This window comes from Lissotriton helveticus, chromosome 7 (assembly GCF_964261635.1).
Source record: "Lissotriton helveticus chromosome 7, aLisHel1.1, whole genome shotgun sequence".
In the NCBI taxonomy this organism is placed as follows: domain Eukaryota; kingdom Metazoa; phylum Chordata; class Amphibia; order Caudata; family Salamandridae; genus Lissotriton; species Lissotriton helveticus.
The window spans coordinates 523331704-523908419 of record NC_136068.1 but is presented as its reverse complement, the minus strand read 5'-3'; the positions used below and the strand labels follow the sequence as shown (position 1 = coordinate 523908419).

The 576716-nt window shown below is 43.4% G+C and overlaps 1 protein-coding gene across 1 annotated transcript; it reads right to left on the bottom strand.

The window, feature by feature from the left end:
* Positions 1-110653: 110653 nt before the first annotated feature.
* Positions 110654-541866, bottom strand: LOC144769139 (serine protease 27-like). Its single transcript, XM_078653147.1, has 5 exons — positions 541392-541866; positions 510581-510746; positions 445851-446122; positions 401969-402138; positions 110654-110929 (listed from the first exon to the last, which is right to left on the bottom strand). Exons 1-5 carry the CDS (start codon positions 541864-541866, stop codon positions 110654-110656), a joined length of 1359 nt encoding a protein of 452 aa, XP_078509273.1.
* Between the last annotated feature and the right edge of the window lie 34850 nt (positions 541867-576716).

Genomic DNA, 576716 nt, shown 5'->3' with positions numbered 1-576716 from the left:
ACCTGTTGAGATCTAGCCGTCAGAAATGAACTCAACCAATCTAATGCAAGATCACAGATACCGATGTCGGCAAGCCTGGTCAGGAGGCGTTGGTGGGGGACCGTATCAAACGCAGCAGAGAGGTCCAATAAAATTAGAGCCGCTCTGCCGCCTCCATCCAAACATTCCCTGACAGCCTCAGAGATTTCCACCAGGGCCGACTCCGTACTATGAGCAGTGCGGAACCCGGATTGGGCCTCGTGAAGAGCTCCGGATCTTTCCACAAACTCATTAAGCTGCTGGAAGGCCAGCTTCTAGCCGATTTTAGCCAGAGCAGGAAGCAACGATATAGGCCGGTAATTGGTCAGTACCACCGGATCAGCTCCGGCCTTTTTAAGCAAATGCAGGAGCTTAGCTTGTTTCCACTCTGAAGGCAGACTGGCTGATTTAAAGGAGAGGCCAACTAAGTGTGTCACCTCCTGAACAACCACCTCAGCAACAGCAGCCAGCACTCTTGCTGGACAGGGGTCAGAAGGTGACCCAGATTTCAAAGATTTGATCACGGCAAGAGTGTCAGTGGTTAGGGGAGGGGCAAACTCCGTCATCCTGGCCAGAGGAACCTTCAGAGGGAGAAAAAGGTCCTGCGAGGCAATTGAAGGACTGGTGGCAGCAAAGTTTGACTGAATAGCCGCTATCTTGTCCTCAAAAAACCCAGACAGACTCTCACACCAGTCTTTCGAAGCTGGAACTATCCGCTGCTCCGCGCAGGGGGCCAGAAAGCTATTCACAATCGAAAAAATCTCTCGGCTGTTATTATTAGCTTTAGCAATTCGATTGCCGTAATAAATACTTTTGGCCTTTTTAATGCTGGCATAATAATTTCTCTGTTCTTTACGCAGTATTTCCTTGGCCAAAGGGCAATAGAATTGACGCCAATCCCGCTCTAGTTTTTTACAGGACTGTCAAGCATGTCTTTTAGGTTATTTCTGTAGGAAAGAGGTACATTTCTTACTTTGTGACAGACAGGTGCAACATTATCATGGAACTTGATTACACATTCAAAACTTTGGTAGTTTCCTAATGTTTCACTGAATACATTGGGAAATTGTTCAATTAAATCATTGATGCAGCTTGAGTTTACTTGGTGAGAAGTATTATGGGAATCAATTGCATAAACAGGATGGTTAGCTCTAGGATCAAGTCTAATGCCCAACGGTTCTTGATGTGGCCATCCTAAAAGAGATTGACCTGATTTGGCAACATAAATTTTACTAAATGTGTGACAACCTTAAAAAACTAGATGATCCCAAGAAAAAACAACTAAATCAAAGTTGTGCCCTGTGTAACCACCAGGTGACACATCAGGCAAAAGAAGAGCTCTATTGGGCCACTTGTCATAAAAAATATTTGAAGAAATAATGGTGTACCATGCACACAAATCAACCAGAAATCTTAGTTCAACATCATCTACAGAGATGAGACGAGAAGGAAATTTGGTGAAACTTCCATCTCCACAAACATTAATAGCAGTGTTAATTTCATTATCACAATCTTCTGAACTTTGTTTGTAATTCACTCTTTTTTGGACAGATTTGCAAAATTTTCTAAAATAACCTTTTGTGGGGATGGGAACAGACTCACTGAGACAGGAACGGTGGGTAACGTGGGTTTTATTGAATTGAACACTCTTCTGCGCTGTTTTACTCTTCGGTAATAAGGAAGGGGGAGATCTCTGTCCGATTCTGCTCCGGTTCCTCTTCTCTCCCGGTGTCTTCTGGGACTTGTAGTCTGGAAGGTAGGCGTGTCTTCTTCCAGCTCGGTGTTCAGGTAGGGGACGTAAAGGAAGAAAACGGGACAGGTCTTAGTCCGGGTGTCAACAGATTGTACAGTGAGTCAGGGAAAGGGAGTGAGGGACACACGTGCGCAGCAACAACCCTCTAACCGAAATTGAATGGCGATGCGGTGATGGGGAAAGGGTAGTGCACTGGATATCCGTGTGAATGCCTCAGGAGGTTTAGCCCACTTACGTCCCGCCCAGCCCGCAAAGAGTGGCCGTACCTGCGAGAGCCACACTTCCCTTGAAGTGTGGCTGGGTGAAGCCCCTTCTCGTTGGCCTCCTGGCTTGTCGCTGCAGTCGTCTGCTCTCCCTCCAGTCTCTCCTCCGATCCACTCCTTTTTCTCCTCAATGGCTCTGCCGTCCCCGCTCTCTGCCTCCGATCTTCCTCCTCCTGCCCTGACTCCTGGCTCGCCTCCGTTGTTCTCTTCTCCTCTCCTCCACTCCTCGTTGTCGCACTCCTCGCCTTTCCAATCTCCAGACCTCTACTCCTCGCCGTCGCACTCCTCGCTTCTCCAAACTCCTCCTCCGCCTCCGTGATGAACACACCTGTGTGTGGGTCTCGCAGGTTTTTACCTTGTGTTTGTGGGCGGGGCTTGCCTCGGGATCCGCCCAATTAAAGTAACATTGTTCCTCAGGGTGGTTGTTCTCAAGTCCTGGTGTGACACCCTCGTCTACCTTCCAGTTTTCGGGCTGCTGTTTGGAGAAAGGCAAAAGGTCATTGTCTCTCATGTTGTCGTCCACGTCTCCCCCGTCACACACCTCCCCCCTAGGAATCTCCCGATCGGGGAGAGGAAAACGAGACAGGTAATCTGCATTTGCGTTGTCCCTCCCTTTTCTGTGATGTACTTGGAAGGAGAAGGGCTGGAGGGAAAGAAACCAACGCAGAACCCTTGGATTGTTGGAGATGTTGCGGCTCATCCACTGCAGGGGAGCGTGGTCAGTGTACAGGGTGAATGGGTGCCCCTCCAGGTAATAGCGCAGCTTATCAACTGCCCATTTAATTGTGAGGCATTCTTTCTCAATCGTCGGGTATTTCACCCCCCTAGGGAATAGTTTGCGGCTGATATAAAGTATAGGGTGCTCAATCCCTGCATCAGTTGCCTGGGATAACACAGCTCCTATTCCAAAGTCCGAAGCATCAGTGTGAAGTATGAACGGCTTGGAGAAGTCGGGGGAGGACAAGAGCGGACTGGTTGTGATTGTTTTTTTCAGCATGTTGAATGCCTTCCACATTTCGGGGGTTGGTTTTTGTAAGTCAGGGGTAGTCAAGCGTTTTTTTAAGGTGTCAGTGAGCGGTGCAGCGATGTTTGAGAAGGAGGGGATGAAACGCCGGTAATAACCGACAAGTCCCAAAAATGCTCTCATTTCCTTTGCAGTTTTGGGAAAAGGGGTGTCAGCTATGGCTCTCACCTTCTCAATTTGGGGCTCTATGACGCCATGTCCCAGCATATAGCCCAAATATTTCACTTTCTGATACCCTATACAGGACTTTTTGGAATTGATGTGTAGACCAGCCGATCGTAGCTGATGAAGGATGGCCTGTAGGTGTTGTAGGTGGCTTTCCCACGTAGGACTAAATATTATTATGTCATATAGATATGCCGAGCTGAACCTTTGATGATCTTTCAGACCCTCGTTCATGAGCCTTTGGAAGGTGGCAGGCGCTCCATGCAGTCCAAAAGGTAGGACGTTGAACTCGTATAATCCATCTGGGGTGGCGAAAGCCATTTTTTCCCAGTCTTCTTCTCTTAACGGGACCTGCCAATATCCTTTGATGAGGTCAAGGGTGCTGATGTATCTGGCGTCGCCGAGTTTTTCTATTAGCTCATCGATTCTTGGTATGGGGTAGGCATCAAAGTATGACACCGCATTCAGGGCCCTGAAGTCCATGCAGAATCTGCTGCTCCCGTCAGGCTTGGGTACCATCGCGATGGGGGATGACCACTCACTCCGCGAGGGTTGAATTTCTCCAAGTCTGATCATTTCTTGTACCTCTTTGCGTATGGCGTCTCTTTTTGCTGCTGGTATCCGATAGGGACGTTGTTTAACGGTGGTCCCGACCGGGGTTTCTATCCGGTGCTCAGTCAGGCTTGTCTTCCCAGGGAGGTTGGAAAATATCTGTGAGAAGGGGTGAAGCACCTTCTGTAGCCCCTCCTGTTCCGATTGGAAGAGCTCCTCGTTGATCACGAGCTCATCCAGGGTAGTCTCGTCGTGGTGTCCCGTGGGGAGGACAAGATGGTTATTTGTTGGGGTCACTCCCAGCCATTTCTTTAATAGATTAATGTGGAAGATCTGGGTTTTCCTCCCAGCTAGCTGTAGTCGGTAAGTGGTCTTCCCTATGGTTTCCATCACTCAGTAGGGACCTTGCCATTCGTTGTGAAATTTCTTCGCGGGAGATGGCAATAACACCAGGGCCCAGTCGTCTATGGCGAGACGTCTCCACTTCTTTCCTTTGTCATAGTGGGTTTTCTGCTTCTTCTTGCTGCTTTCTAGTTGGGAATACGCCAGGTCCCGTATCCTCCCCTATTGGTTCTTCAGGTTTTGGCTATATTCCAATAGTGTTTTGGTTTCTCCTTGCTGTTCCGCCTCCCATACTTCTTTCGTCATCTCGAGCAGGCTTCTGGGCTGTCGTCCATAAAGCATTTCAAACGACGAACAGCCAAGGCTGCTCTGTCGTTGGCACCGGATTATGTACAAGGCCAGAGGAAGGAGTGAATCCCAATCCTTCCCATTTACCGTGAGCATTTTCTTTAACGTTGACTTCAAGGTCCCATTATACCGCTCCACCAGTCCATCCGTCTGGGGATGATATATAGAGGTCCGGATCTGGTAGAGGTTCAAGAGCTGGCAGACCTCCCTCATAACTCTGGACATAAACGGGGTGCCCTGGTCCGTCAGGACTTCTTTAGGGAATCCTACCCTCGAAAACAATTCCAGGAATTTTTCGGCGATGGTCTTGGATGTAGGGGCCTTCAGCGGAAATGCCTCCGGGAATCTGGTGGCATAGTCGACGATGACTAGGGCGTATTGATTTCCTCGTCGTGTTTTGGGGAGGGGGCCTATGAGATCCATGGCCACTCTTTCGAATGGTGTCCCTATTATCGGGAGGGGTTGTAGAGGCACACCTGGGGGTCTGTGTGTATTTTTCCGCTGGCAAATATCACAGGTCTGACAATGATTTTTTTTTATCTTTGTAGACTCCTGGCTAGTAGAAACACCGTAGTACATTCTGGGTGGTCTTTTCACTGCCTGTATGACCGGCCAAAAGGTGTGTGTGTGAGTAGAACATAATTTGCTCTCTGAAACAGGTCGGAACAAGAAGCTGGAGGGGTTCGTCTGGGTTTCCCTGTCTATACAACAAATCGGCCTTTATCAAAAACCGGGGATATCTGGGAGAGAGGTTGTCCTGGTCTGCGTGTGCTTGCTCCCAGGCGTTAAACAAGGTAGCGTTGTTTGATTGCGCAAACCTGAAGCTACGGTCACCCTCCCATGGGTCAGGGGAGGCTAAGGCAGAGAGGGACTGAGGAAGCATCCCTTTTTTTAAGGTCATGGTGAACAGGTCAAGAAAATGGGGGTTGTCAGTCCCTATTATAATGTCCTCTGGAAGCGTGTCGAGCACCCCTACTTTCACCACCAGGCTCCTCTCCCCCTCTAACTCAAGGGGTACGTAGGCTATGGGGTATCTTTTTATGTCTCCGTGAACGCATTTTATGTGGACCACGATTCCTGGCATTACCTGGTGGGACTTTACAAAACCCCCCTGTACCACTGACTGTTTACAGCCTGAATCTAGGAGAGCCCTGATTTTAGCCCCATTCACGTATACACTTACGTGGTAGGCCCCTCCCAGTTCTGCCGTATACATGATGGCCTTGGGGATATATCCAACATCCATGGGCTCTTCTTGATTCCGTTTTTGGGGACACAGGCGGGCTATGTGGCCCCAGGCGCCACAGTCAAAGCATTGAGGGCCCTTGGACACTGGAGCTGCAGGATTCATAAGGTGTGGCACAGGGGGGGAGGGGGGGGTTGTGGTTTGCGTTCCAGCCGGGGCGCAGGCTTGCTTGACCTGTCCTGTTCACCGGGATGTATCCGAGGTTGGGCACGGGCAAACGTAGAAGCCATCTCCATGGCTTGGGTGGTGGTCAGGATGGAGTGTTGCCTTAACCATTTCTGAGTCCCGTAAGGTAGCGCCTCTAGGAATTGCTCCAAGTACACCTAGTCCATTATTTCCTCCTTGGTGCTAGTGGTTGGGATGAGCCATTTGTCTGCGGCCGATTTCAGTCGGAAGAGCAAGAATTTGGGGTTCTCGCCCTGGGTTCCTCTCTCCTTCCAAAAGCGAACGCGGTATGCCTCGGCGTCCAGGCCCAGGTGGTCTAGGATGACAGTCTTGATCTGATCATAGGGGGTGTGGCCCGTACTATTGGCCACCTGATAAGCCGCCTGGGCTTCACCCGTCAAGAGAGGGGCAAGAAAAAACTGCCATTTCTCCAGCGGCCATCCACAGGCCAAGGCTACCCTCTCGAAGTTGACCAGAAAGGCATCTGGGTCTTCCCCCGCTATGTACTTCTACAATGAGATGCCTGACGGGGTGGGGTTTGGCGTTCTGACTTCTTTTGGAGGATTGCTGGCGGGGTCAATGACTGCCTTCTGCAGCCCCTCAATTTGAGTGGAGACGGTATTTCGGTACGTCTCCATGTCGGCTTGTGCTGAGGCGAGTTGTTGTTCCACTGCCCATCCCAACCTCTCTTGCCCTTTGATCAGTGCTTGCAGTAGTTCTTCCATCTTTGTTTTGCAGATGGCTATCGGCTTGCCCGCATTCTCCACCACTTGTGGGGATGGGAACAGACTCACTGAGACAGGAACTGTGGGTAACGCGGGTTTTATTGATTTGAACATTCTTCTGCGCTGTTTTACTCTTCGGTAATAAGGAAGGGGGAGGTCACTGTCCGATTCTGCTCCGGTTCCTCTTCTCTCCCGGTGTCTTCTGGGACTTGTAGTCCGGAAGGTAGGCATGTCTTCTTCCAGCTCGGTGTTCAGGTAGGGGACGTAAAGGAAGAAAACGGGACAGGTCTTAGTCCGGGTGTCAACAGATTGTACAGTGAGTCAGGGAAAGGGAGTGAGGGACACATGTGCGCAGCAACAACCCTCTAACTGAAAGTGAATGGCGATGAGGTGATGGGGAAAGGGTAGTGCACTGGATATCCGTGTGAATGCCTCAAGGAGGTTTAGTCCACTTACGTCCCGCCCAGCCCGCAAAGCGTGACCGTACCTGCGAGAGCCACACTTCCCTTGAAGTGTGGCTGGGCGAAGCGCCTTCTCGTTGGCCTCCTGGCTTGTCGCTGCAGTCATCTGCTCTCCCTCCAGTCTCTCCTCCGATCCACTCCTTTTTCTCCTCGATGTTCCTGGCAGCTCTGCCGTCCCCGCTCTCTGCCTCCGATCTTCCTCCTCCTGCCATGACTCCTGGCTCGCCTCCGATGTTCTCTTCTCCTCTCCTCCACTCCTCGTTGTCGCACTCCTCGCCTTTCCAATCTCCAGACCTCCACTCCTCGCCGTCGCACTCCTCGCTTCTCCAAACCCCTCCTCCGCCTCCGGGTGATGAACACACCTGTGCGTGGGTCTCGCAGGTTTTTACCTTGTGTTTGTGGGCGGGGCTTGCCTCGGGATCCGCCCAATTAAAGTAACAGTGTTCCTCAGGGTGGTTGTAGTCGAGTCTTGGTGTGACACCCTCGTCTACCTTCCAGTTTTCGGGCTGCTGTTTGGAGAAAGGCAAAATGTCATTGTCTATCATGTCGTCGTCCGCGTCTCCCCCGTCACACCTTTTTTGTTACATTTTGAAAAATGATTTTAATAGGAGGACCATTTTTTAATTAGCCAGGTGTCCATTACTCCCACATCTGTAGCAAAGTAGTTGTAAATTTCTTTTCTCATATTTTGTGTTCCTAAATGTATTATCAATTTTTCTGCAATTATCATTTCCATGGGGAGATAGTTTATTTTGTTAATCTATTTCCTTAGTTTCCCTAACCATACTGAACAAATCTCCTTTGTTGTTACCCCTAATTTCTTTAACAAACTTTTCGGGATGTTTTATGGATTTATCAATGTCAATGGCAGCATTCAAGGATAAATCGGAGGTGGACCATAGCCTCTCCTAGACTTTTTTGTTATTTGTTATCATTAAAATTTGGTCTCTGAGGACTTGTTCATATGATATATACTCAAAATCACATGAATCAGCAAGGGATCTAAGTGTGGATACGAAGTCTTCAATTGACTCTTCGGATTGTTGTTTACGAGAATACAAAATAAATCTTTCCATTACAACATTTTTCTTTTTACCAAACGGCAAGTTAAGTTGTGAAGATGCATAGTGATAAACGTGAATTCTACCTGGATTGGTTAAAGCAGGTCATGCTTTAAATTCTTTTCACCCAATGCCCCCTAAGCAATGTTTTAATAATGAAAGTTTGCTTTCTGGTTCACAATCTTCTCCCTCTAATACTTCCACATAAGCTAAAAAAACTGATTCCCACACTTCCGATGCCATGGGAGGTTCACCTGCAGAAGAAAGAAAGGAGAGAGGAGGTAGTATTCCTGACATGGCTATCTAGATTAAATACACAGTAATTATGAATAATGTAATAATAACTTCAAGACAACAAGAATACAATTTAGTGCAAGGAATAAAATAAGTAAATTATTCAATATTGGCATTGACATAAACATGTAATTAGTGAGCATGTACCTTAAGTGTGTATCATCGAAAGACACACAGAATAAAACAAAAACATTGTAATGTGGTGTGTGTATCACTGAAGACCACACAGTAAAGTTGCAGAGTGGTGTGTGTATCACCAAAGGACACAAGGTAACATAAGGTATATTGAACGAAAAGTACATTAAGTCCAAAGGCGTGCTTGTCACTGATGTGCAAGCGTACTTTAAGAAGGAAAGGTAAAGCACTTATTTGGTGTGCTTATCACCGTAATGTCCTAAACTGGTATGTGCCAGTGCGGGTTGCTAAGAAGTTTTGTCTATATTGCAAAATTCAAAATGGATGCACGTAATTTTTTGTTGCACGCAAGGCACATTAAGATGTGATGTCGTTCTTCATCAAATGATGACTGCACATTCACACCTTGCTCATAGGAATCCAGCAATCCACGACACAAGCTTCATGTTCGGTTTCCAGATTTCCGGTGGGGTTCCATGCAGCGATAGATCTTCAGGAAGGTATGCGTATTTCGAATATACACAAGATGCTTCTCCTCTACAACTGCCAACAAATATGGATATAACATTGAGAGAAAACTTGATACATCCAATAACCGGCAGTACAGTAGAGAATAGTTAATCTTGCACAGCAGCACACAAAATCAATCTGCTACTTTGGCCAAAGTCGCAAAAATGAAATCCAAATTCCTTGTGGAAAATATATATATATATTTTTTTCTTTTAAAACTTTTTATTATTGAAGTTCTTGTATCATACAAAAAAAATAAAATAAGGTAATACAGATATGAATATTAACAACCAAAGGGTACAAAATCATAGTTTACAGAAAGCATCTTCCAATATTACTCAAAATACGATTTCCAAATTTTATCAAATTTCCTTATCCCCCCAATTCGCTGTGCATAACGAAATTCACTGATTCGAACGTTCCTCATTTTCTGAAGCCAGGTATTAAACGAAGGAGCTTGTGTTAATTTCCAATTCTGGAGCACCAGAGATCTCCCTTCTGCCATCATAATAAATAATAATTTTACCATCTGTTCTAGCAATCCAAGATCCGAATCATATCCATAAAGTATTAATTTAACGTTATAGACAATCTGAATCCCACAATAGTTTTGTAAATATTCAAAAATGTCATTCCAGAAGGGTACAATTTTAACACAGTGAGCTATAGTGTGAGACCAATTAGCAGGACTATATTGCAAACATCTAAAACATGTGGCACTAACATTTACAAACATTTTGGAGATGACGGCAGGAGTTCGATAGAGGAGCCATTTGCTAAAAAAAATCATTCTCCTCCAATTAGAGCCTCGAAGAACACTAAAATTCATCTTATTGATACATTTCCAGGTATTCAAAGTAAGAGCATGATTTTCTTGATCGTACCATTTTTTAATGACTCTTATACTAAGATCTGTTTCAATATGTTGAGCTAAACAACGTTTCCATTCTCCTGGCTTCTTACTCTGAGGAATCAAAAATAAATCGTCCCTCAACTGAGAGGGAGAGTCAATCATTCTTGGCTCGACTTGTCCCAGGGTTTTAAAAGTTGAAACATAAGAATTTAATAACATAAAGTTTCCTGAGATTAATCGCTGCATCTCTCCAGGTGACAGCCAGGCCCCTTCTCTTAAGAAGTCTGACAAAGTACGAAACCCAGCCCGTTCCCATTGAGAAACAATATCTACTCCGACTTTAATTCACATAAAAATAAGAGCATTCCTTAAAGGAGTTCTAGAATTGAACTGCGGAAGGGAATACCTTTTTAGAAAAACATCGCGACGTTTGAAAAACCAATACATCATTTTATACCGTGTGAGTTTTGGCGATTTAGGGATGTGCAGAGGAACTGGGGTTTGAGCCTCTTGACTGATTTGGTCAAAAAAGAAATTAATAAATAATTTAGGACTTTGCATTCCTAATTTAAATCGTTCTAAATATTGGGCGAAATATCCACTGTAATAATCTCTAAGGTTGGGAACAGATAAGCCTCCCAATTCAATATCCACGTAGAGTGTCTTCATTGCAATCCTAGGACGCTTTTTAGCCCATATAAAACTTGAGAATAGTGATTCTGCTTTTGAAAAAAAACTAATAGGTAAATAGCACGGAATAGCTGAGAATAAGAAATTAAAAAGTGGAAGTATGGACATCTTTATAAGTGTCACCCGACCCATAATAGTGAATGGCAGTGGATCCCATCTAGTATATAAGGATTGCACCTTATGTGGAAGTGGGTCAAAATTCAACTTAACTAAATCGGATACCAAGTTAGAAAACATAACCCCTAAATACCGTTTTGGTTTTGAACTAATACATCCAACTAAGTCCGCATGTAAATCCACCTCCCCCCCACCACACACTAATATTTCAGTTTTTTTTTGTTAATTCGGTAACCTCCTAAGGCCTCGAATTCTTCGAAAAGCTGTAGAACAGCAGTCTGAGATTGGATATCCGTCTTGATTATCAACATGATATCATCGGCATGGAGTTTAATTTTGGCCATAGATAAGATCGGTGGTGGAATATTTACAGATTCACGAATTGCTGTGGGTAACGGTTCAATAAAAAAAGCAAAAAGAATAGGGGATAAGGGGCAGCCCTGCCTGGTGCCCCGTTGGACCGAAACTGTGCCTACCATAACAGAATTAATAACTATATTAGCTCTGGCACCCGTGTATAAGTTTTGAATTAAACTAATAATTTGTGAAGGGATACCCAAGTGTTTTAAAATAGAAAATAAAGTTGTCCACACCACCAAATCAAAAGCTTTCTCAGCATCTAATAATAAAATTAAGGCCGGGATTTTTTTAACCTGAAAATAATCTAACGCTTCCGTGAGAAAATGGGTGTTGGTAGCTAGCTGCCGGCCTGCCACAAAACCATTCTGATCTAAATGAATAAGATCCGCTGCAATCGAGTTAAAACGTATTGCAAGTAGTTTAGTAAGGATTTTATAATCGGTATTAAGTAGTGTGATAGGCCTGTACGAGTTAGGGTCTTTTAAATTTTTATCTTTCTTTGGAAAGCTAACAACAATCCCCTCCCCAAAAGAATCCGGAGCTTGACCCCCCATCAACATATAATTAAATAATTGTAATAATAAATCAGAAAAGGTACTGAAGAAAAATTAAAAAAATTCTGCCGGAAGCCCATCTGGGCCGCATGCTTTACCGATTGGTAAATTCCTAACCACAAATTCTAATTCTGATTTAGAAAATGTGCGCCTCATTGAATCACTTTCTACCGAAGTTAACGAGGGCATATTATATCTAGATAAAAAATTTGAAAGCCTGGAGTGATCTATTATTTGCTGTTGACTATAAATTTGTTTATAATGGGACAGCATGATAGTGCCAATAGCGTCCGTCTGTGATACTTCAGCCTGAGTAACAGGGCACTTTAAAGAGTGAATTAAATTTGCGGCAGCCTGCTCTTTTGCCTGCCATGCGAGAAGTTTACCAGAAAAATTACTCTCCTCGTAGATCCTCTGAGATTTTATTGAAAATTGCTGTTCACTATGTGTGAAGATGAACGTATTAAGTTCACGTTTAGCCTCATTTAATCTTTTTTGTACATCACTAGAAGGATTAACTTGGCGCAATAGTGTAAGTGAATGAATTTTTTGGTAGAGTGTGGTTTTAGTTTGTTTAATAGTGCGCCATTCCTCTGCATCTTTACTGATTGTGATACCACGGACAAAAGCTTTTAATGAGTCCTACACAATATGAAGTGGAGCTGTATCTAAATTACGTGTTATGACCTCGACAAGTTCGATTTTTTAAAAAGGGATCCAATTATTATCCTGCAGGTACGTTTTATTAAAAATCCATTTTTTAGAAGACTTAATTTCTTCGCCTACTTCAAATTCGATTAACAAGATTGCATGGTCTGAAAACCCATTATGAAAAGATTTTTGATAAGTAAAATTTAATAACCTTGAGGCCAAAAAAAAATCTAGTCGAGACGAAGATCTATGTCTCCCAGACCAACAAGTGAATTCTTTTTTCTGTGGAAATTTGGTACGCCATGGGTCACCTAGATCTAATAATGATATATACTGCATAATGGTCCTTCTTGATTTAGGTTTAGATTGTTTCCTTGGCATAGGGGTAGAGTCTAATTTCACATCCATAAGGATATTAAAGTCCCCCCCTATCACTATGTCCCCCCTAACTAATAACAAAGATTGAAATAACTCATCATAGATTGAGGCACGATCTTCCACTGGGGCATAAAAACTGACGAAAGTAATTGGTCTTCTCCTATTTTTTATTAAGCACGTGACCCAGCACCACCTCCCTGTCCCTCCATTTTCATACTGAATAATTTCTGCATCTAAATTTTGATTTAGAAAAATGGCGACCCCACTTTTAGATTCTTGAGCGCATGAAAACCCTCTATATGACGACCAAGTTTTAAACATAGAAAAAGAATCAATTTTGGCAGTTGAGATATGAGTTTCTTGAAGTAATACGACAGCTGGTCGCTCAGACTTAGTCCAGAGTTCAATCGCTCTCATTTTTTTTCGATTATTCAACCCATTAACATTGAAAGAGATCACTCTAAGCCCAACCATAGCCATCTAAATACATCATTGATACTAAGAGACACATCTTGCCAGCTTCTTTTCCCATTAACATCAAACAAGAACTTCAATTTTTTCCCCCCTTTTTCCCCCACCCCACTCCCCTTAACAGGTGCTCCCCTCCAGCACCTAGCCCTGTGGCCCTGCACTACACCTTCACCTCCTCCCCACGCTGGCCACCTGACACTCACCCCCCTCATGAAGGCGCCTTGTTGTTGCGCCTATAACCCTGTGACCCCCTGTTCCTCACTTACCCTCCCCCCCACAATCATATCTACAATGTCTATTTTAAGCTTAATTCTGCGGCAACAGGTTAAGCATCTCACGTGCTTCATCTACATCAGTGAATAAATGGAATTTGCCTTTTATCAAAACTTTTAACTTTGCCTGTTTGGCAATTGATCCTTGAACACCCTTATCCTTAAACAGTTGCAGAATCTTTACAAATTATTTTCTCCGTTTAGCAGCAGCAGCCGACATATCGGAGAAAATCCGACATTTAGTAGTCGGATTAGCATTAAATTGTCTTTTCTTGAAGGCCTGCGATAGAATTGTCTCTTTGACACGTACATCAGCAAAGTTAACAATGATTGTCCGAGGAAATGGAGAATTAAGAAATGGACGTGCTGGGACTCGGTGTGCACGTGTGATTGTTAGGTCTCCCTTAAACTCAGGGATTACCTCTTGAGAAAAAAAGGAAGTAATCCATTGCATCATATCCGAGCCTTCAATATTCTCGGGCACGCCCACCACTCGAAGGTTTGACCTTCTATTATAATTTTCTAACTCATCCAGTTTGATTTCAGAGGCTTTTGAAGATTTGCCAATCGTAGACACCTCCTTCTGCATAGCAGTCATATTGTCCTCCAACCCTGAAATTCTAGTCTCCGATTCATGGAATCGGGTTGTAAAGGAAGCCATTGAGTCTTCTATTTTATCCAACCGATTACTAATTACAGCCAATTCAGATTTTTGAAATTGCTTCATTTCTCGTATTTCCCCTAATATCAGGTTTAGCATGTCTTTCACTGAGATTTGAAAGTCTCCAGTGGTCTTAGTATCCATCTCCAGAATCGGGCTCTGTATCATTGCATGAGCCATAGCATCGTTTTTCAAATCTAATTTTGATTGTGATAAGATAGAAGATATAAGAGGAGGAACAGCCATGGACGGAGAAGTTGAGACCTCATTTTCACTTGAAGTTTTTGTATCTAAAAGGTAAAGAGTCTACTAAATTGACTACGTTACTAGTTAACATTGACGCCATTGAGTCTATAGAATTTGAGGGGGCTGAGGCCCCTGTCTCACACCGGTCTAATCCCAGCTCACATTCCCTTGACGCAGTTGCACGGGTCCCAACTGCATTAGTAGTAACATGAGCTGTTCCCTACCGCTCGAATAACGGAAATTGTTTAGACACTTTAGAAGTGGAAATTAACAGGGCATCTTTGGGTACCTGTGGATCATGTACCCCTGTAGAATTTACACCTTGTGCCACTCCTGATGATTTTTCAGCTAAACTTGACAAGGCCATATCCAATCCAGCTACAGGTGACTCTAGTGCCTCCTTCCCCTTGCTAGTGGGGTTACCAAAATCTTGTTGATGAGCCATTATTATGTTATCACTCGGGGGATTATTTTCTCCCTCTTCAGAGCTCTCCGAATTTTCAACAGAAGAGTTTTCCTTCTCAGTAACAGATCCTGCCTGTTTAGCTTTTTCTGATTGATCTTTCAGCTGTTGTCGTCTTTTTATCGCTCTGGTCCTCGCCTTCAATTGCTTGCCCATAATCAGAAAACGAGCTGAAGTATTCTCACCTCGAAGTCTCTGACCTGCGATCTTCAACTAAAGCAGAATCAACCAATTTGATCAAAGTCTTGACCACACAGCGACACAATTTCACCACCTTTTGTAAAACGAAAGCAGCAGGCAGAGCAATCAATTTCAGATTAGGGCAGAGCTTTCCCCAATCACTGGGATGCTGGAACTTGTAGTTTTTTTTTTTAGTTTTTTTTTCCCCCCGTCGGCGCCTAAATGCCTTACAGCTCCATATTGAGATTATTCTGTATTCCAAGCCAGCCTCCAAACAACACTTTAAGCTGTAGCAGTAGCAGCGCTAGAAAACATCTCCTCCCAGAGAAACCGCAGTTCACAGGTCTCACTGAAAAATATCAAGCTCAAGCTCAGCGCTAACTAGCAACAAGTTCAGCAATTCTCAACAGTTCTCATTCCAATGACATGAAAAGGCCTATTCTCAGCGCAGTTTAGCAGATTGTATCTCTTGATAAACACACAATCTCCCCACTGCATGCACTTTTCAGGTGACTACTTATCTTTTAGGAAAGCACGTCCTTCTTCGTTGGTACTTTTACTGCCTCTGTGACCTCCGCTTTTCTGCCGCGACCACTCCAGCGTAATTCCAGCACATCAAGCGCCCAAGCACTTATTCTGCACTTCAATCAGCTCAGATGCCCCGGCCACTGCTAAGGACGCTGTGAGGCACCTCCAACGCCATCACCCTCGTGGAGCCGAGTGAAAGGGGAAACCAAGGAAGAGAAAGTCCAGGTACTTGCCGGCTATGATTGCCTGTTGCAAATGCCACCGAGTATGCTGAAAACACGGAGTTAATCCAACAGTTAATCCAACTGTAGCCGCTGCCAGATTGTATGCAGTTTCAGCGGGTAACTCGCACCAGAGCAACAAGGCACCCCCTGTGAAGCAAGCTCCGTCTCTGCAGGTCTCTGTAGATATGTAGATCCGAGGATTCTGGTTACTGTAGTCCGGAGCGGAGAAGCCGGCAGTTTTTCAACGGGGCCGGTAATGCCCAAGCTTAAGCCTGCAGCAAATGATGTGCCACTCACCCAGCTCACAGCTCCAGCTCCTTACAAAAAAGCAAAATTAGTTCTGAAGCAAATCACAGCCTGTATCCGTCCATGCCCGTGTCTCTGACTCGGTGCCTTCGCTGCTCCGTTGCTTTACAATCCAGCGCTCAAAAGACACGCTACACTGCCTTTCACTGATGCTCTCTCAAACTGCTCGAAATTAATCAGACAGGGCGCCGAAAATGCCGAAAAACGCCGAGGACGCCACTGCCTGCTGCTGCTACCACCATCAACCTCGTGGGGGGGGGGGGGGGGAGGAGCGAAGGAACCAGGTGCTCAGGTGCTACGTGGAGGCGTGGAACTCCACCGTAGCCAGCACATCCTTGTGGAAAATATATATTTTCTTTTTTTTTTTAAATAAAAAAAAAATTAATGAAGCTGAATTAAGAGCAATGAATCCGTGCCCGGTCGTCGCCAGTGTACGAAAAGTGCATCTGCATAGATAATGAAGAGGCAGAAGAGGAATGGTTACTACAAGCAGGTTTATTCATCTCATCCCTTCGTAAATCCAAAGTAGAATGCAATCAACTGTAAGATATCCCCACCTCCCGACCTTCCATCACATTTAAAGGAATCAACCTATTCGGTACAAGACAGTCACGAGCAGCAACGGAATGTCACACTCGTGACAACCATGCTCCGTGTACATGACAGCAATGGGTCAGTCCACCATAGACACTGGCTTCCTTCCCCGAGAGTGACATCATTTTGCCTGTGCACATTGCGCTTAAGAAGAAGAACCTGTCGGTGCAAGGGACTCATGGGCAGATGTGTCCTTTTTAATAACATGACAAGGGGGCAGATTTAATAAGGGTTTACGTTGTCTCAGTGGCATGCAACACAATCCCTTAACTGGGATTTATCACCACGCACAGAACCCATTTCAATGCCTTGTTACCTTCTACTTTGCTCGGATGCCCCTACCAGACCCGGGCTATATCTAAGTATAGTACATCATATCACATACATAATGAAGTAGTGTTTTTCCCAGTAGACTTGACGCCTTGTTGTTCTTTGGTCGTGAAGAGGGCGCTAGTCTAGGAAGGCTGAAACGCGTCAACCCTTTCAATAGAGGAGTATCTTTGAGACAGACTTTCTTACAAGTGTTTGGATTCTGGGTATTGCATGAATGGCGGAGATAAATTACCTTTGGTCATGCCTACACCCACTTAATAACTCCATGTGGATTAAGAACTGAAGCAAGTGGTGAACCACCTCTTGTGCTTAAAAGATTGATGGAAGGACAAGCAAAGCTGTATTTCTTTGTCCATCTATGATTATTTTGTGTTTTCCATTGTATATACTAATAATTTCTCACTGTGATGTCAAAAATGTTTGTTAATGTGATGTTAAAAATTTTACATGTTTGTCTTAGGTTTTAAGAAATACCAATAAAGGAATACCTTGGAGTAATCAGAACGGAGAAATGTAGTGGTGACACTATTTGAAAAAGTGAACAGTATTTTTGTGATTCATTCACTTGACCCACCTGAATCAGTTTTGCTGCAGGACCTAAGTAGCTTCTGCGTTCAATTTATCCCTGTTAGTTACCATTTGTTCGCATGTGTATACTTGCATTACCTTGCGGCAGGGAGGTGTTTCAAAGGTTGAGTGTGGTATTCCCATGCATTTACTAATGATTTTTGGCACAATTCCAGATTTAAAAAGTTCTGTATACTCGGGATTGTGTCAAAATGGTGGTCCTCTCTGATCTCGGATTATCGAGGAGAAATCTCTTTATTTCTCCTCCTTACTTCCTTTGTGTATGCATGCCTCATTTGGCAGCACACATACAATAGGAAAATGCTGTTCAAGATTGTTTTTGTGCAGGAATGTGTCTCTTCCTGCACAAAAACAATCATGCTCATAACGCAGGCACCCATGCACCATGGTGCGCCTGCGCTGGTGCTAGGAGCAATAACTGTGCTAGTATTAGGACACAGAAGAAATATGTCATATCCTAGTAGAAATGGCGTATTACTGTTCTCTCTCTTTCACACAGTCCAGCACGTTGCCTGCAGTATTGGTAAACCCACCCCAATATTTGTTCCCTCTTTTCAGTTTTTATTTTAAAAGGACAGAGCAGCTCACTAGACAAACCTAACAGGCCCTCATTTGTTTGATGTCAAAGCTCCAAATCGAAACGAATTGCCATATTCTAGCAAGTCCATGGGACTGGCAGACGCTATCCTTTAGTCTAGTTTCACTTTTTAAGTAAATATATTGGAAAATGGGCGAGGAGTAGTATAGAATTAACTCCTTTCAGTGGACTCTGGCTGCTTTTTGTTCAGTTCACCTGAGCCGACAGTAGGGCTCCTGCAGACTGGCTGTAAAATACTAGCCCGCCCCTGCCCTGCCTTTATGTGTACACTTGTTGAGGTTTTCAGTACATCACTGAAAAGAAAGATTATGAACCAGATGTACTAAAGAAGATTCGCAAAATCACAGGGATTGCAATTGAAAAGTCCCTTTTTAAAATATACACAATCCATTTTGTGATTCAGAAACGATTTTCCAAATTGTAAAATGGATTTAGCGACCCCTATCGAATTGCAATTAGGAGAAGAGCATGTTTTGTGCTTTGCGGTTCCACGTTGCGAGTTGGTAAGGTATATATCAATGGTTTGCAACCGTAATGCCAGTCGCAAACCATTGACCAATTACTGACTCCCAAGTTAGAGTGGTAACTGCTTCACGAGGTGGAAGAGGGGGAAATGGACAACTTTTTTTGTCTTTCTTTTAAAACAGTCCTATTTTTTTTTATTAAATGGGCTGAATTAAAAAAAGAGGATCCCATTTTTAAATGCAATTGCAAGGATGTTGATCTGCTCTACCTTGTAGGCCACCATCCTCATGATTGTAGCTAATCGCAGGGGTTGCAAAATACAGCCTGCCAAATGAATATTAATTAGGCAGGTCATTCTCCAACCACCATTCTCTTCCATCTCCTCCCCATCTCTCGTCTCCCATTTTCTTCTGAGAAGCGGTGCACCTTCCACACCCCTCCCCCACACTCCCTGCCATCTGCGCCCCCGACCTACCTCACAGCTGCTGAGGTTGAGATAAGTAGATGCAAGCAGGAGAAAAGGCTGGTGGCAAATATTGTTACTGAGTGGGAGCTAAATAATACATCTTTAATACCCATATTTTGTTATGGTTTAATTGGTGCCTCAGATGAGCATTTTCTTATAGGTTGATTTCTACTATGCAATTATGACCATCACATATTAGACATATTACAGCTTGTTCTGTTTCAAATGTGTTCTTCACCTACACTTGGATATAGCTCTGATGCCGTCTTACAATTCTATTTTTTAAGAGGGGGGAAATATGCATATGCATTTTCAACCTTCCTCTCCTTTCATCCTCTTTTCATTTTGTCCTTTCATCACACCAGAACTACGATGGACAATCAACTGTACCCTCAAAACAGACATGTTCCCTGACAACTGTAAATGTGCAGAAGTTAAACCCGTCCTCAAAAAGCCCTCAGCAGACCTGATGGACCTCAAGAACTACAGGCCCAACTCCCTCCACCCCTTCACTGCCAAAGTTACCAAGAAGATTGTCATCAACCAGCTAACGAACTTCATAGAATCCAACGACATCCTCAACACATCTCAATCCGGCTTCCTCAGCAACCACAGCACTGAGACCGCCCTCTTAGCTGCCGTGGATGACATCCGATCACTCCTCAACTAAGGCCACATTGAAGCCCTCATTCTACTAGACCTCTCAGCAGCCTTTGACACAATCTCCCAACACACACTAGCCACCAGACCCCGCAATGCCGGCACACAGGGAGCTGCCCTAAACTGGATCCGTTCCTTCCTCACTGACTGAACTCAAAAGAATTAGGCTCCCGCCCTTCCTCTTTGAACCCACAGAGATCAGATGCGGAGTACAACATTGATCCTCCCTCAGCCCCACGCTCTTCAACATGTACATGGCCCCATTTGCAACCATTGTCAAAACCCACAGGCTCAGCATAGTCTCCTACGCTGATGACACCCAGCCCATCCTCTCCCCCACCAAGGAACTCGACATCACAAGGCACAACTTCCGGGAAGAATGGAAGGAAGTCGCAATCTGGATGAGCAGCAGCTGCCTGGAACTCAACTCAGAGAAAATGGATGTCCTCATCCACGAATCCACTCCCTTCCCTTGGGGTGACACATGGTGGCCCCTGCCCTCTGCAGCTCTCCCACCCCCACGGACCATGCCCGCAACCTCGGCATCATACCCAACTACTCACTCACATTGAACTGACAGATCAATGCTGTATCCCCCTCATGCTTCAATACCCTCTGCATACTCCGCAAGACCTTCAAATGGATCCCCCTGAATCCAGGAAGATCATCACCCATGCACTCATCACCAGCCGGCTGGACTAGGTGAACGCCCTCTATGCCGGAATCAACAAATCTCTACTCCTCAAACTCCAGACCGCCCGGAATGCCGCAGGCAGGCTCGTCCTCAGCATCCCACGACAACACCTCATCACCCAACAACTACGAGGACCTCCACTGACACCCCGTCAAAAGAAAGAGTGACCTTCAAGCTGCTCACATATACCTTCAAAGCCCTCGGCAACACCGGACCGCAATACCTCAGTGAAAGAATCTCCTTCTACACGCCCAAGAGAAACCTCCACTCCGCTGACCTACCCTTGGCCAAAATCCCTCCCATTCAGAGAGCCAGAATGGGAGGCAGCTCCTTCTCCTGCATTGTGGCCAAGACCTGGAACAAACTTCCCCTCACCACTAGACGAAGCCCCACACTGCAAGCATTCAGAAAGAGCCTCAAGACCTGACTTTCTGTATGACCGGAGCTGCTCGAACCCCCCCCTACACCTACTCACCCTCACGGGTGAGTAGTGATTTCTACAAACCCCTGATTGGTTTGATTGATTGATTGATTGAGCCTTCAATAGTATGCGGAGACACTATGTTCCAAATTCCAATTATTAGGTAAAAAAGAATACAGCTTGGAATGCAATATACTAAAACTAATGTCACAGGTCAGTACAAATAGTGGCAGCACATGTGTCATGGTGTATGCATTGTATTATAACAGCACCATCAAATTTGGTAATAGGCGCTTAGCTGTGGTTTGTTCATTAGTTTATAACATAGTTAACCAGCGAGAGTGAAAGCAAAATTGAGGGCACATCAGTTCAACATCCAATTTTAATTACACCTGTAAGTGCCTGCAAACCGTTACCTCCTACAAGCCCGAACAGAGTTAGCTAGTAGAGGCCTATTGAGATGACAGAAAAATTCAAAAAGCATCATGGGTATATAAAAAAAGGTGCAAGAAGCAACTTGAATTTCATATCTGGTTCACTTTCCCTTGCAGCTCCCATAAAGCACCTTTGACTATCATAAATCCACTCATGCAAAACACACATTGCACCAGTTAACTGGTCTTGTTCAAAAGCATTCCACATTGCTTTGGAAAAAGCATTAAAGGCAGAAGTAATTTATGTTTATGCAGCAGCCCAAATGACTAGGGTCTAACTAGTATTTAGACTCCTATACCCTTCCTAGTTATCTATGAGCATATATCTCACCATTGCTTTCGATTCCCTGGTGTCGTAAGGACAAAACCCCTCTTTTGATACATAGAGCCCACTGTTAGGTCCCTTATTCAATTTTGGATGAAGGGGGTTTCATGACTGAATGAGAGTTTAGTGGCTGGAAGAATTAAGGTGCAGTAAGAACCAAATTATGTAGCATGGGTGAAAAAATTATACAAGAAAACCCAAATTGTGCTGTGTAAAGTGGCTTTATCTATGGCAGCATTAGTTCACTATATTATCTTTTTAACATGCACATTTTCCCTTAATTTGTATCATTTTAACCTGTGAATACAGCAATCATCACCTGAACACAGATACTGCTGGTAAGGAATGGCTCCGGGGAGGGGGGGGTAGATTTTTTTAAACACGTACCTTGTCATCACCAGTCACCAGCCGCCGCCTCTCCTAAGGATGCAGGGATAGGAAACACCCATGCTCCCAGACTCCTCTAGCCAATCACAATGCTGCTGTCACCATGACAGCAGTGTCATGATTGGCCTGAGCACCTTGGTTCTGCACTCAGAGAGGGGCTGGGATCCTGTGCATGTCCTACACCTGGCCTTGTAATACAGCTGGTGGAGAACATGAAAAGTGTGCATGGCGGTTTGGCTGACCCAAGACTGCCAAACCATCATATGCCCTCCCTCTCCTCCTCCCTCCGGTTCGCAGGAGCCCAGCCCGCCCCACCCCTACCTGGTTCCCTTATTATTATTTTTTCTTTCTTTTGCACTGCTCTTAAAGCAGTGGGGTGACACTCCTCCGCCTTAGCGGAGAAGCAGCGGCTGCCTAGATTGGTAAACGGATAACCTTTTCAAGGGGACTGCGACTGTGCAATGTTTGATTCTTTTTTAGTAATGTTTGATCGCTTAGATCTTGAAACAGTATGCTATTGTTGAAATATGAAAATTATGAGCTAAATACTAGTTTATCTGCCAAGTGTAGTCAATCCATCCAAAATTTTGTATTTGAACCATCAGACTTTAGTCAATCATTAAATTAATCTATAAACAAGCACTGGAAGAACCAATAGGTCTGGCCTACCAATTTTGCTTTCAGGAGAAGATTGCATAAAACATGTTTGCATGCAGTTAATGGTGATGTTGTTGTTTAGCACTGGGCTTGCTTTACAGATTAGGATCATGAATAATCAAAAAATGTCTTTGTTTGCACATTTCTATGAGGGTAATTTACTACAAAAGTACTATGGCTAAAATGTTCTTCTAAGATGCCTCGTCTGGACATTTTTAGAGCTGATAGCACTGGGTGCATAGTCTGGCCATGAGTGAAGATGGCTGCTTGACGCCGGAGCTCCGTGCAGAGATGGGTCCCAGATGGTGGCCACAGTGCTTTCATCATAGCAGGGACTCTCCAGCTTGCCCCCTGTCCCACCTGTGGCACATGGTGCTGGCAATTTGAATATAGAGGGAGGCAGCATGCGGCAACTGGATCCTCCATCCTGACAATGCAGGTGACTGAGGTGGGCTGAGCCTATAACACAAGGAGAAAACTTGGCCCACAGTGAGGGTGGAGGGTCAGGCTGGGCCGGCCTATGGCAGAGACCCCCAACACTAGTAAGCACTCTCCCTCCTACCATGGCGCCTGCAAAACAGTGAGAGCTCTGCAACCTGCCCTCCCTGCCACACCCGCAACTCTTTGTGTCCGAACCTAGCACCCGGCCTACTGCCAGCGACCCTCCGGTCTCAAAATTGCTGGCATCATCAAGCAGGATCTTGTGCCCCACCTCCGGATGTCGCAACAGGCCCATGCTCCATCTACTGGGGACAGCAACGTACATTGGCACATTGGGCCTGCTGCAGTCTGATCTCCACAGGCCCCCTCCCTCTGCATGTGCGGAGCACTGCCTTGGGCTGTGGGATCGCCTGCATGCTGCTTGGTTCATGGAGGTGAATGGCCGCTGAGGTCATGTGTTTTCAGGCCCGGGCTAGGGTACTGCGCCCCTATCTCTACAGCTGTATCATCAATGGTTCTGGGGTATTAGCTAACCTTCCACACAGGCAGCTACCACCGAGCCTCACTGAATGTCAGGGGGCAACGTCATATCACATGTGGCCCCCTCAAGGCCTCCTACATTGCTGCCCGCATGGCCTGCCACAGGGTGATCACCCAATACTTCACACAAACAGGGGATGTCTCCTTGCAACACAACGTTTAAACCCACATGGCAGCTACTCTTCACTGAATCCCTCAACGAGCCTCGAACCATGGCCACTCCACGGGTGCTGCCCACCCTGGAGTAGTAAAGTTAGGAGTCCTAACTATACTACTCCTAAACTGAGAAGAATCTTAACTTTAAGACTTTTGGTATTCACAGAAGGCATTTATGAGTCCTAAAGTTAGGACTCCTAACTTCTGTGAATACCGAAATGAGTAAGTGCCTTCTGTGAATACCAAAATGGTAGTAAGTTTAGGATTTTGTCTTAAGTTAGTTCTGTGAATCGGGCCCTATGTGCGCTGTGGGCCAGCCTACCCTGGCACCCCCAAAGAGTCCCTGGGCTGAACACCACACACTCCATTGCACTGACTCTTTGGCCTGGGGCAGCCCTATGCCTCCCTCTGTATCTCCTCCCTACACTCCAACCCCCCACATCCCACTGCTTTGGCCCCCGCCTGTGCTGATACACTGTGCACCCCACCTGCTACATTACCCTGAGCACCGTGCCCTTGCTGGAGACCATAGGCTTTCCCCCACGCCGCATTGGTGGATCCTTGGACCTCAGACCGCATGACCCTTTAGTTTAACCTGCTGAATGCTTGGATATGCTCCTTTACACCCCTATCTGATGGACTCCTACAATTGCTCCATGTTCCCTTGCACGCACACTTGCACACTTGTGCACTCCTGAGACTGCCCGCAACACACAGTTCAGAGCCCCTGCATTGCTCTTTTTACACTGTGCTTCTCCCATATGACCTACTCCACCAACTACCCCCCTCTACCCACCACCTCCGTGTCCCCAACACCTGATACATCTCAGAGCCCCCAGGTAAACGTATTCCAACCCGGTTGTTGTTAGCAGGTGGGTACTACCCCTGCATGTCTGGCTCCTTTGCCTGTCTGTCCCCCTCCCTCCCCCACCCAGAGCTCCTCCACCTCACCCTTTCCTGCCTGCCTTGATACTCCCCCTCCCTTTCCCCCGTGACCTCCTCCCTCTCTGGCTCCCTTCCAGCCCTGTCCCGCTCCTCATCTGTCTTCCTTACCCACATTTCCTCTTCCTTCTCCGGCCCTGTGACAGCAAGCAACATCCTGCCGCCTGTGTCACTCTTACATCCCGGTGTGCCCTTCCCCCTCTCCCCTGAAGGGCCCTCATCTCCCACTCTCTCCCCCACAAACTCATTGCCTCCCTTGTGGGCTTCGGCTCCATCATGTCTGTGCCCGCACTGGGCACCCTTCAACTTGCATGTTCTCTCCGGAAATGCCAACGGCCTCATGCAATACATAAAATGGAAAAATTCTTCCATATTTGCAGGCCAAGAGAGTGGATATGGCTTTCCTACAAGAGACACAGTTGGATGACCTAGAATAAGACAAACTCAGATGGGTGGGCAGAGTGATACACTGCATGTCGGCAGGATCCGCCACTGAGAGCTGTCTGCCATGAAAATTCCTAATCAAACGAAAAAGACGAGGCTGACGGGGAATCGCAGTACACGACAAAAAAGTGAGAAGTCGTCGGTACCCGCTGCCAGAACCCAAGTGATCGGTAAAGGGATTTAACCGTGAAGGGAGGACCCTCAAGTTAAGAAGAGGCCCTAAATCCCAGTGGATATTACAACAATACCACTCTTCCAGCAACAAACACAAGGAAGATTCGTTTCAGGAATCGGGGATTGATGGCCAAATAAGAACACAACCCCTTAAAAGAAGGAATAACACCTTTTAATTAAAAGACAAGTCCCACGGTATTGAAGGAAGAGGACACCTATGATCAAAAACAGTTTAGATATATTGGTGCATACACAAGGGTAATGCTGATCCAGAGGAGAAATAACATAATATTGTCCTGAGGAAGGTGGTCAAAATCATTTATAGACCGCCGAAACGCGTCGACGCTGTATTAGAAGTTAAATTTATAAGTGGTCAACGCCCGTGAGGGAATTAGGAAATACCACCTAACCTTTGTTGAACCAACTGTGTATAAATTAACTGTATATAAGACAGATTCTATTGTCTTTTTAGTTGTGAATTCTCCTGCATTATTGTATGTTTTTGTCAGATCATCATTTTTATTATGTTTGCTTATTGATTTATTGTATAAATTATTGTATGTTGAAATATGTGTTTTTAAACTTGTGATTTTTAATAAATTATTTTATATATACATATGATTACATATATATATATTTGATTTGAATTTTTAATTTTTGTTGACAACCCACTGGCTTGTGAAGTTTTCACTATAGATTATCAGAACGTATGACTGTAACTGAATGACCCATGGTTTGGTGTGTAGATAGGACCTCATAATACATATTCGTTTACCTTCAGGGATAAATTTGTGTTTACTGACCTAGAATAAGACAAACTCAGATGGGTGGGCAGAGTGATACACTGCATGTCGGCAGGATCCGCCACTGAGAGCTGTCTGCCATGAAAATGTGGGGTAGCGATATTCCTCCGCAAATCTCTGCCTGTCAGTCATGAAAACTTCCGACTAGGATGGCAGGTACCTGTTTGCCGAGCTGCAATTGGGGAACAGGCCCCTCTGTGTGGGCTCGTTGTAGGCACTGACGCGGGCCAAACAACCTTTCTTCCTTCGGCTGAACACCGAATTGTGGAGATCGGCGCATCTCGGTACATCATCGGAGTGGACTTGCCGTGGGAACGCCTCCCTCTCTGCCATCCAACGGATAAGGAGTATATCTTCCTGTCCTCAGTCCATGGCACGGAAAACAGGCTAGATTAATTTCCAAATTGGTGGTGGCACTTGTTGGGGACTCTCACATTCTGGAGGTTGTCTTGTCCGACCATTCCCTGGTCCTACTATTCCTAGATATGGGTCTCGCCTCCCAAGGTCACAAGCCATGGTGTCTGAGCACACAGAGATTATTTTCCCCCCAGGGCAAGTCTCAACTGAGGGCCCATGTTTCCGCATAGTTGGTGGACAACAAACACTCCATGGGCTCCCATAGGGTGCTGTGGGCGGCTGTGAAAACAACCATTCATGGGTAACTAATGATGGGCTCTGCCATGGCCAATATACAGGCGTCTCTCTACCGGGCCGAGATAAATCACTTCCCTCACCAACCCCTACTCCTCCCAACCCTCTGTGCCCACCCACCATTGCTTGAAGCAGGCCAATATGGCTCTCAACAGTCTCTATACCTCCAAGACTGAGTATGCTCTCCAAAGCCTGAAGGGGAGACACGACGAACAGAGGGAAAAGGCAGGCTGTCTGTTGGCTGCCCAGCTGTGGTAATGGGAGGCTGAGATGGCCATCCGTGCTATCTGGTCTGCAGATGGGGAGATCCTCAACTGACTGCAGGCCATCGTCAATGAGTTTGCGTCGTTCTACAAAATGCTTTACACGCCGGAGGCACTGGCCAGCGAGGAACAGGTGACCTCATTCCTTGAGGAGGTCGACCTCCGATGCTTAATAGAGAGCTTCCATTGGGGGAAATCAGCAAGGAGGAGAATGCAGCGGCCATCTCCAAGTTATCCTATCACAAGGGACAGGGGGAAGACAGCTTTCATTTTTTTTCTTTTTTAAATGTTCTTCATAAATTTTAATACTAAGAAAATACAGCATATATAGAAGTATGAATGCATAACGAGAAATATCCCACCCTCCCCTACCCCCAAGGTTCTTCACGCCCACCCGCCCTGGCTGGTCCTTTGTCTTTAGCAGAAACAGCAGCAATAAAGGGAAGAAAAAGAACGGAATGAAAAAAAAGATGCGTTCATCGACTGGCATGAGAAAAGAAGAAAAGTAAGAGGAAAAACAATGTCCAAAAAGTAACAACAAACAAAATCTTTGCAAGTATTATACCAAAACACAGTAAAACACAAGCACAAATAATTGATCACCCATTACCACCATCTTGACTATCTTCAGACCATCTGATCAAAGGAGCCCAAATTTCTATCCCCTTTGCTCTTGCTCTCTGCCCCTTTCTAGCATATACTGCAGTCTCTAGCCTGAACACTGCCAAAAATATCCCTAGCCATTGTTGACCCTTAGGTGGAACAGGATCGAGCCAATGAGTGGCTAAACAGAATCTGAATACTATCATAGCAACAAAGAGAAAGGTCTGAACCTGAGCCGGTAGCTGAGGGCTACTCTCTCCCAGAACAATCAGCTGCTGTGCTCAATTCACTGCCCCAAATCCGATTCTAACATAGTACCAACTTCCCTTTTTATTCTACCAAAATGGGGGCAGGAAGCAAACATATGTACGATGTCTGCTGCCGGATTGCAGCAGCGTGGGCATGTTGATCCCGCATCTCCTCCCCATTTTGAAATCTTCTCCGGTGTTCTATAAATATTAAACCAGGTCTTAAAACATTGCAATTGGAGGTTGGCATGAAATCCATGAAGTTTGGGCCATGTAAAGTGAATCTTCCGCTTCCCCCGCTCCAACCCGTAGTCGCTCATGCCACTGATCACAGTGTTTGGGTAATTCATCAGTCATCATCTCGTTCAATTTTTTATAAATCCCACCAAGTGTACCTGACCCTCTGAGCAAAATCTCAACCAACATCACCCGTGCGCAGCCACTACTGCCTCCCGATTTCCTCGCTAAGAAATCTCTTAATTGGAGATTTAAATTTTTTTTTATGTTATCGACTCCAAAAGATTCCTTAATTATGTCAAAGGAAATCACCCACGTCTCATCCATTATGTTACCAACCATCCTAACGCCCTTGTCATACCAGATTTTCATATACCCATCATTAAAAATACTAGGGAGAGACTTGTTGCCGTACAATGGGGTATACACATTAATAATACCCAAATCAAGCCTTTTTCGAACTGAAATCCAAGTTTTAAAAGCACACATCAGCGTCTTAAACTTCACCCTTTTGTAGTACATAAAATCCGTACAATGCAAGAGACAGCCCCTAGCCTCTAACCCCAATAGTAAATCATAAATTGAGACTGGAGCTGCCTCCTGTATCTGATCAGGTTCAGCCCTAATTAAACTTCCTATTTTAAATAATATAGCAGCCCAGTGGTATAGCTGAAGGTTAAGTACCGCCCAGACGCCTCTGTCTTTAGGTAGCGATAAAAATGTTAGCGCCCTCTAGGGGCGACAATTGGCCCAAATACATTTTGTGAACAGCTGGTTCATAGTTTTAAACCAGGTATTGTTGATGGGCAGCGGAATTTCCCTAAAAAATATTTAAAAATTCGCAAAAACACCCTCTTAATAACATTACATCTCCCAAACAGTGTTAGCTTGAGATTGTCTATGCGATTAAGATCTGCTTTACATTTAGGAAGCAATGGATCCAAATGAATTTCAACAATTTTAGACACAGCCGCCATTATTTCAACCCCAAGATATGTTGCGTTCCGTACGACCCTAGGATCATTATCTGCAATCCCTTGCCAACAACAATAAGGGTTTTGTTGAAATTAAGTCGATATCCAGAGATATGCCCAAAAATCTGGGCCTCGTTTTCAATTTCAGCTAATGCGCAGAGTGGATTGGGTGTCACGATAGCTAAGTTGTCGGCATACGCCAAGATCTTGATGCTCCCCCCATTACTATGTATAGCTAAAATCCGGTTATTATCAACAATTTTCCTGACCAAAGGGTCAATGTACAAGCAAATAATAGGGGGGAGCATGGGCACCCCTGACGATTCCTCCTCTAAATGACACAGGGCCTGACAATTCCCCCATAATAGCAACTCAGGCCACAGGGTTGCTATACATTATTGAAATAGCCTTAATGAAGCCTGTACCTAGCCCTCTACTCTCAAGTGTTGCCCACAGAAATGGCCAGGAAATCCAATTGAAGGCTTTCACAGCATCTAGCAGGATTAGCCTGATAGGGTCTCCAGTAATCCCTGCCGCATCAAAGAGAGCAATCACCCTCTGAACATGATCAATAGTGCTCCTGCCGGGAACAAACCTATGTTGGGTGGGTGAAACCAATTTCTTAATCACGGCGGCTAGCCGATTTGCCAGGATCTTGGCATATACCTTTGCATCGCTGTTAATTAACTTTATAGGTCAATAAGACCCCATCTCCTTAAATGATTTCCCTTTTTTGGGAAAGACCACAATGTTTGCCAAGCCCCATGAGTCGGGTGCCCCCTGCCCAGACTGGGCGCCAGTTTTTTATAGAATTCCCCCGGAATGAAGTCAGTGCCAGCCGCCTTCCCATTAGCCAAAGAGCTGATAACCCAGCAACTTCTTTGGGTAACTCCAGAGCCTCTCTTTCCTCCCTAATTAGCTTTCCCCCTGGGAGCTCTGTTAGATAGTTCAGAATTTCCTTCACGCTTCCAGTGGTTTATTCAGTATAGAGCTGTTGATAGAAATGCTGGAAGGCAGCCCGTATATCAGAGGCCTCTGAAACCCAGCTTGAGACTCATCAATTGCAGGAATTCCCCCCTGTGTCACCCGTTGTCTACTGCAAACCCTCAAGCATATGTCCCACTCTCTCACTGTATTCATACATTTTGGAACTCCACACTGCATATTTCCCTGCCGCATTGTTTGTTGAAACTTCCAAGATTTTAGCTTTAGCTAGTGCTATCCGTGTTTGTACCTGCCCCACATCTCCCCCATTCATAATAACAACTACTAGTTGCGTCTCTGCCTCAACTATTTTATCGTAGAGTTCCTGCATGTGCAATTTACCCATTTTCTGAGACTGTCAGCCATACCTTGAGGTTTCCCATCTTATCCCAGCTTTCAGGGCATCCCATACAAAATCCAGCTGAGTACTATCCCTGTTATATATGATATAAATCTAGGAATACATACTCTCATATGTGCAATATAATCCTCATCGTAAAGGAGTGCTCTATCAAAAGTCCAGTGTGGTACCTCCCTCTTTGAAGCTTGAAGTGGAATCTCTAGGACTAGCGGATTATGGTCAGACATGACACGTGGAAATTTAGAAATCCGGCAGTTGATCAAGTGTCTCTGAGACACAAAGAAATAGTCAAGCCTGGCATGTGACTGATTTGGGGCTGAAAAAAAAGTAAGGCCAGAGTCATGGGGTTTTTGCGAGGCCCAAACACCAAAGAGTCTATGAGTCATACATAAACTCCATAGAGATTTAAATTCTTTGGGTTTACGGACACTATATAGACTAGGCCCAAGCTTCATAGTGTTAGCACACAAATTTAGATTAAAATCACTGCAGATAATTAAAGGCAATGGCCAACTGACAAGTTCCGTATTCAACCAATTAAAAAGGGCGGAGCCATCGAACACTGAGCCAAAGACCGAACAAAGCGTGAAGGAGTAATTATCTGCATTGCATAAAGTTATAGCCCATTTGCCCAGATGATTCACTTTAGAGCGTGGGAAGCTAAAAGTTTTTCTGCAACCCATGATAGCTACCCCTTTTGTGTGTGTGCCTTGGGTTGTGAAGGAAATTAGATGATACCCTGCTAATTCTGCCACCTTTTGACGTCCATCTTCTATATGTGTCTCTTGGAAACATACTATATCAGCATTCAGATGCTGGATGTCTTCGTTGACCCTGTGTTTTTATGCGGACAGTTCAAACCACAGTTATTAACAGATGCAATTCTGAGCTTACCCCTTGCCATTTGTCATAGTCAAGTTCCCATTTGTCTTAATCAGAAGCTTACATAAAATTCTACCTAATCTTCATGCCTTTACATATGATTCTGTCCATTGGACCAGCCAACCAACTAAAAGCTTCCCCACACCCTTTCCCTCCTCCCACCCTACCTTGCGGCAAAAAAGGTCCATTGACGGTTGTGACGCCTCCTGCATGATACTGCTTTCCACCACCACCCATCAAGATCCACCGCATAAACAACAGGAAATCTATGTAACTATTGTCCAAGTACATCAGCCAACAGGACCCTTATGATTTGAAGCTCCTGATATCTCACGAAGAAAGTCTTGTACTTGCATCTCAGAAGAAAAAACCCTTATGTTTCCCCGGTGGATAACCTTGAGGTGTTATGTGGGAATCTAGGACCCTAGTGAAATTTTCCCGATTCATGCCCATATATAGGTATAATTCACCCAATCCTTATATAGGCATAGGAATCATACCTTATTTAGTCTTAGCCTGTGCAGCCCAAATACGGCATGGCTACTTCCACTAAACTCCGAGAATCCACAACGATTTCTTGGAAAAAACAGCCTTCAGCAGTCAGGGACTTCCCCCTACTTGCATACTAATTTATCCAAGAACTCCTGGAGTTTTCAAGGAACTGAGGCACTAGTGACGATATTATGTCCAATCTTACGTCAAACTCGGCACCTTCAAAGTATAAATATGCCTACATTTGCCCAGTCTAACACACGGTGGTTTAGGAGCAGATCGACTATCTACTTGCCCGACGCCCTGCTGCTGCATGTGCCGAAGGAAGCCGACCCTCCAACTGACGCACTGAGAAGACGCTGTCTTTTCTCTTGCCAAGAAATCCAGCTCCGGTGTTTCCAGGCTACCCTTGTGGGTTAGTGGGAGATCGAGTCCTGAGAGAGAGATACAAGACCTCTATCATTCCAAAACCAAGGTACGGAGCTGATTAGACCCTTAGAGAATTCTTGGAACAGATTCTTGTCAGAAAATTACTAGACTTAAGCTACACCACACTTACTCCTCCTCCGTACTAGACTTAAGTTAGGTACACCGGGGTAGGCGTATTTTAGAAGCACCAGTTGAGTACTTTTAGCCACTATTTTATCACTGTATGTATTTTATGCATTTTATGTTTTCTATGTTTATGGCTTAGAAACCATATCATGCTCTTACAGTACTATTTTATAATACTATTCGTATTATATGCATTGTACTTCCTAACTAGCATTTTAATTGTAGCAGTGTATTTCTTATGCTTAAGAAATAAGACTGTTCAATAAATACTTTTATTGAAAACACCTGTCTCTCTATTTCTAAGCAACTCTGGTGAAACGAAGCATGCACATCTGACTGAGTGAAATAGCCGTCTATTGTTTCTGCAACTTCCAAGATGTGTTTCATTCTGGGGAAACAAAGTTGTCATGTTATACGGTTGTCAGAGACTAATCCCTTCTTGTACTTTCAAGGAAGTTTCTAGTGACCTCTGAGCTAGCTGGCACTCACAATTAAGTCTAATATATTCGGTAGAGACCTAGTCCACTTAAGTCCTACGTCTAAGCTGCAGGATATATTATTCCAATGCGCAGAGCCTATTAGGAATATAGGAACTACACTACAGAGGCGGGCAGGACTCAACAAATACACCTCAGAACCAATCTTCTGCAAGGGAGTAATAAGCTGATGTAGCCTCCACCTCCTTTCCACAGTAGTGTGGCAGGAATCCGGTCTGACAAAAAATGAATGACCCTCAGATGAGCATCTTCCTTCAGGGCGCGCCTTATCAAAAATTGCTTGTCATAATAAAAAGTTGCAGAGAAAAATGAATATTGCTCTGGGTTTATCGTTCACCTAATTCTGACCCTTCCTTTTTATTAGCATGAGAGGGAAACAATGTACACGCTCACGCTGTACTTCTGTATCCCAATCCCAGTGTCCAAGCTCGGGGAAACCGCCCTTCAAAAATCGCAGCACAAGCCCTCTAATGTCTTCACCTTCTGCTTTTTCCGGAATACCCAGTAGCCTTGGATTGTTATACCTCTGTGGATTCTCAAAATCTTCGAGCTACCACATGACATCCATCATCCTGGATTCGTTTGATGTAACTTGTTGGGCTATACTCTCAGCTCTGGTCTCTAATGTCACCACTCGCTCCTCCAATGCTGTTGTCCATTCAGCAATTTCTGTGCAGGTTTTATTTATTTTCCGGATGGCCCCTTGTATTAACTTTGTTGCATGGTGAGCACTCTTATGCTCCTGTTGAGCTTCAGATTGAATCTGCTTAAGAGTAGAATATATAAGATCCATCGAGGGGGGCACCTCAGTTGCAGACTTCGTTAGAGGAAGTATATTATCATGAGCACTGTCATCGGGTGCCAATCCATCATCAATTCCAAAATGCGTAGTGGAATAGTTCCATTTTAATTGTCCAGTTTGGCTCTGATTGGAATCGGTTTGTCCTGCGTCCTGTGTTTTTTTCCCTTTATTTCTATTCTGCCGAGTCTGAGTGGAGAGGAGCTTTTGCGTGCTGGGATTAGATAGTCAGCTGTCCAAATCCCTCTCTGAATCCTCGACCATGCATACTTTATTACCGCTGGCGATGGATGGCTAATCTTCGTTGAGGTCAAATAGTTTGTCCCCTTCTTCAGGAGTCCCTGCGATCAAGCACTGTGTCGGAGAGAGCCTGGAATTGACAGTTAAGCTTTTATTAGTGACCTGTTCCTGTTCCACACTCCCATGTTTCCCCACCATGGTATTTGCCTCCAAGCACTCTGATTCCCGCTGCAGGAGTTCCCCTTGGCCTGAACATATGGATGAAAAGGGCCTCAGTCCCGTACTTACAGTGGCCAGGGGTAGAAGGACATCTCCGCATGTAACCAGCACTGATGTAACCACAATATTGGCCGCTTATAACTCAATGATCGTTTCGCCTTTCTCCTGAATTTTCACATGGCCGGCAAAAATTCTAGGAATCACTCGCTGCCTGTCGGGGGCAGAGCCCGCCTCCTCTCCTGGACGCTGATCCCTGATTTTCCCAGGGGCCACCGTCACACTTCCTGTAGCCACTACGGGAGTAGCGTCTCCTCCTTTCTTCCCATGCGACGCTTTTTGAGTTGCCGCGGCCCGCGCTGAGTCCCTGCAGTTTGTGCTCCATTAACCGTGTTGCCGATATCCCCCTGATCCCGGGGGGCTTGGACGGTTTTGGAGGCATGTTGACCCGTCGGGCGTTGACCCGTCGCGCTGATGGCCGCCACTACCTGGGACAAGCAAGATCCTTAAGGCAGTCCGGATCAGAAGGTGTGCAAGTTTTCTCGTTTGACCTTTCCCAGCAGTCGCTTCAAACTGTGTAAGGAGCAGTGAGTGGCCATTTAATGCATGTTAAGCAGATGTTTCCTCAGAAGTTCCATGGAGTAATTGATGGGTGGTGAATTTCAGAACCTCATGCAGCCGCCATCTTGCCTAGCGATTGAGAGACAGCTTTCCAGTGGAATTCTACAGGTAGTCTGGGAGGAGGTAGCAGCTTTCCAGGAAGCAGAGCAGATAGCTTCTTTGGGATGCGACTCTAACAGAGCTGTGATCGCAGTCCTCCCCAAAGCCAGAATGGACCTGTTACTGTGTGGCAGTTACCGGCCTATATCTCTCTTTAATGGAGTCATGCAAATACTCACAAGCATCTTAGTACCCTGCTTTTGCAAGGTCATGTTCTCCCTCATCCACCACAACACACAACACACAAGTTGGCTTTGTTCTGGACCGCTCTTCCAGGAACCAGTCAGTCAGTCAAAATACTTTATTCGGTTCATATCAAAACCATAAAAGTATGCTAAACATTTCATGTCAAAAAAAGGTTTTTAACAAAAGCCATAAAAGTACAAGAAAGATATGCAAGCTTAAAATACATACAGTACCTATTATCATTTCATATAAAATACATCCTAAATAACCGTGTTACCATTTAAAAACATCCTCGGCTTCAATTAATTAAGGCTAATTCATAACAAAGAATATTCCCATCTGATTTTCTTCTTTAATCTCATTGCCGCAGTGAGGAAGTTAGCAATATTGAAAATCTCCCACACATTCGAGAGCAGCTGCAAATAATGGAGAGCTGGTTTAACTTGTGTGGTAAATAAATAAATAATACCTCTATTTTTGACTAGATATACAATAACAGATAGCTCAACAAATAAGAGTCAAGATTCGAGGTAGTCGGAGTTTGCAGGTTTAATACAGCATAAAGGACAGGAACAGGACAACCTGCACGGGCAAGATCTGGGATGGCTAGCTAGCACACTTTAATAACAGGGCACAAGCATATATATACTTAAACAAAATACATGATGTTCAATACAATAGGCGTAGCAGTGGGCAGGGCCTGTAGCAGTCGCGAAAGATAAGGCAGAAAGTAGGTGTAACAAGAGGCGTGAACAGGGCGTATACATAGACATGTGATGTAAACGTAACAGATTATGTCATAAATGGGGCGGAAACATGGAGGGGGCTACCTAAGGAGCCGGGACCTCTAACCTAGTGGTGCGCGCAAGCTGGCAATGACGTGTTACTAGGAGGAACTGGGGCTATGACTTCTGCGCTAGAAGGAGAGACTGAAGTCTGGAGAGTCAGAGCGACATGTACCTAAACACTATCTAGTATCTGATGTTTAGAGAACATGTTGATAGAATCCAAAAGTTATCAGGGTAAAGGCTAACAGACTCTAAGGCTGGTGCATGCAGTATTCTACATGTAGTGCGTGTTGAGGAATATTAAATGACCATTAATACAGTATTTCTCTTACATGGAGACGTAAAGGCTAGACCATGACTGAAACTATTGATGCGATTCAGTAGCTTAGGAATGCAGGGAAGGAGAGCTGGACTGATAACTAGAATCATAACATACTCTTGGCAGACTGGCAGGCAGAGCCAGGCCGAGCCGGGCACTGTGAGGCAGGAAGTAAGTGAAGGGTCAGGGATACAGGTGGGGGCTGTATCGCTCCTCGGAGAGGGTTCAGGAGACAGGAGCTGAATCTGAGTCCGGGCCCTTTTGAGGCCTAGAAACGGGGACTTTCCAATGAAATAACGTGCACACTGTGAAACGTGGCAACGTAACTTTACATAGGCCTAATACTCGTAGCTTTCACGGGAACTGGAAACTGGCATACTAGAGGTGGACACAACTGTAATTGCATCTTTAATCGATCATGGGGAATACATATGCATATTAATCATGCACACATAACATAAGATGGGGAACACGTAGGGACACAGAACATGGCAAAATTTACTTTTCCACATTCCCTCCTTGTCACTATGTTTCCATCAGGAAACATCAATATTCATGATACCATCTATCATTTCATACAGTATCATTTGCTCGTCTCGAATTGTCTTGGAACGGGATCTAGGACGGGACTTGGGACTAGGAATACAAGAGGTAGCACAAATGCCGCAAATCGCAGGGCCACATTGTATACAGAGGCAGCAACTGAATATGATCGCTACTGCAATACCTAGAAATGACAATACTTTCCATCCCCATGCAGAAATTATACTCCAAAACCAACCGGACCATGTCCAGGTGCCTGGATTCTGGTGTAACTGATGGGCAATTTTATGAAGTCTGGTTATAGCTGAATAAACAGACGGAGCGTTATTAGGAATGAAAATGCAGCAACTAGATCCGATGACTCTACATGCTCCTCCTCTATCGGCCAGTATGACGTCAAGAACGAGACGATTTTGGAGCACGACAAATCTCATAGCAGATTGTTCTTCGGTTAAGTTACCTAGGGCAGAGGCAGTCTCATTCACTACTGCTTCAAGGGTTCTGGTCAATCTACGTATTAGCTTACTATTCTGGATAGGTCCTATAAAGAAGAAGAATCCTTTATTGAAATCTGTATACTGTTCTAGAGCAGTTTCAGTTTGATCGACAATCGGGGACTCGATCTCCCTTCTATGTCTAACGTGTACTAGATGTGTGTTTCTGTGATAATCGGATGGGGCTAGGAAAACTGGTGGCAGTAGGAAGGCAATGTAACAGGTTCCATCCCAATCGAGGGGCAGACGAACATATGCGGTCTGACCACAAACAAAATAAGAATGACGTGAAGCTTTGAAAATAGATTTCCCACTGTCACTATACTCGACAATAGTAGTACAATCACTGTGTCCTACATGGACGGAACCATTATTTCTGACACATAATTCGCCTTTGACTGGTAGTACTGAAATAGCAGGTAAGTCTGGAGTAGGATCAGACTGAACATTCAGGACCATAAAATTCGAAGAATAATTACCTAAATTATAAACTTCATTTTCTAGATCTAACCCTGTTCTGTGGGGAAGACCTTGCTTGTCTGGAAAACATGTACTATTCAGAAGGGACATATCATTTGAAGATGACGTTAACATGGACCAGGCTCCACATGAACCATTATGTGAAAACGGATAAGGAAACAGTGGCAGAACTCCCTTCGGTGTCTGGAAAGGGGGGAGTCGACCACACACCCAACAATTAGTGGCATTGCTGGTCTGGTGTGAATAATGTAACATACGGATAAATGTATTGTTGCGCATAGCAAGACGATAGGATAGTTCATGAGGAGGCAGATCACTAAACGTGTGCTCTACTGTAGCATTAGAAAACTTATTTACATGAGAAATTGGAAAACATAAATGAAATGCATAACTCGTGCAGGTAATCATCAAACTCAAAAACAATATAAAACTTAGAAAAACGATACATCGGATAGAGCTTTGACTAACTCTCTCACTATGGGGGTCTATTTCATACATGTCAGATACCTGTCTAACCGTTTCACCCAGGGGGACTTAGACAATTAAACTGGCTGACTTATTTTACTAGACCGTAGCTTACTTTTATACTCCTGCTGTGGAGTTTTCTCTAACAGGGAGGGCTTTGAATCAAAGTCATTAGCGGGACAGTCCTTGATAAAAGTGTCTGTAGAAGTGTTATTTAAAGTTTTAGGTCTTAGTCCATGAAATTTCTTGACGTGAGACAGATGCACCCAGCCTTTTCTCCCTTCCAACTTCACGGCCGTGCGGGTGGTCAAGAGGACTAACTTTGGCTCCTTCCAACGAGGCTCCAGCGGACTTGAACGATCAAAATTGCGGACGAGGACCAGGGTGCCGGGAAGGATCTCGTGTGGCTTGACTTCAGTATTGTCGGGAAATGCAGCGGCAACCTGTGAACGACAAGAGTGTAGGGCAGACATCAAGGAAGCTAGGTAATCTGTCAGCATATTACTGGAAACATCGGTAATACTTCGGGGTCTAGGTGTACCCCACATATTCGGGGGGCGGCCGAATACGACCTCATAAGGGGACAGACCTGATCTGGAGTGTGCGACCATGCGCATATAGAATAGAGCAACTGGCAGAGCTACTAACCAGTCTACACCTTTCTCTTTGCATACTTTGGCAATACGGATTTTCAGGGTTTGATTATGTCTCTCTACGAGACCGGCTGCTTCTGGATGGCGTACACAATGGAACATCCACTGGTACCCTAACAAAAGGGAAACATGCTTCATTAGTTCAGATGAGAATGGCTGGCCGTTATCAGAATACACGACCCTAGGGAGTCCATAGCGGGGGAAGAACTCACGAACCAACTGCTTGGCAGTGGTCGCGGCTGTGTAATCTGGGACTGGATATGCTTCTGTCCACCTGGACAAAGCGCATACAACTACAAGGACATACTTGAAACCTCGACATCGCTCCATCTGAATATAATCCATCTGGAGGACTTCAAAAGGGTGGTCAGGGGGCTGGAATCCACCTTGTTCCACCGGGACACTTTTACCTGGATTGAACTGGCAACATATCATACAAGTACGGACTTTCTGCTTGGCTGCAGCTCGTAAATGCTTGTTAAACCAAATGTTCTGGATACTGTCTAACATGGCTTTTTCTCCTAAGTGTGCTGGACTATGTGCGGTATTGATAATGACTTGAACCATTGAGTCGGGGAGAAACCATGTGGCTTTTCCCTTCGTCACCCATCCCTGATCTGTCTGGACCCCTCCTTGTTCGGACCATTTCTTGATTTCTTCGGGAGTAGCATGTAACTGGATATCTATGATATCTTGAGTAGGGTCCTTAACTGTCATACAAGTAGTCTGTTCTAGAGTGAATGTCGGTGTCTTGTTAACTGGTATGTCTGGTGTCTGTGTTGTAAGCTTGGCTGTTCGATCTGCTAGATCATTACCTTGAGAAATAATGTCAGTAACTTTTGTATGTGCTTTGCACTTCATGATAGCGATAGATGTCGGTAAATGTATTGCATCTAACAGAGCTTGAATAAGGAAACCATGCTGAATCTTGGTTCCATGAGAAGTCATGAAACCTCTCTCCTGCCAGAGCACTCCAAAGTCGTGTACGACTCTGAATGCGTAGCGTGAATCTGTGTAAATATTAACTTTCAGGTTCTTGGCATGTATGCAGGCTTGTGTCAGAGCGACTAGCTCTGCTGCTTGAGCAGACAGGGTGTCAATACGGTGTGTTTCAATAACTTCAGTGTCAGTAGTCACTGCATACGCGGCTACTAGTTCTCCTGTACTTGTTCTCATACATGAACCATCCACATAAAGTGTCAGGTCGGGATCTGGTAATGGAATATCTGTCAGATCTTGTCTTGGCTTAGTCATAGTGTTAACTACTTCCACACAGTCATGTGTGGCAGGATTTGAAGTAACTGACGGTAACAGTGTAGCAGGATTTAGAACGTTGCAGCGTCTGATTTCTATGTGTGGCTGGAACAGTGTCAGTTCATAACCTGTCAAACGTGCAATTGTCAAGTGCTGAGTCTGTGTTCGGTTTAAAAGAACTTCCACGGAGTGTGGAACTTGTACTGTCAGGGAGTGTCCTAATACTATGGAATCACTTTGTCTGATAGCTAGTGCTGTGGCTGCAACTGACTTGAGGCACGCAGGCAGAGCCTGGCCTACTGGATCTAGTGTGCTCGAAAAATAAGCACAGGGCTTGTATTGTCCGGCTTGATCTTGTGTGAGAACAGATAATGCTGTACCATCACGTTCTGTGACAAAAAGTGTGAAAGGCTTACTGTAGTTCGGTGTAGCTAGAACGGGAGCTTGGCATAAAGCTTTCTTTAACTCATTGAAACTAAGTGTATGTTCAGATGTCCAAGGGAGGACAGTCGATACGGCTGCCTCCAGTGTCGTTAACTGTATCAGTGGCTTGGCTAGGAATGCATACTGAGGAATCCATTGTCTGCAATAAGAAGTGAGGCCGATAAAAGCACGTACCTCCTTCTGTGTCCTGGGCTGTGGAAGACTCGCTATTAACTGGATACGGTCGGGTGTCAACTGCCTACCCCACTTGGACAGTAAGTGGCCTAAGTAGATCACTTGCTGGACACAGAATTGAAGCTTTGAAGGGGACACCTTGTGCCCCATCTCGGCAAGGAAGCACAGAACTGTAAGTGATGCTCGCTCGCAAGCACGTTCAGAACGGGCTGTGATCAGTAGATCATCGACATATTGGAGCAGGGCAGTGTCAGTTGGCATGTGAATGTTGTCTAGTTGTCTCTTAAGTGCTTGACTGTAAATACTAGGACTTTCTGTGAAACCTTGAGGAGCTCGTGTGAATTTATAGCTCCTTCCATTTAAACAAAAACCGAAAAGGTACTGGCTGTCTGGATGAATTGGAACACTGAAAAATGCATTCTTGAGGTCGATTACGGTAAAAAATATTGCCTCAGGATCAATAGCTGTCAACAGAGATGAGATATCTGGAACAACTGGGTACTGGGGAATAATACATTTATTGAGTTCTCGAAGGTCTGGATAGGAGGCAAGATGGCGGCCGTGTAGACGGCCGGGAAAGCAGCTCGATTGAGGAGGTGCATAAGAATAATGAAGAAATGAGATCTCTGTAAACCCCTTACCGCCTTTGCTGCCTGAATGCCTGAATGCCTGTAACGATAGTGACATCGGCTGGAAACCGAAGACTGATCGGAGGCAGATACACAAGCGGGGACTGATCGCCGCTGGAAAAAAAATCCCGCCGCATGAAACTGACCTGCCGTCAGCCGCTGAAGCGGCTGCTGCTGGAGGTATTGCAGGTGACGAGGAGACGGAGAGGCGGGGCTGTCGGGCTGCTAGCAGAGGCGGAGGCGGCGGAGTTTGTGGTGTCTGCCCTCACTAGACAAGCGGCGCTGGGTCTCCTGATCAAACGGAGTGTGCTTCGGAGCAGAAAACCCCGCCCGGCTGAAACCCGACAGGCTAATACAAGCCCGCAGGGACAAGTGAGCTCTTCACAAGGTGAGGCTCTAGTGAAATCTTACGCACTGGAGGTTCCGTTGGCTCCGTGGGTGGGGAAAGTGGAGCATACTGACAGCTTTAGAAGCCCAGGAAGCCCAGGCAGTAAGGGGCAGTTTGGGCTCAAGGAGAGGAGGAGGGAAATAATGGCCCCGAAAATGAGCGCTACCGCTAAAGCTGCAGCAAGGAGGAAGGCAGCCGCTGCAGCGGAATCATCGGTAGATTTAGACGGCAACAAGAAAGGTTCTCCCTCAGTTAAAAAACATGTTCAACAACAACAAGGGAGCGGCAAACTGAACTCTGATTCCCAGGGCACCACCCCAATCTCTGTCATTTTCCAAAAAGTGAGCAAGAACAAACACTCCATGGATATTAAGGGTGACCAGATCCAGTCACAGATTATATCAAAGGTGGCTGAGGGGCTCCCGGATAATTTGGAAGAGGGGCAGCCTGATACTGTTGGAAGCATAGAGGAGGTAGAACAGCAGGGAGAGGCTCCGGAAGTGGATCCCATTGTCAAGGTTGTGTTAATACCTCAAGCATTAGAAGAGATCCTGGAGGAAGATTCTGGGGGGAACCCCTGCGGCAAAAAGGAAGCCCCAAGCGAGGCATTCTTCTCAGTTTCAGAGGGTGGGGAATGGTCGGAAGATGAGGAGGACAGCTTGGAGCAAGAAGGTAGTGACTTAGAGACTGGTAGCGATCTGGAACAGGATGAAGGTAGCCCCCCGAGCACAGCGGTGAAAACTTTGTTGAGAACGAAAACGCATGGTCAGAAGAGAGAGCAGCAGCCACTGACAAATACTGCCTCAGCTAGCCCAGCTGGGGAATCTGCACAAATGTCCCTTCTTGAAGTTATTCATCAGGAGATCCTAGCGCATCGTGAGGAAGCAAGACAGGAGAGCCGCAAATCTCAGGCAGCTGTCAGAAAAATACAAGGGGCGGTCAGGAAGCTGACTAAGGCGTGTGTGAATCTGGGGGAGCGGGTCACCAATCTGGAAGACAGAATTGTTTCTACTGAAGCGGAATCAGAGGCCGCTTCCAATAAGGTGGATGGGCAAACTAAGCAGTTAACTGATATACAGTGGAAGCTGGAATCTTTGGAAAACAGATCGCGTCAGAACAACCTACGCATTCTGGGAATCCCTGAAGGATCAGAGGGTACAGATATGAAATCATTTGTTGTAAAACTCTTTGAACATGCCTTTACTGACTTGAAGGATTGGGATTTTGACAGAGAGGTTCAGAGAGCGCATCGCACCCCTGCTAATCTTCATAAGAACACGAAAGAGGACGACAAACCTAGAGCGATATTAATTTTCCTGGGCAACTTTAATTTGAGGCAAGCTATCTCTGAGAGGGCAAGGCCAGATAAAAAAAAGACAGTTGATGGCTATACTTTTTTCGTTCGCCCTGACTTCTGCCATATTACAGTTGAGAGACGTTGGAGATTAAGGCAGCTGATCAAACCGTTCCAGGATAAGGGCATGCAGGCCTACCTGATTAATCCCGCCCAGCTGAAGATAATCAAAGATGGGAAAACACTATATTTCTCTTCTGAAATTAAGGCAAAAGAATTCCTGTTGTCATTGTCATAGGTAGCTTAGAAATGGGGCTAACTGGTTAAAATGTTAAAATGTTCAAATGAGGTGGAAATAGTGGATATAACATATATGTAACTCTGTCCTGTCAATTCACGTAAAAAGTATAAAACGGGGACACAGGAACACAGATAGTGGGGTGGAGTGAACTGTATTAGGTAAGGGGTTATAGTATTAAAATAAAAAATTGGGCAAAAAAAAAAAAAAAAATATATAGATATTTTGGTGAAAGTGCACAGGTTCTTCTCCTCAATCCGAGCTGCAAACCATCACGTGCACAGACCATCGGTCTGAGCGCCTCAGAACTAGGGGGTTGGGTGAGGGGGAGCTCCACTCTGGAGCTGGTCAAGGGGAGGGAGAGAGTGCAGAGGGAGGAAGGGGTGGGGGAGGGGAGGGAAGGGGGGGTAAAATCTTTGAAAAACAATGAGATGGAAAGGAAGTGGAACTGGGCAGATATCAGACACATGGTAATTAGTCAAGGTAGGAAATGCAAATACTTTAATAATGTCAGACATTAGGATTTGTACTATCAATGCTGGGGGGTTAAATGATTGGAAGAAGCGGCAGAGATTGAGTCATCTGATTAGATCAAATAATATAGACATAGTCTGTATTCAGGAAACCCATATCCCCTGGAATAAAAGAAGGATGTTGGAGATGTATGGGTATACTTTGGTCGGATGTTCATCGCAGTCATCAATGATCAGAGGGGTGGCTATTTTAGCTAAAAGTAACTTGGGTGGAGTGAAACGCAGTAAAACAGATGGTTCTGGGAGATGGGTACTGGTGGAGTTGAATCTGGGGTTCACGCTGTGTGCAATATATGGTCCGAATGAGGATGACCCAGGGGTATATGACAAATTAGAAGAGGAGCTGGCCAGTTGGAATGCCCCGCTGGTAGTGTGCGGTGATATGAACATCTCGGCGGACTGGCAGAGGGGCAGTGTCTATACGGGCCGCAAACGTAAAGTTAATAGGGCCATAAGCTCTCTGATCCAGTCTCATGGTTTGGTGGAGGTATGGGGAGAAAAAGTTCCCGGAGACCGAGGGTACACATATTTTTCACACCCGGCACAGAAGTATTCCAAATTGGATTACTTCTTTGTCACAACTGGCGAAATTGGCAGGGTAAACATTGATAGATTACCGAGAATAATTTCCGATCACAATCCCGTAATTCTGACGTATAGGGTCCCTAATGTACAGAGGAAAACATCTAGATGGACATTCGAAAGGAAACTATTAAATGACGAAAGGTTTGTTAAACATATTAAAAACTGGGCAAAGGAATTCTTCGAGTGTAATAGATACAGTGCTTCCAGAAATGGAGTGTGGGAATCCTTTAAGGCCGCATTAAGGGGTGAGACGATTAGTTTTGCAGCAAAACTAAGGAAAGAGGATAAAAGTAAGGTGGGGAGACTCACCTCAGATCTAGCAGGAATAGAGAGGTGTCATATTGAGGAAATAGCTTCAGGTAGAGATAGTGGGGAGACGGTCAGGAACATGGCTCGGGTTAAGGGTGAAATTTTAAAAATAATTACACAGAAGGAGATTTGTGAATACCAAACGCAAAGAGCAAGGAGATACGAGACTGGAGAACAAGCTGGTAGAGTATTAGCGCTCCGCATTAGGCAAGATTTAAATCGTAATAAAATTGGGAGGATTAAATATAATGGGAGTGAATATACAGACCCAAAATCTATAATGGATGTGTTTCAGAAATTTTATCAAAAGCTGTATGATCAGGAGCCAGGGGTGGTACCATTTATGCAAGATCAGTCTCCCCTAGCTCCAAGGTTGGAGGAGGAAGATAGGGCCCGATTAGAAATGGATATAACATCAGAGGAGATTAAAATCGCTTTGAATGAACTAGCAGCAGGTAAAGCTGCAGGCCCAGATGGTCTACCAATCGAGGTGTATAGGGCCCTGGGAGATGAAATTCTCCCCTTGCTCGAAGACCTTTTTAATGGAATAATCTGTTCAGGTAATATCCCAGATTCGTGGAAACAGACCAATATTGTCATCTTCCATAAGAAGGGAAAACCAGAGGAGAATCCAGGGTCATATCGTCCTATCTCGTTAATAAATACAGACGCCAAATTATACTCTAAAGTATGGGCGAGAAGGTTAGCGAAGATCATTGGCCAACTTGTCTCACCCTGGCAGCATGGGTTTGTCCCAGGGAGAGGTACTACCGAGCATACAGCAAGGGCAATCTCATTATTCGATGCGGCAGCTGCAACGGGTGGAGATATGGCCATGATTCTGTTGGATGCCGAGAAGGCTTTTGACCGTGTGGTTTGGGACTTCATGTGGGAGGTGTTGGTTAGAAGGGGCTTCGGAGAAAATTGCAGGAGAGCTATTAAAGCTTTGTATATGGATCCAGTAGCCAGAATTACCACAATGGGTTTTCAATCAGACGAGGTAGTGATCAGGAGAGGCACACGCCAGGGCTGCCCCTGCTCACCTATACTCTTCTCGTTATATATAGACCCGCTAATCAGGAAGATTCTCGCATCGGACAGAATATCTCCGGTGATATCTCATGGGCATACTACTAAGTTATTGGCGTATGCGGACGACCTGGCAATTGTTACCACCAACCCGCAGGCGGCAATGCAGGAACTAAGTAGTCTGGCTCAGGAGTTTGGGAACAGTTCGGGATACAAACTCAATTCAGATAAAACAATAATAATTTGTACTAAGAACATTCAAAAAAGGGATCAAAGATATGTGGACTCCGCAGTCTATTTAGGGGTAAAAATTAATTCAAACGTAGATAAGATTATTCAGGAAAACTATGGCCCCCTACTCGCCACAATTGATAAAGATTTGAGGAGGATTGATGTACTACAGCTGTCTGTGATTGGGAGGGTGAATGTTCTGAAAATGTCGATGTTCCCAAAAATATTGTATTTATTTCGTGCCATACCGTTATTAATTGATGAAGGCTTAATGAAAAAAATGGAAGCAGTGTTTTCACAATTTGTATGGCAATATGGCAAAGTTAGAAGATCATTAGCTCGACTTTCTTCACCTTTGGAGGGAGGCGGATTATCTGCACCTAATTTAAGGCTATACCACTGGGTTTGCTTACTGCTGCATATGAACCATCTACTGTACTATGATGCTCCTGAAGTACCATTTGGTACCCACAGAATCCCCACAATTTATGAATTAGTAATGGGTGAAAAAGCTAGGGGGGTCCTAATACGTGAAATTAATGTTTTGTATTTTAAGAGGAGTAAAAGTAAAGTAATGTTAAGTGCATGGGGTGCATGGAAGGCGCTGTTGAAATTTCTCAAGATCCCTAAAATCAATGGTACAATAGACATTTGGAATTCAAGTCCGTTCCAACATCTTGGACAGAATAGAAATAGTGAATTGTGGAAGAGCTTGGGCATTCGGTCTTTGGGGGATGTTATGTGTAAGGATGATCTCTTAGGGTTTGAGGTTTTGCAACAAAAATTTGGTATCCCATCCAATCATTGGCTGTTATATAATCAGCTAGAACAAACAGTGAAGGCACTTAGACCTAGGGTGTCTATTCAGGAGTTAAATCCGATTGTGCATTACATAATTAAAGGGGGTAAGAAGATTAAAATAGGCTATAATTATCTTTTACAAGGTCTGGAAGAGGATATTGGAAAAGTTGAAAGCGCATGGGCTCAAAAAATAGGGGACCCAGACGTGGATGTGGACTATGCGCTGGCATTAAACAAGAAAGTACTAAGAGCGACTAATTTGAAAGCACAACATTATAAGATGGTCTTTAATCTTTATTACACCCCTGCTAAGCTGTATCAATGGGGAAAAAGGGATACAGATAGATGTCCAAGATGCAGCCAAGGTCCTGCAGATCTAATGCATATGTTTTACTCCTGCCAGAATCTTAAACCCGTTTTAATAGAAATTGAGAAGTTTTTATCGGGGCTGCTAGAGTGTCAAATTCCTCTATCCCAACCACTGTTTTGATTGGCAGGGATGGAAATCATAGAGTTGGACCGGAAGCCGAAGCTTTTATTTTTCTGTCCGTCGCTGTTTTTAGAATTTTAATTGCGGCGGCCTGGAAAGATCCGGTAGCTCCTACATTTCAGATGTGGCTCTCGAGATTGCTTGGGACACATAACATCGAAGATTGTCTATATAATTTTAAGGGTAAAAAGAAGAAAGACTATGGTAAAAAGATTTGGGCTCCCCTTAGTAACTGGAGGAAAATAACTGGCTGAATAGATCTTAAAGGGTCCCTGCATTGTCTGGTATTTAATCTGGCAAGGTAAGCTATTTGAACTTTGATAACCATTGGAAGCTGTATAAAACTACCTATATTTGTATACTTGTTTTAATCCTTATGTCTAAACTGTAATCTTCTCTTTGGCTGATATTTGTAAAGTTGTATGTCTGTTTTATTGAAAGTCTGATCCATCTCAATAAAAATAACAAAAAAAAAAAAAAAAAAGAGTTCTCGAAGGTCAATCACTAATCGATATACTGGGGGTGCATTTGGATCAGTACGTTTCATAACTGGAATGATAGGAGAATTACATACATTGGAGTCAGTTTCTACAACCACTCCTTGAGCTATGAGCTCGTCAATAATTTTGGATAAGGCTGCTACAGCCTCAGGTGGCAATCTGTACTGTCTGATTCGGGGCAAGACTATACCTTGCTTGAGAGTCACACGATGAGGTGTGATTTGCATGAAACCAACATCAGTTGGACCTTGCGCCCATAGATGCTGCGGGACATTAGACAATCTCGGATCAAAATCTCGTAATACATAGTGACCCTTGAAGTCACGTAAAAACAAACGTATTCCCTCTGGGGAACAACAAATAACTGCACCTAATTCTTTCAGTGTCTTAATGCCTAACACATTTTCTGGACATGATTTCGTAAGTAATAGATCAGTAGTTCGGGACAATGGACCAACTTCTAGAGTAACTGGCTTTGATATCTCGTTTACAATAGGCTTTCCTGAAAATCCAAGGGAAACATTTCTAGAGCCTGAGAGCGGAGCCCCTGGAACCTCGTCGTGACTGATGGTCGTCCTACTTGCCCCTGTATCAATCAAAAACTTTCTGTCTTTCCCTAATACTTGACTGTGAACATAGGGACCCTCTTGATCTACAGGAATCTCGATGAGAGGCAAGCCTACCTCCCTCTCTAGGCTGTTTCATGAATACGTTTGATACTCTGGATACTCGGACTGTGCATACTGGTACATCTGCTGTGTAACATGCTGTGTTGCAGCGATAGGCTGCGGTGCTGTAACTGTCTGTTGTGCATTCTGTGGCTGAGAAGTCTGTGAAACTTGTTCTTGTCTAGGCGGACGTGGTCTTTCTTTAGTTTTACCAGTGGCTATATTGTGTTTCAGAACTGCACACTCGTTTATAAAATGACCTGGCTGTTTACAATAATTGCATGTCCCTTTAACGGGAGCTGCAGGATGACTGGCTTGATTCGGTTGATTAGGACCCCTCTTCTGACTTTCTTGGGGAACAGATTGTGCAACTAGTACTTTCATTTTCGTGTCTTTCATACGTCTTCTCTCGTGTTCTTGCTCTTCTCTGATTCTATTCTGGTGATACTGGAGCATCTGTAACATCTGTGACGGAGTACTAGCTTGCCATGTACTTTCGACTTTCAAAACTCTATTCTTAACTTGTGGACTTGAATTCTCGACTAATTTAGTAACAAAAAGATGAGGGTATGACTCGCTACTTGTCTTTAAACCACTGTTTATTATAAAACATTTCTCAAATCTGGAATAAAAATCACTAGTGTCTTCGTCTTGTTTCTGTTTACAGGCTGAGATTGCATCCCAGTCTTCCTTTTTAGTGGCTAATAATCTAGGTAAAACTTGTATTAATAGTTCAGGTAATTCTTTACATTTGTCTCCAAGACCGGTACCTGGTACTCGTATCTTATCTTCAGCTTCTAGAGCTGTCCAATCGATCTTTTTCTCTCCCACCTCCCAATCCTTTTCCTTGAGTTTTTCGTATATGCCCGCAGGCAACAGGACTTTTAACATTTTAATAATATCTGGATACGTGTATTCTCCCATACGGAGCATGTCTTTTAATTCTCGGTGGAACCCTGCTGGATCTTTGTCGTGACAGGGAATTAATTTCTTCATCTCTAAGAGTTCCATCTTGGTAACTGGGGTGTAGACAAATACTCGTTGCATTTCACCATCTGGTGTCCTAACTGGGTGTACTTCTCGTAGTGGATGCTGTCTATCTATATAAAACGGTTTACTTTCTGGAGGTGAGACATGAACAAAATGCGGGTTCAAAAACGTTCTATATTTGTGGCGCTGTTCTAGAATGACACTAATTAAATCGGTACCTAAACCTTTCCATCTATACTGGAGTAACTCGTTCAGGATATCATGTAACGGACCTGGATCAGAATGTTGACCCTCATACAGTGTAATGAGGTGCTGGATCATATACATACCCACCAGTCGCTGCTCGGCTGGGGGCAGTTTCAGAAACATTTGTCCAACTATTTCGTCTGGAAAAGTGGTAGAATCAGTAATCCATCGGACTGCTGATCGGGCTAATTCTTGTTCATGCATAGTACTTAACGCACTATAACCGATTCGTGATTTCAGAATTTGATCGGTAGCTTGAAATACTTGTTCTAGGGAGCCTTGTTCTGGTGCTGGAAGATGAAAGACTTTCTTGTGTTCTAGGCGTGACTGTCGGTCTGGAAATCTAGATTTACCTACATACGCTATTCTGGCGGTATTCTCGTCCTCTACCTCTTCAGTAGAAGAGTCATTTTCTTTCTCGCTTCCTAGAGCTTCTTTGCGTTGTTCGTGTAACCTTATTATTTCTTTACGAATTTTCTTGTACATATTCTCTATACTATTGAGTGTCTTGTGCTTACCCTCGGCTATATTATCACTCCACCTTGTCAGAACTTTCATTTCGGTCGGATCTTTAGTCGGGGAATCTTGTTCCCGTATTAAACAATTGATCAGAAACTTTAATAACATGAACTGGATCTCAGCTTTCCTGAGAGACATGACTTCAGCAATACTTTCTGGATCTTGTCCTGTACGAATGAATCAATACATTCTGTCTAGATCTTCTTTCATATTCGGTAGGGTGACCAAATACTCGGACACCGGTCTTATACTTACGGAATATAGAACCATACTATCCTCGCCTGGGACTGGATCATAACAGCATTCAGTAAGAACTCGTCTGATTTCTGCAATGGACTGATATTTGGGCGTACGCTGTAACGCACGTTCATGTAACTCGACTGCTCCTAAACGCCTATTTGGCGGCGGGGTACCAGGAGGACCTCCTCCCGCGGCCCCTATACTGGAATCATCGACTGATACTCTTCGTGCTGGCAGAGTGACTGATGTGGCGGGAATTTGTACTACGGGCTGGACCGGGGGTACCGTAACAGGTACTGCAACAGGTGCCCCGGTGGCTGGAGGACCATGAATTACATTATTTACAGGAGCTGGTGGAACAGGATTTGCATATTCTGGGACTGTGTCGTCCAAATAGGACGAGAGAAAAATATCAGCTGCGGTCGGTTTGTGACGTAGCTTGGTCGGAACTAAAGGTGGCGGAAAATTACTGGATGCTTCCGGGGTTGCTTTTGGCAAGCCCTCGGCAAGAAGAGGATACATACCCTTAATGAGGGCATTTCTCTGTCTGTCTGACTGTTCGGTTTTAACTCGTTCACCTATTTCGATTAGTTCCCTTTCTTGGGCTCTTTCTAAGGATTCTCTACTTAATTCTGACTTTCTGATTTCTTTTTCGGTTCTTTTATGAGATTCTTTGCGCCATAACTCGATGGCATCTTTCTGTGACTGTCTGGCTTTCTTTTTCCATAATGCTTCTTCCACTCGCATGATGCACTCGGCATCCCATGTACCCGATACGGGCCATCTATACTTCTCTTCTAATTCCTTGGTGTACTCGACCCATAAATCTAAATACAATATGGCACTTATGCCATGCTTTTGATACATAAAGTGACCTGGACTGTCCCTAGGCGGGACAGGAACTGCTTCTTCTAACAGACCTTTTCTAGTTCTTAACTGACGTAACTTTGAAAACAGCGGCATGACTGAACTGTAGTCTAGACACAATACAATACACAATGGACACGATAATTACTGAAGATACACCACTTTCATACCACGACATTGAAATACATGAATGACATTTAAATTAACAGTTCGGACAAAATACTACCTGGAATACTGAAAACAGAATACATGAATTTCTCGAGAACAGAACGGACTAGAACAGGAACTAGATGCACTGCTAAAACAGTACGAAACTTACCGGTCTCATAAAGAGACTCGTCAGGACCCGCATCCACCTAAGTGGATACTTCGTGTTGGATCTGCGTACCCAAACCCACGGACCAGAGACAATGCAATTGACCCTGTCTAGATACTACCCCAGCAACGGTACTCACCGGGCAGCAAGAACGGAAGGCCTCGGACTGGACTGGACTGCTACGACGCCGGACGGACGAACTTCGGACTTCTGTTACGGGTGGGCCTCCGGGTACCTCGGACCTTGGACTCTCGGCTTGGGCTCTGGTCGGGACTCGCCGCGTTCCTCCACCGCCTCGTCTGGATGCTGGACCGCAACCTCCGTCTCCTCCGTGGGCCTGAGGGATACTTGAAGCAGAAATATCTGCACGTGCACGGTATGGTTCCGTCACGGCTGCAGAGGATCAGGGGGCTTGCGTGGCTTCACCGGCGCGTGGGGAAAGGGCAAGTCCCTATTCGGGCGCCATTATGTGGTAAATAAATAAATAATACCTCTATTTTTGACTAGATATACAATAACAGATAGCTCAACAAATAAGAGTCAAGATTCGAGGTAGTCGGAGTTTGCAGGTTTAATACAGCATAAAGGACAGGAACAGGACAACCTGCACGGGCAAGATCTGGGATGGCTAGCTAGCACACTTTAATAACAGGGCACAAGCATATATATACTTAAACAAAATACATGATGTTCAATACAATAGGCGTAGCAGTGGGCAGGGCCTGTAGCAGTCGCGAAAGATAAGGCAGAAAGTAGGTGTAACAAGAGGCGTGAACAGGGCGTATACATAGACATGTGATGTAAACGTAACAGATTATGACATAAATGGGGCGGAAACATGGAGGGGGCTACCTAAGGAGCCGGGACCTCTAACCTAGTGGTGCGCGCAAGCTGGCAATGACGTGTTACTAGGAGGAACTGGGGCTATGACTTCTGCGCTAGAAGGAGAGACTGAAGTCTGGAGAGTCAGAGCGACATGTACCTAAACACTATCTAGTATCTGATGTTTAGAGAACATGTTGATAGAATCCAAAAGTTATCAGGGTAAAGGCTAACAGACTCTAAGACTGGTGCATGCAGTATTCTACATGTAGTGCGTGTTGAGGAATATTAAATGACCATTAATACAGTATTTCTCTTACATGGAGACGTAAAGGCTAGACCATGACTGAAACTATTGATGCGATTCAGTAGCTTAGGAATGCAGGGAAGGAGAGCTGGACTGATAACTAGAATCATAACATACTCTTGGCAGACTGGCAGGCAGAGCCAGGCCGAGCCGGGCACTGTGAGGCAGGAAGTAAGTGAAGGGTCAGGGATACAGGTGGGGGCTGTATCGCTCCTCGGAGAGGGTTCAGGAGACAGGAGCTGAATCTGAGTCCGGGCCCTTTTGAGGCCTAGAAACGGGGACTTTCCAATGAAATAACGTGCACACTGTGAAACGTGGCAACGTAACTTTACATAGGCCTAATACTCGTAGCTTTCACGGGAACTGGAAACTGGCATACTAGAGGTGGACACAACTGTAATTGCGTCTTTAATCGATCATGGGGAATACATATGCATATTAATCATGCACACATAACATAAGATGGGGAACACGTAGGGACACAGAACATGGCAAAATGTACTTTTCCACACTTGCATAAAGCCTTTGTCTTTTAAAAGAGGAATAATAAAACATTTACGAATATGAAGAAAGTGCTCACAGAAAAAGATAAAGGGGTAGATGTATCAACATACCCTTTTGCGATTTCCAAATAGCGATTTTTAAGGAATCGCTATTTGGGAATTGCAAAATGGTATGTTTGTAGAAATTCGCTACTTTTTAGCGATTTCTTAATATTCCTTATTTGCTATTAGCAAATTGCTAATCGCAAATAAGGAATAATTTCCCATTCATTTCTATGGGCCAGGAGGCCCAAGGGAATGAATGTGAAATTATTCGCAATTTGCGATTCGCAATTTGCTAATCGCAAATTGAGAATAATTTCAAGAGTGTAGGGGTGTCTCAAGGACACCCTGCTGCACCGATGAAAATGACATGTGTGCACATATGGCGCACATACATGCCCTAAGGGCATGTATGAACGTCACATGGCACCTTTACAAATTGCATAAAGTGCTTGTAAAAGAATTTGCAAATTACCACCAACAACAAGTTGGTGGTAATTTGCGATTTCTTAGCCAAAATTCGCTAGAATGAAATGTTTCATACATAGCATTTAAGAAATCGCAATTTGCGATTTCTTAAATGCTTGCGCAATGTTAAGGAATCGCAAAATTTGCGATTCCTTAATATTGCAAACTTTTTGCATGATACATCTCATTTCCCGTTTTTCTTGTCGCAAACGCTGCTATTTTGCGAATCGCAGCGTTTGCGACAAGAAAAAAGCTTGATACATCTACCCCAAAGTGCATTGTATCTTTAGTAGAAAAGCCATCCCAAGCGCAGATCCCCAAATCTTCCTCCGTTTTCCACCCCAAAGATCCAGCAAGGAGAAAACGAAATTCTTTCAACCTGAATCTGAGTAAAAAGAAGCGATGATTTGGGTTAGTAACAACATTCAGGTATGGCTCGATGGCACTCTATGTTTTTAACAATTGGTGAGCCCTTACAGTCGGCTTAACCAGCTCTCTTTCTTCTCTAACCATGCAGGCCTCAGACTTATAGGATTCCTTGACCCTCTTGATGTCCCCTTTCACCAACTTCTCAGGCGAGTTAAACAGTTCTGGTCGTCCCAATTTGACAGATAACTTATGAACATAACTCAGCCAGGGGATACGGGACACAAAGTCAAGTGCTAAACAGTCTTCAAGGATTTCCTGATTCAATTCTAACTCAGGGTTAAGCCAGGTAGAAATCCATTTTAAAAGTGGGCCAATAGCTATTTGATCCTCATCAAAACCGACTCCACTCCTGAAGGACAATGTAGCCAGATGTGGATTGAGTAACAGATAAAATATTTTTCAAAAACGTATCCTCCACCTCGATAACAACTGGGGTCCCCTCTGTTTCCCTTTTTAAAAATAGGTACTATTACTGATTCAAACCAGGTACCCAGCAATCCTGAATTGCAAGCCTTATTAAAAACATTGTGCAAAACTTTAGACCATATCTTGACATCAGATTTAAAAAGGTCAGCTGGAACGCCATCCAGTCTCGGGCCTTATTTGATGTCATCTGGCTAATGGCGTCTGCCACTTCTGACTCTGTGACAGATAAAGTATAAACCTCATTTACAGATAAAGAGTTAACCACCCCTCCCGGGACCGCATCTTCCTATACTGACTTAAAATGGGTACACCATACCTGTTCCTGAATACCACAGTCTAATTGACTATTACAGGAATCTTGGAAGAAGGGTTTATTGACCACTGCCCAAAATTTAGAGCTGTTTTTAAGTACATCAATAGATAGTAGCTCATTCCAAACTTCACTTCTAATTTCCCTTTTTCCTGTTTCTAGGGCTGCTATATAGGCTTTCCTTAGAGCTGCCACAATAGACTTATCCACCGTGTTTTGTTTCAATGCCACCAACAGTTTCCGATGGGCTAACGAGCAGTTATGGTCTAACCATCCCTCCCCAGATTTGTTATGCACCCTTCCTGGCCGTTTAAGATCATCTGCGACCTGTGTACAAATTTTGGTATAGGCCTCTAAGACATCCTTGTCCCCTGTGTTTTCATTCATACAAATACGCATCTCAACTCTAACCTTAGTTAGTAGGTTGGTTTGAAAATCCTGTGGCACCACCCGACACCATTTAATTCTGCTGGCCTGATCTGTTAGGCAAATGTCTAATTTACCCATCTTCCTATTACAAATTTCGAGTTTCTTGACCATGTCCACCAAGGTCAAGACCACCGGATTATGGTCACTGAGCGTAGACCAAATTGCCGTGTAACCACAGACCCTGGTACCTAACATAGAACTAATGAAAATATAGTCAATAGTTGAACGCGTACCATTCCCTCTAAAAGTGGGTACAGCCCCTTTAGATATACAAGGATGTATTAGGCTGTTTTCTGCCATCAGCACCTCAAAAAATGTGCCCTGCATAGAGTGCTCGAAATGGGTAGCTCCTTGATCTGGTGGGCCTAAACTGTCCCAGACATGACAGTTCTCATAGCAGCTATGTGCATTAAAATCCCCTAAAACAATGACCGAATAAAGATCTGTATTATCCTCTTTATATGTATCAAGAACATGATGCAGACTGACAAGGTGTTCATTGGGAAAAACTCTACCAAAAGAATCTATAAAAATGTATAATAAGAATGGTGCCAACATGAGTAGAAGCAATTTGCACCGCTAAACAGTAGGGTGAGCCTGTATCCAGTTTAGTGTGAGTACCTGGGATGTTTACAGAAATCAGGGTCAATAACCCGCCCTTCGTCCTCCCCATGGTTGAGGCTATTGCTGGAAGAAAATAAGTGGTATAACCATCTAGGTATAACAAGTTCTCAGTATCCCATGTTCCTGCAGCCCAATGATGTCAGCCTTGCATAAAAAATGTCTCCATAAGACATCGTCTAGTTTATTTTTTATGCCCTCAATCTTCCAGGTAAGGATCTTCATACCCTCATTAATTTCAATAGGGCCTACCCTCTCATTAGAATAGGTACTTAGCGCTGGTGTTTCCTTTATATAAACTATATCCCTATGTGCAACAATATTTGATAATTCTGGAGTAGCTAGTCAATCAATCTCTTCCAGGCTAGAGAATACCTCAAATCTATTTTCGGTGGGTACAAGGAAATCATAAGGACCCTGCACCTGTGTTAAGTGAATACGTTCAGACCTTTCATTTGATATTGGTAGCATATCTCGATAAAAAAACCCTAAAGGTACAATACTAATGCCATCCTCTATGCAGTGCCTAGTTCCAGTCCTATCCAGGATCAGCTTGACAATCTGCGGGGACCCAAAATTCAATATCACACAATTCCCTCTACTGGTTTTGACAGAGTTCCCTACCCAGGAAATCCTGCGAGTCATTTTAAATTTTTTAAATAAATGACTACCTAGCCCTGTCAGGTTATTTAAGTGGTGGAGCACCTTATTTCTAAGAGAAACTCAATGTTCCTCCACGCCACTCTGCAGGGGGGAAACATTTGTCAGGATGACAGTATATGGGGTCGCCTCGGGAGGTAAGTTTAACCTATCTGCTCTATGTTTGTGTACATCGTCACCCCGCCCGGGACTTTATTTGCGTCACTACTAAAGTCATCCCTTAATCTTTTGTTAGAAAGCGGGACATGCTTGCTGCCTATATTGACTAAAAGGGCTTTGATGGTTGCAATACCGCTCACCTCAATCACAATAGGAGTCTGGTTAGACACAACCCCCAAAATCCCAGTCGAGGTGCTAGACACGCTAGGCCCTCCATTCAATGAATCGCACACAGGGGAAAAAAGCTGATTTTCAAATCTACTCAACCTGGAATCAATTTCAGAAAGTTTAGAGGAAATAGGTTTCAATAATTCCAATAAATTCTCCTCAAGTTTGGTTACAATTCATTTTTCCAGATCACAGGACACCTGCTCAGGCCATACTTGTGCGCTAATATCCACCAAACTCGGAATACTTGAGCTGGCGGCCTCATGCGCACACCCCTTCTTTCCCCGTGTGCCACCCCTTGTTTTCAACACTTTACTGGCCTGTTGTAAAGAGGCCGGAATACTGCCCGCTTTCCTTTTTGTTGCAATAACGCTAGCTGAACACTCCCCATTGCTAACTTTGTTCAATCGCTGTTGGTGAGTCAATATTTTAGGGGGAGAAGGGTGGGTAGGTGGGGAAAGGTGGGTAGGGGAGTGTGCCCCCGCTTTATTAGATAAAAGCAACTGGGGGTTGGGCCCACTGGGAAAGAGGGTAGGTTGGGCCACTATGAAATGCAACAAAATTGGGGGTTTTTTACCTATGCCTCTGTTACGAATATCACAACAAATGTTGAATTTGGGTAAACCAAAATTTATTAGTTTATCCAGACATTTTTGTCTATTAAGTTCATTAAACTTGAGTTTTTTGGTTATTATAGTAAAGGCAGAACAAAGAACATCATCAACTTCAGGTGCTACCATATATCACCACATTGCAGAAGGTTAAAAAACAAATCATGAAACTTATTCAAAAGCAATACATTATTACACAAGTAACATATATATACAATAACAATATCAAAAGTGCTCTTAATTACAGTGAAGCATGGAACTGTTACTCAATAATACAGTCACAATCCTAAATATCAAACCGTCTATTAAACAGAAGAAATGTAAAGAGTATTTCACCCAATACAAAGTGCATCTACTTTTTATGCAAATCAAAAAACGTTTCAGCATCAATCATTAGCATTAAATGCCTGAAAGTCAAGGAATGCCGACGCGTTTCGAGTCCTATGTATAAATCAAAAGACTCTCATCAGGGCTGTCAGAGTCTGGTCCATGGAAACTGCATGGTAAAAAACAAAACACAATACACTTAATCTATCTCGTCCTCAATCCATTATGTATTTACAACAGTATTTCTCTAATAGACAAAGTGTAGCATACCTGGTGAGTTCAAGTTCCAGGGCTGCACTTAAAATGAACTGTGGTCTAGGCCGTGGGTACTCGCTGTAACAAAGTGGTATAATTTTAATTGGAGTCTCTGTCCTAAGGGAAACTGAGACTATGGCCAGAAATGGCAGTATTTTACCTTAAGTGTTTGCACGGGCGGCACCTCTTGATTTCCCCTACCAATGGACTGATTGTTCGTGGCGGATCACATTCTGTAAAGATGGAAATGCCCGTTTTACTGCTGAAACCTGGTCTGTTTCAATTTGTGCATTAACATCAAATGTGTGACTAACTTACTTCACAGGTGCCCAAAACGGGGTTTAGTTCAGCTACTCGTTTTCGTGTCAGTTAGATTTCTGTGAAAAATGACAACAAAGCGAGCGCGTGTTAGCTCGACCGTGTTCTAGAACAAACGGCAACAATCAACTGAACCTTGTGCCATTTTTGGGAGCCTACCTGCTCCCTCCTTCCCGAATATGCCTCCCCTTCGTTATTTTCCGCTTGACTCTGTTCCGAGTTCTATAACAAATATAAAAGCGGAAAACCGCGTGTTAGCACGGCCGCGTTTGGGTTGTCAAATGCACCACTGTCTGAAAACTTCTGCCATGAAAGGGCTTACCTTCGTATTTATTTCAGGGAAGCTGGTGTTTGCTTGGCTCACAACCGCAGGGTCAGTCTCCTTGCCGGTTGCATATGCATTTCAACAGTGTTGGAAAAACAAGTCATGTGATTATCATCTGGCCTATAGGGGCGTGTGGACCAGAAGGGTGGTTTCTGGGAATCGTAGTGCTGCCAGAGTGGATTGCGCTGATTGCTCCTCATGCTCTGTTGATTTCGCTGAGGCAATTCAGCCCATTGTTCACACTATTGAATTTCATGATTAGGTACGCTTCCTTTTGAAGCAGGGCCATTTCCACATTAGTGTGATGTTTTGGATCAATCCAAAACAAAATCGTCCACTTGAAGTCGTTCTCACAGTGGTTACAGTTCACAAAGTGTTCCACCATTGGCGCAGTGAGGACTTTTTTCTTTATCCTCGAGCGGTGCTGCGTGATCCTCACGTTTGCCGCCTGAGTAGTCTTCCCTATGTACACCTTGTTACACATGCACACCACAGCGTAGACCACGTTCTTAGTTCTACAATTTGTAAACGCATCATGTCTCCATGTCACATCATTATGAGTAAAGACATTACCTTCAATTGTTGCTGCACAGGACACACAATTGCCACATCTGCGGTGCCCACAGATAGGTTTTAAATTCCACTGAGAAATTAGATCACTTTTTGGCTTTTGGATAAAGCTGTCAGCTTTGACCAAATGTTGCCCTATGCTTTTGTTCTTGCACATGGCAAAAATGGGTTTTTGTAGCGGGGGATCTAACGTTTCCAATAAATGCCAGTTGTTTAGAATAATGCGCTTGAATTGGTTTGTGTGCTGGCCATAGGTCGACACACAAACCAATCTATCAAGCTCCTCCTTTTTCTTAATTTTGAGCAAAGTGTCCCTCGGGATAAACCTTACTCTTTTTTTCGTGTGAGAAAGCAATTTTTTTGGGTACCCCCTATTCGCCATTTCACCGCAAAATAGGGAAGCATGCGTCTCAAAATCCGACAAATTGGTACAATTGCGCCTTATCCTAAGCAGTTGCCCATAAGGCAAATTTTCTCTTAGGGATTGTGGATGTGAGCTCTTAAAATGTAAGATCGTATTTCTGTCTGTGGCCTTTTTGTGGATTGTTGTAAATAGCGTTCCTTCGCTGCTGCCTACTGTGACATCCAAAAAAGTCATTTTTTGTTGACTGGAATTCAGTGTAAATTTGATGTCGTTGTGTCGAGAGTTAAGCCAAACATGGAACTGATCTAACTGGGTCTGGCTCCCCTGCCACAGGAGCCAGACATCGTCAATGTAACGTAGCCACTGGTGTATATTGCTCAAAAATGGATTATTGTTATATATGAACCTTTGTTCATATTGGTCCATATAGAGCACCGCCAGCTCCGGTGCATAGGGACAACCCATGGCTGTCCCTTTGACCTGGATGTAAAACTCGTTCTCAAATTTAAAGTAGTTGCTCCGTAACGTGATTGATGCCAATGATACAATGAATGAGGTGGGTACCCTATGTGGTCTCTCTCGTTGGTCCAAATATATTTCGATCACCTCGAGTGCCTCGTCCTGAGGGATTTGTGTATATAGAGAGGCCACATCTAATGTGACCATTAGTTGTGTGCCTTCATCAAATTGTTTCCCTTCAATTTTTGTGATGAAATCTGTGGTGTCACGAAGGTGTGACCTGACCTGCACAATGCATGGTTTTAGAAAAAAATCGATATACTTCGATACAGGTTCTAGTGCAGAATCACAGCCCGAGACAATGGGTCGACCCGGGGGTACCTGTGCATTTTTGTGAATTTTGGGCAAGAAGTACAGAACAGGCGTTCTGGGTAATTTCTTATTGAGATATTCAAATTCCTTGGGTCCCAGGAAACCGTCATCAAGCCCTGCCTTTGATATTCTCAGGATTTTATCCTGAATGGCATGTATAGGATCTTCTTTACACGGTCTGTACCAATCAAGATTATTTACATGTGCCTGCCCTTCTGTGAGGTACATGGAGCGAGGCCACAGCACAACTGCCCCACCTTTGTCAGCCTGCTTTATTATGATAGATGTGTCTGATTTCAGATCACTGATCGCTGTGGTCATTCCCTTGCTGATATTATTTTTCGAAAACCTTTTTGTTTTTTCAAGTTTAGTGAGTGATGATAAGACCGTTTGTTCAAAAGCAATTATTTGTTTGGGAACATTTTGAGTCGGTGTGAACTTTGACTTAACTCTCAGACCAGTGGTTTCAATACTGGGTGTCGTTTCGGCAGAAGCAAAGAAGGCTTTTAGTCGTATTTTGCGACAAAAATTTAATGCTTCCAATTTTAATTTAGTAAAATCCGTTCTTTTATTTGGGACAAACTTGAGGCCCAGGCTCAAGAGCATCTCTTCATCTTTCGTCAATTCTTTATCTGAAAGATTAACTATAGTTGACACACTCAGTTGTTGTAAGTCTTGTTGCGGGTTTGCATGTTCCATTGCTGTTTGAAGCGGACACGCGATTGCCCGCCCCTGGCTAAAAAAGAAGAAGAGGATGATGCAGCTGAGGCACCTCGTCTTTTCGAATTATTCTGCCTTGAGTCGTTAGAGGAGTCAGATGAGGTCGTGTCAGAAAAAGTGAGAAATCTATTTCTTGATCTGCCCTGATAGGATGTAAGGGCCCCTCGTGACTCTCCTGACGTATAGAAGTCTTCCTTGAGAAAGGGGTACACTTGCTCGAGTTTGAAGGATTTTGAATCCCTATCAAATTGAGAGGATTTAATAGTAAGAGTGTTATCTTTAAAAACCGCAATTTCCTTCTCAATTTTGTCAAGGAGCGCTTTAGCTTCAGTGACAGTTTGATTATCGTTGATGGCTTTAATCAATGCCTCAATTTCTGACTCTTCTTGACTGCAGATTCTTTGTGCCGTCTCTATGGTATGCACCATTAGGTCTCTGCTGCACTTGGTGTTGATTTGACTGAATCCCTTCTTGTATTCAGTGTCTTCCGTAAAGATGACCGGAATATTCTTGACCTGAAGGCCCCACGGAATAGTCCCTGCTTTAAGGTGTTGTAGCAAAAAATGGCCATGTAGTTCTGTGCGAATATGTTTCTTTTGAAGATCCCGAGGGACACTTTGCTCAAAATTAAGAAAAAGGAGGAGCTTGATAGATTGGTTTGTGTGTCGACCTATGGCCAGCACACAAACCAATTCAAGCGCATTATTCTAAACAACTGGCATTTATTGGAAACGTTAGATCCCCCGCTACAAAAACCCATTTTTGCCATGTGCAAGAACAAAAGCATAGGGCAACATTTGGTCAAAGCTGACAGCTTTATCCAAAAGCCAAAAAGTGATCTAATTTCTCAGTGGAATTTAAAACCTATCTGTGGGCACCGCAGATGTGGCAATTGTGTGTCCTGTGCAGCAACAATTGAAGGTAATGTCTTTACTCATAATGATGTGACATGGAGACATGATGCGTTTACAAATTGTAGAACTAAGAACGTGGTCTACGCTGTGGTGTGCATGTGTAACAAGGTGTACATAGGGAAGACTACTCAGGCGGCAAACGTGAGGATCACGCAGCACCGCTCGAGGATAAAGAAAAAAGTCCTCACTGCGCCAATGGTGGAACACTTTGTGAACTGTAACCACTGTGAGAACGACTTCAAGTGGACGATTTTGTTTTGGATTGATCCAAAACATCACACTAATGTGGAAATGGCCCTGCTTCAAAAGGAAGCGTACCTAATCATGAAATTCAATAGTGTGAACAATGGGCTGAATTGCCTCAGCGAAATCAACAGAGCATGAGGAGCAATCAGCGCAATCCACTCTGGCAGCACTACGATTCCCAGAAACCACCCTTCTGGTCCACACGCCCCTATAGGCCAGATGATAATCACATGACTTGTTTTTCCAACACTGTTGAAATGCATATGCAACCGGCAAGGAGACTGACCCTGCGGTTGTGAGCCAAGCAAACACCAGCTTCCCTGAAATAAATACGAAGGTAAGCCCTTTCATGGCAGAAGTTTTCAGACAGTGGTGCATTTGACAACCCAAACGCGGCCGTGCTAACACGCGGTTTTCCGCTTTTATATTTGTTATAGAACTCGGAACAGAGTCAAGCGGAAAATAACGAAGGGGAGGCATATTCGGGAAGGAGGGAGCAGGTAGGCTCCCAAAAATGGCACAAGGTTCAGTTGATTGTTGCCGTTTGTTCTAGAACACGGTCGAGCTAACACGCGCTCGCTTTGTTGTCATTTTTCACAGAAATCTAACTGACACGAAAACGAGTAGCTGAACTAAACCCCGTTTTGGGCACCTGTGAAGTAAGTTAGTCACACATTTGATGTTAATGCACAAATTGAAACAGACCAGGTTTCAGCAGTAAAACGGGCATTTCCATCTTTACAGAATGTGATCCGCCACGAACAATCAGTCCATTGGTAGGGGAAATCAAGAGGTGCCGCCCGTGCAAACACTTAAGGTAAAATACTGCCATTTCTGGCCATAGTCTCAGTTTCCCTTAGGACAGAGACTCCAATTAAAATTATACCACTTTGTTACAGCGAGTACCCACGGCCTAGACCACAGTTCATTTTAAGTGCAGCCCTGGAACTTGAACTCACCAGGTATGCTACACTTTGTCTATTAGAGAAATACTGTTGTAAATACATAATGGATTGAGGACGAGATAGATTAAGTGTATTGTGTTTTGTTTTTTACCATGCAGTTTCCATGGACCAGACTCTGACAGCCCTGATGAGAGTCTTTTGATTTATACATAGGACTCGAAACGCGTCGGCATTCCTTGACTTTCAGGCATTTAATGCTAATGATTGATGCTGAAACGTTTTTTGATTTGCATAAAAAGTAGATGCACTTTGTATTGGGTGAAATACTCTTTACATTTCTTCTGTTTAATAGACGGTTTGATATTTAGGATTGTGACTGTATTATTGAGTAACAGTTCCATGCTTCACTGTAATTAAGAGCACTTTTGATATTGTTATTGTATATATATGTTACTTGTGTAATAATGTATTGCTTTTGAATAAGTTTCATGATTTGTTTTTGAACCTTCTGCAATGTGGTGATATATGGTAGCACCTGAAGTTGATGATGTTCTTTGTTCTGCCTTTACTATAATAACCAAAAAACTCAAGTTTAATGAACTTAATAGACAAAAATGTCTGGATAAACTAATAAATTTTGGTTTACCCAAATTCAACATTTGTTGTGATATTCGTAACAGAGGCATAGGTAAAAAACCCCCAATTTTGTTGCATTTCATAGTGGCCCAACCTACCCTCTTTCCCAGTGGGCCCAACCCCCAGTTGCTTTTATCCTTTGAGCGGGTAGTTACCCGAGTGGGTAGGGTCTGACAGACACGTGTCTTTCCCATACTTCACAGTATTGATTAATTCTTGAACAGGAGAGTTTTCTCCTGTTTAGCATGGCAGAGAAAGATACGCTGTCCTTCACGGAGAGCCATATCCAGAACCTCATTGCGTCCTCTCCATTCTCCTCAATCACCCTTAGCACCTCAGCTAAACAACAAAATGAGGCTGACAAGTTAATACGTCTTCAAAAGAAACATATTCGCACAGAACTACATGGCCATTTTTTGCTACAACACCTTAAAGCAGGGACTATTCCGTGGGGCCTTCAGGTCAAGAATATTCCGGTCATCTTTACGGAAGACACTGAATACAAGAAGGGATTCAGTCAAATCAACACCAAGTGCAGCAGAGACCTAATGGTGCATACCATAGAGACGGCACAAAGAATCTGCAGTCAAGAAGAGTCAGAAATTGAGGCATTGATTAAAGCCATCAACGATAATCAAACTGTCACTGAAGCTAAAGCGCTCCTTGACAAAATTGAGAAGGAAATTGCGGTTTTTAAAGATAACACTCTTACTATTAAATCCTCTCAATTTGATAGGGATTCAAAATCCTTCAAACTCGAGCAAGTGTACCCCTTTCTCAAGGAAGACTTCTATACGTCAGGAGAGTCACGAGGGGCCCTTACATCCTATCAGGGCAGATCAAGAAATAGATTTCTCACTTTTTCTGACACGACCTCATCTGACTCCTCTAACGACTCAAGGCAGAATAATTCGAAAAGACGAGGTGCCTCAGCTGCATCATCCTCTTCTTCTTTTTTAGCCAGGGGCGGGCAATCGCGTGTCCGCTTCAAACAGCAATGGAACATGCAAACCCGCAACAAGACTTACAACAACTGAGTGTGTCAACTATAGTTAATCTTTCAGATAAAGAATTGACGAAAGATGAAGAGATGCTCTTGAGCCTGGGCCTCAAGTTTGTCCCAAATAAAAGAACGGATTTTACTAAATTAAAATTGGAAGCATTAAATTTTTGTCGCAAAATACGACTAAAAGCCTTCTTTGCTTCTGCCGAAACGACACCCAGTATTGAAACCACTGGTCTGAGAGTTAAGTCAAAGTTCACACCGACTCAAAATGTTCCCAAACAAATAATTGCTTTTGAACAAACGGTCTTATCATCACTCACTAAACTTGAAAAAACAAAAAGGTTTTCGAAAAATAATATCAGCAAGGGAATGACCACAGCGATCAGTGATCTGAAATCAGACACATCTATCATAATAAAGCAGGCTGACAAAGGTGGGGCAGTTGTGCTGTGGCCTCGCTCCATGTACCTCACAGAAGGGCAGGCACATGTAAATAATCTTGATTGGTACAGACCGTGTAAAGAAGATCCTATACATGCCATTCAGGATAAAATCCTGAGAATATCAAAGGCAGGGCTTGATGACGGTTTCCTGGGACCCAAGGAATTTGAATATCTCAATAAGAAATTACCCAGAACGCCTGTTCTGTACTTCTTGCCCAAAATTCACAAAAATGCACAGGTACCCCCGGGTCGACCCATTGTCTCGGGCTGTGATTCTGCACTAGAACCTGTATCGAAGTATATCGATTTTTTTCTAAAACCATGCATTGTGCAGGTCAGGTCACACCTTCGTGACACCACAGATTTCATCACAAAAATTGAAGGGAAACAATTTGATGAAGGCACACAACTAATGGTCACATTAGATGTGGCCTCTCTATATACACAAATCCCTCAGGACGAGGCACTCGAGGTGATCGAAATATATTTGGACCAACGAGAGAGACCACATAGGGTACCCACCTCATTCATTGTATCATTGGCATCAATCACGTTACGGAGCAACTACTTTAAATTTGAGAACGAGTTTTACATCCAGGTCAAAGGGACAGCCATGGGTTGTCCCTATGCACCGGAGCTGGCGGTGCTCTATATGGACCAATATGAACAAAGGTTCATATATAACAATAATCCATTTTTGAGCAATATACACCAGTGGCTACGTTACATTGACGATGTCTGGCTCCTGTGGCAGGGGAGCCAGACCCAGTTAGATCAGTTCCATGTTTGGCTTAACTCTCGACACAACGACATCAAATTTACACTGAATTCCAGTCAACAAAAAATGACTTTTTTGGATGTCACAGTAGGCAGCAGCGAAGGAACGCTATTTACAACAATCCACAAAAAGGCCACAGACAGAAATACGATCTTACATTTTAAGAGCTCACATCCACAATCCCTAAGAGAAAATTTGCCTTATGGGCAACTGCTTAGGATAAGGCGCAATTGTACCAATTTGTCGGATTTTGAGACGCATGCTTCCCTATTTTGCGGTGAAATGGCGAATAGGGGGTACCCAAAAAAATTGCTTTCTCACACGAAAAAAAGAGTAAGGTTTATCCCGAGGGACACTTTGCTCAAAATTAAGAAAAAGGAGGAGCTTGATAGATTGGTTTGTGTGTCGACCTATGGCCAGCACACAAACCAATTCAAGCGCATTATTCTAAACAACTGGCATTTATTGGAAACGTTAGATCCCCCGCTACAAAAACCCATTTTTGCCATGTGCAAGAACAAAAGCATAGGGCAACATTTGGTCAAAGCTGACAGCTTTATCCAAAAGCCAAAAAGTGATCTAATTTCTCAGTGGAATTTAAAACCTATCTGTGGGCACCGCAGATGTGGCAATTGTGTGTCCTGTGCAGCAACAATTGAAGGTAATGTCTTTACTCATAATGATGTGACATGGAGACATGATGCGTTTACAAATTGTAGAACTAAGAACGTGGTCTACGCTGTGGTGTGCATGTGTAACAAGGTGTACATAGGGAAGACTACTCAGGCGGCAAACGTGAGGATCACGCAGCACCGCTCGAGGATAAAGAAAAAAGTCCTCACTGCGCCAATGGTGGAACACTTTGTGAACTGTAACCACTGTGAGAACGACTTCAAGTGGACGATTTTGTTTTGGATTGATCCAAAACATCACACTAATGTGGAAATGGCCCTGCTTCAAAAGGAAGCGTACCTAATCATGAAATTCAATAGTGTGAACAATGGGCTGAATTGCCTCAGCGAAATCAACAGAGCATGAGGAGCAATCAGCGCAATCCACTCTGGCAGCACTACGATTCCCAGAAACCACCCTTCTGGTCCACACGCCCCTATAGGCCAGATGATAATCACATGACTTGTTTTTCCAACACTGTTGAAATGCATATGCAACCGGCAAGGAGACTGACCCTGCGGTTGTGAGCCAAGCAAACACCAGCTTCCCTGAAATAAATACGAAGGTAAGCCCTTTCATGGCAGAAGTTTTCAGACAGTGGTGCATTTGACAACCCAAACGCGGCCGTGCTAACACGCGGTTTTCCGCTTTTATATTTGTTATAGAACTCGGAACAGAGTCAAGCGGAAAATAACGAAGGGGAGGCATATTCGGGAAGGAGGGAGCAGGTAGGCTCCCAAAAATGGCACAAGGTTCAGTTGATTGTTGCCGTTTGTTCTAGAACACGGTCGAGCTAACACGCGCTCGCTTTGTTGTCATTTTTCACAGAAATCTAACTGACACGAAAACGAGTAGCTGAACTAAACCCCGTTTTGGGCACCTGTGAAGTAAGTTAGTCACACATTTGATGTTAATGCACAAATTGAAACAGACCAGGTTTCAGCAGTAAAACGGGCATTTCCATCTTTACAGAATGTGATCCGCCACGAACAATCAGTCCATTGGTAGGGGAAATCAAGAGGTGCCGCCCGTGCAAACACTTAAGGTAAAATACTGCCATTTCTGGCCATAGTCTCAGTTTCCCTTAGGACAGAGACTCCAATTAAAATTATACCACTTTGTTACAGCGAGTACCCACGGCCTAGACCACAGTTCATTTTAAGTGCAGCCCTGGAACTTGAACTCACCAGGTATGCTACACTTTGTCTATTAGAGAAATACTGTTGTAAATACATAATGGATTGAGGACGAGATAGATTAAGTGTATTGTGTTTTGTTTTTTACCATGCAGTTTCCATGGACCAGACTCTGACAGCCCTGATGAGAGTCTTTTGATTTATACATAGGACTCGAAACGCGTCGGCATTCCTTGACTTTCAGGCATTTAATGCTAATGATTGATGCTGAAACGTTTTTTGATTTGCATAAAAAGTAGATGCACTTTGTATTGGGTGAAATACTCTTTACATTTCTTCTGTTTAATAGACGGTTTGATATTTAGGATTGTGACTGTATTATTGAGTAACAGTTCCATGCTTCACTGTAATTAAGAGCACTTTTGATATTGTTATTGTATATATATGTTACTTGTGTAATAATGTATTGCTTTTGAATAAGTTTCATGATTTGTTTTTGAACCTTCTGCAATGTGGTGATATATGGTAGCACCTGAAGTTGATGATGTTCTTTGTTCTGCCTTTACTATAATAACCAAAAAACTCAAGTTTAATGAACTTAATAGACAAAAATGTCTGGATAAACTAATAAATTTTGGTTTACCCAAATTCAACATTTGTTGTGATATTCGTAACAGAGGCATAGGTAAAAAACCCCCAATTTTGTTGCATCCCGCTTTATTAGAGGCATCCTCCAACGACTCTGATATTAATAATAGTGGTCCCTGAAACTGCGGTGTTTCCACCTGGCCATCTAGTGTATCAACTGTTCCGGCTGACTCTAGGGGCAACAATGGACCAGTTGAGGGAACACCGATGGAAAAACGACGATGGTCCATTGAAAGACGTCTTTGAGTTAGTTCGATCATGCGGCACAATACCGATTCCGCTCTTACTATAAATGCATCGAGGGTTCCCACTACCCCTGAACCCCCTGCCCCCTTACTACTGCCCTTGCTCATGGTAACGGGAGACTAACAGTTTATACAACGGAAAAATACACGCATATCAATAAAATGGCACCTCCCAAAAATATAAAATCACTAACCGCATAGTGGGAAGATTAAAAATGTCAATATACGGGGGATGGCCCAGCCCAGCCTCCTCCTGGCTACGACGGGCTGCGGGGGGCCACCGATGGTTTTAAGCGCCTCCCGGCCTGTGTACTGACACGGCAAACCGCGTCACTAGAGGAATCTGGGGGTTGTAGTCCCCGCCCAGATCCTGGCGCGGTGATAGCAGTGGCGGCAGTCAGAGAGCCCAAACAACAATTCCTCTCAGGCTCAGCACTCTGTCCAGCAGGGCAGCAACGAAGGTCTCAGAAATAGCGGCAAGGTGAGCAAACAGTCCACTCAATACTTGGGGATCCCCGTGCTGGCCTGTAATTGTGATTCAACTAGCTGCACGAACAGCAGCTGCTCCCCTTGTCTCTAAATCCACACCTGTGCCGTCTGCACTGCAATATCTGCAGGAGTAAGGCGACTCCAGTTAAGGGACCCCTCCACCGAGGACTCCGCTACCCAGCCAGGCCTCGTCACCAATGTCCACTTGTCTCCTGGTATGTGCCCCTCAGTGCCGTGCCTCCCTGTCCCTGTCCCTTGCAGCAGGCACCTACCTCCAAGGTGCACAATGAAGCCTCCAGGAGCCCTCTAATTGTATGCCCCTTCCAGGAACCATTTCCATACTCTGAACTACAACCTTTGGACCACCAAGGACCTCCTGGAGGATGGGGTGGCCCTCTTCCTGGGTACCGAAAAGGTATTCGACTGCATTGAATGGGGTTACCTTTTTGCCACCATGAAACAAATCGACCTGGGAGATCAATTCATCTCCAAGGCTGCTGTATGATTGACTGATGGATCAGGTCAACTGCAGAGGGTTCCTCTCAGACCCCACCAGATCTGGAGAGGTACCCACCAGGGCTGCCCGCTCGCTCCAGTACTATTTATTCTGGCTATGGAACCCCTGGCCTTTATCATCCGACACTCGCTGCATATAGTGGGCATACCCATTGCTGGAAGTCTCTCCAAAGTATATGTATATGCTGATGAAGTCCTGCTTTCCCCTTTGGGTTATCCATAACTCCCAGCCAGAGTTACTGGAAATTATCGAAGACTGCGGCTCTGTCAGGCAATAAGGTGAGCTGGTAAAGCTACAGGACTTTACCTACACTCTACGAATGCTGCCTGTCATGGTATCACTAGCCACATTACGCCTCATTGACTTCTGGATCCGAGTTTTCTTGTGGGGTCACGGACACCCGGCCCCGGCTGGCTGTGTCCAAACTTATGGCGTGTCGCTCCTGCGGAGGCCTAGGCCTTCCATCTGTGGAGAACTACACTCTGGTCCTTCACTTTCTCACTTTGCCTATCTGGGCACTCCAGACCCCCTGTAATGGGTTCAGACGGAACGATCATTCTCTTGTGCGGCAACGGTATTTGCCTCCTCCACGAGTCCCTTGCTCACTGCACCATCAGGATTCAAGCAAGCCGGGCCGAAGACGGCTGCAATGCCAGTAACTGGTCCCCGGAAGCTTGTTTCCTTTCCAGTGAAGAATTGGCTTGGTAGTTTGGTCTGCCCTGTTCCCATGATGCACTGGGCCAGGGTCAGACTAATTTGCATGTAGCCAGGTTCTGAACTGGGATGGTGCAGTGAGCTAAAAAACGGTGGTGGATCAAGCCCTGATCTTTTGACTGGGTAGGAGTGTTCTGCTTAATTCAGATGCTCTGTCCATCACCCCCCCCTTTTATGAATCGTACCTAAAACTACAGCACTGCCTGTGATGCTGTCTTGACCCTTGCCCATGCACTCTACAATCCTCACTGATGGTGGAGTACTTGTCCACATGGGGCTGGCATAGTGGGGATATGTCGGGGCCTTACTGCATGCTCACAAGCCACCTTTTCTCCCAACCCCTCTCACATGGCCTTTGCACCAAGTGGCAGGACCACCTATAGATCACCACTGAGGAAGAGGACTGGCCTGATGCCTTAAGAGAGGTGCCCGGCAAGTATGGTAAGAATTCTGCCTATTTAAGATGCTCCATGAGTGGTTTTGGACCCTGCAAAGGCTGCCAAGGGCCAGCCTCCAACCCCACTCGTATTGTTCGAGGTGTCCGGCTCTCCACTGCGATCTCACTCACATCTTATGCAAATTTCCATCAATCCGTCCCTTCTGGTCCCGTGTTGGAGACACCTTGAGAGCATCCATTCTCCTTCAGCTGCCTCTCACCACCTCTGTCATCCTCCTGCATGGCCTCTGAGACTCCCCGTACCTCTCGCGACAACAACACCACCTCCTACACATGGTGCTGTCCACGGCCGCGCTCTACATCCTTCGACAGTGGAGATCGCCCATTCCCCCTTCTCAGGAAGACTGGACGGTGGCAATGATACAAACGGTGTTCCATGAGAACGTTGTCTACAGTATGCAGAATCAAGTGTGTAGTGTTTGCACAGACATGGGCCCCCTTCCTACAGGATGCCCCCTAAGGTAGGCCACGACATCATTGACACCCCTCCGCTATGCATTGAGAATGTTACGCCTGGGGGGCTTACGGCTCCTAGCGCCTCCTCCAGTGGCCTTAAACACAGCGGCTGCAATTGTGCCACCCATGTGCAGTCATGCCCCCTCCCTCCCAGGGGTAACCCTGGTCCCCCATTTCCCAACCCATTTCCCACCCCTGCACCTCCCACTCGTTGCCCCACCCCCCCTCTCCCACCGCACCTCACACTTTTCCCTCCCCTCTCTCCCCTGCCACCCCCACACCTCGTCCTCATTCCAATACTCTCACTGACCCCATCCACCCCTCCTTGTGGTGCTTCCTCTCCCCTTCCTCTCCTCAGCCCTCCCTCTTCTTGCCTCTATTCCCCACCCTCCTGCACCCCCTCCCTCCTCCCCCCCACTGAAAACATAGATGTGTGGATCACTCCCCTAGCACAAGCACCCACAACCACGCATCCACAACCCTTTGTGCTACCCCCTGCCGGGGACATTATATGCCCTACAAGTCAGTAGCCCATGACCCCCCTGGCCCGATCCGATACACAAGATCCCCTATGCACCTCCGCTGTGGCCCAGTCCTCTACGGTGCAGTATCATCCCGGCACAGGTCTTGTGGCCAACTCCATCCCATGGCTTGGGCAACGGCCTTCTCTCATTCCGTCCTGACCACCGAACAGCGGCCTTCCCGACATCCGAGCCCTCTCTCCCCTTTCAGAAGGATTACAACCCTTGGTTCCTGCCACCGACACCACCAGGGGGATTGCTTGTGGTTCAACACACAGTGACTGCCATCTGGGGTCCAGCATCTAGCACCAGTGTGAATGGCTGGTACCACAGACCCTGCAGATCATCTGTAACTCTCCATTGCTACTCCCTCCACTTCCCCTTCCTTTGTCCCCCCTCCCTGACCCTCCCACCTTTTTACTATGTAATTGCTTCTTTTTGTTTATTACAGCCTTCTTGCATTTCTTTCATGCTGTAAAATGTTTTCTCAATAAAAAACTGACAACACAAGAGCTGACAGCACTGCACACCTTGCAGCTGAGATCATTATCCAAGATGGTGCGGGAAGAGCTAGGACCTTCTAACAGAATGACTTATTTGCAGCCTGTCTTCCAAAATGCCTTATTCAATTTTAAGCCCTTCACAGATATGTTGCAGCTGTTCAAGATAGTACAATTTTTGAACTGGATGTGTTCTGTAGAAAACATCTGTCCAGCTCATGCATGATAAATGTACACCATATTGACTAGGCTTATCTCATTTACATATTCAGCCATTCATACATCCACTCACTAACTAATCCATAAACTATTCCAGCATTTGGGAACTCATTTCCATTCACCCATTTACTTACTCAACATTCCAAGTTGTTATCAAATAACTCGATTCACCCACTCCTTCACACAACACACAAACTTGACAATTAAGAAAAGAGCCAGGCTGATTACCCTGCTCATATTGTTCTACTAAATGCTATTCAGTTTGTTTTTCAAGTATATTATATAGCTGGAAGAGCATATGTTTTCTTGCTCTCTCCTATTCTCCACCGTGTCCTAGTTTTCCTTTCTCAAGCCTGCCCCTCATGTTCTCTTTGTTGTTGTCCCTCCCCAGCTCGTCCATTGCTTCCCCACCATTCTTCATCCAGCTCTACTTTCTTTTCACTGGCATTTGCATTGCTTCGCAGCCCCTTCCAGCTCACTGACACTGGTCGGCAGCATTGACTTACTCACCCACTACTCGGCTCCTCTGCTGCTGCCTGCCCCTCCCTGCTGGATTTATGTCATTACAACGCGGCGTTTACACCGCGCTACCACTACAATGCAGTTATCACAACGCAAGTCGTTAACAATGACTTGCGCTGTAGGCGCTAGGCTTAGGAATAGTATGATTTACTATTCCAACTCCAGCCCACGTAACAGTAGGGAAGGTGTTGGAATAGTAAATCATACTATTCCTTAGTATATAGCACCATGCAGCGCAAGTCGTTGTAATGACTTGCGTTGTGATGACCGCGTCGTAATGGTAGTGCGGTGTAAAGACCTCATTGTATTGGTCGTCTCCCCTCCCTGCTCACTGCCACTAGTCAGCAGCATTGACTTACTCCTCCACTACTCTGCTCCTCCCTTGTTGCCTCACCCCTCCCTGCTCACTGCTACTCATCTGCAGCATTGACTCACTCCCCCACTACTACGCTCCTCTGCTGCTTCCCTGCCCCTTCCCATTTTGTTTTTAGGTCAAGTGTAAGCTTACAACCGCTTGTATACTCTAGTATATTGCTCTGTGGGCTTAAAGACACCCTCCTGCTTTTGATTTGTTGTTTGTTTCAGTATCCTTTAATTATCATGGCTTGCTAGTCGTCAGTCCTGCCTCTTTTCTTTGTCCCTCTTTTTATTCTCTGTTCCTCCCAGGCAGCAGGGACTAAGTACAGTATCAGTAGGTTTTGTTTTGTTTATTTTTTAGTGGAGGGACTATTTTATTACTTTTTTCCTGCCCTGCTCCTGTTACACTGTGGGTGGTTCAAGCCTGTAGCTGCTTGCTTTTTATTGGAGTTTTTGTCCCTTCCTCCTCCTCTCAAACCAGAAAATACCTGCTGTTATGCTCTGATCAGAGCTGCTGGAAAGAGTTGTTCTGCTAGTTGTTTAGGCTGTGCTGTCTCTGAAGAATGTGGTTAATGAGAGGCAGATGCAAGAATCTTCTAAAGGTGCAGGCAGCCGGCAAATGAATGAAAGAAAAATGAAAAAATATTTATATAGCGCCTAAACTACCTGGAGGCATCGTAGCGCTTCAGGGAACCAAGAGCGGCACAGATAGAGGTCTCCACTAAGTCTGCCAGTCAAACAGGTGTGTTCTTAGGAGTTTGCGGAAGGTCGTCAGATTGCGAGTCTCTCTTACCAACTGAGGAAGAGAGTTCCAAAATCTGGCCGCTTTGTAAGAGAAGGAGCGACCTCCCCATCTTGCCTTCTTAACCTTCCTGGTATTAGCCAGGAAATGGTTGCTGGAGCGAAGAGGTCTAGATGGTAAATAAGGCGATAGCAAAGAGTGAAGAATGGCAGGGCCTGATTTCCACATGGCTTTGTGAGCTATGCACATCGCCTTGAACTGTATCCTGGCAGCCATAGGTAGCCAGTGAAGCTGGCGGAGGGCTGGTCTTGCAGATTGTCTCCTAGGGACCTAAAGAAGCAATCTTGCTGCACTATTCTGGACCACCTGGAGTTTGTTTATTGTGGCCAGTGGGGGCTCCTAAGTACAGCACATTTCCGTAGTCCAGCCGAGAAAGTATCAAGGCCTGGACCATAATTCTACGTGCTTCGAATGGGAGTAAGGGAAGGATTTTGCGTAGCATCCTCAACAGCCCATAGCAGGTTGATGATAGAACCGTGGCTTGGTGTCCGAAATTAAGGGTGTCGTCTAGCCACACACCTAAGCTCTTTATGTATGGCTTTGGCGAAGGAACAGGGCCTAGGCATGAGGGCCACGTGGGAACGGAGATTGAGGGGGAACAATTGCCCAATAGCATGATCTCTGTCTTGTCTCCGTTAAGACGGAGGTAGGAGCCCTCCATCCACCTGGCCACTGCTTCGAGGCAGGGGGCCAGCATGCATGACGATCCCTTGTCGTGGCACAGAGATACCACTAACTGGGTGTCGTCTGCATAGCTGAGTATCTTAATGCCAAATGGATGGATGACAGCTGCCAGCGGCCTCATGTGTACATTAAAGAGCGTCGGACTTAAGGCCGAGCCTTGTGGTACCCTACATTCCAAGGATATGCTGGAGGACACCACATCTCCTTCGAAAACTTGGAAGCGGCGGTTACTGAGGAAGGAGGTGAACCAAGCTAGTGCAGCGCCCGACACACCGCTACTCTTGAGTCGGTTGATCAAGATGGTATGATTGACCGTGTCGAACGTTGTTCTTAGGTCCAGAAGAATGATGGCAGCCCCTCCTCCCTCGTCCACCAGCTTCCTTGCCTCCTCGGTTACCAGCAACAGCGCAGTCTCCGTCCCCTGATTTGGGCGGAAGCCGATCTGTGTGTTATTCAGCAAACCGTTGGATTCTAGGTGGTCAGCAAGGAGATTGTTTATGTGCTTCTCCAACAGCTTACTGAGCCATGGCAGAAGCGAAATTGGACGGTAGTTCGAGAATATGGTTGGGTCTAGGCTAGGTTTTTTCAGTAATGCATTGACGATGGCGCATTTCCACATTAGGGGGACAGTGCAGGTTAAGATAGAGAGATTTAGAACCTCTAAGATGGTGGACTGAACAGCTTCCAAGGCTGCCCTAAGCTGTTGAGACGGAACAACGTCCAACGGGGAGCCCGAAGTGACTCTGCTGACAACTTTGCCAAGCGTCTCGATGTTCAGGGGCTGTAGTTGGTCGAGCCCTGGTACATGAGCTAGGTCTATTGTGTCATAGTCCCCCGGTTCGGACTGATTGGAAGGAAAGGCGGTGTAAATGGCCTGTATTTTCTCTTTGAAGAACACTGCATGTTGATTACAACGTTCAAGGGCCCCTTCCTTCGATGGAGGCGTTTGTGAAGGGGTGATAAGAGACTTCGCTATTTGGAAGATTTCTTTGGGGGAGTTGGCTGCGGTACTAATTTTGGTCTCATAAAAATGTATCTGGGCCATTTTTATCTCGACTTTGTAACTCCTAATCGCCTTCCTATAGGAGTCCTTTGTTTCTTGCGAGGGATCCCGTCTCCATAGCCTTTCCAACTTGCGGCAAGATTGCTTTAATGCTCTCAATTGGGGGCTAAACCAGGGGGCAGCATTTTTTCTATCGTGTTTTTGGACAATAGCTTTGGGGAGGGCCCTGTCCAGTGTTTCCTCAATCCACCTGTTGAAATTGGAGTTGGCCTCCTCAATGTCAGTTCCCATCAGTGGCTTTGCGGCCTCAAGGGATGTCATCCATTCCCCCAGAGGCAGCCTACACCACTTCCGGTCCCAAACTGCCTTGGAAAGTTGTGCACCCTGGGTAGTTTTTGTGACCTAAAATAAGGGAACTAAGTGATGGTCGGACGAAGGGAGGGGAATGGGGTCTCCTGAGGTGAGGTTGTCTAGGTTACTAAAGCCTGGGTCCAGAAGATGGCCTTTTTCATGCGTGGGTAGAAGGCACTTTAGAGTTAGGCCAAGGGCCTGAAGGCCAGATAGGAGATTATTGGCAGCAGAATGGGTTGCATCCTCAAGGTGTATATTGAAGTCCCCAAGAGTTGTGAAGTTAGCCATTGCTAGCACTCGTTCTGAGGCCAGAACAATGAGTTTGGGAATGAATTCATTTAGCGCCCCAGGGGGGCGATAGATCAGTATGTCCGATAGGCAATCAGTTGGGGATAATCAAGTGGGAAGGTAAGATTTTCCCCATCTTTAAATTGAGATGGCAGTAATCGGCATCTATGGGTGTTTTTATAAATAATGACCAGGCCTCCTCCTTTTCCTGAGCTACGATCCATTCTGCAGATTCCATATCCTGATGGTAGGGCTCGAATATTATCGGGCTAATTTCCTGATTGCAACCAAGTTTCCATTAGGAATAAGGCGTCCAACTTATGTTCCACGATTAGAAGAGCTAGTTCGATACAGTGTTTAGGCAGAGATCGACAGTTTAAGAGGGCCAGGTTGTATTGTGTGGTGGAAGTGCGATCTCGGTCTAAGTGATCGTGCGGTTTGAAATGCCGCTGGCAATGGCGACATAGTAGCGGTGGCTTTGCGGGATTAAGAGTGTGGTCGCACTCTGTCCTTGAATTAGGCCTTAGCCTATGTAGGGTTGTGCTGCTATATTTCAGAAGTCTGAACAGAAAGAAATGCCAATACTGATATATTAATTTAGCACATCTCATGACAACCAGAGAAGAAGAGAAATTCAAAACTGGGAAGTGCTATTTAATAGCTGTTTATTTTTAATTAATTTCAAAGAATCCAAAAATGACACTTAGTACATACTAAATTGGAAAATCGCAAGCGCAAAAATTGAGTAATAAGACAATAAAGAAAGTAGATAAAATCTCAATCACCACTTCCAACCTCATACGTATCACAGTCATCCTACTCACATTCCCATTCAAACATTACAGACACAACAAAGTTTCCACAAAGAAGGTGGGGCAATAAACACAAAAGGATGAAATATAAACAGTCTGCTCAGGTCATGAAATTTATCTGAATGATTTCAATCAGTAACCAACTGGAATGGCTTTCTTTAGGAAATTCATAATCCGTTGTAATTCTCAACACATTATTTCTAACAAAACAATAATGTACAAATAATTCAAGTGCAAATTACATTAACACAAGAAAAATATAGGGCAGACTGAAGGAGATGGCCTACGCGTTTCGAATCCCTACAATTCAACAAGGGATTCTCCTCAGGGCCAGGGTGCTTTCTGCAAAATAAAAGGAAACAAAAAACTAAGTGGGTGTTCTTTGTCTAATGTACAAGGGCACTAAAGAGAACTGCTACACCAACATGATCACATCGCTTACCCTCAGTAGTGAATAGAGTGCTGAAGGTTCCTAAAATAGTGAAAGGGGAGAGAAAGACACATACTGAGTGTCAGTACATAGAGAAAGTTTTTTAAGAAAAGCAAAATAACATAAACACATGAAAAACCTGTCATGGCATAATGTATTTCAAGCAGTGGCAAGTGTACCTTAGAGTAAATGCAAAGGCACCGACTTTGACGAAGTGGTTGGGTCGTCGCAGTGCGATCTGGGGGCAGAGGAAGCACGAGTAAGTATAACCGACTATTGGAAAAGCCCGCAGTGTTAGTAAATCGAGACTCGGGAAGGTGCTTACCAGGTATTCCTACGGTGGAAGCATAGCCACAACCGGGGCCAGGAAGTATGCTATGAACAAATCCAGCTTACACAGCTAGGTCCGTGTCCTGTGTCCACTCTGAAATAACGAGGGGAAAGATATTGGTCCCAAATCCTACTCGTATATTTTTCGGCATAATCCACCAATGCACAAAATTGCCCGCGCTTACCGGAGTTGGAGTGTAATCGTCCGAAGTAGGTAGCCGGCGTTCTCAGGGCACTAGTCTCTGGCGCATGCGCAGTCACAATGGAGCCGTCGGAAAAGCGAGCTCAGGCTTTAAACACGCTGTAACATCACCGGGCGTTCAACGGAGGAAGTGACTTAGACAAGGATTAGATATTGTATATTAGGCACTATAGAGGATAATAATTATAATCCTCATCAAGGTCCACACTGAAAAACGGGGGGGGGGAAGAGGAAAAAATTATTATTATTACTCCAAATGTCACGCAATGCACAAAATGCCGTGAAGTTCTCAAAGTAAACATTATGCTTAGTAGAAGAGAGAAGGACATTTCTTCACAGGATGTAAGGCGACTTATAATTTATAGATTTCCGACAATTCATTTAGACCTATTGAGGCCGTATTGAATTTAACAATCAAGAGTGCCTCCCTTTTAGAAAGTTTGGAGTCCCAATCACCTCCTCGTGGGTCTTTTTCAACTTTGGAGATGATAGTCCATTTTAGGTCACTGATTTGATGATTGAATCTGTTCCAGTGGTTCACTAGTGGAGCAGTTTCCACTTTGTTCTTGATCCTAGATTTATGCTGGGAGATTCTCTGGCGGGCCTCTTGGTTGGTTTTACCAGTATATAAGAGACCACATGGGCATAAAATCCCATATACGACGTACTTGGACTTACAGTTGCTAAATGTTTCGTGTTTCCACGATATGCCGTTATGCTGGAATAGGGATCCTTCTAAAGTAGAATCCCAGCAGAGACATGTACCACATTTGTGGTGTCCTATGATGGGAGTTAAACCCATCATTTGTCGTAGTGTAGGTTGTTTTGCTGTATTAATAGCCGCTCTCACCACATAGTTGGCAATACTCTTCTCCTTTTTTAACGCAAAAAGGGGTGGTTGATTAAAGCTTTCGTCCAAACCTTTTACCAAGTACCAATTTTGTCCAATGATCTTTTTCAAATTATTTGCATTTGGACAATAGGTAGTCACACATACTTGGCGCTTTAGTTGAGGTTTATTCCGTCGCTCAAGCAAGGTTTCCCTTGGAGTCCATCTCACCCGTTTCATGCAGTTTCGAACCAATCTTCTCGGGTATCCACGGTCACACAATTTAGATACCAGATTGTTTGCATGGAACTTGTAATCTTCATTGGATGTACAATTTCTGCGTACCCGCAGAAATTGTCCATAGGGAAGGTTTTCTTTTAGGCTCCTCGGATGGTTGCTAGAAAACAAGAGGGCTTTATTGCGATCCGTTGGTTTGACAAACAAAGTTGTTATTAGTTTTCCTGCAGATGGAAATACTTCTACGTCCAAAAAAGCTATCTTTTTATCTGAATATGTTATGCTAAACTGTATGTCCAATGTTCTCGCATTTAACCAAGTGTGGAACAGTTTTAGACTATCTTCTCCACCTGTCCACACCATGAAAACGTCGTCTATAAAACGTAGCCACGTTTTAATGTACTTTCTGAATGGATTATTGTTGTGAACATACGTGTCTTCAAATAAATACATAAAAAGTACCGCCAGTTCCGGGGCAAAGGGGCAACTCATTGTTACTACTTTCACCTGAAAGAAAAAGTCTTTCCCAAAGTAGAAATAATTCTTCTTCAATGCGAAGGAGGCTAAATCGACCAAAAATTTAGTGGGCACTTGCATGGCCTAGGTCTTAAATCAAGGAAATATGCAATTACCGCCACTGCTTCATCTTGGGGTATTTGGGTGTAAAGGGATGTCACATCAAGTGTGACCAATATGTCTTTCCCTTGATCAACTTCTATCCCATCGAGTTTATTGATGAAATCTGTAGTGTCCTGTAGAAACGAGATTACTTTATCCATGAATTGTTTTAAAAAAAGATCCACATATTTTGCAATAGGCTCAAGCAGGGAGTCACATCCTGCCACAATGGGTCTTCCTGGTGGTTTGGTTTGGTCTTTATGAACCTTTGGTAGGATGTAAAACATCGGGACCTTAGGGTATTTATTTTGTAGGTACTCAAATTCCTTTGGTCCCACGAACCCTTGCTCAAATCCTTCCTTTATTAAAGGGAATAGCTGGTTCTGGATTTCCATTGTAGGGTCCTTATCGATCTTACGATAGCAGACTGGATCGTTGAATTGTCTCATGACCTCATTGGTGTAGTCTGTAGTGTCCCACACCACAATCGAACCGCCTTTATCAGCTTGTTTAATGGTTATTGTAGAATCATTTCGCAAGGTTGTTAATGCATTAGTCTGTTCTTTCGTAATGTTAAATTTGACATATTTCTTTTGTTTTTCCATCTCGTTGATGGCTGAGAGAACAGTTTTTCAAAAAGAATAACCTCCTTTGGTATTTTATAATTAGGAGGACAGAATGTAGATTTTTTACGTAAGCCAGAAACTTCAGATATCTGTGGAGAAGGATTTTCAGTGAAAAATACAGAGAGTCTTAACTTCCTGCAGAACTCTAAGAATTCAGTTTTCATCTTAACAAAGTCAGTTCGTTTCGACGGAACAAAAGACAATCCTTTTGAGAGGGCACTTTCCTCAGCTTTAGTTAAAGGCCCTTTAGACAAATTAAAAATGGGTGAAACCACTAGTTTTTGTAGTGTTGACGACGAGTCGTCATTTCCCACGGCTGGGCATATCTCGCTTTTGCTCTTGGTCTTGTTTGGCCTCTCCCTAAAAAAGAATTTGACGATTGTCCTTGTGGTTGTTGGTTTTGGTTCCATTTCCGATTCCTATTAGGCCTGGTGGTACCGTTGTCACTATCTCCACCGGAGGAAGAAGATGTATCAGAAAAAGTAATGAACTGATTACGAGATCTACCTCGATTATCCTGCAGGAAGCGTCTAGAGTCTGTTTTAGTATAAAAATCAGTCTGAAGGAAGGGGTAGACGTTCTCTAAAGAAAAGTTTTTTTGTCTTTCTCAAACTGATTTGTCTTCTGTGTGATGGTGTAGTCTTTAAATTCCTGAATTTCCTTATCAACTTTATCCAATAAAGCTTTGGCGTCTGCTATTGTGGGATTGTCCTTAATTTCAGATTCCAGCTGAGCAATTTCTTCTAATTCTCTCTTCGATATTCTTGCAGCTGTTTCAATAGTAAGGGCCATCAGGTCCCTACTACACTTTGTCTCGATACAGCTAAAACCCTTTTTTAACAAGGGATCTTCGGTAAAAATTACCGGGATGTTCTTTATTTGTAATCCTCCAGGAATAGTGCCTTCGCGCAGATGTTGTAGCAAAAAATGGCCGTGAAGGTCAGTGCGGATTTGTTTCTTTTTTAGTCGCAGAATCTTATCTGATTCATTCTGTGAAGTTGCAGATACACTGAGGGAAACGGATGCGAAAATAGGTGGAGCGCTCAAAAGGTCCTTGATATGATCTTCAGTGTAGGCAAAGGCGTCCTACTCTGCCATACCCTTTGTAAATAATCTCCCAAGGCTACTTAGAAAATAAAAAATAAAAAAAATAATAATAATAAAGAAAGAAAGAAAGGAAGGAATAAGAGGTGTAGGATGAAGTAATTGACAGCCACCACCACAATAACAGAGGTTACACTCCCTCTATCACCTACTTAAAGGTGGATTTTTGTAAGAAAACCTCGCGAGACCGTTCCCGCTAACAATAGTACTAACAACAATGGGCTGGCTCCAATCAGTAAGGCTGAGCCTATTGAACAGTCTGAACAGAAAGAAATGCCAATACTGATATATTCATTTAGCACATCTCATGACAACCAGAGAAGAAGAGGAATTCAAAACTGGGAAGTGCTATTTAATAGCTGTTTATTTTTAATTAATTTCAAAGAATCCAAAAATGACACTTAGTACATACTAAATTGGAAAATCGCAAGCGCAAAAATTGAGTAATTAGACACCAAGAAAGTAGATAAAATCTCAATCACCACTTCAAACCTCATACGTATCACAGTCATCCTACTCACATTCCCATTCAAACATTACAGACACAACAAAGTTTCCACAAAGAAGGTGGAGCAATAAACACAAAAGGATGAAATATAAACAGTCTGCTCAGGTCATGACATTTATCTGAATGATTTTAATCAGTAACCAACTGGAATGGCTTTCTTTAGGAAATTCATAATCAGTTGTAATTCTCAACACATTATTTCTAACAAAACAATAATGTACAAATAATTCAAGTGCAAATTACATTAACACAAGAAAAATATAGGGCAGACTGAAGGAGATGGCCTACGCGTTTCGAATCCCTACAATTCAACAAGGGATTCTCCTCAGGGCCAGGGTGCTTTCTGCAAAATAAAAGGAAACAAACAACTAAGTGGGTGTTCTTTGTCTAATGTACAAGGGCACGAAAGAGAACTGCTACACCAACATGATCACATCGCTTACCCTCAGTAGTGAATAGAGTGCTGAAGGTTCCTAAAATAGTGAAAGGGGAGAGAAAGACACATACTGAGTGTCAGTAGATAGAGAAAGTTTTTTAAGAAAAGCAAAATAACATAAACACATGAAAAACCTGTCATGGCATAATGTATTTCAAGCAGTGGCAAGTGTACCTTAGAGTAAATGCAAAGGCACCGACTTTGACGAAGTGGTTGGGTCGTCGCAGTGTGATCTGGGGGCAGAGGAAGCACGAGTAAGTATAACCGACTATTGGAAAAGCCCGCAGTGTTAGTAAATCGAGATTCGGGAAGGTGCTTACCAGGTATTCTGAAAGTACATTAAAACGTGGCTACGTTTTATAGACGACGTTTTCATGGTGTGGACAGGTGGAGAAGATAGTCTGAAACTGTTCCACACTTGGTTAAATGCGAGAACATTGGACATAGAGTTTAGCATAACATATTCAGAGAAAAAGATAGCTTTTTTGGACGTAGAAGTATTTCCATCTGCAGGAAAACTAATAACAACTTTGTTTGTCAAACCAACGGATCGCAATAAAGCCCTCTTGTTTTCTAGCAACCATCCGAGGAGCCTAAAAGAAAACCTTCCCTATGGACAATTTCTGCGGGTACGCAGAAATTGTACATCCAATGAAGATTACAAGTTCCATGCAAACAATCTGGTATCTAAATTGTGTGACCGTGGATACCCGGGAAGATTGGTTCTAAACTGCATGAAACGGGTGAGATGGACTCCAAGGGAAACCTTGCTTGAGCGACGGAATAAACCTCAACTAAAGCGCCAAGTATGTGTGACTACCTGTTGTCCAAATGCAAATAATTTGAAAAAGATCATTGGACAAAATTGGCACTTGGTAAAAGGTTTGGACGAAAGCTTTAATCAACCACCCCTTTTTGCGTTCAAAAAGGAGAAGAGTATTGCCAACTATGTGGTGAGAGCGGCTATTACTACAGCAAAACAACCTACACTACGACAAATGATGGGTTTAACTCCCATCATAGGACACCACAAATGTGGTACATGTCTCTGCTGTGATTCTACTTTAGAAGGATCCCTATTCCAGCATAACGGCATATCGTGGAAACATGAAACATTTAGCAACTGTAAGTCCAAGTACGTCGTATATGGGATTTTATGCCCATGTGGTCTCTTATATATTGGTAAAACCAACCAAGAGGCCCGCCAGAGAATCTCCAAGCATAAATCTAGGATCAAGAACAAAGTGGATACTGCGCCACTAGTGAACCACTGGAACAGATTCAATCATCAAATCAGTGACCTAAAATGGACTATCATCTCCAAAGTTGAAAAAGACCCACGAGGAGGTGATTGGGACTCCAAACTTTCTAAAAGGGAGGCACTCTTGATTGTTAAATTCAATACGGCCTCAATAGGTCTAAATGAATTGTCGGAAATCTATAAATTATAAGTCGCCTTACATCCTGTGAAGAAATGTCCTTCTCTCTTCTACCAAGCATAATGTTTACTTTGAGAACTTCACGGCATTTTGTGCATTGCGTGACATTTGGAGTAATAATAATAATTTTTTCCTCTTCCCCCCCCCCGTTTTTCAGTGTGGACCTTGATGAGGATTATAATTATTCTCCTCTATAGTGCCTAATATACAATATCTAATCCTTGTCTAAGTCACTTCCTCCGTTGAACGCCCGGTGATGTTACAGCGAGTTTAAAGCCTGAGCTCGCTTTTCCGACGGCTCCATTGTGACTGCACATGCGCCAGAGACTAGTGCCCTGAGAACGCCGGCTACCTACTTCGGACGATTACACTCCAACTCCGGTAAGCGCGGGCAATTTTGTGCATTGGTGGATTATGCCGAAAAATATACGAGTAGGATTTGGGACCAATATCTTTCCCCTCGTTATTTCAGAGTGGACACAGGACACGGACCTAGCTGTGTAAGCTGGATTTGTTCATAGCATACTTCCTGGCCCCGGTTGTGGCTATGCTTCCACCGTAGGAATACCTGGTAAGCACCTTCCCGAGTCTCGATTTACTAACACTGCGGGCTTTTCCAATAGTCGGTTATACTTACTCGTGCTTCCTCTGCCCCCAGATCGCACTGGACGACCCAACCACTTCGTCAAAGTCGGTGCCTTTGCATTTACTCTAAGGTACACTTGCCACTGCTTGAAATACATTATGCCATGACAGGTTTTTCATGTGTTTATGTTATTTTGCTTTTCTTAAAAAACTTTCTCTATCTACTGACACTCAGTATGTGTCTTTCTCTCCCCTTTCACTATTTTAGGAACCTTCAGCACTCTATTCACTACTGAGGGTAAGCGATGTGATCATGTTGGTGTAGCAGTTCTCTTTAGTGCCCTTGTACATTAGACAAAGAACACCCACTTAGTTGTTTGTTTCCTTTTATTTTGCAGAAAGCACCCTGGCCCTGAGGAGAATCCCTTGTTGAATTGTAGGGATTCAAAACGCGTAGGCCATCTCCTTCAGTCTGCCCTATATTTTTCTTGTGTTAATGTAATTTGCACTTGAATTATTTGTACATTATTGTTTTGTTAGAAATAATGTGTTGAGAATTACAACTGATTATGAATTTCCTAAAGAAAGCCATTCCAGTTGGTTACTGATTGAAATCATTCAGATAAATTTCATGACCTGAGCAGACTGTTTATATTTCATCCTTTTGTGTTTATTGCCCCACCTTCTTTGTGGAAACTTTGTTGTGTCTGTAATGTCTGAATGGGAATGTGAGTAGGATGACTGTGATACGTATGAGGTTTGAAGTGGTGATTGAGATTTTATCTACTTTCTTTATTGTCTTATTACTCAATTTTTGCGCTTGCGATTTTCCAATTTAGTATGTACTAAGTGTCATTTTTGGATTCTTTGAAATTAATTAAAAATAAACAGCTATTAAATAGCACTTCCCAGTTTTGAATTTCTCTTCTTCTCTGGTTGTCATGAGATGTGCTAAATGAATATATCAGTATTGGCATTTCTTTCTGTTCAAACTGTTCAATAGGCTCAGCCTTACTGATTGGAGCCAGCCCATTGTTGTTAGTGCTATATTTCAGAAGGCTTTCTTTGCGCGGACCACGGGTAGTGGCCCCTGGTCCCGGCTGGGTGAGGACGGGCGCAGACGGGCTAGCCTTTTGCGTGCTTTCGGCGCGTCCGCTGCGCGGCCGGGGAGGTATGCTAATCATATGCAGGCAGGTGGTGGGAGTGGCTCAATTACTGGAACGGCGATCCTGGGCTTCCACCAAGATGGCGGCCAAAACTAGCTCTCCCCGCAACAGCACCTACTCGGCTGTATGGGAGAGCGACAGGAAAAGGGAGGAAGCGCGGTAATAAGCGTCCTTAGCAGATGTAAATTATTAAAAGCAGCAACACAATTTTTTTTAAAACAACAACCAGTCTCCCAGCTGTGCCTCAGGAGGTCTACGCGCAGCAATTGATCTGTGCGCGAGGCTAAGGGCGGGATTTAAGTACCTGGCAGGGGTGGGAGTGGCCGAATTACTGGAACGGCGATCCCGGCTTTCCCCAAGATGGCGGCCAAAACTAGCTCTCCCCGCAACAGCACCTACTTGGCTGTACGGGAGAGCGGCAGGAAAAGGGAGGAAGCGTGGTAATAGGCGTCCTTAGCAGATGTAAATTATTAAAAGCAGCAACACAATTTTTTTTAAAACAACAACACGTCTCCCGGCTGTACCTCAGGAGGTCTACGAGCAGCAATTGATCTGTGTGCGAGGCTAAGGGCGGGATTTAAGTACCTGGCAGGGGTGGGAGTGGCCGAATTACTGGAACGGCGATCCCAGCTTTCCCCAAGATGGCGGCCAAAACTAGCTCTCCCCGCAACAGCACCTACTCGGCTGTACGGGAGAGCAGCAGGAAAAGAGAGGAAGCACAGTAATAAGCGTCCTTAGCAGATGTAAATTATTAAAAGCAGCAACACAATTTCTTTAAAAACAACAACAAGTCTCCCCGCTGTGCCTCAGGAGGTCTACGCGCAGCAATTGATCTGTGGGCGAGGCTAAGGGCAGGATTTAAGTACCTGGTAGGGGTGGGAGTGGCCGAATTACTAGAAAGGCAATCCCGGCTTTCCCCAAGATGGCGGCCAAAACTAGCTCTCCCCGCAACAGCACCTACTCGCCTGTACGGGAGAGCGGCAGGAAAAGGGAGGAAGCGTGGTAATAGGCGTCCTTAGCAGATGTAAATTATTAAAAGCAGCAACACAATTTTTTTTAAAACAACAACTAGTCTCCCGGCTGTGCCTCAGGAGGTCTACGTGCAGCAATTGATCTGTGCGCGAGGCTAAGGGCGGGATTTAAGTACCTGGCAGGGGTGGGAGTGGCCGAATTACTGGAACGGCGATCCCGGGCTTCCCCCCAGATGGCGACCCAAACCAGCTCTCCCCGCAACAGCACCTACTCGGCTGTACGGGAGAGCGGCAGGAAAAGGGAGGAAGCGGGGTAATAAGCGTCCTTAGCAGATGTAAATTATTAAAAGCAGCAACACAATTTTACAATGTTTACTTTAATTTTCTCCAAGCGCTGGCGGACATTTGGGGGATTTTTTCTTCCCCTATAAGCTAAATCTCAGCAGCCTTGTGCCCTGACCTTCTCAGTTTTGAGTCCTGACCAGCTACCATCCTCTTCCTCAAAGAGGCTCTACCTGGCTCAGGGCTGAGCTTCTACTTATCCCACTCAAGCTGCCACAGCTGTCTGAAACATTGATTATTTTGTTTGCGAACCAGTTGTAGTTTTGTATGCATAATGTGGTTGCAGCTCATTGGCTGAAAGGGCTTTTTTATGTTGAATGGACAGTGTTTTTATTTTGAGAACAAATGTTTGTTTTGCACATTATTTCGTGGCTTAAACAGGCTTAATTAGGCTTTTCAGTTAACAAAGGAAGCGTTTTGACCTTTAAATCTTTCCCCAGAGCATTCTTCAGGGGCCAACTGTAGTGGTAACCTACCCGGGAAAGAAAGAAATCGTCAAGCCTGATTCACAGACTAACTTACTACAAAATCCTAAACTTACTACCATTTTGGTATTCACAGAAGGTACTTACTCATTTTGGTATTCACAGAAGGTACTTACAGAAGGCACTTACTCATTTTGGTATTCACAGTATTCTTACTCGGGCCAGACTCTGGCCCGGTAGTGGAGATTCCAGCCCAGTGGTGGAGATTCCGGCCCGGTGGTGGAGATTCTGGCCCGGAGGTGGAGAATCTGGCCGGTGGTGGAGATTCTGGCCGTAATCTCCGCCATCAGGCCGGTATCCCCACCATCGGGCCGGAATCTCCACCACCGGCCCGGAGTCTCCGACCCGAGTGCGGACATAAAGTTAGTATGAGTAAGTGCATTCTGTGAATACCAAAATGGTAGTAAGTTTAGGATTTTGTAGTAAGTTAGTTCTGTGAATAGGGCCTGTCATGTACTTTTAGCTGCCCGTTATGTTGATAGAGCCTTTCACTAAAGGAAACAATATTTATTATTTCCAAATGGCGATGGAGACCTCCAACATCTGGGTTTTTACAAATGGACTGCTTCCCATGCATAAAAGATACAGTACTAATGAGCACTAATCAACAAAATATGCATAATTTTGTCATTCAAGTAACGGTATTAGCCATTGCGGCATCACGAGTTGCATTTCAGATCAAGTGCATATTTCGTTCTTTTAGTGTCACAAATACTTGTCTCTCAGACCTCTACAAAAGTGTATGGAGGACCAGATGGGAAAGCTGTGAAAATACGTTATTGTAGCTGCTGCACAGTTTTCGTGTTGCTTTTTTACAATTGTTTCAATTTAAAGGTTTGTAACATTTGCATATTGGTCCTAGAGCACCATTAGTAAAACATATTTAGCTCTTGGTGCACTTTCTGCCTTAACCACGGTATTCCTTTGCTACCCTTTCTACACCCTCCAACATCCAACACCCCCTCCATCACTATGCATTGGTTGTACTGTTTGTTACTTTCACAGACACATGGTTACGGTGCAATAAAATGCACACATGCTTCAAACAAGGATGATAACAATCTATACAGCATGGGAGATGTACAACAGTTTTTACCATCTGCTTCCACTTACTCTTCTTGCTTTGATAATTTACTGTTTCTCCCAACATAAGCTCTCAAAAGTCTTGTTAGAGTATCTGGAATTTTTTTGGTTAAAGAGGGGAATTTATTTTGTTTGTGTAACATTTAATGTTTCTGCTTCAAACACAACTTTAGATTAAATCTGCAGTTTATGCAGCAGTTGATGGATTATCTGGCCTATGTGGCAAGTTCATAAAAATGCAGACGGCGCTACAGCTGCAAGATTATATAATTCAAGTGGTCCTTACTAAATTTTTTTTGCATATGACAATTACCATGTGTGATAAACTCTGAAGCTGCCATATTCAAACAGATGGTGCTCCCTTATAAAAAAAACTGTAGGGAACAGCCAATGGCATCAAGTTATGCTGATTTTGGAGTATGTACACACCCCTGTGTGCACTTTTAAACCGGCGAACATTGTTGTTGTTATTGGCGTGAAAAATACCAGCCAGAATTGTTGCATCTGTGATGGTTCATTTTGCGTCTGAAAAAATGAGTCTACCCCACAATGGATATTGGGATAAGTTGCTGTTAGTGCCCCAGCAGTAGACATTGGGTGCTACATGTATGTTACTTTGACATGCAGGGGGGGCGCAAGCCTGCTTAATGCGACATTTGTTGATTCAAAGCAAATTAAATAAAAGGAATTACTGTTCATCAGTTTTAATGGTTATGAGGGGTATATTCCCAAGAACTTGTGATAATCATCACCAAAATAAGTTAACGCAATGTTTTATATTGCCGTCTATTGCTGGAAAATAACTCTGTGTTAACGTCATATTCACAACACGAAGGTAACATGCAATAGTCTCCCGATAACGCATCAAATGTCGGTGATAGAGTCACAGGGACGGTGATAAAAATCTAAACCCCAAAGGGAAAAAAGTTGCGATGGGCCGAATCGACACTAAGCTGTGCCAGGCCTCCAATTCACACACGTCAGGCAGGAAAATTCATTATAAAAGTAGAAAAAGAAATACAATCAAAAGCAAAACAACTGCGAAGCACAATGGAGGTAGCTGGAGCAAGTACAGAGGCCAACTAGAACCCCACAAGCCCCCCGGAGGCCCAGGCCGGAACCTCAGTGTAAGGGAAGGGCAGGGACAAGAAGAAGAGGAAGACGCGGTTCAGTACGCAGGAAAAAGGGATTCCGATGACGGAGGTGATAGAAAACCATCAAGTACTGTTTGTCACCTCCACCCTGTCATTGCCAACAAAAAATGGAATATGGCAGTCCATCGTGGACAAGGTAAATGCAGTTGAAGTGCTGACGAGGACAATGGAAGAGGTCAAGAGGCGCTGGAATGATGTGAAGCACAAAACCAAGCAGAAACTCACCAACAACCAGAAGGCAACAATGCAGACTGGAGGTGGGAGTCCAGCGCCACAGGAGGAGCTGGATGAGATGGAGGAAATGGTGTCCACAGTCATCAGTGTGGAGACAGTGGGAGGAGTTGGGTGACCGGACACTGCTCAACATGACCTGACACAACAGCAACAGGGTAAGTAACCACCACAGACTGGGGGGACGGGGGGAGATGGGAACAATGGCACACATGGACAATTAAGTAGAGCAAATTGCACTCCCAAAATCACTCTGGAGCATGTCTCTGATCCCCCTGGCACACTGCAGCACACCTAGAAACAGCAAGTAGGCCCCGTCCACTATGTGCCCAGAGGGGACCCTTCCCACACACCACCAATCTCACAACCAACCCATGCACTGCTCATGTGCTCAACCCAGCAAAGTGGCGTGTCTGTGAGCAACACTGACAATGCAAGTGACACTGCATGACGAATAGCATTGCTGCAGTCAATATATCATGAAATGAGTGTTCATCCACATCCGTAAAGGAGCAGGTCATCCACATGCACAAACATCCCCTGACATCAATGACGCATCTGCGGACAAACCATGCTCGACCCCCAAGTCCCACCAAGAGACCAAGGTACCCAAGTATGCAACACCTCAGCACTGTATAAGCTCCAACGATCCATGGCTGACATTGCTGGAGTCCTGACTCTGAGACAAGAACAACTGTATAATCAGAGTGGCTCCGGCTATGTCAGCCGGGAGTTGGGACACATGCGGAGGATCATGGAAAACATGGAGTGGATGTAGGTGGAAAGAGCGGCTGCCACGGCTGCACACCAGCGAATGTTAGCTGGGTTCCTTAATGCCCTGCAGACACTCCTCATGGCATTGCTGCCACAAGGCTTGGCACAGATGAATGCTGCTGCTACCACTCCATCCACATCTCATCCCCTTGAATTGTCAATGCCACGCAGTGTGGCGGACATTCCACCTCTGTCTCCTGAGGTGTCACTGCCACACAGTACTGAAGACAGAACACCACCACCCACATGTGAGGCACATGAAACAGCTAAGGATGATGATGCGGATGATTCTGCCTTAGTGGCAAGAAGGACGCAGTAGCATTCATCTCTGCCATATGGTCTGTTTCTGCTTGGTTCTGCCCTCTGCATCATCACCTTCCATTGTCCCCTGATACACTCTGAAACACTCACCTTGGACCTCGACATGGACTGCCATATTCGGTGTGGTTACCAATAACACAGCAATCAGACTGCAGACTGTGTTCTTCCTTTTCCGATGAACTTGTCTTTCCCTAAAGGACTCTGGCTGGCCCTTCACGGGCCAACAATGTAAAGTGGGGTTTGCATGGCCGTGTACTGCTCCAGCTACAACACTCCACTGAACGTGCATTATACATTAATTTTCACACAGATGTGTCATGCCTATGATCATTCAAGTGTGGAAGTATGGATGAATGTAGGGTCAGTGTTTACCCCTTATGTCCATGTTGCTCATGTTGTGGGACTTGATTCACAGGGTGCAACATTACAGATTGTGGTTCGGGTGCTGCCAACACTACAACAGCGACACATGCATTATTTACTTCCTTTTCCAGCCCAGCACGGAACCACGTCCAGAGCCCCCGGGTCATTGTTCACACCCCTATGCTGGACTGGCATACACCAGGCCAGCCCACTCCGCTTACACTTATGCTTACAGGGGGGGAGGAATGCTACATGTCCCAGGTCTTCCTTGTAGTGATCTGCTGATCACAGCTCTAGTTGTCAGCATTCCACAGCCACTCCCTCATGGCTGGTTTACACCCACACCACACCCATCCAGCACATGTGTCACAGGACATGTGACCCTGCCAATAAAAAGGGCCGGGGCACGTGCTCAACGGCATTTCCACTCTCTATCAGGGTGTATCTGTTTGGTTATTATTTATGCATGAGGGTCTAGGGCCCTGCCACATCACATTCCCCACAGCTGGAGGTGACATGATGGAGTCCACACCACAGGACTCAATCATAAAGGGTCCATGGCTTGCATTGCACAGAGTTGGTGGCACCAGATACACTGCGGCCAGCACAGGCCTACCGCAATGGGACGGTGACTTTCGGTGCACTGAGTTAGGGCACCTTAAGTGCTGAGCGGGTGTGCAGCCAGCGATGATGCTGTGGGCACTGATGTGATCTCTGCCATTAATAAATCAAGGCCCAGAATCATGTGTCTGACCTGCTGGACCGCAGTGTAGGCCTGAGCCAAAGGGCAGCATGGGCCTACCGCCATGTGGCGTTGTGGTTCACAGAGTTAGTGGCCCTAAAGAGTTGAGCGGCCTGCGATAATGCCGTGTGCACTGATATGATCTCTGCCATTGGTAATTCAAGACCCAGAATCAGGTGTGTGGCCTGATGGCCCGTGGTGCAGGCGGTATGTTGTGGCGGCTGCAGAGGTTGCGGGCCCCGTGCTTGGAGCTTGCACTGGCATGTGGTGGGCCCTCTTAGAGACACGCCGGTGGCAGAAGGTGAGCAGTGAGGCCTGGGTGTGCAGTGTCAGCACTCTCTCGCCCTCTCCCTTTCTTTCTTTCACTCTCTCTCTCTCTCCCTCTCCCTGTCTCTCCCTCTCTCTCGCTCTCTCACCCTTGCCCTCTCTTCCTTTCACTCTCTCTCCCCCCTCTCTCTTTCTCACTCTCTCACTCTCTCCCTCTCTCTCTTTCTCTCTCTCTCTTTCTCTCTCTTTCTCTTTCTCTCTTTCTCCCTCTCTGTCTCTCTTTCTCTCTCATTCTCTCCATCTCTTTCTCGCTCTTTTTCTCTCTTTCTCTCTTTCTCGCTCCTTCTCTCTCTCTCTCTTTCTCTCTCTCTTTCTTATTTCTCTGTCCTTTTCTGTCTGTTGTGGCCCTCTTTGGGCTCTGAGCTGCATGATCAGTAGCTTCATGGCATCTGTTGCTCTTCAGGTGTGGCTTTGGACTGGGCTCCCTTTTATAGTGCAGGTTCTCATCCGACTTTACACACAGGTAAGAGTAGGTGTTAAATCCCTGCTGCTAACGCGCCTTATCGCCTGTTTTGGGATTTTATCACCGATATGGCTGGTCATTGAGAATATTGAAGCGGGGGGCCATAAGGTGGCAGAATTAGCAGGCTTAGCTAATTTCCTCTACAACTCAAGGAACACATACAAAAGGGGTACCTATCATGGCTTGTGGAAAGAGTTTTAATTTTTCACGCTCTAAGACGCATCACCTGGGCAGATGGGCTCTTACTTTATGTAATGCGCATAACTATTCCTTCACGCTCTGTTCGGTCTATGGTTCAGTGTTTGATAATTTAGCTCTGTTTAATTTGTTAAATATGGAGCTTGTTGGGTGGACTCTGCCGCTAATCATTTGTAGGGACTTCAATATAATTCTGAGAACTAACACGTTGAAACTGGGAACAAGTTTATACAGAGGACATAAACCCAGAGTCTTCAAATCCCTGTTTGATCTATGTCATACTCCTGGGCTTATTGATGCCTGGGCTTCGCAAGAACCCCATGACTATTGCTTCACTTTTTTTTCAGCCCCACATCAGACACATGCTAGGCTTGATTATTTCTTTGTGTCTCAGAGTCTGTCGATTAACTGCCAGATTTATAAATTCCCTCGGGGTCATGTCTGACCACAATCAGTTAGTTCTTGAGATCCCACTACAGGCCTTAAAGAGGGATGCACCACAGTGGACCTTTGATAGAGCACTCCTCTATGATCAAGAGTACATCGCACATATGAGAGCATGTATTCCTAGATTTATATCTGAGAATAGGGGTAGCATCCGGGTAGATATAGTATGGGATGCTGTGAAAGCAGGGATAAGGGGGGAACTTTAAGGTATGGCTGGAGGTCTCAGAAAGCAGCTAAACTCTATCTACTGGAAATCTATGATAACTTAGGGGACGCAGAGATGCAATTGGTCGAAGCTGTTGTGAATAGGGGAGAGGTAGGCTAGGTACAAACTAGGGTAGCACTAGCCAAATCTATAATTTTAGAAGTTTCAACAAAGAAAGTGGCAGGGAAATATGCGGCCTGGAGATCTAAAATGTATGAATGTAGTGAGAGAGTGGGACATTTGCTTTCGGCACGCACTAGTCAGAGGGTGACACAGAGCACTTCTAGCAATCAACGATCCTCAAGGTGGGGTAGTCTCAGAGGCCCTAGACATTTGGGCTGCCTACCAATGCTTCTACCAACTACTCTATACTGAAGATACGATGGGAAGCGAGGAAGAAATTTGGGATTATCTAGCAGAGCTGCCTGGGGAAAGGCTAACTAGGGAGGAAATAAAAGCATTAGAGGTATCAATAATGGCTGAAGAGGTTGCAGATGTCATTAGTTCCTTGGCTAATGGGAAGGCGGCGGGCTCCGATTTTGTTCCAGGGGAATTTTATAAAAACTGGCTCCCTGTGTACTAGAATTATTGGTTGATGTCTTTCTTCAAGCCCAGTCTGGTCAGAGGGCGCCCGACTTTTGAGGATCGGCCAATATTGTGGTCTTTCCCAAAAAAGGGAAACCAGTTAAGGAGTTGGGGTCTTATAGGCCTATAATAGGTAAGAATTAGTGATGTCAAGATCTATGCCAAGAATTTGGCAAATTGCAAGCCTCAGTGATTAAACAATTGGTCTCACCTGTCTAACATGGGTTTACTCCAGGTTGGAGCACAATCAATCATGTTCAGAGGGTAATTGCTCCGTTGATGCGGCAGAGATTACGGGAGACCCTATTGGGTTAATCCTACTAGACGCAGAGAAAGTCTTTGATAGGGTCTCCTGGCCATTCTTATGGGCAACTCTCGAGAGTAGAGGGCTTGGTACTGGCTTCATTAAAGCTATCTCATTAATGTTCAACAGCCCAGTGGCCAGAATCACTATTATGGGGAAACTGTCAGATCCTGGGTCAATTTGCAATGGGTCGCACCAGGGGTGTCCCTGCTCCCCCCTGCTATCCACTTTGTACATTGACCCTCTGGTCAGGAAAATTATGGATAACAATCAGATCTTAGCAATACATTGAGATGGGGGAGCACTAAGATGTTGGTGTATGCCGACGATTTAGCCATCATGACCCCTAACTCACTTGGTGCACTAGCTGAAATTGAAAGGGAGGCAGGGATTTTTGGCATATCTCGGGTTATCGACTCAACTCCAATAAAACTCTTGTTGTAGTCGGTAAGGGACTCCAGGTTAATGACCCTCGGTAGTACGGAAGGCAACTTACCTGGGGGTCGAGATAATGGCAGAAGTGTCTAAGATTGTGGAAACTAACCTGAATCCTTTGCTTCCAAAATTTAAAGCAGATTGTTATTGTATAGACAATCATAAATGAAGTCTTTTGGGGAGGTGCAATCTCATCAACATGGTGTTTTGATCAAAAATCTTATATTTTTTTAGGGCAATTCTGCTGGCTATTAATAATACTTTGTTTAAAATGATGAAACAACTATTTACTAAATTTCTCTGGGCCAATTGCCGTCCCTAGAGAGCCCTAATAATTTTTATGCTACCCAGGGATAGAGGAGCATGGGCGGTTCCTAACCTTCAACTATACCACTGGGCGGCCATATTATTTAAACTAGTAAGCTTAATTGGGGTGGAGCTTGATCAAATGCAGGAGGCGGGTCCCGCATCAATTTATGATTTATTGTGGAGTCAGGGGCTAGGGGCTACATTATACTGATTTTAAGTACTACAAAGAGTGAAGTTCAAGACGCTAATGTGTGCTTTTAAAACCTGGGTTTCTGTTTGAAAAAGGCTCCATATGGGCCTAATTCCTGCTTATACACCATTGTATGGCAATAAATTGTCCCCCAGTATTTTTAATGATGGATTTATGAAAATATGGAATGACAAAGGAGTTAGGGTGATTGGGGACATCATCAACGAAACAGGGGTGATTACCTTTGACATGATTAAAGATACTTTTTGGGTTGAAAATAGGCAATTCTTTAAATATCTCCAGATAAGAGATTTCTTAGGGAGGAAAGCTGGAGGCAGCAGTGGCTTCACTCGGGTGACGTTGGTTGAGATGCTACTCAAAGGGTCTGGTACACTTTGTGCCCAAACATCTGGAACGTTGGCAAGAGCTGCTACAGGTTGAAGTGGGGGAGGTAGAAGATTCCTTAAATATGGCCCAAACCTCTTGTATTGCCACGAATCTCCAATTGCAATGTTGTAAGACCTGGTTCAATCTTCATATAACACCAGAGAAGATTTCTAAATTGGGAGGAGATGCTGGAACAACATGTCCACGATGTAGCTATCCAGCAGCAGATATTTTGCACATGTTTGCCCCCTGCCCAGATCTGGGCTTGATTAAAAGGGAAGTCGGTACCATCCTTGAATCCCATTTTGGACAGCGAGTAGAGATGACATCCCAGCTGATAGTATTGGCAGTGAGCAACTCTCACCTACCAGTTCGGGTTCAGACCTTTCTTTTTGTTGCTATGACAGTTTTACAACTCTGTTTGGCCACTCACTGGCTTCATCCTGTACTCCCTACGGGACAGCAATGGCTGGGGAGATTCCTGGCTGTTTTCAGGTTAGAAACTGCAGTATATGCTAGAAGGGGGCAGAGATCAAGAGTCAAAGGGCTGGGCATATGGGCTCCTTTGACAAGATGGTTGGAAGATAGCTTAGTTGACGGGATTGGGAAGTAAATTATATGCGTATTGTTTATGTACCAACTTGGCACTTTAATATGGGCTAGTTATTGTTTGTCTCCATTTCTGGATTGTGTGTTCTTGCTTTTTTTCCCCTTTTTGTCCCTTTTTCCTCTGTCCTTTTTTCATGCCAGAGGTTGAATGCTTTTCTTTATCATTTTTTCTCTTCTTTTCCTTTTTTTTTCCTTCTCTTCACATACCAGCCAGGGTTGGGTGGGTGGTCAGATCCTTGGGGGAGGGAGGTAGTGGGTAATATGATACAACCGTATTTCTTTATATGATGTATACTCTTGGCTACTAAACTCAATAAAGAACTATTTAAAAAAAAAAAAAACAACAATGTTGCGGGGGTGTTGTTGTCGCGGCTTTTTGCACGGAAATGCCACTCTGCATATCATTAGCGTTAGTGGCTTGGGTCATCTGTGGCGATGTTTTTTGCGGCTGCTATCACAGGAAAACTGGTAACTTCGGCAGTTGGCACCAGCTTGTGATTGGGGCGATGACTTTATCGCCACTTTGGCTGTAATAAAGTGCTGATAACTCGGCGATAAGTCCTTGAGAATATGCCCCTAAGGTTTGTAACTTAGGGAGGAGAGAATTCGAAGTAGGCCCTGTCAGAGCTTAAGATTTCAACCCATAAACACTTTATGTTTTTGCCTGATGCACAATTACCTCACTGAGCCTTCCTGAAGCCTATCACAACTTCCTTGGGTTAACCCTTTTCCAACATTTTCCCCTTATTGGCTTCCTATTCTTTGATTAAGTTGCGTGGAGAGGATAACAAGAGAATCTAGAAACAACTTTTTGAAATTGTTGCATACTTTATATTCCCTCAGCACGGAAACCTACGATAAGAAGTAGCGAGGTATTTTGGTGCTGCAAACACAATTAAGTCACTGAGCCATCGTAAAGCCATTCTGAACTTCCTTAGGTTGACTCTTTTGCAGCGTTTGTCACTTTTCAGCTTCTTATTAGTTGCTTAAGCTACATGGAGAGAATGAAATGGAAATTTACAAACAACTTTATAAAACCCCTGCTTATTTAATGTTCCCTCAGCCAGGAATCCTGTGAAAAGAAGTATCAAGGGGAACCAAAGGGCAAGCAAGGCGTAACATGCTGCTCCCCTTATAGACGTAGATCATGGATACATTTACCCCCACAAGTTTGGTCGTCAAGCTAATGCATAGTTTATTGCATATTGCAATTACCATTTTTAAAATACTGCGTAACCTTGAAATCTTTACATCGTGTATCTCTACCTAATAAGACATATGACTGAAACCCACTCCACAACATCAGAGCACTTCCTACAATTAGGCCTCACTTGATAAAACCATCTCATCCACACATGAAAGCACCTGAATGCTTATTTGTGTGAACTGTACCCTGGGAAACTTGCAAGGGTTTTTCACACATGGTAATTGCTATATGCTAATGGGACAGATGTAGTAGCTTCTGACTCTTTTTTTTGCTAAATTCACAAACACCATAGCCGTACCACTGAAATTATTATATAGCGCCTCAAAGCTGTTTTCGTCACACTTTTGGGTTTGCATTCCATACACATCACTCAAACAGTTTTACATTCTTAACTGAACTTTCAGTTACATCAAATTTAACCCTTAACCGCATGCGTGCGGGCGGAATTCCGCTCGTACGCTGAGATTTTTTAAATCGCACTTTACGTGACGAGCTGGGCTCGTCATCAGCGTGCGAGGAGGCTACGCCATGACGAGCCCAGCTCGTCATCAGCGTCGAAGGGGTTAAAACACACATTTAACCAAAACAAAATAATTTACAGAACCCCAAAGATAACATACCCAATTCTGCAAAGTTTATGTGAAAAAAATCACACACTTCAGGTTTAAAAAAATTATAATTTTAATACGCAAACTGGTAGTAAATCCATTAAAAAATATTTTTCCTCAATATAACATTTCCACCATAATACCAACTTTATATATTTGAACTTTTAAGGTTTATACTACCGGTAATATTTTGGCTATTCAGATAAAACATTTGGGACACATTTTAAATGCTATATATGTGCCTACAAAAGAATATATTTTCCACAAAAAAAAGAAGAAAATATTTTTATTTACTTATACTTAGTCATTTGGGAAAATACACCATTAAATGCTAACCAACATATACCACTACACCATATCATTCCTCCATCACATTACCTATCTTCCTTCTATACTACCTACTAATATATACCGCCTTCCTAAATCTTCGGGAAACATCCATTACAATGAAACTGGGACAACGCATGCCATTAAATGCATGCTATCACAACAAAACTACCATCACATCGCAAAGCCATTACAACGCATGGCATTACAACACATATGCCTTTACCACGCATGCCTTTACAGCTAATTTCATCGCAAAGACATGAATGGTAAAGGCATATATGTTTTACACGTAAGTATAAGGTAAGTATAGGGTTTAGGTTGGGTTTGGTTTTTGGGGTATAGGGGTAATTTTAGGGTTCATGGTGGGTATGGGAATTGGGGTGCCAAGTGTCATTTTAGGGTATAGGGTGGGTATGGTTTTTCTTTGGTGCCACAGGTAATTTTACGGTTCAGGAAGGGTGTGGGTTTTGGGGTGCCAAGTGTAATTTCAGGGTTCAGGGCGGATATGGGTTTTGGGGTGCTAATGGTGATTTTAGGGTTCAGGGGTGGATTTAGGTTTTGGGGTGCCAAGGTTAATTTTAGAGTTCAGGGTGGATTTGGGTTTGGGGTGCCAATGGTAATTTTAGGGTTCAGGGTGGATTTAGGTTTTGGTGTGACAAGGGTAATTTTAGGGTTCAGGGTGGATTTGGGTTTTGGGGTGCAACATTATATTTTAGGGTTCAGGGTGGGTATGGGTTTTGGGGTACCAAGGGTCATTTTAGGGTTCAGGGTGGGTATGGGGTTTGGGGTGCCAAGTGTAATTTTAGCGTTCAAGGTGGAATTTGTTCTTGGGGTGCCAAGAGTTAAGTTGAGCCTCTTATCGTGGATGCCATAAGTGCTCTAGGCTCCTCAATTAGCTCTGGACAATACTAAGCAAGTCAGCGCAAGGCCCACTGCTTGACACTGGCACTCTGAGGCTGGCCTAATAAATGTAGCCCTCAATTGTTATGTAAAGCACTGAAAGCTCTCTTTACTTGCAAACTGGCTCTTTGCACAAGTCATTTTAAATATTTAACAGTTTCATCTGATTTTATCTGATTGTAATTTGTTTTATTAACTAAACAATAAAACTAACTACTGCTACTAACAATGAGCTTACCACCAATAACAGCTCAAGACCTGTCAAGACCTGTCATGGCAGTACCAGCTCAGACCATCAAATGGCAGCAGCATCACTCCTTTATGGACAATTGTCAAGAGCTCCATTTGCTGTGTACCATGCTTCCGAGAGGGTGACTAAGATCATGTTGAAGCATGCTTATGGGAGCAACAACTGATGACCTTGGAACAGGGAAGAACGTTCACTTCAAGGACATCAAGGAACCGGTAGTCGAACAAAGTATCATCTTGAAAACAGATGCACAAGCTTATTGGGGGCATTATAAAATCAGTAGGTTGAAGAGTGAGATGGTGGGGTGTGATATCATATGACTGACGGAAGCAGTGGTAGACATGACAGGCTTTTTCTGCGTGGTGGCATCTCATCTAGCAGGCTAGCACTACCGCCTCCTAGGGGATGATGCTGGCACAACCCTACAAAGAGTTCCAACCCCATTGGACCAAATTGTGGTCTCCTCAGCTATTGCTCCCTATTTTTCTTAAAGAGATGCAATTAAGCTTTATAAAAGGACATACTCAGTGGTCAGCACAAGCAAACCCCAAAAAGAGGAAGATTAATTTCCACTGTAGTCCTGTCTGCATGGGAATGTGAAAATACTAATTAGCATGTCCACAAATTGAGCCACATTAGCTTCTGTTGAATGAAGCTGGTAATCTATGCCTAAGATCAAAGGCAAAGGCGTTCTGTGTCTTTTATTACAGTCTCATTAAAGTGCTTACTCCTGAAATCCATGCACATTTGTAAATAAACTCACTGCTGTTACAGATCCCCTTTGTAATTGATCATTGTTGTAATTCAGATTGAGAGAACACTGCATACCACCGATAATGCCTTGAAGAAATGCACACATGGGCATGTAATTCAATGTTATGGCATATGAATTGATGCCAAACCTGTGCCAGAGTACAAAGAGGAGGTATACTAGAGAAAAACTGCATGCATGGTTTCCTATATAAAAGAAACAGAAAACGTATATTTTTATCCGGCAACATGCCACATGACTTACCATATTTGTAATATAAGAATTTGCATGGCATTCATGATACTGGTCACAGTCAACATTCATACACATGTATGTGTATATGCATGGATCAATTAAGAAATGGAACATGCAAATGAATCAAAAATATCAATCTTATCTATTTTCTTGCATAGTGCTTAAACATAATCTGTTTTCGTATTACTGACTACATAAAAATGTGTTCCTGTTTATTCTCCATCATGTACATACAGAAGTCTAAGGAAATGTAGATAGCAAACATGTCTTCCCATCAAATCCCATATTCTGTCACGTTGTAATACACAAAGAACACTTCTCTAGATCATGTGTGCTTGTTGATCCATTAGATTCACATGTGATTGTATTACACCGGTGTAATCTTCCATAATATTGGAAATGTGACTTAGGCATACAATGCGAAATTCATGATTTTATCACATTAATATAACAGGGTTGTGTGATAAAACTATGCAAGCGTTTACCGCGCATTTTGATTCCATACAGTCTTAACCATCCCAGTCTTAACCACACCTTTACCAGGTCATTACAGAAATATATGTGCTGGTAAGGCATATACAGAAAAGACACATCCATGTTAAGATTTATAAGATAAGTTTTACACCCCCGAAACCACCCCCTCACCCTGAGACCTAACCCATCCCTCCTGTAAACAAACCCCCTCCTCCAGCTCTAAAAACTTCCCTGCCCCCCAAGTCCCTAAAAACGACCTTGTCATCCCCTAAGCCCTAAAAACTGCCCCGGAAGTTCGCCTTAGAACGTTGGCCACTGAGACATTCTAATGACTGTCACAGTGGAGCGAACCAACGGGACATCGGTAGGGGGGGTGTGGCTCAAAGGGGGTCCCCCTGGACGGAGGATACCACACATCCCTCTCCTTACAGATATGAAATGCATTGTAGATACAGTTACAACAAATTCTCAAACTATTTGTCAACATATTGTTCCAAGTACTTGGGGCGGCAAATCTTCCTGCCACTCACCCTGGAATAAAGGTTAGCCTGTCTAGAACATCCCTGCTCCGGCCCTCCCTCTCTACACATAGTACTGCTCTCATTCATAGAAGCCTTGTTAGTACCTACGGTGGGAGCAGTGTATTTGACCACCCTCCCCAAGTTGCATATTTTCCCTTCTTGAGTCTTAACAGCATTATTAAACAGTTTCACAATCTTGGTGGGTTCAGTGTACTTGGACCAGTTTGCTCTGCCAGTGGGTGCTTTGATTTTAACTAGGTCTCCCACCCTAAACTCCACGTCCTTGACCACATGCCGTCTGTCAAAATTGGCTTTCCTCTCTAACATGGCCTTGCGTTCTCTGTCCTGCCACTGCGGTTCCCTATTGAGACCCGTCCACCCTTTATACCACTTCATCCACCCGGTACTAGTCTTGAGTTGGGTTTTCTGGCTTTAAGCAACTCGAAAGATGTCATACTAGTGGTTTGGTGTGCTGTTAGTAGTTAGGCTTCCAGATCCTTCAAAACCTCATCTTTCCAAAACAACCCACTGGCCTTTGCTAGTTTAATGCCCTCCTTGATAGTCTTATTAAAACATTCGACCATGCCACTTGTCTCTGGGTGGTATAGTGCACAGCGCTTGTGTACAATGCCATTGGACTCTAAGAATTCTCTCACTTCTTTTGAGCAGAGCTACAACCCAATGTCTGTCAACAAAGTGCTTGGCAAACCTTCCCTGATGAATACTTATAGCAGGAAATCTATGACTACACTGGTAGTGATTTCTAAAACAAACTTTTTTTCAGGCCACCTGGAGTAGAGGTCTACAAGCACCAACATGTAGGGTGTACGATGTTCCCCTGTCAGGGGACCTACAATGTCTAAGGCCACATCTACCCAGGAGCCCACAGGAGGGGACCTACACTGCATACGGATGTGTGTTGTTTCCGGAACCTTATCGCTTGTAGCGCATGGCACACAGTCTCTTATTTTCCTCTCAATTTCCAAGTCCATGCCGGGCCACCAATAGTCTAAACGCAGCCTCTGTTTGGTTTTGATGACCCCTAAATGACCCTAATGGGCTAGGTTTACCAGACTCTCTCTAAATATCTCAGGAGGAACCAGTCTCATACCTCTGAATAGGCAACCGTCGGCGATGGATAGTTCATCCCTGACTGCCCAGTCTGGCCTAGGGTCTCTTCCTTCTTGGTCTGTCCAACTGTTCTTGGTCTTCTCGCAAACCTTCAGTAGGAGCACATCGGCACTCAAAGCTTCTTTCCATCGTTCCTCCTCAATGGCGTCTTGAGTAATGATGCACACCCTCTCTGCCTGCATCTCTTTGTCTGACTCTTCGTCAAACTCTGCATCAGCCATTTCATCGCGATCTTCACTTACCAGGTGAGAGAGACAATCATCAAAAACATTCCTTGCCCCAGGAACGTATTTCACTTTGAACATGTATTCTTGCAGATTTACAATCCAACGCCTGATCCTGCTTGATATGGCATCAAGCCCCTTCTTACTGAAGACTTCGACAAGTGGCTTATGGTCTGTCCTCAGGTGGAACTTCATTCCCCAAAGAAAATCTCTGAATATGTTCATCGCCCAATGTGCCGCCAAAGCTTCTTTCTCGATCACCGAGTAGTTTGACTCAGCCTTTCATAGTGAGCGCGATGCAAATACTATTGTCTCTTCTCCACTTTCAGATAATTGTGTCAGGACTGCCCGAGACCTTTGGAACTGGCATCAGTAGTCAGCACGGTCTTCCTGTCCGGAACAAAAGATTTGAGGTTGGGGGCTCCAGCTAGCGCCGTCTTGGTGTCTTTAAACTCCTTTTGGCACTCTGAACTCCACTCGAACGTCACACCTTTCCTTAGCAGGTTGCGGATTGCATACCTGCGTATGGCAAAGTTCTGCACAAATTTGCTATAATATTCTACCATACACGTTAAAGGATTTGATTTCATCCTTACTTTTAGGTGCTGTGAGCTCGATAATGGTGTTTTGCAGAGTGGCCTTGGGGCGGATACCGTCTGTCGTCACTTTGTGGCCCAGGAACTCCAACTCAGCACACCCAATTTTGCACTTTTCTCTCTGTACCATGAGCCCATGTTCTTGGAACCTTTTTAGGACTTGTCTGAGTCTTAGTTTGTGCTGCGTGGAATCCTCTCCAAAAATCAACACATCGTCCTGGTAGCACAACACCCCATGGATGCCACTAAGGAGGTTGTTCATGATCCGCTGGAAAACTGCAGCCGGAGACACTAGACCAAACCGCAGGCGCTTGAATTTAAAGGCTCCCATGTGCGTGATGAATGCTGTGAGTTCCTGTGAATCGGGGTAGAGTCTGACCTGGTAGTAGGCAGATGTTAAGTCAAGAGTTGAGAAAACTTTTGCCCCCGCTAACCTGCTGATCATCTGTGTAATGTTAGGTAGAGGGTATTTATCAACTACAACTTCCTTGTTCAAAGCTCTTAAGTCAATGCATAAGCGCACAGTTCCATTCCCCTTCCTGGCTGCGACAATAGGTGCCAACCACTCAGTAGCCTCTACTGGTTCGATCACCCCCAACCCACATAACTTTTCGAGTTCTTCTCTCACTGCTTCCTGAATAGCAATGGGAAGATTTCTGACCTTGGCTGAGACAGGCTTACAATTCTCTCTGAGTTTTATTCTGTGGGCTTAGTGGTGTAGGCATCCTAATTTGTCTGTGAATACATTCTTGAATTCTTCTTCTATCCCTTCAAGTGTTCTACCCACTTCTTGTACCAGTATTTGGGGGTTCTTGTTGGGATTGAGGTATACTCCCAAATCTTTCTTTGCTTGCCACCCCAGGATGTTATCACCTTTTCTGGAGATGTAAATCTTAGCAACCGCCAGCCTGTCTTTATAAACTACTGTGCCCCAGAAGTAGCCTTTCATTTGTATGGGTTGTCCACCATACCCTCCTGGTATTACATCCATTCTCTGTAACATTAGCTTTCCCTTGGAGATCTTCTCAAAGTCATCTGCAGATATTATAGTTAGTTTTGAGCACAAGTCAAACATCGCTTCGGTTTTTGTCTCTTCTACAGCTATAAAGTCTTTAGGATTGCTAACAGATTCACTCTTGACTTGTAACACAATTTCATCACATACCCGGGTGGAGTCACCCTTGAACGGTTTCCTGTAGTTTATATTGCTTCTACAGCATTGTCTGAAATGGCCTCTCCTCCCAAACTTATTCCAAGTAACTTTCAATGCAGGGCATTCTTTGTCATTCGCTAAATGTCCCTGTTTACCTCACCTGTAACAGTTTCCTTAGAAATTCCAAACACTTTTACCCTCCTTTTGTTTTTTCTTCTGAGACTTGACTGCTAGTACATTCTCACTTTCAACTGTAACTTTACTCACGTTTGCTTTAGCCTCGCAATCTGGTTTTATCTCATTCACACATTCCATCATGTGTTCCACTTGTTGCGCTACGATGAGTACCTCCCCAAAGGTTGGGTCATCCTTCAATCACAACCCCTCACGTATACGTTCAATTTTACACTTCAACACAAATTGATCACGTATACGCTCTTCACATGCCCCCCAGAACTTGCGCATGGCAGCTAGTTTTGTTAACTCTGAGACAAATTTTCTACCATTTCCCCTTCCTTTTGCCCTCTCTTCCCAAAATGGTAAGGCTCCATTAAGGTGCTAATTTTTGGTAAAAAATGGATATCCAATTTTTTAAAATTGATCTCATATTCATTCAACCCTCTTGCATCATTAGCACTCAACTCAGGAAGATGTTCCAATATTTCTTGCCCTTCCGCTCCTAGATCATGCATAAGTAGTGCCACTTTCCTTTCCAACCCTAGGTTACGTCCACAAACCACTGCATAGTTCTGGAAGACCTTTTTCCATTTGTTCCATTTTAAAACTGGCTCCCCTGGGGCGGATAAAAAAAAGGGTGGTGGAGTAACATTCTGCATACTGTCTATAGGGTAGTTTGGTTAAGTGTTGGAAATACAGAGTGCACTAGTAGGAATTAAAATATGCTGTGTTGAGTTCACAATTGCCAATATTCCTGTGTGTAGGATACTGAGGGGACACCCAATGTGGGAGAATATCACATTAAACTACAGTTTGGCCAGGCACAATGAGAACATTCAGCAAATTGGAACTAAATGTGGACTATATAGTACAATCCACTAGGTGGCAGTATGGGCTCGAGAGAAGATGTCATCCTGAGAACAGTTCCTCTCACGGCTCTCTCGCCAAATTAAATATGTACGTCTTATGTGCTTTCCTTTGCTTCAACAAGCAGAGGATGCCCATCAGGAAGAGAGCGTCAAGCCAAATGGTGAGAGGAAGCACTGTGCATGACAGGCCGCAAATTTCACCTTCGCTGGACAAAGACTGTATCCAAAAAATCTCTTCTATGTTTGGAGCTGTGCCAGTCAGCGTGACTGGTGGTGCGGTGAACCGTTAAAACCAGTCTCTTTACGGACTGAGTTATTGTTTACCATCGGGCGCGCCGCACAATCTACATGAAAATAAAATGTTGCGTGGAGAGACTATGGATGCGATGCTCCCCATAACCAACACCAGCTTTGCCACTCAGCGAGACCAATGTGGGGATGACCTGCTCTTCCTTTTCCTTGAAAGTATTGCCAAACAAACCAACGGCAGATGGCACTCACCGCACCGGCTTCACCCCAAAATGTTACGGCATGAACGAGAAGGAGTGCAGGTTCCTCGTCTTCTGTCGCCAGAATTAACCACTAAATAAGGTTTCCCAACAGGCCCTCAACTTCTAATGTCGCCACCTCAGAACCCACAAGAAACTTAATGGCACACGCACTTCTTCGTGCAAAGCTGCACTTGAACTCCACCTAAAGGTCACTGCGCCTTTGGTAAAGCTGGCGAAACGTCTATTATGAAGAACATCCGCCGGGGAGAAAGATGTGACCCATTGACCCTTGGATTTGAATACGGAAAGTGCCCTAGACAGTCTGAGGGGTGGCAGTCCCAAACGCACACAGTAGGTTCAAGTTTCCACTTAGCCTTTGAAAAATCTTTTCTGATAAAATCGGGCCGTGAGTGTGAGCTGATCCTTATCTGTAAACTCAACCCCTTAGGTGAGCTCGGAAACTGTTCTTGTATTACTCACCATTTGTTTCAGACACAGTTCAGGACGCTTCGTAAGCGTGTTGAGGCCACACTTGCTGGTACTTCTGATGTCACGTATCCCATCACTCGTCGCCAGTGTAGAGAAGCAGGAATCAGAGGCTCAGGAATGTGAAACCAAGTTGATTTATTTAAAGAAGTACAGAGGAGGACCCCAGCCACAGCTGTCTATCCACCACACGCCGTGCTTCACCTCCCCGGGAGTTCACCTTAGAACATTGGCCACTGTGACATTCTAATGACTGTCACAGTGCAGCGAACCAACGGGACATCGATAGGGGGTGTGTGGCTCAAAGAGGGTCCCCCCGGAACAGAGGATACCACAATTATCCTGCCCCTAGGCCTTATAAACTACCCTGATCCCTGCCCCCACCCTGAGCCCTAAAACAGCTCCCCAAGCCCCTGCCCTGACACTTAAAACTACCCCCTCCCTCCTGAAATCTAACTCCCGTACCCCAAGCCCTAAAACATCTCCTGACCCCCTAAGCCCCAACAACTACCCTACCTTCATGAAATCCCTAAAAACTAACCCCGACCCCCCCCCCCCCCCCCCGAGCTGTAAAAACTGCCTGACCCCCCCAGGCCTGAAAACAACCCGACTCTTCCAGTCCTAAAACCTACCCCAACACCAATGCCCTTAAAACTAACTGACCTCTCCAGCCCTGAAAACTACCCCGACCCCCCTCTGAAAACTACCTGACCCCTCAGACCTAAAAACTACCTCCCAACCCATAAAAACTACTCCCATCCACCAAAAGCCCGGCCCCAGGCCCAGCCCTGCTTACTTCACTGCTTTCTCTACTGATCCTTACTGCTTCCGCGCAGCAGCTATATTGTGCAATGCCTTAATCACGCATATGTGTGGTTAAGGCATAGATGTTGGAACACACATGTCTCTGACCGAGTTGTTCCAAATGTTTCCCCTCTAACCGCACACACATACAGCAGGAGATCTTTCAAATACAAAAGTATCCAAGAAGCTGTGTGAAAGCATATGCATGCCACTTGGGGTGCTCAAACAATGTTGACATGCAAGTAGTAATTGGATTAATTGCAGTGACAGTGCAATAAAGATTGAGGCTAGTGGACATACAGAAGCAACTTCCTTTTCCAATACTCCAAACACTTCTCTTTTTCTTAGGTGAGTCGTGTTATCTTGTATTTGGCTACTGGTGGGAAAAAATAACTCACCTATTGTCTGCAAACTGGTGTATCATCCCTTGTATTTTTTAGAATTGAGTCTGATCATTTCTTTGCAACACATTTCAAACTGATGGACTGAGACTGAGAGAGATCACCACCAATTATCCATTTTTTTTATTTATGTATGCATTTTTGTATATTTGGTGGGGTTTGGAGGAGGACATGCGAAATGTAGATGCAGGCCCAGGTCAGGGCAATGTTGGGAGAAATGGAGTGGAGGCAAAAGTGAATGGTGTTCCCTAAAGTTAAAGGGCTGGGGATATAGCTCATCATTTTCCTTGTTTGTGTCCACTATTACTGTTTATCCCGGTTTGTTTTTTTACTTTTTGGCACCTGGTGAACTAGTCCGCTTAAGGTCAAAGATGTTTTTCTCAATTGTAATGAATTTTATTAAGTTGTTTAGATTCTCGATACTGCAGTGCTGGGGTCATTAAGAATCTCTGGATGGGGATTTCATGGCAAATCTGAGGCGCTTTGTGCAATTATTTTTCTTTTATGAATGTGTTTGTTGGTGAGAGAGGGAATGTGTGGTGAAGCTGGCAGGCACTTGCTCTCTTTCTTCCTACCTCCTTACTTGCCAGCTCATGTGTTCATCCTTCATTTTGTTAAATCAGTTTGTGTGCATGTTTTTGTGCTGGTAAATTAATGTCAAGTCCTCTTTGTACTGTATACAAGATCTGCCAAATGTATATTCCACTTATATTTTTTATCAATTAAAACTTTATTAAATAAACAACAAAAAAAAGCGTTCTGCTGAGGGTAGAGGAGGTGTCGGGTCCCTTTCAGAGCCCACAGAAATATTGGTGATTGTACGGATATCTTTGGTATATAGTCCTTGCTAAGTTTTGGTGATGTTTGTGCAATCTTTGACCTACAACGCTTCATGTGCTTCTTGGTGGTGGGGGAGAGGTGATCTCCAGAGCCGGGTGCCATTTTCTCTTCTCAGACGATGAGCTCAGCCTCCATTCGGTGGAACGTGTGTGTGTGTGGGTGTGTGTGTGTGTGTGTGTGTGCGTGGGTGAAGTGTGTGTGTGTGTACACATGTGCATGCGTGAGACTTCAAATTTCATTTTTAATAAAACAAAAGTCAGTAAATTTAAAACAAAACTGTTTTTTATTCATCATTGATTCACTTACTCTAATGTGTATGCGTTATTAGCACTCATCTTTCCCAATCCTTCTTAATCTTCCCCCTCGTTTAATAATAGATGCAAGGGTGAGCTTAATACATTGGTTAATCAGTAAGTGCTTTGCCTAGTAAACTTTGTTCCTTTTTATTTGGGTACCAAAATCCAGAAGGAGTTTGAGAGTTGCACTAATCTCAGTGACCTCTTCAGCTGTAATCCTTAAACACAGTATAATCAGTTGCTGTACTGAGACTCATTTTGAGTTATTTCACCCGTGATCCTCCCACAGTAGCTGGTGTGGTGATGCAGGCCAATGATGTCACCAGGGACTTTCTAGGACAGAAGAGAAGATTTTGGAAACTGTGGTGTTTCCAACATCCGGAGGACTCAATGCAGTTGTGGTGTATGGACGCCTATTGGATACTTTTCGCATGTACCCTGGGGGATGCAATGGAGCACTCTCAGTGGACCATGGAGATGAAAGGGTATTAACACTATGAGAGAGGGTCTGTTCTCACTTTTGATTCTGTGTTTGGCCTAAGAGGAAGACACCCGAGCTGGCCAGAAATGGTAAATCCTGAGTGGGGTGTTGATAATAATCGTGAAATTCAGGTACATGAACATGCAGTTATTTTCTACAGTGGCAAATGCCGGGTTTACTAAGGGCTTCCATCAGAGTTTGGAGACAGGATACTCTGCACAAACGTGAAGGTTTTCCCGCCCTCCATATTACAAGTTCAATGCGCTATGATACACTTGTAAGATGGTGGACTGTACATTTGCTATGTTTTTGGCAAAATAACCTGGCCTCCAGACTCTATCTAAGGTCCTAAACATTTGTACATTGTTCAATAGGGTACAATGGCGATCACATTTCAGAATGCTTTCAAAAGAAGAAGGAGAAAAGTGAGATAGAAAGAGAAGATGCTAGCGGATGTCCGCCTAAAGGTGCTATTGTGGGGTCTAGGGCTGGTGCTAGTGCTAGCGCTGTTGAGAGTCACATATCGCTGAATCCATTCGGTGTAAGCGGTGACACGGGTGTAGACTCCGGGGCGGTTGGCCTTCGCACATCCCTCTCTCCAGCTCACAATGCCGGCCAGGAACCAGGAGCCGCCATATGCTGCACACACCAGAGGTCCTCCAGAGTCTCCCTAGGTGAAAAGACAAAGTATTTTAGAAAATGTAGAAAGATGTAACTTAGGCATTGAAAAGGTTATAGCAGAAGTATGAAAACTGGTGGACTTATTTATTGCTGAGATACTCAGTCAAAACACACCAGATATCCCTTATGGTATATTGTATGTTGTATGTGGAATAGTGCACTCGCAATATGGTGTAAAATGCGTCCAACACATTTGTGACAGATCATCCCGTCCTTCAAACTGTAAGTAAGGCCATAAGATTCGGGCCATTCTGGTCAGCTACTTGTATTTTCAGAAGGGTAGGAGACACTATCCAAAGCACTAAAATCGCAAGTGTGTGGGGGGGGGGGGGGGGGGTTGAATGGCATATTTACTGTTGTAGTTTCAGCCCCGCTCAGCGCAGATCAGAGTTGTTAAATATAATTGTGAAAAATGGTAGAGAAAATGCTTTTTTATGCTGCACTGGCTGTTGTTCCCTTGCAAAGCCAACCTGCTGCCAATCTGGGGGAAAGGATTAAGGAAGGGTCTGCTTGTCTGCGGACGTCAGCATTCAGAATTGCTATTTTGAGATGTTGGGCACATAGGGAGCACTTGATCATATGGCTGTAACTCAAAAAAATAGTGTAAACATGCTGTTCACAGGTAGAGCTAGCAGCTCTGCTGCATAGAATATAAGCTTGACACCTAGGAGGTACCACAGTCATTGCAACCAATGTACTGGTATTTTTTTGTGGAGCAGTCTGGCACCCTAGTAAGCCACACTCACATTTTGACACCAAAGAAGCACCTCATCCGTTGCTAGGGATGCTACAATCTTTGCCAGTAAATGTGGCTCACCAAGTGGCAGACACTTTGTGCAAACGGAAACCTAACACAATCACATAATTTACAAGCCCAGAACAATCACATCTTCAAGTAGGAGTTAGTGTTTTATGAGATTTAAAGAAATGTTCCATATTATAGATGTTACAGAGAAACATAAAGCCCCATGCCCTTCAAGATTTCTCAGCCTTTCTTTGTCTAAAAGTGAGGTATCATTACTTTCTTCTGGAATTTGAGGTCTGCTTTTAATTAATCCATCTCGGGAAACCCTCTCCACTCAGACATCAAGGTGGAAGACAGAGAGAGAAATTAATCAAGGTTCCAGAGAGGAGACATTTGAAAAAGGCAGAGTGAAGTTGGTCAGTGAAGCATTGCAGCATATAGATGAGACCGTGGAGATCAGGGGCCTCATTTATGAAGCCTTGCGTGAGTTTTGCGCTTCCGATGCGTCACTTTTTGTGACGCATCGGTGGCGTAAAACATGCCTCCTGATGCGTACTATTTACAAAGTGACGCATCTAAGCAGATGCGTCACTTTGTAAACCCCTGCGCTACATTATACCTGCGTCAGGTATAATGTATGCAGAGGGGGCGTTCACCCGCAAAAAGCCTCGTAATAGTGACGCAGTGAAATCTATGAGATTTCACTGCGTCACTTTTAGGACGCTGTTGCGTCAAAATCTTACGCCTGCCTCACAGCAGGCGTAAGACTGACGCAAGCCCTTTCACATGGGGCTTTCCCCATGTGAAAGGAAGCATTGCTGGAGTTGCGTCACTTTTGTGACACACTCCAGCAATGCGTCACTTTTGCGCCTACAGATACGTCAGAAATACTGATGTATCTGTAACTCCTTGCGACATGATGCGTCATATTATAAATATGACGCATCAATCATGTCGCAGGGAGAGCGCAGTGAAAAGTGACGCATCGCTGTTTTCACGCAGCGATGCGTCACTTTTCATAAATGAGGCCACAGGAGCTGTATTACATGAAGTGCCCCGGGAGTGCAATAGGTGTTTGCGCCCAGTTTGCCCGCCATCAGGGCACTTTGATATTACAGAATCTGCCGCAGACGATTGTGCGGCCCTGTCTGTAATATCAATAGCAATGGCGCACATAAAGCACCAGCACTATCATCAAGTGGGTGTTCCCTCATTTGCACGGGGGTGTGCCCCATGCAAACAAGGGAATCCCTTTACCTCTGCGCCCACACCGTATTACCAACACGGGAGCAGAGACAAAGAATCTATCGGGGCGAACTGTCAGTGCACCTCCTTAGAGTACAGTAGCCCTCTGCAGGGGCCAAAGGAGTTCCTAAGGACCCCCCAGGCATCCCCTTGTGCAGTCACTGCAAAAAGGGCACAAAAACATGAATTAGGGCCCAGGTACTCTGAGGGAAAATATTTGCAGAGACAGCGCTTTACAGAGAGCATTTGAGTTTTTCCAAGAGGGACAGTTGTAGAAAAACTCAATCAGGAGAAAAGAAACCAAGTACTGTGTGGAAGATTTCAGGTTATGTATTCTGTCTCCTCACCCTCTTGAGGGAAATGTAGTAGATATGACTATAGTAACAATTGGTAAAGTCAAGAATGAATGACACATGGATTTGGGAAATTTCGAAACTTTGAAAAGTATGAATAATATTGTGAAATATCAGAGAATACTTGCCCAACCCCTATTCAGCTGGGCTGCTGAACCTAGAAATGTGTTTAGTGAGTTTGACACAATTTCTCTCAACGCTCTTCCAGAATATTAAGGATTTTCTATCAGCAAAAACTTACATAAACAACATAATATTGACAACAAACGTATTGACATATTGTCAAGGTAAATTGAAGTGGAATTATGAACTGTAAATCTAAAACTCTCTGTTAGAAATGAGATCTCTGGTTGGCTAAGGCTTGCGCCAAAGCCAGGCAGAGACCACCACCCGAGTCAGGGCTTGGGAGTTACACGCCAAAGATAACCCCTGCTCACCCCCTTGGTAGCTTGGCAGTGCACAAGCAGTCAGGCTTATCCCCGAGGCAATGTGTAAAGCGTTTGTGCAACACATACGACAGCAGCAACACACTAGGCACCACAAAAGGAACTCCACACAGGTTATATATAAAAATAGCCTTTGCATTACCCTGAACACATTAGATCATAATCACACAATTTACACTGTGCCAACTGGCACTGGGCAGTATCTACAGGGGATTAAATACACCTGACAGGGCCAATTGGGCCACTGTCAGAACAAGGGGCAAAGGAGTGCGTCCCACTCCTAACCTCAACCATGCCCCCAAATAACTGTGCGCCTAAACGGTGCAGCTGCCCACTACTTGCTGGGCAGCTGTAAAAAGGAGGCACGGGCTCTCAATGCACCCTAAGAACAAGTGCCAAATTTGGAGCGGCCCTCTGGCAGGCGGGGCTGCTCAAGGACGGAGCACTGGCACCAATGTGCCCTGAAAACAATTGAACCCAAAAAGTTGCAGCTGCCCTCTGTCTGGTGGGGCAGCTGGGTATCAAAGAATGAAGCCTGGCACTGCGTGGCTTATGAGCCCCACTCTAGGACTCTTTCAAGCAAATGGCCCCCAAGGCAAATCAGCACGGGCACCACTGTGGGAGCCCCACTCGGGGGACTCCTGGAAATACTTGCCCTCAAGTTTGGAGTGCTGCTCTGGGACTCAAAAGGAGAATCCAAACTTTGCCCCTGTGTTGCAGCCACACACAGGCTCTACTAACAAAACAGCTGTGTCCTGCATTGGAGCAGCCTGCAATGGTGGGGCCGCTCATGCACCTCTCGCTCCCGTTGGCGCAACCCTCTGTCCAGAGAGGCTGCTCTGGAGAGAGGCACCGGCATGGTGCCTTGACCCCACTTCCCCCAGCCGACCTCACTTATCGGCTCTTCCTGGCGGGGACTCCTCTTCGCCCGGTCCCTCTTCTGGGACCTGGACTTCAATGTGGAACAGGTGAGGCTCCGGCTAGTTTCCCTTGGAGGCAGGGTGGGCTCCCGTCCTCCTCTGCACCAGAGACGCTTCCCCTCACTTTTCCTCCACGCAGCGGAGCGCAGGGTGGGCTCCTGTCGGCTTCCGGCTTTCTCTCGGGGGATCTTGTGGGCACGGGGCTTCCCTCGGGACAGCGGTAGTCCCGCCCCACGTCAGGCAATGCACCACCTGACTTTCGGTTTTACCCGGCCTCGGCGGTGATCTCGGGCGAGACACAGGGTAGGCTTCAGTTTTTGAGCACAAAGTCCCTGGTGGGGTGAACCCCCCGCTAGGGGTATCAAAGCAGCACAATGTCCCTGGCGGGGTGGGTACCTGCTAGGGGCATCAGAGCAGCAAAACGTCCCACACGGGGTGGGCACCCGCTAAGGATGATAAATCACAATCCAGAAAGGCAGAGATGCGGGGTGGGCACCCGCTAATGAGCCGAACACAGGGGAATCCCACGCAAGGCAGCTTCGTGCTGCAGGCCGCCAGCTGCCCTCTTGGGCAGAAATAGAGCGCTCACCAGGGCATAAGTCCAGCGCGCTGTCCAGGAATTAAATAAAGCTTTTCTTTTTCCACTGGAGAAAATAAAGCGCTCACAGTCGCTAAAGTCCAGGGAAAGTCTTTTTAAAATAAAGGAGGGGGCAAGGGCTGGGTCCAGGCAGGCCAGCTCACAGGGCCCTCTAGCAGGGAGGCAGTCCCTAGTGGTTGTTTCTCCTGGCACCCAGCAGTAGCAGCAGGCCCCCCTTAAGTCAGGAACACAGAGAGAACATTTTCATGAGGTCATAGCCCCTTCTTATATTCACATTTTCTTTGTCACAAAGGTGCAGGGCAAGGGGAAAACCAGATGCAACTGTTTAGGGAGCTTTGGAGCACTTTGTTGTGCTCAGCTCCTCTCCCCTTTGTCAGGTGGGGGCTAGGTGCTCAGACGCACACCACAGGGGGTGGAGCCAGCATTGTGGAGGAAAGGCACAGCCCTATTCAGATCCCAGGTGCAACTCCTCCCTCCCATCTACATGCAGATCTCCCTATTCACCACCGGCCAGACTCATCCTGGCTCCTGGAGCCAAGCACACCATCCAGCCCCTGTCAATCCCAAGCCAGACATGTACTCCACATCAGGCAGGCAGACACTCAGCACACAGAAGTGCCAACTTCTAAAAGTGGCACTTCTCCACCTGTCACAATAAACCTGCGCACACCATTGCTCAGAATTTATTCTCACGAGTTCGCACATACCAAACTTGCCCCTACACTCCTCTGACACCAGGAATTACCATGGCCACACATATCCCCCATGCATTCCTATGGGAGGGCAAGCCAATCTCACCACACACACTCAGAGTGCGCATGCACTTTACACTCCGACACAGTGCTAAAGTGCGCAGAAACCAAAAACTACTAGTATCAGGTCACATTAAAAGGCAAAAAAGTTTAAGGGTGAACCTGCCAAAAGGGCCAATTCCAACTTCTAAAATCGAACAGTTCAACACATTTGAGATAATTTTAATTATGTTAGATTATAAATCCACATCTCTTTCTACCCTCTGGGTTCAACTCAAGTGTCACATTTGTGCTCCCCCTCCTGTTGCCTCTGCACCTCCGTATGCAATAGATGTATTTTTTAGTGGGTTCATTGCCTGTGCGTTGTTCTTCCAGTTATACTCTAGCCTATTCCTGCTCTGTTTAGTTCCTCACCCTCAGCCATCTGTCATGCCAAATATGCCTAAAGTTGTCCCTAGATATATTTAGGTCTACAACAAACTTGAATGAGGGCATTGTAGTTGTCTGTCTGTGTGGAACAGTAGGCCAGATCCTTGCACTACTTAGCCAGTGTTGGCAGTGGGCCATGCATCCAGCGCATTGCTATTCTTAGTTTTACTAGTAGCAGTCCGATTGCCACCAGTTTGTGGCCTGACTTATGTAGTCCCTTATCATACCCAAACAATGCTACCAGTGGGGTCTCTGGTATTTGGATCTCTAGCACCTCTATCAGAACTGTGAACACCTCTTACCAGAGTGCTCAGACTCAGGGGCACCCCCACGCTAAATGAGTAAAATTTGGGCCACTAGCCCTGCCTCTCATGTACCTGTCGTCTTCTCTCAAATCGTGTGTGTGCAATCAGGCTGGGGTATTGTACACTATGTAGGTACTTGTAATGTATCAGTCTATGTCTTCCGTTCTATGAGAAAGATTTTGTATTCATGAAGTAGTGTGTCCATTGCGCCCTAGTAATTTCTGTGTCTATCTCTTCTTGCCACTCCTGCTGGGTCCAGGTCAGAGCCTGAGTGTTATGTCCTTTTGAGAGTGCATATAGTGTTTTGATTCCGTGATTAGGGGAATTAGCCTGTGGGAGGTATTTCAATGGCATTGTCTCTTGAGGTTTTGTCAAATCGTCACTCAGTAGGACCCACAGTGATTGCCTTACCTTGTGGTGTTAATATGCATCGACCGTAGATACCTGAGGTGCATTTTTTAGTATTTGTTCCCACATCTTTACTGTGCATCGAAAAAGAAATCACCCATGTGTTCTATTTATAGTGTGCAAAGTGTTTGTGTAACTGCCCTGTCCCTGCTCAAAGGAAACCAGTCACACCATTCAATTGGCAGCTTGGGAGAGCGTATAAGTGCAATTTGCTGAGTATCTGCTATTCTCCTCAACTGAGTCCTGGTGCACACAACCAGGTCAATAGTTCGAAGTTTGCACTGCAACCTACTCAGCAGTGTTTTTGATAGTGGAACAGGGGTAACCTCATCTCTTTTGACATAAAGTTGTGGGAGGTTGTGGGGACTGTGCATCCAGTAATATGCAGGCAACAACTGTGCAGCCCTATATTATATTTCAAGATTCGGGCGCTCAGGCCCCCTGCTGAGTAGGTCTTTGTCAAATGATCCCAACTGACCTAGGGAAGTATTACGGTCCAGGTAGGTCGTATCTGAATAGGTAGGAGAGTTAAAAAAATGCTTTCAGTAATGCAATTGAGATGTTTGCAAAAAGGAAGAGAAACCATGGGAGTACGATCTTCTTCATCAGTGCAATGTGGCCTTATTAGGGATAGAGGGATTCTAATCCACTTGTCAACAGATTCAGCGAGTCTCTGTATTGTGTCCCCATAATTTTCCAGTATTACCATCTCTGGGTTGGTGTGTATTTGTACCCCTAAGTAACATATGGGGTCAGTGGTCCATTCTATCGGGTATTCAGTTGTGATGGGATCAGTGTTAGGTGTAAGTGAGATTCTTGCTGATTTGTGTCAGTTAATGTGTAGGCCTGAATGTCAACCAAAGAGCTCTACTTCTGCAGCATTGGTTTTAGATTATGTTCAGGGTTGCGTATATACAGTAAGGTATTTTCTGCATAAGCTGAGATTACTAAAGTGTGTTGTGGAAACTTTATACCCCAATGTACATGATTTTCGCTCATGTCGCGAGCCAAGATCCCCGCCGCCAGCGCATACAACAGCAGAGAGAGAGTCTCTGTCTAGTGCCTTTCGGGATTTTTATTGGTGGGGAGAGTGACCCATTGATGCGTACACATGCTGAGGGTTGTGTACACAGGACCTCAACTAATTTAAGGAACACATCGCAAACTCCCACCCACCTAAGGACTGCATAGAAGATCCTCCATTCAACCGAATCAAAAGCCTTCTCAATGTCCAGGTAGAGGGCCGCAGCTCTACCAATCAGATTGATACGGGCAATAGAACCAAAGAGGGTCCTCAAATTGCATGTTAGGGAGCATCCCAAACAAATCCGACTTGCTCCTGTCCCACTAATCTAAGCAGTAGAGGTGCTATTCTATTTGCTAATATTTTTGCAAAGAGCTTTGCAATTGTAGTGAGCAGAGATAATGGTCTGTAGGAAGAGCAGTGGTCTGGCTGTTTACCCAGTTTTCAGAGCATAATCAAGGTGGCCTCACACATGGAGGGTGGTATTATTCCCTCCTTTGCTATTTCATCAAACAGGTTCATCAAATGCGGTATCAGCCTTTTTTTTTTTTATTGAAGTCCTTAATGACAATACAAAATTATAAATAATATACAATCCATCGCCATTTCTTGTACTCTTAGTATAGAAAAACATTTACATAAGGCGATCGAATAAAACAGAAGCAATACACCAAGCATTGTAACCAAGCAATTAATCACAGTATACACTAATAATATATTATTTATGCAGACTACTGTCTCTTATAATAACAGTAATTCCTCTCAAATTGATTCAAAACATTTTCCCCAGATCCTATCAAATCTTCTAATCCCCCCCACCCGTAAGGCAAAGGTCCGCTCACTAGTTTTAACTCGTCTCATCTTTTGCAGCCATTCATACATAGATGGAATCTGTTCTGTGCACCATTGTTGTAACAAGAGAGACCTAGCCACTGCCATGGTGATATATATTAATTTAGCCATCTGGTCAGGTAAAAAAAGATCCGGGTCAAAGCCGTGCAGAATTAGTTTCTCATTCACTGCGATCATGATATCACATTTGGTCTGACAATAACTAAAGATCTCTTCCCAAAATTTTCCAATCTTAGCGCAATGAGCAATGACATGTGACCAGTTAGCTGGAGAGTGATGGGTACATCTAAAGCAGTGTGGAGAATAATTAGAATACATTTTAGAAATGGAAGCAGGTGTGCGATAAAGTAACCATTTACTAAAAAATAACATTCTCCGCCGATTCGCCCCTTGTAATGTGCTGAAATTAAATCTATTAACAACTAACCAAACATTCAAAGGCATTGCCTGATTTTCCTGATCCTGCCATTTTTTAGTCACCTTCTGGCTAAGATCCAATTTCCAACTTTGGGCAAGATGGCGCTTCCAAACCCCCGGTTTTCTATCGGGTTCGTCAATTAAACGTTTATTTATTAATTGGCTTTGTTCACCCAACCGAGTGATATCCAATTGGACACGAAACTTATACACAGTGTTGTATGACCCTAATAGAATAACATTTCTAGAAATTAATTGTGACATTTCCACCAGGGTAATCCATTTCCCATTTCTCAGAAAATCTGAAACTTTTGAAAATCCTGCCGCAGCCCAATTGCCAGCTAGATCTAAGCACTGTGCAACCTATCTTGACACGTTTTACAAAAAGCCACTGTCATGGTGTCTGACTCTGGTGCCTCATCACTTGGCATATCTTTTAATGCTGCCATGAGTTCTGTAGAGTGGAGTGGGGCCATGAGACTCTCACTGTCCGTGTTGTCTAACCATTGAATCACTATATGGGCGAGGTAATCTTCATCAGTCTTGTCTGCGCTGGCTTCACGAGTGGTATATAGCTTTTTATAATACGTACTGAATGCCTCTATTATGCTAGGTGTACTACCAACTAATTCTCCATATTCATTGTATATTTATGGGATGTCATTGTCTATTCTATTGGGTTGTGTCAGTGTTGCAAGCATAGCGTTGGGCCTATCCCCCTACGCATATATCCTTGCTGTGGTATATTTATGCTTTATCTTGGCATTCGGTAGGTCATTAAGTTTGCCGATTTTTTCCCTAATCTGTAGGAGGAGTCCAGGCTTCACCACCCCCCCAACTGGACTCTCCAGCCCCCTCATCGAAGTCTCCACTTTGTCTAGTTGTTTTCTGATCGAGTGAAGCACCCCAGCGTGCTTTGAAATTGTTATCCCCGAATGTATACCTTGAATGTTTTACATATGGTGCTCATCTTGGGGACACTTAGTAGGGTTAGTACTGAAGGACTCATCAATAGCCTTCTCTAGCTCGGTGTGAAATACTGGGTCTAGTAAGGAGTATTATTGGAAACGCCAGTTGGTCTCTCTGGGGTGCATGTTACTAAGTGATATCAACAACATAACAGGTGAGTGGTACGAGTATGTGCTTGGCATGTGTTCAAATTCGCAAATGAAGGGCAGCAGTTCAAGCAATGCCAACCAATAATCTACTCGAGTATGTGTATCATATACAGAGGAATAGTGTGTGTATTCTTTGACTAGGGGTGACCGGTGGTGCCAAACGTTTATTAGTCCCTTAGCTTCTGTCATTCCAGCTATGGCTCTTGCAGCCATAGAGGGCCGCCTGGGGGGACCCTTTGATCTCTCTAGTTCTGGGTTTTGTATACTGGTAAAATACCCCCTCCAGAGTTGAGGGATGTGTGAGTGTCTCATAATTTTGCCATGCAATGAATGGTAAAATTGGGGGTCATCGTGATTAGGCCCGTAGATTCTGACAAATCGTATATTGAAGCTGTCTTTGAGGCATTTGGCTAACACGTACCATCCACCCGAGTCTATGTCCACCTTGCGCACCTGCAGCCCTGAGTTCCTGCGCACCCAGATCAGCACGTCTCTAGCATGTGAGGTGAACCTTGATGCAACACGAATACCTTTCATTCTTTTCTGCATTACCAGGCCAGCTTGGGGAGCCAGGTGAGTCTCTTGCAGTATTGCTACATCTACTTGATGTATTTGCAGACATGCCACTATCTTTCAGATTTTACGATGGTCATTTAGGCCCCTCACGTTCCAAGTTATGAATTTGAACTTAGTGTTAGTGGTGGCAATTTGTGTGCTGTTAATCATTCTCATATTTGTTACGATACACCGTCTGTTCAACATTTAACCAAGTATCTTGACCTGCACCTCTATGAACTACTTGCCTACTATTGATTATGAACATTTACTCTAAAAGCCCCCCAACCCCCTCCCACGCCACATCCCCGAACCTACGACATGGCTGAACTAGAACATTCTTGTTACCCTTCCCAGTCATCAACATCTCCTTCCAGACCTCTACATTCCCGGAAAGCTGGAAGCACGCCGAGATCAACGCCCTTCTCAAGAAGCCCAAGGCGGACCCCAAGGACCTCAAGAAATTCCGGACCATCTCCCTGCTCCCGTTCCCGGCGGCTCATCGAGAAAATCATCAACATACCACTGACCCGCCATCTCGAGGACAACAACATCTTAGACCCGTCCCAGTCCGGATTCAGAAGAAACCACAGCACCGAGACAGCCCTCATCGCCACCACAGACGACATCAGGCGACAACTAGACAACAGCAAAACATCAGCCCTCATCCTCCTGGACCTGTCAGCCACCTTCGACACGGTCTGCCATCACACACTAAAGACGCGCCTCCAAGAAGCCGGAATCCAAGAGAAGGCCCTCAACTGGACCACGTCCATCCTCACCGGCAGAACCCAGAGTGTCTGCCTCCCACCTTTCCGTTCTGAAGCCACCAACATCATCTGCGGTGTACCCCAAGGCTCTTCCCTCAGCCCGACACTGTTCAATGTCTACATAGCCCCCCTCACACAAGTGGCCCACCAGCACAATCTCAACATCATCTCCTACGCTGCCGACACCCAGCTCATCCTCTCCCTCACCAAGGACCCGCACACTGCCAAAACCAACCTCCACAAGGGTATGAAGGCCGTCGCCGAATGGATGAGGAGCAGCTGACTGAAGCTGAACTCAGACAAGACGGAGATCCTCCTCCTCGGATCAACTCCATCAGCCTGGGACAACTCCTGGTGGCCATCCACGCTGGGAGCAGCACAAACACCCATTGTCCACGCACACAACCTAGGAATCATCCTCGACTCCTCCCTCTCCATGTTGAAGCAGGTAAATGCTGTCTCTTCCTCCTGCTACAACACCCTCCACATGCTCCGCTGGATCTACAAGTGGATCGCTACCAAAACAAGAAGAACAGTGACACAGGCCCTAGACTAGACTAGACTACGGCACTGCACTCTATGCAGGAATCTCAGCCAAACACCTACGACAACTACAACGTATCCAAAACGCATCTGCCAGTCTGATCCTCAACATCCCTCGCCACAGCCACATCACCCCCCACCTGAGTGACCTACACTGGCTCCCCGAAGACAAAAGGTTCACCTTCAGACTCCTCATCCATGCACACAAAGCACTACACAACACCAGACCAGCCTACCTTAACAGCAGACTCAGCTTCTACACCCTCGCCTGCTAACTCCCCTCTGCCAGCCTCGCCCTCTCCGCTGTTCCTCGCATCTAACGAGCGACCTCCGGCGGCAGATCCTTCTCCTTCCTCGCCGCCAAGACCTGGAACACCCTGCCCACCCTCCTGCGGTAGACCCAAGACCTGCTCACCTTCAGAAGACTCCTCAAGACCTGGCTCTTCGAGAAGTAGCAGCACCTCCCTCCCGCCCCCTCTCAGCGCCTTGAGACCCTCGCGGGTGAGTAGTGCGCTTTACAAGTAGATTGATTGATTGATTGATTGATTCCCTCCGATAAATCTTGTAGTAGAACCCCTGATGTGCATTACACTTGAGGACTGTGGTTGTCCGGCCTCCGATACTTCTCAGATGGTGTTTTCCACCCTACTTAGAGAGGCCTATATCCGAGCAGTTCAATGTTACAGTCGACCATTTAGCTAGCCGTTCACAACTGTTTTGGATCTCTTACAGTTCAGTTGGTGCTACAAGCAAAATCGAGGATTAGTGTGCTGTTAGTCTTTTATGTTACACAATTATACAGCTTTCCTTTAGTGTGCCCCAGTGGAGCGACTGTTCTCTACGGATGCTGTATACATCCAATGCTCTTCATTCTTGTGCTGTGCTTCTTGCGCATGTTCCCTCAACTTCAGTTCTGTTGCATTAGACTGCTGTGAAGGATGTCTCCATCGTCTTCAGGCCCTTGTGCATGCTTGCTGGCTTTATCTTTGTTCTGCCTTTTGAGCTCTTGTTGCAATTGCCTGCGATCATTATAAATGTTGGCCTTGTCATCGATGATCACTTTCAATCTGGCAGGGTATAACATTACTTATTCTAGATTGAGCTCTCTTAGTTTGCGCTTCATGGGTGTAAACTGACTACGCGCCTCTTGTACTTGTGGGGTGATGTCGGGGTAGAATGTCAGTTCAAATCCCTAATACTTGAGTATACACAACTCTCTTGCCCGCCTGAGTGCGGCATCCCTGTCTCTATTGTTTAATACTTTGGCTATCAGAGGTCAATGGGCCACACTCGGAGGTGGTTTTGGGGCAAATGAACGGTGTGCACGCTCGACAATGAAGCCTGAGGAGAACGTTTCCCGACCCAGTAGTGATACCTGAAATTGTTCTGCGTATTGATCCATATTCCCAGTCACCATGGATTCAGGCAGGCCTAAAATGTGCATGTTACTGCACCTAGAGCACGCCTCCAAACCTTCAGCTTTCTCTCGCAGTGTTGTCATTAGTTTCCCCACTTTTTTCTGAGAAGCTACAGTCTTCCTTTGGATATCCTCACCATCTGAAACCCTACGCTCCACCATGTCCAGTCGCTCTGCATGTTTGCCTATACGCTCTGTCATGTGATCCATTCTGTATGAGAGTGAGTCAATTTTCCTGTCCATGGTGGCAAGGCTGTGGTGCATTGCAGTCATGATTTGGTGTGTATCCCCCCCCTGACGGTAGCCGTAGCCCCCTGCTCACCTTCCGCGAGGTCTGCTTCCTCCCCCTTGACCTGATTTATGCTGCTCAAAGTGAACTTTTAATTGGGTCTTGTAGATGTTTCCCATGTTTTTATGGCGTGGTGTTACTGTTTATCATGGATAGATTTTGAGGGGGCACCAGGGTTAACACATTGCTATTAGTGGTGTCTGGGGCGGTGTGCTATGCTAGCAACTCTCGCCTGGTGAGTGTGCTGTGCTGAGTGAGGCAGGGCACCAATACGCAGCGCAGAGTCACGGCCATGCACAGAGCCCAATCACCGCCCGGCATCAGGGTCTGCTGCTGCCCTGCAGTGGTATAATGCATTCTTTGTGCCTCGATCGCCCAACTCCGCACACTTTGGTGTGGAAGGCCAGATCATTCTTCTAGGCCCCAGTGTCACACCAAATCTTTGCTTCTTGATGCAGCGGATTGGTCTTGCAAAGCTCACACTTACTCACTACCTGCCACCAAGATGGTCTGATAACTGCAGTGTGCCCACCACCTCCATTCTGCATTGTTTACGGTTTGCTTGCTTGTCTGTGACAGGAAGCCTCCAGGTCTCGCCAGCTACCAGGGGTGGTCCACAGTGCCCCACTAGGCGCGTCGCATCCTGCTGCCGCAGCAGCACCCAGGCCTAAACGTGAGTGCGTCCCGCTTCAGCCACGCATGCATCGGGGCCTCTTCGGCAGTCTTGGCTCCTACGCAGTGTGATTCACCATGGTTCTGGTCCGGAAGGAATTGTTCACAACACTGATTGTAGCGGGCACGCATAGCAATGAGCTGCACCCCATTATGTTGCTTTTTTCATGCTGCTCTATGTCCTACGTTTCCGGAGTGTTTCGGTGCTCGGATGTGCAAAATTCCTAAAGAATAGTTAGGGCGGTTATCGGACCTCATTTAAGCTGGTGCCATGTTGGGCTCAGGCAAGTTCCGCCTCCCCTATAATATGATCATAGTTGGTATTCCGAACTACATATATGTTTAGGTTGATATTCTTACATCAATATTTTTACATGCAACCAATTTTTAGCTAGCTTTACTTCAGTGACTCAGTGGATCCATAATTCCTACATATTTGGGGCCTGATTTAGAGCGGAGGACAGGCTTCATTCTGTAAAACACTCCATCGCCGTGACACAGTACCCATCCATTACATTTATTGATGTCCACCACCCTGAAGACATCTCTTAACATTGGCAGTAACCAAGGTGGTTCCTGTCAATGTGTTAAAAGTTTGGCAGACGGCTTTGTCAAGCATGACAGAGACTTGTCAAACTTTTTGTTTTTTTCAAAAATCAAAATCCCAAAGCGGGACATTTTTACTGTTCCTTACCGTCAGGTTTTTCTTAGCAGTAAGGTTCCTGTCAATGTGTTAAGAGTCTGGCAGACGGCTTTGTCAAGCATGAAAGCCACTTGTCAAACTTTTTGTTTTTTCAAAAATCAAAATCCCAAAGCGGGACATTTTTACTGTTCCTTACTGTCAGGTTTGTCTTAGCAGTAAGGGAAAGTGACAACTGGGCAGTTGACTGCCCATTCTTAATTGGTTTGGTGGTTGAGTGGCCAAAACTCAGATGTCCCACACTCCATTGAGCCATTGAAATAGTATGTCAGTGTCAGAAGTGGAGTAGGCTTTATCACTGACAGACTGAGGGTCGCCCACTAATAAATCATGTGGGCAAACCGAGGGTTTGGTGGGGAGAGTACTTCATGGTAGTTGCAATGGTGTACCCTCTCCACCATACTCTAAAACAGGCCCTTGGTCTTTCTCAACCTTTTCCTCTTAACATCATTCTGTTTTTAAAGGAAGCCCTTATACAACTAGACAAATTGTGGGTATTTGCTCCCTCAATCAGTAGTACTAGTATGTGGAAATATTGCCTTGGTTATAGAGTTATTTGTAGTTATTTAGGCATCACCACCAAGTGGAAAATGTAATTTATTTCAGTTTGACTCTTTATCTGTCTAAGCGATCAGGATTCTTAATGGAGACGTGTTTGTATCTTAGTATGTTACTGGAATAGGGACAAGACTACCTCTTACGCTAGATCGTTTTCTATCAAGAAGGGGTTCCCTCATGGTCTAGGAATTTCTTCATTGATTCAAATGGGAGGTAATTTTTCTAGTCTTTAGATATTGGACAATTGGATAGTGGACAACAGTAGGCAATTATCACCAAATCATTCTCTGTAAGCTTTGGTCTTTTCAAATGTCCATTAACACCTAAACTCTTGCTGAATTACACATGTCTAAAAGTGGCCAGAGGAAGGATAGGAGGCTGTCGCTCATCTCCAGTCTATTCCCAAGGGATTACACAGGTGAGGTGAGCCTGGCTCAATCATACAGTGATCCTCAGATCACCTGACGTATGTGAGATGTGGACCACGTCCAATTTCTACTTCTTGTTTAAGACAGGATGCAGAAAACACTGTGAACAGTGCGACCCTGTGCTTGAGAGTAGTCTTCTTATGAGGGTCTCAGTTAGGAGGAAAGCCACACAAAGAGGAAAAAATCCTTGGCAAAATTGTAACTCTTGATTGAGGAGGACAAAGCTTAATACTGAAGCACTCAGCAAGGTGCCAAACTCTCTCTGAAATGTGGAAGGAGAAATCAATGAAGCAAGATTTCCAAGCATGAATCAAGATGAAGATCCAAAGAGGCTGAAGCAAAAACCTGGAAGAAAATATTAGAAAGGAGCAAACAGTGTGAAGAAAAATCAAAGATCAAATGTATCGCAACCCCTCTTCCACTGGTGGTGCGTTCTTTATATAGGCTTCAAACAGGAACTAACATCAGATGAAAAACTCTACATTTTAGATTGGAAACCTATGAGCAGACCACCATCTTGTAAAGAGTTACCTCTAAGGGCTGCCTAAGCCCATTTCTTGAAACTCATGGCATTCGTTAGATAAATGAGGGAACTGAGTTTGTATATTTCATGTAGAATTCTGCATTACTGCAAATGTATGACATTACAATGTGTGGTGTTACCACACGTGGCATTACATCGCAAGTCGTTTCAACAACTTTAACTAGGTGGCGCGCTAAATTTAGGAATAGTATAAATTACTATTCCTACTCCAGTTAGCGCAACAGTAAGGATGGTGTTTGATTTAAAATCCAACACATTTCCTGGTGTTGCACGTCACCTAGCGCATGTTATTGAAACGACTTGCTTGCTGTTATCAACCCGCGTGGTATTGCCAGCATTGTAAACGCTGTCTCCCAGTACTGCTGGTACACCACAAACAGCTTGTGGTGCAACATCCACATGTCCACGTGCATGGATATACCAGAACAATCTACACTATGAAGACAACCTGATGTAACCTTAGCGTGATGTCCAACAATGGGTTACTAAGCAGTATGTGAAACTCTCTTTCCTCGTTTGAACAGGTAGAGACTTTGTTAGGCCCTTGGTACTGCCCTGGGCACTGCTCTCGGATCAGATCATATCACTCTTAAATCTCAGGGATTATGGTAATTGACTGAAAATAACAACAAACTAAAAAGTGAACATGAATGGACAAGCATCTTCTTAAGATGGCTCAGTAGGATAATAGTCCTTCCAATAAACCAGAAATTAAATTTGACCCTGAAATGTCAAAGAATCACAAATGTTTTGACCCCGTTATTTGGCTGCTCTTCCACCATAACTGGTAGAAGTTTAGACCAAAGCTGATTATAAGGATCGGGAACAAATGGCTTCAATCAGGGTGAATTAAAAAATATGAACAAAACTTCTAAGTGTGAGGCAACCAGAACCAAAAAGTCACCGGATTAGATGGATGGGTTATCAAAATTGATCAAAAAATGGTGCTTGTAATTTAACTAGCAATATATGAATAGTAAAAAACAAGAACTCAGCCAGACTTTTTGTCTGGAGTAAAAGCTGAATTGTATCAAAGTATTTCAGAATATTTTTTCATTTTAACTCCAGAACTATGTAAGTTTTCAAACACAAGTTGTCCATGCTGCTGGGACTGAGTTACATAATTAGTCGATGTTGAAGCAAAAGAATCAATAGGTGGAGAAGATGAAAAAACGATTGAGGTAATCTTTGCATACAAAGGAAAGGGGAAACTTTGAGATAGATTAGGATAGATACACACAAAAAAGGGGATATGCTATCCATCATCTCCTTTGTCTTGTCACATAACTTCTCCAACTGCTCTTTTAGAAGCATCTGTCTACACAATAAATATCTTTGTAGCTTCTATGAAGTATTTTCACCACAATGACTCAAAATTCATGCTTAAGTAAAAATCTGTTTTAAGCATACTAACAGTTTTTTCACCTTGATCATCCCATCAAAAACTCTCTCCATAGCCTACTTTTTCAACACATGAGAAATGTCACTCTTATATCTGCAAACTTTGCAAGTACTTGCCAATTTAAGTTAGTAAATCCAAGAAGACTTGGACTCTCTTTAACATTTGTAGGTGAAGGCCAATCCAGAATTGCTGGTACTTTGTTTGGATTCATTGAAAAGCCTGAGGTATTTAATCTAAATCAGAGATAGTTATCTTCTTCCTTCTCAAAAATCCACGTATCAGGTTTAAAAACACACTATGTTGCTAAAGTCTTGAGAAACCAGACATACATGTGCTAGATGTTCCATGAGAGTCACTGAAAATGCAGTAATATCATCCATATAGGGCAATAAACCTGATTTAAAACATCAGGGAAGTGCTGCAATATACCATGTAAACTGCTCAACCAAAATGCCATCACACAATATTCAGAATGGCCAAATGCGATGTGGAAAGCAAACATTGTCAGTAAAACTAGAATTCTCACACAAACGTGAATCCCACAATTAAAAAGGAGGGGAACAAATAGAAAATGAAGTGGGGAGACCAGAGGAGATGGAGCAGCATCTACAAGATAGGAAGGTAAGAAAAAAGTTCAATTTTAGACATCATTGCTTCAATACTTGACACTGTGTATGCTGGTAAACCAGGCAGCGTACGGAGGTTTTGTCATGTCAATAACAATTACCTCTCTTGTGTCCGAAGGTAAAGTCAGTAGTGCATGAACCTAATGACAAAAGCCCAAAAGATTACATAGTGGCCTCAGCCATTGTTTTCATGGTCTATCATAGGCAGGACAGAAAAAGGCCAATTGATGCAGTGTTTCTTACAATGAATTACATGAGGGACACACATTAGAACTGCATGCCACATTTTATATAGAAACTATTTAATGGCAAAACCCCGTACCTCCATCTGTTGCAGAGGAATGGGACTTGGGAAAATGTAAAACAGATGGTTCATAGACAGGGGAGAGCTTGGTGCCTAAAAAATAATCAGTGAGACTACCTGGTTTGACAGATTCAAATCCCTCAACCACAAATACTCTTTTAGTTGTTCTTTGACCAAGGAATGAGGGACTTGTTTTGCCATGAAATGGGTTTTTTAAACCAAAGGTAAGCCTCCCTCATACAGTGTGGCTTTAATATAGGTGAACCAAGCAATCATCTTGCACCCCGAGATTTAGGAAGAGCCCTCATCACAATTCTGTGGCACTCTACTTCATCTGTGGACCAAGTCTGTGCCAGGACACTCTCTGTGATCAACCATGAGCTAGGGATCCAGCCATCTGCAAAAATAGAATGAAACAACGGCTAGAAATATGTGGCCCAGATCAGAGGTTCCGATCTGAAGAGGTCCCAGGAAGCGAAACAGAGCCAGGTGTGTTATGTGCTGGAAAGATAGAGGGACCTTCATCTGTTAGTAGATATAGGACATTAATCAATTGTATATTCTCCAGCTTAGTCTTGCCTGCATACATTTTTGTGAAATAATCCACCCAGGTCTGTGACTGTAAATTATAATGGACTCTGGTGGTAGCATGCCGCCTGCCGTGTGCCACAATTCTCCAGAAAGATTTAACATCCTCTGCCCAAACAGCTACTACTAACTCTTCCCACATCTATTGTTCCCAATCAATTTTGTCCTGATGGAGTGCCTCTTTATGTTCCTTCCTAGTGCTCACATTATTTTGCATGTTTCAGTTTTTTAAACTTTTTTAAGAATGCCTTTGGAGTTCTTACAACTAGAATTGAACCAGGTACAGCAGGTCTGAACCCTATGGGTCTTACAGCCATCTTTACTAATTAACACTTATAAGGGAACTGAAATGTCTTTCATGGGATGTAACATTAACATTCTAATCAGAAGTTGGCAACCCTACAGTGTTCAAGGCATCCAAGGTATCAGCTGCCTGATTATATTTCTGGGCCACTAGTTTTGGACCCTTAACAAAAAAAGCCTCCCATTTTAGGGCCCATTTGTTATTCGAGATTGACAGGGCAGTCCCAGAATTCAGGGAAGCACACTGGTGAGAAATAGATTTTAGCTCACTTAAACACAGATGGAGAGCATTATTACTGCTCTCGTGGCTCTCAACAACTACAATGCCTATGAGGGATGGCTATATTGGAAGAGACAGGAATATATAATCAATACAGCTCTTTTGTGATGCACGCTTAAAAGTACGGGCACCACTGTGGTCTGATCGGGACCTACCATAACAATCCCTGGTGCCAAAGTGAAGAGTTAGGCTCAACAATTGATCAGCAATGACAGAACATCTTGTAACAGGGCCCAGATCTAGCTAACTAACACCCCAAGCTGCATCTTCTTAGGTTAGTTTACGAGGCTTGGGCTGTTGGTATCTAAGGCTTTTTCTAAACTACACAAAGTATTAGATATTCTGTTTACCCCACTGGGTCTGTTGTAGATGTTAAAATAAACCAAGAAGACCCATCCCCAGCAAGAAACAGCATCATAACATCATGTGAATTTATATCAAGCCATGTAATATGGAGGGCTAGTCAATTTTTAAACCACATGATCAAGCCTCCAGCAGGCCGACCCCTACCACCTAAAGATGCTGGGCAAAAGGAGGGGAAACCCTGACCTATATACTGGCGCCACATACTATGTTTCTTGAAAGATACAGCTTTCACATGTATCAGCAAAAGTCCCCCAGTGGGTTTTTCCAGCTTAGATTTAAGTCCTGCTGTTTTCCATGAGAGGATATTCCAGATTCTTTACTGTAACCATGAATCTGGAGATGGCGGAGAATGGTTGTGGTGGAGTGGTAAGATTGTGGTGACCGATGTTGTCCTCCTTAGGGAAGATCCATATGATAAGGCTGCATCCACAACAACTAGATTTCCCTTATGAATGACCACAAGTGGATGAGTTCCAGAGAAAACAGGCTTCTGGGCATTATTGGGGCAAGGTACTGAGCAGTGACAAAGGGTGACCTTAGAACGGGATGAGCTAGACACAGTGCTAGGGGCTGTGACAACAGAGTCCTGACGGAGATTGTTAGCCACTGGGGGATTAGAGTCACCAAATGATTGATCCTGTAGCCATCAGTCCTGGGCATCAAGGGATGAGACAGTTAAAACAGGGTTTTTCTCATAAGAATTGGCAGTTGTAGTTCTGGAGTGACAATACCTAGTGTCTGATCTTCACTCATCTCTTGTGGAGAACAGTGGAGGGAGGGGCATATGGAAGTAGCCCAAGGTAAGGGATTTTACACGGCTTGACAAGTGCGTGCCAACAAGTGTACCCCTCTGAGTAAAGATTCCACAATTGGAGGGGACTTAATGTTCACCAGCATACAATCCCCTGTCAAGCTTTAGTGTGGATGCCCATCCATGGTGAACGTCTGACTGAAAGGATCTCTTGGGTCAAATCACAGGGTCACCTCGCATTAATCTGTAGCCAATGTGCTGACTAATTCCTCAATGACACAGAACTTTCACTAGTATTAGGAGGTAGTTCAGGGACATCACAGAGGACAATTAAATATGGTGTGCTCTCAGGAGGGAGTTGTACATAAACTAAGGGGGAGCCACTATTGTGGAAAGATGGAGTACATTTCCCACTTTTACCTGGATGCTGGGCCATGTTGGAGACTTTACCGTGTCCCCAGAGATCCCCGTTAGTCTATGGCTACCAGTAATCTCCAATGCGGGAGGTAAATAAATAGGAGCAGATGGATTTGAATCACTCATCACTGTATGATAGTGTGCTTAGTGATGATGGGGCCCTAAGATAGTTGATGGGCCCTTTCTCTTGTTGGAGACAGAGGGAGTTTTATAGTCTCCAATTTCCCATCCAACATATCAAGGCGGGCCAGCAAAGGGCCAATCTCAGCTTCAAAAATAGCCATACACTTCCCCAACGAGACCTCCAAGAATTTATTCTGGAGTTCTTGGGGGAGTAATCCAGTAGCATCACATGTTGTGCCAGGTGGTACACATATTATAGGGTCACTGGCCTGGGATGAATTATTTGGTAGATGCTCAGTGGGGAATTGTATGGAGTTTGCTTACCTGATGACTCACTCAAATGTACAACATTGACACTGCAGGGGGGATTTCCTCAAATGGATCTAGAGTTGGGGACTGGGGAGACAGAAGATCTAATCAGGGCTATCAATAGGTACCTGGCCTAGTTTGCCTGATCTAGTAAACATTCCAGTAATTCTCCCCTGGTCATACAGGGCATTGTTGGGAATAGAATATTTTAAGTGAATGTCTGTGCAAGATTCAGTCAGGGAGGGAACTAAAATCAGCTCACATTCTGTCAGTAGGTTATCTATTCTGTCTACAACACGGTTATCCCCAGCAGATTTCCGAATTTTATCTAATTTCTTCCCTTTCAGTGCACTTTTCTCCCCACTATGCTGCAAGGGTGTCTGTGTTGGTGCTAGGCAGCTGTAATTAGCACCAGCACAGGGGGAAATTAAGGGCTACACTGTATCGTTGTAAATATGATGCAGCCCTGTGTTTCTAAAGTGACAGAGCATGGCGTTATCCTTCTTGGCTTAATGCCATGCTTTGCCACTTTAGTAGTAAATATGCCCCTCAGTCACTTACTCATAAAGTCATTAAGACACCCACTCACTCACCCATACAGTCACAACACTCCCACTTACTCACTGATAGAGCCACTTACACCATCACTCATCTACCCATACATCCACTGGCACACCCACGCACTCACCAATACATCCACTCACACCACATCTCACTCACACACACAGCTACTTCCACAACCACTTATACACCCATACAGCCACCCACGTACCCATACAAATTCGGATACATACAGTCACACAGCAACTCCTGATATCAATATATCTATTAAAAGTAATATCTAGCTACACCTAGTATACCACTTTAAGTTTTGTAGAACCTTAGTATGTATGATTAACAATCACAAAATACTTACACTCACTGGATGTTGTGATCAGTGATGTTATCAGTGATGCCATTTGAGATGTCATCAGTGATGTCACTGACCATGTCATGAGTGAGGTAATATGTGAGGTCATAAGCAGTGCATAGGGGGCGTAACTTATAGTTAGCTTAGGTAAATATAACTGTCAATTTTCACTGGTTTTGTACATGGAAAATCTGATTCTAACTATAAAATCCCTGTGGCCTTCATTTTTTTCAGTGAATTTCTAAGGTTTTCTAAACGCTAATTCCTAACTATAATGTCCCTGTAACCTTTGGTTTTTCAGTGAATGTCTATAGGTTTTTTTTTACTTTTAATCACATTTTTAGAGTGGTGGAGAAAGGGGGCTTGACCTCAGACCAGCTCTCAGGAATACCATTGTCTAGGCCTTAGAGGAGGTACCAAGAGGGTTTCTTGGCCCCCAAGGTCCCCCATGAGTAAAGTGGACTTCATCCACCAACCAGTAGTGCACCATGAGCCGCGTTTGCAGAGTGGTGGAGAAAGGGGAAGTGGCCTCCAAAGGCATCTTAGCAAACCCACTGTGTGAGAATTACTAGAGAATAGATGAGGGACAGTTAGTCAAATTTTAGTAGGATCCATGAACCACTGCAAGGACTTGAGTCCCCAGATATCTATATTTAAAGATAGATATCGCGAAAAACTAGTGAACAGTTTTACAGTAAATTACAAACAGCTCGCTTTCTGGAGCAACACCTAGCTTTTTGCAAAATTTGGTGTATTCCGTTCAGCAGTTCGGGCTGTAGTCGTGCTCACAAACTGAAAAATCCCTATATATTTAACATGAGGAAAACGTTTTTTGGAACTCCCTTTTTTATTGACCCCCGCTTGTCGGATAATGGTTTTCAACACAGCAGCTGAACCAACAAGGGGAAGTTTTGTCACAATTTCATGGAGATTCATCAAGGGACACCAAAGTTATTTACAAAACAAAAATCGCTTTTTACATGGAAACTTTGGTCCCAAAGATATCTATATATATATGTGTTTGTGTGAATATGTATACATCAGGGCCATCTTGTTGTGGCCGAAACGCATCATGGATATATGTGAGCAATGGAAACAATACATATTTGCACTTTATCGTCTGTAGTCTCTGCCTGTTTCTTTTGAAGTTCTACATTTGGGATTGCTTTCGAATAAAAAAAATATATATACACACACACACATATATATTCTTTTTCGGAGGAGGATGTTTGAAAAAAAATATATACATACATATATATATATATATATATTACCTACTGGCGGTCGCCAGTAGGTATATATAGTTAGGATTTTTTCTCTATGGGATTTTTGAAAATTCTATGTCTAATAACTTTGGCGTTTGTGGACGGAACTGGCTGAAATTTTCAGGAAAATGGAACATTTTGTTTCTGAGCAGCCCCTGAAAATTTGGGGGGGTTTCGTCAAGGGGGGGCCGAGAAAAAAGGGGGGTCCCAAAACGTGTTTTTAACATTGATTTTTCCATAGGGCGGTTAGCCTCACTTTTAGCCCGAACGGCTGAATGGATTTGCACGAAACTTGGCAAAATTGTAGGGACTGGTAGCCCGATGTGCCTTTTGTAGGTCTCAATATATGTGCTCCAGTGGATTTTGAGAAATTAACGTTTAAAAAAAGATATATATCTGTAACAGCGGACCGGGCAGCTCCCCGGTTCGCGGACCGGGGAGCGTACCAGAACTTCGCGTAGCGAAGCTGATTGGCTTTCCGGTGTCTGTCAACATTCTAAACAGTCCGGAGCGGCCGCCATCTTGTCTCTCGGTAGGATTGAGAGACAAGAGGAGGCCAAAACAAAGGGGGAAATGATCATAAGGGGGCATAGTAGATCCTCCCTGACCCCCTAGGTTTAATGTGGAGGCTTTAAAAGGGCCCCGCGGGGCAAAAAAAACAATATTTTTTTTTTGTTTTTTTTCGTGGGTAGCGCCCGGTCCGCGAACCGGGAAGCGTTCTGGGCAGCGTACTGCAATGAAAAATGAATGAGAGACTTTTCAAATGCAGTATGTTAATTGATTGTTGGTTTTGTTGATTATTTTTTATTTTTTTTTATTTTTTAAGCAATTATTTATTATTGTGATTGTGGTTGAAAATGTAATAACATTTCTAACATTTAACTAGTTTATTACATATCTATATTTGGTGAAATTGTCTGCAGTGGCTTTTCTGTGAACTACTTTCCCACCTTTTTTGATGGTGCGCTTCCCAGGGAGCGACCCGGTACGCGAACCGTTGAGCGCCTCGGTTCGCGGACCTTAAGCGTTCCAGGAGTCCACCATTTTGTGTTTCGGTCGAATTAAGATACAAGATGGAGGGCAAATAATGTTCAGAATGGGTAGAAGGGGGCACGGTAGAGTTATCTTGACCCCCTAGGTTTTCTGAGGGTGGCTGAGGAGGCTTATATGTGCGAAAAAAAAACATTTTTTTTAAAAATTTCGCGAGGTTAGCTCCCGGTTCGCGTACCGGGTAGCGGCCCCGGTAGCGTACTTTGTTGAAAATTAGTGAAAAATGTTAGAGTTAAATAATATTTGTGAGTGTTTTGATGTAGGGTAGCTCTGAGAAGAGCTTTTGGGTTTATGGTACATTTAGGTACTTATAAGTAGGTACCAATGCACATTTTTAAATTCAGAGTGAAAATTCTGTTGCCCTCATCTGAGAAGTGAACTCCATCTCCTCTGTAGATATCTTGCATGTAGTAACGCAAGTTATTGTTGTACAGGGAGCCCATTCCATGGTCTCTCATGTAAGCTGAAACAGATTTGTTTACATGCTTCCTCGACTTCTCAATTTGTGGACAAAATTGGTTTGACCACCTCCATTTCTGTCTTTGGCATATATTTGAATATACCAAGGCAGTCTGAGGAAAAAGTGCCATTAATTGCTCAAAGGTGTCCTTTAAAAGCATTTCCAGACCTACACCAGTCAAAGTGCCCAAGTCATTACCTCCACAGTGCACAATTAACAGGTCAGGTTTTGGCAAATGCATAAAGGTTTTCACCAATGGTATCAATTGGTGACATTTTAATCCTCTGTGGCCAAACCACTTAATTTCCACATCTTGTAAATTGAGGTTAGGTAAATTCCTGCTTTCAACGTACCTTTGAGCCCAGTGAATATAACTATGACCAACAATCCAGACAGAAAACATGGTGAGAGAAGGTTCTCCTGCAGTCAGATGAAGTGTGGCAATGAAATGGCAGTTGAAAAAATGAGAGTGTAAAATGAAAAAAAAACTGTGGAGTTTCTGTGTTCATGAAGCAGTAACAGTGATTGGTGGATTTTGAAATGAGGGGGGGGGCACCATTCAAAGCAGATCAGTATGCATAAACACGAAAATGTTTTCACTTACCACGTACTTGACATTCGACAGCTTATGATATTTGCTATTAAAAAACCATTGAAATTCACTGAAAAAACCATAGGTTATAGACCATATATAGTTAGGAATTAGCATTTACAAAACCTTGAAAATTCACTGAAAAAACCATAGGTTATAGACCATATATAGTTAGGAATTAGCATTTAAAAAACCTTATTTTACTCACACAAAACCATTGAAATTCCATATATAGTTAGTTGCACTAACTATATATCGCGCACCCGCAATCCACTGCTGATGATGTCACATATTACATCATTCATGACATGGTCAGTGACATCACTGATGACATCACTGATGACATCTCAAATGACATCACTGATGACATCACTGATGACATCTCAAATGACATCACTGATGACATCACTGATGACATCTCAAATGACATCACTGATGACATCTCATTTGACATTACTGATCACATCACTGATGACATCATTCATGTGATAATACGATGAACTACTTCAGACTCTAATATAACCTTAGATACACTCAGTGTAAACAGACACTCACAGACTGTCACTCATCCATGGAGTTACTCACACACCTAGTCAGTCATGCAAAGAATCAATCACACCTCCATTTCCTCAACTATACAGTTATACACACCTTACTTATTCAAACATATACTAACACATATTTACTCTATTATACAATCCCTGATACAAGTTCACAGTGATCCATACAGCCACTCACACATTCACTGGCTCTTATGCACAGTTATTTATATATGTCAACTCTCACATGTACTGTGTTTTACATATGTACTTACTTTGACATGCAGCACTGAGATATCCATTCACTCACCAATACACTCATGCACACAGTCAACCGCCCATACAGCTGTTTCCACATGCACTTTTGAACCCATACATCTAGTGAATCAACTGCTCACACATCTATGCACAGAGTTATACACCTCCCAGCCACCCACACACACACACTCAGTCTCCCATACAAATACTTGGGCAACCAATCAATAACCCATATAGTTACTCATATAGCTACTGATCAACACATGCAGCAGTTTACAGAACAAAAGACATAATGATGCACAAATTAAGACAGTTTAGTCACTAACCCATGCACTCAGTGAGACACATTTAATCACTCACTCATACAGTCAGGCATGCACCTACTAAATTCTTCATCCAGACACTTATACATCCACTCATTCTTCAATATGTAAGACATATTTTAACTTTACAGAAACATAGTCACTGGATGTTGTCATCAGTGATGTCATCAGTGATGTCATTTGAGATGTCATCAGTGATGTCATCAGTGATGTCACTGACCATGTCATGAATGATGTAATATGTGACATCATCAGCAGTGGATTGCGGGTGCGCGATATATAGTTAGTGCAACTAACTATATATGGAATTTCAATGGTTTTGTGTGAGTAAAATAAGGTTTTTTAAATGCTAATTCCTAACTATATATGGTCTATAACCTATGGTTTTTTCAGTGAATATATATATATATATATATATATATATATATATATATATATATATCGTCACACGCTCCCAAACAATAGTGTCCAGAAAGAAACGGCCAGCACACCGATGTCGTGATTTTGCAAATATTTTATTTCCAAACCCCCCAGCACCCCCGAAAAAAAAATAAAAAAATTTATATATATATATATATATATATTTATTTATATATTACCTACTGGTGGTTGCCAGTATGTAGTTATAGTTAGGACCACATTTCCATAGGAAAAGCATTTTTTCATGTGCTTATAACTTTGGCGTCAGTTGATGAATCTTTACGAAATTTTCCAAAAAGTTTCTCTTTGTTGATCAGCTGCTATTTCAAGAGTTTGGGGGTGATTGGTTAAGGGAGGGCTGAGAAAAAAGGGGGGTCCCAAAACGTGTTTTCTCCACGCAATTTCAATAGCAAACTTTCGACAAGGCTACAGGTCAAACTGCTGAACGGAATTACGCCAAATTTGCAGGGTCTTGGTCCAGAAATCACGCTTTTGTTTAAATGGTTTAAATCTATCCAGTAGTTTTTGAGAAATAGCTAATTTTACAGCTATCGATATTGGAGAATTCTGACATCTGATTGGCTGAGGAGTTACGAGCACGAGCTTGCGGCTCATTGGCTGTGAATGGTTGAAACTAGGAAGTGTTGGCAGCCATTTTGTGATTCAGTCCGTCATCTCACATCTCTCCATCTACAAGCCATCAGGTTCGTAGCTCTGTGACACGGTTGAAAGGAGTGGGGGGAAAAAAGAAAAAAATTGTATAAGAGGGTATAGTAGGAACACTGTGGAGTTACTTTAGGCAGTCTGTACGGTGCAGAAGCAGGGAGTTTAAATATTGCATTGGCGGTGGAAATCACGTCCCCAGAACAATGGTGCGCGGTAATGCGGCAAGGTTGCGTAGGCTCTGGAAAGCCCATCTGGAAAACAATGTGCCGTATTGCGACAAGCAGTGTGTATGGTGCACACACAGGTAGTGTGAATGTTGCGTAGGTAATGTTTACTTATAATGCAGTGTTCACATGGATAGTGTCAGTTTGTTAGAGGAAATTTAATATTATGTAGGAGGGCGTGTTCTCTCCCTGTGCGCAGAACAAAATTAACATTTAATTGGCTGAGGTGTTCCATTATCGAGCTTAATGTTCATTGGCTGCGAACCATTGAAAGTGGAAGTGTTGCCAGCTATTCCCTTCTCCTACGGGGAGTAGGAGGGACATCGAATTGGCTGACGTGTTCCAAGGAGGACATTCCCAAGCTTAATGTTGATTGGCTGTAAACCATTGAAAGTAGAAGTGTTGCCAGCCATCCTCTTCCCCTCAGCGGAGTATGAGGGACATCTCAATGGGTAACGTGTTCCAAGGAGGAGCTTCCCAAGCTTAATGTTCATTGGCTGTAAAGCATTAAAAGTAGAAGTGATGGCAGCCATTCCCTCCCCTTCTGCGGAACACCATGGACATTTTATTGAGTAAAGTGTTCCGAGTACAAGTTTGGTCCTTATTGGGTGGTAACGGTTCACTTTTGTGAGCCATTTTGCGATGCACTTCAAAGGAGTACAGGGAAACAAAGTAGCAGAGGGGAGAGTAGGAACACTATTAACTCTGTACAGTGGTCACAAGGTGGTGGACAGGGACTGATGATGATGTTGATGATGTTTGGGGTTTTTTATATAGCGCACGAACACTCCAGGGAGCATCTTGGCGCTGCGATTTCATTGCTAGTAGATTGTCAGATGGTTTTAACTGGGCTTTAGTTGTTGTACGTAGTTTAGACAAGAGTTTTACACTTTGATTCGACCAGTCCATAAATCCACGTTTTTAAGGATTTTTTAAAGGTTTGCTCTGATGTAGTTGCTCGGAGGTAAGCTGGAAGTATATTCCAGGCTTTGGCTCCTAGAACTGCCAATGATTTACCACCCTTGGTGGCAAGTCTGAACTTAGGGACAGACATTAAGTTGGCCGTAGCTGATCTAAGTTCTCTGTTCGGGTAGTATCTGTGAAATTTATTGGCCAGATATTTTGGGCCGCGACTGTGCAGGTGAACTTTTAAAATAAATTTTAAGGGCCATTTATAAAATTTGTGTGGGGCCTACAAATCATGTTGGGAAAATAACAGTGTGTTGCGGTCTTCTTTTTATTGAGTCAGCGGTTGGGATACTACACAGGAGCAGTATTTACTTATAATGTATAGTTATAGTGTGGTGCTTACTTCTGTCGTGGATGGTGCTATTTCCTTGCAACAAATTAGTAGGTGTCGTTGCGCTGCAAAAAACTAAGTCTAGGTTTGAATAGTTAAAATTAAGCAATCACAAACATACTTTCTTAGGAAAGTGTAGCTGTATATATCAGAGGGGTGACAAATAAAAACGTAATTCGTAAAATATCCCCTAAGTGTGGCCACGCCCTCCTTTTTTTTGTTGTCTATAGTTTGTAAAAGTGTTGCCCCATATTCTTGTTAATATAAGAGGGCATCAGTTACTTTTAGATAAAGTAGAAAAGAAGTGCTACAAGAAACGCTCCCGAACTACATCATTTCAGGGCAGAAGAACAATAACAGGTAAAAAACAGTTAAACATAAATGACGTCATATTACCTAGAAATGTATGCTTCTTTAAACATAAAGCAGTAATACAGGTTTTTTAAAGCCTACTATTTTATAAAATATTAGCAGTGTTACAAACTGTGAGGTAGTAAGTTATCAACGGAAATATGTAAATGTTCTTAATATCTTGCAGAGATTGGAAGCAGCTATAGGCAGAAATTTAGGCAAGATGGCCGCTGATTGACCTCTGTGGGAGCCGCTGTTCGTGCTCTTTCCCTCGATCAACCTGAAGGATTGATGTAAGCTGGTAAAACTCTCAGGGCATGCTGCTGAGCACCTATTTGATAGCACAGCTGTTCACCTGGCTGCAGAGACGAGGATCAAGTCGGGGTTGTGGATACACTTGTGTGGTAGAGAGACTTGGCAGGACTCAGAGTGTCCAACCTGCGGGGGTCTGATGGTGCCTAAAACCACTAGGTCCACAAAGGACGGAGGCGTGAAGAACTCGCCGAAGAAGATCGGCGCTGCACCAAAGGGATCAGGACCCAACCGACGCGGTGCGAAGAAAGCAGAGCCCGAAGAAAACACGGTAAACACAGGGAAGCCTCGGGAAGGTGGAGCGGATGGCCGGACCGGGTGGCATGCAGTGTGCGATGAGAGTGGAATGCACCAGCCTTCAGTTGCAGAGGCGTTTGCGGCTACACTGGCGGCTGGAAATAGCAATAGCCCACGCTTGGCATAAGAACTCAGCACACGCGAGGTGCCCCCCCTGGTTTTGATTCACCTGGAGAGGCTGCTCAAGTTCCTGCTCCACTTCAGGAGATGCCGGGGGAGAAGGAGGAGCAATCTGAGCCTGCCAGGGGATTGGGTGCACAAACGGGACAAGTATTGCAGCCACTGCCGATAGCACAGGCATGACAGTGCGCCTCACAGGACGGTCAAGGTCATCAAGGCAATTGGGTAGCACTGCGAGAAACACTGTGGGAAACACTTTGAGGGATGTGGGGGTAACTCCAAATATAGAAATAGAAGCGAAGGCGATTGCACATCCGATCAGTGTGGGCAGTGATTCTGATGGGAGCGGTACAGGCTCATTGGCTCAGGTTTGTGCAGAAAACAATCTAAAATTCGGTTCGCAGGAATGTGGCGAACGTATTCTGAGTGACGCTAGAGGGGAAAGGGAAGATTTAAATTTAATGGCCTTACGGTCCCCAGATGGGGATAGATTATTTTCATTAAACGATGATACAGACATATCCTCCGCAAGCAATATAAATACATCATTAGGGTCTGAGTCTGATAACTCTTTTGGAGATTCCTCAAACACGCAAAAAACATGCCTGAGCTGAAGGGAACAAATGGGGCAGCGGGGGGGGGGGTCTCAGATCTTTTTCGCACTCTGGCAGGAATTAAAATTGAGGGTACCCATAGGTGCTGTTTGTTTTGCTATAAGGTTGATGCTGTTATGTTTAGCTTCACTGTAAGGGGTGTTTAGTCAGCCTTTGCCTTGCTGTAACTAAGGGCTGAGCCTGTCTGCCTCCTTAAAAACAAAGGTATGTATTTTTATGACCTTTGCTTTAATTTTGCTATTTTTGTTTCACTTATTTAGGACTCATAGACACAAGCAAGGCATAGGGGGTTTGCTTTGGGGGGCTTGTTTTTTTTTCTCTAGTGTGGAGTTTGGGCGATTGGGGAGTGGAAGCCGGCGGCGGCACGATGGGAGTCACATTGGTCACGCATAGGTCATGCTTGACCTATTTGCCTGGCAGAGGAATGGGGGGGTTGGGACTTCTGGTGCTGTTCCGGAGGGAGGTTACGGTACTGCACAGCATGTCTTATTACTTGAGGATAATTGTAGGGAATGCATGGAATTGGTACAGGGTGAATCCAAAACCAAAGGATCTAAGAGTTGAAATGAAAGAGCTAATACAAGAGAGACAAAGAAGCGTTATTGTAGGGATCACGTTGGGCAAGATGACTAATATTAAATAATGAGTCTTTGGATTGCATCTATTAATATATGTGGCCTAAACGATTTGACTAAGCAACAAAGGGCGGCAGTGATTCTAAAACCTATGCGAGTAGACATTCTATGTATTCAAGAAACTCATATCGAGGACAGTCGGGCCAATCCTATGGAACACCTGGGCTTTAAAATAATTATTAACACCAAACAGTGCACGAGGACTAGAGGGATTGCTATCCTATCTCGTCGAAATGATATTGCTTTTAAAAGGAAAATAGCTGACAAATGGGGACGCTGGGTGTTGGAGTCATGTAAGTGGCAAGCGGAAATATTTACCCTATGCTCTATTTATGGGTCTATGGGGATGATCCTTAAGTGCTAGAATTCTTGGATGTTGAATTAGCAATTTGGCCCTCCCCAGTTATTATGTGCAGGGATTTTAATATTAACGGCTTGGGGGGTCTTTGGGGGGAAGGGGGAAGATGGTATTTGGGCAGAAAGAAAAGAGCTTATGGGGCACTTACCAATCTTGTTCAAAATAATGTGCTTATTGATATCTGGGCTCAGTTAAACCCCACAGTTCCTGGGTCCATATTCTTTTCAGCACCTCATAAGATTGTTACCAGATTGGATTATTTTTTTGTGTCTCACTCCTTAAAATCAAGATGTAAGATAGAAAAGCACCCCAGGTTAATCTCAGATCATAACTCCTTGGTTTTAACGCTCACCGGGGGAGGGAAGGAAAGACATGAGAAGGGATGAACTTTTTAGCAAGGACTTTTAAAGGATTTAGAATACGTGACCCATATGAATCTGTAGATTAAGGGGTTCTGGGAGATTAATAGAGGGAGAGCTAGCCGGGGGATTGTCTGGAATGCATTTAAAGCCAGGGTGAGGGGGGAGACTCTAAGCTATAGTCTGGGACGGCAGAAGAGGGAGGTTTAATAGATGAGAACTTCATGCAACATTTTGAGAGATACAGAGGAGGAGCTCGCAAGGGCGATACAAATGTGCAAACCACTCGATGATATAATATTGAGACTAGCAATAGTTAAGGCAGAAATCAGTGATTTTGCCACCAGTAATGCTGCAGGAAATTTTCTTGCAAAAATGGAGTTGTGCTACGAGTTTAGCGAAAGGGTAGGGCACACTCTGGCTGTTCGACTCAGGCAAAAAGCAGTGTCAGGTGAAATTAGGGATATTATGGATAGTGGTGGAAGGCTAATAGAGGGCTCATTAGGTATTCGGGAAGTTTTTTGCCAATATTACGAAGATCTATACAGGGAAGAGCAGTGAGGGGAGCAGAGTTTAAACCAGGAATACCTATAGGGAATCTCAAACCGAATTATTGACTCTGAAGATAGAGAGGCACTGGATTTAGCTTTGAAGCCGGATGAGATTTATGGGGCATTAAGGAGTCTCCCCCGCAGGGAAAGCTGTTGGACCAGATCTAATCCCCTTAGAGTTCTATAAAACATTTCTTGATGCAATTGGACCGGATCTGGTGGCTATATTTGGACATGCCCAACAAGGGGATGCCGCTCCCGATTCATGGGCTGGGGCGGATATGATTGTGTTTTAAAAAAAGGGTAAACCTTTAGGAGAACCAGGCTCTTATAGACCTATAACACTGATGAACAGTGACGCTAAAATCTATATAAAAGCACTGGCAACTCGCCTGAACCAAATAATAGGGAAAATGGTCCACCCCTGCCAACACGGGTTTATTCCCGGGAGGGGGACTACATAACACACCCGTAGAGTCATACCTCTTTTTGATGTAGCAGAAGTCTCAGGGGACCCTATGGCTTTCATCCTTATGGACGCTGAAAAAGCATTTGATAGGGTCTCCTGGGATTTCGTTTGGAATGTGATGAAATGGTTTGGCATTGGGAGCAGATACATCAAGGCCATACAGGTTTTATACAAAGCTCCAAGGGTGCAGATCAGAGTGAATGGGGGATACACGGCACCGATGATAATTAACCGAGGGACAAGGCAGGGCTGTCCTTGCTCGCCCTTGCTTTTCACACTTTACATCGATCCCCTGTTATGGAAGCTGGACACCTCTAGGAGTATCGGTCCAATGCAATATCATGGGTCGGAGACCAAAATTTTGGCTTACGCAGACGATGTCATGGTGGTCACCTCTAACCCCCGAGCTGCAATGGGTATAATAGAAGAAGAGGCTCAATTTCTGGGTACGCGCTAAATAGCCGGAAGACGCCAATTGTCCAGAATAAATGGGCTAAATTAGAAGATCCAACGGTAGTTGATTCAGCTACGTACCTAGGTACTGAAATTAGTCCAGACCTGGGAAAATTAGTGAGAATGAACATTGAAACAATTATAGGGAAAGCCAAAAAAGATTTTGATCGATTGAATAATTAACATATGACTCTTGTTGGCTGTAGTAATGTGGTAAGGATGGTACTCCTTCCCAAAATACTCTACCTTTTTAGGGCCATGCCATTAGAGTTTGAGAAGCATTGGAATAAAACGCTTGAGCACATGGTGAACAGGTTTATATGGGCCCATGGGAAAACTAGAACGGCTATAAAGTATATGTCACTGCCTAGGGAGAGAGGAGGTTGGGCAGTCCCAGATTTGAAGCAGTATTACTGGGCTCCAGTGTTTCAATATATGTATGTTTGTTCAGGAGAACTGGGGGGACCCCAGGGTCACATAACCTAGCTACTATAAAAAAACTAAATTTAAGACCTTGTTGGGTGCATAGAAGATCTGGGCTGCTTTTAAAAAGAAAATAGGCCTCGGCAGGTTTAATTATTATACACAGCTTTATAGAAATCCAACGCTTCTGGATATTTTTTCGGATACAATTATGTTAGAAGGGGAGCAGAAGGGACTAAGGGTGTTGGGGGATTTGAATGGCCCTAATGGCATGCAGATGTTTAGTAAAATCCAGCGAGAGTATGGGGTTAATATGAGAATTTTTTATAAATACCTGCAGCTTCAAAGCTTTGTTAACGGGAAAAGGGGGGGCGGCGGCTTTCAGAGATCGGTAATAATAGATGTTATAAGAGCAGGAGAGAATTGTAGTATTAGGTAAATCTATGCGGACCTCAAAGTGGCAAAACCAGATGACCTGGATAAATATGAGAAAAAGTGGGCAGTAAAACTTGGTATGGATCAGTAGAAATGGGGCAAAGCATCTTATGTTCGGCGGGATTGCAGGATCAACATTTTAAAATGATTCATTGGCTGTATTATACGCCGGATAGGATAGCGCAATGGGGTGGTCAGGAGGAAAGTAGGTGCTCCCGGTGCCATAGCACCAAAGCTGATCTAATACACATGTTTGTGACTTGTCCTCAGCTGGACAATATAATAAAATCAATAAAAAAATTTATGGATCAAACTTTGAATGTACATGTAACACTAGATCCAGCTTTAATACTCTTGGGGATTCAATCGAATGGAAGACAAAATTCGTCTAATTTTTTCTTATTTCTTGCTATGGCTGCATTGCATATTATTATCGCCTCTGTCTGGTTGGATCAGTTAGCCCCAGTATTCCAGCAATGGCTAGCTAAACTGCTGGCTATATATAACATGGAGAAAGGGATCTTTGAAAGAAAGGGTAAGGAAGGGAAAAAACTGGGTAGACGCATATGGGGGCCTATATATATTTGGAAGGAAGCCCTGAATGATAGTTAAGGCTGACTGGCTTTAATCTTACTATGATGTATAAATTTAATTTTGGTCAGTATAACAATTATACTAAAGATGAATTAATGCTCTAAAGGGTGTTAACATGCACTAAATAATAGGAGTTTTGTACTGTATTTTGATACGTTCCTCAAGTATTAATTGTATGTTCATCTTTCGTTTTGTACCATACATCATGGGCAAAATAACAATAAAATATGTTATAAATAAAAATATATACATATATATCTTGCAGAGCTAGATCTCCAACTCCTCTGAAGTACTATAGGTTCACAGTATTAAAATTTACACTGTGACTTTATAGTATTCCACAGGAGAAGAAGAATAAGAAGTACAACAAAAAAACAATATTTTTACAATCTCTATTCTGTAGAAGTCAGGAAAGTTTTGTCGTAGTGCTTAGAGTTCGCTCACTGCTCTGGTAACAGATCACGTACTCCATTAAGAATATATAGAAAAGTAGTAATATATACAAACTATTCCTATGTACTCTATAGGGAGAACAACAATAGGAACCACAACAACGAAAAAGAGAAATACGAAAATACGTTGCCGCCATGGAAAGGCATGCTGTCCCTGATTGTGGGGGCCCGTTGCAGGCCCCCAGGTTGTTGGGAGGCGAGGGGTGTGCACATTTGCATGCACAACGTGACAGGCACTGCGCGGTGCTTGCCATGTTTTGCATGCAAATGCATAAGGTGCATCCACAGCATTGTGCTGGGCAGTGCTGTGAGCACCACCCGCCACAATGTTGTGGATAGGGGATGCCCCCGTCACCATGGCAGTTGCCTCCTAATTGCCAGAGCGGGACAGCCGCACCACTGGCGGCTGGTCACAGCACCACTAGGGTGGCTAGCGGACGAAAGTCCGCCTGCCATCCTAATAGTCCCCAAAGTTTTAAACATTGCCAAATTATAACTTATAACAGCCTACTGTTACAATTAGTTTTTCACTACAAAAAGTATGCACGTCTTTTTAAAATGTACTTAAAAACAATATAGGTTTCAGGGACATTGTAGTTAGAAATTAGCATTTATAAAACCTTTGAAATTCACTGAAAAAAACATAGGTTTTTAAAGACATTATAGTTAGAAATTAGGATTTAAAAAATCTTTGAAAACAATTATGTTAGAAGGGGAGCAGAAGGGACTAAGGGTGTTGGGGGATTTGAATGGTCCTAATGGCATGCAGATGTTTAGTAAAATCCAGCGAGAGTATGGGGTTAATTTGATTTTTTTTTTAAATACCTGCAGCTTCAAAGCTTTGTTAACGGGAAAAGGGGGCGCGGCGGCTTTTAGAGATCGGTAATAATAGATGTTATAAGAGCAGGAGACAATTTTAGTATCAGGTAAATCTATGCGGACCTCCAAGTGGCAAAACCAGATGACCTGGATAAATATGAGAAAAAGTGGGCAGTAAAACTGGGTATGGATCAGAACTGCTTTTCTGAATCACTAGAAATGGGGCAAAGCATCTTATGTTCGTCGGGATTGCAGGATCAACATTTTAAAATGATTCATTGGCTTTATTATACGCCGGATAGGATAGTGCAATGGGGTGGTCAGGAGGAAAGTAGGTGCTCCCGGTGCCATAGCACCAAAGCTGATCTAATACACATGTTTGTGACTTGTCCTCAGCTGGACAATATAATAAAATAAATAAAAAAATGTATGGATCAAACTTTGAATGTACATGTAACACTAGATCCAGCTTTAATACTCTTGGGGATTCAATCGAATGGAAGACAAAATTTGTCAATTTTTTTTTTATTTCTTGCTATGGCTGCATTGCATATTATTATCGCCTCTGTCTGGTTGGATCAGTTAGCCCCAGTATTCCAGCAATGGCTAGCTAAACTGCTGGCTATATATAACATGGAGAAAGGGATCTTTGAAAGAAAGGGTTAGGAAGGGAAAAAACTGGGTAGACGCATATGGGGGCCTATATATATTTGGAAGGAAGCCCTGAATGATAGTTAAGGCTGACTGGCTTTAATCTTACTATGATGTATACATTTAATTTTGGTCAGTATAACAATTATACTAAAGATGAATTAATGCTCTAAAGGGTTTTAACATGCACTAAATAATAGGAGTTTTGTACTGTATTTTGATACGTTCCTCAAGTATTAATTGTATGTTCATCTTTCGTTTTGTACCATACCTCATGGGCAAAATAACAATAAAATATGTTATAAATAAAAATATATACATATATATCTTGCAGAGCTAGATCTCCAACTCCTCTGAAGTACTATAGGTTCACAGTATTAAAATTTACACTGCGACTTTATAGTATTCCACAGGAGAAGAAGAATGAGAAGTACAACAAAAAAACAATATTTTTACAATCTCTATTCTGTAGAAGTCAGGAAAGTTTTGTCGTAGTGCTTAGAGGTCGCTCACTGCTCTGGTAACAGATCACGTACTCCATTAAGAATATATAGAAAAGTAGTAATATATACAAACTATTCCTATGTACTCTATAGGGAGAACAAAAATAGGAACCACAACAACGAAAAATAGAAATACGAAAATACGGTGCCGTCATGGAAAGGCATGCTGTCCCTTATTGTGGGGGCCCGTTGCAGGCCCCCAGGGTGTTGGGAGGTGAGGGGTGTGCACATTTGCATGCACAATGTGACAGGCACTGCGCGGTGCTTGCCATGTTTTGCATGCAAATGCATAAGGTGCATCCACAGCATTGTGCTGGGCAGTGCTGTGAGCACCACCCGCCACAATGTTGTGGATAGGGGATGCCCCCGTCACCATGGCAGTTGCCTCCTAATTGCCAGAGCGGGACAGCCGCACCACTGGCGGCTGGTCACAGCACCACTAGGGTGGCTAGCGGACGAAAGTCCGCCTGCCATCCTAATAGTCCCCAAAGTTTTAAACATTGCCAAATTATAACTTATAACAGCCTACTGTTACAATTAGTTTTTCACTACAAAAAGTATGCACGTCTTTTTAAAATGTACTTAAAAACAATATAGGTTTCAGGGACATTGTAGTTAGAAATTAGCATTTATAAAACCTTTGAAATTCACTGAAAAAAACATAGGTTTTTAAAGACATTATAGTTAGAAATTAGGATTTAAAAAATCTTTGAAAACAATTATGTTAGAAGGGGAGCAGAAGGGACTAAGGGTGTTGGGGGATTTGAATGGTCCTAATGGCATGCAGATGTTTAGTAAAATCCAGCGAGAGTATGGGGTTAATTTGATTTTTTTTTTAAATACCTGCAGCTTCAAAGCTTTGTTAACGGGAAAAGGGGGCGCGGCGGCTTTTAGAGATCGGTAATAATAGATGTTATAAGAGCAGGAGACAATTTTAGTATCAGGTAAATCTATGCGGACCTCCAAGTGGCAAAACCAGATGACCTGGATAAATATGAGAAAAAGTGGGCAGTAAAACTGGGTATGGATCAGAACTGCTTTTCTGAATCACTAGAAATGGGGCAAAGCATCTTATGTTCGTCGGGATTGCAGGATCAACATTTTAAAATGATTCATTGGCTTTATTATACGCCGGATAGGATAGTGCAATGGGGTGGTCAGGAGGAAAGTAGGTGCTCCCGGTGCCATAGCACCAAAGCTGATCTAATACACATGTTTGTGACTTGTCCTCAGCTGGACAATATAATAAAATAAATAAAAAAATGTATGGATCAAACTTTGAATGTACATGTAACACTAGATCCAGCTTTAATACTCTTGGGGATTCAATCGAATGGAAGACAAAATTTGTCAATTTTTTTTTTATTTCTTGCTATGGCTGCATTGCATATTATTATCGCCTCTGTCTGGTTGGATCAGTTAGCCCCAGTATTCCAGCAATGGCTAGCTAAACTGCTGGCTATATATAACATGGAGAAAGGGATCTTTGAAAGAAAGGGTTAGGAAGGGAAAAAACTGGGTAGACGCATATGGGGGCCTATATATATTTGGAAGGAAGCCCTGAATGATAGTTAAGGCTGACTGGCTTTAATCTTACTATGATGTATACATTTAATTTTGGTCAGTATAACAATTATACTAAAGATGAATTAATGCTCTAAAGGGTTTTAACATGCACTAAATAATAGGAGTTTTGTACTGTATTTTGATACGTTCCTCAAGTATTAATTGTATGTTCATCTTTCGTTTTGTACCATACCTCATGGGCAAAATAACAATAAAATATGTTATAAATAAAAATATATACATATATATCTTGCAGAGCTAGATCTCCAACTCCTCTGAAGTACTATAGGTTCACAGTATTAAAATTTACACTGCGACTTTATAGTATTCCACAGGAGAAGAAGAATGAGAAGTACAACAAAAAAACAATATTTTTACAATCTCTATTCTGTAGAAGTCAGGAAAGTTTTGTCGTAGTGCTTAGAGGTCGCTCACTGCTCTGGTAACAGATCACGTACTCCATTAAGAATATATAGAAAAGTAGTAATATATACAAACTATTCCTATGTACTCTATAGGGAGAACAAAAATAGGAACCACAACAACGAAAAATAGAAATACGAAAATACGGTGCCGTCATGGAAAGGCATGCTGTCCCTTATTGTGGGGGCCCGTTGCAGGCCCCCAGGGTGTTGGGAGGTGAGGGGTGTGCACATTTGCATGCACAATGTGACAGGCACTGCGCGGTGCTTGCCATGTTTTGCATGCAAATGCATAAGGTGCATCCACAGCATTGTGCTGGGCAGTGCTGTGAGCACCACCCGCCACAATGTTGTGGATAGGGGATGCCCCCGTCACCATGGCAGTTGCCTCCTAATTGCCAGAGCGGGACAGCCGCACCACTGGCGGCTGGTCACAGCACCACTAGGGTGGCTAGCGGACGAAAGTCCGCCTGCCATCCTAATAGTCCCCAAAGTTTTAAACATTGCCAAATTATAACTTATAACAGCCTACTGTTACAATTAGTTTTTCACTACAAAAAGTATGCACGTCTGTTTAAAATGTACTTAAAAACAATATAGGTTTCAGGGACATTGTAGTTAGAAATTAGCATTTATAAAACCTTTGAAATTCACTGAAAAAACATAGGTTTTTAAAGACATTATAGTTAGAAATTAGGATTTAAAAAATCTTTTAAAACAATTATGTTAGAAGGGGAGCAGAAGGGACTAAGGGTGTTGGGGGATTTGAATGGTCCTAATGGCATGCAGATGTTTAGTAAAATCCAGCGAGAGTATGGGGTTAATTTGATTTTTTTTTTAAATACCTGCAGCTTCAAAGCTTTGTTAACGGGAAAAGGGGGCGCGGCGGCTTTTAGAGATCGGTAATAATAGATGTTATAAGAGCAGGAGACAATTTTAGTATCAGGTATATCTATGCGGACCTCCAAGTGGCAAAACCAGATGACCTGGATAAATATGAGAAAAAGTGGGCAGTAAAACTGGGTATGGATCAGAACTGCTTTTCTGAATCACTAGAAATGGGGCAAAGCATCTTATGTTCGTCGGGATTTTAAAATGATTCATTGGCTTTATTATACGCCGGATAGGATAGTGCAATGGGGTGGTCAGGAGGAAAGTAGGTGCTCCCGGTGCCATAGCACCAAAGCTGATCTAATACACATGTTTGTGACTTGTCCTCAGCTGGACAATTTAATAAAATAAATAAAAAAATGTATGGATCAAACTTTGAATGTACATGTGTGGAAAAGTAAATTTTGCCATGTTCTGTGTCCCTACGTGTTCCCCATCTTATGTTATGTGTGCATGATTAATATGCATATGTATTCCCCATGTTCGATTAAAGACGCAATTACAGTTGTGTCCATCTCTAGTATACCAGTTTCCAGTTTTCGTGAATACAACGAATATTAGGCCTATGTAAAGTTACGTTGCCACGTTTCTCATTGTGCACGTTATTTCATTGAAAAGTCCCCGTTTCTAGGCCTCAAAAGGGCCCGGACACCAGATTCAGCTCCTGTCTCCTGAGCCCTCGCTGAGGAGCGATACAGCCCCCACCTGTATTCCTGACCCTTCACTTACTTCCTGCCTCACAGTGCCCGGCTCGGCCTGGCTCTGCCTCTCAGTCTGCCAAGAGTATGTTATGATTCTAGTTATCAGTCCAGCCCTCCTTCTCTGCATTCCTAAGCTACTGAATCGCATCAATAGTTTCCGTCATGGTCTAGCCTTTACGTCTCCATGTAAGAGAAATACTGTCTTAATGGTCATTTAATATTCCTCAACACGCACTACATGTAGAATAATGCATGCACCAGTCTTAGAATCTGTTAGCCTTTACCCCGATAACTTTTGGATTCTATCAACATGTTCTCTAAACATCAGATACTAGATAGTGTTTAGGTACATGTCGCCCTGACTCTCCGGACTTCAGTCTCTGCTCCTAGCACAGAAGTCGTAGCCCCCAGCTTCTCCTAGTAACACGTCATTGTCAGTTTGCGCGCACCACTAGGTTAGAGCTCCCCGGCTCCTTAGGTAGCCCCCTCCATGTTTCCGCCCCATTTGTGACATATTCTGTTACGTTTACATCACATGTCTATGTACACGCCTCCTGTTACACCTCTTTTCACCCTTATCTTTCGCGACTGTTACTGACCCCACCCACTGCTCCGCCTATTGTATGTACTGTAATGCAATTGTTTTAGTATATATACTTGTGCACTGTTATTAAAAGTTACGCCGTCGTCCCTATTCCGATCCTGCCCCCGGCAGCGCTGCCATCCTATTCCTGTGCAGGTTGTCCTGTTCCTGTCCTTTATGCTGTATTAAACCTGCAAACTCCTACTACCTCGAATCTTGACTCTTATTTATTGAGCTATCTGTTATTATTATATCTAGTCAAAAATAGGGTAATTTTTATTTATTTACCACATAATGGCGCCCGACCAGGGACTTGCCCTTTCCCCACGCGCCGGTGAAGCCACGCAAGCCCCCTGATCCTCTGCAGCCGTGACGGAACCATACCGTGCACGTGCAGATATTTCTGCTTCAAGTATCCCTCAGGCCCACGGAGGAGACGGAGGTTGCGGTCCAGCATCCAGACGAGGCGGTGGAGGAACGCGGCGAGTCCCGACCAGAGCCCAAGCCGAGAGTCCAAGGTCCGAGGTATCCGGAGGCCCACCCGTAACAGAAGTCCGAAGTTCGTCCGTCCGGCGTCGAAGCAGTCCAGTCCAGTCCGAGGCCTTCCGTTCTTGCTGCCCGGTGAGTACCGTTGCTGGGGTAGTATCTAGACAGGGTCAATCTAATTGACTCTGGTCCGTGGGTTTGGTGGTACACAGACCCAACACGAAGTGTCCACTCCGGTGGATGCGGGTCCTGACGCGTCTCTTTATGAGACCGGTAAGTTCGTACTGTTTTAGCAGTGCATCTAGTTTCTGTTCTAGTCCGTTCTGTTCTCGAGAAATTCTGTATTCTGTTTTCAGTATTCCAGGTAGTATTTTGTCAGAACTGTTATTTTTAAATGTCATTCATGTATTTTAATGTCGTGGTATGAAAGTGGTGTAATTATCGTGTTCATTGTGTATTGTATTGTGTCTAGACTACAGTTCAGTCATGCCGTTGTTTTCCAAGTTACGTCATTTAAAAACTAGAAAAGGTTTGTTAGAAGAAGCAGTTCCTGTCCCGCCTAGGGACAGTCCAGGTCATTTTATGTATCAAAAGCATGGCATAAGTGCCATATTGTATCTAGATTTATGGGTGGAGTACACCAAACAGTTAGAAGAAAAGTATAGATGGCCCGTATCAGGTACGTGGGATGCCGAGTGCATCATGCGAGTAGAAGAAGCATTATGGAAAAAGAAAGCCAGACAGTCACAGAAAGATGCCATCGAGTTATGGCGCAAAGAATCTCATAAAAGAACTGAAAAAGAAATCAGAAAGTCAGAATTAAGTAGAGAATCCTTAGTAAGAGCCCAAGAAAGGGAATTAATCGAAATAGGTGAACGAGTTAAAACCGAACAGTCAGACAGACAGAGGAATGCCCTCATTAAGGGTATGTATCCTCTTCTTGCCGAGGGCTTGCCAAAAGCAACCCCGGAGGCATCCAGTAATTTTCCGCCACCCTTGGTTCCGACCAAGCTACGTCACAAACCGACCGCAGCTGATATTTTTATCTCGTCCTATTTGGACGACACAGTCCCAGAATATGCAAATCCTGTTCCACCAGCTCCTGTAAATAATGTAAATCCTGCTCCTCCAGACACCGGGGCACCTTTTGCAGTACCTGCTACGGTACCCCCGGTCCAGCCCATAGTACAACTTCCCGCCACATCAGTCACTCTGCCAGCACGAAGAGTATCAGTCGACGATTCCAGTATAGGGGCCGCAGGAGGAGGTCCTCCTGGTACCCCGCCGCCAAGTAGGCGTTTAGGAGCAGTCGAGTTACATGAACGTGCGTTACAGCGTACGCCCAAATTTAAGTCCGTTGCAGAAATCAGGCGAGCTCTTACTGAATGCTGTTATGATCCAGTCCCAGGCGAGGATAGCATGGTTATATATTCCATACGTATAAGACAGGTGTCCGAGTATTTGGTCACCCTACCGGATATGAAAGAAGATCTAGACAGAATGTATCGTTTCATTCGTACAGGACAAGATCCAGAAAGTATTGCTAACGTCATGTCTCACAGGAAATCCGAAACCCAGTTTATGTTATTAAAGTTCCTGATCAATTGTTTAATACGGGAACAAGATTCCCCGACTAAAGATCCGACCGAAATGAGAACCCTGACAAGGTGGAGTGATAATATAGCCGAGGGTAAGCACAAGACACTCAGTAGTATAGAGCATATGTACAAGAAAATTCGTAAAGAAATAATAAGGATACACGAGCAACGCAGTGAAGCTCTAGGAAGCGAGAAAGAAAATGACTCTTTTACTGAAGAGGTAGAGGACGAGAATACTGCCAGAATAGCGTATGTAGGTAAATCTAGATTTCCAGACCGACATTTACGCCTAGAACACAAGAAAGTCTTTCATCTTCCAGCACCAGAACAAGGCTCTCTAGAACAAGTGTTTCAAGCTACCGATCACATTCTGAAATCACGAATCGGTTATAGTGAATTAAGTACCATGCATGAACAAGAACTAGTCCGATCAGCAGTCCGATGGGTTACTGATTCTACCACTTTTCCAGACGAAATAGTGGCACAAATGTTTCTGAAACTGCCCCCAGCCGAGCAGCGACTGGTGGGTATGTATATGATCCAGCACCTCATTACATTGTATGAGGGTCAACATTCTGATCCAGGTCCGTTACATGATGTCCTGAACGAGTTACTCCAGTATAGATGGAAAGGTTTAGGTACCGATTTAATTAGTGTCATTCTAGAACAGCGCCACAAATATAGTACGTTTTTGAACCCGCATTTTGTTCATGTCTCGCCTCCAGAAAGTAAACCGTTTTACATAGATAGACAGCATCCGCTACGAGAAGTACACCCAGTTAGGACAGCGGATGGTGAGATGCAACGAGTATTTGTTTACACCCCAGTTACCAAGATGGAACTCTTAGAAATGAAGAAATTAATTCCCTGTCACGACAAAGATCCAGCAGGGTTCCACCGCGAATTAAAAGACATGCCCCGTATGGGAGAATACACGTATCCAGATATTATTAAAATGTTAAAAGTCCTGTTGCCCGCAGGGGTATACGAAAAACTCAAGGAAAAAGAATGGGAGGTGGGAGAGAAAAAGATCGATTGGGCAGTTCTAGAAGCTGAAGATAAGATACGAGTACCAGGTACCGGTCTTGGAGAGAAATGTAAAGAATTACCAGAACTGTTAATACAAGTGTTACCTAGATTATTAGCCACTAAAAAGGAAGACTGGGATGCAATCTCAGCCTGTAAACAGAAACAAGACGAAGACACTAGTGATTTTTATTCCAGATTTGAGAAATGTTTCATTATAAACAGTGGCTTGAAGACGAGTAGCGAGTCATACCCTCATCTTTTTGTTACTAAACTAGTCGAGAATTCAAGTCCACAAGTTAAGAATCGAGTTTTGAAAGTCGAAAGTACATGGCAAGCTAGTACCCCGTCCCAGATGTTACAGATGCTCCAGTACCACCAGAATAGAATCAGAGAAGAGCAAGAACACGAGAGAAGACGTATGAAAGACACGAAAATGAAAGTACTAGTTGCACAGTCTGTCCCACAAGACAGTCAGAAGAGGGGTCCGAATCAAGTCAGTCATCCTACAGCTCCTGTTAAAGGGACATGCAATTATTGTAAACAGCCAGGTCATTTCATAAACGAGTGTGCAGTTCTGAAACACAATATAGCCACTGGTAAAACTAAAGAAAGACCACGTCCGCCTAGACAAGAACAAGTTTCACAGACTTCTCAGCCACAGAATGCACAACAGACAGTTCCAGCACCGCAGCCTATTGCTGCAACACAGCATGTTACACAGCAGATGTACCAGTATGCACAGTCTGAGTATCCAGAGTATCAACAGTATTCATGAAACAGCCTAGAGAGGGAGGTAGGCTTGCCTCTCATCGAGATTCCTGTAGATCAAGAAGGTCCCTATGTTCATAGTCAAGTACTAGGGAAAGACAGAAAGTTTTTGATTGATACAGGGGCAAGTAGGACTACCATAAGTCACGCCGAGGTTCCAGGGGCTCCGCTCTCAGGCTCTAAAAATGTTTCCCTTGGATTTTCAGGAAAGCCTATTGTAAACGAGATTTCAAAGCCAGTTACTCTAGAAGTAGGTCCATTGTCCCGAACTACTGATCTATTACTTACGAAGTCATGTCCAGAAAATTTGTTAGGTATTAAGACACTGAAAGAATTGGGTGCAGTCATTTGCTGTTCCCCAGAGGGAATACGTTTGTTTTTACGTGACTTCAAGGGTCACTATGTATTACGAGATTTTGATCCGAGATTGTCTAATGTCCCGCAGCATCTATGGGCGCAAGGTCCAACTGATGTTGGCTTCATGCAAATCACACCCCATCGTGTGACTCTCAAGCAAGGTATAGTCCTGCCACGAATCAGACAGTACAGATTGCCACCTGAGGCTGTAGTAGCCTTATCCAAAATTATTGACGAGCTCATGGCTCAGGGAGTAGTTGTAGAAACTGACTCCAATGTATGTAATTCTCCGATCATTCCAGTCATGAAGCGTACTGATCCAAATGCACCCCCAGTATATCGATTAGTGATTGACCTTCGAGAACTCAATAAATGTATTATTCCCCAGTATCCAGTTGTTCCAGACATCTCATCCCTGTTGACAGCCATTGATTCTGAGGCAATATTCTTTACCGTAATTGACCTCAAGAACGCATTTTTCAGTGTTCCTATTCATCCAGACAGCCAGTACCTTTTCGGTTTTTGTTTAAATGGAAGGAGCTATAAATTCACACGAGCTCCTCAAGGTTTCACAGAAATTCCTAGTATTTACAGTCAAGCACTTAAGAGACAACTAGACAACATTCACATGCCAACTGACACTGCCCTGCTCCAGTATGTCGATGATCTACTGATCACAGCCCGTTCTGAACGTGCTTGCGAGCGAGCATCTCTTACAGTTCTGTATTTCCTAGCCGAGATGGGGCACAAGGTGTCCCCTTCAAAGCTTCAATTCTGTGTCCAGCAAGTGATCTACTTAGGCCACTTACTGTCCAAGTGGGGTAGGCAGTTGACACCCGACCGTATCCAGTTAATAGCGAGTCTTCCTCAGCCCAAGACACAGAAGGAGGTACGTGCTTTTATCGGCCTTACTTCTTATTGCAGACAATGGATTCCTCAGTATGCATTTCTAGCCAAGCCACTGATACAGTTAACGACACAGGAGGCAGCCGTATCGACTGTTCTCCCTTGGACATCTGAACATACACTTAGTTTCAATGAGTTAAAGAAAGCTTTGTGCCAAGCTCCTGTTCTAGCTACACCGAACTACAGTAAGCCTTTTACACTTTTTGTCACAGAACGTGATGGTACAGCATTATCTGTTCTCACACAAGATCAAGCAGGACAATACAAGCCCTGTGCTTATTTTTCTAGCACATTAGATCCTGTAGCCCAGGCTCTGCCTGCGTGCCTCAAGTCAGTTGCAGCCACAGCACTAGCTATCAGACAAAGTGATTCCATAGTATTAGGACACTCCTTGACAGTACAAGTTCCACACTCCGTGGAAGTTCTTTTAAACCGAACACAGACTCAGCACTTGACAATTGCACGTTTAACAGGTTACGAACTGACACTGTTCCAGCCACACATAGAAATCAGACGCTGCAACGTTCTAAATCCTGCTACACTGTTACCGTCAGTTAATTCAAGTCTGGCCACACATGACTGTGTGGAAGTAGTTAACACTATGACCAAGCCAAGACAAGATCTGACAGATATTCCATTACCAGATCCTGACCTGACACTTTATGTGGATGGTTCATGTATGAGAACAAGTACAGGAGAACTAGTAGCCGCGTATGCAGTGACTACCGACACTGAAGTTATTGAAACACACCGTATTGACACCCTGTCTGCTCAAGCAGCAGAGCTAGTTGCTCTGACCCAAGCCTGCATACACGCCAAGAACCTGAAAGTTAATGTTTACACAGATTCACGCTACGCATTCGGAGTCGTACACGACTTTGGAGTGCTCTGGCAGGAGAGAGGTTTCATGACTTCTCATGGAACCAAGATTCAGCATGGTCTCCTTATTCAAGCTCTGTTAGATGCCATACATTTACCAACATCTATTGCTATCATGAAGTGCAAAGCACACACGAAAGTTACAGACACTATTTCTCAGGGTAATGATCTAGCAGATCGAACAGCCAAGCTTACAGCACAGACACCAGACATACCAGTTAACAAGACACAGACATCCACTCTAGAACAGACTACTTGTATGACAGTTAAGGACCCCACTCAAGATGTCATAGATATCCAGTTACATGCTACTCCCGATGAAATCAAGAAATGGTCCGAACAAGGAGGGGTCCAGACAGATCAGGGATGGTTGACGAAGGGTAGAGCCACATGGTTTCTCCCCGACTCAATGGTTCAAGTCATTATCAATACCGCACATAGTCCAGCACACTTAGGAGAAAAAGCCATGTTAGACAGTATCCAGAACATTTGGTTTAACAAGCATTTACGAGCTGCAGCCAAGCAGAAAGTCCGTACCTGTATGATATGTTGCCAGTTCAATCCAGGTAAAAGTGTCCCGGTGGAACAAGGTGGTTTCCAGCCCCCTGACCACCCTTTTGAAGTCCTCCAGATGGATTATATTCAGATGGAGCGATGTCGAGGTTTCAAGTATGTCCTTGTAGTTGTATGCGCTTTGTCCAGGTGGACAGAAGCATATCCAGTCCCAGATTACACAGCCGCGACCACTGCCAAGCAGTTGGTTCGTGAATTCTTCCCCCGCTATGGACTCCCTAGGGTCTTATATTCTGATAACGGCCAGCCATTCTCATCTGAACTGATGAAACACGTTTCCCTTTTGTTAGGGTACCAGTGGAAGTTCCATTGTGTACGCCATCCTGAAGCAGCCGGTCTCGTAGAGAGACATAATCAAACCTTGAAAATCCGTATAGCCAAGGTCTGTCAAGAAAAAGGTGTAGACTGGCTAATAGCTTTGCCAGTCGCTCTGTTTTATATGCGCATGGTCGCACATTCCAGATCAGGTCTGTCCCCGTACGAGGTCGTATTCGGCCGCCCCCCAAATATGTGGGGTACACCTAGACCCCGAAGTATTACAGATGTTTCCAGTAATATGCTGACAGATTACCTAGCTTCCTTGATGTCTGCCCTACACTCTTGTCGTTCACAGGTTGCTGCTGCATTTCCGGACAATACTGAAGTCAAGCCACACGAGATCCTTCCAGGCTCTTTCGTTCTCGTCAGGAATTTTGATCGTTCAAGTCCGCTGGAGCCTCGCTGGAAGGAGCCAAAGTTGGTCCTCTTAACCACCCGTACTGCCGTCAAGTTGGAAGGCAGGAAGGGGTGGGTCCACCTGTCGCATGTAAAGACATTTCATGGACTCCGACCACGAACTGTTTCCAAGAACTTTTCCAAGGATTGCCAAGAATTTAAGGACTGCCGAGATACTATTCTTAAGGACTGTCCCGCAAATGACATTGATACCAAGCCCTCCCTGTTAGAGGAAACTCCGCAGCAGGAGTATAAGAAGAAATTACGGTCTAGTAAAATAAGTCAGCCAGTTTAATTGTCTAAGTCCTCCCCTAGGTGAAACGGTTAAATAGGTATCTGACATGTATGAAATAGACCCCCATAGTGAGAGAGTTAGTCAAAACTCAATCCGATGTATCGTTTTTCTCAGTTTCATATTATTTTTCAGCCTGATGGTTACCTGCACGAGTTATGCATTTCATTTATGTTTTCCAATTTCTCATGTAAATAAGTCTTCTAATGCTACAGTAGAGCACACGTTTAGTGATCTGCCTCCTCATGAACTATCTTATCGTCTTGCTATGCGCAACAATTCCTTTATCCGCATGCTACATTATTCACACCAGACCAGCAATGCCACTAATTGTTGGGTGTGTGGTCGACTCCCCCCTTTCCAGACATCGAAGGGAGTTCTGCCACTGTTTCCTTATCCATTTTCACATAACGGTTCATGTGGAGCATGGTCCACGTTAACGTCATCCTCAACTGATATGTCCTTTCTGAACAGTACATGTTTTCCAGACAAGCAAGGTCTTCCCCACAGAACAGGGTTAGATCTAGAAAATGAAGTTTATAATTTGGGTAATTATTCTTCGAATTTCATGGTCCTGAATGTTCAGTCTGATTCTACTCCAGACTTACCTGCTATGTCAGTATTACCAGTCAAAGGTGAATTATGTGTCAGAAATAATGGTTCCGTACATGTAGGACATAGTGATTGTACTACTATTGTCAAGTATAGTGACAGTAGGAAATCTATTTTCAAAGCTTCACGTCATTCTTACTTTATTTGTGGTCAGACCGCAGATGTTCGCCTGCCCCTCGATTGGGAGGGAACCTGTTACATTGCCTTCCTACTGCCACCAGTTTTCCTAGCCCCACCTGACTATCATAGGACCTCCTACCTAGTACATACTAGACACAAGAGAGACCTCCCGATTGTTGATTATACTGAAACTGCTCTAGAACAATATATAGATCTCAATAAAGGTTTCTTTCCCTACTTAGGTACTGTCGTGAATAGTAAATTGATACGTAGATTAACCAGAACCCTTGAAGCGGTAGTGACTGAAACTACTTCTGCTCTAGGTAACCTAACCGAAGAGCAATCTGCTATGAGAGTTGTCGTGCTCCAAAATCGTCTCGTTCTTGACGTCATACTGGCCGATAGAGGAGGAGCATGTAGAGTCATCGGATCTAGTTGCTGCATTTTCATTCCTAATAACGCGCCGTCTGTTTATTCAGCTATAACCAGACTGCATAAAATTGCCCATCTGTTACACCAAAATCCAGGCACCTGGACATGGTCCGGTTGGTTCTGGAGTATAATTTCTGCCTGGGGATGGAAAGTATTGTCATTTCTAGGTATTGCAGTAGCGATAACATTCAGTTGCTGTCTCTGTATACAATGTGGCCCTGCGATTTGCGGCATTTGTGCTACCTCTTGTATTCCTAGTCCCAAGCCCCGTCCTAAATCCCGTTCCAAGACAATTCGAGACGAGCAAATGATACTGTATGAAATGATAGATGGTAGCATGAATATTGATGTTTCCTGATGGAAACGTAGTGACAAGGAGGGAATGTGGAAAAGTAAATTTTGCCATGTTCTGTGTCCCTACGTGTTCCCCATCTTATGTTATGTGTGCATGATTAATATGCATATGTATTCCCCATGTTCGATTAAAGACGCAATTACAGTTGTGTCCATCTCTAGTATACCAGTTTCCAGTTTTCGTGAATACAACGAATATTAGGCCTATGTAAAGTTACGTTGCCACGTTTCTCAGTGTGCACGTTATTTCATTGAAAAGTCCCCGTTTCTAGGCCTCAAAAGGGCCCGGACACCAGATTCAGTTCCTGTCTCCTGAGCCCTCGCTGAGGAGCGATACAGCCCCCACCTGTATTCCTGACCCTTCACTTACTTCCTGCCTCACAGTGCCCGGCTCGGCCTGGCTCTGCCTCTCAGTCTGCCAAGAGTATGTTATGATTCTAGTTATCAGTCCAGCCCTCCTTCTCTGCATTCCTAAGCTACTGAATCGCATCAATAGTTTCCGTCATGGTCTAGCCTTTACGTCTCCATGTAAGAGAAATACTGTCTTAATGGTCATTTAATATTCCTCAACACGCACTACATGTAGAATAATGCATGCACCAGTCTTAGAATCTGTTAGCCTTTACCCCGATAACTTTTGGATTCTATCAACATGTTCTCTAAACATCAGATACTAGATAGTGTTTAGGTACATGTCGCCCTGACTCTCCGGACTTCAGTCTCTGCTCCTAGCGCAGAAGTCGTAGCCCCCAGCTTCTCCTAGTAACACGTCATTGTCAGTTTGAGCGCACCACTAGGTTAGAGGTCCCCGGCTCCTTAGGTAGCCCCCTCCATGTTTCCGCCCCATTTGTGACATATTCTGTTACGTTTACATCACATGTCTATGTACACGCCTCCTGTTACACCTCTTTTCACCCTTATCTTTCGCGACTGTTACTGACCCCACCCACTGCTCCGCCTATTGTATGTACTGTAATGCAATTGTTTTAGTATATATACTTGTGCACTGTTATTAAAAGTTACGCCGTCGTCCCGATTCCGATCCTGCCCCCGGCAGCGCTGCCATCCTATTCCTGTGCAGGTTGTCCTGTTCCTGTCCTTTATGCTGAATTAAACCTGCAAACTCCTACTACCTCGAATCTTGACTCTTATTTATTGAGCTATCTGTTATTATTATATCTAGTCAAAAATAGGGTATTATTTATTTATTTACCACACATGTAACACTAGATCCAGCTTTAATACTCTTGGGGATTCAATCGAATGGAAGACAAAATTCGTCAATTTTTTTTTTATTTCTTGCTATGACTGCATTGCATATTATTATCGCCTCTGTCTGGTTGGATCAGTTAGCCCCAGTATTCCAGCAATGGCTAGCTAAACTGCTGGCTATATATAACATGGAGAAAGGGATCTTTGAAAGAAAGGGTAAGGAAGGGAAAAAACTGGGTAGACGCATATGGGGGCCTATATATATTTGGAAGGAAGCCCTGAATGATAGTTAAGGCTGACTGGCTTTAATCTTACTATGATGTATACATTTAATTTTGGTCAGTATAACAATTATACTAAAGATGAATTAATGCTCTAAAGGGTTTTAACATGCACTAAATAATAGGAGTTTTGTACTGTATTTTGATACGTTCCTCAAGTATTAATTGTATGTTCATCTTTCGTTTTGTACCATACCTCATGGGCAAAATAACAATAAAATATGTTATAAATAAAAATATATACATATATATCTTGCAGAGCTAGATCTCCAACTCCTCTGAAGTACTATAGGTTCACAGTATTAAAATTTACACTGTGACTTTATAGTATTCCACAGGAGAAGAAGAATGAGAAGTACAACAAAAAAACAATACTTTTACAATCTCTATTCTGTAGAAGTCAGGAAAGTATTGTCGTAGTGCTTAGAGGTCGCTCACTGCTCTGGTAACAGATCACGTACTCCATTAAGAATATATAGAAAAGTAGTAATATATACAAACTATTCCTATGTACTCTATAGGGAGAACAAAAATAGGAACCACAACAACGAAAAATAGAAATACGAAAATACGGTGCCGTCATGGAAAGGCATGCTGTCCCTGATTGTGGGGGCCCGTTGCAGGCCCCCAGGGTGTTGGGAGGTGAGGGGTGTGCACATTTGCATGCACAACGTGACAGGCACTGCGCGGTGCTTGCCATGTTTTGCATGCAAATGCATAAGGTGCATCCACAGCATTGTGCTGGGCAGTGCTGTGAGCACCACCCGCCACAATGTTGTGGATAGGGGATGCCCCCGTCACCATGGCAGTTGCCTCCTAATTGCCAGAGCGGGACAGCCGCACCACTGGCGGCTGGTCACAGCACCACTAGGGTGGCTAGCGGACGAAAGTCCGCCTGCCATCCTAATAGTCCCCAAAGTTTTAAACATTGCCAAATTATAACTTATAACAGCCTACTGTTACAATTAGTTTTTCACTACAAAAAATATGCACGTCTTTTTAAAAACAATATAGGTTTCAGGGACATTGTAGTTAGAAATTAGCATTTATAAAACCTTTAAATTCACTGAAAAAAACATAGGTTTTTAAAGACATTATAGTTAGAAATTAGGATTTAAAAAATCTTTGAAAACAATTATGTTAGAAGGGGAGCAGAAGGGACTAAGGGTGTTGGGGGATTTGAATGGTCCTAATGGCATGCAGATGTTTAGTAAAATCCAGCGAGAGTATGGGGTTAATTTGATTTGTTTTTTTAAATACCTGCAGCTTCAAAGCTTTGTTAACGGGAAAAGGGGGCGCGGCGGCTTTTAGAGATCGGTAATAATAGATGTTATAAGAGCAGGAGACAATTTTAGTATCAGGTAAATCTATGCGGACCTCCAAGTGTCAAAACCAGATGACCTGGATAAATATGAGAAAAAGTGGGCAGTAAAACTGGGTATGGATCAGAACTGCTTTTCTGAATCACTAGAAATGGGGCAAAGCATCTTATGTTCGTCGGGATTGCAGGATCAACATTTTAAAATGATTCATTGGCTTTATTATACGCCGGATAGGATAGTGCAATGGGGTGCTCAGGAGGAAAGTAGGTGCTCCCGGTGCCATAGCACCAAAGCTGATCTAATACACATGTTTGTGACTTGTCCTCAGCTGGACAATATAATAAAATAAATAAAAAAATGTATGGATCAAACTTTGAATGTACATGTAACACTAGATCCAGCTTTAATACTCTTGGGGATTCAATCGAATGGAAGACAAAATTCGTCAATTTTTTTTTTATTTCTTGCTATGGCTGCATTGCATATTATTATCGCCTCTGTCTGGTTGGATCAGTTAGCCCCAGTATTCCAGCAATGGCTAGCTAAACTGCTGGCTATATATAACATGGAGAAAGGGATCTTTGAAAGAAAGGGTAAGGAAGGGAAAAAACTGGGTAGACGCATATGGGGGCCTATATATATTTGGAAGGAAGCCCTGAATGATAGTTAAGGCTGACTGGCTTTAATCTTACTATGATGTATACATTTAATTTTGGTCAGTATAACAATTATACTAAAGATGAATTAATGCTCTAAAGGGTTTTAACATGCACTAAATAATAGGAGTTTTGTACTGTATTTTGATACGTTCCTCAAGTATTAATTGTATGTTCATCTTTCGTTTTGTACCATACCTCATGGGCAAAATAACAATAAAATATGTTATAAATAAAAATATATACATATATATCTTGCAGAGCTAGATCTCCAACTCCTCTGAAGTACTATAGGTTCACAGTATTAAAATTTACACTGTGACTTTATAGTATTCCACAGGAGAAGAAGAATGAGAAGTACAACAAAAAAACAATATTTTTACAATCTCAGTTCTGTAGAAGTCAGGAAAGTTTTGTCGTAGTGCTTAGAGGTCGCTGACTGCTCTGGTAACACATCACGTACTCCATTAAGAATATATAGAAAAGTAGTAATATATACAAACTATTCCTATGTACTCTATAGGGAGAACAAAAATAGGAACCACAACAACGAAAAATAGAAATACGAAAATACGGTGCCGTCATGGAAAGGCATGCTGTCCCTGATTGTGGGGGCCCGTTGCAGGCCCCCAGGGTGTTGGGAGGTGAGGGGTGTGCACATTTGCATGCACAACGTGACAGGCACTGCGCGGTGCTTGCCATGTTTTGCATGCAAATGCATAAGGTGCATCTACAGCATTGTGCTGGGCAGTGCTGTGAGCACCACCCGCCACAATGTTGTGGATAGGGGATGCCCCCGTCACCATGGCAGTTGCCTCCTAATTGCCAGAGCGGGACAGCCGCACCACTGGCGGCTGGTCACAGCACCACTAGGGTGGCTAGTGGACGAAAGTCCGCCTGCCATCCTAATAGTCCCCAAAGTTTTAAACATTGCCAAATTATAACTTATAACAGCCTACTGTTACAATTAGTTTTTCACTACAAAAAGTATGCACGTCTTTTTAAAATGTACTTAAAAACAATATAGGTTTCAGGGACATTGTAGTTAGAAATTAGCATTTATAAAACCTTTGAAATTCACTGAAAAAAACATAGGTTTTTAAAGACGTTATAGTTAGAAATTAGGATTTAAAAAATCTTTGAAAACAATTATGTTAGAAGGGGAGCAGAAGGGACTAAGGGTGTTGGGGGATTTGAATGGGCCTAATGGCATGCAGATGTTTAGTAAAATCCAGCGACAGTATGGGGTTAATATGAATTTTATTTAAATACCTGCAGCTTCAAAGCTTTGTTAACGGGAAAAGGGGCAGCGGCGGCTTTCAGAGATCGGTAATAATAGATGTTATAAGAGCAGGAGACAATTTTAGTATCAGGTAAATCTATGCGGACCTCCAAGTGGCAAAACCAGATGACCTGGATAAATATGAGAAAAAGTGGGCAGTAAAACTGGGTATGGATCAGAACTGCTTTTCTGAATCACTAGAAATGGGGCAAAGCATCTTATGTTCGTCGGGATTGCAGGATCAACATTTTAAAATGATTCATTGGCTTTATTATACGCCGGATAGGATAGTGCAATGGGGTGGTCAGGAGGAAAGTAGGTGCTCCCGGTGCCATAGCACCAAAGCTGATCTAATACACATGTTTGTGACTTGTCCTCAGCTGGACAATATAATAAAATAAATAAAAAAATGTATGGATCAAACTTTGAATGTACATGTAACACTAGATCCAGCTTTAATACTCTTGGGGATTCAATCGAATGGAAGACAAAATTCGTCACATTTTTTCTTATTTCTTGCTATGGCTGCATTGCATATTATTATCGCCTCTGTCTGGTTGGATCAGTTAGCCCCAGTATTCCAGCAATGGCTAGCTAAACTGCTGGCTATATATAACATGGAGAAAGGGATCTTTGAAAGAAAGGGTAAGGAAGGGAAAAAACTGGGTAGACGCATATGGGGGCCTATATATATTTGGAAGGAAGCCCTGAATGATAGTTAAGGCTGACTGGCTTTAATCTTACTATGATGTATAAATTTAATTTTGATCCGTATAACAATAATACTAAAGATGAATTAATGCTCTAAAGGGTTTTAACATGCACTAAATAATAGGAGTTTTGTACTGTATTTTGATACGTTCCTCAAGTATTAATTGTATGTTTATCTTTCGTTTTGTACCATACCTCATGGGCAAAATAACAATAAAATATGTTATAAATAAAAATATATACATATATATCTTGCAGAGCTAGATCTCCAACTCCTATGAAGTACTATAGGTTCACAGTAATAAGATTTACACTGTGACTTTATAGTATTCCACAGGAGAAGAAGAATAAGGACAGCAAAAAAACAATATTTTTACAATCTCTATTCTGTAGAAGTCAGGAAAGTTTTGTCGTAGTGCTTAGAGTTCGCTCACTGCTCTGGTTACAGATCACGTACTCCATTAAGAATATATAGAAAAGTAGTAATATATACAAACTATTCCTATGTACTCTATAGGGAGAACAATAATAGGAACCACAACAACGAAAAATAGAAATACGAAAATATGTTGCCGCCATGGAAAGGCATGCTGTCCCTGATTGTGGGGGCCCATTGCAGGCCCCCAGGGTGTTGGGAGGTGAGGGGTGCGCACATTTGCATGCACAACGTGACAGGCACTGTGCGGTGCTTGCCATGTTTTGCATGCAAATGCATAAGGTGCATCCACAGCATTGTGCTGGGCAGTGCTGTGAGCACCACCCGCCACAATGTTGTGGATAGGGGATGCCACCGCCACCATGGCAGTTGCATCCTAATTGCCAGAGCGGGACAGCCGCACCACTGGTGGCCGGTCACAGCACCACTAGGGTGGCTAGCGGACGAAAGTCCGCCTGCCATCCTAATAGTCCCCAAAGTTTTAAACATTGCTAAATTATAACTTATAACAGCCTACTGTTACAATTAGTTTTTCACTACAAACAGTATGCACGTCTTTTTAAAATGTACTTAAAAACAATATAGGTTTCAGGGACATTGTAGTTAGAAATTAGCATTTATAAAACCTTTGAAATTCATTGAAAAAAACATAGGTTTTTAAAGATGTTATAGTTAGAAATTAGCATTTAAAAAATCTTTGAAATTCACTGAAAAAAAACCATAGGTTTTACAGAAGCTATAGTTAGATATTAGCATTTAAAAAACCTTGGAAATTCACTGAAAAAAAACACAGGTTTCAGGGACGTTATAGTTAGCTGGACATTTCACTTGTACAAAACCATATAAATTCCACCGTTACAGTTAGTTCAGCTAACTATAACTCGTGCCCCTGCAATGCACTACTCATTATGTCACATATTATATCATTCATGGAATGGTCATTGACATCACTCACTGATTCCTAGGTCTACACACACATCTACTCATTCACCCATACAATCACTTATACATGCAGTCACTCATCAACACAACCCTATCATATGCACTCATATACCTATTCAGACACTCACACACTGCCACCCATCAACGGAGTTATTCACACACCTAGTCAGTTATGTAAAGAATCAATCACCCTCCCATTTACTCACCTATACAGTTATACACACACCACCTCACTAATTCATACAGATAGTAACACATATTTACTCTCTTATATAATCACTGATACAAGTACACACTCATCCATACAGCCACTCTCACAATCACTCACTCTCACATATAGTTATTTATATACACAATCATCACTCACATATACTGCCTTTCTACATTTGTAGTTACTTGCACATGTACCACTGAGAAATCCATCCACTCACCAACACACCCATACACACACTCACCCACTCCTAGAGCAGTTTCCACATGTACTCTTGAACCCATACACCCAGTGAATCAACTAATCACACATCTATGCACAGAGTCACACACCTCCAACCCACCCACACACACACTCAGGCACCCATACAAATAATCAGGCAAACAATCAATAACCCATATAGACACATGTAGCTACTGACCAACCCATGTGCCACCTTATACATCAACAGGCAGACTGCAACAGACATTCACACAGTTTAGTCACTAACCCATGTATTCAGTAAGACACGTTTAATCAGTCACTTATACAATCAGTCACGTACCTCCTAAATCCTACATCCAGACACTTATATACCTACTCATTCTTCAATACATCCTGGCATATAAATAAAACATATTTAAACTTTACAGAAACACACATTCACTGGATGAAATCATTAGTGATGTCATCAGTGATGTCATTTGAGATGTTATCAGTGATTTCACTGACTATGCCATGAATGATGTAATATGTCACGTCATGAGTAGAGCATGGGGAGGGCGCGGGTCATAATTCTGCCCTTCGCCCGCTACTATTTAATGTGTATTTGAAGCCACTGGCAAAAGTAGTGGAATCCTGGGGCGTCAGAGTAATTTTTTACGCTGACGACACTCAGCTGGTGTTCTCCTTCAGGGATCACTCCGAAAATTTATTTCACAACTTTCGCCACTGCATGGTGAATATTGCCGCCTGGATGTCTTCTAACAATTTAAAACTCAATACAGGTAAGACGGAAGTCCTATTTTTCAATCAGAAATCTCCCATTTCTCCCAGTCTTTGGTGGCCGACTGAACTAAATCCTCCTCCGGTACCAGTCCAAGCTGCCCGTAATTTAGGCTTCTAATTTGACACTGCCCTCTCCTGCAAGACTCAAATTAACAAAGTCACTGCATCTTGCTTTGGAAAGCTCCGTATGATTAAAAAAATCATCCCTTTTTTGCCCTTAGACTCACGTAAGACAGTAGTCCACGCCCTCATTACCGCTCATTTGGACTACGCAAATAGTCTGTATGTTGGAGCCCCGGCGTATCTCATAAATCAACTACAGACAGTTCAAAACTCAGCTGCCAGGTTGATTTGCAATATCCCCTACCGTCACTCCATCTCACCTCATTTGATCAAACTCTATTGGCTCCCTGTGAGATTTCGCATTCAGTTTAAGTCTTTGACCCTTTTAGAGCTCTTAATGACCGTGGCCCTATCTACCTGAGGTGTAGAATGAAGTTCTCACTTGCATCCAGAAACCTCAGATCTAACCATCATCCGCCCTATGATCTGCCCCCGTTTTCGCCTCGTACGAACGGGAGGAAGGGCCTTTGCAGTAGCCACCTCCAGACTGTGGAATCACCTACCTACAGAACTGAGATTCCTGACTTCAGAGCCTCTGTTTCGAAAGAAACTCAAGACCTGGCTCTTTTCCTTAATCTAATCAATCCACTTTCTTTTGCATCCCTCTGAAACTTTCGAGATACTGTCTTCAGCGCCGGGACACCTCCGTCGGAGGTAGCTGTTGCGCTTTACAAATTACTCAATAATAATAATTAGCTGAACTAACTAGAACAGTGGATTTTCTATGGTTGTGTACGAGTGATATGTCCAGCTAACTATAACGTCCCTGAAACCTGTGTTTTTTTCAGTGAATTTCTAAGGTTTTTTAAATGCTAATTTCTAACTATAATGTCTGTAAAACCTATGTTTTTTTCAGTGAATTTCAAAAGTTTTTTAAATGCTAATTTCTAACTTTTACCGTCTGTAAAACCTATGTTTTTTTCAGTTAATATATAGATAGATAAATAGATAGATAGATAGATAGATAGATAGATAAATAGATAGAGAGATAGATAGATAGATAGATAGATAGATAGATAGATAGATAGATAGATAGATAGATAGATAGATAGATAGATAGATAGATAGATAGATAGATAGATAGATAGATAGATAGATAGATAGATAGATATAGATATATACATGTATATAGAGATAGATATATATTGCAATTTCACTTACCTTATGCTTACTTGCCTTGAGCTGTAAAGGCATGCGTGGTAAAGGCATATGTATGGAAAAGATTTGTATTGTAAAGGTATTGCGTGGTAAAGGCATTGTGTGGTAATGGATACATGGTAAAGGCATGCGTCGTAAATGCATGCATTGTTAAGTCATACAACCGTCAAAGAATGTTTGAAATAGGTGAAATGGTGGGGAAGTTCTTGGAAACGATTAGAGAGGGCAAATCAAGAGATAGCCACAGTTAGTTGTTTAAGATAAGGGGGAAGATTTATGGGAGAGATCTGAGAGAACTCAGAACAGCTGGTCTAACATAGTAGGAGATAGTGGTAATGATGCGAGAGGTAGATTTGGAAGGTAACATGGGAATGATATAGGTGAGCCTGATATATGGAGGGAGAAATGTGAGCAAATTAGAGTGATGAATTTGGAAGTAGGAGGGAAATTCTGAACCTAAAGTAGAGCAAAGGGTGGGCAGAGGAAGGAGACAGAAGAGATGATACTGCGGTGAGAGAATAAGAGGGAAATATGATGGGAAATATGTGAGCCATAGTAATGAGAAGTGGTAGTGGGGGGGAACAGGTAATGGAACAGTGAGAATAAGAGAGAGAGAGAGATGGTTTTGAAGGTGTGGTTAAGAGCTGAACTTGGAGAGGAGAACACATCCCAGAATGATGTAGAAAAACTGTGAAAGTGATGAGTGTGACATGAAAAGTTGAAGGTTAGAGGAAGTTGGGGAAGGAAGGTGATAAGATAGCAGTTATGAAGTTGAGAGGGACCCTGGGCCAGAGCTGTGTGAGTTTGAGATCGGGAATGGAAGAGATATGGGATGATAAGATAAAGCTATGAATGGTATAGCTATGGTATTAATGTTGCACTAATTGTAGAATGTGTACCTTTACTGAAGCACTTCCAGTGACATCGCCAGTTTCAAAGGTCACATGGCATCACTACTGGGGAAAAAAATCAAAGGCCAGATAATGTAACTTCCTGTGGTGTCACTGGGATCATGGAGCATGTGATGTTATTAACACTACCTCGGGCATTTTGGTGTATCGATTTCCATGACAATATGGGGCCTTAACAGCAGCACCACAGTCCCATACAGGCTTAACCATGCCCAGGGTGGAAGGAAACGTCTAGCCTTCTGGTTGTCAATGAAGGCCCAGATGTACTAAAGTCCTGCACCAGCGTAACATAATACAAGTCAATACAAAATAACACAAAGTCTCACAAGAGTATACAATATCCAAAGCAAATGTGTTGCAAAGGAAAAGGGGCTTTTTTCAGCGCAAATAATGCACTGCTTTGTGTCACTTTGCATCAAGAGGCGTTACTGGGGAGGATCAGTCCATCATCCATTTTGAAGCAAAGCCTAATCTACTATGATAGCCTGACTGGGCTCTGCATTCGTAAATAACATCTCCTTGAAACAGGCACTAACAAGAGGAAATATGTTTATTTCTCAAAAAAACACTCACATTTCATTTATGCTGCAGTGCACAGCACACATCCAATGTGTGGGGTTGTTCTGAGTTTTTTGAAGGCATAGGAATTTGCACTAGAAGAGTATGCTTCCAGTTCAAATCCAATGCTAGGCAGCATGTAAACCCCTCTGCACCATGGTAGCCTGTTTGTGTGCCAATGAAGGGGGTGACAGCAGCAAGCGATCTTAGTAGAAATGACTTTGTGCCATTTTCCCCTGTGCACAATACAGTGCAGCAAATGTAACTGCTGCTCTGAGCTGCATTGCATTACACATGTAAATCTGGGCGGTAGTGTTCAGCATGGCACAGGTCATGTTGCTATTTGGAACACACACTGAGTTGGTTGGTGAACTAGGCTGCAGCATGAGCCTGAAAACTCTTCTTTACAGCTGACTGGTGAAGTGTGTGTGGGGATAGGAGAAGGTGCTTGAGTGACTGCTCTCTAGGACAGTGGCTGCCAAGGGGCAGTTCCTCATGGATACTTGGGAGGAAAAGGGTAGGATTGCACTGTATTTAACATTATACAAGGCATTCCTTTCCTTGCGCTTGTGTACAATGTGCAGCCTAGTGCCAACGCAGGCTTTCTTGCACTATGGTGCAAGGGTGCCTGCGTTGTAAGCAGGATTGTTTTTGTGCAGAAAGGGGTACCTTGCAGAATGTAGCACACATAGAAAGAGGTAAAACAAGGAGTAATACAGATATTTCTCCTTGTTACGCCTCACCTCATCATGAAGCGTTCTCAGGTATACTAGTAATGGTAAATTTGGGAAATGCGCCAAAATCCATCGGTGGATGTGTGGGAACACCCAGGCTCCATTCATGAAACGTCTCTCAGGGGCTGAGTAACGCAAATAAATGATTTGCATTGCATTGCATTACTCTAGATTTATCAAGAAACATAGGGCCACACAAGGTGTTTGATAAATCTTACTGAGTAGTTGAATCGCTCTTGCACCCCATTGTATGGGCAACTGCGTAACTGCCCATTAGTTCCTGCAGCTCATCCTAGTTAGTGCAGAACCATTATCATAGCATGTCAGTGGCACTGAATGATGGTTGGTTTACAGCACATTTTTCATATTACCAAATCTTTGTTTTATTTGCTTCACTTCATCTCTTTTGCTTTACTCTGACCCCTCATTGCTACAAGATTTTGATCCGCCTAATTTGGCCCTCCAGTATGTTTCAGAACTTGTGTTTTGTTTCCTTGGAGGACACAGGCTGCTAGCTTGAGAGAAATGTGGGAGTTTGAGCAGATTCTTACATTTTTGTTCCTTAACGACTTTTATTCTTTCCTCAAAATGTATGCATGGCTTATTTAAACTTGTCACTTGTATAATAATAAAGCAGGTTACCAAGTGGCACAAGAATCATGCAAAGCTAGTGTGATAGGTCATGCTATATTTCAGGTGCCAGGTTACAGGTAGAAACCTTACCAAGAACTAGTGCACATCTAGCTCAGACTCCAGGGGCACATTTCACGCAATGCAGCACAGCAAGCGGAGTTGCTGAGCTGCCTTGCGTAAAAGGGGTGGAGCAGCACTTCACAACATTTATAAACATATGGTGCAATCCTACTCTCCTAGCACTGGCGCAGTTGTGACTGACAATCACCCAAGCAGAGACCTTTGCGTCATATCACAAGAATGCTAGCTTTTTGGTCAGAATATTGTTTGACGCAGGAATGGATATCTTCCAGCACAAAAACAATCCTGTGAGTCTATTCCCTCTTTCTATGTGTTCTGCAGAATTCACACATGCAAAGAGGAATAAAACAAAGAGAAATAAAGGTATTTCTCCATCTTACACCAGCATCAGGTAGATGCAACTTTTTGGCACAAACCTATCTTTCCAAGTCTTTGTAAATATGGGATTGTGTCAAAATACATGAATTGATGCACAGGTAGGCCCATTGACCACCCATGTAATACTTACCTGATGCAAGGTGAATGCAAGGCAGTGCTGTGTTTTTTTTAAAATAAGCATGCAAATCCACACTAATCAAGATTTGCTTGGTTTTGTAAATCACAAATAGTGTTTGCCTCAGGGCTGTTCCAAAAAAGTGACGCAACCCCACTGCAAAATCTTGGTAACTCTGGACCCAGAGCTTTACAGCCTAGGTCAACTTAAACTGGTCGAATCAAAAGAAGGAACACATTCCACGTAGTAACACTACGCATACCATGCCCTGCTCACTTATGCGTAGAATGGAGCATTCAGGATACCACAGTGCTGTGGTAGGCGAAGTCACTGTGGCTGCTAGCTACTTCACGCTGTCATTTTATCTAGATGCTGTGGCAAATGTGGAGTTGTGTCTTTGATCGCTGGTCTGCAATGCCTCTAAAGCCATGAGATGTAACTTGTATTGTTGTTTGTTGCTTGTTGCAGAGCGTTGTAGGTTTGAACTATTGAAGTCCAGACCCATCCTAGGACCATTTGTAGGTTAAACGTTTGGTTAGCTTGGGCCATTTTTTTCCAGCCAGTATTGCTCAAAATGTTTACAGTCCGGTAAAGTCCATTACAGAAATAGGTCAGGGCAGGACGATTCTAGTTGCTCTAAGAGACTGTGAGGATGCTGCCTACTTCAGGGAGCTGGCACAACCTTATTTCAAGGGACATCACCCATGCCTAATGCTAAGGCAAATTCCAATGTAGGTTCTGTTTGGCTCCAGACAAAGAAAGGAGAAACAATGGAAGAATTCCCCTCACTAAAGAGCCACAATAGCAAGGCCACTGGAGAGAAGTGCGTTCCTGCCTTTAACAGACTGATCTGCCATAGCTCATAATTTTTTATTAGCCTGGACTGCTATCATTCGTGAGTATTAAAATAAGTCCAGGAAAGGAAGTGTTCCAAATATTTCCAGCACTCTTTGTACAGTGAAAGTGAAATTGAAATGCCATTTTAGGCAAGATCACCATAGAACTCTGTGGCCCCAGCCACTACCCTAAGGAAAAAAAAATCACAAAGAATGGACCTGCTCTGAAGCCTCTTTCTATGCCACATTGCTGCCCTACTGGCATACAAGAGACCAAGAAGATAATATTTAGTAGATGGCAGGAGTTGGAAACAATCAAAGATTTCCAAATATATGGCAACTAGTATATCTGTGGATAGGAAAGGGTAGCTGTATCTGGTAACTGATAAGCCTACAAATTAGTAAATCTATTAGGAGGACTTTTCTATGAGCTTACAAACTTACCCTACATAGAGATGCCAGCATTTAGTCCCACCTCGCAGCCAAAGATCTTCACAGATGTATCACCAACTGCTCAGATGGGCTCGCTCCCCTACATAACCCCGACAGACAGCGGCCCAGAAAAGCCCCCTGGTTTACCGCCAACCTCCAAGAATTCAGACACACCTGCAGACTGCTCGAGAAGAACTCTAGAAACAGCAAATCCTCAGAAGACTGAAGAACGGCATTACAGAATACCACCAACGCATACGATCCACCAAAAGGACCTTCAATCAAGACAAAATCCTGTCCAACTCCAGCAACTCAAAGAAACTCTTCAGCATCATCCAGAAATTCACCAGACCCCCAAGCGAAACCACGGACATCACCCCCTCCCAGGACCTGTGCAACAAGCTTGGCTCCTACTTCTATCTAAAAAGTCAAGTGCCTCTACGACAACTTCAATGACCAGACACCTAACTCCGTAATCATTCCCCCCTCCAGCAACACGAGCCAGCCCACCATTTCCTCCTGGACTCCAATCACACCGAAGAAACCATGAAAGGCATTTGTCAGGACTGAGCGAGCCCACCCTAAGCTGAGTCATTCTCTTCCCAGTTCTAGAGTAGGGCAGGGGAATTCATTCAGGAAATCTCCTTTCAATTAGAGTCAACTGGTAGGTAAGCAGTTCCAGTCGTAAGTTGGGTGAAATTGTTTCTGTCGTTTTTGGTGGAATTCCAGGATGACGGCAGTCTGTTAGTTAGAAGTTAGCATTCTAGTGTTCCGATAAATTAGATTAGTGTTACGGTTATCGGGCTGGCGCACCTGGTGCGCTGAGTACTTCAACCATCTTCCCTGAAGGAGTGTTAGACTTGGCACCTTTTGGCGTGTTTCCCCTGAGTTTTTGCTTTCTGACTTCCTGGTTTTGACGGCGTAACAATTCTGTGCACTTTTCGCACTCCTGATCAGTGGCAAAGTGCAGGCCTTTCGTGTGTAAATTGTGTTATGAATTGGTGTTTCCATGATAGGATATTTGATTTACTTGTTAGTCCCTAGTAAAGCACACTGAGTGTGCCAGGGCCTGTGAATCAAATGCTACTCGTGGGCCTGCAGCACTGATTGTGCCATGCACGTGAGTAGCCCTGAAAAGGTACCCCAGACCTCCCATTGCAGAGTCTGCGCACAGTTTGTAACTGCCATGTCGACTTGGCCACTGCACACACTTGCCAATCCTTTTCCTTCCCTTTTCTTTCATGTCAGGCACCCCTAAGGTAGGCTGTGGGCAGGGTGTAGTGTCTGTGAAAGATGGGACATGCCCGGTTGTATGAGGCATGTCCCAATAGTGAATTACAGCCAATTTAGTTTTTCACTATTGCAAGGCTACGGGTTCCCCATAGGAGAGAATGGGGGGTTTGTTTATAACATCTTAAAAATCTAACTGGCCCTGGGAATTAGGTAAGAAAATTATGTGTAGTATGCCTGAACTCAGAATCTAAAGATGCATCTTTTAGTGAAGGTAATTTTTACATTCTGTGTTTGAAAATACCACTTTTAGAAAGTAGGTATTTGCTTGCTCAGTCCATGTGTCCCTCTTTTGGAATTTGGATTGCCTGTCTGGGTTTTGGATGACAGAAGGCTGTGGAGCCAGAGGGGCTCCAGATAGTCTAGGTAGGTCAGGAAAGGCCTGAATAGACCTAGGGTGTGATGGTGGAAGGGGGGGAGATTTCCTTACACCTAAAAGGGCCTGGTCTGCCTCTGACAATGCCGTTTCCACCTCTTGCCAAGAAATCACACCAGAGAAGGCCGAACTGGATCTGGCCAGGCACAGATACCCTCTGCCTGTAAGATCAAAGGATGTGTGTGTACAAATACTGGGGCCCAGACCCCTGAACTTTAAAACTCTTTTGGATCAAGAAGACTGACAAGAAGAAGAGCTGGAGAACCTGTGAGGAGGACCTACCCATTTGCTGTGTGCTTTGCTGTTTTGGCCTGCAGTGGCTGCTTTTGTCTTGGTCAGTGCAAGGACTGGACTGGACTGAACTTTCTGCAATCTGCTTTGTGAGTTTCTCCAAGGTCTTGAGGTAGAGCTTGCCCCAGTTCAAGAAGTCTCAAGAACAACAAAGACTTCAAGCTCTTCTGCCCACATCACTGGGGACTGTCTGTTTTGTGCTGTAATAGAGGAAAAGCAATTAGATGATGTCTACAATGCCGCTGCCGGCTCCATGATGTGACGGCACCGCAGAGGGCACCGTCGCAATGCCACACCGCGACCCTGGTCTCACCGACGACACCTGCTGATGCCGCCACTGAGCCGCTGCCCGCACTGCAACCGCTAGGCATCGCACTCCCCACCGCCTCGGGATGACGCCTTGGCACCGCAGAGGGCACAGCCGCAACACCGCACCGCGACCCTGGTCTCACCGACGACGCCTGCTGATGCCACCGCCGAGCCGTTGCTTGCACCGTGACCTGTCCATCACCTTTTCCAAAATCGGTTTTATCCACACTATGTGTGGGAGGGTATACTCAGACGTGAGTCCCTTGCTCATTGCACCATCAGGATTCAAGCAAGCCGGGCCGAAGACGGCTGTGATGCCAGAAACCGGTCCCCGGAAGCTTGTTTCCTTCCCAGTATAAGAATTGGCTTGGTAGTTTGGTTTGCCCTGTTCCCATCATGCACTGGGACAGGCACAGACTAATTTGCATATAGCCAAGTTCTGAGCTGGGATGGTGCAGTGAGCTAAAAAACGGTGATGGATTAAAACCATGATCTCTTGACTTGGTAAGAGTATTCTGCATCATTCAGAAGCTCTGTCCATCACCTTTTCCAAAATCGGTTTTATCCACACTATGTGTGGGAGGGTATACTCAGACGTGAGTCCCTTGCTCATTGCACCATCAGGATTCAAGCAAGCCGGGCCGAAGACGGCTGTGATGCCAGAAACCGGTCCCCGGAAGCTTGTTTCCTTCCCAGTATAAGAATTGGCTTGGTAGTTTGGTTTGCCCTGTTCCCATCATGCACTGGGACAGGCACAGACTAATTTGCATATAGCCAAGTTCTGAGCTGGGATGGTGCAGTGAGCTAAACAACGGTGATGGATTAAAACCATGATCTCTTGACTTGGTAAGAGTATTCTGCATCATTCAGAAGCTCTGTCCATCACCTTTTCCAAAATCGGTTTTATCCACACTATGTGTGGGAGGGTATACTCAGACGTGAGTCCCTTGCTCATTGCACCATCAGGATTCAAGCAAGCCGGGCCGAAGACGGCTGTGATGCCAGAAACCGGTCCCCGGAAGCTTGTTTCCTTCCCAGTATAAGAATTGGCTTGGTAGTTTGGTTTGCCCTGTTCCCATCATGCACTGGGACAGGCACAGACTAATTTGCATATAGCCAAGTTCTGAGCTGGGATGGTGCAGTGAGCTAAAAAACGGTGATGGATTAAAACCATGATCTCTTGACTTGGTAAGAGTATTCTGCATCATTCAGAAGCTCTGTCCATCACCTTTTCCAAAATCGGTTTTATCCACACTATGTGTGGGAGGGTATACTCAGACGTGAGTCCCTTGCTCATTGCACCATCAGGATTCAAGCAAGCCGGGCCGAAGACGGCTGTGATGCCAGAAACCGGTCCCCGGAAGCTTGTTTCCTTCCCAGTATAAGAATTGGCTTGGTAGTTTGGTTTGCCCTGTTCCCATCATGCACTGGGACAGGCACAGACTAATTTGCATATAGCCAAGTTCTGAGCTGGGATGGTGCAGTGAGCTAAAAAACGGTGATGGATTAAAACCATGATCTCTTGACTTGGTAAGAGTATTCTGCATCATTCAGAAGCTCTGTCCATCACCTTTTCCAAAATCGGTTTTATCCACACTATGTGTGGGAGGGTATACTCAGACGTGAGTCCCTTGCTCATTGCACCATCAGGATTCAAGCAAGCCGGGCCGAAGACGGCTGTGATGCCAGAAACCGGTCCCCGGAAGCTTGTTTCCTTCCCAGTATAAGAATTGGCTTGGTAGTTTGGTTTGCCCTGTTCCCATCATGCACTGGGACAGGCACAGACTAATTTGCATATAGCCAAGTTCTGAGCTGGGATGGTGCAGTGAGCTAAAAAACGGTGATGGATTAAAACCATGATCTCTTGACTTGGTAAGAGTATTCTGCATCATTCAGAAGCTCTGTCCATCACCTTTTCCAAAATCGGTTTTATCCACACTATGTGTGGGAGGGTATACTCAGACGTGAGTCCCTTGCTCATTGCACCATCAGGATTCAAGCAAGCCGGGCCGAAGACGGCTGTGATGCCAGAAACCGGTCCCCGGAAGCTTGTTTCCTTCCCAGTATAAGAATTGGCTTGGTAGTTTGGTTTGCCCTGTTCCCATCATGCACTGGGACAGGCACAGACTAATTTGCATATAGCCAAGTTCTGAGCTGGGATGGTGCAGTGAGCTAAAAAACGGTGATGGATTAAAACCATGATCTCTTGACTTGGTAAGAGTATTCTGCATCATTCAGAAGCTCTGTCCATCACCTTTTCCAAAATCGGTTTTATCCACACTATGTGTGGGAGGGTATACTCAGACGTGAGTCCCTTGCTCATTGCACCATCAGGATTCAAGCAAGCCGGGCCGAAGACGGCTGTGATGCCAGAAACCGGTCCCCGGAAGCTTGTTTCCTTCCCAGTATAAGAATTGGCTTGGTAGTTTGGTTTGCCCTGTTCCCATCATGCACTGGGACAGGCACAGACTAATTTGCATATAGCCAAGTTCTGAGCTGGGATGGTGCAGTGAGCTAAAAAACGGTGATGGATTAAAACCATGATCTCTTGACTTGGTAAGAGTATTCTGCATCATTCAGAAGCTCTGTCCATCACCTTTTCCAAAATCGGTTTTATCCACACTATGTGTGGGAGGGTATACTCAGACGTGAGTTCCTTGCTCATTGCACCATCAGGATTCAAGCAAGCCGGGCCGAAGACGGCTGTGATGCCAGAAACCGGTCCCCGGAAGCTTGTTTCCTTCCCAGTATAAGAATTGGCTTGGTAGTTTGGTTTGCCCTGTTCCCATCATGCACTGGGACAGGCACAGACTAATTTGCATATAGCCAAGTTCTGAGCTGGGATGGTGCAGTGAGCTAAAAAACGGTGATGGATTAAAACCATGATCTCTTGACTTGGTAAGAGTATTCTGCATCATTCAGAAGCTCTGTCCATCACCTTTTCCAAAATCGGTTTTATCCACACTATGTGTGGGAGGGTATACTCAGACGTGAGTCCCTTGCTCATTGCACCATCAGGATTCAAGCAAGCCGGGCCGAAGACGGCTGTGATGCCAGAAACCGGTCCCCGGAAGCTTGTTTCCTTCCCAGTATAAGAATTGGCTTGGTAGTTTGGTTTGCCCTGTTCCCATCATGCACTGGGACAGGCACAGACTAATTTGCATATAGCCAAGTTCTGAGCTGGGATGGTGCAGTGAGCTAAAAAACGGTGATGGATTAAAACCATGATCTCTTGACTTGGTAAGAGTATTCTGCATCATTCAGAAGCTCTGTCCATCACCTTTTCCAAAATCGGTTTTATCCACACTATGTGTGGGAGGGTATACTCAGACGTGAGTCCCTTGCTCATTGCACCATCAGGATTCAAGCAAGCCGGGCCGAAGACGGCTGTGATGCCAGAAACCGGTCCCCGGAAGCTTGTTTCCTTCCCAGTATAAGAATTGGCTTGGTAGTTTGGTTTGCCCTGTTCCCATCATGCACTGGGACAGGCACAGACTAATTTGCATATAGCCAAGTTCTGAGCTGGGATGGTGCAGTGAGCTAAAAAACGGTGATGGATTAAAACCATGATCTCTTGACTTGGTAAGAGTATTCTGCATCATTCAGAAGCTCTGTCCATCACCTTTTCCAAAATCGGTTTTATCCACACTATGTGTGGGAGGGTATACTCAGACGTGAGTCCCTTGCTCATTGCACCATCAGGATTCAAGCAAGCCGGGCCGAAGACGGCTGTGATGCCAGAAACCGGTCCCCGGAAGCTTGTTTCCTTCCCAGTATAAGAATTGGCTTGGTAGTTTGGTTTGCCCTGTTCCCATCATGCACTGGGACAGGCACAGACTAATTTGCATATAGCCAAGTTCTGAGCTGGGATGGTGCAGTGAGCTAAAAAACGGTGATGGATTAAAACCATGATCTCTTGACTTGGTAAGAGTATTCTGCATCATTCAGAAGCTCTGTCCATCACCTTTTCCAAAATCGGTTTTATCCACACTATGTGTGGGAGGGTATACTCAGACGTGAGTCCCTTGCTCATTGCACCATCAGGATTCAAGCAAGCCGGGCCGAAGACGGCTGTGATGCCAGAAACCGGTCCCCGGAAGCTTGTTTCCTTCCCAGTATAAGAATTGGCTTGGTAGTTTGGTTTGCCCTGTTCCCATCATGCACTGGGACAGGCACAGACTAATTTGCATATAGCCAAGTTCTGAGCTGGGATGGTGCAGTGAGCTAAAAAACGGTGATGGATTAAAACCATGATCTCTTGACTTGGTAAGAGTATTCTGCATCATTCAGAAGCTCTGTCCATCACCTTTTCCAAAATCGGCACTGCACTCTGCACCACCTTGATTCACGATGATGCCTTGGTATCCCCAATGACGCCGCTCCACGCTGAAATCGACGCAGCTGCTTGCACCGTGGTCCGAGGGCACGGCTCGTAAAGTTACACAAAGCACCGCCCTCATCTCGCACCGCTGCCTTGGCCTACCGACACCGGCACCATCGACTCCAGTCATCAGCCAACAGCGCTTCAGCAACGACGACGATGCTTGCACTGTGACATGGTTAGCACCATGACGAGCACCGCCTTCATCTCACACAGTGACCCTGGTCTCACCAATGATGCTATCTTACGCCGCCACCGAGCCACTGCTCACACCGCGACCTGAGGCACCGCACGCCACGCCGCTGCACTTCGCACCGCAGCACCCAACACCTGCCGACGCCAGCGGTCCTGACATTCAACAGAGAGGAGATCGACCTGCAAAATATGTGACTTCAAGGGCCCCGACGACTCCTGCACCGACCTCCGGAACCGACGCCTGTGGACGCAATATTTTCAGAAACTCCACGAGAGGAGCCGGCCCCCTGCATTTCTAAAAGGTACTGTTTGCAGGTCTTCCCGACACCGTAGCTGGCCCGCGACCCCGCGACTAGCCAGAACTGTTGGATTTGTTGTTTACGATGCCGTGGTAGCCCCGGACGGAGCTACCAACATCGAGAAACTTTGTTTTAAACGTATTTTGAAAACTACAGACTTTTTTTACATATAGTATTGTGGATTTTTGTCGTTTTTGGTCTCGTTTTACTTATACAAAAATATTGGATATTTTTCTAAACTGGTGTGGTATCCTTTTGTAGTGCGTTCATTGTATCACTGTAGGTTATGTGCAAATGCTTTACACACTGCCTCTAAGATAAGCCTGACTGCTTGTGCCAAGCTACCAAGGGAGTGAGCAGGGTTATTGTAGGAGTGTATCTCCCTTATCCTGACTAGAGTACAGATTTCTGCCTGGCTTCGGTCCTATCCTTAGCCTACAGGAAATCCCATTTGTAACAAGGAGAAACAGTGTTTTGAACGAGTGAAGCGTTCCTGACAGGAAAACTCCAGCTAGGATATTTTGCTCGCATCCAAGCTTTTCAGCCTGTTATTGCTTTGTACCCTGAAGGTCGATAGGACCACAGAATTCTTAGGAAGCCTACGCTGGAATAATCAGGTGTTTCTTGTGGCCTTGAGAGTTTCCTTGTGTCTGGGGAAATTCTCAGTGCCCGTTTCTAACATCAGACAAAGACTCCTATGTGGATTTGAGAGTTACTCCACCTCCGTAACAAGATGCTTGAGTCTTCGTTTACAGTTTTCTTCATCTCTTTCTCTAGCTAGGATGAGAGGAATGTATTGCTAGTCTTTAGGAACTCTAAATAAAACTTGGTTAAGAAACAAACTGCTGAACTTGTAGTGCGCAGTGACAAACTACTACTTACTGCTGTGCAACCACCATTGCTAAAGAGACTAACCAGCTGGAACTGGTAGTGCGCAGTGACAACCCACAACTTACTGCAGCGCCACCTCCATTGCTAAGACACTAATCTACTGTAACTAATAGCACAACTAGCCCAAGTCATCAACGTACTGTGCTTGACTCTTCGTAACGTTACTAGTACCTATAAATATATATATATTTGTATTCACCCCCTTTAATCCTTGCTCCTTGTCCAAGAAGTCAAGCTGCATCATCTATAATTTATTTAAAGAAAAGTAAAGACTGAAAGAAATATAAATAATATATCAATAGCTTAATCATCAAGACGTAGTAGGCAGATTTATAAATTTATAGATTTATACGTTATTGCATCTACTATAAGAGAGAAGCGTATCCACTGTGAAATTCAGGTATAGAACCGTAGATAGCATTTAATGTGTTAGTAGTGGGTAATTACTGAAGGGTGGACAGTATAAGCAGTAATTTTGTTCTTTGAATGAATGAATGAAAATGTTTTTATTCTGCGCATACTTTGCCCCATGGGCGTCAAGGCGCCTAACATCAAAACACAGCTTATCACTCCAGGGAACGTTCAGTTAGAGATAAGACTTCCTAAAGAACCATGTCTTTAGCTCCTTTTTGAACAACTCAATAGATGGCAACCTCTTAAGCTCAATGGGAATCGAATTCCAGAGCTGAGGGGCCACCACTGAAAAGGCCCTAGCTCCCCATCTTGCCAGCCTGACCCTTGGCACGACAAGTTGGAGCAATTCAGCGGATCGAAGGCCTCTAACTGGGACATAGCGAGCGAGCAAGGAACTAATCCCACTCATTGATCCCTCCGCCAATGCTCTGTAAGTCATGCAAAGAATTTTAAAAGAAATTCTGTGCTGCACTGGAAGCCAGTGAAGATCTTTCCTGGCTTTAGTCGCCGAAGCCACCTTAGGAAGGGCCAATACAAAACGTGCAGCCGCGTTCTGCACAATTTGCAGTCGATGCACAAGGCTCTTGTTGGACTCCATATACAGGGAATTGCAATAATCCAACCTGGAGCCAACAAGAGCGACTGCAATTTGTTTCCGAGCTTGGGGAGAAAGATATTCACGGATTCTATTTAGAGTCCTAATCACACCCCAGCAAGTGGCCACGGTCCTGTTTACTTGAAGGGACATAGAGAGTGAGGTGTCAAATATCACACCTAGATTTCTGGCTGATTGGGAGGGAGAGGGGCAGGTGCCAAGAGACGAAGGCCACCACTCGCTCGACCAGACATCCTGGTTCTTTCCAAAAACCAGTACCTCTGTTTTTTCGCCATTGAGCCTCAGGGAATTAACAGTCATCCAGTCTGCCACCAACTGCATGCATACCCTGAAGCTCAAGGCAGATGTCACTACAGAGGAATGAGCCAGAGACACCATGATTTGAGTGTCATCAGCGTAGGACACTACCTCCATCCCCTGCGATCTTATAAGTCTTTGTGGTTTCAGGTGCTGGTAAGTCCCCTCCTGAGATATTTCACAAGAAGAGGCACCTCAGTGGCAGTCTATCTTTTCTTTCCCATTCCCCTTTCCCCCTCATTACTGTGGGCAGATTTATATCTAGTAGCAGTGGCATTGGGGAGTTGGGAAAAATTCATCTGCTGCTGTGAAGTTCAGCCCTCCTGCTCCTGTGGTTCTGACAGCATTCACTCAGGAGCCCCTATGGACCCATGCCCCCGCACATCTTCCACCGGATCCATAGCACGGGAACAAAACTGGCACCTTCCCTGATGATTGGAAATGCACAGAAGTCAATCCCCTACTCAAGAAGCCCTCAGCTGACCCCACATACCTCATGAACTACTGACCTATCTCCCTCCACCCCTTCATGGCTAAAGTCACAGAGAAGACCGTCAACGCCTAACTAACGAGATTAATCGAAGAAAACTCCATTCTTGACCCTTCCCAATCCAGTTTTGCAGCAACCACAGCACTGAGACCACCCTACTCAACGCTACAGATGACATCTGTACCCTCCTCAACAAAGGACACACTGCAGCCCTGATCCTACTTGACCTCTCTGCAGCCTTCGACACCATCTCCCACTGGCTCTGCTCCTTCCTCACTGGCAGAACCCAAAGAATCAGACTTCCACCCTTCCTCTCCGAACCCACAGTGATCAACTGCGGAGTACCCCAAGGATCATTGCTTAGCCCCATGCTCTTCAACATCTAGAGGGCCCCCCTCGCTGCCATCATCAGACATCACAGACTCAGCATAGTAGCCTACACCTATGACACCCAGCTCATTCTCTCCCTCACCAAGGACCCCATCACCACCAGACTCAACTTCCAGGAAGGAATGAAGGAGGTCGCTTCCTGGATGAGCAGCAGCTGCCTGAGCTCAACTTTGAGAAGACAGAGATCCTCGTCCTTGGACCCTCCCCCTCTGCATGGGACAACACCTGGTAGCCCACTGCTCTTGGCAGCCCCCCACCCCCCTGGACAATGCTCGGAACCTCGGCATCGTACTCGACTCCTCCCTCACCATGACCCAACAGGTCAACACCGTCATCTCGACCTCCTTCTACACCCTCCGCATCCTCCAGAAGACCGTCAAATTGTTTCCCCCGAATCAAGAAAGTTCGTCACCCACGCACTCATAACCAGCAGATTGGACTACGGAAACGACCTCTAGGCCGGAATCAACAAGTCTTTGCTCCTCAAACTCCAGACCATACCGAACACCGCAGCCAGACTCGTCCCCGGAATTCCTCAACACGAACACATCACCCAAAGCCTGCGAAACCTCCACTGGCATCCTGTCAAGAACAGAGTAACTTTCAAGAAACTCACCCATGCCTACAAATACCTCCATAACACCGGACCACAATATCTCAATGTTAGAATCTCCCTCCACTTACCCAAGAGAAACCTTCGATCTGCCGACCTCTCCCTCGCCGAACCCCATGCATCTGCAGAGCAAGAACAGGTGGAAGAAAGATCGGCATCTGCACATCTTCAGGAAGACCCGCAAGACCTGGTTCTTCAATTAACCGGAGCTGCTCACCCCCCCCCCCCCCCAGCGTCCTGAAACCCTCAAGGATGAGTAGGGCACGTTAAAATTCCCTGATTGATTGATTGATTGATTCATTGATTGATTAAGCGTGCAAATGATTTGAAAGATTAAAGTAACTGAATATTCTCTTAAAGTCAGCCGCAATTTCTCTGGAGAAGAACAGGTAGAATCTGGGGATACTTAGAAGGTCCCTGGTGACATAAGTTGTCTGTAAAGCTTCACCACTGACAAAATATTATGCTCACAAATGTTTACAAGGGGTTGAACAAATAGCCTGGGAGGTGAATAAGCACCAAAGAGGAGTATTTGGTGAGTGGCAATAGTCTCCTCCTTTCACATCCTTCATAATTTTTATTTCCTTTTTGGCATTTTGCTATTCATCTTCTCTGGCATGTGTTTGAATAATATGTTTATTAGTTTTATTCATAATTACATTTTTGCTCTTCATCTAATTTATGCTAAAGCTTATGGTAGCCGAAATAGCTTTACGACCTCACTATAAAAGACTTGGCTCACTAGGTGCTTTAAATTCAAAAACAGTAAAAAATGGATAAATGGAAAACCTTGAATTATTCCGACACAATGGTAAATATTCTGGTCATATTCCATACCAGGGTTTTACCTCTTTGACATTGCAAAAGATGACCAACCGCAGGTGACTGTATAATGGGAACAGTTTATTGCAAACATCTCTGCCACTTCCTGTCTGATGTGGAAAAAGAGCAATCCCCAGATCTGTTTCAGGGTTTTTGGGCCTCTTTAGTGAGGTGCATCTTGAGTGTCTTAAACACTGTAAAGAAGAGAGCAATATCTGGGCACATACACCACATAGCAAAAACTTGATGAATATGTAGAAACTGATCAGAACCAGTAGTTAATTTTTGTGACCTCATTCCATATCATAATTACATTTTTAATTTCCTGAGCTTTTATAGAATAGGAGCAACCATATGCAAATCGATGCTGGCCCTGCTGTCCAGAATGAACTGCTAGGTCAAACAGACTGAAACTATAACATAGCTGATTAGTAAACTTGCTCTACCAGCAAAGATGGTTTTGTGCGCTAGGTGAATTCTTTGAAGTCTACTCTTAATTATCGTGTCTTCCCTTTTTTACTCTTTTCTCTATTTAGGCAGGAAGCACAACATGTACTTCAAATTATTTATCAAAAGCTTCCACTATTTTTGTCTATATAATTCTAGTAAGAAAATTGATACTTGAACAGGACATTCATTATCGTTCCCCTAATCAAATTTATCAATGATATCAGGTAATTATAATACTGTGAAACTGTAGGCACGTACATATTTATTAATATCAAGGCATTCAAATGATCCTACCCATCAATATCAATCACATTTTTCCAATCCATTCAATCAATTTCTCATCAATTATACGATTATACAAATCTGAGCTACACTCAATTGACAAAAAGAATACATGCGGTGAATTTATCTCCTGAAGGGGTAATTTCCCTCACTTTATTTTGCAATCATAGGTTCCCTTTCACTAATTTTGGCAGTTTAATAGATTTCCAGGATTGTCATATTTTTATTTAGCTCCTGTTATAGGTAATGTTTCATGTTGACACGCTGAAAATACGATTAGGAGGAATGAAACTGAATGCCTGACGTTTGGTCTGGGGCATTGGCCCTACTAACCATTTCCAATCATATTCTTCAGTGCTCAGAATTGCCAGGTTTTTGTCTTGTTTTTTCTTTTTAATCAACCCCAACCATTTTATTTTATGATAATTCTCAGTTGAGATCATTTTTGAGGTTTCACTTAACTCAAAACACGCTTGCAGGTGCCATATTTGCAAGAGTTGGGCAGAAACTCTCTTAAATAAATAACACTTACCACCAAAGAGCTTACCCCTGAGTTCATGATTACTCTTTTTTTTTTCTGATTGAAAATGCACTGTTACCTTTTTCTTCTTCACTTTACCTGTGGATCTGTGAGAAATGAACTACAACATTGATGATATTTGAGGTCATCATGAAAGAAAGAACCATATCTAAGATATTGAAATCCCATTATATTTTATTCAATGCATCATTTTCCCAAAATGATTAAACCTTTTCTCTAAAACATACGATCTTGGATTTGTGAGAGCCATTCTAGCTCGGAATCTAGTGATCAACTCATCACAAAAATGCTTTCCTGTATGCACAACATGGTTATTGTTTTTACATCTCAATTCCATTTGCATATCTCAACTTGAATCATGTTTTAATTATCCAGAACATTCAGCATACATATTTGAGTGTTCTGATCCTTGGCTATTTTCCTATTCTCTTGCACCTCTTTGAAAAAAAGATGGAGACCCCTTATTAACTTCATTATTACTCACAGCCAACTTTTTAATTCCATGTATAGCCAAAGTCCCTTTCTTTCCACACATCTTTTTGACTTACACTGAAGGATTTAAACAGTGTGGCTCAGTGATTTAAACACTTGCTATCTTTCTCTAAACAATTGATTTCAAATCAGTTTGAATCTCAAATATTAACTATTGCAATACTTTTTTCTTTTACGTTTCTTTAGGGATTTTTCTAATTTTATTTAGGAACCTTCTCATTACAGTAGTCATATATTAATACTTTAGCTGATATTGAAAATCTTTTCTTCTAATATGTTTCTTTTCAAACTTTGTTGGGGTAGACTTAGCATGATCAACAACACAATGTTTATTGGAGCTAATGTCTGATTGGTGAACTGTAACCTCCCCTGCATTGAGAACTACATTCACAACACAATAATTGATGTTCTGTTTATTCATATTATTTCATTGAGCATTTTCTCTTCCTCTGTTTCTAGGGTGTGAGTTTCTTACTCGTTTTTCCATATAACAGATGAGCATGTGACTTCTCCATAATTATCAGATGATATCTCATCACAGATACCTACCATGATTGGTCTGAGCCACTAACGACTACATGATTTATTTCAAAACATTCCCAAATTGGACCCTGCTAGACAGAAATGAATCAAATAAAGTTAACATTGACTCCATAATTGACTGTGTCACTCTCAATATTGAAGATGCTAGGATTGGATCCACATCATTAATTTGAGTTACAAGCAGATCATGGCCAGTAACGGGAAGTAAGTAATCCTCTAGTTTACTAACAGTGGCACCTTTGAGAACAATGCTGGGCGCTACAATGAATATGTTTTATTCTGGCAAAAGCACCCTGCTGTACTGTTCATTGTGATCATAAATGAATGCCTGTTTGGCAAAAATCCTCTTGAATAAACTGGGACTCAATTTTCCTTATCAATTTCAATGTTTTCATGACTTCCACTTTATTGAAAAGAAATTCAATCGATTTATACCAGCAACCCCATGGAAGTATTCCCTAGGGTTGAGAGGATAATGGCTGATTTTGGGCTCCATTCGGGCTATCAAATAAACAACTCAAAAACAGAAATCATGTGTTGGGGGATTGATAATTGGGAAGGACCTCGCAGCAGTCATTTCAGGTATCTGGGAATTACTATCACACCAGACATCAATAACATAGCTCAAACCAACATAAAGAAACTAAGTAAGGACATCGATCAGCTCTTTTCTAGATGGCAGAACCTCCCCCTAACAATATATGGCCGAGTCAATTTATTGAAAATTATAATTCTGCCTAAACTGACCTATTTGTTTAACTCAATACCCCTCACTTTCCCAGACAAAATCTTGGTGAATATTCAGGGAAAGATTGGCAGTTTTATCTGGGCAAAAAAAACTCCAGGTTATCCTGGAAAAAGTTGAAAAGAAGACTATTAAAGGGGGGACTGGCACTCCCAGATATAAATTGGTATGCCTTATCCTTTCAACTGAAAAATATTAGATGCCTCCTGTCATGCCCCGATGACTCAAACTTGGGGAGGATTTTGAACATAATGGTAGGTCTAGAGGGAGGTGAGTCCGGGTTCCTATATAAATTCGGAGCAGCAAGGTTCTTCAAAAAAGTGCGTTTAAAGGTCTTAACATCGGCTCTTACAGTCTGGAACAAAGTTAAAGGTAGATGGGGAATCAAATATTATTCTGAGTCTGCCCCAATTTGGGATTCACCTGGTTTACCATCATGCCTCAGGGATAGCTTGTCCCTTCCCATCAGGAGAGCAGGAATAAACATCTGGTCCGACTTAATAACATCAGAGGGGATCCTTCCGTGGGAGGTACTGAAAGCTAGGATAGGGGACTCCCTCTCTAGATTTAAATACATTCAACTATGTTCGTGGTTCATGGCCGAGAAAGAGAACATCGGAGGTAATTGAGAAATTGAACGTGCTCTTCTATCTCCAGGGCCTAGGAAGAAGGAAGTTGGGCTATGGTATAGGAAAATGCTGGAAGCAGAGGAAGCACAGTCCCCCCCATTATATCGGGTGTGGAATTCTACCAGGCTGGAGGCAGACTCAGTTACCTTGTACGACATCTCTCTTAAAGTACTCTATAAATATGTTAGGACTGTATCTCTTTAAAAAAAATCATTTTTACACAATAAACAGGCTGTATTATACACCGAAAAAACTAGCGAAGTTTGTAAACCCATCTCCTCTTTGCCAAAGATGTGGGCTCATAGAAGCAGACGATACCCACATATTCTATGACTGTCCGGTAGTTGGGTCATTCTGGGGTAAAGTAGAGGGGGCTATTGAAAGCATCTTTAAAATAAAGTTATGTTTGAACTTAGCAAGAATTATGTTTGGCCTGGATACAGATCTCATTGCTGAATTAAGGGGGACACAAGTTGCTTTATTTTTTTGTTTAATTCTGATTGCTCGAAGAGAAATTTGTAAGATTTGGAAGGATGCCAACCCTCCACTATACGAAAATTGGCTCCAAGCAGCAATTAGAATGGCACGTTTAGAATCACTTTTAACTCACAATGTAAATAGCACGGTGTCGAAACCTTTTATGGATTGGGGAATAGCAAAGAGATAAAATATTGAAGGTCCAATGATTACACCATGCCTTGCTAGAAAAAGGCAGGCCAGGTTGGCCCCAGACGAAAGCAAGAACTCCGGCCTGGGGCGCCTAGGAAAAGATTGGGCCTTAGGAGGTAATTTGCACTTGTTAGTGGTGAGATGAGGACTAAAAAATAAAAAACAAATACAAAAAAAAATTCAATTGAGCAATTTGTTAATGCAAGTAGCAATAGTTGTGGTATACACTAAGCACTAGGTCTGAGATCTGTTATGCTTTGCATATTTAAACAATAATATTTTATTGCATTTGTACACTGTCAAAAATTCTGATTCAGGTTTCACATCAAAAGTATTAATATAAACATACACTAAACTATACTTTAAGTCTAAAAGAAAGTTCACACTAACATTTGTGGGTGTGGGATTTCAAGATATCAAGAGTAAAAATATGTAAAAAAGGGTGAGAACAAATATGCACAGCAGGTACAGAAAAGTTAAAAAGTGGCTGTTGTTTTGCACAAAGCAAATATGGTGTAGTCATGCACAAATAAACAAAGTAACACAAACGTTGTGGAGAAATTACTCTTTGTGGAACAGTTTTTCCAGTGTACTCTGGATTCGCATCTCAAAGAATCTCTGTCCACCAGCTAGTCAGTTATCAGTAATGGACAAACATATGAAATTAGTGAGCATCTGGCTGATGATATCTTCAACAGGATGAATTGCTTTTGAGGTTAAGCATGCAAAATCTGAGAGTCCAGTGAGCTCTTCAAGACATTTTGTGATGAATAAAGGGAATTTGAAGGCCTGACCAAGGTATTTCTTGCTTCTAAAATCCAGTTAGTGAGAGTCGTGTTGTAGGTTCACTTTAAAGACTTTTTATGAGTTCTCAGAAATGTTGTTTTTGCATTAAGTCCAAAAAGTTTGAATAAGCTGAATGAGTTATTCAAATAAACTAACAAAGAAAGTGAGTCTTCAATGATGTTGGCAGTGAAAGCAAGGGCACCTAAATTTGGTAACATCATGGTGAAAATTACTTTAAGATTTCAGTAGATCCTATAAATAAGAGTCTTTCTTCGCTTCTTGATAGGCTCAGAGAGTTATCATGACCCAATACGTAAAGTGTTTCCGAATCAGGGATTTTATGCCCGAACAGCTCTTCCCAAAAATCAGATATCATACTTTTAATTAGAGCAAGCTCACAACAATTACTAAACATGTGAATTAAAGTAGCTGGACCCCGTAAACATCTAGGACAAAGATCGTTCTCCTTTTTACCCCATGCGTATAATTTAGCAGGAGTGTAATAGAGACTAAATACAGTTTTAAAAAGCTGTGCTTTAAGATTACTAGATATAATAAGGTGGTGAATCAATTCTAAAACTCTGTCGATGTCGACATTAGGGTTAGCTAATTTAGCCGCCCACTTTGCTTCAATTTTTTCCAGATCATCCTGAATTCTGGTCACTAGAATATCGTACAATGTTCCAATTCTGGTATTAGATCTATTCATTGTGTCAATAATTTCAATTTTTAGCAAACAGATGGTTGATTCCTTTGCTTTAAGCTTAGCATGCACCTGTGCGAATTTAAGATAATCTCCATTGGACAAATGATACTTTAGCTTTAAATCTAAGAAAGTGGTTTCAAATTCTTTTAACAAAAAATCATTAACTGTTCTGATTCCAAGCCTTTCCCATTTCCTAGCTATAGCATCAAAATCTAAACCCTTTGTGACATTTGAGTGCCAGAGAGGTGCATACTTATTGATTTTGCCTATGTGCATATGCTTAGTAACCTTGTCCCATACCCTCCAGGCACTAGCTATGATTACAAATTTGTGATTCTTTTTGTAATAAATCGCATCTGTTTGCCTTAGAAAAAGACCCTTCGCTTTCTGCCCAAGTACATGCTCATATATCGAAGGTATTGAGCTAGTGTCCATATTGATTTCATCGGTAGAGAAGCTAACCAAAGGGGCGATTTGTTGAAGATATGTTGCCCAATAATATAAGATGATATTAGGTATAGCAAGCCCGCCTCTGTTCTGTGGTAGTGAAAGAAGTTTAATGAGATCTCCTGATCTTGCCTTGCTGCCATACAAATTTGGACATAAGAGAGTTAAGTGCTTTTAATATCTTATCATCAATAGCGAGGGGGATTGCTCGGAATAGGTATAGACATCTGGGTAACACATTCATTTTTAAAAAATTGCCTCCACCTATAATAGATAGGTGGAGACTATTTACCCGATCCAAATCTTTTTTAATATTATCAAAGAGGGGGTAAAAATTAAGGTTAGGTATGAGTTTGATATTAGAACTGATACTGACTCCCAGATAAGTTGCTTTATTGGCTCTCCTTTGATCAAGGCAGACAATATCGTCCGTACATAATATAACTGTCTTCCCCTTATTAAGGGAGTATCCTGAGTGATTACCATATTCAAATGTAACAATCTCAATTTCATTTATTGCCTCCATCGGATCAGCTGTAATAATCGCGATGTCGTTGGCATATGCCAATACTTTTGTCTCGAATTGGCCACAAACAAGAGGTTTAATTACCTGATTCTCAAGAAATTTTAAGATTAGAGGATTTATATATGGCGCAAACACAAGGGGTGAACAGGGGCACCCCTGCCTGGTTCCCCTGGAAATATTGATGTAGCCAGATTCCAAACCCATCATCTGCAACTTTGCCATGGGGGATAGATACATGGATTTAATAGAATTCACAAATTTGGGGCCAACATTGTTTCGTGCCATGACCGCCCAGAGGAAGTTCCATGAAACACGATCGAAGGCCTTTTCGGCGTCCAGTAGGATCATTGACATCCGACCCCCCGTAACAGACATGGCATCAAATAGGGTAATAGCCCTACGTGTATGATCAGTAGTACCCTTATTTATAGGCACAGCGGTATTAATAATTATCTTGTCCGCGCGATGGAAGGAGTCTGATCCACCTAGCTTCCGGATGTGGCTAGCCCGCTTCTTGGCGGTTTTTAGTTATGAAACTGCCATATATGCCACAAGGGGCCTCAAAGCAAAGAAATTGGGGGAGGCAATATGGCTCCCAGTCACTAACTGGAAAGCTGGTATAAACCCATCTTTTAATGGTAGCATTCATAGCTGAAGAAATATACGGTAGACAACAATATTGCTGGGGGAATTTATGAATGTATTACTTAATCAAATTTAAGTCTATGTGTTATCAGTGTAATCTTCTTTTTTTTTCAGCCCTTCTGCCTCTTTATTAATATCCATGTACAGCAACCAGCTTTATTTTCTGAACTATTGGTAATGTTTATTATGTGTTTTGTTGCTTCTTTTTTTTAATTTTCTGACTCTTGTATGTCCTGGTTCAATAAAAACATTTAAAAAAAAAAAGATTTCAGTAGATCCAGTGTTCATTAAGTTGTAGGCTGTGCTCAGTTCAGATCAGGGAATCATTATAAATTAGCCACTTAAACAAAGTAAACCATGGTCGTTTTGCAAAAAAAAAAAGAAAATATTCAAATGGTAAAGACTGTGCCATCCCATCTAAATGAAGATTTCTACTATTGTATTGGACTTTATGTGTTTTTATGTTATTCTAAATGATGTTCTTGCTTTTCTAACTGTGTTTAATGGAGATGAGATTTAACTGAGATTCTTAACAAATAGAGCTTTTTAAGAGCATCCCTTTCAGAGACATTTCTTCAATCAGATCCATCAGGAAACTGCTTCGGTTGGTATGCACCAGCGTTTGGGCTGAAAAAGACAATGCTAATGATACCTTTTAAGGTTGGGTGAGCCAAAGCACACCATTTCTCGTTTAATTTTTAAATTTTCTTCTACTGTTCTGGGTTTGTGATTGTGTCCAAAATGAAAGTGCTGGTATACATTTACAAAGTCAGAACAAACTTTGGGGGTGATTATGATGGTGTGTGGACTTATAACCGTCCGCCATGGTCCCGGGAATTGGAACCATGCCGCCTATATAGTGGCGGTCCCGCACATGAAATTACAATGCGACCGCCACTTTGGCAGTTGCATTGTGCATGTTTACCAAGGTAAAAATGCATGTTGTGCGCTTCACTGCACTACATGGCAGACACCATGCGGTGCCTGCCACCTGGTGCAGGAAAGTGTAGGGGCACCATATGTGCCCCCCAAGCACACAATTAACATGCCCCTGCAGAAGGGGGGCCCGCAAAGGGCCCCTAAAGTACATCCCCGCCAGCCTTTCAATGGCAGTTGAACCACCATAGATAGGCTGGCGGGAATGCAGCATTGAAATCTTTCAGCCGGTGCCTGCTAGTGACTGCCACTATCTTGTAGATGCGGGTGGGTCCGACAGACAACTGTAACTATTGCCTGTGTTTAACCCGTGGTGGACCGGCTTTCCGCTCTGCAGGCATACCGCCCGCTCTCCTGATCTGGAGGGCTGTAATTGAATGTGATGGTTCACGGCCATCATATTCAACCCCTTTGTTCAGACAAAAAAATATATTAAAATGTGCACATGTACATTTGGGTACAATATACCAGAAATCTTCACCTTATTGCTCCAGGCGAACTGGAGACTGAGATCAAAGCAAAACTTCAACTTACGCCTCCATCTCAAAATGCTAATGACCTTACCAAACACTGGCTGTGATATGTCTACCGTCAGCTATGTCTTTTTCTCTAGCTATTGCGGTTTGAACTGCACGAATGATTTTTTCTGTATTACTGAATTTCTGTTCAGCTTCTGTGTACATGTGTGATTTAAATGCAATTGGTACCTTTTCTCCCTCATTAGAGGTCAGGTATGTGAATCCGCATCTCCCTGGGATGACTCGGATCACAAGGTTGCGTGTATTATCACGGGTTTCTAATTTTGTTTTAATTAGCATGTCTGTTTGTAAGGATCTCAACATTTCTGTGTGTGTTTGAGTCCAACTGGATCTTTTAAAGTCTGGCTTAATTAGATCATAAAGGGGTTTGACCCTTTCTGCGTAATTTGCAATGTAAGTTCTTCCGAAATTTAGGAAGCCTAGAATTGACTGTAGGTTTTTTAGTGTTCTAGGTGCTTGGAGTACGGCACATTTCTCTAGGAAATTGTCAGCCAGGCTTTTGCCTTCACTTGATAGCTCATATCCTAAAAATAGGACTGTCAGATGGGCAATTCTGGATTTTTTAAAGTTGAATTTGTAACCCTCTGCGGCGAACCCAAGTATTATGGTGTTCACCCTTTTCAAGTGAGTCTCCAAGTCATCATCTGTTAAGTAAATGTCATCGACATAGGATAATGCTTCATCATCATATAGTTGTAGTAATTCTGTTACTCTTGCTGAGAATACCCCCGGGCTGTTCTTGTACCCCTGGGCTAACCGACAGAATTGCTTTTGAGTGCCATTTACTGAAAATGCAGTTAAATATCTGCTCTCTGGTGCTATGTTTTGACAAAAGAATCCATTGGAGATGTCCAAGGTTGTTTTGTATTTTTTGCGCACTATGTTATTCATTAGTGCAGCACTGTGTGAGTTTTGCACTGCAAAAGTTTTGCAACATGTGTTAAGGTGTCGGTAATCCAAAACTAGACGGTATGAATTGTCTGGTTTGGAGACCGGAAACAAAGGATTGTTCATTTGTGAGGTGCAAGTTTCAATCACCCCCTGGTATTCTAGCTGATCTAGTATTTCATTTACTTGTTTTTTAGCTTCTTGCTTAATTGGGTACTGCCTTTGTGCAGTTGGTTGTGATTTTAACTGGATTTTGTGAGGAGGAGAATCCTCATCCCATCCTACATGATTTTTATATAAAGCAGGTGCTAAGGCCACTGCCCACTTTCTAGCAAGTGTATATTTTTTTATGAATCGGTATTTGATTCGAGAAGGCAGGCATAATTACTTCTTCGCCATGAGGGCACTCCCTGACAAACTCTGGTGGCCAGTCTTTTTCAGCTAGAAGGATATCATAGCCCTTGGAGAGATTATCCCAAAATAGTCCCCTTATTTTCCTAGTCTTATCTCCCTCTATACGTAATGTTATCTCGTATATCTTGTGGGGCTTGCTAACTCTGGTGTCTGCAGTTTCCACTTGAAGATATTCATTCGTGTCCACTGTCTCCAGATGATTCATAAGGACTTTGCGAGCTATGCTCACCTCTGCTGCGCTGTCTAGCATTGTCTGAGCCCACTCTCCGTTTTTCAGTTGTGTCCTCAGTATTCTCGGCATTGTTAACTACCTTGATACTGGCTACCTTCTTTTTTGGAAATTGTAATTTCTTTTTTAGTTGAGCAGGTTCCTTGTCTTTGGACTTGGCGTGCTCTTCTGATCGTCCTCTTCTTTCCGATTTCTGCGAAGAATTCTGAAAAGATTGAGAGGGACGTGTATCAATGTCTTGATATCTATCAGGTTTTTTAATATTATCCCTATTTCTAAGGTTATATCTATTCCCAGAGGGGTCACTCTGCGGTGACCTCTGTCTTTGGTTTGGAGATTTCTCTCTTCGCCTAGGAGACCTTCCTCTGGACTGGAATTTCTTTTCTTTAGGATTGGATTGTTTGTTTCCATCCCAGTTCTTTTTTGGTGAATTATTATTAAAAAATATTTTTTCTGGACTAGTAGTCAGTTGCGGTTTTACTGGTATTCCACCTAGACTATCTCTGCCTAGTTCTTCATAGGATTTTTCTATGATTCTGGCAATTTCAGCTGGTTGGTCTGCTATATCTGTCTCTTTTAACCTCTGGCGAATCGCCACGTTTGCTGCTTCACCTTTTATGTTGGCTAATAATATAGCCGAGACCTGCTTGAAGTCTTTTAGTAATTTCATACCAAGAGTTAAAGCGGGTTCTGGACCGTATTCATCTTGAATTTGTTTTAGCACATCTGGTATTACCGAAATGGATGGAACACCGTGCGTTTTTGTGTAGATGGAAGCAAAGACTGTACCCCAAGTGTCACAGTCCTCAATGTGTGGTGCGATTCCCATTGGGAGACATATAGTCAGAATCCTGTGTTTTTCCAGCGGGGTGGTGTCAGGAAACACCGCCTCTATTTGGGTGATTTTCTGTGCCAACCAGAATGGTATTTGTTCCCGTTTAGCTGGAACTTTACCTAGGCAGGATTGGATGTTCTGTGGTGTAATTTTATTTGTGTTCCCCTGGTGAGGGGTCAGCTGTGGAAGTTTAATCGCTGGCTGAATTGTTGAAGTACGCATTACATACTGAACTAATTGTCTATGAATTTTTAGTAGTTGTTTTAGCTGTATTAACAGCTCTGCTGCAGGCATTCTATCAATGTCTGGATGTGGTGTGTATCCGGCTAAGACCGGCCACGTTGCTCCTGGTCTTCCTAAAGGACCGAGCCTTGTAATGTGATTGTTATGTATTAGGGCGCCATCAAATAAGAGCAAATGCTCATGGAATTTGAGTGGTACTTCCACCTCCTCGAAAGGAGTGTACTCATTAGGAGGTTCCTCTACTTTGTAATAGTGGAAGTACTTTGTTACAGCATTTGCTGCTGGAAAATGTATCCATGAATAGTATACCTCTGTCTGCCGATATTCGTGTGCCTCAATTACGAATATGACTGTGCCACCTCTAGGTGTCAGTCCATTTTCTATAAGTTTTAAGGTTATAGATCTCCTTTTAATGACCGGAATGAGTGTTATATTCGGGTCTGCTGCTTGCATGGTAGCATCAGCATCTGCGAGTTCAGTAGCTAATCTAACTGCCTCTCTTTCGTCATCACTCTCTGCCATTTTACAGACAGGATGGTATTATGTTTATTTGCAGATCAGGTTTCTTTATGGAACAAAGATTAGATGCACAATATTTTGGAACACTGTTTATCCTTCAACGTTGACTTGACCAAGAACCATACATAGGAGTTCCCTCCTGCGAGGTTTTGGAGGATATAACCTTTCACCCACTCCAAACGTCTTTGGAGTATTTGGGAAAAAGGGTCTGAGTGAGAAAGCATGACTGAGTTACTCTAAATGTCTTACGTTAGTTTTATCGCCCTTTCCAAACGCGTTGGGCGCCATGTAGTGTAGCTCCTATTTTCCCAATAGGCTCTGCGCATTGGAATAGTACCTACAGCAGTAAAGGCCTAGGCCAGACGTTAACTAGGTCTACTACTGTCGATACTAGACTTAATTTTTGGGTTTGCCAGCTAAGCTCAGAGTTCGCTAGAAACTTTCTCGAATGTTCAAGGAAGGATTAACTTCCCTGATTAGACAAGAAGGGATTTAGTTTCTGACAACCATAGAACATGACAACTTTGCTCTCCCCTAATCAAGAGTCAATCTCAAGAGTCGTGTGAGCACAAGGCAATTATTTTACTCAGTCAGTACGTGCATTCTTAGTCTCATCAGAATGTAGAGAAAAGGAAGAGACGGGCGTGTTCAATAAAAAGGTGTTATTTATTGATCAGTCTCTTTTCTCATACATGAGAAATGGATCGATATTATTGCAATACTTATAGTTAAGTAAAGTGCATACATTAAAAGCAATAGTATAAAATAATACTGTAAAACATTGATATGGTTTCTGAGCCATATGATGTTTAAGATGATTAAAATATATTTACATACACATATACATTTGACTAAACGTACTCAACTGGTGTTTCTAAATACGCCTACCCCGTGTACCTGACCTAAGTCTAATGCGTGGGCGGGAATAGAAAGTTACAGTTTAAGTTAAGTTTGTTTTTGCCAAGTGAATAACTAAAGAATTCTCTGTGAGGGGTTATTCAGTTCTGTACCTGGAATTTTGGATGAATGAGGAATGGTATCTCTTTCTCTGCTCTCGATATTCCAGGCTGCCTGCGAGGGCTACCCGGAAGCGCCGGTGCTGGGTCTCTCGGCTTGAGATAGCAGCGCGTCTCTCAGCGCGTCAGGAAGGCGGGGCTGCTGCCAGTGGGGTCTGCTTCTGCTCTCGGCTTCGGCAAGTGTGGCTGCTCCGTCTTGTCACCACGCGTGTGTTTGCATAGGGCAAGGTCGGCAATATTTATACCTTAAAGGTGCCGAGATTGACGTAAGGATGGACATAGGTACGTCAATAAAGATGTCATACGACTTGCTCGTTAGCACATTCTTTTGCAAAAGTTCTCTGTGAAATCAAAACAATGGCCGCACGGATTATCCAGGTTGTCATAGGTTTGATTTGTTATGAGAACGTCGTATGCCTTATCAGGGGCTGGAGGAATGTCGCTTGTCTAATTAGATCTCAAGCGTTATGACCTAATCAGATAACACGTTCCTGTGCCGTAGTGTGACTGCGTCAGATAACGGTATCTGCATCATGGGGGCTGTTCTTGCCTCATGGGCTGACTGTTAGTTAACTAGCTAGTTAGTTTAACCAGAATAGGGTCAGGAATAGGGGGATCGATTCAGAACCTATAGAAATACACGACACAACAAAGCAATCATTGAGTTCCTTGACCATATTTCCCCAGCCAAATTAAAACTGCATAAAAACAATCCCGCCAAATCCTGGTTCAATGCTGATCTTAACAATGAGAAACGCTCACTTGGGCTGGTAAAACGCATGTGGAGGCAACACTCCTCCCCCCAAATCTTGCCCTCCTCAGAACCACAAGGGCTAACTACAAAAAGCACATCCTCAATGAAAAGGCCGCCTTCTTCCGTGCTCAACTTGACCGGGTTGAAAATCGACTCAGGGAACTTTTCAGCATTATCAAAAATCAAACAGCTTCTGCCCCCCCCCCCAAATTGTTGGCCTCTATCGAAAGATGTGTTGAAATTGCTAACTTCTTTTCCGAAAAAAATCGCCAAGATTGACCAATCCTTTGCCTTATCCCTCCCACCACACTGCTTATCACCCCTCATTGACCTCCCATCCAAGTCTTCTTTTACACCTCTGCCGCCGCCTGACCTTGCTCATATCCTTCCAGCTGTCTCCCCTCCTGATCATTTCCTCACCAGACCACTGCTAAAAAATAATGTAACTTGGCTTAACTTCACCCCAGTTACAGAGCGTGAAGTCCTCAACATCATCACCAAGCCTAAACCCTCCTCTCATACCCTGGACCTTCTCCCCGCTAACCTTGTTCAAGATTTAAAGCATATCATTGCACCGTATTGGACCACCATCCTCAACTCCTCCCTGGCCACAGGGTGTGTCCCTGTTTCCCTCCAGCTTGGCCAAATCACTACTACCCTCAAAAATTCTACTGCTGACCCCAATGACCTTAACAATCTGCATCCTATATCAAATCTTCCTCTTCTTTCCAAGGCCCTCAGGAAATGCGCCTTGCTCTAACTGGACAAGCACTTTGACTCTTTTTGCCTTTTGGACACATTACAGTCAGGCTTTAGAAAGGGCTGCAGTACAGAAACTGCTATGCTCAACATGAGTCATGTCATGAGTGATGTCACTGACCATGTCATGAGTGATGTAATATGTGACGTCATCAGCAGTGGATTGCGGGCGCACGAGTTATAATTAGCTGAACTAACTATAACGGGGGAATTTCAATGGTTTTGTATGAGTGAAATGTCCAGCTAACTATAACATGTGTGAAACCTATGTTTTTTTCAGGGAATTTCTTACTACAACGTGGCTAAAACATATGGTTTTTTTCAGTGAATTTGCATGTTTTTTAAATGCTAATTCCTAACTATAACGTGCCTAAAACCCATGTTTTTTTCAGTGAATATATATATATATATATATACATATTCAAAAGCAAGTCCTGGCCGCTGTATGAACAACGGCAACACGCAGGTACCGACCTCTTCCCCAAGTTAGAGCGTTCAGTGACGAGCCATCAAAACACCAAGTAGTGTAAGCAGTTTTCAATAATTTATTGTGCAAATTTTGGGCAGCTGCCCTCCATGACGCGCTTTGCTCCGCAGACGGAGCTTGATCACATGACGCGCCACTGCAGGCTGTGCAATTTTATATGCAATAAAAGCCTATCAGCCAAAGAAAACTGATGAAAGGCTGAATGAAGTAAAGTGCAAAGTGAAACATAGTATATGTACAGCTGTTAAGAGGTTAAAAAATAGACTGCAGTATACAGCTAACAGCACAGCAAAAATCTCATGATAATCAATCATTATAGAATGCTATACTGAAAGTGGCAAACGTTTTAAAATGATGGCAAGTACCCATTATCCCTAGACAATCATCTAATTGAAAAAACGAATGACTGTTCAAAGCTACCATAGTTGGAAGAACAACAATTCATATATGCATAAATAGCACACAGAATTAGTAATTAATCGCTATTAACCTCTGTTTCAAAACCAATATACGTACACGCATTGCGAATATTTCATGAAATCAATCTGTACATATCACAGTTAAGTGCAATAATAAAAAATATTACAAAGGGCACATAAACAGTTTAGCAGAGGCACCCCGTTGATAACCGAATAAAGAAAATATTAATGTTCAGACATTATTATTTTTACATTAAATGTTAGCGTAAATTACATAGACCAAAGCTATTGAAATTTCTAAAAAGCCAGTGGCTCTGTGAAAAACACTGAATTCAATCAAAAGATTGCTATATAAGAAAAACATGTTAAATTAACCACTGATTTACAGAAAATTGCTAAGCCCTTCATTAATATTTAACCCATTTGGAACCCTGGTATCTAATAATAAGATGAAATGTGTTTCCTTCTGCCTAAGAAATTTTTCTCGATCCCCACCCCGGCCGGGATTGGGGACTGAACCCAGGACAGTAAATTCCAGGTCTTTAAGCTGATTTTTATGCACTGCTTTAAAGTGGCGAGCTACGAGATAATTGCTGTCAGAATTGACGATTGCTCGCACGTGCTGTAGAATTCGCTTATTTACTGGGAGTTTGGTGCTCCCAATGTATTCTAAATTGCAAGTGCACTTTAGTTTGTAAATAGCGAATTCCGAAGGACAAGTCAAATACTCGCAAATCGGTATTCGTTTCGCACTGAAGGCAGATTGGTAATCAGTGCAGTTTTTCGCGAAAGTACACGCACGGCATGATGTGCATTTAAAAAAGCCTATTTTCGATTACCATGAAGTTTTGGGTGTGTTTTCAGGCATGGAGCTGTCTAACGCATCTCTCATAGACGGTGCCCGTCTAAATGTAATGGCGGGCAATTTTGGTAGAATAGGGCCTAGAATATTTTCTGTGAGAATGATAGGCCATTCAGAATACAGAATGCGTCTTATCTGTCTCTCCTGACTACAGAAGGTGGTGATTCAGAGAATTGGACCTAATGTATTAGAGTCAGTTGTTAAGGACATCTTAGGATGAAGTAATTCCTCCCTGGTCCTGCTGTTGACTCTAGATAAAGCCTGATCCAATATGTTGGAACGGTAACCACGTGCACGAAACCTGTGGTAGGATTCATTGAGGCAATGATCAGAAGTCAAAATATCGCTACAGATGCGTTTAATGCGGATGAATTCTCCAAGGGGAATGCTTTTTATGGTGTGGGCGGACGGGCACTCTGAGTATGTAATATAGAGTTGCCCGCTGTCGATTTTCGATGCAATTCAGTATGTCATTTAGCTTCTCTAATGGAAAGATGTACATCTAAGAACTCAGCCGAGTCCATAGTAACAGTAGCGGTAAATTTCAAATTGAGATCGTTTTGATTGACATCCCTCACAAAAGCATGAGCCTGTTCTTGCGTGCCCCCCCAAATGATGAAGATATCATCAATGAAACGCCAGTAGTGGATTAAATAAGGTCCCCACTGGCGATGGGTGGTGCCGAGCTCGTGCTCCTCCCACCAGCCAACATGTAAGCATGAATAGCTGTGGAAGAAGCACGAGCCCATGGCCACACCTCGCTGTTGATGATAAATAACGTTCTGAAATTGAAAATAGTTATTATGCAAGCATATTTCAGTCATTTGAAGGAGCATAACATTATGATCTCTAAAATATATATATATGCATACCAAGTTTGCCCAAAAGCAACGAAAGGTCACACCACGGCGCTCTCAACATCCGGTAGTTAAGCCTCGCTGCAGCTCTTCCTTCAGCTCCCAAATTAAACAAACTGCCTCTGCCGACGCGTTTCGAGGCCAATACGCCTCTTCATCATGGGCTGACATAAATGCACAAGTCAAACACCTCCATTTTCCACAGCCTTTATTTAGTATTACCCTCAGTGGGCGTGGCAAAGATCGTCAGCATAATGGTATGCTGGAAGTTGTAGTCTTAGGGGGGTTTGATACATTAATATCCTTTAGTAGGTTTGCAGTTTATGCCATATTTTTTACAGTTCATTATCCACCTTTAGTAGGAAGCAGAGCGTCAAAGGAAGGGCGAAATTATGCAATAGAGCGCCGTGCTGTCCGGTATGGAAACGTTCCATTCCGCAGTCTTCTTGCGAAGCGGTGCTCCTCTCCACAGCGTGGGCAGCCGTGTAGAATTCTGCATACCAAGTTTGCCCAAAAGCAACGAGAGGTCACACCACGGCGCTCTCACCAGCCGGTAGTTAAGCCTCACTGCAGCTCTTCCTTCAGCTCCCAAATTAAACAAACTGCCTCTGCCGACGCGTTTCGAGGTCAATACGCCTCTTCATCATGGGCTGACATAAACGCACAAGTCAAACACCTCCATTTTCCACAGCCTTTATTTAGTATTACCCTCAGTGGGTGTGGCAAAGATCGTCAGCATAATGGTATGCTGGAAGCTGTAGTCTTAGGGGGGTTTGATACATTAATATCCTTTAGTAGGTTTGCAGTTTATGCCATATTTTTTACAGTTCATTATCCACCTTTAGTAGGAAGCGGAGCGTCAAAGGAAGGGCGAAATTATGCAATAGAGCGCCGTGCTGTCCGGTATGGAAACGTTCCATTCCGCAGTCTTCTTGCGAAGCGGTGCTCCTCTCCACGGCGTGGGTAGCCGTGTAGAATTCTGCATACCAAGTTTGCCCAAAAGCAACGAGAGGTCACACCACGGCGCTCTCACCAGCCAGTAGTTAAGCCTCACTGCAGCTCTTCCTTCAGCTCCCAAATTAATCAAACTGCCTCTGCCGACGCGTTTCGAGGTCAATACGCCTCTTCATCATGGGCTGACATAAATGCACAAGTCAAACACCTCCATTTTCCAAAGCCTTTATTTAGTATTACCCTCAGTGGGCGTGGTAAAGATCGTCAGCATAATGGTATGCTGGAAGTTGTAGTCTTAGGGGGGTTTGATACATTAATATCCTTTAGTAGGTTTGCAGTTTATGCCATATTTTTTACAGTTCATTATCTACCTTTAGTAGGAAGCGGAGCATCAAAGGAAGGGTAAAATTATGCAATAGAGCGCCGTGCTGTCCGGTATGGAAACGTTCCATTCCGCAGTCTTCTTGCGAAGCGGTGCTCCTCACCACGGCGTGGGCAGCCGTGTAGAATTCTGCATACCAAGTGTGCCCAAAAGCAACGAGACGTCACACCACGGCGCTCTCACCATCCGGTAGTTAAGCCTCGCTGCAGCTCTTCCTTCAGCTCCCAAATTAAACAAACTGCCTATGCCGACGCGTTTTGAGGCCAATACGCCTCTTCAGCATTGGCTGACATAAATGCATAAGTCAAACACCTCCATTTTCCACAGCCTTTATTTAGTATTACCCTCAGTGGGCGTGGCAAAGATCGTCAGCATAATGGTATGCTGGAAGTTGTAGTCTTAGAGGGGTTTGATACATTAATATCCTTTAGTAGGTTTGCAGTCTATTCCATATTTTTTACAGTTCATTATCCACCTTTAGTAGGACGCGGAGCGTCAAAGGAAGGGCGAAATTATGCAATAGAGCGCTGTGCTGTCCGGTATGGAAACGTTCCATTCCGCAGTCTTCTTGCGAAGCGGTGCTCCTCTCCACGGCGTGGGCAGCCGTGTAGTATTCTGCATACCAAGTTTGCCCAAAAGCAACGAGAGGTCACACCACGGCGCTCTCACCATCCAGAAGTTAAGCCTCGCTGCAGCTCTTCCTTCAGCTCCCAAATTAAACAAACTGCCTCTGCCGACGCGTTTCGAGGCCAATACGCCTCTTCATCATGGGCTGACATAAATGCACAAGTCAAACACCTCCATTTTCCAAAGCCTTTATTTAGTATTACCCTCAGTGGGCGTGGCAAAGATCGACAGCATAATGGTATGCTGGAAGTTGTAGTCTTAGAGAGGTTTGATACATTAATATCCTTTAGTAGGTTTGCAGTTTATGCCATATTTTTTACAGTTCATTATCCACTTTTAGTAGGAAGCGGAGCGTCAAAGGAAGGGCTAAATTATGCTATAGAGCGCCGTGCTGTCCGGTATGGAAACGTTCCATTCCGCAGTCTTCTTGCGAAGCGGTGCTCCTCCCCACGGCGTGGGCAGCCGTGTAGAATTCTGCATACCAAGTTTGCCCAAAAGCAACGAGAGGTCACACCACGGCGCTCTCACCATCCGGTAGTTAAGCCTCGCTGCAGCTCTTTCTTCAGCTCCCAAATTAAACAAAGTGCCTCTGCCGACGCGTTTCGAGGCCAATACGCCTCTTCATCATGGGCTGACATAAATGCACAAGTCAAACACCTCCATTTTCCACAGCCTTTATTTAGTATTACCCTCAGTGGACGTGGTAAAGATCTTCAGCATAATGGTATGCTGGAAGTTGTAGTCTTAGGGGGGTTTGATACATTAATATCCTTTAGTAGGTTTGCAGTTTATGCCATATTTTTTACAGTTCATTATCTACCGTTAGTAGGAAGCGGAGCGTCAAAGGAAGGGTAAAATTATGCAATAGAGCGCCGTGCTGTCCGGTATGGAAACGTTCCATTCCGCAGTCTTCTTGCGAAGCGGTGCTCCTCACCACGGCGTGGGCAGACGAGTAGAATTCTGCATACCAAGTTTGCCCAAAAGCAACGAGAGGTCACACCACGGCGCTCTCACCATCCGGTAGTTAAGCCTCGCTGCAGCTCTTCCTTCAGCTCCCAAATTAAACAAACTGCCTATGCCGACGCGTTTTGAGGCCAATACGCCTCTTCATCATTGGCTGACATAAATGCACGAGTCAAACACCTCCATTTTCCACAGCCTTTATTTAGTATTACCCTCAGTGGGCGTGGCAAAGATCGTCAGCATAATGGTATGCTGGAAGTTGTAGTCTTAGGGGGGTTTGATAAATTAATATCCTTTAGTAGGTTTGCAGTCTATGCCATAATTTTTACAGTTCATTATCCACCTTTAGTAGGACGCGGAGCGTCAAAGGAAGGGTGAAATTATGCAATAGAGCGCTGTGCTGTCCGGTATGGAAGCGTTCCTTTCCGCAGTCTTCTTGCGAAGCGTTGCTCCTCTCCACGGCGTGGGCAGCCGTGTAGTATTCTGCATACCAAGTTTGCCCAAAAGAAACGAGAGGTCACACCACGGCGCTCTCACCATCCAGAAGTTAAGCCTCGCTGCAGCTCTTCCTTCAGCTCCCAAATTAAACAAACTGCCTCTGCCGACGCGTTTCGAGGCCAATACGCCTCTTCATCATGGGCTGACATAAATGCACAAGTCAAACACCTCCATTTTCCACAGACTTTATTTAGTATTACCCTCAGTGGGCGTGGCAAAGATCGACAGCATAATGGTATGCTGGAAGTTGTAGTCTTAGAGAGGTTTGATACATTAATATCCTTTAGTAGGTTTGCAGTTTATGCCATACTTTTTTACAGTTCATTATCCACCTTTAGTAGGAAGCGGAGCATCAAAGGAAGGGTAAAATTATGCAATAGAGCGCCGTGCTGTCCGGTATGGAAACGTTCCATTCCGCAGTCTTCTTGCGAAGCGGTGCTCCTCACCACGGCATGGGCAGCCGTGTAGAATTCTGCATACCAAGTTTGCCCAAAAGCAATGAGAGGCCACACCACGGCGCTCTCACCATCCGGTAGTTAAGCCTCGCTGCAGCTCTTCCTTCTGCTCCCAAATTAAACAAACTGCCTATGTCGACGCGTTTTGAGGCCAATACGCCTCTTCATCATTGGCTGACATAAATGCACAAGTCAAACACCTCCATTTTCCACAGCCTTTATTTAGTATTACCCTCAGTGGGCGTGGCAAAGATCGTCTGCTGGAAGTTGTAGTCTTAGGGGGGTTTGATACATTAATATCCTTTAGTAGGTTTGCAGTTTATGTCATATTTTTTACAGTTCATTATCTACCTTTAGTAGGAAGCGGAGCGTCAAAGGAAGGGTAAAATTATGCAATAGAGCGCCGTGCTGTCCGGTATGGAAACGTTCCATTACGCAGTCTTCTTGCGAAGCGGTGCTCCTCACCACGGCGTGGGCAGCCGTGTAGAATTCTGCATACCAAGTGTGCCCAAAAGCAACGAGACGTCACACCACGGCGCTCTCACCATCCGGTAGTTAAGCCTCGCTGCAGCTCTTCCTTCAGCTCCCAAATTAAACAAACTGCCTATGCCGACGCGTTTTGAGGCCAATACGCCTCTTCAGCATTGGCTGACATAAATGCATAAGTCAAACACCTCCATTTTCCACAGCCTTTATTTAGTATTACCCTCAGTGGGCGTGGCAAAGATCGTCAGCATAATGGTATGCTGGAAGTTGTAGTCTTAGAGGGGTTTGATACATTAATATCCTTTAGTAGGTTTGCAGTCTATGCCATATTTTTTACAGTTCATTATCCACCTTTAGTAGGACGCGGAGCGTCAAAGGAAGGGCGAAATTATGCAATAGAGCGCTGTGCTGTCTGGTATGGAAACGTTCCATTCTGCAGTCTTCTTGCGAAGCGGTGCTCCTCTCCACGGCGTGGGCAGCCGTGTAGTATTCTGCATACCAAGTTTGCCCAAAAGCAACGAGAGGTCACACCACGGCGCTCTCACCATCCAGAAGTTAAGCCTCGCTGCAGCTCTTCCTTCAGCTCCCAAATTAAACAAACTGCCTCTGCCGACGCGTTTCGAGGCCAATACGCCTCTTCATCATGGGCTGACATAAATGCACAAGTCAAACACCTCCATTTTCCAAAGCCTTTATTTAGTATTACCCTCAGTGGGCGTGGCAAAGATCGACAGCATAATGGTATGCTGGAAGTTGTAGTCTTAGAGAGGTTTGATACATTAATATCCTTTAGTAGGTTTGCAGTTTATGCCATATTTTTTACAGTTCATTATCCACCTTTAGTAGGAAGCGGAGCGTCAAAGGAAGGGCTAAATTATGCAATAGAGCGCCGTGCTGTCCGGTATGGAAACGTTCCATTCCGCAGTCTTCTTGCGAAGCTGTGCTCCTCCCCACGGCGTGGGCAGCCGTGTAGAATTCTGCATACCAAGTTTGCCCAAAAGCAACGAGAGGTCACACCACGGCGCTCTCACCATCCGGTAGTTAAGCCTCGCTGCAGCTCTTTCTTCAGCTCCCAAATTAAACAAAGTGCCTCTGCCGACGCGTTTCGAGGCCAATACGCCTCTTCATCATGGGCTGACATAAATGCACAAGTCAAACACCTCCATTTTCCACAGCCTTTATTTAGTATTACCCTCAGTGGACGTGGTAAAGATCTTCAGCATAATGGTATGCTGGAAGTTGTAGTCTTAGGGGGGTTTGATACATTAATATCCTTTAGTAGGTTTGCAGTTTATGCCATATTTTTTACAGTTCATTATCTACCGTTAGTAGGAAGCGGAGCGTCAAAGGAAGGGTAAAATTATGCAATAGAGCGCCGTGCTGTCCGGTATGGAAACGTTCCATTCCGCAGTCTTCTTGCGAAGCGGTGCTCCGCACCACGGCGTGGGCAGACGAGTAGAATTCTGCATACCAAGTTTGCCCAAAAGCAACGAGAGGTCACACCACGGCGCTCTCACCATCCGGTAGTTAAGCCTCGCTGCAGCTCTTCCTTCAGCTCCCAAATTAAACAAACTGCCTATGCCGACGCGTTTTGAGGCCAATACGCCTCTTCATCATTGGCTGTCATAAATGCACGAGTCAAACACCTCCATTTTCCACAGCCTTTATTTAGTATTACCCTCAGTGGGCGTGGCAAAGATCGTCAGCATAATGGTATGCTGGAAGTTGTAGTCTTAGGGGGGTTTGATACATTAATATCCTTTAGTAGGTTTGCAGTCTATGCCATAATTTTTACAGTTCATTATCCACCTTTAGTAGGATGCGGAGCGTCAAAGGAAGGGTGAAATTATGCAATAGGGCGCTGTGCTGTCCGGTATGGAAGCGTTTCTTTCCGCAGTCTTCTTGCGAAGCGTTGCTCCTCTCCACAGCGTGGGCAGCCGTGTAGAATTCTGCATACCAAGTTTGCCCAAAAGCAACGAGAGGTCACACCACGGCGCTCTCACCAGCCGGTAGTTAAGCCTCACTGCAGCTCTTCCTTCAGCTCCCAAATTAAACAAACTGCCTCTGCCGACGCGTTTCGAGGTCAATACGCCTCTTCATCATGGGCTGACATAAACGCACAAGTCAAACACCTCCATTTTCCACAGCCTTTATTTAGTATTACCCTCAGTGGGTGTGGCAAAGATCGTCAGCATAATGGTATGCTGGAAGCTGTAGTCTTAGGGGGGTTTGATACATTAATATCCTTTAGTAGGTTTGCAGTTTATGCCATATTTTTTACAGTTCATTATCCACCTTTAGTAGGAAGCGGAGCGTCAAAGGAAGGGCGAAATTATGCAATAGAGCGCCGTGCTGTCCGGTATGGAAACGTTCCATTCCGCAGTCTTCTTGCGAAGCGGTGCTCCTCTCCACGGCGTGGGTAGCCGTGTAGAATTCTGCATACCAAGTTTGCCCAAAAGCAACGAGAGGTCACACCACGGCGCTCTCACCAGCCAGTAGTTAAGCCTCACTGCAGCTCTTCCTTCAGCTCCCAAATTAATCAAACTGCCTCTGCCGACGCGTTTCGAGGTCAATACGCCTCTTCATCATGGGCTGACATAAATGCACAAGTCAAACACCTCCATTTTCCAAAGCCTTTATTTAGTATTACCCTCAGTGGGCGTGGTAAAGATCGTCAGCATAATGGTATGCTGGAAGTTGTAGTCTTAGGGGGGTTTGATACATTAATATCCTTTAGTAGGTTTGCAGTTTATGCCATATTTTTTACAGTTCATTATCTACCTTTAGTAGGAAGCGGAGCATCAAAGGAAGGGTAAAATTATGCAATAGAGCGCCGTGCTGTCCGGTATGGAAACGTTCCATTCCGCAGTCTTCTTGCGAAGCGGTGCTCCTCACCACGGCGTGGGCAGCCGTGTAGAATTCTGCATACCAAGTTTGCCCAAAAGCAATGAGAGGCCACACCACGGCGCTCTCACCATCCGGTAGTTAAGCCTCGCTGCAGCTCTTCCTTCTGCTCACAAATTAAACAAACTGCCTATGTCGACGCCTTTTGAGGCCAATACGCCTCTTCATCATTGGCTGACATAAATGCACAAGTCAAACACCTCCATTTTCCACAGCCTTTATTTAGTATTACCCTCAGTGGGCGTGGCAAAGATCGTCTGCTGGAAGTTGTAGTCTTAGGGGGGTTTGATACATTAATATCCTTTAGTAGGTTTGCAGTTTATGTCATATTTTTTACAGTTCATTATCTACCTTTAGTAGGAAGCGGAGCGTCAAAGGAAGGGTAAAATTATGCAATAGAGCGCCGTGCTGTCCGGTATGGAAACGTTCCATTCCGCAGTCTTCTTGCGAAGCGGTGCTCCTCACCACGGCGTGGGCAGCCGTGTAGAATTCTGCATACCAAGTGTGCCCAAAAGCAACGAGACGTCACACCACGGCGCTCTCACCATCCGGTAGTTAAGCCTCGCTGCAGCTCTTCCTTCAGCTCCCAAATTAAACAAACTGCCTATGCCGACGCGTTTTGAGGCCAATACGCCTCTTCAGCATTGGCTGACATAAATGCATAAGTCAAACACCTCCATTTTCCACAGCCTTTATTTAGTATTACCCTCAGTGGGCGTGGCAAAGATCGTCAGCATAATGGTATGCTGGAAGTTGTAGTCTTAGAGGGGTTTGATACATTAATATCCTTTAGTAGGTTTGCAGTCTATTCCATATTTTTTACAGTTCATTATCCACCTTTAGTAGGACGCGGAGCGTCAAAGGAAGGGCGAAATTATGCAATAGAGCGCTGTGCTGTCCGGTATGGAAACGTTCCATTCCGCAGTCTTCTTGCGAAGCGGTGCTCCTCTCCACGGCGTGGGCAGCCGTGTAGTATTCTGCATACCAAGTTTGCCCAAAAGCAACGAGAGGTCACACCACGGCGCTCTCACCATCCAGAAGTTAAGCCTCGCTGCAGCTCTTCCTTCAGCTCCCAAATTAAACAAACTGCCTCTGCCGACGCGTTTCGAGGCCAATACGCCTCTTCATCATGGGCTGACATAAATGCACAAGTCAAACACCTCCATTTTCCAAAGCCTTTATTTAGTATTACCCTCAGTGGGCGTGGCAAAGATCGACAGCATAATGGTATGCTGGAAGTTGTAGTCTTAGAGAGGTTTGATACATTAATATCCTTTAGTAGGTTTGCAGTTTATGCCATATTTTTTACAGTTCATTATCCACTTTTAGTAGGAAGCGGAGCGTCAAAGGAAGGGCTAAATTATGCTATAGAGCGCCGTGCTGTCCGGTATGGAAACGTTCCATTCCGCAGTCTTCTTGCGAAGCGGTGCTCCTCCCCACGGCGTGGGCAGCCGTGTAGAATTCTGCATACCAAGTTTGCCCAAAAGCAACGAGAGGTCACACCACGGCGCTCTCACCATCCGGTAGTTAAGCCTCGCTGCAGCTCTTTCTTCAGCTCCCAAATTAAACAAAGTGCCTCTGCCGACGCGTTTCGAGGCCAATACGCCTCTTCATCATGGGCTGACATAAATGCACAAGTCAAACACCTCCATTTTCCACAGCCTTTATTTAGTATTACCCTCAGTGGACGTGGTAAAGATCTTCAGCATAATGGTATGCTGGAAGTTGTAGTCTTAGGGGGGTTTGATACATTAATATCCTTTAGTAGGTTTGCAGTTTATGCCATATTTTTTACAGTTCATTATCTACCGTTAGTAGGAAGCGGAGCGTCAAAGGAAGGGTAAAATTATGCAATAGAGCGCCGTGCTGTCCGGTATGGAAACGTTCCATTCCGCAGTCTTCTTGCGAAGCGGTGCTCCTCACCACGGCGTGGGCAGACGAGTAGAATTCTGCATACCAAGTTTGCCCAAAAGCAACGAGAGGTCACACCACGGCGCTCTCACCATCCGGTAGTTAAGCCTCGCTGCAGCTCTTCCTTCAGCTCCCAAATTAAACAAACTGCCTATGCCGACGCGTTTTGAGGCCAATACGCCTCTTCATCATTGGCTGACATAAATGCACGAGTCAAACACCTCCATTTTCCACAGCCTTTATTTAGTATTACCCTCAGTGGGCGTGGCAAAGATCGTCAGCATAATGGTATGCTGGAAGTTGTAGTCTTAGGGGGGTTTGATAAATTAATATCCTTTAGTAGGTTTGCAGTCTATGCCATAATTTTTACAGTTCATTATCCACCTTTAGTAGGACGCGGAGCGTCAAAGGAAGGGTGAAATTATGCAATAGAGCGCTGTGCTGTCCGGTATGGAAGCGTTCCTTTCCGCAGTCTTCTTGCGAAGCGTTGCTCCTCTCCACGGCGTGGGCAGCCGTGTAGTATTCTGCATACCAAGTTTGCCCAAAAGAAACGAGAGGTCACACCACGGCGCTCTCACCATCCAGAAGTTAAGCCTCGCTGCAGCTCTTCCTTCAGCTCCCAAATTAAACAAACTGCCTCTGCCGACGCGTTTCGAGGCCAATACGCCTCTTCATCATGGGCTGACATAAATGCACAAGTCAAACACCTCCATTTTCCACAGACTTTATTTAGTATTACCCTCAGTGGGCGTGGCAAAGATCGACAGCATAATGGTATGCTGGAAGTTGTAGTCTTAGAGAGGTTTGATACATTAATATCCTTTAGTAGGTTTGCAGTTTATGCCATACTTTTTTACAGTTCATTATCCACCTTTAGTAGGAAGCGGAGCATCAAAGGAAGGGTAAAATTATGCAATAGAGCGCCGTGCTGTCCGGTATGGAAACGTTCCATTCCGCAGTCTTCTTGCGAAGCGGTGCTCCTCACCACGGCATGGGCAGCCGTGTAGAATTCTGCATACCAAGTTTGCCCAAAAGCAATGAGAGGCCACACCACGGCGCTCTCACCATCCGGTAGTTAAGCCTCGCTGCAGCTCTTCCTTCTGCTCCCAAATTAAACAAACTGCCTATGTCGACGCGTTTTGAGGCCAATACGCCTCTTCATCATTGGCTGACATAAATGCACAAGTCAAACACCTCCATTTTCCACAGCCTTTATTTAGTATTACCCTCAGTGGGCGTGGCAAAGATCGTCTGCTGGAAGTTGTAGTCTTAGGGGGGTTTGATACATTAATATCCTTTAGTAGGTTTGCAGTTTATGTCATATTTTTTACAGTTCATTATCTACCTTTAGTAGGAAGCGGAGCGTCAAAGGAAGGGTAAAATTATGCAATAGAGCGCCGTGCTGTCCGGTATGGAAACGTTCCATTACGCAGTCTTCTTGCGAAGCGGTGCTCCTCACCACGGCGTGGGCAGCCGTGTAGAATTCTGCATACCAAGTGTGCCCAAAAGCAACGAGACGTCACACCACGGCGCTCTCACCATCCGGTAGTTAAGCCTCGCTGCAGCTCTTCCTTCAGCTCCCAAATTAAACAAACTGCCTATGCCGACGCGTTTTGAGGCCAATACGCCTCTTCAGCATTGGCTGACATAAATGCATAAGTCAAACACCTCCATTTTCCACAGCCTTTATTTAGTATTACCCTCAGTGGGCGTGGCAAAGATCGTCAGCATAATGGTATGCTGGAAGTTGTAGTCTTAGAGGGGTTTGATACATTAATATCCTTTAGTAGGTTTGCAGTCTATGCCATATTTTTTACAGTTCATTATCCACCTTTAGTAGGACGCGGAGCGTCAAAGGAAGGGCGAAATTATGCAATAGAGCGCTGTGCTGTCTGGTATGGAAACGTTCCATTCTGCAGTCTTCTTGCGAAGCGGTGCTCCTCTCCACGGCGTGGGCAGCCGTGTAGTATTCTGCATACCAAGTTTGCCCAAAAGCAACGAGAGGTCACACCACGGCGCTCTCACCATCCAGAAGTTAAGCCTCGCTGCAGCTCTTCCTTCAGCTCCCAAATTAAACAAACTGCCTCTGCCGACGCGTTTCGAGGCCAATACGCCTCTTCATCATGGGCTGACATAAATGCACAAGTCAAACACCTCCATTTTCCAAAGCCTTTATTTAGTATTACCCTCAGTGGGCGTGGCAAAGATCGACAGCATAATGGTATGCTGGAAGTTGTAGTCTTAGAGAGGTTTGATACATTAATATCCTTTAGTAGGTTTGCAGTTTATGCCATATTTTTTACAGTTCATTATCCACCTTTAGTAGGAAGCGGAGCGTCAAAGGAAGGGCTAAATTATGCAATAGAGCGCCGTGTTGTCCGGTATGGAAACGTTCCATTCCGCAGTCTTCTTGCGAAGCTGTGCTCCTCCCCACGGCGTGGGCAGCCGTGTAGAATTCTGCATACCAAGTTTGCCCAAAAGCAACGAGAGGTCACACCACGGCGCTCTCACCATCCGGTAGTTAAGCCTCGCTGCAGCTCTTTCTTCAGCTCCCAAATTAAACAAAGTGCCTCTGCCGACGCGTTTCGAGGCCAATACGCCTCTTCATCATGGGCTGACATAAATGCACAAGTCAAACACCTCCATTTTCCACAGCCTTTATTTAGTATTACCCTCAGTGGACGTGGTAAAGATCTTCAGCATAATGGTATGCTGGAAGTTGTAGTCTTAGGGGGGTTTGATACATTAATATCCTTTAGTAGGTTTGCAGTTTATGCCATATTTTTTACAGTTCATTATCTACCGTTAGTAGGAAGCGGAGCGTCAAAGGAAGGGTAAAATTATGCAATAGAGCGCCGTGCTGTCCGGTATGGAAACGTTCCATTCCGCAGTCTTCTTGCGAAGCGGTGCTCCGCACCACGGCGTGGGCAGACGAGTAGAATTCTGCATACCAAGTTTGCCCAAAAGCAACGAGAGGTCACACCACGGCGCTCTCACCATCCGGTAGTTAAGCCTCGCTGCAGCTCTTCCTTCAGCTCCCAAATTAAACAAACTGCCTATGCCGACGCGTTTTGAGGCCAATACGCCTCTTCATCATTGGCTGTCATAAATGCACGAGTCAAACACCTCCATTTTCCACAGCCTTTATTTAGTATTACCCTCAGTGGGCGTGGCAAAGATCGTCAGCATAATGGTATGCTGGAAGTTGTAGTCTTAGGGGGGTTTGATACATTAATATCCTTTAGTAGGTTTGCAGTCTATGCCATAATTTTTACAGTTCATTATCCACCTTTAGTAGGATGCGGAGCGTCAAAGGAAGGGTGAAATTATGCACTAGGGCGCTGTGCTGTCCGGTATGGAAGCGTTTCTTTCCGCAGTCTTCTTGCGAAGCGTTGCTCCTCTCCACGGCGTGGGCAGCCGTGTAGTATTCTGCATACCAAGTTTGCCCAAAAGAAACGAGAGGTCACACCACGGCGCTCTCACCATCCAGAAGTTAAGCCTTGCTGCAGCTCTTCCTTCAGCTCCCAAATTAAACAAACTGCCTCTGCCGACGCGTTTCGAGGCCAATACGCCTCTTCATCATGGGCTGACATAAATGCACAAGTCAAACACCTCCATTTTCCACAGACTTTATTTAGTATTACCCTCAGTGGGCGTGGCAAAGATCGACAGCATAATGGTATGCTGGAAGTTGTAGTCTTAGAGAGGTTTGATACATTAATATCCTTTAGTAGGTTTGCAGTTTATGCCATACTTTTTTACAGTTCATTATCCACCTTTAGTTGGAAGCGGAGCGTCAAAGGAAGGGCGAAATTATGCAATAGAGCGCCGTGCTGTCCGGTATGGAAACGTTCCATTCCGCAGTCTTCTTGCGAAGCAGTGCTCCTCTCCACGGCGTGGGCAGCCGTGTAGAATTCTGCATTCCAAGTTTGCCCAAAAGCAACGAGAGGTCACACCACGGCGCTCTCACCATCCGGTAGTTAAGCCTCGCTGCAGCTCTTCCTTCAGCTCCCAAATTAAACAAACTGCCTCTGCCGACGCGTTTCGAGGCCAATACGCCTCTTCATAATGGGCTGACATAAATGCACAAGTCAAACACCTCCATTTTCCACAGCCTTTATTTAGTATTACCCTCAGTGGGCGTGGCAAAGATCGTCAGCATAATGGTATGCTGGAAGTTGTAGTCTTAGGGGGGTTTGATACATTAATATCCTTTAGTAGGTTTGCAGTTTATGCCATATTTTTTACAGTTCATTATCCACCTTTAGTAGGAAGCGGAGCGTCAAAGGAAGGGCGAAATTCTGCAAAAGAGCGCAGTGCTGTCCGGTATAGAAACGTTCCATTCGGCAGTCTTCTTGCGAAGCGGTGCTCCTCTCCACGGCGTGGGCAGCCGTGTAGAATTCTGCATACCAAGTTTGCCCAAAAGCAACGAGAGGTCACACCACGGCGCTCTCACCATCCGGTAGTTAAGCCTCGCTGCAGCTCTTCCTTCAGCTCCCAAATTAAACCAACTGCCTCCGCCGACGCGTTTTGAGGCCAATACGCCTCTTCATCATGGGCTTACATAAATGCACAAGTCAAACACCTCCATTTTCCACAGCCTTTATTTAGTATTACCCTCAGTGGGCGTGGCAAAGATCGTCAGCATAATGGTATGCTGGAAGTTGTAGTCTTAGGGGGGTTTGATACATTAATATCCTTTAGTAGGTTTGCAGTTTATGCCATATTTTTTACAGTTCATTATCCACCTTTAGTAGGAAGCGGAGCGTCAAAGGAAGGGCGGAATTATGCAATAGAGCGCCGTGCTGTCCGGTATGGAAACGTTCCATTCCGCAGTCTTCTTGCGAAGCGGTGCACCTCTCCACGGCGTGGACAGCCGTGTAGAATTCTACATTCCAATTTTTCCCAAGAGCAACGAGAGGTCACACCACGGCGCTCTCACCATCCGGAAGTTAAGCCTTGCTGCAGCTCTTCCTTCAGCTCCCAAATTAAACAAACAGCCTCTGCCGACGCGTTTCGAGGCCAATACGCCTCTTCATCATGGGCTGACATGAATGCACAAGTCAAACACCTCCATTTCCCACAGCCTTTATTTAGTATTACCCTCAGTGGGCGTGGCAAAGATCGTCAGCATAATGGTATGCTGGAAGTTGTAGTCTTAGGGATGTTTGATACATTAATATCCTTTAGTAGGTTTGCAGTTTATGCCATATTTTTTACAGTTCATTATCCACCTTTAGTAGGAAGCGGAACGTCAAAGGAAGGGCGAAATTATGCAATAGAGCGCCGTGCTGTCTGGTACGGAAACGTTCCATTCCGCAGTCTTCTTGAGAAGCGGTGTTCCTCTCCATGGCGTGGGCAGCCGAGTAGAATTCTGCATACCAAGTTTGCCCAAAAGCACCGAGAGGTCACACCACGCTGCTCTCACTATCCGATAGTTAAGCCTCGCTGCAGCTCTTCCTTCAGCTCCCAAATTAAAAAACTGCCTCTGCCGACGCGTTTTCGAGGCCAATACGCCTCTTCATCATGGGCTGACATAAATGCACAAGTCAAACACCTCCATTTCCACAGCCTTTATTTAGTATTACCCTTAGTGGGCGTGGCAAAGATCGTCAGCATAATGGTATGCTGGAAGTTGTAGTCTTAGGGGGATTTGATACATTAATATCCTTTAGTAGGTTTGCAGTTTATGCCATATTTTTTTACAGTTCATTATCCACCTTTAGTAGGAAGCAGAGCGTCAAAGGAAGGGCAAAATTATGCAATAGAGCGCCGTGCTGTCCGGTATGGAAACGTTCCATTCCGCAGTCTTCATGCAAAGCGGTGCTCCTCTCCACGGCGTGGTAAGCTGTGTAGAATTCTGCATACCAAGTTTTCCCAAAAGCAACGAGAGGTCACACCACGGCGCTCTCACCATCCGGTAGTTAAGCCTCGCTGCAGCTCTTCCTTCAGCTCCCAAATTAAACAAACTGCCTCTGCCGACGCGTTTCGAGGCCAATACCACTCTTCATCATGGGCTGACATAAATGCACAAGTCAAACACCTCCATTTTCCAGAGCCTTTATTTAGTATTACCCTCAATGGGCGTGGCAAAGATCGTCAGCATAATGGTATGCTGGAAGTTGTAGTCTTAGGAGGTTTGATACATTAATATCCTTTAGTAGGTTTGCAGTTTATGCCATACTTTTTTACAGTTCATTATCCACCTTTAGTAGGAAGCGGAGCGTCAAAGGAAGGGCGAAATTATGCAATAGAGCGCAGTGCTGTCCGGTATGGAAACGTTCCATTCCGCAGTCTTCTTGTGAAACGGTGCTCCTCTCCACGGCGTGGGCAGCCGTGTAGAATTCTGCATACCAAGTTTGCCCAAAAGCACGAGAGGTCACACCACGCCGCTCTCACCATCCGGTAGTTAAGCCTCGCTGCAGCTCTTCTTTCAGCTCCCAAATTAAACAAACTGCCTCTGCCGACGCGTTTCGAGGCCAATACGCCTCTTCATCATGGGCTGACATAAATGCACAAGTCAAACACCTCCATTTTCCACAGCCTTTATTTAGTATTACCCTCAGTGGGCGTGGCAAATATCGTCAGCATAATGGTATGCTGGAAGTTGTAGTCTTGGAGAGGTTTGATACATTAATATCCTTTAGTAGGTTTGCAGTTTATGCCATATTTTTTACAGTTCATTATCCACCTTTAGTAGGAAGCGGAACGTCAAAGGAAGGGCGAAATTATGCAATAGAGCACCGTGCTGTCCGGTATGGAAACGTTCCGTTCCGCAGTCTTCTTGCGAAGCGGTGCTCCTCTCCACGGCGTGGGCAGCCGTGTAGAATTCTGCATACCAAGTTTGCCCAAAAGCAACGAGAGGTCACACCACGGCGCTCTCACTATCCGATAGTTAAGCCTCGCTGCAGCTATTCCTTCAGCTCCCAAATTAAACAAACTGCCTCTGCCGATGCGTTTCGATGCCAATACGCCCCTTCATCATGGGCTGACATCAATGCACAAGTCAAACACCTCCATTTTCCACAGCCTTTATTTAGTATTGCCTTCAGTGGGCGTGGCAAAGATTGTCAGCATAATGGTATGCTGGAAGTTGTAGTCTTAGGGGGGTTTGATACATTAATATCCTTTAGTAGGTTTGCAGTTTATGCCATATTTTTTACAGTTCATTATCCACCTTTAGTAGGAAGCGGAGCGTCAAAGGAAGGGCGAAATTATGCAATAGAGTGCCGTGCTGTCTGGTATGGAAACGTTCCATTCAGCAGTCTTCTTGCGAAGCGGTGCTCCTCTCCACGGCGTGGGCAGCCGTGTAGAATTCTGCATACCAAGTTTGCCCAAAAGCAACGAGATGTCACACCACAGCGCTCTCACCATCCGGTAGGTAAGCCTCGCTGCAGCTCTTCCTTCAGCTCCCAAATTAAACAAACTGCCTCTGCCGACGCGTTTCGAGGCCAATACGCCTCTTCATCATGGGCTTACATAAATGCACAAGTCAAAAACCTCCATTTTCCACAGCCTTTATTTAGTATTACCCTCAGTGGGCGTGGCAAAGATCGTCAGCATAATGGTATGCTGGAAGTTGTAGTCTTAGGGGGGTTTGATACATTATTATCCTTTAGTAGGTTTGCAGTTTATGCCATATTTTTTACAGTTCATTATTTATTTATTTATTTATTTATTTAGTAGCTTGTAAAGCGCGCGGCTACCTCCAGCGGAGGTGTCCCGGCGCTAAGATTACCAGAGTATCCCCAGAGAGAGAGGCCTAGTTCAAATCCGAAAGAAAGTGAAAAGGAATGCTAAGGCATTTAATTAGCGTTTAGTAAACAGCCAGGTTTTTAGTTTGCGACGAAAAACTGGCTCGGATTCAATGAACCTGAGGTCAAGAGGTAGGCTGTTCCAGAGCTTGGCAGCAGTGACGGTGAAAGTTCTGCCGCCACTTCGAGAGAGCCTGAATCTTGGGACGATCAGTAGACGAAGGCTGTTGGATTTCAAGTGTCTTACTGAAGATTAAATCTTGAGTCGTTTGCTCAGATAGGTCGGGCCAGTTCCATGAATTGCACGGAATGCAAGAATCAGGGTTTTGAAGTCGATACGCCGGGCTATGGGAAGCCAATGTAGCTCATCCCGGTATGCTCTGACCGAATTACGGGCAGGGATATTACCAATGAGACGAGCAGCGGCATTCTGATTGATTTGCAAACGGTCAATCAGATATTGGGGGGCACCAGCATATAGACTATTGGCATAGTCTAGATGTGCCGTGATTAGTGCCTGGACAACCGTTTTGCGGGATGTTTGAGGAAGGTAGGGAAAAATCTTCCTGATCATGCGCAGTTTGTTAAAACAGGCCCCTGCAACTTTGTTGACTTGAATTCTACCAGACAAGGTATTATCAAATATGAAGCCAAGGTTGCGGGCAGCCTGCACGGGTGTGGGGGGAGGGTTCAAGACGGAGGGCCACCAGAGGGTTGCAGGGGGGGGTGTTTTCTGGCTGAAGAAGAGTACCTCAGTTTTGTCGGTATTGAGGGCAAGATGATTCGCAGACATCCATGTGCAGATATTACCAAGGCAGTTTCTAAAGTTGGAGAAAAGGGAGTCAGAATGGTCTCTAAATGAAAAGACAAGCTGAGTATCGTCAGCATAAGAGACCACCCTGACACCCCAAGACTCTACTACCTTGGCAAGTGGGGCCAAGTAAGCGTTAAACAATAAAGGGCTTAATGCGGAACCCTGGGGCACTCCGCACAGGAGAGGTTTGTCCTCTGATTCAAAAGGGTGCATCAGTACCCTCTGAGACCTGCTGGACAAGAAGGATTTGGTCCATGCCAGGACTGTACCACCGACCCCTAACTGTTGTAAACGGGTTACAAGTATGCTGTGGGAAACAGTGTCAAATGCAGCGGATAGGTCGAGGAGGACCAACATGGCCTCCTCGCCCCTATCCACTGATTCCCTGACAATTTCGGAGACCTCCAGCAACGCCGTCTCGGTGCTGTAGCCGGTTCTAAAGCCGGACTGAGAATCGTGTAGCAACTGATTCAATTCAAAATACTGCGCCAACTGTTTCTGTACCACTTTCTCCAATACCTTGGCAGGTTTAGGCAGAAGCGATATGGGCCGGTAGTTGCAAAATTGTGAGGGGCCAGCGCCGGGTTTCTTCAGAATGGGAAGTAACCTAGCCTGTTTCCACACAGAGGGAAATTTACCATGGGACAAGGAGGTATTCCAGATGGAGAGAAAAGGATTGACTAAGAGAGGGGCAAGATTGCCCATTACTTTAGCGGGGACAGGGTCCAAAGGTGATCCGGATTTGACTTTATGTAGCAGTGATAACGCTAGGTCAGGGGTTAGATCGCTAAAGGAGTTAAAGGAACAGGGGGGGGGCATGGATTGTCGAAATAGTGGTTAGGAGGGGCGCTATCAAAGGAGGAGGAAAGTTTGATTATTTTGTTCTGAAAGAAATCCGAGAGTCCGTTACACAGGTCTTGAGTAGGGGTACATTGGGTTAGCGTGGCAGGGGGATTCACAAAATCTTTCACAATGGTGAAGAGAGTTTTGGAAGAGTTCTGCGCCTGTTGAATGAGATTAGAAAAGTGGGCTCTCATCGTTGAACGTTTCAGTTTTTTGAATTTATTCAGGGCAGATTTATAGGCCAGTTTGGCTAGAGGGTCATAGTCCCGTCTCCATGTACGTTCCAACTGTTTGCATTTGCTCTTTTTCTCTCGAAGCAGGGGGGAAAACCAAGGGGCAGAGGGACGAGATCTGGAGGAAGTCAGCGGGACGAGAGGGGCAACGGAGTCAAGAGCAGAGGAAAGGGCCGTGGTAAATCTTACAGTTTCTTTGTCAAGATCTTCCAAATGATTGAGTTGGAATTGAAGACGGGCAACCAAGGACTCACAGGTGACTTTGGTCCATTTGCGACCACGGTCTCTGTTAAGGGGAAAAGGGGGAGGAGGGGGAGGAATAGTGAAAGTGAAGGGAAGAAGAAAGTGATCGGTCCAAGTCAGGGGGAGGGGGGAAAGGGCGGAGATATCAGGGTGATTGGAAAAGATGAGATCAAGTGTGTGGCCTGCTTTATGAGTAGGGCCTTTGACTAATTGGGGCAAGGTAAGTCCTTGTAAAGTTTCCAGCAGGGAAGAGGCTTGTGTACAAGACGGGTTATCAGTGTGGAGATTAAAATCCCCCAACACTGTAAAGTGGGAGTGTTTGAGTGAGAAATCTGCAATAGTGTGTACCAGGGCATGGAGAGAAGAGGCGGAGGCTGCAGGGGGGTTATAGACCAGGATACCGGCAAAAAAGGTACTTGCAGAGTCCGTGATCGTAAAATGTGCGGCTTCAATAAGGCCGGAGTTGGGAATTTTGGTGAGGTTCAGTTTAAGGTGGGATTTCGCAATTACCGCGAGACCCCCCCCCGGGCTTAGAGTCTTCACGGTTAATGCCTACGAAACAGTAACCGGGGGGTATGGCTAAGTTAATGTCCGATTTGGACGAGTCTTTAATCCAAGTTTCTGTGAGAAACAATAAGTCCCAATTGTGAGAGTCAAGCGATAGCCAGATGTCAGTGGCGTGAGCGGGAAGAGATCTACAATTAATTAAGGCAGCTTTAATAGTGACCGGGGGCTGGCCATAAACACTAAAGATTCAGAAAAGGGGGTGGTGATGAACAGAGTGTCTGAATTAAGCAGACCACTCTTACCCAGTCCAAAGATCAGGGCTTGATCCATCACCGTTATTTAGCTCACTGCCCCATCCCAGCTCAGAACCTGGCTATATGCAAATTAGTCTGTCCCTGGCCCAGTGCATCATGGGAACAGGGCAGACCAAACTACCAAGCCAATTCTTCACCAGAAAGGAGACAAGCTACCGGGGACCGGTTTCTGGCATTTCAGCCTCGTCGGCCCGGCTTGCTTGAATCCTGATGGAGCAGTGAGCAAGGGACTCATGTCTGAGTATACCCTGCCACACCAATAGTGGCCAAAAACGATTCAGAAAAGGGGGTGGTGATGAACAGAAAGTCTGAATTAAGCAGACCACTCTTACCCAGTCCAAAGATCAGGGCTTGATCCATCACCGTTATTTAGCTCACTGCCCCATCCCAGCTCAGAACCTGGCTATATGCAAATTAGTCTGTCCCTGGCCCAGTGCATCATGGGAACAGGGCAGACCAAACTACCAAGCCAATTCTTCACCAGAAAGGAGACAAGCTACCAGGGACTGGTTTCTGGCATTTCAGCCTCGTCGGCCCGGCTTGCTTGAATCCTGATGGAGCAGTGAGCAAGGGACTCATGTCTGAGTATACCCTGCCACACCTGTAAGGGCTGATGAGGCGATTTGTGAATAACGGGGATAGTGAAGTTGCATTGTAGGCAGGAGAAAGCAGTCTCGTCCAGGTTGTAAGGCTTACAACAAGTTGCGGGGTTGCATGTGCCTTGACGAAGTTGAAGCAGTTGATCAGAGGTCCAGGCGATTTTAGGGGAGCGAGATGCAGGGGTACTGGCGCTGGGCGCGGGCCCGGCGCGGACAGGCGCAGACGGGCTTGCCTTAGGCGCGCCCGCTGCGCCCGCCCGCTGCGCGGACGGGAAGTGCCCTTCTTTTTATCCAACTCCATGTAGCGGTGGGAGGAGGGTGGGAGGCGTCCAGGAGCTGGAGCGCTACCCTGCCTCCCCCCAAGATGGCGGTTCCGCGTTCTCCCGGCCGGCGAGAGCGCTGTGCTCGGCTGCGCCGGGGGAGAGAGAGCAAGGTCGGGCCCCTGGGACGAAGTAATGTCGTCCGGACCGGCAGAAAGGTCTGTTTTGCAGTAAAAGTGCTCCAATTAAAATATATACAATTTTTAAAATAGGCTGATCGTGGTAGCGTCTGTACTCTTAGTATTAAATCACCAGGCGTACAGGAAAGTAATTGTCACAACACACGGACACTCAACAGATTTCCGATTTCAAAGTGCAAAGAAAGATGCCCCCGGCTTCCGCCTCAGGGGAGAAACAAATAATCTATAGTGGAGAGGGGCGGAAGATCTTAAATAGTGAGGGAGGGCGGGAGGCGTCCAGGAGCTGGAGCGCTACCCTGCCTCCCCCCAAGATGGCGGTTCCGCGTTCTCCCGGCCGGCGAGAGCGCTGTGCTCGGCTGCGCCAGGGGAGAGAGAGCAAGGTCGGGCCCCTGGGACGAAGTAATCTCGTCCGGACCGGCAGAAAGGTCTGTTTTGCAGTAAAAGTGCTCCAATTAAAATATATACAATTTTTAAAATAGGCTGATCGTGGTAGCGTCTGTACTCTTAGTATTAAATCACCAGGCGTACAGGAAAGTAATTGTAACAACACACGCACACTCAACAGATTTCCGATTTCAAAGTGCAAAGAAAGATGCCCCCGGCTTCCGCCTCAGGGGAGAAACAAATAATCTATAGTGGAGAGGGGCGGAAGATCTTAAATAGTGAGGGAGGGCGGGAGGCGTCCAGGAGCTGGAGCGCTACCCTGCCTCCCCCCAAGATGGCGGTTCCGCGTTCTCCCGGCCGGCGAGAGCGCTGTGCTCGGCTGCGCCAGGGGAGAGAGAGCAAGGTCGGGCCCCTGGGACGAAGTAATCTCGTCCGGACCGGCAGAAAGGTCTGTTTTGCAGTAAAAGTGCTCCAATTAAAATATATACAATTTTTAAAATAGGCTGATCGTGGTAGCGTCTGTACTCTTAGTATTAAATCACCAGGCGTACAGGAAAGTAATTGTCACAACACACGCACACTCAACAGATTTCCGATTTCAAAGTGCAAAGAAAGATGCCCCCGGCTTCCGCCTCAGGGGAGAAACAAATAATCTTTAGTAGGAAGCGGAGCGTAAAAGGAAGGGCGAAATTATGCAATAGAGCGCCATGCCGTCCGGTATGGAAACGTTCCATTCCACAGTCTTCTTGCGAAGCGGTGCTCCTCTCCACGGCGTGGGCAGCCGTGTAGAATTCTGCATACCAAGTTTTCCCAAAAGCAACGAGAGGTCACACCACGGCGCTCTCACCATCCGGAAGTTAAGCCTCGCTGCAGCTCTTCCTTCAGCTCCCAAATTAAACAAACAGCCTCTGCCGACGCGTTTCGAGGCCAATACGCCTCTTCATCATGGGCTGACATGAATGCACAAGTCAAACACCTCCATTTTCCACAGCCTTTATTTAGTATTACCCTCAGTGGGCGTGGCAAAGATCGTCAGCATAATGGTATGTGGAAGTTGTAGTCTTAGGGATGTTTGATACATTAATATCCTTTAGTAGGTTTGCAGTTTATGCCATATTTTTTACAGTTCATTATCCACCTTTAGTAGGAAGCGGAACGTCAACGGAAGGGCGAAATTATGCAATAGAGCGCCGTACTGTCTGGTACGGAAACGTTCCATTCCGCAGTCTTCTTGAGAAGCGGTGTTCCTCTCCATGGCGTGGGCAGCCGTGTAGAATTCTGCATACCAAGTTTGCCCAAAAGCAACGAGAGGTCACACCACGCTGCTCTCACTATCCGATAGTTAAGCCTCGCTGCAGCTCTTCCTTCAGCTCCCAAATTAAAAAACTGCCTCTGCCGACGCGTTTCGAGGCCAATACGCCTCTTCATCATGGGCTGACATAAATGCACAAGTCAAACACCTCCATTTCCACAGCCTTTATTTAGTATCACCCTTAGTGGGCGTGGCAAAGATCATCAGCATAATGGTATGCTGGAAGTTGTAGTCTTAGGGGGATTTGATACATTAATATCCTTTAGTAGGTTTGCAGTTTATGCCATATTTTTTTACAGTTCATTATCCACCTTTATTAGGAAGCGGAGCGTCAAAGGAAGGGCAAAATTATGCAATAGAGTGCCGTGCTGTCCGGTATGGAAACGTTCCATTCCGCAGTCTTCTTGCGAAGCGGTGCTCCTCTCCACGGCGTGGTAAGCCGGGTAGAATTCTGCATACCAAGTTTTCCCAAAAGCAACGAGAGGTCACACCACGGCGCTCTCACCATCCGGTAGTTAAGCCTCGCTGCAGCTCTTCCTTCAGCTCCCAAATTAAACAAACTGCCTCTGCCGACGAGTTTCGAGGCCAATACCACTCTTCATCATGGGCTGACATAAATGCACAAGTCAAACACCTCCATTTTCCAGAGCCTTTATTTAGTATTACCCTCAATGGGCGTGGCAAAGATCGTCAGCATAATGGTATGCTGGAAGTTGTAGTCTTAGGGAGGTTTGATACATTAATATCCTTTAGTAGGTTTGCAGTTTATTCCATACTTTTTTACAGTTCATTATCCACCTTTAGTAGGAAGCGGAGCGTCAAAGGAAGGGCGAAATTATGCAATAGAGCGCAGTGCTGTCCGGTATGGAAACGTTCCATTCCGCAGTCTTCTTGTGAAACGGTGCTCCTCTCCACGGCGTGGGCAGCCGTGTAGAATTCTGCATACCAAGTTTGCCCAAAAGCAACGAGAGGTCACACCACGGCGCTCTCACCATCCGGTAGTAAAGCCTCGCTGCAGCTCTTCCTTCAGCTCCCAAATTAAACCAACTGCCTCCGCCGACGCGTTTCGAGGCCAATACGCCTCTTCATCATGGGCTTACATAAATGCACAAGTCAAACACCTCCATTTTCCACAGCCTTTATTTAGTATTACCCTCAGTGGGCGTGGCAAAGATCGTCAGCATAATGGTATGCTGGAAGTTGTAGTCTTAGGGGGGTTTGATACATTAATATCCTTTAGTAGGTTTGCAGTTTATGCCATATTTTTTACAGTTCATTATCCACCTTTAGTAGGAAGCGGAGCATCAAAGGAAGGGCGAATTTATGCAATAGAGCGCCGTGCTGTCCGGTATGGAAACTTTCCATTCCGCAGTCTTCTTGCGAAGCGGTGCTCCTCTCCACGGCGTGGGCAGCCGTGTAGAATTCTGCATACCAAGTTTTCCCAAAAGCAACGAGAGGTCAAACCACGGCGCTCTCACCATCCGGTAGTTAAGCCTCGCTGCAGCTCTTCCTTCAGCTCCCAAATTAAACAAACTGCCTCTGCCGACTCGTTTCGAGGCCAATACGCCTCTTCATCATGGGCTGACAGAAATGCACAAGTCAAACACCTCCATTTTCCACAGCCTTTATTTAGTATTACCCTCAGTGGGCGTGGCAAATATAGTCAGCATAATGGTATGCTGGAAGTTGTAGTCTTAGAGAGGTTTGATACATTAATATCCTTTAGTAGGTTTGCAGTTTATGCCATATTTTTTACAGTTCATTATCCACCTTTAGTAGGACGCGGAGCGTCAAAGGAAGGGCGAAATTATGCAATAGAGCACCGTGCTGTCCGGTATGGAAACGTTCCATTCCGCAGTCTTCTTGCGAAGCGGTGCTCCTCTCCACGGCGTGGGCAGCCGTGTAGAATTCTGCATACCAAGGTTGCCCAAAAGCAACGAGAGGTCATACCACGGCGCTCTCACTATCCGATAGTTAAGCCTCGCTGCAGCTATTCCTTCAGCTCCCAAATTAAACAAACTGCCTCTGCCAACGCGTTTCGATGCCAATACGCCTCTTCATCATGGGTTGACATAAATGCACAAGTCAAACACCTCTATTTTCCACAGCCTTTATTTAGTATTACCCTCAGTGGGCGTGGCAAAGATCGTCAGCATAATGGTATGCTGGAAGTTGTAGTCTTAGGGGGGTTTGATACATTAATATCCTTTAGTAGGTTTGCAGTTTATGCCATATTTTTTACAGTTCATTATCCACCTTTAGTAGGAAGCGGAGCGTCAAAGGAAGGCCGAAATTATGCAATAGAGTGCCGTGCTGTCTGGTATGGAAACGTTCCATTCCGCAGTCTTCTTGCGAAGCGGTGCTCCTCTCCACGGCATGGGCAGCCGTGTAGAATTCTGCATACCAAGTTTGCCCAAAAGCAACGAGATGTCACACCACAGCACTCTCACCATCCGGTAGGTAAGCCTCGCTGCAGCTCTTCCTTCAGCTCCCAAATTAAACAAACTGCCTCTGCCGACGCGTTTCGAGGCCAATACGCCTCTTCATCATGGGCTTACATAAATGCACAAGTCAAACACCTCCATTTTCCACAGCCTTTATTTAGTATTACCCTCAGTGGGCGTGGCAAAGATCGTCAGCATAATGGTATGCTGGAAGTTGTAGTCTTAGGGGGGTTTGATACATTATTATCCTTTAGTAGGTTTGCAGTTTATGCCATATTTTTTACAGTTCATTATCCACCTTTAGTAGGAAGCGGAGCGTCAAATGAAGGGCGAAATTATGCAATAGAGCGCCATGCTGTCCGGTATGGAAACGTTCCATTCCACAGTCTTCTTGCGAAGCGGTGCTCCTCTCCACGGCGTGGGCAGCCGTGTAGAATTCTGCATACCAAGTTTTCCCAAAAGCAACGAGAGGTCACACCACGGCGCTCTCACCATCCGGAAGTTAAGCCTCGCTGCAGCTCTTCCTTCAGCTCCCAAATTAAACAAACTGCCTCTGTCGACGCTTTTTCGAGGCCAATACGCCTTTCATCATGGGCTGACATAAATGCACAAGTCAAACACCTCAATTTTCCACAGCCTTTATTTAGTATTACCCTCAGTGGGCGTGGCAAAGATCGTCAGCATAATGGTATGCTGGAAGTTGTAGTCTTAGGGAGGTTTTATACATCAATATCGTTTAGTAGGTTTGCAGTTTATGCCATATTTCTTACAGTTCATTATCCACCTTTAGTAGGAAGCGGAGCGTCAAAGGAAGGGCAAAATTATGCAATAGAGCGCCGTGCTGACTGGTATGGAAACGTTCCATTCCGCAGTCTTCTTGCGAAGCAGTGCTCCTCTCTACGGCGTGGGCAGCCATGTAGAATTCTGCATACCAAGTTTGCCCAAAAGCACCGAGAGGTCACACCACGGTGCTCTCACCATCCGGTAGTTAAGCCTCGCTGCAGCTCTTCCTTCAGCTCCCAAATTAAACAAACTGCCTCTACCGATGCGTTTCGAGGCCAATACGCCTCTTCATCATGGGCTGACATAAATGCACAAGTCAAACACCTCCATTTTCCACAGCCTTTATTTAGTATTACCCTCAATGGGCGTGGCAAAGATCGTCAGCATAATGGTATGCTGGAAGTTGTAGTCTTAGGGAGGTTTGATACATTAATATCCTTTAGTAGGTTTGCAGTTTATGCCATACTTTTTTACAGTTCATTATCCACCTTTAGTAGGAAGCGGATAGTCAAAGGAAGGGCGAAATTATGCAATAGAGCGCAGTGCTGTCCGGTATGGAAACGTTCCATTCTGCAGTCTTCTTGTGAAACGGTGCTCCTCTCCACGGCGTGGGCAGCCGTGTAGAATTCTGCATCCCAAGTTTGCCCATAAGCAACGAGAGGTCACACCACGGTGCTCTCACCATCCGGTAGTTAAGCCTTGCTGGAGCTCTTCCTTCAGCTCCCAAATTAAACCAACTGCCTCCGCCGACGCGTTTCGAGGCCAATACGCCTCTTCCTCATGGGCTTACATAAATGCACAAGTCAAACACCTCCATTTTCCACAGCCTTTATTTAGTATTACCCTCAGTGGGCGTGGCAAAGATCGTCAGCATAATGGTATGCTGGAAGTAGTAGTCTTAAGGGGTTTTGATACATTAATATCCTTTAGTAGGTTTGCAGTTTATGCCATATTTTTTACAATTCATTATCCACCTTTAGTAGGAAGCGGAACATCAAAGGAAGGGCGAATTTATGCAATAGAGCGCCGTGCTGTCCGGTATGGAAACGTTCCATTCCGCAGTCTTCTTGCAAAGCGGTGCTCCTCTCCACGGCGTGGGCAGCCGTGTAGAATTCTGCATACCAAGTTTTCCCAAAAGCAACAAGAGGTCATACCACGGCGTTCTCACTATCCGATAGTTAAGCCTCGCTGCAGCTATTCCTTCAGCTCCCAAATTAAACAAACTGCCTCTGCCGGCGCGTTTCGATGCCAATACACCTCTTCATCATGGGCTGACATAAATGCACAAGTCAAACACCTCCATTTTCCACAGCCTTTATTTAGTATTACCCTCAGTGGGCGTGGCAAGGATCGTCAGCATAATGGTATGCTGGAAGTTGTAGTCTTAGGGGCGTTTGATACATTAATATCCTTTAGTAGGTTTGCAGTCTATGCCATATTTTTTACAGTTCATTATCCACCTTTAGTAGGAAGCGGAGTGTCAAAGGAAGGGCCAAATTATGCAATAGAGCGCTGTGCTGTCCGGTATGGAAACGTTCCATTCCGCAGTCTTTTTGTGAAGCGGTGCTCCTCTCCACGGCGTGGGCAGCTGTGTGGAATTCTGCATACCAAGTTTGCCCAAAAGCAACGAGAGGTCACACCACGGCGCTCTCTCCATCCGGAAGTTAAGCCTCGCTGCAGCTCTTCCTTCAGCTCCCAAATTAAACAAACTGCCTCTGCCGACTCATTTCGCGGCCAATACGCCTCTTCATCATGGGCTGACATAAATGCGCAAGTCAAACATCTCCATTTTCCACAGCCTTTATTTAGTATTACCCTCAGTGAGCGTGGCAAATATCGTCAGCATAATGGTATGCTGGAAGTTGTAGTCTTAGAGAGGTTTGATACATTAATATCCTTTAGTAGGTTTGCAGTTCATGCCATCATTTTTTACAGTTTATTATCCTCCTTTAGTAGGAAGCGGAGCGTCAAAGAAAGGGCGAAATTATGCAATAGAGTGCCGTGCTGTCTGGTATGGAACCGTTCCATTCCGCAGTCTTCTTGCGAAGCGGTGCTCCTCTCCACGGGGTGGGCAGCCGTGTAGAATTCTGCATACCAAGTTTGCCCAAATGCAACGAGATGTCACACCACGGCGCTCTCACCATCCGGTAGGTAAGCCTTGCTGCAGCTCTTCCTTCAGCTCCCAAATTAAACAAACTGCCTCTGCCGACGCGTTTCGAGGCCAATACGACTCTTCATCATGGGCTGACATAAATGCACAAGTCAAACACCTCCATTTTCCACAGCCTTTATTTAGTATTACCCTCTGTGGGCGTGGCAAAGATCGTCAGCATAATGGTGCTAGAAGTTGTAGTCTTAGGGAGGTTTGATACATTAATATCCTTTAGTAGGTGTGCAGTTCATGCCATATTTTTTACAGTTCATTATCCACCTTTAGCAGGAAGCGGAGCGTCACAGGAAGGGCGAAATTATGCAATGGAGCGCAGTGCTGTCCGGTATGGAAACGTTCCATTCCGCAGTCTTCTTGCTCCTCTCCACGGCGTGGGCAGCCGTGTAGAATTCTGCGTACCAAGTTTGCCCAAAATCAATGAGAGGTCACACCACGGCGCTCTCACCATCAGGTAGTTAAGCCTCGCTGCAGCTCTTCCTTCAGCTCCCAAATTAAACCAACTGCCCCCGCCGACGCGTTTTGAGGCCAATACGCCTCTTCATCATGGGCTTATATAAATGCACAAGTCAAACACCTCCATTTTCCACAGCCTTTATTTAGTATTACCCTCAGTGGGCGTGGCAAAGATCGTCAGCATAATGGTATGCTGGAAGTTGTAGTCTTAGCGGGGTTTGATACATTATTATCCTTTAGTAGGTTTGCAGTTTATGCCATATTTTTTACAGTTCATTATCCACCTTTACTAGGAAGCGGAGCGTCAAAGGAAGGGCGAAATTATGCAATAGAGCGCCATGCTGTCCGGTATGGAAACGTTCCATTCCACAGTCTTCTTGCGAAGCGGTGCTCCTCTCCACGGCGTGGGCAGCCGTGTAGAATTCTGCATACCAAGTTTTCCCAAAAGCAACGAGAGGTCACACCACGGCGCTCTCACCATCTGGAAGTTAAGCCTCGCTGCAGCTCTTCCTTCAGCTCCCAAATTAAACAAACTGCCTCTGTCGACGCGTTTCGAGGCCAATACGCCTTTCATCATGGACTGACATAAATGCACAAGTCAAACACCTCAATTTTCCACAGCCTTTATTTAGTATTACCCTCAGTGGGCGTGGCAAAGATCGTCAGCATAATGGTATGCTGGAAGTTGTAGTCTTAGGAAGGTTTGATACATTAATATCGTTTAGTAGGTTTGCAGTTTATGCCATATTTTTTACAGTTCATTATCCACCTTTAGTAGGAAGCAGAGCATCAAAGGAAGGGCAAAATTATGGAATAGAGCGCCGTGCTGTCCGGTATGGAAACGTTCCATTCCGCAGTCTTCTTGCGAAGCGGTGCTCCTCTCCATGGCGTGGGCAGCCGTGTAGAATTCTGTATACCAAGTTTGCCCAAAAGCAACTAGAGGTCACACCAAGGTGCTCTCACTATCTGATAGTTAAGCCTCGCTGCAGCTCTTCCTTCAGCTCCCAAATTAAACAAACTGCCTCTGCCGACGCGTTTCGATGCCAATACACCTCTTCATCATGGGCTGACATAAATGCACAAGTCAAACACCTCCATTTTCCACAGCCTTTATTTAGTATTACCCTCAGTGGGCGTGGCAAAGATCGTCAGCATAATGGTATGCTGGAAGTTGTAGTCTTAGGGGGGTTTGATACATTATTATCCTTTAGTAGGTTTGCAGTTTATGCCATATTTTTTACAGTTCATTATCCACCTTTAGTAGGAAGCGGAGCGTCAATGGAAGGGCGAAATTATGCAATAGAGCGCCATGCTGTCCGGTATGGAAACGTTCCATTCCACAGTCTTCTTGCAAAGCGGTGCTCCTCTCCACGGCGTGGGCAGCCGTGTAGAATTCTGCATACCAAGTTTTCCCAAAAGCAACGAGAGGTCACACCACGGCGCTCTCACCATCCGGAAGTTAAGCCTCGCTGCAGCTCTTCCTTCAGCTCCCAAATTAAACAAACTGCCTCTGTCGACGCGTTTCGAGGCCAATACGCCTTTCATCATGGACTGACATAAATGCACAAGTCAAACACCTCCATTTTCCACAGCCTTTATTTAGTATTACCCTCAGTGGGCGTGGCAAAGATCGTCAGCATAATGGTATGCTGGAAGTTGTAGTCTTAGCGGGGTTTGATACATTATTATCCTTTAGTAGGTTTGCAGTTTATGCCATATTTTTTACAGTTCATTATCCACCTTTACTAGGAAGCGGAGCGTCAAAGGAAGGGCGAAATTATGCAATAGAGCGCCATGCTGTCCGGTATGGAAACGTTCCATTCCACAGTCTTCTTGCGAAGCGGTGCTCCTCTCCACGGCGTGGGCAGCCGTGTAGAATTCTGCATACCAAGTTTTCCCAAAAGCAACGAGAGGTCACACCACGGCGCTCTCACCATCTGGAAGTTAAGCCTCGCTGCAGCTCTTCCTTCAGCTCCCAAATTAAACAAACTGCCTCTGTCGACGCGTTTCGAGGCCAATACGCCTTTCATCATGGACTGACATAAATGCACAAGTCAAACACCTCAATTTTCCACAGCCTTTATTTAGTATTACCCTCAGTGGGCGTGGCAAAGATCGTCAGCATAATGGTATGCTGGAAGTTGTAGTCTTAGGAAGGTTTGATACATTAATATCGTTTAGTAGGTTTGCAGTTTATGCCATATTTTTTACAGTTCATTATCCACCTTTAGTAGGAAGCAGAGCATCAAAGGAAGGGCAAAATTATGGAATAGAGCGCCGTGCTGTCCGGTATGGAAACGTTCCATTCCGCAGTCTTCTTGCGAAGCGGTGCTCCTCTCCATGGCGTGGGCAGCCGTGTAGAATTCTGTATACCAAGTTTGCCCAAAAGCAACTAGAGGTCACACCAAGGTGCTCTCACTATCTGATAGTTAAGCCTCGCTGCAGCTCTTCCTTCAGCTCCCAAATTAAACAAACTGCCTCTGCCGACGCGTTTCGATGCCAATACACCTCTTCATCATGGGCTGACATAAATGCACAAGTCAAACACCTCCATTTTCCACAGCCTTTATTTAGTATTACCCTCAGTGGGCGTGGCAAAGATCGTCAGCATAATGGTATGCTGGAAGTTGTAGTCTTAGGGGGGTTTGATACATTATTATCCTTTAGTAGGTTTGCAGTTTATGCCATATTTTTTACAGTTCATTATCCACCTTTAGTAGGAAGCGGAGCGTCAATGGAAGGGCGAAATTATGCAATAGAGCGCCATGCTGTCCGGTATGGAAACGTTCCATTCCACAGTCTTCTTGCAAAGCGGTGCTCCTCTCCACGGCGTGGGCAGCCGTGTAGAATTCTGCATACCAAGTTTTCCCAAAAGCAACGAGAGGTCACACCACGGCGCTCTCACCATCCGGAAGTTAAGCCTCGCTGCAGCTCTTCCTTCAGCTCCCAAATTAAACAAACTGCCTCTGTCGACGCGTTTCGAGGCCAATACGCCTTTCATCATGGGCTGACATAAATGCACAAGTCAAACACCTCAATTTTCCACAGCCTTTATTTAGTATTACCCTCAGTGGGCGTGGCAAAGATCGTCAGCATAATGGTATGCTGGAAGTTGTAGTCTTAGGGAGGTTTTATACATCAATATCGTTTAGTAGGTTTGCAGTTTATGCCATATTTCTTACAGTTCATTATCCACCTTTAGTAGGAAGCGGAGCGTCAAAGGAAGGGCAAAATTATGCAATAGAGCGCCGTGCTGACCGGTATGGAAACGTTCCATTCCGCAGTCTTCTTGCGAAGCAGTGCTCCTCTCTACGGCGTGGGCAGCCATGTAGAATTCTGCATACCAAGTTTGCCCAAAAGCACCGAGAGGTCACACCACGGTGCTCTCACCATCCGGTAGTTAAGCCTCGCTGCAGCTCTTCCTTCAGCTCCCAAATTAAACAAACTGCCTCTACCGATGCGTTTCGAGGCCAATACGCCTCTTCATCATGGGCTGACATAAATGCACAAGTCAAACACCTCCATTTTCCACAGCCTTTATTTAGTATTACCCTTAATGGGCGTGGCAAAGATCGTCAGCATAATGGTATGCTGGAAGTTGTAGTCTTAGGGAGGTTTGATACATTAATATCCTTTAGTATATTTGCAGTTTATGCCATACTTTTTTACAGTTCATTATCCACCTTTAGTAGGAAGCGGATCGTCAAAGGAAGGGCGAAATTATGCAATAGAGCGCAGTGCTGTCCGGTATGGAAACGTTCCATTCTGCAGTCTTCTTGTGAAACGGTGCTCCTCTCCACGGCGTGGGCAGCCGTGTAGAATTCTGCATCCCAAGTTTGCCCAAAAGCAACGAGAGGTCACACCACGGTGCTCTCACCATCCGGTAGTTAAGCCTCGCTGGAGCTCTTCCTTCAGCTCCCAAATTAAACCAACTGCCTCCGCCGACGCGTTTCGAGGCCAATACGCCTCTTCCTCATGGGCTTACATAAATGCACAAGTCAAACACCTCAATTTTCCACAGCCTTTATTTAGTATTACCCTCAGTGGGCGTGGCAAAGATCGTCAGCATAATGGTATGCTGGAAGTTGTAGTCTTAGGGAGGTTTTATACATCAATATCGTTTAGTAGGTTTGCAGTTTATGCCATATTTCTTACAGTTCATTATCCACCTTTAGTAGGAAGCGGAGCGTCAAAGGAAGGGCAAAATTATGCAATAGAGCGCCGTGCTGACCGGTATGGAAACGTTCCATTCCGCAGTCTTCTTGCGAAGCAGTGCTCCTCTCTACGGCGTGGGCAGCCATGTAGAATTCTGCATACCAAGTTTGCCCAAAAGCACCGAGAGGTCACACCACGGTGCTCTCACCATCCGGTAGTTAAGCCTCGCTGCAGCTCTTCCTTCAGCTCCCAAATTAAACAAACTGCCTCTACCGATGCGTTTCGAGGCCAATACGCCTCTTCATCATGGGCTGACATAAATGCACAAGTCAAACACCTCCATTTTCCACAGCCTTTATTTAGTATTACCCTCAATGGGCGTGGCAAAGATCGTCAGCATAATGGTATGCTGGAAGTTGTAGTCTTAGGGAGGTTTGATATATTAATATCCTTTAGTAGGTTTGCAGTTTATGCCATACTTTTTTACAGTTCATTATCCACCTTTAGTAGGAAGCGGATCGTCAAAGGAAGGGCGAAATTATGCAATAGAGCGCAGTGCTGTCCGGTATGGAAACGTTCCATTCTGCAGTCTTCTTGTGAAACGGTGCTCCTCTCCACGGCGTGGGCAGCCGTGTAGAATTCTGCATCCCAAGTTTGCCCAAAAGCAACGAGAGGTCACACCACGGTGCTCTCACCATCCGGTAGTTAAGCCTCTCTGGAGCTCTTCCTTCAGCTCCCAAATTAAACCAACTGCCTCCGCCGACGCGTTTCGAGGCCAATACGCCTCTTCCTCATGGGCTTACATAAATGCACAAGTCAAACACCTCCATTTTCCACAGCCTTTATTTAGTATTACCCTCAGTGGGCGTGGCAAAGATCGTCAGCGTAATGGTATGCTGGAAGTAGTAGTCTTAGGGGGTTTTGATACATTAATATCCTTTAGTAGGTTTGCAGTTTATGCCATATTTTTTACAATTCATTATCCACCTTTAGTAGGAAGCGGAACATCAAAGGAAGGGCAAATTTATGCAATAGAGCGCCGTGCTGTCCGGTATGGAAACGTTCCATTCCGCAGTCTTCTTGCGAAGCGGTGCTCCTCTCCACGGCGTGGGCAGCCGTGTAGAATTCTGCATACCAAGTTTTCCCAAAAGCAACGAGAGGTCATACCACGGCGTTCTCACTATCCGATAGTTAAGCCTCGCTGCAGCTATTCCTTCAGCTCCCAAATTAAACAAACTGCCTCTGCCGACGCGTTTCGATGCCAATACACCTCTTCATCATGGGCTTATATAAATGCGCAAGTCAAACACCTCCATTTTCCACAGCCTTTATTTAGTATTACCCTCAGTGGGCGTGGCAAGGATCGTCAGCATAATGGTATGCTGGAAGTTGTAGTCTTAGGGGCGTTTGATACATTAATATCCTTTAGTAGGTTTGCAGTTTATGCCATATTTTTTACAGTTCATTATCCACCTTTAGTAGGAAGCGGAGTGTCAAAGGAAGGGCCAAATTATGCAATAGAGCGCTGTGCTGTCCGGTATGGAAACGTTCCATTCCACAGTCTTTTTGCGAAGCGGTGCTCCTCTCCACGGCGTGGGCAGCCGTGTGGAATTCTGCATACCAAGTTTGCCCAAAAGCAACGAGAGGTCACACCACGGCGCTCTCTCCATCCGGAAGTTAAGCCTCGCTGCAGCTCTTCCTTCAGCTCCCAAATTAAACAAACTGCCTCTGCCGACTCGTTTCGAGGCCAATACGCCTCTTCATCATGGGCTGACATAAATGCGCAAGTCAAACATCTCCATTTTCCACAGCCTTTATTTAGTATTACCCTCAGTGGGCGTGGCAAAGATCGTCAGCATAATGGTATGCTGGAAGTTGTAGTCTTAGAGAGGTTTGATACATTAATATCCTTTAGTAGGTTTGCAGTTCATGCCATCATTTTTTACAGTTCATTATCCACCTTTAGTAGGAAGCAGAGCGTCAAAGAAAGGGCGAAATTATGCAATAGAGTGCCGTGCTGTCTGGTATGGAACCGTTCCATTCCGCAGTCTTCTTGCGAAGCGGTGCTCCTCTCCACGGGGTGGGCAGCCGTGTAGAATTCTGTATACCAAGTTTGCCCAAAAGCAACTAGAGGTCACACCAAGGTGCTCTCACTATCTGATAGTTAAGCCTCGCTGCAGCTCTTCCTTCAGCTCCCAAATTAAACAAACTGCCTCTGCCGAAGCGTTTCGATGCCAATACACCTCTTCATCATGGGCTGACATAAATGCACAAGTCAAACACCTCCATTTTCCACAGCCTTTATTTAGTATTACCCTCAGTGGGCGTGGCAAGGATCGTCAGCATAATGGTATGCTGGAAGTTGTAGTCTTAGGGGCGTTTGATACATTAATATCCTTTAGTAGGTTTGCAGTCTATGCCATATTTTTTACAGTTCATTATCCACCTTTAGTAGGAAGCGGAGTGTCAAAGGAAGGGCCAAATTATGCAATAGAGCGCTGTGCTGTCCGGTATGGAAACGTTCCATTCCGCAGTCTTTTTGCGAAGCGGTGCTCCTCTCCACGGCGTGGGCAGACGTGTGGAATTCTGCATACCAAGTTTGCCCAAAAGCAACGAGAGGTCACACCACGGCGCTCTCTCCATCCGGAAGTTAAGCCTCGCTGCAGCTCTTCCTTCAGCTCCCAAATTAAACAAACTGCCTCTGCCGACTCGTTTCGAGGCCAATACGCCTCTTCATCATGGGCTGACATAAATGCGCAAGTCAAACATCTCCATTTTCCACAGCCTTTATTTAGTATTACCCTCAGTGGGCGTGGCAAATATCGTCAGCATAATGGTATGCTGGAAGTTGTAGTCTTAGAGAGGTTTGATACATTAATATCCTTTAGTAGGTTTGCAGTTCATGCCATCATTTTTTACAGTTTATTATCCACCTTTAGTAGGAAGCGGAGCGTCAAAGAAAGGGCGAAATTATGCAATAGAGTGCCGTGCTGTCTGGTATGGAACCGTTCCATTCCGCAGTCTTCTTGCGAAGCGGTGCTCCTCTCCACGGGGTGGGCAGCCGTGTAGAATTCTGCATACCAAGTTTGCCCAAATGCAACGAGATGTCACACCACGGCGCTCTCACCATCCGGTAGGTAAGCCTTGCTGCAGCTCTTCCTTCAGCTCCCAAATTAAACAAACTGCCTCTGCCGACGCGTTTCGATGCCAATACACCTCTTCATCATGGGCTTATATAAATGCACAAGTCAAACACCTCCATTTTCCACAGCCTTTATTTAGTATTACCCTCAGTGGGCGTGGCAAGGATCGTCAGCATAATGGTATGCTGGAAGTTGTAGTCTTAGCGGGGTTTGATACATTATTATCCTTTAGTAGGTTTGCAGTTTATGCCATATTTTTTACAGTTCATTATCCACCTTTACTAGGAAGCGGAGCGTCAAAGGAAGGGCGAAATTATGCAATAGAGCGCCATGCTGTCCGGTATGGAAACGTTCCATTCCACAGTCTTCTTGCGAAGCGGTGCTCCTCTCCACGGCGTGGGCAGCCGTGTAGAATTCTGCATACCAAGTTTTCCCAAAAGCAACGAGAGGTCACACCACGGCGCTCTCACCATCTGGAAGTTAAGCCTCGCTGCAGCTCTTCCTTCAGCTCCCAAATTAAACAAACTGCCTCTGTCGACGCGTTTCGAGGCCAATACGCCTTTCATCATGGACTGACATAAATGCACAAGTCAAACACCTCAATTTTCCACAGCCTTTATTTAGTATTACCCTCAGTGGGCGTGGCAAAGATCGTCAGCATAATGGTATGCTGGAAGTTGTAGTCTTAGGAAGGTTTGATACATTAATATCGTTTAGTAGGTTTGCAGTTTATGCCATATTTTTTACAGTTCATTATCCACCTTTAGTAGGAAGCAGAGCATCAAAGGAAGGGCAAAATTATGCAATAGAGCGCCGTGCTGTCCGGTATGGAAACGTTCCATTCCGCAGTCTTCTTGCGAAGCGGTGCTCCTCTCCATGGCGTGGGCAGCCGTGTAGAATTCTGTATACCAAGTTTGCCCAAAAGCAACTAGAGGTCACACCAAGGTGCTCTCACTATCTGATAGTTAAGCCTCGCTGCAGCTCTTCCTTCAGCTCCCAAATTAAACAAACTGCCTCTGCCGACGCGTTTCGAGGCCAATACGCCTCTTCATCATGGGCTGACATAAATGCACAAGTCAAACACCTCCATTTTCCACAGCCTTTATTTAGTATTACCCTCAGTGGGCGTGGCAAAGATCGTCAGCATAATGGTATGCTGGAAGTTGTAGTCTTAGGGGGGTTTGATACATAAATATCCTTTAGTAGGTTTGCAGTTTATGCCATATTTATTACAGTTCATTCTCCATCTTTAGTAGGAAGCAGAGTGTCAAAGGAAGGGCAAAATTATGCAATAGAGCGCCGTGCTGTCCGGTATGGAAACGTTCCATTCCGCAGTCTTCTTGCGAAGCGGTGCTCCTCTCCAAGGCATGGGCAGCCGTGTAGAATCATGCATACCAAGTTTGCCCAAAAGCAACGAGAGGTCACACCACGGCACTTTCACCATCCGGTAGTTAAGCCTCTCTGCAGCTCTTCCTTCAGCTCCCAAATTAAACAAACTGCCTCTGCCGACGTGTTTCGAGGCCAATACGCCTCTTCATCATGGGCTTACATAAATGCACAAGTCAAACACCTCCATTTTCCACAGCCTTTATTTAGTATTACCCTCAGTGGGCGTGGCAAAGATCGTCAGCATAATGGTATGCTGGAAGTTGTAGTCTTAGAGAGGTTTGATACATTAATATCCTTTAGTAGGTTTGCAGTTTATGCCATATTTTTTACAATTCATTATCCACCTTTAGTAGGAAGCGGAACATCAAAGGAAGGGCGAATTTATGCAATAGAGCGCCGTGCTGTCCGGTATGGAAACGTTCCATTCCGCAGTCTTCTTGCGAAGCGGTGCTCCTCTCCACGGCGTGGGCAGCCGTGTAGAATTCTGCCTACCAAGGTTGCCCAAAAGCAACGAGAGGTCATACCACGGAGCTCTCACTATCCGATAGTTAAGCCTCGCTGCAGCTATTCCTTCAGCTCCCAAATTAAACAAACTGCCTCTGCCAACGCGTTTCGATGCCAATACGCCTCTTCATCATGGGCTGACATAAATGCACAAGTCAAACACCTCCATTTTCCACAGCCTTTATTTAGTATTACCCTCAGTGGGCGTGGCAAAGATCGTCAGCATAATGGTATGCTGGAAGTTGTAGTCTTAGGGGGGTTTGATACATTAATATCCTTTAGTAGGTTTGCAGTTTATGCCATATTTTTTACAGTTCATTATCCACCTTTAGTAGGAAGCGGAGCGTCAAAGGAAGGGCGAAATTATGCAATAGAGTGCCGTGCTGTCTGGTATGGAAACGTTCCATTCCGCAGTCTTCTTGCGAAGCGGTGCTCCTGTCCACGGCATGGCCAGCCGTGTAGAATTCTGCATACCAAGTTTGCCCAAAAGCAACGAGATGTCACACCACAGCACTCTCACCATCCGGTAGGTAAGCCTCGCTGCAGCTCTTCCTTCAGCTTCCAAATTAAACAAACTGCCTCTGCCGACGCGTTTCGAGGCCAATACGCCTCTTCATCATGGGCTTACATAAATGCACAAGTCAAACACCTCCATTTTCTACAGCCTTTATTTAGTATTACCCTCAGTGGGCGTGGCAAAGATCGTCAGCATAATGGTATGCTGGAAGTTGTAGTCTTAGGGGGGTTTGATACATTATTATCCTTTAGTAGGTTGGCAGTTTATGCCATATTTTTTACAGTTCATTATCCACCTTTAGTAGGAAGCGGAGCGTCAAAGGAAGGGCGAAATTATGCAATAGAGCGCCATGCTGTCCGGTATGGAAACGTTCCATTCCACAGTCTTCTTGCGAAGCAGTGCTCCTCTCTATGGCGTGGGCAGCCGTGTAGAATTCTGCATACCAAGTTTTCCCAAAAGCAACGAGAGGTCACACCACGGCGCTCTCACCATCCGGTATTTAAGCCTCGCTGCAGCTCTTCCTTCAGCTCCCAAATTAAACAAACTGCCTCTGCCGATGCGTTTCGAGGCCAATACGCCTCTTCATCATGGGCTGACATAAATGCACAAGTCAAACACCTCCATTTTCCACAGCCTTTATTTAGTATTACCCTCAATGGGCGTGGCAAAGATCGTCAGCATAATGGTGTGCTGGAAGTTGTAGTCTTAGGGAGGTTTGATACATTAATATCCTTTACTAGGTTTGCAGTTTATGCCATACTTTTTTACAGTTCATTATCCACCTTTAGTAGGAAGCGGAGCGTCAAAGGAAGGGCGAAATTATGCAATAGAGCGCAGTGCTGTCCGGTATGGAAACGTTCCATTCCGCAGTCTTCTTGTGAAACGGTGCTCCTCTCCACGGCGTGGGCAGCCGTGTAGAATTCTGCATCCCAAGTTTGCCCAAAAGCAACGAGAGGTCACACCACGGCGCTCTCACCATCCGGTAGTTAAGCCTCGCTGCAGCTCTTCCTTCAGCTCCCAAATTAAAGCAACTGCCTCCGCCGACGCGTTTCGAGGCCAATACGCCTCTTCCTCATGGGCTTACATAAATGCACAAGTCAAACACCTCCATTTTCCACAGCCTTTATTTAGTATTACCCTCAGTGGGCGTGGCAAAGATCGTCAGCATAATGGTATGCTGGAAGTAGTAGTCTTAGGGGGTTTTGATACATTAATATCTTTTAGTAGGTTTGCAGTTTATGCCATATTTTTTACAATTCATTATCCACCTTTAGTAGGAAGCGGAACATCAAAGAAAGGGCGAATTTATGCAATAGAGCGCCGTGCTGTCCGGTATGGAAACGTTCCATTCCGCAGTCTTCTTGCGAAGCGGTGCTCCTCTCCACGGCGTGGGCAGCCGTGTAGAATTCTGCATGCCAAGTTTTCCCAAAAGCAACGAGAGGTCATACCACGGCGTTCTCACTATCCGATAGTTAAGCCTCGCTGCAGCTATTCCTTCAGCTCCCAAATTAAACAAACTGCCTCTGCCGACGCGTTTCGATGCCAATACACCTCTTCATCGTGGGCTGACATAAATGCACAAGTCATACACCTCCATTTTCCACAGCCTTTATTTAGTATTACCCTCAGTGGGCGTGGCAAAGATCGTCAGCATAATGGTATGCTGGAAGTTGTAGTCTTAGGGGGGTTTGATACATTAATATCCTTTAGTAGGTTTGCAGTTTATGCCATATTTTTTACAGTTCATTATCCACCTTTAGTAGGAAGCGGAGCGTCAAAGGAAGGGCGAAATTATGCAATAGAGCGCCGTGCTGTCCGGTATGGAAACGTTCCATTCCGCAGTCTTCTTGCGAAGCGGTGCTCCTCTCCACGGCGTGGGCAGCCGTGTAGAATTCTGCCTACCAAGGTTGCCCAAAAGCACCGAGAGGTCACACCACGGTGCTCTCACCATCCGGTAGTTAAGCCTCGCTGCAGCTCTTCCTTCAGCTCCCAAATTAAACAAACTGCCTCTACCGATGCGTTTCGAGGCCAATACGCCTCTTCATCATGGGCTGACATAAAATGCACAAGTCAAACACCTCCATTTTCCACAGCCTTTATTTAGTATTACCCTCAATGGGCGTGGCAAAGATCGTCAGCATAATGGTATGCTGGAAGTTGTAGTCTTAGGGAGGTTTGATACATTAATATCCTTTAGTAGGTTTGCAGTTTATGCCATACTTTTTTACAGTTCATTATCCACCTTTAGTAGGAAGCGGATCGTCAAAGGAAGGGCGAAATTATGCAATAGAGCGCAGTGCTGTCCGGTATGGAAACGTTCCATTCTGCAGTCTTCTTGTGAAACGGTGCTCCTCTCCACGGCGTGGGCAGCCGTGTAGAATTCTGCATCCCAAGTTTGCCCAAAAGCAACGAGAGGTCACACCACGGTGCTCTCACCATCCGGTAGTTAAGCCTCGCTGGAGCTCTTCCTTCAGCTCCCAAATTAAACCAACTGCCTCCGCCGACGCGTTTCGAGGCCAATACGCCTCTTCCTCATGGGCTTACATAAATGCACAAGTCAAACACCTCCATTTTCCACAGCCTTTATTTAGTATTACCCTCAGTGGGCGTGGCAAAGATCGTCAGCGTAATGGTATGCTGGAAGTAGTAGTCTTAGGGGGTTTTGATACATTAATATCCTTTAGTAGGTTTGCAGTTTATGCCATATTTTTTACAATTCATTATCCACCTTTAGTAGGAAGCAGAACATCAAAGGAAGGGCAAATTTATGCAATAGAGCGCCGTGCTGTCCGGTATGGAAACGTTCCATTCCGCAGTCTTCTTGCGAAGCGGTGCTCCTCTCCACGGCGTGGGCAGCCGTGTAGAATTCTGCATACCAAGTTTTCCCAAAAGCAACGAGAGGTCATACCACGGCGTTCTCACTATCCGATAGTTAAGCCTCGCTGCAGCTATTCCTTCAGCTCCCAAATTAAACAAACTGCCTCTGCCGACGCGTTTCGATGCCAATACACCTCTTCATCATGGGCTTATATAAATGCACAAGTCAAACACCTCCATTTTCCACAGCCTTTATTTAGTATTACCCTCAGTGGGCGTGGCAAGGATCGTCAGCATAATGGTATGCTGGAAGTTGTAGTCTTAGGGGCGTTTGATACATTAATATCCTTTAGTAGGTTTGCAGTTTATGCCATATTTTTTACAGTTCATTATCCACCTTTAGTAGGAAGCGGAGTGTCAAAGGAAGGGCCAAATTATGCAATAGAGCGCTGTGCTGTCCGGTATGGAAACGTTCCATTCCACAGTCTTTTTGCGAAGCGGTGCTCCTCTCCACGGCGTGGGCAGCCGTGTGGAATTCTGCATACCAAGTTTGCCCAAAAGCAACGAGAGGTCACACCACGGCGCTCTCTCCATCCGGAAGTTAAGCCTCGCTGCAGCTCTTCCTTCAGCTCCCAAATTAAACAAACTGCCTCTGCCGACTCGTTTCGAGGCCAATACGCCTCTTCATCATGGGCTGACATAAATGCGCAAGTCAAACATCTCCATTTTCCACAGCCTTTATTTAGTATTACCCTCAGTGGGCGTGGCAAAGATCGTCAGCATAATGGTATGCTGGAAGTTGTAGTCTTAGAGAGGATTGATACATTAATATCCTTTAGTAGGTTTGCAGTTCATGCCATCATTTTTTACAGTTCATTATCCACCTTTAGTAGGAAGCAGAGCGTCAAAGAAAGGGCGAAATTATGCAATAGAGTGCCGTGCTGTCTGGTATGGAACCGTTCCATTCCGCAGTCTTCTTGCGAAGCGGTGCTCCTCTCCACGGGGTGGGCAGCCGTGTAGAATTCTGTATACCAAGTTTGCCCAAAAGCAACTAGAGGTCACACCAAGGTGCTCTCACTATCTGATAGTTAAGCCTCGCTGCAGCTCTTCCTTCAGCTCCCAAATTAAACAAACTGCCTCTGCCGACGCGTTTCGATGCCAATACACCTCTTCATCATGGGCTGACATAAATGCACAAGTCAAACACCTCCATTTTCCACAGCCTTTATTTAGTATTACCCTCAGTGGGCGTGGCAAGGATCGTCAGCATAATGGTATGCTGGAAGTTGTAGTCTTAGGGGCGTTTGATACATTAATATCCTTTAGTAGGTTTGCAGTCTATGCCATATTTTTTACAGTTCATTATCCACCTTTAGTAGGAAGCGGAGTGTCAAAGGAAGGGCCAAATTATGCAATAGAGCGCTGTGCTGTCCGGTATGGAAACGTTCCATTCCGCAGTCTTTTTGCGAAGCGGTGCTCCTCTCCACGGCGTGGGCAGCCGTGTGGAATTCTGCATACCAAGTTTGCCCAAAAGCAACGAGAGGTCACACCACGGCGCTCTCTCCATCCGGAAGTTAAGCCTCGCTGCAGCTCTTCCTTCAGCTCCCAAATTAAACAAACTGCCTCTGCCGACTCGTTTCGAGGCCAATACGCCTCTTCATCATGGGCTGACATAAATGCGCAAGTCAAACATCTCCATTTTCCACAGCCTTTATTTAGTATTACCCTCAGTGGGCGTGGCAAATATCGTCAGCATAATGGTATGCTGGAAGTTGTAGTCTTAGAGAGGTTTGATACATTAATATCCTTTAGTAGGTTTGCAGTTCATGCCATCATTTTTTACAGTTTATTATCCACCTTTAGTAGGAAGCGGAGCGTCAAAGAAAGGGCGAAATTATGCAATAGAGTGCCGTGCTGTCTGGTATGGAACCGTTCCATTCCGCAGTCTTCTTGCGAAGCGGTGCTCCTCTCCACGGGGTGGGCAGCCGTGTAGAATTCTGCATACCAAGTTTGCCCAAATGCAACGAGATGTCACACCACGGCGCTCTCACCATCCGGTAGGTAAGCCTTGCTGCAGCTCTTCCTTCAGCTCCCAAATTAAACAAACTGCCTCTGCCGACGCGTTTCGAGGCCAATACGACTCTTCATCATGGGCTGACATAAATGCACAAGTCAAACACCTCCATTTTCCACAGCCTTTATTTAGTATTACCCTCTGTGGGCGTGGCAAAGATCGTCAGCATAATGGTGCTAGAAGTTGTAGTCTTAGGGAGGTTTGATACATTAATATCCTTTAGTAGGTTTGCAGTTCATGCCATATTTTTTACAGTTCATTATCCACCTTTAGCAGGAAGAGGAGCGTCACAGGAAGGGCGAAATTATGCAATGGAGCGCAGTGCTGTCCGGTATGGAAACGTTCCATTCCGCAGTCTTCTTGCTCCTCTCCACGGCGTGGGCAGCCGTGTAGAATTCTGCGTACCAAGTTTGCCCAAAATCAATGAGAGGTCACACCACGGCGCTCTCACCATCAGGTAGTTAAGCCTCGCTGCAGCTCTTCCTTCAGCTCCCAAATTAAACCAACTGCCCCCGCCGACGCGTTTTGAGGCCAATACGCCTCTTCATCATGGGCTTATATAAATGCACAAGTCAAACACCTCCATTTTCCACAGCCTTTATTTAGTATTACCCTCAGTGGGCGTGGCAAAGATCGTCAGCATAATGGTATGCTGGAAGTTGTAGTCTTAGCGGGGTTTGATACATTATTATCCTTTAGTAGGTTTGCAGTTTATGCCATATTTTTTACAGTTCATTATCCACCTTTACTAGGAAGCGGAGCGTCAAAGGAAGGGCAAAATTATGCAATAGAGCGCCATGCTGTCCGGTATGGAAACGTTCCATTCCACAGTCTTCTTGCGAAGCGGTGCTCCTCTCCACGGCGTGGGCAGCCGTGTAGAATTCTGCATACCAAGTTTTCCCAAAAGCAACGAGAGGTCACACCACGGCGCTCTCACCATCTGGAAGTTAAGCCTCTCTGCAGCTCTTCCTTCAGCTCCCAAATTAAACAAACTGCCTCTGTCGACGCGTTTCGAGGCCAATACGCCTTTCATCATGGACTGACATAAATGGACAAGTCAAACACCTCAATTTTCCACAGCCTTTATTTAGTATTACCCTCAGTGGGCGTGGCAAAGATCGTCAGCATAATGGTATGCTGGAAGTTGTAGTCTTAGGAAGGTTTGATACATTAATATCGTTTAGTAGGTTTGCAGTTTATGCCATATTTTTTACAGTTCATTATCCACCTTTAGTAGGAAGCAGAGCATCAAAGGAAGGGCAAAATTATGCAATAGAGCGCCGTGCTGTCCGGTATGGAAACGTTCCATTCCGCAGTCTTCTTGCGAAGCGGTGCTCCTCTCCATGGCGTGGGCAGCCGTGTAGAATTCTGTATACCAAGTTTGCCCAAAAGCAACTAGAGGTCACACCAAGGTGCTCTCACTATCTGATAGTTAAGCCTCGCTGCAGCTCTTCCTTCAGCTCCCAAATTAAACAAACTGCCTCTGCCGACGCGTTTCGAGGCCAATACGCCTCTTCATCATGGGCTGACATAAATGCACAAGTCAAACACCTCCATTTTCCACAGCCTTTATTTAGTATTACCCTCAGTGGGCGTGGCAAAGATCGTCAGCATAATGGTATGCTGGAAGTTGTAGTCTTAGGGGGGTTTGATACATAAATATCCTTTAGTAGGTTTGCAGTTTATGCCATATTTATTACAGTTCATTCTCCATCTTTAGTAGGAAGCAGAGCGTCAAAGGAAGGGCAAAATTATGCAATAGAGCGCCGTGCTGTCCGGTATGGAAACGTTCCATTCCGCAGTCTTCTTGCGAAGCGGTGCTCCTCTCCAAGGCATGGGCAGCCGTGTAGAATCATGCATACCAAGTTTGCCAAAAAGCAACGAGAGGTCACACCACGGCACTTTCACCATCCGGTAGTTAAGCCTCCCTGCAGCTCTTCCTTCAGCTCCCAAATTAAACAAACTGCCTCTGCCGACGTGTTTCGAGGCCAATACGCCTCTTCATCATGGGCTTACATAAATGCACAAGTCAAACAACTCCATTTTCCACAGCCTTTATTTAGTATTACCCTCAGTGGGCGTGGCAAAGATCGTCAGCATAATGGTATGCTGGAAGTTGTAGTCTTAGAGAGGTTTGATACATTAATATCCTTTAGTAGGTTTGCAGTTTATGCCATATTTTTTACAATTCATTATCCACCTTTAGTAGGAAGCGGAACATCAAAGGAAGGGCGAATTTATGCAATAGAGCGCCGTGCTGTCCGGTATGGAAACGTTCCATTCCGCAGTCTTCTTGCGAAGCGGTGCTCCTCTCCACGGCGTGGGCAGCCGTGTAGAATTCTGCCTACCAAGGTTGCCCAAAAGCAACGAGAGGTCATACCACGGAGCTCTCACTATCCGATAGTTAAGCCTCGCTGCAGCTATTCCTTCAGCTCCCAAATTAAACAAACTGCCTCTGCCAACGCGTTTCGATGCCAATACGCCTCTTCATCATGGGCTGACATAAATGCACAAGTCAAACACCTCCATTTTCCACAGCCTTTATTTAGTATTACCCTCAGTGGGCGTGGCAAAGATCGTCAGCATAATGGTATGCTGGAAGTTGTAGTCTTAGGGGGGTTTGATACATTAATATCCTTTAGTAGGTTTGCAGTTTATGCCATATTTTTTACAGTTCATTATCCACCTTTAGTAGGAAGCGGAGCGTCAAAGGAAGGGCGAAATTATGCAATAGAGTGCCGTGCTGTCTGGTATGGAAACGTTCCATTCCGCAGTCTTCTTGCGAAGCGGTGCTCCTGTCCACGGCATGGGCAGCCGTGTAGAATTCTGCATACCAAGTTTGCCCAAAAGCAACGAGATGTCACACCACAGCACTCTCACCATCCGGTAGGTAAGCCTCGCTGCAGCTCTTCCTTCAGCTTCCAAATTAAACAAACTGCCTCTGCCGACGCGTTTCGAGGCCAATACGCCTCTTCATCATGGGCTTACATAAATGCACAAGTCAAACACCTCCATTTTCCACAGCCTTTATTTAGTATTACCCTCAGTGGGCGTGGCAAAGATCGTCAGCATAATGGTATGCTGGAAGTTGTAGTCTTAGGGGGGTTTGATACATTATTATCCTTTAGTAGGTTTGCAGTTTATGCCATATTTTTTACAGTTCATTATCCACCTTTAGTAGGAAGCGGAGCGTCAAAGGAAGGGCGAAATTATGCAATAGAGCGCCATGCTGTCCGGTATGGAAACGTTCCATTCCACAGTCTTCTTGCGAAGCGGTGCTCCTCTCCACGGCGTGGGCAGCCGTGTAGAATTCTGCATACCAAGTTTTCCCAAAAGCAACGAGAGGTCACACCACGGCGCTCTCACCATCCGGAAGTTAAGCCTCGCTGCAGCTCTTCCTTCAGCTCCCAAATTAAACAAACTGCCTCTGTCGACGCGTTTCGAGGCCAATACGCCTTTCATCATGGGCTGACATAAATGCACAAGTCAAACACCTCAATTTTCCACAGCCTTTATTTAGTATTACCCTCAGTGGGTGTGGCAAAGATCGTCAGCATAATGGTATGCTGGAAGTTGTAGTCTTAGGGAGGTTTTATACATTAATATTGTTTAGTAGGTTTGCAGTTTATGCCATATTTCTTACAGTTCATTATCCACCTTTAGTAGGAAGCGGAGCATCAAAGGAAGGGCAAAATTATGCAATAGAGCGCCGTGCTGACCGGTATGGAAACGTTCCATTCCGCAGTCTTCTTGCGAAGCAGTGCTCCTCTCTATGGCGTGGGCAGCCATGTAGAATTCTGCATACCAAGTTTGCCAAAAAGCACCGAGAGGTCACACCACGGCGCTCTCACCATCCGGTATTTAAGCCTTGCTGCAGCTCTTCCTTCAGCTCCCAAATTAAACAAACTGCCTCTGCCGATGCGTTTCGAGGCCAATACGCCTCTTCATCATGGGCTGACATAAATGCACAAGTCAAACACCTCCATTTTCCACAGCCTTTATTTAGTATTACCCTCAATGGGCGTGGCAAAGATCGTCAGCATAATGGTGTGCTGGAAGTTGTAGTCTTAGGGAGGTTTGATACATTAATATCCTTTACTAGGTTTGCAGTTTATGCCATACTTTTTTACAGTTCATTATCCACCTTTAGTAGGAAGCGGAGCGTCAAAGGAAGGGCGAAATTATGCAATAGAGCGCAGTGCTGTCCGGTATGGAAACGTTCCATTCCGCAGTCTTCTTGTGAAACGGTGCTCCTCTCCACGGCGTGGGCAGCCGTGTAGAATTCTGCATCCCAAGTTTGCCCAAAAGCAACGAGAGGTCACACCACGGCGCTCTCACCATCCGGTAGTTAAGCCTCGCTGCAGCTCTTCCTTAAGCTCCCAAATTAAAGCAACTGCCTCCGCCGACGCGTTTCGAGGCCAATACGCCTCTTCCTCATGGGCTTACATAAATGCACAAGTCAAACACCTCCATTTTCCACAGCCTTTATTTAGTATTACCCTCAGTGGGCGTGGCAAAGATCGTCAGCATAATGGTATGCTGGAAGTAGTAGTCTTAGGGGGTTTTGATACATTAATATCTTTTAGTAGGTTTGCAGTTTATGCCATATTTTTTACAATTCATTATCCACCTTTAGTAGGAAGCGGAACATCAAAGGAAGGGCGAATTTATGCAATAGAGCGCCGTGCTGTCCGGTATGGAAACGTTCCATTCCGCAGTCTTCTTGCGAAGCGGTGCTCCTCTCCACGGCGTGGGCAGCCGTGTAGAATTCTGCATGCCAAGTTTTCCCAAAAGCAACGAGAGGTCATACCACGGCGTTCTCACTATCCGATAGTTAAGCCTCGCTGCAGCTATTCCTTCAGCTCCCAAATTAAACAAACTGCCTCTGCCGACGCGTTTCGATGCCAATACACCTCTTCATCGTGGGCTGACATAAATGCACAAGTCATACACCTCCATTTTCCACAGCCTTTATTTAGTATTACCCTCAGTGGGCGTGGCAAAGATCGTCAGCATAATGGTATGCTGGAAGTTGTAGTCTTAGGGGGGTTTGATACATTAATATCCTTTAGTAGGTTTGCAGTTTATGCCATATTTTTTACAGTTCATTATCCACCTTTAGTAGGAAGCGGAGCGTCAAAGGAAGGGCGAAATTATGCAATAGAGCGCCGTGCTGTCCGGTATGGAAACGTTCCATTCCGCAGTCTTCTTGCGAAGCGGTGCTCCTCTCCACGGCGTGGGCAGCCGTGTAGAATTCTGCCTACCAAGGTTGCCCAAAAGCAACTAGAGGTCACACCACGGAGCTCTCACTATCCGATAGTTAAGCCTCGCTGCAGCTATTCCTTCAGCTCCCAAATTAAACAAACTGCCTCTGCCGACTCGTTTCGAGGCCAATACGCCTCTTCATCATGGGCTGACATAAATGCGCAAGTCAAACATCTCCATTTTCCACAGCCTTTATTTAGTATTACCCTCAGTGGGCGTGGCAAATATCGTCAGCATAATGGTATGCTGGAAGTTGTAGTCTTAGAGAGGTTTGATACATTAATATCCTTTAGTAGGTTTGCAGTTCATGCCATCATTTTTTACAGTTTATTATCCACCTTTAGTAGGAAGCGGAGCGTCAAAGGAAGGGCGAAATTATGCAATAGAGTGCCGTGCTGTCTGGTATGGAACCGTTCCATTCCGCAGTCTTCTTGCGAAGCGGTGCTCCTCTCCACGGGGTGGGCAGCCGTGTAGAATTCTGCATACCAAGTTTGCCCAAATGCAACGAGATGTCACACCACGGCGCTCTCACCATCCGGTAGGTAAGCCTTGCTGCAGCTCTTCCTTCAGCTCCCAAATTAAACAAACTGCCTCTACCGACGCGTTTCGAGGCCAATACGACTCTTCATCATGGGCTGACATAAATGCACAAGTCAAACACCTCCATTTTCCACAGCCTTTATTTAGTATTACCCTCTGTGGGCGTGGCAAAGATCGTCAGCATAATGGTGCTAGAAGTTGTAGTCTTAGGGAGGTTTGATACATTAATATCCTTTAGTAGGTTTGCAGTTCATGCCATATTTTTTACAGTTCATTATCCACCTTTAGCAGGAAGCGGAGCATCAAAGGAAGGGCGAAATTATGCAATGGAGCGCAGTGCTGTCCGGTATGGAAACGTTCCATTCCGCAGTCTTCTTGCTCCTCTCCACGGCGTGGGCAGCCGTGTAGAATTCTGCGTACCAAGTTTGCCCAAAAGCAATGAGAGGTCACACCACGGCGCTCTCACCATCCGGTAGTTAAGCCTCGCTGCAGCTCTTACTTCAGCTCCCAAATTAAACAAACTGCCCCCGCCGACGCGTTTTGACGCCAATACGCCTCTTCATCATGGGCTTATATAAATGCACAAATCAAACACCTCCATTTTCCACAGCCTTTATTTAGTATTACCCTCAGTGGGCGTGGCAAAGATCGTCAGCATAATGGTATGCTGGAAGTTGTAGTCTTAGGGGGGTTTGATACATTATTATCCTTTAGTAGGTTTGCAGTTTATGCCATATTTTTTACAGTTCATTATCCACCTTTAGTAGGAAGCGGAGCGTCAAAGGAAGGGCGAAATTATGCAATAGAGCGCCATGCTGTCCGGTATGGAAACGTTCCATTCCACAGTCTTCTTGCGAAGCAGTGCTCCTCTCCACGGCGTGGGCAGCCGTGTAGAATTCTGCATACCAAGTTTTCCCAAAAGCAACGAGAGGTCACACCACGGCGCTCTCACCATCCGGAAGTTAAGCCTCGCTGCAGCTCTTCCTTCAGCTCCCAAATTAAACAAACTGCCTCTGTCGACGCGTTTCGAGGCCAATACGCCTTTCATCATGGGCTGACATAAATGCACAAGTCAAACACCTCAATTTTCCACAGCCTTTATTTAGTATTACCCTCAGTGGGCGTGGCAAAGATCGTCAGCATAATGGTATGCTGGAAGTTGTAGTCTTAGGGGGGTTTGATACATTAATAGCCTTTAGTAGGTTTGCAGTTTTGCCATATTTTTTACAGTTCATTATCCACCTTTAGTAGGAAGCGGAGCGTCAAAGGAAGGGCAAAATTATGCAATAGAGCGCCGTGCTGTCCGGTATGGAAACGTTCCATTCCGCAGTCTTCTTGCGAAGCGGTGCTCCTCTCCATGGCGTGGGCAGCCGTGTAGAATTCTGCATACCAAGTTTGCCCAAAAGCAACGAGAGGTCACACCACGGAGCTCTCACCATCCGGTAGTTAAGCCTCGCTGCAGCTCTTCCTTCAGCTCCCAAATTAAACAAACTGCCTCTGCCGACGCGTTTCGAGGCCAATACGCCTCTTCCTCATGGGCTGACATAAATGCACAAGTCAAACACCCCCATTTTCCACAGCCTTTATTTAGTATTACCCTCAGTGGGCGTGGCAAAGATCGTCAGCATAATAGTATGCTGGAAGTTGTAGTCTTAGGGGGGTTTGATACATTAATATCCTTTAGTAGGTTTGCAGTTTATGCCATATTTTTTACAGTACTTTATCCACCTTTAGTAGGAAGCGGAGCGTCAAAGGAAGGGCGAAATTATGCAATAGAGCGCCGTGCTGTCTGGTTTAGAAACGTTCCATTCTGCAGTCTTCTTGCGAAGCGGTGCTCCTCTCCATGGCATGGGCAGCCGTGTAGAATTATGCATACCAAGTTTGCCCAAAAGCAACGAGAGGTCACACCACGGCACTTTCACCATCCGGTAGTTAAGCCTCGCTGCAGCTCTTCCTTCAGCTCCCAAATTAAACAAACTGCCTCTGCCGACGTGTTTCGAGGCCAATACGCCTCTTCATCATGGGCTGACATAAATGCACAAGTCAAACACCCCCATTTTCCACAGCCTTTATTTAGTATTACCCTCAGTGGGCGTGGCAAAGAACGTCAGCATAATGGTATGCTGGAAGTTGTAGTCTTAGGGGGGTTTGATACATTAATATCCTTTAGTAGGTTTGCAGTTTATGCCATATTTTTTACAGTTCTTTATCCACCTTTAGTAGGAAGCGGAGCGTCAAAGGAAGGGCGAAATTATGCAATAGAGCGCCGTGCTGTCTGGTATAGAAACGTTCCATTCCGCAGTCTTCTTGCGAAGCGGTGCTCCTCTCCACGGCGTGGGCAGCAGTGTAGAATTCTGCATACCAAGTTTGCCCAAAAGCAATGAGAGGTCACACCACGGCGCTCTCACCATCCGGTAGTTAAGCCTCGCTGCAGCTCTTCCTTTAGCTCCCAAATTAAACAAACTGCCTCTGCCGACGCGTTTCGAGGCCAATACGCCTCTTCATCATGGGCTGACATAAATGCACAAGTAAAACACCTCCATTTTTCACAGCCTTTATTTAGTATTACCCTCAGTGGGCGTGGCAAAGATCGTCAACATAATGGTATGATGGAAGTTGTAGTCTTAAGGAGGTTTGATACATTAATATCCTTTAGTAGGTTTGCAGCTTATGCCATATTTTTTACAGTTCATTATCCACCTTTAGTAGGAAGCGGAGCGTCAAAGGAAGGGCGAAATTATGCAATAGAGCGCCGTGCTGTCCGGTATGGAAACGTTCCATTCCGCAGTCTTCTCGCAAAGCGGTGCTCCTCTCCACGGCGTGGGCAGCCGTGGAGAATTCTGCATACCAAGATTTTCCAAAATCAACGAGAGGTCACACCACGGCGCTCTCACCATCCGGTAGTTAAGCCTCGCTGCAGCTCTTCCTTCAGCTGCCAAATTAAACAAACTGCCTCTGCCGACGCGTTTCGAGGTCAATACGCCTCTTCATCATTGGCTGACATAAATGCACAAGTCAAAAACCTCCATTTTCCACAGCCTTTATTTAGTATTACCCTCAGTGGGCGTGGCAAAGATCGTCAGCATAATGGTATGCTGGAAGTTGTAGTCTTAGGGGGGGTTGATACATTAATATCCTTTAGTAGGTTTGCAGTTCATGCCATATTTTTTACAGTTCATTATGCACCTTTAGTAGGAAGCGGAGCGTCAAAGGAAGGGCGAAATTATGCAATAGAGCGCCGTGCTGTCCAGTATGGAAACGTTCCATTCCGCAGTCTTCTTGCGAAGCGGTTCTCCTCTCCACGGCCTGGGCAGCAGTGTAGAATTCTGCATACCAAGTTTGCCCAAAAGCAACAAGAGGTCTCATCACGGCGCTCTCACCATCCGGTAGTTAAGCCTCGCTGCAGCTCTTCCTTCACCTCCCAAATTAAACAAACTGCCTCTGCCAACGCGTTTCGAGGCCAATATGCCTCTTCATCATGGGCTGACATAAATGCACAAGTCAAACAGCTCCATTTTCCACAGCCTTTATTTAGTATTACCCTCATTGGGCGTGGCAAAGATCGTCAGCATAATGGTATGCTGGAAGTTGTAGTCTTAGGGGGGTTTGATACATTAATATCCTTTAGTAGGTTTGCAGTTAATGCCATATTTTTTACAGTTCATTATCCACCTTTAGTAGGAAGCGGAGCGTCAAAGGAAGGGCGAAATTATGCAATAGAGTGCCATGCTGTCTGGTATGGAAACGCTCCATTCCGCAGTCTTCTTGCGAAGCTGTGCTCCTCTAGATGGCGTTGGCAGCCGTGTAGAATTCTGCATACCAAGTTTGCCCAAAAGCAACGAGATGTCACACCAAGGCGCTCTCACCATCCGGTAGGTAAGCCTCGCTGCAGCTCTTCCTTCAGCTCCCAAATTAAACAAACTGCCTCTGCCGACGCGTTTCGAGGCCAATACGACTCTTCATCATGGGCTGACATAAATGACAAGTCAAACACCTCCATTTTCCACAGGCTTTATTTAGTATTACCCTCAGTGGGCGTGGCAAAGATCGTCAGCATAATGGTGCTGGAAGTTGAAGTCTTAGGGAGGTTTGATACATTAATATCCTTTAGTAGGTATGCAGTTTATGCCATATTTTTTACAGTTCATTATCCACCTTTAGTAGGAAGCGGAGCGTCAAAGGAAGGGCGAAATTATGCAATAGAGCGCCGTGCTGTCCGGTATGGAAACGTTCCATTCCGCAGTCTTCTCGCGAAGCGGTGCTCCTCTCCACGACGTGGGCAGCCGTGTAGAATTCTGCATACCAAGATTTTCCAAAATCAACGAGAGGTCACACCACGGCGCTCTCACCATCCGGTAGTTAAGCCTCGCTGCAGCTCTTCCTTCAGCTGCCAAATTAAACAAACTGCCTCTGCCGACGCGTTTCGAGGTCAATACGCCTCTTCATCATTGGCTGACATAAATGCACAAGTCAAAAACCTCCATTTTCCACAGCCTTTATTTAGTATTACCCTCAGTGGGCGTGGCAAAGATCGTCAGCATAATGGTATGCTGGAAGTTGTAGTCTTAGGGGGGGTTGATACATTAGTATCCTTTAGTAGGTTTGCAGTTCATGCCATATGTTTTTACAGTTCATTATCCACCTTTAGCAGGAAGCGGAGCGTCAAAGGAAGGGCAAAATTATGCAATAAAGCGCAGTGCTGTCCGGTATGGAAACGTTCCATTCCGCAGTCTTCTTGCTTCTCTCCACGGGGTGGGCAGCCGTGTAGAATTCTGCATACCAAGTTTGCCCAAAAGCAACAAGAGGTCACACCACGGCGCTCTCACCATCCGGTAGTTAAGCCTCGCTGCAGCTCTTACTTCAGCTCCCAAATTAAACCAACTGCCCCCGCCGACGCGTTTTGAGGCCAATACGCCTCTTCATCATGGGCTTATATAAATGCACAAATCAAACACCTCCATTTTCCACAGCCTTTATTTAGTATTACCCTCAGTGGGCGTGGCAAAGATCGTCAGCATAATGGTATGCTGGAAGTTGTAGTCTTAGGGGGGTTTGATACATTATTATCCTTTAGTAGGTTTGCAGTTTATGCCATATTTTTTACAGTTCATTATCCACTTTTAGTAGGAAGCGGAGCGTCAAAGGAAGGGCAAAATTATGCAATAGAGCGCCGTGCTGTCCGGTATGGAAACGTTCCATTCCGCAGTCTTCTTGCGAAGCGGTGCTCCTCTCCATGGCGTGGGCAGCCGTGTAGAATTCTGCATACCAAGTTTGCCCAAAAGCAACGAGAGGTCACACCACGGCGCTCTCACCATCCGGTAGTTAAGCCTCGCTGCAGCTCTTCCTTCAGCTCCCAAATTAAACAAACTGCCTCTGCCGACGCGTTTCGAGGCCAATACGCCTCTTCATCATGGGCTGACATAAATGCACATGTCAAACACCTCCATTTTCCACAGCCTTTATTTAGTATTACCCTCAGTGGGCGTTGCAAAGATCGTCAACATAATGGTATGCTGGAAGTTGTAGTCTTAAGGAGGTTTGATACATTAATATCCTTTAGTAGGTTTGCAGCTTATGCCATATTTTTTACAGTTCATTATCCACCTTTAGTAGGAAGCGGAGCGTCAAAGGAAGGGCGAAATTATGCAATAGAGCGCCGTGCTGTCTGGTTTAGAAACGTTCCATTCTGCAGTCTTCTTGCGAAGCGGTGCTCCTCTCCACGGCGTGGGCAGCCATGTAGAATTCTGCATACCAAGTTTGCCCAAAAGCAACGAGAGGTCACACCACGGCGCTCTCACCATCCGGTAGTTAAGCCTCGCTGTTGCTCTTCCTTCAGCTCCCAAATTAAACAAACTGCCTCTGCCGACGCGTTTCGAGGCCAATACGCCTCTTCATCATGGGCTGACATAAATGCACATGTCAAACACCTCCATTTTCCACAGCCTTTATTTAGTATTACCCTCAGTGGGCGTTGCAAAGATCGTCAACATAATGGTATGCTGTAAGTTGTAGTCTTAAGGAGGTTTGATACATTAATATCCTTTAGTAGGTTTGCAGCTTATGCCATATTTTTTACAGTTCATTATCCACCTTTAGTAGGAAGCGGAGCGTCAAAGGAAGGGCGAAATTATGCAATAGAGCGCCGTGCTGTCTGGTTTAGAAACGTTCCATTCTGCAGTCTTCTTGCGAAGCGGTGCTCCTCTCCACGGCGTGGGCAGCCATGTAGAATTCTGCATACCAAGTTTGCCCAAAAGCAACGAGAGGTCACACCACGGCGCTCTCACCATCCGGTAGTTAAGCCTCGCTGCAGCTCTTCCTTCAGCTCCCAAATTAAACAAACTGCCTCTGCCGACGCGTTTCGAGGCTAATACGCCTCTTCATCATGGGCTGACATAAATGCACATGTCAAACACCTCCATTTTCCACAGCCTTTATTTAGTATTACCCTCAGTGGGCGTTGCAAAGATCGTCAACATAATGGTATGCTGTAAGTTGTAGTCTTAAAGAGGTTTGATACATTAATATCCTTTAGTAGGTTTGCAGCTTATGCCATATTTTTTACAGTTCATTATCCACCTTTAGTAGGAAGCGGAGCGTCAAAGGAAGGGCGAAATTATGCAATAGAGCGCAGTGCTGTCCGGTATGGAAACGTTCCATTCCGCAGTCTTCTTGCGAAGCAGTGCTCCTCTCCACGGCGTGGGCAGCCTTGTAGAATTGTGCATACCAAGTTTTCCCAAAATCAACGAGAGGTCACACCACAGCGCTCTCACCATCCGGTAGTTAAGCCTCGCTGCAGCTCTTCCTTCAGCTCCCAAATTAAACAAACTGCCTCTGCCGACGCGTTTCGAGGTCAATACGCCTCTTAATCATTGGCTGACATAAATGCACATGCCAAAAACCTCCATTTTCCACAGCCTTTATTTAGCATTACCCTCAGTGGGTGTGGCAAAGATCGTCAGCATAATGGTATGCTGGAAGTTGAAGTCTTAGGGGGGGTTGATACATTAATATCCTTTAGTAGTTTTGCAGTTCATGCCATATTTTTTACAGTTCATTATGCACCTTTAGTAGGAAGCGGAGCGTCAAAGGAAGGGCGAAATTATGCAATAGAGCGCCGTGCTGTCCAGTATGGAAACGTTCCATTCCGCAGTCTTCTTGCGAAGCGGTGCTCCTCTCCACGACGTGGGCAGCAGTGTAGAATTCTGCATACCAAGTTTGCCCAAAAGCAACGAGAGGTCACATCACGGCGCTCTCACCATCCGGTAGTTAAGCCTCGCTGCAGCTCTTCCTTCAGCTCCCAAATTAAACAAACTGCCTCTGCCAACGCGTTTCGAGGCCAATACGCCTCTTCATCATGGGCTGACATAAATGCACAAGTCAAACAGCTCCATTTTCCACAGCCTTTATTTAGTATTACCCTCAGTGGGCGTGGCAAAGATCGTCGGCATAATGGTATGCTGGAAGTTGTAGTCTTAGGGGGGTTTGATACATTAATATCCTTTAGTAGGTTTGCAGTTTATGCCATATTTTTTACAGTTCATTATCCACCTTTAGTAGGAAGCGGAGCGTCAAAGGAAGGGCGAAATTATGCAATAGAGCGCCGTGCTGTCCAGTATGGGTAAACATACTAAATAAAGGCATCTGAAAATGAAGGTGATTAATCAGTGCGTGTTTGTCAGCCCATGAAGAAGAGGCGTAATAGCCTTGAAATGCGTCGGCAGAGGCAGAGTGTACTAATTAAGGGAGGTGAGAAAGGGGCAGCAGCAAGGCTGAAAAACCGGTTGGTGAGAGTGCCGTGGAGTGACTTCTTGTTGCTTTTGGGCACCTTTGGTTTACATGGATTGCACGGCCATCCTTGCCGTGAAGAGGAGCACCGCTTCGGACACATGGAAGGCTGTGGAAAAGGAACAAATCCTGTTCTGACAGCACGGCGCTTTACTGCAAATGAGCCCACCTTTTCACTTCCCCACCTACGAAGGTATGATACAAAAACTGTAAATAGAGACAAGTATGCATTGAACTTACCGAAGTGAATTAACAAACAATGCACCTTCAAAGGACTACATCTCCCAGCACACCAATGTGCTAACGAATGTTGCTACGCCAACTTAGGGTAAACATACTAAATAAAGGCATCTGAAAATGAAGGTGATTAATCAGTGCGTGTTTGTCAGCACATGAAGAAGAGGCGTAATAGCCTTGGAACGCAGAGGCAGAGGCAGAGTGTACTAATTAAGGGAGGTGAGAAAGGGGCAGCAGCTAGGCTGAAAAACCGGTTGGTGAGAGCGCATGGAGTGACTTCTTGTTGCTTTTGGGCACCTTTGGTTTATATATATATATATATAGATGAGGTCGAGGTTTTAGCCAAAACACTGTATGTAAAATTTAGATATGGCACTTTGCAAATTAAATCATTTACATCCAGATGGGGAAACAAAGTGATGAGGGAGAGGACTTCCAGGGAAGAAATGAGGATATTGCTCACGTTTTATTCTTTTGCAAACTTTATGAAATTCCAAGGAAAAAATGGATAAAACCCTTGGGCAGGCCCTTTATTCAGCCTTCTTGGTGACTACTACCCGTGAATAGCAGTGGGTAATTTGCAAACTTCCGTCCTTTCTTGCGTCCTTTCTACTGCACTGTGTGTACTTTATGCACTAGCTTGCTTCCAAAGATGTGGTGCTCATTTCTCTTTCTCCCACTGCGGAATCCAACACCCTATCTGTGTAATGAGCTGGAAATCCAAAGACAAGGCAGTGGTTAGTTTGCGTGTCTCCAGCCTTTCTTATTTTTCACCTTTTTCATCTTCCACTCAATCAACACATCATCCACACATGCACACAACTACTTGCTGCATTCCTTAGCTGTGATTATCAACTATTCTTCTATTTCATATTCCTATTCAAAGTGCAGGCCTTTATCGAGCCTTTTTATTGTAACAACTACCCCGGCCGAAGGCACTGTAAATTTGCACACTTGCTCCCTTTCTTGGCTGGGGTTATCAATTATTCTTCAATTTCATATTCTGATTCAAACTCAAGGCCCTTTATCGAGCCTTTTTGTTGTTACTACTGTTGCAGGAATTCTGCTCCTACACAGAACTGTGCATAAAGACTTAGGACCTCAGTGAATTACGGTGTACCAAACCCCACCTTAGTACCCAAACCCCCTACCAGACTAGCAATCAGTGACTCATTGGTTCTTCGTCCTATAGCAAAAACCCCAATGACTAGTCAACCCAGAACATGCGACTTAGATTACGTCAAGTAAGGTGGATAAAAAGAGCACTCTTTCGTTATAGTCTAACACCAGTCCAAAAGAAGGAGTAAATAAAGACACATGCAAGTTTGAAATGTTTATTTCTAATGCCATAATATCATGCGCAGTACCTTAGATAATACAACCAAACATATTATCAGAAACAAGGTTGTCAGCATTGTTACTATTCCATAAAATACAAAGGGAGAAAGCATCCCATAATGCTAAAGGGAAACAGATTTAAACGCACCAGTATCAGAGGTGGCCACAGCTGCATATGTGTTATGGGTCGAACGTGCGAGGATCATTCCGAATACCAGACACAGTATCCAAGATAACCTTGATGTTCCATGCTCTCACTATACATACTAAACTAGCGAGGCAGTCTAGAAATGTAGCATAACAAATTATTCTCATGAGAAGCAAAATACTCAGCCTTCTCTAAACAATATCACAAGTGCTTGTCGCGTGCAAAGCAGGGCAGGAAAGCAAAAATGGCGTTTAAGCTTCTAATAAACCCATGCTAACTTAACACAGTGTGAGTGCAAGGCTCAGCACGACACCCTCCCTCGATCGAAGCAGGTGATATAAATGTGGGTGAATTAGGAATGCAGAGTCCAAGCCTGAAAAGCAGAGTTAAGTTCAAAGTTGCAAAAAAAAAATGATTCGCTGTTTGATAGAAAACAGTAAATAAATAATAAAGAATAGGTAGAAAAATCAAAGAGTCTTAATCCAACAGCGTTTAAGTACAGTATGTAGCAACAGCCTCCAAGAGGATGTCAAGTCAAGTCAAGTCTCTTTATTCGGATATTTCATTATCCATAAAAGTACAATTATACATACATAATAACATACATGGTCTTTAATAATAAAAAGAAAATCAACATTAAAATTAAAAAAATGAACATTGTGTAAGTTTTTGTTGGACCCGGCCTCGTGGCGTGGTTCGCCTCTGTCCCTCCACACCCTGTGAGCATAGGCCTGTACCCCGAGTCCCCTGCGCAGCCTCCCCGTTAGTGTAGCCTGCACCCCGAGCCTGGTCGCCCTACCCCAGCGAAGCCTAGATCCCCCTGGAACCTCGACCAGGCCTGCCTTCCCCGCTCCACTCCCGGCTCCGAGCGCCTAACCTTGCATGCCCCACAAGGCCCGGATGCCATCTTCCCTCCCCGACATCCCTGTCTCCCTGGGCCTAGCGTGACCCCGGCCCCAGTGAAACCCAGGCTCCAAAGGCGCGCCAGTCCCGGCTGGGGGGTAAAGGGCTCCCGAGTGAGATAAGCCAGGGAGTTTCGATGGCACCTCCGTCCTCCCCTGAGGGGCTGGTTTCTGTCACACCTTTGGCCCTCCCCTGTGGGCCAGTTTCGATCACCCCTCTGGCCTCCCCGAGGGCTGGCTCCAGACCCGCTGGGCGTCTGGGAATCCCCGGACCCATCTTTCAAAGGGATCAAAGAGCCAACCGCCGGACCTCGCCAACGACCAGCCCCCAGGGCAGGAGACCTCTGCCTGCGAGGGTCCGGAGATCAAAGAGCAGAAGGACTATAACTGGGCCCGCCCAACAACTAGCGGGAAGTTGTATCTTGGACCTGGAGCCCTGCTGACGCTGTCGCGGCTCAAGCTGAACTTGTAACCATCGGAGCCCTGCTGACGCTGTCGCGGCTCAAGCTGAACTTGCAACCATCGGAGCCCTGCTGACGCTGTCGCGGCTCGAGCTGAACTTGTAACCATCAGAGCCCTGCTGACGCTGTCGCGGCTCGAGCTGAACTTGTAACCATCGGAGCCCTGCTGACGCTGTCGCGGCTCAAGCTGAACATGTAACCATCGGAGCCCTGCTGACGCCGTCGCAGCTCGACCTCTAAGACCATCGGAGCCCTGCTGACGCTGTCGCGGCTCGAGCTGAACCTGCACCATCGGAGCCCTGCTGACGCTGTCGCGGCTCGACCTCTAAGACCATCCGAGCCCAGCTGACCCCGTCGCGGCTCGAGGAGTACTCTGGTCCGGCTGGACCATCGAGACCACCATCACGACGAGCCAACTCGACGGAGGTGAGGCAGTCAGAACGACCATCATCCCGTGCCCCCGGCTCGAGGATTGAGAGCTGTGCGTAGGGTACGCCTCGTACTGACCCAGAGACTAAAAGACTGTCCCGCTTCCCCCTTCCCGAATCCTCTAAGACTTTGCGGTCCCTTGACCACTGTGTATATAAGAGTGCTTCCTTCGTTATTTGCTTATATAAAGGTCTTGTTACTAAAACCCACCGGTGTGGTGTCTGTTCGTAGTGTGGTGTGAGCTCGGTGTGTACGATCCTAGACCCGAAGTCCTCCCCGGTGAGGACCTCACAATCAAGACTCGGCAAGTTCTGTGGGAGAGGTGGGTCTTGGGGTGTCCGGGTGAGCACAACCTGGCCCTCTGAGATTGCCCCTTCTAACAGTTTTCCATTTCATTAGCAACAACAGCAATACTTGAATAGCAATATGCAAAATGCAATATTTCCCAAGAGATCACCAACTCTCAGATATATTACTATATATCAGCATCAAGTAAAGTGCCACAGTGCAAAAATCCCATTTGAGATAGCAGCAACCCATACAAACTGCATGGTTTCCCATAGCAGCAGCTAAAGAAGCAGATTACTAGGGCTCGTATGGATTACAATTAGCAGCATCATGTAAAGTGCAAGTAGTATAAGGTGCATAGTTCCTGTTTAAAATATGATTAAAATAAAGTGCAAAATGGAAGTTTTCCCGTAGCAACAGCTGAGAGGGCAGATTACTAAGGCTCATATGATTTACAATTAGCAGCATTAAGTAAAGTGCGGCTGTGCAATGGTGCAAAAATAGCAAAAGTGCAAAAAAGCTCTAAATACATATAATACAACCTAGTCTAACAGACATCAGTTCATAGAGGAACGAGAGCGGATAGGCATTTTTAAAAAAGTGCACACACGATATATAATATTGTCATCTTTAAGCTGTAAAATAATTTTATAGGCTACTTTAAAATCCTTTATGCCCTTAGCTCTAAAAAACGGTATCAGCAGCTGCATGCTATATTTTTGATAAAAGGACAGAACGTGTAGTATGGATTGTTTCCCTTGATTCCCACATGGACAAGCCAAGTTCTCAATGTTTGGTTGGTAGCCTATAGGGAAACACAGTAAATATTGTATAGATCCTGATCTTAATCTTACAGATGGTCTTCCCATCAATCCCATCTTATTCATTGGGGTTATCAAAGATGTGCTTGAGATTGACAGCAGTCAGGCTCACCCGTACTTGGGCCAGCCAGGGAATTCTGGCGCCCTGGTCGCATTTTAGGCAGTCAACCAGAATTTCCCTGGTCAAGGGGGCTTCAGGGTTTTTCCAGACCTTTAACCAGAACAGGACAGGGCGAGACCTAATATAGTCCTCCAGATAAGGCAATTTTAATTCAATATGGCTTACAAAAGTAGGCGATGATATTGGTATTCCCAGAAGCCTCCTGCAAAATCTGTTTTCCTCAACCTGTACATTTTTTTACTTTGTACATAACCAGATTTCAGCCCCGTTGGTCGTAATTGGTACACATTGTATCCTGTAAATTTTAAGCAGTGACAGTACCACCTCTATTCTTTTTGGTTTAGGGAGGTTCAGTACTAAATTTATAGCTTTACTGAACTTGGACCGCCCATAAGCCAAATGTGGGGTCCATGAACCGCTGTCCGTGAACTGTATGCCCAGATAGGGAAAAGTGCGAGTGCATAACAGGGAGTCTTGGTCCAGAGTGATCCTAATAATGTGGCGTTTATTAGGACCACAACACATTAAAAAGTATTTTTTTAAATTGGTACAAAGATCAAGGCTATACATGAAATCTGCAAATCCCCTGACTAAAATTCTCAGGCCGTTTGGTGTACGACCCATTAAAACAGCATCATCTGCATATAGTAAGGCGGGCAATTTAGTGCCATTTATTATGGGGACATCGGGGGTTTGGTTAGACAAAACGTTATGGAGTTCATTAATGTATAAAATAAATAAAAGTGGGACATGAACGCACCCTCATCTGACGCCTCTACCGACCGCTATATCTCCTGACACTGCTCCATCCATGCTAATCCTTATTCGGGCTTTTAAATCTCTATGCAGGTAGGCTAAAAAAGTACCAAATCTTTATCTAGACCATAATCCAGGAGACGTTGCCAACGCCTTGATCTGTTGACAAAATCAAAGGCGGACGAGAGGTCCATAAATGCTAGGTAAAGTGGACTGTGTCGAGCGATGGTGTACTTTCCTATTATTAAATTAAGGTTCAGACACTGTTCCACTGTGCCTAAATGGCTCCGAAACCCCAATTGACATTTGTTCAAGATGTTTCCATCCTCTGCCCATGCCCTGATCTTGTTAAATAAAACTCTCCCCAGTAGTTTGAGGATGTTATTAATTAATGAGATGGGCCTATAGCAACTAGGGTCGGATCTAGATCCTTTTTTAAAAATGGGGATAATTACAGAGGATGACCATGTACTGGGGATTTTGGTTGTAGTTAAATTGTTAAAAATATTTAATAACAGAGGGGCCCAGAACTCCGGCTCTAATTTTTATAAGGTCAATAGGTAGCCCGTCCGGGCCTGGGGCTTTATTTCCCGCACTATGAGATATTGCCTCTTCAACCTCACTTAAAGACATTTTAATTTGAGTTGGCGTTAAGTTTTCCAGGGTGTCGTCACAATATGGCAGGGAAGCATATATTTTTGAGAAATGGGCAACCCATGCTTCGCTAGTGATATTACAGTCAAGGGGGGTGGATGGGTTTCCAAAAGCTCTCAGAGACTTGGTGGCAGACCAAAAGATATTTGTGTTATTGGTTTTGGCAGCACAGGCCAAGTTGTTCCAATACTCCTTCAAGACCGTGTCAAGCCTAAATTTTATTTCCCTTTTATAATGAGACCTTAGTATGCGGATAAGGGTGAGATCTCTAGGTTGGGCTGATAAAGCTGCTCTCAGTTCCCTATTGGCTCTGGAACAGGTGTTGTCAAACCATCTAGGATCAGATTTATATGCGGCCACTGGTCTTGAAATCAGATTTTTAATGCCTTCGCATAATTCAGTGAAAGCATAAACTGCCTCGGGATTAGGGTCTGCCAAAGTGAGACAAGTCTCACAAAGAGAGGGATATGTTTTTACCATCCTCATAAAAATCTCCCTGTAATCCATGCCCCTCCATTTAACTCTTAAGGTGTCAGTTGAAAGATGTAAATTACCCGCTCCCAATTCTCTTCTGAAATTCGAACGATGTGCCACCTTTAACAGTACAATGATAGGATTGTGATCTCCAAAGGTGGATGGCCTTACCTCCGCCCCAAGTGGATAGTCTTGTAATGAGGGGGATATAAAGACATAGTCTATGATAGAGGCTCGTCCTAGGCCTCTATACGTAGGGAGTGGATTATCAATAATATTTATAGGGGCGATATCCATCACAGTTATAATGCTGGAATTTGCTAAGTGATCTAATAGCTGATATCCTCTCTTACATGGTTTGTATGTGGTTAGCTGGGGGGAGTTCCATTAAGTCCCTTTCCTATCTTGGCGTTGAAATCAGCCCCCAGACATATCCCCGCCAATTTATACTTTCCCAATAAGTTGTCTCGGTCCTGAATGAAATTAAAAAGTTGTACAAAATTAGGATTAGGTGTAGTTAAAAAAATCATTATTATAAAAATTGATAAAACAAATTGAGGCACCCCGTGTGTAGATTAAGACTTGAAAATTAATGTTCCCAGTAGGGATTGATTTGGCTCTGCCACCTGAGGTGATACTGACCCATATTGATAGACCCCCCCCGATGGTCTGCCATATATGGGATTAGGGGGAATAATATTAAAACATTCATACCCTTCGAGGTATAATTCTTTAGTAGCTCAGGTCTCTTGGAGCAAGAGAATATCAAATGTATTTATCATGTCTACTCAATCCTCTGAATTTATCTTTGAGGCTAAGCCTGCCACATTCCAGCTCAGAACCTTCAGTGTAGAATCAAAGCAATCAATTGGGTGGGACTCTGGCACCCCACAGCTATTATAGACAATCTCATCAATATCCATGCGCACCGGGCCATTAAGGTGGGTTTTGTGTAAGGGTCAATCGAGGGCATCTAAGTCAGAGATAGCTGAAAAACAATTTACACACTGATAGGAAGGACTTAGGAATGGGCGCTGTGTCAATGGGCATTTATAAAAGGACCCAAGGGGTAGGGCACAGATATTTGTTGAAAAGAAACTGTTAGTTTCCTTAACTGCAAGTATGGATCCAACAGTCCTTGGCCGTGAAAAGTTGATGACAATACAATCCCCCCTGATAGTTTTGATTGTGGGTCCAACCCAGCCCACCCTACGTACCATTAAAATTCCATGCATGTCAGACCTCCTATACTCTTTATGTTTCGTCATCCAGTCTACACATTTATTTCTTAATTGTTCCCATGACTCTGTTGTATTTTTCTCTAATGGGGGTACCCCTGCGAGAACTAACACGTATGGACAGGAAGCAGGTGGTAAATTCAAGGTGCCCTTATTTGGTTTGGCTTGCCCCTTGTGGCCGACCTCAGCGGTACTTGTATTAACTGTCATGTTCCTTTGTACAACAGTTGGGTTAACATTTTGGGAGGTACCAAGAAATGTTGGTTTATTGAGATTGGTAGTGGTTGGCACCACTTTTTCAGTTTGGGGGGCTAAGGATACATGGTGGGACAGTTGCACTCTTAGAAGTGGGGTTTCCTGGGTGTTTACCTGGCTAATTGTGTCATGGCTTTCCCTACAGGGCAGTGTAGCATTAGAAGTTAGAGTTTCCAAGCGATCTAAACGCTTCCACAGCTTATCAAAGCTTCTGTCCACAAGCCCTTTAATACGATTGTACAATGTATCAACAATAATGTCAATAGCATGTCCCCAAGTGTAAAATCTGAGAAGGCAGTTTGTGTAGACTTCATCTGGGTGGAGTTACATTGTGTATCCTCGTAGGCTACAATGATTGGATCAATGGGATTACAACATGGGTCGCTACTTATGATTGGTTCTGCAGTGGTTGTATTGCCCCTAAACCACTTATTTAATGTTGAGCTTTGAGAGTTCAAACGTGGGGGCTGTCTTCGTTTGGGTTTAGGGCAAGGTGGTTTCAACGCCTTCCTCTTCTTTTTTATCCCGCATATTTCTGGATTGGGGGATGGGAGCAAATTTACTGTAATCACAGGTTCAGTCTGGCTTTGGTCAGCTTCGACATTATCAACTGATCCTGTGAGGTCGGGCCCTTCCATGACCAGCATATTCTCTCCAATTACAGTTTGTGGTGAGTGTACAATAGCTCTGTGCCTCAGTATCTGTGCCACACTTGGATCTGTAATATCAGAATGATCAGTGCATGGTGGTTTTAAGGGGCCCAAGGACAATCTTCTCTCAGTCAGCTGGATTTCACTGCTCACCAGGTTCATAGCGTGTTCCAGCATGGTATCTATAGAGTTTAATTTGCACGCTGGGATGATAGTGCTGTGTTTGCCCATTATGGCCAATCTCCCACGAATATTCAAATTAGCAAAAAACGCCACTTACCGCTCACCAGCTGATTACAAGATGTTAGGGGAATTGCCCGGACCAGCCTTCTCTGGCCCCGGACGGCCACAGACGGTCCCGCCCTTGTCCCGGGCTTCTCCCGGCGCCCGCGCGCGTCCCGGGAGTGCCGGGGCAGCTGGGGGATATAGTCCCTGGTGCCTGAGCCCGGTTAGCCGTTTCCCTCACGGTAGGATTCGCCGGCTAGAGTGGCCGTTTCCCTCACGGCAAGATGCAGGTAAGTAATTGCTCTCCTCCCCTCTGCCCCGCTCGATGCTCCGCATTCTTATGGCTCCAGCAGGCGCAGCGGGAGCATCACGGGTGTGTCAGGGCAGCTGGGGGATGTAGTCCCTGGTCCCTGAGCCCGGTTAGCCGTTTACATCAGGGCAGGATTCGCCAGCTAGAGTGGCCGTTTCCCTCATGGCAAGATGCAGGTAAGTAATTGCTCAGCTCCCCTCTGCCCCGCTCAATGCTCCGCGTTCTTATGGCGCCAGCAGGCGCAGCGGGAGCATCACGGGTGTGCCGGGGCAGCTGGGGGATGTAGTCATTGGTCCCTGAGCCCGGTTAGCCGTTTCCCTCACGGCAGGATTCGCCAGTTAGAGTGGCTCACGGCAAGATGCAGGTAAGTAATTGCTCAGCTCCCAGGAAGTCATTGTTCTCATCTGAAAACATTTCAACCATCCAATTCAATAGTGAGAATGAGCATACATGTTCCTCAATGACCGGAGCCTCTATCACCATCCAAGGAAAACTTGGGTCATCTTCAATGTAACTGCGTGCCAAGAAGTCATGCGCCACTGCAAAAACATTCCAACGTCCCAATATTCCATGTATCGATGATAAGGCCATAATCCCGCAGCCAGAACAGAGCAAGTCATGAACCACTAAGGGGCTCATCAGCTGGTCATAATCCGCGTTGGGAGACACCGTACAGCAGAGACACAAATTCAGGGCCCAGTCAAAATCGCAGCTCAGGCAATGGAAGACAGGTTGAACGCATGTGAAATAGGAGAATAGAAACGATAATCCATAAACTGCACTCAATGTGGTCAGAGGCAGCGCTCCGTAATACCTAAGCATTCGGTTGCGGACCAGCAACAGCCAGGACATATTCTCGTGTGCTGCAGGATGTGAATCCATATTTAAGTAACCAAATTAATAGAAGCAACTAATGTGAGTATTAAGGGGAATCCACCAAAGATGCTGGAAAACATCGAAATGAAAAAAATGCAGAGAAGACAACAAATACAGTTTGAAAAGAAGTCACAAGACCACTGCTTCTAACTCTAAAAAAGTAAGGTAACCCCATAGTCAAGGACACATTAAAGATACTCTGAATTAACTCCCCAAAATGCAGGGGCACATCTGTATTTAATAAATCATGCACTTCTGTGCGGGTGTTTGCTACATGAAGGACAAATGTTTCTCTAGCAGATGTAACAGCGACCTCTTTTTGAGACAATAGCGCACTTATACGGCTCATTTGGTTTACTCTTCTTTCAAGGTCGGAATCGACGGCCAGATGGAAATATCCAGCTTCCCATGCAGAGGAGTAAACACAACTTTTTTATAGCAAACCACACGCTCAGTTACCGTAATCATGTAAGCGATGACTGCTAACATTGCACAACAATCTGCATTATTTCAAAATGAATAACCCACATTTCCAGTAAACTGAACGTTGGTATGATAGCAGGTGTCGGGGTGCCTTTCAAAGCACAGAAACTCAGGCCAAATTAGGCGCATCTTGTTAACAAGAGCCAGGGTTGGATTGGAATTAAAAATGGGCCCGGGCACGCTAAAAAAAAGTGGCCCACATTTGTATATCGCCTTTCCGCAAAACAATGTATTGGTGAAATTGTATTAAAAAGGGGGGGGGAGGTGTTAAAAAAAATGCACGGATCAGTTTACACTGGAGAAATACACAGGAAAACAAGTGTGGCCACTTTTGCCCAGGCCCCCTGCCCCCACTCAAAATGCATATATTAATGGGCCGGCCCAGTGAGAGAAAGGGAGTGACACCACTCATTGCCTGTTGATAAAAGGGAGGTAATTGAAGCATCTACCTCCAGAAAGGCCACTCAGGCACCCACTGGGCCTCTTTCTGCATAACCAACACAGACATTACCGAAATCGGCCCCCAGGCTGCCCAAAAAAGCAGCCCACGGCTGGAATTCGGATACCGGCCCCTCGGCCACTGCCCGAGAGCCCCCGTTACCAATCCCAAGCTGACAAGAGCCATGCAATTGTATGTGTCTACAAATTAAGGAGTGATCTGGTGCTATTCTGCAATCCTCGCCATTCAGATAGACTTCTTTTCCCTCCCTCAGGCACCTATATGTAAATGATAATAACCAAGCTTCATGGAGATAAGCGCTGCCTAAAGATCCATATCTGCCTATAGCATACTATTTCATGCAAACCTCAAACTTAAACAGGCTAAAAAGTAACGTTATGATACCCTGGATAAGCCACACAGCTGAATCGGATCTCCAATGAGTGACCACTTCTAACCATTCTCATAGCGGGCCCTGTGCTCTGATATGACGGTAGGAGAGTGATCGCACCATAGTTTGAACTGCTAATCATTCTCAGCATACGCTATGAATACGCTTTCAAATTACATGTCGCATCAAAGCTTCCGTGTGACGTCATGTACGGCGCCCCGTACGCAAAGACGCAAATGTTTTTAATTGTTTAAAAACATATTTATGAATTTAATGAACATAGTAACAGAAGACATTATCTAGGATAATTATGATTTTTTTTAAGGTCCAATAATCCTATATTACTTTTAAAAGTAATTACACAAATCACGCTAGAACGTCATGTGTACTCGCATCGTAAGAGCATCGTAAGCACAGCGTAAGCGTACGCAAAGCCATGTGACTTTAAAAGAAGAGATTTGATTGGTTCATAACACTTCCTATTACAACTGTTGAAACTTCCGTCCCATTTTAATAATTCTACTTTGACTTTCTAAGAAGGAGCATCTCTTCTGAGAATCTTGTCAAATAGAACGAAGTTTACCATAATAACAGCAATGGACTCATCTTCAAGCCATTCTTCAGAGGAATATTTCATTCTTGAAGAACCTCCAAAGAAGAGGAAAGAAGCTCTAATTTGGCAGTTTTTTACTTAAGGTTAATGCTCCAAAAGTAACCTGTAAAATTTTCCAAACTCTTTCAAGGGGTGATTCATCTCAAAAATACTCCTTTGGCACAGCAAATATGGAGCGACACGTGAAGAACTTACACCCCAACAACTTTGCTTGAGCTGCAACACAGAGGTTGAAGTACAACCCACCTGCTACTGCACCAAGCATGTCAACTGCTGCAGCAGCATTTTCAGCAAGCAGTCCACACCCACAAATTGATCCTGATTTTGCTAAAGTTAAAATTCTATGCATTTATTGGAATAAACTTGTGTGTTATGGGAAACAGTCTATTGACCTGATAAAACGCAGGAAGCAGGAGCATCGCTGTCCCCGACATTAGTTTTTTTTTTCATTCTTTTGTTCCTGTTGGACACTTCCAAGCACCCCAATATAGAAAAAAATTGCCCCCGGGATTTCACCCCTCCGGGAGCTAATTAAGAATAAAACGGACTTCTAGGTTTTTTTTTCCTTTTCCACCACGTACAAGTATAATACCGGTACCCCTCGTTTTTTTTATTATAGGCCTAGAGGGTCAACATGTTTCTACCCTGCCCCCTTTCCTTATTTTTCAATTTTGTTTTACTGTTTTCTTGTGACTCGGTGCTACCGAGGCACAAGATAGATGCCAACACTTCCTGGTTTGGAGTGTTGACAGACAGTTGACATCCAATCAGCATGCAGCTCGTGCTCGTAATTGTACGGATTTCGGTACACGTGCCGTACTTCGTCTCTAGATATCGCTATGATTTTACTTTTGATTTTCTCAGGAACTACTGAACGGATTTACACAATTTATAAAAAGCACAATCTGCGAACTGAACTCTACCTCTCTGCCAAATTTGGTGCCATTCCGTTCAGCCGTTCGGGCTGTGGCCTGGCTAAAGGTCCCTATGGAAAATAGCATGGGGAAAACACATTTTGGGACCCCCTTTTTTCTCTCCCCCCACTTGACGAATCACCCCCAAACTTCCAGGGAAGGACGGAACAGAGCAGGCCATTTTCTTGGAGAAATTCGCGAAGATTCGTCCACCAGCGCCAAAGTTATTCCAAATAGAATGTTGTGGATTTCCTATGGAAAGTAGGTCCTAACTATAACTACCTACTGGCAACCGACAGTAGGTAATATATATATATATATGCTGGCGGCGTGTTGGGTGTTGGCTCGCCTCTGATGAAGTTCGTGGAACGAACAAAATGCATAAGGAAAAAGCCACATGCTGTTCAACAAACAAATAAATACCTGCAAACAGTAAAGTCAAGTATGCGACTCGTCTTTCCTTCGTGAGGGGGAGTTTTGGAATATATGTAACGGCTTGGTTCCGCCGTAGAGTAAACGCACCATCCAAAGAGCGCCACAATGTTGCACGAATTGAACCGAACTGTGGGTCCGTGGAAGCACGAAGAGGAACGAGGTGCCACCAAGGACCGTCTTTGGTAAGGGCTATGTATCCAGCCTTGAAAATGGGTAGGATAATAATTGACTTGTTGCGAGAATAATATTGGAGAACAATGGTGAGTGAAACCCGTAGCAGCATTTTTAAATGACACCCCCCATTGGAGGGTTTTAAAATGGACATGTCACTTAAGCACCACAAGCTCCATAATGCAATATGTATAAAAAGTCCATCTGGGGACCGGAAAAAGTATTTGATTGAAAGGCATTTTGGCAGTGGTTGCTGGCGGCGTGTTGGGTGTTGGCTCGCCTCTGAGGAAGTTCGTGGAATGAACGAAATGCATAAGGAAAAAGCCACATGCTGTTCAACAAAGAAATAAATACCTGCAAACAGTAAAGTCAAGTGTGCGACTCGTCTTTCCTTCGTGAGGGGGAGTTTTGGAATATATGTAACGGCTTGGTTCCGCCGTAGAGTAAATGCACCACCCAAAGAGTGCCACAACGTTGCACGAATTGAACCGAACTGTGGGTCCGTGGAAACACGAAGAGCAACGAGGTGCCACCAAGGACCGTCTTTGGTAAGGGCTATGTATCCAGCCTTGAAAATGGGTAGGATAATAATTGACTTGTTGCGAGAATAATATTGGAGAACAATGGTGAGTGAAACCCATAGCAGCATGTTTAAATGACACCGCCCATTGGAGGGTTTTAAAACGGACATGTCACTTAAGCACCACAAGCCCCATAATACAATATGTATAAAAAGTCCATCTGGGGACCGGAAAAAGTATTTGATTGAAAGGCATTTTGGCAGTGGTTGCTGGCGGCGTGTTGGGTGTTGGCTCACCTCTGAGGAAGTTCGTGGAACGAACGAAATGCATAAGGAAAAAGCCACATGCTGTTCAACAAAGAAATAAATACCTGCAAACAGTAAAGTCAAGTGTGCGACTCGTCTTTCCTTCATGAGGGGGAGTTTTTGAATATATATATATGCAATGTAACTCAAGCAATGCGCCGCCTTTACGGCACAGATACATCACATATCTGGGCCGTTTTTGCCCCATGGTGCACCACATTGTAAATACGGCGCATCCATGGTGGTTATGTCACAGTGCACAATAACTGGCATATCCCTGGGGATGTGCTAGTTATTGTACATCTGCCCATTAGTGTTTTAATGTAGTGAATATATTACTACACGCTGATCAATGAGTCACTACAAAACTATAACAGGAGTGACAGAGTGTTTGGTGAAAGTGTAAGGATAGAGACTGGGGAATTTAAGGTATAAAAGACAAGTTTGCAGGTGCATAGAAGACTGCAAACATAGTCTATAGGGGTTGGAAGCAGTCCATTGCCTAAGGCGTACTTTGCTCCATGAGTACTTGGGTACTTACTGAATGATTACAGTTCTGCAAGGAGAATATCGAGCTGAATATATAGCAGCTTCACTTTTAGAACAGTGTATAGATAAGCACATACTGCTGTATGGCTCACTACAATATTGAAACAGCAGTGGCAGAGTGTTTGGAGGGAGTGTAAGGATACACACTGGGCAATTGAAGTTTTAAGAGGCAAGTTTGCAGCTGCATAGAAGAGTGCATGCATAGTCTATATGGGTTTAAAGGAGTCAGGGGCATATTATCAAGGGGGTTTATCTCTGCTTTTTTGGCTTTAAAAGCCAAGAAAGCGGAGATAAAATTATCTCTCTATTACCTAGCTGTCGCTAACACCAGTTAGCGACAGCTAGTAGGAGATAGCGACCATCTTGGGCCCCACTTTGCATGTCAGTGATATTTATCACTAATGACATGCAAAGTGGGCGTGTCAAGATGTTAGCGACTGGAAACAGTCGCTAACATCGCTATATCCTATTACCAACTTTTGGAGATATTCGCGCTAAGCGCGAATATCTCCAAAAGCTAACACCTGCCCCGAGCAGTTCTTAGCCATATTATCCAATGGGAGGTGGATAACATGGCTAAGAGCATTAGCTCGGTAATGCATGAATATCGCTGACTTTTCAGCGATATTCATGCATTGCGGCCGTTTTTTATCGCATTTGCGATAAACCTTGGTAATACCAAGGCTTATCTGCGATACAAATCGCCGCAGCTCAGCGGTAAATTTTTCTCTCTAACCAAGCAATAGCGATAATTATCGCTATTGCTTGGTAATATGCCCCTCAATGCCCTAAGGCCCACTTTGCTCTGTGAGTACTTGGGTACTGGCTGAATAATTACAATTCTGGCTGAATGTATAGCAGCTTCACTTTTAGAACAGTGCATAGATAAGCACATACTGCTGTATGGCTCACTGCAAAACTGAAACAGCAGTGGCAGACTGTTTGAAGGAAGTGTAAGGATACAGACTGGGCAATTAAAAGTTTAAAAGACAAGTTTCCAGGTGCATAGACAAGTGCATGCATACTCTATAGGGGTTTGAAGCAGTCCATGCCCTAAGGCCCCCTTTGCTGCATGACTACTTGGGTACTGGCTGAATGATTACAGTTCTGCAAGCAGAGTGTCAAGATGAATGTATAACTGCTTCACTTTTAGAACAGTATATAGATAAGCACATACTGCTGGATGGCTCACTACAATACTGAAACAGTATTGTGATAGTGTTTAGTGAAAGTGTAACTATACAGACTGGGGAATTGAAGGTATAAAAGGAAAGTTTGCAGGTGCATAGAAGACTGCAAGCATGTCCATAGGAGTTGAAAGCAGGCCATGACCTAAGCCCTACTTTGCTCCATAATTACTTGGGTACTGGCTGGATAATTATAGTTCTGCAAGGAGAGTGCATGACTGAATTTCTAAGAGCTTCATTTCCAGCACTGTCCATAGATAAGGACATTCTGCTGAATAGCTCAGTACAATACTGAATCAGCAATCACAGAGTGTTTGCTGGTAGTGTAAGGATACAGACTGGGGAATTGACGGTATAAAAGACAAGTTTGCAGGTGCATGGAAGACTGCATGCATAGTCTATAGGGGTTTGAAGCAGTCTATGGCCTAAAACCTATTTTAATGCATGAGTACTTAGGTACTGAATGGATGATTACAGTTCTGCAATGAAAGTGCCTGACTGAATTTATAATAGCTTCAGTTTAAGCACAGTGCATAGATAAGGAAATTCTGCTGAATGGCTCAGTACAACACTGAATCAGTAATGACAGAGTGTTTGCTGGAAGTGTAAAGATACAGACTGGGAAATTGAAGGTATAAAACATATGTTTGCAGGTGCATGGAAGACTGCATACGTAGTCTAAAGGGGTTTGAAGCAGTTCATGGTCTAAGGCCTGCTTTGCTCCATCAGTACTTGGCTACAGACTGGATGATAACAATTGTGCAAGGAGAGTGTCTGACTAAATTTATAAGAGCTTCAGTTTTAGCACAGTGCATAGATAAGGACTTTCGCAAAAAACACAGTTGATGGACAGAATGTAGAACAATGTCATACATTCACCCCAGTACAAGGATCTGGGCCTAAATCCATCGTTTTTTTGCACTCCACACCACCCTGGGTTAGACACTGGCTATATGCAAATCAGCTCTGACCCTGTGCCTCATGGGAACAGTCCAGTCCGAACTACCAAGCCATGTCTTTCCCAGACCGGAATCAAGCATCCAAGGACCGGTTTCTGGCTATCAGCCTTCATTCAGCCTGGATAGCTTGACTCCAGTGGTGTGGAGAGCCTGGGACTCACGTCTGAGCATACCCAGCCCACTCGGGGTGAAAATTGCAAAAAACACAGTTGATGGACAGAATGTAGAACAATGTCATACATTCACCCCAGTACAAGGATCTGGGCCTAAATCCATAGTTTTTTTGCACTCCACACCACCCTGGGTTAGACACTGCCTATATGCAAATCAGCTCTGACCCTGTGCCTCATGGGAACAGTCCATTCCAGGACTTTCTGCTGAATGGCTCACTACAATACTGAAACAGTAGTGTGATAGTGTTTAGTGAAAGTGTAACAATACAGACTGGGGAATTGAAGGTATAAAAGGCAAGTTTGCAGGTGCATAGAAGACTGCAAGCATAGTCTATAGGAGTTTAAAACAGTCCATGGCCTAAGGCCTACTCTGCTCCATGATTACTTGGGTACTGACTGAATGATTACAGTTCTGCAAGGAGAGTGCCTGACTAAATTTATAAGAGCTTCATTTTTAGAACAGTGCATAGATAAGGACATTCTGCTGAATAGCTCCGTACAATACTGAATCAGCAATGACAGAGTATTTGCTGAAAGTGTAAAGATACAGACTGGGAAATTGCTGCATGAGTACTTGGGTACTGACTATATTATCAATACTAAAACAACAGTGACAGAGTGTTTGAAGGAAGTGTAGAGGATACACACTGGGCAAAGAATTTAAAGAATGTATAAGTGAATCTATAGGTGCTACACTTTTAGTACAGTGAATGTTTTACTACATAGTACTCAAATCATTATTAATATATAACAATACATGTATTCTTTTAACATCTCATAATTTAACAGAGCTTCTAAAATAATTTCATCACGTATTTCATTGATGTCAATTTCCTGGTTATCAATTTCGGAATACATATGATCAAAATACTCAATATCATCTAATGCTTCCACAAAATCAGCCTCCAAACTTTCGTCTAGGAAATCACAACTGATATCTGCAGGAGTAATTTCTTGTTCTTCATTCTTGGTGCCCTTGAAAGGTATGTTTAGCTCTTCTATGAGACTGTTGCTAATTTCCTAACCGTCTTCCATATTGTTCTGTTGTTTTTCCATAATGAATTTCCTATGGTGTAGGTCCTTGTACAAACACATAAACACTTAATTTTATCATTTTTCCTAATACATACCATAAAACTAGGTTTATCAACTATTTTGCCCTTTAAAAAATATTATACAAATACCATTCTCAACTACTTTATACGATTATATAAACATAATTATTTATATGAATGTTCTGTTTTTAAATTGTATTAAATTTTCAAACCAGTCACTCCTTATCACTATAGGGAAAGACTCAGGCTGTTATAATAAAATGCAGTACTAAAAAAAGTACAATATGACTATTCACCCTACCTGTCCAAACTAGTAAATGTGTTGTAGTAAAATACAATGAATTCTGTTGGTTGTCCAGAATAACACTATGTATCTGTATATATTTAGGTGCCAATATCATACTATTTTTCGAATACTTCATGTGTTTTCACACACATTAATTTTTAAAGACCTATCCAGTAGTCACCTTATAACATAATAGGTAAGTAGTGATTCCTTATATAAGTAAAAAATACCCAAAGCAACAGGTATAGTACAACAGTTCAACACAAGGTATTGTGTATAATGAGGACATATTTACATAGAGAAGAAAAACTGCACACAGTGAGTTATCCTGTCCTACCAAACATAAAAGAGTATTTATTTAAAAACACTCTCTGTGACATATTTTATGAGAATAATTTGATCTCTTTTAATCTTAAAACTCTCTCATCTTTACTAGTCGAGCATGTCTTTCTACTCAGCACCATAGTGGTACATTGCAGAAAGTTGTTCTGAACCCATGTTTCATTTTAAAAATCTCTATAATAAAAGTCTCCGACATTTTTTTAAATACATGTTCAAAGATATTAGGTCCTTAGGTACGCTCAGTATATATGCTAACTTTCTTAAATGTCTATAAAAGACACAAACCATCTTTGCACAGATATGTACTCCATCCATCTCTTGTTACTTCAGCTCTGTAGAAGCACACCCCATTGAACATATTTAATAGTTACTTATACTTACCTTAAACATAATAAATAATACAAAAAATATATATTATAAAATTAGCATCTGTGGAAGACAAAAAAATACAGTTGCAATATCTTTTACAACACAAAATAATTTGTAAAGCATTTCATTTGCCTTTTTTGCTGTTCTCAGAATATATTGAATTTCACTAGAAACAGTGGGTTCAATAGTACTCATCACATAACAGCGGGCAAAAAAAAGACAATCAATAAGATTATCTTAAAAAAACATTCAACATTTTCAATAACAATCTAAAAAATAGAAATAAAACATATGTTAAATGTTTTTTTCTAAGAGCAATTTCTTACGTAACTATAAAATATCTCAAAACAATCTTAAAATAGCAAAACACTATCAATAATTTTCATACACTGAAAATAAAGTTACTTACAAATATATGCTGACAAAATATACAACAAATAGTCCTTAATGGTTTTACATACTTTTCCTCATGGCCAAATAGTATATGTCAAATTCTTAGTTTGGAAGCTCTTCAATAGTAATCCTCAGCATCTGCCTCCCACCTTTCTGATCCAAAACTACTGACATAATTTGTGGTGTCCCCTAGGGCTCATTCCTCAACCCAACGCTATTCAACATCTACATGGGCACCTTCACACAAGTGGCCCGCCATTACAACCTCAACATTATCGGCTAAGACGACGACACCCAACTCATTTTCTCCCTTACCAAGGAGCCACTGCCAACTGCATAAGGATCAGCTCTCTAAATCTCAACTCCGACAAACACCTACAACGACTACAACGAATACAAAACACCTCCGCCCGACTAATCATCAATGTCCCCTGCTGCAGCCACGTCACCCACCACCTGAGTGACCTACACTGGCTACACCTCGACAAGAGGATCAGCTACAAGCTCCTCACCCTCACTCACAAAGTACTCAACAACACCAGACCAACCTACCTTAACAGCAGTAATCATGAAAGGACAAATTTTGTTCCTAAAATTTTGGCCTAAAAAATATTAGGTAAGAATTTGGTGACTCTTTAGGCAAACGTTGTTTAAAAACCAATTGACTATCATTACAATGTATCCAACCTTTCAGACATTTTAAATAAACAGTGTAATGTCCAGATGTTGTAGAAGGACAATCATGAAAAATAATTGCAACAGCTACAAAAGTTCTTCCTGACATTGATAGTTGAGTAGCTACAACGTTTTTAATTAAAGTTTCCAATTTTCTTCCATCAGCTCTACAATGTTGCAGCATTAAAATTACATACTGTGCATATCTTTGTATAAATAATGTTGATGCTCCTCTAACTAGATTGTTAAAAGACATTGATTCACAGTCTGGTAAAGTCAAATATATAAATCTTTCAGTGTCTATGTTAGTGCTACATGTAAAAAAAACTATTTTCACAGTCATGTTGCCATTTATAACAAAGGCCAAATAGGTTTTCAATATATATACCTTCATCTTCCAATACAACAAGCATATACATTAGAAATTCCTGACAATCTTGCTGAATATTCTGCGTAAATTGAGTAGAACCAGAACATATGTCCAAAACATTTCAAATATCAGAAACACTTTGTATTTTACTTTTATCACTTGCTACATTTCTCATAAACAGAATACAACAATGAACAGAATCTTTCTTCCCGATTTTCAACAATTTGCTGTTGCAAACTTTCAAGAAAAAAAACAACATTAACAACTACATTAGCATAGCAGTTGACACCAGAACTATTTTCCAACTGATAACCAACAATCTCTTCAACACTGTCCTTTTTCTTTTTGGTTGCAATCACAACTTCAGTTTTTTTTTTCTTTCTCTACAGCTTCACTACAGATGTTCTCAAATCTTCTCTTTCTACCTACCACACGCTTTTCAAATACTGGATATTGAACTAAATTGGGTGCATATTCTCTTCTTAACCTATTATACTCTTTCACACAATTTGAATCCGCACTAATCTTTGTCTCATCGAAATCAATCAAGTACAATCCAGATAAAGTTCTCACTCGAGACAAAGCAACATATGCCATACCGTCTTTAAACACGGTACTTCCAATATTCACTAAAGCACTATCTATACTTAAACCTTGAGATTTATGAATGGTCACCGCATACGACAAAGAAATAGGAAACTGTTGTATACGAACATACAAATCTTTTACAAGCAAAAACCAAGCTGAACAACGACTAAATTATTGTACTTCTTCAATTTCATCAAATTTGATTTTCAAAAATTCAATACCATCTCTATTTACATAATTATCGAAATCAACAATTTTACCCATTGCTCCATGTACTAAACCTTTTTTCACATTCAAATTACGTCGTAAAATTCCCCTACAGTTTACACATGCATATGAATTCTTTTCTACACCAGCAGTTTTACTTATCGATTTCTCTAAAGAATCCAATTTCCTCTTCAACTTTTTAGTCAAAATAATAGTGATTCCTTCATGTTCTATTTTATCAATAGCTTCCAATTTTATAATTTCTTCATTTTCCAACTTTAAAATGTCTTCATTGAATATAGAACATTCACGCAGTGTTGGCATTAACCCCTTCGATGCTTGTGACGAAACCGTTCCGTCATCAGTCACGGCTGAGCTGTGCTGATGACGGAACGGTTCCGTCACGACCGCACCCTGTTCTGGAATGTCCAGCACAGGGGCGGAATCGGCGCCGCACGGAAGCGGTTAAGCAGAATACAGATTTGTTTTCTGCAATTCTCATATATATTTTCTCAGCAACAATATTTTAATTTGGAAACACATTGGAAAGTAATCGTCTCTGTAAAGCTTGTTTGCCATGTTCAGTCACTTTTCCAATTCTTATATCTTGAAGAATACTTCCATAATCAGCATCATTTGCCTGTCGCATATTTGTAATAAGTTCCTTATATTCAAAAAATGACCAAATGTTAACATTTCCAATGCTCCCCAAAGACTTTATGGTATCTTCATGCACCAGTGTTTTAAACACTGGTTGACCTTTTACAGGAGTAAGTTGTAGTAGATCTCCAAAAACTATGACGTGTTTTCCTCCAAATAATACGTCATACTCTGTTTTAAGAATTTGCTGCATTCTTAAATGCACAAAGGCAAGCATTAAGTTTGATACCATGCTTACCTCATCAATAATGAGAAGTTTCATTTTCTTCAACACTCTTGAAACTTCACAACAAGCTTCTTCAGATAGCTTGTGGTATCCCAATTTATTTTCATGCTCTACTGGTAGCATTAATAAACAATGTAAAGTAATTCCTTTAATATTGTGTGCTGCCAACCCAGTTGGAGCAGTGACAACACAAGACAAATGCGACTCAGTTGTTTTCTGTAGATAAGTTGTAATTACTATAATTTAAAAACTTTTTCCTGTTCCAGCTTGTCCACTCACGTACATTCGGATAGGTTGAAATGATGAGCAAGAGCACTCTTTCTTTTCATGAAGTAATCCATGGTCATCTGTTCTCTCACTTGCTCATATATTTGTTTTTGCTCAATATTTAGTTGTTCTTCCAAGTTTCTTAAATTTGTTACATCTTCTTGAGCTTGATACATTGCTGTTTCCACCTCTTCCATAGCAGTTGCTGCTTCATTTTGAACAAGTGGTTCTCCTAGTGGATCCTGACTCAACGGAGCAGAAGTTTGAATGTCTTGAGAACTGTCTCTAGCAATCTCAGCTGCAATTGTAGCTTCTTGCTCAATTTCGTTGTTCAACATTTTCACATACTTAGCAAAAACAGGACATTCTATAGTATCTTTACTTGTGTTGAACGAATCTTCATGGCTCTCAAAATCTCCAAGTAATTCCAATTCTGAACGCCACGGCTTAAAAAGTTGCAAAAGAGCTAAATAGTAAAATTCCCTTTTGTCAGGAGTTTTGCAACTCAGTTTACGGTGATTAATCAAATGTCCTTTTCTTTGTTTTACCAAACATCCTTGAGAACCAATCACAGCATATATACCATTATTGATGTTTTCTGTAATATTCCGTTTAAAAATATAGTTTTGCAGCACTTCATAGAGACAAATGTTCTCAAGATGATGACTTCTATTTGGATAATATGTATCCAACATATTTGTTTTCACAATATCTGTGCTTTCTGGCTCTTTTTCAGCTAAATATTCAATTACTTGTACAGATTTAAGTACTCAATTTTGTGTAGCAGAAAGACCTAGACTCACCCAAATGATTCTTCTAGATTTGGAGTATAGACTTGCAGATTCATACGCTCCAATTTCTCGATGAGATAACATCTTTAAACCGTAACTATATAATTTCTTACTTAGACTCTTCTCGTGAGAAATCTCTTCCCACATTTCCTTCAATTCCGTCTTTTCTGATTTTATTATGTAGGACGTTACATATCGAGCAACAGCAATGGAATTGTCCACAACGTATTGAATATCCATGTTAGCATTCTACATGGACAAAATGACTGGATTGTAGTAATTTATGTATTTTGACTCTTCATTTCTTCTTAAGTTGTAGGTATTTTTTGGAGACTTTCTTGTGAAGGTATGTCGCTAAGATGACATAAAACTGTTCACTCTTCCTTTCGATATTACAGGACGAGAAAATCCGAAATGTCATTTGGTGTAGAATTTGTCCTTAGATTTGTACTTTCGACGACAGTATTTCCCACAACGATGGCTTTGGAATCCTAAGACTTGGTATCTTAAGTCCTTTTCTTCTGTAGGTTTGGGTATATCACATGTAGCATATTCTTCAATAAATGACAACACAGTATCATCGGAGTCTGTTCAAAATTTGGGTGCATCTTTGATCCAGATTAGCATATGTATGTGAGGAGCACTTCTCGCTTGATACTCCTTTCTCCAAAAGAAATCCAGAACCTCTCCAAGAGGAGGACTGTTTTTATTGGTGATAAAAGACATCATAGCTTCAAATCTTTGATTGAAATGCCTGCATACATTAACTGTATCCAAAGAGCACAATTCTCCAGGTGTCTTGTATTCAATATTTACTATATTTGGATTTGCCTCTCGAAGATATTAAAGTAAATCATCCCAAGCATATTCAGCACAGTTTAGAGTAAGGAACCATGTTGGAGTTCCTAAGTTCCTTAGCACACATTTAAGTTCTCCATGACGACGGTACCAGTACTCATTAGTACCACACTAACATGCCATGAGATTAATTAGCTGAGATTCCACAACATTATATTTCTGCTGTATTTTATCCATAAATCCCTTTGCCGAAACATTTTGCAGATGTACACCTGTTTTCAATATAAGGTTCACTGAATAAGACCGTCCAGACAAGTCACTCTCAAACAAAAGATGAAACAAATACGGAATACATTGTCGAAATCTTGGATCTTCTGCATACAATCTTGATGTCCAGTATTCAGATTCCGGAATCTGCACAGGTCGGTCATCATATCGTCCTCCTTTTCCTGTTGGAAACAACTGAGGGACACAACGAGCTTCCAAGCTTTCTCCCCATACACTAATGAGACTTCTCTTTGCTTCTTTCATTTGGAATAACTCTATAGTATTCCCCATCACTTCCTTAGAATGAAGTGGATGAACACTATAATGTTCGTAGATTTCTTCAGTTCTGGACACATCCACTTATTCAATTTGTCCAGATGATGAGTCACTATCTTCTTCTACAGTTATTTCTTCTTCTCCAACATACACATTTTTATAGTTTTGATTATTTTTGACCAGATACAACGATGCCTTTTTCACTTTCCTAACATCCACTGTTTCTTGCCAGATTTTCTTACTCTAAGTAGGAACGCCATTAACAAGAATAACTAAAGGTTCATCTTCTACATTTTCTACACCAATTGTTTCAATATTTTTCTTGAAATCTACAGGCAAATATACAACTCTTCCCTTTAATCCTCTCTGTAAATCTGAAGGCGGCAATTTCCCTGTCTTAGGGTCCATGCGAACAATAGCCTGAAATGGATGCACACATTGAATAAGAATACACTGATAGGTATTTAAATCCATCAGTTCAGAAAGAATATTTACCAACTCGAGATTATTATGCACAGCTCTAGCAGGCATTTTGTTCTTGTCTGATTTGTTTTACCAATATTTACAAATACGCTGATCAGAACTCAAATCAAAACAATTCTCTACCAACAAATAAGTTGCAAATTCCTTCCACTCATTATTATTTTCCTTTTCACTTTTTAAATACAGATCAATAGTCCTGCTCTGATATTTATAATGAGTTCGTCGACAACAAATACAAGAATAATTTGGCCTTTCACCTAAAATCACCTTAAACTTTGTAATTTCTTGCTCAAAATTTTCTGTACTACAATGTTGTACATTCTCTTCCACATGTCCTTCTATTAATGTATCAACTTCTGGACTGTGTTCCTCAAGACCAAAGTAACTAACCTGAATTTCTTCACAAACATTCATTACATCTGATACAGATCCACGCAAAAGAGCACTGTTCAACTTTTTTTACATTAGTGCTGGACTTTTTGCATAATACAATCTTCTGACTAATTTTCTCATTTGAGTATGATGTACTGCTAACATCCTGAAATGGTGAAAAACACTTCAACATACTTTTTTAGAAAGACAAGCAAGAGAATGACCTTGCAAACCAGTATTTTCTTTCAATCTGCAAGGGTCGGATGTATGTCATTACAACGCGGTCTTTACACAGCGATACCTTTACGACACGGTCATCAAAACGACTTGCGCTAGAGGTGCTGGACTTAGGAAAAGTATAATTTACTATTCCAACTCCAGCCTACGTAACAGTAGGGAAGGTGTTGGAATAGTAAATCATACTATTCCTTAGTATATCGTGCCATCCAGCGCAAATCTTTGTAACGACTTGCGTTGTGATGACCGTGTCGTAAAGGTATCGCGTTGTTAATTCCGCATTGTAATAGTTGTCTCCCGCAAGGGTCCAGTCCTTGCAACATCTTTTCTTTTGTTTAACACTTTTCCTAGTATAGTTACGTAAGAAATTGCGTAAAAAATCAATAGATTCCTACCGTACACTACAACTACTACTGCAATTCCAAGTGTACACTGGAACTTTAGGACGTCTCCCTAAAACTTCATCAGCTAACACCTCTTCTGCATTTCTAGGAACAATTTTCTCTTTCTCAATAGGACAACCATTTCTAACCTCATAAGCACGACCACTGGTGCCAGCTGCATGCAACAAAATTTTACTCTGAAAATAACTCTCGTCATTAAAAAAAGGTTCAGAACTTGAACTATGTTTCCAGTCACCCAAAAAAAACTCATAAAAATTACTTCTGTTAATTACTCTTCTCCATTTGCTTTTGGTCTTCATTAAATGGATTGACTTATCTAGTGATCGAATTCAATTAATTACTAAAATAAACAACTTATTTTTCAATTCTAAATCTTTCTCAACTATGTTTCCTATACATTTCTTCTTCTTATAAAATGCTGTTTTCTTTTACATTTCTTCAATTCCTTTATCAAATTCGACACAACTCTATTATAAAACATTCTTTTTCTAATTTCCTGAAATTGATTCTTCCTCCTTTTACTATACAGTGTTTTTGTACAAAATGATTTCCCATCATTTTTCACTTTTCTCTTCTTTTGCTTTTTATTTGCAGATACACTATTTGTATTTTTGACATTGTCCACACTACTCGTAGTTTTTGATAAATTCTTCAAAAAAGTCTTTGTTCTCTTACCAGGACTTTTTTCTTTTTGTTCACACATTGTTGAGGTAAATCTTGTGGATGACATCTCTTTAAATGATAAGCTTTATTATGTTGTTTCCTCTTTTCACTTTTTGAAGGCATGATGAATTTCTTTTAGTGTTGATAAATAGAATCTGTTATAAAAATATATAACATTATAAAAATAAGTATATGAAATATACTAATCTATTTCCAAGTAAATACAATGTAAAATGACTAAGAATAAAAAACAACTGTGTAACTGATAACAGAAGTGCATACACACTGTAAAAATCTTTCAAGACCTACATCTGAAAGAAGAATACCTTAACGAATTGATCAGTAGTTCAACTTTTCAGCAGTGAATGGATTAGTATATGCTTCTGAATGCATCACTAGAACAGTGCAAGGGGAAACACATACTATAACAGCGGAACTTAAGGTACATAGAAGACTGCATAGAAGACTGCATGCATAGTGTATATGGGTTTGAAGCAGTCCATGGCCTAAGGAATACTTCAATGCATCAGTACTTGGGTACTGACTAAATCCTTTCAGTTCTGTAAGAAGATTGTCTGACTGAATTCATAAGTGCTTCAGTGTTAGTGCAGTGAATGGATTACCACAGACTGCTAAATTGGTCACTACAGTACCACAAGAACAGTCACAGAGTGTTTGGTGGAAGTATAATCTAACAGAGTGGAGAATTGAAGATATAAAGCACAAGTGTACAGGTTAATAGAAGAATACATATATACTGGATAGGAGTTCGAAACAGTCCATGACCTAAGGCCTACTGCACTGCATCAGTACTTGAGTACTGACTAAATGATTACAGTTCTGTAAGGAGAGTACCTAACTAAATTTATAAGTGCTTGAGTTTTAATGTACTGAACAAATTATCTCAGACTGCTAAATGGGTCACTATAATAGTGCAAGAACAGTCACAGAGTGTTTGATGAAAGTATAAAGATACGGAATGGGGAATTGACGATGTGAAACACAAGAGTACACATGTATTCAAAAATGCATATATACTGAATAAGGGATTCAAGCAGTTCATCTGCTAAGGCCTACTTTACTGCATCAATAGTTGAGTACCGACTAAATGATTACACTTCTGTAAGGAGAGTGCCTGACTCCTCGTCTATCCTCATACTCTGAATTACTTATAAATTTAGTCAGGTACTCTCCTTACAGAAGTGTAATCATTTAGTCGGTACTCAACTATTTCCTAGGCGTATGAGGAAAGAGGGAATAGTATGAAGCGAGAGGGGTGAGAATGAGGAAATAGAGGGGAGTATAAGGAAACACTGGTGTGTATAAGGAGAGAGGGATCTGTATGAGGAAAGAAGGTGGAGTATCACAAGAGAGGGGGAGTATGATGAGAGGACGGAGTATGAGGAGAGGGGGACAAATGAGGAAAGAGGAGGCATATGAGGAGAGACAAGGGAGTATGAACACAGAGAGGGGGAGTATGAGGACAGGGGGGAATATAAGGAGAAGGGGGGAGTATGAGGAGACAGGGAGGACTAACAGGAGAAAGGGTAGACTATGACAACAAGAGGGGGGTATAAGGAGAGAGCGGGGAGAATAAAGAGAGAGAGGAGGAATATGAGAAGAGAAAAGGGAGTATGAGGACAGAGAGGGGGAGTATGATGACAGTGGGGAATATGAGGAGAAGGGGGAGCATGAGGAGAGAGGGAGGAGTAAGAAGAGAGAGGAGGGAGGACAACTTCAGATCACAGAAAACGTATTTTACAAACGGCTTCTGTGTGTCCCGGCCGCCACTTCTAACTTTGCAGTTCACGAGGAGTTAGGAGTGGGATATTTGAGCGATATCCTATCCCTGCGACCGTTGACCTGCTGGTTGAACATGTGGCTGTGTAAAGATATCCCCTTAACACATTTAATTGTGAATGATTTTATGGCTCACGATAAGGCGCTGGGTACCCCTTGGATGAAGTACTTAAAAACCTGTTTTTTGGAGTTGGGTCGTCCTGACTTGTTCGAACATCCAACTGGAATTATGAGGGGGGACGTTGAACTAATCAAGCAGACCTTTCTTCTGCGAAAGAAGGCTGTGAGGGAGGGTGCTGAGTTACAAAAAACAAGTGTAAGGAAATTTATAATGGTCAAAACCTGTCTGACAACGGAGCCTTACCTACTTGGCACTCTAAGTACTCACGAAAAGTTTTTACTAACGAGATTCAGACTTAACCTGTTTCAGCATCTGCTCATCAGACCCAAAAAGGAGAGTTTTAGCAAAAATTCAATATCCTGTGGCTGCGACGGAAAGTCTCCACAGGACATGTTGCATTTTATGTTTTTATGCAGATTTTACGAATACCCACGTAAACGCTTTTTAATTGCTCTTTTAAAGAAACTTAATTTTAATCAGATACGACCAGCCTTTTTATACTTACAATTGCTGCACAGCGACAGTGTCCTCCAAGTTCTTGAATTTTTAAAGTTGACTCTTAAAATGCGAATCTGTCTGGACCAATGAATGATGTTTTATAATGAGTGTGAGCTCTGTGGATCTAATGCGGACACCCGAACTAAAATCTGTAATCATATTTTAACAATGTCATTTTATGTATGTACTGTATGTGATGCACTTTTATGGTTGAATGAAACCGAATAAAGTCTCTTTTGATTTGAGAGAGGAGGGAATATGAGGAGGGGGGAGTATAAAAACAGGAGGAATTATGAGGAGAGAGGTGAGAATGAGGAAAGGGGAATATCAGGAGAGAGTGGTGATTATAAGGAAAGAGAGGGAGAGTGTGGGGAGAGAGGGAGGAGTATGAATAGAGAGGGAGGAGTATGAATAGAGAGAGGAGGAGTGTGAGGAGAGAGGGGAAGTATAAAAAGAGAGGGGTGTGTATGAGGAGAGAGGGGGAAGTATGAGAAGAGAGGAGGGAGAAAATGGAAAAAGGGATGAGTATAATACCTTAATGTACACAAACGCACAGTGTGATTCTAGACAAAAAATATGAGACCATGCATTTTTCCAAAACACACTTACTACTCTAACACAGTTAAATGACTGCGTACTTTCCAAGTATATAACTACTACATTTCAATGGACAACCCTTACTCATTTTGCAAATACATATGCAATTTGCTGCATTATTGTAGCCAACATTACATCAAAAAAGTGACACAATAGAACAACAAAAAGGCGCAAGGGGCTTGTAAATCTGCCCAAGAGTGTATATAGCAATGTATGTATACTAACTGGGGATTTGTTAAGAGGGGGGTATGAGGAGAGAGGGAGGAGTAAGAGGAGAGAGGAGGGAGTAGAAAAAGAAGAGGGAGTATTAGGAGACAGGGGGGACAATGAGTAAAGAGGAGGAATATGAGGAGAAACAGGGGAGTATGAACACAGAGAGGAGGAGTATGAGGACAGGGGTGAATATGAGGACAAAAGGGATTATGACGAGAGAGGGGGAAGTAAGAGGAGAGAGGGGAGACTATGAAGAATGGAGGAGTATAAGGGGAGAGAGGGGAGAATGAAGAGAGAGGAGGAATATAAGGAGAGAGGACAGAGTATGAGGACAGAGAGGGGGGCTATGAGGACAGTGGGGAATATGAGGAGAAGGGGGAATATGAGGAGAGAGGGAGGAGTAACAGGACAGAGGGGGGAATATGAGGACACAGGGGAGTATGAGAACAAGGAGCAGTATGAGGAGAGTGAAGTGAGAATAAGGAAACAGTGGGAATATCAGGAGAGAGGAGACAGTATAAGGAGAGAGAGGGAGACTGTGAGGAGAGAGGGGGGAGAATATGGAAAAAAAGGCGAGTATAATTCCTTAATGTAGACAGACACGGTTAATTGACTGCACACATTCCATACATATAACTACTACATTTCAGTGGACAACCCTGACTCATTTTTCAAATACATATGCAATTTGCTGTATTGTTTTTTCCAAAATTACATCAAAAAAGTGACACAATAGAACAACAAAGAGGCGCAATGGGCTTGTAAATCTGCCCAACAGTGTATGCAGCAATGTATGTATACTGACTGGGGAATTGTTAAGAGGTAGGTATAAGGAGAGAGGGAGGAGTAAGAGAAGAAAGGAGGGAGTATAAAAAGAAGGGGGAGCATTAGGAGACAGGGGAGACAATGAGGAAAGAGGAGGAATATGAGGAGAAACAGGAGAGTATGAACACAGAGAGGAAGAGTATGAGGACAGAGGGGAATATGAGGACAAAAGGGATTATGAGTATAGAGGGGGAAGTAAGAGGAGAGAGGCAAGAGTATGAAGACAGGGGGAGTATACGTGGAGAGAGGGGAGAATGAAGAGAGAGGAGGAATATAAGGAGAGAGGACAGAGTATGAGCACAGAGAGGGGGACTATGAGGACAGTGGGGAATATGGGGAGAAAGGGAGGAGTAACAGGACAGAGGGGGGAATATGAGGACAACGGGGAGTACGACGACTAGGAGCACTATGAGGAGAGAGAAGTGAGAATAAGGAAAGAGGGGGAATATCAGGAGAGAGGGCACAGTATAAGGAGAGAGAGGGAGACTGTGAGGAGAGAGGGGGAGAATATGGAAAAAGGGGCGAGTATAATTCCTTAATGTACACAGACGCTCAGTGTGATTCTAGACAAAAAATATGAGACCATGCATTTAACCAAAACATATTTACTACTCTAAAATGGTTAAGTGACTGCACACATTCCATGTATATAACTACTACATTTCAGTGGACAACCCTGACTCATTTTGCAAATACATATGCAATTTGCAGCATTATTTTTGCCAACATTACATCAAAAAAGTGACACAATAGAACAACAAAGAGGCGCAAGGGGCTTGTAAATCTGCCCACGAGTGTATGCAGCAATGTATTTATACTGACTGTGGAATTGTTAAGAGGGAGGTATGAGGAGAAAGGGAGGAGTAAGAGGAGAGATGAGGGAGTATAAAAAAAAGAGGGAGTATTAGGAGACAGGGGAGACAATGAGGAAAGAGGAGGAATATGAGGAGAAACAGGGGAGTATGAACACAGAGAGGAGGAGTATGAGGACACGGGAGAATATGAGGACAAAAAGGATTATGAGGAGAGAGGGGGAAGTAAGAGGAGAGAGGGGAGACTATGAAGACAGGGGGAAGTATAAGGGGAGAGAGGGGAGAATGAAGAGAGAGGAGGAATATAAGGAGAGAGGACGGAGTATGAGCACAGAGAGGGGGACTATGAGGGCAGTGGGGAATATGAGGAGAAGAGGGAATATGAGGATAAAGGGAAGAGTAACAGGACAAAGGGGGAATATGAGGACGGGGGAGTATAAGGACAAGGAGCACTATGAAGAGAGACATAAGGAAAAAGGGGGAATATCAGGAGAGAGGGGACAGTATAAGGAGAGAGAGGGAGACTGTGAGGAGAGAGGGGGAGAATATGGAAAAAGGGGCATGTATAATTCCTTAATGTACACAGACACTCAGTGTGATTCTAGACAAAAAATATGAGAGCATGCATTTTACCAAAACACATTTACTACTCTAAAACGGTTAAGTGACTGCACACATTCCATGTATATAACTACTACATTTCAGTGGACAACCCTAACTCATTTTGCAAATACATATGCAATTTGCTACATTATTTTTGCCAACAATACATCAACAAAGTGACACAATCGAACAACAAAGAGGCGCAAGGGGCTTGTAAATCTGCCCAAGAGTGTATGCAGCAATGTATGTATACTGACTGGGGAATTGTTAAGCGGGAGGTTTGACGAGAAACAGGGGAGTATGAACACGGAGAGGAGGAGTATGAGGACAGAGGGGAATATCAAAGACAAAAGGGATTATGAGGAGAGAGGGGGAAGTAAGAGGAGAGAGGGAAGAGTATGAAGACGGGGGTATAAGGGGAGAGAGGGGAGAATGAAGAGAGAGGAGGAATATAAGGAGAGAGGATGCAGTATGAGGACAGAGAGGGGGACTATGAGGAGAAGGGGGAATATGAGGAGAAAGGGAGGAGTAACAGGACAAAGGGGGGAATATAAGGACACAGGGGAATATGAGGACAAAAACAGTATGAGGAGAGAGAAGTGAGAATAAGGAAAGAGGGGGAATATCAGGAGAGAGGGGAGACTATAAAGAGAGAGATGTAGACTGTGATGAGAGAGGGGGGGATATGGAAAAAGGGGTAAGTATAATTCCATAATGTACACAGATGCACAGTGTAATTCTACACAAAAAATATGAGACCATGCATTTTACCAAAACACATTTCTACTCTAAAACGGTTAAGTGACTGCACACATTACATGTATATAACTACTACATTTCAGTGGACAACCCTGACTCATTTTGCAAATACATATGCAATTTACTGCATTATTTTTGCCAACATTACATCCAAAAAGAGACACAATACAACAACATAGAGGAGCAAGGGGCTTATAAATCGGCCCAAGAGTGTATGCAGCAGTGTATGTATACTGACTGGAATATTATAGATTTATACCACAAGCCTAATTCTAAACAAGCAACACTATTAACTACTCTACAACTGAAAATGTGACTGCACACATTCTACATTTTTTACTACTGCACTTTATGGCACAAAGGAGGCTCACTAAACCGATTAACTTACCAAATGATTTCATCACAATATTTATCCAAAAAGACAAACTCATACTATGATTCTACAAACTTTAGAAAGATAAACACATTACTCTTACTAAAAATAAATTGCACCACATACATTCCCTTACAAGTTATCAACTCACCTTTCAAATTGATTTGTAGATTAAAAAGAATGCCACTCACACAGCAGGTATTCTTATACAGAATCTCTCTACTTCAGTGTTTGCAGCAAAACCAACGAATGGCTATTTTCCCTCTCAATTTACACATATATACATGTTAATAACAAATCAAATTGCTTCACACAAAAACCAAATACACATTTCTGTTGGTTGAAAATGTCAACCCTTTCCAACTGACATACCTTTGCACCCTACACCCAACAAATAATGCAAACGTCAACTGTACACAGAGGTCAAAGGTTCAGCACACTCAGAAACACTGCTCAACAAGTTTAGACTCTGCATAGGTACTTACTTATAAGTACCAATGAAGAGAAAAGCTCTTATTAGAACCAACATCTAAACACATAAGCTTGATAGATATCTGTAAAATATATTTTTTAATTGACTTTTTCTTGCTTAGGTACGCTTACGGGACGACTTACAAACTTTGCACCGTACGTCGTATGTACGTGCATGGTACGCGTACGGTAAATCTACCGTAAAAAAAAAGCCTCTATCACAAATTTTTCTATTTTCTGGGGACCCCACCCCCCGGGGCTCAAATACAATGTTAGGGACTGTGGGGGGAGCCCCAATGCTCCCACGGTCCCAGCCGGCTCCCCATGTCCTTCGGGAGCCGGCATTGCTTTTCTTCAGAGAGAGAAGCTTAGATGCTGCTCTCCCTAAGGAAAAGCAATCTGCTTTCCTACTTGAAAGAGAGAGCAGGTTAACCTGCTCTCCCTTTCAAATAGGAAAGCAGTTTGCTATGGTAGGGTGGGGACCACAAGGCTCCTGCCCTACCACAGCAAGCAGCATTGTCCTGGGGGCAGGCACCCTGGGACACTGCAGGAGCCGGCCCTGGGGGGGTGGTGACCCCAGGGCCATCAAAGGCTCCAGTAGGGGGGCCGCACGGCCCCTGTCCCAACATTGAAAAGCCCCGGGGATGGTGGTCCCCGGGGCTGGGGGTGCTTGAGCTCCCCACACAGGTTTTCTTTTTTATTAATAAAAGAAACCCTGGAGGTGGCGGTCCCCGGGGCTGCGGGAGGGGCCGTGAGCCCCCCGCATACATATAGTTAAAGCTCTGGGGGTGGCGGTCCCCGGGGCCCCTCTGGGCTCCCCATTATAAATAAAAACATTGCCTCCGGGGGCTAAATAACAATAAAGCGGGCTTCGGAGTTTTTTTCTTTTTCACGCGTGATTTAAAAAAAAAAAGATTTTGACCTTGAGGATCATCGTGAAACCCCCTAAGCAGCCCTAGGGGTTCAGGAAGTACTATAGCAAATAGCAAACTTTTCCTGTCAATCTACACACTCAATCTACACATGTATACAAATAAATAACAAATCACATTTATTCCCACATTAAATCAAAACGAAACACACTTTTCTATTGCTTGAACTTTTCAACCCTTTCCAACTGACAAAACTTTCAACCCTACCCTCATTTCACATTCTGCCAGTTACCATAGAAACACTTCAGGGAACACCTAACAGAGCACACAGGTGATAAGTTCATCATGCATTGTTGCAAATCAAAACAGCAAGTATGCTTGGCTTGTCAATATACGAGCTTATCTTAAGTAACGTTCTATTCTATCACTTTTTGTTAACCAATAAATAACAAGCTTTTAAAAAACAGAAAGTTGCACCCTGGTTTTCTATGTAAAATGTTTTCAAACAACAAATCATTTCATCATGGGCGGCAGTATTTCAACATCAGCACGGTCCCCTGCGGGCTGTTGTTTTCAGAGGCGGCATGAGGGTGAGAGTTCCCGGCCTTCTTTCCGAAACTCTCGAGGTCATTTACAATGGACTACACCCCCCCACGGTGCATAGCTCTGCACTCACCTGGGCAGACACGGTGGGAGGCGCTCTGAACGTGCTCAAAAGCACTGCATCTTTTCCGTCTGTGTGGGCGGCAGTATTTCAACATCGGCACGGTCCTCTGCGGGCAGTTGTTTTCAGAGGCGGCGTGAGGGTGAGAGATCCCTGCCTTCTTTCCGAAACTCTTGAGGTCATTTACAACGGACTACACCCCCCACGGTGCGACGCTCTGCCCTCACCTGGGCAGATGCGGTGGGAGGCGCCCTGAACGCGCTCAAAAGCCACTCCTCTTCTACAGCGGTGCAGGAAGCCGGGACTAAGCCCGGGACCAAGGGCGGGCCTGTTTGTGCCTGTTCGTGATGGGCAGTGACTGGATTGGGCCATACCATACTGGTATTTATTATTTTACTCAGTCAAAGCAAGGCTTTAATCCCATTATTGTATATAGTTTACTGTTTCTGTGTTCTGAGGGTGTTACTACCTCTAAACGAACAGTTCCTTGTTTTTGTTTCATTTTTAACTTTGAATGCTAAATCTTGTGTCCCGCTACCTTGAACGAACTTGAAACCCATACTTAGTATCATGGGTAAAACCAATCCCCCAAATTCCCGACCTCTTACACGGCAAAAAGCTGCATTAATAACCCCAGTCCCGAGTCTAACCGTGATTGATAAAATGCTTCAAAAAACAATTGGGGTGGTTTTATCGGCCATAGAGAATACGGAAAGATGTCTCTCTCTTATACCTGCTATGCTTTCCCCCCTGTCAACCAGGAATATATCCTTACCTATTGCCAATTTGCCTGTCTCTATGTTAGAGTCTCCTGTTGCTGAGCTTCCTTGTGCCCAGATAGCTCCAGAGGTTAGCTCCCCTATCAACCCTGCACCCCCTATAGTTCCCAAGACGGCTAAAAGAGCACCTAAGTGTCGCTCTAAAAATAAGATTCTGAAATCACATAAAAAACCAGCAAAGGTGACTACATCAGCCTCAGACATCTCTCAGGTTGAGCAAAGCCCTACTATTACTACTTTTGCTCCTCCTGTATGGGCTACTCGTTTATTAACTGACCTCCAAACACAAATGGAACAGCTTATCAAATCTCATTTTAAAATCTTGATGAGTAAAATTGATAAAGTTGTCTCACTGATAAACAACAAGGGTGGAGGAGGAGGACAGTTATCTGTCGCTACTGGGATCAACATAGGGAACCTGGACTTAGGTAATACTAACCGGGTAAACCAAGGTCCTAGTATAGATGAAGGCACCCGATGCGACAAACCAGCACTTGGATTGGAGCCAACGACTACGCATAGATGTATTTCTAACATAACCCCCTCTGGGTCCGTTATTCCGTCCAAGGTGCCTTCAGAAACAGCCACTCCTGTCCCTCGAGAGCCAACCCTAATTCCACAAGTCAATATTAGAAATCAGCCAGACCAGGTTATGGTCCCTCATAAGCATGTTTTGAAATCCCCCAGCAAGGGAATCCAACACTCATTACCTTGCCCCCACTTACCCCCTGCGGCTTCTCCGTACGTGGTGATTTTAACTGGAGTTCCTTTGCTGACAAGCGAGCGAGGTGAAACATTTTCCGAACTAAAGAATAAAATTATTTTTTGGTTGAATAAATATAGACCCCTAGCCAGATTGGGGCAAGGAGAAATCATATTCGCAAGAAGAGTCAGCTGGTTGGGGTCTAAACCCAAGGATATTGGAGGGGACTGTGTGATTGTTAATTTTAGGGATCCCAGAGTGGTTAAACACATTCTCGATTGGAGGGGCCCTCGCCAACTGGGCACAATCTTCCCACTCCCTTTAGGGTACTTTTACCCACGGGTCTCAGCACCTGGTGGATGTGGACCAACTTATTTCCACCCAGGTGTACAGGAGTTAGAATATAACCTACCCGCAGTCAACCGATTTAGCCCATTGAACTATGTAGGTTGACTACATCATCCACTAAGGCATACTGAAAAAGATTTTAATGTAGCTGGGTGCTCCATGGAGGAGTACCAGAGGGTTAAGGAGGGTCCACCCCAGATGGGTTCCGGGGTCCAGGTAGATGGAATTTTAATGACTCCATTAAGCATAAATTCATGTCCTCAAGGTGATGGAATTCAGCTGAACAATCTGGCAAGAAAGCCCCCTCTTAATGTGTTTGCACCTACTCTAGCTAGTCCTCCTAGGGCAGAACCCCATAGAACACTGATTGGGTCATGGAACGTAGCGGGTATTGGCTCTAAGCTAGCCCATCCTGAATGGGGAGAGCTGGTGGACCAGTACGATCTGTGCTTGTTCCAAGAGACATGGATGCTGACTCCCCCCTCAAGGGTCGGCTTTGCAACATTCTACAAACCTGCTGTACAGGGACCAAGAGGGAGACCCTCTGGGGACTTTGTATTTGGGTAGCTACACACTTGGGGTGTTCAGTGAAGGTCATAAAATCCAATTCCCCGGATATTCTCTGTATTGCCCTTAAATATATGGATGGTTCTAGTCTGGTGGTTTTTAACGTTTACTTACGCCCCACTCCCCAAACGTTGGGTTCATCTACGTTAAATGCTCTAGATGAACTCCTTACACTATTCCCCTTACTGACCAATGGAATTATCGGGGGTGATTTTAATTGCCATTTTTAACCCTTGGCCGGGATACCTTCTGTAACGCAAGATGAGGATTCTACTTGGCACATTCAGGAATGCTCTATCTACCCGGTAAAGCGTTTGTCGCCACTGGTTCTGCAGATTAACAAGCTCCTATTAACTCATTCCCTTAGAGCCTGTAATGGCAGACTCCCTCCCGATGTCCCAGGCAAGACCACATATAATAGAGTTGGGAAAAGCACAACCATTGACTACATTATGGTAAATGTAGAATTTTGGTCCATAATGAGGGCCTTCAGTGTAATCCCAAGGGTAGACAGTAACCATAACCTTCTGTCATTAGAACTAAAACATACCTTGGGATACCAATGTAGATTGGGGGAGTTGGAGACCCATGCTGACACAAATCTAATTATAGCTGCAGGTGGCAGACGCATTAGGTGGGCCAAGTTTGAACTAGCTCCCGATAACATAGCTGAGTTATACAATCAGGTTGCCTCCTCCCTAGTGGAGGCTTTTGAAATCCTGGTTGCTAACTTTGATTCTTCCTATTTCCAGGCGTTGGAGTCCCTCCACTCTAATCTAACCACTACTCTGGCCTTCGATTTTTATACCATAGTTAACAAGAGGCCACGGCCAAAAATTCAGGCCCAATGGTTTACCAAACCCTGCAGGGCGGCTAAATGCGCACTCGTTAAGGAGGTCAAAACTGGTTCTGCACAGAGCATTAGAGTAGCTAGACTCACCTATAAAAGTATAATCGCTGAGTCCAAGTCAGAATGGGAGGCTTCAAGGTGGCCAAACATAAAAGAAGCCTTGGATAGTCGCGACTACAGGGCTTTCTGGAATTTAGTCAGAACAGGCTCGCCTGAATTATTTGGGGATCACACTAAATGATAAGATGGAATGGGGGTCCCACATAGCTAAGGCAAACCTGAAGATGGCCCAAGCCTCTGGTGGAATACTAAAGGTTTATAACGAGTGCTCATGTAAAACCTTGGGCCCGCTAGTTGAAATCTATAAATCCCAGGCGAGAGGTGGTGCGCTCTATGGAGTAGAGCTGTGGGGCCACGTTAGTGCTAGCTCTCTGTCCATCACTGAGAACAGTTTCACTAGGCGCCTACTGAGACTTCCTCAGAGCACACCTTTGATCCCATTACGCTTTGACTTGGGTTTGGCTCCTATACAGGAGGTTATGTTTAATCGCCCTCTGTTGTACTGGAGGCGACTCTGGACTACTCCAGAGCTGCTAAGTTTCAGGGAGGACCTAAGGCCTATTGACTATAAGGGGAGTGGGAGAAATCCCTCGGCTAAAACATGTTAAGCAGCTTTGTCACGCTCTGGGTAGGGCAGATATGTGGTTTATCCCAGAAATAATTGCGCCTCTATCCCCAAAAGATTTTTGTTTAATGTACTCATGCAATATCGATTGGATCTTTTAGTACATAATCCTGCTTTGGGTAAATTGACCAATAGTTTACTGGAGGTCAAGGATAATTACTACTTTGAACAATTCCTGGACGATATCCAGCCCCTACTGGTGAAAAAAGTATACGACCAATTTAGAATGGAACACTCCCAGTTAGGGCAGTGACAAATAAATGGTCGAATGTACCCCTTGCAGATAGTTCTTGCCCAGGGTGTGAAGGCAGCCAAGAGACGGATCTGCACATTCTGCTCGTTTGCCCCTTTTACTCTAAGGCAAGAGCTAAATGGATTGTACAACTTTGCAAGAATATGGGTTTTAGGGATTATAGGGAAGTATACAGAATTTTACAATATGACACTTCCCCCTTGATTGTGTTTGTGACCTCTAGATACCTTTTCTCAATGTGGTGTTCCAGAAGCGTGAATATAAAAAAAAACGGTGAGATCTTTGCTATCGTGACTGTTGTAACCCACTAGGAAATTGTAAAATCAAAACTTGGAGGGAGTGGTCCTTTTAATTACAATTAGCATTCCCCTATGTTTTAATCCTGTATTTTAATAATGTTTATGAGTTTCGATTTTTTTATTAGGAGTATATTGTATTGTTTTAATTGCCATGTTTTTTATCAAACATTTTGTACACATGTGCTTTTATGGCTTAGAGCTGATAATAAAGCTTTTGACTGACTGACAAATCATTTCTTTGCTTTTTTCAAAACTCCACTTACCCACCATTTTAGAAATAAAAATGTCAAACTGCCATTTCATTTACAGAGACCATCTGAGTGCATCCAGACCTCTCTTCAAGATGCTTAGAGTGTGGATTGTGGGACACAGCTATATTTTCTGGAGTCAAAGGTACGCAGAACAGAAAGGATTTCACAAAGACCTAGGTTTACCAAATGTAGACATTAAATGGATTGGACTGAGAGGATTAAAGTTGCACCAATTGAAGCCGTTGTTGAAATCCTTTTTGCATCTCTAACACCCTGACCTCATAATTGTGCACTGTGGTGGCAATGACCTAGGCACTTTGACTGGGGTAGGTCTGGAAATGTTTATGAAGGACACCTTTACAGAGCTGATGTCACTTTTCCCCCAAACTACCTTTGTCTATTCTAATATATGCCATAGGCAGAATTGGAAGTGGTCCAATCAATTTTGTCCACATATTGAGAAAGCTAGGAAACATGTGAATAAATCTGTTTCTTCTTTTCTCCGAGACTAGAATGGGATCTATTTACAACAACAATCTGCGTTTCAATATGCAAGGCATCTATAGGAGAGATGGTGTACATTTTACAGATGAAGGGAACAGAGTCTTCCTCATGTACTTTCAGTCGGTACTTACTTGTGTGGGTACTAAAATCTCCCAATAAACACAAGGGTTCTTTTTAGAGCCACCCAACATCTAAACACATACACTTCATAAATATCTGAAAAATATATTTATTTTTCTTGCTTAGGTACGCTTACGGGATGACTTACAAACTTTGCACCGTACGTCGTACATACGTGCACGGTACGCGTACTCTAAATCTACAGTAAAAAAAAACAGCCTCTATCACTAAATGTTATAATCCCTTGGGACCCCATCCCCCGGGGCTCAAATACAACGTTGGGGACCGTGGGGGCATTGGGGCTGGCTCCCCACGTCCTTCGGGAGCCGGCATTGCTTTTTTGTCAGAGAGAGCAGCTTACATGCTGCTCTCCCTAACGAAAAGCAATCTGCTTTCCTACTTGAAAGAGAGACCAGGTTAACATGCTCTCTCTTTCAAATAGGAAAGCAGTTTGCTATGGTAGGGTGGGAACCGCGAGGCTCCCGCCCTACTATAGCAAACAGCAGTGTCCTGGGGTAGGCACCCCGGGACACAGCAGGAGCCGACCCTGGGGGGTGGCGGTCACCAGGGCCATCAAAGGCTCGAGGAGGGGGGCCGCATGGCCCCCCTCCCAACATTGAAAAGCTCCAGGGGGTGGTGGTCCCTGGGGCGTCCGTAACGGACCCCCCTATTTTGAATATTAGAGCCTCGGGGAGGTGGCAGTCCCCAGGTCATATGGGGGGGGTTTGAACCCCCCCCACACAGGTTTTTATTTAAAAAAAACTAAAATTTAAAATAGAAGCCCCGGGGGGTGGCGGTCCACGGGGCTATGGGGGGGCGTGAGCCCCCCGCAAACATATAGTTAAAGCCCAGGGGGTGGCGGTCCTCTGGCCCCCCCCCATTATAAATAAAAACATGCCCCCCGGAATTTGGCCCCTCGGGGGCTAATTAACAATAAAGCGGACTTTGTTTTTTTTTTCTTTTTCACGGGGTACGCGTACCATACGCGTATCATGCGATTCATTTTAGAAAAAAATAATATTTTTTTTTGCCTTAGGGTACTTGTGGGACCCCCTCAGCAGGCCTAGGGGGTCAGGGTGTTTCTACCCTGCCCCCTTCGGATGTTTTGTGTGGTTATTTCACTGCTTTCTTGCATCAGTGATGTCATTTGAGATGTCATGAGTGATGTCACTGACAATGTCATGAGTGATGCAATATGTGACGTCATCAGCAGTGCATTCCGGGCGCGCGAGTTATAGTTAGCTGAACTAACTATAACGGGGGAATTTTAATGGTTTTGTATGAGTGAAATGTCCAGCTAACTATAACATGTGTGAAATCTATGGTTTTTTCAGTGAATTTGTAAGGTTTTTTAAATGCTAATTCCTAACTATAACATGGCTGAAACCTATGGTTTTTTCAGTGAATTTCAAAGGTTCTGTAAATGATAACTTTTAAATGTATTAATTATTTTTATATTTCTTTCTTTTTATAAAATAAATTCCTACATTTCTATTATAATTATGTATATTTGTTTTATTATTTAAGTTATATTCCTTATTCTTAATGTAAAATAATAACACAAAACGAATTTCAAAAATAATTTTTTTATTAATAATTTTTTTCCAATATATTAAAATTTAATTCTATAAATTTTCTTTTTCCAATTTTTTTTGTTTGGATAATATTACGGTACGAGTACGGTGATCGCACGGTCCTTTGTGTGGCTAATCGTTTTCTGCGCGTACCCGCACACACGTCACAAATACGTTTTGACGTTACGCGACGCATCGGCGCTTCCGCGTGGCGTCATGTACGCTTGTACGACGCCCCGCACGCGTCCCCCTCGAAAGTTTTATAATGTTTAAAACTATATATCTATGTATTTAATGTAAATTTTAAGGGTAGACATTATCTGGAATACTCATGAAAATAGTTTTTTTAACTTTAACTCTTAAGTGTTAGGGGCAGATTTAAAACCTCCTTCTGCCTCTTTCACACTGCTATTGCATCACTTTTCTGAGGCAGCGGTGGTGCAAAAGATGCATCATGGTGTGTGTTATTTACAATATGACCTGGGAGGTGTGTTACTTTGTAAATTCCTGTACCAGAAGGACACATTCCTACATGGGGATGGGGGGGCGTTCCGGCGCAGGAACACCTCCTAAAAGTGGCTGAGTGAAATGTACAAGATTTCACTTTGTCACTTTTGAACTCATGCTGCGTCAAAACCCAGCACTTGCTCGAAGCAGGTGGAAGGATTGACTCAGCATTGTGAGCGTAGAACCCCCGAGCATTGCTAGAGATGCGTTGCACTTGCAACACAACTTAAGCAATGCGCCGCCTTCACAGCACAGATACATCACATATCTGTACCATTCTTGCCCCATAGTGCACCACATTCTAAATACGGCGCATCCATAGTGATGATATCACAGTTCACAATAACTGGCATATCCCTGGGGATATGCCAGTTATTGTACATCTACCCATTAGTGTTTTAATATAGTGAATGGATTACTACACACTGATCAATGAGTCACTACAAAACTATAACAGGAGTGTTAGAGTGTTTGCTGGAAGTGTAAGGACAGAGACTGGGGAAGTGAACATATAAAAGGCAAGTTTGCAGGTGCATAGATGACTGCAAGCATAGTCAAAAACAAGTTTAAAACAGTCCATGGCCTAAGGCCTACTTTGCTCCATAACTACTTGGGTACTGACTGGATGATTACAGTTCTGCAAGGAGAGTACCTGACTGAATTTATAAGAGCTTGAGTTTTAGCACAGTGCATAGATAAAAACATCCTGCTGAATGGCTCAGTACAATACTAAATCAGTAGTGGCAGAGTGTTTGGAGGGAGTGTAAGGATAGAGTCTGGGTAATTAATGGTTTAAAAGCCAAGTTTACAGATGCATAGAAAAGTGCATTTATTATCTATAGGTGTTTGAAGCAGTCCATGCCCTTAGACCTACTTTGCTGCATGACTACTTAGGTAGTGACTGAATGATTACAGTTGTCCCAGGAGAGTGTCGAGCTGAATGTATAACTGCTTCACTTTTTGTACAGCTGTATAGATAAGCACATTTTGCGGTATGGCTCACTACAATATTGAAACAGTAGTAGCAGAGTGTTTGGAGGGAGTGTAAGGATAGAGACTGGGCAATTAAAAGTTTAAAAGACATATTTTCAGGTGCATAGAAGAGTACATGCATAGAAAATAGGAGTTTGAAGCAGTCCATATTCTAAGGCCTACTTTACAGCATAAAAACTTGGGTACTGACTGAATGATAACAGTTCTGCAAGCAGAGTGTCAAGCTGAATGTATAACTACTTCACTTTTAGAACAGTGTATAGATAAGCACATACTGTTGTATGGATCACTATAATACTGAAACAGTAGTGTGATAGTGTTTAGTGAAAGTGTAACGATGCAGACTGGGGAATTGAAGGTATAAAAGACAAGTTTTCCGGTGCATAGAACAGTGCATGCATAGTCTATAGGTGTTTGAAGCAGTCCATACACTAAGGCCTACTTTGCTCCATGAGTACTTGGGTACTGGCTGAATAATTACAATTCTCCAAGAAGAGTCTGGCTGAATGTATAGCAGCTTCACGTTTAGAACAGTGTATACACATAGTGCTGTATGGCTCACTACAATACTGAAACAGAAGTGTGAAAGTGTTTATTGAAACTGTAAGGATACAGACTAGGCAATTGAAGGTTTAAAGGGCAAGTTTGCAGGTGCATACAAGAGTGCATGCATAGTCTATACAGATTTGAAGCAGTTCATGCCCTAAGGCCTACTTTTGTGCATGACTACTTGGGAACTGACTGAATGCTTACAGTTCTGCAAGGAGAGTGTCTGGCTGAATATATAGCAGCTTCACTTTTAAAACATTGTATAGATAAACACATACTGCTGTATGGATCGCTACAATACTAAAATAGCAGTAGCAGAATCTTTGGAGGAAGTGTAAAGATACAGATTGGGCAATTGAAAGTTTACAAGTCAAGTTTACAGATGCATAGAAAAGAGCATTTATTATCTATAGGTGTTTGAAGCAGTCCACGCCCTTAGGCCTACTTTGCTGCATGACTACTTGGGTAGTGGCTGAATGATTACAGTTGTCCAAGGATAGTGTCGAGTTGAATGTATAACTGCTTCACTTTTAAAACAGTGTATAGATAAACATATACTGCTGTATGGCTCACTACAATACTAAAATAGCAGTAGCAGAATGTTTAGAGGAAGTGTAAAGATACAGACTGGGCAATTGAAAGTTTAAAAGCCAAGTTTACAGGTGCATAGAAAAGGGCATTTATTATTTATTAATCTTCCCAACGCCCCAAGCGCCAGCACACCTTTCCGAGGATAGGTTTACGATTTACAAATGCTAGCATTTTTTAAATTAAGAAGCATAATAATAACAAATATTAATCCATTTTTTTCTAACGATAACAATATTTTTTGTATGTCTTCTATTTAGATGTTTTTAACCATGAAAATGCAAAGAACACAGTTTACCGAGTAACACTTTTTAACACCTTGAACGCTATGGGGATTTTTCTCCTGTGCTGGGATTGTGCAGATACCACTATTCATGACGAGCTGGGCTCGTCATCAGCGTAGCAGGAGGCTACTGCATGACGAGCCCAGCTCGTCATGAGCGTCGAAGGGGTTAAACTCTCCAATGTATGTAGATAATAATACCTTATACGTGTTAAGATCTTAATCGAAACCGAAACCTTTACAGCTTCACGGTTTGTAACTTTTCCGAACACGTGCAGAAGACAAACAGTTGAAACGTGAGCACTTGTAAACTGCAAAACGTGCGATCTAAATAGGCGGACCCACAGCTTCCTTCCGTAGACTACTAAACAACCAAAAACTATATAAACCACACCTACTGTGCAATTAGTTTTGTTTTTGCGAGTTCTTTCTCAGTCGCCAATCTATGTTGCAGGTTCCGTTTTCTAGCATCGGATTCTCTTTTTGCGTCAACAAACATTCCGGAGTTGTACGTTGTTTCAATATGGCATAGGCATAGTACTTAGTTATAATTTGTGGCTATTTGTCAATATTTAAACATTTATATCTAGAAAAAAATGTTATTGCATGTTTTTCGCTTTTTCTCTGTAACGTCAGCAGCTTGTTTTTAGAAACAGACAGATTATAACAAACATTGCTCCTTTTCTGGCTCCTTTCACCTTATATATAGTGACTTTTTATATTATAATATTGACACTGTACTTCACTTGAGAGGTGTTGGTGACCCGTCGACGCAGTCCCTAAACATTTACAATCAACGTCACCATCTTCCACTTGTTATTGTGTTTTCCCCTAGAGATCACATAGTGTTAATATGTATATTGTAAGGTAAACATCGTTTACAACGCGTTGTTTACACTGCACGACTTTTACCACGCTGCCATTACAACGCAAGTCATTACTACGACTTGCGCTGGATGGTGCTCTTGGTTAAGGAATATTGTGATTTTCTATTCCAACAACTTCCCTACTGTTACGTGGGCTGGAGTTGGAATAGAAAATTATAATAATCCTCAATCCGCGCCCTCCTACGCAAGTCTTTGAAACGACTTGCGTTGTAAAATCCGCGATGTAAAGTACCGCAATCAAAATGATCGCGTTGTACTATCATACATCCTGTTATAACATTAACAGTCTTGGTGATCTTAGTGGAGTTCACGATCCGTCATCACAAAGAGTAACGATAAGTAAGCAACCTTACGGGCTTGCGGTTTTCAGTCTATTTTCCCCTTGTGATCATGTGCTGTGAAAATATATACATATTATTATTCTCACCGTCATGTTCTCAGAGGAGTTTATGACCCGTCACCACGAAGATCAAACTTTTTCACCTCCCGGAGAAAAGAAGTTCAGTAAATAATTACAGCTCGAAAGAATTTCATTATGGATGTTCTGTTAAATATATAACTTTATTTTCCTTTTCATTTTACTGTAACAATGGTATCAATCGTTATATTATAATAGATTGTCCTATTGCTACAGAAGAGGAATGGGAGATTTTTCAGTGCCATCTATAATATAACTTTCAAATATTAAAAAGTACTTGGTCAGATATTTTTTTCAAGAAACATATTTTACAAAACAGCAGAACAAAAAAAAATATAGCTCTCATGCATACTTTGTTACTTTAAATATTTAATAAACCGTCCATTTCTGAATGTTATTTTCTAATTTCTATTCTTATTTGCGGTTCCTATTCACCTTCTCCCTAAAGAATATATAGGACCTGTACTTTATATTATAAGAGTACCATCCCATATATTCTTTAGTGAGTATGTGATTTATTAGGGGAACAGTCTGCAACCTCTAAGCACTACGACAGCACGTTCCTGAATTGTACAGTATACAAATTTGAAAAATAATAATGCATGCATTTCTATGTAATATGAAATCACTTGTATTTAACTGTTTTTTACTTGTTTTCTTGATCTGAGATAATGTAGTGTGGGAGTGTTTGTTGTAGCCCTTCTATTTTACTTTTTCTAAAAGTAACTGATGCCCTCTTACATCATCAAGAATGTGGGGCAACACTTTTACAAACTGTAGCACAAAAAAGAAGGATATAGCCACGCTTAACTGATATTTTATGAAATTCCATTTTTAATTGTCACCCCTTTCAAATATACAGCGACAGTTTCTGAAGAAAGTTTATTTGTATTTGCTTAATAAAAACTGTTTCAAACCTAGACTGAATTTTTTGCTGTGAAACCACACCTCCCCATCAGGAAAATAAACACCACATTATAAGCAAAAAGTACTCCTAAGAAGTATGTCACCCACAAACTTGATAAAAAAACAGCGCAAGACACTGTCATTTTTCCGCCGTGATTTATACACCACACAGCAATTATATAAATGGCCCATGAAACATATAAAAACAATTGTTACCCTCATAATCCCTCTCCACCACCTTATGGGCACTGTACAGAGTTAATAGTGTTCCTAACCTGCCCTCTACTACTTTCTTTTCCCATACTCCTTTGGAAAATGCATCACAATATCACAGACAACAGTGAACCGTTCCCACCCAATAAGGAGCAAACTTGTGCTCGGAACACTTTAGCCAATAAAATGTCCATGTTGTTCCACAGACGAGCAAGGAATGACTGCCAAACCTTCTACTTTTAATACTTCACAGCCAATGAACAATAAGCATCATAAAGTCCCGCTTGGAGCACGTTACCCTAATACTCCTCGAATAGGAAGGAATCCCTAACAAAACGTTTCCACTGACTTCTTGTACGTCTAACAGTTCCTATGAAAAAAATATAAATCTCCAGCACAATAACTATTTCAATTAGCAACATATTGTGGTGAACTTCTAACCTCTGTGCTCACGCAAGTGTTCCATGAACTGTTACTATGGTAACAGGCAGAAAGGTACTGGCTGTACTAAAACCGTTATATTTACCCTGGATCCTCTACAAGACAGAAAGGAAAGCAAAGTAAAACAAAACCCTATACCACATTTACAAGCCCCTTGCGCCACTTGCGCGTCCACGGCCCACCCCATAAAAATGAAGTGTATGGACCTCAAATCCCGGGAACAACCACCAGCGGAGATTTCTGTATTGTGTGACACGGGCTCGGTGGCCCTCCGCCTGGTGCCCTCGAGCACCCTGGAGACCGCTACGCCCAGAACCGGTTCCTGCAGTGTCCGGGGTGCCTACCCCTGGGATACTTCTGTTTGCTATGAGAAGGCGGAAGTCTTGCGGCTCCCGCCCTCCCATAGCAAACTTAGTTTGAACTTTGAAAGACAAAACAGTGAAATCTGTTCTCACTTTCAAAATCCAAACAAGATTGCATTTCCACATGCAACTTAGCATCTCCCCATGTGTAAAAGCAATGCCGGTGTTCTATAGAGGAGTGGACCCCATCGAGCTGGGTACCCCTTTCACTCAGCGCATGTGTATTAATGGTGCGCATGCGCACAATACGCCCCACCACGCCCATCATCAGTTCTTGTACCCCTAATGTTTCTGATTTAATTTGCGCATGCTCTATTCGAACATGACAGTCACGAGGAGTCGGCGGGACCGTGGGGGCATTGTATGCTCCATCTTTTTTGTAGATAGGGTCACGTGTGTAATGACGTATGTACTGGATGGGTGTGGTGTGGGTGCTTACCAGCCATGAGGGAGTGCACGTGCCGATCTGACACCTAGACCTGGAACTAAGAAATCACTACTATGGAAATCTGGGCCATGTACTGTTGTTGTGTTTTCCTGGTAGCATAAGCACAGTAGGCTGTACTAACATATTCAGTCTTGATTAATTTATCACCTCCCCCAGGCGCTTTTAAATTGAGCCACGCGGCACAGAGACACTGCAGGAGCTGGTCTTGGGGCACGGCAGTCTCCAGAGCCCAATTGGTATTTTACCAATTCAAAGCTGTAATATTGTGCCTGGAGTGATAAGTGGCTTTTGTCATTTTACAGATCGGCAAGGACAACACCGTACTAGTCCTATGCTTAAAGAATTTGCTGTATAAATGGGAAAAGACTTTGTCAATTTCTATCTCGTCGTGGATAGCACTGTGCTAATCCTATGCTTAAAAACTTTGATAGAAAAACAGACATTTGAGGTGAGCAGATCTAGAGTGTCGCTGGTGTTGGGAGTACTCTAACAGGAGCTGCTTTCCACCTAAACTTGAGAACTACCCAGAGTTCTCTCCTTCGTTTTTGCATAATTTATGCGTCACTCTATGCCTGAAGGGGTTTTGTTTTGACTTAATACTGGGTGCTCCCTTGTGTCTGGACAAAGCTATAACTCTCTGAAGAGCTCTAATTAGAGTGAAACACTGTGTTAGGGGTTGCTTTTACTCATTTCAGGTTGGCTTGAATTGGTATTTTACCAATTCAAAGCTGTAATATTGTGCCTGGAGTGATAAATGGTTTTTATCATTTTACAGATCGGCAAGGACAGCACTGTACTAGTCCTATGCTTAAAGACTTTGCTGTATAAATGGCAAAAGACTTTGTCAATTTCTATCTCGGCGTGGATAGCACTGTGCTAATCCTATGCTTAAAAACTTTGATAGAAAAACAGACATTTGAGGTGAGCAGATCTAGAGTGTCGCTGGTGTTGGGAGTGCTCTAACAGGAGCTGCTTTCTACCTAAACTTGAGAACTACCCATAGTTCTCTCTTTCTATTTTGCATAATTTATGCGTCACTCTATGCCTGAAAGGGTTTTGTTTTGACTTAATACTGGGTGCTCCCTTGTGTCTGGACAAAGCTATATCTCTCTGAAGAGCTCTAATTAGAGCGAAACACTGTGTCAGGGGTTGCTTTTACTCATTTCAGGTTGGCTTGAATTGGTGTTTTACCAATTCAAAGCTGTGATATTGTGCCTGGAGTGATAAATGGCTTTTGTCATTTTACAGATCGGCAAGGACAGCACTGTACTAGTCCTATGCTTAAAGACTTTGCTGTATAAATGGCAAAAGACTTTGTCAATTTCTATCTCGGCGTGGATAGCACTGTGATAATCCTATGCTTAAAAACGTTGATAGAAAAACAGACATTTGAGGTGAGCAGATCTAGAGTGTCGCTGGTATTGGGAGTACTCTAACAGGAACGGTAAACACACATTACAACGCATTTTTTACAACGCACTACCATTACAACGGAACTTTTACAACGCAAATACCATTACCACGCATTCATTTACAACGCATGTTTTTACAACGCAGGTACTTTTACAACGCATACCATTACAACGTAAGTATTGGTAAGTATATAATTATATTTAAAATGTTATATGTTAGGTTTTTTTTAAAGGGGTATTTTTAGGGTTTAGGGTCAGTTTTGGGTTTTTGGGTAAAGGGGTATTTTTAGGGTTTAGGGTCAGTTTTGGGTTTTTAGGGTAAAGGGGTATTTTTAGGGTTCAGGGTAAGTTTTAGGTTTTTGGGTAAAGGGGTATTTTTAGGGTTCAGGGTCAGTTTTGGGTTTTTGGGTAATGGGGTATTTTTAGGGTTCAGGGTCAGTTTTGGGTTTTTGGGTAAAGGGGTATTTTTAGGGTTCAGGGTCAGTTTTCAGTTTTTGGGTAAAGGGGCATTTTTAGGGTTCAGGGTCAGTTTTCAGTTTTTGGGTAAAGGGGTATTTTTAGGGTTCAGGGTCAGTTTTCAGTTTTTTGGTAAAGGGGTATTTTTAGGGTTCAGGGTCAGTTTTCAGTTTTTGGGTAAAGGGGTATTTTTAGGGTTCAGGGTCAGTTTTCAGTTTTTTGGTAAAGGGGTATTTTTAGGGTTCAGGGTCAGTTTTCAGTTTTTTGGTAAAGGGGTATTTTTAGGGTTCAGGGTCAGTTTTCAGTTTTTTGGTAAAGGGGTATTTTTAGGGTTCAGGGACAGTTTTCAGTTTTTGGGTAAAGGGGTATTTTTAGGGTTCAGGGTCAGTTTTGGGTTTTTGGGTAAAAGGGTATTTTTAGGGTTCAGGGTCAGTTTTGGGTTTTTGGGTAAAGGGGTATTTTTAGGGTTCAGGGTCAGTTTTGGGTTTTTGGGTAAAGGGGTATTTTTAGGGTTCAGGGTCAGTTTTGGGTTTTTGGGTAAAGGGGTACAGGGTAAAAATAAAATTCAATTAAATTTAAATTAAATTAATTAAATGAAATTAAATTAAATTAAATTAAATTAAATACAATTACATTACATTATATTAATTTTAAATAATATACAATTAAAAAAAATATATATACTTACCAATACTTACGTTGTAATGGTATGCGTTGTAAAAGTACCTGCGTTGTAAAAAAATGCGTTGTAAATACATGCGTGGTAATAGTATTGGCGTTGTAAAAGTCCCGTTGTAACGGTATGCGTTGTAAAAACATGCGTTTTAACGTCATATATCCACAGGAACTGCTTTCCACCTAAACTTGAGAACTACCCATAGTTCTCTCCTTCTTTTTTGCATATATATATATATATATATATATATTTATATATACAGCTCCCAGAAAACCAGCCTGCCGCACACAAGAGCGGGTGTTCTTTCAGATAATAAGTATCTGCAAAAGACGACAGCACTCTCTGGGGTAGGTTTCCAATCAGGACGCGTTTCGGCACACAGCCTTTGTCAATTGTGGCACACTTTTGCAGATACTTATTATCTGAAAGAAGTTTGGAGCATGATATATATATATTGGTCATGCTAGTGACAAAGGAGCAATAAACCACCTTTTGAAGATTTCTTTAGCGCTGTTTTGTGGTCTGTACCTACGTTTGTCGGATCGGTTTCCAGAGCCGATCATTAGGAGTGTGGAACGGATATATATATATATATATATATATATATTACCTACTGGCGGTCGCCAGTAGGTATATATAGTTAGGATTTTTTCCCTATGGGATTTTTGAAAATTCTATGTCTAATAACTTTGGCGTTTGTGGACGGAATTGGCTGAAATTTTCAGGAAAATGGCACATTTTGTTTCTGAGCAGCCCCTGAAAATTTTGGGGGGGTTCGTCAAGGGGGGGCGAGAAAAAAGGGGGGTCCCAAAACGCGTTTTTCCCATGTTAATTTCCATAGGGCGGTTGGCCTCACTTTTAGCCCGAACGGCTGAATGGATTTGCACGAAACTTGGCAAAATTGTAGGGACTGGTAGCCCGATGTGCCTTTTGTAGGTCTCAATATATGTGCTCCAGTGGATTTTGAGAAATTAACGTTTAAAAAAAGATATATATCTGTAACAGCGGACTGGGCAGCGGCCCAGGACGCGTACTTGTCGCGCAACGGAGCTTTGTGAAGCGAAGCTGATTGGTTCTCCGGCGTCTGTCAACATTCCAAACAGTCCGTAGCGGCCGCCATCTTGTCTCTCGGTAGGATCGAGAGACAAGAGGAGGTCAAAACAAAGGGGGAAATAACTATAAGGGGGCATAGTAGATCCTCGCTGACCCCCTAGGTTTGATGTGGAGGTTTTAAAAGGGCCCCGCGGGGCAAAAAAAAATAATAATAATAATAATCGAACGGCTGAATGGATTTGCACGAAACTTGGCAAAATATTAGGGACTGGTAGCCCGATGTGCCTTTGCTAGGTCTCAATATATGTGCTCCAGTGGATTTTAAGAAATTAACGTTCAAAAAAAGATATATATCTGTAACAGCGCTCCGCTTCGCGTAACGGAGGTTTGCGAAGCTGATTGGTCATTCTGTCACTGGGCTATAGTTGGGCTACATCTGGCTGATATTTGGGCTACATTTGTTTTTTTGTGTGTCTGGCGGCCATCTTTGGGCTACATTGGGCTACATTGGGCTACATTTGGGCTCCAACATATATATAGGCCAATGTAGCCCAATATATATTTTTCAAAGTTAATTTTCGTAAAAACCACTGGAGCATATATCTTGAGACATAGCAAAGGCACATCGGGCTACCAGTCCCTACAATTTTGCCAAGTTTCGTGGAAATCCATTCAGCCGTTCGAGCTAAAAGTGAGTCCAACCGCCCTATGGAAATGAAGGAAATGAATGGGTAATTTGTAATTAGCAAATAGCTCATCGCAAACTAGGAATGGTAAAGAATCGCTATTTATTCCTTAAAGTTCGCTATTTAGGAAATGCAAAAAACTTTGATGATACATATGGCGGTTCATCTCTAACAAGATAAGAAGCATAGGGATACATTTATGATGACTGGCGCATCACCAGGGATGTGTTAGTCATTCTGTGCCGCTGTTCCGTCACCTATGGTGTGCTGCATTTACAATGCGGCGCATCATGGGGCAAAAACAGCACAGATGCGTGATGTATCTGTGGCGTAAAGGTGGCGCATTGCTGGAGTTGTATCGCAAGTGTGATGAAGCTCCAGCAAGGGTCGGGGATGCCCCTGTCGCAGGGTTTCTGTTCTCACACAGAACTGTGGACAGAGGATTGGAACCTTGGCGAATTAGGGTGTCCCAAAACTCACGTTAGTAATCAAAAACTCCTTAGCAAGCTAGGTACAGTGTCACATTGGATATAACAAACTCTCAATGTTTAGACAATCCAGAATATGAACTTATAGTACCTCAGGATACGTGGAACTCATGAACAGTCGGTCGTTATATATTTCTTAGAAACCAGAACATGGAGTTAAGAAGAACACATGTGTATTTGAAATGTTTATTTACTAATGCCGTCTTCACAGGCGTAGTATCTTAGATAATACAAGTACACATATTATCAGTAGCAAAATTACCAGCATAGTTACTAGTACATAAAAAGCGAATGGTGATAGTATGTTAACATGCTGTAAATGAATAAGAGTTAGCAACACTTATAAGCAGCCGCGGGCCGTGGAGGGAGTTACGGTGGGGCAGGGAGGCGGGGAGGGGGAGGGGCAAGGTAGAGAGGGCTCCACCCTGCTTCTCCCCCTCCCCGCCTCCCTGCCTCACCGTAACTCCCTCCACGGCCCGCGGCTGCTTATATCTCACCCTCCCTAATACACATATTATAATATTTGCTAAGAAGGTCTCTTTGTGTTGGTTTAGGGCGTGCCCATACTTTAGTGTCTTAGATTTGAAGGAATCACATCAGCATACACCAGCTCTCTCTTCATGTGAGCCGCATCAACTGTTGTGTATGTGTGTTCGGCAAAGCAATATAAAACCCGCCTCATGCCCAGAATTGGCAGAAGTTGCACTTATGTTATGAGTATGAAGTCGTGGAGATCAGACCTCATAACAATTCTGTATCGTGTTGTTCTTGAAACTTTAGCACTCGCTGTACAGATATAGTTTAACAAGCAAAGCAGATAGTAGAGCAATAACATATTATTCTCATGTAAACCACGATGAACTACTAGGTGGAAAGCTAAAGCAACAACTAAGTGTCGTGTGCAGAAGTTGCAAAAAAGGAAAAATGGCGTTTAAACCGGTAATGAGCCCATGCTAACTTAACATGGTGTAAAGATATCCAGGACCTAGATGACACCTCCCCATGATCCGGAAACGAACTGAATAAGATAATAGAAGTGCCATCTCATGAGAGCAGATTGCAAGTTTATATGTGGACGGTCCGCAAGGTAAAGCATTAAAAACTAGGAAAATTTAATGCTAAAGAAAAATAAAACAGCCAAGTACTTTATCGAGTCTTAAGCCAATAGGCAAGGTAAATAATAAAAACTTGACAAATAAGTCAATGAATTGTCAATGAAATGCTAGTACTCAGCATATCAAACATGAAAAAGGTCTATGACATAACTGTGTATGCAAAATAAGCTGCAACAGCCTCCAATAGGAAGTCACCGTCTTCATCCGAAAACAGTTCAGCCATCCAATTTAAAAGCGGAAAAGAACATACGTGCTCTCCCAGCACCGGATCCTCTATCACCATCAGAGGACAGCTCGGTGGGTTTTCAAGAAAGCTCTGTTCCAAGAAAGACTGTGCTGCAGCCAGTAAATTCCAGGGACCAAGTAGTCCATGCATCAATGCCACAGCCATAATCCTTTCGCCAGGACAAACCAACTCGTGAGTAATGATAGGAGTCATCAGCTGATTAAAGTCGACGTCAGGAGAAACCGGTCCGCAGAGACACAAATCAATGGCCCAATCGAAATCACAGGTCAGGCAGTGAAATACAGGCTGGACACAGGTGAAGTAGGAGAATCGAAAAGATAATCCATATGCCGTGCTTAATATCGCCAACGGCATTGTGCCATAATATTCTAGCATGCGATTGCGGAACAGTGTCAGCAGCTGCAGGGTGGGAGGTTGCATAGGAGGGACATCCATATTTAAAAATGTAAAAAAGCACAAGAGCGTCCGCTGGTAATGCAAGTAAAAATGCCAATCCACGAACCAGAGTGGAGAAAATAGAATGAAAGGAAGCAGGGATGAGTCCAAAGATTTTCTCAAATGAAGTCACGAGACCACTGGTAACAACTTTAAAAAAGTGCGCCAGGGACTTTGCGGAGGATGCGTTAAAGATAGTCGGAACCATCTTGCTGAATTTGAAAGGCAAATCTGAATTGAAAAGTGTGTGCACCTCTGTACGGGTGTTCGCTATGTGAAGCACGAAAGTTTCACGGGCCGAACTCAAGGCCACCTCTCTCTGAGACAAAAGAGCTCTTATTCTTGCCATGCCGTTGAAATCTGTCCCAAGGTTGGTATTTGTGGCCAGATTGAAAACTCCCTATGTTCATGTGTGGGAGGAAATAGAACATTTCTGCAGCAAATAACCCGTTCACTTACTGTTACGATAAAAGGAATACTTTTAATTAACTCAGAACAATCTTCATTATTGAGCATCAAATAACTACCATTTTCCAACAACTTGAACGTGGGGATGATAGCAGGAACTGGCGTGCCTTGCAACACGCAAGCCATATTTGGTTGGTGTTTGTTGCATGAACCGTGTAACTGTATGTGCCTACACATTAGTGAATGATCTGGCGTCTCAGTGCATTCCTCTCCATTCAGATAAACTTCTTGATCATCTTTGAAACATCTGTATGTGTATGGAAGCGACCAGACCTCATGAAGAAAAGCACTACCTAAAGGTTCATAACGACCTATTGGTATATATTTCATACAATTTGAAAACTTATATAAAGCAAAAGGCAGCGTTATTAAACCGTGGATAAGGCACGTTGCCAAAAAACCCGCAATCCTCTGCTGATGATGTCACTGAGCATGTCATGAATGATGTAATATGTGACATCATCAGCAGTGGATTACGGGTAATAGTATCTCTAGTTTACTCCCCTATAGCTGTCTTTCTTTTAACATAAGTGTCTGTTTCCTTCCCTTATACTTACTGTTTTTGGTTCGCTTTCGGTTCGCGTACCGGCGAGCGAACTGGGAAGCGAACTAAGAGAAATAGAGGTTGGCACCGTTCCAAATATTGTACCAATTTTTTAATAACGGGGAGGTAGTTCTGAAAATAACTTTTTTTTTTATTGTTTTTGTTGTTTTATATTTTTTTTATTATTTTTCGGAATTTTTTTTTACTGTTTTTGAATTTTTCTGAGCAGTTTTATATTCTTTTGGGTTTTTCTTGGAGGGGGCAATGAAAACGATTCATTGTAAAGGGCTCAACAGGAGCAACAAAACAAAAAAAGAAGTATTTATTATTTTGGGCGTTTCGGACAAACTTGCATATGATAGTCAATAGCTCTGTTGATCAGAGTGATGCTTCTTTCTCCGTAGCAAATGAATCCATCGCAAAATACGCAGATGTGTTTTACTTCACCAAATCTCATTTGTATATTTGGCACCATCTCCCTGCCCTCTGGTCCCGTTACTTCCGGTACAACAGATCTTCTGGCCATAATAGGGAGATTATCTAGGTCGTTCCGAAACTGTGCAGCACTGTAGTTGTTAGGATGCCACCTAGTCATATGGCGATGCATTGTGTAGTTTCCGAAACTGTATTTTTTCTCGGTTCCTCTGGACAGTCTATCTTGACATATAAGGCAAGTTACGTATCTTGCATTTACTTTTTTCTGACCTTTGGGAATTTTAAAAAATTGCCAAATGAAGTTTTCTTTCCGGTGAGACGTCCTGGGTTGCTCAGGCAAAAACTGCCTCTCTTCGTGCTCGTCGTCCTGTTCCTCTTCTTCGTCTTCTTGTTGAATTATAACTTGAGCAGGTGGTCCACTCTTCCTTGGATGTGGTGGAGGTGGTGGGGAAGCACCAGCTGAAGCTACTAAAGAAGCCATTGCTCAGTGATCACAAAGGGTCTTTCTCTCACAATGATGAAAGTCAGAGTGAGGAAAGAAGGAGGGATTTTCATCATTTGGGAAAAACAAGAGTTCTCAACCAATCAAAAGTGTTCATTTTAGATTATATGACCTAGTCTTACATCATTAGGAAACCAAAAGTGAAATGAACCAATGAAAAGTGTTATTACCAAGTCACATGACTTGCTGTGTTTACGTTAAGCGCTTTGCAGGGCCTCCAAGTTTGCTTCCAGAAACCTGCGCTTTGCGACTCGCTTCGCGTACCAGTTCGCTAACGTAGCACGTCATATGACGTATCACGCGAGAACGTGAAACGTCATGCGGACGGGAGGCGTCACGATGTTGTTTTCTAACGCGGCACTTGCGGTAAAGAAACGTTTACCGGCTCGCGGTCTATTTCGCGGCATCAAGGTCAGCTAACGGGAAGCTTCCCGATTCGCGAAGCGGGAACGAAGAAAAAAAAATATTAAAAAAAATAATTATTCATAAACATATAAAATATATTTTTGGATTTAAAGAAGAATACATTTTACAGCTACAGATATTAGCTGTTAAAAAACCAATGAAATTCACAGAAAAAACCATAGGTTATAGACCATATATAGTTAGGAATTAGCATTTACAAAACCTTGAAAATTCACTGAAAAAACCATAGGTTATAGACCATATATAGTTAGGAATTAGCATTTAGAAAACCTTATTTTACTCACACAAAACCATTTAAATTCCATATATAGTTAGTTGCACTAACTATATATCGCGCACCCGCAATCCACTGCTGATCATGTCACATATTACATCATTCATGACATGGTCAGTGACATCACTGATGACATCACTGATGACATCTCAAATGACATCACTGATGACATCACTGATGACATCTCATTTGACATCATTCTTGTGCTAATACGATAAACCTCTTCAGACTCTGATATAACCTTAGATACACTCAGTGTATACAGACACTCACACACTGCCACTCATCCATGGAGTTACTCACACACCCAGTCAGTCATGCAAAGAAACAATCTCACCTCCATTTCTTGAACTATACAGTTAAACACACCTTACTTATTGAAACATATACTAACACATATTTACTCTCTTATACAATCCCTGATACAAGTTCACAATGATCGATACAACCACTCACTCATTCAGTGGCTCTCATGCACAGTTATTTATATATGCCAACTCTCAAATGTACTGTGTTTTACATATGTACTTACTATGACATGTAGCATTGAGATATCCATTCACTCATCAATACACTCATGCACACAGTCAACTGCCTATGTAGCTGTTTCCACATGCACTCTTGAACTCATACACCTAGTGAATAAACTGCTCACACATCTATGCATAGAGTCACACACCTTCCAGCCACCCCCACACAAACTCAATCTCCCATAGAAATACTTGGGCAACCAATTAATAACACATATAGCCTCTCGTATAGCTAATGATCAACACATGCAGCAGTTTACAGAACAACAGACATAATGATGCACAAATTAGGACAGTTTAGTCACTAACCCATGCATTCAGTGAGACACATTTAATCACTCACTCATACAGTCAGTCACGCACCTACTAAATCCTTCATCCAGACACTTATACATCCACTCATTCTTCAATATGTAAGACATATTTTAACTTTACAGAAACATACAGTCACTGGATGTAGTCATCAGTGATGTCATCAGTGATGTCATTTGAGATGTCATCAGTGATGTCATCAGTGATGTCACTGACCATGTCATGAATGATGTAATATGTGACATGATCAGCAGTGGATTGCGGGTGCGCGATATATAGTTAGTGCAACTAACTATATATGGAATTTCAATGGTTTTGTGTGAGTAAAATAAGGTTTTCTAAATGCTAATTCCTAACTATATATGGTCTATAACCTATGGTTTTTTCAGTGAATATATATATATACGAAAGCTCAAACTTAAAAAGTTCTTCACATTACAGATATTGAAAACCGTCTCAAACACTTGTACTGCAGCCACAGTCTCAGGGGCTCCTGCAATAGTGGCAGCTGACGTCCCCTTATTTTTGGATTTGCATGACTTAAATGCGACATCGAATTCACAATTGGCATCACAAGATGAAGAAATTTCAACTCAAAGACGATTGAGTAAAATCAATATGGTACAGAAAGGTGCAGGGTTAACTCCATACAAAGGCAAGTCTGATTTTCTACCATTAATAACTAGGGATGCGATAGACACCTTTCATGACTGTGTTATTTCAGAGGTAAAAACACTTTATAAGAAAGTTAACAGAAACAAGAGACAAGAGTTCAGTCAGCAACGGGCAAATTATTTTGCATTGATGAAGAGGCTAGGTACCAATCCGAATATAGTGATAAAAAGAGCGGATAAGGATGGCAACTTGGTCCTTTGGCCAAAATCTGACTATATTACTGAAGCGCATAGACAGCTGCATGACGGCGAATGTTATATCAAGTCTAGCAATAAAGAGTATGGTCAGGCCAAGGACAATCTTTACAAGTTGCTTAATAAATGGAGAAGAGAAGGTTTAATTTCAGGGGAGGAGTTTAAATTCTTGTATAATGAATTCCCCACTCAGCCTGTCTTCTACCTTATCCCCAAAATACACAAAGGTACCTCACCATTATCTGGGAGACCGATCATCTCAGCAATTAACAGCATGGGTGAAAAAGTGGGACAATATATAGACTTTTTCTTGCAAGAACCTGTGGGACAACTTCCGAGTTATGTAAGAGACACTACTGACTTTTTGAAGAAACTTGAAACAGTAGAATGGCAGGAAGATATGGTGTTAATGACGCTTGATGTCGAATCATTATACACCAGCATAGCCCATACTGACGGTTTGAATGCTGTTAAACACTTTCTGAGTCGTAGGCCTGCACATTTTTATGAACATAATAAGGCCATTTTAAGCCTCATTGAGTGGTGTTTGTGTAACAACTTTTTTGCCTTTGAAAAGGATGTTTGGCGTCAGGTGAGAGGTGTAGCAATGGGGGCCTGCTTCTCACCCAGCTACGCGTGCTTACACGTGGGCTGGTGGGAGGAGCAGGTCCTCAATAGGACGCATAAAACTTGGGTCAATGAAAAAATAATCAAATTCCTCAGATACATTGACGATGTGTTCATTGTGTGGCAGGGTGAAATGGAGGAGGCTATCGCCTTTGTCAATGACATCAATGTCAACCATTTGAACCTCAAATTTACATCTCACATCAGTAAGAAGGAGGTTGAGTTCGTAGATGTTAAAGTGTACATTGATAATGATAATAGAATTCAAACGACACTATTTAGGAAACCAACCGCTGGAAACACCACCCTTCACGCGTCTAGTCTTCATCCCAAGCACATCATCCATAGTATCCCCTATGGAGAGATCCTCCGATTGAAAAGGATCTGTAGCACAAATGAAGATTACATTAACTGTGTGAGGGATCTAGAAACTCGACTAAGGGAACGAGGCTACTCCAAGAAGATCTTTGATCAGGCTTTGAAAAAAGCAAATTTGAGACCTCGAGACAGCCTATTCCTGGTCGATTCTGTCACGGAAGATTCTTCATCTAAAGATGATGCTAAGAATGAATCATGTCCTAGGTTCATTACAGCATTCAGTGACCAGGAGAATTCAATCAGGAAAATCATTACCAAAAACTGGCCCATTATAATGACAGATTCGGTGTTAGGTGCATTGTTACCCCCTAAACCTACAATAACTTTCCGAAGGGCACGCAACATGGGAGCTGTTCTGGACCAGTCAAGTCCAGAACTTAAGCAAAAAGCTAATTGGATGCAGACAGTTGGTGGATTTCGCAAATGCTCCAGTTGCAGGGCCTGTAAATTTGGTATTAACAAGACCCATTATCTTACCCCATTCAGTGAGACCGCAATCCCGATTGTAGGTCAATACACGTGTAAAACTGAATTTGCGGTATATGTCCTGACATGCACTTGTGGCCTAAATTATATCGGGAGTACCAGCAAACAAGTGCACGTCAGGATCTTGCAGCATTTGCGGGCAATTTTGCATTGTGACTCGAGTTATCCAGTGGCACGCCACTTTGAGTCTACACACAACAGAGATGTAAATTGCTTATCATATTATGTTGTAGGAGCAATACCAAAATTACGAAGAGGTGGTAACAGGGATTTAAAATTAAGGCAGTTGGAATCTAATATGATATTGGAATTCGACAGCAAAAGTCCGAATGGCCTTAATAATACAGAGGATTTGCACACTTTCCTTTAAATTCCCATGTACCTCCTTAATGACTCTGTCTCGCTAGGGCCTAATTATCAGTCACTGTTTTATGCTCCCAGGCAGTCAGGTTCCCTGTTGCCTGGAGGTTGCTTTAGCTTTTTTCATACACATAAACAGTTTTTTCGTAAATCATCACATCCTCATTCCGTCTAGTCAGGGTCCCTGTTAGTCGGAAAATATGAAATTCTCTTGGTTCATTCCCTATCTGTAATATATGTAATTTATTACCTATATTTATTTGGTACTTTTATACAACTTTTTATACACAGGGTGTTTTTATAATCTTCAAGAGTTTATGAATATACTTGTTTGGATTTTGAAATACTTTTATCATGAATTTTAAATTGAACAAAATGTGGTGTTTAACCCAAATGTTGAAAATATGATGATGAGGTATAATATTTACAAGCAGGTCTCTTTATACACATTGGCACTTTTTCTTCCTCTAGGACAAAACATTGGTCACAATGGGTCTTTTGCACTTTATGGACATGCACTGTTCGCACTTTAAAAAATAATTTAATCAGATGTTACCCATTCTTCAATTTTTTGGTCCTACTGATCAAATGAGGATGTATATTCTAACTATTCAAAGAAGGACTGTTTTTAATTTCGTCATCCTTTTCCTTTCGCCCCCCTATAGATACAAGTATTTGATGGATTTATCCGGAGACTTCAAACTCAAACTTGTATGCTTATGTGATTTCATTTCTGTACCTATGTATTTATACGGACATTAAGGCACTTCAATTTTGAATTTGTCTTTTATTTCTATGATCACATGATGTATAGAGGCGTGGCTATGCTTGGGAGAAATGGGCACTATAAAAACAAAAAAAGTACAAACAAATGCTGCATGTGAACAAGGGCTCAGGTAGCCCGAAACGCGTAATGCACTCTTTCACAAACTTGAGCAAATAAACAGAGAAATCTATCATCTGGTCCTGTGGTCTGTCTCCTGCGTTTTTGATGACAAGAGGAGTTCTTTGTGGATATATATATATATATATATGTATATATATATATATATATATATATATATATATATATATATGTAATGCAAATGCCTGAGCATTTAAGGGGCACACTGCGGGGCTCTGCCTTGCGGGCTTGTTCGTTCCAGCACACGTCTTCACACTGCATATTGTTTCTTGCCCGACGCGTTTCTGGGGGAACCTCCCCCCCTCCTCAGGGGCTGCTTCCATCAGACGCTCGAAGGTGCATCATTTGTTTTCTTGACCTTTTGTTAGCACAAGTCTCAAGGTAGGCGTGTCTTATCATCTTGCGTCATACCCAGCATTGTGGGACTTGTAGTCACTATGGTGATGCACGTGTTTGTGTAAACTTATTAGTGAAGTCGAGGGTCTGGGATCCATCTTGCATTCAATTAATACCTATAGTAGGCTGCCTGTGTGTTTTGGTGCGCTGCATATGTAATAACGAGTCCTGCGCTCATACTGCTTCCAATTAGTTTGGAGACCCGAGCTTCATCCAGCCGCTCGTTTGTTCCGATTGGCCGGCGATGGTGCTCCCTCCACGGCCAGGCTGCCGTGTTGTAACATGTAACGCAAATGCCTGAGCATTTAAGGGGCCCCGCAGTGTGCCCCTTAAATGCTCAGGCATTTGCGTTACATATATATATATATATATATATATATATATTACCTACTGACGATCGGCAGTAGGTAGTTATAGTTAGGACCGCGTTTCCATAGGAGAAGCATTTTTTCATGTGCTTATAACTTTGGCATCATTTGACGAATCTTAACGACATTTTCCAAAATGTTTTTCTTTTGTGATCAGCTGCTATCTTGAAAATTTGGGGGTGATTGGTCAACGGGGGCTGAGAAAAAACGGGGGTCCCAAAACATGTTTTCTCCATGCAATTTCCATAGGAAACTTTAGACAAGGCTACAGGGCAAACTGCTGAACGGAATTAAGCCAAATTTGGCAGTGAGAAAGGTCATGGCCCATAAAGAAAGCTTGTGTTTAAATGGGGTAAATACAGTCAGTAGTTTTTGAGAAATATCACATTTTACAGATATCGATAATTGAGAATTCTGACATCTGATTGGCAGAGGGGTTTTGAGCACGAGCGTGCGACTCATTGGCTGCGAACGGTTGAAACTAGGAAGTGTTGGCAGCCATTTTGTGACTCAGTTGAAAGGAGTAGGAGGAAAAAGAGAAAAATTGTATAAGAGGGTATAGTAGGAACACTGTGCAGTTACTTTAAGCAGTCTGTACGGTGCAGAGACAGGGATGCGTTGGCCGTGAATATCACGTCTGCAGAACAACGGCACGCGGTATTGCGGCAAGGTTGCGTAGGCTCTGGAAAGCCCGTTGGGAAAACAATGTGCCGTATTGCGACAAGCAGTGTGTAGGGTGCACACACAGGTAGTGTGACTGTTGCGTAGGCTGTGGAAATCATGTCCACAAAACAATGATGTGCGGTATTGCTGCAATGGTCAGTAGGCTGTGGAAATCATATTGGGAAAACAGCAATGCTCCGTATTGCGGCCTTCCTTTAATATAATGCGGAGTAATGTTTACTTATAATGTGGTGTTCACTTTTATCATGGATAGTGTCACCTTGTTAGAGGAAATGTAATATTATGTGGGAAGGCGTGTTGTCTCTCTGTGCGCGGAACAAAATTAACATTTAATTGGCTAAGGTGTTCCAACAACAAGCTTAATGTTCATTGGCTGCGAACCATTGAAAGTAGAAGTGTTTCCAGCCATTCCCTTCCCCTCCACAGAGTAGCAAGGACATCTGATTCACTCACATGTTCGAAGGAGGAGCTACCAGAGCTTAATGTTCATTGGCTGTGAACCATTGAAAGTAGAAGTGTTGCCAGCCATTCCCTTCCCCTCCATGGATTATCAGGTACAACTCATTGGGTAACGTGTTCCAAGGAGGACCTTCCCAAGTGTAATGTTCATTGGCTGTGAAGCATTACAAGTAGAAGTGATGGCAGCCATTCCCTCCCCTTCTGCGGAATACCATGGACATTTTATTGACTAAAGAGTACAAGTTTGCTCCTTATTGGGTGTGAACGCACTTTAAAGGAGTATGGGAAAACAAAGTAGTAGAGGGGAGAGTAGGAACACTATTAACTCTGTACAGTGGTCACAAGGTGGTGGACAGGGACTGTGAAGGTAAAAATTGTTTTTTATATATTTTAAGGGCCATTTATATAATTTGCATGGGGCCTACAAATCATGTCGGGAAAATAACAGTGTGTTGCGGTCTTCTTTTTATTAAGTCAGCGGGTGGGATACTTCACAGGAGAAGTATTTACTTATACTATGGTGGTTACTTTTCTGACGGGGAGTGGTACATCTTTGGAGAAAATATTATAATAGGGAGGAGGGGGTTGAAAAAGAAAGCCCTCTGTTGAGGTGTTCATTTAAATAAGGTTCTGAGTTAGCTACTTCTCGGGAGCAATGTTTATTTATAATGTATAGTTATATCTTTGGAGAAAATATTATAATAGGGAGGAAGGGGTTGAAAAAGAAAGCCCTCTGTTGAGGTGTTCATTTAAATAAGGTTCTGAGTTAGCTACTTCTCGGGAGCAATGTTTATTTATAATGTATAGTTAAAGTGCGGTGCTTGCTTCTGTCACAATTAGTGCTATTTCCTTGCAGAAAAATAGTACGTGTGGTTGCGCTGTAAAAAACTTAAGTCTAGGTTTGAAACAGTTTTTATTAGGCAATCACAAAAAGACTTTCTTAGGAATGTGTAGCTGTATATATCAGTGGGGTGACATATAAAAGCGCAATTCATAAAATATCCCTTAAGCGTGGCCACACCCTCCTTTTATTGTTGCCTATAGTATGTAAAAGTGTTGTCCCTTATTCTTGTTAATATAAGAGGGCATCAGTTACTTTTAGATAAAGTAAAAAAGAAGTGCTACAAGAAACACTCCTGCAGTACATCATCTCAGGTCACAACAACAATAACAAGTAAAAAACAGTTAAACACAAATGACATCATTTTACCTAGAAATGTACGCTTCATCAAAACATTAAATAAAGCACTATGTATACCATTTTTTAAGGACTACTACTTTATAAAATATTAGCAGTGTTGCAAATTGTGAGGTAGTAAGTTATCAACGGAAATAAACGTAGTAATTGTTATGAATATGTTGCAGAGATAGATCTCCAACCCCTCTGAAAACTATAAGTTCACAGTATTAAAATGTACAGGGTGAGTTTATAGTATTCCACAGGAGAAGAAGAATAAGGATCACAAAAAAAAAAAAATTATAATCTCTATTCTGTAGAAGTCGGGAAAGTTTTGTCGTAGTGCTTAGAGGTCACTCACTGCTCTGCTAACAGATCACATACTCCTTTAAGAATATATAGGAAGTAGTAATATATACAATACTGAATTTCAGATTGTTTACTCCTTGGTGCGACAAATCTTGTGTGAAAATATGACACTCTGCAAACGCGGCTTCTGGTGCACTGGTGGTGGGTCGATGAGGTCCTCTTGTGTCCTGAGTTTAGCAGAGAATGGGGCTGCAGGCCCATTTGAAGCATTTAGAAACAAACAAACAGAGGCATTTCCACTTCTGAAAGGACCATGAGTGGACTTGAGGGCTCTCCTGCTCCTCCCAATCTCGGAACTTGGCCTGCTTATGGAAATGAGAAAGCAGAGGCTTTCAAAAGTGCATTTAAACAGTGAAGTAAATAAAATCCATAAGTGCTCAATTTGTAAAAAAGAAAAAAAAAGGAGTGCCAGGGCTCTCTTCATGAGGCATCTGCAGCTTACAGCTTACACCCCACATTGCCCCTGCCATGCTGTCGGTAATAATAACAATGCATCTACTACCCATCACACCTACAAATATGAGAATGGGGATATTTTAGGCCCCCAAAGTTATAAGAATGGCTTAGGCGGCAGGTAATAGCCGACTTTAATGTATATTGAATAAATAATTGACTGTTGTTGAGGTAATTTCCAGATTAACTAGACAGCATCACCTTGTGGCAGACTGTCACAAAGCCCTGGTGTTGACAAGTTCGGAGCCCAGCACTGACTGGAAACCCCCGGATCAAATGAAGCACTGCGTCAAGTTCACTGACAGTTTCTTTAGTCATTAATGATTGTGTTCTTGTTGCAGATACTTGGTCCAAAGTAGCACTGGATCACAGGGTTAAGGTAGCTCACCAGTCTCTCAAGATTCGCTGTGAGACCCCAATCCAAACAAGATGACCTCCACCCCATTGCAACTCTTTGTTTTTTAGGGAGAAAATGCATTGAGCACATTGGGCCTGATTACAAATTACTCAGAGAGTTATTGTGGGGGAATGGAGTAAAGGATTGACATTGTCCAATCACAAGTTATGTCTTATATTAAAGCTTCAGGAGTTCACCAGAGACCATGAAGGTGCTAGAAGAAGTTTATCGCTACCTGGACACAGTGAACACATCTTCTTCTTCTGAGCCTCTTTTCATTCTTCAATCGATCATTTTGCATTGATGTGTTGACATGGAGGTTTCATATTGACATAGTTTTAAGGATTGTTTTCTAATCTGTACCAACTGGTGAGAATGGATGCATCCAAATATTTTTCCTCCCCATGACCTTTTATGTACCCCAATTTTCGATCCTATATGTAAATCTTGTTATTCGATGTAGGTTCTAAAAGGGGGCAATGTTGTTTAAAAATTTGGGACCTTATCCCTGACAAATGCTGGAAGCTTTTTCCTTACATGTATCAATTAGACCCAGGACCACCATTTTGTATCAAAGGTGTGGTTGGGGCTGATACGTTATAGTCAGTATGGAGGCTAGAAGCAAATGGGTGATGAGCTTTCTGACCAGTGAGGTCAAAGGGTATTCAGAATAGGGTGACCTTCATGGACCATCCGGAATTTGGACCTCCCGTTGTCTGCGAAGATCCCTCTTATGAATGCCTTTTGTCTGTAATTTTGAGCCAGAGGGCTCAGCTCCCTGATAATGCCGCCTCACACTCACCCTCTGAGCACATGGGCAAACCCACCCCACCCATTGTCATTCTGACTGTGGCTGATTGCCCCATACAGAACGACAATGGATCAGTCTGGGCTCTTACAGCATGTGGTGGGCCTCCTCCTGCTTCAGTCTAGGGCAGGACATTCTGTTAGATGGAAGAAATGTACAAAACAAATGTGCCAGTTCATGAAAGGAAGCTGGATAAAGAAGAGGTTATAGTTCTTACACAGTCTTATCATTTCAGAGCTGAAGCATGTTTTAATATTATATACAACAAAGCCATAGTTGCTGCTTTTTTATTTCTTTTATGCAACTAACACCCATTGACAAAGCCAATAGTCATGGCCTGTTGTAGGTCTAATGTTACTGGATGCAATGATAGAAACAGCAAAATACCAGTCGGGCAGCACCTTATGTTCAGCACATATTTTTAGCATGGGTACTTTAAGCCATGTTATGTTATGTTATGTTATTCAGAATTTGTAGAGCGCGAACTACCGCTCCGAAAGGAGCATCCTGGTGCTAGGGAGCGAAAGAGTCAATGGAGATGAAACTAGATGGCAGCAAGTACATAAGCATCTGACAAATTGAACAGCCACTTTTTAAGTTGTTTACGGAAGGAGGCTTCTCTGTCCAGTAATCTCAGCTCCTTTGGAATAGCATTCCATGCCCTGGAAGCCAGGACACTAAGAGATTTTCCACCCTTGGTTTTATAATGAAAAGTGGGAGTGTTGATTAAATTACAGCCTGCTGATCTCAGAGCTCTGGTGGGATTGTAGCGTGAAAATCTTTTCGAGAGATACTTAGGGCTAACATTATTTAATGCTCTGAAGGAGGTCAGTAAGATTTTGAAAAGAATCCTATTATGGAGAGGGAGCCAATGCAATTTCTTGAGGGCCGCAGATGCCGAAGATTTTCTGGGCAGTTTTAATACCAGACATGCAGCTGCGTGTTGGACGCTTTGGAATTTTTTGAGCGTCTGCTTTTTTACTGCCATCAGGCCATTGCAATAATCAAGGCGGGAAAGTATAAGGGCAACAGCCACCGATTTTCTTGATCGGTGGGGAGAAAGTCAAAGATTTTTTTCAGTGATTTAATGATGTTAAAACAACTGCCTGCTACATTCCTTACTTGGTGGCCATGCCCTTAATTACATCAGACACGGCCCTTGGAGAGACCCCCAGTTTTTTCATTCCACTTAAAGCACTGGAAACAACCCCATGTCACAGTTGCCTCACATACTGGCACTGTGCCTCTTGCATGACTCATGACATCCATGTTTTCAGATTGCCTATGTGCAGAGGCATAGTGAACCCTCCCCCTTCCTAACACACCGCTTGCTTTAGGAACTACAGTAGGGGTGAAGTTCTTGATGGGCCTCTTCTGTCTGCAACTCTGCAGACAAAGGCTCAGCTCATAATTAATGTGAAAAGGTGGGTGCGTCAGTGAAGGAATGGGTAAATGGCTGGATGGATTAGTGAAAGGATGAATGAATGAGTAAAAGGGAGACAGGATGGATAATGAGAGAGGATGGATGGATGAGTAAGTGGAAGGATGGATGGGGTAAATAGATGGATATATGGGTGGAAGGGTAGATGGATGGGTAAAAGGGTGGATGGATCAGTGAAAGGATGGATGGTTGAGTGAAAGCATGGATGATGGGTGAGTGAATGGGTGGATTGTTGAGAGAAACTATGGATGGATTGATGAATTGATAAGTGAAAGGGTGAATGGATGGATGGATGAGTGAAGGGTGAATATAAGGAGGGATGAGTGAGTGAAAGGGAGGGTATCCAAAGGCGGTACGATGAAAGAGCACAGATCTTCCACGGCTCCAGACTCTTCTTTTGGGCCGTTGTCAAGGAGGCACTTTCTGTCCATGGAGCTGCCATACCATATGTGACCGTTCCCACACTTCTAAGCAGTCAATTTCCACGAGGAGACCTTTTTACTTCGGAAGCTACCTGAACCTTTCAGCACATACACACGCCCTGACGAAGTTCAATCTCGTTGAACGAAACGCGTTGGCTGAGGCTTGTTGCACATACCTGTTGGAATACCTAAATAAAGAACGTTTTTCATAAAAGAAAATGACCACTTGTTGTTACTGAAACAGACAACCAGGGTACTGCACCGCTCCACTTGTTCATGATCCTTGTATATCTGCCTGGCAGTTTGCATCTCCCAACGGCAGGTGCAGGAGCAGCCTGTGCACACCAATTGTGACCACATCACGAATTACTTAAAACGGGAAAACAGCCAAGAGGTGCGGCCATTGGAGTCCGCCGTTGATCCTCGCCCTCCACAGGGTAGATGGACAAAAGGATGGATAGATGATTGAAAGGGTGGATGGATGAGAGAAAGAATGGATGGATGAGTGAAAGGATGGATGAGTGATAGGGTCAATGGATGAATTCATGAGTGGATGAGTCAATGGATGAGTGTGTGGATGGGTGAAGGGTAGATGGAAGGATGGGTGGATAAGTGAAAGGGGAATGGAGACAGAATGGGTGTATGGATTGATGAGTAAAAGCATTGGTAAATGATTGGCAGAATGGATAACCGAATGGGTGAATGGATGAGTAAAAAGAAGAATGTAAAGATGGATGAGTGAAAGAATGCACACATGAGTTAAAGTGAGGGTGAAGAGCTTGAAGAAAGGATGGATGAGTGAAAGGTTGAATGGGTGGACGGATGAATGACTGGGTGGATGGATGAGTAAGTGAAAGGATGGTTGGATGGGTGAAAGGGTAAATGGTTGGATGGATGAGTGAATGGATGGATGGGTAGAAGAGTGGATGGATGATTGAAAGGATGGATTCGGTGAAAGGGTGGATGGATGATGGATGGATGAGTGAAAGGGTAGATGGAGGGACAGATGAGTAAATGATGTAAGGATAGATGATGGAAAGGTTTGCAAATGGTTAAAAAGATTTGATATGGATGGGTACACAGACGGAAGGACAGAATAAAGAGTGAATGATGGATGAAAGAATTGATAGATGACAGAATGTACATTTGAAATGGTGGATAGCAGGGGTTTGATGGAAGGATGAATGGGTAGATCCTTGGAGAAGAGAGCCCTTCTGGGGAAGGTTGTGATGACTTACTTTGCTTTCTTGGTGCCATAAGAGCTTTAGTTTAAAATGGGAGGTATTAGCATTTTCTGGCTGCTCCCTTTCCTATGTGTTTCTATTCTGTATTTGCTGTGTGCTTACGTGTGGGAGCTATACATCATGCATATGACATTTTGAGTGATACCCAACTGCTACTTGAATGTTACACTCGTAATTGTAAATGTTTGCATGTTTTGTTTTAGGTGTAAGGTTTTAGGGAAAGCCTTATAGTGCCATGAGCTGTGCTTGAGATGTATATTGTGTTTGTAGCAATGGGCAAGGCGTCAAAAATGAACTATGTGATAGTGTATCGATGGTGACTTCTTTAAGAAAGCTGCAGGGAAAAGCACCTTTGTGACCTCCGTCAGCAAGTGCAACTCTCTGCAAAGCCCCCATAAGCAAAGTCAGATTCCATATTTTAATTTCCTCTTGCTGAAACACCCATAATGCGTTCCCTATAGAGGGTTCATCACAGCAATCCTCCCCTTAGTTTACCTATGCATGCCGCTTTACATCTCACAATGGCAGGCAGATATGAGATGCTAGTAACAAGGTTTATCCGAGCAGATCTTCCTGACCGCTTCTCTTACCAAATATGCCTGCATAAGACCAGGAGTTGTAAACAAAATATCCGACTGGTCAACCCAGTGCAGTAACCATATCAATAGATTATTATCATATGAAATACCACAAATAGAGCTGCACAGTTGCTCAAAGCTGCGCACATACCAAAAAACCAGGAAGTGCACGATTGTCTCAACTTAATATAATCTTTTTTTGACTTGTACTTAAGTGGTTGTTTATTTACACACTTTTATACTATCGAGCAATTCCTTTGTCTATAAAGCTTACCTTTTGTCCCGAAGATTTGTCCTGAATTTTGACCTTCTGTCCAGAATTTTTGTCCTGAATTTTGACCCTTTATCCTGAATTTTTACACTTACCATCCTGAATTTGCACCCATGCCAGTTGGTCACCCTAGGGGTAGTTGGCACCCAAGGTTGATGTTGCAGGCTAACTACCTCTCCTATTACCTCCAGTAAATCCCACACAGTGGGATTGCTAAAAGGTTTTTGGAGGCCAAGCTCACCTTTCTCCACCATCTGCAAACGCGACTGCTATGTTAAGTTAGAAATTAGGATTGAAAAAACCTTTAAAATTCACTGAAAAACCATAGCTTTCAGGGACATTATAGTTAGAAATTAGCATTTAAAAAATCATAGAAATTCACTGAAATAAACATAGGTTTCAGGGACGTTATAGTTAGTTGGGCATTTTACTCCTACAAAACCTGTGAAATTCGGCTGTTATAGTTAGTTGAGCTGACTATAACTTGCGCCCCCGCAATGCACTGCTGAAGACGTCAACTATTACATCATTCATGACATGGTCAGTGACATCACTGATGACATCTCAAATGACATCATTGATGATATCATTCAGTGACTGTGTGTTTCTGTAAAGTTTAAATATGTTTTATAAATATATATGCAAATGTATATTGAAATATGAGTGGGTGTTTGAGTGTCTGAATAGGCAAGATGGACAAGGCAGTGCTGTCCCTGCTCCCCAATCCTTTTCGCACTATACATAGATCCGCTAATCAGAGCTATTCTAAATGACCCAACGATTTTACCGGTGGTGGTCAGGGGATACAGTACTAAAGTGTCATCGCGGTAGTTACCCCTGACCCCCAGGTGACAATTGGTAGAATAGAAGATCTAGCTAGGAAGTTTGGGGAGGAAACCGGCTATGGGTTAAATGCAGATAAAACCAAGATAAAAAAGTTGAAGCGATTTTTTCACAGTTTATCTGGGGGTACGGGAAGGTAAGGAGATCGTTGAGATTCATGGCCCTTCCTCAAAACCGAGGGGGGCTGGCAGTCCCAAATATTCTATATTATTACTGGGCTATTATGTTTCAGCAAATGTCTATGTTGTTCAGATCAACCCCGCAAATTTTCTAGACAGAGGGGCCCATTACGATGTCAGGCGGATCGCCCCCTGCCAGGCTGGCGGTAGCCACCGCCAGACTGGCGGAGAAATCCGCTCGACATCGTAGCACTAAAGACCCCCCGCCATATTAGGATGGCGGGGGGGACCTCGGCGGACGCCTTGTGGCCGGGGCGGAAAAGGAATAATATGTCTATCAGACACCGCCAGCCATATTAGGATGCCCTTCCTGACATGCTTTTCTGTGGCAGGAATGCCGCCACGGAAAGGCATGCGGAGACTCCCTGCAGGCCCCGTTGCGGGTCCCCTGGGAGTCCGGGGGTGGAGGGTGCACATGGGGGGTACCTATGGTACCCCCCCGCATTTCAAAGTGCAACATGGTAGGCACCGCGCGGTGCCTGTCATGTTGTGCTTGCATTTTTACCATGGCGGTGGGCGGCGCTTTCTGCACTGCCCGCCGCAATGGTAAAAATACAGGATGCGCCCGCCTGTGTGGCGGGCGCATCCTAATGCTCAAGGCGGACCGTCGCTCCTATGGCGGGCGGTCCCGTTTTGCACGAGGATGGCGGGCGGGCAAAGTCCGCCCGCCATCCTAATGACCCCCAGAGACTCCACCATCTATCTTCGAATTAGCTATGGGAAATCTTGGCCCTGGCCTTCTACTTAGACAACTGGAAAACAGCTATAACAAAAGAACTCGCTTTAAACCTCTCAGAGCAGCATGGAGGGTGTGGCAGAAAACTAGCAAATTGTTGAATATTACTAAAATTAATCGCCACCTCCTATTATGGCGGTCATCATTCTTCCCAGACTCTCTGTTTGACAAGATCGATAGTAAATGGGAACAGGCAGGAATCAATTCTGTTGGTGACATCATTAATTCAACTGGTCTTAAGACATTTGCAGAGATTCAGGACCATTTTGAGATAGACCCTGGCAGTTTATTAAAATACTTGCAATTAAGGGAATCCACTAAAACAGTTATGAGTCACCTTAATTCCCACTCAAGCATTCTGCTTTTGGATATATTGGTTCGGAAACATCCCCAAGTGAAGGAAGTATATGCGCTGATGATAGAAGCTAGCGAGGATGATTTAGTTAAAGTGGAATGTGCATGGGCAACTAAACTTGGAAACCAGGATGTGGATCTATGTAGGTCCCTTGAACTGTCTAAAACGGTTCTCTTGTCGGACAACTTAAAAGCTCAACATTTTAAGACCATTTATAGTTTATATTTTACACCGGCCAAACTCTGGACCTGGGGGAGAAGGGATTTGGATGAATGTCCAAGACGCTGGCAAGGTCCGGCCAACATGATTCACATGTTCGCGAATGCCCTGAATTGGGGTTGGTTAAATTGGGGATCGAAGCCTTCCTCAGTAAGATTGTGGGATGCTCAATTATACTTACTTCCTCTTTAATAATGTTGAGATGGGATGAATCTTTGCAGTTAGAAAGAACGCAGGCTTACTTTTGCTTTATTACAACAGCAGCTCTCCGTATATTGATAGCCTCTAAATGGAAGGATAAAGACCCCCCGACATATCAAGCTTGGTATGCTAGACTGTTTCATATATTTAATTTGGAGATCGCGCTGTACAAATGCAAGGGGAAAAGAGCTAGGAAAAAAGCCCTGCAAATTTGGGGACCCTTGCTGGAGCTTCAGACACAGAGATGAGGATGGAGGCGGGGGAGAGGAGGGAAGGGGAGTTTTGGGGGGGAAAGGGGGAGAGAGGGCGGAATTAAATGTCTATTCTGGGTTTTCTTCTTCTTCTCCCTGTGCTCCAGCCCCTACTCTATCCCTTTAGGAGCTTTTCGTTTCTCTCATACTCCTTTCCCTCTTTATTTTTTTGGGGCTCAGGCGTTTTCCTTTTCTTTCACGCTCCTTTATGATTCTTTCGATTAATATTGTTCTAATTAATGTATGTTGTGGTCTCTATATATGGGTATATGTATGTTTATGTATTTAATTTATCTTCCCTAAAAATAAAAAAAAATAAAAAATTACAAAAAAGAAATTCACTGAAAAAAACATAGGTTTCAGGGACGTTATAGTTAGTTGGGCATTTTACTCGTACAAAACCTGTGAAATTCGGCCGGTATAGTTAGTTGAGCTGACTATAACTTGCGCCCCCACAATGCACTGCTGAAGACGTCAAATATTACATCATTCATGACATGGTCAGTGACATCACTGATGACATCTCAAATTGCATCATTGATGATATCATTCAGTGACTGTGTGTTTCTGTAAAGTTTAAATATGTTTTATAAATATATATGCAAATGTGTATTGAAATATGAGTGGGTGTTTGAGTGTCTGAATAGATGATTTAGTAGGTGTGTGACTGCCTGTATAAGTGAGTGATTAAACCTGTCTGACTGAATGCATGGGTTAGTGACTCAACTGTGCAAATGTCTGTATCAGTCTGCCAGTTGGTGTGTAAGCAGCTGCACCGTTTGCTGAGTAGCTACATGAGTGTCTATATGGGTTAATGATTGGTTGTCAGAGTATCTGTATGGATGCCTGAGTGCATGTGTTGGTGGGTGGGGGGAGTGGGACTCTGTGCATAGATAGTATTGTATTGCAATTGCATTTATATAGCCCTTACTACCCCTGACGAGACGTCGAAGTGCTTTTTCGGCCGGTAGCACGCTACTCCAGGACCCATAGAGGATTAGTGTTGAATTAGTATAGTGAAAAATGCAAGTACATTTTAAGTGGTGGATAGGTTAGTCAGTTATTTGGATATGGAATGATAGCAGAAGGATAGAGGAGGACAAAGGTTTGTATTTATTTATCGCTTGTTGACGCACGCTATTCAGGAAGCCTATAAAGGATTAGTGGTGAATTATTTTGGTGAAATATGAGGTAATGTCAGTGGTGGATATTAGTCTGTTACTTGGAGTGAAGAGGATAGCAGAGGGATAAAAGGGGAAGAAAGATTAGCATTCATATAGCACTTGTTACCCCTGATGGGTGTTGAAGCACTTTTCTGGCGAGTAGCACGCCACTCCAGAACCCATAAAGGATTAGTGTTGAAAATCAGTATAGTATAAATATGAAGTAATTTGAGTGGTAGATATGTTATTCAGTTATTTGGGCAGTATATTAGTATAGTTGAATATGGAATTTGAGAAGTGAACATGTTAGTCTGTCAATTTTGATCAAAAAGGATAGTGGAGGGATAAAAGAGTGAAGGATATTTTTTAATATATTTTTTTTATTTGTTTAGGTCTTAGCAGTAGGAAGAGGCTTTTGGATGAGTAAAAAGGAGTTTTGGAGGGGAGGAGTCAGAGGGGAGAGTTTAGAAAGGTTGGTTTTAGAGGATCGGTGTAGTAAAAAGAGGTGTCAGATGATGCAAGGTGGGGTAGAGCAGGAGAGAGTCTAGAAAGGGTTATTTTGGCAATCATAGTAGTGGTATGGGGTTTGGGATAAATGAGAGAGTGGATGTAGAGGATATATTGATAGATGTATAGGATGAGAGATAGGGTAGTGCATTGGAAGGAGTAGTAGAAAGAAGTTTGAGATGAGTCAGAAGGTTGGGCTAGAAGATATATTGAGTGAAGTATAGGCTGAGAAATAGGCTAGTGCATTGGAAATGCTAAATTAGAAGAAAGTGATAAATATATAGATCCATAAGTACATTAAAAGTATATAGATACATAAAGGAAGGAAGTATATTTAGATTAAATATATTGATAGAGGCACATAAAGAGAAATAGGGTAATGCATTTTATATGCTTTTTCAGGAGAAAAGTATCAGACATACAGATCCAAGTACATGGAAGGTACATAGATGCACAAGGGAAGTATGTACAGGTAGACCAAAGATGATTTTTATTTATTGATTAATATTATTATTATTTTATTTTTTTATTTTCTCTTAACCACATATTTATTTTACATGTTTTATAAAGTAATACACAAAGATAGATACATATCTATAGTGAAAACAAATGCCTATATACAGAGGGATATGCTGTAAATTTCTGTTTCCGTATGGTGTTTATGTGGGGAAGAGCCAAATCTTGAGTAGTTTTCTGAAGATAAGGTGGTTGTCGGTGGATCTTATGTTGGGGGGTAAAGAGTTCCATAGTTTGGCTGCTTGAACAGAGAAGGATGTGCCACCCATGTTTTTTTCTTGTATGGTGGGATTTTGAGGCGAGATGCTCCTTTAGAGCTGAGGTTCCTTTGTTGAATGTGTTTGGTGATTTTATTCCTGATGAAAAATGGTCCTATTCCATGTATTGCTTTGTGGGTAATAGAAAGCAGCTTGAACGTGGATCTTCTGGCAACCGGTAACCAATGCAGGGATTTCAAGGCAGGGGAGATGTGGTCTCGCGGTTTGATATGCAAGAGTAGTCTGGCAGCCGAGTTCTGAATAGAGGCTATTGGCGTATTCGAGTTTGGATAGAACAAGGGAGATGGTAGCTTGGACCTTGTGTGGAAATCCCAAATGAGGGAAAATTCGTCGCAGCGTTTTTATAGTAGCAAAGTTTGATCTTGCTAGTTTATCCACTTGGGCATTCATTGACAGCTTGGAGTTCATGGTCATTCCGAGGTTTCTTACAATCTTTGATACTTTAGGCAGTGATCCCAGTTCGTCAGGCCATGCGGCAAGCGGGTTTTAATTTTTCCAGTCGCCACACGTGAGTATTTCAGTTTTTGAAGCATTCAATTTGAGATGGCTGCAAGTCATCCACCGATCCACGGCTCTGAGGCAGCTGAAAATTGGTGAATTTCCAATGTCTTTGGGGCATTCCAGTTAAAGGAGTATTTGTGTGTCATCTGCATAGTTATAGCATGTGAGGTAACATTTATTGATCAGTACTGGTAAAGACTTCATGTAGATGTTGAAAAGCATGGGCGAGATGATAGAACCTTGAGGGACCCCCTGCTTTTGTGGAGTACGGTTTGGACGAGAAAGGTGGGGTATGGATGACATTAGTTCTGTTTCGAAGGTAGGACGCAATCCAGTCTAGAGCAGTTCCTCCCATGACGGCTTCATAAAGTCTTTGTTTCAGAGTGTCATGGTCAACGGTGTCAAAGGCAGCTGAGAGGTCGAAGCGGAGTAGCGCAGCAACACTGTTGCGGTCATCTGTATTCTTTAGGTCATCCCAGATGGCATGGAGGGCAGATTCAGCGCCTCTTCCTGGACGGAATCCTATTTGGAAATCTGAAAGTATGCCATTCTCTTCAATGAATTGTGACATCTGGGCGAACGCTGCTCTTTCTATCACTTTGCCCAGGAAAGGTCGATTTGTAATGGGTCTGTAGTTGTCAGGGTTCAGCGGGTTCAAGTTTGTTTTCTTCAGTAAAGGGCGTATGTATGAATTTTTGAGTTCTTCTGGAAATATTCCAGTAGTTAAGGAGTCATTGATGATTCTTCCTACTGGAATTGCAGCAGGGTGGGTGATTCACTGGATGTATGGGTTCAAGAGTGCATCTATTAAGGGCTGTATGGGAGGGTGAATGTGTGTATGTGTGTGTTGGTGAGTGAATGGATGTCTTAGTGGTATATGTGTGAGTAACTGCGTATGTAAACGGCAGTATATGTGAGTATTGGAGTATATAAATGACTAAACGTAAGAGTGAGGGATGTAGGAGTAGCTTTATGGATGAGTGTGTGCTTGTATCATTGATTGTATAAGATAGTAAGTATGTGTTATCATCTGTATGAATAAGTGAGGTGATGTGTGTATAACTGTATAGGTGAGTAAATGGGAGTGTGATTGATTCTTTGCATGACGGACTAGGTGTGCGAGTAACTCTATGGATGAGTGGCGGAGTGTGAGTGTCTGTATGAATGCAAATGATAGTGCTAGTGCTGTATTGATGAGTGACAGCATATGTGAGTGGCTGTATATATATATATATATATATATATTCACTGAAAAAACCATAGGTTATAGACCATATATAGTTAGGAAGTAGCATTTACAAAACCTTGAAAATTCACTGAAAAACCATAGGTTATAGACCATATATAGTTAGGAATTAGCATTTAGAAAACCTTATTTTACTCACACAAAACCATTGAAATTCCATATATAGTTAGTTGCACTAACTATATATCGCGCACCCGCAATCCACTGCTGATGATGTCACATATTACATCATTCATGACATGGTCAGTGACATCACTGATGACATCACTGAAGACATCTCAAATGACATCACTGATGACATCATCTAGTGTCTGTGTGTTTTTGTAAAGTTTAAATACGTTTTACATATTGAAGAATGAGTGGATGTATGGAAGACTGAGTGTGTGTGTGGCTGGCTGGGAGGTGTGTGACTCTGTGCATATCAATGTGTACTTGTATCAGTGATTGTATAAGAGAGTAAGTATGTGTTAGTATATGTGTGAAAAGTATGGTGTTCTGTGTTTAACTATAGATGAGGAAATCGAAGTGTGATTGATTCTTCACAGGACTGACTAGGTGTATGAGTGCATATGATAGTGTTGTAATAATGAGTGACTGTATGTATGAGTTATTGTATGGGTGAATGGGTGAATGTGTGTGTAGACGTAGGAATCAGTGAGTGCGTATGTAGTAACTGGTATTGGTGTGTCATGATGTCATCAGTGATGTCATTTGAGATGTCATCAGTGATGTCATTTGAGATGTCATCAGTGATGTCATCAGTGATGTCACTGAAGTATGGTGTTCTGTGTTTAACTGTATAGATGAGGAAATGGAAGTGTGATTGATTCTTTACAGGACTGACTTGGTGTGTGAGTAACTCCATGGATGAGTGGCAGTGTGTGAGTGTCTGCATAGGTGTATGAGTGCATATGATAGTGTTGTAATAATGAGTGACTGTATGTATGAGTGATTGTATGGGTGAATGAGTGAATGTGTGTGTAGACGTAGGAATCAGTGAGTGCGTATGTAGTAACTGGTATTGGTGTGTCATGATGTCATCAGTGATGTCATTTGAGATGTCATCAGTGATGTCATCAGTGATGTCATTTGAGATGTCATCAGTGATGTCACTGACCATGTCATGAATGATGTAATATGTGACATCATCAGCAGTGGATTGCGGGTGCGCGATATATAGTTAGTGCAACTAACTATATATGGAATTTCAATGGTTTTGTGTGAGTAAAATAAGGTTTTCTAAATGCTAATTCCTAACTATATATGGTCTATAACCTATGGTTTTTTCAGTGAATTTTCAAGGTTTTGTAAATGCTAATTCCTAACTATATATGGTCTATAACCTATGGTTTTTTCAGTGAATTTCATTGGTTTTTTAACAGCTAATATCTGTAGCTGTAAAATGAATTCTTCTTTAAATCCAAAAATATATTTTATATGTTTATTAATAAAAAAAAAATTTAATATTTTTTTTTCTTCGCTCCCGCTTCGCGAATCGGGAAGCTTCCCGTTAGCTGACCTTGATGCCGCGAAATAGACCGCGAGCCGGTAAACGTTCCTTTACCGCAACTGCCGCGTTAGAAAACAACATCGTGACGCCTCCCGTCCGCATGACGTTTCGCGTTGTCGCGTGATACGTCATATGACGTGCTACGTTAGCACACTGGTACGCGAACCGAGGCGCAAAGCGCAGGTTCCTGGAAGCAAACCGGGAGGCGGCGCAAAGCGCGTAGCGTAAACACAGCAGGTCATGTGACTTAGTAATAACACTTTTCATTGGTTCATTTCACTTTTGGTTTCCTAATGATGTAAGACTAGGTCATATAATCTAAAATGAACACTTTTCATTGGTTGAGAACTATTGTTTTTCCCAAATGATGAAAATCCCTCCTTCTTTCCTCACTCTGACTTTCATTATTGTGAGAGAAAGACCCTTTGTTACCAGTGAGCAATGGCTTCTTTAGTAGCTTCAGCTGGTGCTTCCCCACCACCTCCACCACATCCAAGGAAGAGAGGACCACCTGCTGAAGTTATAATTCAGCAAGAAGAGGAAGAAGAGGAAGAGGAAGAAGAGCAAGAAGAGAGGCAGTTTTTGCCTGAGGAGCCCAGGACGTCTCACCGGAAAGAAAACTTCATTTGGCAATTTTTTTAATTTCCCAAAGGTCAGAAAAAAGTAAATGCAAGATACGTAACTTGCCTTATATGTCAAGATAGACTGTCCAGAGGGACCGAGAAAAAATACAGTTACGGAAACTACACAATGCATCGCCATATGACTAGGTGGCATCCTAACAACTACAGTGCTGCACAGTTTCGTAACGACCTAGATAATCTCCCTATTATGGCCAGAAGATCTGTTGTACCGGAAGTGACGGGACCAGAGGGCAGGGAGATGGTGGCAAATATACAAATGAGATTTGGTGAAGTAAAACAAGTCTGCGTACATTGCAGTGGATTCATTTGCTACAGAGAAAGTACCATCACTCTGATCAACAGAGCTATTGACAATCATATGCAAGTTTGTACGAAACGCCCCAAACAATAATTTTTTTTTTTTTGTTGCTCCTGTTGAGCCCTTTACAATGAATCATTTTCGTTCTCCCCCCCGAAAAAAACCCCCAAAAAATATAAAACCGTTCAGAAAAATTCAAAAAAAGTAAAAAAAAATTCAGAAAAATAATAAAAAAAATATAAAACAACAAAAACAATTTAAAAAAAAGTTCTTTTCAGAACTACCTCCCCGTTATTAAAAAATTGGTACAATATTTGGAACTGTGCCAACCTCTATTTCTCTTAGTTCGCTTCCCAGTTCGCTCGCCGGTACGCGAACCGGGAGCGAACCAAATACATTTTTTTTTTAAAAAGAACAGTAAGTATAAGGGAAGGAAACAGACATTTATGTTAAAAGAAAGACAGCTATAGGGGAGTAAACTAGAGATACTATTACCCGTAATCCACTGCTGATGATGTCACATATTACATCATTCATGACATGGTCAGTGACATCATCAGCAGAGGATTGCGGGTAACAGTATCCCTAGTTTACTCCCTATAGCTGTCTTTCTTTTAACATAACTGTCTGTTTCCTTCCCTTACACTTACTGTTCTTTTAAAAAAATTTTTTTTAGATCAGTCAGAAACAGTGAAAGTAATGAAATATAAAAGACTACGTAGAATATGAGCACTGTATGCAACAACTTTGACACTTACAGAAGCCTCACCTTCTCCATGCCTCCTACACAGTTCTACATGTACATCATAAATGCAAACAGAACAGAATTAATTATACATGTTAAATGGTTTATTTTTGCTGTTCTCAGAATGTATCAAATTTCACTAAAACAGTGACTTGAAGGTATTCATCATATAACAGCGGGGGAAAAAAAACACAATCAAAATGATTGTGTTTAAAAAACCCATACAACATAACAAATCAGAATTCAGAACTCCTTAAAGTTAACTTACTTTCCATGACGGCGAAGGATGTCCTATGAACAGCTTACACTCTGTTGTGCTGTTATTACTTTCAACCCGCCACTTTCTGAAAGAAAACCTCCATCGTTTTCAAAAACATGTTACATACAATAAATGACTTCTCGCTCTCTACCACACGTTTCCACAAGGCCAAATCGTGTCTGAGCCATTTATAACTCTTAGAATTCTTGTAAGCCAATCCCGTCATGTTGTATTTCCGCAACTTTCACAATTAAAATGTTGAAGATCATTTTCACAATCCTGGACTAGTAATATCTTCCCCTTCTTGCTCAATCATGTTCTACATTTCCTATCACACTGATACTGCTTACTATGAAGCAGACTTACACTACCTTTATGACTAGTACAATTATTTAATTCTCTACATCACTTTTAATCACAAAGCAATGTAAAACAGTAGACAGCATTGCAGACTTACATTCCCTCTACTCCATGTTTTGATTGGCTGCTTCAATTAGCTTATAAAAAGAAACAGTTTTTCTGAACTCATTCAAAGTGCACGTATTTCTCCATGACGTCCAGTGTTATGGTAAGAAGTTATGTCTCTGTACTACACTTATCCTCAAGGCCAAATCGTGTAGGAGCCATTTGAACTTCTTGAAATTCCTCAGAGCACATCCCGAGATTCTTTCCCTAAAATTTTGGTTTTAAAAACACCAGGTAAGAGTTTTTAAGGTCATACGGCAATTTTTTTGTGAAAATTAAAACAGAATCATTGCAGAATGACGAGCCATTTCTACACTTTAAATAAGCTGTGTAATGTCCTGATGTTATTGAAGGACCATCATGATATATAATTGCTACAGTTACAAAAGTCCTTCCTGATATTGACAACTGTGAAGCCACAACATTTTTAATTAAAGTTGTCAATTTTGTTCCATCAGGCCTACATCGTTGGAACATTAAAATGACATACTGGCCATATGTTCGTATAAATAATGTGGACATCATTTCAGATTTACATTGGCTACACTCCATGTTGTGATCAGCTGCTTTTACTAGCTTATTAAAAGAGACTGATTTACTGTCTGGCAAAGTCAAATATATAAATCTTTCTGAGTCTACACTAGTAGTACTTGATACCCTACAGTTCTCGCAGTCATGCTGCCATTGATAAGAAAGCCCAAACAGGTGATCTACATCTACACCTTCATCATGCAATACATCAAGCATATACATTAAAAACTCCTGACAATCTTGCTGACTATTTTGAGAGAATTGTGTTTGGCCTGAACATCTGTCTAACAGATTTCGAATTTCAGACACACTTTCTATGTTTGTTCTATCAGTGCTACATTTCTCTAACACAGAATTTAACAAACTGCAAAATCTTTGATCAGAATTGACCACAATCTCTTCTTTTACATTTTCTAGAGAAAACAAAACATTAACCACTACATTAGCATAGCAGTTGACACCAGAACTGTTTTCAAATTGAAAACCAACAACATCTTCAACAGAATCCTTTTTGTTTCTGCTTATAATTTCAGGTTCATCGACTTTTCGTCTTTTTGCTACAACCTCCCCATTATTGGTCACATTTCTTCGTTTCCGGCCTACCACACGTTTCTCAAACAAAGGATACTGAGGCAAATGTGGCGCATACTCTCTTCTTAACCTATTGTATTCCTTAACACAATCTAGATCCGCACAAATGTTTGTGACATCACACTCAATCAAGTACAATCCCGATAAAGTTCTAACTCGTGACAATGCCACATATGCCATATCCTCCTTGAACACAGAACTGCCAATATTCACCAATGCACAGTCTACACTTAAACCTTGCGATTTATGGATTGTCACCGCATATGCCAAGCAAACAGGAAACTGCTTACGACGAACATATAAGTCTTTTACAAGCAAAAATCTAGCAGAACAACGACCAATTAGCTGTACTTCCTCAATGCCATTAAATTTAATTTTTAAAAATTCAATTCCATCTCTATTACTGTATTTCACAAAATCAACAACATTACCCATTGATCCATTTACCAGACCTCTTTCAACATGTAAATTCCTTCTTAAAATTATACGGCAGTTCAAGCACACATTCAGAGTCTTTTCAAAACCTGCAGTTTTAGATATACTCTTCTCTAATGAATCCAATTTTGTTTTCAGATTCTCAGACAAAATAATTGTTGATCCCATATGCTCTACTCTGTCAATAGCTTCCAGTTTCACAATCTCTTGCTTTTCTAAATGCAACATTTTGTTGTTGAATTTGGCACATTCTGCAAGAGTTGGCATCAAACATATTCCAGATTTTTTCTCAGTAATTTTCTGAAAAATATTCTCAGGCACAACATCTTGGTCTGGATATAAATTTGTCAGTAATCGTGCATGTAAAGCTTCTTTCCCATGCTCGGTCACTTTTCCAATTCTAACATCTTGTAGAATAGTCTTGTAAACTTCATCCTTTGCCTGATGCATATTTTCATGCAGTTCAGCATAATTGAAGTTTAACCATATATTGACGTTGCCAATGCTCCCTAAGCACTTCCTGGTATCTTCATGCGTGAGCATTTTGAACACAGGTTGCCCTTTCACTGGTGTCAGCTGCAGAAGATCTCCGAAAACAATGATGTGTTTGCTACCAAATAACACATCATACTCTGTTTTGAGAACTTCTTGCATTCTCAAATGCACAAAGGCAAGCATGACATTGGAAACCATGCTTACTTCGTCAATGATAAGAAGTTTCATTTTCCTCAAGACTCTTGAAACTTCAAAACAAGTATCTCCAGATAGCTTGTGATATTCTAATTTGTTGTCATGCTCCACTGGCAGCATCAGTAAACGATGTAAAGTAATCCCTTTAATGTTATGTGCTGCCAGTCCAGTGGGAGCGGTGACAACACAAGACAGCGATGACTTTGTCCTTTCCTGCAAATAACATGAAATTGCTTTAATAAGGAAACTTTTTCCAGTTCCCGCTTCTCCACTCACGTACAGTCGGACAGGCTTCAACGACGTACATGAGCACTCTTTCTTGTCATGACTTAATCCATGATCAATTTGCATGGTAACTTCGTCATATATTTTCCTCTGCTCAACGTTGAGTTGTCTTTCCAACTCTTCTAAGTTAACCGCATCCTCCTGAGCATGTGCCATGGCTCTTTCCACTTCATTCATAGCAGTGGCAGCTTCATTTTCGATAACAGGTCCTCCTAGTGGATCCTGACTCAATGAAGCAGAACTCTGACTGTCCTGAGAACTGTCTCTGGCAATCTCGGCTGCAATCGTTGCTTCCTGCTCAATTTCCACATTCAACATTTCTACATATTTGGGAAAAGCAGGACATTCTATGGTCTCCTTGGCAGCATTGAAAGAGTCTTCGTAACAAAGGAAATCTCCAAGCAGTTCCTCTTCTGCACGCCAAGGCTTAAAAAGTTGCAAAAGTGCTAAATAGAAAAACTCCTTTTTTTCAGGAGATTCGCCACTCAATTTTTGATGGTTTATCAAGTGGCATTTTCTTTGCTTGACCAGACATCCCTCACTTCCTATTACAGCATACACTCCTTTCTCAGTATCTTCTTTGATGTTCCTCTTGAATATGTAATTTTGCAGAACCTCATACAGACAAACATTCTCGAGGTGACTGCTTCGATTTGGATAATATGTATCCAACATGTTGGTCTTCAAAATGTCGGTACTGTTTGGCTCCTTTTCCGCCAAATACTCAATTTCCCGCACAGGTTTGAGAACTCGATTACGCGTTGCAGCAAGACCAACACTCGCCCAAACGATACTCCTGGACTTGGCATAGAGACTTGCTGAAGACAACCGGTCAGAACATTCGTAAGCTCCGATTTCTCGATGCGACAACATCTTCAGACTGAAACTGTACAACTTCTTGCTGAGGCTCTATTCATGGGAAATGTCCTCCCACATATCCTTCAATTCTGTCTTCTCTTTTTTGGTGATGTAAGATGTCACATACCGAGCCACAGCCATACAGTTATCAGCCACAAACTGTATATCCATGTTAGCATTCCACATGGACAAAATCACCGGGTTGTAGTCGTTGATGTACTTAGACTCTTCGTTCCTCTTCAAATTGTATGTGTTTTTAGGTGATTTCTTCATCACATTATGTCGCAGCGAAGACATCAAACTGTTCACTCTTCCTTTAGAAATCACCGGTCGTGGAAAGCCGAAACGACATTTGGTGTAGAACTTGTCTTTGTTCCGGAATTTACGACGACAGTACTTTCCACATCGATGGCTTTGGAAACGTAGAACTTTTTCTCTTAGGCTTTTTTTCTCCTTTGCGTTTGGAACAGCACACGTAGAATACTGTTCTATGAAACTCATCACTGAGTCTTCTGCATCCGTTCCAAATTTAGGTGCATCCTTGATCCACAGCAACATATGTATATGAGGAGCACCTCTTGCTTGGTACTCCTTCCTCCAGAAGAAATCCAACACCTCTCCAAGAGGTGGATTCTTCTTATTCATGATGAAAGACATCATACCTTCAAATCTATGATTGAAGTACCTACATACATTGACTGGATCCAAAGAGCACAGTTCTCCGGGTGTCTTGAATTCGATGTTTTCTACGTTAGCATTTGCCTCTCGTAGAAATTCAAGTAAGTCTTCCCAGCCATACTCAGCACAGCTCAGAGTGAGGAACCATGTGGGAGTTCCTAAGTTCCTCAGCATACATTTTAAATCACCATGACGACGGTACCAGTACTCATTAGTACCACGCTGACACGCCATGAGATTAATCAGGTGAGAATCCAAAATACTGTCTTGGACATTGACTTTATCCATAAAGTCACTTGCCGAGATGTTTTGCATGTGTATACCACTTTTCAAGATGTGGTTCACTGCATATGACAGTCCAGACAGATCGCTTTCAAACAGGAGATGAAACAAATAAGGAATGCATTGTCGAAACCTAGGATCTCCTGCATACAATCGCAAAGTCCGGTATTCAGAAACAGGAATTTGATGAGGTCGCTCATCATATCTTCCTCCCTGACCTGTTGGAAAAAGCTGTGGGAAACACCGAGCTTCCAAACTTTCCTCCCAAACACTAATGGGACTCCCTTTCGCTTGTTTCATTTGAAACAACTCAATAGCATTCCCCATGACTTCCTTGGAGTGCAAAGGATGAACACTATAATGTTCATATATTTCTTCACTAGTACAGGGTTCTACTTTCTCAATTTGACCAGCACACAAATCGCTATCCTCTTCCTCACTTACTTCCTCTTCTGCAACATATACATTTTTATAGTATTTATTATTTTTTTTCAAATACAATGTTGCCCTTTTGACTTTCCTAACATCTACTAAATCTTGCCATATTTTCTTATTCTTTGTCGGAACCCCATTAACTAAGATAACAAGAGGTTCCTCTTCCACTTTTTCTACTCCAATTGTGTTAATGTTTTTCTTCAAATCTAGAGGCAAATAAACAACTCTTCCCTTTAATCCTCTCTGTAAATCTGATGGAGGCAATTTCCCTGTCTTTGGCTCCATTCTTACAATAGCCTGAAAGGGATGGATACTTTGAATCAAAATAGATTCATAAGTATTTAAATCCTTCAATTCAGAAGGAATCTCAACCAATTCCAGAATATTATGAACTGCTCTAGCAGGCATCTGGTTTTGATTTAATTTGTTACAACAATGAGTACACACACGTTGATCCAATCCCAAATCAAAACAATTTTCTACCATCAAGTATGTTGTAAAATCCTTCCATTCACTATTATTTTCCCTTTCACTTTTTCCATATAAATCCACTAACTTAGTCTGATTCTTATAATAAGTGCGTCGACAACACACACAAGTGAAATTTGGCCTCTCACTTGATTTCACCTCAAACGTCGCAATTTCCCTCTGGAAATTATCTGTACTGGAAACCTGTACACTATCTTCCACATTACTCTCTTCTTCTTGGTCAATTTCAACATTCTCCTCTTTACTTCCAAAGTAACAAAACTCAATTTCTTCACATATATTCTTCACATCTATTTCAGAACCATGCAAAAGAGCAGCGCATAATTGTTTAAGCATAATTGCTGGACTCTTAGCATAATACAACATTCTAACTAATTTCTTCACTTTATTATGATGCACTGCTAGCATCCTGAAATGATGAAAAACACTCTGGCATACTCTCCTGGAAAGACAAGCCAGTGAATGACCATGCAAACTTATCACTTCTCTCACTCTGCAAGGATCTAATTCTTGCAACAACTTCATTATCTGCTTCAAACTTTTCTTATTAAATGACCGTATAAAATCACAAAGCAAATTGATGGAATCCTGTCGTACACTGCAAATACTACTACACTTCCAGGTGTACACAGGACCCTTAGGACGTCTCCCTAAAACCTCATTACCTAACACCTCTTCTATCTCTGTTGTCACAAGTTTTTCTTTTTCAACTGGACAACCATCTTTCACTTCATAAGCTCGACCACTGGTGTCAACTGCATGCACCAAATCATTATCCTGGAAATAACTCTCCTCATTAAAAAATGCCTCAGAGCTTGAACTATGCATCCATTCTCCAGAAAAAACTTCACAAAAATTACTACGATTAACTATTCTCTTCCATCTACTATTTCTTTTGAAATCATAAATTGCCTTGTTTAGCTTCCTAATTCTATTGATTGTCAAAATAAATAACTTACGTTTAATTTCAAATGCCTGATCAATAACTTTCTCAACTATTTTTTTTCTCTTATAAAAAACCACTTTCTGTTGACCTTTCTTAATATTTTTTAACAAATTGCCAATTATCCTGTTGCGGAACATTCGTTTACGAATGTCCCTAAACTGTTGTTTCCTTCTACTTTCATGCATAGAGTTATCTCTTACTCTAGCAGTAACATTTTTCATTGGCCTTTCCTTACCGTTTGAATTGCTTCTCCTTTTCTGGACTGAAACATTTTCTGTAGTAATATTTTTTTTACTACAGATATTTCTTATGAATGTTTTTGTACTCTTACCCGGTGCTTTCTTGGTGACTTGACAAATCTTTTTGTTAGAGGACTGCTGCTTTTTTTCATTCACCTGCTGTCTTTGACGTTTTGCAGCCTTTCTCACTCTTTCTTTGGTTGGCATGCTGAAATCTTGAAATGATCTGCAGTTGAATCTGTGGTAAAATATAATAAAAAATGTTATTAACCACTATCACCCAACAGTAAATTAATAACAGTCATCAAAAACTTAACACACTACTTAACATTTTTACATAGAAGATTTTTTTGTACATGGCAAATTTAGAATACAGAAATAGCAGAAAAGAAATGGAATTTATATTCATTTTACCTGTGCTGTTTTATATATGAATCTGATCTAATTTTATGACCATATTTTAATATTTTATTGAAGACACTACACATAACCTGTTTTTGAAGGTGTCTTTATTTTTAAATTAAACGGTTTACATTTTTACTTTTTATTTATTATAAATTTATAAAATAAATGTTTATAGTTCCATAGGCTCAAGCACGTCAGCTTCCCATCCTATGTCATACAATTCTGACAAATCTGCATCCTCATCACGTTCTTCTTCATCCTCAGGATTTAAATCATCCAAGGGATCAACATCCACTGATGTTTCAATTACGAGTTCAATGATGAGGTCGAAATCAACTGATTGCTGATTGTCGCTCATGTTGATGTTGTCTTTATCTTTAAAGAAAGATAACAACAATGAGATGTTGCAGAGTAAGAGACAAATCTCAGAGATTATAATAGTAAAATTGTTTAACAAGAGTAACATTTTGCAGCTATTATTTAACCATGTCCAGCGATGCTGAGGAGGCAGCCGCGGGCCGTGGAGGGAGTTACGGTGGAGCAGGGAGGCGGGAAGGGGGAGGGGCAGGGTGGAGGGACCTAAAAACTGGCATATGAATAATTGCAGGTAAGTAAACAATTTAATTATTCAAACGAATTTCGTAGCGCGCACTGCATCGCAAAATGCGATGCTGTGCGCGCTACGAATTTCGTTTGAATAATTAAATTGTGTACTTACCTGCAATTATCCATATGCCAGTTTATAGGTCCCTCCACCCTGCCCCTCCCCCTCCCCGCCTCCCTGCCCCACCGTAACTCCCTCCACGGCCCGCGGCTGTGAGGAGGTGAAGCCTATGTCCAATTTTTCACTGAACAGGACTCATCTCTTCTTAACCTTGGATAAACCTCACCGACTCTGTGTCCCCTGCACATAATTAAATGTAAAGGGGCAGATTTATATTAACTAGCACATCCCCAGGGATGCACCAGTTAACGTGCACCGCTGCTCTGCCACCCACGGTGTGCCGCATTTACAATCAGATAGGACAAAGCTGCATCAAAACCCTGCGCCTGCTTGAAGCAGGCATAGATCTTGACGCAGGTAGGCTCAAAGCTAAAGCAACAACTAAGTGTCGTGTGCAGAAGTTGCAAAAAAGGAAAAATGGCGTTTAAACCAGTAATGAGCCCATGCTAACTTAACACAGTGTAAAGATATCCAGGATCTACATGAGTTTGGGGTTCACGAACCTGGCAGGTACAAGGCACTGAGGCTTTGCACCGTGCATGTCTCATCCCAAATCATATGTTGTTTGTGAATGAAACAATTTCCCAGACCAAATGCTTTGGATTGGCTACTTCTAAAAAATTAAACACCCCTATTATCCCGGAGTTAGAGGAATATGATGGTTGGAGTAATTTTACTCGGTTGTCCATTAGTGATTTACAGGCCCTACTCCGTAATTCTTCCTTTAACATTTCCAGTATAAATCCAAAAGGTTGGCTGCTTTGGCAACGTGCCTTATCCACGGTTTAATAACGCTGCCTTTTGCTTTATATAAGTTTTCAAATTGTATGAAATATATACCAATAGGTCGTTATGAACCTTTAGGTAGTGGTTTTCTTCATGAGGTCTGGTCGCTTCCATACACATACAGATGTTTCAAAGATGATCAAGAAGTTTATCTGAATGGAGAGGAATGCACTGAGACGCCAGATCATTCACTAATGTGTAGGCACATACAGTTACACGGTTCATGCAACAAAGACCGACCAAATATGGCTTGCGTGTTGCAAGGCACGCCAGTTCCTGCTATCATCCCCACGTTCAGTTGTTGGAAAATTGTAGTTATTTGATGCTCAATAATGAAGATTGTTCTGGGTTAATTAAAAGTATTCCTTTTATCGTAACAGTAAGTGAACGGGTTATTTGCTGCAGAAATGTTCTATTTCCTCCCACACATGAACATAGGGAGTTTTCAATCTGGCCACAAATACCAACCTTGGGAGCAGATTTCAACGGCATGGCAAGAATAAGGGCTCTTTTGTCTCAGAGAGAGGTGGCCTTGAGTTTGGCCCGTGAAACTTTCGTGCTTCACATAGCGAACACCCGTACAGAGGTGCAGACCCTTTTAAATACTGATTCGCCTTTCCATTTCAGCAAGATGGTTCGGACTATCTTTAACGCATCCTCCACAAAGGGCCTGGCGCATTTTTTTAAAGTTGTTACCAGTGGTCTCGTGACTTCATTTGAGAAAATCTTTGGAGTCATCCCTGCTTTCTTTCATTCTATTTTTTCCACTGTGCTTGGTGGATTCCCATTTTTACTTGCATTAGCAGCGGACGCTCTTGTGCTTTTTTACATTTTTAAATATGGATGTCCCTCCTGTGCAAGGTCCCGCCCTGCAGCTGCTGACGCTGTTCCGCAATCGCATGCTTGAATATTATGGCACAATGCCGTTGGCGATATTAAGCACGGCATATGGATTATCTTTTCGATTCTCCTACTTCACCTGTGTCCAGCCTGTATTTCACTGCCTGACCTGTGATTTCGATTGGGCCATTGATTTGTGTCTCTGCGGACCGGTTTCTCCTGACGTCGACTTTAATCAGCTGATGAGTCCTATCATTACTCACGAGTTGGTTTGTCCTGGCGAAAGGATTATGGCTGTGGCATTGATGCATGGACTAATTGGTCCCTGGAATTTACTGGCGGCAACACAGTCTTTCTTGGAACAGAGCTTTCTTGAAAACCCACCGAGCTGTCCTCTGATGGTGATAGAGGATCCGGTGCTGGGAGAGCACGTATGTTCTTTTCCGCTTTTAAATTGGATGGCTGAACTCTTTTCGGATGAAGACGGTGACTTCCTATTGGAGGCTGTTGCAGCTTATTTTGCATACACAGTTATGTCATAGACCTTTTTCATGTTTGATATGCTGAGTACTAGCATTTCATTGACAATTCATTGACTTATTTGTCAAGTTTTTATTATTTAGCTTGCCTATTGGCTTAAGCCTCGATAAAGTAGTTGGCTGTTTTATTTTTCTTTAGCATTAAATTTTCCTAGTTTTTAATGTTTTACCTTGCGGACCGTCCACATATAAAGTTGCAATCTGCTCTCATGAGATGGCACTTCTATTATCTTATTCAGTTCGTTTCCGGATCATGGGGAGGTGTCATCTAGATCCTGGATATCTTTACACCGTGTTAAGTTAGCATGGGCTCATTACCGGTTTAATCGCCATTTTTCCTTTTTTGCAACTTCTGCACACGACACTTAGTTGTTGCTTTAGCTTTCAACCTAGTAGTTCATCGTGGTTTACATGAGAATAATATGTTATTGCTCTACTATCTGCTTTGCTTGTTAAACTATATCTGTACAGCGAGTGCTGAAGTTTCAAGAACAACACGATACAGAATTGTTATGAGGTCTGATCTCCACGACTTCATACTCATAACATAAGTGCAGCTTCTGCCAATTCTGGGCATGAGGCGGGTTTTATATTGCTTTGCCGAACACACATACACAACACTTGATGCGGTTCACATGAAGAGAGAGCTGGTGTATGCTGATGTGATTCCTTCAAATCTAAGACACTAAAGTATGGGCACGCCCTAAACCAACACAAAGAGACCTTCTTAGCAAATAATATAATATGTGTATTAGGGAGGGTGAGATATAAGCAGCCGCGGGCCGTGGAGGGAGTTACGGTGGGGCAGGGACAGGGTGGAGAGGGCTAAAAAACGGCACCTGGATAATTACAGCTAAGTAAACAATTTAAATAATAAAACGAATTTCGTAGCGCGCACTGCATCGCAAAATGCGATGCAGTGCGCGCTACGAAATTCGTTTTATTAATCAAATTGTTTACTTACCTGTAATGATCCAGGTGCCGTTTTTTAGCCCTCTCCACCCTGCCCCTCCCCCTCCCCGCCTCCCTGCCCCACCGTAACTCCCTCCACGGCCCGCGGCTGCTTATAAGTGTTGCTAACTCTTATTCATTTACAGCATGTTAACATACTGTCACCATTCGCTTTTTATGTACTAGTAACTATGCTGGTAATTTTGCTACTGATAATATGTGTACTTGTATTATCTAAGATACTACGCCTGAGAAGACGGCATTAGTAAATAAACATTTCAAATACACATGTGTTCTTCTTAACTCCATGTTCTGGTTTCTAATAAATATATAACGACCGAGTGTTCATGAGTTCCACGTATCCTGAGGTACTATAAGTTCATATTCTGGATTGTCTAAACATTGAGAGTTTGTTATATCCAATGTGACACTGTACCTAGCTTGCTAAGGGGTTTTTGAGTACTAAGGTGAGTTTTGGGGCACCCTAATTCGCCGAGGTTCCAATCCTCTGTGCACAGTTCTGTGTGAGAACAGAAACCCTGCGACAGGGGCACCCCTGAGCCTTGCTGGAGCTTCATCACACTTGCGATACAACTCCAGCAATGCGCCACCTTTACGGCACAGATACGTCACGCATCTGTGCTGTTTTTGCCCCATGATGCGCCGCATTGTAAATGCAGCACACCATAGGTGGCGGAACAGCGGCACAGGATGACTAACACATCCCTGGTGATGCGCCAGTCATCATAAATCTATCCCTATGCTTCTTATCTTGTTAGAGATGAACCGCCATATGTATCATCAAAGTTTTTTGCATTTCCTAAATAGCGAACTTTAAGGAATAAATAGCGATTCTTTACCATTCCTAGTTTGCGATGAGCTATTTGCTAATTACAAATTACCCATTCATTTCCATGGAGCAGGAGGCCCATAGGAATGAAGGTGCAATTTGCGATTAGCAATTACCTCATCGCAAATTACGAATTTTTCCGAGGGTGCAGGGGTGTCTCAAGAACACCCTGCTGCACCCCTGAAAAAGAAATTTGGGGGCATATGGCGCACATAAATTTTGAAAACATTCCTTTACCTCAAAAACGATTTTCAACTCATAATTTGAAAACACTGCCCACGGGGAAATGACTTAAAATGTCCTCAAGACACATGAAAGTGTTTTTTTAAAGCCTTTGCAACTTTTTTGGGTCACTTTTAACATGGCTATGTAACTCAAACAGTCAAAATCTAAATTTACCATGCACAGGTGGGAGCATATTTACAATGAATTTGCTCCACGGGGAAAGGTCTTTTAATTTAATATTGGAAAAATAACATCAGAGACACTGAAATGCCTTATAAAGAACCATACACCATGATGTCCTTGTCATAAATTTTAAAAGCATTCATTTTCCCCAAAAACGATTTTCAAGTCATAATTTAAAAACACTCCACATGGGGAAATGACTTAAAATGTCCTTAAGACACATGAATGCGTTTTTTGATTGCCTTTGCAGCATGTTTCGGTCACCTTTAACATGCCTATGTAACGCAAACATTCAAAATCTAAATTTGCCATGCACAGGTGGGAGCATATTTACAAGCAATTTGCTCCACAGAGAAACTTCTTACATTGAAATGGGAAAAATAACATCAGAGACACTCAATTGCCTTATAAAGAAGCATACACCATTATGTCCTTGTCATAAATATTAAAACCATTGCTTTTCCTCAAAAACGATTTACAAGTCATAATTTGAAAACACTCCACAGCTCCTATGCACATAAAAACCCTGTCAGTACTAATACTTCACATTTTCTCCAATTACAATTTCTCAAAGAAACAAAATCTATTTGTAAAACACTTGAGACAAACCAACATTTGAAAAACACAACTTTCTTCATAATTTTCTCCTTAAAGCACACTATTTTCTATCTAAATTAAAGAAATCTTTTCTCACCTTAGCAAATACTTTGAGTTTCAAAACAGTCTCAGAAACACACCAATTTGTCTTCAGCAGAGCAAAAGGTATGCACTCCAGAGTCTGCAGCTATCAAAAGCACAGAAATGCTGTAATTCTTCACACATATCTCTCATGTCACCCAATCAAAACTCTTCCCTCACTTTTTTTCAAATCAAAACCCTTCCCCCCTCTGCCCTCTTTGTTTTTTGTGCATAGCAACCACCTCTTGCAAGACCTCTGGTGTTTCCAAGTTCACACAACAATGTTGCAATTGAACTCTGAACTCTCAGTGCACCTGCATATCCAGTGCATACTTTCATTTAATGATTTTTTCTTCGCCACTCAAAATACATCTTTCAACGAACTCATCCATGCACCCTAACTTTCTGTTTTCAGCAATCAAAATCCACCAATCACTCTTACTGCTTCATTAACACAGAAACTCCTCAGTTTTTTTCATTTTACACTCTCATTTTTTCAACTGCCATTTCATTGCCACACTTCATCTGACTGCAGGAGAACCTTCTCTCGCCATGTTTTCTGTCTGGATTGTTGGACATAGTTACATCTATTGGGCTCAGAGGTACGCTGAAAACAGGAATTTACCTAACCTCAATTTACAAGATGTGGAAATTAAGTGGTTTGGCCACAGAGGATTAAAATGTCACCAATTGATACCATTGGTGAAAACCTTTATGCATTTGCCAAAACCTGACCTGTTAATTGTGCACTGTGGAGGTAATGATTTGGGCACTTTGACTGGGGTAGGTCTGGAAATGCTTTTAAAGGACACCTTTGAGCAATTGATGGCACTTTTTCCTCAGACTGCCTTGGTATATTCAAATATATGCCAAAGACAGAAATGGAGGTGGTCGAACCAATTTTGTCCACAAATTGAGAAATCGAGGAAGCATGTAAACAAATCTGTTTCAGCTTACATGAGGGACCATGGAATGGGCTCCATGTACAACAATAACTTGCGTTACTACATGCAAGATATCTACAGAGGAGATGGAGTTCACTTCTCAGATGAGGGCAACAGAATTTTCATTCTGAATTTAAGACTGTGCATTGGTACCTACTTATAAGTACCTAAATGTACCATAAACCCAAAAGCTCTTCTCAGAGCTACCCTACATCTGATCACTCACAATTATTATTTTACTCTAACTTTTTTCACTAATTTTCAAGAAAGTACGCTCCCCAGAACGCTTCCCGGTTCACGAACCGGGCGCACGCCACGCAAAAAAACTAAAAAAACAATATATTTTTTTTTTGCCCTGCGAGACCCTTTTAAAGCCTCCACATCAAACCTAGGGGGTCAGGGAGGATCTACTATGCCCCCTTATGGTCATTTGCCCCTTCGCTTTGGCCTCCTCTTGTCTCTCGATCCTACCGAGAGACAAGATGGCGGCCGCTACGGACTGTTTGGAATGTTTACAGACGCCGAAGAACCAATCAGCTTCGCAAAGCTCCGTAACGCGAAAAGTACGCGAAGCGGAGCGCTGTTACAGATATATATCTTTTTTTGAACATTAATTTCTCAAAATCCACTGGAGCACAGATAATGAGACCTAGCAAAGGCACATCGGGCTACCAGTCCCTACAATTTTGCCAAGTTTCGTGCAAATCCATTCAGCCGTTCGATTTTTATTATTTTTCTTTTTTTTTGCCCCGCGGGGCCCTTTTAAAACCTCCACATCAAACCTAGAGGGTCAGGGAGGATCTACTATGCCCCCTTATGGTCATTTGCCCCTTCGCTTTGGCCTCCTCTTGTCTCTCGATCCTACCGAGAGACAAGATGGCGGCCGCTACGGACTGTTTGGAATGTTTACAGACGCCGGAGAACCAATCAGCTTCGCTTCACAAAGCTACGTAACGCGTAAAGTCCGCGAACCGGAGCGCTGCCCGGTCCGCTGTTACAGATATATATCTTTTTTTGAACGTTAATTTCTCAAAATCCACTGAAGCACATATATTGAGACCTAGCAAAGGCACATCGGGCTACCAGTCCCTACAATTTTGCCAAGTTTCGTGCAAATCCATTCAGCCGTTCGGGCTAAAAGTGAGGCCAACCGCCCTATGGAAAACTCAATGTTAAAAACACGTTTTGGGACCCCCTTTTTTCTCGGCCCCCCCTTGACGAACCCCCCCCCCAATTTTCAAGGGCTGCTCAGAAACAAAATGTGCCATTTTCCTGAAAATTTCAGCCAATTCCGTCCACAAACGCCAAAGTTATTAGACATAGAATTTTCAAAAATCCCATAGAGAAAAAATCCTACCTATATATACCTACTGGCGACCGCCAGTAGGTAATATATATATATATATATATATATATATGTATATATATATATATATATATATATATATATATATATATATATAAAAAAAATATATATATATATATTACCTACTGGCGTTCGACAGTATTTAGTTATAGGTAGGACCTAGTTTCCATGGGAAATCCACAACATTCTATTTGGAATAACTTTGGCGCCGGTGGATGAATCTTCGTGAATTTCTCCAAGAAAATGGCCTGCTCAGTTCCGCTCCTTCCCTGAAAGTTTGGGGGTGATTTATCAAGTGGGGGCCGAGAAAAAAGGGGGGTCCCAAAACATGTTTTTCCCACGCAATTTTCCATAGGGACCTGTAGCCAGGGCTACAGCCCGAACAGCTGAACGGAATTACACGAAATCTGGCAGAGAGGTAGAGTTCTGTTCGCAGATTGTGCTTTTTGTTAAATGGTGAAAATCCGTACAGTAGTTTCTGAGAAAATTGCAAGTAAAATCATAGCGATATCTAGAGATGGAGTTCAGCACGCGTACTGAAATCTGTTCAATAACGAGCGCAAGCTGCATGCTGTGAACTGTCTGTCAACACTTGAAACCAGGAAATGTTGGCGGCCATCTTGTGCCTCACTAGAACTGAGTCCCAAGAAAACAGTAAAAGAAAGTTGAGAAATAAGGGACGAGGATAGGGTAGAGACATTCTGACCCTCTAGGCTTGCTCAGGGGGTCGTACATGGATGTTTAGGCTCTATTTTTCATTTTTATTTTTTTAAAGAAAAATCGCGGCGTACGCGTATGGAAATACATACATTTACGAGCAGGAGCTGCATGCTGATTGGTTGTCAATACTCCAATTGCAAAAAACACAGTTGATGGACAGAATGTAGAACAATGTCATACATTCACCCCAGTACAAGGATCTGGGCCTAAATCCATCATTGTTTTGCACTCCACACCACCCTGGGTTAGACACTGGCAATATGCAAATCAGCTCTGACCCTGTACCTCATGGGAACAGTCCAGTCCGAACTACCAAGCCATGTCTTTCCCAGACCAGAATCAAGCATCCAAGGACCGGTTTCTGGCTATCAGCCTTCCTCAGCCTGGATAGCTTGACTCCAGTGGTGTGGAGAGCCTGGGACTCACGTCTGAGCATCCCCAGCCCACTCGGGGTGAAATTGCAAAAAACACAGTTGATGGACAGAATGTAGAACAATGTCATACATTCACCCCAGTACAGGGATCTGGGCCTAAAGCCATCATTTTTTTGCACTCCACACCACCCTGGGTTAGACACTGGCAATATGCAAATCAGCTCTGACCCTGTGCCTCATGGGAACAGTCCAGTCCGAACTACCAAGCCATGTCTTTCCCAGACCAGAATCAAGCATCCAAGGACCGGTTTCTGGCTATCAGCCTTCCTCAGCCTGGATAGCTTGACTCCAGTGGTGTGGAGAGCCTGGGACTCACGTCTGAGCATCCCCAGCCCACTCGGGGTGAAATTGCAAAAAACACAGTTGATGGACAGAATGTAGAACAATGTCATACATTCACCCCAGTACAAGGATCTGGGCCTAAATCCATCATTTTTTTGCACTCCACACCACCCTGGGTTAGACACTGGCAATATGCAAATCAGCTCTGACCCTGTGCCTCATGGGAACAGTCCAGTCCGAACTACCAAGCCATGTCTTTCCCAGACCAGAATCAAGCATCCAAGGACCGGTTTCTGGCTATCAGCCTCCTCAGCCTGGATAGCTTGACTCCAGTGGTGTGGAGAGCCTGGGACTCACGTCTGAGCATCCCCAGCCCACTCGGGGTGAAATTGCAAAAAACACAGTTGATGGACAGAATGTAGAACAATGTCATACATTCACCCCAGTACAAGGATCTGGGCCTAAATCCATCATTTTTTTGCACTCCACACCACCCTGGGTTAGACACTGGCAATATGCAAATCAGCTCTGACCCTGTGCCTCATGGGAACAGTCCAGTCCGAACTACCAAGCCATGTGTTTCCCAGACCAGAATCAAGCATCCAAGGACCGGTTTCTGGCTATCAGCCTTCCTCAGCCTGGATAGCTTGACTCCAGTGGTGTGGAGAGCCTGGGACTCACGTCTGAGCATCCCCAGCCCACTCGGGGTGAAATTGCAAAAAACACAGTTGATGGACAGAATGTAGAACAATGTCATACATTTACCCCAGTACAAGGATCTGGGCCTAAATCCATCATTTTTTTGCACTCCACACCACCCTGGGTTAGACACTGGCAATATGCAAATCAGCTCTGACCCTGTGCCTCATTGGAACAGTCCAGTCCGAACTACCATGCCATGTCTTTCCTAGACCAGAATCAAGCATCCAAGGACCGGTTTCTGGCTATCAGCCTTCCTCAGCCTGGATAGCTTGACTCCAGTGGTGTGGAGAGCCTGGGACTCACGTCTGAGCATCCCCAGCCCACTCGGGGTGAAATTGCAAAAAACACAGTTGATGGACAGAATGTAGAACAATGTCATACATTCACCCCAGTACAAGGATCTGGGCCTAAATCCATCATTTTTTTTGCACTCCACACCACCCTGGGTTAGACACTGGCAATATGCAAATCAGCTCTGACCCTGTGCCTCATGGGAACAGTCCAGTCCGAACTACCAAGCCATGTCTTTCCCAGACCAGAATCAAGCATCCAAGGACCGGTTTCTGGCTATCAGCCTTCCTCAGCCTGGATAGCTTGACTCCAGTGGTGTGGAGAGCCTGGGACTCACGTCTGAGCATCCCCAGCCCACTCGGGGTGAAATTGCAAAAAACACAGTTGATGGACAGAATGTAGAACAATGTCATACATTCACCCCAGTACAAGGATCTGGGCCTAAATCCATCATTTTTTTGCACTCCACACCACCCTGGGTTAGACACTGGCAATATGCAAATCAGCTCTGACCCTGTGCCTCATGGGAACAGTCCAGTCCGAACTACCAAGCCATGTCTTTCCCAGACCAGAATCAAGCATCCAAGGACCGGTTTCTGGCTATCAGCCTTCCTCAGCCTGGATAGCTTGACTCCAGTGGTGTGGAGAGCCTGGGACTCACGTCTGAGCATCCCCAGCCCGCTCGGGGTGAAATTGCAAAAAAAACAGTTGATGGACAGAATGTAGAACAATGTCATACATTCACCCCAGTACAAAGATCTGGGCCTAAATCCATCATTTTTTTGCACTCCACACCACCCTGGGTTAGACACTGGCAATATGCAAATCAGCTCTGACCCTGTGCCTCATGGGAACAGTCCAGTCCGAACTACCAAGCCATGTCTTTCCCAGGCCAGAATCAAGCATCCAAGGACCGGTTTCTGGCTATCAGCCTTCCTCAGCCTGGATAGCTTGACTCCAGTGGTGTGGAGAGCCTGGGACTCACGTCTGAGCATCCCCAGCCCACTCGGGGTGAAATTGCAAAAAACACAGTTGATGGACAGAATGTAGAACAATGTCATACATTCACCCCAGTACAAGGATCTGGGCCTAAATCCATCATTTTTTTGCACTCCACACCACCCTGGGTTAGACACTGGCAATATGCAAATCAGCTCTGACCCTGTGCCTCATGGGAACAGTCCAGTCCGAACTACCAAGCTATGTCTTTCCCAGACCAGAATCAAGCATCCAAGGACCGGTTTCTGACTATCAGCCTTCCTCAGCCTGGATAGCTTGACTCCAGTGGTGTGGAGAGCCTGGGACTCACGTCTGAGCATCCCCAGCCCACTTGGGGTGAAATTGCAAAAAACACAGTTGATGGACAGAATGTAGAACAATGTCATACATTCACCCCTGTACAAGGATCTGGGCCTATATCCATCATTTTTTTGCACTCCACACCACCCTGGGTTAGACACTGGCAATATGCAAATCAGCTCTGACCCTGTGCCTCATGGGAACAGTCCAGTCCGAACTACCAAGCCATGTCTTTCCCAGACCAGAATCAAGCATCCAAGGACCGGTTTCTGGCTATCAGCCTTCCTCAGCCTGGATAGCTTGACTCCAGTGGTGTGGAGAGCCTGGGACTCACGTCTGAGCATCCCCAGCCCACTCGGGGTGAAATTGCAAAAAACACAGTTGATGGACAGAATGTAGAACAATGTCATACATTCACCCCAGTACAAGGATCTGGGCCTAAATCCATCATTTCTTTGCACTCCACACCACCCTGGGTTAGACACTGGCAATATGCAAATCAGCTCTGACCCTGTGCCTCATGGGAACAGTCCAGTCCGAACTACCAAGCCATGTCTTTCCCAGGCCAGAATCAAGCATCCAAGGACCGGTTTCTGGCTATCAGCCTTCCTCAGCCTGGATAGCTTGACTCCAGTGGTGTGGAGAGCCTGGGACTCACGTCTGAGCATCCCCAGCCCACTCGGGGTGAAATTGCAAAAAACACAGTTGATGGACAGAATGTAGAACAATGTCATACATTCACCCCAGTACAAGGATCTGGGCCTAAATCCATCATTTTTTTGCACTCCACACCACCCTGGGTTAGACACTGGCAATATGCAAATCAGCTCTGACCCTGTGCCTCATGGGAACAGTCCAGTCCGAACTACCAAGCCATGTCTTTCCCAGACCAGAATCAAGCATCCAAGGACCGGTTTCTGGCTATCAGCCTTCCTCAGCCTGGATAGCTTGACTCCAGTGGTGTGGAGAGCCTGGGACTCACGTCTGAGCATCCCCAGCCCACTCGGGGTGAAATTGCAAAAAACACAGTTGATGGACAGAATGTAGAACAATGTCATACATTCACCCCAGTACAAGGATCTGGGCCTATATCCATCATTTCTTTGCACTCCACACCACCCTGGGTTAGACACTGGCAATATGCAAATCAGCTCTGACCCTGTGCCTCATGGGAACAGTCCAGTCCGAACTACCAAGCCATGTCTTTCCCAGACCAGAATCAAGCATCCAAGGACCGGTTTCTGGCTATCAGCCTTCCTCAGCCTGGATAGCTTGACTCCAGTGGTGTGGAGAGCCTGGGACTCACGTCTGAGCATCCCCAGCCCACTCAGGGTGAAATTGCAAAAAACACAGTTGATGGACAGAATGTAGAACAATGTCATACATTCACCCCAGTACAAGGATCTGGGCCTAAATCCATCATTTTTTTGCACTCCACACCACCCTGGGTTAGACACTGGCAATATGCAAATCAGCTCTGACCCTGTGCCTCATGGGAACAGTCCAGTCCGAACTACCAAGCCATGTCTTTCCCAGACCAGAATCAAGCATCCACGGACCGGTTTCTGGCTATCAGCCTTCCTCAGCCTGGATAGCTTGACTCCAGTGGTGTGGAGAGCCTGGGACTCACGTCTGAGCATCCCCAGCCCACTCGGGGTGAAATTGCAAAAAACACAGTTGATGGACAGAATGTAGAACAATGTCATACATTCACCCCAGTACAAGGATCTGGGCCTAAATCCATCATTTTTGCACTCCACACCACCCGGGGTTAGACACTGGCAATATGCAAATCAGCTCTGACCCTGTGCCTCATGGGAACAGTCCAGTCCGAACTACCAAGCCATGTCTTTCCCAGACCAGAATCAAGCATCCAAGGACCGGTTTCTGGCTATCAGCCTTCCTCAGCCTGGATAGCTTGACTCCAGTGGTGTGGAGAGCCTGGGACTCACGTCTGAGCATCCCCAGCCCACTCGGGGTGAAATTGCAAAAAACACAGTTGATGGACAGAATGTAGAACAATGTCATACATTCACCCCAGTACAAGGATCTGGGCCTAAATCCATCATTTTTTTGCACTCCACACCACCCTGGGTTAGACACTGGCAATATGCAAATCAGCTCTGACCCTGTGCCTCATGGGAACAGTCCAGTCCGAACTACCAAGCCATGTCTTTCCCAGACCAGAATCAAGCATCCAAGGACCGGTTTCTGGCTATCAGCCTTCCTCAGCCTGGATAGCTTGACTCCAGTGGTGTGGAGAGCCTGGGACTCACGTCTGAGCATCCCCAGCCCACTCGGGGTGAAATTGCAAAAAACACAGTTGATGGACAGAATGTAGAACAATGTCATACATTCACCCCAGTACAAGGATCTGGGCCTAAATCCATCATTTTTTTGGACTCCACACCACCCTGGGTTAGACACTGGAAATATGCAAATCAGCTCTGACCCTGTGCCTCATGGGAACAGTCCAGTCCGAACTACCAAGCCATGTCTTTCCCAGGCCAGAATCAAGCATCCAAGGACCGGTTTCTGGCTATCAGCCTTCCTCAGCCTGGATAGCTTGACTCCAGTGGTGTGGAGAGCCTGGGACTCACGTCTGAGCATCCCCAGCCCACTCGGGGTGAAATTGCAAAAAACACAGTTGATGGACAGAATGTAGAACAATGTCATACATTCACCCCAGTACAAGGATCTGGGCCTAAATCCATCATTTTTTTGCACTCCACACCACCCTGGGTTAGACACTGGCAATATGCAAATCAGCTCTGACCCTGTGCCTCATGAGAACAGTCCAGTCCGAACTACCAAGCCATGTCTTTCCCAGACCAGAATCAAGCATCCAAGGACCGGTTTCTGGCTATCAGCCTTCCTCAGCCTGGATAGCTTGACTCCAGTGGTGTGGAGAGCCTGGGACTCACGTCTGAGCATCCCCAGCCCACTCGGGGTGAAATTGCAAAAAACACAGTTGATGGACAGAATGTAGAACAATGTCATACATTCACCCCAGTACAAGGATCTGCGCCTAAATCCATCATTTTTTTGCACTCCACACCACCCTGGGTTAGACACTGGCAATATGCAAATCAGCTCTAACCCTGTGCCTCATGGGAACAGTCCAGTCCGAACTACCAAGCCATGTCTTTCCCAGACCAGAATCAAGCATCCAAGGACCGGTTTCTGGCTATCAGCCTTCCTCAGCCTGGATAGCTTGACTCCAGTGGTGTGGAGAGCCTGGGACTCACGTCTGAGCATCCCCAGCCCACTCGGGGTGAAATTGCAAAAAACACAGTTGATGGACAGAATGTAGAACAATGTCATACATTCACCCCAGTACAAGGATCTGGGCCTAAATCCATCATTTTTTTGCACTCAACACCACCCTGGGTTAGACACTGGCAATATGCAAATCAGCTCTGAGCCTGTGCCTCATGGGAACAGTCCAGTCCGAACTACCAAGCCATGTCTTTCCCAGACCAGAATCAAGCATCCAAGGACCGGTTTCTGGCTATCAGCCTTCCTCAGCCTGCATAGCTTGACTCCAGTGGTGTGGAGAGCCTTTGTAGTTCGGACTGGACTGTTCCCATGGGGCACAGGGTCAGCGCTGATTTGCATATCGCAATTGTCTAACCCAGGGTGGTGTGGAGTGGAAAAACGATGGATTTTGGCCCAGATCTTTGGACTGGGGTGAATGTGTGACATTGATCCACATTCTGTCCATCATTGTTGTGTTTGCAGTTACCGCTCTAAGTGTACTGGGGATGCTCAGACGTGAGTCCCAGGTACTCCACACCACTGGAATCAAGCTAGCCGGGCTGAAGAGAGGTGTTACCTCGAAACCGGTCCAGTCCTCGGATGCTTGTTTCCGTTCTGGGAAGGACATGGCTTTTGTAGTTTGGACTGGACTGTTCCCATGGGGCACAGGGTCAGCGCTGATTTGCATATCGCCATTGTCTAACCCAGGGTGGTGTGGAGTGGTAAAACGATGGATTTGGGCCCAGATCTTTGGACTGGGGTGAATGTGTGACATTGATCCACATTCTGTCCATCATTGTTGTGTTTGCAGTTACCGCTCTAAGTGTACTGGGGATGCTCAGACGTGAGTCCCAGGCACTCCACACCACTGGAATCAAGCTAGCCGGGCTGAAGAGAGGTGTTACCTCGAAACCGGGCCGGTCCTCGGATGCTTGTTTCCGTTCTGGGAAGGACATGGCTTTTGTAGTTCGGACTGGACTGTTCCCATGGGGCACAGGGTCAGCGCTGATTTGCATATCGCCATTGTCTAACCCAGGGTGGTGTGGAGTGGAAAAATGATGGATTTGGGCCCAGATCTTTGGACTGGGGTGAATGTGTGACATTGATCCACATTCTGTCCATCATTGTTGTGTTTGCAGTTACCGCTCTAAGTGTACTGGGGATGCTCAGACGTGAGTCCCAGGCACTCCACACCACTGGAATCAAGCTAGCCGGGCTGAAGAGAGGTGTTACCTCGAAACCGGGCCGGTCCTCGGATGCTTGTTTCCGTTCTGGGAAGGACATGGCTTTTGTAGTTCGGACTGGACTGTTCCCATGGGGCACAGGGTCAGCGCTGATTTGCATATCGCCATTGTCTAACCCAGGGTGGTGTGGAGTGGAAAAACGATGGATTTGGGCCCAGATCTTTGGACTGGGGTGAATGTGTGACATTGATCCACATTCTGTCCATCATTGTTGTGTTTGCAGTTACCGCTCTAAATGTACTGGGGATGCTCAGACGTGAGTCCCAGGCACTCCACACCACTGGAATCAAGCTAGCCGGGCTGAAGAGAGGTGTTACCTCGAAACCGGGCCGGTCCTCGGATGCTTGTTTCCGTTCTGGGAAGGACATGGCTTTTGTAGTTCGGACTGGACTGTTCCCATGGGGCACAGGGTCAGCGCTGATTTGCATATCGCCATTGTCTAACCCAGGGTGGTGTGGAGTGGAAAAACAATGGATTTGGGCCCAGATCTTTGGACTGGGGTGAATGTGTGACATTGATCCACATTCTGTCCATCATTGTTGTGTTTGCAGTTACCGCTCTAAGTGTACTGGGGATGCTCAGACGTGAGTCCCAGGCACTCCACACCACTGGAATCAAGCTAGCCGGGCTGAAGAGAGGTGTTACCTCGAAACCGGGCCGGTCCTCGGATGCTTGTTTCCGTTCTGGGAAGGACATGGCTTTTGTAGTATGGACTGGACTGTTCCCATGGGGCACAGGGTCAGCGCTGATTTGCATATCACCATTGTCTAACCCAGGGTGGTGCGGAGTGGAAAAACGATGGATTTGGGCCCAGATCTTTGGACTGGGGTGAATGTGTGACATTGATCCACATTCTGTCCATCATTGTTGTGTTTGCAGTTACCACTCTAAGTGTACTGGGGATGCTCAGACGTGAGTCCCAGGCACTCCACACCACTGGAATCAAGCTAGCCGGGCTGAAGAGAGGTGTTACCTCGAAACCGGGCCGGTCCTCGGATGCTTGTTTCCGTTCTGGGAAGGACATGGCTTTTGTAGTTCGGACTGGACTGTTCCCATGGGGCACAGGGTCAGCGCTGATTTGCATATCGCCATTGTCTAACCCAGGGCGGTGTGGAGTGGAAAAACGATGGATTTGGGCCCAGATCTTTGGACTGGGGTGAATGTGTGACATTGATCCACATTCTGTCCATCATTGTTGTGTTTGCAGTTACCGCTCTAAGTGTACTGGGGATGCTCAGACGTGAGTCCCAGGCACTCCACACCACTGGAATCAAGCTAGCCGGGCTGAAGAGAGGTGTTACCTCGAAACCGGGCCGGTCCTCGGATGCTTGTTTCCGTTCTGGGAAGGACATGGCTTTTGTAGTTCGGACTGGACTGTTCCCATGGGGCACAGGGTCAGGGCTGATTTGCATATCGCCATTGTCTAACCCAGGGTGGTGTGGAGTGGAAAAACAATGGATTTGGGCCCAGACCTTTGGACTGGGGTGAATGTGTGACATTGATCCACATTCTGTCCATCATTGTTGTGTTTGCAGTTACCGCTCTAAGTGTACTGGGGATGCTCAGACGTGAGTCCCAGGCACTCCACACCACTGGAATCAAGCTAGCCGGGCTGAAGAGAGGTGTTACCTCGAAACCGGGCCGGTCCTCGGATGCTTGTTTCCGTTCTGGGAAGGACATGGCTTTTGTAGTTCGGACTGGACTGTTCCCATGGGGCACAGGGTCAGCGCTGATTTGCATATCGCCATTGTCTAACCCAGGGTGGTGTGGAGTGGAAAAACGATGGATTTGGGCCCAGGTCTTTGGACTGGGGTGAATGTGTGACATTGATCCACATTCTGACCATCATTGTTGTGTTTGCAGTTACCGTCAATACTCCAAAGCAGGAAGTTTTGGCAGCCATGTTGTTTGTCGGGAGAGCAGAGTCACAAGAAAACAGTAAAACAAAGTTGAGAAATAAGGAAACGGGGCAGGGTAGAAACATTCCGAGCCTATAGTCTTGGTCAGGGGGTGGTACATTGATCTTTAGGCTCAATTTTTATTTAAAAAATAAATAAAAAATGGCGGGGTACTCGTGCAGTACTTGTACGGGGTGGAAAAGGTGAAAAAAAGTAGAAGTCTGTTTTATTCATTAGAACCCGGGCGGGCAAATTACGGGGGCAGTTTTTCTGCATAATGGGGGCTTGTAAGGTGCCCCGAGCACTGGGGAACGGCACTCCTCTGGTTTTATTTTGAATTATGTGGGGGGGGGGAGTTACGGTCCTACTCCCCGCAGTCTCGGTGAGCGGCACCCCTTTGGTCTTTTTAAAAAAAAATATGTTTTGAGCTCTCTCTCTCTCTCCCCGTACACGTCGCGGGGAACGCCACATTTCTGGGGCAGTGATATGTAAAGTGACCTTCCAGCTCCGGGTACCTGCATTGTCTGGAGTTTTTTATTAATGTTGGGAGGGTGGGCTTGATAATACGTCCTTGTATATTCCCATAGAAGCCTATGTTCTGGTGTTAACATGGGGTCTATGGGAAATAACAAGGCCGTATTATGAAGCTCATTATCGCCGTTTTATCGGCAGTTTCCTGCCAATAAAACGGCGATAATTTTAACACCGGTCCTTGATAATATGCACCTAAGTTTACTGGCCCAAAAAAGAGCAATGAGCCATATTATCAAAAAAGGCGATACATTATCGTCGCTTTTATCCGCAGGAAACTTCTGATAAAGCGGCAATAATGGGCTTGATAATATGCCCTTGTCAATAACCATAGGAGCCCAGGTTAACACCAGAACGTGGGCTGCTATGGGAAGTTACAAGGGCCTATTATCAAGCACATTATCGCCGCTTTATCTGCAGTTTCCTGTCGATAAAAGCGGCAATATTGTATCGCCTTTTGTTGATAATATGCTCCTTCATTTCTATGATAGTGTGTAAAGCTTTCCTTTTTTTTTGGTGTAGCAGTTGTACTCTCTTCGCATGCTCAGCGTCGTTTCAAAACCCACGTTTTCTTTTTCTGCAAATTCAACAAGTAAAACTTTCTTTATTTCTGTTAGTAAATCTGTCGCTTTCTTTTCCCGGTTCGTGTGTGTCATCCGCTTGTGTACTTTTGTACAGTATTAATAGTCATATTTTATTATATATTTATTTGAAAGTTAGTGCCGAGGCACCAAACGTTGATTACGTACTCCGTCCACCGCCATTTTAGTAGTTTCTCACCGTTGTTTTTATTATATCTGTTAGTTAGAACTCAGTAGTTTTCAATCCTAGTCTTGAATATCTTACTATAGTATTTCAACATTATTTTTATTGTGGGCCATCATACCCCTCCCCCACAAAATAAAAGAAGTATGTAGTTTTTTTTAATTAGCTTTTATTAAACAATAAATATAAACGAAACTCAATTATAACCATATTAGAACTGGAAAAATAACTTAAACAATGCTATAAACAAATTGTGAAATGGATTCCAAAAGGTGTCTGATTGGTAATCTGCAAAAGAAAAAAGAAAACTAGAGTTTAGAATTATGTAGATGTGAGTAAATGAGCTGAAGCATTACGGGGCATATTATCAAGAACGGCGATAAAATTATCGCCGTTTCAGCGGCAGGAAACTGCAGCTAAAGCGGCGATAATAGGCTTGATAATATGCTGTTGTGAATTCCCATAGCAGTCCAGGTTCTGGTGTTAACCTGGGCTACTATGGGAATTCACAAGGGCATATAAGCAAGGCCATTATCGCCGCTTAAGCAACAGTTTCCTGCCGCTGAAACTGCGATAATTTTATCGCCGTTCTTGATACTATGCCCCTACAAGTTTTGGTAACTGTACGGTTTTACGTGTGCAGTGTGACTCGTACTTTCCAGTTCTGTTATAGTGCCGCGTTCAAGTGGTGTCTGTATGGAAGTGCCTACTGCGTTACTGACACCCGTTATGGCGACTTATTTCTAATGCATTCCTATGAAGGCTTTGTAGATCTAGGCCTCTGTGCTTACCGTTGTATAAACCTTGCGGGTAAACATTTCAGGCAGTTGGTGTCACAACTTATTCTGATCAATTCTTCTACGCGTCTACACGTCCAAGACAACAGTGTCTAAGTTTAAGAGAGAAAGAGAAATGATGTCACAGAGAGTGAGAGAGAGAAAGAGAGAGAAAACAACATTAAAACTGTGTCGCAGAGTCTGGAGTTGAGATTTTTTCTTGAAAAGTCAGACGTAGATTTACTAGCTCCTTGCATCACTTTACCCATGTTAAAAGTGACTCAAGAGTGGCGTAATAAGGTTGTGGATCTGTTTGTCAGACTGTTGTAAGCTATCTGTTGTCACTGCTTGGAGGTAATTATAGATTTTACAGAGAAGCTGATGTATACTACGCACTCTGGGCCATAATATCAAGCCTGGGCGACAAAATTATCGCCACTTTATCGGTAGGAAAGTGTCGCTAAAGTGGCGATAAGGGTTTGATAATATGCTCTATGGAATTCCAATCGAAGCTCATGTTAGATGTCCTTCACATCTAACATGAGCTTCGATTGGAATTCAATAGAGCATATTATCAAACCTATTATGGCCACTATAGCGGCAGTTTGCTGCCGATAAAGTGGCAATAATTTTGTCGCCAAGGCTTGATAATATGGCCCTCTCTCGTTTCGCAAATAAAGCTAACACTACAGTTTTACGAGTGCAGTGTACCTGGTACATTTTACTTGTTATAGTGCCGCGTTCAAGTGGTGTCTATATGGAAGTGCCTACTGCGTTACTAACGCCCGTTATGCCGAATTATTTCTAATGCATTCCTATGAAGGATTTGTAGATCTAGGCCTCTGTGCTTACCGTTGTATAAACATTGCGGCCAAACACATAAGGAAGTAGACTTCACAACTTCACTTCAACAATTCTTCTACACGTCTAAGCAGACAGCAGTGTCTAAGTTTAAGAGAGAAAGAGAAATGATGTCACAGAGAGTGAGAAAGAGAGAAAACATTAAAACTGTGTTGCAGAGTCTGAAGTTGAGATTTTTTCTTGCAAAGTCAGACGTAGATTTACTAGCTCCTTGCATGACTTTACCCATGTTAAAAGTGACTGAAAAGTGGCATAATAAGGTTGTGCATCTGTTTGTCAGACTGTTGCAAGCTATCTGTTGTCACTGCTCGGAGGTAATTATAGATTTTACAGAGAAGCTGCTGTACACTACGCACTCTGGGCCATAATATCAAGCCTGGGCAACAAAATTATCGCCACTTTATTGGTAGGAAAGTGTCGCTAAAGTGGCGATAAGGGTTTGATAATATGCTCTATGGAATTCCAATCGAAGCTCATGTTAGATGTCCTTCACATCTAACATGAGCTTCGATTGGAATTCAATAGAGCATATTATCAAACCTATTATGGCCACTATAGCGGCAGTTTGCTGCCGATAAAGTGGCGATAATTTTGTTGCCAAGGTTTGATAATATGGCCCTCTCTCCTTTCATAAATAAAAGTTACACTACAGTTTTACGGTTGTATGTTTATACAACGCATTCCGTTGCAACGCATGCCTTTACCACGCATGCGTTACAACGGAATGATTTTTTAACGCATAAACTTTTCCTCTAATTCTTGCGTGGTGACGTCGTACGTCGTTAAGAGGAAACAGAAGTTTTTTTCCGTTTCCTCTTAAATGACGACAATTGCCTGCATAATATGACGTGATTTCAGGTGAGGTTTTTATTTGGGGGGAGACCCCCTAAGCCCCCCTTGTTTATTTTGAACCTTTACCATATATGCCTTTACTACATACCTCGTAGTAAAGGTATGCGTGGTAAAGGCTTTCGTATTAACCACGCATGCGTTGTAATCCATGCGTGGTTAATGTATTTGTGGAAACGGCCGCGTTGTAGTGGCCGTTTCCCCAGTTTTACGAGTGCAGTGTACCTGGTACATTTTACTTGTTATAGTGCCGCATTCAAGTGGTGTCTATATGGAAGTTCCTACTGCGTTACTAACGCCCGTTATGCCGAATTATTTCTAATGCATTCCTATGAAGGATTTGTAGATCTAGGCCTCTGTGCTTACCGTTGTATAAACCTTGCGGCCAAACACTTCAGCCAGTTGGATTGACAACTTCATTTCAACAATTCTTCTACACGTCCAAGCAGATAGCAGTGTCTAAGTTTAAGAGAGAAAGATAAATGATGTCACAGAGAGTTAGAGAGAGAGAAAGAGAGAGAAAACAACATTAAAAATGTGTCGCAGAGTCTGGAGTTGAGATTTTTTCTTGAAAAGTCAGACGTAGATATACTAGCTCCTTGCATCACTTTACCCATGTTAAAAGTGACTCAAAAGTGGGGTAATAAGGTTGTGGATCTGTTTGTCAGACTGTTGTAACCTATCTGTTGTCACTGCTTGGAGGTAATTATAGATTTTATAGAGAAGCTGCTGTACAGTACGCACTCTGGGCCATAATATCAAGCCTGGTTGACAAAATTATCGCCACTTTATCGGCAGGTAAGTGTCGATAATGGGTTTGATAATATGCTCTATGGAATTCCAATCGAAGCTCATGTCTGATGTCCTTCACATCTAACATGAGCTTCGATTGGAATTCCATAGAGCATATTATCAAACACATTAACGCCACTTTAGCGGTACTTTCCTGCCGATAAAGTGGCGATAATTTTGTCGTCCAGGCTTGATAATATGGCCCTTTCTCGTTTCACAAATAAAGCTAACACTACAGTTTTACGAGTGCAGTGTACCTGGTATATTTCAGTTGTTATAGTGCCGCGTTCAAGTGGTCGCTATATGGAAGTGCCTACTGCGTTACTGACGCCTGTTATGGTGACTTATTTCTAATGCATTGCTATGAAGGCTTTGTAGATCTAGGCTGCTGTGCTTACCCTGTATAAAGAGTGCGGCCACCGGAGTTCACCATTCGACTTGAACTCTGCTTTAATACGTCAAAGTATATTCAATAAGTTGCAGAGAATTCCATTGCTGTTGCTCGATAGGCCGTGATTGCTTCTGAACGATGTTTGGTGAAGGGAACAAAAGGACATTTTGTTAATCGTAAACTGAGTTGCGTAACTACTATCAAAAGTGAATTTTAACGTGGGTTCTTAATATTCCGTAGTTAAGACTGTTGCAGCTCCAGCAAACAAAGGAAGATCAATAAGTTAATAGAGACCTGGGACGGCCTCATGACGCAGAAAAAAAATACTATCACGGACGCACAATTAACAATAATAGAGGCCTAAGCACGTGGCGTAGTACAGAAATACGACACAGAAATGTATGCATGCACAATTTTTAAGATTAGAGGTGTATAGGACCTCGTGACTTATAAAGAAATATTTAAATTATGTAAGTACAATTTAAAATCATTGAGGGGTAGGAAAGCCATATGAAGGATAAAAAAATAGCATTAGGCATATACAATTTACAGTGGAGGCTGATGTTGTGACGTCTTCTCTTACCTTTGCTTCTGTCGTGTCTTGAAAGGCTGCGGTTTCGCTGAGTCTGGGGTGTTTTCGACAGTCTGTCTGTCACCGCAGCCTAGGCAGGCAAAAGGGAGCGTACTCACGTCAGTGCCTGCATTATATGGGAACCGCGGGGCTGATCAAACCAGGCCCAGGGCCGTCACTGGTAGCATGTTCGCAGTCTGCAAGAATGCTGGCCCTGGGGAACATGCCATTGGGTAACGTATTGGTTTCCTGGCTAAATGATAGCAAGCATGCTAGGTGGTGGCATGTGTGTAGTGTGGGCGGGCGTGCACCGCGCATGTGCAAGTATGAGTGTGTGCACTAACAATTAACAACAGAGAGAGATGGGGCGGTGTCAGAATGTACGCAGAGGCAGGTCCAGAATCGGATCTGCAAAGAGTCAGCACTTCTAATGATTCTCCTTAGCGCGCCCTGAGCTCTGATTTGTCACTGAGAGGGTGATCGCACCATATTTGTACTGCTTATCATACTCACCGTGTACCCGCGCATACGGTACGAATATGCTTTGACGTTACGCGTCGCATTAAAGCTTCGGTGTGACGTCATGTACGGCGTTCTGTACGCGAAATAGGGCAATGTTTCTACTTGGTTTAAAACATGTATGTATTTAATGTACATACTAAGGGCAGACATTTGGGATAACTATGAATTTTTTTAATACTTGTAATAATCATATATTACTTTTAAAAAGAATTACACAAATCGTGGTAGAACATCATGCGTACTCGAATTGAAAGAGCTGCGCAAGCGCATCATAAGCGTACACAGAGCCCTATGACTTTGAAAGTAGAGATTTGATTGGTTCATAACTTTTCCTACTGCGACTGTTGAAAGCTCTGTCCCATTATAATTATTCGACTTTGACTTTCTAAGAAGAAGCATTTGTTCTGAGAATCTTCTCAAATAGAAGGAGGATCACAATAATAAGAGCAATGGAGTCATCTTCCAGCAGTTCTTCAGAGGGAGATTTCATTCCTGAAGAACGTTCAAAGAAGAGAAAAGAAGCTCTAATTTAGAAGTTTTTCACTTTTCCAGAAGGTCAAAAAAAGGTTAATGCTCCAAAAGTAACCTGTAAAATTTGCCAAACAACTCTTTCAAGGGGTGATCCATGTAAAAATACTCCTTTGGCACAGCAAATATGGTGCGACACGTGAAGCACTTGCACCCCAAGAACTTTGTTTGAGCTGCAAGACGGAGGTTGCACGAGAACCCACCTGCTGCGACACCAAGCACATCACCTGCGGCACCAGCATTTTCAGCAAGCAGTCCACACCCACATATTGATTCTGACTTTGCTAACGTTAAAATTCTATGCATTTATTGCGATAAACTTTTGTGTTATGGGGAACAGTCTATAGACTTGATGATATGCAGGATACAGGATCATTGCTGTCCTTGACATTAGTTGTTCTTTTTTTCATTCTTTTGTTCCGCTTTGAAGTTGTTGGGAAAACAAAAAAAATACAAAACAAAAAAAACAGTTCTTTTTAGAACTACCTTCACTGGTCAAAGAAAGAACTGTGGGGCATATTATCAAGGGGGTTTATGTCCGCTTTTTTGGCTTTAAAAGCCAAGAAAGCGGAGATAAAATTATCTCCCTATTACCTAGCTGTCGCTAACACCAGTTAGCGACAGCTAGTAGGAGATAGCAACCATCTTGGGCCCCACTTTGCATGTCAGTGATATTTATCACTAATGACATGCAAAGTGGGCGTGCCAAGATGTTAGCGACTGGAAACAGTCGCTAACATCGCTATCTCCTATTACCAACTTTTGGAGATATTCGCACTAAGCGCGAATATCTCCAAAAACTAACACCTGCCCTGAGCAGTTCTTAGCCATGTTATCCAATGGGAAATGGATAACATGGCTAAGAGCATTAGCTCGGTAATGCATGAATATCGCTGACTTTTCAGCGATATTCATGCATTGCGGCCGTTTTTTATCGCATTTGCGATAAACCTTGATAATAGCAAGGTTTATCTGCGATAATTTCTGACGATGCTTAGCGTTAAAAAATTTGTTGCTAAGCATCGTTAGCGATACATATCGCTTAACGTTGGTAATATGCCCCTATATTTCTATGTTAGTGTGTAAAAGTTTGTCAGAATGAATGTGTAGTTCATAAATGAATGAATGAATGAATATGTTACTAGTGTATGGAGAATGTGAAAGTGCAGAACTATAAGGAACTGCTACAGCATAAACCTATAAGGTGTTTATCTATAGTATACTGTAGTATGTCCGAAGCACTAAATATGTTACAAGTCTATGGTTCAATTTGTGCTGCTGGTGAAAGTGCCTGGGTGTTTTTGTTTGTGTTAGGGGCGGATTTGCAATCCCCTTGTGCCTCTTTTACACAGCTGTTGCATCACTTTTGTGACACAGCGGTGGTGCAAAAGATGTGCCATGGTGTGTGCTATTAAGAATGTGACGCATCTGAAGGGTGTATTACATTGTGAAGCGCTGCGCCACAAGAGGCTTTCTTGTGCAGAAGGGGGTGCAGCAAGGCCTCCTAAAAGTGACTGAGTGAAATGTATAACATTTTATTCAGTGACTTTTGTGCTTATGCTGCGTCAAAACCTTGCACATGCGTGAAGCAGGTATAAGGATTGATACAGCATTGTGACCATAGGGCCCCAGGAGAATTGCTGGAGCTGTGTTATACTTGCAACCGACGTCAAGCAATAATTCATCCAAAAATTACTTTGCAATTTAGTTTTGTTAATATTTTATAATAAGAATATGAAATATAATCTAAAAAATAAAATAAATATAAATATTTAAATAAAAAATATAAGAAATTAGTATAAAAAGAAAGATATAATATTGAATACATTTATAAATTATCATTTACAAAACCTTTGAAATTCACTGAAAAAACCATAGGTTTTACACGTTATAGTTAGGAATTAGCATTTAAAAAACCTTGCAAAATTATTGAAAAAACCATAGGTTTCACACACGTTATAGTTAGGAATTAGCATTTAAAATACCATGCAAATTCATTAAAAAAACCATAGGTTTCACACGTTATAGTTAGCTGAATATTTCTCTCATAAACAACCTTTGAAATTCCTCCGTTATAGTTAGCTCAGCTAACTATAACTTGCACGCCCGCAATGCACTGCTGATGACGTCACATATTATATCACTCTAATAGACACGATTAACACGAAAGGGACACAAATAGTTTGTAACTACAGCTCCCATGAGTCTCCAGGTATATAGAGGTCTCGCGAGACCGTGCATGCACTCTATTGGACTGTGCGCGCCTGTCTCGCCATCCCCTTTGTTCCGCGAATATAAACGTTCTCTTTTTTCGCGAATATTATCTCACTACCATGGGCTGTCACGATATTTGATAAATCACATAGGTGGACTAGTTTTCCATAAACCTCCATCATTGAGGAAAGTTTTTCCGCCCATAGGGTCATGTGTTACTATCTCGTGACAACCTGTCGACCTATTGGAGATCATGTGAATAAAAATGGTAGACACTATCCGATCGGCACCTCCCCAGTCGGCTTGGACGCCGGCGAGAAGTACTGACGGATTGGTAAGAGGGTCCTCGATCCCTTTTTTCCTTTTACTTTTTACGGTCCCCCAAGACATGCTGTGGGCTTACACGATCTCCTCTATCTTAATAATAGAGCTGGGTGAGCGCGACTTAATTATAGAAGATTGCGAGTAGCGTAAATAACACATATGGCACGCACTACTCCGATCCCTGTCTGGGGCGGGCAATGCGAGAGGATACCAGTCCATAAAAGCGATGCGTTATTCGACTGCGGCTACGATACCTCTTTCACCATGACTGTTACAAAGTGTGATTACCATTGTGTTATCACTGTATTGAGTTTGAGCCTTATTACAAGAGGCAACCACCATAGATAACAATATTTTCCATCGTATTATTTTGCTGATTAAGCCCGAACATAGTGAATCTATTATCTCTCACACATAAGGGGCGATGTCACATAATCAATAGGAATTGCTGTTTTCACGAGTATACATAATGACCATAAGGCCAAGGAACATTTACTTCTGGTGTTTGTCCCTTTTCCTTTGTTTTTAGAGTGGTGCTTCCTGTTCCTGGGCCACAGCCAGGTGAGGTGAGGCTCATTTCTCCTGCACAATAGGTAAGCAGGTGATTTATTACATCTAAGTGATAACATTATACGTGATGTAATAATAATACATTAGAACTGAGTATTATACCACATTATTCAAACCAATTTTTGTTTGTGTCAGGATGTTGATACCTTTACAATACTTGATTTATCTACTTTTACACTTTATGATGCAGAGTACTCTTTTCAACCTATGTTTCTTTTTTCCACTAGTGATAAAATTTGTCCACGTGAAGGAAAGAAACAGACACCAAGGATCTCAGGTGATCACGTTCCTTTTATTTTTCACTGTATATTTATCACTTCGCACATTGCAGTAGCATTGACATACTGGTCCTGAAGAAGGCAAAGACTATTTGGTCCATTTTATTGCCGAACATGTTGCCCTATATACTATCTGAGCGGTTATTTGTTCAAAACTGCTCTTTGCTACTTTGTTTTCTAACATTGGAAAATCGAGTAAAATAATAAAATATGTGTTGCTCCTTCACCCTATTTTAACACACTTTCTTTCACATTTACATGCACTGCAATTCAGTCACCCACGAATAGAGACGATTAGTTAACATCATGCGGACCGCACAGTGGGCTATTTGTTGATGAAGGACATTCCATTCAGTCCTCATATATCACTCAGAACTCACAGAGAGGAAGGTCCTCAAGGAGTCCCAAATGATGAAGGGCGGTATCGAGTGGTGACTGATGGGTATCCTTATTCTCTAGGCATATGTCAGGACGAGTTGATTTAACTTCTTCTGCTCTTTATTTTGTTAAGTTGCTCATTTTGCGTCATATAATGTATTAGGTTTTGTTTCACTTAGACCCGTAGACACTCATGTGTTTGTCACATCTCATGATCTGTTCACAATTGGTTCTTGTTATGATACATTTGTATATTGCAATTGAATGTCCAGGAAATTGTAATGATCACTTGCGATGTAAAAAAAGTGCATTGAAATATCGACTGTGCAGAACCCAATGTGAAATTTAAAATATAAGACAAGAAACAGCTGCTCTGTTGATAATTGTGTTCAACTACTGTTTGAAAAATCTAATAAGAGAAAGATGGGAAAAGAGAAAAAGAAAAAGATATAAAATATAGCTACTAACCATCATCGAATACTTCACATTTTTTATGCATATAAATCCTAATTTTGATGAATACTGGATGGATGTAATAGATAGGTCTATTTTGAACGCGGGGGCATGGCATGGGAGTGTGGAGATTTTTAAGCATATGCAAACTGTGCATCAGTAAATATATGCCATTTTATTTTCTTGTCTTACTAAAATCAAATAAATAAATAAATACACAAATATAAATATATATGTATATATACCTATGCATATGCCATGGTCACCTCCTTATTCTGCCAATGTTTGTAGCTAAATTTCATGATACAGTATATCATCCCCTTAATCAGATTTATGTTTCTAGGCTGGACCACAATTGCTCGGTGGTATTCAAGCCTCCCGGATATTTAGTATCCAAGTTAAGAATGTACAGCATCTCCAATTTACAAAGGGCTTTTATTCGGTCACCTCCCCTCTTAGATATTGGGACCGAATCTAACAAATAGTAGCGTAGCTCCTTCAAGTCCCCGTTGTGACTTTCATGAAAGTGGCGTGCCACCGGATAGGAGGGTTCGTTGTTTTTAATCGCTCTGATATGCTGTAATACTATTTTATAATGAAACAAAAACAATGTTGTCCCCCAGGATAATTTTCTCTCACAACTTGGAGACTACAAACAAGGGAAAAAAACCTATTGTTTGTATGGGTTATTTTATTCAAACCCTTTTAGAAATTTTTATTAAATCATTTTGAAAGGCATTTTAAGGTTGAGAAAAACACTACTTACAAACATTTACACTATTTACAACTATCATACAAACAATTCTAGACACAAAACAATAACTATGTACAAATAAATCCACAGTTATAAACAAGCTTCTTTTACAATAAGAAAAACAACAATTCTGTTCGCACAAATAATCAATCTTTGTGAAAAATACAACTTATTAGAAAGCCCAACCAGGGTCAAAACAACAGGAAGAGGCAACAAAAAAATCACTTTGTACTCAACAATCAGTTACAGATGACAAATGACTGTTAATTTTGCTCAATCAAAAGTGCCTATTCGCCGTTATGCCATTTAGCCACTATTTACAAAGATTAAGGACCTCCCCCTAGAACACAGGGACAGAAGTCGCAGGATTTTTACCTTTTCATATGAATAACGCGGTCCCGCGGTCCAATCATTCAAATAGAGAGGGGCCTTTTATTATGCAGAGGTTCTGTTAAAAAGATTATGAGAGAGGGATTTAATACCAAGCCTCTCAGAGACATGCAGGTAGATGGTCCCACAATTTCAAAGCACACATTCCGTACCTTAGATTGTTTACAACGGGGGCACCACTAGTTATTTTCTCCAAACATGGTTCTTCCGCTGTGTATTCATTAACGCTGCCGCCTGAAAAGCAACAGACATGTGCTGTACTTACTACTTGACCGTTCACTTTGCTAGCTCGATCTAAAACAGCGGTTTGCCTAACTGTTGGCGTACCTGGGTTTCTTTCTGAGGGGCAGTGAGTGATTTTGCTGTTATGCCGGACACTCGCTGATGGGCGGGGATGCCTCCGCGGTATAACACTGCGTGCTTCAATCTCGCTTCGATCTGAAATAGTTATATTACAATTGTAAAGCGCGAAGAAGCTACTTGTCTACCATCTACAGGAGACGCGCCAACACTCACCTCTCTTTCCAACCACGTACCAGGAAATGCGAACTCATTGGTGGAAAACACCATGTGAGGCAACTACTTCATAGCTAATCCGCCGCTAAGCATTGTGGACTTTGTAGTTGAACAGATACTTCAGGTTTATAAGCGGGAAATCTCAGATAAAGAATTGAGCCCCGTTTGGGTACTATTGAACTTTAGTATCAAATACGCTTCTTTTCTCAGAAGCATTTCATCGCTGTTTCCACTCAAATTAGTTTGATTCAAGTTGAACAGCACAGTCCACTTGAACTCATTTTCACCATGATTTTGATCAATAAAGTGTTGGACAAGGGGCGCTGTGAGCACTCTGTTCTTAATGCGTGACCTATGTTGCGTCATGCGTGTGTTGGCCTGTTGGTTTGTTTTACCTATATACATTTTTGGACAAGGGCAAATGATAGCGTACACCACGTTTTTAGTTCTACAATTCGTGAAGTTCGAATGGGTCCACGTTGTAGTAGTGTGGCAGAAAGTTTTCCCTTCAATCGTTGTATCGCAAGCGATACAATTCCCACATCTATGGTGGCCCTCGATTGGTTTCAGTCCCCATTTGGACAATAAGTCGCTTTTTGGTTTTGGTATTCTAATGTCTGCGCGGACTAATTGTTGGCCAATATTCTGTTTTTTTTTTTAAAGGCAAATATTGGACGGGGAAATGGCATTTCCAATTGTTCTAACAAATGCCAATGTTTCAAAACCATCTGTCGAATTTTGTGTGTTTCCGCACAAAACGTGGTAACGCAAACTAAGCTTTCAAGTTCACGCTTCTGTTTTTTCTCAAAGAGACATTCTCTTGGTGTGTAACGAGCCCTCTTAAACGAATGCTTAAGTAATTTACTTGGGTAACCTCGTTTGACCAAATCATTACAAAACTGTTGGCCATGTTCCTCGAACTGGTCAATTTCTGAACAATTTCGCCGAATTCTGAGGAGTTGTCCGTAAGGCAAGTTCGCCCTCAGGTTTCTTGGGTGCGAACTGCCATAATGAAGGATGGTGTTTTTATCCGTTTTCTTCCTGAAAAGTGATGATTTCAAAATACCTCCCACATTACTCATTTCAACATCAAGAAAGGTCATTTTAACGTTACTTGAATCTAGTGAGAATTGTATGTCACGATGTCTCGAATTTATCCATTGGTGAAAGTTACTCAAGTCGGCGGGGCTCCCCTGCCACAGGAGCCACACGTCGTCGATGTAACGATACCAATGACTTATATTTTGTGAGTAGGGGTTGTTTGTCTCTATGAATCTTTTTTCATATTCCGCCATATAAAGGACGGCCATTTCAGGAGCATAAGGGCACCCCATCGCGGTGCCCTTAACTTGCATGTAGAAATCGTCATTGAAACGAAAAAGGTAAAAATCCTGCGACTTCTGTCCCTGTGTTCTAGGGGGAGGTCCTTAATCTTTGTAAATAGTGGCTAAATGGCATAACGGCGAATAGGCACTTTTGATTGAGCAAAATTAACAGTCATTTGTCATCTGTAACTGATTGTTGAGTACAAAGTGATTTTTTTGTTGCCTCTTCCTGTTGTTTTGACTCTGGTTGGGCTTTCTAATAAGTTGTATTTTTCACAAAGATTGATTATTTGTGCGAACAGAATTGTTGTTTTTCTTATTGTAAAAGAAGCTTGTTTATAACTGTGGATTTATTTGTACATAGTTATTGTTTTGTGTCTAGAATTGTTTGTATGATAGTTGTAAATAGTGTAAATGTTTGTAAGTAGTGTTTTTCTCAACCTTAAAATGCCTTTCAAAATGATTTAATAAAAATTTCTAAAAGGGTTTGAATAAAATAACCCATACAAACAATAGGTTTTTTTCCCTTGTTTGTAGTCTCCAAGTTGTGAGAGAAAATTATCCTGGGGGACAACATTGTTTTTGTTTCATTATATTACGGTCCAGTTGACCCCCTGTCCCAGGACCAAACTCCGTTTTTTTGCAAGTAATACTATTTTATGGCCTTGTAATACAGCACTTCCAACATACTTTAGTTTGCAAGGACATTCTAATACATAAAAGGGCATTTTGTATTTGGTCATCGACACCACATGCTGGCAGGCCTTACATGTCTTACTTTTAAAGAAGCCAGTGCGTTGGGATAGCCATGTGTTTTTCGTCGATAGTCCACAAGGGTCATTTTTGACCAGAGTATCCTTCATAGATTTACCACGGCGGTATGATATTGCTGGGTGTTGGGAAACTGTTTTGCCTGTTTGAAAAGGTGCCAGTTTTTCTTGATTATTTTTCGAACAGCACCTTCTTGCTGGTTAAATCTTAGAATGATCTTAAAATTGTCATTTGATTTTCTCTTGATCACATCACTGTGTTTAGTTGTTACTAATTTATCTCTAGTTACTTAATTACTTTTCATGAGGGCTTTGTCTAGACACTTTTTACTAAAGCCTCTCTCGTGGAATCTTGTTATGCACTGTCCTTTGGCTAATAGTAAATCCTGTTCGTTGCTGCATATATGTTTTAAATGTAATATCTCCCCACAGGGAATACAGTGAATTAAGTGCCCAGGATGGGTACTGCTAGCATGTAGAAAATAATTACCTGCAGTAGGTTTTCGATACAGGCGAGTCTCAAGTTTGCCCTGTTCAATAAAGATTTCCATGTCCAAAAAATTAACCTCTTTCTCACTGATGCAGGCACTAAAATTTAAATTGAGTTAATTTACATTGATATTTTCAACAAATTCTTCTGCCTCCTTTTTGGAGCCGTGCCAGAACAGAAAAAGCTCATCAATAAATCTCCACCAGGTCCTGATGTGTTTGGACACGGTATCTTGGTGTTTGCCCATGAGATGCAGCTCCTCCCACCATCCCATATGCAAACAAGCATAGCTGGGGGAGAAGCTGGCTCCCATGGCAACACCTCTTGCCTGTTGATTGTAATTATTCTGAAACATAAAGATGTTATTAGTCAGACAACTCTTTCATGTTTAACAACATATTTGTATGTTCATTATGTTCGGGGCCCCTACGTGCCAAGTAATATCTAATGGCTTTAAGGCCGATTTGTGCCTGATCGATGTTTATAGAGAAGGCACATCGAGAGTAATCAACAAAAAGTCTTCACACCATTTAAAATGAAATTTTTTTTGTGAAAAGTCCCCGGTATCACGGATATATGAAAAAAGTCAATATAAATTGAAGTCCGTTCAAAAATGCTATTTCTGGCAGATGTTATCGGCCTACCTGGGGGGTCAGTTGCATCCCTATGTATCTTCGGGATGAAGTATAATATAGGTGTCACAGGATTGTTGTTTTTTAAATCTTTATGTTCATCCATGGATAGCAGTCGTGTACTTCTCCAGGCCGATAATTTCAAATTGTAACTTCCATGTGTTGCCATTAAGCTTTGTTTGCAACTGCGACTGTAGCAGTCGGTGTCATTCAGTTGTTTCATAGTTTCGCGGACATAATCCTCTCTTTTCCATAGGACAACTTTGCCGCTTTTGTCGGCGCTCCTTATGACTATGCTGTTATCTTTGCTAAGTTTAGTCATTAATTGATGGTACTGGAGCTCCTTTGTATCTTTCCTTTTTCTTGTGTCGCTAGTAATGGTGCTTTGGATTTTTTTTTTTTTTAAATTCAAATTCTGCACTACTTGGTCTTGAAAACTTTCAATAGTGTCTTTTAGCATAATTGGATAAAAGGTAGACGGCAGTTTAAAGGAAGTATGGGCTATTGTTTGCACATTAACAGGAGACATTGGTGTATCATGGTTTGTAGTTATTCCCTATTGTTTTCTCATACTTTTCTTTTTCTTCTAATATTCTTGTGTCTGTTCTAACATATCTTCTGTCTTTTCCTATACTTTGCACTCTCTACTAATATTGTCGTCTTTTCTTATTGTGACATTTCTCTCCTCATTTTACCCCCTATTGTTATACTGCTCCATGTTTTCATATTCTCTTCTCTCTTCTCTTACTTCTTAATGGGTCCTCTTACTACTGAGTTTTTCTTATATTGCCTTTTGTCCTATATTCCTTCAGTCTGTGTTCATATTTTCCACTGTTTCTTCATATTTCTTTTCTATTTTTATTTTCTGCCCTCTCTGTTTATACTTATTAAATCTGTTCATATTGTTTGCTCACATCTGTTACTGCTCCTTGATTCACTGTATACACTCTGCAGCACTTTCCTCATATTCTGTCTTTTCATACTGACCTCTCTCTTTATATTTGTTTGACTTGTCATACTTTTGCCTCTTTCGTCATACACTTTTCACTCTTTATAATCCTCCATCTGTTTATACTCCTTCTTTTCACCTCAGACTATATCCTCTATTCTTCTTTACCCCTTTTTTCCTTTTGCTCCACTTTTCCTGACATTGTTCGTGCTTTCTTCTGGTACTGTTCTCTCTGTCCTTATACATAGTGTCCTTTGCTAGTATTACTGTTTTGTTCTTATAGTTACGTATCTTTTCACATGTTCCTTCTTTTTTTCTTCAGTCTTTCTCTCTCTTCCTATAGTGCCCCCTCTGTCCTCTTACTCTCTTTTTTTTTCTTCCTATACTCTTTGTTCTTCTCATATTTCCATCTTTCTCTTCATACTCTCCCTTACCTATTCATACTTTCCAGTTTATCCATACTTCCTTTATTCTGTTACATTGCAGTGTCTATGTATACTGTCTTTTTTATTATATTTTCCCTTGTTTCATACTCCTTCTTCTTTTGTTGTAAGTCCTTTCATTTTTATAGTCCCGGGTTTGTCCTCATAATACTCCCTCTGTTCTTGTAAGTAATATAATAGAATATTTGATATATTTATTTTTGTAATGTTATGTATATATTTTTTTATTATAGATTCTGTTTATCGATACTGAAAAAACTGTATGATGCCTACTAAGTTTCAAAGCGGAAACAATAAAAAAAAGGTGTGTATTTGAAGAGAAGTCATCAACAAGATTTACATGAACAGGAATGTGTTAACAAAGACAAAGAAAGTCCTGGTAAGACAAGGAACACTTTTTTGAGGAAAATATTAAAGACTAAGAGTAGTGTGCACATACAGAAAAAAGTTATTAGTGTATCAGCAACGAAAAAGAAAAATACAAATAAAGAGAACAATCATGGAAAATCAAGTGCATAGAAAACTGTGTATAGTAAAAGGAGGAAAAATCAATTTATGAGGATTAGGAAAAAATGTTATAATAGATTTGTCTCAAATTTAAGTAAATAAATTAAGGTATGTAAGAAAAAAACAGTATTTTATAAGAAGAAGAAAGGTAATGAAAATGTAGTTCAGAAAGCTTTGGAATTGAAAAGAAAATTGTTCATTTTAGTAATCAATAGCATTAGATCACTAGATAAGCCAATCCATTTAATGAAGGTCAAAAGTAGGTAGAGAAGAGTAATTAACAGAAGTAATTTTTGTGAGTTTTTTTGGGTGAATGGAAACATAGTTAAAGTTATGAACCTTTTTTCAATGAAGAAAGTTATCTTCACAGTAATGATTTGTTGCATGCAGTTGACACTAGTGTTCATGCTTATGAGGTTAGAAATGGCTATCCTATTGAGAAAGAGATAATTGTTTCTAGAAATGCAGAAGAGGTGTTAGCTGGTGAAGTTTTAGGGAGACGTCCTAAAGCTCCAGTGTACACTTAGAATTGTAGTAGTATGTGCAGTGTGCGGCAAGAATCTATTGATTTGTTACGCAATTCCTCACATAATTATACTAAGAAAAGTGTTAAACAAAAGATTAAGATGTTGCAAGGACTAGACCCTTGCAGAGTGAGAGAAAATACTGGTTTGCAAGGTCATTCTCTGGCTTGTGTTTCTAAAAAAGTATGTTGAAGTGTTTTTCACCATTTCAGGATGTTAGCAGTACATCATTCTGAAATGAGGAAATTAGTGAGAACATTGTATTATGCAAAAAGTCCAGCGCTAATGTTACAAAAGTTGAACAGTGTTTTTTTGCATGGATCTGTATCAGATGTAAAAAATGTTTGTGATGAAATTCAGATTAGTTACTTTGGTCCTCAGAAACTGAGACATTAATAGAAGAAAATGTGGAAGAGAACGTAGAACGTTGCAGTGTAGAAAATTTTGAGCAAGAAATTATAAAGTTTAAGGTGATTTCAGGTGAAAGGCCAAATTATTCTTGTATCTGCTGTCGACGAACTCATTATAAAAATCAGACCAGGAGTGTGGATTTGTATTTAAAAAGTGAAAAGGAAAATAATAATGAGTGGAAGGATTTTGCAACTTATTTGTTGGTTGAGAATTGTTTTGATTTGGGTTTTGATCAGCGTATTTGTAAATATTGTTATAACAAATTAGATGAGACCAAAATGCCTGCTAGAGCTGTGCATAATAATCTTGAGTTGCTAAATATTCCTTCTGAACTGATGGATTTAAATACCTATGAGTCTATTCTTATTCAATGTGTGCATCCATTTCAGGCTATTGTTCATATGGAGCCTAAGACAGGAAAATTGCCTCCTTCAGATTTACAGAGAGGATTAAAGGGAAGAGTTGTATATTTGCCTCTAGATTTAAAGAAAAATATTGAAACTATTGGTGTAGAAAATGTAGAGGATGAACCTCTAGTTATTCTTGTTAATGGCGTTACTACTAAGAGTAAGAAAATCTGGCAAGAATTAGTGGATGTTAGGAAAGTGAAAAAGGCAACGTTGTATCTGGTTAAAAATAATCAATATTACACAAATGTGAATGTGGGAGAAGAAGAAATAACTGTACAAGAAGATAGTGACTTGCCATTTGGACAAATTGAAAAAGTGGATGTGTCCAGAACTGAAGAAATCTACGAACATTACAGTGTTCATCCATTGCATTCCAAAGAAATTATGGGGAATGCTATAGAGTTATTCCAAATGAAAGAAGCAAAAGGAAGTCCCATTAGTGTATTGGAAAAAAGCTTGGAAGCTCATTCTTTCCCTCAGTTGTTTCCCACAGGAAAAGGAGGACGATATGATTAACGACCTGTGCAGATTCCTGCATCTGAATACCGAACATCAAGATGATATGCAGAAGATCCAAGATTTCAACAATGTATTCGTTATTTGTTTCATCTTTTGTTTGAGAGTGATTTGTCTGGACTTTCTTATGCAGTAAATCATATATTGAAAACAGGTGTACATCTGCAAAATGTTTCGGCAAAGGAATTTATGACTAAAGTACAGCAGAAAGATAATGTTTTGGAATCTCAGCTGATTAATCTGATGGCATGTCAGCGTGGTACTAATGAGTACTGGTACCGTTATGGAACTATTCTTCAAGATATAAGAATTGGAAAAATGAGCGAACATGGCAAACAAGCTTTACAGAGACTATCACTTTCCAATTTGTTACCAAATGAAAATATTGTCCCAGAGAAAATATACATGAGAATTGCAGAAAACAAATATGTAATCTGCTTAATGCCAACACTGCGTGAATGTACTATATTCAATGAAGAAATGTTAAAGTTGGAAAATGAAGAAATTAGAAAATTGGAAGCAATTGATAAAATAGAACATGAAGGAATCACTATTATTTTGAGTGAAAAATTGAAGAGGAAATTGGATTCTTTAGAGAAATCGATAAGTAAAACTGCTGGTTTAGAAAATAATTTTTATGCATGTGTAAATTGAAGGGTAATTTTACGACGTAATTTGAATGTGGAAAAAGGTGTAGAAAATGGAGCAATGGGGAAATTGTTGATTTTGTTAATTATGTAAATAGAGGTGGGATTGAATTGTCGAAAATCAAATTTGATGAAATTGCTGAAGTAGAACAACTTAGTCGTTGTGCAGCTCGATTTTTGCTTGTAAAAGATTTGTATGTCTGCAGAAAATAGTTTCCTGTTTCTTTGGCATATGTGCTGACCATTCATAAATCTCAAGGTTTAAGTGTAGATAGTGCTTTAGTGAATATTGGAAGTACCGTGTTTAAAGAAGGTATGGCATCTGTTGCTTTGTCTCGAGTCAGAACTTTATCTGGATTGTACTTGATTGATTTTGATGAGAGAAAGGTTTGTGCAGATGCAAATTGTGTGAAAGCGTATATTAGGTTAAGAAGAGAATATGCACCCAATTTAGGTCAATATTCAGCATTTAAAAAGCGTGTGGTATGTAGAAGAAGAAGATTTGACAATATATGTAGTGAAACTGTAGAGAAAGAAAAAAAACAGATGAAGTTGCGCCTGCAAGCAAAAAGAGAAAGGAAAGTGTTTAAGAGAATGTTGGTTATCGGTTTGAAAATAGTTGTTAATGTTGTTTTTTTTCTTGAAAGTTTGCAACAGCAAATTGTAGAAAATCAGGACAAAAGATTCTGTTCATTGTTGAATTCTGTTTATGAGAAATGTAGTAGTGATAAAAGTAAAATAAGTGTTTGTGATATTCGAAATGTTTTGGACATATGTTCTGGTTGTACTCAATTTACACGGAATATTCAGCAAGATTGTCAGGAAATTTTTATGTTTATGCTTGGTGTACTGGAAGATGAAGGTATAGATGTTGAAAACCTTTTTGGCCCTTCTTATAAATGGCAACATGACTGTGAAAATTGTTTGTTTACATGTAGCACTAACATAGACACTGAAAGAATCATATATTTGACTTTACCTGACTGTGAATCAGTGTCTTTTAACAATCTTATTAGAGGAGCAAGTCAAAACATGGAGTGTAGCCAATGTACATCAGAAATGTCATCAACATTACTTATACAAAGATATGGACAGTATGTTATTTTAATGCTGCAACGTTGTAGAGCTGATGGAAGAACATTGGATACTTTAATTAAAAATATTGTAGCTGATCAATGTTCAATATCAGGAAGAACTTTTGTAGCTGTTGCAATTATTTTTCATGATAGACCTTCTACCACATCTTGACATTACATTGTTTATTTAAAATGTCTGAAAGGTTGGATACATTGTAATGATAGTCAATTAGTTTTTAAGCAAAGTTTTCCCAAAGAGTTACCAAATTCTTACCTAATATTTTTCAAGGCAAAATTTTAATATCAAAATTTGCCCTTTAGGATTACTGCTGTTAAGGTAGATTAGTCTGGTGTTGTAGAGTATTTTGTAAGTGAGGGTGAGGACCTTGAAGGTGATCCTCTTGTTGATATTGAGGCAGTGTAGGTGTATCAGGTGGTGAGTGATGTGGCTGCAGCGGGGAACATTCATAATCACTCAGGTGGAGGTCTTTTGGATTTGTTGTAGTTGTTGTAGGTGTTTGGCTGGAATTCCTGTGTAGAGTGTTTGCCAAAGTGTAGTCTGCTGCTGATGAGGGCATGTGTCACTGTTCTTCTTCTTTTGGGTAGGATCCACTTGTAAATGTTGCGGAGCTTGTGAAGGGTGTTATAGCAGTACGAGGAGATGTTGTAGATTTGGTTACATATGGAGAGGGAGGAGTTGAGGTTGAATCCTAGGTTGTGGACATGGTTGGTAGGTGTTGGTATTGTTCACAGTGTAGTCATTTAGCAGGCCTTGTCCGAGGCTGAGGGGGTGGGCCTGAGGATGAGTACCTTGATCTTGTGTGAGTTTATGTTTACAGTGCTGCTCTTTATGTAGTTAGTGATGTCTTTCATTTTTTCATGGAGGTTGCTTTTGGTGGTATGTGGCTTCTTGGTGAGGAAGAGGATGAGCTCGGTGTTGTCGATGTAGGAGATGATGTTGAGGTTGTGATGGTGGGCTACTTGTGTGAGGGTGGCCATGTAGATGTTGAACAGCGTCGGACTGATGGATGAGTCCTGGGGGACCCGTAGATTATGTTGGTGGTTTTGGATCAGAAGGCTGGGAGGCGGACGTTCAGGATTACTATTGAACAACTTCCAAACAAAGGATTTGATGCATACTATTTGGCCGTGTGGAAAAGTGTGTGAAACCATTAAGGACTTTTTGTTGTGTATTTTGTCAGCATATATTTGTAAGTAACATTATTTACAGTGTAAGAAAATGAATCATAATGTTTTGTTATTTTATGATTGTTTGAGATGTGTCATATTTATGTAAGAAATTGCTCTTAGAAAAAAACATTTAAGATATGTTTTTTTTCTATTTTTTAAATTGTTATTGATTGTCTATTTTGTGCACGCTGTTATGTGATGAGTACTATTGAACTCACTGTTTCTAGTGAAATTCAATATATTCTGAGAACAGCAAAAAAGGCAAATGAAATGGTTTAGAAATTATTTTGTGTTGTAAAATATATATTGTAACTGTATTTTTTTGTGTCTTCCACAGGTGCTAATTTTATAATATATAATTGTAATTTTTTTATTATTGATTATGCTTAAGGTAAGTACAAGTAACTGTCAGCTGCGGCCCGTGGAGGGAATTGCGGTGGGGCAGGCAGGCGGGGCGGGGGAGGGGCAGGGTGGGGGGTGATAAACAGTGGAATCTGGATGATTGCAGGTAAGTAAACAATGACATTATTAAAATTAATTTCGTACCGCGCCCTGCATCGCAAAATGCGATGCAGGCCACGGAACGAAGGTTCTGGTGTTACCCTGGGTTGCTATGGGAATTCACAAGGGCATATTACCATTCCCATTATCGACGCTTCATCGGCAGTTTCCTGCCGATAAAAGCGGCGATAATCTATCGCCTTTTGTTGATAATATGGCCTGAAATTCATTTTATTTATTTAATTGTTTACTTACCTGCAATCATCCAGATTCTGTTGTTTATCACCCCTCACCCTGCCCCTCCCCCGCCCCGCCTGCCTGTCCTGCCGCAACTCCCTCTACGGGCCGCAGGCTGAAAGACCCGGTAGCGATCTAGTCATTTACCACAGAGTTGTGGGGAAACCTTGGTGAGGCGCGCACTCACTAACGAGTGCGCACTTCACCGAAGATGTTCCGGAGTTCAGACCCGTTTTCAATTGCTCCTTAGACATTCCTGAAGAGAAAGTGGAAATATTTCTGTGAGAGTTAAAGAACGTTGTATGACAAGTTAGTGAGTAAGTAAACTTACCTGCCATTATAGACAATATTGAATGTACTCAGTCGATGTATTTTCTCTAACTTAAAACAAGAAGCGATAAAAATCGTGTTTAGAAAGGTCTTAAGGGAAAAGAACACATTGAGTAAGGAATACTAGGAAGACTTTTGAATTAAGAAGGAACATTAGTGAAAAACATAAGATATTCAAGGATTGACAGAATAGATAACAAGCAACTGCATAAAGAAAGGTTAGTAGAGGAACACAAGGAAATTAATAATATAAAAATTAGACAATAAACTGAGAGGCCTAGGTTAATGAATGTTAAGTAATTATAGGTTATAAGCAGTGAGAAAAATTAAGAACCGCAAGCAACAAGGTTGAATAAATACTAGAGGAGAGGCTAGTTCGAAAGTTGAAGGGTAGGTAATTAGTAGAGTTAGACTAAGTTATAGATGAGGAATAGAGATAGAGTAAACACATGAAGCATTCAAAAAGTAGTTTGATAATGATGTCTAAATATACACAGATAAACAGTGTTATTCTGGACAATGAATAGTCTCTTTTGTATTTTAGTAAAACACATTTACTATTTTGGAATGGGTAAGGTGAATAGACATATTGTACATTTTTTAGTAGTGCATTTTACTATAGCAGCCTGAGTCTTTTCCTATAGTCATAAGGAGTGACTGGTTTCAAAATTTAAGAAAAGCTAAGAACAGGATATCCTTATAAGTAATTATACTTATATAACTTTGCAAAGGACTAAAACTCTACTAATGGAATGTTATTAGATAATAGTATTTATATCGTATTTTTTGTAGGCCAATATAGGTGAAAATGGTAGTTTTGTATTATATATTACGAAAAGTGATAACATTAGCTGTTTATATTTTTATACAAGGAGCAAGAACATAAAGGAAAAATTATGGAAAGAGAACAGCCTCATACTGAGGAGGTTTTGGATATTACCTTGAGTATAATTGAAGAACTAATCGTATCTATCACAGGCAATAAGAGTGAAGAAGGGGAAATTAGTGCTGCAGACATGAAGTGTGATTTTGGAGACAAAAGCTTTGATGGAGATTTTCTGAAAGTGTTAAATTATGTTGAAATTTTAGCACAAATTATTTCAGAAACTGCTAACGAGGAAATTAATCTGAATGACATATCCAATGAACTTATATTGGAATTTTTGTTAAATTATGAGATGTTACAAGAATACATGTATTGTTTAAAAATAATAAAGGATTGAGCACTATCTACTAATGTATTTATTGTACTAAAAGTGAAGCAGTTATAAATTCAGTTATATATTCTTTAAATGTTTGTATTGATTTAAAATATGCAAGGTGCGCCTGAGGGTATGGATTACTTAAAATCCGTATGGAGTATACATGCAGTCTTGTATGCACCTGCAAACTTGTGTTTTATGCCTTCAAAAACCCAGTCTGTATCCTTAGACTTCCTCCAAACACTCTGACACTGCTGTTTTAGTATTCTAGTGAGCCAGTCAGCAGTATGTTCTTTTCCATTGTACCGTGGTAAAACTGAAGCTGTAATAAATTTAGTGAGGAACTTTCCTTGCAGAACTGTAATCATCCACTCACTACCTAAGTACTCATGCATTAAAATAGGCCTTAGGGCATATACTGCTTCAAACCCTTAAAGACAATGTATGCAGTATTCTATGTTCTTGCAAATTTGTCTTCTATACGTTCAATTTACCAGTTTGTATCGTTACACTTCCACCAAACACTCTGTCACTGTTGTTTTAGTTTTATAGCAACTCATTCATTGGTATGTAGTAATCCATTCACTACATTAAAACACTAATGGGCACATATACAATAACTGGCATATCCCCAGGAATATGTCAGTTTTTGTGCTCTGTGACACCGCACCATGAATGTGCCGTATTTACAATGCAGTGTACCAAGGGACAAAAATGGCATATATATGTGATGTATCTGTGCTGTAAAGGTGGATGCATTGTTTGAGTTATGTTGCAAGTGCAACGTATCTCCAGCAATGGTCTGGGGGCCCTACACTCAGACTGCTGTGTCAATCCTTACACCTGCTTCAAGGTAGTGCAGGGTTTTGACACAGCATGAGCCCAAAAGTGTCAAAGTGAAATCTTGTAGATTTCAGTCAGCCACTTTTAGGCGGTGTTCCTGCGCCGGAATGCCCCCCCCCCATGTAGGAATGTCTCCTGGTTCAAGGATTTACAATGTGACGTACCTCTTAGATACGTCACATTCTAAATACCACATACCATGGTGCATCTTTTGCACCACTGCTTCATCAGAAAAGTGATGCAACGGTGGTGTAAAAGAGGCACAAGGGTGTTGTAAATCTGCCTCTAACAAACACTTACAAAGTCACCGAGACAGTTTCACTAGCAGTGCATTCTTTTTGGATTAACTTTAGTTATTATTTTACATAAAAAATATGAAATGTAACTTTAAAAATAAAATTAATATTAGTATGTATAATAAAAATGTAGGAAATTACAATAAAGAGAAAGAAATGTATTAATTAGTATATTTTAAACTTATCATTTACAAAACCTTAGAAATTCACTGAAAAAACCATAGGTTTCAGGCACGTTATAGTTAGGAGTTAGCATTTAAAAAAGCTTAGAAATTCACTGAAAAACCATAGGTGTCAGGCACGTTATAGTTAGGAATTAGCATTTAAAAAACCTTATAAATTCACTGAAAAAACCATAGGTTTCAGGCACGTTACAGTTAGAAATTAGCATTTAAAAAACCTTAGAAATTCACTGAAAAAACCATAGGTTTCAGCCACGTTATAGTTAGGAATTAGCATTTAAAAAACCTTAAAAATTCACTGAAAAAAACATAGGTTTCACCCATATTACAGTTAGCTGAACATTTCTCGCATACAAAACTATTGAAATTCCTCCATTATAGTTAATTCAGCTAACTATAACTTGCGCGCCCGCAGTGCACTGCTGATGACGTCACATATTACATCACTCATGACATGGTAAGTGACATCACTCATGACATCACTGATGACATCTCAAATGACATCACTGATGACATCATCCTTGTGAAAGAGTGGCAGACCTCCTCTCACCCAAATATAACCTTTAATACACACATTTAAAAATAGAAACTATACATTTTTTTAAAATGGAGATACCAATACCAGATACAGCAACCTATTAGGTAATTACAACATCTACATACACATCCACTCATTCACCAACAGTTCTATATAGTCACTCATACATGTACTCACTCATCATATGTACTCATACACCTATCCATCCTGTTACACACCGATACTCATCCATAGAGTTACTCACACACATACTCACGCATGCAAATAAACTATCAAACATCCATTTATTCGCATATACAGCTATACACACACCACTACACTTACTTTTACCGAAACCTACACATACTTACTCTCTTAAACAATCACTTATAGAAACACATACTTATTTATACAGGAACTCCTCCAATCTCTCACTCTCACATATACTCACTTATATACATCAATACTCACATATAATAGTTTAAAACATATGTAGTTACTCATAAAGGTACTATTGAGACAGTCATTCACTCACTAAGACACCCATACACACTCTCATCCACCCATACAGTCCTGCACACATGCTGTCTTCAAAACACATACAAACAGTGAGTCAGTCATTCATGCATCTGTGCGCTAAGTAATACCCCTCCACTAAGCCATACAGACACTCATTCTGATACTCAAAAAACCAACTAATAACCCATATCGACACTCATGAAGCTACTCACCAACCCATGCAGCCACTTATACACAAAGTGAGACACTGATACAGATATTTACATATTAAAACATTACTCGCTAATACATGTATTCACTAAGATACACTTAATAAGTCAGTTATACAATCAATTTTACAAAAAAACATCCATTTAGACACTTATTTACCCATTTATTCTTCCATCGACCTTTAGATATACATGTAAAAAAAATATTTCTTTTTCAGAAAGACACACATTCACTGGATGATGTCATCAGTGATGTCATCAGTGATATAATTTGAGATGTCATCAGTGATGTCATGAGTGATGTCACTGACCATGTCATGAGTGATGTAATATGTGACATCATCAGCAGTGCATTGCGGGTGCGCGAGTTATAGTTAGCTGAACTAACTATAACGGAGGAATTTCAATAGTTTTGTATGAGAGAAATGTTCAGCTAACTGTAATATGGGTGAAACCTATGTTTTTTTCAGTGAATATATATATATATATTACCTACTGTATATAGTTAGGATTTTTTCTCTATGGGATTTCTGGAAATTCTATGTCTATTAACTTTGGCGTTTGGTATGTTATGTTATGTTAAAACCGCACTTTTTGAGCGCACGGCTACCCGGAAAGGGTGTCCCGGCGCTTTAGAAAAGAGGCCTGAACAGAACCAAGAAAACCCAGAGGCGAATACACTAAAGGCGCACAGGTTATGCAGAGAAAAGGACGGTCTTCAGCTCCTTCCTGAAGGCCAGAAGGTTATTAGCCTTGCGAAGTGAAAGAGGGAGCTCATTCCAGCAACGGGCTGCCATGAACTGAAAAGACCGGCCTCCCATCCGCACTCGTTTGATCACTGGTACCTCCACTTTCGCCAAATCAGCAGATCTCAGTTTCCTCCGGGGAACGTAAAAAGCAATACGCTTCCTGAGGTAAGCAGGGCCCGTAGAGTGGAGGGCTTTAAATGCCAGCGTGAGGATTTTAAACCTAATTCTGCAAGGCATTGATAGCCAATGCAACCTACCACGCAACAGAGAGGCACTGACTCTCCGCGGCAGGCCGAAAATTGCTCTAGCAATTGGACGGAATTGGCTGAAATTTTCAGGAAAATGGCACATTTTGTTTCTGAGCAGCCCCTTTTGGGGGGGTTTCGTCAAGCGGGGGCCGAGAAAAAAGGGGGGTCCCAAAACGTGTTTTTAACATTGAGTTTTCCGTAGGGCGGTTGGACTCACTTTTAGCTCGAACGGCTGAATGGATTTCCACGAAACTTGGCAAAATTATAGGGACTGGTAGCCCGATGTGCCGTTGCTATGTCTCAAGATATATGCTCCAGTGGTTTTTACGAAAATTAACTTTGAAAAATATATATTGGGCTACATTGGGCTATATATATGTTGGAGCCCAATGTAGCCCAATGTAGCCCAATGTAGCCCAAAGATGGCCACCAGAGACAAAAGAGCCCAAATGTAGCCCAAATATCAACCAGATGTACCCCAACTATAGCCCAGTGACACAATGTCCTAGAGTGTTCTAAAGAACAACTAGAGCGCTGACAGTCTTACTTATGACAAAAGTATGGCACACCTGAAGTCATCTTGATTGGAATAAAGTGTTAACACTTAAAACATTTAATTTGCAAAGGAACAAAATGAGGGGTTTCATTTTGCCATAGAAATGTTATATATTACCTACTGGCGGTCGCCAGTAGGTATATATAGTTAGGATTTTTTTGAATAGGGATTTCTGAAAATTCTATGTTGAATAACTTTGGCGTTGATGGACGGAATTGGCTGAAATTTTCAGGAAAATGGCACATTTTGTTTCTGAGCGTCCCCTGAACGTTTGGGGGGGGGGTTTGTCAAGCGGGGCCAAGAAAAAAGGGGGGTCCCAAAACGTGTTTTTAACATTGAGTTTTCCATAGGGCGGTTGCACTCACTTTTAGCTCGAACGGCTGAATGGATTTCTATGAAACTTGGCAAAATTGTAGAGACTGTTTGCCCGATGTGCCTTTGCTAGGTCTCAAGATATGTGCTCCAGTGGATTTTGAGAAATTAACGTTAAAAAAAATATATATATCTGTGACAGCGTCCCGGTTAGCGCCCCGGTTCGCGTACCAGACGCGTAACGGAACTTCGCGAGGAGAAGATGATTGGCTCTCCGGTGACTCTCAACATTCTAAACAGTCCGGAGCGGCCGCCATCTTGTCTCTCGGTAGGATCGAGAGACAAGAGGTGGAAATAAACGAAGGGGGAAATGAATGAAAGGGGCATGGTAGACCCCTCCTGACCCCCTAGGATTGATGTGGGGGCTATTAAAGGGCCCCGCGGGGCAAAAGAATAAAATACATTTTTTTTTGATTTTTCGCGGTGGAAGCGCTACCCGGTACGCGACCCGGGTAGCTCACCGGTAGCGTAACGGGAGTCCGCCATCTTGTGTTTCGGACGAATTTAGTCACAAGATGGAGGATAAACAATGTTGGGAATGGGTATAAGGGGGCACGGGAGACATATCCTGACCCCCTAGGTTTTCTGAGGGTGGCTGAGGAGGCCCATATATGTTAAGCGTTCCGGAAAGCGTAACAAGGGAAAAACCAAGGGAAATAGTAAAATAATATTTTAGAGTGCTTTGAGGTAGGGTAGCTCTGAATAGAGCTGTTGTGTTGTGTGGGTGATGTACCAACATGTAGGTACCAATGAAGAGTCTAAAATTCAATGTACACCGTCTCCTCTGTAGATATTTTGTATGTTCTAATATGGGTTATTTAAATGTAAATATGTGGAAAAGCACTTCATGCTTTAAAGCAATTGTATTTTTGAACTGATTGTTCTTTCCTCTTAGTCCTCCTCTTTGGTTTTCATCAGTGATGTCATCAGTGATGTCATTTGAGATGTCATCAGTGATGTCATCAGTGATGTCACTGACCATGTCATGAATGATGTAATATGTGACATGATCAGCAGTGGATTGCGGGTGCGCGATATATAGTTAGTGCAACTAACTATATATGCGAATTTCAATGGTTTTGTGTGAGTAAAATAAGGTTTTGTAAATGCTAATTCCTAACTATATATGGTCTGTAACCTAGGGTTTTTTCAGTGAATATATATATATATATCCTTTCTTGACACCCAGCTAGTAACAGATCGCTGGCATCCGCTTAATTTCCCACCACCTACTCAGGGTAGGCAAGAACCTATGCTTTCTCGTGACAGGAAATACAGAGGGGCAGATTCACAAGCCCATGAGCTGCCAGTACATCACTTTTTGTGACGTACTGGCAGCGCATTACACTGCCCCATATTCACAAAGACCCCTGCGTGGTTTTTCCTTTCCTTGTAAATGCGGCCCCTTTTCACGCAACACTTTGCATGAAAAGGGCGTTCCATAGATGTTGCTGTCGGTATTCCCACGCAACACCCATGGAACCAGACACATTTCCAGCTACGAGGATACGTAACCGGAAATGCATGAGTATGCTATGCCACCCTAGGAGTGGCGTAGCGAGGCGCAACAAGGAGAAATGTTTTAATTTCTCCTTGTTTTTTTCCTCCTTCAATGAGTGCTGCATTCTACAGCATGCATTGAAAGAGGAAAATGCCTGTAGTGATTGTTTTTGTGCAGGAAGGTGTTCCTTCCTGCAAAGAAACAATCTCCCCATGATGCAGGCATCTTTGCACCATGGTGCAAGGGTGCCTGCGCCGGTGCATGGCAGCAGTTTGTGTGCCAGCGCAGGGGAGAGCACAGGAATGCAAAATATCCTTGTAAATATGTTGCATTCCTGTGTTCTAAAGGAGCCGCAGCGTGGCGCAGCCAAAGGGTTTGCGGTGCCATGCTGCGGCACCTTCTTGTAAATGTGCCTAAGAATATTTCACTAGGGAGATGGGAATTTTCAGACACCCCTAGGTAGCAATTTTCCACCAATGTTTTTTCTTAGCCCGAGAAATAATTTACATTTCTTGTTCATGCTTCTGTTTTCTAATTTTTAAGGTTTCTTAATAAAAACATTTTTTCTCCCTAAATTGATTTATTGTTTCAATTACCATTTCTTTTATGTTTATTCTCGAATATTTTCATGTTATAAACTACTAGCATCTGACCCAAAATTACTATCTTTTTTATACCAATAATGATTTCTATTAATACCCATAACTGTTTTAATATTTTATTAAAAATCCATTTCGCTTGCCTCAAATATAATATTAGTTTGACTACAAAATCACAATGTCACTAATTGTGACCACCTTTTAATGCTCCGTTTATTTTATGCAATATAGTTCTCTTGCCAATCTGGGTTACATAGCAGAAAACACATTTCCATATATACCTTTTCAGTTTTTTCAGCCTAACTTCGAGAAAGAATACAGACAATGGAGGGAGGGCTAGACTTAACAGTTTCCCCACTCTGATCAGGTTCTTATTTTCAATAAATGGGCGATCTCCTTTGGTCACCACTTTGTCAACCAGTCATGCATGTCCTAGAAAGCTGGCAAGTGACCCGCTAAGAAAATACCACAATCGGAAGAAGCAAGCAACAGAGCAGAGAAACACGCCAAACGCACAACTGGAGATAACCAAAACAAAAAGGAGAATAGGGTAAGGCTTCGAAAATAATGAGAAGAAGAAACTGTTAGGCAAAAAATGGAAAAAAAATCCAATCACAGGGTCAAAACAGTCTAAAAGCAGGCAACAATTGAGCCTTAAAAATACCAAAAAAAGACAACAAAACACACAATTGTAACCAGGCAATTATTTCTGTCATTTTGGATTGGTAAGATTGTATTTAATGGGAAGGTTGCTATCTTTGAATGGTGTAGAGTGATTCCACCCTCTGCTATGGGGATCAACCTGACCATGCTTTTCATGGCATCTCCTCACATTCTCAGAAAGCAACAGCCTACCACCTGCTGGGCTCTATAGGAAACTCTCCGGAAATTGGCAACTTTGCCCACCAGGCAGAGTGTGGAAGCCATGAGACAAAAGACCAACAAGTATGAAGGGCTTTCTATCGAGCCTCTGGACAAAGAAGGTACAATTAAAAGCATTTTCTCTTCAAATATTCATTTTTCATTGCATGGTAAACATTAAATGGATATTTCAAAATGACTCACCTGGCAAGAGTCTTTCCCACCAGCCGTATAGCCAGCACATATCATGTCTCTGAGGATTATGGGTTTCGCGAAGCTGACACTTGAGCCGAGGTGGTAGAGGTAGTCACAAGTCGACTGAGTGATGATTGGGACCATCACTTCCTGTAGAGTCTGTGGATAATAAAGCTGGACTGTGGAAAGAGAAATGTATTGATATTTTAATCTTAGGAATCTGCTCAAGTAATCCTGAAATCACATGTGAGAGGCATGTAGATAAGCACATTTATAATATACATTTGCCACAGGTATACTTATGATGATCAACAAAAACTGATTCGCTAGGCTACAAATTCATTTGCATGTGCACACAGCAGTCATCTTTAGTATCAAACATTTTTCTTGAGTAATGACCTAATGTGAAAGGTTTTGGATTCACAGTTAGGTACAAATCTGGCATAGAATTCAATGAGACTCATAAATGATCTCAACTGGTATTTGTCTACAGGAATGCTGAAATCTTCAATAACCTTTACCAGGGTTTGCTTAGGCTGCGCCCCCTCAGAAGATAATCTGTGTCCCAGCCAGTCTAAAGTGGTTACATTAAATCTGTATTTTTCTAAACCCAGAGTTACACCTTTTTGCTTTTACAAGGATAAAACACAATTTAATCTTCCATTATGTTGGGTTTGATTCTTCCCATACATCAAAACATCATCTTGAAGGGCCACAACACCGGACATACCCTTAAACATGCTCTCCACCACTCTCTGAAAAAACAACAGAGGCTAAGGCAAGACCGAAGGGCATGCCCTTGAATTGAAACAGACCTTCCGGTGTGATAAATGCCGTAAGATGTCTTGATTCCTCATGCAACTAAATGTGATGACACGCAGATGATATATCAAGTAAACTGAAATATTTAGCACCCTTGAGAGTGGATGCCATCTGAGTGATATTAGGCAAAGGATGTTGATCGCTCCATATATTTTTGTTAAGATCGCGGAAGTCCAAACACATGCGCAGATTGCCATTGGCCCTCTTGGCAAGGACCACAGGGGACACCCAATTAGAGGACTCAATAGGTTCTATGACGTCACATGAGCATAACTTGTCCAATTCTTTTTTCAAATCAACTTGCAATACCAAGGGCACGCTCCTCACAATATGTACTACTGGTAGGGTTCCTCTAATTAATTTGATCTTATGTTTAAAACCCTTAAAGGACCCAAATCTTTATTAAATACATCTGGGTATGATTAATCCCATGAATTCCCTTCAATGGCTTGTACATGGAACAAGTCTTTCTTTAATACAACTTGTTGAGCATTATTGGCATCGAGTATGATACCAAGGTTGCCTTGGTCTCTCCAACCCAAAAGACATGCCTCATCTCTAGCTACATACACAATACCTTTAGACATGTTGCAACGGAACTCAAAATCAGCATTGAATTCACCAACAACATCAATGGCCTTTCCACCATAACGTCTGGGATGTCTATTGGATTGCTTCAAATTATGCTTAGAAAATAGTTCCTTCCAGACAGATTCACTTAACAAGGTAAAAGGAGAGACTGAATCAGCAAAGACTTTGACAATAATACAGTTCACTTTTATAGTACAAAGGGGTCTTCTTTGGCCTTGCGAATTGATGCCCCAAATACCACTAGAGTCAATTATGTCCACAATGGTTAGTATTTCATCTTATTCACTGGTTAAGGATGCCTCCTATATTGTAGAATCTACATTATGCAGCCTTCTTGGTGGTTCTCTTCCAGTAGATTTGGTAACATGACCTCTCTTAGAACATCTAGCACATCCACAGTGGGACATGATTTGTCATGGGCTAAGTGATTGGTACTACCACATCTGTAACATTCTAGTTTCTTCTTGGTGCTATAGTTGGTGTCCCTTTAATTTGGTCTATCCTTGAATTCTTTAGTTTTCTTATGTTTAGATTTAACTGTAAGAACACCTTGAGATTTGTTAACAGATAGAAACATCTGTTCCATATATGAGCTAGTACTTTCTATTCGTGTAGCTATGTCCAATGCTTTTTGTAGTGTGATATCTGGATTAGACAAAAGTGCCTCTTGAACTTTTTTGTTTTTAGTCTTTTCCACTAGTTGATCCTTAATGATTTCCTCTTCAAGCGCTTTATACTCGCAAGAAGCCGCAAGAATATGCGACGCGCCAACGTAACTTGGCGCAGATTCACCTTGTAATGGGAACCTTTTGTAAAATGTATGTCTTTCAAGAGTGATGTTTTTGCAAGCTTTGAAGCAAGTATTTAAAGCTTTGATGGCTGAAGTATACTTATCATCTACACCATCACCTTCTCCTTCACGTATAATAATGAGTTCCTCAGGAATGTGTTTTAATATGTTACCGCCTTCATTGCCTAAACAATGTCTAAGGATAGCATACTTCTTCTTGCTAATAAAAGACTCTCCATCCAGACTGTTCTTAAATCCCTGGGGGAGACGACAAAAGTGTTGTTGTGTCCTCATTATTGAGAAAGCAGTCAAATACCTGCTTTCAGGTGCAATATTTTGACAGAAGAAACCGTTTGAAATATCTAATGTTGTTTTATATTTTTTGCGCATTATGTTATTCATCAGTGCTGCACTGTGTGCATTTTGTACTGCAAAGGTTTTGCAACAGGAATTTAAATGTCTGTAGTCCAAAACTAGACGATATGTATTGTCTGGTTTGGAGACAGGAAACAAAGGATTGTTCATGGACGAGGTGCATGTTTTAATCACCCCTTGGTATTCAAGTTGATCTGCTTTTTAGATTCTTGTTTAGCTGGATACTGCTTCTGAGCAGTTGGTTGATTTTTCAACTGGATCTTATGGTGAGGAGAGTACTCATCCCATCCCACAAGATTTTTATATAATGCTGGAGCTTGGGCTACAGCCCATTTTCTGGCATAGGTGTATTTATTATGAATAGGAATATGGTTTGAGAAGGCTGGCATAATGATCTCTTCGCCATGTGGGCACTCCCTGACAAATTCAGGTGGCCAGTCTTTTTCAGCCAGAAGGATGTCATAACACTTAGATAGTTTTTCCCAAAAGGGTGCTTTTATTTTTCTAGTTATGTCCCCCTCCATCCGGAGTGTTACTTCACTAACACTGGTATCTGCAGTTTCCACCTGAATGCACTCATTCAGGTCCACTGTCTCCGGATGATCCTTCAGGATCTTGCTAGCTATTGTAACTTCTGCTGCACTGTCCAGCATTGTCTGGGCCCACTCCCCGTTCTTGAGTTGTGTCCTCAAGATCGTCGGCATGTCTGCTTTTAAGACTTGCTACCTTCTTTTTGGTGAATTGAGTTTTCTTATTTTTCTGAACGTGTTGATCATTTTTGGACCTCACGCGTTCTTCATTTTGTTCTGATCGTCCTCTTCTTTCCGATTTCTGTGAGGAAGTCTGAAAGGTACGAGAGGAACATGTATCAGTAGCTTGATATCTATCAGGTTTTTTCAAATTATCCGTGTTTTTGAGGTTATACCTCTTTTCAGAGGGTTCCTTTTGAGGAGACCTACCTCTGGATTGAGAACGCTTCTCTTTAGGAAGTGTCTGTCTAGTATTTTCCCACTCCTTATTAGGAGTGGTAAGATAGTTTTTTTTTTGGTCTATAAGATCCGGGGTCTTTTGCTGGTTTCCCTTTCTTTAATATAACCACAATTTCTGCACCTGACCAAGACCCTGGTACAGATACCCCTTTCTGTGCCTGTTGCATGGTCTTCACCATGTCCTTTCCCAGTGCTTTCCAAAATACCTTGAAAAACTCTATCGGTATTTGATCCGGTCCTGCTGCCTTTCCAGAAGGAAGAATCATAAGAGCCGCTTCGATCTCCTGAGAGTCTAATGGAGTGTCTAATCTCTGTCGTTCTTCATCTTCTAACATCACTCTTGGGATGTTCTCTAGGTAAAGTGCAATTTCCCCAGGATCCTTTCCTTGCAGCTCTTCGTATAATTTCATATAAAACTGTCTAAAAACTTCTCTGATCTCCTGCGTATCTGTTACCTCAATCCCAGAGCTGTCTTTAATCGCCCTTTTCTCTCCTATCGCTGTTTTTTACCTTGCTCGTACTGCTAACGTTCAACCCACCCTTTCACTAGCTTCATAGCATTTCTCTCTATTTGCCACATATATTTTTGCTGCCTTAATTGCTATATCTTCCTCTGCCTCCATCCTTATCTTTGCTAATTTAATAAGTGAAGCATCCAGTGACTTGCCTGCTAGTATACATTCATTTAATTCCTCCTCAGCTAAGAGCATTTCTGTTTTTAATACCTGGTTTCTCTGTTGTTCCTGTTTTCGTTTGTTCGTACTATAGCTGAGAGTCTCCCCCCGTACCCCCGCCTTAAAACTATCCCATACCATACCCTCTGATGCGCTGCCCCTATTTATTACCAAATATTTCTCAATCCATTGCATCATGTGTTGAATATATATCTCATCCTCCAAGAGCGCTCTCTCGAATGTCCACTGTGTACCCCCCCTAGGGATCGATGTCACAGCGAAGTTTAAGATTAGAGGGTTGTGATCGGACAATAAACGTGGCATCCTCTCAATCTGAGATTTAGATATACAGTTACTCGAAACCAAAAAATAGTCTAATCTTACACTCACCCTGTGCGTGGCGGAATAATATCTATATCCCTTCTCTTGCGGTTTTAGAGTGTCCCAGAGATCTATTAAAGCATTATTCCAAGTCATAGTGCAAATTGCCCGGAAAACTCTTCTCTTCCTTCCTTGATACAGTATATGAGGTCCTGCCCCTAATCCCAATCCCCCTGCACCATTGATATTAAAGTCACCTACAAGTATAATGCATGGTGCCCATGTAGCCAACTCCACATCTAAGAATTCAAAAATGTCAGGGTCATCCCCTGTGGAACCATAAATAGAGCCTAAAGTGATCCATTCCTCCCCAATCATACATTATACCAAAACCCATCTCCCCCAAACATCTTCCAGTTTCTTCCTAGTAATGGTGCCCCTTCGCCTTGCTAGTATTGCCTTCACCCTATTCCTAGAGCCTTGTCTTGAGAAGGCTAGGACTGCAAAGCCCAATTGCTCCAAGAGATGTATTTCAGATGCCACAATATGTGTTTCTTGTAACAGTAAGAAATCAACTCTCGTGTTTTTTAACAGAAGAGAGACCTTCTGTCTCTTCTGCCTATCATTCAGGCCACAAACATTCCATGACATTATTCGTACAGCCATTAAAAAACGTCAAATACCTGCCCCATCCGTTTAAACCATTTCAACTCAAATATTCCTTTCATCAGATATAGCCTCCACGATTGCTTATTGTTTATTCTCTTTTGCTTTCGTTGCATTTTTGTGTAGAATTTTTCCATGCTGTGCCCCTTACCCCCATGTGTCCCCACCCCCTCCCCTGAGAGCCCCCCCGACGATCCCACCCCCCCTACTGGCAAATAGGTCCGTGAGACCTATATGTGGCAACTATGACCCCCCCGGAGTGCCGCGCTCTCTCAGCTCATCTCCCTACCCCCACAACTTCCAACACACCACTCTCCTTTATTTTCTCCGTCCTCCCCATATCCCCCAATCCCCGCCTACATCAATCTTCTCCCTCTTTTTCTTTTCATGTTTTTACCCTCAGATTGTTAGGTTAGCTTGTAGACCTGTTTTTGAGCTCATTTATTAAGTCTTCCGACATCCATGAGAAGTCAAACCACTGTGCCATCCTGAGCTCTATTTTCTTTCAACCATACCAAGTATTCTTGGGCCTTGATCTCAGAGCAGAAAACTTTGAATTGCCCGTTTTTGACTACCTTTAGCCTACTGGGAAACATCAAATATGCCTCACATCCTAGTTTTTGAAATGGAGTTATTAACTCCCTCATCCTCCATCTCCTCTCAACTGTTGTGTGGCAGAAGTCAGGCCTAGCAAAAAATTCCACATCTTTATATCGACATTTAGCCTTAGGCTTTGCCTTTGCCATAATTTCTTCCCTTAATAAGTAATTTCCAACATATATGAGTATTGCTCTAGGTTTAGCAGACATGTTGCCCTTACTCTGTACAAATGGGAACCTGTGTGCGCGCTGTATTTCACTTTCCCAATTCCAACCTGTTATATCCGGCAATGCACCTCTGAGTAGTTCAATTACATATGCCCTCACGTCCTGCCCCTCCTTCCCCTCTGCCACTCCCAATAGTCTTATATCGTTTCTTCTTTGCCTGTTCTCAAAATCCTCGAGTTTCCACAGAACATCTGATGTAGTTTTCTCTTGATCCTGTTTGAATTCCTGCCATTTATTAACTTCATCCTCCAAATTGCCAGTTCTTTCCTCCACTTCAGTGACTCTTCCCACTAGGTCTGTGTATAGTTTATTAACCTTCCTGAGGGAACCTTGTATCTTCTTACTCTCCTGTCTCGCTCTGCGACTCTCCACTCTAGCCTCCACTTGTATCTGCTTCAACATTGAATACATTGTTTCAAATCCAAGCGAATCTTGACCTTGACCTTGGCCTTGACCTGGAGTGTGTCTCTGTGACATATCTTGGGCTGGGGATGAACCCGCTGTCTCTTGATACAGTTGTGATGTCGCAGAGTAATCCCAATCCAATCTTTTTACAACCTGTACTTGTAAGGGACTTGCGCCGCTTTTAGATCTACTCCGTTGCTTTCTCACAAGACACTTTGATTTGCGTCTGGAGGGGGGTTTATGAACTGTATCTTCCCTCACATCTGAACTATCTGAACTATCAGAGTCTAATCCAGAAGGAAGTGATTCAGTTTCTATATCTGTATCTTTTAAGGCACTAGTTAACTCTGAACCTGAACCTTTTTCAGTTCCTCCCACAACCCCTTCCTCCTCGTCACCACCCTCATTAAGCGAGTAAAAACATTCATCGCTAGGTGACCCGGGATTTAGGCCAGAGTGTAAAGTAGCACCCACGGGGTTAGAATCAGAGTTTAATACAGTCTAATCAGTCTGTGACACCGTTAATATGGACATTATCTCCCCGCCTGCATCTTGCTCCTCGATACCCACGGCATCTAATGTATAGAATATGTCCCCAGTATTCACTTGTATTATTGCTACTGCTTCCTTAGTATGTTCTAGTATCAGTTCCACGTTACACAAGTCCACCCCCTGCTCCTGCGTTACCTGCGATATCTGTTTTTGTGTTATCTCCGTGATTGCCGGAATCTGAGTGACAGCAGGTATGTTATCTGAGCCCTGAGTCTCGTTCCTCGGCACCGCACATACCTTCTCTGATCGTTCTGAATCATTCCGCACAGCCTGCATCGAAGCTTGTCCTGGCCTCTGCTCCGGCTGCTCCAGCTGCTGGATCTGCAGGGGCAAGATGGCCGCTGTCAGGGGGCAAGATGGCCGCTTTGTGGAATACACCACTCTTCTAGGTGATGGAAAAGGACGAGAAAATTCCCTGAGATTCCCTCTGAGACCCCCCCATGAAGAGCAATGATTCTTGAAGTCAAATATGGGAAAAAATTATCCACTGTGAATTTATTTGTAGTGAGCGATTCGGGTTCTCTCCCTGGGACACTGTGGTCGGCTCTGACTTTAAAGGAAAACATTAAAGGGAGTCTGAAACGTACTCGTCGAGTTCTGGAAAGACTTGCAGATACAAGCCACTGTTATTGGCATCGCTTAAGGAGGATTATAATGGTTCTAAAACAGCAGAGAACCACAAAAGAGGATAAGGAGAAAGCGGTTTGCAGTGACCCTGATGCCCCTGCGGCAAATCTCCGGGCAAAAACAAATCTACGTAAGATGGAAGAGCGGGATATGGAGCCGGGTAAAGCAACCGGCAACAGTGCTGCAGCAAACCAAAAGGAGAAAAAGGAAAAACTAAAAGATAAAATTATTGCAAACAGGAGAAATAACACTGGCACTAAGACGTTTGAACAGGCAGGATTAAGACAGCCTATGGTGATAGAGGCGTTCTCTCCTGCTATGGCGGTGGCAGCAGCAACACGCTCGAACGCCAAAGCTACGGTAAGCGCCAAACAAGTTGAATCGGCGGGTAAAGAGAACACCCAGAACACCCAGACCCCGCTGCTATCGGCCCCTGGGCTTCATTCCCTAACGAGTTTGCAGGAGGTGAACGGGACACTCACCAATGGAGCTACGAAACACTCAGGTACGATGACTACGGGTGTACAGGGGGCGGGATCAGAGACGGAGTATCGGCCAGGGGTAAGATTGTTTTTAATAAAAACTTTTTCAGGATTTTCTGTTAGTTTGGGCTTTAATGGTTTCCCTCCCAAACTATCTCTTCCTAGTTCTTCATGGGATTTTTCTATTATTCTGGCAAGTTCATATGGTTGGTCAGTTACATCAAGTTCTTTTAGTTTTTTGCGGATTGCTACTGATGCTGCTTCACCTTTAATATTAGCTAATATTATAGCGGAGACCTGTTTAAAATCCTTTAGTAACTTCATACCGAGATTTAAATCAGGCTCTGCCCTGTATTCATTTTGAATCTGTTTCAGGACGTCTGGTATTACCGCCATGGACGGAACACAATGTGTTTTTGTGTAGACTGCAGCAAAGACTGTATCCCAAGTGTCACAGTCCTGCAGGTGTGGTACAATCCCCATTGGTAAACAGATTGTTAGAATCCTGTGTTTCTCATGAGGTGTACTATCGGGAAATACTGCCTCGATCTGAGTAATTTTTTGAGCTAACCAGAATAGAATTTGTTCCCTTTTTGTGGGTAATTTGCCAATGACCGATTTTATGGTCTGTAGTGTTATTTTGTTTGTGTTCCCCTGATGAGGGTTGTGCTGTGGAATTCTTATAGCAGGTTGGACTATTAGAGTTCGCATGACATATTGTACCAATGGTCTATGGATTTTATTTAATTGTTTTAGCTGAGTTAATAGTTCTGGACCTGTCATTTGTTCAATGGCAGGATGTGATTTATAGCTGGCAAGTACCGGCCATGTTGCTCCTGGTCTACCTAGTAAACCAAGCCAGGTAATGTGATTTTGATGTTGTAGGGCACCTTTAAACCAGAGCTGATGCTCTTGGTAAGTTAGTGGAATGTCAATGTCCTCAAAAGGAACGTATTCCGCTGGATGTTCCTCCATCTTATAGAAGTGGAACCCATGTGTTGTTGGATTTGCTTGTGGAAAGACAATCCATGAATAGAATATCTTTGTCTGCCGATATTCATGTGCCTCTATGAAAAATATAACCCTACCACCTCTCCGTAATAGGCCATTTTCTATGAGCTTTATAGCTATTGTTTTCCTTAAGTTTTCCGGGATGATTATAGCATCCGGGTCATTTTGTTGGAAACCTGTCACGTCTAACCCCGGTTGGGCTGCAGTTCTTGCAGCTCCACCGTTCTCGGTGTCGCTATCCGACATTTTGTTGACTGAAAGTTTGCAGAGCAAGTTTCAGGGAAACAAAGATAAGGTGCACAATATTTTGGAACACTGTATCCTTCAACGTTGCACAAAACCAAAAACGAATACATAGGATTTTTCGTCCTCCTCAGTTATGGCGGATATTTTATCCTTTAACCCACTCCAGACGTCTATTGGAGTATATTACGGGGAAAAGGGGTTTCTGTGAAAAGCACAACTGAATTACTCTAGTATCTAGCGTTAAATTAGTGCCTTACCAAATGTTGGGGGCCATGTAGTGTAGTTCTTATATTCCCAATAGGCTCTGCGCATTGGAATAATATATCCTATAGATGTGACGTAGGACTTATGTCTACTAGGTCTCTATCGAATATATTAGACTTAATTGTGAGTGCCAGCTAGCTGAGAGGTCACTAGAAACTTTCCCGAGTTCACAAGAAGGGATTTAGTTTCTGACAACCGTATAAACATGACAACTCTGTTTCCCCAAGATAAAACTGATCTTCAGAGTCATGGAAACAATGGATAGATATTTTACTCAGTCATTCGTGCATGCTTTGTTTCAACAGAGTTGCAGAGAAGTAGATAGACGGGCGTTTTCAATAAAAGTGTATTTATTGAACAGTCTTCTTTCTCAAGCATAAGAAATGAACTGCTAAAATCATAATACTGGTTGCAAAATATAATGCATACAGTAAAAAGAGTTGAATATAATAATACTCTAAGAGCACTGTATGGTTCCTAGACCCAAGATAAATACATACATAAATAACAAAGGCTAAAAAGTACTCAACTGGTCCTTTCTAAAATATGCCTACCTCGATGTACCTAACCTAAGTCTAGTACGAGGGAAGTAAGTGAGGTGTAGCATAAATTTTGTATTCTCTGCCAAGAAACTATCCAAGATTTCTCTTAGGGTCTAATCAGCTCCGTACCTTGGTTTTAGAATGAAGAAGGTCAATCTCAGGACTCGAATTCCCAACAACCCGCAAGGGTAGCTGGACACTCTGGAGCTCGATTTCTCAGCAAGAGAAAAGACAGCGTCTCTCTCAGTGCGTCTGCTGGAGGTTCAGCTTCCTTCAGCACTTGCTGTAGCAGGATGCGTTGGACAAGTAGATAGTTGAACCGCTCCAAACCACCGTGTGTTTGCTACGGCAAGTGTGGGCATATTTATACCTTGAAGGTGCTGAGCTTGACGTAAAGGTGGACATATTAACGCCATCAAAGAGTCTCAGTTCTTTGAAAACTCCATGAGTTCTTGGACAAGTCAGTATTCAAGCAAGGGGAAGTCCCTAGCTGCTGAAGCCGAGTTTTCCAAGAAATCGTGTGGATTTTCGAAACTAGTGGAAGTAGCTTTGCCGTATTTGGTCTGCTTGAGCTATGTCTAAATATGTTTATCATTTCTATGCCTATATAAGGATATGGTGATTTATACCTATATAAGGGCATGAATCAGGAAAATTACAGTAGGTTCCTAAAATACTATACAACAAGGGGATTCGGAAGACCCATGAGGATATATGAGAGGTGACGCGGGATCTCAATCTCGAGATGCGCATCTATCTTATCCAGTATTTGCTTCCAATACGCCTGAAGATGAACACAGTCCCAGAGGAAGTGCACCAGAGTAACAACCTGACCCGACCCCGCCAGAAGTCACCTCTTTGGTGTGATCCATTGCGTGGAGGCGCTCGGGGTATAGTACGAGTAGGTTGCAATCTTAGTGAGAGTGTCAGTGAGCCCCATGTGATACGCTGAATGCCTCGCTCTATAACATACTCCCTCCCATTCTTTATGGCTGAGTGTCCTGCCTAGCTCTTTCTCCCAGCGTGCCTTACCAGAAGTATAAGTGTGCGCGTACCTAGCCAGCAGCATTTTATATAAATCTGAGATTAGTTTTTTTTGTCTGTTGTACGTGTAATCAGCCAGTGCTCATAGGGCAGAAGGTGTCTATCGGCCATCGGGCGCACCGGTTTACTAAGTGCCCAATGTCGCACTTGGAGGTATCGTAGCCTCTCCGACTCCGGCATCTCATATGCTTGTCTAAACTGAGTGAGAGGGATCACTCCCTCCATTGTATACATATGGAAGAGGCATCGGCAACCAGCAGGCCGCCACCCCGCAAATGCCACCGGATCTGTACCTGGCGTGAAGTCTGAGTAATCCATCAAAGGGGTAAGCAGGGACGGGAAAGTGGTGAGTTCATGTTTGACATTTGTTTGGTCCCAAACCTCCATGGGGACCCTGGTAATGTATGATGCATAAAGATTAGGGGGCCGAAGCAGCTTTCAGAGAAATGGAATTTCCTGTAAAGGTCGGCCGGCCACCGCTTGATCTTGAAACAACCAATGCTTCTCGGACTCCCACCTACTCCACTCCACCAGGAGATGCACTTTTGCCGCTTGAAAGGAAAGCAAAAGGTCCGGCATTCCGAGTCCCCCTCCCTCAGGCGACGCATCACTAGCCTTAGTTTTAGACGTGGTTTTCGCCCATTCCATATAAACTGGGCCAATTCCGATTCAGTTTGCCTTATCCAGCCCGTCGGTGGCCGGAGAGGGATAGTCCGGAACAAGTATAAAATCTGAGGAAGAACGGTCATTTTGACCGCAGCAATCTTGCCCAACCAGGACAGGGGGTAATGTTTCCACCACCCCAGTTCCCGCCTAATTTTCCGTTGCAGCAGGACATAATTAATGTTGACCGTGTTGGTGAGTGAGGGTGCCAGTTGAATTCCAAGGTACGGGATAGCCCCTGCAGCCCATTGAATGGGGAAAAAGCTCTGCAGATGTTCTCGAATGGAGCTCCCCAAGACAAGTCAAGGGCCACCAACTTGCTCATATTAACTTTGAAGCCGGAACAATGTGCAAAGAGCTCCAGATCCGCCAGGCAGGCAGGCGGTGATTCTGCCGGGTTAGACAGCGAGATCAGGACATCATCAGCATAAAGGCTGATTGTGTGGACATAGCCCCCAAATTTTATCCCCACCTCTCGTGAAATAAATCGCAGCATCTGTGCCAATGGCTCCATGTAGAGGACAAAGAGGAGGGGCGACAAAGGGCGCCCCTGCCTTGTGCCTCTTTCAATGGGGAACCGGGGAGACGTGTACCCATTAACGCGAACCGTAGCCGCCGGGAACTTGTAACAGTTCATTACATATGTACGGAAATTTGCACCCATTCCCACTTTCTCCAGGACTTTCTCTAGATAAGGCCAATGGACCCTATCGATTGCTTTTTCAGCGTCAATAGCCAACATCATAAACTCTCCTCATGTACGGGTTGCTTTTACGAAGAGGTGTAGGGCCCGCTTAGTGTTGTCTGAGGTTTGACACTCCGGGATGAATCCTGCTTGGTCTGGGTCGACCAGGCCTCCCATATGGGGCGCGAGCCGGGCCGCCAGTATTCCTGTGTATAATGTAAGATCCACATTAAGGAGCGAGATGGGGCGGTACGCTCCACATTGTGACCTACCTTTTCCCGGTTTAGGGATGACGGCTATGGAGGCCTGCAAGAGGTCTCCTGGTATCGACCTGGGCTCTGAGAATGTATTAAAAAGGCGCATAAGGAGGGGGGCGACTTGTGCACAGAAGGTCTTATAAAAGACCGCCGGGAAACCATCCAGGCCAGGGTTTTTTGACACCGTAAGGCGCGAGATGGCAGGGATAATTTCCTCCGGACGAATATCTTGCTCGAGATGTTCGGCCTGCTCCTTCGTAAGGGTAGGTAGTGGGACAAAGTCAAGAAAAGCCTCCCCAACCAAGTCTTCCAGGGGGGAGCTGGTTTACAGGTCGGCGTAGAAATCACTAAAGGCTCTCGCGATACCAGGGTCGTCCGAAACACACCTACCGTTCGACCGAAGAATTTTCTGAACTTTTTGTTGCTGTCGTGTTTTGCGCAATTTATGAGCCTTCCACACCTATCCCCACCCATATAGTAGGCGTGCCGAAGTCTTAGCACCTCAAATTCCACCTGATCGATGGCTGCCAATTTTTGCTGCACCGCTTTAAGTTGCCTCCATATTCGCGGGGACCCTGTTCGTTTGTGCATTTGCTCCAACTCCCTTGTTCATTGAATGAGTTTTTCCCACTTGCGACTTCGTTCGGCGTTCCCCGCAGCGGAAATTGCTATAAACTCCCCCCGGAGGACTGCCTTCAGTGCTGCCCATTGCGTCGCAAGTGAGGTGTCTGTGCTGCTATTGTGAGAGAGGTAATCCGTGATGACGCGCTGTACCCTTGTAACTACCTCTATGCGGTGTAGTAGAGTCTCCCTAAGGCACCATGGGGCATATGTATGAAGGCCTTGCACCGCCGGTGCGTCATTTTTGCCCATGTTAAAAATGACGCACCGGCGGCGCAAGGCCTTCATAAATCTGCCTCCATGTCTGCAGCGCACGCTGGATTGGTGGGAAGACAAGCACAACTGTAACCGGGCATGATCAGAGAGAGAAGCGCCAACGCGAGCAGGTAATCTAGGCGGGTATATTTTTTGTGAGCATTAGAGTAGTATAAGTATGCACATCCCTGGGGGTGAAAGCAGCGCCATAAATCTTTAATACCTAGGTCCTGGAGGCGGGATAGTCCGTCCGCAGAAAGGGTGCCAGTTTGTGAGGAGTGCTGACATGACCTATCTAGAGTATTATCAAACACCAAATCTAAGTCCCTTCCCAATAGAATGTGGTGATCTGCAGTGGCAGTAGCGAGGGCAGGGTGAAAAAACTTTTCCTGGTCTTCGTTAGGGGCGTAAATTGAGCCGACAGTGAACATGTATCCCCCCAGAGCAAACCTGTACATCAACAGCCTGCCTTTTATCTCAGCCTCCTTCTGTATGATCCTCCCTTTGAACCTCTGGGCCACCAGAATAGCTACTCCTGCTGTTTAAGTATTGCCTGAAGAGAAAAACTGATGTGAGAACTTTCGGACCGAAGGCGGTGGTAGTCCCTCTGTAAAAGGTGTGTCTCCTGCAGGAGACAAATGTCTGCCTGCGAGTGCTCTAAACAGGAAAGGGATGCTTTGCACTTTAAGGGATTTTTCAACCCCCTCACATTTAAAGTGAGTACCTTAAGGTCTGTGGTCAGCATCTACTCTAGGAGGGTGACAGAAGGCGGAAGTATTGCACTAGCGCTGCAAAAAACTGAAGCCCAGAGCGTTGGCCTTTCTAAAGGGGCTAGGGGCTGTGTGGCTATCTTAACCCTAGGCACATGGTGAACAAGGAACACTGTACCCTCCCCCCCCCAAAAGAAACTCCCCCCAACACGAAACCAAGTAATCAGAAACACATTGTCCATCATCCGTAGGTGATTGGGAATGTAGTACAACGGGATAGTTAAACTGCTTCTCAACAGCCCCCCCTCCCGCTAACAGCCTAGAAAGAGAAACAAGCAAACAAACAGCTGTGTCAAGTCAGAAAAGTAATCTAGGGTGAGGTGAGGTCAGATCCGATGAGACCGATTCCACCGCAGCGCACTGGCCTTCCATAATCTCGGCTGTGGGGGGCTTCTTTACGCAACGCCGTTTGCCTTGCTGCCGCCACCGAGGCTTGGAGTTGTCTATTTCCACAGCTTGGCCCTTCAAATCATTCTCCTTGGCTGGGGGGTCAATACCCAGCAGGTGGCATGCCTCCGACAAAGATCGGAGCTGATAGAGCTTATTTTCTAGTTTGAACACCAGACAGAACGGGTGGCCCCAACTGTAGGAAATGTTGCGTTGATGGAGGTGGGTCGTGACGGACTTGAAGGTTCTGCGCTTCTGCAAGGTGAGGGCAGACAAGTCCTGAAACAAAACCGGTGACTGGTCTTGGTAGGACAGAGGGTGTAACTGCCGGGCCTTTTGGAGGATTTCTTCTTTGGTGCGGTAGTCCTGCACACATACGAGGATGTCCGGCAGTGGAGCCGAAGCAGGGCGCAAGGGTCCCACCCTATGCACTCTGTCTAGTCGGAGGTCTGACTCCAATGGGCGCCACAGAATGTGATTGAAGAGGTCCCTCGTGAATCTGAACAGGTCCCTAGTGCCCCTTTGTCAGTGTCACCCCACGGATCCATACATTATGTCGTTGAGAGCGGTTCTTCAGGTCCTCAAGATGCGTATGGAGATCAACCTGCTGGTCATCGATCTGCAAAATTTCCTGTTGAAGTGCCTCAATTTGGGTGTCTTTCCCGTCACTCTTGGTTTCCAGCTCGGCCACCCGCTCGCCTATGCCGTCTATGTCCCTGCGGACCTCTTTAATCTCCTCCGTGAACTCCTTTTTCAATGTGTTGATATCGTCCCTCAGAGTTGTAAACAGTGATTCTGGAAAGGCCTTGGTGATAGGTTCCGAACCATCCCGCCGGTCCGAGGCGGGTTGGGTAGAATTCAAAGCCATGTCAGTAAGTTGCGGACTCGCCTGGGCAAACAGGTCTTTCAAGGTCTTATCTTTGCGCACTCTAGAGGTGGACATAGCACGCTCCGTGCGTCACAGGGGTCACCCGTCTAGTGCACCCACAGCCCAACACCACTCTAGAAGTACAGGAGTCCTAGCTAATTGCTCACCCCTCCCATAGGCTAGACCGGACCGGGAAGAGCAACGCTGTGGGCGCAGCATGGGCCGTGCCACTAGTCCTCGACTCTATTGAGTGTCGTGTCCACAGCTGGGGCCTCCTTGCACCTCCTTCCGTTTAGACAATACAAGTTTTTCCAATAGTTCCACTAGGCCACTCCCCGAGGCAATCCTCCACGTATCTCAGGCCCACCAACTGCCTCTGTGCTACCTTAGACGTCAGGCAACCCACCACCTCCACTCTTGCGCCAATCCACACCTGGGTCCAATATTGGCTGACCATCCGCTGAGGCGGCCCAGTTGGCAGCCTCCGCTGTCCCTCAGATTACGTGTTGTGAGTGCCACGAGCCAGGAAGTAGCTGTGGTTCTTATTTATCCGACTTTATATGTGGCTCCTCAGGGCCAAGTCCTCCACCACCGGGCCCCGCCAGTCGGACCTCCTACAGCGGGCCGTCTCCCCAGTCCCGGGGACTCCCTCCAGCACCCAGCCAAACTCAGCCTCCCCGGCTAGGGCTCAGTGCATAGGAAATAGCGCACACTGTCCAGTATTGGAGAGGTTGGTAAACAGACAATTATCAAATTACCTAGAAACTAACAACCTCATGGATCCTTCACAGACTGGATTCAGGGCCACCAACAGTACGGAGGCAACACTGCTGGCAGTACTGGATATCATCAGATCGTGTACTGACCAAAGAGGAGCCGTTGCACTGATACTTTTAGACCTGTCGGCAACGTTCGACACGGTCTCACACAACAGAATGCTGGAAACCCTTTATGAAAAGGGAATCCATTCCAATGCTCTGAAATAATTCAGTTTGTTTCGAAGTAACCAAACTCAATTGGTTCAACTAGGTCAGTTCCAATCTAAATCTAGCGCCATCAGCTGTGGTGCCCCACAAGGAGTATCACTAAGCCCCACTCTATTTAATGCTTATGTCTCATCTCTGGCCAAAATTAGCAGGAAGTAGGGCATTGGCATCTGCTCCTATGCAGACGACACACAGCTGATGGTAGCCTTGGAGGAAAGACCTGAAGTTACTAAATTAAAAGTACATAACTGCCTTACGGAGATGGCACAATGGATGCATGAGCATTGTTTAAAGCTGAATGGAGGGAAATCCGAGATCCTGCTCTTTGGAGGTGCCAAGTCAATCTGGGATGCCACTTGGTGGCCACAAACACTTGGGGGTCGATTCCGATTCGGGAAAAAAACCGTCCGTACGATTTGTATCCAGAGCCCTCTTCATACGAATTGTACCCGTCCGTCCGAGTCGCGTAGTACGATCCGTATTCCGTGAATCCGTCCGAATCGTCGCGATCCGTATGTATTGCAAGGCTGAAACCGTGAACCGTACGACTCGTACACATGCCGTACGACCCGAGGAGTACGATCCGGACCGGGGTAATAGGACGTGATTCGTAAGTTCCACGTCAGGTAAGGGCGCGTCGTACGGAAAAGCACACAACCACATACACACTGTACGGTGCGTACCCCCCATGATCGCAGGGGTACGGTGCGTACCTCTGCAATCATGGGGTGTACGCACCGTACCCCATGTACGATGGGTGTACGCACCGTACCCCATGTACGATGGGTGTACGCACCGTACCCCATGTAAAATGGGTGTACGCACCATACCTCATGTACGATGGGTGTCCATCGTACATGGGTTACGGTGCGTACACCCATCGTACATGGGGTACGGTGCATACAGCCATCGTACATGAGGTACGGTGCGTACACCCATCGTACATGGGGTACGGTGCGTACACCCATCGTACATGGGGTACGGTGTGTACACCCCATGATCGCAGGGGTACGCACCGTACCCCTGCGATCATGGGGGGTACACACCGTACCCATGGCGGCCGTTCCGTACCTGTTTCGGCGCGAACTCTGCTTTTACGGCTGTTTTCAGTTCCCGTAGTAAAAGGGTCATACGGTGCGTACCCGACACGTATCGTACTTGCTGAGTCGTAAAAAACAGCCACGAACCGTACAGATGTCGCGTACAGCGGGTTCCGAGGGAGAATCGTATGGAGATTAAAGTCATACGGTCTCTGTACGACTCGTAAGGAGTACGGCTCCTGGTACGAATTGTACTTCGACGTACGTACGGGGGACGTTGCAGGGTACGATTCGTACAGGAAAAACACTCCAAACGGGTATTTGGAGCGTTTTTTCCCGAATCGGAATCGGCCCCATGGTGTAGCCCTAATCCCTAAGCAGTGCGCAAGAAACTTGGGCATCCTTATTGACGACACCCTATCCATGAAGGAACATGTTTGGGCTCTTTCTGGAAAGGGTTTTGCGATCCTGAAATTATTAACTAGACTATTCCTCTGGATACCGTTGGACTGCAGGAGAACAGTCACGCAAGCCCTGCTTATAAGCCAGCTCGACTATGGAAACGCGTTATTTCTGGGCATAACCGAGCTCCTTTTCACGTGGCTACAAGTGCTCCAAAACGCTGCCACCAAACTAGTTTGCAACAAAAACAGACTAAGTTCAGCTTCGATGTGCATGAAAAACCTGTACTGGCTACCAATGCATTTAAAGAGCAGTATTTAAACTGCTCAGTTCTGCACATAAAGCACTGTAATAAAGCAGCCTTAAAATACTCCAGGAGAAAATTTAGTTCTATGTCCCCACAAGGAGTTTGCGGTCACCACATCAAGCACTGGGCAGAACAAAAAGAATCAAGAAAGTGAGGACTGGAGGGTGCTCCTTTTCATATCTGGCAGCTAAGAAATAGAATGAACTTCTCCTGGATCTACGGCTTACAACTAACTACCTGGCGTTCTGAAAGAAATTAAAAACCCATCTATTCCCCAAAAACTAACATCCACCTGTTTGTCCTTCTCCAGCAGCCTAGCCATTTTCTTCGCTATTGGCGCCTCGCTATCCCTTGGGATGAGTGTAGCTCTCTATAAATAAATAAATAAATCCAGTAATTGTAAATCCATATCATCAAGAGGTAAAGGTGTAGATGTAGCCCATGGACCCAAAAAAATCATAGGCAAGGAAAGTTCTAATGAGATGTTAAAGATTAATGACAAGTGTTTCTGTATTAAACCTCAAAAAGGATTGCAATAATGAACACTAAAAAAACATATGTTAATGATTTCCAGGAACCACATTACAATTCTAGCAAAGATCACTATCTCTAAGATTTAATTTATGTAAACGAACAGGGCTGGAGGAGATTTAGTGTAAACAAATTTAGATTGAATAAGGGAAGGAGCAATCTTGTCATGCAAAGATAGCTTTCCAATCAATTGGTCTCCTGTGAAATGTGTTTAAAAATATCCTTGCCAAAGTGATTAGACCATTTATCCTGTGTGATTGTAGACTGTGAGGAAGAGGGAGCGGATAAAAACTGATATATTCTAGAAGCGGTGCGACCTGAACGAGACCATACAGAGAGTAACGAGACTGTAACCGAATCCAAGGACCGAGGAACCTTAGAAAGGGTAACCTTTATTTGAGAAAATAATAAAAATCCATATTACTAAGATTATAGTCTCTAGCCAAAGTGGAGAAGGGAAGAGGGTCATGATTATAATCATAAAGATCTCTTACCAATCTAAAACCTCTATTAGCCCACGAAGAAATCATATCAGGCTCAAAATCAACAATACCTTTAGAATTGTACCATAAGGAGAACCACCTCAATTTATGAATAGGAGTAGAGACTTTTTTATCAATACGTTTTAATGCGTTAATCGTGTCCAGATTAATACTATGAGAATGACCAGCACAAGTTTAGAAGCAGTGATAAAAAACGGTGTAGAGAGGGTACATAAATCCCATTCAATAAAAATCCACGGGGAGTATGCTAAGAGTCTGGGAGGAGCCAAAGAGCATCTTGAGAAGCTAAAAAGGCAGTTTGATACAAATTCTAATCTGGAAGATTGCACCCGCCCAAAACATAAGGTTTTATAAGATGCTTATAAGCAATTCTAGCACGTTTATCACTCCACAAGAATTTTGAAGTGTGTGAATCAATCCATAAAAAAAAGAAGAAAGCTTTATAGAAATCATGGAGGATAGAAAATTAATAATCCGGGTGATCATCATCTTAAGAGTCTGAAATCTTCCCCACCAAGAAATATAGTTAGGAGACCAAGAAGACAAAAGATCTTTAATTTTAGTTATGATGTAAGATTCATTATAAGAAATAGCCTCTGAAAGGTCTTTAAAGAACCAAATTCCCACATTTTTTATTCGAGTCAACTGCCACTTAAATCCCGAATCACCCACATGGGCAGGGCAACACAACGAATTGAGGGGGAACACTTCCGTCTTCTCTTTATTCAGAGTATAGCTGGAAACCAGCAAAAACTTTCTGATGGTATTAAAAATACCAGGGATTGCAGCAACAATGCCTTCTGAAATATTACATCATCATCTGCATAAGCTGCTGTTTTAAGTGTATGTGAACTAAATTGAAAGCCTTTGATACCTTTGTTCAAGTTAAGTAAATGAAGGAGTGGGTCTATAGATAGTAAAAAAAGAAGGGGTAATAGCGGGCACCCCTGCCTAGTCCCCTGACGAAGATTAAAAAAAGACAACGTAGCTCCAGTTACTATGATGTTACCTACTGGCTGTACATACAGAGACATTACCATATTGATAAAAGAGTCGCTGAGGTTGTGTGATTGAAGTACTGCTTGTAAAAAAGCCCAAGAAACTTTAGCAAAAGCCTTCTCGGCATCAAGGGCAATCGCCGCCAATGGTAACAAAGACAGTTTTGCTTGCTCTAAAATATGACAAAAGGTTCGGATATTATCTCTAGCAAATCTCCCTTTAACGAAACCAGTTTGGGACTCATGAATAAGATTAGGAATGTGGCCCTCTAGGCGCTTAGCCAAAGTCTTAGCAAAGATTTTTGCTTCCATATTTAATATTGAGATTGGACGAAAGTATTTAGGGTTTGAATAATCTTTGCCTTCTTTAGGAATCACAACAATAGTAGCCTCAGCGGCCAGACCAGATACCTTACCAGCAAGGACAAAGTGATCAAAAACTTTTTAAAGATATTTAATTATTGAGGAGTAGAATATTTTATAAAAAAGACAATCGGGAAACTATCAGGCCCCAGAGCTTTCCCCGAACGAGTAGCCATGATAGCCTGAAATATCTCGTCATTCTCAATCGGTTTCCACAAATCAATCATATCAGAATGCGAGATAGAATTCGTAGGGATCGAATTCAGAAACTTCTGACAAACAGAAATGCTACATTGATCTTTAGTGGTAATCAAGTTGTCATAGAAACCACGAAAGACTTCAAGTATTTCTTGAGGATGAAATTTTCTAGAACCGTTTTTATCAGTAATATAGGACATTTGTGTAGCTTTAATATTTGTATTCTGATATTTTAGGGTGGCAGCCAAGAGCTTACCAGCTCTATTTCCTAATAACAACTGATGAGATTTTTGAGCATGTACACCAATGTGAGCTCTTTTAGTGACTATAGAGTTGAAAGAGTATTTCAAATTTTTGATATCTTGTAGGAGAGACTTATTTTTAGAACTTCTAAATAGCACCTCTTTGTGTTTGCCCTTATCACCCAAAGACTGCAATGATTTCTGAATCTCATTATTCCTTCTTGACATATTTTTGATAATATGGCCCGAATAGTACATTTAAATGCATCCCATAAAACTATTGGAGAATTCACTGAGAACTAATTATCATTAAAAAATGATCAATTTCCTGATTAAGCTCTTGAACTTCATCATTATCCTCAAAAATCTCTGTATAAAGCCATCAAGTACGAGGACCCCTTGTATCGGTGAGATTAAGGACAGTTAGTGAAACTGCAGCATGATCAGAAATGACTATTGGATGAATCATAACATTGGTGGTATGCGTTAAAGGAGCGGCCTCAATTAGTAGATAATTGATACGAGAGAAACTAGAGTGTGGCGAGGAGAAAAACGTAAAATCATTACCTGTAGAGTTATGCAACCTCCACGCGTCAACAAGCTGATGAGAAGAACACATGTTGAGCAGATGTTTATGTGACCTAGGGTGCGAAATTTAAAAGCAGAATGCCTGTCCAAAATATGGTCCAAGGGCAAGTTAAAATCACAACCAACAATTGTTCTAGCATTTTGAGGAATGGCAGAGAGCTTTTTAGTGATGTAAAACCCAAAAATGTGATCATCATTATTAGGGGCATAAATATTCATGATATAAAGATCATCCAAACCATTGGATAAGCGAGAAAGCAGCCATCTACCATTTGTATCATGATCAGCAGTAACAATAGAAAGACCAGAGTTTTGGGAAATCAGCGTCACAACCCCATTCTTTTTCCCGGTTGCTTCAGGACAAGCGACATCCAAAACCCACTCCTTCCGCAACAACAAGGCTTCCTTAGTCTCTTGAAGTAGAACAATGTCTCCAGATAAACTTTTGCAATAATCAAGGATCTTGGCCTGCTTAACAGGGTGATTCAGCCCACGTACATTAACGGAGACTACAGTTAAACCAGTCATAAAGAAGGAGTAAGATAACACCGGTAAAAACTCTAATATAGAAAAATAGGGCGATAATCCAACAGGTCATCAGATGTCAGTATGAATGGTAATCGAGAAAAACATGTAAAATATGTCAAAGCAGAAGTCTCCAGGAAAGGAAAAACAGAAAGAAAGAAGAAAAGGTTAGAGAGAAGAGAAGAAAGAAAGAAAGAACTCCAAAGGAAAAGGGAGCCTTAAAAAAGAAAAACCCCACTAGGGGATGTCTGTAATAGACAACAAGCATGGGGGAAAAACGTGGCGGAGCAACCACAGAGGCCAACAGGTACAATGCGAGCCGCTCAAAAATAAATATTCCATTACGCAACAGAACCAGTATATAAATATTAATGTCTGCTATACTCTCAAACAATCATCAACAGGGATACAAATAGAGACTCCAAAAAGTACATATAGCTTAGTTAGAGAATAACCAACAAAATATCATATTAAGTAGGACCTAGCAACAATAGTATTCAATAAATACCAATTTGAGGCAATAAAAATAGCAGTGTTAGATAATATAAATAAAAGCATAAGGATTAATAAATACTAATAAGTGGCATAATAAATAGCAACCTGAGATAATGTAAACCCAGTATAAACATTATAATGGAAAAAACACTAAAGCACCAAGCACTATAAAGTGTTCTAAATATAAGAGTGAAACAGTGGTGTGATATAAGTATCACATTTAAGGCACTAAGGAGAATAAATCACGGTAATATAAGAAACATCCTAAGGCATAATAAATACATAAAAGTAGTGTAACAAACGGTAAATTGAGATTATATAAGTAGTGATATGCCCCCACATGCATCAAGCATTTTTGTAGTCGCAAACGGTGCGATTCCTTAAAATCGGCCGTTTGCGAATGCAAAAGTGCTTTTTGGGATGCATGAAGCAATTTTAGAATTCGTAACATGTGTGCGAATTCTAAAATTGCGGGTGCTTTTAAGAATTCGCAGATGTGCGATTTCTTAAAAGCAATGCATCATTATTTTAAAAAGTGAAAATTCGCAAATAGGGTGCCAAATTTACCGAGTGGTTGAACCACTCGGTAAATTTGGAAAAAGTGTTTAAAATGTTGAAAATGTTTTTTTTTCAACATTCATGTTACGGACACACATGTCCTTAGGACATGTGTGTGTGCAACATGATGCGAAAAATACATTTCAGGGGTGCATGGGGGGGTCCTTTGGACCCCCCCCTGCACCCATGAAATTTTCTAAGTGCCACTCGCAATTTGCATTGACTCCTATGGGCCTTTTGGCCCATAGGAATCAATGGGAATTGCGAAAATTAACTTAAGAAATCGGTATTTCTTTGCGATTCGGTAAAAACTGCGATTTTTACCGAATCCCAAATGAATACCGAAAATATTGATGCCTAGCATTTTGCATTTCTTAATTTGCGATTCCTTATATTTCGCAAATTAAGAAATGCAAAATGTCACAATGATGCATGTGGGGGATGAAGTATTATAAATCACAGGCTATTCATGTATCAACAGCATGTAAACACAGTACCAAGATATAAGGAAGATTAATACATAAATAAATAATTATCATATTATATCAAAGATATAATTCATGAAATAGACACATCAATAATGCCAGCAAGAATAAAACAAAGAAAAGAGATGAATTCATGTATAAAAAGTTATACAAACAAAGCTCTGACAAACATACGGGCAACAACAATGACCGAAGACGAAAGTGAGTAAAGAGCCCACAGAAGAACTTGACATCAGTATAGAATCAAGAGAAAAGGGGAGGAGAAACAAACCAAACAGACAAAAAAGAGAAAAAAGGTACCTGGTGTACAAATAGAAGAAAAAGAAGGAGGCAGAAAGAGGAAGAATGAGCAAAGTATATAGGATATACATCATAAAAAATAATAACGAAAGACCACGGATAGACCACGTCACTGTAACACATACTAAAAGGAGTGATTTCATTAATAGAACATAAGACAAAAGCGTACGAAAGGAGAGGCAACGATATAGTAAACAGACACGAATTAGGAAAATGTTAGAGATACAAAAAGATGATGAAGAATGAAAAAGTAAGAAGAAGGCAAATGGAGACACAATAAAACAGCTAATTATTTGACATTAAACAATAAAAAATAGCACCAAAATAAGCTAACATATCCAATGTAACCATCTAAGAAAGCCTCCATTAAAATATAAAAATATAAAGCACCATAAGACCCATAAGGGAGAAAACAATTATTAGAGAATATTCATAGAAGAGAAAACCTCAATTATAAAGCATAGTAAACCTCACACTAAGAAATACAAAGGAAGAAGCTCAACCACACACTTGTGGCAAGGCACAGAAAACATAGGCTACCCTAACAGCATATAAGAAACATCAGGGATGAGAAGTACCAGGAAGAAAGTCATAGTCATCTGTGATTTGGAATGATTATCCAAAAAAGTTGAAAGCTCTGCAGGCTCATAAAAAATCTGCGGCCGACCTCTGAAAGTTATTCTGAATCGTGAAGGACCTGCAAAAGAAAATGGACTATTCATGACCATAAATCTTCTGCGTAGATTCAAAAATCCCTTGCAACGGATGATGGTGTCTCTAGCCAAAGTCCTGTGATATTGAAATTCTGTGCCATTCCCATTGTAATGTTTTAATCTTCCTCATTTGGGCCAGGACTTGCTCAGTGTGCTGATTACGCAGAGGCTTAAAAATCAGCGGTCTTGGATACGAAAACATTTTAGGCTGAAAGGTGGGAACTCTATGAGCACGTTCTATTGCAAAGGCTCTTTGAAATGAAATGTTCAATACAGAAAGAATCCAAGTAAGCAAACATTGCAATACTGAAGGAGCAGATTTCTCACAGACCTCCGGTAGACCAAAAATGTGAAGGTTACTTCTGCGATTTCTGTCCTCTTGTTCAGTCAGGTCTCTTCTCAAAGAAGCCAAGGAGCAATCCATACTTTGATCATGTTTACACTGCTTATTCGTGAAGTCTTCAACGTACTTATTCTTGTTTCTGCATTGGAAACACGTAGTGACAGATTTTTTAGATAATTTTGAATTGTCCCCACCTCAACCTGAAGCAGATCAGTATTTGTTTTAGTGCTTTTGCGCTATGTCATGGACTGAATTTAGTTTGAGTAAAATGGTATCTAATGTTGAAGCAGAGTCTGTATTGCACTTCGCTGAAATATCCTGGATGGGAGACTTCTGATTAGACCTCTTCGGACTCCCTTTCGAGTCTCTGTCCTTTGGGGTGACCCCCATGCCCTCCGTCATTGGAATAGCGTGCAAAAACCACACAGAATGATATTAAGAATGTAGATACTGCAGTTGAGCAGAAAAAACTGATGCTTGAGATACTGGATATCACCACAAACTGGAGAGTACCCCAGAGGAGAGCAGGCACTGAGGCAGGATTCTATGTATACGCTTTTATACATCCTGAGAGAAACTAATATATGAACATAGTCAAATACGCCACTAGAAAAAAGCAAGCGACCACTGAATGCAGAAAATAGTATCGGATATTCCTTAGAGGCTTCAAAAAATACAAACTAATTGATGGACATTGGATAAATCACCCCCTCTGACGTAAAAGCCAACTGAGTAATAGGCCACAAATAAAGCTTAAGAGTTTCCAATAAAAATTCCGTCAGCAGCCGCCATTTTGTAACAGAATTTATCTCCTCAGAAGTGTGTCTCTCAATCATAAGTAGCGCATTGCATTCAGAGGTATAAAAGATCAAAGAAACAATACCTCATTTATCAGGTAAAAAGCACCCTGAAGCACAATATGCCGATCTTATAAATAATTTAAAATATAAAAAGATCTAGAATAAATTAAAACATTAAACTATAAAAAATAAAATTAACTTAAATTGCTCAATACAATCAGTGCAACAGTAGGAAAAGTGTTGGATAGCAAATAATTAAATTTACTATTCCAACTCCAGTGAGTGGAACAGTGGGGAAAGTGTTGGATAGCGGAGGGGTAAAAATTACTATTCCCACTCCAGTGAGAGCAACAGTAGGGAAAGTGTTGGGTAGCAGAGGGGTAAAAATTACTATTCCCACTCCAGTGAGAGAAACAGTAATGAAAGTGTTGGATAGCGGAGGGTTAAAAATTACTATTCGAACTCTGGTGAGTGCAACATTAAGGAAAGTGCTGGATAGCGGAGGGGTAAAAAGTACTATTCCCACTCCAGTAAATGTAACATTAGGGAAAGTGTTGGATACTGGAAGAAAAAAAATACTATTCACAATCAAACACTCCAAAAAAATATACATACACAAAAAGAAAAAAATGTAATAAACAATATTTAGCAAATATATATATATATTAAACATATAAAAAGAACACATATTATAATATTAATTACATATAACAAAAACCTACAAATATTATATAAAATAAAATAGTAAATAGATTTACAATAAAACAATTCTTTTCAACTTCAAAATATGTCCAAACTAAAAATTTAATTAAATCATAAATGTATTGATTTTATGTCCTAAAATTCAAATTGAAAACATTAATAACTACTAAAAATGTAATACATATATTAAAAATACAAACAATTCTTATATAGAAAATACTTCACATACATATAAAATATATACTAAAATACATAACAATCATAAAAACCAATATTTTTAACAACTACATTTTTGCAAACAATATTAAACACTTCGATATTTTTAAAATCGATATTACTTACCTTAAGTTGATATTCTTGACCACAATAATCTTGCTGTCGATATTTGTGACCCACGATATTAATGACTCAGTATTTTTGCAACTCGATATTTTGTGCTCGATATTCTGTCTCTGCACCATCTAGTGGCAGTTTGCAAAGCGCAGATCTCAAGAAGGTTTTTGTAGGTCCCGATAAAGCTGGATGAGGTAGATTCTACCACCAGAAGAACTCTGCAGTGATAAGTAGAGGAAATCAAGCCCAATTCTAGAGGGTGGGACAAGCCCACCCAACATCCTGACCTACCCAAGGCATTTAAGAAGTGGTAAAGCAGGTCCACCACATATCTGGGCTGACTTTCTTGCTGGGGCACAACAGGAAATGCTGCTGCACTTTAGAGGAGTGTGACTGAGAAAGCCACAGAGTCAATATGTACCATTGTCATATACGCAATATTAATGTGCCAGTGAGGAGGCACAGCATGTGGTTCACCTCTCCCCATTCCAGGTCTCGGGGACTGCTGCATTTTAGCAGTACAATTAGCAAGTCTTAGATGTTGGACCTGGGGTTAATCCCTGGCCCGATGATTGGGTAGAAAAGCTAGAGGTGCCTATGGCAGCCTTCTTGAGTTAAAAACTGTGCAATTACATACTAGACTCAGACTCTAATGACATTCCATACGTTTATGGAATGGAGAGGGTGCTGTGCATAGATCAAGAGCAATAGAACTTCAGAAAAAACCACTAATAACTGAAATACCTTGACATTTAAAGAAAAATATGACTAGAAACTGGTAAAAGTCGCAGTGAAATAACTCATTTACCCTCTATCTTGGAGCAAAATGAGGGGTTAAAGCAGAAGAAGACAAAAGGAAATGAGAGACTGAGTGGGGAGCAAAAACAGAGACGAGATAAAAGACTGGAAAAAAGTGAGGGAGAGGAAAGAGGAAAAAGGATAGCGAGGAGGGAAATAAATCTGGATAAGCAAATGGAAGGAGTGAGAGAGTGAGAGAGGAAAAAGGCCAAGGAAAAGATGAAGTGATGAAAGACATGGGTATAGAGACGGCAGGATAGGAAGCAAAGGGGAAGAGAAGGGCCATGGCAAAGGGAGAAAAAGAAAAGTGAATGACAAAGTGAGGGATGGATTCAAAAGTCCAGGTCAGTAATATGAAAAGGATGGAGCGAGGTCTCACATACACTTCATAGTTCTGACCTTCCATCAGTCCACAGCTTGTTTTAGAGGTTGGTGATAAATAGAGGGAGTGCCTAATCCGGAAAAAACAGTGCTTAATTTAAGCTGCTGGTTTCCAGAGCTAGGTACAAGCACTTAACTGTCAACACCAGCACATGATGGCGCTGTTAGTGTAATTTAAAAGATGAGCAGAACATTATTTGTTTATTAATTCAATATACTCTAAACACAACTAATAACTGCCACCCATGTCACTCTTATAGTTTCACGGGCTCAAACTGTATGAACTGTCACACTTGTAACAGTGTGATGGGTAATAGGTATGTAGGTACTGTCAATGGCAGCGCTGGCACTGCAGGCCACTACAGCTTGCACCACCAATTGCCACTGATAAAGGCCCGCACACTTTTTTTTTCTCCAAATTAAGCACTGAAACTCACCTATGAAATTTCCTTTATAAAGGAATAGTATAATAAAAGAAATGCTTGGTAGTTATAAGCACTCTAAAAGTACCCTGTAATTAATATTTCTCCGCTGAAACTGTTACAAACTGTATATGTAGATTGTTGGCCCATTTTACCTGCATTATTTCTGTATTTGGTTATTACTAAAATGTACATTTTGCAGACACTGCACATTTTCTTTTGTAATGTCGTCATGAAAAGTGTTTGAGTGAACATAAAAACTTAAAAGTATAATTGAAAAAAATGTTTTCCTCCTATAAACTATGAACTCCCTGTTCAAGGTTCACCTAACTTAATATTTGAAACTGAGGGCCCCATTAGGATGGCGGGCGGACTTTGTCTGCCCGCCATCCCAACGTAAAAAGGGACCATCTGCCATAAGGGCGGCAGTCCCGTGGGGGCCATTAGGATGCGCCCACCACAGTAGCCCGCATTTTTAACATTGCGACGCGTGGTGCTGAAAGCACTGCCCGCAGCAATGCTAAAAATACACGTCACGCATTTCAGTGAACAAAGTGACAGGCACCGCGCAGTGCCTGCCACATTGTACATTGAAATGCATGCACCCCACCCCCCCATAATCCCTGGGGGTCCGCAATGTCTAGCAAACACCGCCACCATATTAAACTCTTTTTCGCGAGGTCGACTTGTCGACCGGGCAGAAAAGCGGCAGACGGTCTTTCTTTCCACCGCAGTCCCCCCTGCCATAGTAATAAAGCAGGGGAAATAGGTGTCGGGCGGGGAAGGATGTCGGGCGAATCGCCACCACCATGCGGGCGGTGGCGATCCGCCCGACATCCTAATGGGGCGCTAAATGTAGCCGAAATATTTAGCCAAAAATGGATTTAGGTATTAATATGGCATACATAATGGTAACTGTGTAATATGGCCCAATATTACCATCAAGATGTTCTAGTGACATCATAAATCACGCGGATGAAGGCTGAATGGGTTGTAAATGCCACCAGAACCCAAAGATGGAAATACAGTAGGACCTACATGACCTACATGAGCAACTGTTAAGTATTCTTTAAATTATATGTTTATTTTTTGGGGAATTAGCTTGAAAAAGTGTTTTTTTCAAAGTCGATTTCCAAATGGACACTGAGGGAATGTAGAATGTTTAGGTTTTGTTTGCATTTCTTTGCTAAATTGTTTATATAACCATCAACAATGGCGTGGTCAGTGGATCACTAAATATCGGAGTATATACATTTAGTTATGTGATTGGCTCAAATGCGGAAATCCAGTGAAATTTGCCACTTATGGTTACCAAAGAATACAAAATATGGCACAGGTTGCTGCCCTTTTCTTTGTTTCTGTTCTGCTGGGAAACTGGCATTTTGAGCAAGATGAAAAGCAATATAATTATACCCTTGTTTTGTGCATTGATTACCACAACTGGTGAGCTTGAGTGGTTCTCTGCGTTTGTCAGAATCATAACTCAGTTTCTAACAGGCTTTGAGTGAACATGTGCAAAGGGGAGATGAATAATGGTAAAGCCTGCATTATGGAATTAGGTTTGGGTGGGCAAAGTAGTTACAGGGTTTACTGCCCCCAAATTTTTAAACTTCAGTGCTTTGCAAAGCGCAAAGCTGCCAACGTTTAAAAAAACATGAAATCCTGCACGTGACTAGGAGCGTACTGCAGTCTATCTGCATGCAGAGTCCCCTCCGCAGGGAAAGCAAATAGTGTACATGTTGAGTGGTGGTTATGGTGTTAAAATGTCAAGTTGCCAGCTGTCAGTACCTAAAATATCAGATCTCTGCAATACTTTGTTTTTAGCCACTGTCCATTCAAGTTTGTGGCCCACCCATCCCTATGTAAAGCCTTCTCAGAGCAAGAATCCTAGAGCCGGGCCAGAATAAGAATTAGCACTAGGGAAGAGGCATCATTTTAATAATATTACATCTCTCCATTATACCCAATAGATAATTTATTTGATTTTTGAATCTTGACAGCAGACATCTGCAATAGAAGTTGATGATTAAGATCAACCATCTGATCAATCTGAAGGATATTAGTAAATCCAAAATAATGATTCTAGCCTCCATAAATATAATATGTGAGATGAACTAATGCTGAGTTGTGCTGTTCTTCAACAAGGGAAGAGGATGTAGCCTTACAGCTAGAGCGGTTGACCTCGAAGCTGGAGAACCAGGTTTGAGTCTCAGCAACGCATTCTTCTGGAAAAATTACTTAATCTCCCCGTGCCTAACAAAAAATGAATGTGCCCATCTGTAATGAAACTGATGCTCATGTAGAGCGCTCTGATACCTAATATCATTGGGTCTAGTTTGCGCTATGTAAAACTCTAAAAGAAAAATCAATAAATCAATAAATATTTAGCAATCTGTTCAAAGATTCTTGCCTCTCCCTCTATGGACTGGGCACTGACGAATGGATTAGGCGTAAAGAACATAATGTTGTCTTCACAGGTGACAATCAGTTGTGTTGCCCTTTGTATCATGCTTATGCTCAGTCCTTGTTTGGCCAGAGTAAACCAGTGATATGGCCCAATGATCGCTGAATGACCCCAGACACTTCTGCTGTATCAAATATGGAAATTACCGATTTGTTGTGAACTGACATATCCCTTTGAGGCTCTATTTCATACCATGATATTTGACCAGTGCCGGACGCCTGCTGAGATCAGTTCAGCCCCCCTGCTCTGCAGGTGAGCTCACCTCCCACTTTGAAGATCTCTAGTTTAGAATAATAATCCCAGTAGATTTAATCAATACTTAAAGGACCTGGCAGTGAGTAATCTGCATTTATCGCTGACTCCTAATTTAGTGCCTGTTGTGTTGACGGATCGTGTTCACTTGCGACCTCGTCGGGTGAGGGGGACAGCTAATGGGTCTCAGGACATAACAAAAGACAGGAGGCTTGGGTGCTGCTGTATGACTCTCATGGTGGTGCGCCAGACCGGCATTACGCCTGCGTGCCACTGTTTATTTTAACTTGGGTCACATGACCTTACGTAGCACAACCCTTGCGTCACAGGTACGACACAACATTCCTTCCCTACAAAATCCAACAAACATCAATTTACCATTACAGCTCTCAGCTGCCCCTGGCAGTCCATGGTAATTATCATTACACTAAAACTACTATGCAAAATAACTTTGAACAGTCTTATGTGAAGTAATCTCGCAGCCTGCGAGTTGGCTCAGGATTCTGGCAAAGACGATGCTGAGAGCTGCCACGCCCACTTGGCTCTCCTTCCTCTGCATTGTGTTGTGAACTACCATAATCATCGGAGGAGCCACTGGGCACTTAAGGGCACTCCTCCGCCACGGATGCCTCTCCTGGAATCGGGGTACTGTCTGGGGTCCATTCCCCTCCCTGAGCTCTGCATGTCTCTGTCCCCATGTCCAGGTTCACTTCAGGCTCTAATTGGGGCCCCTGGGGGTCCTCGTGTGCGCCCAACAGGGTTGATTGTTAGGCGTGCAGGAATTTTTGGGAGTGGGATGCATTTCTTATTTTTTATTGTAAAACAAAGAAATTTTTCTGGCACACACATAACACATTGTACAGATACCTTAATGCTTGTAATAAAACATATAATAAATCAAAATTACTAACAAGAAGAACCACATATTAATACAGAAAAAAGTCAATAAAGATGGAATTAATACATCAGTCTACGTTCGCAATTGATCTTTCTTTCCAGTGATGTATCGGTTCCCAAATTTTCCTCCCCCACCTTTTTTTCTTTTTAACCTTTTTTCTCGAATATACCCTTTTCAAGGTTAAACGTCCCCAGTAATAAGGCAATCCACTGTTGCAAGCCCGGGGGGAGGGGATCGAGCCAAACTCTAGCGATCAGCAACCTGTAGACCGCCATCGCTACAAATAAAAATTCGCTATGAGCGCCTTCACAATCCCTAACTCCTAACATAATTACAGTTGGTGTTAGGGTTACGTTTAAAGCAAGTGTACGGGCCATAAAATCCTCAATATCCTTTAATAAGGATCTTAATTTGGGACAAAGCGCAAATATGTGGATGCTATCTGCAGCCATAGCGTTACATCGCCAACAGCTGATTCCTGAAGTTGCCCCCCACTGTGCTATACGGTCAGGCGTGTGATATAATTGGTATAGTGTTTTAAAATGTTGTGATTGTAGTGGGGCAGAATAGAATGTTGAGCAGCCTAACTCCAAGGACGTCTGAAAGACCTCCCCTGATATCCCTAATTTCCCAGCCCATTTAATACCAAATCTATCGATGTCATCCTTCTTTGAACCAGCCAGCTGGGCATAGAAATATCGAATGGAGCACACCCCGCTTTGCTCAATTGTCTCCATAATATTGCTTATGCCAAAACCACCTGGCCCTCCTTTTTTCTTAAGAAAAAAACTCCTAATCTGCAGGTACTTGAAAAAACTATATCTTGCTATATTAAATTTATCTAGCAAATCTGAAAATAAAAGAATATTTCCATCGGGATCTAACAAATTTCCAAATTTCTTAATACCTTTTCTATCCCAGTCCGCCATAATAGCATCCGAAAAAACTTCAGGGGGTAAGGACTTATTTCTGTACAATCTGATATATCTATTATATCTCCCTAGACCACAATTTTTTGCAACAGCAGACCATACATTATGAGCAGCGGCGATTGTCTTGAAGCGAGTTCGTTTGAAATAAGATGAATCAATACATTTTAAGAAAACATTTGCTGTATCTTCGCCCAATACAATTGCATAAATCATAGTTGAAACAGCTTTTACTTTCGGGTTCCCTTCATTTGCGCCAATTAAGCCTTGAATGTATTGCAGAACTGATGCCCAATAATAAAACCTGAAATCAGGAACCCCCCAGCCTCCCCTCTCCCTTGGTAAAGTCATAAACTTATATGCCCGTCTCGTCTTCCCATAGGACCAAATGAATTTATTTAAAATCGACTCCAGTTTATTAAACCAAGTTGACTCAAACAATAACGGTATTGTACGAAAAAGATAAAGAAATTTAGGGAGTATAATTATTTTGATGATGTTAGTACGGCCCACTAACGACAATCTGAGGTTATTTATCCTTAGCAAGTCCGAATTAACTTTTGTCAATAAAGGCGAAATATTACGCTCAACTACTGTCCCTAAATCAGGTGAAATTTCAACACCTAGATATACTGCTGAGGAAGTCACTCGAGGATCGTTACATAGAGATGCTGGGTTTTTGATAATCTGTGTTTTAGCTCTATTAAGCTTATAACCAGAAATGTTACCAAAGTCTTGGGCCTCCTGTTCTATTACTCCTATTGCCATTCCAGGATCAGAGGTAATTATCGCCACATCGTCTGCGTAGGCCAACACTTTCACTACTAACTCGTTTACACACAATGGGGAGATGCTGGGATTGAGTTCGAGTCTACGTAAATATGGATCCATATATAATGCAAATAAAAGAGGGGAGCTAGGACAGCCTTGCCTAGTTCCTCTTTTAATCTGCACCGCCGCTGATAACTCCCGATTAATTTTAATTCTAGCCGTAGGATCTCTATAAAGAACCTGGATTGCTTTTATAAAATTATCCCCAAACCCAAAAGTTCTCATTAGCTCCCATAGATATTCCCAAGCTACCCTGTCGAAAGCTTTTTCGGCATCTAGGAATAGAGCCGCGACAGGGCCGCCTGTAACCTCCATAGCATCAAAACAGGTAATCACAGTCCTGACATGTTCAGTAGTCCCTTTCCCCGGGATAAAACCATGTTGGACTGGGGTAACTAACTTTTCTATTACAACGGACATCCTTGTGGCCAAGATTTTCGAGTATAGCTTTACATCGGCGTTCATTAAGGCAATAGGTCTATATGACCCAGGAATTGTAGCGGGCTTCCCTTTTTTCAAAATAACAATAACCTCCGTCTCGCCCCAAGAATTAGGGATTGAGATACCTCTCTGGGCTTGAATAAGTATATCCAGAAGTTCTACACTAAAGTCTGATATAAAAGTCTTATAAAATTCAATTGGTATCAAATCTGGTCCTGCAGCCTTCGATGAAGGGAGATCTGCTAAAGCTAACGTCATTTCTTCTAGAGTTATGTTGGCATCAAGTATAGTTTTTTCCTCTGACTCTAATTTTTTAAGTTGAATATTTCCTAGAAAATTCCTGATATTCTCAACTTCTGGCTCTGTCTCCCTATCGTATAATTCCGAATAAAACTTCCAAAATTCTTTTCTTATTCCCTCAGGGTTGGAGATTAACTTGCCTGAACTGTCAACTATATTTTTAATGTCCCCTGCGTTAGCTTTCTGCCTAGCTCTGACAGCGAGAATATGACCAATCCGTTCACTAAACTCGCACGCCTGTTCCTTCTTCGTTAAGTAACTAGCTACTGTCTTCTTAGTAATACTGTCCGCTATTTCTGCCTTTAAAATCATAATCTCCAACAATTGATGATCTAAAGGGAGCCCCCCCAAAATTAACCTACTTAGTTCCGACTCGGCATTCAGAAGGGAATTAACTTGTTGATCGAACGACTCTCTTTCCTTTTTTCGTTTATAAGTTGAGAAGCTTATTGTCTCTCCTCTAACACCTGCTTTAAATGCATCCCAAATAAAACCGCTGCTAGTGCTACCCCTGTTGTTCAACCCAAACTCCCTAATCCATTTTCCCATGTGCTTACGATAACACTCGTCTTGTAACAGAGCTCGCTCGAAAGTCCATTTATATATTTTCCTACCTACCCCAGATAAGCTCAGTGACAATAATAATGGACTATGATCAGAAACTAACCGAGGGAGTTTTTTAATCTATGTATTACCTAGCAAAACATTAGATATTAAAAAGTAGTCCAGTCTTACTGTTATATTATGGGGGGCAGAAAAATATGTATCCCCATCCAACTGCGGGTGCAGGTTAGCCCAGACGTTTGAGAGAGCATTATTCGAGGCCATATTCGCGATCGCTCTGTGCACCCTTTTCTTCCTCCCTGTATAAGAATGACCTGATTGTAACTCAATGTTCGCCGGTCGGCTGATGTTAAAATCACCACAACAAACAATCGGTTCTGCCCACGTTGGGAGTTCATCGTCTAGAAATTGAAAAATATCAGGGTCATCGCATGTTGAGCCATACACTGAAACCAAAGTGAACCTAACCCCTCTGAAGCTCATTTCTATAATCACCCATCTACCCCAAGTATCTTCTTTACTCCTATGTACAATACAGTCTGCGCCTTTTCCAAGAATCGCCACCCCTCGAGTTTTGGAGGCTTGTTTCGTATAAGCTAAAACTTTAAATCCAGTTTGTTCCAGCAGAAAACCCTTACCACCCTCCACATGAGTTTCCTGTAGACAGATCAAATCAGGAGACGTTGATTTACAGAATGCTGAGACTCACAGCCTCTTTTGGAGATCGTTAAGACCACAAACATTAAATGACAAGATTCGACAAGACATCAAAAAACATCAAAGGTTAGCGCCAGCTTCGAATTCCATCTCTTAATCAAGCCCATGGCTTCCTTTGTCCTCCATTTAAACAAAACCTGAATCTGCTGTAAACTGTATTTCACGGTGTGTAGTGTGTGCCTTTTTCTCCCACCCCTCATCCCTCCCACCTCCCCGAGCCCTCTCCGAGTGCCCCTCCCCCCTCCCCCCCTACAGGCAAATAGGTCACGCATGACCTATATGTGAACGCCGGGGACGCAGCAGCCGCCACACCTCCCCACTGCCAGCCAATATTGCAAACATATCAAACTGAATCCATTACATTTTCTCCTTATATCCCAGAGCTTCTATCATGTACGCTTTTGCCTTAATCTCAGAAAAGAAAATTTTAAACTGGCCCTTGGTCACAATTTTCAGTTTTGCAGGGTAAAGCAAATAGGCTTCGGATCCCAAAGCCTGGATATGCGGAATCAATTGCCTCAGCCTCCATCTACGTTCCACTGTGGCGTGGCAAAAGTCTGGTCTTGCAAAGAACGTAACGTTGTTGTAAGTACGTCTTGACTCTGGCTTTGCTTTGTCCAGTATCAGCTGTCTAAGGAGGAAATTCCCTACGAATATTAACAGAGCCCTAGGATGCCCCTTCTGGCCCCCAACCTGAGCCTGACCCCTTTTAAGAAAAAAAGGGAAACGGTGGGCTCTTTGAATTTCTATTTCCCACTGCCAACTAGGTAACTCCGGGAAAGCCCCCTTTAACAAATTCACAACAAACAACCTGGGGTCCTCCCCTTCCAGTCCTTCCTCCACACCTAGCAACCTGATGTTATTTCGACGCTGCCTGTTCTCGAACTCTTCTAGCTTCCAGTTAACATCCTCTGCCACCTTTTGATGCTCTTCCTTGTATGATTTCAGGCCTCTCAGATCATCCTCCACTTTACTAGTCCTTTCCTCCACTTGTACCACTCTCTCAACCATCTCGTCTTGTCTTTGGCTTATACTTCTGAGTTTATTTTGAATCTTCCTAGATTCCTGTCTTGCCCTCCTACTCTCTCCTCTAGCCTCAGTCTGCATTAACTTCAGGGTGTTAAACAGAAGATCAAGCGTAACAGGAGGCTGGGAGGATTGAGCAGAGCCGTAATCCCCAGTCAAAGTTGCTGGACTGTCCTGCTCCATAAAAGAAAAGGTGGTGGTTGAATAGTCCCATGCTAATTTTTTAGTAGGATCGGTGGTACTGCTTGCAGTGGAAGGTTTCCTTTTGGACAGGCGTTTTTTTGTGAGGTTTTCCTTGCCGGGGAGCTACTAAGTGAATCAATACCAGTGGACTCATCGGTACAAACATCTTCAGAGGGCAGAGATTGTGACTGTGTGTCTTCTTCCACAGAGTAAAATCTCTCTGCCGAGGCGGAACCATTGGCAATACCAATTTCTGCTGAGGTGGAGGAATCGCCACCTGATTTAAATCCCCCACTCTCTGCGTTTAGATCCATAGTTTCTGCCCATGTTAGGGGTTTATTGTACAGTAGGCTAGCTGCATCAATGCCAACCGTAGCAGCAATCTCCTCCCTCTCAGTTACATTTGACTCATGTAGCTGGGCCCCCCGCTCTGCATGCTCTAATACCAGCGCAGAAGAATTTACATCCGAAATATCCCCTGGAAGCTGGGTGTGCAAAGCACGGCAGTCACTCATCGCCGACAGATTTACCCCTTTGTCTAAGCTTATGCTTGTTTTTGACCGACTCCATTCCTGCGCCTCTAACCCGTGGTTCAGCCCGGCCACGGCACCGCCACTTGTCTTGCCCCCGATGATCATCACTCCCACAGCGCTGCTCTCTCCCAAGGCGGACGCAGGCACTGCAGTGGCCGGCTTACCTGCTGCTGCCAGACTTCCAGGTTGCCTAGCAACCCCGGGATTAAGCATGGAGCCTGCATCCGCGTCGAGAACGCCAGCGCCAGCTCCACCGGCTCCACCGGCTCCCTCAGCGCTGATTCCGGTGATCACTGAAGCCGTGTCTGCTCCATCTCTTCCGCCCGCGCTGGAGTCCGCGGTAATACCAGGTTTGGCTGCGGGGGGTCCGCTGCTTACAGGAGTGTTTACGGGAGTGTTGGCGAAACTTTCCGTGACGGTAGGTTGACGCAATGCAGTCTCTCTAGTCTTTGACTTGACATCTCGGCCTGCATCTTTTACAGTCGCCGCACCTTCTGCTCCGTCTCTTTTCGCCATTACTTTCTTAAGACTTGACACATTTTTCTGAGCCGTGGCAGTAACCGGAGCTGGGCCAGTAATTTTCTGCTCTGTCTTTGTTTTCTCTTTTTCCTTTACTGTAGTTTTCTGTCCTTTAGCTTTGTCTGCATCTGAAGTTTTCCCTCCTTTTCCATCTTTGAGCTCGAGCCCACGCTGTGGACGAGGCGGCATCCTGTGACAGAGTTCTACTACCAGAATGAGAACCTCTGAAATAGCTTTTTTAAGGTGAATAACTGTGCGTAGAATGATGTTCCCTCGTTGTAACCAGGAAGGGAATATCACCGAGTTACCAGACAGAGGCATACGGAAACCCTGTAATTCTTTATCTATTCAGCCATAGATAGTTGTCCGGCAGTGGAGAGGAGGAAAGTGCGACTCACTCACTGCACCCCACGGCGGCCATCTTGCCTTATCTGGGAGTGGGATGCATTTCTGGTCACCGTCTCGCTTCCTCTCCTGGTGATGATTTGGGTGCCGTTAATATTGACCACAGTCCAGGGACATCTTTCATATGGCAATCTAAACTTGCTGCTGTTCACCCTGTTTCGAAGTAGGACCAGGTCCCCTCTCACCAACGTTATCGGCTGGGCCCGCCGTCATTGGCTGACTTGAGAATGGGCCCACAACCGTTGCGCCGCCACTTGAGTTTCGTCTGGCCCCACCAGGCGCCATTGAGGATGGTGTGGAATGGAGTCAGTGATTACTCGTCCCATGAGCAGATGTGCCGGGCCACTCCTGTAGTAGTGTGAGGTGTTTGATGATCGCCAGTTCCACAGATTGATGTTTGTCGTGGGCAATGCGTATCACTTTGTTCAAGGTCCGCATAAACCTTTCTACCTCTCCGTTGGCCTGTGGCCACCTGGGGGTGATTCTCCGGTGCCGGATTCCCATGGCGGCAAGGTAAACAGCCAGCTCTTTCCCTTAAAAGGGAGGCCCATTGTCTGTTCTCAGTTTCTGAATGAGGCCATGAGTCACCATGACCTTCTCCAGATTTGGGATAACTTCCGCAGCATTTGGCAAGTTGATAATCTCTACCTCAGGGTACTTAGAGTGGTCATCAATGGCCACAAACAAGTGTCTTCCATTCGGGAGACCTCCGAAGTCCAAACTAACGCACAACCAGGGATTCTTGGGGCTGGGTTCAGTAAAAATCAGAGCGGGGCGGGGAGCTTCTCCAATTGCCTGGCACCACTGGGATGAGTGGACAGTGGCTTCCACAAGCTCATCCATGAGAGGGAGCCATACTTTGGTCCGTAGCTGTGACTTGGATTTGACCATTCCCTGGTGTCCAATATGGGCCAGGTGAACTACTTGGGCTGTCAGGGCCGACGGGATTACTAACCGGTGTCCTCGCAGCAGACACCCACATGACACACTGTGCTTCCACTCTGAGTATCTTCCACTCTTCTCTTGCTCTGTGCCAGTTGCCGTGTTTTAGGGGTAGTTTCGCGGGCTGTAGACATTCATCTATGTCGGTTTCCACTCATACGTCATCCAGGGAGAGCGGGATGGGGCAGGACCGAGCCGTGACAAACCTGACATACTCCTCCGAATAAGCGGCATCTTCCTTTTCCTGATCAGTGGCCACCCCTAGATGGCACGACAGGTAGTCCACTGGGTTTTTGGATCCAGGCTGATATTCCACTCTGCAGTTGTAATTCCGTAACTGCAGCATCCATTTTTCTATTCTGGGTGGTAATTTTGGTGGATGTACCAGGCTACCAGGGGTTTATGGTCAGTCACCACGGTAAAGGGTTTGCCGTACACATAGAGATGAAAATGACGGATTGGTGTCACTACAACGCATGCTTTTACCACGCATGCCTTTACAACGCGGTTTTTACCACGCAGTCCATTACAACGCATAATGCTTTTAGGCGCTGGATAGTGAATTATTTAATTTACTATTCCAACTCCAGTCCCCGTGGATAGCAGGGAAGGTGTTGGATAGTATATTAAATACATTCCCTATCCTAGAGCGCCCCCCAGCGCATTGCGTTGTAATGGTTTGCGTGGTAAAAGTTGAGATGTAATGGTAGTGCGTTGTAAAAAATTCGTTGTAACCGTGCTACACCGAAAATGACGGCACCCCCAATGTAAAGCGATGACCTCTTTTGTCTGTCTGGGAGTGCCAGTGTTCAGTGTCCGTGAGGGACCGGCTATCGAAAGCTACCGGAGCCCAGTCATTTTCCTTGTGCCACCGTTGTAGCAATACTGCTCCCAGCCGTGTTGGAACAGCGACCATAGCAATTATTGCCATCTTTTTTGGATCTAAGAACGCTAGCGTCATTGCATCAGAAAGGGCATATTTGATGTCCTGGAAAGCTTTAGCCTGTTCCCTGTCCCACTTCCAGGGGAAGTAGTCCTTTGTGAGCTCCCTCAGAGGTTGAGGGAGTGTTGTGAGATCTTTGATAAACCACCCACAATAGTTGACCATCCCGAGGAAGCTACGGACCTCGGTGACATTAGTGGGGGCAGCCGCATCCTTAATGTCCCGGACTTTGTCAGGGTCTGGGTTTACTCCGTCAGCGGAGAAGGTGTAGCCGAAGAATTGGAGTTTTCTTTTGAGGAACTCACATTTCTCCCTGTGGAGGGTAAGTACGGCGTCTTGTATTCGGCCTAGTACCTGGGTGAGACAGGAATTGTGCTCTGAGATCGTTTTGGCGTGGACCATGATGTCATCACTGACGTTTATGACTCTGGATATGTCCATGATTAGTTCATGGATGACATTTTGAAATACTTCTGCTGCGATGGACACCCCAAAGCTTAAGCGGGTATATCTCCGGAGGCCGACATGAGTGGAGAAGATTGTTATGTTGTCGGAGGCCTGATCCTGTACAAGTTGATGATATTGTGACCTCAGGTCCAATTTCGAGAACCAACATGCTCCCACCATCTCCCCGATCAGGTTGTCTATCATGGGAGTAATGTGATACTCTCTTTTAATGGCAGCAGGCGGCAGCCTCATGTCCACGCAGATTCTGACGGCCCCTGGTTGATTGTGCTTTTGGGTGACGACAATCAGGGAGACCCACTGGGTGGGTCCGGTCAACTTTTCAATGATGCCCGCTGTTTCCAGTTTCTTTAGCTCTTCTTCTACCAGGGGACGCAAATGGAATACCACTCGCCGATGGCGTACTGCTACGGGTTGCACTGTGGGGTCAATGTGGAGGTGCACTTCTTTGCCTTTGAACTTCCCAATCCCTTTAAACACTGCTGCAAATTCATCCAAGATGTTTTGAACGTATTTTTGGTGTACTCCCAATGCGAATGTTACGACTCCTAAATCCTCTGCAGCCCGGCAGCCTAACAGCATGCCCTGTCCGCCCTCTGTCACATACAAACAACAAAACACACAAGATGATTGACGGAATGTTGCACAATGGCAAAACATTCACCCCCAGTCACAGATCTGGGTTTAATCCATCGTTATTTTGCTCACCAAGCCACACCAGTTTATACTGTCACATATACATTGGTGGTGATGGAGCAGGCGCTGTGTGAAATCGAGGACTTGAACCGGCCTCTTATCTTCAGGGGCATATCCTGGCCGTAGGCAAAGACTGTGATTGCTGTGGGGTGTAGCGTTGAGCGGGGTCCATGGTCTCACACAGTGCTGCGGCCATAATGTTGATCGTGGCGCCGGTATCCACTATGGCCATGACGTCATGCGGGCCTACCTGGATGTGACATTGTGGCGGTCGTCGAGCCTTCAAGTTGCTGTTCCGATCATGTGTACCTTGTGCACAACTCATTCCTCTTTGTCATCATCATCCATGTCACTGGGCTCCCCACCGCCTTCTGGGACAAGGTTGACCGTCTGCCGGGGTTTCCTGTACTTTTTTGACGGGCCAACTTTCTCAAAGTGATTGAACCTTCCACATCCTGTGCATCGTTTACCTTTCGCTGGGCATTCTGCTGCCTTATGAAGTGGTCCTCAGCAAAGTCCACAGGCCTTCGCCTGCCATGGTGATGAGGACCCTGTTTCTTTCCTGCTCGCCCGAGGTGCTAGTTTCTTCATTATCACGTTCACGGGTTCCATCTTGATTGGGGATTGTAATGCGCCCTCCATGTGGGCCGCTTGGGCCTTTGACAATTCTTTTGTGTGACTAAGTGTCAGTATATCCGTTAGTGGCTTCCTTGACTCCTCCAGGATTCTTTCGCGGAGCTTCGCTGATGCACAGCCTTGGATTATTTGTCCCCTGATCTCCTCTGCCTCATCTCTGAATCCACATGTGGACGCTAGATTCTCAGCTTGGCGTAGAATGTGCCGAGCGACTCTTCGGGGAGTTGGCGCACTTGTCGGAAAATGAACCATTCGTAATCTTGGTTATCCATAGGTTCAAAGTATCCATTGAGGGCATTGATGAGTGTGTGATTAGTCTTGGGCGTTGCTTCCGCAAGCATCTTCGTGATGTTGTGGATGTCCTTTCCCCCCAGATGTAATAATATGGCCCTCTTTTGATCTTAATGAACCTTCGTGGCCTCAAAGAAAATGATCAACTGTTCTACCCAGTCTTTCCACTGTGTGGCTGGCACAGACAGGGTGCCTTCCACAATGAATGGCTCAGTGGGGGGAATGGTGGACATGATCAACCGCCGCTGCTCCTGACCAAGTTGTCTTCACCAATGCCGTACTCACCGTGCAGCCTTGGCGCTGGGGACTTCCACTCTCTTCTCCTGGCACTGCTGAACGGCGTTGACACCAGGCTACGGGGCTGTGCGCCGCTCCACCCAGCCATCCGCTTATGGAGGCCCACCGGGCCGGGGACTGATGCAGGCGTGCAAGGGTAAGGCCGCCGAAGTGAGCAGGGTGAGCTGGAAGCGCGTGGTAGTGCTTACTTAAAGCATGTGGGCACAAGGCACGCACATGCTTTGCCAATGATGCCGCCTAGAGAGGGGAAGTGGCCGCGCGCGTGTTCATAGGTAGCGCCAGCGCAGCGACTCACCCGTGTTGGGATCAGAGCTGGTTTGTTTAACAAGCAATCACCAGGAAGTTATCACTTATGTATATTTATCAAATCAAATGGGTTTTATGTCTTTTATTTTATTTATGAAATTGCCTGAACCACATATGAAGGGACAAATCAACCTTTGTACGCGGTCTATCCTTACGTCTATTGGGGAACTCAGCAATTATTTTCGTCAGTTTTTGTATTATAATATTTTATGAAGAGATGCTGTTATCACTTAAATTAATGGATGGAATTCCTTTTATCACTGTCAGAGATGGAACTCTAACAGAACTCAGGCAAAATAAACCATTTGACTTGCGGCTTACAGACAGGCTTTAGAAGCAGATGCTTTTGTTAAACCGAGCATTTTTGGTTTATAGTCTTCAATCCAACATGGGGCCATGGATTGCTCTAAGCAGAGGTGACACGCAGAAGGCCACAATGTGGCCAACCCAAGTAATACATTTTCAGGAAGAGTACATATGGCCCCAACCCCGCAAACCACACTCACCTGATGAGAAAATGTTTCCCCAGCCGGTGACCCAGCAGTTTAACCCGGAAGGCAAATCGACGGAGGAGGCTGGCAGGCAGACAGGCATGATGAAATCGGTGAAGGTTACCGTGGTTTCCAGCTCCAGCAACAGAATGTCCCCGAGCGTGCCTGTTGACGTATATAATGAGTTGGCAATGATGGTCTTGACCCCTGAGCACACCGAGTTGGGGTTGGAGCTTGAGAGCTGGTACATCCCCAAGCAGACACGATAGGAGGACTGAGGATAGCCCCTGGAGAAAAAAAAGAGATTTAATCAATAGGGAGAGACAAAAGCAATCTCTCATTAGTCAGAATTGCGTTTCTCTTTACAAATAAGAGGTGCCAGTTTGGATCAGTTATTGAGAAAACTAAAATAGTTAATATAAGGCATAAAGCTCCTAAAAGAACTGTTAGCTTAAGAAAGTATTAATCAATTAGCCTATGGCATAAGGCACTTTACTAGCTAAAAATGCCTGAAGGAGCACAGATAGAGATTGAAAATTGTCGAAGTGGACACAGGTAGACACTGAAAAAATTGTTAATTTATTTATCATTATCGTTAATATTTTTGGGTCAGTTGGATAGCAGGTGGACATTAATGCCCCAATTAATAGTAATTCCACAAGGAAATTCCCAGTGGACAGAATTACTGTTATGACCTGATATATCCACATGGAATTCTGCTTATTACAAGCTAGACCCCTCGGAATAGTGAATATCTGTGCGGACACAGAGTTACCATGCAGAATTCTGCATAATATTCCTTGTTCTAGGGGATTTAGTGGGAGATGTGAGACTGGTTTACGACTCGCAAAACAATTTGCACATGCAAAATGAGCTGTATGAGATGTACGACAGGCATTTAAAAATCAGACATTGTGATGTGACAGATTACCGAGCTGCAAAATTATGAGTGCAGAATTTGCGTGTCTCAAATAGCGACTCGACTTCATGTACAGACAAATTGCAATTTTCGAGTAAGCACAAAATTACCCATTTTCACATGCAATTTACCATGAATTAAAACCCGATGGTAACCTGGCCCAACCTATAAAAACAGGCACAGAATGCATGACAAATCTTACTACAATGGCTGTCCAGTACGTGATAGCGAGGAGGATCTGGATTTTGGCTCAGCAGAGGAGGCGAAGACAGGAGAGGATTTTCAGAGTCGGGCTAACCATATTTGACAAGACAGAGAAAGAGCTTTATGACCAGTAAAGGCTGAGTAGCAATGTTATTCTAGCGCTAATGGCCATCTTGAAGCCACACTAGAAAGCAGAACCCAGACCTGCAATGCAATCTCCACCCATGTCCAAGTGTTGTTCTCCCTCTACCTATTGCCAACTGGTAGTTACCAAGATATCCCTTCAGTGGTTGGAGGAGTGTCGCAGAGTGCACTTTCAAGTTTCTTTTGCAAATTCCTTGACACCATGATCAACCTAATACACAAACCCATCTACCTGCCAAGGGATGCCATAAAATTCAGAATACAAAAACTCAATTTTACAAGATATCAAGATTTCCACAGGTAATTGGTTGCATAGATGGGACCCATGTGCCCATATGTTCCCAATCCCACCTGGAATACATATTATGGACCCGCAAGAGCACACATTCACTAAACATTCAGGTAGTCTGCAATGCACAGATCATCATCACAGACATTGCAGCAACATTTCCAAGGAGCACCCATGACTCCTACATCTTTCACTACAGAGGCATTCACCAGCTACTAGAAAGGGGGAACTTTGACGAAGGATACCTACTAGGTAATGAAATGTGATATACAAAGTGAAATGTATCAGTTGTCTCAGCCTCATATCTCTCACTAGATGACCGTGAGTATTCCCTGCGGCTTTGGATCCTGACACCCTACCTGTCTTCCAACAACCCACCTGAAAGTGAACAGTGTTCACAGATGCACCACGAGTGTGACAGAGTGCACCTTGGGTCTCCTTAAATTATATTTCCAGTGCCTTCATAAAAGCAGAGGGACCTTGCAGCATGAGCCTGTAATGGAATGCTAAAAGGTTGTGATGTGCAATTCTACACGAGCACAAACAGGTAGTTAGGACCTAAGGGAATTTTTAAAGACCTAGCTCCAATATGTTCCCTAGAGACTAATAACAACAATTATACCGGAGGGTCTAGCACAAAAAGTACGCAAACTGTATACACAAAAAGGAGTAACCTGAGACAGCCTAGACATGGGTGTATCTAGCTAGGGTCATCCCTGTACTGATCAGGGAAGGATGCCCATCAGTCACCACACGGAACCGCCCTTCATCATTTGGGATTCCCACAAGACCACCACCGGAATAGCCCTTCAACTGTCACGGACGGGGGTCCAGATGATAAAAGGAACTCCACCGCCGATCAGTTGGGTCAAAAATGTGGTCTTGCTACTCAAATTGTGAGGATCTTAGCACACATACCAAAAAACGGGGGACTGATGTTGCAGTGCTCAAAATGTGTAAAAAGTGATAAAGAACTAGGTGATTCTAAAATAGGATGAGGGGGTACTGATAACTTTATTCTGGTGTTACCCACTCTTCCAGAGTTAAAAAGTAGTCAGTAACAGCCGCTATATTATGGACTGCCTGGATGTTTTATATGGTCGACATGTTTCAGCAATTAGTGACCAGTTTGTCATTGCTTTCTTCAGGACCGTAATTACTGCTAGCTACTGCAAAACTGGTGATAATGAAAACAAAAGAATGTGCTCAAAATCAAAAACAGATACAGAGATCACCTGATAAGACTAGGTGTTCATATTGTTCTTCTTCCCTCCTTTCAAGTGATACGAACTTGTAAGATGTGAGGACCTCACCCCACCTGGCCACGGCTCAGGGAAAGGGGAGCACCGCTCTCTCCGTCGGTACTCCTGATGGGCATCCTTCCCTGACCAGTACAGGGATGACCCTAGCTAGATACACACATGTCTAGGCTGTCTCAGGTGACTCCTTTTTGTGTATACATTTTGCGTACTTTTTGTGCTAGACCCTCCGGTATAATTGTTGTTATTTTGTGCAATTCTACACAACATTGCCTGCAAGAGGGGCCTACCCATGGAGGTGTCTGATTCCGACTCAAAGGTCGATGACCCAGACCCACCTGCCCGACCTCCACCCAAGCAAAGTAGAGTAGCAGAGGGGAGACAATGCAGGGACAACATAGGCAGGCAATTTTTGTTATGGTAAAATGCATCTATTCACATTACACACTCCACAAATGACAAGACTAGTATTAGATTTCACAAACTAGGAACCCCTTTTTTATCGGGATATTCAGTAATGAATTGCAGGGCTTACATGTCTTTCACGGGCAACATGAGCCAAATCTGTTTGGCAAAGGGTGGTTATTCCACTGGCAACAATGGTCAATGGGGGCAATAGCATGGGACACATGCAATGTGCAATGGCTTCCTGCCTCTTTGTGTTGCTGGCTGGGTTTTACCCATTGGGAATGTGGGCTGCCTGCTGCTGCTCTTATGTAGCATATGTATCTCTGCAGTGGAGATGCTACTGTGGCTGGATACTTTGCTGTAGTGAGAATCCCTCATTACGCCCGTGACAATACTAGAGAGGTCTGTATGGCCTCAAGAGCAGAAGTCATATTCTGCATACCTTTGGCCACATCTCCACCATAGTGGCCCATTCCCACCTGCAGGGCCAGTGTGCGTCTTGAGTGGAGGGTGGTTGCCTGGGACAGGCTGCCAATCACCTGGGCAAATGCCCCCATCATGCTTGCCTTGCCCCTCTCATTGTACCTTTGTTGCCACCTCCCCCAGCTCAATGCCAAGTTGTTCCATCACCCCAGTCAGTGCAAATAACTTGGCATCCAGCCGGGCCTGGTCGTCTGCCTATTGGAGGGACAGGTTTTGGTGCATGAAATGGAGTGTCTAGGGGTATCTACTTTGCATGCCTGTGGACTGCTAGTTTCTGGCAATATTTTGCAATAATAGTCATTGTGCAGTTACCTGAGGAGGGTGCAGAGGTGTGAACAGTCCCTGAGGCACACTCTGCCACTGTATCTGTCCAGAATTTTGTTGTGGCTGAACAGATGAGGGGGGCGGAGCATTAGATGGTCCTACTCTGGACCCTTGGGACTGTCCTAGATGTGCTTCAATCCTTGCCTTTGCATGAGAGCGCAGGTCATACCACCCTTTTTTGAGGTCATCAATGGACCTATCTGCAACTCCCAGAGCTTTATTCAATTGCTGCATTTCCCCACAGATCTTGAGTTTTTCTGATTCAGGAAATGTCTGGGAGGCCCAGCCAAACAGCTGTTTATGGTTGTTGCAACAACCCTCTGTGAAAATCTCCAATTCTCTTTTAGAAAAATTTATTTTTTCTCTTGCGCTACTTTGCTCCCTGTTTGCTCTGCTGGCTGGCCAGTGCAGGACTTGCTTGCTGCCTTGATGCAGCCTTGAGTTTGCATCTGGCTCCACAGTGTGCTCCTACTGCTATGCAGGAATCAAAATGGACACCACTTCCTGGTTTGGGGTCCTTCTTCTGTTCCAGGAAGTGATTGGGCACTTTTAAAGCTGTGTTTGCAATTTGCAGCCCTTTTGCAATTTGTGAACACGTACAGACTCGCTAAATGCAAGCCTAGTAATTGTGATGTGACTCAATTGCGAGCTCCTAATTGAGGGCCAGAACTGTTTGCACATCCGATTTAGCAACTCGTAATTTGCAAGACGCTATTTCTCCCAAATTGCACGTCGCTATTTCTAACGGTTGTACATCTGACCCTTAATGCTCTCATTTACCTGTTCTGAGCAGATGCTGAACAGGACCAATGGCTTCCCAGCAGAGCAGGGGTGGAGGGAATTGAGCTGGCAGAGTATAGGAGGGAAACAGAAAGAATACTTTTGACAGGGGGAGCAATGACTGCTACCTCCTTGACCCGTGCTTTAAGTGGAAGTAGAGAAGTGCAAGTACTCACTGTTTAGAGTCATTATTTGCTCCTGAGAACTGCCAGTAGTTTCCCATTAAATGTATTACAGCAGTGCTGAGAAGTACAGGTAAATTCCCTTTCACATTAAAGACGTGCTGGACGGTATCTGCCCCTTTAAAGCACTACTGTTGCCAAAGAAGAAGGTTGGTAGGGCGTGAGGAAAAGACTTGGTGCATCATGGGATTTTACCATCCAGAATTTCTAGCGGGTGTAACTGGGCCCGGTATTCTTGCACCAAGGAATCCTGCGCCAGAACGCTCCATCTTACACAGTCAGGCTCCAAGTGAAAATCGATTGAGCACCACAGGCGGGATTTTTTTTATTTACAGTCTATATTTTTCATTCCACCAGAGCACAAGAGCACATCCTACCTTCTTAAAAAATGTATGTGTTTCTGTTAGTATATCATTGTTCTGGCATTTGATTCATTTATGCTGATTTCCCGTACTTCCAATTACCTGAGTACAGCAGTATTTTCACGTACAAAATACAGTTTACAGCCTCATAGATTGCATGTTACTATAAATTAATATACGGAAAAATCCGGATATTAGTCACAAGACCTATTACATGTAACTTCACCTCGCTGAAGAAATATAACTTTGTGCATTCTAGATATGGTCACATATCTTTTTAATACATACACATGGAAACCTTCCGTGATATAAAACCAGATATGAGAGAGGAAGTGCATTTCTTCCCTTCAAGATCCAAGATCTTCTGATGGATCCCGATCAAAACCAGGAAGACGGTCACCCAGGCCCTGGTCACCAGCTGGCTGGACTACGGAAACACCCTCTACGCCAGAACCACAGCCAAGCTACAGAAAAGACTACAACGAATCCAGAACGCCTCCGCCCGACTCATCCTGAACATCCCTCGACGCAGCCACATCTCCAGCCACCTGAGGAACCTGCACTGGCTCCCCGTCAACAAGAGGATCACATTCAGACTCCTCACCCACGCACACAAGTCTCTCCACAACCTGGGCCCCAAGTACCTCAACGACCGCCTGACTTTCCACACGCCCACCCGCCAGCTATGTTCCGCTAGCCTCGCCCTCGCCGTCGTACCACGCATCCGAAGAGCCACCGCCGGAGGCAGATCCTTCTCCTACCTGGCGGCCAAAACATGGAACTCCCTCCCCATCCACCTTCGGCTGACCCAGGACCACCTCGCCTTCAGGAGACAACTCAAGACCTGGCTGTTCGAGCAGTAGCGACCCTCCCCCCCCCCCCCCCCCCCCCCAAGCGCCTTGAGACCCTTCCGGGTGAGTTGCGCGCTATACAAGTGCTGTGATTGATTGATTGATTCCGGGTAATGTCCAGTCCACACTCAAACAACAGTAACAAATAAATGCATATGGGCATGTATGATTAATGCCTTGCAGTTGTCATGTGTTGTACTTATACACAAAGATATTATGGATTTCCATATGCATGCTCAGTGTCTAATTTGTAAACAATAAATTGGCACAGTTGGCTTTACTTTAGGTTTCTTACTCCACTCCACACCTTTTTCATTCTTTTCTTCGTCACCATTGGTTTGTCACTTCCTCCATCGATTTCACATTTACCCTTTCTCCTCTTCTTTATCCCCACTGCTTGCTTTATTATCCATTTCCATATGTTCCTCTCTTTCTCCCTCCTCTTCCCATCCCCTTCTCCAACCTGCTTCTATACTCTCAGCCCTCTTCCATTGTACTTGACCTTCCTCTTTCCATTCTGAAACGTTTAACTAATTTCTCACTCCCTCTCCTTCCCTTTCCTCCACCCTTTTGTTTCCCTGACACCCCTCCTCTTTTTGGATGTCTTTACTCCTACTGTCTATCTCCTTCAAGATTTGCATCTCTCTTTCTTCTTTTTTCACCTTTTGTTCTATTTTCCTCCCATTTCCCTGTCTTGCCTATCTCACCATCTCTTGCATTTTTCCTTCCTCCAGCCTTTGTTCCTTTTTTCTCCCTCCTACCATCTATTGTCTTTTAATGCTTTCTTTTATGGCTCTGGCTCTTATTTCTCTAACCCCTTCACTTCATGCCACCCTTCTTATTCCTCATCCTCCTATCTCTCCATTATCTTCATACTTCCTCCTTCCATTCTATCTCTTCTTTCTTTTCCTTATAACTCCTGTAGCAAATCACTCCTTTTCTCCATTTCATTTGAGTTCCAGACTCTGCAATGTCATTCTTTGTCAATGCTAAATGTCCAAAAACATAATGCAGTGTCCACGTTTTCTTTGAAACTCCAACCTAATGCCGTGCCCACGTTTTCTTAGAAATCCCCACTTTTCCTGTGAATTGGCGAAGATGCTGAATGCCAAGGCTGCCCATATGAGAAAAAAATAATAACATTTTTATACTGCTCCTGAACATTCAAAATAAAGACCCGGTCGCCAGTATTGGAGTATGTTACCTGACTGTTGTGCACAGATATTACTAGCAGAAATGCATTTCCCCCGTGGATGGCAAACAAAGGTGTTGCTTGAGCCAGGGCTCTGGCCTACTTCTAAAAGGTTTCGATTTTCTGCTCAGAGATACTAAAAATGAGTTCAGTGCACCAGTGCTTGGGTGTCAAAGTCCAGGTTGTTGAACCTCACTCAAAATACTTGCTAGAGTTGTGCCCTTGCTTTCTGGGTTACTAACAGTCCTCTAAGTGGATCAGGGGCCTAGTCATAATTCAAACCCAATTTCGTGTTTTACAATATCACACACAAGTACTGCACCGAGAAAAAGACACTATGGGGTCCATTAGGATGACGGGTGGACTTTGTCTGCCCGTCATCCTAGCGGGGATTGGGACCGCCCCCCATAAGGGCGGGGGTCCCATGGGGGGCATTAGGATCTGCCCGCCACAGTGGCGGGCACATCCTGCATTTCCAGCATTGTGGCGGGTGGTGCTCTCAGCACCGCCCGCCACAATGCTAGAAATGCATTTCAGCATTTGCATTAAAAATCGGCAGGCACCGCGCGGTGCCTGCCGCTTTGTTTATGCAAATGTGTGGGGGTACCACAGGTACCCATCGTGTGCAGCCCCCACCCCTCCTTGACTCTGGGGGCCCACAGGGGGCCCTCAGAGTGAAGACCGCATGCCTTTCCGTGGCGGCATTGCCGCCATGGAAAGGCATTAGTAATGAGGCATCCTAATATGGCAGGCGGTGTCTGACAGACACCGCCACCATAGAAACCCTTTTCCGCTCCGGTCGCCCCCGCCATTCTAATATAGCGGGGGGGAATTCTGGTGAGGATGTCGTGCGGATTGCCCCCGCCAGGCCGGCGGTGGCTACCGCCAGCCTGTCGGGGGCAATCCGCCCGACATCCTAATGGGCCCCTATATATTTAAAAGTGTTTACTTCTACAGTCTTCTGCTGTTGCTTGGTAAATGAGCAATAACCACACCTAATATAAATTGAACAGTACTAATGCATGCTGCTAACAGCAATAATAATTATAAACATTTCTAAACTGCTTGTAGTGTTCTTGGCAACACCCTAAAGATTACTTCCGTTAGCTATGCAATGAGAGCACAGAGGAGCTAACTTGCATCTAGAGTTCTTGGAATATAGTGCACTGCATGCGTCTTCACAGTGAAGAAGATGTGGTTCTCAGACTTTAGCCGGTATAGAGTATGCCCTCAAAAGAAAACTCACATCAGCTGGGATCAGCTTATCTCCTCTTTATATTGCCTCGGTATTAGCTGTCAGCATAGGAATGGATGCGGAGGTCGGACTGCAGTCTGACAGTACTTCTTGTGATAACCTAGGTTGAAGACCTCTCTGGGTAGTACATTTTTTTTTTAAGGTTTGGGGACTTTCCCTTTTTTATTTTTTATATTTTTAGTGATTTTCTGAAACATTAATTTTCGTATTTCAAGACAGGATGTATAAAAAAATATCAAAAAAGAAAAGAAACAAAATACCAATTCTCATAAATAAACCCTAAATTAAAAAATTCAGTTAATTACATCAAATTCAGATGTTCAATAAATATCATAAAAACTAGTTAATCATAATATAATTAAAGTGCTATTGCGTTGTTCATGATAGCAACATACTCATCAACAAATATAAAGGCCCATATGGGCAATAGCTGGCAGTTAAAAATGGACAAGAGTTAATTAATTAGATAATGTTTTGTATGGAGCTAGATAATCAAATAAAGTAGTCCCCAGCGTATCCATCTTACTTAAAGTCCTTCCAACTATAGCTCATATACATAAATCATCAATATTCCAGAAAACATTAAGGTAAACGAGAGTCATTTTACAGTACTTGGTTCCATCTTACAGTACTTGGTTCCATCCATACATTTAATTCCACTACCCATCCTTGATACCCAGGGTGGCCTAATCAACGAACATATACATTTATGAATAACAGCAGTCTAAGGATCCGGCATTTCAAATTTGTTTAGCCCAAAAGAAATATACATAACACCAGGGCCCTCCATGCATTCTGTAACCAAGGACCAGATCATATCATCCAGCCGCAGTTTCCTGGAGTCCTCAAATCTATACAAACTCAATTCCGTATTATAAATGGCAAGAAATCTGGGTCTCCCATTCTAATAGTGGGAGCATCTGGCTTAAACCAATCTGAAGTGATACAAAGTCGAACCACGGCCATGGCATTAATGTTAAATACACCATCTTTGTTGATCTATTTTCGCATTCAATATCCTCGGGCACACCTAACAATATCATTAATGAAGTAACACCAATCCATTCCTTGATGATAATTCTCAAGAAACCACCAATCCCTTGCTACAGGGGAGTTAATTTCAGGCATGCATGGAATATATGTATAATATCTGCCTGCCCTGTGCCATACGTTTGCATTTACCATCAGACCAACACCCCCCCATTTAAAAAAAATTCCGGGGTATTAAAAAAGGCTAAAAACAGTCTTAGAATGCTGGGTCTTCAAACTTGCTGTAAAAAATCTCATCAAACAAAGCTAGAGATTCTTGGAGGTATCAAGCTTCAAGTCCCAACCTAAGGTTTCATCTATCAGTCTGCGGCTCTAAATCATCCTTCTGTGTCTAAATCAATAATTCATATATGGAATATGCCTGGGCGGTGAACTCCGCCCTGCTCGTAGAGCTTGTAGAGTTTTTCGTACTCTGCAGTCTGCGGGGCAATCGGAGTTCAAAAAGGCGGAGCAGAGCTTTTTACTCATTTGCGCCTCCCAACAATAAGTTGGTGAATGCGAGCGAGCGAGAAAATCCAAGGATAAACAACTTCCCAGCAAGATTTCTCAACGTGGGCGGCCGCAGAAGATCACCACTGCTCGCATTGAGAAACCTTCCGTTCGCGTTCAGGAAGCTGCAGCTCGAGTGAAACTTCTGCTCGAGCAGCAGAAAGAAATAGTGTCCTCTTGCGCTGCACGTGAAGCTATTATTTTTGATTTTACAGCACTGGATAAACAACCGGCGGTAAAATTCTGCGTGAAGGGACAAGATAGCACACTCTGCCACTTGCGGAACTCCACCCAGGCCTAATATAGTACCAATTCTTTCTCTTTGTCTAATAGCCTCAATTAAAGGAATCTTGATCATGATTTCTACATCTCTTATCTGTTTAAATAGAAAGTAACAAACCTGTACATACTTGAAAACATCTTCCCTCCGCAGATCAAAAGATTCCAGCATTTCAGTGAAAGAATAAATCTGGACATCATCATGAAAATTACCCATTATAGTAATAACTTTCTGTGTCCATTCTTCATCACTGCCCTTTTTGAAAAATAGAAGGTAGCAAAGCTGAGGCAGACGTAGGTGTTTAAAGGTTAATCTTACCAAGCTCTAGATGTAGCTTAACCTGAGCCCTATACCTTATATGCTGTGTTTAGTACTTTTCATTTGTTTGTTGTTGTAATAACTCAATTCTACATTCTTGGTCAGGCATCTTTTAGCTTCATTTCCTAAAACCATTTCATAGATTGGTGAAGCCTCAGCCAAATCTACTTTTCGAGATCCACCGGTTAATAATAATGCAATATTTTTCAAAACACCTGGCCAACAATGCAAAGTCAAATTAGGGGCTAATTGTCCTCCTGAAGGCTTTGTAAGGGTCATGAATGTAGCTGCTCTCATTGGCTTTTGGTACCCCCACAAGAATCTAAAACACAATGATTCTAACTTTATTAGTCACTCCTTACCAATCACCAATGGAATGGAATGAAATATAACATCTTGGGGAGTGTATCCATCTTCAATACATTACATCTCCCTATTAATGAGAGATGCAAATGATTGATCCTGTCGAGCTCAGATCAACTCTTATCGAGTACTTGAACCAGATAAATCTTGATCTAATGCAGCTGTATTTTTACCCCCCAGATAAAATATGTCTGTGACAACCCGTTAATATATGGTATAGCCTGCTCTGTGCAAACAATCTGCATTTTAGCACTTTTAACTTATAGCCTGAGCATGATCCAAACTGCTTGACCAGTTCTTCCATTTCCGGAAGAACAGTGGTTATAGCTTGAGTCACCACTGCTACGCGTCCTCATAAGTGAACACATTATATTTGACCTGATTCTGAACTACTGGTTTAATAATCATGCTTCTCTCCAGTTTAGTCAAAAATGGATCTATGTAAAGTGCAAATAATAATGGGGAGCAAGGGCAGCCCTGCCTTGTTCCCCTTAATATAAATATATTTTCCGATTTAGGGCCATTTACTGGCAGCCTAGCAGTCAGGGTTTTATATAGGGCCTTAATGGCTCTAATAAAGCCATTCCCAAAGCCTTTCTATTTTAGGACTGACCATAAAAATTCCCAAGACACGCAGTCAAATGCTTTTTCAGCATCTAATAAAATCAGTCCCAGAGACACCTTTTGAGCCACTGCCAGATCAAAGAGTGTAACCACCCTCCGAATATAATCTACCGCCCCCTCCCAGTAAAAAAGCCATGTTGTCTAAGTGAAATCAAGGAAGATATAACCCTACCTAATAAATATGCTAACTCCTTAGTATAAACCTTACCATCACAGTTCAGTAATGATTTTGGCCTATAAGACCCGGGCAATAAAGGGGGCTTATCTTTTTTCACAAAGATTGTATATTTGCAGACTCCCACGAGGAGGGAATATAGCCCTGTTCTGCCTCTCAAGACATTAACAATATATCTTCTTGCAATACATAAATTAAAGTTTTAACAAATTCCAAGGAAAGAGTATCAGGACCCGCAGCCTTTCCTATAGCCAGAGAAGATATAGCATCCAAAAATTTTTCCATTGATATTGGGAGATCCAAGGCAGCTCAATCCTCCTCACTCAGCCTGTAGCTATCTAGATCATAATAGAAACCCCCATATCCATTCCCTGAAAATTCAGAATCTTCAGAGTATAATTTTGCATAAAATTGTTCAAAGACCTTAATGATCTCTGAAGGGACTTCTAGGGTTCTACCTTTTCCATCCTTAATGGCTTTATTTCCTCTTTAATTCCTCTCCTGCCCTCCTTCAACCTTTTAAAAAAAAACATATTTTATTACCTTTTGTATTCAACATTGCACCGGTAATTTCAACAATACAGTTACACATTCCATATCATTTGCCTATCTTACATATTACATTCATTTTACTGCATAATAAACCTGTGTGCTCAACAAGCTCTCCTTCAGCCTTATACACTTTCCCAACAGTCTACTGTTAGTTTCACTATACTCATAACACTTTGATCTATGAGTATGGTATTTCAGACCTATCTCTTTGCTAAAATACTGATTGATTTAAGCTTTACTTTGAGCCATTTCCTGTTGCATTTCTCTGCCATCCTGACAATCTCTGAGTTTACGGGTCAATTCCTCCTCCTCTCTTGATAAGCTTCTATACAAATCTTGAATCTCTTACCTTCTTATCTTTTGAAGATACAACTAAAGGGTTCCCCTCAAACCCCTGCTTTAGGGCATCTTAAACCACCCCTGTCTAGGTCATGCCCCTGTTAACTGCTAAAATGTATTCTAGCCAAAGTTTCATATGGTCTACAGATAATGGATCTAACAATAGTTTCCTATCAACAGTACACATACTCCATGGCCTAGTAATGCCCTCAAAAGGTACTACAATTTTCTAAGGATTATGATCTGATATTACTCGAGGGAAGATCTCTAGAGGCCCAACAAGAAAACATGAAAAAATATCTGAACTGGGCCATGTTATTGTGTGGATACTAGTAATAAGTAAAACCAAGGTCAAGAGCATTGTTTATCCCATATGGTTGTTATCTGCCAAAAGGTGCTCCAAGCCTTGTAAACCCAGGATTGTCGTCCTGAATACACCTGTTAGATAAAATGTCTATATTTCACATCTGTATGAATATTTAAATCCCCACACAGCACCAGAGGAAGAGATAAGGCCAGTTCTGTATTTAATTATTCAAAAATGGTTGCCTCGTCGATATTTGCCCCACAGATTTCACATGATAAAAAGCAAATAGATCTAGTTCTAAATTCTATAATTGCACATTGTCCTAAAGCATCTACATGTCATGTGGCCATAATACAAGTATGGTTCTTTACAAGAACTGCAACTTCTCGAGATGTATGCCTCAATGGGTACACACTAATACCATTAAGCCAAAATCCTTCTTTAAGTTCTCTCCTCCCCCAAGGGATAGGGATCTCCTGAATACAAACTATATCAGATCACATAGCTCTCATGGTGAGATTGACTCTAGCTCTTTTATTCTTATCATTTAAGTCACAAATATTTCTTGGGGTGTGGTAAATAAATAATTAATTACCGGTTCTATTTTTCGGGATACTCATACAAACAGATAGCTCAATAAATAAGAGTCAAGATTCGAGGTAGCTAGAGTGTACAGGCTTTATTCAGGCATAAAAGGACAGGAACAGGACAGCCTGCATGGGAATGGGATGGCAGGGCCCGGCAGCTGCCGGGGGCAGGATCTGGGAATGATGCGCATAACTTTTAATAACAGAACATTAGTATATATAGTTAAACAAAATACATTGCATTCAATACAGTAGGCGTAGCAGTAGGCGGAGTTTGTAGTAGTCGCGAAAGATAAGGGTGAAATGAGGCAACAAGAAGGCGTGTACAGGGCGTATACATAGACATGTGATGCAAACGTAACAGAATATGTCATAAACGGGGCGGAAACATGGAGGGGGCTACCTGAGCAGCTGGGACCTCTAACCTAGTGGTGCGCGCAAACTGACAATGACGTGTTACCAGGGAGAACTGGGGGGCTATGACTTCTGCGCTAGAAGAGGAGACTAAAGTCTGGAGTGTCAGAGAGACATGTACCCAGGCATATCTAGTATCTGGTGTTTAGAGTACATGTTGATAGAATCCAAAAGTTATCAGAGTAAAGGCTAACAGACATTAAGACTGGTGCATGCATAATTCTACATGTTATGTTTTGCGTTTTTATTTGGCGCACATGTAGTGCGTGTGCGGGGAATATTCTATGAATATTAATACAGTATTTCTCTTACATGGAGACATAAAGGCTAGACCATGACGGAAACTATTGATGCGATTCAGTAGCTTAGGAATGCAGAGAAGGAGGGCTGGACTGATAACTAGAAACATAACATACTCTTGGCAGACTGGGAGGCAGAGCCAGGCCGAGCCGGGCACTGCGAGGCATGAAAGTAAGCTAAGGGTCAGGGATACAGGTGGGGGCTGTATCGCTCCTTGGAGAGGGTTCAGGAAACAGGAGCTGAATCTGAGTCCGGGCCCTTTTGAGGCCTAGAAACGGGGATAATTCAATGAATTAACGTGCACACTGTAAAACGTGGCAACGTAGCTTTACATAGGCCTGATATTCGTTGTATTCCCGAAAACTGGAAACTGGCATACTAGAGATGAACACAACTATAATTGCGTCTTTAATCGATCATAGGGCAATACATGCATATCGATCATGCACATATGGCATAACATAGGGAACACGTAGGCACATATAACATGGCAAAATTTACTTTTCCACATTCCCTCCTTGTGCCCTACGTTTCCATCAGGAAACATCTATATTCATGATACCATCTATCATTTCATACAGCATCATTTGCTCGTCTCGAATTGTCTTGGAACGGGACTTAGGACTAGGAATACAAGAGGTAGCACAAATGCCGCAAATCGCAGGGCCACATTGTATACAGAGGCAGCAACTGAATATGATCATTACTGCAATACCTAGGAATGACAATACTTTCCATCCCCAGGCAGATATAATACTCCAGAGCCAACCGGACCATGTCCAGGTGCCTGGATTCTGGTGTAACTGATGGGCAATTTTATGAAGTCTGGTTATAGCAGAATAAAAAGACGGCGCGTTATTAGGAATGAAAATGCAGCAACTAGATCCGATGACTCTACATGCTCCTCCTCTATCGGCCAGTATGACGTCAAGAACGAGACGATTTTGGAGCACGACAAATCTCATAGCAGATTGCTCTTCGGTTAAGTTACCTAGAGCAGAAGTAGTCTCATTCACTACTGCTTCAAGGGTTCTGGTTAACCTACGGATTGACTTACTATTCTGGACAGGTCCTATAAAGAAAAAGAAACCTCTATTGAAATCTGTATACTGTTCTAGAGCAGTTTCAGTTTGATCGACAATTGGGGACTCAATCTCCCTTCTATGTCTGACGTGTACTAGATGTGTGTTTCTGTGATAATCAGATGGGGCTAGAAAAACTGGTGGCAGTAGGAAGGCAATGTAACATGTTCCATCCCAATCGAGGGGCAGACGAACATATGCGGTCTGACCACAAACAAAATAAGAATGACGTGAGGCTTTGAAAATAGATTTCCCACTGTCACTATACTCGACAGTAGTAGTACAATCACTATGTCCTACATGTGCGGAACCATTCTTTCGGACACATAATTCGCCTTTGACTGGTAGTACTGAAATAGCAGGTAAGTCTGGAGTAGTATCAGACTGAACATTTAGGACCATAAAATTCGAAGAATAATTACCTAAATTGTAAACTTCATTTTCTAGATCTAACCCTGTTCTATGGGGAAGACCTTGCTTGTCTGGAAAACATGTTCTATTCAGAAGGGACATATCATTGGAAGATGACGTTAACATGGACCATGCTCCACACGAACCATTATGTGAAAACGGATAAGGAAAGAGTGGCAGAACTCCCTTCGGTGTCTGGAAAGGGGGGAGTCGACCACACACCCAACAATTAGTAGCGTTGCTGGTCTGATGTGAATAATGCAACATTCTGATGAATGTATTATTACGCATAGCAAGACGATAGGATAACTCGTGAGGAGGAAGATCACTAAATGTGTGCTCTACTGTAGCATTAGAAAACTTATTTACATGAGAAATTGGAAAACATAAATGCAATGCATAACTTGTGCAGGTAACCATCAAACTTAGAAACAATATGAAACTTAGAAAAACGATACATCGGATAGAGTTTTGACTAACTCTCTCACTATGGGGGTCTATCTCATACATGTCAGATACCTGTCTAACCGTTTCACCCGAGAGGGACTTAGACAATTAAACTGGCTGACTTATTTTACTAGACCGGAGCTTTAACTTATACTCCTGTTGCGGAGTTTTCTCTAACAGAGGAACTTTCAGTTCAGGATTCAGATCAGTGTCTGGTTTCAGGCAGTCTTTAGAAATGGAACAGTCCTTAGAAATGTCCTTTAAAAATGTTTTTTTTCGGACTCCATGGAATTTCTTTATATGCGACAGATGGACCCAACCCTTGCGGCCTTCCAACTTCACGGCCGTGCGGGTGGTCAGGAGGACAAGTCGTGGCTCTTTCCAACGAGGCTCCAGCGGACTTGAAAGATCAAAGTTCCTCACAAGGACGAGGTCCCCTGGAATGACCTCGTGCGGTTTCACTTCAGTATTGTCTGGGAATGCGGCGGCAACCTGTGAACGAAAAGAGTGTAGGGCAGACATCAAGGAAGCTAGGTAATCTGTCAACATATTACTGGAAACATCTGTAATACTGCGGGGTCTAGGTGTACCCCACATGTTTGGGGGGCGGCCGAATACGACCTCATAAGGGGACAGACCTGATCTGGAATGTGCGACCATTCGCATAAAGAATAAAGCAACTGGCAGGGCAACTAGCCAGTCTACACCTTTCTCTTTACATGTCTTGGCAATACGGATTTTCAGGGTTTGATTATGTCTCTCTACGAGACCGGCTGCTTCAGGATGGCGCACACAATGGAACTTCCACTGGTACCCTAACAAGAGGGAAACATGTTTCATTAACTCGGATGAGAATGGCTGGCCGTTATCAGAATACACGACCCTAGGGAGTCCATAACGGGGAAAGAATTCACGAACCAACTGTTTGGCAGTGGTCGCGGCTGTGTAATCTGGAACTGGATATGCTTCTGTCCACCTGGACAAAGCGCATACAACTACAAGGACATACTTGAAACCTCGACATCGCTCCATCTGAATATAATCCATCTGGAGGACTTCAAAAGGGTGGTCAGGAGGTTGGAATCCACCTTGTTCCACCGGGACACTTTTACCTGGATTGAATTGACAACATATCATACAAGTACGGACTTTCTGCTTGGCTGCAGCTCGTAAGTGCTTGTTAAACCAAAGGTTCTGTATACTGTCTAACATAGCTTTTTCTCCTAGGTGTGCTGGACTATGTGCGGTATTGATAATGACTTGAACCATAGAGTCGGGGAGAAACCATGTGGCTTTTCCCTTCGTCACCCATCCCTGATCTGTCTGGACCCCTCCTTGTTCGGACCATTTCTTGATTTCTTCAGGAGTAGCATGTAACTGTATGTCTATGATATCTTGTGTAGGGTCCTTAACTGTCATACATGTAGTCTGTTCTGGAGTAGATGTCTGTGTCTTGTTAACTGGAATGTCTGGTGTCTGAGCTGTAAGCTTGGCGGTGCGGTCTGCTAGATCATTACCTTGGGAAATGATGTCAGTAATTTTCGTATGTGCCTTGCACTTCATGATAGCGATAGCTGTCGGTAAATGTATTGCATCTAACAGAGCTTGAATGAGGAGACCATGCTGAATCTTGGTTCCATGAGAAGTCATGAAACCTCTCTCCTGCCAGAGCACTCCGAAGTCGTGTACAACTCCGAATGCGTAACGTGAATCTGTATATATGTTTACTTTCAGGTTCTTGGCACGTATGCAGGCTTGGGTCAGAGCAACTAGCTCTGCTGCTTGAGCAGACAGGGTGTCAATACGGTGTGTTTCAATAACTTCAGTGTCAGTAGTCACTGCATACGCGGCTACTAGTTCTCCTGTACTAGTTCTCATACATGAACCATCCACATAAAGTGTCAGGTCGGGATTAGGTAATGCAATATCTGTCAGGTCTTGTCTTGGCTTAGTCATAGTGTTAATGACTTCCACACAATCATGTGTGGCAGGATTTGAAGTAACTGACGGTAACAGAGTAGCAGGATTTAGAACGTTGCAGCGTCTGATTTCTATGTGCGGCTGGAACAGTGTCAGTTCATAACCTGTTAAACGTGCAATGGTCAAATGCTGAGTCTGTGTTCGGTTTAAAAGAACTTCCACGGAGTGTGGAACTTGTACTGTCAGGGAGTGTCCTAATACTATGGAATCACTTTGTCTGATTGCTAGAGCTGTGGCTGCAACTGACTTGAGGCACGCAGGCAAAGCCTGGGCTACTGGATCTAATGTGCTCGAAAAATAAGCACAAGGCTTGTACTGTCCTGCTTGATCTTGTGTGAGAACAGATAATGCAGTACCATCACGTTCTGTGACAAAAAGTGTAAAAGGCTTACTGTAGTTCGGTGTAGGTAGAACAGGTGCTTGGCATAAGGCTTTCTTTAATTCATTAAAACTAAGTGTATGTTCAGATGTCCAAGGGAGGACAGTCGATACGGCTGCCTCCTGTGTCGTTAACTGTATCAGTGGCTTTGCTAGAAATGCATACTGAGGAATCCATTGTCTGCAATAAGAAGTAAGGCCAACAAAAGCTCGTACCTCCTTCTGTGTCTTGGGCTGTGGAAGACTCGCTATTAACTGGATACGGTCTGGTGTCAACTGCCTACCCCACTTGGACAGTAAGTGGCCTAAGTAGATCACTTGCTGGACACAGAACTGAAGCTTCGAAGGGGACACCTTGTGCCCCATCTCGGCAAGGAAATACAGAACTGTAAGTGACGCTCGCTCGCAATCACGTTCAGAACGGGCTGTGATCAGTAGATCATCTACATACTGGAGCAGGGCAGTGTCAGTTGGCATGTGGATATTGTCTAGTTGTCGTTTAAGTGCTTGACTATAAATGCTAGGACTTTCTGTGAAACCTTGAGGAGCTCGTGTGAATTTATAGCTCCTTCCATTTAAACAAAAACCGAAAAGGTACTGGCTGTCTGGATGAATCGGAACACTGAAAAATGCATTCTTGAGGTCTATAATAGTGAAAAATGTAGCTTCAGAATCAATAGCTGTCAATAAAGATGAAATATCTGGGACTACTGGATACTGGGGTATGATACATGTATTAAGTTCTCGAAGGTCAATCACTAATCGATATACTGGAGGTGCATTTGGATCAGTACGTTTCATGACTGGAATGATAGGAGAATTACATACATTGGAGCCAGTTTCTACAACCACTCCTTGAGCAATGAGCTCGTCAATAATTTTGGATAAGGCTGCTACAGCCTCAAGTGGCAATCTGTACTGTCTGATTCGTGGCAAGACTATACCTTGCTTGAGGGTCACACGATGGGGTGTGATTCGCATAAAACCTACATCAGTTGGACCTTGCGCCCATAAATGCTGTGGAACATTGGACAATCTTGGATCGAAATCACGTAATACATAGTGACCTTTAAAGTCTCTTAAAAACAAACGTATTCCTTCTGGAGAGCAGCAAATAACTGCACCTAATTCTTTCAATGTTTTAATGCCTAACAAATTTTCTGGACATGATTTCGTAAGTAACAAATCAGTAGTTCGGGACAATGGACCAACTTCTAGAGTAACTGGCTTTGAAATCTCGTTAACAATAGGCTTTCCTGAAAATCCAAGGGAAACATTTCTAGAGCCTGAGAGCGGAGCCCCTGGAACCTCGTCATGACTGATAGTAGTCCTACTTGCCCCTGTATCAATCAAAAACTTTCTGTCTTTCCCCAATACTTGACTGTGTACATAGGGACCCTCTTGATCTACAGGTATCTCGATGAGAGGCAAGCCTACCTCCCTCTCTAGGCTGTTTCATGAATACGGTTGATACTCTGGATACTCTGTCTGGGCATACTGGTACATCTGCTGTGTAACATGCTGTGTTGCAGCTATAGGCTGCGGTGCTGGAACTGTCTGTTGTGCATTCTGTGGTGGCTGAGAAGTCTGTGAAACTTGCTCTTGTCTAGGCGGACGTGGTCTTTCTTTAGTCTTACCAGTAGCTATGTTGTGTTTCAGAACTGCACACTCGTTCATAAAATGACCTGGCTGTTTACAATAATTGCATGTCCCTTTAACGGGAGCTGCAGGATGACTGACTTGATTCGGACCCCTCTTCTGACTGTCTTGTGGAACAGATTGTGCAACTAGTACTTTCATTTTCGTGTCTTTCATACTTCTCCTTTCGTGTTCTTGCTCTTCCCTGATTCTATTCTGGTGATACTGGAGCATCTGTAACATTTGTGACGGGGTACTAGCTTGCCAGGTACTTTCTACTTTCAGAACTCGATTTTTAACTTGTGGACTTGAATTCTCGACTAGTTTAGTAACAAAAATATGAGGGTATGACTCGCTACCTGTCTTCAAACCACTGTTAATAATAAAACATTTTTCAAATCTAGAATAAAAATCACTAGTATCTTCATCCTGTTTCTGTTTGCATGCTGAGATTGCATCCCAATCTTCCTTTTTCGTGGCTAATAATCTTGGCAAAACTTGTATCAATAACTCGGGCAATTCTTTACATTTGTCCCCAAGACCGGTACCTGGTACTCGTATTTTATCTTCAGCTTCAGAGCTGTCCAATCAATCTTTTTCTCTCCCACCTCCCATTCCTTTTCCTTGAGTTTTTCATATACCCCTGCGGGCAACAGGACTTTTAACATTTTAATGATATCTGGATACGTGTATTCTCCCATACGGAGCATGTCTTTTAATTCTCGATGGAACCCTGCTGGATCTTTGTCATGACAGGGAATTAATTTCTTCATCTCTAAGAGTTCCATCTTTGTGACAGGGGTGTAAACAAATACTCGTTGCATTTCACCACCCGGTGTCCTAACTGGATGTACTTCTCGTAACGGATGCTGTCTATCTATGTAAAATGGTTTACTTTCTGGAGGTGAGACGTGAACAAAATGCGGGTTCAGAAACGTTCTATATTTGTGGCGCTGTTCTAGAATGACACTAATTAAATCTGTACCTAAACCTTTCCATTTATACTGGAGTAACTCGTTCAGAACATCATGTAACGGACCTGGATCAGAATGTTGTCCCTCATACAGTGTAATGAGGTGCTGGATCATATACATACCCACCAGTCGCTGCTCGGCTGGGGGCAGTTTCAGAAACATTTGTGCCACTATTTCGTCTGGAAAAGTGGTAGAATCAGTAATCCATCGGACTGCTGATCGGGCTAGTTCTTGTTCATGCATGGTACTTAGGGCCAGATGTAGGTGGCCCAATACAGGTCGGTAACGGACGAAATTACCGAATTTCAGCCGTTACCGACCGGTATTGGGCATTTGGGATGTAGGTGCCTAAATTGCAAATTCGGTAATTTACCGATTCGGTATTTTAAGGAATCGGTAAATTACTGATTCCTTAAAATACCGAATCGATAAATTACCGAATTTGCAATGTAGGGAGCACTCTAATGAGTGTGTTTCCCATTTTAGGATTTGTTATTTACCACCAACTACAAGTTGGTGGTAAATAAGGAATACCTTTGAAAATGCAAATCAGTGCCTTTTCAACTGTGCCATGTGGCAGACATACATGCCCTTAGGTCATGTATGTGTGCCACATCTGCACACAAGCACGAATCAGGGGTGCAACAGGGTGTCAAAGTGACACCCTGGCACCCTTGAATGTGTCCCCCATTTTACCACATCGGTATTTACCGATTCGGTAATTGCTATTCATTCCTATGATTGGCAATTACCGAATCGGTAAATACCGATTCGGTATTTCTTAACGATTCGGTAAAAAATACCGAATGATTATCTACATCCAATTTACCGATTCTAAAATACCGAATCGGTAAAATTCGGTATTTTAGAATCTGTAAATCTGGATTACCTACATCTGGCCCTAAGTTCACTATAACCGATTCGTGATTTCAGAATGTGATCGGTAGCTTGAAATACTTGTTCTAGAGAATCTTGTTCTGGTGCTGGAAGATGAAAGACTTTCTTGTGTTCTAGGCGTGAATGTCGGTCTGGAAATCTAGATTTACCTACATACGCTATTCTGGCGGTATTCTCGTCTTCTACTTCTTCAGTATCAGAGTTATCTTCTTTCTCGCTTACTTGTGCTACTTTACGTTTTTCGTGCAACCTTATTATTTCCTTACGAATTTTCTTGTACATACTTTCTATACTACTGAGTGTCTTGTGTCTTCCCTCGGCTATATGATCACTCCATCTTGTCAGAACTTTCATTTCGATCGGATCTTTAATCGGATAATCTTGTTCCCTTATTAAACAATTGATTAGAAACTTTAATAGCATGAGCTGGGTCTCAGCTTTCCTTAGAGACATGATTTCGCCAATACTTTCTGGATCTTCTCCTGTACGGATGAAACGATATATTCTGTCTAGATCTTCTTTCATATTCGGTAGGGTGTCCAAATACTCGGTCACCCGTCTTACGCGCAATGAATATATAACCATATTATCATCGCCTGGGACTCGATCATAACGGCATTCGGTAAGAGCTCGCTTGATATCTGCAACGGACTGATGTTTGGGCGTACGCTGTAACGCACGTTCATGTAACTCGACTAACGTTACACGTTTGTGTGGCGGCGGGGTACCAGGAGGACCTCCTCCCGCGGCCCCTAAACTGGAATCGTCGACTGATACTCTTCGTGCTGGCAGAGTGACCGATGTAGCGGGAACTTGTACTACGGGCTGGACCGGGGGTACCGTAACAGGTGCTGTAACAGGTGCCCCGGTGGCTGGAGGAACAGGAATTACATTATTTACAGGAGCTGGCGGAGCAGGATTCACATATTCTGGGACTGTGTCGTCCAAATAGGACGAGAGAAAAATATCAGCTGCGGTCGGTTTGTGACGTAGCTTAATCGGAACTAATGGTGGCGGAAAATTACATGGTGCTTCCGGGGTTGCTTTTGGCAAGCCCTCGGCAAGAAGAGGATACATACCCTTAATGAGGGCATTTCTCTGTCTGTCTGACTGTTCGGCTTTAACTCGTTCACCTATTTCGATTAATTCCCTTTCTTGGGCTCTTTCTGAGGATTCTCTACTTAATTCAGACTTTCTGATTTCTTTCTCGGTTCTTTTATGAGATTCTTTGCGCCATAACTCGATGGCGTCTCTCTGGGACTGTCTAGCTTTCTTTTTCCATAATGCTTCTTCTACTCGCATGATGCACTCGGCATCCCACGTACCTGATACGGGCCATCTATACTTTTCCTCTAATTCCTTGGTGTACTCCACCCATAAATCTAGATATAATATGGCACTTATGCCATGCTTTTGATACATAAAATGACCTGGACTGTCCCTAGGCGGGACAGGAACTGCTTCCTCGAGAAGACCTTTTCTAGTTTTTAACTGACGTAACTTTGAGAACAGAGGCATAACTTAGGCTGGAGTCTGGACACAATACAATACACGATAAACACAATAATAACTGAAAAACGAATCATTCATACCACGACATTAAAAACACATGGAATAACATTTAGAATGACAGTTCGGACAGAATACTACCTGAAATACTGAAAACAGAATACATGAATTTCTCGAGAACAGAACTTACTAGAGCAGACTAGATGCACTGCTAGAACAGTACGAAACTTACCGGTCCCATAAAGAGACAGGTCAGGACCCGCATCCACCTAAGTGGACACTTCGTGTTGGATCTGTGTACCCAAACCCACAGACCAGAGACAAATCAATTGACCCTGTCTAGATACTACCCCAGCAACGGTACTCACCGGGCAGCAAGGACGGAAGGCCTCGGACTGGACTGGACTGCTATGACGACGGACGGACGAACTTCGGACTTCAGTTACAGGTGGGCCTCCGGATACCTCGGACCTTGGACTCTCGGCTTGGGCTCTGGTCGGGACTCGCCGCGTTCCTCCACCGCCTCGTCTGGACGCTGGACCGCAACCTCCGTCTCCTCCGTGGGCCTGAGGGATACTTGAAGCAGAAATATCTGCACGTGCACGGTATGGTTCCGTCACGGCTGCAGAGGATCAGGGAGCCTGCGTGGCTTCTCCGGCGCGTGGGGAAAGGGCAAGTCCCTATTCGGGCGCCATTATGTGGTAAATAAATAATTAATTACCGGTTCTATTTTTCGGGATACTCATACAAACAGATAGCTCAATAAATAAGAGTCAAGATTCGAGGTAGCTAGAGTGTACAGGCTTTATTCAGGCATAAAAGGACAGGAACAGGACAGCCTGCATGGGAATGGGATGGCAGGGCCCGGCAGCTGCCGGGGGCAGGATCTGGGAATGATGCGCATAACTTTTAATAACAGAACATTAGTATATATAGTTAAACAAAATACATTGCATTCAATACAGTAGGCGTAGCAGTAGGCGGAGTTTGTAGTAGTCGCGAAAGATAAGGGTGAAATGAGGCAACAAGAAGGCGTGTACAGGGCGTATACATAGACATGTGATGCAAACGTAACAGAATATGTCATAAACGGGGCGGAAACATGGAAGGGGCTACCTGAGCAGCTGGGACCTCTAACCTAGTGGTGCGCGCAAACTGACAATGACGTGTTACCAGGGAGAACTGGGGGGCTATGACTTCTGCGCTAGAAGAGGAGACTAAAGTCTGGAGTGTCAGAGCGACATGTACCCAGGCATATCTAGTATCTGGTGTTTAGAGTACATGTTGATAGAATCCAAAAGTTATCAGAGTAAAGGCTAACAGACATTAAGACTGGTGCATGCATAATTCTACATGTAGTGCGTGTGCGGGGAATATTCTATGAATATTAATACAGTATTTCTCTTACATGGAGACATAAAGGCTAGACCATGACGGAAACTATTGATGCGATTCAGTAGCTTAGGAATGCAGAGAAGGAGGGCTGGACTGATAACTAGAAACATAACATACTCTTGGCAGACTGGGAGGCAGAGCCAGGCCGAGCCGGGCACTGCGAGGCATGAAAGTAAGCTAAGGGTCAGGGATACAGGTGGGGGCTGTATCGCTCCTTGGAGAGGGTTCAGGAAACAGGAGCTGAATCTGAGTCCGGGCCCTTTTGAGGCCTAGAAACGGGGATAATTCAATGAATTAACGTGCACACTGTAAAACGTGGCAACGTAGCTTTACATAGGCCTGATATTCGTTGTATTCACGAAAACTGGAAACTGGCATACTAGAGATGGACACAACTATAATTGCGTCTTTAATCGATCATAGGGCAATACATGCATATCGATCATGCACATATGGCATAACATAGGGAACACGTAGGCACATATAACATGGCAAAATTTACTTTTCCACAGGGGTAATGTGTAATGTATCAGAAGTCCTTTGATTTCTATAATCTGCAATTAATAAGTCTGTCCTTCTTTAGCTCAAAATGTGCCATCTTTGACAGACTCAACCTTTAAAATGGCTGCTAATCCTTCAGATGAGACAGAGCAACATGTATTGCTTCAAAGATTCAAGTACCTGGGGGACATAAGATTGTGGGGGGTGGAACAGAGATAGAATCATGTGACAATTTGTTTGCCTTCTCGGACTATTCGAGTAGGTCTGGAGAAGAGAAATCAGATTTTAGGGCCCACTCTTCTATGAAAGATTCCTTAGGAAGTGCAACAAGCCAAGGGCGGGGGGGGGAAACAGATCCCCCCCCCCTGAATTTCGCAAACATCTGAGAAAGTTCTGGGGACAGTGAGAAAGAAAACAAGGAAGTAGTCAAAATGGATGGCCAAAAATCAGGGAAGAAAAATCCACTTCAGGAACATTCTACTATCCCATGCTTGAAATCATCTGCCCATCAGGAAGAGGTGAAAATAGAGTGTTGAAGGTTGCAAACTGATTGCTGTAAACTTCAGCTGACTATTTTCCAAGTTTCTAAATCATGTCCTGAATTTCCAGACAGAATGGGAGAGGCAGACAATAGAATTCCTACCCTCAAAGATGATGTCTTGACTCAAAAGGAAACAATGGTTGTGCTGAAAACTCACACAGAGGATAACCAATGGAAGTATGAAGATCTTTAAAATAGATTAAGGAGGAATAATGTAAGATTCTTGGGTATCCTCAGGGGGCAGAAGGAGCTGATACCCATGATTTGATGGTTGAGTTGTGTTAGGTAGCCTTTCTGGAACTTTCTTAGTGGAAGTGGGACTCTGAAATACAGAGGGCTAATACATTCCTGTTTCAGCTTAAACCAGAGGCTGGGTAGGGAGACCCAAATCCAAGGGTCATAATGATTTCCCTAGGCATTCTTTTGCTGTGAAAGACTCTGTATGATCTGGCTCGACTGGATTTTAAATGGTCAGCAAAAGGTCATGATTTGTTTGTTTGACCAGACTACTGTCAGGCTACTGCAGAAAAGAGATGATCTTTGCTCCAGCTGACCCCATTGTTTCAGGCTAAAATGGTCCAAGCCTTTTGGTAAATCCTGCCAAGATGAAAATTGTAGTAAGAGATAAATGGCCTTCTTTTTTCAGCAGAAGCTAGTGCTAAGGAATTTCTGGCAACACTGAGCCTCGGCGAAATGAATGGAATATTCTGGAACAAGTGGCTTGGGGTAGATCAGGAGAGTATATGAGGTGATATGTGGGAACAATGTGTCTTCAATTAAATAAACAATAGGGTGTCAGGATTTGCACATTAATATCAATCAATCGGTATGGGGATTTGTAAGCATGCTACTCACCTGTAAGGGTCCCAAGGCGCTGGGGGTAGGGTAAGCAGCTCTGTTCAGTCGAAGAGCCAGGTCTTGAGCGTCCTCCTGAAGATCTTCAAGGAGGGGGCGTGTCTGATGTCGATCGGGAGCTCGTTCCAGGTCTTTGCTGCGATATAGGAGAAGGCTCTTCCACATTTTCTGGTTCTGCGGATGAGCAGGGTTTAGGTGAGGGCGAGGTCGGCAGATCGGAGGTTTCTCTTTGATATGTGGAAGGAGATACTCTTGTTGAGGTATTGGGGTCCAGTGTTGTGGAAGCATTCGTCGGTGTAGGTGAGCATGTTGAAGGTGACTCTATTCTCGACGGGGAGCCAGTGGAGATTGCGCAGGTGCTAGTTGATGTATTCCTGTCGCTCGATGCGGAGGATAAGTCTGGCCGCGGTGTTCTAGATGGTCTGGTGTTTGTGGAGAACGGATTTGTTGATTCCGGCATAGAGGGCATTTCCGTAGTCCCGTCGGCTGGTTATGAGAGCATGGGTGACGGTCTTCCTTGATTCGGGGGGATTCATTGAAGGTCGATTGAAGGATGCAGAGGGTGTTGAAGCAGCTGGAGGCAACGGCGTTGACCTGTCGGGTCATGGAGAGGGAGGAGCCGAGTATGATGCAGAGGTTCCGGGCATGACCCATGGGGGAGAGAGGGCTGCCAAGGGTGATGGGCCACCAGGTGTTCTCCCATGCAGAGGGGGAGGGTCCGAGGACTAGGGCCTCTGTCTTCTCCGAGTTGAGCTTCAGGCAGCTGCTGCTACTCCAGGTTGCGACGTCTCCATTCCTTCCTGGAAGTTGAGTCTGGTGGTGACGTGGTCCTTGATGAGGGGAGGATGAGCTGGGTGTCATCAGCATAGGATACTATGCTGAGTCCGCGCTGTCTGACGATGGCGGTGAGGGGGGCATGTAGATGTTGAAGTGTGTCGGGCTGAGGGTTGATCCTTGGGGTACTCCGCACTGCAGTTGATTTCCATAGGTTTGAAGAGGAAGGGTGGCAGTCTGATCCTTTGGGTTCTGCCTGTTAGGAAGGAGCAGGTCCAGTTGAGGGCGGTCCCCTATATGCCAGTATAGTGGAGTCTAGCGATGAGTGTGCGGTGGCGAGACGGTGTCAAGCGCTGCAGAGAGGTCTAGTTGGATCAGGGCTGTGGTGTGTCCTTGGTCAAGGAGGGTGCGGATTACGTTTGTGGCAACGAGTAGAGCGGTCTCGGTGCTGTGGTTGCTGCGGAGTTTGGATTGGGAGGGGACAAGGATGGCGTTTTCTTCGATGAATTTTATTAGCTGTGCATTGATGATCTTCGCGGTGACTTTGCCAAGGAAGGGGAGATGGGAGATGGGTCGTAGTTCTTGAGGTCAGTGGGGTCTGATGAGGTCTTCTTGAGCAGGGCCCTGACTTTGGCACATTTTCAGTTATCGGGAAAGGTGGCGTTCTTTAGGGTGATGTTGATGGCACATCATAGTTCAGGAGCGATGGCGGCTCTGCAGTAGATATGCGGCAGGCAGGGACCCATGGGGGTCCATGGGGGTCCATGGGCCCCCTGAGTGAATGCCCTTCATGGTCAAAGTGGTGTCTTAGGTGGTGACTGGGGTCCAGGAGAAGAAGTCAGGCAGGCTGGCAATGCTGGAGAGGGAGGAGGTATCTGGTCGTTGAAGTGGTCGTAGAGGCCCTTGATTTTCAGATGGAAGTAGGGGTCCTGGGAGGGGTGATGTCCGTAGTTTTTCTGGGGGTTTTGGTGAGTTCCTAGATGATGCTGAAGAGTTCCTTGGAGTAGCTGGCGTTGACGAGTATCTTGTTTCAGTTTAAGCTCCTCTTTGTGGATCAGAGGCGTTCGTGGTATTCCGTCATGGAGTTTTTGTAAGTGGTGCGATCTTCAGGCATTTTGCTGTTTCTCAAGTTCTTCTCAAGACATCTGCAGGTGCACCTGGATTCTTGGAGGTCGGTGGTAAACCAGGTGACATTCCTGGGGCGCTGTCTGTTGGAGTGGCACAGAGGTGCGAGATCATCTGCACAGTTGGAGATCCATCTGTGGAGTTCTTTGACTGCCAGGTTGGCGTCAGTTGATGTGGTGGGATCGCCGCTAAGGGCAGAGTTGAGCTGCTCCTCAGTGATTTTTCTCCAGTTCCTTCTTGAAGAGCGTGGTGCGGGTTTGGAGCAGTGGGCTTGTCGACATTGAAATGAACGCAGTGGTGGTCTGTCCAGGGGAGTTGTGTGGTGTAGTTGAAGTGGATGCTGTTACCTCCTGCGAAGATGGGGTTGAGGGTGTATCTTGCATTGTGGGTGGGTGTGGTGACGAGCTCTTTCAGGACGACGTTGGCGAGGTTGTCCAGGAGGGTGGTGGAGTTGGGGTCGCTGAGATTTTCGATGTGGACGTTCAATTCTCTGATGAGTATGTAGTTCATGGAGGTGATGGCGTGGGGTGTGATGAGGTCGTCAATGGTTGTGGCGAACGAGGCGCTGGGTGACGTGAAGTGTGGTTCTTGGGCTGGTCTGGATCTGAAAGTGCAGGTGTTCGGTGGTGAAAAGGGGGTCGTTTGCGGTGGAGGTGAAGAGTCGGAGGGATCTCTTGTGTGCGATGCCGAGTCCACCTCCTGTGCGGTTGGGGTGGTCTTTCCTCTGGATCTTGTATCTGTCCGGGAATTCGGTAGTGATGTCGGGGGTGGAGGAGGCGTTGGTCCTGGTTTCTGTAAGGAAGGCCTTGTCTAGTGACAGAGTGTCCAGGAGGTCCCAGATCTTAATGGCATGTCTGTGTAGGGAGCGCACATTGAGGAGGATGCACCTCAGGGTTTCGGGTGTTGGCATTCAGTGGGGGGGGGCCTTTGGGATGCTGACGGTGTTGAAGGTCTGGCGGCAGTGATGGCTTAGATAGTTGGCAGTTGTTGTTTCTCCCGGGGTTGAGTGCGAGGAGGGTGGTGAGTCGTAGCGGTGGATAGGTAGAGATCCAGTGTTTCTGGTGCTGGTCGAGGGCAAGCCACAGACGAGCACAGACGGGCTTGCCGTTGGCATGCCAGTGGCGCCCCGCTGCGAGCATTCGCGTTGCAGCCACCATGAAATAAAAAAGGGAGGAAGGAGGGAAGTGCAGCTGGGAAGCGGGAGCGGGAGATCTGGCAAGGGTGAGTGGCCACGGAGCCAGCAGTTATGAGTGGGAAAACCAGGCATGCAACTGGGAACAGGGGGAGAGGCACAAAAATTTGGAGGCAAAATAACACGGGTAATAGTAAAATCAAACTGATGGCACAGTACAGGGATAATCACAGAAATTAAATGCACAATGGGCAATTACAGAATGGGCAGGTCTTGCACCCAAAAATGGGGACGAGCAGTGAGGCAGATAGTAGCCTCGAACACCTCAGGCAGAGGAGACACAGGGTCTAAATCATTTCCTGATATTGCTGCACTGTAGGTCCACTCCTTATATAATGCATTCTGGGCCAGATGTATCAAAGGGTTTTGCCCATTCTGTGTCTATGGGGTAATTTGTTGACACATATGGCCCTCTCTTTTTAAAATGAGGTATCCCTTTTTTATGTGTCTGTTTCAGTTTCCTGACTATAGTACTGAAGCAGACTTGTGTATTCATAACTTCTCTTTGGCAATTGTGTATGCAGGCATATAACATTTCTATATGACTGATACAAGATTTCAATAGTTGCTAGACTTGGCCATCTCTGCAGTGTCACCATTTTATTGGCCTTAGGACTCTGTGTACTTTGTCACTGCTGAATGAACAGTACTACAGTGCTTGTGATCACTCCCTAAAACCTGCCAAAATTGGCTTATAGCTAATTGGCACATTTAATTTATTTGTAAACCCCTAGTATACCACATGCACCGATGGCCCCTTTATCAAATGCTTCTAGTGGGGCTACAGTACTCATTGTGCCACCCACTAAAGTAGGCTTTTCCAACATACCTCAAGTCTGATAATACAGCTGGTAGTGTAGTTTTAAAGTACCAATTCAACCTGGCTAACTGAACTTTCTTTGCCAGCATAAAATCACCCTTCAGGTAGGCCCTAAAAAGCTTATAGGGCTGGGTACAGTGTATTTGAAAAGCAGGACAAGTGTTTTGAAGTTTTACATGGCCTGCTAGTGAGAAACTCCGACAGTAATTTTTCACTACTGCAAGAACTTTGTCTCGCATAGGATATCATTGGGATAATAGGGGCTACATTTTGATTGAGAACAGATAAAGATGTCAAGCTTGGACTCAATTCAATTCAAATTCAAAAAATACTTTATTCGGTTTTTTTATGTACAAAACCATAAAAGTTCACAATACAATAAAAATAGCATTCCGAGCTACAGTTAAAAAACTTACAAAACGAAATACAGTATATGGGGAACCCACAATTCATGACATTGAATGTTCTGCTATTGCACATTGAAAGAGAAGCAAAGTATTAGGTGAATTAGCTCTTAATTGTTCTTACGTATCCAGACATTTCCTATACTTCATGGTACATTTTAAAGAAACAGCCACGTGGGGTATGATTACTGGATTCAGCATTTGTAGATAGAGTAATGCAGGCCAGACTTGTACAAAGTTCATCCTTTTTAAAATGGGTTTAAGATAAAAGATCCTAGGGAATTCATAATATTTACAGAAAATCATAAAGTGAAGCAAATCCTGTGGAGACTGGAGGTCGCAGCCACAGGGTGCTAACACCATCTCCTTATGGCATCCCCTAGGGACTACCAGTAGAAGATGAAACATGTTAAGCCTGAACCTGATTAAAAGAAAACGGTCATATGCTGGTATGGGCCAGAGTAAATATTGCTCCTCCGCAGGTGAAATTTTTTACATAAAGTGGAGGCGCACACTAGGCTTCAGTAATTCCCTACCCTCTCTGTCCAGCTTTTTGCAGGTGATGAATGACTGTTTTATGAGTATAGGGTCTTAATTTGTTATACCGGCCGGATTTAAGAAAAGGTCTAGTCGCCCCTCTTTGCGGAAAGTGTCTTTAAGGTAACTCAGCCAAGGAATTTTGGACATGTTGTCTAGGCTAAGAGTTTCTTTTAACAAGCTATGTGTTAGCACTAGATGTTTGTTAAGCCAACATTGCAACCAGAACAAGAGAGGGCGCAGTGACAGGGTGTCACCTAAAAAAGGCGTGCCAGTTTCTTTATGTACTGATAGGTTAGGGGTTCCCTGTGGGACACATAAAAGTTTTTTTTTAAATTTGTTTTCCGCTGTCTGTAGGCATACGTGATTGCTGTAACCCCAGAGTTCACTCCCATAGGAAGCTATAGCTATGCTCTTAGAGCGGTACACTTTCAACATAGCTGCCACCGGTCTGTTACCCATTCTGGCTGCGAAGTCAAAGAGCGCAGCGTTAGCCCTAGCTACTTCTCCCCTTTTCCTGTTCATACAAGCTACCCAGTTCAATTTTTGAACTAGAAGTACCCCTAGTACCCCTAGGTAGGAAAATGAAGTGCATATGAGCACCCTAGTACCGTTGACCTTGAATAGATGCTGTTTTCTAGCTGCGTTCCCTACCTGCAGTACGTAGTATTTGGTGTTGTTTATGTGCAGGTCTCGTTTTAACATAAATCCGTAAAAGACGTCCAATAGGACGACGTCGTCAGCGTATAATAGGACTGGTAGGCCCCGACGACCCACATATGGATAATCTGCCCCCGTATTAACCAAGTGATCTTCTAGGTCATTGATGTATAGGTTAAAAAGAAAGGGGGCGAGGATGCACCCTTGCCTTACCCCCCGACTAGTGCTACAAATCTATCCAACCATGCTGTACTAGTGGTGAATTCCTCACAATCCCTGTCTGTTTTTAATATACAGATTGAGCCCACATTATCCAGGGCAGTGCCGGCGCGTAACGCCCCACTGCCACTGTGTAATGCGGGACAGTCGGAGTTAGGGTCAGGGCCATCAGTGGTTGAGGGGTGGGCGGTGGGTACACTCAGTTAGTCACAGTCATTTAGACCTGAGAGGATGTTAAATCTGTTTGTGACCTCCAGGTGTGATAGGGTTTCCACTCCGCCCCACGTTTCCCCCCTAAACGACCTGACCGGGATTGTGTTCCACCCATCTGTCCCATTGCTACTCGTGATGGGATACCTCCTAGTTCCATTGTTGTTAGCTCGTGCTTCCCCTGGTCTATAAAAGAACCCCAGGGGTAGCATTTCTATACCATATCCCCTCGGTGCAGTTCATGTCTCTGCCTCCTTCAAGATCCTTTCTACCGGTAGAGTGCTGTTAAAATGTACTACTATGCAGTCGTCATCTCTGCATTTCCTAGTACGGCCCAGCCATGATACTCAACGTGCCATAATTATATTATGCCCTATATTTTGGCCACTGTAAGTGTTGTTTGCTAGCCAGTGGGTAACTTTGTTTTTGAGCTAAGCATAATCCTCCCTTCCCCCCTGTGGCAAAGGTCGAACATTCCCCAGTACTACTACTAAAGGGGCACTCTGGGGAGGTAGGTCAAGAGTAGATCTGTTACCCACACCTTGAATCATGCGGATGGGCTGTGTGGGTCCTTGGGGCTGTGTGGCTAAGTGTGGGACCTCTACTTGGAATAATCTGGGCCCCTCAGATGCTTTGCTATTGCCTCTGAGGGTTTCAGGGCTGCCCTAATTTTCGGCTAGGTTAGTGTCCCTCGTGTCCAGGTTTCTGGGTGATGGTGCTATTAGGGGTTGGCTGGTAGGTGGACTAATTAATTTGTTTATACCGTTCCCCGAACTTAGTTGATGTACTTCTCCTACCAACCTCTTACTGCCCACCAACTCTTGCAGCATGTGCTTTCTTTGGATTCCCTGCTGCTGTGCCTGATTTAAGAGGACTTCGTGGGACAGTTTGGAGCTTTTCACGGCTCACGTTTACCAGGCGTCACTCACGGGGCAGAACAGTATTGAACTACAAACACCGAGGAACTGCGAGGACCAGGAGGCTCTTACACACAGCTGCTGCCTCTTCCCTCGGTGTTCCCGTCCCCGCCCGGCCCTTTGAAATACTTTTCGCAGCCCCCGCTTTGCGGGAGCCGCTCACTGTGCTTTCTTTGGATTCCCTGCTGCTGTGCCTGATTCAAGAGGACTTTGTGGGACAGTTTGGAGCTTTTCACGGCTCACGTTTACCGGGCGTCACTCACGGGGCAGAACAGTATTGAACTACAAACATCGAGGGACTGCGAGGACCAGCAGGCTCTTACACACAGCTGCTGCCTCTTCCCTCGGTATTCCCGCCCCGGCCCGGCCCTTTGAAATACTTTTCGCGGCCCCCGCTTCGCGGGAGCCGCTCACTGTGCTTTCTTTGGATTCCCTGCTGCTGTGCCTGATTCAAGAGGACTTCGTGGGACAGTTTGGAGCTTTTCACGGCTCACGTTTACCGGGCGTTACTCACGGGGCAGAACAGTATTGAACTACAAACACCGAGGGACTGCGAGCACCAGCAGCTCTTACACACAGCTGCTGCCTCTTCCCTCGGTGTTCCCGTCCCCGCCCGGCCCTTTGAAATACTTTTCGCAGCCCCCGCTTTGCGGGAGCCGCTCACTGTGCTTTCTTTGGATTCCCTGCTGCTGTGCCTGATTCAAGAGGACTTTGTGGGACAGTTTGGAGCTTTTCACGGCTCACGTTTACCGGGCGTCACTCACGGGGCAGAACAGTATTGAACTACAAACATCGAGGGGCTGCGAGGACCAGCAGGCTCTTACACACAGCTGCTGCCTCTTCCCTCGGTATTCCCGCCCCGGCCCGGCCCTTTGAAATACTTTTCGCGGCCCCCGCTTCGCGGGAGCCGCTCACTGTGCTTTCTTTGGATTCCCTGCTGCTGTGCCAGATTCAAGAGGACCTCGTGGGACAGTTTGGAGCTTTTCACGGCTCACGTTTACCGGGCGTCACTCACGGGGCAGAACAGAATTGAACTACAATCACCGAGGGACTGCGAGGACCAGCAGGCTCTTACACACAGCTGCTGCCTCTTCCCTCGGTGTTCCCGCCCCGCCTGCAAAGTATATAACCACCTCACTGATCCCGCGACGCGGGACGCGCGCGGGCGGGCGCCGGGCGAAGCCCGGGCAAAGGGGGGCCATCTAAGGCCGTCCAAGGTCGATTAAGGCCGGGCCGGGCCCCCCTTCTTTTATTTGCCTTTCTGTTCGTTATCTGTAGATATCTTTACTTCATGAAAAATTCTTGTGGAATACAGGTTCGATCGGGATTGTTACCTTAAAGTGTGGGTTGGTTGTGGTTAAAGTTATCATGTCCTTGCGTTCTGGAAAAAATCACCATGTTGCAATTCCTACTTCTGCCGGGGTGGTTACAGGCACCCTGGATCACTTCTTCAAGAGAGCCTCCACCATACTTGAAAAGGAGATTGCCTTTGTAGAAAAGTGTCTCTCTTTGGATTTAATAACGGGGAAACGGTCTTCCCTAGGCCGTATAGGGTCGACGGTCTCTCCGGTGCACACAAACATTGCAGGGGACGACATTAGGTTGGTGGATGTCGGGGATGATTCAGATAGTTCGAGTATAAACTTATCTTCCCTGAGCTTGTCCCCTAGCAATGGTAACGCTGGCTTGCATAATTCCCCAGGGTTAGTTATTCTATCTCCCCCCACTCTGAACCAGGGGTCCCCAGTTAGGACGAAATCCAACAGTAAGAAAAGAAGGGGTAGCTCTCTGAAGGGACGTCATGCTAAACAACAAAAGAAAATCTCAAACTCGGCCCAGACAGCCGTTGTGCAGCTCCCTACTTCCTCTAGGGACAATACAGAAGTTATTAGCCCCCCTGATTGTCCTATTGTTGCTGCGGGTGACCTCTTGGGGAAAATTGAATTTTTGATGAAATCTCTGATGCTGCCACTCCTAGAGAGAACTAGGATGATCAATTCTAAGTTAGATCAGATTGAAAAGCAGGTCAGAGAAAATTCATTTTTACTAGCTGACCTTGCCAAGGGTAATGTCCCCACTAACCCCTCGGACATCATAATAAAGGAAATGGGTCACAGTACTACTGCTTGGGTGGTCGCTGAGGACTCTAGAAAAAAAAACAGAAAAAAACCAAACATATCACCGCCAAAACTCCACCCGAAGAAACAAGTAGGTATATCGAGGCTCGGTGGGAAGGCAAAGGATTCGGCATCTGCACCGCAGCCTGTACCGAGTGGTCGATCAGTAGACAGAAGGCCTTATAGGCAAGGATAAGGAAGTTGGCAAGGACCTACTCTCCAGTTTAAATCTTCCCCAGAGGCAGCACCCTATACAATTGTCTTAGTGGGGGTACGAACACTAGGGGCAGGAAAAACAGAATCCTATAGGGAACTGAATAATAAGGTGTTTTTTGGTTAAATAGGAATAGGACTCTCTCCCCTTCATTGAACACAGAGATTTTGGGTGTCAGAAGGGTGCACTGGGTGGGTAACAACCCCAAAGACCTAGAAGGGGATTGTATTCTAGTGAATTTCAGGGACACATGGGTGGTAGACCATATTCGAAGAGAACCCAGATTCGGCTGAGAGGGGGACATTCAATCCCTGGGCCTTGATTATTTTTACCAAGGGGTTACGAATAATGGATGTTATAATTCTTATCCTATCCCCCGACAGAGAGGGCTTGGGGGTGCTAATCCATCTCATAGGTTAGTGCACCCCTTCCCAGTGTATAACAGGTTTGATCCCCTTCCAGTGTATAACAGGTTTGATCCCCTAACAGATCTGGAGGGTGTAGATTGACTCCCCAAACTAGACGGTGAGATTAGTGATGACAACAGCCAAGTAGGAGTATTGGACTGTCCCTCGGATAGTATTAGTGAGGAACCTGAAAATATAAGTGGATCTAGTAGCCCAATTACAACCCAGGCATTACCATCCCGGGCTGTAAATGGGGCAAAGATTAATAGCCAAAGAGTAAATGGGGAACTAGGTCCCCTGTCGATCGTCTCCTGGAATTTGGCAGGGATATTAAATAAACTTGACTTGCCTGAATGGGGGTCATTTATTGACACGCAAAATATGTGCCTATTCCAGGAAACTTGGGCCAGGGAGGACTACTGGCGCACTGGTTTTGCCTCATTTTCAATCCAGGCAAAATGGGGTGGGATGGGACACCCGTCAGGCGGACTACTCATTTGGGTGGGTTCACACTTAGGATGTTCTGCAAGGACACTTGAGACAAACTCTGTGGAAATCCAAAATGTGGTATTGGAATGGCCAAATGCGGCTAAACTAGTACTAGTCAATGTATACTCAAGACCAACGGGTGTAACTAATGTCTCAGGAACAATTGAGGATCTATCCTTCTTCCTCGGTAACATTCCCCAAGGCACTCCATATCTGATAGGGGGTGACTTTAACTTTCAATTCGAGCTGTTGCCAGCCTTTCTGGAGGGCAACACACTCGAAGAGGATGATCAATGGGATATACCACCTGTAGGGGGCCCAACAGTGAAGTCCTGGACGCCGCTGGCTACCCAAATCATGGCCCTGACTCTCAATAACTCTATAAGGGCATGCAATGGGCGGATTAGTGGGGATATGCCACCGAAACCCACTTTTAACAAACTGGGGCAAGAGTCACGCTTAGATTATATTTTAGTGGAGATGCGTGACTGGGCCAAGGTAAGGAGCTTTCAGGTAATCCCACGTGATGAAAGCGACCACAATGCGCAGACCCTGAAATTCCTGGTGCCCGGCACTACTACTGAGAACTAGTTGGCTAATACCTCCCCGGACCCTAGAGCAATCTTGTCCAGCGATAGACGTAGAATCAGATGGGCTAAAGTCATAGGGAATCCAAAAGCCATTTCCCGGCTTTATGCCACAATAGTCCTGGTTTTAGAAAGAGTTGAAGAACTTATGTTACTATGCCCGCCTGTGGAGAAACATAATAAACTCGGGGGTCTTCACTTGGAGCTTACCAGCGCATTAGTGGAGGTATTGAACCCGCGAGTATTGAAAAAGAATGGCAAGACGACGAAAGTCTCATGGTACAATATAGCCTGCAGGAAGGCTAAAGCCGCACTCCTTGAGGCCATGAAGCAAAGGGGTAATACCGTGCTGTTTAGGGCTAAGAGGAATGAATATAAATACGTGATTCAAACTGCCAAGACTGGATGGGATAATGAAAACTGGTCTGAAATGGTGGGCGCCCTTAACTCTAGAGATGCCCGGAAATTTTGGCAGATTGTGAAAAATGGCTCTGTGGATCCAACACCAGCAGTAGAAGCTAATATTGCTCCTAGTGTCTGGGAGGCTCATTTCCGTACTTTATATTCACAGGCTAGCACAGATCACGTAGAAGACACGGGTAATCCAGTGAGAGGCCCTAGCACCTTAGTGGCCCAGGTAGTATTTACTGTGGCGGAGGGTGGTGCCGCAATTGCCAAACTCAGAGCGGAGAAAGCTCCGGGTTTGGACAAGCTCCCGGGAGACTTGTTCATACATGAACTAACTGTTTGGGCTCCATATTTACAGGTCCTATTCAACTCAATTTTGGGTGGGATGGAGGTTCCTAGTACTTGGCTGGGGGCAGAGATTGTACCTATCTTCAAGAAGGGCTCTCGTCTGCTCCCAGCCAACTACAGGCCTATCAGCCTCATAGACGTTCCACAAAAGGTCTTTGCAAGGCTGATCCTGGACCATCTATTAGAGTGGATGCTTGATCATTCAGTCCTGAGCCCCTATCAAGCAGGGTTCAGGAAGAAAGTCTCTACCATAGATCAAATTTTCCGCTTGGCCCTTTTATACTGGAAAACGGTAAAATTGGAGGGTGGCAGCCTCTATACCGTTTTCGTAGATCTACGGGCAGCTTTAGATCTCGTACCCCGCAGAAAACTCTGGTCTGTCTTATCCAATATGGGGGTACCGCAACATCTTCTAAATATGATTGTCCGTTTGCATACGGATAACTATGCCCAGGTGAGATGTGGCCGGGATGGCTCTCTATCTAACAGATTCCCCGTTGACAGGGGGGTAAGACAGGGCTGTGTGCTGGCACCGACCCTGTTTTGCCTCTATGTCAACGGGGTAATCGCCCATTTAAATGGGGTAGTGGACGGTGATGCCCCCAGACTTGCTGGCAGCAGGGTGCCGGCAAATATGTTCGCGGACAACACCCTGCTGCTGTCTAAATCACCTATGGGGATTCAACGAGTCCTTAATGGATTCGAGGCATTCTGTGGAAACTATGGCCTTGAGATTAATACTCTCAAGACCAAATATATGATCTTTAATCCCCCATCAAAAACACGTCCCAACCCATGCATTGGTGCAAATAGGCTGGAGAGGGTCAGAACCTTTGAATACCTAGGGGTGACTCTAAATGAGAATATGTCTTGGGGTCACCATCAAATAAAGTCTCAGCATAAACTGCCCCAATTGGCGGGAGGAGTTGTTAGCCTTATAAATAAAAACAAATCTACTATTAAGGCGATCGGTCCCCTATTAGAGATATATAGAGTACAGGCCAGTGGAGCGGTTATGTATGGTAGTGAACTCTGGGGCCACATGTGCAAACGTGAGATGGTGGCAACTGAGAACAAATTCATCAGGCAGCTCCTATCACTCCCCCCTAGTACCCCTCTGTTGCCGATGAGGCTTGATTTGGGATTAAGGCCACTTAATGAAGATCTGGGTGTTAGGCCCCTAACCTTTTGGCGCATAGTATGGACCACACCAGAGTTGGTAAATTACAGGTCCGAGCTACAGGAAATTTTGACCTACTCGATTGTAGGGAATATCCCCTGGTTTCAACACATAAAAAATGAGTTTATGCGTTTGGGACTACCTAATTTATGGTCTGATCCTGCGACTGCTTGTCCCATGGTTTCCCGGAAGCATTTGCTTTCACTGTACCATGAAAGTAAAATCGTGGCACATAGACAGGGCATACAGTCTGGTACTCTGACCGATTCCTTCATAAAGATCATGGACACTTGTAAGTTGGAGGGAATCCTAGATGTCATATTTCCAACCAACACCAGGAAATTGTACCTACAGTGGAGGTACGGAAGTCTTCCACTCTGTGCCTTCACTAGTAAATGGACTGAGCCCTCCCTGAGTCATTGCCCTGGGTGCAACTATGAGCAGGAAACAGAGCTGCACATATTGTTTTTTTGTCGAACCTATGAGCAGGCAAGAAGGCACTGGATTGTACCGGTTTGCAAAAACCTGGGCTTTACCCACTGTCTCCAGGCATATAGGGTTCTTAAAATGGATCTCTCTGGCATGGTAGTGTTTGCGGTAGCCAAATACCTGGAAACCTTCTGGCAGAAGAGAAGACGTTTATTATCCAGGGCTCCAGAATAATTGCTTAATTTTAACAAATATCAACATCTAATTAGTTCCTGTACACTTTTATTGCTCTTATGGACTAACTAAAACTGCCTGTATGATGGTATGATCTTATGTGTTAAGGAATCTTCCTGCTGCTTTTAGGATCTCTGATTAACTGTCCATGATGTAATTAACTGTTTTATTTGTATAATAGTTGTGTTTTATCTTTTATGGCAAATGTTGCTGAAATAAAGATGTTGATGATGATGATTGTTATCTGTGGTGGTTTGCTGTAACTTGTCTAAGCCTGCACTAACCACTCTAAGTCTCTCTAGGAGTGGAAGTGTAAACGTCCTTACCAGGTGTTTTACCTGTGCGATCAAACTGTCCCCTCCCTGAGTGGTCGGTAACAGACTTTTTGGCAGGGGATGATCCCTGATATTAGGCGGAGCTGAGGCGGTGATATGCAGAATGGGAACTTGATTTTTGCTATTAGTTCCCGGGGAATTGATGTTCTTGGTCACAAGCTTTGGGATTTTGGCCCGCCTGCATCTTTGTACACCCCCGCACCGTTTTCTTTTCCATAGGTGTTTACTGCGGGTCAACATTGTATCCACTATTGGGCGTACCTTGGTCTTTATTGGGGGGGTGTTACCCTGTTTTTTTTTGGCTTTGCCGGTTATACTGTCCTGTGTGCTATTCCCCAATGTAGTGATACTATGCTCTTCCGAGACGGTGCTAGTTTCTGGTAGTCCTAGGTCAGTAAGACGTTGGCCAATTCGCCTTTCGGGGGTTACACTATTCAGGATACTGCCCAGTGATGATCTTTTGGCATTGAGAAATTCAGAAGATAATCTTTCCTCAGTGAAGGCAATTTCTCGTTCCAGGACGGCTACCGCCCTGGTGAAGTAACCGTCTAGTGTACCAGCGAAGATTACCCCACTAGGTTTTGGTGGAAGAGATCCCCCATTATCAGTTGTGAGGGCCATAGTCTAGTTTGGGCAAAGGTATATAAACTATCGGGGTCAGCGAAAAACAGCGTCCAGCCGTGTCCAGCAGTCAATGCAAACTTATGCAGTTAATTACAGATATGTATCAATATCACCTGGTCAATGTTGTTATAGGAGTCCGAGATTTTAGGGGGGCGGCCCAGCACAGCCTCCGCTGGCCTCCAAGGGCCATAAAGGGACTGCCCTTTGCCCGGGCTTAGCCCGACGCAGACCCGCACGCGATCCCGCGTCGCGGGGGCTTTGGTCCGTTTTAATACGCCTCCAGGTGCGATTTGCAGTGGCAGCGGCCGCAAAGAATGCCGGTAGTTGTGGTCTTCACCAGCTCCTCCCTCCACCCGGCGGCCACAGGATGGTATGCTGCGGTGGCGGGAGGGAGGTCAGGGGACAGGACTGCTGCCGGGAAAGGTGAGGCGAGGGTTCACAGAGCACGCCCAAGGTCCGAACAAGGTTCGCAAAGCACCCGCTCTGCCGAGGCTTTGGTCCGTTTTAATAGGCCTCCAGGCGCGATTTGCAGCGGCAGCGGCCGCAAAGGATGCCGGTAGTTGTGGTCTTCACCAGCTCCTCCCTCCACCCGGCGGCCACAGGATGGTATGCTGCGGCGGCGGGAGGGAGGTCAGGGGACAGGACTGCTGCCGGGAAAGGTGAGGCGAGGGTTCACAGAGCACGCCCAAGGTCCGAACAAGGTTGTAATTTAAAATCCTCTTTAATGATAAAGTTGGATCTAAAGTCACAGGAGGAGCGTGTCATTAGCCTACTTGGCCTCTGGCCCCGATATAGCTATTGCGGTGCCTTCGAATTACGCCATTGTTAGGCATGATAGGGGAACTAAAATTGGTGGTGGCATAGCCATTATTTTCAAAAATTCTTTTATTTGCATCTTTTATGGACCAAGTTATACCATATCTTGTTGAAGCTACGAATTTTACTATAAAGGGTTGTTATGTATCATTTATAACCCTATTGTAATTTTCCCGATTCATGCCCTTTTATAGGTATAAATCACCATATCCTTATATAGGCATAGAAATCATAACCATATTTAGGCATAGCTCATGCAGTCCAAATACGGCAGGGCTACTTCGCCTAGTTCCGAAAATCCACAACGATTTCTTGGAAAACTCAGCTTCAGCAGTTAGGGACTTCCCCTTGCTTGAATATTGATTTGTCCAAAAACTCATGGAGTTTTCAAATAACTGAGACTCTTTGATGATGTTATTATGTCCAACTGTACGTCAAACTCGGCACCTTCAAGGTATAAATATGCCCACACTTGCCCAAGCAAACACACGGTGGTTTGGAGCAGTTCGACTATCTACTTGCCCGACGCTCCCTGCTACAGCAAGTGCTGAAGGAGGCCGACCCTCCAGCAGACGCACTGAGAGAGACGCTGTCTTTCCTGCTGCCGAGTAATCCAGCTCCAATGTTCCCAAGCTACCCTTGCGGGTTGTTGGGATTTGAGTCCCGAGACTGACCTTCTTCATTCTAAACTAAGGTACGGAGCTGATTAGACCCTAAGAGAAATCTTGGACAGATTCTTGGCAAAGAATATTATATTTATTCTACACCTCACTTACTTCTTCCCTCATACTAAGCTTAGGTTAGGTACAACTGGGTAGGCGTATTTTAGAAGCACCAGTTGAGCACTTTTAGCCTCTGTTATTTATGTATGTATTTATTTATGGTTTAGGAACCATACAATACTCTTACATTATTATTTTATTCTACTCTTTTTACTGTACACATTATATTTTACAACCAGTTTTACGATTGTAGCACTTCATTTCTTATGCTTGAGAAAGAAGACTGTTCAATAAATCCTTTTATTGAAAACGCCCATCTATCTATTTCTCTGCACCTCTTGTGAAACAAATCATGCACGATTGACTGAGTAAAATATCTATCTATTGTTTCCACAACTCTGAAGATCAGTTTTATCTTGGGGAAACAAAGTTGTCATGAAACTAATCCCTTCTTGTTTCTACCACTTGCTTCTAGCTGTGCCGAGTGGAGCGCATAGAGGTCAAGTGTTGCCAGCTTGCGGCTGCGACAATCTGTCTCCGCAAGACTTGGCTCACTTTTTATTTCTGTGCCCTTATTATTCGATCCCAAGACAAATGTTTTTAAAACCCTTGCTTACAAAGTTGAATTTTGTACAGATCAAGCCTGCACTTTTATATCTGCAGATGTTGCATGACGACAGCACCTTTTTTATCTGTAAGTTTTTAAAAACAGCCCGGAAGGTCAGATTAAGTATGGAAGGATGATTCCAAGACGACCTGCACTAAACACGAAATCATGTCTTGAACAGGCACATTTATTTTTGCTGGTCTACTGCATTTTTAACTCTCTCGTGAATTGCTTACTTTTAAAAATGTTTATAAAAAATTTTGAATGAATTGTATAACAATGTACTTATGTGCTTTTATGACTGCTTCTATGACAGTCGAATAAAGGATTTTTGATTTGATTAGTGAAAGTTTCTAGTGACCTCTCAGCTAGCTGGCACTCACAATTAAGTCTAATATATTCGATAGAGACCTAGTCGACCTCAGTCCTACATCTAATCTATAGGATATATTATTCCAATGCGCAGAGCCTATTGGGAATATAAGAACTACACTACATGGTGCCCAACGTTTGGTAAGGCACTAATTTAACGCTAGATACTAGAGTAACTCAGTCGTGGTTTTCACAGAGACCCCTTTATCCCGTAAAATACTCCAATAGTCATCTGGAGTGGATTAAAGGATAAAATATCCGCCTTATACTGAGTAGGACGAAAAATCCTATTTATTAGTTTTTGGTTTTGTTCAACGTTGAAGGATACAGTGTTCCAAACTATTGTGCACCTTATCTTCATTTCCATGAAACTTGCTCTGCAAAACTTTAAACAAAATGTCGAATTCCGACGAGGATAATCCTGGGGGCAGTGGAGCTGCAAGAACTGCAGCCCAACCAGTTTTAGACGTTACTGGTTTCCAACAAGATGGCCCAGATGCTATAATCATCCCGGAACATGTAAGAAAAGCCATAGCTTTAAAGCTTATAGAAAATGGCCTATCAGCAAGAGGTGGTACCGTTATATTTGTCATAGAGGCACATGAACATCGGCAGACAGAGGTATTCTATTCATGGATTGTCTTTCCACAAGCAAATCCAACAACAAATGTGTTCCACTTCTATAAGATGGAGGAACATCCAGCGGAATACGTTCCTTTCGAGGACATTGAAATTCCACTAACTTACCAAGAGCATCAGCTCTGGTTTAAAGGTGCCCTGCAACATCAAAATCACATTACCAGGCTTGGTCCACTAGTTAGACCAGGAGCTACATGGCCGGTACTAGCCAACTATCCACCACATCCTAACATTGAAAGAATGTCAGATGTAGAATTGTTAGCTCAGCTAAAACAACTAATAAAAATACATAGACAATTGGTACAATATGTCATGCGGACATTAACAGTCCAACCTGCTATAAGAATTCCACAGCACAACCCTCACCAGGGGAACACAAACAAAATAACACCACAGACTATACAATCAGTCATTGGTAAATTGCCCGCAAAAAGGGAAATAATTCCATTCTGGCTAGCCCAGAAAATTACTCAAATAGAGGCAGTATTTCCCGATAGTACACCTCATGAGAAACACAGGATTCTAACAATCCGTTTACCAATGGGGATTGCACTACACGTGGAGGACTGTAACACTTGGGGTGCAGTCTTTGCTTCAATCTACAAAAAAACACATGGTGTCCCGTCTATGGCGATAATACCAGATGTTCTGAGACAGATTCAAAATGAATACGGTCCAGAACCAGCCTTGAAACTTGGTATGAAATTACTGAAAGATTTCAAACAGGTCTCAGCTATTTTATTAGCTAACATTAAAGGTGAAGCAGCATCCGTGGCAATCTGCCAAAAATTAAAAGAACTTGATATTACTGAGCAACCGTATGAACTTGCCAGAATTATTGAAAAATTAGAAGAACTAGGAAGAGATAGTTTGGGAGGGAAACCTGTAAAGCCCGAACTAACAGAAAATCCTGAAAAGGTTTTTATCAAAAATAATCTAACTACTCCTAAAAAGAAATGGGAAAATAGTAGACAGTCATTTCCTAAAAAGAAGTGCTCTCAGTCCAGAGGTAGATCTCCTCAAAAGGAGCACTCTGAAAAAAAGTATACCCTTAGAAATAGGGATAATTTAAGAAAACCTGATAGATATCAAGATACTGATACATGATCCTCTCGTACCTTTCAGACTTCGTCACAGAAATCTGAAAGAAGAGGACGATCAGAAGACAAAGAAGAACGCGTGAAGTCCAAAGATAATCAACACATTCTGAAAAATAAGAAAAGTCAATTCTCCAAAAAGAAGGTAGCAAGTCTTAAAATCAGACATGCCGAGGATCTTGAGGACAAAACTCAGGAACGGGGAGTGGCCCAGACAATGCTGGACAGCACAGCAGAGGTCATCATCATAGCTCGCAGGATCATGAACGATCATCTGGAGACATTGGATCTGAATGAATACATTCAAGTTGAAACTGCCGACACCAGGGTTAGTGTACCCCATAAGTTATATGACGTAACACTCCGGATAGAGGGGGATATAACTAGGAAAATAAAAGCATTCTTTTGGGAAAAACTATTGAATGGTTATGACTTCTATCTGGCTGAAAAACACTGGCCACCAGATTTTGTCAGGGAGTGCCCACATGGCGAAGAGATCATTATGCCAGCCTTCTCTAATCATATTCCTATTCATACAAAATGCACCTATGCCAGAAAATGGGCTGTGGCCCAGGCCCCAGCAATATATAAAAATCATGTGGGATGGGATGAGGACTCTCCTCACCAAAAAATGCAGTTAAAAAATCAACCTACTGCTCAGAGGCAGTATCCAGTAAAGCAGGAAGCGAATAAACAAGTCGAGGAGATCTTAGATCAACTTGAATACCAAGGGGTGATTGAAACATGCACCTCGTCAATGAACAATCCTTTGTTTCCTGTCTCCAAACCAGACAGTACATATTGTCTAGTTTTTGACTACAGTCATTTAAACTCTTGTTGCAAAACTTTTGCAGTACAAAATGCACACAGTGCAGCGCTGATAAATAACATCGTTCGTAAAAAATATAAAACTACATTAGATATTTCAAATGGCTTCTTCTGTCAAAACATTGCACCTGAAAGCAGGTATTGGACTGCTTTCCCAATAATGGGGACACAACAACACTTCTGTTGTTTCCCCCAGGTATTCAAGAACAGTCCCTGATTATTTTCAGCCAGAGTAACAGAGTTACTACAAATGTATGATGATGAGGCATTATCTTATGTCGATGACATCTATCTTACAGATGATGATTTGGACAGGCACTTGAACAGGGTGAACACCATAATACTTGGCTTCGCCTCTGAAGGGTATCAATTCAACTTTAAAAAAACGAGAATTGCCCACCTCAACGTCCTATTCTTGGGATACGAACTTTCAAGTGAAGGCAAAAGCCTGGCAGCAAACTTTTTAGAAAAATGTGCGCTGCTCCAACCTCCAAAAACACTGAAAAACTTACAGTCAATTCTAGGATTCCTGAATCTTGGAAGAACTTACATTCTAAACTAAGCAGAAAGGGTTAAACCTCTCTACGAATTAATCAAAGCTGATATCAAACCTACTAATTGCACTAAAAAATACACAGAAATTTTGCGTTCAGTGCAAACAGACATGTTAGCAACAAAACATTTACAAAAACGCGACAATGTACGCAACCTTGTAAACCGAATCATCCCAAGGAGATGCGGATACACGTACCTAACCTTTAATGAAGGTGAAAAGGTGCCAATAGCTTACAAATCACACTTGTACACACAACCTGAAATGAAATTCACTTCAACAGAAACAATTCTGACTGCGATTCAGACTGCTGTAGCAAAGAAGAGAGCCCTCGCACATGGTAAACGCATTAAAGTCGTTACACCTGTACCTGCCTTAGAGGCAGTGACAAAGGCAAGCATTCCATATGCAAAAAGCTTTACATCCAAGATGGATACAATGGGTTAATTCTCTTGCTGTAACAGATGTTGAATACGTTTTTGACCCTTACTTGAAGACACAAGAATTTCTCCAATACGAACAAGAATGTCCTCTGCCGACTGAAATTCTACCTCTAGAACATTACGGATGTATAATATATACAGACGGATCAGCACAGCCCGCGATTGTGGGTAAACAAGCTAATTGTGCTGCGTGCGCGATTGTTAAAGGTCGCTGGCGTGATGGTAAATTCAGACCTATGGTAACAAAAACTCAATCACTAGGAGACTGTACAGCTCAGTGAGCTGAACTACAGGCTTTCAAAATTGCGCTTGAAAATACCGATCGCGAATTCCCCACACTCATAGTGTGTGATTCGTATTAATGCGTCCAATCTTACAATGAATGTCTGCAGACCTGGTTTCAAAATGGTTTAAAAACACAAAAGGTGGCAGAATCAAGCATAAAAAGATTTGGGAACAAGTAGTTCTTTTACAGAAAGAACTACAAAAGACTCACGTGATCCATACACTGAGACATCAGCGTGATGGCGTTCACGTTGAAGGGAATTCATTGGCTGATGAAGCCGTGAAGGCAGCTGTGCAAACGGCTTCCGTAACTGCAATCAATCGTTCAAAAACAACAATAGATGGTGAAACCATGCTCACTGTCAATGACACGAGCAGAGGCAGGTGAGCCGCGTTACCTCTAAATTATCCACTCAAATATAGATACATAATAGATGCAAAGTCCATTCCTTTTGCTCGAATCCCTTGAGTGGGGGATAGGGTAATTCCAAACAGGAACCGGAGAGGTGCTCTGATTCACAAAGCACATATGGGAGAGGGTCTGATACATCAAGGGATCTCAACATCTCTATTGGAATTAGAAGAGATGTACTGGTGGCCAGGTATAAAAACTCACGTATACGAATACGGATTAATTGCGATGACTGCTACAAATACCACAGCTTTGAACACCACCAGATTCCTGACTACAGTGTAGCCAGCCCGGTACAGACACCACTGTTAGACAACATAAGGCTATCTACATGCGGACGTCCGAAAGGACTGATGCAGTCCCACAAATATTAAGACCAGATACATTTTTGATGTGGCCTCAGCGCTCGGCTAACGCCCGAACTGTTAAAAAAGATTTACGAGTCTTTATCGACACATACGCAATCGGCACGCTACATTCAGGGTCCTGATTTTAGCTCTAGGGCTTACAAGGAGGCCATGGCCAGCTTGGGCGTTGCATTGCGATTTTCGAGTCCATGCCATCCTGAGGGAAATTCAGTCGTGGAGAGAAAAAAATGTGACATAAAGCAATCTTTAACAACTAGGGTATTAGGTTTGGGTGATGGGTGTGTCAAATATCTAATAAATGTCCAACGTAGTCTCAATACCCTGCCAATAAATTCTCTGGTTGGAATCACTCCATATGAAATCCTTTTTGGTACTAGAATGTTGGTTGAAGACAATGATCGTCACATTTCAGTGGTGGAACAAAAACCCTTTGATATCAAAGATCGTTTGGCTGTTTTACAGGACTTAAATGAAACAAGAAAAAGTCTAAGCAATACGGGCGAAAAGCTAACGACCACTGAAAAAAAAACACCTGTCCCAGCAAGACCTGTCTGGATTCCAAAGATTGGGGATCTGGTCAGGCAGAAATTAGCGGACAAGAAGGAATTTGGGCCTTTTTACAGAAAGCCAGTACCTGTACTAGCAATCAGGAACAGTGTTACTGCCACCCCTTGCTGGAAGAAAGGAGACCCGGTCTGTGTCAATTGACCTGGTAAAACCACATCAAGTGGCCGATAATAAGTAGTAGGCCCAGTGGACTCCCAAGATGTAGCAGACGACCAAATCTTTCTACTATCCAAGAGGTTCAAACTGAATGACTCATCATTGAAGATTCTGCAGTGAGAAAAGGACTATGCAATAAATCCATGGAACTTGTGCCTATTGAAACCCAAATAACAGTTCGTCAAGAAACTCCCGTCTACAATGAAGTAGCATCTGACTATACAAATATGTCAATGGAAAAAACAGCTCCAGCGAGTTCAAATAATCCGGATGTAATACCAACAATTGACAGAACTGCCTCTGACTATTTCATCAGCTTTGATAACTTTTCTGAGAATCCCAGTGAACCTGAAACTACGCCAGCAAACAAATCTTTCAAGGAAAAAGTAAAGGAACTTGGTCAAGAGCTTGCAAATACATATCTGGTTTCACCATGGGTTGAACTTTGGATTGTGTTAGACGTACTTTTTCTCCTACCATGGCTCGTTCTTGTTTTAAATTTGGGGAAGTTGATAGATGGAAAATATAGTAAAATGGACACAGCAAGTAAGAACATCACCTTGCTCCTGAAGCCACACAAATCATCTCATTGTGAACAATGAGGTGTACACGCGTGAAGGCAGCAGGGAGGACTGTACTTTGGGCAAAGCTATCCCATTGTTGCGCATGCTAGAGCACCAACTGAAGATGGTGTCTTCAATATTACGAGTTGATGCTGAAAAACAAGACGCATATCAGTTGGCGGAGAGCTTATTAAGCCGCCTAGTTGACAATAAAAGGCTTAAAGCAATACATTCAGAACAACATTACATTTGTGCCACTATTCTGGCACTGGCCAGCAATAAATTTTTTCCTTTTTATGAAGCAGATGTTTCCAAGTACAAACATTGGCTAGCTCTGTCAGCCACTCGGTTTGAAAAAGAGCGGCAGGAAATTGAAGGAACCACCACAAGTACTACTGAAGCAGCAGGCCATCCTGCGTCAAGGTCCACTTTGTGGCCGAAGGTAGTCACTTTCCCTCACAGCCGTTACCAACAGCAGCAAACGTATCATCATCATCACCTAAACCAGGCCCAGCCATAATATTGTCAGAAGCGGATTGGATAACTCATCATGGGTTTGCTCGTTCCAGTGTTGATGCAAAGGCAACAGATGGTACGCTAAGTGGAGCACCCATGGAGTGGATGAGTCAGGCCTATCTAATTGGTGTATTGGTATGGGAAAAGGCCTCAATGGCCACTGATCACCAAGCTGGCTATAAATATTTTGACTTGCCCACTCGCAAGCATGTCTTCTGCACGTGTTTTCAGTGCTGCTGGTGCCATTGTAAATTCAAAAAGGACCCGCCTCTTGCCCAAAAATGTGGAGAGGTTAACACTGATCAAGATGAATCAGCACTTCATACCACCAGATTTCAACATACGTGAATCCACGCAGGAAGCAGAGGACACTGACTTAGGTGACAGAAGTTCTTCTCTGTTAGCTGATCTACTCCAGGTTCAATTCACAGAGTTTGAAGACGAGCTCTACTTCCCTGACACCTAGGCTTGAAATACTTACTTTTTTTTCATCCTTATTCACTTTTATTTCTGTGTGTCTTTCTTTGTTTTGCAACTTTTAGCACAACAAAACTCTAATCACAGCAAATCCATCAGCAGTACTATCTTCGTCTTATTTCCATATTGAAGGTGACGCTGTCTGCATTCCTGAAGTTCACAAGTTCACAACTCAGTCATGCTCCTCTATCCTTCTCCTCCAGACTCCCACTATCCATTTGTTTCCCTCACGGCAGATGGCCAGATTACGCAGAATCAAGAAACTGTCGCTATGCTGACTGTTACTTCTTAAATTGGCAAGAGAGGCCGCCCTGTGGCCCTTCACTTAAGAATAAGATGCTGACAAAAAGTGGAACAGGTAATAAATGATGAGATGGCATGCAGTGGACAACACTGGATGTCTGGTTCTGATGAAAGCAATTGCTGTTTGTTTGTTGTGCATGAAATGAATCCTATGTGTTCTGTTATTATTTAATCTTTTTTCACCCTAAATGTAATTCAAGACTACTCTGTTTTTACCTTGTTTAATGCAAATTGTACTTCTACTGCAGGGGCCACAACGTTGCATTTTTTAATATGGAAAATGTCCTTGGACTCACTGTGTGTAGACGGTGACTGTATGAACAACATTGAGTTTGCCAATACCATGATAATGATGATGAGTCTTGATGATCAAAGTTACATGATATCTTTACAGTCACTCACTGGGATGGATGGATCATCATCGTCGATTTACGGAAGAACTATGGCCATTTCGTGAGTGGCAAACAGGTAAACAAGTCAACAACAACCACAGCAGAACTACATGTCTGTCTAGTCGTAGTATGGAGTGGTCGAGCCAGTGTAGTGTTGTTATACCAGAGTCCAGACAGCAGTTCATGTAAAATTGCGGCTATGTGGCTTGCTGTATAAAATTAGATCTGCTTTGTCTGTCTGTGTCAAAGAGGTATGCTATATGGAGTTTCGTTCACTCAGTGGTGCCTGCCTTGACCATCTGCATGGCCCTGGCCTGCTGTGTGCTAATTATTATCCTTGAAGAGGAGACTCAGAGTACGCACTTTAGAAATGATGCTTGTATGTAATACTGTCGCCTCTGAAGTGAAAGTGTTATTTTCGCACTACACACCGTACCTTATATTTCTCCTCCGGGGTGTTTTAATATCCCTTCCTGTTTTTCCATCGACAATTACAGGCCGGCTTTTACCCTGTGCGATGGGAAAAACATTAACTCAGGCTTACCATAGCAATCAGAAATTCCGCATCCGCCAGGCAGGCAGTGGACAGTGTGGTCACCAAGATTGATCAACGGAGCGTCAGATGGAATGGAGGTTTACCGCGAATAAGAGGAATGGCTGGATGCATGCAACTTCTCAAATTGAACAGGACAACTACAACATACAGTTACAGTATCCTCTTCACTTCTCCTTATCTTTTAAATATTGTTATTGTTGTTGTGAACTTCAGTGAGTGCGTTTGCTCTCTGCTTCAAATTCATCCTATACTGTCAAATTGTTTATTCATAGTTAGTAAGCTGTAGTAAGTACTACTTTTCAATAACCTAACCATCCATTTAGCAAACAACTTCATGCATGCACTTCCTTTATGTCCCTTAAAAGATTTATGGATATCTTCGTATCCAAAGATTTGTTTTTCTTCATTTGTTGCTTGTCCATGCTGTGTTTTTTTTTCTCTCTCTACAAAACGTTCCCAAAAGCCCCCATTCCCATCCAATTTTCAAACCCTAACCCTCTTCCCCCGGGCTGTGTGGTTTACATTGAGATGTGACTAAATGACAACAATAATTCCACACACTTGCTGGTGAGGATATGGTCAAAAGCAACAGAAAATCAATTTCAAGGCAGGTCAAGGAATCCGAGGATATATTCTTTTTCTGCTTGACACATACCCATGAGTATTTGCAAATCAAATCAGAATTTCATGTGCGCCATCAAGTGGATTCATCAACAACAACATCCTCCTCCTACACGTGACGAATGCTTACGCTGCTGTGTCCTTCAGTACTATTTCTAGTAGTAGCCATACTCCACGCAACTAGTAGTTAACTTTTGATGGAAAACTTTAGCATTGCTTAGGCTAAAATTTATGGCACTGTTCTTGTGTACTGTACTATCTATCGTACTGTTCTAATGCTCCTTTCAGGCCACCCAATGTTAAATTTCCTTTTTTTTCATATGCTGCTACTGCCAGTGTGTACCACTACTACAACCACCACAACGATGACATTTCATCCATCCAGGATTCCATAGCCAACCTTAATTGCCATTTGCCATGCAGCCCTGTGCCTAGCCCTATTCTCAAACACGAATCACAGGTAAGATAAGCATTTTGGTGGAGGAAGAATAATGGAGTAGGAGGAGAGGAGAGACTGACGGTAGTACTAGTAAAGTAGTAGGACAATTGAATTCACTAACTCTGTCAGTGGCACTTTTGTACAAATTTGGGCGATTAGACAATTTGAATCAACCAGCCAGTTAGGTTTCAGGAAAACAAACGTACAGTTAACCCCCCCCCCCCTGCCTCCCCACAAAACAGTAAAAACGTGTATGCTATGTTTAAGTTGAAAATAAATAAATATTTTGACCCTGACAAAAATAAACTATCCCACAAGACCCGACCCACCCACCTCCCTAACCCCAACCAATGTCCATGAAATCATGTCCCCTAAAGTCCAAAAACCCCAATGCCCAATTCCCACCTCCCAAAAGTCTTTAAAAAAGGGGCAAGGGACAGTCTCTCTCTCTCTCTACTTTTGCCGGCGGTGTCCTGTGTCCAGGTGGTCATGCAGCTCTCTCCAGAGGTCCTTGAGCATGGATTTCTGCCTCGCCACCTCCTGCTCAAGGTAGGCCACTCGCAGGGTCAAATGGTGCATACGAGCCTTGCAGGTACTGTGGGGAGCAGCTGTTGTTTTCGCTGCTTGGCGGCGTCTGCCGGACCACGGCGCCGTACCGCTGGAGTATTGCGCTGGCTGTATGACCCAGGGGCAGCGGAGGAGGATGCAGCTGTTGTAGATGTTGTGGTACAAAAGGGGGTGGTGATGGACAGAGCATCTGAACCAATCAAACACTCACACCCAGTCAACAGATCTGGGTTTAATCCATCACCGTTCTTTAGCCCACTCTGCCACCCCAGTTCAGACATGGCCATATGCAAATCAGTCTGACCCTGTGCCTCATGGGAACAGTCCAGCCCGAACTGCCAAGCCATGCCTTTCCTGGATGTTGACTGCGAGTCATCCTCCTCCTCCTGAGCCACCAGCCGCCGATATCCAGCGACAATTGCCTCTAGCTTCCGTTGCTGGGCCCGGATAGCCAACTCCTTCCTTGTTAGTTTAGAAGGAGTATCTATATGAAGAAAGAAAAACATACTGTAACCAATACTCTTTAAGATTAACACAAAATAATTCAACAGAAAGTTATGTCACAGTAGCACTAGCAACTTGCAAGCACAGTACATAACATTTGTGGCATGTATCTATCTAACCTCCCACTTCGTCGGCCTCTGCTCTAACATTAGTGGGAGTTTCACGAATTCTACTAGCACTATATGGACTCACTACATTAGACTCAGACAGTACACCAGTCTTCTTCTTCTCTCTTGTTTAGCGAAATTGGTACGTAAACTTGTGGAAGCCGGCATAATGCCAGCGCAGTCAGCTTGCACCCAAGAAAAACAGACACAAGCCATGATGATGCAGACTTGCGTTACTGTTACCAGTCCAGTACATGCAAGTGGTGAAGCTCTTACTTTTCTATTACGGGTGGCACTGGCCATACTCTGTTACAAGGGCTACTGCTCAATTAATTTAACTTTCACCCTGCCCTGGCCCTGACTACTACAAAAGGAAAATGAAGAAGATAAATAATATAATCATCTATCCCTTCACAGGATATTTGCTTATATAAGGGATGACTTTAGGTGCTTTGTTTTTTTTGATTGAGTGAACACCGATAGGCCACATATGAATGACAGAGTTGTAAAAAAACTTATTAACAGAGGTAGTGAGTGGTTCCTGTAATCGTCGGAGGAAGGAACTTGTGAGTTGTGGCTTGACTTGATAATGTGAACTATTCAATATAGATACACAATATATGCTGTGCTTGCAAACTACTGTTAGTCAAGGGAGTATTCTGAAAAAATACAACTTCTACTTTCCTCAGCTTTGCTACTCTGGCACGGACGTGCGGTGTTACATGCTCTTCAAAGTAACACTCTTCATCCAGTGACCATCTACTCTGTCTACATACACCTATGCTATCTATGAGGAAGATACCATCCAGGCATCCATCCATTCAAAGTAAACGCCAATCATTCTTCTTAATGTCTCAACTGGACAAACCTTACTGTTTCTCACCGAAAAACACCCTTTTTATTTTATTTTGTAAACCGCCAGCCATGCATCCATGCTTGACTTGCATTTGAATTTGAACCAAAGGATATATTGCACACACATACAGTTTCTGTTTCACCCACCCAGGCAGTCCTCTTTTCTGTTTCCTTCCACCCATCCTTGCTTCAGCCTACAACCGGCCATGCATCAGATTCCCAGCCACCTGTGCCTGCATTCAAAAATACGCATCATTCTTTGCCAGTCATTAATTTAACTCGCTCGTCCTTCCTTACACCCTTCTTTCCCTTTTCGTTCATCCCATCCATCAAGTTCATCTGTGATCTGACTTGGCTTCTCGATAAAACTTTCACAGCTGATTTGAAGTCAAATTTAGAGGAGGCAATAGGTTACTCGTCAACTCCCGCCGCTAATGCTATTGCTAATGCCAAGTCAAGGGTGACTGTCTTCTACCTGGTTGACAAAAACTTAGTTCTAAATTTGTAAGTCTTCTTAACAGTAAAGTGTACTTGTACTGTACAAAATATACACCCCTGCAGCGAGCCTACTCTGCAATCTCAATAAGTAAGGAATATAATAGCGTACCATTGCCCGCCACTACCGTGGCATCCCCCACAGCAGTTCCTGCTGGAACCGCATCCGCCCCTGGTGTGACCACCTCTGCGCTGGCCCCGGCACGGGTGGTGGGCTGTGCCGATGGTGTTACGCCTAGAAAATACATTTAATATTTTTAGATGCCATATACACCACTCCCTATTTTGTCTAGGAATGAAAAAATGTGTTACTACATAAACAAATGTTATTATTTGTGACTCTCTAGTCTAAACTAAAAATTCCCCTTTCGTAAGGGGAGGGTGTTTTTTATTTTAACATGCTCCACTTTTTGGCACAACTGATGAATGCTTGCTTTTTAACACGCAGCATTTTTCTCATAACAGACAGAAGCTTTCCTTCTACGAACAAGAGCAATATGTTACTCGGAGTCGTCATCATCACCACCAAGACTTTAAGTTGCAACCAGGTGAGGACTCTCCCACAATTAATGTGTAAAATCAGCTACTGTTCAGTTTTCAAGAGTTCACCGTTCATCTTATATGAAGTTGATTTTAATAAATGTTTTTATATAATGCACAATTGAAATTTAATATACAGAGTAAACACAGAGCTAGTTGTTTTACTTTTAATAAAGCTTTAAAACTTACATAGACTCTGTGGTTTTTGGTCATGAGTGAGTGAGTGAAAGGGTTTGCAATTTGCAAGCATGAGTCCGTGACTCTGAGAGGTCGGGACTCTGACTCTGTAGTCTTATGTTCTGGGTTGTATAATCATTGGGAATCATCGCTTAATTCGGGAGATAAATAATGACTCTGACACACTAGCTAGTCTGTAAGGAGATTGGGGGTTCAACTTCTGTTATGACTGAGGTATGTGGAAAGTGTAACTGCCCCTATTATCACCAATGCCCAATTTCTTGTCCATAGTTATGTATGTGCAGAATAGTCCCTGCAACAGTAGTATGTTCTCCTATCCAATCAAAAAGTAAACTAGTATCTTATTCTTGGTGGCCATTGACATTTTATTGAAGGGAATTGTCAAAGCATAAACATTAAGAAGACTTCAATAGACATTATGGACAACCCAGAGGACTGCACTCAGTGCCTAGAGCTATTGCTGAATAGGAGTTTTGTTTAACACCTTTTGCCAACTGTGCAAGCTTAGCTAGCTACACAGGCAGACTAATAAAATAGTAGTAGCACAGAGAGTCATAGTAGAGGCAGGATAAGAATTTAGAAACAGTCTACAAGAAGATCAAAGACGATTTAGGAAAAAATAGAATTATGATGAACGTTTGGATTAAATAGGTGCTGTAAAAGTTAGGGAAGTATAATTATTAATATTAACAGGAAAACTTACTGGGGCCAGCAGAAGGGCCCTCGGCAGACCGATCCTGGACTTCCTGCTCCGCCGGCACCGCCACTGCCACCTCTGCCCCCTTGCCCCTGGGAGGAGCTGATGTACATGAAAGAAAGACACAAACATGGATGATTGCTGTCAACGAAATCAAACATTTCAAAAAAACAATACCAAATTATTTCAGGGAAATAAACAACAATTGCACTAAATTTATTGACCTATCTGATATGGTCTACTAGAATATTAGTATTGCTGGATTTGCGCACCATCTACTTGGAAAGTTATGTAACTCACTAAACCAACTACAAAAAGGTTCTACTAGGACTGGCAGCACTCAGCAGCACGCGAAGTGACAGACACAGTCCGTCATGATTGCAGACCACTAAAAAATGTCCTACTAAATAACAAGTCATAATATACTCAACCTATCAATCCACCACCACTATCTCTTCTTAGTGGCAGTAGTACAAAGGAAGGACTGGACTTGAGTCTCTAGTCTCTCTAGCATTAGGCAGTTCTGTAAAGTACACTCATACATAATCACTCAAGCCAAATGAGCACAAAATTGAAAACAAGTAAGCATAGTAGCACCGCCACTGACTGAGAAGGCGAGCACCTGCAATCACAGAAGCTTTTGAAACATAATTTACCTGCAATGTAATCGGCAGCATTTTGCTCTTCGGAAAAACTTATATTTGCAATATAACACATAGCAGAAGAAGTAGTTATTTATTTACTAGTACTTACCAAGCCCAGGGATCTTGACGCCAAGCAGGTCGAGCAGGTCTTGTTCCCGGTCCAGGATGTCGGACCACCGGTACGCCACCTGGTTGTAGGAGCACCGGACCCCAGACTCCCGATATATGGCCCGGCACACCTTACCCCATAGCTGGTGACACTCCCGGAAGGCCATACCCGGTACCGGGACTGCCACCTGCCGCGACGGTCTTGGGGAGGTGGCGCTGTACAAAGAAGACCAGTGCGCCCACCTTCACCGCGCTAAAGATCTCCCTAGGACTTACTGACTTCCCCCCTTAACCACCCGCAAGGGAGCCGGCTATGGGGTGCAGGACTCTTCCCCTTTGACTTGCCGGCTCCCTTTGCCATGGTCGTGGGTCAAAGAAAGGAAAAATAGGAAAAATAGGGAGAAAAAAAAGTAAAGAAAAGAAAAGAGAGAGCTAAAAAAATAAGTAGTTAATAAAGTAACAAAAAGTATAAAAAACACTAATTATAGATGTAGAAAAATAGAGAGATAGATAATGAGTAAAAAAGATTTAAAAAAAAGTTCAAACAAACAAAGGATTACAAAGATTAAAGCTGGATAGAAAAAGCATTCCCAGAACCATAGCAATGATTGAAAAACAAGATGGCCACGCCCATTGCAACCACGTGGGGAAGTTTGCGCGATATTTCCCCCGCGAGCAAGCAGAAACGGACGCGAACACGCAATCGCGCCCTGCACGTAGGAAATGCACAACGCAAGCATACAACTAGCGTCCGGAAACGGAAATACGCAACGCGAACACTGAAAACAAGATGCCCGCGCCCATGTATGACCGCATGGGTAACTTCGCGGTAGCCGCGCTGAAAAAAATCCCGTGAACACGCAAAAATAAATCCGCAATCTCGCAAAAGTTCGCGGATTTTGTGGACAGCGAGTACGCTTATGGACAAATTTGCGTACCGTGAATTCGCAAAATTCACCCATACTTAAAAATGTGGGTGTTCTTATCGACGAACAACTGTCCATAAAGCAGCAAGCAGGTAGGGTAGCCTCTACCTGCTTTACTATCCTTAGATGGCTAAAAAAAATCTCATGGATGTTTCCGCCCAAAGTACAGTGGTCCAGGCACTTATTAATTCAAGGCTGGACTATAGTAACATCTTGTACCTGAGTGCCTCTAAGGAAGTGCTGCGTAAGCTGCAGTTAGTACAGAACGCCGCAGCACGACTGCTTTGTAAGATCCCCAAAACTGCGTCTATCCCTGGATCAATTCGAGAACTTCACTGGCTCAGGATTGAATGTCGCATTGAGTTTAAGGCTTTGAGTCTTATGTATAAGATAAAATCAGGCAATGCTCCTCCCTATTTGTTGTCCCTTGTTCATCCTTATGTTCCTTCTCGCTCACTTCGATCTGCTACCCAGGCGAAGTTTGTCATTCCTAGGATGCGACTAGTTCGTATGGGCGATCGCTCCTTTTCCTATTTGGGTCCCTCTTTATGGAACTCTCTTCCGGTAGGCCTTCGAAATGAATCTTCTTATGAGATCTTTAGGAGAGATATAAAAACTTGGCTATTTAATATGTAGCTCTCCTTGTTTCTTTGCACTTGTTCAGGCCGTGCCGGGAAACCCTAGGGTAGCTGTGTGCTTTACAAAATTAAAATAACAATAGCAATAACACGCTCCCCCACTACGGAAACGCAGGGCCTTACCATATTTCCAACAATGTGGTGTAGCCTTGCGTTTTTCCCCTGTGATGGTGCTGAGTTTAACAACTTAGCGCCATCGCAGGCACCCCCGCACCAAAGTGCAAGGGGTTCTGTGTGCAGGAGAGGTTTTTTTATGTGTAGGAAGGTGTCCCTTCCTGCACATAAACAATCCTGCACAAGGCAGCACACATGGAAAAAGCAAAAACGAGGAGAAATATTGCATTTCTCCTTGTTTCTCCAAATTAAGACCAAGATTTTCCTGGTCTTAATTGTGGCACTGCCTCCTATGTATGCCACCCTTGTACATAAGTGGCAGCATCCAATACAATGGGTGTTGCGGTGGAACGCCCACCGCAACACCCACTGCACGCCCCTTTCATGCTAAACATAGCGTAAAAGGGTGCCTTATGTTCAAGGCAGTTTTAAGCCAAGTTAAGTGGCTTAAGGCTGCCTTGCAAATATGGCAAGGCCCCTAGCCACAGCAACGTCACACAAATATGACGTTCTTGTGGCGATAGGGTCTTGGACATATGCCCCATAATTTTGCAAATGCCACTTTTACAAAGTTGGCATATTCTTTCTCAAACATTTTGTGCCTGCTGCTAGGGGTCCAGGGTCACATGGCTGTGAATGTCGTATCTGATGGGCAATGTGTGTACCTTCTAGTCATTGAGACAAAAGGGTTTATGTGTGGGCAGATGGCCCATCCTGACAGGATGGTTGTGGCAGAGCTTTCTCCACCCTACCGGCACTTCAAAGGGTCTTGCCTCCAGACCACTCAAAGAAACTTAACACTAGTCATTTTGTACTCCACACTTTGTAGAGCCCCGGCAGTAAAGGGAACAGTTCTAGAACCAGATGGGAGGGTAGCCTAGGACTTTCCCCCACTTCAAAGGTTGGATGCAGTTATACTTTTTGATCCCTCAGAAGAACTTTACAGACACTATTAGACCTGAGGACATTACAGAGGAAGGACCGCCTTGTTTCAGAGAAGACTACCCTGCTGCTTGAGGCTTGTCTTATTACTCAGAGGACTGACCTGCTGCTCGAGGCCTACCTTGTGTTTCAGAGGACTGCTTTATTGTATACTTTGATTTCATGGTTATACATGCACAAGTGTTTCTTTTATTAAACTTCAAACATGAGTAAAAGAATACATGTTTACTTAAGCATAAAGAGGATATAGTTCATGTTAAATTAAACATTAGTGCACGTTTATAAATCTTCAAGTTCTACAGTGTTTAAATTTCAATAGTGCATTTAAATGTGTCAAACATGTTAATATTAATAACGGCACAGTAATGATAATGTCAGGGGCTCTGTGATGCTACTGTGATGTGTAAGGGTGCAGCCTAACTATTGCTACTCCACTCCTTACTTTTGCATGACTCACAGTCTACCCTACCTTTCCTCCATGCTAAAGCCTTTTCACTCTCATTGCATTTTTGTATATCATGTCCTCTCCTCAAGTTGAAATCTACTGAAACGCTGATCATTAGATGAGCATGACGTCTGAGCTCACCATTACTCTACAGAGCAGCTTTGACAGGAAATGAGAGGAAGCTGCAACTGCTTCAGAAGAATGCAATGTCATCTGCATTCAAACACCATACAAATATGCACACACACAGGGATGAGATACAGGCCCTCAGCTTGTGACTGCTGTTTGAATGTGAGGGTTTAAACAAAGGACAATGTCTCTTTCCTGCCTCCAAGTTGTTGAGGTTAGTAGCAGTGTACTAAGTGCTCACCAAGCTGTCACATTACCTTCATACCTTCTCCCTGAGCTCCTGTCTTCTATTCTGTTCTAAGCTTAAGCCAGAGGTTATGTGTGCTGAACTGTGTTCTTCCTGCCCAGTTAAAGAGTTTGCTCCAGTTTGATGCTCAAGAAACCTGCTGTACCCAAGCATTTTCAGCAAGTTAAAGCACTTGGAGTGCGGGACAGACCAAGGGGTGGTGAAGCAGAGCGAGTGTGGTGGAGCAGGCTTGGGAGTAGTGTTGGCTGTAGGATGTGGTGAGGCACCTCTAGAGTTGGTGGTGTGGCAAACCTGATATGACAGTGTAGGCTTGGCAAGGCAGTGGAGTATGTTGGAGAAGATATAAGGGATCTGTGGAATTCATCAGAGATGGTTCTTGCCAGGCGTAGTGATGTGCAGTAATAGACCTGGTGTGTTGTTATGATTAACAGGAAACATATTCTGGTAGTCATAGGCTCCTTATTCCAGTGAGGGCCTCTTTCCAATGCATGTCCAACTGACCTGTTCCAGGTACAAGAAGTTATCTTCCCTTTGTTGAAAAGATCCAAAAGTCAGACTCCAATTTGAGCACATTTATCTAGTCTGTCTGCCTTTGGCCCATATGGAGCATATCAGAATTTTCTGTGGAACATGTAAAATTGTCAAATCATACAAAAATGACCTTGCTAAAGCCTAAGGCGACATTAGTCGGCTGCAAGTTCCCTGATATCTGCATTTCAAGGTCTGAAAATTAATGTGCAAAATAAAAATGTATTCTAAACTGATGTAATTTCTTCATAATGGGTCATGGCAGTTAGGTACTGGACTACACGTAAAGGCTCCTCACCTTTTTTTTTATTTTGCATAAAAGCTAATTACAAATTAAACCATACATCAATTTGATCTAAACAAATCAGTTATCATTCTGCCAAATACCCTGCTGCACTTATACCTAGGCAACCCTTCTCATTCGGCTTGAAATTGCTTAAATTCTGCACAATACATTTACAAACCCTACTATCAAACCCAAGTGCCCCCAACAGCCCAAGCGATCCAAACCCAACCATCCCCCAAATCACTACTCCTACTTCCCCAGCTGGCCCTTCCCACCACACAACTTGCCACCCATTCAGGGTGTAAAGACCAATAAGGTCCGACGTATTGCCTCCCACTTTTTGTGCCTCTCGCTCTGTTCCCAGTTGCGGGCCTGGTTTTCCCGCTGGCCGCCGCTGCCCCCGCAGCCCCTCCCCCTGCCATCCCTCCCACTCCTGCCTCTCATCTGTGCTTCCTTCCCTCCCCCTCATCTATTTAATGGCAGCCGCTTTGAGGAAACGTGAGCAGGACACCTCACCTCCCAGCCAGGTACCCGCTCTCTCCCTCAGCAGCTCTGCAGTTGAGTCACCGCCGCTGACCCCACGTCTCCTCTGCCTGTGGTGTTCGAGGCCACTGTCTTATTCCTCAGTGGACTGCCCTGCTGCTTGGGGCCTGCTTTGTGTTTCAGAGGACAGCCTTGTTCCCCAGAGGACTGCCCTTTTGTTTCAGGCCTGACTTGTTCTCCAGGGTACTGCCCTGCTCTGTAAGGCCTGCCTTTTTCTCTCTAAGAATGAAGACTGGACATGCTCCTTCCATCCCAGGATACATGAGTGACTCCAAGTGTCAGTTGGCTGACGTTATGTCTGAGCTACAGGGACACACACTCCAGAGTCCTCCCTGCAACTGTTGAGCTGATCTGGAACTGGAACCCCCTGAGCTCTGCTGACCTCTGATAGAATGAGAATCTGTTTCCCAAGAGGTGCCGCCTCAGGTTTTGGGCACTAGGCTGGTATCATTGTGTACTCCTCCTAGCCCAATTGAAGGTTATTTTGAACTGGTGCAGCGCAACACAGCTCGACACTGACTTCCCATTGCAGCAGCTTATCAGTGGCTTTATTTGCAATGCATCTCGATGAAGGACCGCACATCACAGCTACTGTTCGATGTCTTCAATGGCAGCAATATGGGTTGACAGAACCTCGCATTTTGATCCCAACAACAGAATGTATTATCTTCAGCTACCTGTACTTAGTCCATAACCAGCCCTCCCTCTATAACTGTGGGCCTGAGCTTGTGACTTTGACCCTATCAAGTGTGATTAGATAACCCTGGCTGGTGTTTGCACTTCTACATGCTATTTTTGCTGAAAACTTTGAACCTGCATAGATCTGGTTCTGCTGATGGCATTTCCTTCAATTTGGCATTTCATTAAATTTTCGTCATTTTATGCATTAAAAGTGATCCTGTTTTTTTTATTGCTTTGAGATTTGTCTTGTATGGTGTTTCCACCTTATTGCTGGTGCTGCTTAACTTGTTTGTACTTAGCCCCTAAGTTAAGCCTGTCTACACTTGTGCCAAGCTACCAGAGGGTTAAGCACATGTTAATTTATGACTTTTGTTGTTCATCCTGACAAGAATTGTGGTTGTTTCTTGAGAAGAGTTTCACCCCCCTCATCCAATTACCCAATTCCTTACAACAGCATATTAGAAATTATGCTGAGCTGTGGATATTTTAGCCAAGAATTTCATAACTGACTTGATGAAGATATATACAAAGTCAAGGTCAGGTACTCATTACATTTGACTTGGGTCAGTTTGAGGATCTATGCAGTCTGAAAGACCATTGGTTGTTTCAGAACTCAAATAATATGAAGCAGAACAATAATTAAATGTAAGGGTAGGAGACAGAAGGGCTGATTTATGGTATGGTGGAGTGGGATCCCAGTTCTAAATCACTATTGGTTCTGCTCCACCAGGCCTGCAGTTACCCACTGCATTTAGAGGTAGAGTAACTGCTATACATCCAGTAGCACATCCTCAGTTGATTCAACCACCTGGAACCTATGTCCCAGAGCACCATGCACCCCAAGGAGCGCAATTCAATTCATATTTTTCCTGCCTGGGACCGCCACATTAAGCATGAGGGGTTTGCAGGACTGATTCATCACTCATCAGGTAAAAATATATATATTTGAATATAGTGTAGAAGTACAGGTAATTGAATTCACATGGATGGGAAAAAATACTCCTTCATGGCTCAGAGAAATTAGTCTCCATGAAAGTAAAGGGTCATGTATGAGGGTTTTCAATGTGTAATGGATGAGTTCAATCAATTAGGATCACTCTGAATTTAAAGGGAGTTTATAAGAATATGCAATGATTGAGCTGACCAGGGATCTTATTAATTCAGAATGACAATCCTAGCCATAATATGCTATGAAAAAACAGAATTATATGGTGAGAAACCTTGATATGACAAATCAATGTTACCTACATACACATATAATTCCAAGCTGCTGTTACGTTCCCCTAACATTCAATCAAACCTATTGAAGTCAAGATGGACTCTTACACATGCCCAAGGTCTTTGATATTAACGGGTGCATGGGTTAAGATGCCTAGGCACACTGATTTTTGACATTGATTAAACACTTCACATTAACTGGTGTCTAGTTGGGATCACATCCTCCCTGCGCCTCCTGTTATCAGTCCCCCAGAATGGTGTGGTTAGAAGTTAGAACACTCAAGTAGGTGATCAAGAGAGGGGTTATACTTACAGCCCATAGTAGCAGTGCGCTGCTGACACCACCCAGCTGTTGGTGATTAAAGTTCCTCCACAAATATGCTCTTCATACACCTGCACACTGGCTTGCCATGGCCACGCCCCATCTGTTGCATCGTGTCCACCAACTATCCGTTGAGAAACCACTGGCCTTCCGCATACTAAAGGAAACAAAATAATGAGTAAAATTGACTTAATGTTTGTGATGAAATGGTTCAACAGGACAGGGTTCACACTCAGACCAAGAGGGTGGAATCACACTGGACGTAAAGTGGATTTCCAGGTATCTTATTTGGGATGGTCTATTGAACACAATCTACCTGAGTGAGTTTCATAATCCTAACACCAGTGGTCTGCCAGATATGTAAAATTTAATATATCATTGTGTTAAATGATATCGCTACCTAGGCCTTAAGTAATGTACATGCAGGTTGCTAGTGGATTTGGAGAAAAAGTAACACAAATATCATGCAAAAGAAACAAATGATGGATGAAATGCTTAACAATACAAACATACACCCCCAGTCCCAATGATCTGGGTTTAATCCATCATTCTTATGCTCACCATGCCATCCCAGTTTGGACCCAACCATATGCTAATCTGTCTTAACCCTGTTTCTTATGGGAACAGTCCAGCCCAAACTGCAAGCCAAGACCTCCCTGGACCCGAAACAAGCATCCTGGAACCAGTTTTGGGGCATCACCCCTCATTATCCAGGCTAGCTTGAATCCAGTGGTGCAATGAGCACAGGAACCATGCCTGGGCATACCCTTCCCACTTAGGGTGACAAATGAAAAAAAGAAACAAATGATGGACAGATTGCTGAACACATCAAACATTCAACCCCAGTCACAAGGATCTGGGCTTAATCAATCATTCCTTTGCTCAACACACCACCAAAATGTGGACCCATCAGCATTCTAATCAGTCTTAACCCTGTTCCATATGGTAACAGTCCAGCCCGAACTGCCAAGCCTGGTCCTCCCTGAACCGGAAACAAGCATCCTGGGACCAGTTACGGGGCATTACCCCTCATCAGCCAGGCTAGCTTGAATCCAGTGGCACAGTGAGCATGGGACCCACGTCTTGGTATACCCTTCCCACTCAGGGTAACAAATGCAAAGGAAACAATTCATAGACAAAATGCTGAACAATGCAAACATTCACCTCCAGACACAAGGATCTAGGTTTAATCCATCAATCTTTTGCTCACCACGCCACCCCAGTTCGGACACAGCCATATGCAAATCAGTCTGCCAAGTCAAGTCCTACCTGTACTAGAAACAAGCATCCTGGGACTGGTTTCCGGGCATCACCCCTCATCAGCCAGGCAAGCTTGAATCCAGAAGCACAGTGAGCATGGGACCCATGTCTGAGCATACCCTTCCCACTTAGGGTGACAAATGCAAAAGAAACCATTGTTGGACGGAATGTTGAACAATGCAAACTTTCACTCCCAGTCACTTGACTCCAGTTGCATGGGGAGCGGATGCTTGATTCCGGTCCAGGGTGGACCTGTACCAGGTCCAGGAAGAAATATATGCCTCTCTTCCGCACTAAAAAAAATTAATTTGCAAGCTCCTCTAAAGAACTCTTTAAAGTTATCCACCAGCTTGCTTCTCCTCCACAGCTCTGTATCAAGTTGGCAGGATTCTTGCACTCAGGTTACTGTTTTAGTGATCTAAATGTCTTTCTTGAAATGTTCCTGGGGGAGTGTATCTTCACTCTTTTCTTCTTTCTGTGTTTCAGGCTATCTCCATCTGGACATCCCCCAGTAAGCTTATTCTTCGCTGGTCTGCCCTCGGTTCCATTAAAAGAAAGAAATGCAACAAGCCTCTGGCTTAAAAGCTGCCCCACCACCACAATCCCTCTGCCTCCAAGTGACGACAACAAACAAGATGGCGTACGCATACACATGTCATATTTCATACTGGCACTTACCATAATAGAATGTCAGGTTACATGCTACATGATCAGAGGCTGAATCCATATTTCTGACTATGTGTAGGTAGCAACATATGTCTGTGCGTGGCTAACAAAGTAGATAATTGCAGGTAACTGGGAAAGCAAGTACAAGTATGCGAAAGATACACATTCCCAAAGCAAATCATGGCTTTCAAATGTGGCTTTTCTAAATAAATGCTATGTGAACCCTGTTTTAGAAGGCTAAATGTGTCATCTGGAAATCCGCAATGACCATCATTTGAGAAGAGCAGATATGTATAGGTGAAATACAACGGCATCAAAGCTACACACCACAGCTGTGGATGATGCTATTACTGAGGGAGGGGTAGGCTGATTTGGCCTTGACAGATGTGGACATCTGCAGTATTCACACAATAGTAAGAAGTGTTATCAAAAGTATACAAGTGAGATGTTTTTGACTAATTTAGACAAACAACGATTCTTTCAGGCCTGGTAGCACAGTGAGTCACGTGAATCTTAAGTAAGACACACTCATTGTAATTGGCTGTGTTCTAAGCTGCGTTTCAATTACAAACTGTTAAAAGCTTGTCAGACAGAAAGATTTAAGTTATGTGATAGTGCTGTGCTGACATAACACAATACTTGTCATCACATAGCTTTCCCATTGCTATGCCTATATTACATATGTGTTCACTATATGAGATACACATGTGACACTTCTAACAACTACATCTGCCAATGGACAGATGAGCACCTGTGAGGTGACACGTGTGATATGGTCCATTCCATGACTCCTACATCTTCATTTAGACTTATAAAGATAAGGGAACTGTAGCACTGGACCTGCTGTTCCACAAGTTGTGAATAGGGATGGCACAGTATATACTATATCTAAAGAATGCAGTACAAGTCCATTTCTTATTACGAGGTCCAATCTCCCTTGGATTACATTAATTAAGTATGGTATCGAGCAGGGCATCAGGAGTGAGAGACTAAACATCAGTTGTTACATAGATATGGTTAGGTTTAGTGAGAATGAGGAAAATGTTGTCACATCAGGCTATGTTCCAGTTACCAGTATGTGATAGTGTGCACAAGTCTTGTTGCTTGCTATCATGTGCTATTGACTGTACGTTCTCAATTTGTTCATACAGTTACAATTGATGTTGGCTAATCTGGGAAGACTTGAATTGAGACCTATGTAGAAAGTACACATCAACACCTCAAATAATTCTTGTTTACCTCTTTTTCAGAGCATCAGATCAGGACAGTGAAGGAGTCAGTGCCACAACAGTTGGGGATTATTTACAACAAGGGGTGGTGATGGACAGAGTCTCTGAATTAAGCAGAGTACTCTCACCCAGTCAAGAGATCAGGGCTAGATCCAACACCGTTTTTTAGCTCATTGCACCATCCCAGTTTCAGAACCTGGCTGTATGCAAATTAGTCTGTCCCTGGCCCAGTGCATCATGGGAACAGGGCAGACCAGACTACATAAGCCAATTCTTACACTGGGAAGGAAACAAGCTTCCGGGGACCGGTTTCTGGCATTACAGCCGTCTTCGGCCCGGCTTGCTTGAATCCTGATGGTGCAATGAGCAAGGGACTCACATCTGAGTATACCCTTCCACGCTTAGGGTGGACAAAATTATTTACAACAAGGGGTGGTGATGGACAGAGTCTCTGAATTAAGCAGAGTACTCTCACCCAGTCAAGAGATCAGGGCTAGATCCAACACCGTTTTTTAGCTCATTGCACCATCCCAGTTTCAGAACCTGGCTGTATGCAAATTAGTCTGTCCCTGGCCCAGTGCATCATGGGAACAGGGCAGACCAGACTACATAAGCCAATTCTTACACTGGGAAGGAAACAAGCTTCCGGGGACCGGTTTCTGGCATTACAGCCATCTTCGGCCCGGCTTGCTTGAATCCTGATGGTGCAATGAGCAAGGGACTCACATCTGAGTATACCCTGCAGTTGGGGAAGCAGCTGACCACAGTGGTTCTCATGCTGCCATTGGGCAAGTGGGAACCAGTGGCACAGAGGGTGATGGGAGAGCAACTGAGGAGCTGACAGACGTAATAGCAATGTCTAGGTGTGGAGGCCATTTTCCCCCTGAGCCAGATGTCTGTGGGTCAGACAGCAGTGCTGAATGTGCTCCAGGCGCATCCCACTCAACTTACCCAGATGGTATTTTACTATTTTTCCTGGAGGGCATTCACTCTGACATGTGTTCCCTGGAGAGATCTAATCAAGCTGTAGCTTCCACACTCAGGGCAGCCTTATCCCAAAGCCAGCTTTCCCACCCTGCCTGCCTCTTCTCAATCCACAGTCTCATTTCACATAACTGACCCAGGCACACGCAAACCTAAGCTTGCACCCACATCAACATCCACACGCAGCACACAAACACACATACGTAAGTGCACACACACGCTCTCAGCAGACAGCCGTCACACTCACTTCCACTGACATGCTGATAGACCACCACCCATTGCACCACATGGATCACAGACAGAGCAACAGGCAGACAGCACACCACCACACACAGACATGACAGACACCACACCAGCAGACACAGACATGACACAGACTTCACAGCCCTCTGCCTCCACAGCCCCTACCTTTGCCTCTCCCATATCCACTCTGCCCAAAAACTCCATCTCATTGCCCATGACATCTTCCCTTCCCAACCTGACCTACCTCCTCCCAAACCTAAAAACAAGGCCCTGCCGCCCCTGCCATTCTCTTCCATATCAACCCCTAAACAATCTCCCTAGCCCCCTACTGAGACCCAAACATAGGTGAAATCCCAGAAATTAAAAGGCTCCCCCTCCTGGCAATGCCCCACCTCCTCCCAAACACAGAAGATCCTCTTCCCCGTCCTACCCCAGCACATCCTCAGAGATAAAAAACGAAAACTAAAAATGTCCCACTCCCGATTCCCTTCACCACCCTTAAGGGTTAAAAGATATGCAGGATGGTGAAGTCCAGGCCCCCACAAACTCAGTTCAGCTCTCACACTGTGATAGCTATCCCCCCCGATCTAGAGCCCGGCCCTCCCAAGCACCAACCTACCCCACCCTAGTTTTTTTTATTTTCATGCCTTGCCTGCAAGCTGTCTCTCCCGGGGGAGGTATCCTTTTGCAGGAAAACTGAAGTCATGTTTATAGGAGTACCATTTTTCTGGCCCACAATCCAGAGACATTTGGACTGGCCATTGGCCTTAGATTTCTTATTTTCATTTTGGATGCCGAATAAAGCACGTTCTTTTCTAATTTTGACATTCCTGTGTCCAAAAATAGCATTTGCTGTTAAGTTTCATTCATGTGTAATTTGGGATGTGTGTGTCCAGTGATGTAAGTGTGACAAGGATATCATATGGTACATGGAGTATAATCAGTCTATTGGGAGGTTGTGTAGATTTGTGTGCCTACATTGACTGGGTGTCAATGTCCACAATATGTTTGTGTAGGAGTGTGCTAAATGGAGTATGCATTTTCACAAAGTTAATGCATATTTAGAATTCCATTGAGAAGTGGTGGTAATTAGCGATTCCTTAAGGCTGAAGTGCACTTTTTTTGTGCTACTTATATTGCATTTAAGGAATCGCAATTTCCAATTCCTTAAATGCAAGAGCAAAATAGGGAATCGCAATTTTGCAATCCTGTATTTTGCTAGTAGGTTTAAACTCACCTACATTGCTCTCAGCCAAATACCGATCGCAAACACTGAAATTCGCAGTTAGCGATCAGTATTTGGCCACCTAACTCTGTCCCTTATTGTTCATAGGTTTGTTATTTTGAAAACTGTACAATCTACTGAGCCATATCTATTAGGGCCTTTTAGTGAAGATGATCGTTTTTTACTAACTAGGTTTCGTTTTGACCTCTTCCACTTTCTGCTGGCTCAGCCACATGGGTGTAGTAGAGGTCAGAGCTTAGAGTCCTGTGGCTGCGACGGTAAGTCTCAATAGGACATGCTTCATTTTTTTTAATGTTTTCTAATTTATATAAGATCCCCCGGAAAATGTTATTATTCCAACCCTGAAATTATTGGATTTTAGGCAAGTGCATCCAGCTTTTATATTTTTACAAATGTTATCCAGCGACATTATTCTACCTGTCATTAGTTTTTTAAAATCAGCAGTGAGGCTTAGAGCCTGTTGCGACTATTGTTCATGGCCCCAATAGACTGTTTATTGTTTTCATGACTCGGTTTTATCTTGAATTTTATTTGTATTGCATACAGTGTCCTTCAAAGAATGAGCTGCCATCCATGTTACTCTTTTGTATGTGCATTGTTTTAGACTACTTTTAAAGTTTTTATGCAAAAACCGAATAAAGTGATTTTGTTTGTTTGATATACGAGGGGGGGCAGGATCATAATTTCTGACAGCGATTCCGGCGTGAAGGATTCCAAATGTTCCAGGGCTATAGAGAAGTTACGATTCAAGGGCATGATGGATAGAGTCAGTAGAATGGTGGCATTTTTAAAGACTCTTATAGGTATTCTCAAGTTTATCCTTAGAATGATTAGCAAAGGTGTTACATAGTTCCTAAGATGTCAGGGTAGGGAGAGTGCAAGCTGTTGGTCGACTAAATCCTTTAAGATTTTTAAAAGTTCTTTGGCGGATTTTCCAGCGCTGTCACTTCTATTGATAGGATGCTAGCTGCACAAGGCTCTAATATTTTTGGAATAGGTCTTTATACTAACTTGTGAATCACAAGTGGGCTTTTGGTACACACCTTCTTTTTTCCTATTTCCTACAAACTGATTTCTCTGGCTTAAGTTCCTTAGTAAACCATGGAGCAGGGGTCTATTGGACTTGTGGTGATTAGGCCTGACTTGCTACTTCCAGTGGGGGACCAGGACCAGGACTTCTAGTCCCAGCATCATCTGTGGCCGTAGCTGTCGCCAACATGATCCGTGTGTGCCTGGATACGCAGTAAAAACCCTCATGGGCTCCCACAATGCAGGATGCCCGACTTTCTACTTCCCATGGGGGACGAGGACTTCTAGTCCCAGCATCATCTGCGGCCGTCGCTGCCGCCAACACGATCCGTGTGCGCCTAGAGGCACGGTAAAAGCCCTTGCGGGCTCCTGCACTGTGGGACGCGCGTGGGCGAAGCCGGGGCAAGGGCCGGACCATCTGCACCCGTCCATGCCTGGCAGAGACTGGACTGGGCCAGCTCCCGTACGCCCGAACTCCAATATGAGTAAGCAAAAACTACCGCCCAATTCAGCGGGGTGAAAGTTAAGGCAAAAATGCCCATGAATTGTGCCACCATAATCTCTAAGTTGACGGCGGCTGTTGAGGCCATAAATGAGGAAATACATTTTGTTGAGGAGCAGCTGGGCATAGGGGGAGTACCTGGAACAGATAAGGAGCCACACAGTACTATTATTGATTCACTTAGTGATGTTAGGTGCATCACTGATTTTGTGGAGAGGGGGGAAATTACAGTTATAGGGACTTTCGCCACCCTGCCAGAGGCATCAGGTTCTGGCTTAGTTATTGATGAAAGGGAGAGGGGAGCTGCTTCCAATGCCGGAATGTGGACTATACCAAGAAGGAAATATAGAAAAGGCTTGAAACAGGGTATAAATATTGAAGAATCCGGGCCTGGGAGGAGCAGTGGCCCACCAGGGAGTAAAGATTGGTCTGAAGCCAACCTTGCCATTACTGTGGATAAAACTGCTCAATCATATCTGGAGCCTGCCATGGGGACATTTAAAATAGAATTGTTGAACTCTTTGAAAAATGCTTTGGATCCAATGTTGACCAAATTGTCTTCTATAGACGAGCATTTAAGTAAAATAAAGTGCTTTATAGAGGGAATGCATGTTGACACTGCGCTGAGGAAGATGGCCCATGTTGCTCCAGGCTCATTTGAAGTAGAGTTGTCCACTGGGGCTCAAAATCAGATTGTGCATGTTAGGAATTCTAGCTCAGACCCCGATGATCTGGCCATTAAAATTGACAAACACCTTTCTGAAGTTCCTCATAATTACATTGGGCCACAATCAAAGTGCGTACAGCCATCAGCTACTGTTAATAACGTGCAGCACCATCAATCCCTAAACGCACGAGAAAACAAATGCAGACTCCACTTACCCCCAGAGGCTACGCCCTTATCTGCTGTGTTAGTAGGCGTCCCTTATTTAAAAATTATTATGACTGAATCCCCAGATTGCCTAATCCCTAAGGTAAGGCTCTGGTGTTCAAGGTTTTCTGAGGAAGGGGCTAAAGCTGCATCACACATTATTATGGCGAGACGGTGGGGTGGGTGACACAGGGAGTAAAGTCATTTTAGGGAGATTGTGTTGTTGTTAATTTTAACCAGATCAATGTAGCAAAATCATTTTTTAAAGAGTTTGGTACGCCTGGAATAAGCAAGATTAGAGCGCTTCCCCTGGGGTATTTCTATTGCCCACCCATGAGTATCATAACTGAGTCTTTCATCGCGATGGAGGAATCCCACTGTAAATCCTGAAAGGACACACAAGGGGCAGAGAAACATGTATCAGCTAAAAGAGAAACACACTTTTACTCAGTCCAAAAACAGGAACATATAACCTTGTCTATACCAGATACAGTTCCTGCCTTGAGATCCCGGGGGCTGTGTTAGATCTGGCTAATAGATTTGCCCCACTGAGTCAGTTAGATACCAATGATTGACTAATCAGTCATAACGACACATTGGTGCAGACGTCCCCGAGTCAGCTCACCACCAGCCAGAGCATTCCGATAACGGCAATGGTAAAGGGGGCAGATATCTTAAATATCCTAAGTTGGAATATAGCTGGTCTTAAAGCAAAGAAAGATGACCCCGGGTGGACCGCCCGTTGAGGGAATATGACATACTGGGCTTTCAGGAAACATGGGACTCTGAAAATAGTTTTTGGTTGGATAGGTTTACTACCTAAAATGAGGCGGCCCAAACCTCGGCTGCTGGCCATGCTAGGGGCAGTCTATTAACGAGGATTACGTTAAAAGTGAAGGGCAGCCACCTCAAATTGGAAACATGGTCCAATAATTGTGTAGCGGTCGAGATTAGACCCCCTACAAGCCCAGAAAATATTGGTTCTCAGTTTTTATAATTTGTTTCAGAAGGTCTCTGTAAACGAACATCTATGTAGTCTTAATCACTTTTTGGACCAATACAGGTGGAAGGAAATTAATCAGTTTCTTATTATTTTTTAGGGTGCTTTTAACATTCATTTGTGTCACAGGAAGTGTCAGGACTTCGACGAACTGGGGCCAGGGGGCAACTCAGATATTCATTTTGAACATTCTCCACATAGGGGACATTTAGAGGATATGATAGTGGATTTTGGGCTGGCATTGCCAAATATATCAGAAGCGGGAGTGAGCATCCCTTCTTTTAAAGGCAGGGGTTTGTTTTCCAAGATTGATTTTATATTTGTTAACACTACCATGATTCCTATGGTCCTGGATTATACTGCAAGATGGTCTCCTCATAGTGACCACAACCCTATTGGTATCAGTTTAAAGGGCTTTTTAAAAATTACAGAAGCGTTAGAGTCAAGAACCAGGGCTTCTGTGATTAAGACCAAGGCCGTAGACTGAAATGGGCCAAAGTGGTGCCTGATCTTTTTTTACATGATCTGTTAAACATCATAGGGAAAGAGATAGCTATCTGCCAAGATAGTTCACAGGGGAGTGTGGTGATTTGTGATTGCCACAGCTTTTGACAGGATATGTACGCATGTAGCCAGTGCCCTCTCCTTACCTAACAAAAATGGTACCATTAAAGCAGAGAGGTGGTTTGATCATAAATATACCTCCGCCAACCAGAAGTTATTATGTGCCCTAAAACAGAAATCACAGGATAAAAGTTTAATAATCAGGGCAAGGGTGGAGTATATTCAGCCCAGGCATACACGCAAATTGGAAATCAAAAAAGAAGCATGGGAGGACCTGCTGTCTGTCAACATAATCAAGAACAGTTCCAAATTCATAGGAAATAGTGAATAGGCCCCTTTTTTCTGGCCTTAAGAGTAATGTTGTTGAGTGTAACATCTCAGAAGAACTCTTGTTCAACCATTTCAAACATAATTTATCACATATCCATACCAATATTATAAAGAGAGAGACAAAACCGGTGAGGCGGGTAAGCTCCGGAACCCCAGCGCCAACCGGAACACCGCATACAGCAATGCAAAGGTGAGTATAAGCAGATGGACATAGGCTATACACCAGCCCAACATATACACTAGAAGGCAAAAAGACCGTTTGGGACAAAGTAGTCCGTTGTGAGCGTGGGCGTTCTGCTGTAAAGCGATGGGCGTGTGCATTTAGCATTGTGACAAGCGTTCTGTGTGAGAATAGCGTTCGGACACGTCTTAAAGCGTTGGGCGTGTGCATTCAGCATTGTGACAAGCGTTATGTGTGAGAATAGCGTTCGGACACGTCTTAAAGCGATGGGCGTGTGCATTCAGCATTGTGACAAGCGTCCTGGTTGAGAATAGCGTTCGGACACGTCTTAAAGTGATGGGTTTGTGCATTCAGCATTGTGACAAGCGTCCTGGTTGAGAATAGTGTTCTGACACGAAATGAAGTGGGCGTGTTGTTTAGCATTGTTGTGGGCGTGTGCATTCGGAGACGCCGGAAGCATTGCGAAGCGGGGGAATAGCGTTCTTTAAGTTGTGGCGTTTGCCTTTGACGCGATGTGGAGCGTCTAAGTGCACTGGAGTGCATAAACCTACCAAGGCACACGCCCTCAGACTGTGAGGTGCGCAGGACCCGAAAATGGAAAACGTGCCCCGGTGAGCCACCATTGCAGACTTCTTTTTCATACCCGGACAACGTCGGGACGGGCCGCTAGTTATACATACAATCACGAATTGCATATAATACAAATGAAATAGACATTGCTGTTTGAGTACAAACAGTGGCAAGAAGGCATCAGAGAGTTAAAGGTTTAGGATGTTAATTTAATCATGAGAAACATTTTCGCTTCTTTTTTTAAAACGGTAAAAGAAGAGATTCTGCGTACGTCTGGAGGAAGGTTGTTCCTAATCTTTGGTGCGATACCTGAGAAAGCTCTGCACCCAGTTCTCTTTTTGTGGAAGGATTTAGGTTTTAGAAGTAGTGAGCTTGCGCTTCGCGAATGTCTACAACCTCCTGACCGCTCTAGCTTTTGTGCTAAATAGCTAGGGCTGTTGCTATGTAGGGTTTTATGTGCCATGCAGGTGATCTTTAGTTGTATTCTCGACTCGTATGGTAGCCAGTTCAAAGCCTTCAGGGCCGGGGTGATGTGGTTATTTCTTTTTATTCCGGAGACCAGCCTGGCCGCAGCATTAAGCGATGCCCTGATCAGTGCTAGTTTGTATTTTGGAAGACCGCAAAGAATTTTGCTTCCATAGTCCAGTCTTGGTAGTAATAGAGCTTGGACCGCCATTTTTAGATCAGTCTGTGGGAGGAAGGGTTTAAGTTTCCTTAAGATACTCAGCTGAAAGTTGGCTCCCTTAGTGGCATTGACATCGTGTTTGACATCTGAATGCAGCTTGGGTTTCTCTGCACAAGAAGTGGCTGTGGCCATCACCCAAATGACTGGCAATAAAGCTCCAGGCCCGGACGGGGTCCCGGCTGATCTCTTTAAAACAAATGTTCTTCTATGGGCAAAGTTATTGGCCAACGTTTTGAACATGGCATGCCAATATGGAATGCCCAAATCCTGGTCCACATCAACTATAGTCCCGGTTTTCAAAAAGGGTACTAGAGGGGACCCAGGGTGTTACAGGCCCATATCCCTGATTGATTCCACAGTCAAGGTGATAGTAAGGGTGGTGCAAAAAAAACTAACCAAATGGATTGATGTACGTAGTATATTGTCCGATATCCAATACGGTTTTAGGAAAGGCAGAAGCCCCCTGGATCAGTGTCTTAAGCTTTATCTCATAATAGGAAAATACACTGTAGCCATAAATGGATCCCTCCATATTGCGTTTATGGATCTATTCTCAGCGTTTGATCGAGTAAATAGATCCAAGCTGTGGGCTCTGTTATTAGCAATGGGTATGGACAAAAATATTGTGTATTTTTTGTCCAACCTGCATAGGGATCTCTCAGCTGCAGTAAGATTCGACCAAATGGGTAATTTGACACAGAAGATAGATGTGACAAGAGGAGTCACACAGGGTTGTATTCTGGCTCCTCTGCTATTTACCCTTTATATTACCAAATTAAGACCTGGTATTGTGGTGCTGCGTAGGATATTCCCCGTGCAGGGGATCGACTGATTCCAGCGCTGCTCTATGCAGATGATGCAGCCTTATTGGCACGCACTGCCGTGGGGCTTCAGCATCTGTTATCATCATTCGCTGACTTTATGGGCTCACTGGACTTGAACGTCAACTTTTCCAAATCACACGCTATGAGTCTGGGAGAAAAGACTAGTAAAATCAAGACATTTGGCTGTGACGGGAATGAAATAACCAGGGTCTCCTCATTTATGTATCTTGGCGTCTTATTCGATAAGAGATGCTCTTCGGTTGCACTGAGGAGGGCAAAAAGAATAGCCATGGCTCACTCCTCATGCTCGATACTTGACTTTGCACGAAGGTTAGGTGCTAAACCAATGTAGGCAATGTTAAACATATATAAATCTAAGTGTATAGCTATCGCTTGTTATGGCTCTGACATCTGGGGGGCTCACAAATTGTCCAGAGATCCAAACTGTGGAAAATAAATTTATAAGAAGCCTGCTTTCAGTTCCTCAGTCTACATCATCGTATATTATACATGAGGAACTGGGTGTTGGCTATGTGACTGATGTAATTAAAATGAACGCTTTTATCAAGTGACTCTGTATATGGTGTAGCTCAGAACTGGAGCTAAATCACAAGATCATTAGAGATTGTATGTCACTGGATAGAGCCAGAAGGATTCCATGGCTCAATTATGTGAAAAATATTGCAAGGGAGCTAAGTTGCCCCGCTGTTTTTAACAACCCAGAAAATGTATGTAACAAGGATGTGGGTTGGCTAAAGATGGCATTCTTGCACCTTGCAACCACAGAAAGAGAGGTTGCTAAACTACCAAAGCCCACAGTATGAGACAATCAGATTTTAAAAACTTCCATTGTGATGGAGACCTACTTGGACGTAGTTACCTAAACCAGACATCATTTTTATTGACTAGACTGAGGTTTAACCTTTTACATTTCTTGTTGGCTGAGCCCCTGGCTGGAGCAGGCTAGAGGACTTGGGCCCCTGTTCCTGTGACAGTTTCTCAAGGCAAGATACAATGCATTTTGTAATGTTTTGCGACCACTACTTGCAGCTACCAATTAAAAAAAATAAAGGGCTCCCTGCAGGTTCGACCAGCCCTAGTGTACCTGCAGATATTGAACAGCCCTTGGGAAATGTTTAATATTGCAAGTTTTTTTGTTGCAGCAGTTAGAGCGAGAAGCAAGAGAAAATACCCTCTTATGTGGCTGATTTAATGTGTCATATTCTTGTCTCTCTAATGACTGTTGCTTTTAAGACTGTTTTATCTATTTGTGTAGTAGATCTTCTAGTTACGCTGTACATTTTTATCATGAAATATTGAGCCCTGTATTTTATTACTAACGGCCCATGAAATGTCATAGATTTGATCTTTTTGGAATACTGTGTATTTGTGTATGCTTTTATGATTTTAATTGCTGAAGAGACTAATGAAAGCTAGTAAGCGCACTGTTGATGTTGCAAAAGAAGGTGGACTCAGGGACATTCGTCTAGAGCCTGGTCAGCCCTTGAGGTTTATTGTTCCTACTGGTTTGAATCACATTAAGAGATGTTTGAAAGCTGAGCATGAAGTGTTCTGACCAAGTAAATGGAAGAGCAGAACTAACTTGAAGGTCAGTGATATTTGTAAAAAAGAAGATCTAGTATATGACCTGTAGTCTGAGTGGGGCCGGTGGCCTTTGAGGACTGCCCCAGTGTCTCCAGACTGGAGACAAGAAGTTGGGATTCTGGATCTGAGATCAGCTCTGCCTCACCAACCACATAAGAGCTAAGAGGTGTAGGGCAGTACATGGATGGAAGGTATAGGTATATTTGAGCTAGAGATGTAAAAAGACTATTAGGAGACCTTAAGCAGAGGACAGAGAGTGAAAGGTGAGAGGCAAATGGCGAAGAGCAAAATCATTGCGAAAAGTAACAGACCAGACAGGGTGAGAGATGCAGTGAGGTGTGGAGAGTGAATAAAAGAAATTGATATAACAGTGCACTAAACCGAAAGTGAATGCAAAGAAGCTGGGGGGAAAGGGAGAGATGGAGGTGAGAGCGACACAATCTACATGCTACGATTAGAGGCTGCAGAAGTGGTGATAAATATAGTACATTGGGAGTACAGCATTCAGGGGAGAGGTGATGATAAAAGAGAGTTGAAGAGTAGGGTAGGGAACAGAGGCTTGTATGCAAAAGGGGCAGGAACAGAAAGAGCTGGTGAGTGGCTTTGTGGAAAGATGAGAGGTAAAGGGTAGAGCATGGAGGGTAAACATGGATTTTAATTGGCATTATCAGGGAAAGAATGTAAGAGGATTGCAAATAATGGAGACATTGAGAGATGAGCCTGTAGGGTGTAGTGGATGTAAGCAGGATCAAACCAGCAAGAGAAGGTAATAGACTGGGCAAGAGGTAAGGTGGAAAGTACAGCATGGATCGAGAGGTAGATTTGAGTATGCTGAATAAGTAAAGTAAGAGGGTGGAAGAGATGTGGAAATGACTGTGAACTTGTGTGCAACTGCATACATTGAGCCTTTTGCCACAAATTGCAATTCCCTGTCTCTTTATTTTCCATGTGCAAAATTGGCTTATTTTTTAGATGTGTGCCTTCCTTTGCAAAGGTTTTCTATCTGGAACCATCCTTTATGTGCCGGCAGATTTTAAGCCTTTTCTGTGTGCTCTCTTATTTCTCTAGAACTTTTTAAGAAATGTAGCTGCAAGTGGGGCATTTTTTGCACATGTCCTGCCTGACTGGATATCTAGAGATCATAGCTCAGGCTCTGCTGCCCGGACTCAGTCAACAATGGTGGGGGATACCACAGGTCCACCGGGGATACTTAATCCCAACCTTAGAAAGCATACTGATCCACAAGATAGTGTAGGCCCAATGTCTTGGAGTGAGTTCTGCAGGCAGGCAGACAGGGATGCAAGGGAGGGATTATATGGACGGGAGTCAGATGCATCAGGCCCAGGATTGAGATGGACTGGATTTTCTTCCACCGTTTTTAGTACTACTACAAACATCATCCCATGCTGCTTGAGGCTGCCCATACTGACCTTGCTACCTGCCCTACAGTAGGGCCGAGATCATGAAGAGTTGATGCTCTGGTGGAGGCCTGCTCTGACACTGCAAAACTCATCTGGACACTGGAGTTGAGACTGCACAATTAGGACCAGGGGGGGTGCCAGGCCGGCCTGGACATTCTTACTCTGTTTGTGTTTTGAAACTTGCATTGATCTGAAAACTATTGGTGCTTCAAAGTAAAAATATCAGTAATGAAAAGACCTATGATCTAGGTTTTCCATCCAATTGAGTTGATTGAGGTATTGTAATTCCATATGACAGAGCTTTAATCAACTTCTACTTATTTTTTATGGGGTTTTATAGAGATTGTTGGCCATATTACAGATAACTACACTAGATGAGTAGCTTCTTACAAAGCTGTTTCGATAATGCCAGAGGATTAATGGTCAATTGAAGTCAGGTCCTGTGATGTGCCTTTCTGTGATATTACATCTTGTGCAATTTTTAGGGGCCTTGCATGTTCTGGTTCTTCCAGAGGCCCAACAAATCCTAGGACCAGCTCTGGTGCGAGTTTCTGTGGCACCTACTTTTGTGTGTGCATTGATGTTATGTGGCCATGATATGTGGCATATAGCGATGTGGTGTACTCATCCATATATTTATGTGTACATATTGCTATGTGCCGGAGCCCATTTCTTGTCCAACCTTTCAGATGGTGCAGACTCTATCTTACCTTTTCACACGTGAATAACAGGTGTTGACATGCCCTCATTCCCATGCTCAACATGCTACAGGACACTTTCACTTTACTGCGCCTTGGCTTTGTAGTCACTTTAATGTGTAAGGGTAGGTGTGTAACTTACTGGTGGTGACGTCCGCGACGGTTCGGATTCTCATAATCATCGATTATGTACAGTAACGGTAGGACATGCATGATGGGCTCCATCAGTGGCATAACAAAAGATCAGGGGACCCTGATTGCAAGGTACACAGAAGGGCCCCCGCTCCAGATTTAATCCAGAGCTCTCATTCCTGAGTACTGTGCTGAGGGGGGGCTCAGCACCGAGGGGGCTGCAGGGGTCTATGTTATACCCCTGGGCTCCATAGCTGTGCAGGAAATGTGGTGGGAAAAGTGTTGCGTTGTTTTTAGGCTTTTTAAGCCTTGCCTGATGCCTGCTCTGATGAGGTAGTTGGACCGACACAGACAGCGCGTTGGAAATACGCATCCTGATAGGGCGGGCAGTTCCAGGGTTGGAACGCCCTCGATCGGCTCCATTCCATTGAACCTTACAGAGAGCTTTGCAGTCAGATTTTCCTGTCAGAGTCGGAAGAACCACGTAATTCCGTAAGCCATGCATTGCTATGCATCATAATACTGCGGCCGGAGCGACTGCTTCTGAAGCGACATTGGCCGGTCTGTCCGAAACCCGATGAGACCATGGAGGTACTTCCGACCAACATCGTAATCAGCCCCTAAGTCTTATTATTTTTCCAAACTTTATCATTATTGAATTAGATATAGCGGGCCAAAAGCAGGGCATATTTTTCTTTTCATGGCATTTTTTTTTTCTTTCCAATACTTTTCATTTTCATTGCCTCCTCTTTATGAACAGAGGGAGAAGTAATGCAATGCAAAGGTAGCATTAGCTTTTTTCTATGCTTGAGTGTGTGCCTGTCCACATAACCCTGCCCTCCACCTCCTGCCACCCCGATGGCTGGCTCCATTCACATGCCGTTAGACACAGATCGCACATGATCCACAGAGCCAGGAGCGAGCGGGCCCAATAGGTGATACCCTTGACGACGTAAGTGCAGCGAGATCTTTATTTTTCCCGTTAATAGAGGGACCCTTACAGTGGACAAAGATGAGGATGGGACTTTATACTAACGATTTTTATTGCCTTCCCTTTTTTAGGTCGAGCGACCTATCTCAATGCGCATGCGCATTGAGAGCGGGAGCTCGATCTATTGCGGCTTAAACAGAGCTTACCGAGATCAGGCGATTCCCAGGCGATTTCTTCCAGTGCACGTGAAAGCGCGTGCACAATGCCACCAGCCGCTTGCCTCGCATTACCACATCAAAGGCAAGGCGGCCTCGTCTCAGGCCCCTGCTGCTTCACACCCTCATGCCGCTCTCACCGCTCCGCCCCCTCCCCTGCCCGCCGTGTCCACTTCACTTTGACGGCCGCAGGCCGTCTCTCGTGTTTCTGCTTGTTATTATCTCTCTTCCTCCTGGTTCTCTCGCTCTTTCGTTTCCTCCCTATTCACTCCTCCCCCTCTCTCGTCTCCTTCTCGAGGCCTCTTGTCTTTCTCTTGCTGTCCTTCTTTGCTCTATCTATTTGATTCTTTCCCTCCTCTTGTTAGAAGTGCGTGCTCTCGCTCAGCAGATGGCTGTGCAGGACTACTGTTCAGTATCGTGGTCGCTTTCACTTTCGCGGCCGTGTTTGTTGTAGCATCGATATTTGGTCAGCCAAAAAAAAAGTAATAGTAACCCTCGTAGGTGGCGTATGCCCTCGCAAGTGTCCTACCGCCGTAGCGTTTACCTTCCATCTTCACAATGCCAGATAAGCCAATGTCTGACAGGTAAATAAGAGCGTGAGAGATTTACAGGCATATGCTCCGGGGTCCCAGAAGAATAGATGCAGCCAACGCATAACTAAGGAACAGCACCTCTCTCTCTCTCACAAAGGCATCTGCTTTCTCTGCCTCGTCCCGCTTTACCTCTCCCGTGTTTCTATCTGACTGTCTTGCCCTGTCTCTCACGCCATCGCCCTCTTTCCTATCTCGCCACACACCCCACTCCCTCTACCCCCTCTCTCTCTCGCCCCACATAGCTCAACATCACATATAGAGCAATACAAAATTTGAACATACATGAATTTAGAAAGGGGACCTTAATTTAAAACGTATGAAATAGGATTTTGTGATAAGTTCAGAAGGGACGCGCTACGCTCCAATTATACATACACTCCCTGAATGAAGGAATACATGAATGGTGGGTTGCTGGCATAGACAGGTAGAGGAATGTATGGATAATAACAATAATGAGCAGGGCGGCTGCAAGGCGATATCCACGTATAATCCACAGATCAGTGCTGGCGCTTCTTCACAAGAGGCTGAAAGGCGCTATACACTTCCGATCGACAGATCAGTGCTACCGCTTCTTCAAGAAAAAACATGTACCAGAAAGGAGCTACTTTAAAGGCGCGGAGGTGGTCTTTGACAGGTCCACGCTAGAGGTTTTCGCAAGCAATAGCGCTAAGATGTGTTGGTGAGTTAACCACTTACAGCCACAAGAACAGAGATGGCGTTTGGTCACAAAAAATGGACCGTAAAGGAGCTACTTTCAAGCCGTTAAGCATTGGCATTGGGTAGGAATAAGGTGTTAGGAGGTACTACACCCACTTACAACCTCGGACCAGAGGTAGCGGGTAGAGAGGTAGCGCTATGAACAGTACCCTGCCCGCTGACATATCGGATCTAGCTCGTGCTCAGAAGAATCTGTACAGGAAAGGCACTGCTTTCAGCTGCCATTGGCAGGGGAGGTGGGCTTTGGAGGTAGTAGGAAGAGACGGCATATTTATTTACAACCAACAGATCACACCTAGCGCTTCTTCGCATGATCACAAACTGGAAAGGTGTTATTTTTAAGGCGCTGTGGATGCGGGCTTCGAGAAAAGTTATGGCGCAGCGCTGAGTTCCTCTCCATTTACAGACCTCCGACCATAGGGGGTGGTGAAGGGAGGAAGCAAGACACGGTTTACTCACACACTGACAGATTACAGCTACTGTTCGTTCATTACAATTGGATCGCAAAGGCGCTAGTTTCAAGGCTCCGACAGTAAAATGGGCGAGCATGAGATGTCAGGAGGTAGAGAGGTCCTATTCACTTACAAGTAACAGACAGAACTAGCCTTTGTTAGCACGCACATGGAAGGCGCTGCTTTCAAGGCGCTAGAAGTGAAGATTGACCGCAGCATTAGGTATCAGGAGGCAGCGAGGTCCTATTCACTTTCAAGTGAAAGAACAGAGCTAGCGCTTGTTCGCAGGCACATGAACGAGAAAGGCGCTGCTTTCCAGGGGTCGAAGGAGCGCGTAAGGAGGAGACGTTGGGAAGTGACAAAGCACCGTCCATTCACAGTCAACAGATCAGAGCTAGTGCTTCTTGAAGAGGCAGTGAGGCACGATCTCCTTACAGCCGCTAGCGCTTTTCTGTAAGAGGCAGGGCTATGAGGCAGCAAAGCAGGAAGATTAAGTTGGCACGAAATGTGCACTTTGCAATGTATTGTATCATTATAATACAAATGTAAATTTCGTTTTCAATACAATCTTGGGTTCCTCTTGCTGTTAGTAGCAGACTAGGACCATAACAAAATTCAACCAACACCACCCTCCAACTCCACCCTCCAACTACAACCCCACCCTCCAACTCCACCCTCCAACACCAACTCCACCCTCCAACTCCACCCTCCAACTCCACCCTCCAACTCCACCCTCCAACACCAACTCCACCCTCCAACTCCACCATCCAACTCCACCCTCCAACACCAACTCCACCCTCCAACTCCACCCTCCAACACCAACTCCACCCTCCAACTCCACCCTCCAACACCAACTCCACCCTCCAACTCCACCCTCCAACACCAACTCCACCCTCCAACTCCACCCTCCAACTCCACCCTCCAACCCCACCCTCCAACTCCACCCTCCAACTCCACCCTCCAACTCCACCCTCCAACTCCAACTCCACCCTTCAACTCTACCCTCCACCCTCCAACTCTACCCTCCAACTCCACCCTCCAATTCCAACTCCACCCTCCAACTCCACCCTCCAACTCCAAATCCACCCTCCAACTCCACCCTCCAACTCCACCCTCCAACTCCACCCTTCAACTTCAACTCCAACTCCACCCTCCAACTCCACCCTCCAACTCCACCTCCACCCTCCACCCTCCAACTCCACCTCCACCCTCCACTCTCCAACTCTACCCTCCACCCTCCAACTCTACCCTCCAACTCCACCCTCCAATTCCAACTCCACCCTCCAACTCCACCCTCCAACTCCACCCTCCAACTCCAAATCCACCCTCCAACTCCACCCTCCAACTCCACTCTCCAACTCCACCCTTCAACTCCAACTCCACCCTCCAACTCCACCCTCCAACTCCACCCTCCAACTCCACCCTCCAACTCCACCCTCCAACTCCACCCTCCAACTCCAACTCCACCCTTCAACTCCAACTCCACCCTCCAACTCCACCCTCCAACTCCACCCTCCAACTCCACCTCCACCCTCCACTCTCCAACTCTACCCTCCACCCTCCAACTCTACCCTCCAACTCCACCCTCCAATTCCAACTCCACCCTCCAACTCCACCCTCCAACTCCAAATCCACCCTCCAACTCCACCCTCCAACTCCACCCTTCAACTTCAACTCCACTCCACCCTCCAACTCCACCCTCCAACTCCACCTCCACCCTCCACTCTCCAACTCTACCCTCCAATTCCAACTCCAAATCCACCCTCCAACTCCACCCTCCACCCTCCAACTCCACCCTCCAACTCCAACTCCACCCTCCAACTCCACCCTACAACTCCAACTCCACCCTCCAACTCCACCCTCCAACTCCACCCTCCAACTCCACCCTCCAACTCCACCCTCCAACTCCACCCTCCAACTCCACCCTCCAACTCCACCCTCCCTCCACCCTCCAACTCCACCCTCCAACTCCACCCTCCAACTCCAACTCCACCCTCCAACTCCACCCTCCAACTCCACCCTCCAACTCCACCCTCCAACTCCACCCTCCAACTCCACCCTCCAACTCCACCTCCACCCTCCACTCTCCAACTCTACCCTCCAATTCCAACTCCACCCTCCACCCTCCAACTCCACCCTCCAACTCCACCTCCACCCTCCACTCTCCAACTCTACCCTCCAATTCCAACTCCACCCTCCAACTCCACCCTCCAACTCCACCCTCCAACTCCACCCTCCAACTCCACCCTCCAACTCCACCCTCCAACTCCACCCTCCAACTCCACCTCCACCCTCCACTCTCCAACTCTACCCTCCACCCTCCAACTCCAACTCCACCCTCCAACTCCACCCTCCAACTCCAAATCCACCCTCCAACTCCAAATCCACCCTCCAACTCCAAATCCACCCTCCAACTCCAAATCCACCCTCCAACTCCAAATCCACCCTCCAACTCCAACTCCACCCTCCAACTCCACCCTCCACCCTCCAACTCCAACTCCAACTCCACCCTCCAACTCCACCCTCCAACTCCACCCTCCAACTCCACCCTCCAACTCCACCCTCCAACTCCACCCTCCAACTCCACCCTCCAACTCCACCTCCACCCTCCACTCTCCAACTCTACCCTCCACCCTCCAACTCTACCCTCCAACTCCACCCTCAAATTCCAACTCCACCCTCCAACTCCACCCTCCAACTCCAAATCCACCCTCCAACTCCAACTCCCCCCTCCAACTCCAACTCCACCCTCCAACTCCACCCTCCAACTCCAACTCCACCCTCCGACTCCAACTCCACCCTCCACCCTCCAACTCTACCCTCCAATTCTACCCTCCAACTCCCCCTTCCAACTCCCCCTTCCAACTCCAACTCCACCCTCCAACGACAACTCCACCCTCCAACGACAACTCCACCCTCCAACTCCACCCTCCAACTCCACCCTCCAACTCCACCCTCCAACTCCACTCTCCAACTCCACCCTCCAACTCCACTCTCCATCACTCAGGGGCACCACCACATCACTCTGGGACACCACCACATCACTCGGGGGCAGCACCACATCAATCGGGAGCACCACCACATCACTCGGGGGCAGCACCACATCACTCGGGGGCAGCACCACATCACTCGGGGGCACCACCACATCACTCGGGGGCACCACCACATCACTCGGGGGCACCACCACATCACTCAGCGGCACCACCACATCACTCAGCACCACAACAGCACTGTCCTTGCTTGCTACCAACAAGCATTGCCATAGCCAATAGGACTCGCATTAGGAAATTGTATCCCCCTCTGACAACACAGGGTCTGGATCATCGTTATGCTCCACCGCGAGGCTTTCAACGCTCTGTGTGACCTGCATATATAGAACAAAACAAATGCCAATACTGCTTTCCCTGCTTCTCTTCTTACTCTTTAATACATGCGGATTATAACAACATGTAAAATCACAACGTCACATTACATTCCGGTGTCTGTAGTTTGTGTGTAACATTGTATTTACTAGTTTTAAAAGACCTAGATTGTGAAATGTCCGAAATGCATGCTATGTGTAGGAGTCCCTGGCCGCACCCGCCCACTTCGGCATTTCCTCACGATCACATTTCCGGGTGACTCATCTGGAGTTTCCGCGGTTTTCACGTCCCTGCTTAAATACTTTCGGTTTTAGTTCCTACTCACTGGAGTTGCAAACAGGAGAAAGAAGGTTGCCAGGAACAAAATATCGGGTAACTTTGGAAGGTAACTTTACTCCGTGTATGTTTTGGAAACACTGACTTTGTAGTAGGGGGCTGATGATTTTATCACCCTTCTTTTTGTTTTCTACAATGTGAATGTGTTCGTGATGAGCCACTCTCACGTTAATGCCGTTCTCGGTCTTTTCAAGCAGTTCTGTCCCAAACCTTCTCGCAAATTATTTACAGTTATCAGCTTTTGTGATTTTTGTAATTTGAGTTGCAGAATTAGTTCTCGAGCTATAAGTGGTGGTGATTGAAAACGTGAAGCAACTTCGATCATTGTACACTCCAGAAACCAGTGCATGTTAGTCCGTTTACTACTTGCGTAGGGGCAGGAGAAAGCCACTAACTAGTCCTTGCCTAGTGTATTCCATGTTGTTTGACCATCAAGTGAGATGGCTGTGTGATTCGATATAGACAACAGGGTAGTTGCATAGCCAATAGGTCTCGCCTTTGGGACCTTATAAGTATTTAGTTATGCAGCACAATATCCTTACTGCAACAACATTAACTGTTGCCTGGCTAAACACTTATAAGGTCCCAAAGGCGAGACCTATTGGCTATGCCAATGCTTGTTTCTTAATCTCTCCGTCCCGGATGGCAGTGTGTGACTACAGGGAATGCCACCCCCACCCCCTGAGGTGCTTTGGTGGTGACCCGAAGTGGGTAAGTGTCACTGTGTTTTCTGGCATTTTCTATAATCTAGTTGAATGCTTTTTGGCACGCTATTGTTATTTGGCAATGGCAACTAGTAATGCCATATTCATGGTCTGTTTTCACTGTTTGGCACTGGAAAGATAGGTTTTTTAAGTATAGAACTAGATAAACAACAGAAGAATGGTTGTCAAAAAGTTTGCAGTATTACGGACACACTCATCACGTGTTGTGTGTTGATCCATGATGAGAGGCACCAGTAGGCGAAGTATATAAAATAAAATAACTCACAGGGACTATGGCTCTGAACATAAATAGTATGCTATTCATAATTTGGGTGCATGTGAATTGGGAGCACACGTTGGAGGCCTTTTTTATAGCCCCATTCACTATGAACTCACCTTGGTTTCCGTGATCTGGCACACAACTAAACTCACCAACTTCTTGAACAAAAGATTACATTGGTTATGTGTTTGCTTGTTTATTTGTCTTCATTTCTACAGTCATGAATGAATTTACCAATAAGCATGGTCATGATATTTAAAAGATTGCATGTAGTTTTCATGTAAAGTAGCCATCTGCTGTAAGTAACCCAGGGCACATTAAAGCCCACAAGTGCTGATGAAAATCAGGACCTCGTGCAAGCCAATCATAGGGCTGAAACATGTTGACTAAATAAGTGAGGGCCATAGGACCTTATTTAACATAGATATCCCTCCATTTCCCGTTTTTAACCATACCCCGAGGGTCGCTAATAAAGAGACATCTTTGACCCTCAATAGGTATTTTTATTTGTAGACTCCCTGGTAGGTTCTAATAAGTGCTCCCTGGAATATGGTTGAGCCCACCTCTGCTTTTAGGGGCTGAGGTGGACCCAATGATGAAGCATACCACTATTAGAGTGGGTAAGGGGTGTATATAAAAAAGAATTATTTTTTCCCCTCATGTTGCTAATCAATAGAAAGCCTTGAGAGGCGGAATTCCTCTATATCTGCAGACCAGGGATACTTGTATTGTGGTAATAATAGTTTGGGATACCAGCGAAAGAAGCAGTAGTGAGGTCAGGCATTGTGGGGCAATATGTGGCAGGTAATGAACCATGTCCAACTTGTGCCGTTTTTTCCTCATTTGAGAAAATGAGGAAAAATAGCATAGGTCATACATGGTGCAGGTACACTTGGGCAAGAATGACTTAGTTCAATCTGCAGGCCTGGAGTGGCGGACAGGTGCGCTTGGGAGAAAGTACTTTAGGTCTAATTACAGCCCAGAAGAATATGTAGTGGGGCAAAAAAATCTGCGGCAATCAACACGCCAAGAAAAGAGGTGAACAGAGAAATGTTGGTGTACTGTAAGAATTGGAAGATAGGAGCGGTGAGCTACAGGTATATGATATCTAGACTTAGGGTTTTCAGTAAAAGCAGGCAGATTGGCACTCTGGCTAGTATGCGTAATGTAAACTATGCTCGGAATATGCACAGCGCATCTGAAATCGAGACCGAGACTAGTGACTTTCTCCCTCCACTCTACGGACCTCAGCAGCACAGCGCACCCGCCGTCTCGCTCCCTGCTAGATCGTGAATGGACACGCTCGCCATATACTCAGGCTTCTGATGATTGTGACGTAGTACACCCGCCTACTCGTACCCCTCAAGACACTGGATGGTCCAGATCACCGTGAACCTAGGGGACCTTCTTCTCACTAAACAACACCATACAGCCCTGAAGAGTGAGGGGTAACTCCCTCTCGTGACGAAACACGTGTCGGCTAGTTGGTTTTTCTTTTGTTGTTGCATCATTAAATAACTTTGGGCGATATACTGGTGTGGACCGCAGCAATTTGATCCATACGAGACATTTATACCATTGTTTTATCTTCACTACATGTGCCCGGAACTGTATTCTCAGCTACATGTTTATGATATTTGAATGGCCAGTGTTATTCCACCATGACATGGTTCAGTTATCCCAACTGGGCAACATGATTTATTTGGAGGCTGGTAAAGAAAGAAAGGGAATATCAGAGGAGGAGGGAGAAGTAGAGATCAGGCAAAAAGAAAGACTGGTCCCGGGGTGGGCAGATATACAACAAAGTGAAACAAATGTAGGGAAAGATAAAGAATTCAGAAAAATAAGGCGGTTGAAATAGCTTGTTAGAAGTTATATTTTGAAGAATGAGAGGGGTGGGTGGATTGCCTTGATGATGGCCAAATGGGAGAGTGAGAGACATTGGAAAGACAAGTCACCCCCTCTCTGGAGGGTATGAAAACAGGCTTGGACCACTGTATGAGTCTGGAGGGCCCAGCTAATACAGCTAAACAAACATCTGAAGCTCTGATGAGACTGAGCCCAGTATACAGGGATCCTGTTAGAGCCCAGTGGGATTCATAGATGCAGAAATTAGAGCTTCTTTCTTTGCCGGTTAAGGGAACAGTATTAAGTAATAAGGGAGCAAAGCTGAACAGGGGAGGGGGATAAGGGGACTTTTACATATTTGATTATGCACTGCAGGTTGCTGTAAGTGGGAACGTATTTTGGGTGTGGCCTTGACTATAAAGAACATTTTATATAATGTTTTCCAAAAAGAAAAAAAAGAATAAAGGGGTTTGTAGGGATTTGTAGGGTTGGGAAAGTGTTTTGGTGACGGTAAGAAGAGTTGGTCATTAGTTGTTAGTGCATTGTTTAGTGCGCATGAGCGTGTACAGGATAGCTGAAGATTGAGTTTTTTGTAAGCTGAACTTGCCCCAAAATAAAAAGACCTTCCCGAATACCATGACATGACTGCTTGCTCTATCAAGAGCTTCTTCTCTGGTTGCCTGTAACCAGTGTCTGCCTGCATGTAGGTCGTGTGTCGCCCTGATTAGTATCTAAAATACATCAGCTAAGGTGGTATGTCTCCAGTGCATGCTGAGCAGCTCTTGCTCATCTCACCTAGAGTGACTCTAAAAAACACTTACTATAAATACCTGTAAACAGACCTTCCCTTTAGATCCCTCACCTTTCTCTCCAGGTATAAAACAGGATATTTCTTATGACTGCTAGATCCAGGAGATGCTTTTGGCTGCTCTGTGGTTGCCCATAATTGGATTCTTTAGAGAGCTGCAGAACAAGCAAATTACAGCAATCAGTTAATGGAAAGAATATGTGCTACATCTCTCATGCCTCTAACCGCTGCTGCAGCACCCTTAAAATAAACATAGTAGAGTTCAGAAGGTGATTAAGTCATAACAATGCCATTCAATTATGTTTTTATCTGGTTACATGTCTTCTGACAAATTGCTGCTTATTATTTTAACATGTAGATTAAGGTTTACTTTTCTTTCTGTGAATGCAAAGTTAGGGGATTTTGTAAAGTAAACTAGCCAATTAACTTGCTGGTTGTATGTCAATACAACGCGGTGTTTACACCGCACTACCATTACAATGCTGGTTTTACAACACAAGTCGTTACCACGACTTGCGCTGTAGGGTGCTGGATTTGGGAATAGTAAGAAGTACTATTCCAACACCAGCCTACGTACAGTAGGGAAGGTGCTGGAATAGTAAATCTACTATTCCTTAGCCTAGAGCGCCCTCCAGCGTAAGTCGTGGTAACGACTTGCGTTGTAAAACCAGCGTTGTAATGGTAGTGCAGTGTAAACACCTCATCGTAATGGATGTTCCCCAACTTGCTAGGGCACAGGGAGAGTGTGAAAGGAAAATATGTAGATGTCAGGTTTATTTCTAACACAAGCTAAAAATATTTGAAAACAAATCAGCAGTTAGCAAAGCACAAATGAAGTACAATTCATGTTTTGTAGTTCTAAGGTGTTATGGAAACAAAGATTTTATTAGGGTGAAGATACTTTACTTGGCGATGCGCAAATGATAAATATTTGCTGAAATATGATTTCTTTATAGTTTTATTAGTGAAATTGCATTCCAAATGGCAATGTGTTGCCATTTCAGTGGAAAATGTGCTGTCTGTAAATGACAGTGTGCCACCACACCATGCTTTTAGGAATATATTTGTGACAGTGTGCTCCAAATTGCACCATCAGCTGCATACCACACCCTCACCACTCTCATGAGTTGGGCTCATTGTCTATACTTGTTCTCTGAGTGGCACTTGTTTTTTTCACAATCTTTATGACTTCAGTAATGTAACATTGATGGTAGTACCCCCAGCTCAGAAAATTGTTCCAGCACCACTGTTACACAATTAAGAGTTTAAGACCTGCCAACATGTGAATGTTTTTCACCATTGTGAGGAGGGGGCAGACCTCAGTGCCTAGCCCAGTTCAAGGCACTCTTATACTCACTGCCTCTAAACCACCCTAAACAATACTTTTGAGGCTGCCGCCGATCTCCTAGGGAGGTTTCACACCTCCTAAGGGACGTCGGTTGAGCAGAATCTCCATCAAGTAGCTGGAAACCTGCTCTCCCAGTAAGTTGTGTGGACACCCTGTGATATTGGCTCTTCACCGGATGACCATGTGACGGGGACCATTGAATAGGCACTGAACTTATCCCTTATCTCAGGAAATATGTCAAGGCCGGAGGGGTTCACTACATATGCTGTTTATGGAGCTCTCCTGTGCTTTTGACATAGTAGATAGGGAAAAACTGTTGTCATTAACGCAGGTAGCAGGGGTAGATCCTCCATTGCTGAACCTCATTAAGCGGTTACACCGGGATACCACCACCAAGGTCTGCTACACTCAACAAGGTGTTTGTACCCAAACATAAAAGTAGCCTGAGTGGTCAGGCAGGGTTGTATAATGGCACTTTTCAGCTTTTATTTCATATAAATTTCTTATACAAAGCCCTGAGTTTATGTAGTGATGATACAACTAGAATTGATTCTCGACCAGTCCATGTTCTTTTATATGCGGATGACGCTTTTTTAATCTCATGAACAGCAATTGGCCTCCAGGAACTTTTAAATGGTTTTAAAAGTTTTATGACAAACCTAAGTCTTAAAATAAACCATCAGAAATTGTTTATTTTGGTTGGTTGGTTGGTTGATAGCTTTATTTCGATATGCAGATATCATAAAAGCATTACAAAGACATATAAAATAGCACATCGTAAAAAAAAACTGTACAAGTTAAAATTAAGTCAAGTAAAAGGTTGCTGAATTGTACAATCAATAAATTATTTAAAAAGGAATTAAATTGATATAGACAGTCTTTTTAAGCGAATTAACCACGCCCATTTTAAGAATTTGGACACACCACAGACTATGGGGGAGGATGTGTCAGTTAATAAAATCCGCAAAGCCACCGTATAGTAGCGAGTTCCCAGTTGCCTGCAGAGAGGTTTAAGCCAATATCTTCTTGGGCGGGTGTAGTCAGGGCACTCAAAAAAGAAATGAGCCACAGTTTCTGGCCTAGTTGTACATAGTGAACAATATGGTGATGCCTGCGCGGGTGTATTCCATCTTGAGAGCAAGTCTCCTAAAGGTAAGGTGCCTTCTCTAAATTTAATATAAAGTGTCCGGTCAGCAGGAATTGTAATTAGGTCCAGATAGGGCTCAAAAGCAACAACGTCTTTTATTTTCAAGTAGGCTGCGGTGGAATTGCAGTGGCTTGGATTACTGATGAGTTGGGCAGAGACCCACTCCCAATATAGTTTTTTCAGAGTCACCTTTGGCGGGGCAGATTGTGTAGTCCAGCAAGACCCCAGGCCTAGGTCTCCCAGGAGATTTTTGATATCTCTGAGCCACTTAATCTTGTTCCATCCACACATTCCCATCACCTCTGACAGCCCATCCGTATATGTTTTCAATTCGGGAACTCTCCACAGTCGAGCCCATAAAAGGAGTGGCCGGAGGCGAGCCTGGTCCTTAACTGCTTTGCAACCCGCGTCCGGAAGTACCGGAACTGTTGGAGTGCTCATCGGAATGGCCAGGAGGTCCTTCAAAAATGTATTCTCTGCCTTGGAAAGTACCTCCAGATTGCCAAGGCCCCATAGCTCAGCCCCGTAAAGAGATGCCGTGACAGCTCTGGCTTTGTAAATGTCAATTACTGGAGCTACACATTGCTTGGAAGAATTACGGTACTCACTCAACAATGCTCCCCCCACCCTTTTGTGACTAAGGGTCATTTTGTTGATGTGGGGTGACCAGCTCATGACATCACTCATGCGGATCCCTAAGTAATCGAATTCTGAGACTCTCTCTAGGGGAACGGAGTTTAGTACTGCAGGACGGCCAAGCTTGCGTGGAGGGTGCATGATCAAGTATTTAGTTTTATCCACGTTTATGACCAACCCTCTTTTTGAGCAAAAGTCCTGAAAGCGATTCAAAAGCTTCTGGAGGCCCTGGGGAGTTTTTGAAATGAGAAGGGTGTCGTCCGCAAACAACAGGATTGGGATCCTCACACCCTCCAAGGAGGGGGCGTCTGCTGGTTCTTCAAGCAGGTGCTCTACCACACCATTCACGTACAGGGAAAATAGTGTGGGAGCTAGTACACAACCCTGTCGGACACCCCTATTAACCGGGATCCTATCGGTCTTTTCCCCATTCTGTCCCCATCGCACCTGAGCCTAGTTGTCATTATGTAGTTTGATGAGGAGCAGTAAGATGTAAGGGGGCAGCCCAAGACCCTGCAAGACCCTCCAGAGTTCCTCCCTAGGAACCAGGTCAAAGGCAGTCTTCAGGTCAATAAAGGCCAAATAAAGACTGCCCTTGCCCAGCTCCACCACCTTCCAGTGTAGAAGCAATAGTCTGAACACTTGCTCAACAGTTCCTGTACCGGAACGAAAACCCGCCAGCAGGTCGGACAATATATGGTTTTCATCCACCCAGTGAAGAATCCGCCCCAAAATCGCCTTGCCCGCCACCTTCTGAGTAGAGTCGATGAGGCTTATTGGCCTATAGTTCCCCGGTTGGTCCCGACAGCCTTTTTTAAAAATTGGGACTACCTCTGCCCCTTTCCAAGACTCAGGGACAGGACCTCCATCTAGGATGGCATTCAAGATGGCAGAGATCATTGTGCCCCATTCACCCGGATAGGCTCGAAGAAGATCCCCTGGCAGCCCATCAGGACCAGCTGCTTTCAGGGGTATCAGGGATTTGATCAGATTCATAACCTCCCGTGCAGTAAAGGGGTCAGTGGCTCTATCCAGTGCAAATGGGGGAACGAAAAATGGGTCGTCAAGTGGCCCTTCTGCAGCTGAATAAAGGGCCTTAAAGTGGTTAAACCACGTCTGTGCTGGGATCGTACAAGTCCTCAAGGTGTCATCAGGGCGATTCCTGCTGCCCACCAGGTCCCAAAAACCTTTAGCATCTCTCCCCCTTCTTGCAGCCAGGAGGTCCTGCCAAAAGTTGTCCTCCCATTCCTTTTTGGCAATTTTCAAACATTGTGAGTACAACCTTCTAGCCTCCCTAGTCCTTGTTTGGCACTTAGATTTCACTGCTTCGACGAGCAGTGTTTTGGTGACCCTGCACTTGTGGTTGTACCAGCCCTGTCTTTTACGTGGACGTGTCTTCCCACCATTATGACTGAATGGGATAATAAACAGATTGCTTATGGCCTGAGTTAGGCTACAAAACCGGTCGTGCAGCTCCACCGGCCCGCCCTCAAGAGAGTCCAAATTGTCTGAGGCTGTGGTTAAGAGCTGGGATATGATGGACATCTTCTCCACCGAGAGCGTGAGTTTAGCCCACTTCAGCCGTCTACCACAATTCGAGACAACTGATTCCCTGGGAACAATAACGCGCGTAGATGGACCCCCTATATCCTCAAACCACCCAGGAGACAAGGCAAGGTAGAGCCAGTTGTGATCGCTCTCCACGGAGGATATGATCTCCATATCTTTCACCGAGCTCCATAGATGGACATCAAACAGAATATAGTCAATTCTAGACGTGTGGTTGTGCCTATTGTACGTAAGGGCTCCCGCTTTATCAGATCTAGTCCTTCCATTGAGGGCCCTCAGGTTAAACTCCATGGTGAGAGAATTGACCTGGAGTGCCACCTCGGTCCATCTCTTAATTGGGCTAAGCTCTAAAGCCGGGATCCCCCTCCTGTAGTCCTCCTCCTCCTGATCTTGGGTGACTTCTGAGCCAAGAGGCTCAAAGCTGCAATTAAAGTCACCCGCGACCAGGGTACATAGCTTATATGGGGAACATCTAAGCAGACCCTCTAGGAGGGCTATAGTGGGTGATTGTCTGCCTCCTTTTGTGCCCCGCGCATAGATATTAAAGATGTTAAGAATGACTCGACCCCTGGAATTTTTTAAGGTGATATTAGAGGAGATCCGGACAGTTTGTTTGATGCTCCTCTACCCTACAATTAAGGGAGGAAGATACCCAAATGAGAAGGCCTCCCGAGGGACGCCCCCTGCCCAATTCCGAGTAGACAGCAGGTGTATAATGGGATGAATAACCCGCCTTGTGCAGAGGCTCCCTACTCCAGGTCTCCTGGAACACGCAAATGGAGTACTTCTCCACAAGAGCATTCCAGTCAGGCAAGGCCAACTTCCTAACTAGTCCAGCCACGTTCCAGCTGAAAACCCTAATAAGTGGGTCCGTCACAGCTGCAGCGCTACTGGACATGACAGTGTCGACCAACACCGCCTCTGGCAAAGTGGGTTGAGTGTTAACAACTTCAGTTGGATCCCGCCCCACACCTAGTTCCCGATTAGCCATTAGGGCTACCTGCTTCCCTGTTGCGGTGGGTGAACCTGTCAACTTTAGGGATGAATGGGAAGATCCATCAATATTTATATCCCCCCGTGCCTCCCCAAGAGAAACAACAAGTCAGTACCCCCTGGGGCCCCAACTCGGCCTCGGCCACGCAGCATGCCGCTGGAACAGAGGTATTGCAGGATGCCATTGGCTCTCAAAGATGTTGTGATAAGTAGCCCCAGGGATTTGACCAGGACATATCATAGCTGGCCGTGGGTAGAAGTATGTTAAATCGACCACATCAATACCTGGTCCACCCGTGACCTGCTCAGAATTGCATATTGCGTGAGCAACTCTCATATCTTGAAAGTTGACTACCACGCAATCACCCTCAAACGGTTTCTTTCCCTGTCCAATCCAACCCACCCTACGCACTCCAAGAATCACCCCATCCACTCCCATGGGAAGGGGTCTGTTGGCTTTCAGCCAGTGGATGATTTTATTCTTCAGTGCTTGGTGGTTTTCTGGCTGAGCGTCCTTCAGGACAGGAACATTAATGAGGAGGGAAACGTATGGATGGCACTCTGGGGGGAGATTAACTGGGGGACATTTTCGAACCACCTTCAGCGGTATAGTCGCCGGAGGAGGGACTACATGATGGCTCAATGTTGCTTTTGCCTTTAAGGCCGGGCAGCTACCCTGGCGTCATCTGTTTGGTGAGCCGATCGTTTTGGGTTAGTAAGGGCCCCTCCCATTTGCAACTTCTTTTGGTCAAGTTTGGGCTTTGCATTCCTCACTATCGGGGGAGTACTAGCATGGACCTGGGCAGTATGAATTATAGGTCCTGGTTTGACTGTAACAGGGGTCTCGGAAGCAGTTACCTAGTCTTTCCCTACCGCTAAGGCATATGCAGACTTTGTTGGTAATGTTGCCTGGGTTGAGCCCCCGAGATCCCCCTTCCCAACATTCCCGCCCGCGATGTCCTCCCTAGATTTGGACTGTAGTTTAATGAGAGTTTTCAGGGAAAAGAAGTTATCCGGGTGGTCTGTTCGAACCTATCAAGTCTATCCCCCAAACTCTTGACTTGGTCGATAAGCGGGACCAATAGAGACTTAACCAGTTTCTCAAAGAGCTTAGGGGTAGGCGCTTCATAAGGAGATGTTGGAGGTGGGAAAATGATGGAATTTGCCTGTGTGGTTTCGACCACAGTTACCAGAGGATCATTTGCTCCGGCTGAATCAGTGGTCGATGTGGCAAGTCCACGACTATTTGATAGGGCTGGACCTCTTGGGACATACTTCCTCGGGCGCTTATGGCGTGATATAAAGCTACCCTTCTGTGTGCAAGTAACCCTTTTTCTCTTAGAACGAACCAGGGGGGATCGAGCCAAACACGAAAATATGGGAGCCTGTGAGAGGGCCTGAGAAAGCGGTTGACACACCAGACCGGCAGAAGTACTTGGGGGTGTAGTAGATCGGGGTCCTGTAATCACTGGGCTAGAGCTAATGGGTAAGGGTTGTACTACCATGCTTTCCAACCTATCAATGCTTGCCCCTATTGCTGCGATCCGTGGCTGCTCAGGGAGAATCTCAGGTAGAATGGAGGCAGGCTGGGTAGGTATTGGAGACAGGGCATGTGCCACCGCTCCTAACGAGGAGCGTCTGGGCGGGAAAGAATCTTGTGAGAGGCGGCGTTCCGTCATCACAATCTCCTTTTCAATGACAGCAGCTACTCTTGTAATGAATTTGTCCATCGTGCCAATCATAGAGCACCCTGCAGCACCCTCACCCCCACCTCTCAGAGCTTTCCCGGAACGGGTAGACATGTGGGCCTCTAGACCCCCAAGGAGATTACTAACTCTCTGACAAAAGATGGCAGATGACAGGGGGGTGGCCCAGCCCAGCCTCTGACAGCCCCTAACTGCCACAGACTGCCCGCCCTTTGCCCGGGCTTCGCTCGGCGTCCCGCTCGCGTCCCGCTACGCGAGTGCCAATCCTTAATGAAGGGGCGTTGCGGGCGGGGGGCGTGGTGACCAGGGGGCGGGGCGGCACTTGCAGGCGTTACGCTGAGCCTTCTGGTCAGTGTAGTTGTGGATGCTGCCGCTGCACCGCTTGCTCCGCCTCCTCGCCGCGCCTGGAAGTCAGCAGCTCTTCAACACACAGGAGAACACAGGAGAACCGAGCTGCCCCTCGCTGACCGCACGAAGCGGCACCCGCGGAGCGGGTGCGGCGAGCGGTGAAGCAGTCAGGGGTAGCCCTTGGACAGGGGGGAAGAGCAGAGCTCGGTCGAGGGTCCTGGTCCCAGTCCACGTCCTCACCCACAGGTATGCTGTTTATTTTAACTTGTGGTCGAAAACACACTAAAACAAATAAAAAATTATCGGCGAGAGCGCAATTACAAAGGTTGTTCATTTCAATTATCTAGGCATCCTGTTCAAAGCAAACCTGTCATGGGGCGGCATGACCAGTCAGAGGATACAGAAAATGGGAATAGTGAGCAAATCTATTTTTAGATACGTAAAAAACTGGGCACACGCCAATTAAAGATATGGTCCAGCTATAAAGGTCTAAATATTTTGGTGAGTGAACATAGAGAGCGGGTGTGTGGGGCCACAAAAACCAGCCAGAATGTAGGCTTTGAAAATAAATTTCTTTGTTGGTTACTGGCTATCCTAAAATTGTCCCCTAGCTTTATATCCCACAGTGAATTGGGTATGAGCTATTTAGAAGACAACGTTAAAATGCCCCCAGGGCAGGACTGGTAACCCAAAGCAGCCCTGGCAATTTTGTAAGACAAACCACCCTCCCCCCGAGGGGGGGCAGAGGGGGTGAAAGCGTGAAGCACTGCTGCTTTTGTTACTGGGGGATGACATTGCAGCAACGCTGCAAAACCAGCCCCCAGTAACAAGAAAACGGCCCCCACTGCTGTATAACCTGCTTCCTCCCTTCCAGCCTCCCAGGAAAATGCCCGATGCCCACTACGGCCAGTCCGGCCCTGAATGCACCCTCTTACTCTGGGCCAAATTATGGTCTACTCCACGAGCAGGTTTTTCAAGAGACGTTTTAGCCGATTTACTGGATTTGGATAATAGATGCTCTATCCTGAGGTTGGCATATGTAACGAAAAACTTTGATAACGGGCATGATTAATCTTTTTTATGCTTCAGGCTGCATTGGGCCCGAAACTAAGGCCATAGTAAAGAAACAATTTACTATGATAAATGAAGAAATTAGATTTGCAAGGGAAAGTAGTTGAATTTCAGTTCTTAACAATTTGCCTATTTTAACAATGCATGAGACACAGCAGAACCTAACCTGGGTAGAAAAACCAAAACGCAGATTTTATCCTACAAGGTTAAATACAATTCACTTTTTGGTTGCTTTCCCTAAACCTTTCTCCTGGTTTGAATTCCTTTCGGTTTGCCCATGTAATAACTCCTCATCACAATCAACAACACACTTTATAATTTTTTGCACTTTTACAGCAGTTTGAGAGGATGTTTCTTACGACCACTTTTAAAGCATAAGCTCTTTTCTTCACACCAAGATGGATTGATTCTTTTAAAATGTTTAGAAACCCCTACGATTTGCTTCTCTGTCCTCAACTACATTTTATCTAGTGTAAAACTGAGTAGCAGGTATGCTTTATAAGGATACTTATTTTAGCCCTGTTGAGAATGCTAAAGTTTTAATGAGCATCAATCACTATGGTTGCTAATTATATAATGTTATACTGTTTTTAAACTTTATATGATTGTGAAAATGTAATATTTAATGAGGTTTAAACCTATTTTAATATAATGTGCAAAGCTTTTTAATAATCTATGTATCTGAAAAGCTAAATGATGCACAATGTATTTGAATTTTGTTTTTTTATGGCCATTTGTATGACCAAATAAAGACTGTTGAAAGAATGAATGACCATTTGATGGTTGCCGATATCATTTGACACAGGGTGGCACCTTATGAGTTGGAAAGTCTGGTGCTGCAATTCAAGACAATATGAAAGCATCAGGATGGTCATTCATGGACAACAACAAAAAATTACCCTCATAGGCCACACGTCTATTCACCCCCCCCCCCTTCCCGGCAGTGTAGCATGCTACCCATTCGCTACTGCACTTTAGAGCTCAGTCCGCGGTATGAAGCTCTCTGCAGATGCCATAACAATACACTACAATCTTTTTCGCCCACTCCTGGTGCTAAGATGACCCTGGTGGATTTGCGCTCTTTGAAGTTCATTCATTCAGTAACCCTATTGATCGTGACGAGAAACACAAGAAAATAATTACTGCGTCAACGTGAGGCAGATTGATAACGAGGCTACAGGAAAGGATGAGAATGAAGGGGCCTAACAGCAGCAAAGGTTATCGCTTATGTTTGTGTGGAGTTATTTGCATACAGTAAATAAGTGGTTTACAACAAATGTAGCTTTTCTCTACATATGAATAGTTCAGCCATTCAAAATGCTTAGTTTTGAATTTACATGCGCACGAGAATGCTTGACTGAAGTATGTTCGCCTCATAGTGGGAAAACAATGGGGCTTATTTATGAGCCATTGCGTCACTTTTGCGCCGATGGTGCATCACTTTTTGTGATGCACTAGCAGCTTAAAAAATGCGCCATGTTGCGTCATATTTACAAAGTGACCCATCTAGGTAGATGCTTCACTTTGTAAACCCCTGCTCCACATTATACCTGCACCAGGTATAATGTTTGCAGGGAGGGAGTTCTGACGCAAGTAAGCCTCGTAGAAGTCACTGCGTCACTTCTAGGACACAAATGCGTCAATATCTTACACCTGCATCACAGCAGGCGTAAGACTGACGCAGGCACATTTGAAATGGGACTTGCCCAAGTGAAATGACCTACTGCTGGAGTTGCATCACTTTTGTGACACACTCCAGCAATGCATCATTTTTGCACCTACAGACTACATCAGAAATACTGACATATCTGTAACTCCTTGCGACATGATGCACCATACTGTAAATATGACGCATCCAGCATGTCGCAAGGAGGGCCCAATGACAAGTAACGTATCGCTGTTTTCACTCAGCGATGCGTCTCTTTTCATAAATGAGACCCAATATTTCTTTATTTAGGCTAAACAAGTCAAACTCGAATAGTAAGTAATTTGCTAACAAAGAAGATTTGTGCCAACTTATCTTCCTGTTTTCTTTGGAATCTAAAGGATTACAAATCTTTGAAAATATGATTACATTAACAATGAGAACTAGTGATAGTTGAAATTTCTTGCGGCGATATGGCTTAATCGCAGGGGCGTGCTGAACACTATAATTTTGCTAATGTATATGCACTTTACAAATAAAACTTTTCAGCTGATGATGTAGAGGTTATTGATTGATTTGAATTATTTACCACACATATCTTGTACTAGCAACTGCAACATATGTAGAGTGCCCGCATAACGAAACAATGCACCAGAATGGACTACAAAGTAAATAGCATTCTTCATTCACTCTGAAGATTACAAAGATGCTTTCAGCATAACATCTAACAAGTGGCAAGGATCTCTTACAGGGAAGCACTTCAGCTCAGATATCGATTTTGACAGGTCATCACACAACTTTTTCAAATACGTAGCTGTATAGCTGCAAACACAAACGTTTTGCATCTGCCTTCCAAGTGACAATGCATTTCATGATTTTCAAATGTCTTGTGTCATGTTTTCAACACTATCCCAGATCCGTGGTGACAGCATTCTTTTTACAGATACCTGTCACTAAACCTTGCATTGAATGTTTAAAGTCTGGGATATTTGGCAGTTCACCTGCCATCAATACTGCCTCACTAGAAAAGGGAGATGATGTTTTAGAGGATTTCACCCATTCTCTGTCTGTGGGTAAATGTGGGGGATCATATTGGGAACGATTCTTGTGAAACCAACCATTTTACCTATCAGTGAATGAATCAAACATAGCCAAAATATGAAGGATGATCTTGCTATTTCCTGATTCTCTACAGTTTATAAAATAATTAATAAAGACCTAAACATGGTTTAAACCCTGAATCTTTAGACCAAAGACCACAAAACTGAACAAAGCAAAAAAGGAAGAAACAATATTTTAGTGACATCCCTTAAAAACTAAAATCAAGCAGAATAATTGTAGCCCAGTCTTTCTAACTATGACCTTGTGTAACAAAATTACTTGTATTGGCCCCTTCAGGAAGAAATGCAAATGACTCTTTCACTCTCCTTTTCTTTGAATGGCATTTAGTTTGTGGTTGTGCAGGTGTATTTTCAGTGTTTATATGTTTACACTGCTGAGGGCTATTTCCCTTTCGATGGTGTTTTATCAGTTTTTATAGGTTTGAACATAAAAGAGGATAGCCTGACTGTGGGGTACCAGAAGAAATCCAGACAGACCCTCAAACCAGACTTCCATTACAAGTTACTCCTGGCAACATAGAATTAAATGTATTTGCCCTTGAGGAGGGGGAAATCGGGATAGGACAGACAAAGGAAATAATTCCCCTGGAGGTGGGAGTGAAAATACCAGTGGGAACATATGGCAGGATTGGCCCATGGTCTGGCCTAGCTTTCAAAAGAGTATCAGTCATTTTTAAAAAATTATATATTTTAACAACTTGTAAAGCGCACAAATACCCAGAGGTGTCTTGAGCTAGTCATAAGAGCAAGACTATGATGTTTATGGTTCAATATTATCGCACAGTATACAGTTCCTGCAAAAATAAGGTGCTGACTCCCAGGGCCAACTGTCTAGAATGCCCCAATAATTAAGCCATCACAATAAGAGGGAGAAGCACTCTAGCATTACTATGGGTCTATAAGAAGACTACAGCATCGGACCTAATGTTCCAGAGGGAGTCAAAATACAGTTACATAGAATATTTAGTCATCAAATCCAAAACATCATGAGACACCTATAGTCTTAATGTTCATTCTTTATTCCTTTACTTCCACTTTAAAATAGGAACAGGGACCCAGCCAACGCGTTCCATCCCAAAACATAGAGACTTATTCAGGGTACAAGATTGAAAGGCTTGTGGATGGGAGTCCTCAAGCTTGAAACTTACATTAAGACTTACGTTATTGATTGTTCAGAAGTGTAACCGAGAACCTGGCGGCTGGCCATATTGGACCAATAATGCACAAATGTTTGGAATATATACCGATCTTTAACAGGAAAGAACTCTGCACCTTTATCTGACTTATTTGCTTAAGACAAGCCTTTAAATCTTGTGCCATTGAAGAAGTCCCTATGTTTTGGAATGAAACATGTTGGCTTGTCCAATGCAATGTCTTCTGAAAGACTCATAGTAATACTAGAGTGCGTCTCCTTCTTGTTGAAAAAGGAATATCAGTGTTGGGAGGGGTGATTAATCCAGACTACTGCATGGAAGTGAAAGTGGTACTACTTAATCAGCAGGAGTGTGCTCTATCAAAGCAGAAATCCCACATGTAGAGGTAAATTATATACCCCCGATATGACCCAAAGAGGAGAGGGGGGATGTGGCAGCACTGGAAGGAAGGTGTGGGTACATCATCCAGGAAAGAAAGCAGAAGTGAGATGGATACTACGTCACAATATAGGATGTACATATGTTGTGCTTTTGAAGAATTCTAATGTGCCTGTGTTTATATCTGCAGTGAGGCTCACTCCAGCAACTTGAATGGGGAATACATGTCAAAGATGTATGGTATTTTATTGTATTGTAATTGCATTTATATAGCGCGCACTACCCCTGAAGAGGAGTCAAAAAGCTTTTTCAGCGAGTACCAAGCTACTCCGGGATTCATAAAGGATTAGTGGTGAATTAGTATAGTGAAAATATGAAATTGATTTAACTGGTGGATATGTTGGTCAGTTATTTGGATTGAGAAGGATAGTAGAGGGAGAGAAGGGAAGGATTTATGTTTTGTCTGTTTGTTTTGTAGCTCATAGCAGCAGAAGGACGCTTGGGATGAATAAAAGGGAGTTGGAGGGAGATGAGTAAAAGAGAGGTGGAGGGGGAAGAATCAGAGGGAGGGTTTAGAAAGGCTTGTTTTGGGGGATTAGTGGTGATTTCATATAGTGAAAATATGAAAGTAATTTGAGTGGGGGATATGTTAGTCAGTTATTTGGATTGAGAAGGATAGTGGAGGGATAGAGAAGGTGCAAAGGTTTGTATTTATATAGCGCTTGCTATTCCTGATGGGGTGTTGAAATGCTTTTTCGGTGAGTAGCACGCTATTCTAGAACCGATAAAGGATTAGTGGTTTATTAGTATAGTAAAGTATGAAAATAACTTGAGTGGTGGATATGTTAGTCTGTTATTTGGAATGAAAAGGCTAGAAGGGAAGGATTTTCGTTTTGTTTGTTTGTTTTGGAGCTCATAGCAGTAGGAGGAGGATTGGGACGAGTAAAAGGGAGGTGGAGGGGGGTGAGTAAAAGGAGGGTGGAGGAGGAAGAATTAGAGGGAGGGTTTAGAAAGGCTTGTTTTTGGGGAATCCAAATTGTAAAAAGAGGTATGGGATGATGCAAGAAGGGTGGAATAGGGAAGGGTTATTTTGGGGATCATAGTAGTGAACAGGGTTTGGGATGAATGAGAGAGTGGAGGTAATGGATATATTGATAGAGGTATAGGGTGAAAAATAGATAAGTGCATTGGATATTCTGACGTTGATTAAAAGTAATAAATAATTCAAAGTAATAAATATATAGATCCAAAAGTAATAAAGATATAGATACATAAGTACATGAAAGGTATATAGATGCATAAAGGAAGGTAGTATATGTAGATTAAAGATGCATTAAATAAACTCTGGCTTTCAAGTGTTGGACTTTAAATTTGTTTTATTTATATATATATATATATATATATATATATATATATATATATATATATATATATATATATATATATATATATATATATATATTTGTTTTTGGGAGATCAATAGTGAAGAAATTGTAAATAAATAGTTATGATAAAAAGATTCACTTAGTTAAACAGTCACTTATATACATGTTAAAACATAGAATAATGTAACTATTATTTAATGTACATTTGTTAAGCAGAACTAATGAATATCTATATATAATAATTATTCTACACGTTTGTACAAAGCAATACACATATATAGGTACATATCTATAGTACAAACAAATGATTATATACAGACAGAGAGATGTGCTGTATAGTTCTATCTGTTTGCGTATGGTGGTTAGGTGCGGAAGAGCACATTCTTGAGTAGTTTCTGAAGATAAGATGATTATCCGTGGATCTTATCTTGGGGGGTAAAGAGTTCCATTGTTTGGCTGCTTGAACAGAGAATGATGTGCCACCCTTTGTTTTTTCTTATATCTTTGGATTTTGAGGCAAGGTGCCACTCTAGAACAGAAGTTCCTTTGTTGAGTGTGTTTGGTGATTTTATTCCTGATGAAGAGCAGTCCCATTCCATGTATCGCTTTGTGGGTGATACAAAGCTGTTGAAGGTGGATCTTCTGGCAACTGGTAACCAATGCAGGGCTTTTAAGGTAGAGGAGATGTGGTCTTGTGGTTTTATATGTAAGAGTAGTCTGGCAGCTGAGTTCTGAATCCATTGTAGTCTTTTCATGGTCGTTAAAGGTGATCCATGTTAGAGGTTATTGATGTAATTGAGTTTGGACAAAACAAAGTTTCAAGTTTCAAGTTTAGTTTATTTTATTTTATTTGGTTCTCAACTGAGGACCACAAATATTTAATACACCATATTCAATTTTAAACCGCTTTGTTAAAAAGTTTTCATTCTAATATAAAGTTAAAAATAGTTTAAAAAATGTAAAAAGGTTATAACATACAAATTCATTTGGCGGAGCTTTACATAGGATGATCATTTCATGAGCTGTGTTGATTCTACATTCAACGTAGACTGGTTGTAGAAACCTTTTTCTTGCCATAACAACTGTTGCATTTGGGCAGGTGAACAATAGTTGCTCTAAGTCCTGCTCTCCACCATTACACAGATTACAAATAGTGCTTTCTTTTAAGTGCCACCTATGTGTTACTGTTTTTACAGGAAGTATTCCTAATCTGAGCAGCACAATCGATCTCCTAGCCCCATGGTTAAGGTTAAATTTAATATACTGTTGAGGTTTCTTGAAAACAATAGATTCAGCGACATTTTTGTAAAGAGGCAATTTAAAACAATGCCAAACGTCAAGGTCAAAGCTGAGTCTTGGGGTAAAATGTTTTAGGAAGAGTTTCAGGTGGGCAGGTGTCCAAGATAGTAGCAAATTAGTATTAGTCTCTGAAAGTTTAAAAGTAGTTAAGACATTTCTTGTAAATACATGCTTCGATGATTCGCATTCAAATGTTTCTATTTTAAGCAAGGAACGGAGCGTTCCTTCATCTGCATGTAGGAGGTTGTATGCCCACCTGATGATGTACTGGTACCGCCTGAGACAGTTTCGTGAGTTTCCGTAGGATCTTACCTTCTTTTAGATCTAAAAAGCTCCATTGGCTCATCGGTATATATATATTCCAGAGCGTATGATAGTATGATAGTACTGGTGGAATCTTAACGCTATATACCTTGAGCATGGAGAAGAAGTGTCTTTGTCCAGAAGCGGCGTACAGTCTTAAAAGTGCTCCCACATGCATATCCGATTTCCGGGTCAAATTCAGAGTGTGGGGCCTGTTCTGTAAAGTCTTAGTAAAGATTCGACCTAGATAAGTGTATTCATTTACGACTTCCACTCTTTTTTCCCCTAGGGACCAATGGAAAATGGCTCTTTTTCCTTCCTGAGAACGGGACTATTTTTGTTTTCGCGATGTTCGGGATTAGATAATTTTCCTCCGAGTATTTGTGAAGTGCCTGGAGGCTCCTTTGCAGTCCAAATGGAGTTAGATCTAGTAAAATTATATTGTCTGCATATAACATCGTATGTATTTTGTGGAAGGCAATTTTTGGTGGAAAGTTACATATCTGCTTAAAACGTTGAGGCAAATCACTAAGATACAGGGAAAACAGTAAGGGAGCAAGAAGGCATCCTTTTCTTAGGCCATTTGGAGTCGTGATAGAACTAGTGAGACCCCTTTCCCTTCCCATTTGAACCTGGCACCAGGTTTTTGTATGCAATGATATGAGTATGTGTAATAGTTTGTCCGGGATGCCCATTTTGCCGAGTTTTCTCCAGAGTGTTCCTCTATCCACTCTATCAAATCTTGTGGAAAAGTCAATGAAAGCAGCATATACGACCTGAGATTTTAGCTGTCACGTATTTGTCTAAGATGGCTTTTAACACCGCAATGTTGTCCGTGACGAATGCTTAGGTCTAAATCCAGCCTGATGAAGTGGAATTTGTCCAGATGAAAAGGCCCAATCTTTAAGGTGGTCTAAAACTGTTGCAGTAAAGATTTTTCCTGTTGCATCCAAGAGGGCTATTTGCCTATAGTTACCAGGGTGTAGCCTTGTACCCTTTTTATGTATAGGTATTACTATACTCCCCTTCCATGATTTGGGGATTTCTCCAGTAGTGAAGATATAGTTAAAAAGGGGAGATATCATCTTGCTCCATTCTTTGGGGTTGCACTGGAGGACCTTTATCGGTATTTGATCTGGTCCTGAGGCTCCTGTTGATCTCGCCTTTCTTATGTGTAGCTCAATTGAGAAAGGACTAGATACTCCACTATTTAGAAGCTTTATTTCTGCATTCATAGTGAGATTATGGATCGTTTCTGAGTTGGTATTTAGTTTGTATAAGTTGGCAAGGTAAAGATCCCATTCCTTTGGGGGGACCGGGATAGCTTGTAGGGCTTTTTTCGTGCCTGTTTCTTTGGCGATGATGTTCCAGTAGGCTCGTTGGTTATTTTGTTTTGCTGCTATCTGCAGGTCTACCCAATTTTGGTCTTGTGTTTTTCTCTTGTTTTTTTCCTTTTCTCGCCTGCGTTGATTTTTTATTTGTTAATTTCTAGCTGTTTAGATGGAGAATATTCTAAGAACTGTTCTCTTATCAATTTATTCAGAAGTTTTGTATTGGTCGCTAACTTTGGCCTTTTGTTTTGGTTCTTTGCTGTTATTGATTGCATCGATTTTTCCTGCAATTTTTGTGTTAGCTTTTTGATGACCATTTCAAAATTTGTTATCGGATTTGCAGAAAAGGTTACTTGCAGAAGTTGCGTTGAATCAATTAAATTGTTTATCTGGTTGAATGTAGCCGGATTCCAATGAATACGTCTTTGGCTTGGGTTTGCCAGAACTGTGCTATGGTTGTGCATAATTCGATTTGTCAAGGAAGATTGTATTCTCCACTCTGTTTTTGCTTGTAGAGTGGCATGATCACTACCATGGACGAAGTTATTTTTGAGTTGTACAACTGATCCATATAGGTCATAGCTACAGATCATATAGTCCAAAAGTGAGGGACTACTATTACCCTGTCTTGTATATGAAGCGGGAATGTCGCCTTCTACGTTGCCATTCAGTATTACTCCATTTAACATAGGAAGTGATGTTATTTTCCTCTTTTATCCGCCTTGTTTCCTTTAGGCAGTAGTGGAGTGGAGATACCCAAGGCCTCTTCTTTGTGCCAATCTGCCCATTTTTGTAATGACTCGTTAGATATTTTCCCATTTAAGTCCCCCATGATCAAGAGCGCTGAATAGCCTTGGTTCTCTAATGTTTGTTCAATGTCCTTCAAGATTTCTAAAGCAAGTGTGTCCATTTTTGCTCCAGGGGGGATATAGATGTTATAGATTAGTAGATCTTTTAAAGTTTCTAAAGGATTTGTCCCGTACTTGATCTTAATACATTGGTGGTTATTTGAATTAGTTGGTATTATTTCTTGGGCCCATTTATAGTCTTCATTTAATAAGATCGCTATCCCTCCTTTCGCATGTCCCCGTTCAACCTGTTCTGCAATGGTATTGTGTACAAAATATTTCTCTTGGTTGAAATTTTGTGTGGACCACGTTTCTTGAAGGGGCCACTATAGCTGGGCAATTTTTTGTTATTTCAGTCATTTTTTCTTTAGTTTTTCCCGCTATATTCCAAGAGGTGATCATCAAGCCTGTGTTAAACGGGAAGTTTATTGACCTTGGTTTGTTTATTAGAGTTCAGGATCTCCGAGATCTAGGACCATGAGTATTCCCCATTCATTGTTTCCTCGCTGGGGGTGTCTTCACTCCAGATTTCTCTTTTACCATTGTTTATGGAGACATATACATTTTCTGCAGTATGGCCCGGGGACTTAGTCATAGTGTTAGAAGTTTGCTTCGATCGCTGCGCTTTAAGAGGTTCTTCTGTTGTGGGTTTTTTGTGAACTTCGTGCTGTAATACTGGGGTCAGATCGTAGCCATATTTATGAAGGGTCTTGCTCTCCTTCAATATAATTCCTGGAATTACTGGAGACCAGAATTCTACAATTGCTGTCGTTGTTTTTGATTTTTCCGGGAACGTAACTAATTTTATTTAATTTCGCGCTAGCGATTGTAACGGTTAGATCTTTTGAAGCAGACTAATAATTCGACCACGATTGAGTGGAGCTTCGTCTACCGGAAATAATTCTGTAATTTCCAGAAATTTAGGCCTAATTAACTCTGCTTGTGAATGCTTTTTCTGGGTAGGGACAGTTCTTTTTGGGATGTCTCTTAATGCCGGGCTTAAAGGACCATGTCCTCCTAGAGAGAAATATTTTGCCTTTGGATTTAGATTGCTCAGCTGGTTGGTGTTAACAGTTTGGGTAGATACTGGTGATTTCTGCTCCTTTATTTTCGAGATCTGGGAGGGATCTGCTCTTTCCTCTTTATCTGATAATCCTGTTGATAATCCTATTGATAAGAGGGGATCATTCTGATATCTTATTTTATGTGCTTTCTTTTTCACTATTCTTCTTTGCACGTTTCTTCCTTTCAACTTGGTCCTCTTTTGTTTTTTTTTCCTTTATTACTTTCTTGGCCCTGTGTATCATCGCTGGGCAGCTCAATCTCAGCAGTGAGGTATTTCAGGGCTATTCACAGTGGGTTTAAGTTTGCTTTTTGTGAAAATTGGGTAGTACGCTTCAGGCTGGTTGTGTGGCATTGGTATGGTTTCCTCCTTAAAGAGGCTTCTGAGGGAATAAGTCTGGTTATTATCTTGATTGACCTGAGGTTTCATAAAAGGTTTCCTTCCGGTTTGAGTTGCAATTTCTTTTTTTAAAGGGAGGAGCGTTTCTGTTGAGTCAGCTTTTGGATTATAAGAGTTTTCCTCTTTGCATTTACCGCAGACTCCTGTTATTTTAGTTGATTTTGCTTGCTCTCTCTTCTTTTTTCCCTCTACTACAAATTTTAATATTCCTAGTTGAGTATCAAGGGTTTGGTCAGAGTTTTCCAGAATATTCCCTAGGTGAATGAGAACCGATTCCAGAATATTTTGCAGGGTAAACAATGATTTGGAGACTGGGGTGTAATTGTTAGAAAAACCTGTATTTTTGAAGAGAGACAGGTCTGGCGATTTTTCTAGATAGCCCTCTAAGTCAGAAGGTTTTTGCGGAGTGCTATTCTGTATATTCTGAGGCTCCTTTTGGGGTCCCTTGTGAAATATTAGATCCTTGATATTTATGTCTGGGCAGGTGATGTTATATTCTTGGGATTGTTGTGTTTTAGGTGATTCTGGTATTATTGAGCCTGACACAATATGGTTAGAGATTGTGTCCACCAGGGGTATTTGAGTACTTTTTTGAGGTGCCTCAGGGGTTCTTTGACTTTGAGTATTGGTTTGATATGATCCGTCCTTTGCTTCCTCTTTACACCCTCCTTTTTCCTTGGTTATCTGATCTTTTGTTAGTTGCTCTTGTTCATCTGGCTTTAAATTTACAAAGTACTTTTTAATCCCAGGAGTTGCTACAGTCTTTCCTGCTCTTAGCGTCTTGCTAGTACTCCTTCTAATTGCCTCTTCCGTTCCCATCCTTTTCATAAAGATAGTTCTTGACCTTCGTTTTTTGTAAGCCATGACTGTATAGGAAGTCGCTTAGTGTTGTTTTGGCTATAATTTTAATTGTCCTAAATATAGTGAAGAGTTGTTCCCTGGGGGTATTGACCCACGGTGTGCTCGAGGTACAATCTCCTACTGTCCCCTTCTGTTGATCCAGAATTAAAAGAGATATATTTGCCTAATTCCAAGTAGCCCAACCGGAGGGGTAGGGCTCTAGAGTGCCGGTGGACCGGTGCGCCGCTCATGCAACACCGGGACTAGCACCTAGTTCCCGTTCCCTGTCTCCGTTTCTCACATGACTGTAAGTTTTCAAGCCAATCAGAATTTAGTTACTAGTCATACTTTGCTTGGTCAAGGTAATTATAATTCTGCTCGTTATTTCCGCTGCATGTTAATCCAGTTAGTTTTAGATCTGCTTCCCAGTGGAAGTTTTTATAGTGCACCAACCGGCTGAAAGGGGTGTTTTGTAGGTACTGTGGGCCGTTTAGAATGATTGTACAAAGAGAAAAGTAGTCAATTAATGATTTTATGCTCCATGCAGTTAGTTGACAGAGTCCTTGGACAGCTGCAGTAAAAGCATAAAGTTGTAGCTCTACAAGGCTAATCCTTGCCGAATCAGTCACGTACCTGGGACAGATAGTGAGTCCTGCCGCATCCTGGGTTCCCTTTTAGGCTACTGCCCCGCGCGGCTACTGCTACGTCCGGGGGGTCCCCGGGGCACCACTCGCGTCCGCCTCCGTTCTCAGAGGGCTCACGCTGCTCCAGCCGCACCCGAGTCACTGCTCGCTTTCCTTGAGGCCGCAGATAAAAACACCGTTCGCGGTTGCTGCCGCGTCCAGGGAGATCAGGCGGCTCCAGCCGCTCCCAGAACCGGTCGCTCCCAGGACCCTCCTCGCGGCTCCTTCCGTTGGTCCTTCCGCAGCCGCGGCCTGGATACTTTAAACTTCCTGGATGTGCCTCGGAAGCGGAGTGAGCTCACTGCTATCTTGCCTTTTAATTCAGGAGCGCTGCAGGCTTTCCCCCGTTTTTCCGCGCCGGGAGCCGAATGCTGCAACCGGCGTCTTCCTCGTCTCGTCTCATCACTCTCCACACGCGAGCGGAGTTTGCTCAACAGCGACCTCTAGTGTCTCTACCGTTCAGCCAACTGACTCAAAAGAGCTATTGCTTTTCCCAGTGCTTGTTATGGACAAAACAAAGGATATGGTAGCCTGGACATTGTGTGGAAATCCCAAATGGGGGAGATTTGTCAAAGAGTTTTTATAGTAACAAAGATTGATCTTGCTAGTTTGTCCACTTGCGCATTCATCAATAGCTCGGAGTCCATGATCATTCCAAGGTTTCTTACTTCCTTTGATATTTTAGGCAGTGTTCCCAGATCACCAGGCCACGTGGCGTAATGTTTCCTAATCGCCACATGTGAATATTTCTGTTTTGGAAGCATTCGATTTGAGATGGCTCCATGTCATCCATTGATCCACGGCTCTGAGACAACTGAAAATTGGCGAGTTTCCAATGTCTTTGGGGCATTGCAGTTGAAGGAATATTTGCATGTCATCTGCATAGTTAAAGCATGTGAGGTGAAATTGGTTGATTAGTGTCAGTAATGATTTCATGTAGATGTTGAAAAGCATGGGCAAGATAATAGAGCCTTGAGAGACCCTGGCTTTAGTAAAGTATGGTTTGGACGAGAAAGGTGGGGTATGGATGACATTAGTTCTATTGCGAAGGTAGGACGCAATCCAGTCCAGAGCAGTCCCCTCTATTCTGGCTTCGTAGAGTCTTTGTATCAGAGTGTCATGGTCTACTGTGTCAAAGGCATCCAAGAGGTCCTAGAGAAGTAGTGCAGCAACACTGTTGCAGTCAACTGTGTTCTTTAGGCCATCCCAGAATGCAAGGAGGGCAGATTCTGTGCCTCTTCCTGGACGCCATCTCATTTGGAAGTCAGAAAGTATAGCATTATCTTCAATTAATTGTGACTTCTGGGTGAAAGCTTCTCTTCTATCAGTTTGAGCAGGAAATGTCCATTTGAAATTGGTCTTTAGTTGTCAGGGGTCAGCGAGTCCAAGTTTGCTTTCTTTAGTAATGGGTGTATGTATGACTTTTTGAGTTCTTCTGGAAATATTCCGGTAGTTACGGAGTTGTTGATGATTCTCCTTACCGGAGTAGCAGCAGAGATTGTTAGAAGAATTGTCTTGAAGGTTTGCTGTGGACATAGTTCATAAGGCCTGCCCGCAGGCCTGCTTACTTTGACCAGGTCCATAAATGTATTGTGTGAAATGTGTTGGAAGAAATGGGTAGGCTGTGTTAGAGTATTCTAGGATTGTAGCTTTGTAAAAGGGTTAATGCTGATGCTTTGTCCCTCTTTTAAGTATGAGTCCAATGTGTCTGCTATGTCCATGTAATGATTTGCCAGTTTCTTTGTGAACTCTTGAGTAACAGGATGAGCTGGCTCTAGGCAATCGGGTTTATGAACTTCATTGAGAATTTTATAGAATTCCTTATCTGCACATTTAGCATTTTGGATGTTGCTGAATAGTATTTTTTCTTCGCTTTTTTGATAGCTGACTTGTATAATCTGCAAATTTTCTGTAGGCGAAGTCTGTCTTAGTTAGAGTTTATTTTCAGCCAGGCATGTTGCAGCTTTCTAATTTGTTGTTTTATCTCTGTATTTAGACACGGTGCTTGTTTTCTTTTGTTGTGCTGTGTGGTTTTTAGTGGTATCAGGATATCAAAAGCTTTCTGTAGCCACTGATCCAGCGGGCTATAGAAAATATATCATAAACTACGCTACCCAATTTCATAACCTATAAACAAAATTTTAAACTAAATATGGACCCATTTATAAACCTGATATATTTTGGGCCTACTGAATCAGGTGGTCAGAATAAATCTATATACACATTATCTACAAACTATATACATATTTATACATTTGCAGAAAGAATATTGTCATTAGAATAAAACCTAACCATTTAAATGACCACCATAGGCGACGTGATCTAGCTAATAGTAACCTACACTTCTGAATAACCAAGACCAGCTTGTTTGTCAAAAGTAAGATTTTATTTTCTAAATTATGGTATATAAGTTGAAAGTTTTATAAATGAAATTTATTTGTAATAAAGCAAGCATGATGGTAAGAAATATGAGAAAAATACAATTTAAGCAATTGAATCAATTTTAAAGAAATTATATAAAGTTTAACATTTCTAAAACCTATTTCCCTAACTGAGCTAAATAGACAGAAATTAAAGTAAAGATCTTTGAGGATTCTTACGTGCTCCACGCAAAGTCCAGCAGCACATCACCCTCATCGGAAAGTCAGAAAGCAGCAGCCAGCCCAACCCTAAGGGCATGACTTTTTATACCTTTCTACGCTAACTAAACTAGCAAAGGAAAGTTTTCAGAAATCCTCGACGTCCCATTGGCTAAGAGTGACAAGTGACATGTCACCCGATTCTTAAAAAGTTCCACAAAATCATGTCTTACAAAGACCATTGTCTCTTCCACGTGAAGCCAGAAGCTTCCTGCGATTGCAACTTTGTATTAAGTCATCCTCGCAGCTTCCATAGTCTTTCAGTACAACTTCCGCGGATGCCAAGTTAAGGACTGACAAAAAGTTCACTTTCGACCTTGGCCATGTCCGACAGCATGATGTCAGCTCATCAGTTTTTGCTTTGTGAATGCAGCTTCAATAATCGTTTTAATTCAGAATGGGCGTCTCGTGACTTTCTGCAGAATTATAGATCAGCTCTTTTTCTGCGGCTCAAATAACTAGGCCCAAAAGCAGGCAACTTATGTTTTCTAGTATAAAACAAACACAAGAAAAGTATTAATGTAAGAAATAAAGTATATTCTGTATCCACCCCATGGTTTACTAATTAATTAACCCACCCGATTAATCAAAATGTTACCTAGCTAATGCAAACAAATAAAGCAGCGTTTATATTTACCAGTCTCCGTTTTTCTATGAGACCCATATGCACCTAGAATAGTAGAAATGACATCACACAGACAAGGAAAAGCAAAACAAGCACATGCTTCTTTTAAGTTTGCAGCAGTTAGTAATGACAAAAACGAAAACAATAAATTATTTTATTAATTTGCACAAACAGAAAGATGCAACATTTATGCACGTTTATGAGCACACATGTTAGTCCCCCCACGTGTAAAGTTTAATCTAAGTTGTATTAGCACGACATATCACAAATCATTAATAATTTTATTCATGTTATGGAAATGTGACTTTGCGAGTTTAAACAAAATTTTGTTTTCTATCTCGCTCCATCAACTCCCTCATCTGGTGATTAACAAATCACCACACCAGCACTCAAAATTTTGGTAAATTAAATTTTTAAGAAATCGATTCAAATTCATTTGTATTAGTAAACCTAAAAGTCTGTTTCAGCATAATCTTTGCAATTAACATGACGCTCTCTATGTAACTCCTGTAACTCAATCTCCCTTTCCTCTTCTTTTCTGAGTTTATAGATTCTCTTCTTTTCCTTCAACTGTTTCTTTCTTTTATGTAACAAACAACCTACTTTAGTCAAAATAAAAATGAATACTATTATAATCAAAGGTGCCAAAATCTTGCCAAGAATTGAACTTCCGATATTATGAAACCAGTTTTTAATTGCTTGAAACCTTTTTGAAAGTTTCCCTGTAAAATCTTCTTCTTCTAAAGGAATTATTTCTGAATGCATTTGTGTAATATTCTTAATATACATTTCAATATTCTTACTTTCATCAGGAATATATGTACAGCAATGTTGGACGTGTAAAATGCCACAGACTCCTCCCTCTTTTGCTAGGAGTATGTCTAAAGCAAGACGATCTTGAATTACCATGGATCTAATTGCAATAACTTCAACATTCACTAATTGAAACCCATCAGCAGTGTCAGTTGATAATCTATCAACTATAGTGGACAATTTTCTGTTCTCCCTGCATTTAGGGTTATACCAACAAAAGGTATTACAGCTTGGAAAATATCTCCCAGAACTTCAGTAAAAGTTTCTCTTTTAGCTCTATTTACATAATTATGAATTTTAAACAATCCTTCTGAATCTCTGTCAACATGAAACACTTTAGGAAAAACAATTCCCACATAACAAGTTCCATACCAATGGTCTGGAAGGTTATAGTAAGCTTTGTCACCACAAACAAAATAAATTCCAGGGAAGATAGGATCTTTTCCACCTTTAAATCCCCAACCTCCCATAATCTGATAAGTATCTTCACAGTTGCTTGCCCCTACAAAATAATTATCAAAAAGTGTATTATCTCTTCTAATGCAAAGCTTTCCACTAACAGGTTTGTCTATGTGAATTGCAATATTTTCAAGCATTTTGCCATTTAATTTCTCATCCTCTTTTTGCCAGAAGGATGACTTAGTCTGTTTGACTAATTCATTTCTCTTATAAATTGCTCTTCTCTCCTCAACCATATTCAAAAATTTCTTTCCTTCAGCACTTAATTTACATGTTAGATTATTCTTGTAAGCATACTCGTAAGTGAGTTCGTTAGTAACAAGGAAATATTCTCTCATTTGTTTTGCTTTCTTATGCTTATTTAAAGCATTATCAATCTTAACATTAGCAAAAATTTCATCATAATTTGAATAGTAATATTCTAAACGACCAGTTTGATAAAATAAACTAGTTAATACACTACATGTTACAGCATAAGTGAGAGGAAGCATATTATATGTTACTCCCTCAGAAACAGAAGCAGGTAACTTAACACAGACATAGCAGTCTTTTGCATCCATTACCTTTACATATTCACTCAATAGCTTTGTGAATGTATTACTTGAAAAATCACCTATTGTTTTATCTTGATGAATGTTAGGCTGATGATCAATAACTTTTGCAGATGTACTATGTTTAGTTTGGCTAACCAGAGCTTTGCTTGTTATGTTAACTTTGTGTAATTCTCTATTCATTTCTAAAGGGATAATCACAGCTAGTACCAACCAGAGCAGAACTAAAATGAGCAGACACACCAGAGTCATCTTACAGCATCTTTTAAAAACAGAACACTTTGAAGTGCTCTCCTTAACGTAAGGCATTTTTAGGTTAGTTTTAGCCTCAAAAATAAAAATAAAAATAAATTTTAAAATTTATATACACCCCCCTTTTAAAATATATTTTTCTTTTATAACCCTAAACAAGATTTCTTCGACCTTATGTCATACATAAGTTTTCTTGTACTAAACAGTTTTTCTTCGACCTTGTGTCAACTAACAGGATTTCTTCAGCCTTTTGCCAAATTAATAATTTTGTACTTCAATCATTGTCACTAATTTCTTGGATTTCGTTTTCTTCTTCACTACTATCATATATGTCTATAACAGGTGGAATTACTAAGTAAGTCCACTCAGGAGACTTGTATTTCTGGTTTGGTCTAATTATTCTCTTCCCTTTTCTCGATATCACTTCAATTTTTCTTCCAACTCCAACTTCTTTTCCTGGACTCTTTTGACTACTTATTTCTTCAACTTGTTCTATTGGCTTTTTGATCAATCTGACTCTCAATCTTCCACCAGGCCAGTAGTCTGCTTTTCTCACGTACTTCTTCTTTGGTTCAGAATTATTTGATTCTGATTTCCAAGTCCTTTTCTTTCCGTTTTCACTTCCACCTTCTACGTCACTTTCTTCAGTTTCGTAGTCTGAAATTTCAATTGACTCAGGAACTTCTCTATTCGGCAATTTCACTCCTTCAGGAACTTCACTTTGTCTTCCATCACTGGTACTCGGTAATTCGTTCTCCTCTTCTTCTTCAATTACCTCTAGCTTCCCAGATTTCGGATTTCTGTTCCTTACTTCAGAGCTTGTTCTCTGCCTTTCGGTACTCTCCTGGTCTGAAACTTCTTTTGGTTCAGCTTCTTTGTCTTCAATAGAGACAACTGAATCCTCAGTTATCTTTCCTTTTAACAGATTCTCTTCACCTTCAGAATCTATTTCAATTATTTCTAAGTCTTTTCTTGTCAGATTTCCATTCACTGGCACGGTTTCCAGATGTCGACTTTCTTGTCGATCTTCAGAATCTGGAATTACTTCACTTTCTGTTCTGTCTTCTGCTTCAGAATCAGAATCATCTGTGGTATCACTTTCAACATCAGAACTCTCAGGAGTTGGTACTGGAATAGTATGACTTGGATGAATCCAGCGCTTCAATCCTCTGCACTTTACAGCATTAGTAGTGATCAAAATTACCTGCCTAGGTTTCTGCCATCTAGGAGATAGACAATTCCTCCTCCGATGTACTTTCGTTCTGACCCAATCGCCAGGTCTCAGATCATGAGTCAAAACTTTTTCATTTGATTGAGCTTCAGTTCCCACCTGATTAGACACAGAAGTTACCATATCAGATAACCTTTTACAGTAATCCAAAATTGCACTGTCATTTATGCTCAACAGTTTACCTACAGGTACAAAAGCTTGCCTCATAACTCTTCCCATTAAAATTTCATGAGGACTCAGACCTGTCTTTTTATCTGGTGTACTTCTTAATGACATCAAAACAAGTGGAAGAGCATCAGTCCACTTAACTCCTGTCTCTAGACACATTTTTCCAATTCTGTTTTTGATAGTTCCATTTATTTGTTCAACTACACCTGATGCCTCTGGTCTGTATGCACAGTGTATTTTCTGCTCAATGCTCAAAGCTTCACAAATTAACTTCAACAGTTTGTTATCAAAATGGCTTCCTCCATCACTCTCAATAGTGACTGGAAAACCGTACCTTGGGATGATTTCTCTGAGCATTAGTTTTGCTACTGTAATTGAATCACAATGTCGTGTAGGGAAAGCCTCTACCCATCTTGAGAATAAGCATACAATTACAAGTACATATTTCAAACAGTTGTGTAAGGGCATTTCAATGAAATCTATTTGTAACCTGGTAAAGGGACCACCTTCTCGACCAATTATTCCTGTCCCCACCACTGATTTTCTGTTTGGATTCATTTGTTGGCATGATAAACACCTTTGACAAAAAGATTCTGCAATGGTTCTAAATTTGGTATTGAACCATGTTTCTCTAAAAAGTCTGACCATAGAATCTCTTCCTAAATGTGCAGGACCATGATATAATCTGGCCATGTCAGCAATCAAGCAATTTGGTAAGACTATTCTGCCATCTTTGTAAACCCACACTCCATCTTCTTCACGTGGTCTACAATCTGATCTTAACCATAGGTCTTTTTCTTCATCATCTGCTTCGTTTTGTAAATCTCTAATCTCATGCCATGTTTCTACAACAGTTGTTAGCATTAACGAATTTGAATCAGTTTCTTTACTCCTCTCCCGATTGTATGAATAATTTTTCCTTGCGCAGTACTTTGCTGTTTCGTCTGCGAAGGTATTTCCCTTGGAAATATAATCAGTTCCTCTAGTGTGCGCTGCACACTTGACTATGGCAATTTCTTTTGGCAATTGTATTGCTTCAATTAATCTTCTAATGAAAACTGCATTTTTAATTGGTGATCCTGTTGATGTCATGTATCCTCTCTGTGACCAGAGTTGTCCATAATCATGCACAACTCCGTACCCATACTGACTATCAGTAATGATGGTAACTCTTATATCTTTTGATATTTCACATGCACGAATTAAAGCAATCAATTCAGCCACTTGTGCTGAACGAACTCCTTCAAGACATGATGCTTCTTCAACATCTACAACTGTACAAACTGAGTATGAAGCTTTCAAGACACCTCCTTCGGATCTTAAGCATGAGCCATCTACAAAGTAGACAAAATCCGATTCAGACAAAGGTCTATCTTTGATGTCTTTTCTTGGTTTTGTGCAGAATTCCATGACATCTAAACATTCATGTTCTGTCTCAATGTCATCAACAATTTCAGAATCAGGCAGTAATGTAGAAGGATTCAGATTCAAACATCTTGAAATCGAAACATTATCTGCTCCCAGTATTATTTTCTCATACTTTGTCAATCTGCTACTTGTTAAATGTTGAGTCTTACCTCTTGTCAGTAATATTTCAACTGAATGAGGCACAAAAACTTTCACAGGAAATCCCATAATGATTCCTTCACTTTGTTCGAGGCTGATACTTGTAGCTGCAACTGCTTTCAAACAACCTGGTAATGCTTTTGCAATTGGATCAAGAACTGCGGAGAAGTATGCAATAGGTTTCTTTAGATTTCCATGTCTCTGTATTAATACAGATAATGCACATCCTTCTCTCTCACTGCAATACAGTTCAAAATCTTTCTCATAATTTGGCATACCCAAAGCAGGAGCTTGGCATAAGCTCTTTTTCAGGTTCTCAAAAGATTCCATCTCAGCATCATTGAGAATAATTGGATCTTTTACATCTGATTTGGTCAATCTTTGTAGTGGTTTTGCAATTACTGAAAATCCACTTATCCATTGTCGACAGTAACCTACCATTCCCAGGAACATTCTGACCTGTCTTTGTGTTCTTGGCGGTAACATTGCTTGAATCATTTTTATTCTCTCTATTGTTACTTGTCTTTTTCCTTTTGCAATTCTGTGACCAAGATATTTTACTTCTTGTTTGCAAAACTGTAGTTTTGCTGGGGACACTTTATGTCCTTCTTCTGCAAGGCGATTTAACAGAATTATTGTGTCTGTTACACAATTTTCTCTTGTCTTTGCAGCTATTAACAAATCATCGATATACTGCACCAGCGTAGACCTACCTGGTAAGTCTAAATCTTCTAGTGATCTTTTTAACAATTCATTAAAGATTGAAGGACTTTCTGTATAGCCCTGAGGGATTCTTGTCCATCCAAGGGTCTTACCTTGGAATCTGAAAGCAAAAATTTCATAACTGTCTGGGTGTAAGGGAACAGTAAAGAATGCATTGCAAAGGTCAATAACTGTGTACCATTCAGCATCATGTGGAATCTGAAATAGAATTACTGCTGGATTTGGAACCACAGGACAACATGGAATGACAATTTGATTAATCTTTCTCAAATCTTGTACTATCCTAAATGTTCCGTTAGACTTTTTAACTCCCATAATTGGTGAATTACAAGAACTACTCTTCATTTCCTTTAATACACCTTGCTTGATTAACTTTTCAATTATAGGTGTAATACCTTCAATTGTCTCTATTTTCATTTTATACTGTGGAGTGTTTGGAAATTCTATCCCCTGTTTTAATGCTATTTTTACAGGATCTACATTTTTCATCAGACCCATCTCATTCCCAGTAAAATCCCATATTTCCGATTTCACTGTTTCTTTTAGCTCTTCAGGTAAATCCTTTTCTTCAAATGCAGGAAACAATTTTGTTTCTTCTGCTTCCATCATCATCATTGTCATTCTGTACAAACCATCTTCCTCCATTGTTTGTAATTCAACTCCTTCAGGAGAACAATATATTCTGCAATTCATTTTACATAGGATGTCTCTGCCTAATAGATTTACTGGACTACTGTTACAAACCACAAATCTGTGTTTGTCTCTGTAATTTCCAATTTCAACTGGTACTGGATCAGTTAAGTCTGTTTTAATTTGCTGATTACTTACTCCCACAACTTGGATGGTATCCCCAGAGAGAGGTAGGTTTTCAATTTCCACTGATCTAACAGTAGAACGGGTAGCACCAGTGTCCACTAGAAAAGTGATGTCTACATCATTAACTTTCCCGTTTACATAAGGACCAGACTGGTCAACCTCAAGAGTGGCTCCAACAACACACTCTTCCTCCTCTCTCGGGCACCGTCAGCAATAATCATCAGAATCACTGTCTTGACTTTCTGTTAATAAAAATTGTTGTGAAACATTTTGCATTTGAACCTTTTGCTGCCTTTGCTGTTTTTGTGGTTTTATTACCTGTTCACATCCCTGAAATCCCACGTTTGGATTATATTTTTGAACTCCCCCACAATTCGGAAAAGGTGGTTGTGGCAATTGGTCTTGACGATTATTCACCTGTTGTTGTTGCTGTTGTTGTAACTGTCGCTGAATATTAAATTCATTTAACCCCTGTTGCATCTGTAGCTGTTGCTGCAGGTTAACACCATTCTGCATCTGTGGATTCAATAAGGGATTCTTTGAGTTTCTAGGAGGATGAGGACACTCGTCCCTCCAATGTCCAATTTCGCCACAATTAAAACAAGGTAATCTTTGTTTCAGCTCTTCTATCTTTGGGCTAAATTTCTTTGGGAAATTATTACCTTTAAACTTTCCTTGTATCTGGTTTGTATTTCCAGTTTGAACAAAATTAGTGTTCTTATTTCCCATGCTGGCAATCTGTTGCTCAGCCACCTTTACCTGAGCCCACATGGCTTTCTCCTTCAGCTTCTTCTGTTTTACTTCTAATTCATCGCTACAATATTTTGCTTTTCTTAGAATATCATCTACAGATAGTGCTTGCCATCCGACAATACTAGTTCTGATCATTTCTCCAATTTCAGGTTTTAGTCCATAAACAAATCTATAGATAAAATGACTCATGTCTTTTTCATCTAATTTTTCATAACCACTGTATTGTTTAAAGATTAACAATAGTCTTTCATAAAAAGAATGAACTGATTCTTTTGTTTCCTGTTCTGTTCTTTCTATTTTAACCCAATCAACTTCTTTGGGTGGAATTTTGTTTTTCATCCAAACAATTACTTTCTCATAGAAATCCATTACAAGTGGATTTGGGGCACCTGTTTCTTTGATTCGTTCAGGTTCTGCTTTTGGCCAACTAATAGATATTTTACATTCTGTCCAAAGATCAGATGGGACTACAATGTCAAAAAATCCATCTAAATCAATCCACAGAACTTTTGACACTTTGATAAATCTATCGACTTGCCTGTACCACTCAACTGGTTTCTCCCTCAATTTTGGAAAGTCATTTGTGAATAACAGAATGTCTTGTCTTGACCATGGGACATGAACATATCCTCCACCTGCAACTTCCCTCATTGGAAATTGTTTTGACAATTTTTCCAATCTTTCATCTTCCTTCCTTTTGGTCCATTTCACTCTCCATTTGTTCAGTTCTCCTAGCTTTTTGATATAGACAATCAAATCTTTAATGTGAACTATTCTTCCCATTGAGTTCAAACTCTCAATGTCACTTTCTGAAAAGTCTAATCTGTAATGCTTTGCAAAATTCTTTTGTTTACTCACATCGATTTCAAGTTCTGCAGCTAGATCCTCTAATTGATCATATTTATTTTTCGTTTTCCACTGAATGCTTTTGCAAATGAACAGTAGTTCATCATCCCGATAGTAATTTAAACTATCTGGGCCAATTGTTCCAATTATTAATTCTTCGATATTCGCTTTTAATTTGGCCACATCAAGTTTTGGTGTGGTTACCCTGACTTCAGGACTCCCTATATCTGACATAGCACCCATTGGTGTTTTTGGAGATAAATCCTCATTGAAAGTTAAATCAGGCATTCTTGATTTAGAAGTGTTTAATTCCGTTAAATCTGAATAAAATTTTTCAGCAGCCTTTTGAATTTCTGTATTTAAAGGAATAGTTAATCCATTTTTGTTTGTATTCTTTTGATCAAATACAGGCTGAACAGGACCAATTGTTACTGGAACTGTGACAGCTTCCATGCCTTTTGTCATTCTTTTAATTAATTCTTCTTTAGATCTTAAATATTCATTATAATCAACATCTTCAACATTTCTTGTCTCTCTTGCATAATCTTTTGGAGGTTCCCTTGCTCTTGGAGTCATTGTAAAATGTCTACCTTCATTTCGAGCATTCTCGAATTCTGACCTTCTAGGAGTTTCAGTGATTTCACAATTATTTGGATAAAGTTTAGGAGCTTCACTAATTGGAGGTGCACTCGGTGAAGTTTCAGTAGAAACCACCGGAGTAGACCATGATCTAGGAGGTCTCAAAGGCTGATTAGGCTGATTCTTTCTAGTAGTTGTATATATTTCTTCCATAACTGCATCCTCAGATTCACTTTCCATAGATTTCCCTGTAGGAGAACCCATTACCATTTCATGAATTAAATACAATCCTTCACTCATGTTTCCCTGTCTCCACATTTGCAATCTATCTTCATGAGTTTCTCTTTTCCAAGATGGACTTTTTAGAAGGTCTTTTAATTCCACTAGCTTCTCTTTGTAACTGATACATCTCGTCTTCCCACTCAACTAAAGCTTCAAATTGAGTTGGTCTCGGTTTTGGAACAAGAGCATTCATTTTCTCTCGTAAATTTCTTAAAACTCTTACATTAAATGAACCATCATCAGGCCAAGCTAAAACACCGTCGTTTTTAGTATAGCGTTTCCAACTGTCGAACCATAAGACAGTATGATATCCGTATTCACCTTCCATGTACGCTGCAGGTGTTTTATACTTATGAAGTAGTTTACCACCTCGCGTTTCGATTTTCTTGTCAGGTGAAAATAAATTCTTAAATTTCTGAAATAATGTTGTCTTTTTCTCAACATGTTTAAAATGATAACTCATTTTTAAGAGTTAAATTTAATTCACAAAATCGTTCGTAAAATATTTCCGGGATGTTCCGCAAAACAACCAATCCGTGCGCGAAACACACCAACAGGCCAATGGCAGTTGAGCTGCGTCACTTTTCAGCTCGACCAATAAATTTGGAGATTTTCCGAAGGACCAATCAGCTCACAGGCTGTCAGAGACTCAGGAGCCAATCAGAATACTGCTTGTGACGTAGGTCACCCAATCCCAGCGCGGCTCTGTGACGTACACAGCAGCTGCGGATTCTCGCTTCTCACTCCTGGCGCTTACCCCTCCTTCACAAAATCTTTTCACAGCGCCATTTTAAGGACACTTTTCAGTGTAAATTAATTCTTAACAATGACTATAAAGACAACATCTGTTCGTTTCACTATTTAGGATAGTTTACATACATTCAAGTATCCACACTTCGGAATAGACGGCGCTATTCACACTAAGGATAATATTCAATTGTCAGTAGAGTAACCTTACCCCACCCTTCTAACACGTATAATTATGAACTCGCTTTGCTCTGAACCCACCGCGAAGTGAAAGTTCTAAGAGTTCCACTTGAACATAAAATACAATTCAAACTCGCACTTTTACACGGAAAATTCCCTAAATTCAAACACACATGAAATCCGTACAGGACTCTCACCTGTTTATAGAATTCATGCACCGTTAGCAAAATAACGACATTATCCGTACAGGGCTCTCACCTGTTTATAGATATGAAACATGTACCCGTACAGGACTCTAACCTGTTTATAGATAATCATGTACCGACGTTAATTTTACCCTTCACTCAAGCTCGGATATAACTAATACTCTCATCACAGTGAGTTTTATGGAAGGCGCTTTGTCCCTATTCTCATGCTGCTTTGATTTCTTAGAAAATCCTCACTATACAAGATTCAGACCTAGCCCTAAAACTGTGTTGCTCGGCGACAACACTATGGTACACGGCGATACCTCTTGTGATACTCGGCGATATCACTACAAACTGAACAGATGGCTTGCGTGACTAATTTCTCGCCACACAATCTATACCGGTATAGCTTACAGATAGGCACGAAAAACGAACTTAACATGTGTTAAAACATCGATCCTATTTCCATACCATAACGCAACCCTTAGCAACCAACATATTACCTTGGTTACCTCTTAGCAACCATCAATTTCTGCTACCAGAGAATTGATCCAGCGGGCTATAGAAAATATATCATAAACTACGCTACCCAATTTCATAACCTATAAACAAAATTTTAAACTAAATATGGACCCATTTATAAACCTGATATATTTTGGGCCTACTGAATCAGGTGGTCAGAATAAATCTATATACACATTATCTACAAACTATATACATATTTATACATTTGCAGAAAGAATATTGTCATTAGAATAAAACCTAACCATTTAAATGACCACCATAGGCGACGTGATCTAGCTAATAGTAACCTACACTTCTGAATAACCAAGACCAGCTTGTTTGTCAAAAGTAAGATTTTATTTTCTAAATTATGGTATATAAGTTGAAAGTTTTATAAATGAAATTTATTTGTAATAAAGCAAGCATGATGGTAAGAAATATGAGAAAAATACAATTTAAGCAATTGAATCAATTTTAAAGAAATTATATAAAGTTTAACATTTCTAAAACCTATTTCCCTAACTGAGCTAAATAGACAGAAATTAAAGTAAAGATCTTTGAGGATTCTTACGTGCTCCACGCAAAGTCCAGCAGCACATCACCCTCATCGGAAAGTCAGAAAGCAGCAGCCAGCCCAACCCTAAGGGCATGACTTTTTATACCTTTCTACGCTAACTAAACTAGCAAAGGAAAGTTTTCAGAAATCCTCGACGTCCCATTGGCTAAGAGTGACAAGTGACATGTCACCCGATTCTTAAAAAGTTCCACAAAATCATGTCTTACAAAGACCATTGTCTCTTCCACGTGAAGCCAGAAGCTTCCTGCGATTGCAACTTTGTATTAAGTCATCCTCGCAGCTTCCATAGTCTTTCAGTACAACTTCCGCGGATGCCAAGTTAAGGACTGACAAAAAGTTCACTTTCGACCTTGGCCATGTCCGACAGCATGATGTCAGCTCATCAGTTTTTGCTTTGTGAATGCAGCTTCAATAATCGTTTTAATTCAGAATGGGCGTCTCGTGACTTTCTGCAGAATTATAGATCAGCTCTTTTTCTGCGGCTCAAATAACTAGGCCCAAAAGCAGGCAACTTATGTTTTCTAGTATAAAACAAACACAAGAAAAGTATTAATGTAAGAAATAAAGTATATTCTGTATCCACCCCATGGTTTACTAATTAATTAACCCACCCGATTAATCAAAATGTTACCTAGCTAATGCAAACAAATAAAGCAGCGTTTATATTTACCAGTCTCCGTTTTTCTATGAGACCCATATGCACCTAGAATAGTAGAAATGACATCACACAGACAAGGAAAAGCAAAACAAGCACATGCTTCTTTTAAGTTTGCAGCAGTTAGTAATGACAAAAACGAAAACAATAAATTATTTTATTAATTTGCACAAACAGAAAGATGCAACATTTATGCACGTTTATGAGCACACATGTTAGTCCCCCCACGTGTAAAGTTTAATCTAAGTTGTATTAGCACGACATATCACAAATCATTAATAATTTTATTCATGTTATGGAAATGTGACTTTGCGAGTTTAAACAAAATTTTGTTTTCTATCTCGCTCCATCACCACTCATATTGTTTTTACTAGAATGTATTGTTTCTAGATCTCTAATGGATGTTAGTTGTGTTCCTAAGTGTTCCACATTGAGTTTGTTCCACGGCCGATAGGCGGATGCATGTAAGGTGATTTTTGGTGCATCGCGTAGTGTTGTTTTATGTTGGAAGGCAAGAGAATGGTAGTCTGACCAAGTGACTGGAGTTATCATTTGAAAGGTAACTAGTTCTGTATTAGCAAAAAATGACATATAGGATGTGTCCAGCAATGTGGGTGGGTTTGTGGATGATCTGGTGCAGGTTCAGTGCTTCTAGGCCAGCGATGATTGTTTTTGGATGGGGCATATTTGGTTTGTCAAACGAAATGTTGAGGTCACCCCGAACGCATAGGTTGGAGTTGTCTAATATAAGGTTTGAAACTGTGTCTAGAGGTGCTCCTAGGAATGTTGCCTTGCTAGGTGGAGGTCTGTAAAGGAGCAGGAAGTAACAAGAGGAAGGCGGTGTAGAGTTGCATCTAGTAAAAAAAGGCCACACAATTTTTATGGAGACGTCTTCAATTTGAGGTATATGTTCCAAAATATTGTGCATTATTTGTGCAATATTGCCAGCCACCAGGTTGACAGTGACACTGCTGAACAATCAATAACGTAAGTCTCAATGTATGTTTCAAGCTCGAGGACTACCATCCATTGGACGTGTGTACTTCAAAAAAACACAGTACACCAAACTTTGACAGGAAAGAACTCTGCACCTTAATATGATTTGGGCCCTTTGAGCCTTTCAATCTTGTACCCTGAATAAGTCTCTATGTTTTGGGATGGAACGCGTTGGCTGGGTCCCTGTTCTTATTTTAAAGTGGAAGTAAAGGAATAAAGAATGAACGTTAAGACTATACGTGTCTCATGTTGTTTTGGATTTGATGACTAAATATTCTTTGTAACTGTATTTTGACTCCCTCTGGGATATTAGGTCCGATGCAGTAGTCTTCTTATAGACTCATAGTAATGCTAGAATGCTTCTCCCTCTTGTTGTGATGGCTTAAATATTGGGAGATTGTAGACGGTTAGCTTTGGGAGGGAGCACCCTATTTTGCAGGAACTGTACAGTGTGCGGAAATATTGAACCATAAACATTCTAGTCTTGCTCTTATGACTAGCGCCGAGACATCTCTGGGTATTTGTGCACTATACAAGTTGTTAAAATATATCTTTTTTTTAAATGACTGATACTCCTTTGACAGCTAGGCCAGACCATGGGGCAACCCTGCCATATGTTCCCACTGGCATTTTTACTCCTATCTCCAAGGGAATAACCTTTGTCTGTCCTTTCCCAATGTAACCCTCCTCAAGGGCAAATATGGCTAATCTTAAGCTGCCATGAGTAACTAGTAATGGAAGTCTGGTTTCAAGGTTCCGTCTGGATTTCTTCAGGGACTCCATACATAGGCTATCTTCTTTTGGGTTTAAATCTATAATAACTGATAAAACCCCACCGAAAGAGAAATAGCTTTCACCAGTGTAAACATATATACACCCAAAAAAATCTGCACAACCACAAACTTAATGCCATCCAAAGAAAAGGAAAGAAAAGAAAGGGAGAGCAAAAGATTGTTTTTTATTTGTTCTGAAGTGGGCAATACAAGTAACTTTGTTATATAAGTTAGTAGCAAGAAGGGCTGGGCTAACATCATTCTGCATGATTTTTGTTTTCTTGGGATGTCACTAAAATATTGTTTCATCTTCCTTTTTGCTTTGTTCAGTTTTGTGGTCTGTGGTCTAAAGATGCAGGGTTTAAAACCATGTTTAAGATCTTAATTAATTATTTTCTACATTAGGAAATGAGGACATAGCAAAATCATACTTCATGTTTTTGCTATGTTTGATTCATTCACTGATAGGTAAAATGGCTGGTTTCATGAGAATCTTTCCCAATATGTACCATCACATTTACCCACAGACAGAATGGGTGAAATCCTTTCATACATCACCTCCCTTTTCTAGTGAGGCAGTATTGATGGTAGGTTAACTGCCAAACACACCAGGCTTTAAACATTCAATACAAGGTGTAGTGACAGGTATATGTGAAAAGAGTGCTGTCACCAAGCATCTGGGATAGTGGTGAAAACAGGACACCAAACTTTTGGAAATCATGGAATGCAGTGCCACTTGGAAAGCTGATGTAACACATTCTTACCAATTTCACAAAGATCGGAGTGATATTGTTTGAATTTGCAGTTATACATCTACTCATAAGAAAAAGTTGTGTGATGACCAGTCAAAATCGATATCTGAGCTGAAATGCTGCCCTGTAAGATATCCTTGCCACTTGCTAGATGGTATGCTGAAAGCATCTTTACAATCTTCAGAGTGAATGAAGAATGCTATTGACTTTGTAGTCCATTCTGGTGCAATGTTTTGTTATGCTTGGGAAGTAAAATGCAATTGTTTTCCATTTCATGCTTTGTGTGGCATCAAAGAAAGAGTCATCCCAACTGTGTCATTTAGCCAGTGGTTTTCAGCCCTGGAGGCCGTGAATGCTACATTATCCATGTAGCGACCGTTTACAGATTTGTTGCTTGGCGACAGTGCCAAAGGCAAGAAATGTGATGATCTTCAGTTGCATATTGATAGTGATGTGAGAAAAGTACACCCTACTGCATTCTTAGATTTTGTACAGAAAAACATGACTGCTGTAGTGGACATAATCAAAAATCTAGAGTCTGAAAACACCCCTGTCAAATAAGTGTTTAGCGTAATTGGTGTAGACGTGAAACATTTCCTTGAGAGTGGGCTGGGCAACACTTTTGGTGACTTTGACAACACAGCATGTTCCATGTTAGAATATTGCCACTTCGTGAGCAAAGAAATGTTGAGGAGCAATTCAGGAAATTTTATTTTACAATGCCTAAGAAGTTGCTTGCAATGATACATAGAAATGTGCCTTCACCAACAATCGCATTTGAAGTCTATAAAGGCTCACTGTGGTACTCTGCACAAGTTCAAGATCCCTTCCGGGAAAGGGGAAATTTCTACAGACTTTGAAAAGTACTACTTCAGTTTTTGACCACCTAAATACCTCTG

What these genes read in the sequence shown, in the direction of transcription:
- LOC144769139 (XM_078653147.1), bottom strand. Translation starts at nt 541,866, where the DNA reads ATGGAGTTTAACCTGAGGGCCCTCAATGGAAGGACTAGATCTGATAAA. An exon ending in TGGTGGGAAGACACGTCCAC is followed by an intron (nt 510,747 to 541,391) that starts GTAAAAGACAGG and finishes TGTTTCCTTTAG; the next exon opens with TATGCGGAAGGCCAGTGGTT. An exon ending in GTGGGAAAGACTCTTGCCAG is followed by an intron (nt 110,930 to 401,968) that starts GTGAGTCATTTT and finishes CTTTTCACCTAG; the next exon opens with GGAGACTCTGGAGGACCTCT.